The sequence below is a fragment of the Callithrix jacchus genome, chromosome X (assembly GCF_049354715.1).
Source record: "Callithrix jacchus isolate 240 chromosome X, calJac240_pri, whole genome shotgun sequence".
NCBI classification, from domain to species: Eukaryota; Metazoa; Chordata; class Mammalia; order Primates; family Cebidae; genus Callithrix; species Callithrix jacchus.
The window spans coordinates 5739037-6315752 of NC_133524.1; the positions used below are offsets into that span (position 1 = coordinate 5739037).

General features: G+C 38.6%; 1 protein-coding gene across 9 annotated transcripts; it reads right to left on the minus strand.

The window, feature by feature from the left end:
• Positions 1 to 111527: 111527 nt before the first annotated feature.
• Positions 111528 to 443173, minus strand: NLGN4X (neuroligin 4 X-linked). Of its 9 annotated transcripts, none has more exons than XM_035289169.3 (7): positions 442849 to 443173; positions 357548 to 358322; positions 243275 to 243334; positions 239819 to 239971; positions 127519 to 127704; positions 122511 to 123300; positions 111528 to 113055 (listed from the first exon to the last, which is right to left on the minus strand). In XM_035289169.3, the coding sequence occupies exons 2-7, from the start codon at positions 358017 to 358019 to the stop codon at positions 112206 to 112208; spliced, it is 2511 nt and encodes an 836-aa protein (XP_035145060.1). In that variant the 5' UTR covers positions 358020 to 358322; positions 442849 to 443173; the 3' UTR covers positions 111528 to 112205. The 9 variants fall into 9 exon arrangements, with proteins under 9 accessions (XP_035145060.1, XP_035145062.1, XP_035145063.1 ...); XM_035289171.3 differs by lacking the exon at positions 442849 to 443173 and adding an exon at positions 442267 to 442608; XM_035289172.3 differs by lacking the exon at positions 442849 to 443173 and adding an exon at positions 441099 to 441380.
• Between the last annotated feature and the right edge of the window lie 133543 nt (positions 443174 to 576716).

Genomic DNA, 576716 nt, shown 5'->3' on the forward strand with positions numbered 1-576716 from the left:
CATGTAAGTTAATACTTAATAAACTCCCCTTTATAAATATATATATTCTAGTAGTTCTACTCCTCTGGAGAACCCTAATACAATGGATTTGAAATATTCCTAACACAAAGAAATAATAAATGGTTGAGGTGAGGGATACCCCAATTACCCTAATTTGATCATCACACATTGTATGCTTGTGTCAAAAAACCCCATGTACACCATATATACATATATATGTCTATTATGTACCCATAATTAAAAATAGAAAATAAAAAAATAAAACTTTCCACCTGTGTTTTATACACATTAGTAAAAGAAAATGGCATCTTTCTAAACATACGAAGACATTTCTCTTCCTTTTTTATTTTTTAAAGTTTTTAAATTATACTTTAAGTTCTGGGATACATGTGCAGAATGTACAGGTTTGTTACATAGGTATACATGTACCATGGTGGTTTGCTGCACCCATCAACCCGTCATCTATGTTAGGTATTTCTCCTAATGCTATCACTCCCCTAGCCCCCAACCCCCCAAAGGGCCTGGTGTGTGATGTTCCGCTCCTTGTGTTCATGTGTTCTCATTGTTCGATTCCCACTTAAGAGTGAGAACATGGGGTGTTTGGTTTTCTGTTACTGTGTTAGTTTGCTGAGAATGATGGCTTCCAGCTTCATCCATGCCCCTGCAAAGGACATGAACTCATCCTTTTTTATGGCTGCATGATATTCCATGGTGTTTATGTGCCACATTTTCTTTATCCAGTCTAATATTGATGGGCTTTTGGGTTGATTTCAAGTCTTTGCAATTGTGAGTAGTGCTGCAATAAACACACGTGTGCATGTGTCTTTATAGTAGTATGATTTATAATCCTTCAGGTATATACCCAGTAATGGAATTGCTGGGTCAAATGGTATTTCTGGTTCTAGATCCTTGAGGAATAGCCACACTGTCTTCCATATGGTGGAACTAATTTATATACTCCAACCAACAGTGTGAAAGTATTCCTATTTCTCCACATCCTCTCCAGCATCTGTTTTTCCCTGACTTTTTAATGATTGCCACTCTAATTGGTATGTGATGGTATCTCATTGTGATTCTGATTTGCATTTCTCTGAACACCAGTGATGATGAGCTTTTTTTTAATATGTTTGTTGGCTGCATAAATGTCTTCTTTTGAGAAGTGTCTGCTCATGTTCTTTGCCCACTTTTTGATGGGGTTGTTTGTTTTAAAAGTGAACATTTCCCTTCTTTACGTCTTCTAAGAATCTTCCAGATTCTGATGCTACACATTGGGTCTCATTTTTGTCTTCAGTCCCCATTGTTGAGTTTGTTGTGAAAATGTACACTTGTTTGCCTGATATGGGTAGGCTTTGTGTCCCCATCCAAATTTCATCTTGAATCATAATCTTCATCATCCCCACGTGTTGAGGGAGATACCTGGTGCGAGGTGATTGGATCATGGAGGGCTATGGCCCATGCTGTTTTCATGATAATGAGTGAGTTCTCATGAGATCCCATGGTTTTATAAGAGTCTGACAGTTCCTCCCCGCACGCATGCTCTCTCTCGCCTGCCACCATGTAAGGTGTGCCTATTCCCCTTCTGCTACAGTTGTGAGTTTCCTGAGGCCTCCCCAACCATGCGGAACTGTGAGTTCATTTAATACTTCTTTTCTTTAGAAATTACCCAGTCTTGGTCATTGCAAAGAAATGAGCAAGAAACCATGGCAGGCATATGCCCAATGGTACAGGCAAGACCAATGTGGCAGGTGAAAAAGTAGAGATGTAGGAAAGAGAAAGTTACATAATGTACTCCAGTTATTCATGCTCTAATGGAAAGATGCATATGACTTAGCACCTCTGGGTGGAACAGAGGCTCCGGGTGCATTTTCTCCCCTATCATTCTGAACTCCATTGTCCTTGATGAATAATAACAGAAGACAGTCCAGTGACACAGCTGCTTTAAGGCTCAATCCACACAACACCATGAGTGAGGCCATGTATATAAGTGAATAAAATGAAAGTTGTATATGAAGCTTTATTTTTTGAGATGGTGTTTTCCTGTTGTTGCCCAGGCTGAAGTGCAATGGCACAATCTCAGCTCACCACAACCTCCACCTCCTGGGTTCATGTGATTTTTCTGCCTCAGCCTCCCGAGTAGCTGGACTTACAGGCATGCACCAACACGCCCGGCTAATTTTGTATTTTTAGTAGAGACTGGGTTTCTCCGTGTTGGTCAGGCTGGTCTCAAACTCCCAACCTCAGGTGATCAGCCAGCCTTGGCCTCCAAAAGTGCTGGGATTACAGGCTTGAGCCACCACTCCTGGCCTGAAGATTTTATTAATAAAGTTTCTGTAACTATACTATCACACTGGTATATCTAATATCCTATAGTTCTTAAATTAGATCCACACTTATTCCCCTGTAGAGCTGTTTATTATTCTGACAAAATTAATACAAACAAGTCCATTAAATCTATCATTCTGTTTAATTTCTTTATGCTTCCTGATGTGCTCTATATTTATGCATTTACCTTTCCACAAACTGAAATTATTTACAAGATTGAGAGCTTTGTGTGTGTTACCTGTATAATTGTGTGTATGTGTGTTCGTGTTATGTGAGACTGGATTTCCTGTATGTTCTCTACTTTGGTTTAGAAAATAAAATGAAACATATTTAGGGGAACCAAATGTTGTCAAATTGATCTTTGCCTAAGTTCCTAGCTTTAATTTAAAGCATATATAGTAGTGATAAAGAAAAGAATATACCAACTGTATATTAACACAGATTTCTTTGATCTTTAATTACTTAATTTGTATGTGTACATAATAGGTATATATACTGATGGGGTACATGTGAATTTTTGACACAGCCATACAATGTGTAATCAGACCAGGTTAATTGCAGTATCCCTCACCTCAAGTGTTTATAATTTCTTTCTGTTAGGAATATTCCAGTTTTACCTTTTTAGTTATTTTTAAATATATAATGAATGCGTGCAAAAATATAGTTAAAATAAATAAATAAGACCTAGTATTTGATAGCACAACAGGATGACTACAGTTAAAATAGCTTTTTCTATGATTGGGTGGATGAATAGCATATCATCTGTATTTATTTATAGTAGTATGTCTAAATATGTAATATATAAGATGATAGAATTCTAAAAAAACCGCACTATTTTCAATGTATGTCCTACATTTGGAAAATGCATCCCTATTGTCTCCAGTGCCTCTTGCTGCAGGACAATAAAGAGGTACTTTTTCTTTTCCCCATCTGGGGTTTATCCTAGAAGTCAAAGGAGTTCTTACTGTTAAATATCCTTAAAAAGTATCCAGGAAAAAGTGTATTATTGCACACCACAGGAAGCGCTATTTTCTGTTCTGCACAAAGGAAAAGATTCTGAAAACGTGCATCATACAGGCAAAAGAGTTTCCAGTTCAGCCGGAACTTCAGTGACCCAAAACAATGATGGAGAAACTAAAAAGCAAATTCAAGTTTTTCTTATGGAGCCCGTGGTGCTAATACCATTTACTCTGAGCCTGTATGAATTTACTGCCACTGGAGTGAAATTGCCAGAATTCAACTTGCAAGCGAACAAAAGAAAAGAAAAAAATGTAATTTACTTTATGTAGAAGCAAAATGATTGCATCATAAACAATGTTCAGAATTTGTCTTCAAAGAGATGGAAAAATAATCTTGTACTATATCTTCCCATATGGGTTGGGAAGATTCAAGTTAGCACCTAATAAAAGAGCATCTTACTAATGTTTACATTTGCAACGTGTCACTAGCTGTTTTAAAGACATATCCAGTATATTTTGTTCCCCAGAAATGGTTATGCATATTACATTCTTTTTTTAAATGGAACTTCTTTATTATCATACATAACCTTAATGCATCCTTTTTCACATGTAGAAGTACATGAATTATCTTTATCAATTGCTTGGTAAAGACTTAATGAAGGCTTGCTTTATCAATTGACTTAAAATAAAATGATTGTATAGTATGTATCAACTTAATGTCTAAATGTCATAAGAGGATACTATTTGAAATAAATTCATTTAATCAGATATATACATATATAGAGTGGGACTTTTAAATGTCAGCACAACAAAAATATGAATATAAACACTTATGAGCAAGTAATAGATACAATTCACTTCGTTCCTTATATATTTATTCTATAAAATATGATGTGTTCTCAGTTTGAAAATGGTAACTGCACATAAAACAATTTTGGAAACTAAATTTTGAAACTGGCTCAAATTGATTTAGGCTACTGTTACAGAATTCCATTAAAGAGAGATTAAGGGATTTTCCATGTAAAGTATAAAATGAGAAATGAAAGTCTGAACTATTTTAGGGAAAAAGAATTAAACCTTCATGCAAAGAAATGATTCTGAACAGAATATAAATGGAATGCAACAGTTTAGATCTTTTCCAATAGCATAAATATCTCAGGAAGGCCAGAAGAGCTCAGTCTTTTACTAAGAATTAATAAGAAAGTAGAAGGGAAAAAATTTCTGCCTGGTTTTCACAAACTTCATCTTTTCACTCACCTGCCATAGTTTCACTAAAATAATTAATAACAAAGCAGGAAGGAAGAGCTGGGGAAACTTATTTCTTTATGACTATGCATTTAAAGTGAAGATTTCCAATTTAAAGGTACAGACAGGCAAAGACTTGTCAGTTCAGATAATTGCTGATTTTTGCCCCAAGTTTTATGGAAAAAAAGGAACAGAAGCCATAGTTGTATTATTAATGGAATGTGTTTCTTTGAGTTTACATTTTTCTGATGAACAGAAGGCGTCTCCAGAGATCATTTCTAGAGGAATAAAACACAAAAATAAACTATGCTCTTTCTCCTTCACATTTCCCTTCTTGGTCTAACACTTATTTTGTCTTCACAGATATTGTATAATGGGATTTTTAAAAAGCAATAGATGCGGCTGCTGATGCTGAGATGGATTTTTTGTTCAAAAATAATTTATAAAACTTATGGTGAAAAATAGAACATGGTTCATTTTGAACCATTTTTCTTTCCCTAGATATCTTATTATTCAGTAGATGTGCCCATCCACCTCTTTTGAATATTTGGGAAATTTGAATATAGTTGTATTATTGAATTTATTTAACAAGCTTGTGGGGTTACAGAACCTTTTGAGTGTTATTTTCTGAGATCTATTGGACTTCTTTTCTGTAAAATTACATTTCTGAAATGATGGTGCTATAAAATTCTGATTTTGGGAAAGGGCAATGTGAGGTCAAGAAGGTATGAGATTAAAAGATTCTATATATTTAGTAAGAGAGATTCCTGGACCTAATCCTAATAAATTATTTTCAAATAAATATGGACAAAACCCACACCTGTGTAGCCTTACTGCACTGATAAACCTGCACAAAAAACATGGACCAATGGTTCCCTAAGCCCTCATGTTCCTCTGCAACATAGAATCTAGAAACAATTCTATGTTTAGCATAACAAATGCAACTGTGAGATCACGGGCTGTATTTTTAGGTAATATCCCTTACTCTCGGGCCACTTATCCTAATGAAGTATTTTAAGAAATGATTCAATGTTTTCTGGCATGTTCCACATATTGACAGCTTTCCTCCTAGAAAGATGCACTTTCCCCTCTCCTCACCAGCACATAAAAAGCTACAAAATAGAATATTCCAACTCAATTATGTTTGATTTCCAGACCATTGGGTTGTCTGCTTCTCAGATGGGGCCCTCACTAATCCTTTTTCCTCGATCAGGCTAGCTAAAGAGTGTTCACTCTTGGTTCTTTTTTTTGTTTGTTTGTTTTTCATCCAACCTTTATGTTTAATGTTTCTCTGTGTTGTTTTACAATTCTCTATTTTTCCTTTCTCCACTCTATTATTTAGAATTTCTTTCTGAAGAATATTTTTACTAGGCATATCATTATAGATAGACAAGCATTTTTTTTTTCATTTAGTGGTAACATTTTGTTTCTACAATAATAAGGATGAAATGGTCAAGATTTTATGTGACATATTGGAGAATGCCAAGTTCTGAGGAAACAACACTAATAAAGACACAGTACTTAAGAGGTGCAGAAAGGAAGAGTTTTCCAAAACTTAAGTGCCATTTCCATGAAAATGACATCCCAGAACATGTCACCATGAGACAGGGACAAGGAAGATTACCTAAAAGAAACTTAGCTGGTTTTAGACAATAGCAGAAGAAACTCATTATAGATAAGGCAAAACAACATCTTCTTTCTTGGCTTCAAATTAATTAGAAAAAGTAACCAATCCCTTAATCAGTTATAAGAAGGAAGGCATGTTTTAAATTAGAAGAATGCAATGTTTAATCTATCTCTTAGATTTCTTTGTGTGTGTAAAGCTGCACTTATATTGGTTGTATAATAATATGTGTTCTTTAAACGTCTTTAATAAGTTATAATTTGCAAACCTTATGATTCACCCATTTTAAGTATATATTTCTGGAAGTTTTAGGAAATTTACAGAACTATAAGTTTACTAGAGTACTACTCCTTTTTGTAGCCATGAAAAAGTACTTTAGAAAATATGTGTCTTCCAGGTTTTTCATCAGTAGATCTCTAGAGAGGGCAAACTTCCTGCAGTATTCTATGAATGATGTTGATATTCAACATGAACAAGCCAATTAACAAGCATCAGAATAATAATTCTGTGTGTGTGTGTGTGTGTGTGTGTGCGCGCGCGTGTGTGTGTGTCTCCAAGGAGCAGACAAAAACATAAAATGGATAAATTATAAAATAAAGGGTGACAGCAGACACTTGCTTTCACAGATTTTCCCTTGTGTAATACTCAAAGCCATCCCATGAGGTAGGAATTTTATCTCATCCTCTCTATGTTCCACTGGTAACAACTATGGAAAGTCAGCTTCTATGATTCCTAAGTTCATAAACAAAAGGTTTAATAAAATGAGTGCCTTACTAGTTCTAGTTTGTATAATTACATAAGTGTGTAGTGAGGCCAAAACAAACAAACAACAACAAAAAAAAACCTTTTCCCTAGTTATCTTTGCATCCAGTAACTATAAACCAGGGGCAATGTCAGAATGGATTTCACTTGAGACTGATGTTTCCCTTCTGTTTTCTCTAAACATATGAGTTCCAAACATTTTATCTTGTCTGAATCAGAGTTGCTGTGTGTTCATAAAAAACGCTAAATTTTTAATATTTTTAAGATCCACTGAAAGTAATGTGGGCATGAGTATTCATGATATTTCAGAATTTCATGATACTTTAAAATTCAGATGCTTTCTTAAAATTAATATTCAAAGAATGTATCATGGAAGAATTACAGAATGCAACAAATATCTATGAATTAAACAGCATTCTCCTGCTTGAAAGTTTTGCTTTCAATACGTGTCATGTGCAAGATTTGAAATTTTGAGAAACTATTGATATAAGGATGACTCTCTATTGAATTAAAACATGCTGTGCTATTGCACTCACACAGGATGCATGGAAAATATGTAAATGGAATGAATGAGGGAAAGGGAGAAAGCAATAATGAGACAATATTACTTTTCTCCTTTATTGAACCGAGAAAAACATTAATAACACATTGAGTATGGTATTTCCTGTATGCCAATAATGAATATTTGAAATGTCTTCCCTGGAACTACAGGAATCAGGGATATTGAAATTTATGAATTGATAAATTAAGATGCTAAACATGTTCACCTGTAAAACTGCATAAAAATATCCCTCTATTGTATGCATTTTATGCCATTGTTGGGAAAAGTCGCTGGGGACACAGGTGGGGAGAGGCATCACATGAGTTAGATAGTTTAGCCAAAGGATTTGGCCAAATTGTCTTAAGTTATTTTCTTAACTTCTTTACCGCAAGTTAAGCATTGATGGGCTCCTTTCAGACTGGGTTAGTCCTACTCTACTAAAGACAACTGTAATAACGGACCTGGTTGGTTTTCTTGGTGACAAAGAATTGTGCAAAAGTGGGTAGGGCTGAGAGATCATCATGAAATTTTTGTGAAACTAAGGTCCATACCTGCATGGATTTATGGAACCAGAAGATACCCATTTTAAGTGTAGCTCTGGTCAAAAAGAGAAATGCTACGGCCAGCCAGTGAGAGCCTTGGAAACTCAGAGTATCATTTACTAGAAAATTGTGAGCATCCGAAGAAACAACTCTTGCCCTGATATGCAATAGAGAAAAAATGAAGGACCATGTACAGGTACTTCTGTGATAGTTGAACTCCTAATTTTCAGTTCTTCCTTGCTCTGTGCAAGTAAAATATCATTCTTTATAAATGCAACTCTTGATACAATCCAGGGTTGGGTATCAGGTTGAAAAATGAAGTTGCAGAATTATTTAGCATTACTCAACCTCAAATTTGTTTAGATTAAACAAACTATGTCTAAACTGAATCTAATCTAAATCTGCTGAATCTAGAGGAATGGGTTAGTGGATTTCTGCTCAAAAATCACCTACAGTTTTGAATTTACCTAAAGGCATGAATATTCCTGCTTCCTCTAGTTCCAGGGAAGATATCCATTTGAAATATTTCAAATATTCATTATTGGTGCATGGTACTTAAAATGAATTCATTATCCACCCACAGTATCAGGACTAATTGTCATGGTTATCCTTAAGTCTTATTAACACATTATATAGATATACTAGAATTGAAAATTTAATTGTATTGTAAAACTCCATGACATGGTTTTAAAACATCTTTTTAAAACTACATTCTAAAGAAATCTCATTTTAATAAATACATGATTTAAAAAATCATATTTATATTCAGTATAAATATTGATATCAAAATTTCAAAGGTACTGAAATACATTTTGAGCAGCCAAAGGATCATCTGAACAAATTTTTTAAAGACTTTTTGTTCCACAAAGAGTTTAAAAGCACATAGTCCTAACTACAGTTCTACTTTTAACACATTCAAAAGTACATGGCAACCTTCAAAGAAGCTATTTGCGGTAGTATCAAAAGTGTGATATGGAGTACAAAATTAAAATGTGAGATGTGACAATATTGAGTAATTTATCTCCCATGGTCCATCACTTGGAGGCATTAGGCTTCTTAATCACAGTTTTAAATTAGTATCTTCATGTAAGCAAGTCTGCCCATGAGGAAGGGGAAAATTAGGAACCTATAAGAAATTCATTACCTCTCTCAGTTAGCTCAAAACCATTTATTAATTACCTTCCATTCAGTGCATTCATTAGCTTCATCGTAGAGTGGGAAAGTTAATGAAAGTAAAAATTGTGAAAAATTACTACCTGTGACCCTACACAGAGCGCCCACTCTATCCCAAATTTAGGTGTTTAGCAAAGAAGGCCAGAGCCAGGTTTATGTACAAAAGCCAAAGAAGACGAAAATGAACTTTGGCTTTAAACGTTTCATTCCCACGAGCTACTTCCACCGAGGACAAAAGACAAGTGAGATTCATTTTCCAACTCCCTAAATTTGGCACAGTAAACCTCAGCTGAGTTCAATAAGCCCTTACTGAGAATCTAATAGCTCCTAAGGCAGTATGTCTCAAACTGTAAGGTGTATATGGATCCCCTGAGTATCTTGATTCAAAACAGAGACTGCTTCAAAACATCTTCTACGATGGGGAATAACAGGGCAACAAATTCGTATCCAGTGCTACCCTCTACCTAGGACATAGATGATCTCAGATGTCTTCTGGGGAAGAAAAAAACCACACACACAAATCTTTGTACTGAGTCATCCTAGATGAGCTATTTCTAGTTCACAAACATCTCTGTTCTTTGAAACTTTGTTTAGGTTTTGTGTTTTATACTAGCATATCCACAGAGACATCCTAAGTCTTGGGTGTTTTTGGATTGATGGCCTTCAGGTTTAATATAAATCTGAGCAAATGATTTTCTATTCAAGTTATTCTATGCAATTACAGAGATTGAGTTTATTATGTACATGGCTAAATTTAACCACACTTCAAAATATGACATTTTGCAGTTTTGTGTGTCTCATTAAGATGGTTCTGCAAACCTGAACTGAATATTTATTGAAACAAACTATTTAACAAAAGACATTTTTTTAAAGAAAATCAGGGAAACATGGATGGAAGCAGTGTTAGATGTTACTAAGGAAATAATGTGAATTTTATTAGATGTTGTGTCAGTTTTTTAGGGAATATCATACAAATTCCCACCAAGTGGGGAGCTTAAAGCCACAGAAATTTATGCTGTCAAAGTTCTGGAGGCCAGAGTGTGAAATAAGGTGTGAGCAAGGTTGATTCCTCGCAAAGACACAGAGGAAAACTCGGTCTCCTGCCTCTCTGGGAGGTACTGGTGGCTGGGTGTTTCTTGTCTTGTGGCCACAGCACTCTAATATCTACCTTTGCCTCCATGTGGCCTTCTCCTCTGTGTCTGTGTCTCCTCCTCTGTGTCTTCTAAGGTCACCTGTCGTTAGATTTGACACTCTTCTAGACAATCCAGCACGATCTCATCTTCAGATCCTTAACTTCCATCTTTGAAGGTTCTTTTTCCAAATAAGGTCACAGTCGTAGATTGCAAGTGAACATATCTTTGGGGGACACTATCAAACTCACTACATGTGTGATACTAGCATCAAATTTATTTATAAAATTTATATAGGAGATAAGGGCTGAAAGGATTACAGATGAGAGGGTATAGTCTCTGGAACTGGCTGTAAAAGACACAAATAAAACAGAAACAGGGCCGGTCGTGGTGGCTCAAGCCTGTAATCCCAGCACTTTGGGAGGCCGAGGTTGGTGGATCATGAGGTCAAGAGATCGAGAGCATCTTGGTCAACATGGTGAAACCCTATCACGTGCCTGTAATCCCAGCTACTCAGGAGGCTGAGGCAGGAGAATAGCCTGAACCCAGGAGGCAGAGGTTGCGGTGAGCCAAGATCCCGCCATTGCACTCCAGCCTGGGTAACGAGCAAAACTCCGTCTCAAAAAAAAAAAAAACAGATACAGAGGTATGAAGGGGAAAAGGCTTGGGAAGTATTTATTATGAGACCTACGTGACAGGTCTGTGGAGCTCCCCTCCTTTTCTTTTTTCTTTGTGTGCTTGGACTATTTATAATGAAACCATTTATATACAAATATAACTGACGAATGCAGGTTGATTCCATATCTTTACCATTGTGAATATGCTATTATTCAGCCTTTGAGAAGGAATACTGTCATTGGCAACAACATGGATAAACTTGGAGGACATTTTCTTAAGGTGAGTTTGATCTTTTTGTCTTTTTTATTATATTTTAAGTTCGGGGGTACATGTGCAGAAAGTGCAGGTTTGTTAGATCTGTTTTATCAGTGACTAGGATTGCAACCCTTGCTTCTTTTTGCTTTCCATTTGCTTCGTAAATATTCTTCCATCCCTTTATTTTGAGCCTATGTGTTTCTTTGCACATTAGATGGAGCTCCTGAATACAGCACACCAATAGGTCTTGACACTTTATCCAATATGGCAGTCTGTGTCTTTTAATTGGGGCATTTCCCTGTTTACATTTAAGGTTAATATTGTTATGTGTGAATTTGATCCTGTCATTATGATGCTAGCTAGTTGTTTCGCCTGTTAGTTGATGCAGTTTCTTCATAGTGTCAATGGTCTTTACAATTTCGTATGTTTTTGCAGTAGCTGGTACTGGTTTTTCTTTCCATGTTTAGTGCTTCCTTCAGGAGCTCTTGTAAGGCAGGCTTGGTGGTGACAAAATCTCTCAGTATTTGCTTGTCTGTAAAGAATTTCATTTCTCTTTTGCTTATGAAGCTTAGTTTGGCCGGATATGAAATTCTAGGTTGAAAGTTCTTTTCTTTAAGAATGTTGAATATTGGTCCCCACTCTTTTCTGACTTGTAGGGTTTCTGCAGAGAGATCTGCTGTTAGTCTGATGGGCTTCCCTTTGTAGTAACCCAACCTTTCTCTCTGGCTGCCCTTAACGTTTTTTCTATCATTTCAACCTTGGTGAATCTGACAATTATATGTCTTGGGGTTGCTCTTCTTGAGGAATATCTTTGTGGTGTTCTCTGTATTTTCTTAATTTGAATGTCGGCCCATCTTGCTAGGTTGGGGAAGTTCTCCTGGATAATACCCTGAAGTGTGTTTCCAGGTTGGGTTCATTCTCCCCATTGCTTTCAGGTACACCAATCAAATGGAGGTTTGGTCTTTTCACATAGTCCCATATTTCTTGGAGGCTTTGTTTGTTTCTTTTCATTCTTTTTTCTCTAATCTTGTCCTCACACTTTATTTCATTAAGTTGATCTCCAATCACTGATATCTTTTCTTCCACTGATATCCAGTAGTTCAGCTACTGATACTTGTGTATGCTTCATGAAGTTCTCATGCTGTGTTTTTCAGCTCAATCAGGTCTTTTATGTTATTTTCTAAATTGATTATTCTGGTTGGCAATTCCAGTAACATTTTTTCAAGGCTCTTAGCTTCCTTGCATTGGATTAGAACATGCTCCTTTAGCTCAGAGGAATCACATCTTACATGGATGGCAGAAGGCAAAGTGAGAGCTTGTGTAGGAAAACTCCCATTTTTAAAGCCATCAGATATCATGAGACTTATTCACTATCATGAGAACAGCACAGAAAAGACCTGCCTCCATAATTTAAACATCTCCCACTGGGCCCCTCCCACAACACGTGGGAATTATAGGAGCTACAAGATGAGATTTGGGTGGGGACATGGAGCCAAACCATGTCACAAACTCAAACCAAGATGTATTTATTGCATCCTACTGTCTTTATCACTTACATATATTGTTCCAAACAAGCAGTATTTTCCACTGACTCTTAAAACTTATTCTGGGGTGGCTGGGCGCAGTGGCTCACACCTGTAATCCCAGCACTTTGGGAGGCCGAGGCTGGTGGATCACAAGGTCAAGAGATCGAGACCATCCTGGTCAACATGGTGAAACCCCGTCTCTACTAAAGATACAAAAAATTAGCTGGGCATGGTGGCACGTGCCTGTAATCCCAGCTATTCGGGAGGCTGAGGCAGGAGAATTGCCTGAACCCAGGAGGCGGAGGTTGCAGTGAGCCGAGATCACACCATTGCACTCCAGCCTGGGTAACAAGAGCAAAACTCCATCTCAAAAAAAAAAAAAACCTTATTCTAAGATTCTGACCTGGTCCTGCCTTTTTGTCTTCTCTTTCTAAATGCTCTTGTGAAATAATTGCTCTTTTCTATGATTCCAAATGAGCAGACTCAATAATGAGTCTCTAAACATATCTACTTTCCAAATTTCCAGATGCATATTCCATGCTTCTTCAAGTGACACAGGCACCCAGGAATGTAAATATTGGAAAACAGCATCTCCATGACCTCTGCCAAAGTTGCTCCTATTCTTGGATGTCCTTATTAGTGGGCTGGTGAGTCACTCACTGATATGATTTGGCTCTGTGTCCCCACCCAAATCTCACCTTGAATTGTAATAATCCCCACATGTCAAAGCCAGGGCCAGGTGGAGATAACTGAATTATGGGGGTGGTTCCCCAATACTGTTCTTGTGGTAGTAAATAAGTGTCATGCGATCTGATGGTTTTATAAAGGGAAGTTTCCCTGCACACGCTCTCCTGCCTGGTGCCGTGTTAGACATGACTTTGCATCTCCTTTGCCTTCTGCCATGATCGTGAAGCCTTTTCAGCCACATGGAACTGTGAGTCTGTTAACCCTCTTTGCTTTATACATTACCCAGTCTCAGGTATACTTTATCAGCAGCGTGACAACAGACTAATATACTCACCATGCATGCTTGCTCACTGCCACTACAGGTCATTGTTTGCTTTTCCTTCTAGGTTCTTATTGACATTTCCTCCTTGGTTCTCCAAATTCAGTTCCCCATCAAGAGTCATAGAGGCAGCCTTTCACCCCCAACACACACACACATACACACACACACACACACACATACACACACAACTATATTTTGAATCTCTTGGCTTCTGTCTCAATTGCCTCAAGGCAGCCCCTGTTACACTGCTCTGCAACTTTGAATAATCTTGCTGATGTTGATCGCCTTGTCCAGTTTCACCCCATTATATTTTTCCCATGGCAGCCACACAAACATTCTCAAAAGGCAACTGTGATCATTATATCCACGTGATTTAAAATCCTCCAGTGCCATTCTTCCTTCTGCCAAAAAACAACTTTCTCTACCCATGTGCTCTGTGACTCAGGTTTTATCCTCCTCTTGTCTCTTAATTTTACTATCTAACTAACATCCTCTCTTGAACCTCCACTGCCATGTCACTAGCACAAGTATATGAGCTGTTTTCATATCTCAAACCTGGTCCTGGCCAGGCACAATGGGTCATGTTTCTAATCCCAGTACTTTGGGAGGCCAAGGCTGGGGGTGGCTTGAACTTAGGTGTGCAAGACCAGCCTGGACAACATAATGAAACCTTGTCTCTACAAATAAAGAAATTAGCTGAGTGTGGTAGTACATGCCTGTGGTCTCAGCCACTCAGGAGGCTGGGGCAGGAGGATCACTTGGGCCCAGACAGTTGAGGCTGTGGTGATCTGAGATGGTGCCATTGCATTCTGCACTAGTCAACAGGGTAAAACCCTGTCTCAAACAAAACAAACAAAAAACAACTGGTATTATCTTTTGCCTTTAGAGAAGTGGTCCATAAACATTCCTAAGCCTAGGAATCTCCCAGGGAACTTGATAAAGCACATATTCTGACTCTGTCAGTCTGGGATGGAGTTGGAGCTTCTGCAATTCTAACAGTCTTGGAGGCAATGCTGATGCCACATGTCCTGGGTTAAATTGTGTTTAAATATTTTGAAAAATATGTTGAAGGGTCTTTGCAAATGTCATCAAGTAATGATGAGGTAATAATGGATTAGGATGAGCTCCACAGCCAACGACTATGGTCCTTTCAAAAAGGGGAGAGTTGGATACAGACACGCATAGAGTGAAGACCATTTAAAGATGGAGACAGAGATACAAGTGATGTGTCCACAAGCCCAGGGACGCCTGGAGCCACCAGGAGCTAGAAGAGGCAGGAAGGATCATTCCCTAGAGCCTCCTGGGGAAGTCTTTCAATTAGGAAGCTAGGATACCTTTCTTTGCTGAACCCTCTGCAGCTGTACCTTGGTTCTAACTCAACACAGGGGTGTTGGTTCCAAGAAACTAACAAACTCTAGGAAATGTCCCCCACAGAGCAGCTCATGTTTACTGCTTTCATGACACTGGGAATGCAGTGTAGCCATTGTCTGATTACTTCTGGGCATATCCTGTATGTGGTGAGCATCTTAAGGTGAGTGTTACAGCTTTTTCCATCTTTTGATACATTATACTTAACATAGATACTTGATAGCTATTAGGTTCCCACTAACTACTTATGAATACATAAATGTGTCCAGAAGTTCAATCATAAGCACATTTAATGTCTACAGCTATCTTAGATGTGATGTAACTTCTTTCTCATTTTACACTGGAACAGTTCAAAGCTCAGGAACAGATGTATTAATACACTTACAAAATTGTTGGAGGTCATGATGTTTTTAACCTTAGAATAATGGGCTATTAAATTTCATTCTAAACCTCTTCTTCATGCAATAATGTTAAAACAGTCCTTTCAACATGATAGATACTGTTTTGTTATTTTTTGAATCCATAAGGAAGTTAGGAAAATATTTATAAATATATTGCAACTTGGGACCCCTTATTACACACAATAAGTAGGCTGTCATCAATTTTCCATGGCTGGACAGATGAATGATCATTTGCAAAGGCAATCACCCTTGGAATATTGCTTCTAATAATACTGTCCATCATTCATGTAGTATTTTCTTAATTCATCCATACACCATTTTAAATGCAAATAATGATCACCTTCCCAGTATCCATAAAAATTAAATCCTAATCTGTATGAAAATTTACAACCCTAGCTTATATTAGTTCATAGAACTATAGGCCCCCGATAGTTCAATCTCCCTGACAAAGTTCAGTGAGAAGTCTAATTTGGTGTTTTAATTCAGCTTTGCAATATTTACCGCTCTTATTCACCATGCAACTGTTGGATTTTTGCTTCCACTTTGCTCTGCAGGCCTGGATGAAATTGAGAACCTCCAAGTACCCAGTGTAGCTGTTTACATGTTCTGGGATCAGAACTGTGACAGACAAATTAACAACCTTTCCCCACTCCCCACCAAGAGATGCTCAGGTCCCACTCCTCAGGACCTGTGAGTTAAGTTACATCTCATGGCCAAAAGGAGTTTGCAGGCGGGATGAAACTATGGATCCTGAAATGGGAAATTATCCTTCAATATCGAGGTGAGCTCCAAGTCATCACAAGTTTCCTTACAAGAGGGAAGCAGGAGGTCAGAATCAAAGATGGAGAATTGATGACAGAAGAAGAGGTAGGAGTGGTCTCACAGCAATCCAAGAATCCAGGTGACTTCTAGGATCTTGAAGAGACAAAAGGTTTTTATTTTGTTTTGTTTTACTAGAGCTTCTAAAGGGAGTGCAGTCCTACTGATACCTTGATTTCATCCAGGTGAGATCCTTATCAGATTTCTGACCTCCAGAACTGAAACATGATAAATTGATGTTGTTGGAAGCCACTGAGTTTGTGGCAGTTTTTACAGAAGCCCTAGCTGACTCATACAGAGTTAATTCTGGAATATCTTCATTGAGATCAGTTTAGTCTGTGGTGCATCCTTTAAGGATGACAAGAGATGATTTCTGCATGCCTTGGTACCTATGAGTGAAATAGGTACCAAAAAATAATACAAGTACGTATCTTGAAATAATACCAAAAAAAAGGACACACACACGAAAAATGTCACTATCTTTAAGCCACATAGTCATGGCTAGCCACATAGTCATGCCATGCGTCACTAGCCATATAGTTATGTCACTCCATTTGGCTGGGACAATGTAGAACTGAATTACTAGGCAAGGAAAAAATTAATAGTAAAGTATAAGAAAATGGAAGGGCTCTTGCAGGATTCACTGTGGGTTGGAAGCTTCATACAAGGAGATACTCTCTCTTCTGCACAGAATGAATGTCCAGGCATCTTCAAGAAGGGGAGATGGAGGCTGGTTCGTTCTGGCCTCTTCAGTCATGCATCTTCAGCAAGCAGCATGAAGGTGGGTTCTCCTGTATTTTAGCCCAAGCGGCATAATCATAGCTTGTGGAGCAGTCTCCCCACCTTATCCCCCACCTTAACACCTCTGTCCACCCCAAGGCAACACAGTCTTGGGCCACCTGCCTGGCTCTAATTACAACCTTGATGAAGATAAAGCATGTTTGTATCAGCGCTATTGGGCAAGTTATCATTATTCCATCACCAAGGTATCACTCTCCAGGGAACCAACATTCAGTCTAACTTATGAATGATGTATCTCTATCCCGTTTGCTGTGGGCGCTCCACAAATATTAAATATCTATGAACTTTCTCTGCTCTAACGTAAGGTTTCCAACTGCAGAGTGATTGAGTGTCTTTGAGATGTATGTGCAGAGTACAAAAAGTGCAGAGGCTGATTTTCTGTCTATGAAATAATTGAGGATGCTGGAGTATATCACTCAGAAATGACTTAGCTTCAAAACATAATTTGTCTCAAAAATCTACCAATAATGGCGTCTTACATTTATAATGTCATCTATAGCCTCCTTCCATACATGCCTGTTCTTTGAAGGAAAACACCACACTCAAGTTACATGGCTTAACAATGAACCGCGATCTTAAATTGTATGAAAAAATGTTCAGTAAGCAACGTTGTGTGATTGTTTCTCCCTAAAATGGTAATGCATACAAAAATGAGGCAGTTTTAAAAATACAAAGCATGAAAAATAAAGCTTATAAAATAAAGTAGCTTTCCTGGTTATGTTATTTGAAAGGACAGGATTGGAAGAAGAAAATCTGATTTTTATTACAGACTATCTGTGATTTCTAGTGTACTCTTTAAACAACAGTATTAAAATTAAAATTTAAAAGTGCTGTTTTTGCCAAATTCAACAGAACACTCACACTGTGCTCAGAAATATATAAAATATATGTCATATATGGTTATAAAAGTTTCATATTTAACCCATTTATTACATATTTGCAATATATGCTTACATTTTATATATAACATGAATACTAAGTTAATGTTAATTACACTCTATATACTATGAAGCTGATACAATTATATGTTGTATATAGATGGATATGTATGTATGTTTTCAAATTTCATATAATCTTGAAACCAACGAAAGGTGTTAGTATTAATATTTTTCTCATTTTACAGATGAAGAAACTGAAGCCCAGGTTTGACTAACTTTCCTAGGAGCTGTAAAAAGTGTCAGGATGGGGATATAAGCATTAAATGGCTCTAGAACCATATCCCATTGGACCGCCTGATTCGGGACAGCCCCAGTCCTCACATATAATGCAGGTGTTGGGGACTACCTCAGACCTACAGAATGAGAATCACCACGCAGGATCAGAATCTGCATTTTAAATGCATTGTACAAGTAATTCTTAAGCACCGAATTTGTTTATTATTATTATACTTTAAGTTCTGGAATACATGTGCAGAACCTACAGGTTAGTTACACAGGTATACACGTGCCATGGTGGTTTGCTGCATCCATCACCCCATCATCTACATTAGGTATTTCTCCCAATGTTATCCTGCCCTAGGTCCCCACCCCCTGCTATCCCTCCCCTATTCCCAATCCCCTGACAGGCCCTGTTGTGTGATGTTCCCCTCCCTGTGTTCATGTATGCTCATTGTTCAACATCCACTTATGAGTGAGAACATGTGGTGTTTGGTTTTCTGTTGTTGTGTCAGTTTGCTGAGAATGATGGTTTCCAGCTTCATGCATGTCCCTGCAAAGGATGTGAACTCATCCTTTTTTATAGCTGCATAGTATTCCATGGTGTATATGTGCCGTGCCACAATAAACATACTTGTGCATGTCTCTTTATAATAGAATAATTTATAATCCTTTGGGTATGTACCCAGTAATGGGATTGCTGGGTCAAATGGTATTTCTAGTTCTAGATCCTTGAGGAATCACTACACTGTCTTCCACAATGGTTGAGAATTGCTGCTTTCCCAATTAAATTGGTTTTAATGCCACTTTCAGTTTTACGTTCTGCGAGGGTAGAGATTCAGTGATGATTTTGTGATATTATTCCCAAGTCTCTTGGCTAATTGTCAGCTATGTTTTTCATAGAGGGACTTAAGAGACGTGAGTTTGAGTGTTCACAATACTTCCCCTCCCAGAAAAATCAGTTACTAGAAATGCGTCAATGATTTTTCTGAATATATTTCTAAAGGGAACACAAAGGCAGGAAAAGAAATTTGTACATGCTGAATAACTTATATTTCTTAATTAGACTCAAAATCACTCATTATTATATAAGTCCAGCATTCTATCAAAAACTGTCTTCACTTCCTAGGGCTGCAATAACAATGTACCACAAACTGAGTGGCATTAAAAATTGAAAGTAAAAATTAATAGTAATAAAGATGCTCAAAACATTGTGAAGACCAGAAGTCAGAAATCAAGGTGTCTCAGGGCTGCATTCACATCGGAGGCTCTCAGGGAGGCCCTTCCTGCCCCTCCCAGCTCCTGGGGGCTCCAGCTTCCCTGGGCTTGTGGGCACATCACTCCAGTCTCTGCCTCCATCTCCACATCGCCTTCTTCTCTGTGTCTGTGTCTCCTCTTCTGTCTCTTAGAAGCACCGTGGTAGTTGGATTGCATAATTTTAGACAAGTTTGAAAATAATGGATGAGTACTTATTTTACAGAGGTAAGAATTTTAGGAAAAACATTTTCTCATAGGCTGACAGTATAGCTTTATGACAAAATTAGTCAGGAGCTTGTGCCTATGTGCGCTTGTGAATGTGGTCTTTGCCTACTGGGTCCGCGTATTGGGGGATAGTTGGTTGGTTTCCTTTTGCAGAGAGAATACATTTCCCAGCACTCTACAAACCTCTGAGTGTACCATTGACCTTTCCATAAATCTGTTATTCTTCTCACATTCCTCCCCACAGACCTTTTTCCCCCCCAGTGGTATTCGTAGAAGGAAGACACAGAAATCTATTACATCTTCTTTACTCTAACCTTTTAGTGACATAATTTTTGTTCTCTCTGCAGTGTGACAGTGTTCCTTCTCTAAGTGCAGATCATGGAAGACCTTCATGGACAAATCATTTACTTGAATTTTGTTATTACAGAACTAGTTCTGTTGACCTATTGTAATTCTGCTAATCAACATAGATGCTTGAGGTGAGACTTAAGAATGCAGCGAAATCTTCCTGTTCATGGAATATTTTATTTGCATATTCTTGATCCCTCTTTCTAACTAAATAAATTCAGTTTCATTTGTTTTACCACAGTAACTACTTTTTTGTTCTTAAGCTAGATGCACCCTACCCTTGCATTCTACCTCACAAACTGACTTTCTTAGTCTGAAATTAGAATTTAATATACAGAGTAAATGTTAAACAATGGATTTCTGTACCTTCTTGAGGGATGCTATATTACCACCACCACTAAATCCTGCTTCTTCCATTATGTTAGGAATAAAATTATGAGAGCATAAATGGCTAAGTTCTAAATATGGCACATAACGCCAGTCTACATTTTCCAGGAGAAAATTCATTCTAAACACAGCAAAGTGAGTCTATCTGTCTTGTGTTAAAATGCTATTCAGTTTTTTGGCCAGTATTATGTTAGAAAATGTAATCCTTTCTCCCCCATGATGGGGAAAAGTGACCATTGTTAAGGCCATATGAAAGGCAGACAAGCCCATGAAAAGGTGAGAGGAAAAGAGAACTAAAACACCAGACATCCCACAACTCTACATAGTCCTATGTGCTCAGTCTTGAGCTCAGATCTGCAAGGTTGAGTAGCCTGAACTTGAGAAAATAGGGCCAAAGAGGACATTGTTTTCAGCTCTATGCACATTATTTTTGCTCCAGAAACGTAGCCCGATGAGCTGCCTTGTAAATGAATGTTCTTGCTCATAAAGGGAATTGTGCAAAAGCAAATGAGTGGCTTAATGCCTGAAAGCCCATTATCACCATTGTGAAATGTTTTGTGTCAACGTCTGCAGATACTTGGTAAGAACTCTCTGTGGCGTACACATCCATTTATATGGAGAAAATGTGGCATAAAGGAAAGACCATGGGCTTCCAAAAGCAATTACATTCAGGTGCAAGCATGGCTTCCTGGCTTGGAGACAAGCTATAGAGCGATTTTGACTTCCTGCAATTGCATCTTGCACAAGCCTATCTATATCAAAGGGTGTACATGCCTATCACAGGCACTATCATATATACAGCCATGAGCATTATGTTTGGGTCTAAATATAGGAATTTAAGAACAAAGAAATTGGAGTAGCATAAACAGAATTTATGTCTCTACTTAGCCGTTTACTACCCATGTGAACAGACACCCTACTTAATTTTGCTACTCCTCCGTTTCCTCACTTATAAAATAGGAAGAATAATGGATTTTTTTCTAATTGTGTGGCCAATAAATGATATAATAATACATGTTAAATGTTTACAATCATGCCTGGCACATTTTAAGTGCACATACATCTTACCATTTTTACAGAGGGATATACTGTACTTGTCAGTTTTATCAGGAACAAGGAAATGTTGGATCGAGAGCATATTTCTGCAGTATACTTTTGAGCCTTTTAAATGCAAAGAAGAGAAAGAATATCAGACATACCAAACAACACACCTTATCCATAGTTATAATAGGGACATACAACTTTCATTCCTGTTATCATCAAAAAAGTGAAACAAATTTTGTCATTATATTAATTTTTTAGGAGGATAGTTCTCTCAAAGGAAAAAAAATCATTAGACAAGAAAAGGTTACTTCATTACAAATATAAAAAATATAAAACATGATATGGCAATAGGCTTACAGGAAAAGTGAAATATTATTTAAAAAATCAGTCTCTAAATAATGATTATTTTCAAAATATATTTTCATATGCAATTGGCCTTTTCAGAGAATGATTAAATCAAATCATGTTCAATAACTTGTAAAGCAAATAGAATTTCCCTGAAGGGCACTTGTAGGACCAAATCTTTCATAATTTGCGTTCAAAACATGTTTGCAAACGAAAGATGAAGTCCTATTTAAATTCCTTTTCAAATTATTTTTGAATTTCCCATGCAAATCAGATTACACTGTTTTATTATACTGGCATTCAGATTTTCACACATACACACACGCACACACACTGGACATTAAGTTGATTTTTAAACCTTATTTGCCTTTAATTTTAAATATTTTTTTACTATTGGCTTTGAAGTTCCTTAAATGACCCCATTCCCTTTAGTCACTCAAATACACCACTTAAAATATTAAACATTTAACAAGAGGAAAAGGAACCGGGCATCACATTGTTAAATTGCATAATAATTAATATGAGTTACTTTTTTAGACTGTTAAGATAATGCTGATTTTTTCTTTGCACATTTTTATGAATTTTAAGTGTTCTATATTTAAATTACATCTATCATAAAATAAAAGATTCGTCCTTGCCCCCCACCATCATTTCTTTGCCTTTTTCTGGTAGATATATGATTTCTATCATTATTCGGGGCATTTGCAATTGACATACTTTTTCCATAGCTTCCCTACAGCTCTAACTTGAACTGTCACAAAACATCCAGAGCAAATTTTGAGTTAACTACAGGGTAGCTCTATTAATCAACACACCTTCATTTTATATATATCCTAACCATCTCTACACTTTTTTATATACACTCTTCCATGTTATTGTTGTGGGACTTTTCCTTAGTTCAGCTAAAGACAGGGTCCTTGTAACATGGCCATGGAAATTGAGGTTGGCAGATGATTTTCAGAGTGAGTAAAGCAGGGTTTTATTGGGTAAAAAGGGAAACAGGGACTCTCCACAAGGCCAGACATCCTCTATTGTGCTTTCTGGCTCATAGATTGAAGTCCAGGTACCACCCAGGAAGAGGAGGGGCCTAGCTCCTCCCCACTGCAAACCCTGCAAACTTCTGTAGCTTCACCCCACTGTGCATAGTTCCCAGTGCACAGGTTAGTCTGAGGCTCTGCCACGGAGCCCTTCCCACTTGGCTGTTTCATTATTAGCATCATTAAATTTGGCAAAATGCTTTTCCTGCTTTTTCTCGAATATGTCTGGGAATATGTGTGACAGAGAAGAAACCCTCTTACCCTGAAACTACAAGTTTTAATTCAGAAAGAAATGTTTCTAATACATATACCATACATTGAAGATGCAGGTCTCTGTATAAGCCTAACAAAGCCTTCATGGTTTCCAATTTTATAATGTGAAGGCAAGAGAGAGAAAGGTGTCAATAACATTTAAAAATATGATGGAGATGTTAATGCCAGCATCTGAGAAGAATCTGAAGAATGAAGCAAATTATTTTCCAGATCAAAAAAAAAACAAGAAAGAAAAACAGAAACATAAAAATCTACACAGGTTTTTGATCATAGCCAACCCCACCTTCATATGATGACATAAAACAAAGATGAACACCATTTACCATAAGGGACAGAGAGTCAATATTTTCAGCTTTGTGTACCAGGCAGTCCACTCTGACATTGGAAAGGAAAAGCATCCACAGACAACATGCAAATACATGTGCTTGACTGTGTGCTAATAAAACTTTATTTAAAAATATAGGCCGAGGGCCAGATAGCAGACTATAGTGTGTCAACACTCCACCTTAGAATTTCCCCTAAGAAGAGCAAACACACTCTTCTCACCATTTATGTAGCACCAATTCCTAAGTTAAACACAAAGCTCAATAAATAAACTTCAAAATAAATAAAATGTACAGAAATTCTCCAACTCTCCAGAGCATAACACTGGTCTGTTTTTAACCCAAAGCATCTCTCAGCTGTTTCTACATATCTGGTTCTGTTTTTCTATATCCAGGGAGAAGGTGCAGGTTCCAGGATCTGTTGCTAAGCTTCCAGCAGTGCTGTGCATCATGAGAGATAATTTGATAATTTGATCCTAAGTATAATGCTGTGTGTGGGGGCTGAGAAAATGAGCCCTGGTAGTCATGCATGCTCTGAATCTGTGAGTAACTTGTTTTTAAATTTATTGAAGATCTGCTCAGAAAAGTAGGGAAACAGACTGAGGGAGTAGGCGGAAGCTAACAGAGCTAAAAACTATGAGGCAACTGCTGCTTGGAAGAGAGGACCCAAAGCTGTCATGCGAGCTGCCCTGCAGCCCAGACTGGAGTGGCTGCCAAGCCGTGAGGCTTTGGGAACTTCCCTCCACCAGATTGGTGGCAAGCGTCACCTTGTTGAAGATGAGGAAGACAAACTTTTTTTTAAAAAATGCAGAACAAAAGAATGGAGATGTTATTGAGGATATGCAAACAGCTCTGAAATAGCCTACCATGTATGAAGAAAAAAACTGCATTAGAAACGGAATTTTATGCCTCTAAATTAAATCAGAAATGTGAAGAATAAAATAGGACATTTGTTACTTTATTAAATAGCTCCTTTGTAGTATATGTGGTGCTATTTTATAACAAGGCTCTTCATGAGTGACAGGGCAGGCATTATTACAAACAAGATGTCTGCCAGCAGTCAAGGAACTTACAGTCTAGTAGGGGAAGGAAACAGGTTAAGAATTGATGATTGGCCAGGTGCAGTGGCTCACCCCTGTAATCCCAGCACTTTGGGAGGCCAAGTCAGAAGAATTGTTTGAGACTAGGAGTTCAAGGCCAGCCTGGGCAACGTAGTGAGACCTCATGTCTTAAAAAAAGAAAAAAAAAAAAAAACCAGCCAGACATGGTGATGTGTGTGTGCCTGTAATCCCAGCTACTTGGGAGGCTAAGATGAGAGTATCCCTTGAGCACAGGAGGTTGAGGCTGCAATTGGCTATGATCACACCACTGCATTCCAATCTGAGCAACAAAGGGAGACACTGTCTCCAAAAAGAAAGAAAGAAGAAAGAAAAAGAAAAAGGAAAGAAAGAAAGAAGAAGAAGGAAGGAAGGAAGGAAGGAAAGAGAAAGAAAGAAAGAAAGAAAGAAAGAAAGAAAGAAAGAAAGAAAGAAAGAGAAAGAAAGAGAAAGAAGAAAAGAAAAGAAAAGAAAAGAAAAGAAAAGAAAAGAAAAGAAAAGAAAAGAAAAGAAAAGAAAAGAAAAGAAAAGAAAAGAAAACCAGGAGTGATGGCTCACCCCTGTAACCCTAGTGCTTTGGGAGGCTGAAGCAGGTGGTTAACTTGAGGTCAGGAGTTCCAGACCAGACTGGCCAACGTGGTGAAACCTGTCTCTACTAAAAATATGAAAAGATTAGCTGTAGTGGTTGGGGGGCTCCTGTAGTCCCAGCTACTTGGAGGTAAAGGCAGGAGAATCACTTGAACCCGGGAGGCGGAAGCTGCAGTGAGCCAAGATCGGGTCACTGACTGCACTTTAGCATGGGCGACAGAGCAAGACTCCATCTTAAAAAAAAAAAAAAGGAAAGTGATGATGATCTGGGTTTCTACGCCAGTATGGAGAGAGGCAGAAAGATTTTCTTTGCAGTGGAGAGGAAATGTCTATACAGAGGCCTAATGAATGACATCAGATAAAGATATTAATAGTAAAGAATGTAAATAAGATAGCTGATTCCAGGGTACCACTAGGCATAAGCGTACAGAAAGCTGCTTTATTTGAGGGCCAAAAGCTGTTCATAATATTTGGATCATCAGTTAAGTGGATGGAGCACACACAGAAAATAAATACACATGTTAAAAGAAAGTCAGGAAGCATCGTCAAAGGTTGTAGTAGATTCAATGGTGTTACCCAAAAGGTATGTCCCTATCATAATCTCAGGAGCCTGGGAATAGGAGCTCAATTGAGAAAAACGTCTTTGAAGATGCAATTATGCTGAGGATCTGAAAATGAGATTAACCTGGATTATCCAGGTGGGCCCTAAATCCAGTGACACGTGTCCTTATAAGAGACAAAAGAGGAGACAGAGACACAAATGAAAAGACTATGTGGAGAAGGAAACAGAAAAATGGGAAGTGTTGACCACAAACCAAGGAAAGCCTGAAGCCACCAGGACCTGGAAGAGGCAGGAAGGATCATCCCCTGGAGCCTTCAGAGGGGCACAGCCCTGCTCACACCTTGATTTTGGACATCTGGCCTCCAAAGCTATAAGATAATAAATTTCTGTTGTTATAAGCCACCAAATATGTGGCACTTTTAACATTTGTTCTTAGCACAGAGTTGAGAAATAGTTACTCTCTGCAAGCCTGTACTTCACTCATTACTACTGTTTCTGCCCCAGGTTAAAAATGCAACAGATGGCAAGGTGCAATGGCTCACACCTGTAATCCCAGCACTTTGGGAGGCTGAGGCAGGGGAATCTCTTGAAGTTAGGAGTTCAAGAGCAGCCTGGGCAACATAGTGAGAACCTCATTTCTTAAAAAGAAAAAAAAAAAAATAGCCAGGTTCTGTGGTGTGCACCTGCGGTCTTAGCCACTCAGGAGGCTAATGTGGGAGCATCACTTGAGCACAAGAGTTTGAGCCTGCGGTGCACTATGATTGTACACTCCAGCCTGGGTGACAGAATGAGACCCTGTCTCTAAAAATTTTTTTTAATAAAATAAATACATAAATAAAGTACAACAAATTTGGAGAGATTATAAGGTGGAGCCCTTTGTTTGGTAAGGAGAACTATGACTTTTCCTTCTGCACCAAAATGGGTACTTCCCAAGCCAAGTAAGAGACGCAGAAAATTAATCAGAGAATTTGGAGAACTCCACATCAAGGAAGGAGAATGGTATCTTGTTTCCTGTGAGGCACCTGCCTATGTATACATCAGCATATTTTATGCCTTTGCCTCGCAGGTCACTGTGATGGTAAATTTTATGTCAACTTGACTGGGCTACAGGGTGCCTGTGATTGTGGGTGTGTCTGTGAGAGTGCTTCTAGATGAGACTGGCGTTTGCACCTATGAAACTGATAATGTAGATGGCCTTCCCCAGTGTGGGTGGGCAATAGCCAATCTGTGGAGGGTCTCAATAAAACGAAAAGAGAAAGAAGGAGTTTTCTCTTTTTGATTCCCGACTGCCTGCCTGAGCTGGGACATGAGGATGCTGCTGTCCTCAGGCTAGGATTTTCACTTGGTTCTCCTGGCTTTTCCAGTCTTTTGTCTTGGATCAAATTATACCAGAGGCTTTTCTTGAGTTTCTAGCTTGCAGAAGGTAGATCATGGGACTTCTCAGCTTTGTGTGACCCAATTTATCATAACAAATCCATTAATATATAGATAGACAGATAGATAATTACATAAGTATATAGAGATATCATCTACTTGTATATCAAATACCGTTGGACCTTGGCTGGACAAGGTGGCTCATATCTGTAATCACAACACTTTGTGAAGCCGAAGTGGGAGGATCACTTGAGACCCTGAGTTTGAGACTAGCCTGGCCACCAAGGTTAAACCTCATCTCTACCAAAAATGAAAAAAAAATAGCTGGGTGTGCCGATGCTTGTCTGTAATCTCACCTACTAGGGAAGCTGAAGCACGAGAATCACATGAACCTAGGGGGTGGAGTTTGCAGTGAGCTGAGATCATGCCACTGCACTCCAGCCTGAGCCCGAGAGTGAGACTCTGTCTCAAAAAACAAAACAAACAAATACATTTGGACCTCTTTATCTGTGGGTTCCACATCCACGGGTTCAACCAATAATGTTTTAGAACTATTAAAAATAATACAATAGCAGTACAACAATTAAAACAATAATAAATTTTAAAAATGAAGTATAATGCTTGCTTGCATAGTATTCGCATTGTATTAGGTATTATAAGTAATATAGAGATGATTTAAAGTATGCTAGAGAACTTGTGTAGGTTATGTGAAAATACAACACCATTTTATAGAAAGGATTTGTGTAGTCATTGATTTTGATATCCTTGAAGGATCCTGAAACAATCCCCCACAGAAACCAAGATACAACTCTCTTTACATGATGTCTAAATCTGTATTATAGAACCAATAAGATATATAAAAGCATATATATGAAAAGATTTTTACATATGTGTACATGTGATACAGTTATCATATCCATCATCTATGTCTTTCTCTACATATATGATCCAGTGACTATTTACCAATAGGAATTCAGACATTTTATATACATATATATAAATATATATATATTCATGTACACACTCCCATACCCATATATGTATATGTATATATTCATGTATACACATTCCCATACCATATATGTATATATATAACTATATATATCTATGTATAATATATATACCATATATTATATATATACACACTCATATATGTACCCATATATGCATTCATATGTATACAAACTCATATATATGCTCATATATATAAACCCATATGTATTATATATAAACCCATATATACACATAAACCCATATATAGATTGATTGATATAGATAGATAGATGCCCATATATATAAACCTGTGTGTGTGTGTGTGTGTGTGTGTGTGTGTGTGTGTGTGTGTGTGTGTTTTGGGTCTATGTCTGTATTTCTCTGGAGTACTCCTACTAATACAAGGTGGGAGGTATGGAACTAGGGAGAGTTTCCAAGTAAAGAAAGGGTGAAACCAGGGAGCAATAGAGCAAGCTGCCCTCTGGTTATTTCAAGTGACGAGAAAGTCTGGGTATCCTATTTGTCCATGATCACTAGAGAGAGTGAGTGATCTTGGCCTTTCCCAAAACTCCTCAACATGTCCCATGCAAGAGCCACCATATTGAGTGCCTCAATAGCCTCTGTTAGCTAAGGGAAGATGACAGTGTTGTAGATTAGTGAGAGATTCCATGCATTTATCTTTTCTTTTTAATCTCCCCACCCCAACATAGCAAATGAGTTAGCTCAGAATTAGGAAGGGAAATGAAGGGATGTTAAATTGGATATGAGGCTGAACTTTTTAAACTACACAAATAGGACTGGACATTATTAATTGTGCATGAGTGTGATGAGAAAGCTGAGAACTCAGCCTCATGTGATTAGATCAGACAGTGAACTTCAAGAGAGCATAGTCCCCCATGTTCAGTCTTCACAACAAACAACTTTCCTGTATGACAACCTCCTGCTGCAAGTACCCACAGAGAAACATCAACACATTCAATTAACTTTATCTGTTTTTACATCTTTCTTCCCACTAGGTTGTCAGTTTTTCTCTCACTTATTTTTTCCCTTTTCTTTTTTTTAAGAATAAGAAATGCACATTTATCTTCTCTCTCAAAAGCATGTAGAAAGTAACAGAAAGAGGAGGTCTTTATAAACATTTGCTGAATTGAACTGAGATTCTATGAGACAGTCACATCGTCATGTTAACCCATGGATTTCATAATCTAGGCCTCCCGGTGATTTGAAGAATCTTCTTTGAATTTCATTTGTGTATGCCAGGACTAGTGTTTAAACTTGTTTTACTTTTCTGAGCATCCTCACCGTACTAAAACAACTTTTCTACTCAACTAATGAATGAACTGATCTCCAACACAAATACAAACATGGCAGCCAACAAGCATCATGGTTCTCTATGGCCTCTCCTACCTCTTTCCTTCAGCTCTCAGTTCTCTTCTCCAGCCAATAAACCTCAGAATGAAATTTGTCTCACCCTTGCTTCAATTGCTCAGAACGAGAAATATATCAATCATTGCCAGAAAAAGTACAGGTTACCCAATTAAGTTTGAATTTCAGATAAAGAACAAACATATTATTAGCATGAATAAGTCCCAAGTATTATCTAGAACATACTATACTACACAAAAACTATTCATTGTTTAGTGAAATTCAAATCTGAGTGTCCCATTTTTACATTTGCTAAAATCCCTATTCTATTTCTTGCCCATTGCGTTTTTTACAGTTTCCCTCTAATCAAAGCTTTGCCTTTGGTTTATCCTATCTCCCTCTCTGCACAGTTTTACACCTCCATGGTTCTGTTTTCTCTGCTGGTATACTGTTCCCTACTTGCTTCCAAAAACACATTTTTGCTTTCTGTTATTTGTTTTTATTTGTTAAGTAACCTAAACTCCTCCCAAATTCAAACCCAATTGCGGGGCTGCAAGAAGTCAGGAAATCTGATCATAATTTTTGGAAGGCATTAATTATTGATTTAATTTATCAAATAAGTGTAGCTATTAAGTGTGTATTCTTCCTTGTGTGAGTTTTGGTTGATAATGTCTTTTAAAGGAATTGATCCATTTCATGTAGATCAGCAGTCCCCAGCCTTTTTGGCACCGGGGACTGGTTTTGTAGAAGACAAGTTTCCCATGGGCCAGGGGAGGATTAGGGATGGTTTGGGGATAATTCAAGCACATTACATTTATTGTGCACTTTATTTCTATTATTACTACATTATAATATATAATGAAATAATTATACAACTCACCATAATGTAGAACCAGTGGGAGCACTGAGCTTGTTTTCCCGCAACTAGACTGTCTCATCTGCAGATGATGGGAGACAGTGACAGATCACCAGGCATTAGATTCTTAAAAGGAGCACACAACCTAGATTTCTCACATGCACAGTTTACAATAGGGTTTGCGCCTCTATCAGAATCTAATGTTGCTGCTAATCTGACAGGAGATGTAGCTCAGGCAGTAATGCCAGCAATGGAGAGTGGCTGTAAATACAGATGAAACTTTGATCACTTGCCTAGCACTCACCTCCTGCTATGCAGTGGGCCACAGACCTACACCAGTCCATGTCCCCAGGGTTGGAGACTCCTGATCTAAATCATGAAATGTGTGGACATAGAATTGTTCATAATACAATCTTTTCTTATTATCCTTCTAATGTCCATGAGATCAGTAGTGATGGCCCCTCTTTCCTTTCTTCCTCTTTCCTTCCTGTTAATGGTGCGTTTTCTCTATATTTTTCTTGGTTTGTCTCACTAGTGTTTTATCAATTTTATTGATCTTTTCAAATAAATCATTGATTATTGATTATGACATTTTGGAGGACATGAATCAGTTGTTTGTCTTCTGTCCTCATACTACTGCCCTTGCCAGGGCAGAGCTGGGTCTGCTTCCAGGTGTAGTTAGCCACAATCTTTGCTCAGAGACGCCCAGATGCTCTGAGGCCTTCAATCAAGCTGATTTTGGCCCTAATCCTGCCCTCAGAGACAGAGGCGGAATTAATCTAATTTTCAACAGTGAAATGATGAAGAAACTTATTTTGTCCTTTTCATGGAAATTACAGGTGAGTTGGAAAGGAAGACAATAAATAATTTATTTAAAGAACTATGAGCAATTTGCAGACAAAATATCAAAAGATCTAAATGATATAATAGCTGAACTAGTTTACATTCCCACTAGCAGCCACTATGGAAAGCAGTTTGGAGATTTCTCAAAGGACTTAAAATAGAACTATCATTGACCCAGCAATCCCATTACTTGGTATACATCCAAAGAAGTATAAATCATTCTACCAAAAAGACATATGCGTGAGCATGTTCATTGCAGCATGATTCACCATAGCAAGGACATGGAATCAACCTAGACGCCCATCAGTAGTAGACCAGATAAAGAAAATGAGGTATATATGCATTGTGGAATACTATGCAACCATAAAAAAAGAATGAAATCATGTTCTTTGTAGCAACATGAATGCAGCTGGAGGCCATTATCCTGAGCAAACTAACACAGAAACAGAAAACTAAATGCCATATTTTTCCTTGTAAGTGGGAGCTAAATACTGAGTACATATGGAAACAAAAAGGGGAACAATACGTTCTGGGGCTTTCTTGAGGGTGGGAGGTGGGAAGTGGGTGGAGGGAGAAAACTGAAAAACTACCCATTAAATACTGTTCTAATTACCTGCATAGTGAAATAATTTGTACACCAAATTCCCCTGACACTCAATTTGCCCATATAACAAATCTGCACATGTAACCCTGAACCTAAAATAAAAGTTGGAAGAAAATAAATAGATAAAAAGAAAAAAAAATCACTCCTCCCCCCAAAAAAGAACAAAATGAAAAGTGTACTGGAGATTGTGGAGTCAGTTAAGTTATTCTTGTGGGTATCAATCAAACATCACCATCTCTTTCCCTCAACATCATAAATTACTACAGTGCCTGGGGAATAAGAAAGTTTAGAGGTTCAGATGAAGGTGTGTGTGACACAGATCCAGTTTCCAGATTTGACTGACAAAACGAAAACCATAACTAAAAAAAATGAGGGGGAAGAGGGATAAAAACTACATATCGGGTCCAATGTACACTATTTAGGTGACAAGTGCACTAAAATCTCAGACTTCACCACAACACAATTCATCCATGTAACCAAAAACCATGTGTATCCCAAAGGCTGTTGAAATAAGTAAATAAATAATCATAAAATAAAGTAAATACAGCAACCACACCCTGACAAGAAAAAAAAATGGAGCAGAATTCATGTCGTCAGGGAACAAAGTTCTTGAAAGAGAGCATCGCCTGTTGCTGAAAACCAAGGTTAAGGCTGCAGCATCTTCAACAAGTAGTCCAGGTAAGATCTTTACCTTCCATATAAGTTAGTTCAATGTTCACCAGAACTGAGGCACATAATCATAAGAAAAGAAATGCAAGTGGAGTCCGGTGCCTAAACTCATTCATATGCATTGGGAAAATGTTCCTAGGGTATACATTAGACACAATTTCAAATGTTTTACTATGTCAAGTAATTGTGTAAGTTGCAATTCTTGTCTCATGTGAATCACTTCCTTTAAATTTTGGTTTTTGATAGAAAGGACTCTACTTCCTAATTATCCAGCCAGTTGCTCCTTTTTTGCAAAATCCAGCCCAAGGTGTGTTACTCTAAGATAGCATGCAACCAAGCAAGTGAGATAAAACAAATCGTAAAAACAGGTCAGGTTTTAAAAATGAAACTTTATTCTATGGTTTAAGGGAAGCTAAACCAGCAGAAAATGAAATCCTAGCAAATAAGTATCAGGAAATGAAGTTTTAGCCTCAGGGGAAATATCAGAAAATGACTAATATGTTAAAAAAAAAATGGAGCTCCGATTGAGAGTGTGAAAAGAAGAAAAGAAATATAAATCGCTAATCAAAAATGTATGACATTGTCCTGAATAATAAATGATGTGTAAACACTGAGCTAATGTGAGCTGTGTACATTGTGATTTTAAAAAAAATTAAAAAAGAATAAGCATGAAGGATAAGAGAAAATAACTGGTATTGAAGAGGTGAATAAATGCATTTGTGAAGCCACTGGATGATATTTTGACAACATAATTGGAACAAGAGAAGATTCCTTCTATGTTAATAGAAGGGACAAGTGGTCCGTCCCATAGAGGTTCTATGGCAAGGTTCCTGTTACTGTGTTTTAAGATGCCCTTTAACCCAAAGCTACTGGTCTCAACAACTTGTAACCATCTTGTTTTGCTGCCTTAGAACAGGGAGTCATTTTGGAGGCTGGGTATCTAGAAAAAGAGTTTGGCAAGATGAACATGACTTCAATCAAGTTATGCATAGCTTTGGTCAAAGACTACTAGAGTTCTTTACGTCTTGGTTATTTTCCTCTTGAGTTTGTAGGGTGTTTTGTATGCTTTGGAAAACCAACTGGAAAGCATTTCAGAAAACTCTCTCAGCAGCCAACAATAATCCCTTTACCATGATTTAGAAATCATGGGCAGGTCTGTGAGGATTAACCAAATGGATTTGGTAGCTTAAGTCACTATTAATGGCAATCAAGCATGACATATGTCTTCAAATCCTTATGGGGAGTGGCCAGAGCCTAGGTTGGACAGTTGTGGGTAAGTGGAATCTCACTGTCCATTTTGAAGTTTTCCATAACTATGGACAAAATAATACAGTGTGGGCTTTACGTGAATAAATATGGAGTGTTTTTGTTTCTCTTTGTTTCTTTCTCCTAAAATTAATATTTTTCACTATTTGTGGAATAATGGAAGCAAGACATATATATTTCACATCATTTCTCTTTTGGCTTAAACAATTTATGATAGAAATTGACACTAAAATACACAAATTTTGGCCACAAAATATATGTTCTTTATCAATGTGCTAGCAGGGAGTACAGGCATTTTGGAAAACATCATGGAGTTTTCTCAGAAAACTGAGAATAGAACTACCGTGTAATCCAGAAATTCCACTATAGAATATCCATTAAAAGAAAAAGAATTCAGCGTATCAAAGGGATACCTGCACTCACATGTTTATTGCAGCACTACTCACAATAAGAAAGATATGAAATCAACATAAAAGTCCATTAACAGATAAATGGATAAAGAAAATGTGGTATATATACTCCACAGAACACTACTCAGTTTTTAAAAAGAAAGAAATGTTATTTGAAGAAAGATGGGTGGAACTGGAGATCATTACGTTAAAGAAAATAGGCCAGGCACAGAAAGACACATATTGCATATTCTCATTCATATGTGGAAGCTGAAGAAAGTTGACTTCATGGAAGTAGAGAGGAGAATAATGGTTGCCAGAGGCTGGGAATGCTGACGGGATGAAGATAGGCTGGTTAATGGGCACAAACACAGTTAGATAGAAGGAATATGCACTAGTGCTCCATAGCACAGCAGGGTGACTAGAGTTAATAACAATTATATTCTATATTTTAGATAGCTAGAAGAGAAGATTCAAAATGTTCCCAACACAAAGAAGTAATAAACATTCAAGGTGATGGATACCTCAAATACCCTGACTTGATCATTACACATTCTACGCATATATCAAAATATCCCATGTGTCCCATAAATATGTAGAAATATTATATGCCAATAAGAAAACTAGCCAAGTGGGGGCACATATATTTAAAGCAGCATAGCAACATGTGAAACTATTAAAGTCAATCTTAGTTAGTCTATTATGTCCTTAATGAATTAGGAAATAAAAGGTACATTTTAAAAGTTATCTCCGCCCTCACAGGAATTGCTACTTTCTAGAGAAAAGTATGCTTTCTATGCTGTTTTCCCAAGAGAAAACAGGGAAAGGTGGATGAAAATATCAGGCAATTAGAGAAGTTCTCATGATATAGTAGGATAATAACTACCACAAGAGTAGAAAAAACAGTATGTCTTTTGTTCAGAGGAGAGAGAAAGCACTATTCCACTGCCTATAATGACTCAGTGGGGAACATGCTAGGTTGAGCATTGAAATAAATTTGGTATTTGCAGAATTCAGTAGAAGAACAGAGAAATGAGAAAAGGGAAAGTATCCCAGTTGAGAACATTGTTTCTCCTTTCTATAGTCCTCAAAAATGATCCTTAATCCATCAGTGCCTTTTATGCTTAGGTTTTCCTTGTTACAGGAGAAAACATTACTGTATTAGTCCATTCTCACACTGCTATAAGGACATGACTGATACTGGGTAATTTACAAAGAAAAAGAGGTTTAATGGACTCACAGTTCCACATGGCCTGGGAGGCCTCACAATCATGGCAGAAGGTGAAGGAGGAGCAAAGTCATGTGTTACATGGTCGCAGACAAGAGGGCATGTCCAGGGAAACTGACCCTTTAAAATCATCAGATCTTGTGGGATTTATTCACTATCATGAGAACAGAATGGGAAAAACCCACCCTTATGATTCAATTACCTTCCACTGGGTACCTCCTGGGTACACATGGCAATTACGGGAGATACAATTCAAGTTGAGATTTGGGTGGGGATAGAGCCAAACAGTATCAATTATCATTTTCTTTAAACATTGGTACACATATGACTTTTTGAGCTGCAAAATCCTTGGTTCTGGCAGAATCATGGACAGGAGTCTAATACGTAAAGAGACTTAAAAAAATGACTGAGTTGAGGGAAGGGTTAGGGATGCCAACGTTGTCTCCACATGAGTTAATTTTCTCAACATTTGCCACCTGAGAAACTTCTACATATTATCCAGAGCTTTGGGAAGCACCACTTGAAAACCACTGTGGCTGACTGCTCATTACAAATAGAGGGAAGAAAGGGATGAAGTAACAGCTCTGCAATTCATTCTTCCCCTTTTGGGGGAAGATAGAAGCCCCTGGTAAAGGATGAAGGAAGGCAAACTGGCCAAATCCCATTGAAAACGTGCTAGGGAGAAACCTCCTAAACACTTATTATTATTTGCCAGAGGGAAGGCCCTTATATGTGGAATCCTCTTGGTAGGATGTATGTAGCCTGGCTAGAATCACTTCCGGTAAGCAGACCTGGACTTTATGAAATTATAGGACATGTCCCCATGGAAAAGTTTATGTAGGCCTTGTAGTTAGATGAGTAGATGTTGGAGAAATTTGACAACCAAAATTGCTCCCTTCCATATTAATGATGTGACTTCATGCAACAAAGGTAGAAATCAAATATATCCAGCCAGATCATATGCTGATGTAAGAAGAAATTACTCTGGGACTAGTGATGGAAGTCCCATACCATCTCCAACTTTGGCTGTACTTCATAATTTTCTGTACACTTTAAACTACTTATAAAACTGGGTAAGTTCTACAATTCACGTTACTTTGATTTGATGATCTAGTTACTTCTATTATTCTTAGTAGTAACATCAATATTATAGTATACTTAAATTTACAAAAATGTTTTCATGAAATGTTTAATGTTATAAAAATGTTTGCATAAAACTAGCTTATCTGCATTCACACTGTACTTCTAAGATGAGCATGATTCCACTGTTGCGGCTGAGAAAAATTAGGTTTAGAGAGATTAAAGCCTTAATAAGCTCAAAATCTCCCTCCATGACACAATCTGACACCCCCACTTGCACACACAGGTAAAATTTACCTCAAAATGCAAGCTAATAAATTATTACTGGGAATCACATTCCGGGTAAATGAATGATAAAATACCAAACTGGTGACTGTTCAAACGATAAAAAATTGTTTGCCTGTTTAAACTGATTTGCAAAAAGAGGAGAGCCTCACACCCAAATTCAATGGAAATGGAAATTAAAAACAACTGAAGAATGACGAAATTTGCAACAGATGGAGAAAATCATCGTGGAAAATTGTCTTGTGCAAGTGATAAAGAATAGGCTGAATCCAAGAGTCTTTAATAGGAAATGCCATTTTCTTCCCACTAAAGATTAAAGATTTTTTTTTAATTGTTTTTCTGGGTATTTTCCTTTTAAAAGGTTATGAAGAAGGCAATGCTTATGTGGTGGGCACACCCTGACAGGACTCCAAAAGGATCACTTTATTTATTTATTTTGAGACAGAGTCTCGCTCTCTTGCCCAGGCTGGAGTACAGTGGCATGATCTCTGCTCACTGCAACCTCAGCTTCCCAGATTCAAGCATTTCTTCTGCCTCAGGCCCCTAAGTAACTGGGATTACAGGTGGGAGCCAGCACGCTCGGCTAAGTTTTGTATTTTTTAGTAGAGACGGGGTTTCACCATGTTGGTCAGGCTGCTCTCGAACTCCTGACCTCCTGATTCGCCCGCCTCGGCTTCCAAAGGTACTGAAATTACAGGCATGAGCCACCACACCCACAAAGGATCACTTTTTTTTATAATTCCCTCCACCTGAGTGCAGTCAGAACCTGTGACCAACTCCACACCAATAGAATATCTCAAAGGGTGGGAGCTAATCTGCTAATCAGTTGAGGTTTAATTCATCTAATGGCTGTTATTCTACTAATATCCATTTAGTAGATAAATGGAATGGGATTTAATCAGATAAAATCTCTTAAAGGAAGAATCCGCCCTGAGGAATGACTGTCAATTGCTGACTTTAAACAAGCAGGTCTCCATGAGTTCCATAGCTGCAAGGGATATAATACATTCTTTCAATAAATGAACTTGGAAGAGGACCCCCTAGCCTCAAGGAGACCATAGCCTTGGTCGACTTCTTGATTTCTACCTTGATTGACTCTGAGCAGAGGATAAAAGTGAGTGTGGTCAGATGACTGAGCCAAGGAAATTGTGAGATGATGAATGTGTGCTGTTGTAAGCTGTTAACTTTGTGATAAATCATTACACAGATGTAGAAAACTAATACAGGTTAAGTTTTTAGACAATGCATTAGCAATGGTAGAATTGGGGAAAACGATCTGTTGATGGCCCTGTTTGTGATATACAATCTCGGTTACTATTTATATGGTCCAGATAAACCACTTGTTACCCCCACAGTTAAAGCCAAACTTTAAATCTGTTTTTCATAAATGTTGAAAGACTTCAAGTAAAATGTGGCCAACTGAATTTTGTCTGAATTATTAACGGAACTGCTTTTACTTTGTGCTGTTTTTTAATATAAAAAATATTGTGAGATTTCTTATTTTCTGAATTTTGAGAATCTGACAAGCATAAACCTATGTAAATGATATATATTTTTCCCCCTGGAAAATCAAAGCAAATATAACACATTAAATGTACAGTTTACTTGAAATACACATCCTGAACCCCAAATAATTAACATGTGGAGAAAAAAATGAGCTTCTTAGAGTCACAAATATGTGGTGATTAAGAGGCATTCTCAAGTCAGACCACAACTTTAAATGTGAAGTTGTAAACAGAGGTCACATTACCATCTTGGAGATTCTAAGTTTTTAAGGGCTGGGAAAAAAAGTAAGAGATATGACCCAGAGTATGGATAAAATCATGCAAGATGCATTCTGCAAAAGGAGCATTAAGAAACAGCTTTCAGGTGGCCAGACATGGTGGCTCATGCCTGTGATCCAAACACTTTAGAAGGCCAAGGCGGGTGGGTGGCTTGAAGCCAGGAGTTCAATACCAGACTGGGCAACATGGCGAAACCCTATCTCTACTAAAAACACAAAAATTAGCTGGGTGTGGTGGCACGTGCCTGTAATTCCAACTACTCAGGAGGCTGAGGCAGGAGATTCACTTGAAACTGGGAGGCAGAGGATGCAGTGAGCTGAGATCATGCCACTGTTCTTTACCCTGGGCGACAGAGCCAGACTTTGTCTCAAACTAAAAAAAAAAGAAAAGAAAAGAAAAAAGAAACAACTTTCCTCCTACAGTATGCATTTCTCATGCCTTGACTATTTTAACAAATTCTTGATTTAAAAAAAATGCTCAGGGCACTTAAAAAATCTCTTTGATATATTCTATTCTCTTTCATCTTTTTCTCTTTATTTATTTATGCCAGAGTTAGCAGTGCTTTCTTTTTTTTTTTTTTTCATTTTTTTTTTAATTTTTGTACAGGGCCGGTATTTAGGACTAATAGGAACCTCTTCAAGCACTGCTGAGTAATTGTGTCATCTGTGATGGTTAATTTTGTATATTACCTTGATGGGTTCGTGGGATGGCCTGATATCTGATGAAACATGTCTGAGTATGCCTTGAAGGGAGTTTCAAGAAGAATTTCAAGCATTCAAGAAACGGTTTCAAGAAGAGCATTTGGATTCGGGTAAAGCAGATCACCCTACCCAAGGTAAGTGGGCATGATGCAATCTACTGGAGGCTTGAATAAAGCAAAACCACAGAGGGAGATTAGGTTTGCTCTCCTTCTTCCTGGGAGCTTGAGCCAGGACACATTTTCTTCTGGCTTTCAAGCTCCTGGTTCACAGATCATCAGACTCAGACTGGAATCTACACCATTGACTCTGACTCTGAGGCTTCAAACTATGCCTCTGGCATTCCTGAGTCTCCAGCTTGCATATAGCAGCAGCTCATGGGATTTCTAACTCTCCATAATTGCATGAGCCAATGCTTTATAATAACTCTTTTATTTATCCTATTGGTTCTGTTTCTCCAGAGAACTCTGATGCATATATTATTTTAGCAGGGTATGTCTTAGGTGGAAGACCTATGTCATCTCTTAGCTTCACGGAAAATGTATTTATGGCAAAAAGCATGGTGAGATGCAGTGGCTTAAAGACAAGTCAGACAACATCAACATCATATACTATTTGGTTACAGAAGGATGTGTGTTCTTATATAATGCTTAAATGTAAACTTAAAAAAAATAAAATCTACTGGGATGTAACCCTTTTACTGTCTTCTATGATTAAAATAGTCCATTTTCCACTGACACCACCTGCACTATCATGGCATGACCACACATACTTCTCTATAATGGCAGATATTGAATATTAAACAACTGATGAAGTCTCTATCAGCATATAACAAGCTGCTCCAGAACTGCATAGCACAGAACAGTAACCATTTTATTATGCTAACCATTGCGAGGCTTTTATGATTCATTCAAGGTATAGAAATAGTTTGTCTCTGTTCCATTGAGTCTGGATGCTTCTGCTGGGAAGTTTCAAAGAGCTTTGTGTAATTCAGATGACTGGGAGATAGAATCTCGAGGAGGCTTTTTTATTTACATGTCATGCGCCTGGACTGAATACATTGAACACTAGTCTCAAGTGACCTACCCGTTGGTAGTACCTACATGGAAGTACCTACATGTTGACAGCCTTTGCTTGTGGCTTGGGCTTCCTCACAAAATGGCAGTTTTAGAATCCCCCTAACACTATTGCTGCCAAAAATCTTTATGTGTGCTTTAAGTTACCTGAAAAACTTTGGTGAAGTTTTTGAGTGAAGTGTTTTGGTGGCTTGCATCTAAAAATATATTTTGACACACTTTGGGGGAATTGTTTCCCTATTACTGAGTTTTGCTGTTTTTATAAGGTATATATTTTAGTAGGCTTTATAAAATATTGAGTTTTTTGGCCAATGTTTCAATTATGTATGTCCCCAAATTAGTTATTTTACCATTATTGAAAGACAGTTTAAGTGAGCGTACACTTACATGTTGAAAGTTTCTTTTTAGAACACCTTACAGTATGAGTTCGTTTTAAATGGGATCTATTGTTGCTGATAAGAAACTGGCTGTCAGTCTTATTGACATTCTTTATGATTATTTTGTTCTCTACAGTAGCTGATTTTACTTTATTTTAGTTCTTTTTATTTATTCTGTAGACTTTTGAATCTTTGAGTCTGATTGGGGTACATTTTTGCACAGAAAATTCATATTTTTCTTTAATTCTTATTATGTCACTACTCTGTCTTTGCAAACTCACCCATAACATCTTCATTAATATGTCTCTAACCTTCCGCTTGAGAGTTTGCTTATGTTTCCTCTGCCCTTCATTTCTTTATGAATTCTTTTATAACACATATTTTCTTTTTTTAACCACCCATTACTATTTATTCATTCTTCCTTTGACTTTTCTAAACTATGTTTAATTCTGATTATCAAGATAAATAATTTTTAAAAATAAAATCTGTGGTTTTTCTTTATATGTAATTTATTTCTAGATTTATCATCTCTTATGTAACTTTATTTTCTCTTGATACATCTTTTCTCTTTTTTCCAAAACAATTTTAGTGATTAGTCATTGTAACTGTAGTGGCTATTACCATTGTCTATTACAAAATAAGCCTACTTTATTTCACCAATGAAGATATTTTAAGAGCTAGGCTCAATTTTATGGCCAGAGTTCTTCTTCTATTCTGTACCTCAAATGCTGGCAATTCTGCTTCTGCATCTTCTCAAATATAAAACATAATTGCATGTTGTGTATATGAGTTTTTAATTTTGGTGTTTGATGTGTTGCCTCACGCTATTGTTTAGATTAGAATCTCTTTCCCACATTTTGGGCCTATTAAAATCTTCAATAGCCTTTAACTTTGAAACAAAATGCCTCATCCCTAAAAATCTGTAACCACATCCCCTAAGGTCTAATGAATCACTACTTTTCCTTTACCATCTCTGGCATAGAAGGACTATTTTTGCAATGAATTTTAATTAATCACTTGTATATGCTGTCTTCACTATAAATAAACTCATGAAGGACGGAAACTACACAGGCTTCTTTTCCACATATCTCATAACACAGCACTTAGAACACAGTTACTCAAATATTAGCTGAACTGAGTTGTAAATGATACAGATTCTTTTTGAAAACGCTTCTGTTAAGTTTAATCATGAATGATTTCAACATTTTGGGCTGGATAAGGAAATAAAACAAAAAGAAGACTATTTGGAGGCAAATCTGAATATTTCCTTGCATGAATACATTATTAAAATATATTATTTAATTCTATATTTTGAAAAATTTAATTAAATATTTAAATGCCAGAGATGGAGCTAGACTTTCCTCAAACATTACACCCAAAAAATGTGGGGAAGAGACATTATGACTGAAATAATTACTTCATGAAACAGAATAAGTTTAAGAAACAAATTAACACAATTTATTGAGGTTTTTTTTTTTTTTTTTTGACACTTTACTCCCTTTTTGCATTATCTGTCCTGATGGCCAGCAATGTGGGTTTAAACAATGGCATTTTATTTAGAGATAAATATCCCATTGTGCCAGAAAAAAATTTGCTGATGAAAAGGGAAAAGGAGGAGGTTAAGTGGATATTATTCAAGTTCAACCAAAGACAGTTTCTAAAACCTAAAAATAGTGCCGTAAGGGACTAACAAAAGGGCAGACCCCATTCTAGATGCCATGCAAATATCCCACTTACTCTACACATCAAGAATGAGAGGGGGGACTCATTCCCCTCCACTTACTGATGCACAAATGGAGACAAAGGTGCCTGGAAATCACCCTGTCACACAGCTAGCCAAGGGAATACCTTGTGAGAAAATCCATATTTTCCCCATATACTGTATACCTTGAAGTCATTCAAAGTTACTATCCAATACTTGTACTTGCATTACTCAAGAATGATGATAGACAGGGTATATTAGTCCATTCTCATGCTGCTAATACAGACATACCTGAGCCTGGGTAATTTTTAAAGGAAAGGGGTTTAATTGACTCACAGCTCCCCATGGTTGGATAGGTCTCAGGAAACTTACAATCATGGCAGAAGTAGAAACAAACACATTCTTCTTCACATGGCAGCAGGAAGGAGAAATGCTGAGCAAAAGGGAAAAAGCCCCTTATAAACAGCCAAACCATATCACAGGGTATAACAAGATATGAAAGAAATTTGTTTCTGGACATCTATTGCTCATATTTTCTTTCTTCATCCTTCCCTCCCTCCCCTGCTCCTTCCTCCTTCCTTTTTCCTTTTTTCATCCTTTCCTCCCTTCCCTGCTTTCTCCCACACCTCTTCTTTTCTTCCTCTCTACCTCCCTCTCCCTCTCCCTGTTCCTCCTTCCCTCCCTTCCTTCTTTCTTTCCTTCCTTCCTTCTTTCCTTTCTTCCTCCCTCCTTCCATTCTTCCTTCTTTCTTCCTTTCGTCCATCCTCCTTTCTTTCCTTCCTTCCTCCCTTCCCTCCTCCCTTCTTTCTTCCCTTCCTTCCTTTTTTTGCTCCCAAATTACATAGTCATCTTTGATCCAGGGGGCCCAGTTACTGATTACTAAAATAAGAATAATCCTAATAGCACTGAATATACTGATCTAATGGGTCTATTATCACTACTAAAGATCTGAGAAATCACCAGGTGTCTAGTGATGGAGCATTTGTGGTTATTTTTATGATTATCATTTAAGTAATTATCTCTTCTCACCTATATTTTTATCTTACAGAGAGCTTGCTTTGTCAAGTACCTCTGTGACACTCCAATTTTTAAATTAGTAGAAAATGTTTCCTTTTGAAATAAACATTATTTAAAACATTTCTTAACAACATAACAATGTATTATTTCAAGGAAGAGGCAAAATGATACTTTTGATATGCAATTTTTCATATTGCTTAGTTTTTGTTGTTGTTGTTTTTCTTTTTGAGATAGAGTTTCCCTCTTGTTGCCCAGGCTGGAGTGCAGTGGTTTGATCTTGGTTCAATGCAACCTCTGCCTCCTGGGTTCAAGCAATCCTCTTGCCTTAGCCTCCTGAGTAGCTGTGTTTACAGGTGTGCACAACCATGCCTGGTTAATTTCTTGTATTTTTAAAAAAGACAGGGTTTCACTATGTTGGCCAGACTAGTCTCAAACTCCTGACCTCAGGTGATCCACCCACCCTGGCTTCCCAAAATGGTGGGATTGCAGACGTGAGCCCCTGCACCTGGCCCATATTGCTTAGTTTGATTGTAGCTTTACTCATGTGTATGTGTATTGACCAAATACAATTTCCCAACAGCACTATTATTAATATATAGCTTAATAATTCATTTATGTTTACTATTGTGTTTTAAATATAATTCATAGGATATTAATATACCTTATAGATTTTTAAAAGACAAAATCTTACCAGCGTATCTCTATAATTAGCAATATATTGGCTATGCCAAGATTGAATCAAAACTAACATCCCAGATTATGATTTACTGGGAAATAAGATGAAGCAATAAATAAGATTTCAAGTAGTAATTGAAGAAACATCTAGCACTGTTAGAGTATGAATAGAATCTCTATTTAAGTTGGTCTAGTGAATCATCAATATTTTGGACTAAATAAGATGCACTGATGTAGTTGGTTGTTTAGGTTTCCTCGAATAATGCAAGAAGCACATGTAGGACATCATCAATATTGCATTAAAAAACTGATGTGACGTGCTTTTAATTTTATATATTCTTTGTGTGTGTGTAGTTTTTTTCTCTCCATTTAATTTACAATGAACATGATCATTCTTTGGCCCAGAAAAGATTCTGATTTTAATAGTGATGTCTTTATTTATTTATTTGCTTATCCATTCCATAAATATTTGTTGCATAAACTGGTGTATTGTATGCATTTCATTGTGCTTTTGGTGTTGATGAATCACCAGTGACAAAACCATCCTGATCTCCTGGAACTTAACCACGTCACATGTATTTATATTTTCATATTTTTTGGCTGTTTACCTATGAACAGTCTAATTGTCACTAATTTATTTGCATACCTCAAGAAACAAAGGTCTCAGAACAATTACACAACACAAAGTAGACTGGAGACTTAGGATTATCCAGTTACCTTGATCAATTTCAATTCAGTTGGAAGAAAATTTGAACTAGTAATTCAAAATTTCAAGAATGCTATTTGGATCATAAGTTACTTTCTTTCTTTTTTTTTTTTTTTTTCTGAGACAGAGTCTCACTCTGAAGTATAGTGACATGATCACCGCTCACTGCAACCTCTGCTTCTTGTGTTCAAGTGATTCTCGTGCCTCACCCTCCTGAATAGTTGGGATTATAGATGAATATCATCACACCAGGCTAATTTGTTGTATTTTTAGTAGAGACGAGATTTCACCATGTTGGCCAAGCTGGTCTTTATCTCCTGACCTCAAATGGTCCGCCCTCGGTCTCCCAGTGTGCTGAGATTACAGGTCTGAGCCATTGCACCCAGCCTTAAATTACTTTCCACACCCATTTGTATTGCTGAACCATACAACTACTAAATGTTTTTTCTTTGTGCTTTTCATATATTACCTGCTATTCTTTTGTGAATATAATTTAGTCTCTGAAAGACAAAAAAAAAAAAACACGAGTTAAAAAATAATCAGAGTTAACTAGTATAAAAGGTTAAAGACAGAATTAGAAAATACCCAGGCAAGCAAAGAAGAAATAGTTTTTGAGACAATCTGGCTTTCTTAAGTCTTTAGACAACAATAACATTGATGACTTCTGAAAGAACCAAATACTCTACAATGCTTTGGAAGACAAAATAAAAGTAAATATCCATGACAAAATTTAAGTAGGGCCTCTCCTATACGTAAATATGCTTTAGCGTAAAGGTTTTTAAATTATATATATTTTTTTTCTTTGTGAGAAATCCATAAATTGCAAGAACTGCAAATTGCCTTTGAATACATCAGGCAGGAATAGCTGTGGCAAAGATGATTAGTTGTTTTTTGGTTTTTGTTCTTTAATCTATAATATTTTAGGGAAAAAAATTAAATTCATGGTTGGGGCTTTTAAGGTCTTCTTATGTTTAATGTACATAGTTGAGAGATAGTCAACAATTCCACTAAATACCCATCAGAAGGTTATTATCTACCTAATAAAAACCTTTATTGAGGATACTATTTCTAAAACAATCTAAGGCTGCACATGGTGGCTCATGCCTGTTATCCCAGCACTTTGGTAGAACAAGGTGGGCAGATCATGAGGTCAGGAGTTCAAGACCAGCCTGATCAACATGGTGAAGCCCCGTCTCTATGAAATATACAAAAAATTAGCCAGGCTTGGTGGCACACACCTATAATCCCAGCTACTTGGGAGGCTGAGGCAGGAGAATCACTTGAACCTAGGAGGCAGAGGTTGCAGTGAGCCGAGATCACTCACTGCACTCCAGCCTGGGAGATAGAGCAAGACTCTGTCTCAAAAAAAAAAAAAATAAAATAAAATAGAAATAAAAAACAACCTAAAACTGATAAATATACTGCAGTTAAGGGAGATTTATAATATTTCACAAACGTTATATTTAAGCCTCTATCTGACGGTACAGATAGAATCAGATACTTTTGCATTCTTTGAAGAATATAAATTGTTTTCATTGTTGACCATTCTCTGGGACTTTGTTAGTCTCTGTCCACAGATCTGAGATAAGGGCTGGGTTATGAAGCTGATATGAGAGGAATGTACGGGACTGATAAAAATCAAAGAGTGGCTTCCCGATACTAATGGCACTCTCAAACAGCTCACTGATACAAATAGCTTAGCAGCCTCTTGGGAATTAAACAACTTCACTTTCTTACAGGGAAGTAATTATCCTGTCTGACATTCCTGCTGAGATAGGGCCAGGCTTCCGGATATTATGCCCCTGGCTCTACTACGGCTGCTAGGCACTTCCCTTCAACACGTCCTCCAAAAACCTTACAGATTTTTAGGATTCTGTTTCAAAACTCTGAAATTATTTACTGCTCATATCAATAAAACGAAAATCTCCCATGCATTCTTCCAATTCTAGCATTTGCAGATAGACACAGGTTTGAGAAGAGAGTTGACAGATGTGGATTATTTCTAAATTGTTTGTGCTCACCTGTTACGTGTTCACACGTGGTTAAGAGTAAGATATTCTATCAAGAGAACATTTTTCCATGTGGCCCATTCTGACTTTGAGTGTCCTTGATTAATTAACTCAGAGTATTTTGGAAAATGTTGGCAAGACTTTCTTAAAGGATATTCAGCGAGTTTTCTTAGCATTTGCCCTAGTTTTCATAAATCCTACGGAAATATTTACTTTTGTTCTATATTTACTTTCTTGGCCCAGCCAATATTATCCTTCCTCTGCTTAAAATTGATGTGCTTCTCTCTCTGCAGAATTTTCCAGCAACTTGAGAATAGATATACATTCACATACAGTCAACTGTTCAAAAACACAGGTTTGAACTGCTCAGGTGCACGTCTGCATGGATTTTCTTCACCTCTGCCACCCCTGAGACAGAAAGACCAATCCCCTCCTCTCTCACCTCCTCCTCCTCAGCCTACTTAGCGTAGAGACGGCAGAGAGGAAGACCTTTATGATTATCTATTTTCAATTAAGAATAGTTAATAAATTTTATCTTCATTATGATTTTCTTAATATTTTCTTTTATCTAGCTTACTTTATTGTAATAATACAGTATATAATAGAACATACAAGATATGTGTTAATTAATTGTTTATGTTCTGGGTAAGCCTTCAAGTCAAACTGTAGGCTATTAGTAGTTAAGTTCTTGGCAAGTCAAAAGTTATACACAGATATTTGGCTGCGTGAAGGTTGATGCCCCTAATCTTTGCATTGTTCCAGGGTCAACTGTATACCTATAGACATATTAGACTACACATATACACACACAGAGTTCAAGATTAACCTCCCAATATAAACTTTACAACCATTGGTCTATGTCTCTCCATCAATAGTCTCAATCTTCTATTCTTCCATCAATTCCATCTTCATAAAGATGTGTACACATCACATACCAAGGATCCACCCATTATTTACTCAGCATCACTAAAGCAAAACTCCTTCCTTCTTAGGCTCTTTGACATCCATATGTCAACAAGGGGATGAGGAAGGAAGAGAAATGCAACTGGGATTTATGAGCTCCTGTAATTAATCCCATCTTGTACTTAATCCCATCAGTGTAGAGGAGAGAAAATTAGAATAAGGCAGGTTAAGCAATGTTTCCAAATTGTCAGAGTATGTCTTGCAAATAAATGGGTAGAAGTATTGAAGACTGTATTAGTCTGTTCTTAGGCTGCAAATAAAGACATTGCCATGTCTGGGTAACTTGTAAAGGATAGCGGTTTAATTGACTCAAAGTTCCACATGGCTGGGGAGTCCTCACAATCATGGCAGAAGGCAAATGAAGAGCAAAGTCATGTTTTACATGGTGGCAGGCAAGAGAGCTTGTGTAGTGGAACTCCTATTTATAAAACCATCAGATCTCATGAGACTTATTCACTACCATGAGAACAGTATTAAGAAAACTTCTCTCATGGTTCAATTATCTCCACCTGGCCCTGCCTTGACGTGTGAGGATTATTACAATTCAAGGTGAGATTTGGGTGGAGATGCAGCAAAACCATATCAAAGTCAAACTGACATGGCCTCCCATTTTTCTCACTCTATGTGTGTATGCAAGACATACCTAGTGTCTAATGTGTGCTAGGTTCTTACTGAGATCCAAGGATAAAGATATGATTATATTCAGAGAGAAAGAAAGCAAACATGAGAGTAAAAGGAGGCCTACGTTCTGTTACAGGGGAAACCCTGGCTTTGAAATCTGTTACCTACTCTTGTTCTGCCTTAGTGGATTGCAAGGAAAATGATAATATATGCCAGCCTTTGCCATCATATAGTGAGGCTAACATTGCATAATGTATGTCCTGCATGCCATTTGCTGTATAACTGTTTACTCATTAAATGTAATTTCTCTTCTTCACTTTTCTAGTCACTTAACTGAGTCAGTAAACCATTTAATTTAATCCAAGCTCAGTGCTCTGGTATGGCAGAAATATTACACTGGAGAGAAAACAGAATTTGTTCAAAAATGATATTAGCAGTGCCTTAAGGACAGTTGTTTTCATAAGTTGTTGTTTTGTTTTGTTTTTTCTTTTTTTTCACTGATGGAATTTTATATTATACTGGCAACATTTCTATTATAAAAGCTATACATTTCTGAAGAGAACATTCCAGAATGCCCATCATGTAGATGTTGGTTTGCTTCTAGGTGATCAATCATATCATACTGAGACCCAATTTCCATGCTTCCTTATGTAACCCATGGATGATCAGTTCATCCAGTATCTTAAAACAGACCAGGGATACCCTGGAAGGTTTCACTGCTGTGACACAATACAAAATAACATGCTAAAAAATAATTGAAGAAAGACTTCCAGTTTCATTGATGACACACCCCAAATTCAAAGATAAAAAAAATAAACAAAAACAGAATAACCAAAAAGTGTGGGATAATTAGGAAAATTGTTATTTATTTATAATTGAAATATCAGAAGGAGAAGAAAAAGAGAATGGAACAGAAAAAATATTTGAGGTAAGAATAGCTGAGAATTTTCTAGAATTAATGGCTGACATTGATCATAGTCTAGAAACCTCAGAGAACACCAAGCAAGATGAATACCAACAACTACACCTAAGCATTTTGCTTTCAAACTGCAGAAAACCAAAGACAAAGACAATATTGAAAAAAGCTGGGAAGGGGATTAAAGAACACCTTCCCTACAGATAAATAAGGACCATAATTAACAGTGGACTTCTCATCATTGTACAAAAGGATACCTGCACATGCAGGTTTATAGCAGCACAATTCACAATTGCAAAAATATAGAACTGGCCTAAATGATGCCCATTAATCAATTAGTGGATAAAGAAATTATTACACACACACACACACACACACACACACCATGGAATACTATTCATCCATAAAAAGGAATGAATTAATGGCATTTTCAGCAACCTGGATGGAATTGGAGACTATTATTCTAAGTGAAGTAAGACAGGAAGGGAAAACCAAACATCATATGTTCTCAGTCATAAGTGGGAGCTAAGCTGTGAGGATGCAGAGGTAAGAATGACACAATGGACTTTGGGGACCTGGGGGAAAGGGTGGGAGAGGGGTGAGGGATAAAAGACTACCCATTGGGTACAGTGTACACTGCTCGGGTAATGAGTGCACCAAAATCTCACAAATCACCACTAAAGAACTTATTTGTGTAACTAAACACCACCTGTTCCCAAAAACCTATGGAAATTAAAAAAAAATAAATTTTAAAAAGAATTGGCCAGGCATGGTGGCTCACTTCTGTAATCCCAGCATTTTGGGAGGCTGAGGCTGGCAGATAACTTTAGATAATAACTTTGAGACCAGAGTGGTCAACATTGTGAAACTCTATTTCTTTTTTTGTTTGTTTGTTTTTTTTGTTTTTTTTTTTGAGACGGAGTTTTGCTCTTGTTACCCAGGCTGGAGTGCAATGGAGCGATCCCGGCTCACTGCTACCTCCGCCTCCTGGGTTCAGGCAATTCTCCTGCCTCAGCCTCCCGAGTAGCTGGGATTACAGGCATGCGCCACTATGCCCAGCTAAATTTTTTGTATTTTTAGTAGAGACGGGGTTTCACCATGTTGACCAGGATGGTCTCGATCTCTTGACCTCGTGATTCACCTGCCTCGGCCTCCCAAAGTGCTGGGATTACAGGCGTGAGCCACCGCGCCCGGCCCGAAACTCTATTTCTATTAAAAATATTCAATTAGCTGGGAGAGGTGGCAGACCCCTGTAATCCCAGCTACTTGTGAGACTGAGGCAGGGGAATCATTTGAACCTGGAAGGCAGAGGTTGCAGTGAGCCAAGTATTAAAAAAACAAAACACAGCAGCGGACTTCTCATAAAAAACTAAGCAAGCAAGAAGAGCATGGACTAAAATACTGAAAGTGTTGAAAGAAAACAACCAAACATCTATCAACCTAGAATTCTGTATCTAATAACATTATCCTCCAAAAGTGAAGAAGAAATAGACTTTCGCATACAAGTAAAATCTCAAAGAATTTATCTTCACAGAGAGGCCCATCGGAAATGTTTGAGGAGGTTCTTCAGGTTGAAGAAAAATGCTGTAGGTCAAAAACTTGGATCTGGTAAGGAAAAAGGGAACTTCAGAAAAGGAATAAAAAATGTAGAATAAAATATTTTTACTTTCCTATACTTAATTGATATCATAGATAACGATTTCTTTATAGTAATTATCATAATATGTTGAATGATTGTAGCGCACAGATCAATGAAATAAATTAAGGAAATGTTATAGTGAATAAGACAGGGAAATTGGGAACACTTTATTGTAAATTACTCAAACTATACAGGAAGTGATATAACGATATTCATGGTGGGATATAAATTAATTTAAAAGGTATATTAAAAATCCTAGGTAAAAGAATACATTTGTTAAAAGAAGTAGAATTAATGTGTGAAGAATAAAGAGAAATGGGAGTCATACAAAATGCTTAATTAAAACCAAAGACTGAAAAAGAAGGGGAAAAGAAATAAAATAATTATACTCTACAACCAGTCGGCATTTATTTGTAGTATGCAAAATAGGTTCAACATTTTAAAATTAATTCATGCAATATACCATATCAGTGGTCGAAAGAAGGAAAAGTAAATCACCTGAACTTAAAATTAGATAAAGATGAAGCTTTTGAAAAACATTTAATATGCATTTATTGTAAAAATTCTTAGCAAATTAGAAGCAGGATGATTCCTTAACTTGATTTTAAAATATCTAAGAAAAACACAGCTATAACGTTACTCTTAACATCCAGCGAGAAGCTGGATTCTCTCCCTCTCATAATATTAGCAAAATCATGAGGATGACTTTTCTCAACAGTCCTGTATAACATAGTATTGGACGCCCAGTCCTAGCTAGCTAGAAAAAAAGTTAAAACGTATGCAGATTGGGAAGGGAAAAATCAAATAATTCTTATTTGCAGATGATTGTTTTTATCTTTTGCAGATAATCTCAAAGATGTAACAACAAAAATAACTCTGGGAATTAGTAAGTGTCTGTTCAAAGGCTTCAGGACACAAGGTTATTATAGAAAAATTTTTGACCACCTATAGACAGGCATGAGAAACTAGACATTAAAGAAAGAATTAAAGGGTTCTTTGAGAAATGGCTGATTTTAGGGTTGGGGCAGTAAACACACAAAATAAGCCCATATCCCATTAACAATACCTTCAAAAAACAAATTTGGAAATAAATATAATAATATCTATATGGGATCTGTATGTGGAAAAGTTAAAAACCTTGATGAAAATAATCAAAGAAGATCTGAGGAATTGAAGAGATATTTTATGTTCATGTTTTTGAAAACTCAATACAATTAAGATAGCAATTATTTCTAATGTTATGTATATGTTAAATGTACTCTCAATCATACTAGCAAGCTATTTTGTAGATGGGACAAAATCTTTATGATGTTTAAATGGAATGGCAAAAGACCCAGAATAGCCAACACAAAGCTGAAGAAGATGAACAAAGTTCGAGATGTCAAATGATCCAGTTTCAGGCAGTATAAGACTACAACCATTGAGAGACCATAGTATTATTAAAAGAATGCACACATATGCAATCAAACAGAACAGAGAGCCAATAATAGATTTACGTGAATATGGTCAACTAATTTTTGTCAAATATGCAAAGGCAGTCAGTGGAGGGATATGTGGCCGTTTCAACAAATGATGCTGAAAAAATTGAATGTACCTTTGCTGAAAACTGAAACTAGACAAAAACCTTACACCTTTTATGGAAATTAACACAATATGGATCAGGAACTTCAATGTAACATGAAAAGCTGTAAAACTTCTAGAAAAAAATAGGAAAAAAAATCTCCATGACTTTGGTTTGCTCATGAGGTACTTTTCTTTTGTTTAGTTGAGTCCCCCCATATTTATTGAGATATAATTTAATATCTCAATTAGATTGAATATAATATAATAGTTAGATATAATATTTAATATTATTTTATAATAAATAAAATTGTGTGCAATGTGATTCTTATAGAAGCATCACACTGCACACCTTAAACTTATACACACACACTTATATGTATTTTCTGCCCCCAGCCCTACATTCAGCCATTTCTCAAAGACCCCTTTAATTGTTTCTTTAAATGTCTATGTCTATAGGCAATCAGCTGAGTTTTGTGTGTTAACCTGTGTCCTGTCACCTTTGTATAGACACTTATTAATTCCCAGAGGTATTTTTGTTGTTATATCTTTGGAATTCTCTGCAGAAACAAAATCATCTCATTTGCCAATACACATCCATATAATACACACTCATACATGCACATGCATATGTGTGTATATATGCACACACATATGTATATACATACATATCTAAATGTAGTGTAAAATGGCTACCACAATCAAGTTAATTAACTCTAAAAGTACAATCTATGAAAGACAGAACACGTTGAAATTTATTCAAGTTAAAAACTTCTACAGGATGAAAGACACTGTTAAAAATGTAAAGGAAACTCGGATTGTAGTATAAAATATACCCAAAATATGTCTGATAAAAGATCTGTAGCCAGCATACACATAGAGCTCTTAAAACTCACAGCTCTTAAAATAAGAGAACAAACTATTTTAATTTAGAAAAGGAAAAATATTTAAACAGACAACAGCTAAGGTATACAGATGGCAACTGAGCATATGAAAAGATATTCAACAACAGTTTTCATTAGGGAATTGCAAATTAAATGAACAATGTGATACCACTACACACCTACTGGAATGACTAAAATCCCAAAATTCTGTAATACCAAATTCTGATGAGGATACAGAGGAAACACAAATTTTCACTCTTTACTGATAAGTAAAGTCATTTAGGAAAATAGTTTCGTTATTTATTACAAAAGTACTTGTAATCATACCATAAAATCCAACAGTCATGCTCGCTCCTGTTATTAACCCAACTAAATTGAAAACTTATGTTCACAAAAAAAACCTGCACACGAATGTTTATACTGCTTATGTCCTAACTTCCCTGTTACATTCATTTGACTTAGCATAAAATCCGATGGAGAAAAAATATTGTTGGTATATTCACATTTTCAATCCAGTGCAGTACGCAATATTGAAGGGGGAAATATCAGACATCTGTATTTACCCAGGGTTTCCTTATCTGTTTACAATCTTTCCATTGATGTTACCTCTGTAATATAGCATTATTGAACTCAAGTTGTGAGAGTATTTTTAATCTTCAGTTACCGCATTCAAATATTTATTATCTGTTAACCATGATATATTTATTTTACTTCATGAAGAAATTAAAGGTATTTATTTAACTAAATGACCCATGGAAAGATTTAACCAACAAGCAGAACTACCAGGAATGGGCCTAGGTATTACCTGCTGGGGGTGTGCTCTCAGTAATTCTCGGAGAGAGGCTTACCAATCTCCCCACAATGTGCTTCAGGATCATTCATAATTATTGGAGACAGGCTCGGAGAGACCTAGAACGTCTCCTGGGGGCAGAAAGCTGCTTTGTTTTATGTTCTGAAGTATAGATCCCTCCTAGAGAGCAGGACAGAAGACAGCTTAACTTTTCTTTCTTGGCTATATATTTATTCAGACTGACTCTAATAGCAATATTTTAAATGCACTTTTTAGAATTTTAAATACACACTAATATCATTTTGTCTTCAGAATCACACTTCTTTATTTCCTTTATCTAAGGGATGTGATGTTAGCACAAATACCAAATTCAGGGGAGTGATGGCATTGAGATGTGTTTTTTTCCTTGCTAGATAAAAATATACTGTCTCCTTGTTCATAGACTGTTAGATTCCTACTTCCCTCATCCTGCTTCTCTGCCTACCTCTGGAAATACAAAGGGCACACGATCCTCTTGGGACCCTGTATAAATGTGTATGCTGCTATTCACAATAGCAAAGACATGGAATAAATCTAGTTGTGTATCACCCGTGGATTGGATAAAGAAAATGTAGTACAGCTATGTCATGGAATACTATGCAGCCATAAAAAAGAACAAAATCAAATCCTCTGCAGCAACATGGATGCAACTGGAGGTCATTATCCTAAGTGAGGTAATGCAGAAACAGAAAATCAAATACCACATGCTCTCACAGATACGTTGGAGCTAAACATTGGAAATGCAGGGACGCAAAGATGACAACAATATAAACTGTGGTCTACTAGGAGTAGGGCAGGGACAAGGTTGGAAAACTACCTATTGGGTACTATGCTCAGTACCTGGGTGACAGATTCAATCATGCCGCAAACCTCAGCATCACACAATATGCCCAGGTAATGAACCCACACGTGCACCTCTGAATCCAAAGTAAAAATGGAAATTTAAAAAAATGTGTGTGCTGAGCATCCAAAAGGGTTTCAAAAATACACAAATTGCTAAATAGTGGCACTGGTCTGTGGACCTTAGTTCTTCTAGAGGCAAAAGTTCTGCACACATTGCTAAAGCTGCCAGTTGTCTCCCATGAGGCAGGGTTCAGATCCTACATTCAAGATTCCATAGCCCTTAGACATCCCTTTAGAAGAATTGTCTGCTTGAAATACAATCCATGAGCCACCATGGCTCCAGGCTGCAAAAACATGCAAGTGAACATGAACACTATTAAAGCAAAACAAAGAGAACATGGATATTTTCCTTACAAAGAAGTTACCATTTATTATCAATAATGCTCTCCTGTGAGCCGGCTCACATGAAAATGTGGATTTATCCCAGGATTCTCGAAAAGCATTTTGATATTCCTTTTCATTCTTTCTCTTACCGTCATCACAATCAAATAATTATCAGAGTCATAATTATTATGTTTCATTATGTTTTCATTATGAGCAAAACAAGGATTTTTGCTCAATCAGAATAATTCTGTACAGCAGCTAAAAATCGTACAAAACTATGCTGAGTGAGCAGAAGTCTTTTTTTCAATGACAGTGGGAGGAAGGAAAGAAAGAATGAAAAAAAAAGATGAGAGGGAAGGGAAGACGGGAAAGAAGAACCTCTGGAAATAGGATGAAAAACAACAAAACATAGAGACTTGCACTTTTCTTTGCATATATCGGTGATTTGTTTGCCTTTGGCTTTTAAGTGAGGTTTGAGGATGCATTGAACTGATGCCATGATATCTTCTGATCAGGCTGCCACGCCCTCTCTACATTCCTGATTCCATCTGCCCACTTAGTGCGAAGCCATTTCCTCAGTGTTTGTCCATCTGAAAAGCCACAAAAGATGATCTGGAAAAAGACTTCACATATTTTTGCTTAATGAAAGACAAGTTTTAAATGTACAACAGGTTATATAATTGTTGGAATATCTGTTCAATATATTACCTCTCTGATCTTTTATGCATATTCTAATAATTATAACATAAAATAATACATGTAATTATAAAATATTTAAGTATTTATATATTATGTAACAATAAATAATTATTCTACATTACTATACATAGAAGCTACATATATATTAGCTATGTATAATTACATACCTATTAACTGCATATATAATAGTTATATATAACTATATACATATTAACCATATATAATTACATATATATTAGCTGTATCTATTTTTATATATTAGCTACATAAAATTACATATATTTGGCTGCATACATATTAGCTATATATAATTACAAATATATTACTTATATATAATTACATATGTTAGCTACATATTAAATTACATGTATATTAGCTATATATTATAACATATACTATGTATAATGTATATATTAGCTATATGAGATTATTTATATATTAGCTACATATATTAATTATGTATAATAATTATGTATATTTTTTAAATGAATTAGCTATATAAAATTATATATACATAGCTACATATATGCTAGCTATACATGTATCAGCTATACCAGAAAATTTATTTTCAAAATAATTATTTCCTTAGCATGTGAGTGGTACAGAAAAATCTCTGCCACAGTTAGAGCGGACTTGAAAGAGTCTCACCTAACTATAGGGAACCAAAAGTCATCTGAGGGGGTTCTGAGGTCACCTGCAACTGACAGACAGTCAGTGGTCTTTGAAATTGAGGTGGACGTACAGAGAGTAAACCAGCTTCTGGATACCAAGAAGTGTGCTCCTCCTCATGCACTCTGGAAAGAGAAAACGAGCTGGGGACTCTGATAGGAGCCCCAAAATTGCAGAGACTCAGCAAGGAGTGAGCTCGGATTTTCAGCAGCTACTGCCAGAGTCCAGTCCTGTCACAGAGGCTGCCCTGGGGAAAGTGGCAGTCTGCACTTATTTATGAGGCAGTGCTAAATGATTCTCCCAGGCAAGGCTGGCAGAGGCCACCATTCAGTAAATAAAATGCAATCTTTTCAGGCTGCCGGTGTTGCCTGGCAGAACTAATACGTATCTCGAGGCTAATGAGGTTCTGTCCAATTTTGACCAAGAGAAATTATATTCTAGATTAGATGATTTGAACCTAGAATGCTCTATCCTTGAAATAAACCCAGGAGTTACAATGGGTTTATCTTATAACTCTATATCCCATTATAAAAAAATTATCTTTCTCAAAATAAAGATATAATAGTATCAGATCAAATGTGGCAGAAAACAGACACAAATATGTTGGCCCAGGAACAGTGACAAATGTGTATGAGAGGTTGTTTAGAATTTAGAAATATAAAAAGCTTGCTTCCCACAGAAATTTAGCGTGTCTGTTACTCTAGATGTTCATGGATCATAAAGTTGAAGATGACCCTGCAAATAAACAGCACAAGGGCAAGAAGGTGACTTCAGCCTTCATTGATTTTCTCATTTGAGCAAGACAACTTCTGCGTGGGTGAATTAAATGAGGTGGTTGGAAGCCCAAATGTAATGATATATTTTGTACCTCCAGACCTCCAGCAAATAATCAGGGCAAACCAAAAATTCGGCTCAGCCTACAAAACTAATTACTGGGTGCCTTCTCTGTAAAGAAACACACTGTGCTTTTTGAGTGTGGAAAAAATAGGCACCAAGTTGGACTTTAATTCTGTCAACAAACATATCCATTCAGGTGTGATCACTTACGCCTTGCTAGGTTTTCAATGTATATTGCAAGAGTCCAACTCGCAAATACACAGGTACACACCCACACAATAATGCATCTGAAATACAATACATGCTCCAGACATTTTTGCTTCTGTGCTGAAAACAGATGTTTGTCTTTAGAACTCATCTTTGCACAGCATTTCAGTGAAAACAGCGATGACGCTAAACATCATTGAATGCTTGTGGGAAATACCATGTGACATTCATTTTTAGCTAAATCTGTGCCCCCTTGTCAGAGGGCAAAATAAAGACTCATGGATAGAGCACTCTGGAGCTGGTAAAGCTCTTTTACAGTGTTTATGTCTAGAATTACTTTTTAAACATATGCTTAATGCACCCCCACTTGTCACTGATCAGCCATAACACAGCAGGCAAGTTTCTTTTTATGATTAGTATTTTACTTTAAGTTCTAGGGTACATGTTCACATCATGCGGGATTGTTACATAGGTATACACATGCATGGTGGTTTGCTGCCTCCATCCCCTGTCACCTGCATTAGGTCTTTCTCCTAACGCTCTCCCTTCCCAACCCCTCAACCCCCTGCTATCGCTCCCCTAGCCTCCCCACCCCAACAGGCCCCAGTGTGTGATGTTCCCCTCCCTGTGTCCATGTCTTCTCATTGTTCAACACCCACTTATGAGTGAGAACGTGCGGTGTTTGGTTTTCTTAATCCTTGTGAAGCCCCACATTCTTTTTTTTTTTTTTTTTTGATTTGTCGTCTCACTCTTGTTGCCCAGGCTGGGGTGCAATGGCGTGATCTCGGCTCACTGCAACCTCTGCCTCCCAGGTTCAAGCTATTCTCCTGCCTCATCCTTCGGAGTAACTGGAATTACTGGCACCCACCACCACGCCCAACTGATTTTTGTATTTTTGGTATTTTTGGTAGAGACAGGGTTTCATCATATTGGTCAGGCTGGTCTCAAACTTCTAACCTCAAGTGACCCACCCGCTTTGGCCTTCCAAAGTGCTGAGGTTACAGGTGTGAGCCATCACACCTGGCCAGCCCCATGTTCTAACGAGTAGGAATGGAAGTTGGTAAGAATGAAGATATGTGAAATATCTCATGCAATATCTTGTGCATAACATCTATTAAGATGAGAAGGAGGACAGAAGGAGAAAGAGGTGTAGAAGAAAGAAGAAGAGGAAGAGGAGAAGGATAAATATAAATACATTGAAATATTTTTCCATCTTGGGCTGATTTTTGGAGCAGCAGACCCAAGAGTAGGTTGTTCTTGTGCAGGCGACTTGTTGACAGTACTATGTGTTCAAAAGAAAAATTTATGAGCGTAAGCAAGAAAAGCAGAATCGGGCGGAAGAGAAATTAGCAAAGGTGTACCTTTAGCTGAAGTCTAGCTTCATGCTGATACTATAGGGAGGTTTTGAGTGGGAAGAGCACCACAGAATTCCCGTCTTTGAGGGACGGGAGGACGAGGGGGAGCAGGAGGAGGAGGAGCAGAAGGAGGAACAGAAGGAACATAAACACACTAAAATATTTTGCTCTGTTGGCTGAATTTCCTAAAGCTCATCCTGCCCTATCTGGTCTATCCTTACTCTAGAGTAAGGAAAGAGAAATAGGCCCGGGGAAGAAGTTTAGTTAACATGTAACTTCAGCTTGAGTCTAGCTTCTGCTGATCCTGCAGGGAGGTCTTGAATGAAAAAGCACCACAGAGCTACCCTCATTGAGGTAGAGGAGGAGGAGGAGAAGCAAGAGTAGGAGTGGGAAGAGGAGGAGGAGAAGAAGGCAGAGGAGGAGGAGGAGCAGGAAGAGAAAGAAGAGGACTTGGAATAGGATCACCCAGAAGAGGGCTGTGTAACCTCTTTGACATTCCCAGGCAATTTGGCTCTCATCAGCCTGGGGTGCTATTTCTAAACAAGGGGTGATTTTGCCCATCAGTGGACATGTGGCAATATCTGGCAATGGTTTTGCTTGTCCCAAGTGGGGATGCTGTTGTAACCACCCGATGGGTTCACATTGTGTGCTGCCTAGATTTATCAAGACAGGAGAATTGCAATAAAGAAATAGCAATTTACGCAGAGCCGGCTGTACCAGAGAAAAGTTTTATTATTACTTAAAGCAGTTTCCCCGATCATTTGGGGATGGAAGTTTGTAAGGATAATTTGGCAGGCGGGGCTTGGGAAGTGGGGAGTGCTGATTGGTCAGGTTGGAGGTGGAACTACAATGTGTTGAACTGAGATTTTCTTGCTGTTTTCTGTTCCTGCGTGGGCTGACAGAACTGGTTGAGCCAGATTACCAGTGTGGGTGATCCATCCAGTTTCAGGGTGTGCAAACTATCTTAAACACTGATCTTAGGTTTTACAATAGGGATGTTATCCTCAGGAGCAATTTGGGGAGGTTCAGACTCTTGTAGCTGATTTGTTAGTCCTGCAAAGGCAAAGTGGTCCCCCGACAAGAAGTGTTTTCTTTTTCATGAAAGGGCTATTATCAATTTTGTTTCAGAATCAAACCATGAACTGAGTTTCTTCACAAAGTTAGTTCGGCCTATGCCCAGCACAGAACAAAGACAGCTTAAATGTTAGAAGCAAGATGGAGCCGTTTAGGTCTGATTTCTTTCTCCGTTGTAATTTCCTCAATTATAATTTTGCAAAGGTGATTTCACTATTGTCTTTCAGTGGGTAGAGTCTAAGGAGGCTACACATTCCCTAATGCAGAGGAGAGCCTCCATCACAAGAAATTACCAACTTCAAATGTCAACAGTGTCAAGGCTGGAGAAACTTGAAGGATACACTTCTGGAAAAGAACGAAGCTGTATGTAATTAGCAGCCAATACTCACAGGTGCTACTGACTAGATGTGATATCCCCATGAAGGGACTGAATCTAAAACAGATGACAACAGTATCCACTAGAGTTGGTATACTTCAGACACCATGTGTTTACTTCGGGCAACTATTTCAGAAGAGGTACAATGTTTTACATCCGTGTATGGTTTTGAAAGATAGATGGGAGGTTGAGGTGCACCCAGCAAAGCAGGGACCTCCATTTTGCCAAGGATTTGGTACCAACTGCAAAATGAATGGAATTGCTCCTGGGAAGTTCTGATGGAGCTGCAGACTTTGAAGAAGTAGTGACAATTCACAACTGAGATGGGATTTTGTGTATGTGGAAAGTCTGGTTATTTGACCCCCTAGTGTTTTCATTAATGTAATTGAAGGGAGGATTCATTGTGCACTGGTTAACTGGCATTCAACAGACTAATCATTCACCGCCCTCCTTGGGATGTCAATTAAGTCTTGGAATTCATAAAGGCAGGGAGGGGTCACAGTTAAATATAATGTGTACTATACTTCTCAGGCTCTTTTGAGAAAGATGGTGGCCTCAGTCAATTTGAAATGCTAGTGGACCCATAGTATATTTCTGCACATTTAAGGAGTGGGGCCATCTCCTGATTTCCTTCGTGTTTGGTACATCAGAAATATGAACAGAAAGAATAGTACCCTTTGGGAAATGTATTGACAGCAATTTATCATAATGGAATATTTTATTGTTGTTTTTCAGGTGACATGGAATGTACACAATAGAATGTAGACTCATACCTTGTTGTTTTGTTAATAACTGGTCTTCAGGTCAGTTACCCCTGATCATTTCTGATTTCACTCATTTCTAAGCTAAGCCAAAATGTTACATCAATATAGAAATATATTTAATATATGTATACACATATATGTATATTTTTGCATCTATATATTATATATGTATTTTATATATACACATTTATTTATACATGTTTCATATGTTTCAGTTTTACACACACACACACACACACACACACATATTTTTAAATGTTTTATATATGCCCGTGCAAGGTGTCAGAGCCCCTGTATCAGAGTGGTTAGCTCACAGGTGGTAAAAAGAATTTACCGACAACAGTATAAGTTTGAAAAAGAAAGTTGTATTAGACAGAAAGAACACTGCAGCAGAGTGAAGGGGGGTGTGCTTTGGTGAGGGGGGGCCAAGTGCCCCGCAGTGGATTTTCTTTAGGGTTACTTACCGAACTTGAAGCCGGAGCTGAAGGGTATTTCGAGTCGTATTTGTATTTAGACATTTTGGTGCCTTGATGTCAGCCGAGGTTCCACAATGGGTTTTGACATGCATATATTCTGGAGATGTATAGAAATTCCAGTTACTGATAAGTTTCTTCTTGAATGCGTCAGATAAGGGGTTTTGCCTCCAGATGGTCTATTTGATGGTCAACAAGGGATCTTTACTCTCCTCAGTATATATATGCCAAATGATTTGTTTCTTGCTATTTAAAAGGGAACGTTATTACACTGATACATCTATGAAATAATCAAAATTGAAAAATTACTCGACTCTTGTACAAGGGTGAAGCATAAATAGGTCAACAATAGGTAGTATGTCTAAGAAGATAAATACTCTTATTATAAAAGTATCAATGCAAACTAAGAAAAAATGATTTAAATTTAACCATTTTTTTAAATATAAAAATCGGATGGTAGGGTCTGTCTCTGAATGACCTGGTCCTTCTCAGAAATCTACTGATAAAATGCTGAATTTGCCAACCGTAGGGAAATTTCAAAGCATCAGAGATGCACAAAAAGGGGTGTCATGGGGTTGCAAGATAAATAATAATTCAGAACTGAGATGAGAAGGATCAGACAGGCACTGGTTACAGTTGTAATTATGTAAAAGGACAGAGTCAAAGAAAAAGTTCAGGGAATTAATAGCTAAAGTATCAAAGAAGTTGTTTTCTGAGAATATTAACATTTCAATTTTAACAAGTAAATTTTAACTACTTAGTAGCAGGAAATAATCTGTCTTCTTGTCTCAAGTGGTGATATAATTGAGTTTCTAGAAGCATGTTGTAATTGAAGTGTTAGGCGGCATGGTTGGCATCCAAGGACGCACATAAAAGGCGATCTTATCTTAGTCAGTATTCCAGGGTCCTGGTTCTGACTCCCAGGTTGCAAGTCCAGAAAACCCACTTTGTTCATTCCCCTGCACTTCCTCAAATACCAAAGTGAATGGAAAGGAAAAGGGAACTCACACAGAAATTAAATATAGAAGAGATGTATGCACCCAGCAAAATGTCCTTCCATGAACTTTCCATGTCTTCAAAATAACTGGAGTGTTGATGCTGTGATCCCACGCATGTTTAAGGAGAATAAAATGGAAACAAAGGGAATCAGACAGTCTTGGTGCTATGGAGATTCTAATTCTGTATGCCCCAATCTGCAGTCATCTGTGCTTTGTTGGAGCAGGAGTATGCTGCATGAGACGTTAGCTTCATGTCTCAACTTGGCTTGGCCATAGTACTCAGGTCCTTAATCAAACACTAATATAGGTGCGGCTGTGAAGGTCTTTTGTGAACGTCATTAACAACCACAATTGGTTGACTTTAAGAGGATAATTGGAGTGAGCCTCATCCACTAATACTTGAAAGTCCTTAAGAGCAAAGACAGGTTTTGTGAATAATAAGAAATTCTGCCTCAAGACTGCGGCATCAATTCCTGCCTGAATCCTCAGCCAGCAGCCTTGGATGTGCCAGCCACGACAGTCACGCAAACCCATGTCTTCAAAGAAACTTCTTTGGTTCTCTTTCTCGGCAGATCCCAGTCTAATAGATTGGGTGTCTCACCATTGCAAAGTTCCTAAGCTTTGCTTATGCAGCACAAACATCCTCATAGATTTGAAGTAATTTTTTTTCATGGTGGACTTGATTAAGTACAATCTTTATTAAAGTTAACTTTCAATTTCACAAGTAATACATGGATCGATTCTATTTGTGAAAAGTCCAAAAATATAGATAATCCTAAGGCACACTGAATCATCATGTCCAACTATAATTTCCTCTCCAAAAGCAAACACCATTATTGATTTTATATGTCTCATGCTACAGCATCATTTATGTAGCTATGAACATCTACCTATCCATCTATCTAATGTAAATATCTATACATATCTTTTATCTAGCTGTCTGCATCTTTCCATCCTTCTATCTTTAACACCTATCTATACATCTATCTATTCCTTTACCCATCTGCTCTAATTCTATTATTTACATATCTATCTAATATTTATCTCTATACCTATTATTTATCTGTATATCTCTCCATCTGTCTTTAATATCTATCTATTCACATATCCATCTATTCATGCAACCATCCACTCTATCTGTGCATCCTATCATCTATCTTCTATCTACCTATCTAATCTATCATCTATCTATCTCTATCATCTATCTGCTTATCTAAAATATAGTCTATCTCCTATCAAAAATTCACGCCAAAGAAATACTGAAGCTTGTGAATCTATAAATAATGTTGAGAAAAAAAGAAATACTAAATTCCGTAATTACTGATTTTTTTTTGTATGTTTCATATGCAAAGTTGCATTTATCCTGCAACAGCTTATTTCCCAACATAACTCTTAAAATTCCTTCTGCACCACTGGGTTAAAGCATGTGTTGTCATATTCTATGTGTATAATGTTCCCGAGCCTGCTGCATTTTGCCTTTGACCTTCCTGTGGGTGTCCATGTCATTCCAAGCTATGCACTGTTAGAAGCAAAGCCATGAGGCACATCCTTGCACATGCTTCTTGGTGCATGCTTTTCGAAAATGGGCCATGAGAAATACAATTGCTGAATCAACAGCTTCTATCAAATTAACCTAAAAAATATCAGCAAATTTGCATTCACACTAAGCACTTAATTCCCTACTCCGGGCCTGATTTTATCATACTTTCGAAATGTTTCTTAATCTGATGAGAGAAAATTGTGCTTCCCTTATTAGTAATAAGGTTAAGTAGCATTTAGTATTTAATTTGTATTTTTGTAATCCTGTATAAATCGATGATATCTTTTGATAATTTTTTCATTAGTGGCTTCCTTTGTACTGTGAGGAGGTTTTTAAGCAGATTCTGGATATACAGTCATGCTCTGCATAACAGTATCTCAGTCATCGATGAGCTGCAATTCCACAGTGTTCCCATGAGCTTATAAAAACATATTTTCTGTGTTTAGATACACAAATATCTACCAATGTATTATGGTTGCCTGCAATATTCAGTGTAGTAACACATTGTGTAGATTTGTAGCTTAGGGGCAATAGGCGGTACCACGTAGGCTAGGCGTGTAGTAGGCTATACCACCTAAATTTGTGTAAGTACACTCTGTGATGTTTACACAAGATGATGAAATTGCCTAATGACACATTTCCCAGAACATATCCCTGTTGTTAAGCAACACATAACTGTAGTTTTCTGTGAGTTTTTAATGTTGTGTTAACCAAATGATTCAATATTTTTGTGAGTGGCTTTTGTTTATTGCAGCCTTTTTAAGGAGGAGTTTCTCTATCTCAAGATTATAACACATCATCTCTTCTTTCATTATTTTTATATAGTCAATGTTTTTCATATCGAGATCTTTAGTAGATCTAAAATAGTAAAGTGTGTGTGTGTGTGTGTGTGTGTGTGTGTGTGTGAGAGAGAGAGAGAGAGAGAGAGAGAAATCACTCTGATTTATTCAGTGGCAGGAAAGTAAAATGCTTTAAATTATCAACCTATTTAACTCTACAATAATTTGAAAACGTAAGGACTATCATTGCCACATATCATTTTCCCTTAATTGTTTAAAGCATATTTATTTAACCTAATGTCACAGAAAAAAAATCTAATGAGGATTTGATTCTGTAGTTTTATAGATAATTTTCCCATATGAGGACCTTTTGATTTTTTGTTGTTGTTATTCTACTATTTCTGAAATTCCACAATATGTGTGACTTACTTATTTACTGAGGTATTTATCACAGTGGGCACTAAGTCCATTCTTTATTTTATTTTTTTTACTTCTACAGAAGTGTATATTATTTGATTCTCTAATTATTAACTCCCACTGTATTTTCCAGTTTCTCCTTCTAAAACTATTAATGCAGATATTTTGCAAACTATGGATTCAATGTATGTCTTTCATTTCTACTTCTACTTTTCAAATTTATGCTTTCTGGGCTGAATTCAGAGAATGTTCTTCAGCAAAAACTTACACTCCATTTTACCCCTTCTTCAGCTGTATATTTTGTATTAGTTACCAACTTCCTAAGGTATTTTTTCGCTAAAGACAATTTTTTAAATATTTAGATGATATTTAAAAGTACTATTTAAGGACGGCAACATCATATCACACATTTGAGGATCATTCATATATTTCTAATAAACTTTTACCTTGCTCAATTAACTGCTTCCTAGGTTCAATGATTTGAGTTAGTTGAATTTGCTTCTCTCTTCTATCTATTCACTTTCCTTTTGCATGTGCTGATTTACCACTGTGCACTAAGTGTGAGAATTCCATTAGATCACCTCTGCTTTCTTTGTCTCTCCCCCTCCCCCTCCTCCTCTTCCTCCTCCTCCTCCTCCTTCTCCTCCTCCTCCTTCTTCTTTTCTCTCTCTCCCTCTTTTGTTCCTCTTTCCTCTCTCTGTCAGTCTCTCTTCCTTTTCTATTCATCCTGGATGGAGACACATTGTAGGTGGTGCTGCCTTTCTCTGTCCCTCTGTTTCTACCTTCTCTCTTTCCTCTTTGTTTTCTCCTCCTCTTGTCTCTGTCTTCCCTTCTCTCCTCTCTATTCCTCTCTGTCTTTTCTCCCTCCTTTCCTCTCTCTCTTCTGTTTCCCTGCCTCTCTCTCCTCTCTTTTCCATTTCTCTCTTCCTTCTCTTTCATCTCTCTCTCTTTCTCCTCCCTCTCTTCCCTTCTGCTGCTTCTCCTATTTGTCCCCCTTTTCCCTCTCATTTTCTCCCTTTCCTTCCCCCTCTCCCTTTCCATTTTCCTCTTCTATTCAGCATGCAAATCTACAGATTGGAGGTGTCAAGCCCAATGGGTTCATCTGAGCATGAACCCATTTATCTGAGCATGACAGCTAAACACCTCTTCTGTGCGCTGCCATCCAACTTGGTCTACTCCTAACTCTCTCCCTTCCAAGCTTCCACACCTATTTCTCCTACCTGGAAGCAAGTCCACCTGCTTCTCATTATTCTTTCCTTTCTATCTGCACCTTGACCTCCCTGCTATATTTTTATGGCTTACCTTCTGCTTTGGGTATAGACAGAATACCTGTATTACTGTGGCCTCTTTCCACAGTGTCTGTTCTTATAGAGCATGGTTCAAAAGAAAAGGCAACTGCTTTACATATGTCAGAGTCTTTTTTAATCCACCAAGGACTACTTTTATTATTTTCCAAAATGGTATTCGAAACATTTGATGTCCTGAAAACTGTCTGACATATATGAGGATTTGATGTGGGAGACGAAAAGAAAAATCTACAGTGTATGATTTTTTGCTCTTTGGAAGTAAAAGTTTAATACAGAAAGTTAGACAAATTATACATTTTGTGAGTGGAGTGACTTTGTCCTTCGAGAAATTGTTTCCTTTGATGAATAAATATTTGTTGTTCAAATGTATTTGTTACTTGCTCTATATAGAATAGTTTCATCTCTCCTAAAATATGTATACCCACATTTTAAGGGGAATGGGATACAAGTATTTGAGATCATCACCCTGATGGCAAAATACTGGGGAGAAAATCAGTCCCTGAATATCCAGTATGCTAGGCATGGGCTTTCTCAGAAATATCAATGCCCTGAGCAACAACAGCAATAAAGCATTTCAAGGATTGTGTCAATGTCTGCATTACTTAGTCTTCACAGTACAGCAATAAAATAGGTTCTAGCAATAAAATAATTTGCTCTACTTTATGCTTTTTAATAAAATTTGATTCTCCGGGCCATATTATGCTTATCAGAAAGTAGAAGCTATTCTTGGACTCTGCTCAGATGCTGCTACGGAGAGAGAGAGACAATGCAGATTACTGTGAATGGTCCAAACTCGATTCCTAATTGGATTTCACTCACCAGTGTATCACACAATTACATAAATAGGAAGCAGTGTAAGGCAAAATTAAAATGCTTTTCTACATTGCTGTTTGTAGTGTGCACCTACCTTCCCTCACTCATTTTCCCAATACTGCCATGGGTGATATATTTAATTATTCCCTTTTACAAATAAAAAACTGGAACCAGAGATTCATGACATGATATGACTTGCCAAAGTCCCACTACATAGTAAATCCATTGGTTTCAAGGAAGCGCGTAACTGGATGTAAAATAACTAGTGCCCAATTTAGTGATGGTGGAAAGTTTATCATTTCAGGTACTGCTATAGCTAATCAACCAAGCATAGACCTACGCTTTGGGTTTTTAAAGACCACCACATCTTGGAATGATGCTTAAGTATCCCCCAGGCAGGATGTAGCACTAAAAAGTAAAGGGAGCCTGTGAAGAGTGATTTGGTTGGCTGCAACAACATTTAAGGAAATATACGCTGATAAATTAGTCGTAAAAAAAGAATCTATCAAAACCAAACAATATTTTGTCATAAATTAAATTCCTGGATTTTTATAAAAGTCTAAAGAGTTATAACAAATTTAAGATCTGAACCCTAAACTATGCCACATATACTTGCAATGAAATATAACTCACACTATTTTCAAGTTAAACAGCTTTGAATCTCCAGCTCCCAAAGAAAAACAATACTAAAAGCTAGCAATGGGCATGACTTATTTTTTGTGTTTTTTTTAGTGGCTACTTAGATAGATCAGGAGTCTGACATTACGGAATTGGCCAATCCTGGAGTGACCACAGCCTTTGTGCAAAGTAACATTTTTTTGCACCCTAGTAAATGTGCCTGGATTTAGCGTCACCTAACTTAGGTTTTGAGATTATTTTTTAAATTAAATTCTTTAATTAACTTTGGAGATTATCACCCAGTAACAACATTATTGGCATCAAGTATGGCAATTGTCCACCATGGCTGCTTATAGCATCATTTGTTTGCTCTTGCTGTTTTCACGGAGGGTCTCACTCCCATCACACAGGCTGGAGTGCAGTGCCATGGTCACAGCTCACTGCAGCCTTGACCGCCTGAGCTCAGGTGATTTTCCCACCTCAGCCTTCCAAGTAACTGGGACTACAGACCTCTGTCACCACATCCTGATATTTTTATTTATTTATTTTATTATTTTAGTAGAGATGGGGTTTTACACTATGATGCCCAGGCTGGTCTTGAACTGCTGAGCTCAACTGATCCACCCGCCTCAACCTCCCAAAGTACTGGAATTACAGGCATCAGCCACCACATCCAGCCAGCATCACTAGTAAAGCTTTGAAAATACTGAGGCCAGGATTCTAATCCCTAGGACTCTGGCTTAACAGGTCCTGGGTGAGCTTAGACATGAGGCTCTGCAAAATCTTTCTAGGTGATTCAATGATGCAGCCAAAGTGGATAAAGAGAGGTGCTAATGTCCCCAGCCCACCTAGGAAGCAATGAGCATGACTCCTCTTCAGTCACTTTTAAGTTTATGGAAAAGACCCAACAACATAGTTGGAGCCTTTTAAATTCACTTCCCTCCTTCATTTTTGGTCTTCCTTGTGACAAAAAGTACAAAAAAGCAACACACTGTAAATTATTCATGCAATGTCTTCCCAGTACACCTGGATTGCTGTGCTGTCTTGCCATCATGAATCCAGGGGCTTAGGTGGGCAGGAGGTGCCACTGGTGAACAAATGCATTCTATGACTTAAGAGCCATGCTCTCCTTGACTGTGTAAGACCACACGATAATGTGCCATTGTAGACTTCTCTAACCCAGATAAATACTTATTTAAATCATGCATTGATTTTCTTAGCCATCTTTCACCCTGGTTTTTTAGTATCTTACGTGGATTGTCCACCTACATTAAGAAACATTAACAACTACAGTTGATGACATGCTTAGGTGGATTTTTTAAAAATTATAGATGTATATATACATATATATGTGCATATATATAAAACAAATACATAATATAATACATTTGATTATACATTAATATATAACATTCTATAAATATATAATATGGTAACTAATATAAAATAAATATATATATATATATATATATATATATATATATATATATATGTGGTTGAAATTGCTAATTGTATCTGTGATTAGAGTAATAATAATGACTCTCATTACTGGCCAACATCGCAAAATTATCATGTGACCCAAAAATAAAAATTCATGCCTTTGTGATGTTAATAACACTTCTAACCTAAAGGCATTTTGTCTTCTCCTGTGACCTCTTCCTAACTAGCAATGTGCTAATTACTCACAGTTAATATGCTGATGCTTCAGGGAATGGTTGGAAAGACACCCTACATGTTCCTACTTCTTAACTCCATCTCAATTTTTACATTGTTAATTTTTTGGGTAACCCACCCAACCCCCACACCCACACACTTTCCCACGCCTTGCATCTGCTCTGAATAAATTTTGTATTTAACAATTGTCTTAAAACTGGTTCCCTAGAAACAGACTCAGCGACAGAGGGTTGTGTTTAGAAAGCTTTCTGGAGAGTGTTTTTGGGAAATATATGTGCAACTAAAAAAGAAAGAAAAGTGAGATTAGACTGAAGGAGAAGCTGTCCTGCAATGTGGTTGCAACAGAGAGGTCAGCTGACCTGTGGGGGAGCTCTGGAGTTAGGATGGTGGATCAGAATTTTCTTAAATTGAAATTAAGTTACCAATGGCTTCAAAGCCCACACCAATCAATAACTGGCCAAGGTGCACCATGTGAGGGTTTTGTAAGCTTAGAGAAGGCTGCAGTTTAACGCATTTCCCAGGAAAGGAGAAATCTGGGAGCATTCCGTAGTAGAAAGTTCCAAAAGCTGGAGAATGAATGTGTCACTCTGAAGAGACAATCAGTTAGAATCTCCACAGCTCCCACCACAGCATCCATAAAACATAAATCCCAAGTCTTTGTGAATTTTTTGAAATAAACATCATGAGCCATCATTCACTGGCTACCATTCAATGCCAATTTAAAGGGTATTCTGGAGGCCACATAGATCCTGCATAAGATAGGAAGTCCAAAGGAACATTAGTAAAAGCAAGAACTAAAATGAACTAAGGGAGTTATTTTTCGTGTTAATAAACTTTGTCATCTAGACTAAGTTAATTGTTACCTCTTCTCCCTGATTTATCTAAATCTGATATAACCCTAGTTTTTCTTTCTTTAGCTCTCATCGGGAAGAATTTCAGCTGTGTACTGTTTCTTCCTCTCCATCACACTCCAGGCATTATTGACCTGGAAGGTAAAGGCAAAGTTGATTATGAAAATACTAAACTAAACTAAACTAAATAAAAAATAATGGATATTACCATGAGTATATATAAATTACAATATACCATCCTATATTTTCAGACTCATAATTCCACAGCTATCTTCTAGCAATAAGCTGTTTAAAATAGTGACAATGTACATTTGAAATGCCTGTTATTAATGTTATTTAATCTCATAAGCAAACATAAACATTGTCATAAAAATCTACAAAGCTAGCCTGGACAACATAGCAAGACACTGTATCTACAATAATAACAATGACACTCTATCTATAGTACCTATAGTACCAGCTACTGGGAGACTAAGGTGAGAGAATCACTTGAGCCCAAGAGGTTGAGGCTGCAGTGAACTGTGACTGCACCACTGCACTCCAGCCTGCAACATAGAGCAAGAGACCCTGTCTCTTAAGAAAAAAAAAATCTGCAAAGCACCAAAAATCCTAAAAAATAAAATTAACCTTTCTTTACTGCCTAGAGATAACTGCTCTTAACATTTTGTTTTACATACCACCAGTTTTTCTTTGTGGGTAGAAATACATATTATACTGATTTTAAAAAATATTTATATATTCCACACATGTTTTTAAATGTGTTCTTTCAATTGATGAATAATAGCAACAATCAATATTGTCACAGTAATAGATGAAATATATAGATATATTACAAATAATTCATCCAGTCTTCTATTGCTAGATATTTAGGAAGTTGAAGTATTCTTTTTAGAAACTATGTAGTAGTAAATGACCTTGTTGAAAACCTGAAACATCCCCATCATTTACTGAGGAAATTTCCTAGAATTGAATATATCATCTATTTTTTTAAAGATAAAATTTTGTTGATAGGTCTTCCAGAAAAGACAAATAAAATGAAAATGCAATGTAGCAAATCTCATCAAATCTGAATTGGGATAAATAGCTTTGGTTTCCAAGTCTCAGCAAAATAGATGTACAATCTTAAAGAATTTCAGCATATAAACAAATGCATCATTTTAATTTATTTAAATGATAGCAAATTTATTATTTCAACTTCTTTTATTATTTCATGGAAGTTTGGAGAAAATTAATATGTAAAAATGATTTTAAGACATTCACACTCTAATTTTCCAGTGAACATTTAAAAGGTTAAAGACCACTTACTATGTATGAGTTTGTGTGTAATAGGAAATCGACTACTCATGCAATTAAGTCCTCTGCTTCAAGTTCTGAGTCTGACTTTGAAGTGCTAATAAGACAAAATTACTGAAATCCAGGAAAGACATTAACAAATGCAAAATGTTAATTAAATTCAGAAACAGAGCTAATGGAAAACCAATGTGAAATGGAAATTAAACAAGAGGAATATGTACACACACACACACACACACACACACACACACAGAAAAAAGAATTCAGATGAAGTATAGAATTTTTTAAAAGTCTAAAATTGCTTCAAGTGATTTTGCCCACGTTTAGTGAATTCCGTGATGGTGTCTGAGAAAGTAAACAAGCATTCAATTACAATAATTCTGTGGATGCTTTCTTCACAAAACTAAAGTCCCATAAGCTCATCCAGTTAAACGGAACACCAACATATTTTGAGATGTCATTTGTTGAAGTGCGTTTTTTAGACAGAGCTCGATAGCTTGTATAATTGATCCTAAGCTTCCTTCCAAAAAAGGACTCATGACTGTAGTTAAACAAAAGCTACATGTATAGATGAAGTCTACTGTGATATCCTCTCAGGGAAATCTGACCCATGATAACAGTTCCATACATTTTCCTGGCAATTTGGATTTTGACAAAAATTCAGTGGACGATGAGTCCTTTAAAAAGGGTAGTTGAATCAGTGGTACCTCACAATACATTGATTTACCATTTCAAGTGGTTGTGATTATGGAACTTTCATTTTTTGAAGAAAGCAGCCGAGAATTTACTGTAATTGGATGTGGATTTACGTTCTCAGACACCATCATGAAATGTATTAGAAATGGGCAAAATCACTTAAGCGATTTTATAAAACTATTTTAAAATTTCTCCTTCTTTCAAATTAGCATTGTGCTTGCAATGAACTGGTACTTCCTCAGCATTCTCTACGTAATTGTGGGTTATCATGCTTTCCCCTTCTAAACCAAATCGTTATCTGATCTAAGGCTGTTATTTTGTTATTAGTACTTTTAGCACATGGTGAACAGGAAGAAACTGGACTTCAAGCCAATACAGTTTCATGCTAACTTAGATTAAAAGGTGTCATTAAAGATAATAGATTAATTTTCTAGTATTGAACTTTTAATAAGTTTACTAAGAGGAATCTCAGTTATTATCTGGCTATATCAGTATTCCTTGGTAAATACTGTGAATTTTAAATATATATATTTTAAAATATTTATTTTGACTTAATATGTATTGTTATCTATCAGTATTTAAGTTTTGATTATGTCAGAAAGGATTTTTTATTAGAAGTGTAATTTTTGTTATTTGTTCTTTTCTTCACAGACAGCAGTATTTGTGTGATGTAACTTACTTGTCTCCTCTCAAATATTTGGGTTCTCAGTTTTTTATGCCATTTTAAAAAATTTTTTCTCTCCTTTCTCTTTAGGACTCTAACTACATGTATATTAAACAATGTGTTATTTCTCAGCAGTTACCGGTATTGTAAAGGTACCTAGTACTAGGAATAGATTAATGAGATTGATGGATCTGGATCCCAGACAATAGTGAAGATAGAAGATGAGATTTGGAGACTAAATGCATAGAGACCAACTCCCTATTGATGTCAAACTGATGAGGTTAGTATCTGAACTCAAACCCTTTTCCCTTACTTGCTTAATACTACATAGATAGATAGATAATAGATGAATAGATAGATAATAGAATAATAGATTTATACACATGTATTATAGCACTGGGGTATCTATATATAGATATATATATACAGATCTCTATATACATGTATATAGAGATACATATAGATATATAAATATAACTATGAATATACATAGCAAAGAAATTTGTGTATATAAATCAATGAATATATATGCATGAGTGCACATTAATATATATGTATGTGTAATATATGTATATATGTGTGTGTGCAAATATATATGCACAGAGAGAGAGAGAGAAGCCGGGAAATATAGCCACCCACTACATCATGATGTATTTCCACAGTAATGTATAAATATATAATTCCTTTTCATTCTAAAGTTGTATATATTCCTCTTCCTATTAAATTTGCTCCATTTTATGTTAATTTTATAGAAACAGCAGGTTTTTTTTACAAATTAAGAGTTAAGCACAGCTGCAGAAATTATACTCTAGAATTAGTATATGACTTCCTAGTGAAATATCTGAAGTCCACACAATTAGTCCTGACATAGAGAAATATTGTAGATTGCAGGTATTTTTTGTCTATCCATAATGATGGACTCGTCTGGAGACACATCCTGAAGGGGCACAAATAATATCGGCTCACTGACAACTGTCTCTGTTCAGAGGGGACCGTGATAGAGTTAGGGGCATGTGGTACGTCAATGCTTTCTACATTGCATTGCCCAAAGCATGCATTTCAGGATCTGCTCTGAGGGAGAGAGGTAGAGGGAGGCATGGGGTCTCTTAAGATTTCTCGATTTACATTATACATGGGATTATTGAAATCCCTGAAATGTACTTCATGGAAGAATCCTGCTCTCCTTTGTTTTTCTCTATATTTACTAATTTATTAATTCAACGTGGAATTTCCCATGCACTATGAAGCATAGCCATATGTTTTTGAAAAATACAGTTAAGAAATTAAAAACGTAAGAACTGGAAGTAAAAATAAAGCACAATTCTTTTCCTCGGCTTTCTCATACATACATGAACTGGGTTGAATAAAATACTTTCTAAAATTCCTTTTATATTTGAAGATTTCTATCTTATGACAATTTCCGTCTTATCTGACTTGACTGTAATTATTTTTTTTATGCTACAACAAAGACTTTTCTCGCACTTATTTATTTTCCAAAGGGAAGACACACTTTTCATAACAGGACATATTATCTGAAAACATATGCATATTTTCTTTCTTCCACACAACCACCCTTTTCCCCAATTCAGTAAGACCACAATGAAATGTGATTTTTAGAAAATATTCAGTTTCATTTATAAATCTATTCATTAATGCTGATTTTATTAGCTGAAATTTATATACTATGAACATATGAAAATAGGGGTCTTGACATTAAAATTTTACATCCTTTTAGAATTTGCCAAGAGAGCACTGTCTATCATGTTCCATTTGCTTCTATCCTGGGGGAAAAAAAGTGTTGAGAAAATGAGACAATGTAAGAAGCTCTTGGGTGTGTAGGAGGCACGTGAAATTTTTTTTTAAATGCAAAAGGTGGCATTTTTCTGTCTTCATTTATAACACGTCTTGTCATCCTCATGCAAGATTAGTTACTTCTAAATATCTGACCTCAGAAATGTAAGTTGGCTGTCACAGCATTATGCAATGCTGCTCAATTTCAAAGTCACTTTTAAGTAGAAGAAATGGTTGAAGTTAGACAAGTTTCTTACAAAACTGCTTGAAACAGTTGGTTGTGCCAGGTTATTTATTCCACTGCATGCAACATTGATTTACATTGTTGACAACAATGATTGAATAATCTCCAACCAGACTCCAGAACATTATAACAAAAAAAGTTTCCAATGTTTCTGAACGGTTTGGGCAAAAGTTTAAGAAACTATGTTAGAGGCAGCTATCTGTTGGAGAATACTTTTATCCCCGGTCTGTAAGCAAGTACTGCATCGTCTAAGGTAGCAAGGTTGGTAACCAAATAACAAGCTGATATGGGATGGCTTGGACGAAATTATAGTAGGAGGGTATGTGTAGCATAGGTTTACAGCCCAATGTAGCAGAAGATGCATAATAAACCACTCATGTTCTGTCTTGAAGGTCATGTAAAGAAAATTTCCAACAGGCAGAGGAAATGGAATTTTCTAAAATTATTAAGAGTTCCTAATTTGATCCTTTACCGAGTTTAAAGGCATCAAGAGGCATCAGTTTCACATTTGAGATCTTCTGTTGACTCTAAGTAACTTTGACAAGTTCATTAAGCTGTAGGGCTCTCAGTATCATCACTATAATTTGCCAGTTCCTTCATCAAACTTAATCCTGCCTTCTGTCAAGGGAATTTTAAAGAGTCACATTACTCAGATTTTACTGTTTTCTGGGGCATTTGGGTGGACAACATTGAGTCTCAGAAGTGTTATTTGATGAAGGCAGACTTCATATGCCAAGGCTGGTCTTATGACTTGAGTTCTACACTCTTCCCAAATCTACTTCCAAGTTTCCATAGTTTTGTACAAATTGGTGCCCTTGTCTTACAGATAGCCACTTTCTAGTTGCTTTACATCATGATATCATGTTCCAATGCATGGAACTCTATTCCTTTAAGCCAGTGCCACTGTCTTGGACATTCCTGTCTCTAATATCTGACTCAGAACAGTTGACTCAATGGTGAAGCCCATGTGACTATGATCACTCTTTATCAGTCTCTCAGTACTTAAACGTAATGTCTTATCCTTGTCTAGCAGTGAACACTTTATTTTCACTGCTTGTGAAATAAGAAGATGCTTGTGGAAGACTCAATAATCTGTCCTAATTTTTCACTTTTCTGCAAATATTAATGTATTCACTCATAGCTAAGCATTTCTCTCCCCTCGTCTTTGACATAAGATTGTGTTTGGTCCGTAGAAGATAAGTCCATATGATGTGAGTGGAGGATTAACATGTGCCTGCGCTGGTAGCTTTACCTTCACCTCCAGTGACATGCTGTGGCCCCTGATGTCTGTGCTTCAGAAGAAATACAGATGAAACATGCTTGACAGAATCTGTAGCTTTGATCTCAACCACAGGCAGGAGTGCAGTGGCCCAGACTAACCCCCTTTAGACTATCCTGTTTAAAACTCAGAACTGAAGTCACATTGCAGGAAGGCTGCTAAGGTGGCCGAAAGAGTAGTCACTAATGATACACATTTTCAAGACATGAGTTTTTCTCTTCTGAGTACCTTCCAGAGAGAATATCAAACTTCTCTTTGCCCAAATAATTAGCCCCTTCAAAGCACGAAAACACACTGGCAGAACCAGAATTCATCGCTGTGTTTGCAAGGTATATTATGAGCTAAATTAATGTATGTGTAATCTATTTGACATCTCTTTAACTCTTAAACATGTGTTGATCACTTTAACTTTGGTTTTTATCAATATTAGGCATAACGAAGAAGAAAAGGCCTACACATTCATTCTAATGCTATTAAAGACATAAGGAGCTCACCTAAGTGGAATATTTTCATGATTTCATGACTGTTGTGGTCAGGTCAGCTATCATCGTACTGAAGTTACTTCTTCCTCTATTGTTTGGAAGCTGTTGTTATTAATGTTCTTAAAAAGGACAACATTTATGTAAGAGCTAGGCTGAAACATTATCTGAGAACACAAGTTCTAGATTCCACAGTCTCTTTCCTCATTTCCCTAGTTGAATCCAAGCAACTGTTGTTAAGAAAAATGCCACCTTCTTCCTGGACTCTCTATCCAAGTCTATTTTTAATTTTTCAGAAATTTCCAGTCAATGACCCAATTCTTTAACTTTACTTTGGAAGGCAAGATTTGTCAATATTAGATATCAAACCAAGATTACTTTAAATAATTAATAGGAGTCTCGAAATCACTGCACAGTTGAATCAACGAAACCATGCATTTTAGAATGGCATGAACTATTGTGATATTAAGAGAAAATGAGAAGGTACATTGGAAAACCTGCAACAGAATTATCTACCTAACTGCATTTTAAGGAAGTTTGCATAACTACATCACAACTTCAGTAACTATTTTCCTGAGATTGGAAGGTGTTTGTCCTGGGAAAAACAAGAGATCAACCGTGTATAATCTTACTTTGATGACCTGCATGGGTATATAAAGCTTCAACTAGTAGCTGATGCAAAAGACCAAAATTAGCACTCATATCTGGCAGGATTTTCCTTCTACCTGGGCACAGCCAGAGCTAATTGTAAATTGGTCTCCAATGTTTACCTAACACTTGGTAACAACTGGATAAATGATCAGGGAAGAAGGCAGGCCAGCCCATGTGTGAGAGGCAAGAGTTATTTTGAAGAATATCCCTCAGTCCCCAAACAGATTTAAACTAAGACATGCAGAACAGGCTAGTGAAGCTATAGAAGCTATACAGCTTTATATGGAGTGGCTTCAATGTGTGTGTGTGTGTGTGTGTGTGTGTGTGTGTGTGTGTGTGTGTGTGTTTTAGAGATAGGATCTGGCTCCGTTGCCTGGGCTGGAGTCCAGTGCTGCAATCATAGCTCACTGCAGCCTTGACTTTCTGGACTCAAACAATCCTCCTGCCTCAGCCTCCTGAGTAGCAAAGAAGACAGGCACATACCACCTCACCTGGCTAATTTTTAAAAATTTGTTTGCAGAGGTGGGGTCTTGCTGTGTTGCCCAGGCTAGTCTCAAACTCCTGGCTTCAAGGTTGCTAAGGGGATCCTCCTGCCTTAGCCTCCTAAAGGGCTGGGGTTACAGGCATGAACCTAGCCCAGCTTCAGTTGTTTATGCAACAATTCTTCCTTAGTAAATACTCTTTTATATGCATGATAAACAAGAAATTAAATATTTTTTCATAGCAGAACATAGAAAAATCCCATCACTCCATGGGCAGAATTAAAAATTGGGACTCATAGGTTTGAACTGTGAGTCATGAAATAATCAATAGTTTGGGTTGTCAGTTCTGTTTAAAGGCAGATAATGTCAGAACTGATTGGCAGAGCCTATTTTACCTACTGTCATTTTCCACTGACAAGGGCCAGTCCTATTGACTTTCACCCAAAGCATAGCACAGGCTGCACTCAATGTGATTTCTTCTTTGGAAATTATCTGCCATGGGAATATCCTTTTCTGTTACTATTTGCTTTTATAAAGTAAGTTCAACATAGGGCAGATTGATAAACATGGAGATATATTGGCCATTTAAATCCCCAAGAAGAGATATTATCCTCTAATGAATAATTAAAGTGTGTAAATTTAGTGGCTTCCAAAGAACAAGAGGAATTTTCTATAAAGAAAAAAATATTCTACCACTCTGCAGCCTGGTATGTGGGCATAAACCACATACACCCACTGTGCTACTTGAGTGTGAGCAGTATAAACGAATAAGCTGATTTTTAATTTGTATTTAATTTAAGTAGATTTTACTTTCAAATATATAGCTACCTATTGGAGACATTGCAATATGGTTTTATACATACACGTATGCATATACGTGTATGTATATACATACACATATATGTGTATGTATATATGTGTGTGTGTACAAACACTAAAAAGCACACACACACATATATCCACATACAACTTATGCACCTGATTTTTTAAGTAGAAATTTGACACTCATAGTGCTTCATGTTGTATTTCGAGGATTAGATATAATTCTATAAAAAGTTAAGAAATAATTGCCTGCATTACATCTCTCTCATTTTATCAGTGTCCTTTCCCCGAAAGTTCTTACTATTAAGCATATTTGTGTGTCCATCAAGCCAATATTATTCACCTGATGACCTTATTCTAAATCGTATTTTAACTACAAGTACATAATTACTGATTATAGGATTGCCCTTCAAATTCAGATTTGCAAAACATAAAGTCCTATTTGAGGGCTGATAGGAATTTATACTGGGGAGAGGTATGAATACACAGGTAAATCTGGGATGAGCTAGAACACAGAAGCTGGGTAGGGAGTAGCAAACTAGAAGGTTTGACTTAGTCAAGAGTATGAGCTGACCTTAAAGGGTATACAGATGTGGGAGGCTGATGACAGTAGAGGTCATGGTTTTTCATCTTTCTCTGTATCAATATAAATTCCTCCTATAGCTTTATGAAGAGTACTGCTCCATCCCTTCAATCTGCACCTGTCACCCAAGACAAGTCACATCTGGGTTCATTTTCGACCAACAAGCCCCCAGTCACCTGCCAGCTGCCTCCAAGAAGAGAGAAAGCCACTTGATTGTCTTGTCCTGGCTAAAGCCTTGGGGCGGCCTGACCACAACTAGCAGAACCAGACAGTGAATTCAATCTAAATTGATATCTCTGAAAAGGTCAAACATAATAATAATGGCTGCTTTTTAAAGTACAACAGGTGCAAGAGTTATAACACAAACTGAGGTGTGACTAGGCAACTTGGGTCAAACAAAAGAAATGACATTAGAGAATGTTTGTGCTATAACAGAAATGAAGGGCATTCGAAGGTCAGTTAGGAAAGTTAGAAAAGAGGCTATGGCATGGCAGAGACGTCAGTTTCAGCTCTGTTTCTGGGGAAAATGTCTTCTTGTCCTTTTCCAGTTCTGAGCCTGGGAGGTATGGTTTCTAACTGTTCCTAAAGACAGAGTGACTTAGGCACTATCATTCCCAAGAGATTCTTCTTCAGTAGGATATCCCTAATGCCTTTTATCTTAATTCTGCATGCACATTCTCTAATTTAGGGTGTGTAATGTACTATATGCCATCATTGTAAAAATATAATTATTTGAAATTTTAATGTTGGAGGTTACAAAAAACTGAGTATGTTTCTAAGATAGGATTGTTCAATAAAACCCATTCAAATAACTTTCTGGAGGCCTGAATATGCAGGGATTACAAAATGGGCTGTGAAATTAAAGTCTATTGTGGGAAACCTTAAGTAGCTATGGCCTTTTTCTTCTCTGTCACCAGGTCATATAATACTGACTACAAATACAAGGGTTCTCATTATTGACAATGGTTGGACCTTACTTAATGTCATTAATACAAAGGGCTTCAGAAGATTCATAGGTATAAAATTGTATGTGTATGTGCATGCATATGTATATATAATTACATAAGTATAGAATACACATGTAAATCTACATGTAAAACTAGATACTTATTGGCTTGTGTGTGTGTGTGTACATATATATACACACGCAAGCCAATAAATATCTAGTTTTACATATAGATTTACATGTGTATACTATATTTATATGTGTATTTTATATATATAGGATATATATCATACACACACATAGACACACACACACATTTGGCCCTCCATATCCAGGAATTAAACTAACCTAGGATCAAAACTATTTGGAAACAAAACATAAATAATTGCAACTGTACAGAACATGTACATACCTTTTGGTCATTACTCCCTAAACAATACAGTATAACACCTATTTACATAGCATCTACATTATATGAATAATATAAGTAATCTGGAGATTAAGGTATACAGGAGGATGTGCATAGGTTATATGAAAATACTATGCCTTTTTATTACAGTAACTTAAGCATCCTTGGATTTTTATATCTGCTGGGGTCTTGGAACTAGTATGCTGCAGAAACTGAGGGACAATTACACTTATATACATATGTATTATATATAGTATATATACATTATGCATATTTATATAGTATATACTATACACTATATACACAATATGTACTATATTTAGTGTATATATATATAAACTATGTATATATACTATAAATATATACATATATATAGTATGTATAAACTTACAATATATGTACTATATATAGCATATACTGTATGCACACTATATAGGTATACACTATGTATACTACATATAGTATATATAGTGAATATAAACATGTGTATAACATATACCATATATACTAGATTATATATGATATATATTCTATATAAATACTATATAGTATATACTACATAATATATACTATATAAATGCTATATAGTATACACTACATAATATATACTATATAAATGGTATATGTTTAGGTCAGGTGCAGTGGCTCACACCTTTAATCCCAGCACTTAAGGAGGCTGAGGCGGGTTGTTTACTTGAGGCTAGGAGTTTGAGACCAGCCTGGGCAACATAGTGAAACCCTGTCTCTACTAAATATATATATATATACATACAAAAATTAAGTCGGTGTGGTGGCACACACCTGTAATTCCAGCTACTTGGGAGACTGAGGCATGATAATCGCTTGAACGTGGGAGGTGGAGGTTGCAGTGAGCTGACATTGTGTGATTGTACTGCAGCCTGAGTGATGGGGTAAGACCCTGTCTCAATAAAAAAATACTACATATATACTACACTGTATTTACTACATAAATATATATGTGTATATAAGGATATAAAATATATATACTTATATTTATAAAATGTACTTATTTGAATTTGCATATACTTCTATATATATTTACATATTTATAAACATGCAAAATATATTTTCATATGTCAGGATTATTAGTTAAGTGAATAATTGCCTTCAGTTCTTTTTTAGTAGTCATTCAATTTAAATTTTATATTTTGGCTTCTTCTGCTTCCAGTTAGAACATAGAAAGTAATGAAAGAATATCATGCTCATCCTATCAACCCAAACATACTGGATATGCTACAAATTACATTTATTATAAACACAGGACGCAAAGAATTCTACCGCAATTAACAGGAAATTAATGATCTCCTTGTGAGGGAGACATGGGCCATGGCTTTTCCTCTCCCTGATGGATTAGAGCAAGAAGTACAAGAAGGAAAATGGGTGGCAGTTTATTTTAAAATCCAAAATTATGACAAAGTTTCCATAACCAAATGGGGTGAGAAGACAGATTAGAGTTCCAGCAGGGTCTGCATCAGGGGTACTGTGCATCCCCTACTTTTATGTCTTCCCATAATGTATGAGTAGTGCATGCATACCTTGGCGCAAGACACAGGAGTTGAGATACATCCCTACAAGATCCTCAGGCCCGCCCCTACTACTATGAAGCCACACTCTGAAGAGCAGAAAAATGTTGAGAAAAATGCTCCAAAGTATCTTTGACCTTCACAGATTGGAAGGCAGTTGCCCTCTAAAGTCTAGGGGAAGAGATCAGTGGGAAAAAGATCTCCCAAAAACAAAAATATAGAACCAGAACTGGAAAGCTGAGAGAACTCCTAAAAGATGAATGCTGGGTAGTAAACAAGGGAGGCTACCCAGTGAATGAAATCATACAAGTGCTTACGATTGCAAGGGATGCTGAAAAGAAAGCCCATAACATGTCTCTGAAGTCTAAAGTCACTAGAAAATTTCACTAAAACTGTAGAAAGCATAGAAGCAGCTCAACTAGAGGTCAAATTGGCACAAGCCCACACTTTAGGGGCTTGAAAGAAAAAAAAATGACAGGTTTTCTCATGGAGAAAAATATTACATATTTCACACTCTACTATGCTTGTATGCAAAACTCTGACAAACAAATCAAACATAATGAGACTTCCAAAGAATTATAAATGTGTAACCCATGAAAAAGAGAGGAAATAGTGAATAAAAGTAGATCTAGAAATATTAGGATTATCAGACAAGGTATTTATGTTATAGGAACTCATGTAGAAGAAGAAGGAAAGCAAGAGTGGATATTTTAGTAAAAAGATGAAAACTATAAAGTGGCACCAAAATTTTTATAATTATAAATTTATATATTATTTATAAAATATTTAATTATTTATTGTATACTTATTTTTACACCAGAAATAAAAAATGTTATTAAAAATGACATATTTATTAGAGTTACTCAACAGGAAAGTTGAAAAGCAAATTTGTGTGTGTGTGGGTGTGTTTGTGTGTGTGGGTGTGTGACCTTTGGCATAGGTCCATAAAAAATATCCAAACTGACACAAAATTGGTAAGCAAAAGAGTAGATAAACAAACAGAAAGGAGCAGATGTCAGCTGATAGATAACATCAAAACTTGTGTGTGTAATTAGAGTTTCAGAAACCTTCCTAAAACCGATAAAATATATTACCCAAATAATGTGAGATTCCCAAGTAGGATGTACACAAAGAAAGCTGCACCTGGACACTCCATAGTCAATCTGAAGAAAATTCAAATTATAAATAAACCTTCAAACAGTCTGAGGGAATAAAAAGACACATTACGGTGAGCAAAACGGTGAGATAAATGAAATCTGACAGTTTCCCTTAAACATGGCTGTGCAGAAAATAGGGGAATGAAAACTGTAAATTGCTGAAGGAATTTCTCTCCTGCAGGCTTGCACTGCAAGAAATGTTAAGAACAGAGCTTTAAAATGTAGAAAATAAAAATAGATGTAATGAGAGAAATAAGAAAAAATCCACTCACTCTCAGTAACAGAACCAATAGACAAAGATTCAGTAAAAATATGAGATTTCAATTACCATATCAGCCAAATTTACTTAATTGACATTTTAGGAACCGTATATCCAGCCACTTCACAAGGTACACTGATTTGCAAGTGCACATTCACTAACGTAGATTATGTGCTGTGCCTTAAAATAAGTCTCAAAACTTATCAAAGGACTGGAATCATACCAAATATATTCCCTAGCTAAAAGGATGTTAAATTATAAATCAATGACAATCAAATATGTAGAAAAACCAGAAGGCATAAAGTAAAGCAAGAGATTTGTGTGTGTGTGTGAGAGAGAGAGAGAAGGGGGATGGATTGGGAGAAAGACACAGACAAAGAGGAAGAGAAAGACAGACACAGAGAAAGAGAAAGCCCTATATATTTTTTAAAATTAAGATAATATTTTAAAATCCAGTAGTCATAGGAAAAAAATCACAAGAGGAATTACAGAAGATTTGACCCATCTGAAATATGTTCTACAAAGACAGATACACAAATGTTTATAGAACCTTTATTTGTTACAGTCAAAACATGGAAACAACCCAAATGCCCAACATTTGAAAAATAAGGAGAAACTATGATATTTTGTTCAAGGGAATACTGATCTGCAATAAAAATGAATAGGCTACTGACAAAAACAAAGTTATGATGAATCTCACAAGTGTTATATTGAGTTATAAACCTACAGAGAAATATGTAGTATTTTCTTATTATTAAGGAATGAGAGAACAAGAAAAACATTTTCAGGGCAACAGAAGTCAGGAAAAGGTCTCCTCTGTTGAGTTGATTGAGTTTTTTTAGTGGAGAATGGGTACATGGGGTGATTTTCTAAGGTAATGAAAAAGTTCTGTATCCTAAATTGATTCATTGTTGTATGGATGTATACAATAGATAAAAAGCAACAAAGCCAGTCCTTTAAATCTATGCATTTCCTGTGTGTAAGTTACATCTCGATAAAAATACATATTTTGATCCAATATTTCATGTCTTTTTATAAAACCCGGAAAAAATTTTCTTTCTCAAGCACAAAACAATGAAAGAAGAAAAAAGAGTAAAACAGGGAAGCAAATGGTTTAATATCTGGCACAAATTCTATTTAAAAAGCAAATGTAAACTATATTGCACTTGATATTTTCAGATGAGAGTTAACTTGCAAATAGGAAAAAAAAATCCATCTAAACTTTAGCATTATTTTGAGGAAAGTTTCCATTCTTCAGTGGGTAATATTTTTCTCCGAGTGTTTTATAAAATATTTCATTTTATCTATTGGCTTGCTCTGCTGTGAGTTTTAGTAGTGGGGAACAAAACCAGAAATAACAACTATGGTCTATGGTTTCAGCCCATAGTCAAAGGATAGAGCAAATTATTAGTGGCAATTCAGGGAAGCAAGTTTAATTGTGGATTCAAATTCCATTAAGTTATTCGCTGTTTTTATTCGTCATGTCAGTTTTCTATATTTTATTGTATTCTCATTTGATACTAAAACAAATCCCCAAATCTAAATTTATTTTTCAATTATAATGACAAATTTGATATCACTAGTCATTTCTGAGTTCACTGGGCGTTTGGACTCTAGGGAGAATAGACTCCTGCCTTCCTTCAACGAGTAGGCTGTAGATTATATATTATATATATATAAAATCTACTATATATAATATGTAATCTACAATATATAACATATAATCTATAATCTATCTACTATCTACAATATATAATTGACTATACATATATAGTATATAATATACTATATATTATATATGATCTGCTATATATAATATATAATCCACTATATATATGTATAAGAAAGCTATATACCAAGGGCAGATAAAATGGAGTGACAGCCCTAGTTCCAAATGAAAGAGAAAAATCTGTGGAGACAAGAGGCTTGCCACCACGCAAAAAAATCATGAAGTTAAAGGGGTCTGTCACAATCTTCATCACATATCCCTTTGCTTAGAATGCGTAGCAAAGCAGTTTGGTCTCATTTGGAAGCATGGAAAGTTGCAGAATTAGTATGTACCAAGAGTTTAAGGAGGAAAAATCCATTTCATAAATTTTCATGAAATGAGTATGCTTAAAAATGAACCACTACTGATTTAACCCATAATAGCACAGAATTCTCATTTTAAAAATACACTCAGGAAATCCTCAAGGTTATGTTGCTTATAATTAGTTGAAAGCTTTGCATTTTGTTCCCCTAAACAATTGACATTATTGAAGATGTGTACCAAATAGAAAAGTGATTTTTTTTCTTGGCCTATCATGATTTTGTAGGTGATATAATTAGATTAGCTTAGAAATATTCTTTTTTCTTTTTCCAGCAATTGCATCTTACATTTCTAAGTGTGAGCTTATGAGGGTTCATCTGAAACATTAGTAGGTTCCCGACTGTGCAGGAGTGTGTGATGACTTTAATAAATTTTAAGAGAGAAAAATAAATTTAAAAAAATGATTTTCTTAGCATCATTAAGAAAATAAGCAAAAATTATCGGTTCATTATGTATGCCTGTTAAGAAAATAAATGAAGAAAATAAACAAGTTTTATAATATCCTTTAATTAGTTCCATTCACTGATATTTACTTTTGAGAATCAGTTTTATGTTTCTCACAGTGAAATTCAAACTCTCCACTTCTTCAGCTTTCTGTAGTAATATGTCATTTATTTGGAATCACTTCTCAGTGAGCTATGCCACCCAAGGCAGTTTTTCAAAATCTAACTATTTTAAAGGGAAACATTCATTTTAACAAATGGGCTATCACTTGATGTGTTCTTTAAATATTGAATAGCATTTAAATAGGAGTTTCCCAAATTGTGTTATTAGCCACACTAATGCCATAGGATATTATCTGATACATAAAATGTATTGCATAAGCCCTATTAAAATCCTGTAAAATTGTTCCTTTTCAAGATACATTTTATCAGAGGCTAATGTAGTTTATTGTCTTTACAAATAGCATCTCACTAAGGTAAAGTGTATATAGAAATGAATATATACCCCATAAGTATGCAGCTTAATTCACTTTGGTAAAAAACTGATATATCCAAGTGAGCATCACTAAGAACAAGATGTAAAACATCTCTATCCTCCCAGGGAAGTTCTTCATCCCTATTCCCAACAAATTCCATTTGTCAAGCCAACCACTTCTCTTCACTGATTTTGCACTTCATATTATGACACCAGTCTTGACTGATCTTCAACTTTATATTAGAGAAGCACACAATCTGTATTCTTTTATATCTGGCTTCTTGCAGTGATTAAATTTTTTTTGAGGTTCATTCATACTGTTCTTGAATTAGTAACATTTTTTTTGTTTGCTTAATTCCTGAGAAGTGTTTCATTGCATGAATATGACACTGCTTCTACCATTTCTTTTTCTCTTTTTCTTTTCTTATATTGGTGGATATTTAGTTTTTCTTAATTTTAATTATTTTTGAAACTCAGGGTCAAAATCATGAACATCAACTATTGTTCAGTGTGGTATTCAACCTCAGATGACTTGGGAATGATCTTATTGTTATTATTTTATTTTATTTTATGTTTGAGACGGAGTCTCACTGTCTCCCAGGCAGCAGGGCAGTGGTGCAATCACGGCTCTGCAACCTTCGCCTCCTGGGTTCAAGTCATTCTCCTGCTTCTGCTTCCCGAGTAGCTGGAATTACAGGCACCCCCGCCACCCCACCCAGCTAATTTTTGTATTTTTTAGTAGAGACAGGTTTTCACTATGTTGGCCAGGCTGGCCTCGAATTCCTGACCTCAACTGATCTGCCCGCCTCAGCCTCCCAAAGTGCTGGCATTACTGCCATGAGCCACCATGCCCAGCTGAGCTTATTCTTTTGTAAGCATCCTGCTGATCTATCCAATTAAAACTGCATCATTTAGCTGTATATACTTTTATTATTTAAGAACTTGTTGTAAATAGTAACTCAAGGTACTGGAATTTCAAATTGCCAAAAGTAACATTGAATCCTCCTGATATTACTTAAAATATATATTTTACCCATAGGTTGAACCCTCTTAAACAGAACCTAGTGGAGAATCTAAAATCTAACAACAGCAACAGAAGACAAATTACCATTCTGTTATTCACAAGGGAAACTGATTGAACAATCCGTTTTTGTTGGCAGTTACCCATTTCTACCTAAGAACCTATCACCTTTAAAAAATTAGGTTCAAGAATTTGAAGATGCTTACCATTCTTATGACATCTGCATGAACACTGAGACCATGACAAATTCTTATTGTTGGAAATCATTTTTTTATGCACAGGAAGTTCGGGAAATACTGGCAACATCATTTTTGTTGTGAATATTTGCTAATAGTTATCTTTTTAAATTCCTGTTCCTTTCAAATTATAAAAGGCAGCTCGATTTTCCAGGGACAACTTACTTTCTGAAGGAGGCATTCTTAACCAGTGACCTATATATGCAGGAAAATCCCCTCAAATTCTGAAAAGATGCATGTATTCATTGTTCTGGTTGAGGCCAATAATTTTGATCAGTTACTCCAAGGTGTCTGTGACTCAAAGGATGTTAAAAAGTGCTACTTGAATGATGTTATTCTGCTTACTCTTGCTGATATTTTGAGAAATGTCAGAAAAAAAATCTTGTGATATAGGAAACCCATCTGTCAGCTCTTAAAATAAAGCCCAGTGATTTCTGTTTTCAGACAGCAGCAAACATTTCTGTAAAATCAAATTATCTTCTTTTGATAAATCCCATCAAATGTTCAGATTGCTCAAAAAGTAAGTGTAAATTTTAAATTAGACAAAAAATTTTGCCAAATTATACAATGTATACAATTGAACACTTACGGTTTTTATATATTTATTGAGATGGAGCCTCATTGTGTTGCGCAGGCTGATCTCCACTCGCTGCAACCTCCATCCCTGGTCCAAGTGATTCTCCTGCCTCGCGGACTCCCAAGTAGCTGAGATTACAGGCATGCACCAACATGCCCAGCTAATTTTTGTATTTTTAGTAGAGATGGGATTTCACCATTTTGGCCAGGCTGGTTTCTAGCTCCTGGCCTCAAGTGATCCACAGGCCTTGCCCTCCCAAAGATCGGGCATTACACGTGTGAGCCACCATGCCTGGCCTGAACAGTTAGGGATTTACATGGTCCAATCATGAAAAAGATATACACAACAGAATGGTTTCATACTCAACCATTTCTATATTGGAACAGAGAAAAAAGTTATGTTCAGAAACTAATTTCAAGAGAGCCTAGAATAGTTTTATCAATGTTATAATTTCATAATTAAAAGGTAGTATTAAAATAATTTCTGGTTACTTTTTTTAAAAGAGCAGGTTTTTTCTGTCAGTCCACAGATTTAGGAAGAAGATGGTTAAATTTCAATTTGGTCTTTGCAAAAATAACAAGCATGAACATTTGGGATTACAAGTCTTATTTAAAGAACTGCATCATTTGAAGCTGAAATTAAATATGTAAATGTTAATGATTTATTTTACACACATCAAACTAGCATAAATAATTTCATACTACCATATGTACAAGCTATTTGCTCTTGTTGACCCTGATGGATTTATCAACCCTTATAAATGTTGAGTCACTTAGAGGACACACATACACATACACATGCACACACATACACACATACATACATTTTTTATCATGGAAATATAGTAAGTCTTTAAATAAATTCAATCTTAGGTAAAAAAATGATTATAATTCTAATATTTAAATATTTTTATTTCTTGGGAAGAATAAAAAGCATCTGAGAACAGGTATAAGACCTGATTCCTCAGTCAATTAAACCCCAATCAGGAAAAAAAAGATTGAATTAACTAGAACAAATAGTAACCATTTAAATACTTCTAAAGCATCTCATATGCTTAAGAAACTGCTTGCATAATGTATCTGAAATTACAAACTATGTCTGATATAGCCACTCTGGTGCCTACAGCCTTTTCTCTGTCTCTTCCTGAACAAACTGTGTCCTCACCCAAATCTCCTGTCAAATTTTAATCCCCAGTGTTGGAGGAGGTGCCTGGTGGGAGGTGACTGAATTATTGGGGCAGAATTTCTCCTTGCTGTTCTCGTGATGTGAGTGAGTTCTCAAGAGATCTGGTTGTTTAAAAGTGTGTAGCACTTCCTCTTCTCTCTCTTCCTCCTGCTCCAGCCATGTAAGAAGCGCCTGTTTTCCCTTCACTTTACACCATGCTTGTAAGTTTCCTGAGGCCTCCCCAGCCATGTCTCTTGTATAGACTGTGGAATGATGAGCCAATTAAACCTCTTTTCTTTATAAATTACCCAGTCTCGGGTAGTTCTTCTTGGGCTTTTTAGCTTTTCTAGCCTCTACAATAGAGGCAGCTAAGAAAGAATAGGGATTCATCTGGTCAGCCTCAAAAGAATAATGCCAATTCAGCATCATCCTCTTTAACATCACAAGAATTAGCTGATTTTTAAAAATGCAGTTTGTTCTGTCAGATATTATAATTTTGCCTGATACAAAGTGACTCACTTTTAAGTATTACTACTACTGAGAATGAATTGAATCCATATGGACTTTTATAAAAACAACAACCTTATTAAGACAATCCACAAGAAATTAAAATTCACCCTTATAAAATGTACAATTTAGCATTTTAATATCTCATTTGCTGTGCAACCACCAACACCATTTAATCCCATAGTATTTTCATTACTCTGAAGGATACTCCATACCTAATAGGTCTCTACTTCTCGTTCCTCCCAGTCTCTGGAAATCAGTAATCTACTTTCTCCTCTAATAGGTCTGCAGAGTTTACACATTTTGAATTAATAGAATCATAGGATATGTGGCCTTTTGTGTCTGACTTTTCCACAGAACACAATGTTTTCAAAGTCCATCCATAGTTTAGCATGAATCAATATGTCATCCCTTTTTCTTACTGAATAATGCTTTATTATGCAGTGTGGAATAAGGATACATCATATTTTATTTATCCCTGTATCAGTTGGTTGACATATGCTTAGTTTTCTCATTTTAACTCTTATGAATACTGCTGCTTGAATATTTGCATACATGTTTTTATGTGGACATACATTTTCATTCTCTTGAGTCTATATCTAGTAGAGGAATGGATGGGTCATGGGTAACTCCATGTCTAACATTTGGAGGAAGGGACAAACTGCTTTTTAAAGCTGCTGCCCCATGTTACATTCTTCCCAGCAGTGTATCAGGATTTCAATTTCTGCATATCCTTGTCAACACTTGTTAAAGACCATCTATGTAATTTTAGCCATGCTGGGTGTAAAGTGTGACCGCCTTGTGGTTTTGATTAGCTTTTCTCTAATGACTAATGATGCTTTCATGTGTTTAGTGGCTATTTTTATATCATCTTTGGAGAAATGTCTATTTAAATACTTTGCTTATTTTTTTTAATAGAGCTATTTGTCTTTTCATTGCTGAGTGCATATCTTTTAAAGTTTCTTTGGAGGAAGTGCTTACTAGCTTGAGCGGATGGAGAAAACTAACTTGATGGGTATAAATTAAATATGAATATACCTGAAAGATGCTTGTAAACTACACCTGCATCTCCCTTCCCAGCCAGGACGAATCCTTTTGTAACATCAATTAACTTTTCCTTCTGCTTTATTATGTTTATATACTGCATTTCTAAATTGTGTGTTAGAAATATTAAACGTCACTCAAAAGTTATTTTAATTAACAAGAAATGGCAATAATATATCTTTTGTCTTTTCTTCATAGGAATGAGGAAATGGAGGAGTTCTCCTTGTTTCTGCCACATAAAAATTCCCAGAACTTTACACATGCCAAGCCTGTAAATGAAATCTAGCTTTATTCCTGTGTGCTGAAATTTAAGACCAACTTTGCTCATTCCACCTTCTGTGGTAAACTGAAAGAAACTGCCCTCTTTCACCTCATTAACATCTTATTTTTGTGCTAAACACTAGGGATGACATTTGTGATAGCTACAGAGAGAGCCCACTGAAATATAAATGAGAACAGTCTTTTTTGCTATTTGATCAGTAAGATGGAGCTTAGTGCACTCACCATAATTCAGTTCTATATTATTCTCATGTAGTTGGTTGCTTTGAGCTTATTATTGCAGTAATGAACAAGAGACGTAGAACATCAAAGTAAGAAAGGAGAGGACTTAATGTTTTATTTAGTGCTATCCCCAACCTGAGTAGGTTTTGATTAGAGAAGCAAAATTGTTATTTGCATAAGCTGGTTCCAGAATTTATTTATAACCCCATCAATAGATGACACCTCTTGTTGATTGAAAAGACCTAATTAATGGTAATTTTATCAGAGGAAGATTGTGAATTATTGATTTATATCTAGGGTAGCTTCTTCCTGACAATAATAGCAGCTATATCAACCGAGCCCCTTCTAATGCATTCCCATATGTGACTCAATCGCTCACCCACAAGATGCACATCCAGTGATAGGGACCCTATTATTTTTTTCCAGCATCAAACCTATTCTGACGCATCCCTCAATTTGTCAAGAGCAACAGAAACAGGCACCCCAGGAAAGTAGGGTAGACTTTCCTGTCTACCAGAATTCAACAAGGCTGCATTTGGAGACAAGAGGACCTTGAAGTTGGCGTTTGGCGTATGGAGGTGGTCTGCATAGGGAACCAAATAGGACAGAAATGAAAAAGGAAATGCAAGAGACTCAGATGTTGTGGCCAAATTATGAGACATGGTTTTGATCCTTGAAACCTATTCCCTAATTCTTATTTTTTTATTATTTATTATACTTTATGTGCAGGTTTGTTACATAGGTATACATGTGCCATGGTGGTTTGCTGCATCCATCACCCTGTCATCTACATTAGATATTTCTCCTGATGTTATCCCTCTCCTAGCTTTCCACCCCCCTGCTATGCCTCTGTTAGCCCCCCACCCCCTGACAGGCCCCAGTGTGTGATGTTCCCCTCCCTGTGTCCATGAGTTCTCATTATTAAGCAACCACTTATGAGTGAGAACATGTGGTGTTTGGTTTTCTGTTCTTGCGTCAGTTTGCTGAGAATGATGGTTTCCAGCTTCATCCATGTCCCTGCAAAGGGCATGAACTCATCCTTTTTTATGGCTGCATAGTATTCTGTGGTGTATATGTGCCACATTTTCTTTATCCAGTCTATCATTGATGGGCATTTGGGTTGGTTCCAAGTCTTTACTATTGTGAACAGTGCCACAATAAACATGCGTGTGCATGTGTCTTTAATTTTTATTTATTGTCTTTGATGATTAAGTGCTTGGCTTTATTTATCCAAACTTAATTTGGTAGCCACCCTCCCAGATGAAAGCTGAGATTCTACCTGTCCCCTGCACCACATGAGTTATGAGTTGTTCTTTAGGGCTGCATCAGGAATTGGTGACCTAAGGCTATACATGTATTATCTCATGGTTTCTGTGAGTTGGGAGTCTAGGCATGGTTTAGCTGGCTCATTTGCTTCAGGGTCTCTCAGAAGGCTGGCCTCAAGACGACATCTGCAGCTGAAGTCTCAGCTGAAGACAGGGAACAATCCCCTTGCAAACTCATTTGGGAGCTTCAGTTGACCTCCCTACGGACTGTCCTGCCCTGTCCCCTCACCTTCTCCGTCTGCATAGCTTTGAGGAGCTCTGTTGATATATGCCTCAGGTCACTATTCTGCTTAAAACAGTAGGTCCCCAGTGGACTTAAAATAATCCATCAACCTCTCTCCAGGATGATAAGATCATTGGCCTGGCTCAGCTTTGCAACTTCACCTTTTGAACTATCATTCCCTCCACATTCCAGTCCCTGGAGACATCCTTCGATTCCCATAAAGGTCCTGGCCAACTCAAACAGGTCCTCTGCTATCTAAACATTTCCTTCCCCACTGCAATGTGGGTTTCTTCTCAGCCTTTAGGATTCAGCTCCGATGTCACTTTTTCCCGAATAATCCCTTTCCAAGTCTCCACTCCCATGAGCCGGTTTTATTGCATTACCAAACCCTGTGCAATTAAAAATCCTTGCCAGTTTGAAGCTACCTCTTTATTTCCTTTTCTGATTCTTCACATATTTTTTTTTGAGACAGGGTCTCACTCTTTCACCCAGGCTGGAGTGCAGTGGCTCAGTCTCAGCTCACTGCAACCTCTACCTCCTGAGTTCAAGTGATCCTCCCACCTCACCCTCCCAAGTAGCTGAGACTACAGGCACCCACCACTATGCACATCTAATTTTTGTATTTTTAGTAGAGGTGAGGTTTTACCATGTTGGCCAGGTGGTCTCGATCTCCTGACCTCAGGCGACTTGCCTGCCTTGACCTCCCAAAGTGCTGGGATTACAGGTATGCGCCACCATGCCCAGCCTGTAAGCTCTTCTTCTATTTGACATTGTGTGGGTCCCAGAAACCTGGAAGGAACCAGGCATGTAAACATCACTAAATAAACATCTTTTGGTGAGACCAAGTTTAGGAAAACAGACATCTGAACAAATCATTTGATACTTTACAATGTCAGTGTCTCAGCTTTAAAATACATACCTCTTTAAAGAACTGCAAGTGTCAATATATTCCAACTTAGTACAAAATTTTTTACTGACATCAAACAATAAATTTCAAGGCAAAATAGAATTTCAAATGAAATTTCCAACGAAAAATGTAATAGAGACTACATAGGCATCAGAGCTTTTACTGAATGTGATTTTCTGTGTGACACAGACAGTCCCATCAAAATGTGGGCTAAGGACTTGAATAGACAATTCTCGAAAGAAAATATACAAATGGCCAACAAATATACGAAAACATGCTCAACATCACTATGATCAGGGAAATGCAAACCAAAACCGTAATGCAATATCACCTTAATTCTGCAAGAAAAGCAATAATAAAAAATAGTAGCAATAATAAATGTTGGCATGGATGTGACGAAAGGGAACAGTGTTACACTGCTGGTGGGAATATAAGCTAGTACAATCCTTATGTAAAACAATGTGGAGATTCCTTAAAGAACTAAAAGTAGATCTACCATTTGATGTGACAGTCCCACTCCTGGGTATCTACTCAGAGGAAAATAAGTGATTATGCGAAAAAGATACTTGGGCATGCAGGTTTACAGCAGTACAATTAGCAATTCCAAAAATATGGAACCAGCCCAAATGCCCATCAATCAATGAGTGGATAAAGTAAGTGTGCTATATATCCGCCATGGAATACTACTCAGCCATAAATAAAATAAAATAATGGCATTTCCAGCAACTTGGATAAAATTGGAGACCATTATTGTAAGTGAAGTAACTCAGGAATGGAAAACCAATCATCTTACATTCTCAGGCATAAGTGAGATCTCAGCTACGAGATGCAAAGGCATAGGAATTATACCATGGGTTGTGCTGTTGGTTCATGTCTGTAATTCTAGTACTTTTGGAGGCTAAGGTGGGGAGATCAGTTGAGGTCAGGAGTTCAAGAGCAGCCTGGTCAATATGGGGAAACCCCGACTGTCAGCTATGAGGATGCAAAGGAACAGGAATGATACAGTGGGCTGCGCTGTTGGTTCACCTCTGTAACTCCACTGCTTTCGGAGGCTAAGTTGAGCAGATCAGTTAAGGTCAGGAGTTCGAGAGCAGCCTGGCCAACATGGGGAAATCCCAAGGTGGGTGGTGAAGGATAAAAGACTACACACTGAGCAGAGTGTACACTGCTCGGGTGATGGGTGCACCAAAATCTCAGAAGTCACCACTGAAGAACGTAATTGTGCAACCAAACATCACCTGTTCCCCCAAAAACCTATTGAAATTTTAAAAATAAAATAAACTGCATTCTCTGTTAAAAAAAAAAAAAAAAAAAAAGAACAAGCAAAAACAGACAGGTTACAATTCAGGGTCTCCCGTGCTATAGAGTTGAAGTTGGGAGTAATGTATTTGTGTATGCCTCTTCCCATCATTTTGAAATGACTATATGTTTTCCTAGAACCGTGTGTACGAGCACTAAATGCAATCATTCTCCGATCAGTGCACAGCATAGTGGAAATCGCTCTAGTTTGAGACGCTGAAATCTTCCAATGAAATATTTTGGAACTTCTCTTCCCCCTTCCTGCCAGAAGACCTAGTATGAATCTAAGGATATTAACAAAGTATATATTCATATACCGAAGTCAAAAGTTCTATTTCCCTGCTGATTGACAGTAAAATCTGGGTTGGGTTGGAGCTTCTGTTTCCTCTGGGAAGTGGAATGGAAAGATACGTTCATGGAGCTGGAAGGAATTCTACAAAACCATAGACTCTTCCTCTTGAAAGTAAGGTCACCTGTCATGCAGCTCCACTCGCATGCGCATGATGGTGAGAAGTGCCTTTATTGGGCTTTCAGGAAGATAGATGGGAAGTCTTGCCACTTGGATCGTCAGTTTTTATTTCAACACCCTCCCTACTCACACCCTCCACTATCCATTCAGCCTTCCCCATTTCGACCTGAAATTCTTGCTGCCTCTCCTGACACAGTGGATACCGCCACCTACTGGGACACTCACGTTGCTTCATGGAACGTGGTAGCATTTGTTTTTTTTTTCTCTTATTTTATTTCTGTTATTTATTTATCTTTTGCAATACTTCTTTCCGATTAGAGTATGAATGGACATCGGTAGATAAATAAAGATACCTAATATTTATAGTATTTACACCATGTATATTATATTCTTTTTTAAGTTTTAATTTTAAGTTTTGGGGTACATATATTAATGACATGTCAATCCTAAAGCTATATGAGGGAAAAGAGGAAAAAAGTAGTCATTTTTTCATGGTTAAACAACTGATAAGGGTGGGAGCTTGGAATTCACATCAGGCTGGCTTCATATGTGAAGCTTTTTCACCTATTGCAAAATATTGTCTCCCGATGAGGGAATCATTGTGTACTTTGCTTACATTGACACACTTTTCAAAGGCTCCTCATAAACTTTATATAAAGCATCTTCAATGGCTTAGGAAACATACTCCATGTGTGAATAATACATTAGACTATAGTCAATATATCTTAAGGCTTCCTACTGATCAAGAAAATTGGGAAAAGAAATCCAGTAACTGTGTTCCATAAAACTCTTGGAAAACTATGCTCTATTGTCTATTGTATATACCTCAGGGACTACTCATTAATACACTGATTTTGGTTTATTTATGGCAGAAATATTTTCTATTATAGAGTCAGAATTTGGCACAATTAATCTTAGCAGTATATTCAGTTTGTGTTATTGGCAATATTATGATTACATATACATACACGCATGTGTGTGTTTCTGTGTGTGACCCACATACTATATATTTATATTATTTTTTTACACACACACATTCGTAGCCATACATAATATACTCCTATGAGTGTGCATGTGTGTATAAAATCTTAGGCGATAAAAATAATATCTAAGGTACAAAGTGGAACTTGTCCATTGGTTTTTCTTTCAAGAGCCAATATAGATGTAGTCTGACTGGATTGTGGCAAATTGACCATGAGACTATATACATATATATTGTATAGTATATTTAGACACTGTATATAAAGTATATATAGTAGGTTTAGATACTAAGTATAGTATATATGTTTATATAGGATATATATATTTATACATTATATATATTTGTATATATTATATATACTTTTACTATATATAGTATATATATTCTACATTTGCAAGTAATGGTTCTTATGAGGCTGGGAGAATAACATGAACATGAAGGGTTTGCTACTTGGGTGTCAACTAATGTCTTTGACAAGGAAGAATGCCATCATTCATGTCACTAGATAGATCAAAAAGACACTAATATTAAAAGACTCATCACACATCACAAATATCCTTGTTTTCCCCATTAATGTAGGTTTTAGTTACTTGGAAATGAACAATATCAACAGATGGATGGCTAAAGAAAATGTAGTGTATCTACACAATGGAATTCTATCCCAACTTTAGAAAGGAAATCCTGTCATTTGTGACAATATACATGAACATGCAGGGTGTTGTACTGAATGAAATAAGCCAGACACAGAAAAACAGACACTACATGATGTCACTCATATGTGGAGTCCATGAAAAAGCCCAACTCATAGAAACAGAGTAGAGTGGTGCTTACCAGGGACATGGTTAAGAGGAATGGAGTGGTATTAATCCAAGGATACAAAATCTCAGCTAGACAGGAGGGAAAAATAGTAAGTATTTGGGCAAGGGATGTGTTAATGAGTTTGGTTCAATGAGTCCACATGGAATGCATATATCACAGCATCATTTTGTATCCCATAAATAGATAGGAATATTATTTGTCAATATACAATTAAAAAATACGAGAGTCTGGGTGCATAGTAGAAGGGAACAATCTATACTACCTTGGCAACTTTTCTGTCAATCTGAAAATATTGTGAATAAGAAGTCTAATTTTTAAAAGTTAAAAAAGGAAAAAGATTGTGCTTTAATACCATGAATTTTTATTTATCAAAGATCATTCAAAAAATCTCAAGGAAAGGAAAGGTTCATCTTGAAATACTGTTTGTAGCATTTGCAAGAGTCAGTTAGAACAAATATGCAATTGTTGTGTTTCAAAAGAAAAGTTCGTATGCTCTAGAGAGCTTTATTAATAATTATTTTTAGTGTATGTGTGTCTATACATACACTGATATGTATGTATATTATATACAATATATGAGTTTTTATATGAGGTTTTTTACACACATGTGCAGACACACAAACCGACACACACACAATAGCCAGTACAAGACTAGAATACTACGTTATATGTCCTTGTATTTTACTTACTATTACACATGAATATATATAAGTCTCGTTAGTGATATAAACTTGAACAAATTCCAGTAACTTTGTGTTACATAAAACTCTTGGAAAATTGTCATAATGATTGATCTCTCAGTGTCATGTCTTCACCTTTGCAGGGAGGTTATTAGGATGTTTATTGGGAAGAGGAAGAAATAGTAGAGAAGTGCAGAAGTGAGAAGGAAACAAGAAAGAGGGAAGGATATCTTCCTGTACACACCAAGCGAGTAAAAAAGTATAATTCTCAACATGGATAGAAATATTTTTGTCTATTTACATCACGATGTAGCCTTGATGGTAACTTGGAAATGGACCACGAAAGTGGGTTTTGGTGATGAGTTACCTTGTCTCCAGGCAGAGCCTCCATTTCCTCATTAAAAAGAAAACACACAAAAGGAAATATCACAAAGTTTAGGGTCAGGCTGCCAAATGGAGCTGGGTTATGAACTTCTTGACTCAATGATTAGGAAAGAACAAAGTCAGTCTCTTCATCAGATACATCAGCATAATGTATGACTGGCTTTTTTAATTTAAATTTTCATTTTGGGGGAATAATTTGGGGATGAAACTTTAGTGGTTTTTCTTTCTTTCCCTCAAGACCATGCACATCATGTCTGAGATCCCCACCTACCCATTACCCTGACCTTACCCTTGTTTGATTTATCTCGTCCTCTAAAATTTAGTCCAGTATTATCTTCTAAGCTTCCTGTGTTCCCTGTTTCCTAACTGTGCATCCGCTCTCTCTCTCCCAGGAGGTTTCTCTCCTCCTACGGGACAGAAGCAAGGCATGCTCTTCTATTTCTGTTTTATTCTCACAGTCCCTAGCTGTGTGCTTGCTGTAAAGACGCCAAATGAACAAAGATAATTACCTTTAAAAAAATTCTTCCAATGTGTTAAGCAGAGTTCCTAGAAGTCAGCAGCATACAGTTATGCCACCTCCTTTCTTCAAATATTACTTAAAAAGAGACTTGAAAATGATTCAGATGACAGTGGGTCCTTTGAGATTTTTTTATGAGTTGATGACGAATTCTCAAATCTGCAATTTTGTTGTATGTTTAACTGGACCCCGTGGTGCAAGCTGGCCAAATGCTCTCTATGGTGAGCAGATTAACATATAGAGATTGGGGGTCTACTGTAGGGTAACCCGAGCTTCTGCTGCCAGGGGAGGAGAATAACCCAAGCCAGCTGATTCTGGTCCTTGGCAACCAGATGTTTTGCTATTATTTAGATTCAGGCTTTACAGGTGAATGTAACAAAGGCCTTTAGCACAGTGCCACAAGCCTGTCCCTTCCCAGGTTGAGCATGGATTTATTCCACTGCTGAGAAAGAAAGACTTTTATTTTACTTATTTGTTTTTTATTATCAATATATTATCAGATAGTAAAAAATATGACCTCAAATATGCTGTCTTTATTTACAATTCTTCCAGAAAACGCCTTATCACTTACTCCTCAGCAGACTCATCTTAGGAAACACCATCTGTTAATATCATCATCCATTCCACCAAGAAACGTTGCATTTATGCTTCATGTTTTAGGCCGGGAAGTAGTTTCCCCAGTTAGCTCCATCCTAAATAAAGGGTCACTGAGGAACTGCTGTGAGACACATTTTTCTCCGTTTCCCCGTTGGGCACAATACAGATCTCATGGTGTTTGTATTCTCTACAAAGTGGGGAGACGAGCAGCTGGTTTTAGATTTAGAGAATGCATAATACTAATAGGCATTCTGCATAAACATTTCCCATTTAGAAACTATAATTTCAACTGATCTTTTTGTATTGTCTTTGCAATGAGCTGGCAACAAATATGTACATTTTTCATTTGCACCTAAGAGATGTTTGTTCAGAACTGAAGCAGCATTAAGCTTTCTGTAGAGTGCTTATCTTTTCAGAGTGCTGCTGACATGTGTTCATTCCAATAAATTAACAGTGTGCTCCAATCCGAATCAGCAGGTTGAAAGAAGCTACCTTGTCGTTTTTAAACTGGACTTGCTATTAGAAGAAAACAGGTGGGAACTTCCTTGCCTTCATGTCATTTTGACTCTCCATTGGTCATAGGGAGCAATCACTAAAATCAATTGCAGAATTGGGTTAATAATGAGGTGTACCACATAACACCACCCCCATGCAACTAACTTCTCAGGTGATTTTGTGATTGCAACTTAGAAATAAACATAAGGATGCTTATCTGCTTATCCCAAATGGGATCTGTGGTAGAATGAAGAAAATGATCTGAAGCCCAGTAGAGAGAGATGTAGGGGTGAAGTTCATGGAATTAGAATATCCAGTGAGACGTGTTTAAAGGATATGTGTTTCATGGAAGATGTGCTACGTAGACAGACGAGATGGAATCCTCCTATTACCCACTTATTTCTAATCTCTTCTCTCACATGCCTTTCACCAGAGCTATGGTATTCTTGATAAAGTGCTTGAACACCTTGCAGCAACAGGGATAAAATCTAGGGGGGAAGGCAAGTTAGAAAATCTATGAACATCCAAACCAGCTCTTGAGTCATAAATAACTTTTGTGTCGATACTGATGGCTTATGCTGGATTTTTGATTGCAAGGAAAAGAGATTCATTAGACAGGGGTTACTATGCAGACAATGTGCTCCTGTAATGGGGAATTTTAGGACAACCAGGAATGCTCCCTTTCCAGAGAGAACGCTCTTTCTGCCTTTCCCTTCCTCTTCCTCCCTGGAGGGTACAGTTTCTTCCAGGTTGTGTTTTCTTGCTTTCAACTTGATCCTGCTTCTTCAGTCTGTCCCAATTTTACATTGTCAATGCCTCTGCCTTCATATAATTTAAAAATGCCCATTCTGATTTCCCTTTTTATTCTTATTGTGGGAAGCTGTCATTGATCTATAATTTTTTTTTTTTTTTTTTTTTGAGACGCAGTTTCGCTCTAGTTACCCAGGCTGGAGTGCAATGGCGCGATCTCGGCTCACCGCAACCTCCGCTTCCTGGGTTCAGGCAATTCTCCTGCCTCGGCCTCCTGAATAGCTGGGATTACAGGCACGTGCCACCATGCCCAGCTAATTTTTTGTATTTTTAGTAGAGACAGGGTTTCAACATGTTGACCAGGATGGTCTCGATCTCTGGACCTCGTGATCCACCCGCCTCAGCCTCCCAAAGTGCTGGGATTACACGCTTAAGCCACCGCGCCTGGCCCCAATATTATTATCATCATCATCACCATCATAACTTCTACTATTACTATTATTTTGTAAGGAAAACATTGAGATTTTCTTGCTGTATGGCCCACAGACTTTATCAATGTAGAAGAAAATGAGAAAAATACCAGTCACAGTGGTTCACGCCTGTAATCTGGGCACTATGTGAGGCCAAGGTGGGAAGATCACCAGAGGTTAGGAGTTCGAGACCAGCCTAGCCAACATGGTGAAAACCTGTCTCTACTAAAAAATGCACAATTTAGCTGGGCGTGGTGGCAGGTGGCTATAATCCCAGCTACTTGAGAGGCTGAGGCAGGAGAATCACTTGAACTTGGGAGACAGAGGTTGCAGTGAGCCCAGATTACATCACTGCACTCCAGCCTCGGCAACAGAGTAAGACCTTGTCTTAAAAAGAAAAGAAAAGTAAAGAAAAAGAACAAAGAAAATGAGGAAAGAAGTGTTTAATACTATACACAGCTACTAAATCTAAGAAAGGAAAAAAATTTTAATGCAAAAAATGCATGATCTGCCTCTCTATAAATATGGGAAATAAGATCAGTAACTTAAAAAGGATATGAAGTTAAGCTATTATCCTAAGTCCTATTAATTCAGGACAACTACTACAGGGTACAATTGTGTGAACATTGCCCATCTATGAAGAATAAAACTAGGATAGGCTCATATTGCACACTATCTATTTGTTAAAGCGATTATGGTGGTTTCTGCTCATAGTAATTACATGGTGGATTAATATAATAAAAGTCAAATTTATGCCACTATTTAATAGAAATATTGCATTATGTGGTGCTGGTATTTTTGTCAATTTAAATAGGCGATAAAACATGTCATGGTAAATGAGAACATTAAACAAACGGCTCTCTATGGCATCTCGGACTAGACCCCAAGACGATAATCCATAGGTTCTAGAAATTTGGCTGCAAGGTGAATGCTCGTTCTATTAAATTACTTTTCCTAGAAGTCCAAGGGGGTCAAAGCTCTGCAGAGGACAGAGGTAACTGTGAGATTTAATTCACATGGCTCAGAAGTGAATGCCATATTTCCTCTGAACTTTTTTTTTACAATAAACACCTACATCAATAGCATAATTTTGAAGTTGCAGCCCACTGCTTCAAAATGAGAGAAATCAAAACCAGACATTCCTCTTATTAGCTTAATATTGGAATAATATTTCCAGGGGCCATTTTAGACAATAACTGTCGGCTTACTCTCATTTTTTTAAAAAGGAAATGTTAGTATTTTTTCTCCAGCATACATGGATCATAAAAGACTCACATAATTGGCATGTTTTTGTGCAGACATGCTTGTACTTTCTTATTTTCCTTGGTTATCCAAATAATTGAAAATACAAAATGTTAGCCCTCCATGTTACAAACAATTTTATATATACCCTAAATTAAAACATTAGTTTGTACCTTGTTTCTGCTAGACCATAAGATACACTTAATTGAGTTTGAAAAATAAATCCCTGGGTTGGAAGAACAAAGTTAAAACTTGTTATATAATGGGTCGCACTTAGGTTTATAAGAAAAGTGTGGGTAAAGGGTGTAAACAGTGACTGCATATCCTGCTCAATTTCTTTCTTCTCTCAGGAGCAAGCCACCATATAGAAATTTGGATTTCAGAGGTGGGGAAGGACAGGATGGAAAAGACTGCGTATTTAAACGTAAATATATTAATATATTCATACTTAAATCTATGATAGATCTTTAAGGTGGAATCACTCTTCCTAAATGACAACATTAAACCAAAGCAGCTCTGTTTGGAGGTGGGGATCTGCCCTGGATCTGCTCTGAATGTTCTTCCAGTGGAATTTAAGGACAAAGGAAGGAGATTCTTAAGCAGTCAGATAGGGAGATAACAGTTTCTCCCACGGCCCAAGTCTGGAGAAAAGGGGTTCTGCCTGTGGTCTGATGGGGATGACACAATGCACTGGGGATAGTGGGGTGACTTTAATAGCAACACAGTACACAATGCGTGTGCACAAGTTGCACAGGTCGGGCAGTCCATGGACATCTTTGGCTAGGAGCAGGTATCCATGGTTTCACCTCATTCAAAGAGTGCTGCTTTGAAAAGCCCCTCCTAGTTAACGCATTTTGGTATACATTCTGTAGCAATCCATGCCTGCTTTCTCCTATGCTATGCATTATTCACGATGTTTCGGTGCGTACCTGTATCTCCTTTGTGCTCTCTAACCTTCATATTCCAAGTTCCATACTCTCTGTGTGCATTCAGGTCAGAGGCAGGCAAAACAAGGGTTTTAAGGTGCCATTTCAGCAAAAATGAGCACAAAAAACACATCACAAGTAAAGTAAAATCACAGGTAAAATTGAGAAAGTGGGTTTTAAACTGGCACTCTACAAAACCTATAAGCACTCTGAATGTCCTCTGTGTTTATGAGTGTGTATGTGTGTGTCTGTGTGTGTATATGATGAATTTAAAGATGTAAAGTTATAATTGTTCTCAAGACATGGAGACATTATGGTGATTTTTTTCTCCCCGAAAATGTCTACAGGGAGGCATATATTGCAGCAATAACCAGGTGTGTTAGAGAATAGTTAATAAGCATATGCTCTTCAAAGCTGCAACCTTGAGCAATTCATTTCATCTTCTGTACCCCAACTTACTCATCTGTAAAATGAGAGTCTACACCTTGGGACTGGTAAAGGGATTACACGACTTAATGCATATAACTTATGCAGAACAATACATTTTGATGATTATTTGAAAGTTTTAAAACAAGTCATTGCTCTGTAAATGGTTGACTCAATGCTTTTGGAAAATCTCTTAAGCATTTGTTTGAAAAATCTGTCTGTATGTAATGCATATCCTTATGAATTGTTGTGTTCTTTTCTATTATTGTAATTTTAAAACTGTAATTGCTAGTTAAATACTAGAAATAATGCCTGAAACCCAATAACACAGGCAGCCCAGGCATGTTAGTTGCTAAGCTGTGTTCATAATGTATATCCTTGTAGACAAAGATACTGCATACAAATGAAGCTAATACCTGAGCCCATAAAAAACTGATTTGAACAATTTACCAGTGAAGCATAATAATGATTCTAATATTCAAAATTAGGCACTGTCTGATTTCTCAGTTTTAATGGGAATTTTTAGGGTTATATTTTGGGGTGTCAGAAATGCATTTTCCCATTTTCTTTCTGCTGAATCCAAGGCCCTGTGTTTAGGGCCTGGGGCTGGGAAAGATTTTTCTTTTAGGATCCTCCCAGCTGTAGCTCTTGGCAATTTGTCTTACCCTCCAGAGCCTCCCTGGTCTAGCCCTTTTAGGAAAGAGTGACCTCAAGAACTAATCTAAACATTCCCCTTTAATAAATGTCACCTGTTAATTCCAGGAAGCGTTTTTTCCTGGCTCATTTTTCTTATTTTCCCTAATTCTCTTGCCTCTAGAGGAAACTGGATTATTTGTGAGTGTTCTGTGTTTACACTGATGGTCATTTTAAAGAAGGATAGAGTTATAGTGGATCTTTTCCTGTATCCCAATTTCTTGCAATATAATAATGAGAATTTGCAGAAAAAGCACCACTTTTACTTCCTTAGCATAACCTAGTTTTCTTTGAACCAGGTGGCCTAGGAGATGTGACATATGAGCACATATTCTGGAAGTTCTGAGAAAGAACAAAAAAGCAGCCCTCATATCTGGCTGCTGAACTAGCCTGCTAATTAGTGGCCAAGTCAAGGTGCATCCGGCTGCATAAAAAAATAATTGAAAGAACCTCAACATCAGAAGAAGGCAGTACACAGCCAGCATGGGATGAGACAGAACAAGAACAATCTGAAACCACCAAAAATGACCCTAAATCCCCTTCTCTTCCACTGCTCATTTTTACTGAAGACAATGCTAGTCATGCTCTGGTCCTCTCACTTTCTGACTAAAGATTATTAAAATCCCCATTAACCTGATAGCAAGCAATCCAGGAACAAGTTCTTGCTCCTCTCAGCACTTCCAAAACAACCCAGTCTAAGCCCAAACCCATGACCAGCCCGTCTGAACACTCCTCCAAGGTAGCTCATCGTTCTTCTATGACCTCCCTCTGTTTAAACAAGTTCTTAAATGCAAGATTAATGACAGATGTGGTTCCAGGTGGTATTTGATGACTGCGCTCAATCAGTCCTGCCTGGTACACACAGCTGTAAAACAATGCAGTGTTTTTATTGTATTATTTTGCTCTCTTACTTTGTGTCTCATCACTGTCTCCATCACCCTGGAAAAGAGAACAGTAATTAATTTCTGAAACAGATCGCTCTGCCTCCTTAATGCTTTCCTTGCATCCAGAGCCCTGTGACTCTAATACAAACCATCCTCATGGTTACGTCTGAAGTGGACAGTTCTCCATCCTTTGCAAGCTAAAAGAGTTGAGGTTAGTTAGAACCGGCAACATGTGCACCATTTTGAGAGGTGGTTGGAAATGCAGACACAGGTTCACCAAACCGCAATTGAATAAGGATCTGCACTTTAAGCAGACATCCTACGTGTTCCTAAGAATGTGAATGTTTTTGAGACTTACTGCTAAATGTCCCAACTACACTCACACACGACTTTGATGCAGTCATTTGTTTCTCCAGATTGACTTTGGGACAAAGCCCAAACTCCCTGCCCTGCAGTTGAAGGTTTTTTTATCAGCCAGTTTCTTTCTACCTCAAATTTCACACCTTTCTAAAAAATACCTTATATTTTTCACCCATGATGCAGGAGCCATGGTTCCCCAACTTCCTATGTCTTCTCACTTCAAAGGTGTGGAATTCTATCCTCCCCACAACACACCATCCCCTATCACTTTTTCTATGGAGTTGGAAAAACCTGGCTTAGGGGTTTCTTCAGACAGAATACGTTCCCCGTCTTCCCAGACTAGGTTAAGGGCAGTGTCCAGACATTTATTAGCAGGGTGCCATCTCCAGCACCTCCCGCCTCTCCTTGCTTCTCTGTTTCTTTGCCTTCCCCTTGAGTTTTATGGTGCAAGAACTTTTTTCTTCAGTTTTAGTACCAGTCCAGCACAGGACCCGGAACAGTGCAGATATTAAGTAAAGGTTTGCTGAATGAATGCATGCATATATTTTTAGCATTTCTTGAGTTATTCATAATGAACGCGAATGCATAAAATAGTCCAAACAAGTGATTCTCCCTCCAGCTGAAACTTGCTAAAAATTCGACTTTGAATGCCTGAAGATGACATTCAATTAAATATGTATAAGTATATATGTATGCATGTATATACATGTATGTTTATGTTTATGTATTTAATGCAAATACCATTCTTAGATATTTAAGTGCATGCATATCTATGAATATGTCTATGTAAGTTATGTATATATGCATGTATACTGTATATGTATATACAGTAATGCCCTTTTTCCAAGGGGGATGCATTCCAAACTCAGTGGATAACTGAAACCATAGATTGTACCCAAACCTTTATATGCTGTGCATTTTATAATATGTACACACTTATGATAAAGTTTAGTTTATAATTAGGGGCAATAAGAGATGAACAATAACTAATAAAACTTTTTTTTTAAGATGGAATCTCACTCTGCCACCAGGCTAAAGTGCAGTGGTGCGATCTCAGCTCACTGCAACCTCCGCCTCCCGGGTTCAAGCGATTCTCCTGCCTCAGCCTCCCAAGTAGCTGGGACTGTAGGTGCACACCATCATACCCAGTTAATTTTTGTATTTTTAGCGGACATGGGGTTTTACCACGTTGGCCAGGATGGTGTCGATCTCTTGACCTTGTGATCCGCCTGCCTTGGCCTCCCAAAGAGCTGGGATTACAGGCGTGAGCCACCACGTCCAGCCCAAAATACAATATTTATAACAATATACTGCCATCAAAGTTATGTGACTGTGGTCTCTTTCAAAATATCTTATTGAACTGTACTCACGTATTTTTAGACCACAGTTGTCCTCAGTACCTGAAACTGCAGAATGTGATTCCACAGATAAAGAGAACTAATGTATAACATATATGCACATATAGGAATGTATATATGAACACGTTATTACAGATGCGTGTGCATGAGTGTGTGTATATCTATGTTTAATGGAATTGGCCTCTTCAGGAATTTAAGTATATTTATGTGTATATGTACATGTGCAACAAACATGCATGTGTGCATATATGGTGTATATAATGTATACATATGCAATCATGCATCACTTAACAATAGGGATAAATTCTGAGAAACGTATCGTTGGGTGATTTCATCGTTGTGCAAACATCATGTAGTGTACTTACACAAACCCAGAGGTGCAGCCTACAGTACACCTAGGCTCTGTGGTACAGCCTAGTGCTTCCAGGCTACAAACCTACACAGCATGTGACTGGCAAGACCCTAGGTAATTGTAACACAATGGTAAGTATTTGTGTGTCTAAACATATCTAAACACAGAAAAGGTACGATAAAAATATGGTATTATCATCTCATGAGACTGTCATATATATGATCTGTATGTGTCCAAAATGGTATAATGTACATGATTCCATATATACATGCATATACAGGATATGTACATATAGACATATATGTGTATCTGTATTTCTCCTGTGTGCCTTCACAACATGATTGGGGCCAACATCTGAAGGATTTAGGAGTTCACATATGCCAGAGTGTCCCTGTCCTTGCTATCTTTATCTGTTACTCACCTAGGATTACCACAACATGCAGGGCCTTGACTTAGAAGTCCTTGCCATATAACTTCTTGGTGAAAAGATTGGATTATGAGGATATACTATACTGTTATCCATCAAGTTATCCTGCCTAATAGTGGCAAGTTTACTCTGAACATCTTCCATTATGAAACAGGAACAATGCAGCTGTGTGTCCCTTAGGGCTACTGTGAATGTCAAATAAGATCGTGATGGTCGGATGCACAGGAAGGAACTCACAAATGAGCTCCCATTGGTATGACAGTGATTTTTCTGCCTCTTGAGTTTCATTCAGTAGAATCTCTTGCTGTCACTTGAAGGTTTACTCACCTAAGGCTCTCTATTTGAAAGTGTAAGGGTATTAGTATGTTGAACACAACTCAAAACACAGTGAAGCAAGAATGAGCAGTGGTAGAAACAACTTTCAGACAGTGTCATCTCAGGAGCTTCACTAAACAGGGCTTAGTTTTCCAAAATCAGGCCAGCAGAGCCTCCTCAACTGTGCATCTGGCCAAAGCTAAAGAATCCAACACATTACCAACTGATTTATCCATTTGTAGATTATGTCAGACGCATCACTTAGCTTTTATAAAGAAAAAGGCATTCAAAGAACAAAAGCAAATAAAATACACCACCTACCAAGAAAGAATGAACACATAATTATTTGCACAAAGCATTAGAAAATACTGATATTTTATTATTAAAAATGCTGCTGAAAAGTTTATACATATGTGTCCGGCCATATATATCTTCTAATATTACTTAAGGCAAAATAAAAAACAAAATTCCAAAATAATAACCCAAGGAACCATTAAACCCTGCGTGCCTTTGAAGATCAAGAATAAAAGCCTAGGAAAGGATTTTTTTTACTTACTTTTTTTCGCATTTTTTTTCTTTTTTCTCTTTTTTATAGATAGCAAGTATATTTTTTTCTCATAGAACTCTATGAAGATTCTATAACTTCTTTCCATGTAGAAATAAGATATCATTTAAGATGTACTAAATCACTTTTGATCATAATCCCCTGTAAAAGCTAAAGTTATTCACTTAACAGGAACTCTTGTATTCCTTATTCAAATGTCACAAGCCTGACGCGTAACTGTACATATTGCTAGCAGGAGACAACTGGAAATACTAAACAAATACTGGAATTCACATTACAAACAGATGAAACCAACATGGATGCCACACATCACTTCCTTTGTAGTGTCACGGAGAGCCTATTTGTGGTTGCTTAGGTGGGGTCATACACTGCTTGCAGAAATGACCTGATCGTAGCTCTATGAAACAATGAATTGGGAATGAAATCTTACCACATCACCTCTCTGTAGGAAGGAAATGTTGCTTCATATGTGCTAAGCTGAGATCATAATATTTCACCTATTTATACACAGAGAATCACTCTCAAATTTAACCCAAGACAAGCAACAGGATTTGGGGGTGATTTTTATGCATTTCTAAAAAACGCTCTTCTTTTTTCTAGAGGTCACTCTCAAACAGTGATATATCCCTATAGTTCGAGTGTAGGGATTCAGTAATCAAAGGTTAGTTATTGCAAAAGAGCCAGGCAGCTGGGCGACTTTATGGGGGATGTCCACTTTGTTGTAGAGACATTTAAGACTGGATTTCTAGAATAACTCACAATGGAGCCCAGGGGCATGATCTTCAAATATTTTTGGCTACTCTTTCTTGGTAATGCAGTAATTTTTGAAAGACAAAATATAAAGTAGCCATTGCTACCATGTTTCCTTCTACCTTATAATACTCAAAACTTTTCTGAAAATGAGAAGTGAAATGAGAAAATGACAAGCTGTCGGAAAGACAAATCACTGATCTCCAGGTCACCAATTTAAAATGGGTGAAAAATTTCCATTCAATGTCTTGTCAGTGAAGTTATCCTAATTTCCCGGAAAACCCATGCAAAGCAGTTTTAATGTTCTATCCTTTTCCTCCCATTCTTCTATAATAGTCATTGTTTGGTGACCAGAATCACACATCCACAAAAAGTGATATTTTCAGACAAACATATGTTTTGTCCCATAAATTATATGAAAGATTTTTTAAAACTTGCTTACTGATAAATAAGGGACCAAGTGCTTAAACAAAAAGGAAAGACACATGTCTTCCTTCAATCTTATTAGTTAAGCTGAGCAGGTACTTCATCGGCCAAACCCTCCCGCAGCTGCTAGGGAACACAGAGCCGTATTTACTCCAAGGGGCATAGCCCCACCAAAGGCAAGCTTTCTTCTTTTTTTGGCAGGGCCCTGAAATGGGAAGCAACTCTTCCTAAACATATTCAAAGGGCCAGAGCTACAGAACGGGATTTGTATTTTTTTCCCCTACTCATTTCTTTGTGTGTGCATGTCTCTAATTCAAGAGGCTGTAAATACACTCCACTTCGGGGACCGATCTCTGTGTTGCAATTTCATGAAGGCTAACATATACAAATCAAAGTTTTTCAAAACAGTGGTCTCCTAAGGATGCTCTTGCATGCACCTGTGCAACCTGACGGGGGAAATAGGCCACACAGACCTCTGGGTCTTCTGTATGACATCACATCCTCCTACAAATGAAAATCTCATATAAGAAAATCCCATGTCTTTGTTTACCACAAGTAATTAAGAAGAAAAGCCTCTTTTGTTGGGGAGGAAACAGAGGTGATAGGACTAATGTGTATATATATATATATATATTTATATACATACAGAGCACAATGAAAAGCACAACCTTGCTAAAAGCTCTTTCAAACTGAAAACACCAATAAAAGCTTTTTGTCTTGTTTGTCTGCGTGTGTTTTTTGTTTAAACTCACAGCTATATACATTTTTATTTTTTACAAAGTTTCTTAAATATAGTTCAGGCTGGCAAAACACCTCTTTGCACAGAACCGTACAGATTTCGCTGCATAGTCAATTCTTTTATTTTGACAATAAATTTCTACGTTTCCTTCTCTCTGGATTACAGCTTCGCGTGCTGGGCAAAAACCCATAGACTCTTTCTTCCCTTAAGGAGAGCCATCCATTGTGTGGCCCAGAAAGAAATGTTTAAATTTCCATTGTAATTAAAAAATATTAAGTGTCCCTGGCTGAGTTCCGGAAGTGTAAGCTGCTTCCGTGAAGTTGGAAACACCCAGGTCCTTGAAATCGTGATGTCCTAGTCACACGAAACATCGAAACATCGGGTGGAGTGGCCAAGATCTTAAAGCAGTATTGTAACAGAAACGTACACTTTTCACATTTCATAGGGTCAGAAGTTGATCTCGTAATACTGGAAAACGCCAATGAGAAGGGTGCACCGGGACGACGGGATGACTACTTTTTTGCATTTTTGTCTTAAGTCAGCGGGAAAACAATATTCGTGATTTGGAGACTTTCTTTCTCTGTTTCTTTATCTGCTGTGTGTTGCTGGGCTGGAGGGGCAGAGGGAAAGGAGGGGAATGCCGCAAAGCTATACTCTAGTGGTGGAATGTCCGTGGGGTAAGTTGGTACTGTTCTGCCCTCCGCTGAAGGTGTTGAAGGTGTGCAAAGGCTGCATCCCGGTCAGTGTGTTTGGAATCATGGTGATGGTGTTTGGCGTCATCAGCGGGATGTCATCTGGCGACCGGCGCAGCGTGAGGGTGTAGTCTGGTGGGCAGGTGAGCCTCAGTGTGTCGTGCGCCTGCAGCGACTCACACTCGTGATCATGCTCCAGCTGCTTCATCTGCAGAGACATCATCTCTTCATTCTGGATGTGAGCGATATCATTTGTGGTGTTTCTCTGGGGACTGGGGCGCCTGTGAGTCTCATGGCGCCTCTTGTCCTTTTTGTAGTACAGCGCTGCGAAGGCCAAAATGTTGAGGAAGAGGAGCGACGCCCCGACGGCAATGGTGACGCTTAATTCGGTGGAATAATCCCGTTTGGTTTCAATGAGGACAGTTGTGTCCTCGGGCCCCGTTTTGTGAGGGTCCTTAGAGTGCTTGGGATTGTTGGCAGGAGTGATAGCTGGGCGTTTGGTGGTCGGCCATATCTTGGCGGGAGATCGCCGGGTACCATAGGGAAATGAGGTCATGTCTGGAGGAGGGACCTTTGTGGTTGTTGAAACATACTGGAATATCTCGTTCAAGTTGTGCAAATGAGGAACGAGTTCCAACCAGAAAGCCACTTTCGTTGCCCGGTAATGATCTCTCACTCTGGGTTTCAACCCAATATGCAGATAGAGCTGGTCTTTGGGATTATATTTGGACCAGGCCACTTCCTCAAAGCGGTTGGGTTTCGTGTGAATGAACTTGGTATCCTGTGGAACTGGTTGATTTGGATCACTGGGGATAGAGGGAAGAAAACAAGAAAGGTCATACTCTTCCATATTTGACATTAAATTATCTTAAACCAATAAATCTGGAAGGTACAATCTGCTCTTCACATATATTTATCAATGAGCACAAAACACACAAGCAGCAGCAAGTGCATTCTGCTTTCATCCGACACATGTCTACCATATTGTCTTTTCCTTTTAAAATTGCTCTTATTTTTCTTTTAAATATAAATCCTGAAAGCAGTATTATGGCACTTTTATAATAACATGTTTACTATTTTTCAAGGCAACAAATGATCTTCAAAAAAAAAAAGAGAAAAAGGAAAATGAAGTGTCTCTAGGAAAAATTTCAGTATTTCAAGTTTCACTCATTTTGAACTGTAAAACTCATCCAGAGTGATTTGCTCTAAAGGGGTATTTGGCAATGTCTGGAGACATTTTGGTTATCGTAGACAGACGAAAGTTCCTATGAAAGCTGGAGGTCAGGGATGCTCCTCAACACCCTCTGGTACACAGGAGAGATCCCCACAGCAAAGAAGTTATCTGGACCCAAATAACGGTATTGAGGTGGAGAAATTCTGATTAAGAAACTTTTGTTCGAGAAATGAGCATTCTCTTTCTTGCTCAAGAATTGCTGCCATGTGTTATCCTATGTAACAATCTTACATGTTCTTCACATGTACCCCAAAACCTAAAATGCAATAAAAAAATAAAAAAAGAAGAATTGCTTTTGAAGTAAATGAATAGATGTTGCAGTTTTAGGAATAAAAATTGATATTAACAGTCAAAACCAAAATAGGCTTTATAATTACAAAACGTTTGTAAATAGACATATGCACCATTTGTTAGCTATTTGAAAGTAAAATACATATGCATGTGGATACCTTTTGAAGACTGAGTCCAGAAAAGATGAAAGCACACTATGTTAGTGTAAGAAGTTTGGTAAAATGGTGCATATAGTTACGCTGAGGTTAACATGTTTAAGATAAATAACACACCCAGAAACAAGCTGAGGGCTTGTTTCAGATACTATTACAGATACTAACTTGTGCTTGGAAACTATGAGCCAAAGAATTAGCTTATTATTATTTGCACAAGTGGGTACAGGTAGGAGGAGAATCATAAACATTTGGAGACAATTCATAAAACATAAAGCATTTAGTAAACATCTTTGGAACCAACTCTTTCAAAATAACACAATGACAACAAATGACCAAATTCTCATTTCATCCTTTTTGTTTGTTTATTTGTTATAAAAAAGATTTGAGATTATGCATGGTAAACTGTTATCTAGTGGTTAGCACTGAGCATTCAGATGTGATGTACAGACTCAGGCAAGCAGGGAGTTGCAACACCCTGATCAATGGCTCCAGGTCTAAGCTAAGGTCTATCTTCCAGGTAACTCCTCCTTGGCGGGACTTTTGTGAAGCTGCCTCCAACCATTGCATATTGGCCTGCATGGCAGAAGGCTGCAGGAGCAAGGAAGAGCATGTATCTAGGCATTGCCAGACATTGTGTGGGATTCAAACAATATCCTTGACCCAGAGGTGTCACATGGGTTAAAGGAAGATTTTCTCCTCTCAGTTTGATTCTGCGGTGGTGGTAAAAGAAATCATTTCCCTGTATTCAACTTTCTGCAGCTGTGGATAGTTAACAGCTGTGAAATCTAGAGCAAGTTGTCCAGCCAGTATTGGCCTTAATTTACTCCTCTACATAGTGAATGAGAATATCAGGCTTGGAGGGAAGTAATGAAGGTTCAGAGAAAATGAAAAAATGTCTGGCATATGGTAAGAATTGAGAAAATATTATCCCCTTTCTTCCAATATAAAAATTAGAACACCTACAATATTGCAAGGAAGGGAGAACTAGGGAGTGATATACTGTATATCAGAGTATATACTGTAATTCTATATTACATACATAGTATATGAGTATATTGTGTATTACATAGTATATACACATATGCTACATATCACAGTTTACACTGTATACTAACTGTACACTATATGCAATATATGTGTATGTATATATCTATCTATAGATATAGCTATAAGATGTATAGTGTAATAGAGAAGAAAAAGAAAGTTGACCTCTACCTTTGAGTTGAATGTACACTAACTGCTGTGCTTTCACCTTACTAAGATGGTGAGAACAAATATATATACTCTGATAGGTTCTAATACCATGAGATTTCTTATTTACTCAAAAACAGTACATTTGAAAAGGCTTCTTTTTATCTATTGTGTATGTATTCTTATATGGTTTTGAAAAAATGTTGGATTCAATGTAGCATCTCATATTTCTGTTGGTTCTTTAAGCCTTCTGAAATAATTTTTAAATTTTCACTTATTTAATGTGTGTTGAAATAAAAATAAATGAATAAATATTTTAGGAAAAAATTTCCTATTTTTTATTGATTTCTAATATTCTAAAGAAATGAATGGAAGTGAAGATTCTTCCTTTTTTTCCCATGGATCCAATTTTACTGAATTGGTTCTATTAGATGTGTGGCAGCCTCATCTATTAGGCAGTGAGCATCTCGGAAAAGGAGTATTATGTTCACGTTGGCTACTAGGCTATTTTTCAAGGAATTCAGGGTATATTTGAGAGGTAAAGAAAACACATTTATTTTGTTCTCGAAGAGTAAAGCAGAGGATGTGGGAAATCCAGATAAGTGAGCTGCCACCTGACAACAATCTGTCTATTAAAGATCTGGGAGATGTACACCCAGAATTCTTAAACCCAGTTAAACTTGTGGAGATTATGACAGCCAAGTCATTCTCCCTTACCAAACCCTCAAGACAGTGAGATCTGGATGTGGGATATCAACGTTTTGTTTTTTAGACTTTATTCAGCATAAGAAGTGTTTAAACTCCTGAGTAAAATTAAAGATTGCAATAACTGAGGATAGAAGCACAAGTTGTTCTCTCTAGCAAAATACTCAATGCATGTCTTCCTCCTTATCTTCCAGCACTTAACACATCCATTTCCACCCATCCTATTTTATTTGAAATGTAATTTTGGCAGCGGAGACTCAAGTGCCTAAGGTCTTGTTCATTTCTTTAGCTAGAGATGGATACAGTACTATGATCTGTGTAAAAATATCTGTGAATCCTCTCCGCTGTTCCTATAAGTAGTACAGGTTTCCCTTATACCCAAAACATTGTTAGCGGTTAACGATCTGTTACTATTCTAGTTCATTATGCATTCAGTGATTCCTCTTAGGCACCAGGTTAGGATGTTCATTCATTCAGCTTAAAATCCTTTTTTGCTAATAAAGGTTGCCTTTACAGCCAGAATTATGCTGCAACTTTCTGTAACCCATCCCCACTAAATACCTCGTTGGGACTTCTTTTATTCCCAAAGATTTAACAATGGTTGAATATAAGTTAATTATAGGATACAGCACATTCAAAAGCAGTGATGGCATCTGATGCAAACAGGATAGAAATCAATCTGCTGTACAAACCCCAAACTTGATGGAACATAAAACAGTCAAGATATGTGTCGATTTGATTTGCCATTACAAAACTATCTTCTCATTTCTGACTACCAATACCACTTAAGGTCTTCTATTTTATATTATAATGCATTGTTTGGTTACTTCAAAGCACTGCCCTTTGTCATACCTTATAAAGAAACCAAGATTCCCCCACTCCTTTTTGTCCATCTCTTTCTAGACAGACCTCAAAATGAAAGAATCCTGGATCAATGAGCACTCGAATTTTATTGATCAGCTTGGACAAACCCCCTTTCTCCAATTCCCAAAATAATTTTAAAGGAAAAGGACTTTAATTCTCTAGAACCCTTTTCAAACCTTAGAGTTAGTGTAGTGTTCACTTTTCCTTGACGATGCTTCTCATTTCCAAAAACGGTCTCAATCTACCTTATTTCTCCAATGCCTCTCCATGTTTGGGCTTGCACGGTTCTCTTCCAGCATGATTTTAGTACCCTGACCTGGATTAATCATTGAAGCACCTCCTTGCTATGGAGGAGAATCCCTCTCAGTCACAGGCCTGGGCACCTAATTCCCTATTCAAAATAATAATACAAAAGAAATAGCAAGGATTACTCGAGGCCCTGGCATTCACTGATTTTAACATCCTGTCTTGATGGAGGTTTTCATGGTGTAGAGCCTCTGCAGGGACTTCTCCTCGTTTCTACTATGTGTACTCACTGACTCGGCCTTTCTAATATGGGAGAGCTCTCTCACCTAATGCTACCATGAAAACATACAGGTGACATGGTTTGTAAGTAAGCAACGATCCAATTGTCCGACCCTCCTTCCTTCTTTCTTTCCTCCTCTCCTCCCTTCCCCTGTTTCCCTTCTTTCCCTCTCTCCTTCCCTTCTTCCTCTCCTCCTCCATCCCATTTTCTTTTTCCTCCCTCTTTCTTCCTCTCTCCCTCCATTTCTTCTTCCTCTCCCTCCATTTTTTCCTTCCTTCCCTCACTACTCTTTCCTTTCTTCTGCTTCTTTCTCCCTCCTCCCTTCCTCTCTTTCCTCTTTTCTCTTTTTCTTTCCTTTCCTTTCTACCCTTCCTTCCTCCCTTCCTTCCTTCCCTCCCTCTCTGCTTCCTTCCTTTTCTTCCTTCCTCCCTTCCTTCCTTTCTTCCTTCCTTACCTCCCTCCCTCTCTTCCTTCCTTCCTTTTTTCCTTTCCTTATCCCTTCCTGATTTCTTTCCTTCCTTCCTCCTTTCTTCCATTCCTTTCTTGATTCCCTCCCTCCCTCCCGCTTCCCACCTTCCTTCCTTCCTTCTCTCCCTCCCTCCCTTTGTCACAATTCTCTTTCCTTCATTCCACCCTTCTCCCTTTCTTTCTTTTTTCCAACATGCACGTCCCAACATCATTTTTCTGTTCTCATCCCAAATCCAAAGGTTTATGTATACCAAGTATATGTGCCTTCAAACCTAGACTAAAGGTCAAAACCATCTGCTTTGAGATGTCTGTATAGAGGCATCCAGGCACCATCCACTTCATACTGACAAACATGTGTGCCATCAGGAGAGTGTGCTGTGTCTGCAGGTTTAGAACATTTGACACGACACTCACTGAGAGTGGTAAAGCACGTCCTGGCACAATGCGATCCTCTCTCCACAGCACTGTGTAGTGACAGACATGCTGGGAGCTATTCTTGTTTCCTCCTGTCACCTCCAGTGCTGGAAGGGAACAGTGACGGTACGCAGAAATAAGCCCTCCTGTTCTGTGAGTCACTGTCTGAGTGTGTGCTCTGCAGAACGGCATTAAACTTGGCAGCTCACACTGTGACAACAGATAAGGCACATTCCATGCTTTCTCCTTATGGGCAACAGGTTAGTTTGTTCTTTGCACCTGGTGACCAGGGAGTCCTCCGCTGCCCTGGACTGATCGGGCCACCACCCAATTTGCAATAAACAAATAACTAGCAACTGCAACCGAAGCCCTTTTCATCCACTGACAAACACCTAGCTCTCCAGACTGTGCCTGACAGTGAAATTCCCCACTTCCTTCTTTTATGGGGCTGCCACAGAGGTGTGATCACTTCAACTATTTGTATTTGAATCCACACCTTGCATTTCACATGGGATGTAAGTTCTGAGTAATTTCCTTGAAGAATCATTTGAGTCATTCTGATACCTTTCCAATGAATTAAAAGAACTCACTGCATTAATATACTCAGTGTTATTTTAGGGACATTTCCCATGGGTGGAAGAAACAAAAATAGAGGCTTCAGACGGACCAACGTTGGAGCTCTGGGTACCTCAATGAACTGTCTCTACCTGCAGTTTTAGATTTCAGTAGCATCAGAGCGTCTCTCCAAGTTCTAGTGGTTATTCCTTCCTCATCTGCTCCAGTGATGTCAGGGCCTTCATGAAAGCTAGAAGCACCCTCAACACAGACCATGAATGGCAACATGGATGTATTCCCTAAACCCAGCGTGTAAATAACAGGCTCTGAGCTAAGTGATTTTAAGAAACAGATTTATGGTGTTAGAAAGCACTCAATAACAGAGGGATCACTGTAGTGTTCTCACGGCTCTCTCAGACCTTCATGATGTCTTGGCAAAAGCATCCAGCTGCGGCCAGCCATGATAACCATCACCTCACGGAACTAATTAACTTCCGTTGTCTTTTTCTGTCTTTTTTCCTTTTTTTAATAATGAGAGAGCCAGCCTCAGTCTCATAGCCTTTGAGAGTCAGGAAGAAAGAGCTAATGAGAATTTAACAGCATTATTTCGATTTCACTATTGTTTTGATGGCTCTATAAAATATATGAGGAATGATTCTAGCTTTCCACTTAAGATAATCGTGTAGTTTATTTTCAAATTATGTAAGGAGAAAAAGAAAAAGCATATGGTTTTAACAAAAGTAAGTAAAGAGAGTGTTTACATACAAAGTCAGTAATACATTTGTATGCCAATGCAGTGAAGATTGAATGAGCATGGCCCTTTTGGAAAACTCTCATGGAGGTCTTTAGGCTTCAAGAGGATGAAATTCTCTGCAAGGGCAGACACCGCCTATCTTAGTGCTGCCACAAAAGAGGGCCTGGCCCTGCCTTCACGGGGTACTAGAGATTGAATACTGCCTCCGCGTAAATTAAGGTACGCTGAAGTCCTCATCCCAGCACCTCAGTATGTGAGCTTATTTGGAAATAGGATTATTACAGATATAATTATTTATGTTAAGGTGAGGTCATACTGGAGTAGAGTGAGCTCCTAACGCACCTTGGCAGACGCTCTTATGGAAGACGTCCATGTGGAGACAGAGACACAGGGAGGCCGCAAGACAAGAATGACAGAGTGGCGGGTGCACCTGCAAGCCAGGAATGCCAAAGACTGCACCCAACCCCAGCAGCTAAGAAGCAGCAAGGAAATGACCCCCTGCAGCTTTTGGAGGAAAATTGGCCCTGTGAACACCTTCATTTGCGACTTCTGGTCTTATGAACTGTGAAACGATACATTTCTGTTGTTATAAGACGCACAGATTTTTGTGCTTTTTTGTTTTTTTTTTTTTATAAAGACACAGATTTTGCTCTGTCAGCCAAGTTAGAGTGCAGTGGTGCAAACACGGCCCACAGCAGCGTCGACCTCTTGTGCTGAAATGATTCGCCTGCCTCAGCCTTCTGAGTAGCTGAGACTCTCAGAATATGCTACCATGCCCAGATAAATGTTTTTCTCATTGTTTTGTAGAGATAAGCTCTTACTGTGTTGCCCAGGCTGGTCTTAAACTCTTGGCCTCCTCAGTTGATCGTCCCACCTCAGTCTCCCAAAGTGCTGAACTTACAGGCATGAGCCACTGTGCCCAGCACAGACATACAGTTTTTGATACCATTGTGATAGTTCGTTCTTAACAGCAGCCCAAGCAAACTAATAAACAAGGTCTATTTAAAAAAAAAAGTATTAATTTGATTTCAATCATTTCTTCATAAAGGAAAAAAACCTTTGCGTAATAGACAAGCATCTCCACCAAATGGTCCCTTCTCCCTTCTCCTCCTGGTAGCCTTTCTCAGACCAAATCTACAAAGTCTGATTATTGAAAGTTGGTACCCAGATGATACATTTTCTACTCCAAAAACAGGCTGTACTTTTGCCAGGAGCCCAAAACATTCTTAAGCCACTCCCCACCCAAACCACTTTGGAATCCTTGTACAGTATGCCAGCTGCTGAACACCTAGGCCTTGAAACCACTGGTATCCCCAGATCTTCTCAGGATTACAGGGTCACTGCAGTCTCAGAGCCTCATTCCACATGGGGAGATTGACCCTCCCCGCGTGATATGCATACCTCACTCTCATTCTCTGTAAAGAGGTGCAGGGTGGATGATGGAGGCACACAAGGGCAGAACAGAATGATACCCCATCCATTTCCACAGTCTCAGACAAGACAAAATGAAAAGATGCCACAATGACTGGAGTTATTTAGGATGTTTTGGGTTCTTTTCTCCCATGGTTTGCAGAGAATCCTTTTAGCAGAATATTGGCAGACTCTGTTGTATGTGTGCCTTTTGTATATTTTATATTTTCTAGGATATTTAGGCCAATAAATGAGCTTTCCTGTGAGATACACATGTATGTTTGCCTGTGTGTTTATATATGCATTCCATATAGCAATATGATACAAATATATTTTCATTTGCTCTCTCTCTATATTTAGTTATTTATATAGCAGAGAAAATACATATATATATTTGTATTTGTATATTATATATATTTGTATTTGTATATATAATATATATATTGTATTTGTATATATAGTATATTTGTTTATATTTGTATATATAAAATATTTTTCTTATTTTATATATATACAAATACAAATATATATATAATACATATGAGAATATCTATATTTATATATATTAAATATATATGGGAATACATATTTATATTTCTCTATACATATATTTGTTTTCATTCTTATGTCCAGGCGATGAACACAGTTCCCCAGGTGGTACGTGTGCTGTGATATCCTTACAATTTAACAAAAGAGATGTGGTTGAAATTAGACTTAAAACTCTGGAATCATAGTTGGTGCGATGGCTCACACTTTTAGTCTCAGCACTTTGGGAGGCTGAGGTGGGAAGATTGCTTGAGCCCAAGAGATTGAGACCAGATCGGGTGACATAGAAAATCCTGTCTCTGACAAAGCGAAGTTTTCTGTGTATGGCGGTGTGCACCTGTAGTTCCTGCTATTCAGAAGGTTGAGGTGGGAGGATCCCTTGATCCCAGGAGTTTGAGAGCAGCCTGGGCAACACAGCAAACCCTGTCTCTACAAAAATTGATGTGAGGGCATTTTGGTGCATCCCTGTAGTCCCAGCTACTTGAGAGGCTGAGACCAGAGGATCACATGAACCCATGAGTTGGAGCCTTCAGTGAGCTATGATTGTGCCACTGCACTCTAGCCTAGGCAACAGAGTGAGAACCTGTTTCTACAAAAAATAAAAATTTTTAAAAAAAATAGCTAGGCATGGTGGCAGTCACCTGTAGTCCCAGCTCCTCAGGGGGCTGAGGCAGGAGGATGGCTTGAGCCTAGGAGCTCCAGGCTGCAGCGAGCTACTGTTGCATCACTGCACTCCAGTGTGGGCAACAGAGTGAGCCTGTGTCTCTAAAACAACAGCAAGCACCAAACCAAACCGTTTGATCAGCTATGATCAGAACCGTCATGTACGTGTGAGTCCTGCACTTTATAGGTAAAAACTCTGGAATTTCCCATGTGCCATCAGAACTCTAGTAAAAATCTGGTTTGACAGTAAAGTGTTTTGCTCCTAGAACACTTGAGGAGTAAAGAAAACAATGAGTTCCCACAGATGCTGGGGGAGGGGCTGCCTGTTATTGCTGTGTGTGTGTGTGTCTGTGTGTGTACATGTGTGCCTGCGAGTGTGTGTGTATGCGTGTGTGCTCCTGCACATGCCGGTAGAACCGACACCTGTACTGAGGACCCAAACGAGTGACGATGACAGCGCGACCCTGACCGAAAGAGGCACGTACCCAGTTTTGGCGAAGTTCGTCCAGTAGGTCATGACCACGGCGCTGAGCATGACGTCGTTCTTAGAGAAGTTACAACTGAAGAGCTCGGTTGGGCCGATCATGGGGACGCCGAAGACATAGGGGACCTCGTCGCCATGGGCCGAGTCTGCCCAGCTGGGCTTCATTTCGCTTTGGCAGTGATGATAGAAGGCATAGAAATAGGTCGGGGAGCCATACTGCGCGTGCAGGTCGGCGGTGGCCACAGCGGGGGCCACCCACTGGTGGTCAGTAAAGAGAGCCACCAGAGTCTTCCGCCGCGTCTCCGGGTTTTCCTTATCGGCCCAGTCTGTGTACATGAACTTGATAGTCTCCCGCAAAGTGTCTTTCCCTTCAGGGTAGCCGTAAAGGTTGTCCACGAAGTTGGACACGGAGAAGTCAAAGTCATTGGGCGTCACACCGTCCTCATTGTCCACGATGCCGTCCACGAACTTCAAGCCTTCTCCTTGGTTGACACCCAGCATGATGTCGTAGTTGAGGAACTCGCCTTGCTCCATCAGGATCTGGGGGTCGTCTGGGATCACGTCGCCGTCAATCACGGGCCCAAAGGCTATGTGGTAGGTGGCTGGGGTGATGGTCTGCTGGATGAGCTCCTTGTAGTTCTTGTTCCGAAGGCATTCTACCATGTCCGTGGTGTCCAGCATGTTGCAGCCGACCTTGTCTGCCAATATCCGAGTGTACTTGGCCGGCTGGTAGTTCACTGCCCAGCTGGACAGGGCAGTGCCACTCTGAATGATGGCCTTCTGGAAGAGACCTGCAGGTGCAAAATTGTGGACATGCAAATGAAAACCCGCAGGACAGAAACGCAGCTTTTACTCAGCAATGAAGGCTGTGATTGTCTCTCAGGCATGTGAATTTCTGGATGTAGTAGCATTCAGCTCTGTCAGGGGCCCTTTTACCCATTTTCGTTTCGATTCCCCCTTCCCTCCTCCCCTTGAACATTCATTTTACAGAAGGTTATTCTACACACACACATACACACACTCACACACGAGTTTAAGAAAATGAAACCACATTGTCACTTTTCCTGCACTGGTAAAATACATGTGACTTCATTTTCCATCCACAATTTAGTGTCGTTTTTGCTTCCTTGCCTCCAGATGCCATATATAAGAACTAAAACAGAAACTGCATTCCTCATTTCCAAGAAAAAAATGCTTTAAACTAGTAATTGGTCAAAGGCCCTCTTGTCTCACAAGCAAAACCAGGTATGTCTTCATTATGGGAAAATGATAAATCCACTTGAATCAACTTTGGAGTGCTAATTCAGGAGTCCATTTCTATTTCTACCTTAAGTCTTATGAATATAAGATTCGGCCATTGAAATAAATACATTGAGTTAGCTATACCTAAAGAAATCCTCAACTGGGTACCTAAGTAAGAAGTAATTTCTTTAAGTCACTTCCTCCAAAACTACATCCATTGGAAACTCGGAGATGTGTATATTTTATTTCACCACATATAAAAAATGCTCCACTTGGTGAGAAACTCAAAAAAGCATGGGCAATTTTAGGAGTAAAATTCTGTGTAGCTTAAAATTCTCCATCAGCTCAGTCTACTACACGAATATCCAGAAGTATAAAATCTGTATTTTTAACCATGACAGGACAAGAGATGGCGGGCTGTAAAAATCACAGCATTCTATTTACGATTGCTTCCTGCCGTTTCCGTGAATCCCTGCCTGAGACGGGTACTAAAGAATAAGGCATTCAGCTATGAGTCCAGAAGTTCATGCCCTGTCAATTTTTAAGGTCACAGAAGCAATCAAATATGAGGAAAACATGACTGTCATCAGGAAGATGTGATTTTAAAGATTGGAGGATTGCCCAAAGATGACACACAGGTCTGCCAGTTGAAAGCAATATGGCTTTGACCACTATGTCATCAAAGCCATCTTGGGAACGTTTGCCAAAAATGTGCAAGTATTTACTTGAGTGCTTGGCTCTGAAGATTATTTTAAAATGTCCAAAAAAATTCAAAGTCAATATGTAATCTATTGCATACTTTCATTATTTAAAACACTCAGAATTGGGAAAAAAATATTGTGAGAAGTTCCTTTCCCACCCTTCTCATCACTCCTGGGAATAATTTAGGTAGTAGTGTATATACAAGTAACATACATAAAACATTTATTTGTATGTTAGGGAAGTAATATAACTCCTGATAAGATTAAAATACTTGGATAATGAAAAAAAATCACCCGTAATTCATACTTTAAAGCACAACTCACCTTAGTGTAATGACTATGCTGGGAATTCACATAATTCTTAGCTGTTTCTCCCCCATTCAAAGATCTGTTTTGCATAGCCTGATATTTCTATAGCTGTCTACACTGCGTTTTTCCTGCTGTTCGTATATCTTAGGTAAATCCTTAAATTATTATTCTTTTGAGTAAATACATACAGTTCATTATAGCTTTCCTCTCCTTTTGATCTTGTAGCTTTTCATTTCATTCTTTGCTATGATAATAATATTGGGGTGAATATTTTCATAAAACTATCTCTTTCCACGTGTACTTTGTCTTCATTAGACTAGATAATCAGGCAAGAAATTTCTAAGGCAAAGTCTGGGTATTTTTATTTTTATTTCAGACAGGGTATCACTCTGCCACCCAAGCTGGAGTGCAGTGGCGCGATCTCGGCTTGCTGCAGCCTCTAGCTTCAAGGCTCAAACGGTCCTTCCACCTCAGCCTCCCAAGTAGCTGGGACTACAGGTGTGTCTCTCTTTTGCAGAGATGGGGTTTTGCCATATTGCCCAGGCTGGTCTTGAATTCCTGGACTCAAGCAATCCACCCACCTTGGCCTCCCAAATTGCTGGGATGATAGGTTGTTTAGAAGCACTGCCTTGCAGAAATGACCGATGCAAAGGTGTTGTTGCAGCTGATAATAATTTCCAACCTGTTGACTTAAATAATTAACACTTTCCTCTGATTAGTGTGGCTTAAATGTGTTTGATTACGCCTAAAGTTGGTTCTGCTTTCTAAATCTACGACTGTGACTATATCAACTGAGAAAAGTGAAAATCTAGGTATTTTCAAAAATGACTTAGAAATTTCTATACCAAATGGTTCATCAGCTTATTCACTTTTCCTGTTTTTAAAATAAAGTTAATACAAATATGAGCCTTTCCTCTTATCAGCACTAGTAAGAGGTCAAAGGCCATTTGGTCTCATGGGCAAAACATTATGAACTAAAAACTCAAAGAATTCAGAGTTTGGAGGATTTTAGGAAATCCTCATCCATCCTGTCTTGCTAATGAAGACAGTGAGCACCAAGGGACAGCAGGGAATCCCACTGAATGAGCCTCCAGGGAAAGCATCAGGCACTCTGGTGGGGCTCAGGGGCATGGCTGCCTATGCTGACCACTACTTAGGCAGCATAACCATCTACTGCTTAGATGCCCAAGCGCACATCTGGTTGGGTATGATTGCCTATGCTGACTACCATGTCCAAGTGCATGTCTGGTTGAGGTAACATGATAAACATGTGTTTTTGCGGTTTCCCCCTTCTCTGCTTGGCAGACAGAAGTTTTCTACAGGTTATTAGCAGGGCCCCAGGGAGAGTTTGGAGATTCCATGGGGAAAAGCAGAGGACCTCCGTGCTGACTAACCCAGCACGGAGGTCCTTCCTAAAAGTCATATTGCAGGAGAGAGAGAGAGAGAGAGAGAGACAGAGACAGAGACAGAGACAGAGACAGAGAGAGAGAGGAAAGCAAACTGTGGAAACTGCCAGGTGCCTCATGCTGACATGACCAGCTAGGAGGTCCTTTGCTGAAAGTCATATTTGCAGGAGAGGAAGAAAAGGAAGGAGGGAGGGAGGGAGAGAGAGAGAGAGAAAATAACAAAGAGAGACAGAGCGAGTAGGGGGGAAAGGGAGACAGGAAAGGAGATAGTGAGGATGAGAGTGGGGAGACAGAAGAAAAGACAGGAGAGAGAAAGAGAGAAGGGGAGAAAGGGAGAAAGAGGAGGGTGGACAGTGAGAGGGAGAGAGAGGGGGAGAGGGGAGAGACAGTGGCAGGAGTGGAGAGAGAGAGGGTGAGAGACAGAGGAAAAGAGATAGGGAGTGGGAGAGAGGGAGGAAGATATATGGAGACAGACACAAACAGGAAAAGAGAGGGAGAGAGAAGAGTGAGGGGAAGAGTGAGAGAGGGAGGGAGACAGTCAGGGAGAGAGACACTATTTCTCTGGGTAGAATCTATTGCTACCCACAATCTACTTCTACATGAATGTACCAGACATGCTTTAATATTTCCAGAAGACTTAAAGAATTAATAAGAATTAGAGAATGACTTCTAAAAAAACATGTCGCTAAAAGCCCTGATGATTACAAAATCTGTACATCTGCATCCCTCATGGACATACTGTCTCTCTTCCATATCACTCTTACTAAGTTGTAGCTAGAAGTTAATAAAATTTCAAATAGTCAAATACAGTCAGAATGGCAAAAGAAACAAGTGTCAGGATTTTCAAAGTACTTATTTTGTTCCAATCATTGTAACCAACACCTAACCATCACACATTTAAATTAGGAGAAAAATATTGTAGACCAAGCATGGTGGCTCACATCTATCATCCCAATACTTTGGGAGGCCAAGGCAGGAGGATCACTTGAGTCCAGGAGTTTAGACCAGGCCGGGAAAACAGGAAGGCCACTTCTCAATAAAATTTTTTTAAAATTAGCCAGTAGTCCTAGGTATTTGGGAGGCTGAGATGGGAGAAGCCTTAAGCCCAGGAGTTGGAAGCCACAACGAGCTATGATTGTGCCACTGCACTCTAGCCAGGGTGAGAGAGTAAATGGAAAAACAGCTGAGTTAAAAGACACGAAGACAGATTCATCTGATGTTTTGAGCATTTTCTGTTGCAATTTTCAGAGTGACTTTTTGCAACCTGGACATGCATCTCAGATATGAACTATGACCATTCATTTCTTGGTTCGAGGCACTTGCCTGCCCACCCTGGGGGCACCCATATTACCTTCTGAGTAGTGGGATAGGGTCAACAGGCTGACACAGGAGGCCCCAGCCCCCGAGCCAAAGATGGTCACGCGCTTGGGGTCCCCACCGAAGGCTCCCACATTCTCCTCAATCCAGCGCAGTGCTTGAATCTGATCCAGGAGCCCATAGTTGCCTTTTGCTGCTTGGTCACCGGTACTTAAAAACCCTACGAAAGAGCATAGGACATTTTTGGCGGTCATATATAAAAAATGCATACACATCTCTGCTATTTGAAAAGATACCTTGTAGCTTGCCTTCTTCATTCTCTCTTTCCTCAACCCTCACCCCCACAAATTAAAGGAAAAACTGAAGAAAAACTTTTGTGGCAAAAATAATTATATAAATAATAGTTACTGTCTAGGTTGACATTATGATACCATGTCATTTCAGGGTATATATGTGGCTAATATAGAAGGCAAAATGAATTGAAAATATTAATAACCTGAAGCAATCCCAGAAGATGTTGTAAATTTTATTAGATTCAAGGTATCATTACTATGCACATTTTCTTTCTTTTTTTTTTTTTTTTTTTGAAAAATGCAACATACTCCTACAAGAAATTTTTCAGGGAAGAAAGTGTGAGTCAGTGGGGGAGGGTGTTAGTGCACATGTGTGTAAATATGTGCATGTATACAAAAGCAATGTACATCAGTTTTTCTCACTGAATTAGTCATTAACATTTTAACTCCTTTTAATGCTTAAGAATCAAAGTAAGTTACAGATGTCACCAGATCTCACTCATAAACAGTATGCACCTCTATTTTCCTACACAGCAAAAATATTAGTTACATAGGAAAAACTGTAATTATTGAACCTCAGGCAAAAGCTAATGAATATTCACATCTCCCCAACTGTTCCCAAAATATCAGGAGCTGGCCCTGATTACCAGCCATTATTCTAGAGGTCACAAAATCTGCAACTTTCCCAATCACTAGAAGCTAAAATTTGCCTTTAAAACCTCTATTTTAGGTTCAGGGGGACACCTGTAGGTTTATTATGTAGGTAAATTGCATGTCATGGGGGCTTGATGTAGAGGTTATTTCATTACCCAGGTAATAAGCATTTTGCAGATTGGCCTTTTGAAATGTCTTTTCAGGGTTCTGCATTTCTGACAACTGATTGGTCCCACTGGAACCAGTGAATCCTCTGTGTCCCCATAAAGAGGCAGACTCAGTGCACTAGAACTGTTTTCCACACCCCTATCATTGCATCCCCAACCAATCAGCAGCACTCATTCCCTAGCCCCTGTCTGCCAAACTATTCTTGAAAAACCCAAGCCTCCAAATTTTGGGGAAGGCTGATTTGAGTAATAATATAACTCCAGTCTCCAATTTAGCCACATCTGCACGAATTAAATGCTTTATCTATTGCAATTCTTCTGTCTTGACTAATCAGCTCTATCTGTGTAGTGGTAAAGATGAATCTGTTGCACGGTTACAGTGTTCTGAGAGCCAAATTGTGTTTCCTATAAATCATACTTAAAAACCATGTGGGCTTACTGATGCAGAATTCTGAGTCCAGAAAGTTAGCATTTGAAGAAAAAAAAAAGAACTGTTTTCCCAAGGCACCTGATCTGTGACAATTATCTCACTATCAATCTGTCTTCTTCTTTATTCATCAGCACCTGGCCAGGTTTTCCTGTAAATAAGACTGGAGGAGAGAACAGACAGCACACTATAGCTATGTGATGTGATGTGATGGAGCATGGAGAGGGAGGGAAAAGTGGGAGGAAGGAAGGAAGGAAGGAAGGAAGGAAGGAAGGAAGGAAGGAAGGAAGGAAGGAAGGAAGGAAGGAGGGAGAAAATTTTCCTGGCAAAGCTATCTTCTTAAGGGAAAATAAAGAGTGATCTTAAAAAAATTCTAATGGTGTGATTTTTGGCAAGTTTTTTGACACCAGAAACCCTGGTATTTATTGTAACAAATAAAAAATTATATTTTTAGGAATCCTGCAGACCTAAACCACTGGGTTTTGCCTCCTAATTGTAGAAAGCAAAATCATGGTAGCTCATCAACTTGGAAAGAGCCCTACATGATACCAAAGATGAGTGATGGGTTTTTTCCATGCTGTTCTCATGATAATGAGTAAGTCTCATGAAATCTGATGGTTTTATAAAGGGCAGTTCCCCTGCACACATTCTTTTGCCTGCCACCATGTAAGATGTGACTTTGTTCCTCCTTTGTCTTCTGCCATGATTGTGAGGGCCTCCCCAGCCATGGGGAACTGTGAGTCTATTAAACCTCTTTTCTTTATAAATTACCCAGTCTGAGATATGTCTTTATGAGCAGCATGATAACAGAATAATGCATTCAGTTAGTGCAGTTATTTTAAAACAGGTTTCATGTAAAAGGGGCCTAAAAACAGTAATCACAGTTTTTCCTTCTGCATGTTGATGGAAGTGAATATCATATAAACATGAGTATTTCTATTCAGGCTTGATATTGTTGTTACAATAGAAAAGTTTCCAATTTTTATTATAGATAATAACATAGATGTTTCCTCTCCTTTTGAATTATATCATAGGGTTTAGGAAAATAACTGCAGGTCTTTTGTTTCTCCATGCACTGCATGGCAGTGGTAAGAAACCCAATGGGGTCAGATACTGTTTGTCTTTCAATTAACAAAAGACATTGTTACATGATGTTAAAGCCACAATTCACTTTCTTTTAAGAGGTCATTCCTTACATAAACACAGTAGGCATTTTTTAGAGACAAATAATAAATAATTAAGTGAATAGAGAACTGAAAAATCTTTTACCATTTCAGTGTGTGTCGTTCAACTGTAGCTGGTGCATACATATAATATGCATATATAACCATATATATGCATGTGTGTGTATGAATGTGTATGCACACAGACACACATGTGTGTACCTTTAAACTAAAGAAGTGATACCAAACAGAAAATGTTTAAGTAAATATTCTTCAGTGAGAACAAACATAATTTGTGTTAGCTCACACAAATGAGGTCAAAAAGAAAGCTGTTTGGTGAAAATTAAAGCAGAAGCATAAAAAACAAAAATCAGTCAAATAGAGGCAAAACTAATCTTAGATGGTTATAGGCAATCATTGATGAGTCAACTTATTACAAGGTGAAGCTTCAATTTTCTGATTGAAATCATGTAGGATTTAACACAGGAGCACACATTGCACAGGATGGGCTGGAAGGGAGAGAAGCTGACGTGCTGCATTTAAATACTGTAGCCTGATAGGCAGGACTGGTTGAAATTCAGTGCCTTTGATTTTTAGTTTTTACTTAAAAATGGAATGAGTACTAGCAGACAATTTTCCAACTGTATCATGTTATCACATCAGTATTGCACAGAACCAAAGTCTATTTCCAATGTCAGGAGAGAAAATCTAAGACAATTATAACAGACACATGATTTTTTACATCACAGGTTTCCAAACTCTGGTGCCCCTGAACTCCTATTGAGATTCCTTGCATCATTTTCATAAAGTAGATAGGATCCCCAGACATTGATCTAGAATGAAGCTGCATAGGTATTTTTTAAGTGCTTTAGTTTAAATTATATAAAATAGAACAACTGAAGTTGATCATATTTTAGGAACAAAATATAAAATAATATAGCTTGTTTATGAAACAATAAAACATCAAAATTTGAAGATAATTGATATATGAGTTTCATGGAAATGAAAATTTGGGAATGACCAGCCGGGAAACAAATCTCTTTGAGTCAACTTTGAGTCTTTTTTTGTTTTTGAGACAGACTCTTGCTCTGTCACCCAAGCTGGAGTATAGCAGTGTGATTTTGGCTCACTGCAACCTCCACTTCCTGGGTTCAAGCAATTCTCTTCCTCAGCCTCCAGAGTAGCTGGAATTATAGGCACACGCCACCATATCCAGCTAATTTTTGTATTTTTAGTAGAGACAGGGTTTCACCATGTTGGAGGCTGGTCTCAAACTCCTGAGCTCAAGTGATCTGCCTGCCTCAGTCTCCTAAAAGTGCTGGGAATACCGGCATGAACCACTGTGCCTGGTCAACTGGTCAACTTTGAGTCTCCTTGAACATTTCTCCCGATTTGCTGCTGACTCTCATTCAGTTGGTTGTCACATCCTTCTGGTTTTGTTTTTCAAAGAGCTTGTACATCTTGTCCTTCCCTGGGTCTGCATCCTAGTGCCTGAGATGAGAACTACAGATCCCCAGGACCTGCCCGCTTAGGTGCTAGGGCCTTTTAGCATCCTCTGAATTTCCACACCATCAACATAATCATGATGCTCTCCAATGTAAAAGGATGGGTAAAACCCAAGAAAATGAAAATTGGAAAATTCTGACACAGGAGTCCTAATTCTTTGAATGCTTCTATGAAAATCTTTATTCTGAAGCATAAAAATAGCCACCCAAGGTTCCACAATTCACATGGACTGTAATTTTAAAAACAAACAATAGCAGCAAGCTCAATTTTCACAAACCAGAGACTTGAATGTATTGTCTTGGCTATGAGATGCTGTTTGCTTGCAGAAAGTGCTAAGGGGTATTTACATGCACGGACACAGAAACACATCTAAGGTGTCTCAAGAAAAAATAGTGGGCTGCAGAGTACTGTGTATATTTTATTTTTTGAGATGGAATCTCACTCTGCTTCCCAGGCTGGAGTGCAGTGGTGCAATGTTGGCTCACTACAACTTCTGCCTCCCGGATTCAAGCGATTCGCCTGCCTCAGCCCACCAAGTAGCTGGGATTACAGGTGCGTGCCATCACTCGTGTCTAATTCTTGTATTTTTGTAGAGATGGGGTTTCACAATGTTGTCCAGGCTAGTCTCAAACTCCTGACTTCAAGTGATATGTCCACCTCTGCCTCCCAAAGTGCGTGGATTACAGGCATCAACCACTGTGCCCAACCCATTTATTTTGTTAAAAAATAAAATCTGGAAGGAAACCAAACAATGGAGGGTGATTATCTCAAAAGATGTGGTTATAAGGAATGTTCATGTTTTATCGCTAATATCTGCTTACATTTTGTTCACAAGTTAAATCTCCTTATTTAGCAATCACAATCATACACACAATATAGTAAGTATGTTGGACAAACAAATTCATTACTGGGAATCAAAGGATCATTACGTGTGGGCCCATGTGACCTTCTCAAGGTATGCCCTGCTTATGTTCTGCAGCCTGCAAATCCACCACAGTACTTGCTAGCTACTTCCAGAACATGTCTTGCATTTTGATATGCTTGCCTTTTTATATGAAGTCCCCAAGATCTAGAGTGCCCTCTGCAGGGCTGCCGGGAGACCATAAATTGCCTTGAACACCTGAGCACACTTTCCTGTGGCTTTGGCTGCACACAAAGCTGCACGGCTAGCTCATGGACACAGCACCACTTGAAAGGTCAGTCTGACCTGAAGGTCAGTCTCTGCATCTTCCGCAGCGACTTCCTGCATACTCAGGTAGGACCTGGCCATCTCTCTCTACCAATGTGGGCTCCTTTCCAAAAGTGTCCTGTGTGATTATCTTTATTCTGTTGGCATAGGAAATGGCTTTCAGTGGATTTCTGTTACAGAATGTATCACTTTACACAAAGGCCATCTGCTTGGTGATTGCTTTTGGAGTTATTGCTTGCAATGGATTCAGTCTGACATCCTTCTGATGGAATCTATTGTAAAGCCTCAAGCACATGACTTAAGATTGCAAAGCCTGACTTTCTTTATATGTGAAATGGGGAGGAGAACAGTAGCCCTCCCATAGCAAGTTGAGGGACTCAATTGAACAATGCACAAGAAATAGCATTGCGCCTGGTGTGGAATGTGTTCGAACATGGTTGTCTGTTAGCCTGCTGTTAGGAATATCAAAGGCCATGCTGGTTAGTGTTGCTTCACCTACACTTACTAGGAACAAAGAAATGTTCTTCAAATATACGAAAGGAGTCCAAAGGAAAAGAAACTGACTGCTGGTCAAATTAGACTTTGACTTTAAAATTATGTAGATGATAAAGGGAGATTGTGTGTTCTCCAATGGTATTTTAAAGAATGAATTAGATTCCATTTATTTCTTAATAATTTTGCATAAAGGGGGTATGTATGTATTTATTCCATCTGCTTACTAAGTGTTTATTCTGTGTTTAAAGTCAAAAGAGAAAGACAAGGCAAAAAAACACATCATAGCTTTTACTCACACTATGAAATGTATGGAAAATGCTCATTCAACAAACATGTATGACCGTCATGATGACCCCAAGCAATGTACTAAATCTGGGGGAAAATAATGCAATAGTTGAGTGCATTTCCATAGATATCTTGAAGAATTACAGAGAAGGTTTTTTTTCATTTACATGTGCTTCTAATGAGTGCATTGTAAAACTTATTTGAATGGAAACTAATATTTTTCACCATCAAAGTATGGAGATAAAACACATATTAAGATCCATCTTTTGTACTTCAATGTGATTGAGGGCACTGTAAAATGCATATAAGTAAAACGACAACTTATACAACACTACATGAGATGAATTAGAATTCATATTAGATGCATGAAATATTAGATAAAGTAATGCACACATATTAGATGAATTAGAACTTAGATGCAATCACATGCATAGTAGCAACGTAAATATGACAGCACATAAAATAGCTAAATCCCAGTGGAATGCTGCATTTCAGGAACAGAAAGGTTATTGAAGAAGACGACAATGTTTTCTATAATTGAGGAAAGGCAAATTATATGTGTATTGTACCTTAAGCTACACACTAAAATTGTTCTGCTGGCTTGCTGCTTTAACCACACGCTCTGCCTCTTTAAGTTCTTAATTATTTATACTATTGTTTAAATTATACTTTAAGTTCTGGGGTACATGTGCAGATCGTGCAGGATAGTTTTATATATTCTAACATTAAGGTTTTTGTAAAGTCTTCCCACTTTTCTTTTTGAAGACAGCTACTGCATAACTCTCATCTTCCTGCTGTCCTCAGCCACAATGCATACACCTGGGATGTCCTTTCTAAGCCTGAAGTCAGAAACTTTTCCTACAAGACCTGAAACGCTGGCTTGATTTTGAGACTGTATCTGAGAAATCAGTGCATTCTCTTTTCACTAAGTGCAATTCTGTTTTTACTAAGCAGGAGGGATGTTTGATTTGAGAGCAGTTATAGAGTTCCATTATATCTCTTATTATACTGAAGTTTATTGTTATAATTGTCATTTTTGATAACTCTGTCCCAGTCGTGCTTGGAAGTCTTTATTTATGGAGAGATTTAAATAGCTGGGGCTAAGATTTTTCTCTGAGAATTAATGTACACAAAAAAACCATTAAATGGATCACATACCAGAGCAGCTGGTCAAACTTACCTCTGTTCTAAAAACTAGGTTTTAAGCAACCATCACAGTAACAATTCTTCACTTAAGAACTTTTATCTCACAAACTTTTATAGGCTCCAACAGTGCAATTCTCCTGGGCAATACACACACACACACACACACACACAAACACACACACACATATAACACTCTTCCATGCACAGACAGCTCTGTGCACACACAGCACATGGTGGCTATGTTCGGTCCATTATATTTTGGTCATTACTCTTGTGTTTAACAAAATATAATTAACCTCATGATATCCCCTAAAGCAATAGAAGAACCAGAGTTGGGGTTAATTGTTGGGGGGGAAAGCACAGATTTTAATATAACAAAACGTAATTGAGATAAAATATTTAGCAGGCATTTGGGGTTAATCCATGGATTCATTCAACAGGTCTTCATGGATGCTTAAACTACACTAGGCATGCTTTGTCCCTAGTGTTGAAGGCAAAGAAATGAATAAGATAAACAGGATTTTGGATGTCAGGAAATTCGTATTCCAGCACGGGGAGACAGACTATGTGCAAGCAAAAGTTAAATAATGTACTGTATGAGTTTCCTCATTGTTGCCATAACACATGCCACAAACTTGGTGGCTTAACACACACTTAGTATCTGATACTTTTGGAAATCAGAGGTCTAGAATGCTTCTTCAGGGCTGGTATCTTATGGAGGGTAAATGGAGGACCTGATCCTTGTTTCTCCTATCTTTTAGAGGCTTCCAACTCATGGAATCCTCTTCCATGTTCACAGCCAGCAGCATAGTATCTTATTCTCTGTCTGACCTCTGTTTCACCTTCCGATCATCTACTGCTCCAAGCTTCAAGTTTCTGTCTTATAAGGATATTTTTATTACATTGAGCTCACCTAGATATGTGAAGATACTCTCCCCATCTCAAAATTTTTATCATATTAACCAAGTCAGTCTTACCACATAAGGTAGGATGTGAACATATGTAGAGGGCTGTTATTCTGTCCTCAACAGCAGGGGTCCTCAAGCCCCCAGGCCATGGACCCAGTTTTGGTTAAGGACTGGGCCAGCAGGAGGTGAGTGGTGGGCAGATTACCACCTGAGCTCTACCTCCTGTCAGTTCAGCAGTGGCGTTAGATTCTCAGAGGAGTGTGAACCCTATTGTGAACTGTGTTTGTGAGGGATCTAGGTTGCCTGCTCCTTATGAGAATCTAATGCCTAATGATCTGACGTGGAACAGTTGCATCCTGAAACCATTCCCCTACATGGAAAAAAAATTATCTCCTGTGACATCAGTCCCTGGTGCCAAAAAGGTTGAGCACTGCTGCTCTGCAGGTTGCCTGACGTATTATTGAGTGGGGAGATACTTTTATATATTCTAGATACAAGTGAATTCTCTGCTCTATTGGTTGAAAATGTTTTCTCTCAATCTGAAACTTGCTTTCTGAGTTCTTCATGGTGTCGTGAAGTCCCTGCCAATACATTCTTCTGTGGCTCTTACATTTTGTGTTCTACATTAGAAACTTCTGCATAACTCTAGCTGGCAAATATTTGCTCCTAACTTTTCTTCTAAACAAAGCATCTCTGAAGAGGTAGAAATGAAAGAAAATAATGACAAGGAAGCAGCTACAAGATGATGAAAGGGAAAGATTCCTAAAAAAAATTACAAGTTGCAAAGTTTCAAATGGGAGACAGGTTTAAAGGGTGAGGAAAACAGAAGGAGTCCCAGTGTAGCTGATTCATCATTAGCAAGGAAATGTGAAAGAATGGTATTCTAGTAGTAGGCAAAGTAAGTTTACACTTGGAAGAGAGAGTAAAACGTTGGAATTGATTATAAAGCAATGACAAGGCATAAGAGTTGAAACATGGCAGTGATGGGACAGGATTTACGGTTTTGTAAAGCTCATCAGAGCCACTGGTGGATGTGACTGAAGAAGGCTGCATTTGGAAGAAGTCCACGGCAGTCGTCCAGGTGAAAGTTGGTCTTGGCTTTAACCAGGTTAGTGGCAGTCAGGGTGGGAGACATTCAGTATCTTCTGGACATATGTTGTCAGGGTGCTTCAGGTTTTGGTGGTAATAGAAGATGTGAGTATGCGGTAGGAGTGGGGATTTGATGTTTGCTCTAGTTTGGGTTCATGTTAGATTTGGGTACGTGTTTGTGAAGAGTGCAGCATCATCCAAAGTGTGTCAGTTGTAACCAAGTTACTGAACTTGGGTAGTGCCCTTGGGATAGGGATGTATCTTCTGGGATTTCCACTCTGTCTGAGTTACACACACATTCAAGGGTCCTAGTACTGTGGCCAAATGACTGAATCAATCTCAGCTTCTCTTCTATCTGCATACTGGGCTTTACCTATTGTGTGACTCTCATAAATGGAAGCTCCTTCTCTCTATGACATTAAACAAAATGACAAATGTGAAAGACCTTCATGCATTATAAACCTCCATGGAAATGTAAGATTCTATTATTATCTTGTGCAGGAAGATAATTATTAATGGCTGGGTGGTAGTGATGATTAAGAAGAAACACTAATAGCATGTTGTGTTTACACTGACTTTAGTTCAGAACAAAGTATCTTCATTGTTGAAGAAGTGGTGATTCAAGAGCTTTTGTATACAAAAAAAGGCATGTCAAATATGATCACACGTTAAGTATTACACACACACACACAGACACACACACAGATAGATATACTTTAGACATGTATATGTCTAGAATGATTCCAAAGAACAGCATAGCCTTATTTCATTATCATTGCAACAGTCTCAAGGTTGCCAAACTTGACAGACAAGGTCAGAAAGTTAAAAATAGAGATTCAAATGAAAACATGTTCACTTTTTTCCCCTGATGCTTCAATCTCTTAATGACCCTAAGCTTCTTCTCACTGTATGACTCAGCGGCATTGAAAATGAACCAGAGAGAGAGAGGAGAGACAGAGACAGAGAGAGGGACAGAGACCAAGAGAGAGAAAGACGGCGGGGTGGGGGGGGGAGAGAGAGAGAGAGAGAGAGAGAGAGAGAGAGAGAGAGAGAGAGAGAGAGAGAGAGAGAAGTACCTCCAAGCACAGGGGCATTCCTTTATTTCAGGAACACATATTTATCAAGAGCTCTTCGGCAACCTGCAAGGTGTTTGCAGGGTAAGTGAGGGCAATGTCTCACAGCCCTATGGTACCGACAACCTGGGAGGGCTGATCTGTCTCAGGATATATCCACACAACCTTGAGTTGTCTGTAAAAACTCAAATTTTATAGGCTCCACTGCTGACTTCTAAATCAGAATCTCTGGTGGTACCATTCAACAGTAGGCATGAAAATGGAAAGTTATTTGAATGCATATTCACGATTTGGGTAGTACTGCTTTGGGCAGATGCATTGGGCAGCTGTAGCTACATGGTATTAGGCTTTTACAAATAAACTTAGCATGGCCCAGGTAGTATTTTCTAGATTCAAGGATGAAGGCTGCCACAACACATAATGGGAAGGGTCTGTCTTTAGTGAGGCAGTCTCGGGTTTTGCTGTCTTATTCTTAGTATCGTAGGTGAAGCGGACAGCCACTGTGGAAGGAAAGAGCAAGGAACCCATGGCCATCTCCTCCTTTTCTCTCCAACATCATAACTGCTCTTCACGAAGAATCAGAGGAAAAATGGAAAGGGTTTCTTTTGTCAAAAATAAAAATCCCAGAACCAAATGTTTTTTTTTCTCTCTCTCTCTCCTTTTGCTACATCTGTCAAAAACTGTGAAGTCAAATTTATGCTCAACTCCAGTACCAGAATCTCTTTGTTCCTTTTGCTTCATGTGTCAGATTTGGCCTCTTTTATTTTTTGGGGGGGAAAAAACTGGAGGAATAAGTTCTAATGTTCCATGGCACTGTAGGGTCACTATAGTTAAAAATAATACAATATGTAGTTTCAAATAGCTAGAAGGAGGAAACTGAATGTTCCCAACACAAAGAAAGGATAACTGCTTTAGACAATGGATATGCTAATTACTTGGATCTGATCACTGTACAGGTATTGGAACATCACTATGTACCCCAAAAATATGTACAATTAGTACTCGTCAATTAAAAATAAATAAATAAATAGAAACTTCAAAAAGCACCTAACATCTTTATGCAAAATGTCTTAAAATTTTTAAAGTTCTTTTAGCACATTACCTCATTTCCTTTGTGTTCCTGAATCTAAACAATTTTTCTAGTGTCCTGGCTTATGTTCATGAACAAACACACACATTATTTTAAAAGCATTGGGTCACAATGTGGAGCCAACCCAAATGCCCATCAATCAATAAGTGGATAAACAATCTGTGGTATATGTATACACAATGGAATACTACTCAGTCGTAAAAAGGAATGAATTAGTGGCATTCATAACTACCTGAATGGGATTGGAGACTATTACTCAAAGTGAAGTAATTCAGGAATGGAAAACCAAACATCTAATGTCCTCATTCATAAGTGGAAGCTGAGCTATGAGGATGCAAAGATGTAAGAATGACACAATGGAGTCTGGGGACTCAGGGTGAAAGGGGTGAGAAGGGGGTAAGAGATAAAAGACTACAATTTGGGTTCAGGGTATAGTGCTTGGGTAATGGGTGCAATAAAATCTCACAAATCAGCACTAAAGAACTTACTCATGTAAGTAAATACTACTTGTTCCCCCAAAACCTATGGAAATAAAAATATTTTTAAAAGTTCCAATTCATTAATAATAAGTTGTTTTGCAAGTAGACACCTGCTTATCACCCAAGTTCTTTTATTACCTTCTTCTCCTAGCCCTGAACTGCCCACCTCATAAACTTGGTGTAAATATATTATTTCTATCTTCATCATCTACACTAAACACTTACTGATGCCTATGTCCCAGTGTCAGAGATTCTTAATTAGCTGTTTTGGGGTTGAGGTATAGGCACATGTATTTCAAATACATATATATAGCTGAATACTTTTGATGAAAATTAATTTTGTGACCCACACATTTAAAGGGAAGGCAAATGAAAACAATGACACCCTCTTTTCCATAACAAAATTCTTCTTCTCGTTTTCTTACATTGTTAATTTCTTATGGAAATCAATGAACTGTCCCATCAAACTTTATCAAGCATAAACATCATTGGTGGGCTTAGGAAAGAAATAATAGTTTGCAACCCACATCCCAAATTTTAGATTCATGAAGCCTCCTCCCAGGTATAGGATCCCAAATTTTGAACTTCTAACAAGTTGCTGCTTTGTGAGCCACACTTTGGACATTATTCCTGAAGAACACTCCATGTTCTAGAATTAACAGAAAGTTTCCTAACCATGTCTTGTTTTCTTTCTCCTCCTGTAAACTAATATTTAGTTTATAGGTTTGATTAAGGTTATGGTGCCCTTTATATGAAATAAGGCACCTAGGAACTTCTCTGTACCTTATATTGAATTTACAAAGGACTTATATAATACCTGCTAGTGTTATTTTTAATCATTTTAAGAGTGGTTGATAATTGCATTGAGGTGGTAATGAATTCCACCATTTATATATGTATAAAAACCTACTAAGTTTTTCAAATCATTAGAGATAATTTCCAAGATCTCTTATTGATATGGTTTGGCTGTGTCCCCACCCAAATCCAATCTTGAATTGTAGTTCCATTGCCGCATGTTGTGGAAGGGACCAGGTGGAGATAATTGAACCATAGGGGCAGTTTCCCCCATCCTGTTCTTACGGTAGTGAGTTAGTTTTCACAAGATCTGATGGCTTTACAAGGGACTTCCCTCTTCACTGGGCACTCATTTCTCTCTTCTGCCACCACCATGTGAAGAAAGACATGTTTTCTTCCCTTTCTGCCATGACTGTAAGTTTCCTGAGGCCTCCTCAGCCATGCGGAACTGCCGAGTCAATCAAACCTCTTTTCTTTATAAATTACCTAGTGTCCAGCAGTTCTTTATAGCAATGTGACACAGATTAATATATTACTTAATTTGGGGTTTCACAAAATAATGATTTTCCCATAGCATTGCTCTTTCTGCATATATTATCTGGAGTTTTATTTGTAATCATCAATTTTGTAGTTACTCTGAAATTCAGTATATACATGAAAAGTGAGAAAGAAACATGATTTTTTATTGATCCAGATTCAGAAAAACGTGATCGTGGCCTGGTAATATAAGCAATGAATTTGATTCCGGGTGTCATGATGAATACATGCACTTTTACATATTATCTTTACAGATGTTCTACTTGTCCCACTGTAGCTGGGCAGAGTTTCTTCTGGTTGACATTTGGGCTTTGGTTTTTTTATTGTTTCTTTGTTTTATACATATACATACACAAACATATGTCTGTCTGTCTGTCTCTCCACCCCCCCCCCAGTCGAGAGATATATTCTGTCTCTAGAGAAAATATATATATATACCCACACACACGCAGACACACACATTTATGTTCTTAGATATAGACTGTTTCCTAATCATGTGTCTATCTATGTATTTCATGGTTTGCCCTCTACTGCTGGCCCCAAAGTGCCAGGAGGATATACATATGTATGTATGTAAACGAAATTATTGACAGTGGTTTTCTTTTGTTAAAAGATTTTTCTTCTGTATGCTCTTTGATATTGTAAATTTAGAGCAATGAAGATATATTGTTTTGGCAATCAGAAAATTAGAAAAATATAAAACACCGTATTTAAAGGAAAGAAGATATCATCTGAAATGGAATAGAGAAAGACAGTTCACACACAAAAAAGGTGTTTTATGGCCTTGGAATGGTTTCAGAAAGGAACAAAAATGCAGGACTGTTCTTGAATCCCTACAGCCAGCATTTGATCAATTGTACTTTCTGTAGCGTATCTGGGAAAAGTCTGGGAACAAATTGTATGTGGGGATGTAGAATGTGTCAACAAACTTGAAGATAAATCACTGCGTTTTATGTTTGGAGTTCAGCCCAAAGCAAATATTTCTGTATTATAGGTTCTTCTAACAGATGGATGGTATAAGTGGTTCAATACTTTTGTTGACTACGTCCTCATGAAAGCACCAGGGGGAACATGAATGCAGGTAGAAGAGAATTTACGTTAGTTCTTGCAGTGCTAAAACCAGTTCTTCAAAAAGACACTCCATCCACCATGCATCTGCACAGACATTAGAACTCACATCCCTGGTGTGAGTCCACCACCAGCTGGTAATGATCCTTGCCTGTAATCTGAAGGGTTTTACATGGGTTTCATTTCTACTTCTCCCATGCTTGACTAAGTCTTCCTCCATTCAGATGTCTTACTCCAGCCTGAAGCTCACTGTGTGCTATATCGAGCTAAACATCTTTTTTTCATTAAAACTGCTCTTTTTTCTTATTTCATGTGTTAATATCAAAAGGATGTATCCACCTACACAGGTTAAAACAGTTGAATTCGTATTTTTACCATGGCCTCTCTTTGTAGAATCCCAGTATTTGGTTAACATTTTGGGCACACTAATTTTTAATGTTTAAATCAGTTGTCACATCCATTACTTTCTTTTCATTCCCACACTCATCTGCAACTCCAGGCAAGAAATCTGTATCCACTTTTAATCGCTGCCTGCCAGTTTTTCCCTCCGAGTCTAAACTTTTCAGAATTCCCACACTTGGTGTTTTATCCTTATGCTAAGTCTCAATTAAAATGTATTTTGCTCAGGAAGGTTTAATAGCTGTGTTATGGCTGGGTGCGGTGGCTCACATCTGTAATCCCAGCACTTTGGGAGTCTACGGAGGGTGAATCATGAGGTCAGGAGTTCAAGACCAGCCTTGCCAATATGGTGAAACCTGTCTCTACTAAAAAATACAAAAATCAGCTGGGCGGGGTGGCACGTGCCTATAGTCCCAGCTACTCGAGAGGCTGAGGTGGAGAATTGCTGGAACTCGGGAGGCTAAGGCGGAGAGTTGCTGGAACCTGGGAGACGGAGGTTGCAGTGAGCTGAGATCATGCCACTGCACTCCAGCCTGGGTGACAGAGCAAAACTCTGTCTCTCCCCCACCAAAAACAAACAAACAAACAAACAAAAAAACACTTGTATTATATGAACAAGATCCTAGGCTTGTCTTTCAAAGCCATACACACAATCTTTGTTCATCTAATATTTGTTTAATATCTTCCTTCTGCTCAATCAGAATAGTCCTTTGAACTCTGTGTTCTTATATTCATAGTATGTCTGTCTTATGCTTTCATTACATAGATACTGAATCAATGAATAAAAGTCCTCTCAGGTTGACAGGTGGCCTCAGGGACAACTCTCTTCCAAGCAATCGTATGACGAGGAGGGGGATTATCTCAGCTTGAAGTTTTTTCCAGTAGAGGGGAAGGAGATTTGTAGTATGATAGAGTTGTTTAAATTTTTTAGCAGTGTACAAATATTTTAGACAGTTTACTTGCTGGATTCATTTATCTTTCAGTAGACAATAAATAGCAGAGCTTTTGAAATGTGATTCATTGATAGTGCAATCATATATTATTTACCAAGAACGTGCAGCATACTTCCTGCTGCAGCAACTTCCGTGTGAAAATGCTGTCACTGAGCTTCACGGAAGCCCCTTGGGCCCTTCCATCCATCAGCAAAGATATCATATGGATAGAGCTTGCTACACTGAAATTTAATTCCTCTTTCCTATCAGATTACCTTAGCCCTGTCATACAGTTAGAGAAAGACTTATTTTTTTAATTTTCAATTTTTTTTAAGAGATGGTGTCTTGCTATGCTGCCCAAGCTGATCTTGAATTCCTGGGCTCAATGATGCCCTTGCCTCAGCCTCCTGAATAGCTGGGACTACAAACGTGCACCACCGTGCCCAGAGAAAGATTCATTTTGGTTTTAGTTGATCTGCTGATTAATCTGTTGTTGGAAAATACAGTCAGTGATTATTATTTGTGAAGCTTTGTTGGAAAGACAGTAGCTTGTCCATTTTGAAAAAAAACTACATAAGATTTAATAAACTAGTAAATATTTTAAAATAGACTTTGCTACATATATTTTACAAGATGTATATGTGTAGTCAGGGCGTGGTGGCTCATGCCTGTAAGCCCAGCACTTTGGGAGGCCGAGGCGGGCAGATCATGAGGTCAAGAGATCGAGACCAGCCCGCCCAACATGGTGAAACCCCATCTCTACTAAAATACAAAAAACTTAGCTGGGCATGGTGGCGCGCACCTGTAGTCCCAGCTACTTGGGAGGCTGAGGCAGGAGAATTGCTTGAATTTGGGAGGCAGAGGTTGCAGTGAGCCGAGGTCGCACCACTGCACCAGCCTGGCGCCTGGTGAGGGAGTGAGACTCTGTCTCAAAAAAAAAAAAAAAAAAAAGAAAGAAACCTTGTCTCTACCAAAAAATTACAAAAATACCTGGGCATGGTGGTGTACACCTGTAATCCCAGCTATTCCAGAGGCTGAGACAGGAGAATCACTTGAACCCAGGAGGCAGAGGTTTCAGTGAACCCAGACTGTGCCACTGCAGTCCAACCTGGGTGACAGAGCAAGACTATGTCTCAAAAAAAAGATGTATATGTGTATATGCATCTTATAAAATATGTCTGTGTATATATACATACATATATACACACACCTACAATGTAGTGTGTATATATATATATATAAGTATATACATGCATACACGTGCACACACACATATTTTACACTTACTATTTTGATATTCTATAAGATTTTGCTTAAGCTAATATGTATAACTAGAATATTGTTGAATAATACAAGGGAAAAGAAATATCTTTCCTTCCTATCCTAGTTTCACGGATAAGGCCTCTATAACAAAAGACACATTAAGCAGAGGAAACAGTGCACTTCATTTAATAACAGTTTTTTAAATGACACAGGAGCCTTCAAAGGGCAATGAAGACCCAAAGAAACAGGGAACCCTGTGTATTTTTATGCATAGATGCTTAGGCTTGATAAAGAGTGGACAGTCCTGGGAAAGGATGATTGAAGGAAAAATGTATATGAACTAATGGGAATAAACTGGGGAGAATGTAGCAAGGTCTGTGTGTTCAGATTCTCCTCTGTGTCCTTTTGTCTTCAGAGATAAGAATGTTCTATTCCTCTTGGTACAGAGTCACCTCTCATAGGAGGGTATTATGACCTGGCTTTAGGGAAAAAGGATGGGGTGAAGGTCAGAGAGAACCTTCCTGTTTCTGCTGTTTTCTCAAAGACTAAGGTGCCATATCTTGGGGTGGCATGCCCTATGAAGAATGCTCATTACGTAGTTCTTGATAGGGCATACCATCCCAAAATATGGGGTGGCTTCTTTCTGTAGTTACAGGCTGTGATAAATTCATTAGTCCTATATAGGACAGATACATATTTTTTGAAAAAAGTAACTGGCAGTTGACCAACCATAAGAAATGTAGATAACAACACACTATTCTCATGGCATCTGATGCTTCTGTGCAGTAGCACTTATGGTGTGTCCATAAATCAGCAGGGACCCTTCTCTGTGGAGGCAGGTAGATGCACAAATCCTCATACTCTCCCCTGTAACTATAGAATACAAATTGTGGGGGATAGGCCCCAGAATGTGCCTCAAATATAATACATATATGCTAAAAATGTTAGGTCAAACTTTATAGAAAACAGAGAAAACCCCTTGTTTAAAGCACGTAAGAAAACCTGTAATAATCTCACCATGTTGTAGAACAGGAAGGAAGCTTCCATCAGACTCAAATGATCAATATGATAGGAATTCACCCTATGAATCTAATGTGGCAAAATCAGAAGGTAGTGCAAATAATTAGATTTTAAAAATCTGTATGTTATAACAGATTCATCCCTACAGCCTCCAGAAAGGAAAGCAACCCTGACAATCTCTTGATTTCAGCCATGGGAGACCCTAAGAACAGGACCAAGCTAGGCTCCACTGCAGCAAGATTTCTGACATACAGAACCCTGATGTAATAAATGGCTATTCTTTTATGCTGCTAAATTTCTCATAATTTGTTATGACAAATTTAACAAAATGTATACCGTAAACAGAGAAATGCAGAAAGGAGATATAATAGAGTCATAACAGACATGTGCAAACATACAAACATGTTTTTACTGATATATACAAAAAATCGGTACGTAATAAAGTTCACAAATCAAGAAGGAAATAAAGGATGGTTTTAAGTACATCAAAGAAATCATCTGTCCAAGGTGAACTGAACGGCAAGTCTACCACCTAAAATGAGTGAATACAAACTCTCCCAGAGAGCAGAAATAAGTGTTCTTTTACTCTTTCTACACAGCTACCATTTGTGGATGCTAAAACTAGAAAATCTCAACAAAGACAAATTACAGCCTATCAGATTTTGTACAGAGACAGATGCAAAAAAACATGATTAATACCTAACGGCAAATACAAAAACAGTATAAAGAATATATTGAATATCAAACTAAGCTTAACATTAGAAAGTTCAATTATTTAATTTACCGCATGAAAAACATTAAACACAAAACAGGGATAATCTTAAAAGACAAAGAAAAATGTCTTGAACCAATTTATGATTTTATGTTATCAAATTACAGAAAGAAAAACATTTCTTTATCTGAAAACGGTAGTTCATTTATATTTTACTCCAAACATTATACATAATGATAAAACATAAAAAGCCTTTTGTCTAAAGACAGAACAAATCAAAGACAGCCAACTTCATTTCTATTCAATTTTGGATTCAACTCTGAACGTAAGGAGGACAGGAAGCTCTGATATTGTTCTTGGGTGAATGAAACCGTCCAACCTCTTCAAGAGTTTTTAACCTGAGAGTGTATATCCAAATATGCAAATAAAATATAGTTCAGTAAATATATTCCTAGGTAGAAAAACTTTTGCATATTTTTTTCAAGAAGAGAAACGCACGGAATGCTAATAGTTAAACTGTTCACATAAGGTCAATTCAAATATCCAGCTCCTAAAAGACTTACATATCTTGTGTTATAACCATCGGATGGGGTTCCATGTATCAGTGAACATGAATAAACTACAGCTCCAAGTATCTTCATGGTTAAAATAAAAAACATACTCTTCAATGGAAAAGAAAATCCCAGGTCAAGAAGACCACAGGATGATCCCATTTATAAAAAATCAAACGCAGACCATGTAATATATTCTTTGGGTTATCCTGTAGTGACAATTTTGTAGAAATAAAATTTAATAAACGAAGGAAATAATGAATGAGATTCGCAAAAATAGTTACCCTTAGGACAGGTTCAAAGAAATACAATTTATAAAAGGAATTGAGAGGAATCCAAAAATTGTCATCATGTTCTAATTTTAATTCAGGTTGTGCACAGAAAGATGTTCATTTAATTATTCACATCCATATTATGAAACATTATCTAATAAGAAAAAACAAAAATAAAAGATTAAAATTGTCTATGGAAGTTGGAAGTAGAACTGCATAAAACAACTTGAGGTATAAAAAAATGATACATCCTTGCAGTAATTGTAGGTCAAATCCAGCAGTTTAACAATAAGAGTGATCACTAACCTTAAATTTTCTAATCCTATGAAAACCAGGAATTTAAATTTATGGTCAAGTACCAGATAGATATTAAAATAATTGTTTATCTGGAATCAAGAAAATTATACGTGTTCTAATTCTTCCCAGTCTTGTGCTAAGAGATCTTTCATTAACTGGAACAAATTAATCTAAATAATTAAGTCTCAATATTTATAAAGGCATTTTATTAAAATGGCTTTTAAAACTAATGTTCTACCATTTTCAGTTCCCCTATCTGGAGACTTTATTACTGATTATACATTTTACTGGTGGTTTTCAGAGAGGAATGAACACGTGGGCGTTGTTTTGCAAGAAAGTTCCCGGCTACCTCCCCTGAGAGTTCTGATGTATTGGCTATGTTACTGGAATTGGTACACAGTAATTATTCAAATTGCAAGCACAGCTAAGAGATGCAATAAGGCTTCTAAAGGAGTTCCCTCGTGTATGCAAAACTATTTTAACAGCAGCACACATTATTTTAACACAGAGAAGCAAAATTCATCTTCAAAAGAGAACTGCTTTTCAGAGAATTATTTGTTAAATCATAAGTGGCAGAGGGTGAAATCCACAAACAAGAAGAGACGGTGGATCTTTTCTAGCTGATCAGGGGAGCTGAAAGTTGAAGCATGCAGAAGAAAATTTCATGTTAGGATACACAAAAGGTAGTCAACAAAAGGGATAGATGCTTGATTTAAAAGGTTTATTTTTCCATCGTATCCAATATGATAAAATGCCCCCAGTTTCTCCTCAAATCTTCAGTTAAATCTAATAAACACCCCCCCACAACCCCCCTTCACACACACACACTCTTCTACACATAGTTGAATTATTATTTTTTGAAGCATGGTCTTACTGTGTTGCCGAGGCTGGAATGCAGTGGCATGATCATAGCTCACTGAAACCTCAAACTCCTGGGATCAGGGATCCTCTAGCCTCAGCCTGCTGAGTAGCTGGGACTATAAGCAGGTGGTACCATACCCAGCTAATTTTTTTGTATTTCTTGAAGAGACAACATTTAACCATGTTGGCTAGGCTGGTCTTGAACCGGCTCAAGCAATCCTCCCACTTTCATCTTCCAAAGTTCTGGGATTAGAGGTGTGACCCACTGTGTCTAACCTTGAGTGGATTTCTGAATTGACAAGTGGCTCAGTTTTTCATGTTGGTATGTGAGGTGGAAAACACATCATCCATAAAGGACAATAGGTAAAACTGGCACCAAATATAACCATATTAACCTGAGTCCTCATCCATCCTCTGCAAGTAATTGGCAGACATGTTTGGACAGGAGGCTGGAATTCCAGAGCGACTAAAGTTCAGATTTGAGTCCAGATTATTTCTTTATTTACTTTGCTTATGAGGATGCCAACTCCATAGGCAGTAATTCCAGCTGCAGGGATCTGGGTTACTTTTGCTTACAGCTGCCTCCAGGAGCCTAAAATGGTCCCTGGTGCACTGCTGGTACAGGTAACCATTGGTTGGATGAATGCATTTTCAGGGATAGAGAAACCCATATTATCTCAACATAATACAATGATGTGGCTGGAAATATCACAAGTCTAACCACATGTATTTCACCTTGAAGTCTGTACAAACAGAGATTATGAATGAAAGTTTCAACATCTTTTTCTCTGTTGCATCTTTTTTCCCCAAAATACATTGGAGAGTTTGTTCAAGTCTGTGGTATCCGTAGCGGCTGCAGGGCTGCAAACTCCACATCTACCCTACAGGACTGAGAAACTCAAATCCCGAAGATCAGAACAGGGACACGTTTTGTATTCAGATTTGTAACTGAGTAGGTTCAGGGTTTGAGTTCAAGTTCAGATTCATTTAACGATTCAGATCAAAAAAGATGTTGAATGTGTGTACGGATTTTAGCCCAGGCTGGGATCTCACAGTCAGGAGTCAAGGAGCAAAATAAAGATCAAAGGTCAAGGGTTAGGATAGGTTTCAGGTTCATATTAGGATTTCGGTTCAAGTTCAGGTTGGGGCATGGTTAGATCACTAAGAATGTCAGGGTAGGAGCAAAGTTCAGTGTTATGTTCAAGGGATTACATTCATTATTAGGGACGTTGATCAAAGGTCAGGATTAGGATCAAAGGCCATGAATTTGGTGGATGACTTCAGTGTTCGGATCAGGGGTCAAGAGTCAAGGGTTACTGGCAAAGTCAAGGGTAAGTTCAATGGTTTACATTAAAGTTAAATTACTTGTTGGGTTGGCCTTGCTTTTGAGTTCAGATTTGGATTCTTTTTCAAGGTTTGGTAGGATTAGGTCTCATATCAAGTCACTAGTTAGGGTTTGGATTCAAATTTGGATCCAAATTCTCATTTTCTGTTCAGGGTCATGGGTCAACTCAATGGTCAAAGGCCATGGGTTAATTTAAAGGGTTCAATTTCTGTTTAGGGTCAGTATTAGGTTTAGGGTTAGAACACTACATGGGGCTCTTATCACTTTCATCTTTATGATAGAAAATCATAATCAGAAAAACACATGGAGAAGGGAAAAGATAATCTATGCATATTTTTAGTAGACATAATTATTTGAAGATATCAGCAATTAATGATTATAATAAGCTTCAACGTGGTACAGGAATATTTTTAGCACAAAAGATATTAGCGAATGGATGCGTTATGATATAGTAATCTAGCCAGTGTACTCAAAGGAATTCCGATGCAAGACCTCTAAGAGTTCACATTAACATTAACCTTAGACAATACTACTGTGAGCTACAGAGATTGTGTGTGTGTGTGTGTGTGTGTGTGTGTGTGTGTGTGTGTGTGTGTCTGTGTACTTCACATCATTGATGTTGAAGCTTGGTTTTCCATTATCCAATCCACCCATGTAGAGACACTACTGGATGAGGATGGATGCATGTCACAGATTTAGCCACATTTATGAATGGGAAACATACAGATTGAAAATGGTTCCCAACAGACATTCCATCTGCATGGAGAAGGGAACAGAAAGGAGTATCTCAGCCACAGAGCTCTGGGAGTACAGGACTAGAATGGTGTGACAGGAAATTTATAAAACACTGCATGTGGAGGGAGGGAGAATGCAAAAATATTTAATATAATAAATATCTAAATACTTAAATTTGGGAGTACAAAAATAGAGAGATGGTGAAAAATCAGATCACTCAGATGGGGCAAACACACACACAGACGCAGATTTACACACAGATCTCTGTGGCTGCAAGTGGTCTGATTTGGGTTAGGACAATGTGCCCTCTTAGCTAAAAGAGGATGTGACATTTGAATTCCATCAAATAAATTGGCTGAATTACTATATTAAAAAGTGTCCATTCCCTGTTTCCTCTTCTGCTCGAAAAATGTTCTACTAGTCCTTCCCATTCTAAGCTAAATTATTTGATGGTTCAGAATTATTTCTGTGTCATAAAAATATGTGTAAGATATTAACCTTTCCCTTTTCCAAGCATCCTTCTAATTATGATTATCAGTTACAATACAGAAAAAAGATAAGAGTCCCATGTAGTGTTCTCAATTCCCAGTTCTCTTCCAGAATTAAAATAACACAAGAAGAAAGGAAAAGAAAAATGTCAGGAAGAAACACCTATAATAATGTGGTTTACTTAGCAACACTACTCTTTACGATATGGTGTATCTGCAAGCTGCCCTATTTTTAACTACCTGGAAGTTTTTTCTGCGTAGATGTTAATTTTTTAAACTCTTTCTGGACCTAAATGTCTTGCCAAGGTAAGATAGCATTTAAATAATGATGAGAGCTCATACTCACCTGAGAATGGGCAGGAATGTGTGGAAAAATACAAAATGTCATCTCATCACTTTTAGTGCCTCAGCTCAGCCACCTGCAAGGCTACTGAGATCTCACTGTTGCAATATTAAATATGCAGGGATACATTGTTTCTAATGCATTTTTTATCCAGTACTAGGAACTTCATTTCATTAAGAAAAAAAATTCATTTCTCATACTGGCTTATTGAAATAAAGCCATTATTTTCAAGGATCAAATCAGGGCCTATAACTTTATTTTAAATATATGCTATACCTTCAACCACTAGCAGATTTAAAAAGCACTTCATATCTTATAACTACATTTTTCTTAAAATTTGTGTTTTAGTCTATTAACTAAGCTGCAATTTAAGAGAGAATTTTGGAGAGCTAAATAGTCCAAGCTAACTGAGCTTTAGAGTGTGTCTTCAATACACTGTGTTACAAGAAGCTAGTTTTGTTGCCTTTAGTAAAATCACCTAATAGCTACTGTGCTGCTAATAAATGGGGGGAAATAGTATAATCATATCTTTACGAAGATTTGATGCTGCAGGAATATGTAACATAGTGAACACTGTTTGGTTCTATTCTCTAGGGGGGAAAAAAAAACAACTTTTTTTACCTAAGCAAAATGGGATCCACATTCATAAATTACTTTAAAATGCCTTTCTTTTATCACTCTATTATAATCTATCATGGTAGCAGAGAAGCTGTTAAAACATGAAGAGCTGGAATAATAAATCACCAAAACCAGGTTATGGCTTGAAAAGTCTTCTTGAGATAGCAAAAGTCAATGGAAATCTCACAGTGAGGAAAAGGATAAAATGTTAGGGCTGGGTGTGGTGTCTTATGCCTATAATTCCAGCACTTTGAGAGGCTGAGGCAGGAGAATCACTTGAGCGCAGGAATTCAAGACCAGCCAAAACAACATTGTGAGAACTCGTCTCCACAAAAAAAAGTTTTTTAAAAATTAGATTAGCTGGATATGATAGTGTGTGCCTCCAGTCCCAGCTACCGGGGAAGCTGAGGCTAGAGGATCACTTGAGTTCTGGAAGTCGAGGCTGCAGTGAGCTATGAGGGCACCACTGCACTCCAGCCTGAGACCCGCCCTATCCAAACAAACAAACAAACAAAAAGATAAAATGTTGTTCTGGATCTTTTGCTAGCTGTGTGTGTGTGTGTGTGTGTGTGTTGGTGTTGAAAGACAGACTGCTTCATGTTCTAAGGAATATTTCCTAAGAAATAGCAATTAAAATCTTAGAGTGGTCTAAGCAAGCATTGAAACCTGCAAATTAATTCAAGGAAAAAGAAACACCAGAAAACTTCCAGGGGTCAGATTGCTTTTGACAACTGCACTCTTCCTATGAGCTAACTCAGGTTGTAAAATCACTTTGAATAAAGTAAGTTAGGATACAAATAGGATAAAATGAGGTGCTGACTCTGAATTTCAGGAAGGAAGCATTGTAAATATTAACAGTTCAGACATCTGGGGCAAAGAACTAGAAAAATGTCATTGCAACTTTGTAGCTAAGAACCCAGTCTTCCAAAAAAGAGAATAATCTCCCAAGGTCTTCCCTTATTCTTTGATGTGATTGCAAAATGATTAAAAATTCAAATGTTGCCGAATGGCTGATTTATGAAAATGAATGCACCTTTGCCTGGCTGCTGAAAAGTGATGAAGGAATAAAGTTAACCTGTGATTACCCAAAGGAATCGAGAAAGCCAGACTGGAATTCAAGAGCACTTGCTCCCTGTCCCTATAAGGTAAAATGAAAACTGTATCTTAATCAGAAATATTAAAATAGCAACCACTATACAAGTACAGGGGGTTGATTTCAGGGAGCAGGATGTTAAGAAAAAGGAAACTCTTAATGCACAAGGTGAAGGGACAAAATGCTTTCTACAAATTGAAAAGGACAAATAGGCCAGGCAAGGTGGCTCACCCCTGTTCATGCCAGCACTTTGGGAGGCTGATGTGGGCGAACTGCTTGAGCCTAACAGTTTAAGACCAGCCTGGGCAACATAGCAACATCCTGTGTCAACAAAAAGTTTGAATATGACCCATGCAAGGTGGCACGCACCTTTACTCCCAGCCACTTGGGAGGCTGAGACAGGTGGATCACTTGAGCCTGGGAGGCCAAGGTTGCAGTGAGCTATGATTGCACCACTGCACTCGAGCCTGGGTGACAGAGTAAGACCCTGTTTCAAGAAAATAAATAAATAAAGATAAAAGTATAAATAGACAACTTATTTGCAGTGGGGACCAGCCACATCAGAGAGGAGTGGTTAACTAATTGTCCATAACTATGTGCACTACCATGTCAGGATTATTACTTGGTCTTGGAAAGGGTATGACAGGCTGGGCATGGTGTTTCGCATCTGTAATCCCAGCACTTTGGGAGGCTGAGGCGAGTGAATCACCTGAGGTTAGGAGACCAGCCTGGTCAACATTGCAAAACCTTGTCTCTATTAAAAACGGGAAAATTAGCCGGGTGTGGTGGCATGCTCCTGTAGTCCCAGCTACTCAGGAGGTTGAGGCGGAGGTTGCAGTGGGCTGAGATCGTGCCACTGCACTCCTGCTTGGGAGACAGAGCAAGACTGTGTCTCAAAATGAAAGAGAAGAAAAGGAAAGGAAAAGAGAGAGGGGGAGGGGAAAGGGAAGGCATGAGAATAATGGTGATATCTTCCTTGATTGGGCTTTTCCTGGAGGAGCCCACTGGGTGAGTAAAGATGGGAAGCCAGTGTTTTGGGCACTCAAAGCCAGCCGGAAGAGGTCTGTTTGCCAACCGTAAGATTAGTTTATAGACGGGAATGTGATAAGCAGAATTATAAAGGCATCCATCCAAGATTCTTATTCCCCTGGTTATTAAATCAAACGTGAATCTAGGTACTGTTGTGAATTGTCTTTGCAGATATAATTAAGGTTACTAGGCAGCTGATGTTAGGATAAGCTGATTATCCTAGAATATTCAATCGGGTCCAATGTAATTGCATGACACTGAAAAGCAACAAAATGGTGAAACAATCAGTCCCAATAAGCCATGCAACATGAGAAACGAGAGAAGAGGTAGAAAAGGAAGTCGAAGAAATTCAGAGCATTAGAAGCCACTGCTGGCTTTGAAGAGGGAGGAAGGAGGCCAGAAGTCAAGGATTGCTGCAGTTCTCAAGAAGCCAAAATTTACCCTCAGCCAACAGCCTGTGAGGAAACGGTAACCTCAGCCCCATGGAACTGGATGTAGTCAACAACCCAAATGTTCCTGGAAGTGGATGCATCACTGGAGTCTGGAGGAAGACCCAGCCCTGCTGACAACATACTGAATTCCGTTTTGGGAGGTGATGAAGAGAAACCATCCGAGCTACGTAGACGTCAGAGCCTCAGAATGGTGAGATAATAAATGTGTTTGCTTTAAGCCACTACAGGGGGGATAATGTGTTACAGGAATAATAAGAAATGCATACAAGGACATGCAGGCAGTGTGAATCCCCTGGATAAACTTGAGGTTCCAAAGGACGGGATTTGGAGAAATAAAGATTTGTAGAAAATGCTCAAAAATATGCTTACATGAAATCTGAGATGCTCAGTACCCACAGGGTGGTAAACTTGCCTTCCACATTAAAGAGATAACTTGACTACAGAGTGACCATTTCTTCCTATGTCACTGTGCCCTTCTAGTAAAATATCCACATTAACTGAGGATGGATAACAGGCATGCTGCAGCTTACCATAATCATTTAATGACAGAACTGCCTTGTTACTCTATGCCTAACTAGGAATCCCCAGACAACATCTTTAAGAACTGAAATAGGTCAGGGAGGTTTGGGAGGAAAACGTAACTGTGGGTGCTATCTTCAAGCACAAAGTGTATAAAGGCACAATTCTGTATCTTCTGTACATGATGGAAATAACCCAGAAGTTCAGTAAACAGACTCATCTGTTTTTAGGGCACCCTTTTGACTCAACAACCCTGGATCTGGAATGAACAAGGGTAGCTCAGATCACCTGGCATGGACATGAAATGTCTTTTGTGTTATAATGCAAAAAGATGCTGCCAGTCCAACCAGGAGTAGGAGGCTTCCCTAACTTCTCACAGAACTCACAGACAGCAGTATACTAAAACCCTCAAAACAGTGACACACCCTCTGCTGTTAGCAGTGAGCTGCTTTATACTCTTAAGAAACTTGCATATCTTCCTAGCCACTCCCAATGCTAAGCAGTGCCCTACCGCTGACATTCAGAATCAGTTCACTTCAAAACACAAACGAATAGGGCATAAAAGCCCACATCAACTAGAAGATGCCCAAATTAAGGCCAGGCTTGGTGGCTCATGCCTGTAATCTGAGCACTTTGGGAGGTCAAGGAGGGAGGATTGTTCAAGCCCTGTAGTTCGAGACCAGCATGGGAAATAGAGAAAGACTGTCTCTTAAAAAAAAATAAAAATAAAAAGTAGTCTGGCATGGTGGCACACACCTGTATTCCCAGCACTCTGCGAGGCCAAGACAGGAAGACTGCTTGAGCCTAGGAGACCAAGGCTACAGTTTGCTGTGATGGTGTCACTTCACTTCAGCCAGGGCAAAAGAACAAGAAGACTACGTCTCAAGAAAAAAAATGGAGAAGAAATTGAAATTAATGAACTATTCTAACCTTGGAAACATCTCTGATCTGAAAGAAGTAATCATCCAAAACAAAAATACTATATTTGAGCTCTAATTTGTCATTATTTTTGATAAGATAATAGCAAATAGGATGGAAAGAATAATCCATTTTGAGCTAGAGGACAGAATTTAGATCCCTAGTTTTATCAAATAATGGCTAAGAAATCCTAGCAAGTTATGAAACTATGTTTTGTCATATAAACTACGAGGTTAATAATGATACCTTCATCACAAAACTGTTGTGGAAGATAAAATGAGAAAAAAGTAGAACACATACCCAATGCTATAAAGCCTTTGAAAATAGCATCTACTGAAAAGAAATAATAAAAACACTAAAGAATTAAGAAAAGTATAAATGCATTTATCTTGTAGTGTAACCACTGGGGATCTCTTTTCACCATTCAATATGCAAGAGTCACAATGAGCAACGATAAATACCGGGAAGAGAGAAAAATGGGAGCTCATAAAAAGTGTGGAGGTTCTGCAGGAAGCCAAGTATAGCAGTAAAGGCTTTATAGGAAGAAAAGATGGATGGCACAGGTCAGTGAGTATCCATACGAGAAACCACACTCAGGAAGCATTGATAGTGAACTTACTGAAAACAACACTAAAACAGATGTATGGCGTGATTCAAACTCCTAGAACAAAATAAAATGGCATATGCTTCTGAAAAGAAAAGTGACATATGATTCATCCTGTGAAAGGTCCCGGCAGAAGAAAGTAGGCTGACTGAATGCCTTGTTGGTCAGCCTGGCAGGATCACATTTGTAAGCGAACTTGGCACAGTAAAAAGGTATTTCACATTAAAAATCCAACAGGATACACATAAATACATGATTTCACAGGCATGGCACTTGCCTGGAATCAGGAAACAAGGATTCCCAGAAAATTCAGGAGGCGCCCTGTTGTTTTTAACATAGAAGATTCTAAGGACAATGGCCTCCAGCTCAGAAAACCAAATACTGCATGTCCTCTTTTATAAATGGAAGCTAACTGTTGAAAACACATGGACACATAGAGGGGAACAACACACACTGGGGCCTACTTGAAGGTGAAGGGTTGGGGGAGGGAGAGGATCAAAAATAACTAATGAGTACTTGGCTCAATACCTGGGTGATGAAATAATCTGTACAAACCCCATGATTCTAGGAAGCCACTTGCACGATATTCACCTCTCTGCTCCAAGCTGAGGTTGCACAAGCACACGGGCAGAATATTCCTCACGACTTCCATAGAACCAAGGGCTTATTTCTTCCAATGATCATTTAAAAAAATCTATCACAGCCACATGGAAAAAGAGGCTTCAAGCTATACTTTGTGCTCATCAATATTACTCTAGACCTGGGTTGCTCAACTTCATCAATATTGACACATGTAGATGGAGGATTCTTTGTCATGGGAGGCCATCCTGTGCCTCTGGCCTCTAGATCCAAGTGGTATCCACCCCTATAATCTAGCTGTGGCAACCAAAAATTTTTCCAGACATTGACAAATGTCACCTGAAGTAAAAAGTATGGGTCTTTGCAAAAATGTCGATATTTGAGAATGGAAACAATTAGTCATCTATGTATCTATTATACTTCTTTTAACTGATTTTTCCAAAATTTACTTATCCTCTATTGTCCATGTTGCATAGTATCATTATACAACTCAAATATTTTATACAGTCTTTGCACAAATCCTAAAGGAAATATAAGAGAATATGGCACCACTGTATGTAGATAATCAAGTTAGTATGTAGAGCTCCTATAGTTTATTTAAAAATCAACTATAATACACAGGAAACGGGGAACTAAGACACACACACCTACACAGCTATCATTAAAGAAACAGTATAACTCATGAGGCTGAGGGAATTGTTTGAACCAGGGAGGTGGAGGTTGCAGTGAGCCAAGATGGCACCATTGCACTCCAGACTGGATGACAGGGGGAGACTCCATCTCAAAAAAAAAAGAAGTGAAAGTAGTCATAACCTGAATCTTAGGAGTGTCTCTGAGGCAAAACTCAGAAAGACCATCCATAAATGTAGTGGATACTGGCATTTTTAAAAACGTTTATTTTAGGTTATTTTAGGTGCAGGGGTATATGTGCAGGTTTGTTATACAGGTAAACTAGTGTTATGGAGGTTTGCTATACAGATAATTTCATGATCCAGGTACTAAACCTAGTACTCAATAGTTATTTTCCCTGATTATTACCCTCTCCCACCCTCCACCCTCCAGCAGGCCCTAGTGTCTGTGGTTCCCTATTATGTGTCCATGTGTTCTCATCTTCAGCTCCCACTTATAAGTGAGAACATGCAGTATTTGATTCTTTGTTCCTGAGTTGGTTGGGGAAGGATAATGGCCTCTAGCTCTATCCATGTTCCTGCAAAGGATGTGATCTTGTTCTTTTTTATGGCTGCATAGTATTCCACTGTATATATGTACCAAAATATCTTTATCCAGTCTACCATTGAGGGACATTTAAGTTGACTCTGTGTATTGCTATTGTGAATAGTGCTGCAAACAACATATGCATGCATATGTCTTTATGATAGAACAACTTATAATCCTTTGAGTATATACCCAGCAATGGGATTGCTAGGCCAAATGGTAATTCTGCTTCTGGCTTTCAAAGGAATGGCTAAACTGCTTTCCACAATGGCTGAATCAACAATTTACACTCCCGCCAACAATGTATCAGGGTTCCCTTGTTTCCGCTACTTTGCCAGCATTGATACAGGTATTTTGTTTACGATTAAAGATTCATAGGGATAAAGGGATTTTTGCAGAGTGTTTTCAAGTCTGCAGTTCAAAATGCATGCAAGGTCAGGAAATTTGGGGGGAAAGTGGACTCAGGTATTTTGCCTAGAATTAAAAATTTATAGGAATAAAGGAATTTGTCCAGAGTGTTCAAGGTCTGAGGTATAAAATACATGCAAGTTCATGAAATTTTCAGGAAAAAAATAAATTCTAAAATTCTTCAGAGAAACAAAAGTAGTTTCAAGTGAGTTAGACCCTGAGCATAAGTTGATATTGTTGACAGAGGATCTGTGCTTTATGCAAGGAAATAAGACATATTATGTGGATGTAAAGACATTTCTGACAGAGCTGTCATTTTCCTGACATGGATGGCATTTCTGTGAGATGTATGTTATGTACACATGTGTGTATGTGTATGTTTGTGGGTACAAAATTTCAAATATCCAACTAAAACATATTTAGAAAAAAATATTCTGAAAGAAGGCATAGATGCCCTTTTTAAATATATGTCTCATCCTTAGATGCAGGCATTTGCAGAATAGCATGAGTACAAAAATGGAAATATGTATATTTAAGTAGGAAATGATATAAATACATACAGAGCCTAAATATATGTTAGGCAGATAGAGACTGAAAAGAATTTAAAGGGTCGTTGCCAACTTTCCAAAAAATGTTCAAGAGTAGGTGGGAATGAATTGAACTAAAGAATAAAAAGACATATGCATAGTAACAGAAAAGAAGAAAAACTAGAAAACTTTTAAAGGAAAGATGTATGCAAACTGTGTGTTTTATAATTTGTTCTTTCCTGTGGAAATGTATGTTGCAAAGTTTATACTGAAAAATAGATTTAATATGACTCAAATAATAGAAAAGCATGGGGTATAATAGAAAATAAAAATGGTATTAACAATTTATATTTAAGTATAACCAAAAGAAATTTTAAAGGAATATATTATTGTAAATATCCTTGACCTTCTCCTATCTAATGGAAATTATACTATACTACTAAGATTATAAATAACATACACCAGTGAACTTTACGTTAAATATTATGCTTATTAGGAACTACTCATGACAAATATGTTCTTTGAGATTCCATCTTTCTATTATAAAGGACAAAATCCAGTTTGCATGCAGTTGCACAGTGCTAAAAGCTACTTCTTTTCCTGTAAGGCTGTGAGTCAGTCATTCAAAGAGTTTTCTTTATCCATTCTATTTCTCCAGCCTCCAACTTTCTTCCCTTGTTCTTGAAGGCCTTAGTCTTGCCCCATGGAGGGTCCAGCTTCCATATACCACTTGGCCCCAAAGCCAACAACATGTACTTTAGGTTTCTATTGAAACAGAACCTCACTTCTGGTTTAAATGCCTGCTCTAGTTAGCTAATGCTGTGTAACAAACATGCCCATAATCTGTGACTTTAAACAATCTTTTATGAGGATCTCTCATGATTCTGTGAGTTGACTGGGCTTAGCCGAGGAGTTCTCTTTTGAGATCTCATGAGTTAGCTAAGGGATAGGAAGGGATAGGAGTGCTCAGTCAGATGGGATGTCCACAATGGTTCGTGCACATGGTGGTACTGCTGGTTATCAACTGGGAGTGAAGCTAAAGCTACTGATTGGAGCACCATGCACAGCCTCTCCATGGGGCTTGAACACTTTGCAACATGAGATGCAGGTTCCAAGAGAGAATGTCCCAAGAGTCAGTACTCCAAGTGCCCTAAATGGAAGCTTAACAGCTTCTTATGATCCAGCCCTGGAAGTCCCAGTGCATTACTCCCAGAACATTTTATTCAAGAAGATGGTCACCACACTGCCATGTGTGTACCTATGCAACTGTCTTGCATGTTCTGCACATGTACCCCAAAACCTAAAATGCAATAAAAAATTAAAAAAAAAAAGAATATAGTCACTGAGGCCAGCACAAGATGCAAAGAGAGAGGGCTCAACTCAGTTTGCAAGAGTATCTGCATCCATTTCTATCACGCCTTTTACGTTAAACCTGACTGATCACGCATGATGATTCCAGTAGATATGGAAAAGCACAGTACACTAAATGTAGCATCCTACATTGAGGGGAAGTTGCCTCTTGACTCAGGAAAACAGACTGCTGTGATCAGTCAGTGATGCCTTCCAGGGACAAAGATGACTGTCCTATCCATTGAAGACTGATTTATTCCCAACTGTTTCCTTCACACACAGGGAACCTGAAAGGCTCAGTACAAAGAAATGTCTGGCCCTCAAACTGCCCTAAATTATACATCAGACCCGAGGTGGGCAGATCAGGAGATCAAGAGACCGAGACCATCTTGGCCAACACGGTGAAACCCCGTCTCTACTAAAAATATAAAAATTAGCTGGGCGTGGTGGCATGAGCCTGTGATCCCAGCTACTCGGGAGGCTGAGGCAGTAAGAATCACTTGAACCCAGGAGGTGGAGGTTGCAGTGAGCCGAGATTACGCCACTGCACTCCAGCCTGGCGACAGAGCAAGACTCCGTCTCAAAAAAAAAAAAAATCATACATCAGACATCAAATCACACATACAGTGTTGATTCAGAGTCAAGTTATCATGCGTGTTCCAACATTACATTAGGCCTCAGCATCAACCATGTTACTGTTGAAATATTATAGATTAATTTCTACAGAAAGAATAAGAATATAGATGGAAAATCGCATTATTTAAAAATTTTAAAAATGATAAATGACAATCACGTGAGCCCTCAGTTACACTTGCTGGTACAACTGTTCATACGTTAATTTAACTCAATTGATGGAGTGCTTTATGTGCTGTTTTACGTCCTTGATTAGGCTTGATGGACGGGTGCATGAGGAAAAAGGGAGACATAGTGCATGCTGTCATGAAACTTAGATCCAACAGCCTACGACAGATATACACCAACCAGTAAATGCTAAGTACAAGTACAGAGTGCCTGGAGTGACTGCATTAGACTAGAAAACCTAGACTATAGCGAATAAAGGGAAGACGTCGTGACAAGAGGGAAAACGGCTTAGCAAATCAGACTGTTTTGGGACTTGAAGGCCACATGTAGGAATGCCCTGTTATAACAGGGTGATCAGTTGGTCTCTCTGAAAGGCAATAATGAATGCCTGAAAATCAATTAGGACACAGTTACCCAGGAATAAGTGAGAGACGATGGTTGATAATGGCAGGAAGAATGCATTTTCTAGTACTATGTTTTCCAAAATGCTAGCCAATAACCACATGTGGCTATTGAGCACATAAAATGTGTCTTGTTCAAACCGAGATGTGCTGTAAGTGTTAAATGTACTCTGAATATCAAATATGTAGTAAAAAAACATACGCAAACTATATTTTATCTCTATTGTCTGCTGACTTAATACTTTATAAATATTGGGATATATTAAATGTATTTTTAAAATTAGTATCAATGGTTTCTTTGTGCACTCTTGAACACAGCTACTAGCAAACAAAATTACACATGTAGCTCACATTACCTGACTATGGGATGTGGCTGCTCTGGAGGAAGTTTGTGGTTCTTAGGTATTTGGATTTGTTATGGCTTTCTGTGCTTTCCTTACATGGATAACCAAATTCAACACGTTAATATGTATCATATCATAGTGGGTGGTTTCCAGAAACGTTCTGTTCAAGGAGATGAAAGAGTATAAACATAAGGACTCTAAATGTTACTCAGTGGGAACCCCAAGCCTTGATGGAGCAGTCACTGAAGACGTTCAACAGAGAACACAGGCAGAAGTTTTAGTGGTCAGTCGCTGTGACCTTGAAACTCCTTGTCGCAGCATAAACTATAAAAGTGGCTGGAATATATTCCCAGCTGCGTTCCTTCTGGCAAAACCCTCAGTCATTCTCAGGCGGTAGGACAGAGAAGAAACAACCCCACCGCAACATGATTATAAGAAGGCTCATGTTGGTTGTGGTTCCTGTATTGCTTTTCTCTTGGATTGCTGTGGCTACAAATCAGAATAAACTTGTTCTGAGAACAATAATCATCTTCAATAACTAGCATGGAAAACCATGTCTGTTTCTTTCTTGACAATGAAACTTACAGTAATTCCCATGGTTTTGAATGAATTTATTCTTTCACAGAAGACGTTCTCTTACTTCACAGGAGTACTGCCTGCCTCAAATTCTCAGGCACAGAAATGTCTTATTTACTTATGGCTCCTTAAAATTAGAGCTTTCTTCCAGTCCAGGAAAACCTCAAGACCTAGTCTTTTGCCTTTTCTTTTTCTACTGCAGAAATGCAAAGTGGCCCTTTGACCCATTTTTCTGACATTTGAGCAGTGTGACAATTAATCAGATGAACTAAAAAGAATAAAAATATAAGGCAGCCTGTCATAACTGTGGGCAGAAAATAGTCAACCGAAAGGAGTATGCCTTGTCTTCCCTGCTCTCTCTGCTGGGAGGATGGAGGCCTGGGGAGCAGTACATGATTCAGGGTACTTGTGGACATCTCCATTCCTTCCCAACATCCCCGGTCTTACCTGTTTTGGCTACTACAACAAAAGACTGTAGACTCAGTGGCTTGTAAAAAACAAAGATTGCTCACATTTCTGGAGACTGGAAGTCCAAGATCAAGGCCGGACAGATCCAGTGGCTGGTGAGGACCTACTTCCTGGTTCATAGACAGTGCCTTCCCTCTGTGGCCTCACATGGAAAAAGGGACGAGGGAGCTCTCTCTCTGGGGTCCCTTTTATAACGGTGGGAATTCCATTCATGAGGCTACACCCTCATGACCTCATTACCTTCCAAAGCCCCATTTCCAAATACCTACAGAGTTGAGGATCAGGTTTCAACATATGAATTCTGGGGAGACATATACATTCAGTCTATACACTGCTAGCAAATCATCAATCCTCCCAACTACGACAAATGCTCCAGGATAAGGACTCTGAAAATATTGCCAGAGCAGGTATGAAGCCTTGGAGATATCCTCTGCATTCAGCAGTATTTCATTTCCCTCCAGAGTGGGAAAAAAGTTGGTCTTAAATGCTTTTGCAAAGATGAAACTCTTTTCCAAAAATCGAGTCAGTGGGGATTCAAGGGAAAATGCAGAATGGTCATTTTTAAGAAACATTAGGAATAGCAACTCCACCTCTATTCATTGGAGTGAATTTAAGAAAGGAATGGTGGAGAGGAGTTGAGATGTGATCGGTGAGGACTCTTCGAAGACAAGGAGATGGTTGCTGGAGAAATAGACATGCAGCCACATCAGCAGAGAAAGTGAAGGTCAGACATGTATTTCCAAATGGAATGAACAAAAGAACGTGGCTGTGATGTTAGGTGTGCTCAGTGGATATAAACTGTAAAAGATGTAGACTTTGGGAACAACATTCTTGAGTGGGTGTGAGAAGGATGGGGTTTCTTAGGTAAGACCCTCTGTGTCTGCTTCTCTTTTCTATCTATTGCCTGTTTTTATATGGGGCTGTGAATAGGTCTCTGTGAGTGGGTGTGCATTTATAACATACATACCAGATGACAAATTAGACGTTAGTGTGTTATTCCAATTCAAATTTTTCTAAAAATAATAAATGGTACTAATATATATCAAAGTTCTCTGCTAAATTTGTTCACCAATATAGGTTAAATTATTAAATTGATCTATTTTAAGGAATTGGCTCATGTAATGTGGGAGCCGGCAAGTCTGGAATCTGTAAGACAGACTGGCTGGCTGGCAACTCGTGAGGGAGGAAAGGCAGACTAGAGGCCGAATGTCTTCTTCTGCTTTGGGGCCCTCAGTTTTTACATACCCCTAAAGTAAAACTGTATGTGTCCCACACCTTATATTGTAATTTACAATCCTCCAATATTAAACTGAAAATCTGAGCATCACTGTATCTTTCTCTGCTTATACGCAAAGAAACAGACAGCAACCTCAGTATATTCATATACGTAACACAAGGTCCCTGGTTAGGGTATTTAGAGCGATCTCTGCAGTATCTTGTTCACTATCCAATATCTTTGAGAGCCCAGTTATTGGGAAACTCCATCAAAAACTCCTATAAGCTGAGCACAGGTTCATACCTGTAATCCTAGCACTTTGGGAGGCCAAGGCAGAAGAATGATTTGAGCTCAGGAGTCTGAGACCAGCCTGAGCAACACAGTGAGACCTCATTTATAAAAAAGCAATAATAATAATAATTAGCCTGGCGTGGTAGCATGTTCTTGTGGCCTCAGTTATTTGGGAGGCTGAGGTGGAAGGGCTGCTTGAGCCCAAGAGATCAAGGCGGCCCTGAGCTATCATCACAAAACTCCACTCCAGCCTAGGCAACAAAGCGAGACCGTGTCTCAGAAGAAGAAAAAAATCTATTTGATAAGACAGCACAGTGACTACAGTCAAAAATCATTTGTTGTATATTTAAAAATAACTAAAGAATGGATTTAGAATGCTCTTAACAGAGACAAGGGATAAATACTAGAGGTGATGAATGCCCCAATTACCCTGACTTGATTATTACACATTGTATGCCTGTAGGAAACACTGCATGTGCCCCATACATATATAGGTCTATTATGTATCCATAATAATTAAAATTAAAGTCAAGTGAAAGACATCATTGTGTGTATTTGAAGAGGAACACTGAGAATTCAAAATTGAGAGCCTTCTCTTCTAATTTAAAGGTACCACATTCTTATGCATCCACGTTTGCCTGTAATATTGCTCTTCTTTCTTCCTGGTTTCAAACTGCAATATGCATCACGTACATACAAGGAACAAAAAGATGTTGGAATATTTGGCCTTGGTTTCACAGCAGCATTATAGGCAATGATGGGAGATGCCCCACAGAAGCGCTAGGCAGGCTGTAGCCTTGAAGGCCTCATTTCCTTTATGGGCTATGAATTTGAATGAAAGCGCAGAAGCTGCCTCTGCCAACAGACTAGCCCCGTGGAGGGTCTCCTGGGGCTAAAGGCCATATGTGCTCAACCTAATAAAGTTGTAATTTATGCCCGCACTGTGAAACCCAGAGAAGAGACAGCATAGGCATTCTGCCAGGGATTCCAGGCGATGTGGACAGCTGTTGTCAAATTCTAAGCTCTATTTTCCCCTCAATTATCTGAGAAATTTAGAAGAAAAACAATCAAGTTTCGGAAGGTTGCAAGACGTTTGGGGACTAGGAAAAGCTGGAGAGACAGCACATACAGAGTATTTGTTTATTTACTTAGAGACAGGGTCTCATTCTGTCACCCAGGCTGTAGTGCAGTGGTGCAATCATAGCTCACTGCAGCCTCCAACTCTGGGGCTCAATGATCCTCCAAACTCAGCTGCTCAAGCAATGGGGACTACAGGTAGGCGCCATCACACCTGGGCAATTTTTTATATATCTTCCTATTTTTTGAAGAGACAAAGTATCATAATGTTGCCCAGGCTGGTCTCAAACTCCTAGGCTCAAGTAATCCTCCTGCCTCGATCCCCCAAAGTGCTGGAATTATAGGCATGAGTTACCATGCCAGCCTCATACATTGACACTTTTTAGCTAAATGGTTCAATGGCATCATCCCTTGGGCCCTGGCAATCTCTCTCTCACTCTCTCTCTGTCAGTGTTTCTCAAATGGTCAATTGGGAATTAAACAAATTGCAAATATCTGGACCTTGCCCAGAATCTAGCATTTCCAGGGTCCTTGGGGGTAATTCATACTCTCCCACTCCCCATTCTTTTGAAATATTTGGCCTTTTAACTTTTAGTTTGACATTCACATATTACTATGACAGTAAGATTCCAGCATTAAAGGATGTTACCCTAACTAGCATCTCTGAATTTGTATCTGCAGTTGATCACTATAGTTATTAGATAGTCTCTGATTGGGGCTTTTAAAAAATTCTTATCATACTTTAAGTTCTGGGATACATGTGCAGAATGTGCTGGTTTGTTATTTACACACTTGCCATGGTAGTTTGCTGCACCCATCAACCCGTCACCTACATTAGCTATTTCTCCTAATGCTACCCCTCTCCTAGCCACTCACTCCCCGACAGGCCCCGGTGTGTGATGTTCTCCTACCTATGTCCATGTGTTCTCATTGTTCAACTCCCACTTATGAGTGAGAACATGCAGTGTTTGGTTTTCTGTTCCTGTGTTATCTTACTAAGGATGATGGTTTCCAGCTTCATCCACATCCCTGCAAAGGACATGAACTCATCCTTTTGTATGGCTGCATAGTATTCCATGGTGTATATGTGCCACATTTCCTTTATCCAGTCTATCATTGATGGGCATTTGGGTTGGTTCCAAGTCTCTGCTATTGTGAACAGTGCCACAATAAACATATGTATGCATGCGTCTTTATAATAAAATGATTGATACTCTTTTGGGTATATACCCAGTAATGGGATTGCTGGGTCAAATGGTATTTCTGGATCTAGATCCTTAAGGAATCACCACACTGTCTTCCACAATGGTTGAACTAATTTACACTCCCACCGACAGTGTAAAAGTGTTCCTATTTCTCCACATCCTCTCCAGCATCTGTTGTTTCCTGACTTTTTAGTGATTGCCATTCTAACTGACATGAGATGGTATATCACTGTGGCTCTGATTTGCATTTCTCTAATGACCAGTGATGATAAGCTATTGTTTTTTTAGCCATGAAAATTCAGGACCAGAATACAGCTTGTAGATGCTCTTGAAATTGATGAAAGTGTTTATTAAGGTAAATCAGATACTTAAAATACAAAATATTCTATTTTTTGACTTGCAATAGTGTATCTGACTTCACAACATCAAAAGTAGTTCCTACCGTTATGATTTTAGTGTTTCTAAAATCCTTATCATCTGGTAACACCTCAGGGTTTAAGCCAAAAATATCCAGACTGTGGAACAGCAGTCCGCTTAGCACCGTGAGAGAGCCCTTTGTTTCCTCATCAGCAAGTGGTACCGAAATAGTTCACTGGTTTTAGTTGTGGCAGTTGATGTGTCAGGTGAGAAAATAAATATATCCATGACCAATGGGAATTTCAAACCCCGCTCTTTTACAGATAGATATTGAAAGCTTTTGTTTTATCTAAAACATATCGAACCATAAAAAGGAATATATTCTTTAGAAAGTAAAGTTTCTTTTTTTTGCTGAACTAGTAGAAAAGAATGACAATTTTCACTCTCCCAGGGGAAAAAAAAATTCAGAGTCAGGTTTAATATCTCAAAAGAAACAAGGTCCTCAATGAGTCCATGGAAATGATAACAAATTCCCAATGCTGGAATCAAAGGAGGTTATTGAACAATAACGTAACGTAATACCAAGTAGCAAAATCACGACAGAAAAATAATCAGAACATTAACAAAATTTAAGAAGTTTTTTCTTTTTTTTCAGAAATGTACTCTATGGCATTATCCTGGGAAAATGATAGGAAAGTCTCATTCCCAATAAAACCAGTATTAGAAATTTTCAAGTACTTCAATATTTGTTAGATTAAAGGAAAAAGGGAGAAAAAACCACACTAAAAAAATAATAAATAAGACAAAATGCTGTATAAGTCCACACCAACACACCACATAGATCAAAGGGAGTCGAGAAATGCTGCTTGTGTTGTTTGTTTGGAAAGCAATGCAAGATATTCATAAATAGTCAATGCCATAAGAAGCTTTCAGAAGAAAGGCAAGTAACTAATTATAACCATGTGCCTTCTAAATATTCCACCTGAGTTGTACTGTCAATATGCACCTTTTCCTGACATCAGGAATATGAATAAAAAGTCCTGCAACACTGGAAATTGAATTGTAGAAAACAATATGACTAATGAAATTAAACATATATGACATAATGTACAAATACACATAATATATATTAATCTGTAATATATAATATGTCATATATATTAAATATAATTTTGACTCCCAGGAAAAAAATACATATATATTTAGATTCACATCTATATTTGCCTAGGAGTCAAAATTTTTAAGATCATAGGATTAAAGTTAAAGAGGCATAAGTTGGTTTCTATGCCACCAATTATATTCTAAGACATACACACATTGGTAATATCATAAAATAAGGAATAGTTTAGTTGTGAAGTTTGGGAAGAAAATTGATATAAATTATACACTGGGTAGAAACGAAAAGGTTGAGAAAAATTAGTATTGCTGGTTGAGACTGTGGCTGCCTAAGTTTGCAATCCAAGAACCACCCAAATAATCTTTCTCATTGTGTTTCCTTTGCCTGAAATGTGTAGAATTATGGGAACTGAGCAGACCACTTTGGGGACAATCATCTATGCCCCAGTTCAAAACCTCTTGTCAGGGCGTACAGCATCTCTGAGCACCAGCACATGCATCACCAACCGGAAGCCAAGGAGGCAGGAGGAGGGAAAACATTTGAAAAACTGACAGCTAAGAAACCCTCACTGAACATTTGTTTTAAGTTACTACATAAGGTAAACATGACAAAATGTATCCTGATCTGTTTTCCTCTTGTTTCTTGGGTATCTGAGAGACAACAGAATAGAAAGCCACACTGAAAGAAAAGAACTGCCAGTTTTATAATCTAATTATTGGCATTTCTTTTTTTGTTTGTTTGTTTTTGTTTTGAGATATATATATATATATATATATATATATATATATATATATATAATTGCACTTTAGGTTCTAGGGTACATGTGTAGATCATGCAGGATTGTTGCATAGGTACCTACACGGCAATATGGTTTGCTGCCTCCATCCCCCCGTCACCTATATCTGGCATTTCTCCCCACGTTATCCCTCCCCAACCTCCCTACCCGCTGCTGTCCCTCCCCTAGCCACCACCAATATTTCCCACTGTGTGATGCTCCCCTCCCTGTGTCCATGTGTTCTCATTGTTCAATACCCGCCTTTGAGTGAGAACATGCAGTTTTTGATTTTCTGCTCTTGTGTCAGTTTGCTGAGAATGAGGGTTTCCAGATTCATCCATGTCCTTACAAAGGACACAAACTCATCTTTTTTTATGGATTCATAGTATTGGCATTTCTTATTGGTGTTGTGTGTTAAGAGGTTGGAAATATTTTGTGGGGTGTGTGTGTGTGTATGTGTGTGTATATGTGTAAAGGGAAAGAGAAGCAAACTGAGAGAGAGACAGAGAGAGAGAAATAGTCAGAGACAGAGACAGAGACAAAGAACAAAAAAAATTCACAATTGTAGTGGACACCCCAAAATATATCTCCAGAAATTCTTTCTCACATATCCACTAACATCCTTGGGGATCCCTGGTTTTTAACAAATGATCGTTACTGATAGACATTTAATACCTTCCAGAATAACCTGTATTTTAATGTGCAAATAAATATACTATTCATATGTATCTTTTTTTCCCCTTTATTTGGAATGGATCCTCCTTTCCCCAACTGCTTTCTTTTTTTTTTTTTTTTTTTTTTGGAGACGGAGTTTCGCTCTTGTTACCCAGGCTGGAGTGCAATGGCGCAATCTCGGCTCACCGCAACCTCCGCCCCCTGGGTTCAGGCAATTCTCCTGCTTCAGCCTCCTGAGTAGCTGGGATTACAGGCACGCACCACCGTGCCCAGCTAATTTTTTGTAGTTTTTAGTAGAGACGGGGTTTCACCATGTTGACCAGGATGGTCTCGATCTGTTGACCTCGTGATCCACCCGCCTCGGCCTCCCAAAGTGCTGGGATTACAGGCTTGAGCCACCGCGCCCGGCCCCCAACTGCTTTCTTTGGGACAGTCCGCTTCTCCTGTATCAACTTCAGCATCTGAGTTCCAGAAACAATGGGGAGAGGAAGCCCCAGATTCCGTATTTAAGAGGTTTTCACATAAGCACGAATCAGTACCTCTCACAACAAACGCATATGACATAAAGATATGCCTTTGCATCACAGTGGGTATTTTTGCTTGCTAATAACAAAGACAGTTGTCATTATATGAAACATTTATTCAAATATTCTTAATTCCACACCCTTTGGTATTTCCATGTGTACATCAGAGCAGCCATTGCTTACTCTCTGCCTAATCTCCAGATACTGTTAGTTGGCCAGGGCAAGTTAATAGTGAAGTAAAATCGCAGCATTTCATACATTTATGAAGACAGCTGGTATATACCACCTGGAGAATCTGAGAAATCAACAGGTAAGAAACTCACCAATCACGAACCCCCTAAAAACTACACTGAGAGCAGCAACAATTACACAGCCCTGAATCGTTCTTTGTTGTCCACAAATTTTTATGTAGTTTCATGTAAAACATAACTTTTATCCAATATAAAATAAACTTAGTTCCATCATTAGAGTTTAATTTTTGCAAAAGCATTAATTTTTTCCCTATTGTGTAGGAAAGTGAAGCATTTCTACTTTATTTTATTTTTTTGAAAGGCTTCCTTTTAAATTGGCCTTTTCTTGGTCTTTATCACCCTGGGGTATTGAGAAAAATTTTTATGCATTTAATATAAAAGCAGTTGTTTTCTTCTCCCTCAAGAAAAAGCTTCTATTTACCCAATCTTGTGTAAGGCATCCAATGGAATGCGGATGCAGTTAAATAGCTGGTGAGAAATTCCCACATATTCAGGGTTTGTTGATGGGGGAAGGCAGGGAGCAGTGAGAACAAAAGTTGAACATTTCCATAAAAAAAGCACACATGAATTTGACAAAGGTAATAATTCTAAAACTCAAACAGATGTCTAAATAGAAAAAGAATATTTCATCAAATTTATCAGAAGAAGTTTAAATAGGTACTATCTGTCATGCATCTATACGTTAAAAAAAAAAAAACAAAAAACTGTCATTAAGTGGAGATTGAGGACGAAAATCCAGAATGTTTTTACCTATAAATTTAAGAATAGCAAGTCCATCTCCTTAATACCGTATACTCATCATTCCCTGCTTGACTGTCATTAATGGGTTTAGAAAGTGTTTCTGCCTGATATCTGAGGAGGTATGCTAAACCCAGACCACCCAAAATGCTTGACATATTCCTAAAATAACCTGAAAAATGGTTTTCCAAAGTAGTTAAGCCTCTGAAGTTGATAATGGAATATGAATACTTGTACCATGTTGGCTCCCATTCAAAATTGCTATCTTATCCCTAAACTATCTCTGCATGTCATTCTCTTCTTCTTGAGCTGGGTCACGGTTTATTTAAGATTTGCCTACAGCAAACACATGCAGCATTTTCCTATGTAGAAACTAGGTTGCAGATAGCACAGAGACATAGGTTACTGTAGTTTTAATATAAGCCGGTTGAGTTTCATTAGGTTCAGCCTGTGGGGCAGCCCTAGGTCAAACTATAAAGTCAATGTTGCAAGCTACCTGGGCTAAAATGTACAATGTTTAGGTTCATTTTGGTAGGTAATAGTAAAAATGAGGAGCTGAGAGATGGTTAGTAATTCCTCCCCTCATCTTATGTGTCTTGGACACAAATGTGTTACATATATAGTCAGTCGTTCATCAGACTTCCATAGCAGACACAAAACAGTTCATATATGTATTATTTCATAAACTTTTGAGAAGTACATCCTCTATCTTGTAGCTCCTCTGCCTCTCAAGTCTGTAAGGACAAAACAAGTGGTGTTCTTTTATATTTTGCAGTCAGCATCAGGTAATGAGAAATTCTCCTTAGTCAATGGCTGAGCATAGGACTAAAGAGACTTCTAGCCATGAGCGTTGGACCAGGTCAAAGGCATAGGCACTTCTGGATTTTATACATTGATCATGCCACTGTGAAGATTTTCTCTAAGCTATTTTAGCCAATTCATATGTTTTGAATACGTTAATGTTATGGGCCAGTGCGAGTTCATGCTAACATTCATCATGATGTAACTAGTAATTCATTTCACGAATACAATGCATTTCTGGCATGCTGATGACAAAAAGCTGTGTTGATTGAGATGTGAAGAGCTGAAGAACTAAGATGTGGATTTTCTGATGTAGAGGTAGGGAACTACTCCAGGAATGTGGACATGAGGTTAAAACAATTTTATCTGCTGGGCGTAGTGACTTACACTTGTAATCCCAGCACTTTGGGAGGCTGAGGCGGGTGGATCACGAAGTCAGGAGTTAAAGACCAGCCTGGCCAAGATGGGAAAACCCCACCTGTATGAAAAATACAAAAAAAGTAGCCAGGTGTGGTGGTGGGCACCTGTAACCCCAGATATTCGGGAGGCTGAGGCAGAGAATTGCTTGAACCCAGCAGGCAGAGGTTGTAGTGAGGCGAGATCACGCCACTGCACTCCAGCCTGGGCAACAGAGTGAAACTTTTTCTCAAAAAAAACAAAAAACCCAAACCAAAACAAAACAACTTTATTCTCCTTAAATTGAAGTGCAGATACATAATATCCTATTGTTTTCTCTTATTTTCCTACCTCAATTTCCCTGTCAGCCAGATACACACCCTGCATTTGACATCACAGGATGGATGGGATGGGCAAACCTGTCAGTTCCTGCTTTAAAACCTAATTATTAAAATATTATTCAAATACTCAAAACTCTCATGAAATGTTTTTTGTTGATTTCCTCATCGTGGTGTTGTTTGTTTTGGTTGATTTAGATTCCTACTCCTGGGCCCTGGCAACCCTGCATGAATAAGATGCATTTGTATTTTACCAATAACGAAAAGAGTTACTCTGGAAACCTGAGTTAATTGGCATTGTATGCCTAATTTATTTCACTGGCATTATAATGTGTCCTTGAACTTGTGATATGATTACATCACAATTAGCTTCTGATTATTTACAGAATTATCACAAAGTTGCAAAAGGACAGAAAGAGGGTTTTGTACTGCAATGTTGTCCACAAGTGTTCCCCAAACAGTGAGGTAGTTTAATCAATTATGGTATATCAATTAAGTTCAGTATTACACAATTGCTTGAAAATTTACTTGTCAACTTCCATATTAAAAACAGTAAACAAAGCAAGTTGCAGAGTAGTATAATTAATATGATCCCAATTTTGCCAAAAAACACTAAAAAGAAATATGTGCCAATGAATAAATGTGTGTGGGTGGGTGGTATAGTTGTAGAATAGCTGTCTGTAATTCAAGAAAAAGCTGGAGTAAATACACAGAAAGCACTGATGGGGAGATTTCTCTATATTACACATTTCCGTGTTTTTAAAACATGTTAAAGAGTAAATATATTTTAAAGCAATGAACTTACTTAAAAACTTTCACAAAAGAATCGAGATATAATGAGCTGCAGGAAAGCAAAAATAGGCCCTATTTTGACTGAAAATAAATAATTTATCTTTATTATGCTGCTGTCTCTTACACATTATAAGAAAATACATGAATTGTGTGCAACAAGCTTAATTTACTCTTTTCTATTTAGTACTTTAATGACTAGCCTTCTCACGACATTGTTCCTTAACTCCCCCAAAAATTCTAAGTAAAATAGCAGGACATGAGAGGAAGAAGTTTTAGGAGGGCAGGTGGATAGTCATATATTTTTTAATAATATAAAATAGTTTCTTATTCTTCTTAACCTATAATCCAATAATCAGTTCATTTTTAGGGCAAGGTTCTAGCAAGTTTGTGAATGTGTTGTATTCACTGTGGTATTTTCTATAACTTAATATCTTTTACAAAATTATTTTCCTCTAAAAATGCTTAAAATATTCATATTAATAACAAATTTCAGACCTTAGGAGGAAAATTTTTTATTGTTAAACAAAGGTACAATAATTCTATAGAATGTTCATTGTGAAAATAAGTTAAAATTGTGAATAATGCTTTTTGTAATGAGAGACTGGCTTTCAGAGTCTAACTGATATTTCAGTAGACTTGTAATAAAGCTCTCAAGAGAAATCTATTGTCACTCCATTAACAGTCTTTGACTCCTTATACTTATTATTAAAGTAAATTGCAATAATTCCTTCAAAATTTCGATTTTGTTTTCAACAGGTATTTGCCTTCATCGATAGGCTATGTTCTCGAATTTGAAATTCACATATATGTAGAAAACCTTGCACACGTTGGATGAGCATCAAGAGCTATATTTTAACACCACATCCCCTTAAGATCTAAAAATGAGAATGTTAACTTGTTTTATATTAGGTTCCATGACATTTTCTGGAATATTCAATTCCATAAAAGTCAGCACAGCCATTTACATAAGACACAGGAGCTTAAAAAGAAAAAGCTAATTTTGATTTACTAAAATGTCAATGTGAATTTGAAATCCTATTAAGGTTGGAAAAGCAGTTCTTTGCCATGGATACTAAAAAATATGAGTCATTTCAAACTTTAAACATATTTTTACATTTTTGTGAACCCCTGAGGTATCTTGAAGAGGTTTTATCACTTGAAACTCATACAACATTAAAGAATACATGATTTTGACCTGCTCAGAGTATTCCAGGATGTTCTTGTTTCTGCTGCGTGTAGGAACACATCTCACTACGATATGTGATAAGCCAAACAAAGAGAAACTTAACACATTCAGTCTAACTTCCCTTCATGGCATGTTATACCTGCTTCTTCCTATTTTGCATGAGGTGGTTCTGTCTCCGTGTTAGCATAAATGTGGATCATAAAGCTCATTTTGTGTTGAGTTCTGGGAGAAGGCAGTTATACACAGTAAAAGAGACAGTGCTTATCCATATTAGCTAACAAAAAGATCCACACTATTTGACATTAAGCATGCATGTATGTTTCCATAAAAAGAGATATGGAGTCAAATGGATTCTAATGACACCTAAACCTGCAGCCTCAAAACGTACTCTGTTCAAAGTACATGCATATTGCATGCATTACTGGACAGAGCATCCCATAAGGCAGGTAGAGCTCAGATCATTTTATTCACGTTAAGACTCAAGATAACATGTTCTGAGGTATTTGGCAGCTTTCCAAGGTCTTATTAAGTCAGAGAGGAGACTTACAGCCAATACATAGCAACACTTTTGCAAAAACATGGTAGAATTAACTATCACTATGTACATTTGCTTTCTAGATGAATAATAACAAAAATAATGTAAAAGATGTACAGCATAAATGCACTTGGCTGTATTTTAGTCAAAATAGTAGAAGAGTTTATTAATTTCAGTAGTTTTCCAGTACTATTGCTTCTTATAGGCTGAATGTTGGCATTCTTCCAAAATTCAACCTGCAATCCTAAACTCCCCTCCCCAGGAGATAGTATTAGAAGGCGGCATCTTTCACAGGTCATTAGATCCTGAGGATGAAGTCCTTGCAAATGAGATTTGTGTCCTTCAAGAAGAGATCTCAAAGAGCTCCCTCATCTTTTTTCCATGTGAGGACACAGGGAAAAGCTCTGTCTATGGATTAGGAAGTGGTCTGTCAACAGAGACTGAATCTTCTGCTGCCTTGATCTTGGGCTTCCACCCTCCAGAACTGTGAGAAATAAATGTGTGTTGTTTATAAACTCCTCACAATATGGTATTTTGTTATAGCAGCCTGAATGGACTAAGACTGAAATTGGTACTAAAAGTGTGGTGTTGAGATAACCAACACCTGAAAATGCAGAAGCAGTTCTGGAACTGGGTAATAGGTAGAAGCCATTACAGTTTTGAAGTGTATGCTAGACAGACCCTATGTTGCCATGAACAGACCTTTGAAGGTGATTCTAGTGAGGGCTCAGGAAAAAAGAGAAGAGCTGTACAGAAAGCCTCAATCATGTTAAGGAAAATCTATGCAATTTTGAACAGAATGACACTAGAAATATGGACAGGAAGCTCCCTTTTTATGAGCTGTCAGAGGCAAATGAGAAATATGCCATTGCACAATGAAAGAAAGGTGATCTTTGCTACAAAGTGGCAAAGAACTTGGCTGAAGTGCACTCATGTTTTAGTAATTTGTGGAAGGCAGATCCTGCGAGTAATAAAAGTGGATATTTAGCTGATGCTATTTCTAAGAAAAGTGTTGAAGGAATGGCTGGGTTCCTTCTGACTGCTTAAAGTAAAATTTGAGAAGAAAAAGATTTATTAGCAGGCTGAACAGACTAAAGCATCTCCTTCTCTCTAACTAACATCTTCAAAACAATGAAGTAGGAGAATTGCATCTCAAGGTTAACACAACCAACTGCTCTTAATATTCAAATCCTGGGGTTACTAAAAAGGTTCAAAGGAACAACCACACTAGTTCCCTAATGACTGGTCCTTGGAAAAGTTTAAAAGTCACCTGCTTGTCAATTCTCAATTCTGCTCACTAAACAAACAGAAAGGAGACCAGAAAACTCAACTTTGCAGAGATTTTTTTCTTCACTGTTTTTGAGTATTGAAGTCTCAGCCTAATTTGTAAAGTTCTGCTCAAATGCAGTTTCCATGAAACATTCTCAAATCAGTTTCTCTCCTTCTACAGAAAACCCAAGCATTCACTCTCTCCCGCTTCAGAATGTTTACATTTATTACTCTTAATACATCATTGTACATTCATTATAATATGTCTATATCTTGATGCCCCTGTATGGGAAAACAATGCAAGGTCTGTGAGAGTGCAGAGAAAGGATGGAAAACTCAAAGATGACGTCAGGCAGTTCAGTATATTTGAGTTAGGTCTTGAGAAAGGTGTAAAGAAAGACTGGAATCAGTCAGAGGTGGGATATGAATGTTCAGGGAAGACTGTCAACAGGATGAAACAGTGTACTCACTCCTGAATAACTTGCTGCGCATGCAAAAATAAATGAGAAGAATTCTCCTGGGATGAATTCTCCATTTAAAGGGCCAGTAGTACATTTGGCTGATCTAAGTGTCTGATAAAAAATATTTAAATCAATGCAAGGAAACAAAAATAATAGTAAATATACTATGTGCATACTGTGGTATTTTACTCTATTCATAAGTAGTTTTAAAAAGATTACAACTAAAATAAAAACTACCCACCATTGAAAGAATGACAGGAAAAAAAACAATTAAAGTTAACTTTGAAAATTTATGTCCCGAAAGAATAATGCCATCTTGTCATTGCTTTTTATTATATTTTACTCATTTGTTTTTTGAAACATGGTCTCACTCTGTTGCCCAGGCTGAAATGCAGTGGCATGATTATAGCTCAGTGTATCCTTGAACTCCTGGACTCAAGCAATCCTCCCAATTTAGCCTCCTGAGCAGCTGTGACTATAGACACATACCACAATGTGTCTGGCTAATTTTTTCACTTTTTGTAGAGACAGGGTGGGGAGGGAGGGCTCGCTATATCATCCAGGCTAGTCTTGAACTCCTGTCCTAAAATGAAAAGGCCTCCTGCCTTGGCCTCCAAAAGTACTGAGATTCTAGGCATAAGCCACCACTCCCGGCCCATGCTTTTTATTTTAGATGTGTATCTTTTCTACTGAGATACAAGAGATAACTCCTATAGCTTTACTAATGCTGTGCAACTTCAAAAAAAAAAGAGAACTTCTTCCAGATAAGGCTTTCCTCGTAACAGTGAGATTGTATAAAAATATGTGCAGTCCATCCTTATCTATATTAAATCATCTAATATATACAGAACACAGAACAGGCCTAAAGAAATGATACACAGCTGTCTTATGTGGATCATGGGGTAATGAATACAGATGCTAAGTTTAAAGAAAAGCTGGGAATTCAGAGAACAAACACCCTATTAAACTGAATAGCACATCAAAACCAGAAAGAGCAGCAAAATCTGTGGTACACACGCAATGAGCATCTAGAGTAGTTTGACACACCTGGTGATTAACAATCATCATCAGGCAAGAACATGCAAGCATAAAACATTTCATCTGCACATCCATCTGGTCTTATTTGGCGTTATTCTAAAGGCCACACGTGAGACAAGAAATTGGGTGCAGGTAAATGATTTGGAAGGTGGGATCCTCAATAAATGAGCCATGCACAAATGTATAACCAATGTGGCCAACTTGGGCTCCATTCTTCTCGAAAACCTTGGAGGCACTCTATTGAATGTGCACATCTGGTTGAACCACACCTTAATCCTGCAGGTGTTATTCCCGTTGCATGCTTGAGTTATGCCCGCACATGGTATGGTCCTCAGCAGCTTCAGAGAAAGCACTTCAAACTGTCAAGACACATTGATTCCAAGAGGAATGGGGATGGGATGATAGTGGAAAGCAGTGTTTAGAACTGCCCGTTGTGCAGGTTCTGAAAGAACCCAGGAGATCAGGGCAGGCCACCATTCTTACCAGCCACACGCCTTACAGGATAGGCATATTTTCATTGAGTAAGACATAAAATAGAAGCTGGAAATAGCTAAGTCACAGACACAAGGTGACACTTTTATTAAATGAGAAACGCTCATTTCAAAGTAAATGTTCTACAACTTCATATAACACTGACCTCACTGGGCAACATATATACAAGTGGTTGGATAGATTCAACTGGTATGAGAGGGAGGTTTCTGTATGTGTTGCCTAATCCCCATAAAAAATCCAAGAAGCAGATCTTGGTAACTGTATCACTAGACTGAAGCTTTTACATCATTTTCATTTAGTAGAAAGTGAATGCCTCATTGGCATTCCACTTTCAGGGAAACGTGTCACAGAATAAAGAGAAATAAGTCACACACCAGGGCCCGTGCAAATGGTACTGATCATTGATCAACTTCTCCATAGAAACGGATAAGATATGGCTTTGAAATTTTCTTTACACTGGTTAAAAACAATAGCACATGTTCATTGGAACTCCTGAAAAGGCAGAACATGACATATACTTTATTTATGCTTCAGTGCAGTGAGAACAATATTAAAGATAATATCCTGTCACAAGATAGTACAGTTTGGCAAAGTACAGAAAAGGGATTTGATTATAAATATGATGTCGAATCATGTATAAACAGCTGAAATATTAATAAACAGTAAATTAATCACTTTGACTTCTTACTCAAATGGCTTAACTTTGCAAGTTGTACTTTGCTGATTTTTTACAAAGCTCTTCTGTTCCTGTGTTTCACAGGACATGAAAATTCATAGACAGGGTGTGATTTGTATTACATAATGTATACATATTATGCTAAGCGCATGCGCAGAATAGCCAATGACTACTGTATACTAAACAATGAAAAGCGGTGTTTCATCTTGTACTATTTGGCCAGTTATTAATAAGTATGCTTAAACCAAATTAATACAGACAAATGTTACATGCTTAATGTCATATTTAAATATACTCCTTAAAGATGCTTTTCTCTGTGTAATCTTGAGAGAGATACAAGCATTGCAACTACACATAAACTATTTACTGTTGAGATGGCCCTTTTCAGGTAGTTTCATTGACATGAGGAGAAGACAGGTCATTCTGTAAAATGTCAAGGTTTCACTGCCTTTCCAGGATGCAAGCGGAAGTCATTTGGGATAATGGCTCTAACACAAACTGCATGTCAAGAAAGATTGTGAAACTTAATTACTTAAAACTTGGAAGGGAAAAGACAAGACAGCTTTGTAACCAAACCTACACCAGATAGTAGATGACAACTTTATAGGATCATTTCTATTTCTACTCTTTCCATAAAATACAGCATCTATGTACACTTTTCACCATTACCCTAAATACAGTAGGCGGGGTGGCAGCAAATGCAATAAAGATCTCTATCAGGCTCGGGATAAATTTGGTCTGTCGTCTGAGAAAAAGTCAGCAAAGCCTGCAGCTGACAGAATGATGCCATCTTATCATGGGGGAAAGAGATTAGATCCTACTGATGCAGGGTGCACTGGATGCAAGGTAGGTCTCACATTTACTACTTTCTTGTGCCTCTATCCATGACAAAATACGCACGTTCATAGCAAAATTACTAAGGACTTATTTTAAAATATTCCAAAAATGATGGTCAGTGCAACTCTCCTTAAATTTTTATTGCACAGTTTATTTTATTTTATTGGAATCGACCATCTAAGAATTAGAACATGCTTTGGCATAGAAGCCCTTCGTAGGGGCAACATAGGAGAAAGGTGCCTCTTCTCTCTCCATCTTGGGCCTTGTCTGATTTTTACTGCTGGTTCTGTAGCAGCACAGGAGGGAGACCTCTTATAAAATCCTGAGACCACACAACTAAGGAAGGTGGAAGGAATTTAGTAAGAAGCTGAGTCATTCCACTACCTTTCTGCTTCTGTGCATGAACCTTTGCTGTCACACTGTCTTGCTCTGGGGAGAAGGAGCCTGGTAGTTGGGAAAATGCTTCTAGTCAAAGGTTATTTTTTTTAATTTGCATCATCAGTGCCATGCCGGATGATGTGCATGAGAGAGAAGTACGGACACAGACTGCCTCCCTCTCCCTTAAGCCTCGAGAATATGCACAAAGAAAAGCACATAGAGGACACATAGGAAAGGTTACTTCCTGTAAGATTGACAATGCCGGTCCTGTGATACCAAGCCCCTGCATCCTTCCTGCTCATCCTGCAGATACTATGCAGGCCTTCCCCCATCATGCACCACAAATCTTCCTCTCTTTATCATTTGAGCTCCTAGGGGTCCTCAAATTTAAAGTCTTGAAATCTGATCTCTAACCTGGGTTGGATGTCAAGGAGCATTTCATCTCATGCTCACCTGCACATTGCAGAAACCCGTTTATGGATTTTCCTCCCCATCAGACTATGTGCTGACTACTTGAGAGCAGAAGCCACAAGCTAAGTGGCTGATCAATACTTTTATTTTTTTCAATGAAGGAGAAAATAATTCATACTGAAAGGAAACTGGAGAAATCCCTAATGCACTATTTTTATTACAACTCTCGGCTCCCTTTTCCATGGAACGTTAATGAGAATTGACACTCTTAATGGGTACTGGGGAAGAAAATGAGCAGAGTGGAAAATAGATCCTTCTCCCCACTTCCTCCATTACAGGGCATGCTGTGGATGTGGCTTTGTGTATTTTCAATATGGCTGCGTGTTCTGGTATTTTTCTCATTTTGTTACTACCAAATGGATCTAGTATGGCTGTCTTTGATTGTAAGTACCTCTCTCTTTCTCTATCTCTCTGTGTGTGTTTGCACACTTGTGTGTGTGCACGTGTGTGTGTGTGCATGTGTGTGTGTGTGTTGGGATGCTATCTACTAATAATATATCAACACATTTGAAAAGAAAATGAACTCTCATGAATGAATTAATGTGTGAGGAATCATGGTAGTCTCTAAAGAGTTTACATCATCTTAGTACCAATCATCCACGAATGGAAGAGAATCACAGACTTAATTCAATCCAACTTATCTTACAATATGGAAATCACTCTGCATGTCTTGACTACTCTCTGTACAGATACTGTTTAAACACTTTCAGTAACAGAATCCACTGTTCCTTGAGGAAGTTCATCCCATAGCCACAGGGCTCAATTATTAAGAATAATATGACTAGAAATAGTAAACAGATACAACTAATAATTATTGGAAATACATTTTCTATTTTTAGAAATAATTGTAAGAACTCTCGTAAATCAGGCAGCCTTAGCTTAGCTCTCCCAAGTAATGGGCAAGCCATCCACAATTTTGCCTCTCATCTGGTTCTAAGAAATCATGACTGCCTAGCTATTTTCAGTCTTTGCATCATTCGTCAGAGCAGAGTTTCTCAGAAAGGGAATGTCACCTGTGTTCAGATGAATAATAAGCATGTTGAACAATGAAATCTTCACCCTAAGTTACCCTCCCTTGGTGCAGCCCCAGAGAGTTCTCTCACTCAGGTCCCATCTGTGCCTAGCTCCCTGTTTTGCAGATGGGCTGCTAAATTTCAGGCCTATGTTTCTGGAGCCCAGGAAGATCATGATGAATTCTGTCCACTGAGCCTTAGTGAAAGCCACAGAGGTGCATTTGCAATACTTTTCACCTTTTTTTTTTCACACCAGCTCCAAGAAACCTTCAGTCATCAGTGTGAATCATCACCCCTTCTCTGACTTTGAAACAGCTCCTAATAGAAGGATCAAGTCACAACTGATCAGAAGGTAATTCACGGTAATTTTCACTTCAGAGAAATGCCTTCGAAAGGTAGATGCTAATTCAGTACTTCTGTCTTATCAGTAACAATTTTCTCATCAATACTTTCCTTTCTGCAAGGAGATGACACATTTCTTTAATCAATTTATTCTCTACTGCTCAAATCCTCATTTGGACATGCATTACACAATAAGACACATAATAGACTTGGGGGAAATGATATTAGACAAAACTGGGCTTTAAATGCAGCCTTCCTGTTAGGCAACCACAGTATGTTCTGTTCTGGATCAGAGGGACAACAATATTAAATGAGTCATAACATGTCTTCCTGAAAGCAGAGAGCATCCTAGTGCATAGAAAAAGTGAAGTATGATACTATTTCAAGACGGAAACTTTAAATTTTAAAAAATGATTTCCTCCAGACACGAGATTATCCTTAAAGATAGTGAATTGATTTATGCTGAGAGAGCAGCTTGGAGCATCTTTGAAGTAATGGTAATCTAGTGTACCGCATGTTCTCAATAAACAACATCTAATGAAAGGGGAAAGTGTTTAGTACGCAGAAATAATATCAAAGTCATATACATACACACACATGTGCACACACAGGCACAAATGCATACACATAGACACATATGTGTGCACATACGTATGCATGCATGTGTGTTGTGTGTGCATGTGTGGGTGTGTGTGCGTTCCCCTTCATCTCATCCTATTTACTTCATTCATCCCAAAGTTTTCAAGTTTAAGATATGCCAATGCAAACTACCAAACTATGAATAAATAATCTTCAATGTGTACCCCATTTATTATGCAGATTTAACTAAGAAAAACTATGCCTCAAAGTTCTGGCCACTGCTTGCCTTTCCAAAGTATCCCTGTTACTTTACATTGACTCATGGAAACTTGTATTTTGTGGCTAAGTTCTTATTGTTATCCTTTTTTCACTAAGAAACAATCAAAAACTAAATTGTCACTGAAAGTTCTAAAAATTGCTTACCAAATTCCTTACAAATACTCATTTAATAAACAAATGAAGGAAGCAAACTTGGCAAATGATTATAATTAATACAAAATGAAAAAGATTCATATGGAAGTTAGTCTACTACATCTACTGCATAGTCTATTAAAATGTGACTACAGGATTCTTGTCAATTACTATGTCTATGTAAGGCCAGGATTGGTGGTTTACAACTATAATCACAACACTTTGGGAAGACAAAGAGAGGAGGAATCTCTTGATCTCAGGAAGTCATGACCAGCCTGGCTGACATACCAAGATCTCATCTCTATGAAAATAATTAAAAAAAATAGCCAGGTGTGGAGGCATGTACCTGTAGTCCAAGCTACTCAGAAGGCTGAGGTGGGAGGATTGCTTGAGACCAGGAGGTTGAGACTGCAGTGATCTATGACTATGCCACTGCACTCCAGCCTGGATGACAGAGCAGTACTCTGACTTCAAAGAAAAGAAAGGCTACATATGGGTGAATAGCCAATATATTATATACAAATGGAAGAACATAAAATATAAAAATCCAGGAAACAAAGAACAAATGGATGACCTTTGAAACTATGTAAACCAGCAGAGCAAGTGCATGGGTTTCCTCTTAGGAACAGCAGAAGACAGCAGAGCCCAGAGTATGCGACTGATGATGTTCTTATGCAGCTGGCCTGCAACTCTCCAAAACAGCATGGGCAGGCAGGTGTCTGGACGTGTCCATCTCTTTCACCTGGTAGTGGGCAGATATGTGCAGAAGGGAAGAGTTTTGAAGAGAGTGGGATGGCTCATGAGCAGAACACACTGAATGATTTTGTGCAGAACTGCACTTCCCTGGATGGAGTTAGACTAAGACCAGGGAGATGTGCCGGAAGGAGAGTAGGATGTATGACAAGAGGTGTTACTGTCACCCCAGTGGCAACTGGCAGCCACTGCTAAGAGGAGTAAGAAGATCCCAGAACTAAAAACAAAAATGGAGTTATAGTCTGAGCTGTGTACATATGGCCTTTCATCTTGCTCAGGATACTAAATGTGTCTGAACCTCTGGTTCCTCATTTGTAAGGTTATAATATATCTCAAAAAGGTTGTACAGATTGCATAAAGCACTATTTGTTGAAAATCCTAAGGAAACTTTAAAACATAACTCCAATATGAGGCCTAATTGTTGTTTGCTTGTTTTGAGACAGGGTCTTGCTCGGTTGCCCAGGATGGAGTGCAGTGGCACAATCATGTCTCACTGCATCCTTGTAACCTCCCAGGCTCAGACAATCCTCCTGGCTCAGCTTTCCTAGTAACCAAGACCACAGGTGTTAGCCAGCAGACCAGCTAATTTTTTCAAAACCATTTGTAGAGACAGGGTCTCCCTATTTGCCCAGGCTGGTCTTGAACTCTTGGCCTCAAGTGATCCTCCCGCTAGGCCTCTCGGAGTGCTGGGATTACAGGCATGAGACATTGTGTCTGGCAGATCTAACTGCTTTTAAGAGTAAATGTTACAACCCAAGGTAACATAATTTTTACTTGGTTCTATGTCACATAGAAATTTATCAGAAAGCCAACTGTTACAACAACTAAGAGATCATTAATAAGTTTCACATATATAAAGTGTTGTTTATAAACCAACAAGAGAAAGTTAAATTGCATTATGCAAAATGAGCAAAGGATGTAATTAACAGGTAAAAAAAACCTAGGTGGATTTTAAACATATGAACAGCCTAGGTCATACAAAAGAAACAAACTAAAAATTACTATTGATGTATTAGATAGACCAGGGGTCAGCAAACCATGCTCCAGGAACCAAACCTAGCCAGGACTCTCCTTTTGTAAACACAGATTTATTGGAAGAGAACCATACAATTCGTGGGCAAATCATCTACTGCTGTTTTTATGCTACAAGGTTAGATTTGAGTAATCAGGACAGAAGTCACGTGGCTCACATTTACTATCTGGTCCTTTACAGGAGTTTTACAGACCAGAGACAAACAAAAATGACATGTTTTATAACACTTTCTGTTGTCAAGAATGTGGCCATGATGCATTTATAGGTTGTGGTTGGAAGTTAAATTGATAAGTCCTCTAAAACTCAGTAACATCTAGGTGTATTTAAAATAGATATGGATCCTACCCACACTCAAAGGTGTGTGAAGGATGTCTCACTGCACTAGGGTTTATGGTAGCAAGAATTTGTAAACAATCTACATGTCCAACCAAGGCAGTCCAATCAATGAACTATGGCAGGTCCATAGATGGGCTTGTGACAGAGGCTTCCTACAGAATGAGGTGGATGTTTATGTGTCAAAATAGGACAACCTCAAAGTTATGTTATTAAGTGGGAAAAGCAAGATGTAAAGAATGCTTGATTGCACTGGCATTTCCATGGCTGTTTAGTCACAAACATCTCTGGAAGGATTTTCAAGCCACAAGAAAGAAAGATGGTCACTGAAGCAACTGAATGAAGGGGTGGGGAATGGCATGGCCAAATGGTGTCCCTGTACTCTTTTTGATATACTGGATTTTTTAAACCGTATGCACAATTAACTTTTCAAAACAAACAATTAAAAATAAACTCTTGATGCATTGAAATGAAACATCATTTAGTACTGAATATATGCAGCACATTTGTAGATGTAAACTTGAGAAATAGCACACTGAAGAAAAACAAGATGGAGTTTAATCCACAGTCATGAAGTTAGAGAACTGAGGAAATGTTGCAGCTGGTGTGGCTCAAGGGAAGGGAAAAGGAGAAAATTATAAGTCATGAATTTAAATAGGAAATACAAACAGGAATGTTCCCTTTCCCAAAAGCACATTGACTGACATAATGAAAAACTTAATATTCTTCTGCAGGATAGAATGGATGAAGCGTTTAAGAGATTAAGCTGAGGGCATGCCAATTCAAATTTGCCAGACGAGAAAAGGGAGAAGGCATGAATGAGACCACAAAAGAATCAAAATCCCTTCAAATAAAACATGGACAGTAGTAGTCCTCCGTTATCCATGGGGGACATGTACCAAGACCCACAGTGGATACCTGAAACACAGATAGTACTGAACCCTATGTGTACTATACATTTTTTATACATATATGACTATGATAAAGCTTAATTTATCAATGATACCTTAGGAGGAGAGGAACAATAAAAGCTAGTAGGAGATTAACAATAATAGCTAATGATACAGTAGGAGAATTATAACAATATGCAGCATCACTACCCTTGCCCTTAGGGGCCACTGTTAGGTGAAATAAGGGTTACTTGAGCACAAACACTGCAGTACCATAACAGGTGATCTGGCACTGAGCAGACTACTAAGTGACTAAGGGTCAGGCAGTATCTATAGCATGGAGATGCTGGACAGAGGGAGGAGTCACCTCCTGGGCAGGACGGATTGGGAAGGAGCAGGGCTGCTGGAGATTTCATCATGCTACTCAGAACCAAGGTCAATGTAGAACTGATGCATTGTTTATTTCTGGAATTTTCTGCAGACCTTGGTTGACTGTAGATCACTGAAACTGCAGAAAGTATAACTGAAGACAAAAGAGTAGTACTAATGAATTGTCATCTTTTGTAGAATAAACATTATGCAATTGGTTAGGGAGTCATCATGTAGACCAATGTGGCCAATATAGTGAAACCCTGTCTCTACTAAAAACACAAATATTAGCCAGGCATGGTGGCACTTTGGGAGGCAGAGGCGGGTGGATCACTTGAGGTTAGGAGTTCAAAGGCAGGCTGGTCAACTTGGTGAAACCTTCTCTCTACTAAAAATGCAAAAAAAAAAAACCAGCCAGGCATAGCGGCGGGCACGTGTGATCCCAGCTACTCGGGAGGCTGAGGCAGGAGAATTGCTTGAACTGGGGAGGCAGCAGTTGCAGTGAGCTGAGATGATGCCACTGCACTCAGCCCAGGCAACAGAGCAAGATTCCATCTCAAAAATAAAATAAAATAAAATAAAATAAGAACTGTAAAATTACAGGTTGCCTCTAAAAGGTGGTTTATGCCTTATTGTTATTATACTATCCAATTTTTTAAATGCAGTTTAAAAAATAAGCAGTTTGTATTACTATATTAGAAATCTACAGATTTGTTTTGTACTTTTTATACTGTTGAATGCTTATAGTCAAAACTTTTACTAGGGTATTGAATAAATCTAGTCTTTTTAAAAAATCTAATCCTATTAGAAAACTTAAAAAATTAAATTAAAAATTAAAAAATAAATTTCTTGACAAAATACAGGTGATGGGGATGGAGGCAGCAAACCACATTGCCATTTATGTCCCTATGCAACAATCCTGCATGTTCTTTACATGTACCCAGAACCTAAAATGCAATAATCACTTGACTCCTGGGGTCAAGTGATAAAATATACATATATATATATATATTTTTTTTTCTTTAAAGTTGGTTATGTGTCAAGAAGAAAAAGCCTGATATTTTCTATTCCTTAACAGAGTCTTCAATTTAATTTTTTAAATATTAAGATGAGACTCCAAAGGAAGCAGGAGGGCTCTCCTACCTGAAGGCTCCCTCTCTCTTTTCTTCTCGAACCTTCCCCACCTTTTCCTTTTACTGCCAATTCACAAGGCAGATTCCAGTCTCTTTATTGGGCCTACAACAGAAGTGTTTCTTTTGGGAAAATCTCTTGGCAAAAGAAAGGACTGGCAGTTAAACTCCAGTCAACACAAAGCAGCATCTATTAATAACCATCTGATTTCAGACTACGAGCGTCTTCTGTTTTAGGTATCTTCTCTGACTTTAATAATCACAATGTTTTCAACAAACACACATTCTATTTTTTTGGATGTTCCTTGTTTAAATTGCAAATACATGCAACTACTCTTTGGCAAAGGGAAACGGGCTATGTTCTTCCTAGTGAACAAAGGCTACCAAATCAGACCAGAAGACTGAAACTTCCAGAAGGAAATCTGCCAGCAAAACGCATAAACAGAAGAAAATATAGAAAGGTATGGTTTTTGCTTGTAAAGACATGCTTCTCATTCTGTAAAAATGTATGTCAGAGAAAACTCATTCGGTGACTAATGAAACTTCTTGCTGCAAATATCCCTCTCTCCCGCTGTGAAATCACTTAACTCATTTTTCAAGTGGGAGTAATCTGCTCTGAAGACTCTTACCCTTTTGTTAATGTGTCTTTCTGTTCTCACATTGCTTTTAGAAATGAAAATAAATGCACCCCTTTTACAGCTAATAGACAGATTTTCTATCTCTCGAAAGTTGAACAGAGCACCTCCAATCTCAACACATTTTATTTTATTTTTGTCAAGATTTGGGCATTAGTATGTTTACACTACAGTTAAGCCTCTGTTGTCTGTTCAGAACGATGTTTTTAAAAATAGTAGAGTCTGTTCATGCCCCTTGACCTGCAGTTTACAGAGACAAGCCCTATGGCGGAATGTTCATAGTGTGCACTTCTCATAATGACAATCGAGAGATTATCAACTCGGTGCCACTTCTGAATTTTTCCTGCTTGCTAACGGTATTAACTAAATACAAAGGCAGTCAACAGCACTGCCTCATATCTTTCTCATAAGCATGAGGAATATTGGTAAAGGAATTTTAAAACAGATCTACCCTTTTTATCAATAACTGCTCTCACATACTGGAGCAATAAATTCATGTAACGAAGCTGAACTAAAGAGATATGAATTTAGAAGTTTGTTGTAACAGCTTGAAATCCTTGAAGGATAAAAACGTGGTCAGAGTAGGTGATTATCAGGTATCTCTTACGGAATACTTTTTTTTTTCAGTTCAAGAGCATTTAGCTTATTTATTTATTTTTATTTCTTAGAGACAAGGTCTTGCTCTGTCTCCTAGGCTGGAGTGCAGTGAAACCATCAATAGCTCACTGCAGCCTCAACTCCTGGGGTTGAGTGATCCTTTCGCCTCAGTCTCTTGAGTAGCTGGGACTATAGGCACGTACTACTGTGCCTAGCTAATTTTTTACCTTTTTTTTGAGTTGGGGTCTTGCTATGTTACCCAGGCTGGTCTCAAATTCCCATGCTCTTGGGATCCTCCTGTCTTGGCCTCCCCAAATGTTGCAGTTACAGTCATGAGCCACTGTGTCCGGCCACTTATTATTATTTTTTTATATGTAAGGATGATTTTTTAAATTTTATTTTGATTGGCAAGACTGTATATATTTCTATAATGGTATCTGCTGGATGTGAACCAGGAATGCTGTTCAATACCTTACAACGCACAGGACAACCTCGACAAAGCAGAGATTTACACAGCCCCAAATATCAGTAGTGCTGAGGCTAACAAACCTGACTATGGGTTAGGTAGATGTGGCTCAAAAACTGAAAGACAGCTGGTCTTTTCCTCACCGTATAGAATGATTTGCTTCAACCATTAACTTTTCCATGACATTCGACAGAAGGACTGTGTTGGACACAGGGAGGTCCTCCAGCAGATGGCTCAGCGTACCGTGCATATTGCTAGCATTGGTTTAAAGTCAGTCTTGTTCCCTGAGCAGGTGCTCCGAGAAAAAGCCCTCTCTTTGAAGATGCATCTCTAGGAAAATGGCTGGTGCATTGCTCTTGCAGGAAGTGCATTCTTTCAACATGTCTGTGGACGGGATTGGATAGGATGTATGCACAGCTCATAAATGAGTCTTTAATAACTACATGAATAATTGAAAAAGAATCATGTTCAGAGTCATAAGATGCAAGTTTAAAAATTCAATTTACTTGACACTTCATTGTTTCCCCAAGAATATTCTAGGTATTGGAAGTTTTATAATATAACTAAAGCTGCTTCCAACTGGATTTCAAAAGATAGGCTTTTCCATTCCTTTCGTTTTCTTTTCTTCTCTCTCTCTCTCTCTCTCTCTCTCTCTCTCTCTCTCTCTCTCTCTCCTTTGTTTTCAGACAGGATTTTGCTCTATTGGCCAGGCAATAGTAAACTATATGTGAGATATATATACACACACACTCACATGCACACACCAGAAAGTATTTTAAATATTTATTTTATTTAAATAGGCTTTCTTTACATTTTCATAGTTCAAATTCCATAATTTTCAGTAATAGTGATATTACTCAGTATATCATATATATGTATATGTAGAGTACTGTATGGTAAATATACTATATATTTTATATATATTATACAATATTATATATGTACTGTATATGCATATTGTTTATATAGTATATAATTGTACAGATATGTGTCTCTATATATATCTATGTCTCGCTAATATTATACATACTATATATAGTAAACTGCATCATATATATGTATGTGTGTATACATTTATACTGGTACAGTTCCTTCATCAGATATTTAATTTGCCTATCTTCCTTCCCAGTTTGTGAATTCTGTTTACATTCCCTTAGCAATGTCTTTCATGTAGCATAAGAATTTTTTTAAGTTTTGATGTAGTCCGGTGTATTAATTGGTTCCTTTAAAGATCAAGCTTCTTGTCTTAAATAAGAAATACTCGGCCGGGTGCGATGGCTCAAGCCTGTAATCCCAGCACTTTGGGAGGCCGAGGCGGGTGGATCACAAGGTCAACAGATCGAGACCATCCTGGTCAACATGGTGAAACCCCGTCTCTACTAAAAATACAAAAAATTATCTGGGCATGGTGGCGCGTGCCTGTAATCCCGGCTACTTGGGAGGCTGAGGCAGGAGAATTGCCCGAACCCAGGAGGTGGAGGTTGCAGTGAGCCGAGATTGCGCCATTGCACTCCAGCCTGGGTAACAAGAGTGAAACTCCATCTCAAAAAAAAAAAAAAAAAAAAAAAGAAATACTCGCCTAAATCTAAAGTCACAAAACTTTTCTTGCATTTTTTCTTCTGGAAGTTTTATAATTTTATGCTTTACATCTAGGCATATGATTCACTTTTGAGTTTTTTTCGTACATATTGCGAGTTACAGGTCAAAGCTTTTTGCTTACTTTTCTTTTCTTTTGTATATGGATATTCAATGTTTCCAACACCATTTCTTGAAAACAAAATTTTTCCTGCATAGAATTATATTTGAAAAATTGTCCATATATGTATGGTTCTAGGTGGAGTCTCTAGTCTATGATATTGATCAGTTTTTCTATGTTTATGTCAGTAACACCCTGTTTCAATTAGTATAGCTCTATACCAAGTCTTGAGGTAAGGTGGCAGGAATCCTCCAAGATGTTCTACTACCATGAAAGTGTTTTGGTTATTGTAGGTCCTTTGTATTTTCATTGAAATTTTAAATTTATCTTGTTAACTTATATATTTTCTAAAAGTCTACTGTTATTTCATTTGGGACTGCAAAGAATCTGCAGATTAATTTGTACAAAATAAATATCTTAACAATATTGTATCTTCTCACAAGGGTGTTGTGTTTGTAAACACATTCTGTTTCTCCATTTGCTTAAGTCTTTGTGGCCCTCAGTGACATAGTGCAGATTTCAGTGCACAGACTTTGTCAGATTTACTACTCTATAGTTGATATATTCATCGACCAAAGTACATTTTTGTGATGGATTGGACATAAATAAATAAAAATAACAAAAGACCTAATTATCTATGACGGATTATGGAAAAGTGTCATGCTTTAAGATTCTCCTGAGAAATCTGAACATTCTGAAAGTTTCCCATTTCTACAATATTAACATTCTGATTACATCTTAGTTTGCTCTTCTATTATTCAATGGAAATTTGATAAAGTTTAATTCCCACTTCACCGAGATAGTATACAGGATTTATGACTGTGTGCAAGAAATTGGTCTGTATCTTTCATGTCTATCAAATTCAAGTTAATTACTAGTAAAGCTTACTAATAATGAAAGTTTTTTTAAAGCAGACTTACATTAAGATCTACTCAACTAAATTTTGAAAATATTCAAAGCAGAGGTAAATATTTAAAATAATCAATATCAAAGCCTAATTTGCACTAATAAAAAACATACATTTTTGAGTACACCAAGAAATTTTAATTTTGAACATAAAATCTACCATTATTATTTCCTAGTGTATCTAGACTTTAAAGGTAAATTCACTGATATAGGACTGATTGATAGATAAATAATCACCAGGGTATTATTTACTGAATAATTATAGTATACAAAGAAGTTTGCTAGGCCAATTACATACATCATGTCTTAGTTCTTCCTCCCAGGAACTCTGCAAGATAGCTAGTGTTATTGCCATATTGTAGATTGATTGCAGACATACTCATCAACAGCTGGCACTAAATCCATCATCAGTCTTGAAGTTGATGACCGTACATAACCTCATGCATATATAAACAAGAGCATTTTCATGAAAAAAATTAAACACCTAAATTTAAAACAAAGCAATGGCTTTAGTAATTTGTGTTTTAAACACGTTTATTTCTAAAATGGCTTTTAAACATGCATTTTCAAAGATCAAACACTCTCAAAAACACCAAAATAGCCAAACATACATTTCCCAAGGAATGCTCAAATATTGATTGAAAAGTGTAAAGACACCTGTGATAAAAGTAGGAGGTACAAAAAGGAATGAAATACAAATAAAGTAGGGCAATTGTCAGAAAATCAAAATTAATATTGAAATAATAAAATAAGCAATCATATTTGAAAAAGATTCCTAAAAAACACAAAACAGGCCGGGCGCAGTGGCTCATGTCTGTAATCCCAGCACTTTGGGAGGTTGAGGTGGGCGGGTCACAATGTCAGGAGATCGAGACCATCCTGGCCAATATGGTGAAACCCTGTCTCTACTAAAATACACACAAAAAAAATTAGCCAGGCATGGTGGCATACGCCTGTAGTCCCAGATACTCAGGAGGCTGAGGCAGGGGAATTGTTTGAACCTGGGCGGCAGAGGATGCCATGAGCTGAGATTGTGCCACTGCACTACAGCATGGGTGACAGAGCAATACTCCATCTAAAACACACACACACAACATTGAAAGGTACTAACAGCAAGTAAGTTAGCTCATAAACATGGAGCTAAAATACACTAAGAATTTTAAGAGAAGTGGAAAATGTATTAATTAAAATTAGTGATTATATTAAGGATCCATGTTGTCATTTCTAGGGTTATTTACTAAAACCAATACAGTCTTTTAACATCTAGTGCAGTGGAGAAGTGGGAGTAAAGGGAATGAAATAATTTTATTTGTTTATTTATTTTCTGAGAAAAGATCTTGTTTTGTAGCCCAGGCTGCAATGCAGTGGTGTCATCATAGGTCACTGCACCCTCGAACTCATGGGCTCAAACTCTTCTGTCAGCTCAACCTCCGGAGCACCTATGACTACAGGCGCACACCACCATACCTGCCTAAGTTTTGTTTATGTCTTATAGAGATGAAGTCTTCCTATGTTGCTGAGGCTGCTCTTGAACTCCTGGAGGATTCTCAAGCGATCCTCCTGCCTTGGCTTCCCAAAGTGCTGGGATTAAAGGTGTGAGCCACCGTTCTGGCCTGGAATAATTTTTTAAAAAGCTATTCAAACAAGATATAGAAGTGAGATATTAATAGTACAATTTAGGACAGAGTATTTAAACACAAATATATAAAAATATAAATCAGTGGATCTGCAGCTGAAAATCAAAGATTACGAGACCCAAACAGATGCTACATAAAAAAGACTCCAAACCTTAGTCAACAGAAAGGCCTGAAGTAAACACATGAGAACTATACACAGTTGGATTACTAACAAAACATAGGTAATGTTAATGTCAAAGTAAAAAGACACTCAGGCATGAAGCACCGCAAAACTTACAGAGAATCACTTTATAAGAAGAACCTCAATTTGCCACAATGCTATAAAAATTCTAGACTGTGTCCACTAAAATTCGTAAGCACATAAAATGCATAAAACTAAACTTGAGGAAAATATAGGAAAAAATTTTAAACATCCATAAATATCATGGGAAAATTTAATAGACCGATTTTAGTCACTGAAAGGATATGAATACATAAACTACTACGTATAAAACTATATGGAGTATGTGAACAACATACTTTAACAGTATAGCACACTGCACCAACCACTGCAAATAAACACTTTTCTCGGCGGTGAAAGGGATGTTGGTAAGAAATAAAGTATAAAAATATAAATAACTGGAAAAAATACATCAATTTGGAAAGTAAATAATGGTCTGTGAAAAAATTCATGTGTGAGATAAAAATTAATAATAGAAATTACAAAATAGTTTATCTGAACAACAGCAAAAGTATCATTTACCAGATTTGTGGAATGTAACTAATTCAGTACCTGAGCAAATTTACAGGTATAGAATAACATATTTGAAAAGATATTTGAAAATTGATAAAATTAGAATTTCAAGAAGATAGTAAAATAACAGCGAGATTGATAAAGATAACAGCAGTGTTTAATGGAACAACAACATGAAATAGAATGAAGAGGAAAATCAAAACTTAGTTCATCAGGAAGTGTAAGCAAAGAGATAAACCCTGATGAGTTATATTGATTAAAACAATGGAAGACGCATGTATATTCTGGGGCTAAAAAAAGAAAAAAACCACTGCTTTGCAGATATAAGAAGATAAAAGAGATCATTATCTACTTCTCTGTTTTCATAAATTCAAAACTTTAAAAGAAATGGAAAGACTTCTTTAAAAAAGTATAGAACAAAAGTGACTCAAAAATAAACAGAAAATCTGAATAAACCCCCTATTTGCACTCTAGTCTGGGTGACAGAATGAGACCCTGAGAAAGGGAAGGGAAGGGAAGGCGAGGGAAGGGGAGGGGGAGGGAGAGGTGGGGGAGGGAATGAGGAGGGAGGGAGGGAAAGAATGAAAGAAAGAGAGAGAGTGAAAGAAAGAAAAGAAAAGAAAGAAAGAAAGAAAGAAAGAAAGAAAGAAAGAAAGAAAGAAAGAAAGAGAAAGGGAGGGAGGAAAGGAAGGGAGGGAGGGAGGGAAGAGAAAGAAAAAGAGGGAGGGAAGGAAGGAAGGAAGGAAGGAGGGAAGGAAGGAGGGAGGGAGGGAGGGAGGGAGGGAGGGAGGGAGGGAGGGAAGAAAGGAAGGAAGACATCAAATTAGCTGCCAAAATTCACACCGCAAAGAAAACTATGCACAGATGGTTGCATTTCTTAGTTCAGAAAGATACTAAGGAAAATATAGCCCCAATCTAAAACTCTTCAAGTGGATGTTAAAAAAAAAAAAAGATATATCCTTCCATTTTATTGTGTGATAGTGTAACTTCTGACCCATATCCAACAAGGAATAGGATTAAGAAAGTGGCCAAAAAGGTCACCCAGGGACTATTTTCAGCAATGTGAGAAAAGCATACAAATACATAATTATCAAATTAGGCTTACCCCTACACACAAAGTGGAATCAACATTAAAATATATGAAGAAATTTTACAGTATATTTTCATATATTTATATGTATAAAACAAAGGAAGTCAATACAATGACAATAAAGAGGAAAAAATCAACTCACTGCATTCTATGAAAAACGACAAAATACAACATCTATCCATTCACAGCTTTAAAAATATTTTAGCAAACAAAAAAATCAAAGGGAATTTTCCTAATCTGATAAAAATCCACAACTAAAAGCCAGTAGAATTGAAGACTTTATTTGAATGGGTTAGGGTGTTCTAAATCTTGTCTCGAAAGTCAAAAGTACGTAAAGAGATGCTCTAGTCTTTGTTCTATTTGGCACTGTACTTGAAGGCTTACAGAAAGAGCTGCTAAGGAGACAAAAATAAACGAATCTAAAAATTGAAAAGGAAGCAGCAAAATTGTTTTACTCACAGTTGATAGGAGTGTGCTTGCTCTAGGAACTCCCAAAGAATACAAGAGTTTAACAAGTCTCAAAATTAATGTTCCACAGTAAGTAATAGCATTTTCGATTTTAGCAGTAACATAAAATGAACATTTTAAGAAGACAAATATTACCAAAGCTTTAAAAACATAATTTCTTACAAATTAATTTTTTTAAATATGTAAAAGATCTCTATTCAGACCACTACAGAATATGACAAGGAAGAAAATCTACAATACATAAATGTGTATAAAGATGTACATTTCCATGAACATGTCTGTTCAATGTTGAAAGATGTCCAATCAGCCCAAACTAACCTAGAGATTAATTACATTCTTAATTAAAAATCAGATGCTTGTTTGTTTTCCAAGTTGGGGATTCTAAAATCTATACAAAAATCAACACACCAAAGTAACCAAGAGTCTCTTGCAAAAGAACAAAAAGAAGATTTATACTAGATATTGTGGATTATTATAAAATCATGATGATGAAAAATGTGTTTGGCACAGAGGTAGACAGAGAGACCACTTGAACTTTAATGATATGGGTTAAATTGTTTAAAATAAATGGTATTGTGATATTCTAAGGAAAAATAAACTAGACCTGTTACAGAATGCAAAAAATATATTCCCTGTGTATTTTAAATATGAAACATACAATATTAAGCTTTTTTGCAAATAACATAAAAGAAAATCCTCATGCCTCTTGGTAGGAAAAGATACCCTAAACAAAAATCCCAATCCACCAATCTGAAAGAAAATATTGTAAAGTCTGTAAACTAACATAAAGAACTTTTGCTTATTTAAAGAAATAATTAAAAACTTAGAAGGAAAGTCTCAGAAGATATTTGCAACACATACAGTGAGTGAAGCACTCTAATCAAAATAAAGCAATAAGAAGACACACAACTCAATAGAAAAATTGATCAAAAACAGATGCTTCACCAAGCAGAACACAGGAATAACCAATAGATATATGGAAATGTCTCAACCTCAGGGTAAACACAGTAAACACACAATGGGTTTCCACGTGTACACCCTAGATTGGAAAAAGAAAATAGGATTTTTATACTACCACATGTTGAAAATTGCACACTTCTGGTGAAAACAGGCATTTCTGTACTAGAAAACAGTTCATCATTATATAAACTATATAGTTGAGTATTTGAACAAGCAATTCTATAATGGCATATGTCTCAGAAAACCAATGCTTGTGAGAAAGGAGGGTACATGGAAAAGAACATTCATAAGATGAATTTATAATAACCTGAAACTGGAAATAATATCTACATCTATTAAAAATAAAATGGACATAGGGACTGTGTATGTTCAGACTTCAGAATGCTATACAACAATTAAAATGAGTGTAATAGATGTATACACAGCAGCACACATGAACATTCGAAAACAGAATTATGCATGAAAAGAACACATCAGAAATTAATATGAAGTTGCATTCATTTAGAGTCTCCAAACAAACAAAATTTAAGTGTGTGATTCAGGGATGCCTTTATCATTGGGGAAATATAAAGGGAGGCATGGAAATGAGTAGCATATGAGAATAGTGCTTATCACTGAGGAGGATGGATAAGGAGGTAGAACTGCTTTGAAGATGGTCACATTATTCTTCCTCACATGGGTGCTGGCTATAGCAACATTTGCCTTTGGCTTTCACATTGCATGGAGCATTGCTAATATAACAGAACACACAGAACTTTGATTTGTGTGTATTATACCTCAAATGGATTTGTTTTCATCAGTGTAAGTCTAAGTGCAGCATAAATGTTGACCAGTTAACCTCATGCATCTATTGTACTATTTCATATGGCCCCTTTATTTGTGGTTTCTGATGGTTCTCTTTATACTGTCCATCTTGAAAATACCATTAGAAACCATGGACACATCACCAGAAAGTGATTCATGCTAATGAGGAAAACATGCTGTGGAATTTCTGTTTTCCACTTCCTGTTAATTTAAAAGTATTGAGGCTAAGCACCATGCCTCACTCCTGTTCTCCCAGCACTCTGAGAGGCTGAGGTGGGAGGACTGCTTGGGCCAGGATTTCGAGACCCACCTGGGCAATATAGCAAGACTGTCTCAATGAAATTTAAAAAAAAATTAGCTTGGTATGGTGGTGCCCAGTTGTAGTTCCAGCTACCCGGGGTACTGAGACAGGAGGATTGCTTGAGCCTAGAGGTTGGAGGCTGCAGTGAGCCATGATCACAACACTGTGCTCCAGGCTGCATCAGAGTTATGTCTACTTTTTTAAAAAGGAAGGGTACTGAAAAAGCCTCATCCAACCTCCGAGCCCCTTCGGCAACTTCTCAATAGACACACCTCTGTCCAGTAGCAGCAGCTGATAAATAGTTTTGAATTCATTTATTTCCACATGTGAAACTCCAATATGAGCTGAGCCAGCAATCCATCCACCCCAGGCCCATCCTCAGGTCTATAGCATTGTCTGAGACTTAACACTACAGTTATTCTCTCTGATTGCACAACAGCATGTGCAATAATTCATTAGGACCCCCTAAGTGTTTACACCAATTGCTACTGTACTGTAGTTTACCTATTTATCTAGCCACATAAAATATTCAATTAGTTGTATGGAAACCACATTATAAAACCTTTAATTATTCAAAGAGATTTTTGGGGGGGCACGATCTAATTCAATAGAAACCAGATTACCTAGAATTTAACATTATTGGGGATGGCGAAACTGGCAAAAAATTACATGGGAGGTACATAAAAAAGTTAGAAAACACTCCGCTAAACAGACTTTTAAAGGTGACACTACACAATGAGCATTCTAAAAATACATAGAAGAGAACACATGGCTGCACAGGAAGAGATCCTTCACAGAAAGTCCATTTGGAAAGGCATATGCCTGGCATTTAGCTCAATGCAGTTTTTTTCTTTTCAATGTGCCTTACGGTTTAGTTGAGGCTGGGCTTGTTGGCTTACATTCATAATCCCAGCACTTTGGGAGGCCGAGGCGGGCAGATCACTTGAGGCCAAGAGTTCGAAACCAGCCTGGCCAACATGGTGAAATCCCATCCCTACTAAAAAAATACAAAAATTAGCCAGGGGTGGTGGCACATGCCTGTATTTCCAGCTACTCAGGAGGCTGAGGCAGGAGAATCGCTTGTTGGTTGCCTCAAAAAAAAAAAAAAAAAAAAGAGTTAGTTGAAACAAACTTACCTTTATTTATAGCTGCTCCTTGTTTTTGAATTAAAACTGTTTTATACAATGTGATCACCAATGTTACTGAACAGAACCCTGACTGGGTCCAAATATAAATGCCTCCTTAAAGATTAAGACTTGCCTCAGCAAGATATTAAAAATCAATTCCTATGGGCTCCGAAATGTTTTAAAGTGAGGAGAAATACAGAAGTTCCCAGCGGTCTTACCTTCCTGCAATTAGTGTCTTGCCTCTGAAGTGATGAATCTGAATATAACAAAGCTCATTTTGGGTATATGACTTCTTATATCCTTGCTAAATTATATCAGCCTAATTACGTAACAGTCAACACCCATATACCTTTATCATTTCACTAGTTTTACTTCTTAAAGTGAAGTTGCTCAGAACACTGCTAGGTTAATTTCTATTTTTGTATGTAAGAAGAGGCATTGCTAAAATTTTGCTATTACAATTTCCATCTTAATTTCCTAAAGTATATTGTTTGTGAAGTCCTTTAATATATGAGATACTGCTTTCAATAACACTTTTAAAAATTCCGTATTAGGTTACAACTTGTATGTTTTTCATATCTATTTAGTTTCTCCTCTCAAAGCTGGAGTAGTTCCTCCTTACCAGGGGCAATGGGGGATACTTTTCAAAGCCCCCAGAGGATGCTTCAAGCATAAACTTTATTGTAGGTACCAAATCCTATATATGTAGTGCCCTTCCTCTACCTCCATACCCATGATAAAGTTTATATTAGAAATTAGGCACAGTAAGAGGTTAACAACAATAACTAAAAACCAAATACAACAATTGTAACAATATATACTTGAACAAAATGGTACGTGAATGTAATGTCTCTCTCTCTCTCTCTCTCTCTCTCTCTCTCTCTCTCTCTCTCTCTCTCTCTCCCCTCAAAATATCATTGTACTGTACTAACCTAACCATGGGTAGTGAAAATCACAGATAATGGGAGTTGAGGGACTGCATATCTATCTTTCTCTCTCTCTCTCTCTGTCTCTCTCTCTGCTAGATCTAAATCCACCCAGACAACAAGCAGTGAAGACAAAACACCAGTAGGCAGTAAGAAGGCTTTAAGAATTTTCTGAATACTGAAAGCAATCGAAAAACATTATAACTGACATAATAATGTTAAAATGACCAAGAAAGAAAAAACATCAAGGCACTAGATACAGGAGCTCAAACCAGTCAGAAGGAAACAGAAGAATTACAAGAGTAAGTGAGAACAGAATCATGTGCTGCAGAAAAAGTACGAGCCTGCAGAGATTAGCAACCAAGTTAGCTGTACAGAGACACTTTGGGCGGGAGGCACCCATGGCTCTCTGACCTGCATATCACGAATGCTGGTTGTTTATACTAATAATGAAGTATGTATGAAGAAAGACAAGCAGAAGAATTATATATAACAACAATACGATAATACACAGCAGCAGAAATATTCATCTTTTCCTTTTTCATGCATTCACTATTTCACCCATGTATTCCTTTATTCCAACTAATTTTTTTGAGTCCCTACTATGTTCCAAATACTGTTTTACACAGTAGGGATAAAGACAGGCTACAAAGTGATCAAGTTGGATTAAACAGACTAAGGACAAATGCACAGTATGGGAAGGAGGAGAGGGTTGAGGGTCCCTCTAAAAAAAAGTGCTTGCTACTGGGTGCATGAGAAATAGGCACATCTCTAGCCAGGTAATGCAGCCACACAGGTACTCCACCTGTAAAGTGTGTCTAGGGCTAAATTTCAGCCTCCATTAGTTCCTTAGCCTCCAGCCTTGCACCATGCAAGCTGTACAATAATACCAGCACGTACATGTGTGCATGCACACTTTTATTAAGTTGAATTGTGAGAAATGCAACTTTATTTTGATTGCAGAATGGTTTGCCTATCACTGAAACAGCAAGTTGAAGATGCCTTGCAATAAGGACACATGTACAATAGGGCATTTCTGACATCAGAAGACATGGCCTAGCATTTGTGGGTGAAATATGTGGCCACCTGTGAGATTCAAATGTTTGAAGGTGGCCTTGAGATTCTAGGGTAGAAAAAGTAAGAAAAAAATGAACATGTTTATGTTTCTTTTCTTTTCTTTGCAAAGGAAAAATATCCAATGAGACATTGTTCTTCTTAGGAAATTGCTCCTCCCCCTTCCCCCCATAACATAATAGATACAAACATTGCAGAAACCTCCCTCTCTAAGCCCAGAGAAGTGAGAGGACAGTGGAGAATTTTCTCTCCACATCTAATTCGTCCTCATTTCTGAAAGGGGATGCTGACTTGCAACCCCATGGTGCCTGCAGGTGCAGCTGACAACGATGCTTGCAGTTTCCATGAGCCAGTGTGTTTTCTGCTGAGTGAGACGGAAATATGACAGGTGAGGGCCTGACATTCTCTTACCTAAAACATACACTAGAAAATAAGGCTCCTTTCCTGGCATGCAGTGTTCAGAGGAAGACATGAAGATTACATCCATCTGTGCTAATAACAGTACACAAGTGTGAATATGCCAACGTTTGATTTAAAACACCACATAGGCAGAGGAAGTCTATTGTGGGCTGATAATACCAATGAGTTATAATTGAAATCAGTGGCAAAGACAGGTATAATTTTATGTCCAATCTGAAGACAGACTTCTTCCTGTTTGTTTTATTTTACCTTCACTTTAATTTCCTTATAGTGTCACAATCTAATTCCATTTAATGATGGGGGCAAGGGGCAGGAAAAGAAAAATTTAATAAATTTCTACAACTAGTATTATATGACGACAGATGGGCTGCTTCCTGACAGAAGTTTTGCGTGTGAAGAATTCTATTTTAGGCCTTTTCCTGCCATGTCAGTTTCATGCTAAAAGTTTCAAAGCTAAAAACCAAGTCATATTGACAGAATAACACTTCTGAAGTGTTTACTCTTGGTAAGGTGCCCCCTCTTAACTCCATTTACATCTACAATTTTACTATCTTTAGAGCTGGACCTGAGGAGGAATAAAGAAAGAAACAAACAACAGGTTTAGACACAAAGAGAGTATATAACTTGTCTAGTATCACAGAGAGATCTAGACATGCCCAAAGTGGGACCTGTACAATGTCTTATTCCATTTGCATGGCTATAAAGGAATACTTGAAGCTGGGTAATTTATAAGGAAAACAGCGTCCAGGCATGGTGGCTTATATCTGCAATCCTAGCACTTTAGGAAGCTGAGGCAGGAGGACCACTTGAGGTCAGGACTTTGAGACCAGCCTGGGCAACTCAGCAAGACTCTGTTCCTACATTTTTTTTTTTAGTTAACTGGGTGTGGAGGCATGCACCTGTAGTCCTACTTGGAAGGTTGAGGTTGGAGGATGGCTTGAGCCTAGGAGTTTGAGGCTGCAGTGAGCTATGATTACACCACTGTTCTCCAGTCTAACAGAGCAAGACCTTGTCTCTAATTAGAAAAATAAAACTAAAAGAAAAGAGGTTTATTTGGCTAACGGTTCTTCAGTGTGTACAAGAAGCACAGCACCAGCATCTGCTTCCAGTGAGGCCACAGGGAGCTTCCACTCATGGTGGAAGAGGAAGAGGAGCTGCTGTGTGCACAGATCACATGGCGAGAGAGGAAGCAAGAGAGAGAGGAGGGGAAGGTGCCAGGCTCTTCTAACAACCAGATCTCCTGGGAAATATAGAGCAAGAACTCATGCTTCACCTGGAGGACTGCGCCAAGTCATTCATGAGGGATTTGGCCCATGATCCAAACGCTTCCCGTCAAGTCCCACCTCCAACACTGGGGATCAAATTTCAATGTAAGATTTGGAGAAGACAAATATCCAAACTATATCATACCTTGTGAGTATGGCTTCAAAGCCTCTGCTCTCTGCTTGTCTTCAAACCTGCTTCCAGACAGCATCTTAGTGGGTACCAATAAGTATCCCCATATTCTAAACCATTCTCAACGTTAATACTAGTGGCATTATGAAGGAGAGAATTCTTTGTTCTGGTGGGCTGTCCTCTGCATTGCAGTATGTTGGGCAGCAGCTTGGATTTATACCCACTGGATGCCAGAAGCATCACCAATCTCTAGCTGGAACAACCCAAAGTATCTCCAGGCATAGCCAAATGTCCCTTGGAGGGGAAAACTTAAACCCCATTGGGGGCTAATGGTTCAGGTAGAGGAAGCATTTTAAATATGAGTAAGAAAAAAGATTGATTTACAGCAGGGTTTATTCATGTTAGCACCGCTGACATTTCTAATCAGATCATTGTTAAGGATGAGTGTCCTGTGAATTGTAGGATGTTAAACAGCAACCCTGGTCTCCACTAACTAAATGCATTAACACCCTTCAAACCCACTGTGACAACCAGAAATGTCTCCTCACATTGCCAACCAGGGCACAACTGCCCATGACTGAGAGCCATGGTTCTACCTCAAGGAGTGTGTCTACCAATGTAAGACCTAGTAATAGACTGTGGGGCTGGCCCCACCATATTTGGCCCATAAGCCTTGTTCAAGTCTTATGGGTCACAGAAAAGACAGTGGTGAAGGTTGAAGATGATGAAGAGTCGGCCCTGTCAGCTAGGATGGTGATGGAGCCAAATAAAAAGAAGTGGTCCTTGGTCTTCTAGAAAGGAACTCTGCCCTGGTCTCACCTCTAGAGACCAGGTGAGGGTCACAGAATAGGTTCAGCTGAAGTGATAGAGGAAGGAAAGAGACTTGGCCCAAGTCAAATGAACTGCAGTGGGTGGAACTTGCTGCAGAAACCCTGGAAATCACAGAAGCCTCCAAAGTAAAGTTCAACTGTGTATAGCTGCTGCTCCCAGAAGATGATAGCATCAGACTTTAACTCCACCACCAGCCACGCAAGAAGTTGCCTTTTTCCTCTCATGGCCCCTCTCCTCTTAGTGAGGAAAGACATCAACTTCACACCCCATTTTTACTGAATGGTTGTCCTGTCTGTGGCTTTCCCAGGAAAGGAAAGTGAAAAAATTTTCTAATGGAGGAGAAATTGCAATAGACTGAACTGGATGGTTAAGGTCCTTGAGTTGCCAGAATTCCTATGCTTTATGCAGATTAGTCCCCGAAGGGTGAGGATAAAGAAGGCTACTGATTACATTGAGGTGTAAGAATGCATTTGCTGCCTATTTGTGCTATATTGAATCCACTATTCTGTACTTTACCAGAACCTCTTAGTGGGTAGACGGGAGTTAGGTAACTACCTAATGACACATTTTACACCAGCCACTTACTAAGAGTTGAGGGCTTGGATAAGACAACTTAGGAGGTCTCTTTTTATGTGATTTAACTTTCTTTTTAATATAATGGTCTAAAGGAATATGCATCCCTCAAACCAGGAGCAAAATGGTGAAGATTGTGGATATATTCTGTATTTGTCTTGAACAACTATGCTACCAACCTACCCACGAGAGCTAGTGGTGTGCAAACGATTTCATGTATCTTTTATTTCTTCTCTGAGATTCTCAGCAGAACCACAAGAAGCACAAAGATATCGCTTAGTAGGAAGAGCCTCTTACTTCCTGGTGAAGCCCTATAGAATGCAGTGACCCCCAAGGGATTGGCAGACAATTCTGATCCGTTTGCAGAGCTATGACTGTGACGCAAAAGTAGTTTGGCAGAGGGATATTGAATATGGCAGAGGGATATTGAATTCACTATTTTTGCAACCCTTGTGGGCTGAATATATTCATATAACTCATATACTTGACTACCTTAATCCTAGATAAGTGCTTGAAGGTGTATTTACTTTCACTAATAAGTAGTAAATCAATGTCAAAACATATATCTTCGTTGATGTTAGTCTTGCTCAATATTTTAGACGTTTAAAAATACGTTTGAGAATACCTTTGATAATATATTTTATTTTACTTTGGTTGCTACAATCTTTGTCACAGCTCCTCTAATGAATAAGTCAATAATTTTAATAATCCCTCTCAATGTAGCTATAGTTTTACAAGACTTTCTCTACCTCTCACTTGGTTAGCTGAAGCAAATGCTATTTAACAGAATGTAAATCCTATTTAACAGAAAGGAGCTCCCCATGAAGGTGTTGTCCTCTTCTTCCCTTGGGGAGTCTTATGCACAAAAGTGCCTCTGTATGCAGAAGGCACTTGGATACTATAAAAGGTTGTACCCCATGGGGAAGGCATAGGAACAGACAGACAGATGAATGGGGAAAAGCCAGGTTGATGGAAGATGTTGGTACCAAAACAGCTAGAACTTGATTTGGAGCATTTGGGTTATTTCCGACTTATTCCTCGCCTATACAGCAAAACCAATGCATTTTGTAAACAGGGCACTGAGTCCTGTTACGGATAGCTGGAGACATCTGACTGGAACAATGCAAGATGCTGAGCAACACCAAGACTTGACCAGATTTTGGGAACTAAGAGCACACTGGGCTTTACCTAATGGTTTGAATATAGGCTTAAGAAACAACTGGCACACGTACTGATGCCCAGGCACAAAGCACAAATACAAATTTCAGTAGCCATGCCAGACTTCTAAAGAGCCCTCGTCAATGAGGCTCTACTTCAAAGATGCCGTGTTTGAGGGGCCATCAAGGTGGTGATTCAATTATATAAGGGCAAGGGTCAGGCAGGGTTTAGAATGAAAAAAAAATAGCCTGCTCTTTCAATGAGCAAGAGACCCACAGAGTTCCCTGACATCTGGATCCAATGCCCATCTTCACTCCTTCTTTTCTGACACTTTGTATCCTAGCTCATCACTCAAGAGGAATTCAGTGAGCACTTACTGTGTACATATATGTATCCATAAGTGCCATTCATCAGACTGTGAATAAATATGAACCCTAGAGTGCTTTGTCTTACAATTAAACTTTTTAATAAGCCCAGAACACACATGTCTGTACAAGATGACACATGAATAGATACATAAAGTATCCTCAACCAAGTTGAAAATAGGGCATCAAACCCATCCAAAGATAGCTGGACAGTCACAGTCCCTGAAAGGATTCCCGGGAAAGTCAGATCTCGCTTAGTCATTCAAAGCAGCACCTCCCCTCATGAAAAGAAGAGATCACAATGCAATCAGTCAAGCTCATCTGGGGCCCAGAGCCTTTGCAGAATCTCACCCCACCAGTCTGTGGCTCAGGTGTGCCCATCTAGATAAGAGTCCCACTTCGATGTGTGCGATCACAACGTTCCGTTCCCCTCATCCTTGCCTTTGAGGCGTTTGTCTATGCTACTGAGTTGGATTTCAGTGATATTTTTCCCTGCCCTGGTCACCTAGGGACTGCAAGATAACAGAGGCACAGAGCCTCCACTTACACAGAAGAGAGCAGGCTATGGGATAATCAACAGCCAGCCCCTTGAAGCTCTGTCAGAGGTACTCAAGCAGTTTCTGAAGAATCTGATGCCGTGTAGGTCTGCCCACAGAAATAACAATCCTCACCCTTTTCACCTTTTTATTCTTTTTATTTTTGAGGCAGAGTCTCACTCTGTTGCCTAGGCTAGAGTGCAGTGGTGTGATCTCAGTTCACTGCAACCTTCGCCTCCTGGGTTAAAGCCTCAGCCTCCCAAGTAGATAGGATTACAGGCATGCGCCAGCACACCCAACTAATTTTTTGTATTTTTTTTTTTTTTTTTTTTTTTTGAGACGGAGTTTCGCTCTTGTTACCCAGGCTGGAGTGCGATGGCGCGATGTCAGCTCACCGCTACCTCCGCCTCCTGGGTTCAGGCAATTCTCCTGCCTCAGCCTCCTGAGTAGCTGGGATTACAGGCACACACCACCATGTCCTGCTACTTTTTGTATTTTTAGTAGAGATGGGTTTTCACCATGTTGACCAGGATGGTCTCGATCTCTTGACCTCGTGATCCACCTGCCTCGGCCTCCCAAAGTGCTGGGATTACAGGCGTGAGCCACCTCACCCAGCCAATTTTTTGTATTTTTAGTTGACATGGGGTTTCACCATGTTGGCCAGGCCATTCGATCTCCTTCCCACAAGTGATCTGCCTGCCTCAGCCTTCCAAAGTGCTGAAATTACAGGTGTGAGCCACTGCTCCCCGTCTATCCTCACTCTTTTTTAAAATATGAAACTGAAGTAGAAGTACGGAGAACGTGGCTCATTCTTGTGTAGATAATCAATAATGCTCTCCTAAATAAAAATCATTTTTACAACAAAAGCACGAAAGAAAAAACTGGATGATTTTGGATGATTAGCTAATGTGGTCAGAAGTCAGCAGTCCCACTTGCTGCTCCTATATACATCATGTGGAACTTAAAATTCCCCTACTTTTACTTTCTACTTTTCTGGGGGCGGGGTTGGCGAAGGTTAGATTAACAAATGCAGCCAGACTGTGACGATTATTCATATGTAATATAAATATGTGTATCTAATATAAACCGTTATATATATACATAAATTATATATAGATACACACAAATATAAGAAGAGTTAGTATTTTTTACGTTTTATACATATGTTTACAAACCCAGAAGAGTGATATATGTTATATATATTAATGCCTCATATATACTGATATTTTCCCATAATTCAAAGGGATTTTAATAAAGGTTTTTGAAGAATGACTTGCAAGACGTATAAGCAAAATAAAATTTTCAAAATATGCTCACAAATTTAACAAATAAAATAGGTAGTATATATATGATCTGTATTTTATAGTTTTAATATATTTTATATAGATCACAGATTTACATTCATAATACAATAATTTATAAAGTATACACATTTAATACATAAAATTGTGTGTGTGTGTGTGTGTGTGTGTGTGTGTGTATAAAATAGCCTTTCCGTGTGGCAGGGACTCTTACTAGCGCTGTATAGTAACTCTTTTGATCCTCTAAACACCATAAGACTCAATTATTTTAAAGATAAGAAAAATGAGGCCCAGAGATGTCAAGTCTAATAAACAACACACAGCTCACGAGGCTCTAATACAGCATTGGTTTTGCCATAGGTAGAGAAGCCTGAAAGAAAACACTGTGTGATATGCCAATGCGGTCAGTAGTTAGAACTCCCATTTGTTGCTCATATATAAGTCATGTGGATATTGAAATTCCGCTACTTCTAGTCTCTAGTTATGTATAAAGTGGAGAAGACACGCATCCACACTGCTTTAGTCTAACTTTGGTTAATACCACATCTTTCAACTCTTTGCATTTTTCTCTGATATTTCCAGAAATGCTCTCTCTTGTTTAGGAAACTCTCTCAATGTATGAAATGTAATTGGTCATCTTTTTATCATGTCCCCTATGGTTCCTTTAAGGAAACAATTTTATTCAGATACCTTTTTCAGCACCTAGCACCATGTGTATGAAACACTTGGCTGACACTATCACAAGATATAAAAATAATTTTGTATCATGTTAAGTTGTTGGTAGAATGTGCCAAAGAATCATTCCCAGAAGCTCTGATGACTCAGACATACAACCAAGGCATAGTAGATTATTTTTTCCAACAGCTAAAATGGCACAGCCCTGTGGCAGTTGCATTTTAAACACTAGGAGGATAAAAGAGGAAAAAAGATCATTCTCTTGGCCTACTTCCTTTGAAAATATGGCATTCTTTAGAAAAACCGAATACAATATATAAGAAGAGAAATTGATACGGGGTGCATGTTTTCAAAACTTTTGCCCAGAATAGGACTTCAGACATTTTATAGGGCATATCTGCAATGTGCAATTTAAATGATCAGTTTCATTTTAATAAAATGCAAATGCACGGATCGGTGTTAAGTAGATTCAACTGAACAATCTGCATAACTTGCCTACTCTGTGCTGTAGAAAGCACTGCATCTCTCTGCTTTGTGCTCATGCACTGTCATCTCTCTTGTTGTAGAGGAGGCTTCTGAACAGCCTTTTCCAGCAATGAGCCTGAAAGCAAACTAAAACCCAAATTGCCACCAAGATGACCTAAGCCTGAATACCCCCACTGATCTTTGGTGGTTAATCAGTCACAGTTGGTTCTGAAAGAAGAAAAGTATCTATTTTATTTTGTTACTGTTGCCCAGCAGCCTTAGTTGCAGCTTTAAATGCTGTAGGATTAATTTCGACCTAAATAAATCTAAGTATAAATTTCTGTATTTAGTAACCTAAAAAACTGTCAATTATCTTGTTTTCTAACCTGTTTCTTTCTCTTAGAATCTTTAAACATATTATGAACACCTCAGCCATACTGTCACTTTAAAAATAAGTATAATAACTTTGGCTTGCTCACAACCTTTTTAAAATAAGCAGCATGCAAGCATCAGAACCAAGGAAACATGGGATTAATTTGTTAGATAAATAAGGTTTATTCGTGTATGTTTCTAACTCTCAAAAACTAGAATCACTTACCTGTTAAATAGAACTAAGGTTGAATTCATGAAAATCACGCTTAATAATTATAAGTAAGTGATGAGATATCTTTTGTCAATATTTTTCTTTTGCATTTCTTCCAGTTCTTCAAACACCGAAAGAACAAATGCACATGAATTTATCCCTTGGTGTTGAAGGGCATGTCTTAGCTTTGCACGCTGCACTACTATTGCTGGCTAGCTCTTGGGGAATTTCAGACCCCACTCTTGAATGTGGCTTGCATGTTCAATTGCCATTGGAACAAAACAAGAAGTAGGAGCAATATTGGTCTACGGAGTTCAGCTGCCACAGAGAATGTCATTACTCTGCAAAAATTAACCCAAGTTCTTTGTTCTAGGAAGACATGGCTGCAATGATCAGACTCAGAGAACAAATTTATCAGGGTGGACTAATCTGAATCAGCCATACAGAATGTAACAACAAAACCGAGAGTCAAAGACCTTGGAATGGGTCATCCTTATCCAAACCAGGCTCATGGACGAAGGGGTCCTGGGCTATAAATGGAATCTTCCCATCCTTAAGATGCCTACATCCCTCCAATGGATTTGGCATTTGTGGACTGGCCACAGAGGATGCTTCCCGGTATGTGAGTTACACAGATCCTCTTTTTTTTCCAGCTTTCCTGAATTCTAAAGAATGTGATTAAAATTAACTCCCACTGGAGATTGTGTTGACCATAGGATATCTCTTTTCTGCAACAAATGAAATATTCATGTTTGCTTTCCTAAAGAAAAGCCTGGAGATTAATGGGCTAGACTCTCCCACACTGTCTTTGTTGAGATTCCAGTACTATCTCCAAATCTCTGTAGGATTTGAGGCATGTTACTCAGTTTATTTAATTCTAAATTACTCACAAAAGAGAAAAGCAGCCTCTGTTGGTCAGCAACTGACCTGGTAGTACACCTTAAGCCCTTGCAATGCTGGAAGTTGGCCTGTGCCTTGAAGCTAGGTTGTGCCATTGTCCTGTTGAACAACAACAACAAAAAAAACCACAGAAGAGCAACACCAGGCAAAACCACTAGGTGATCATGATAGAACAAGACAAAACGAAGATGACACCATAACCATGTCTGAATGCTCACACAAAAGAATGTGGTTAAAGGTGGTTATCCAAACACTCAAACATGATCAAGTGTCCACCTGTCCTGGCTATCATCAGTGGCCAGGACACTTGTTGGTTCTTTGCCAACCATTACTTTAATATATGCTTCATTTTTCATTTTTCCTCCTCTTACATAAGATTAAAATAACCAGTCACAGAATTGCCCATACTTCCTGATAGTAACAATTGCAAAGCCAAGCCTAGTTTATCAGAACCCTCTGTAAAATCATTTTACACAAGCCCCAATTCTCTTTCCTACCCTTGTACTGAGACATCCCCTATAGTACATAATACACATTCTTCCTTGCATAAACAGTCAACAGAGGTGAGAAGAAAACCTGGGGTCATGAGTTCAAGAACAGACTAGGCAACGTAATGAGACCACACCTGTAAAAAAAATTTAAAGATTAGCCGAGTGTGGTAGTGAGCAACTGAAGTCCTAGCTACTCAGGGGGCTGAGGTGGGAGGATCGCTTGAGCCTAGGAGTTGGAGGCTGCAATGAGCTATGATCACACCACTGCAGACCAGCATGGGCAACACAGTAAGACCCTGTCTCTAAAAAAAAATAATAAAAATATATAGAAATACATAAAAGAGTCAATAAACTCAAGTTCATTCAAGTAGAGGGGGGCTCTGGTGGTATTTGTTCAAAGAAAATCAAGATAATAGTAATGATCTTATAGGATTTTTGTAAGAGGAAGATGGGATAACAGATGCAATTTCTGAACAACATACTTGGTAGTTACAAAGTGAGTGACAAGCATGGTATTATCATTATCACATCAGTCTCTGGAAAAATGTATTAGCCAAAGTTAACATCCCCAAGTGAAACCAACAGTGCGCTAGGGTCAATGAAAATCTTGTCTAACTCTAGCATCAAAGGGTTTTCCTAGACCGTTGCAAACTCCCCAACTGTTATGCAACTTGCTGGGGCATCTCACTCAGTTCTTCAGACAATCAGGGTTTATCTCAAGTGTTGACATTTAATTGAATCAATTACCATGATTCAATTACCCCCCAAAGGGTCCTTCCCACAACATGTGGAGATGATGGGAACTACAAGATGAGACTGGGGGGTGGGGGGCACACAGTCAAATTATATCACTCTGTCTCTAGTCCCTCCCAAATCTCATGTCCTCACATTTCAAAACACAATCATGTCCTTCCAACAGTCTCCCAAAGTCTTAACTCATTCCAGCATTAACTCAAAAGTCCAAGTCCAAAGTCTCATCAGAGGCAAGGCAAGTCCCTTCTGCCTAAGAGCCTGTAAAATCAAAAACAAGTTAGTTACTTCCTAGATACAATGGGGGTGCAGGTATTAGGTAAAAATGTCTGTGCCAAATGTGAGAAATTAGCAAAAACGAAGGGGCTACAGTCCTCATGCAAGTTCGAAATCCTACAAGGCAGCCAAATCTTAAAGCTCTAAAATGATCTTCTTTGATTCTATGTCTCACATCTAAGGTAGGCTGATGCAAAAGGTGGGCTCCCATGGCCTTGGGCAGCTCTGCCCCCATGGCTTTGCTGGGTAAACCCCCCTTCCCTCAGATGCTTTCATGGGCTGGCATTGTTTGTGGCTTTTCCAGGCGCACAGTGTTGATGGATCTACCATTCTGGGGTCTGGAGAACAATGGCCCTCTTCTCACAACTCCAGTAGGCAGTGCCCCAGTGGAGATTCTGTGGGGAGGCTCAACCCCACATTTTCCTTCCACCAGATACCCTAAATCTTCAAAGCTCCACATATCTCTAGGGCAGGGGCAAAATGCCTCCAGTCTCTTTGGTAAAACACAGCAAGAGTCACCTTTATTCCAGTTCCCAACAAGTTAGTCATCTCCATCTGAGACCACCTCAGACAGGATTTCTTCATTGCCCATATCACTATAAGCATTTTGGTCAAAGCCATTCAACAAGTCTCTATGAAGTTCCAAACTTTCCCACATCTTCCTGTCTTCTGAGCCTTTCAAACTGTTCCAACTTCTGCCTGTTACCCAGTTCCAAAGTCACTTCCACATCTTTAGGTATCTTTACAGCAGCACCCCGCTCTCAGCACTAATTTACTGTATTAGTCCATTCTCACACTGCTAATAAAGACATACCTGAGACTGGGTAATTTATAAAGGAAAAAGGTTTGACTCAGTTCAACATGGCTTAGGAGTCCTCAGGAAATTTACAATTATGGCAGAAGGGGAAGCAAACATTTCTTTCTTCATATGGCAGTAGCAAGGAGAAATGCCAAACAAAAGGAGGAAAACCCCCTTACACAACCATCTGATCTCATGAGAACTCACTATCAGGAGAACAGCATGAGGGTAACCACCACGAGATTCAATTACCTCCCAGTGGCTTCCTCCCATGACACATGGGGATTATGAGAACTACAATTCAAGATGACATTTGGGTGGGGACACAGCATGACATCTACTAAAATGGTCAGGCATGTTTAGACAGTGACTATGTGAACTGTATAAACCAAGTCAAATGGAGTAAAAATAAAGAATGTCTGTGTTTAGTGTAGAATCAATAGAAATATGTAAGGTTCAGTCAACATGCTTACAAAGAAACAGCATAAGTTAAATTACTTCTTGTGATGGTTACAAAGAGACAGATTCTTTATAGAAAAATGCTGACTTGTAAGTCACTGTCATAGACAATTGTTGGAAGAATATTTTCACCTGCAGAATGAAGTGTGCTCAAGAAAGGTACACCTATTGGTTTTAGATCTGTGGGCTTTGAAATAAAACCATTTCACTTTTCAATTTTAAAGCAATCATGTTGTGGACCATTTCAGAAAAAGCTAGAAGAACCTGAGAGCCTGGGAGCTTATTCAGAGTCATGTTTAAAATATATATATATGGAAACCACTAAATGTACATTAACCATCAAACCCTGCCAGAGCTCTTTGGAAGGTAAATCAGCTACTGATAAAACTTTGTTGCAAACCAGAACTCTGTACAGAAATTAAGGAAAGATCCAAAATAGAATACACAGATTTTATTTTCTTATAGTAGAAACTTTTAAACATCGTTGTTGTTGTGTTTTATTCTCATTTGAAAATAAATGCAAACTTGACAACATAAGCACTCACCACTACGGGGTGTAGAATACATCTAATTGGTTACCAAAGAAACTTGAAAAGAACTAGTAGGATCTCTGTTTATTTCCCATGTTAGGGTGGAAGCTGCCTTAAAATCAGGAAACATGTGTAATGACTTTCCTGTTTACATCTGAGCTAGGAAGACATTCATTAAATGAATAAAAGGAGATTTAAAATAATTAAACATTTTTGAACTTCCACACAAGCATGCCTTTTACATACCTAAAATAAATACAAAACGGATAGGGACAGGAGGAAGGAAAATTCTGGGCAGAAGAGAGTTGGTTCCCGGTGAGGGCCCTACCCTTAAGCTGAAAAGCATGCAACCACAGCCCAAAGTAAGAACTTACATTCCTGTTTTCCCACTCAACTATTGCCTTTTCCAAAAACACCCATGGCCCACCCTGCCCCCCATCCTGTGCCCATAAAAACTCCAGGATTTGCTGGCAGAGGGAAGAAGGAGCTGGACATTAGAGACTATGGTTGGACATCAAAGAGAAGTGGCTTGACTTCAGAGGGACAGCTTAATGGCATAGCTTTGGAGAAGATTCTGGCTGGGGATGACTGGACTCCTGGGTAAGATTACCTTCTCGCTCCATCCCCTTTTCAATTTCCCTTCCTGCTGAGAGCTACTTTCACCAGCAATAAAATCCTCTGCATTTACCATCTTCTATTTGTTCCTGTGACCTCATTCCTTCTAGATGCCAGATAAGAAGTTGGGTGCCATGAGTGTGGATACAAAAGGCTATCACACAACCCTCCACTGAGCTGTTAACACTTACGCTGTACGCAGATGGCAAAGCAAAATGGGCGGTGTAACACTTTTTCTGGGGCTTCAGGGGTTGCAGGCTCCCACTACCAGATGTTGCCGTGGGGCTGGCACGGAGTTCATTCTTGCTGGTGCCCAAAATTCCTCACTTCGGCTCCTGTACCCGTTCACCTGTGTTTCTCCTCCCATGAGGGGTGGAGCAGTGTGTGAGTGTTCACCCCTGCTGGCCCCAAAGCAGCCGACTAGTTCCAGCACAAGTGCATTCCAGTTCCCACCGTGAAGGGGTTTGGGGAATACCCTGTTTCACTAAGAAACTTGTAAAGAACTAGTAGGGTCTCTGTTTCTTTCCCATATTGGGTTGGAGGCTCGCTAAAAACAAGAAACATGTGTAACAAGTTGTCTGTTTATATCTGAGCTCAAAAGACAATTATTAAGTGAAAGGAGACTTCAAATAATTAAATGTTTTTGTACTCCCACACAAACGTACTCTTGCATACCTAAAATAAATACAAAATCACATTTATTAATCATAACTTTTGTGTTTCCATGTGATCCCATGTTTTCTCATTTTACAACTACTTTTAAAATGTAAAAAACAACTTAAGGGAAAAATGAAAATAAAACTTGTCCTCACATACTAGATGTTCCTCAAATGGATACTATCTGTTTTGATGATAAAGTATCTTTACTCACAAGCAGCAATATGTTAAGCACATCATGTATTCACAGAAATAGTATAAGTTATAGAGAGGAACTGAAAACAAAATGTTTCATTTGACAGGAATGGTGAAGCAGGAAATGAGAAGAGTAGAAAATGAACAAAGGCATGCTTTTCTTTTTCTATCACTAAACATTAAATGATGCCAATTTGTTATTTTCTTATTGGAACTGCATGGGTGGGGTTTTAGAAATGGAAACTGCTGGGTCAAATAAGGTTCTTGGCTTATGTGCTCCTAACCCTGTTTCCACCACTCCCTGGGGCTTCAAGATCATTCACATGAAAGGCATGCTTTTGAATATTCAGCAATATTTTCTCCTACTGGTAATTTTCTCTGAAGATTGTAATGTTTCATGTTCCTGAGGACTGACAGAATGTTGCTCTTTAGGGATAAATGTAGCCCACTGCGAAGACGGTCAAGATGAAGGAAGATTCAATTAGATATTTCAGAATTTACATGAGATGTTATCCCATGTGTCTATCAATACTGAAATCCAGCAAGAAAACGACACTTGGTTAGATGGTTCTGGAACTGCACTAGCTTATTTATCTTGATACCACAAGATAACTGCTTTTTTTCAGTTATATGTTACCTTCAGATTATTTGTGAAAAATAGTAAGAAGAAAACTAATTAAAACAGAACAAACAACAAAAGTGAGACAAGGCAGTGAATGGGGATTCTGTCCCAATGCAGATACCAGGGTTTCTCTTACTGAGATGACGAACGGTTAATGGCTATGCTGCATGTGGAAGTAAAATGTATTTAAAAATGGACCAATAAATACATAGCTTGGGCCTTTAAGGTCATATCAACCAGTAGTTGAAACCACAAGGGATACGTGCTATGCCCCAGACAAGTGAGCCTTGACTGTCTGCATCAGAACCCTCAAAACACAGTCCTGGGTGGTCTTCATTACCTAGCTGTTGGAACTCAGAAACCCATCCTCCAAAATATGGCCCGTTGAAGTGCTCAGCTGAAGAAGCCTCAAACCTCTGTAACCCCCAAAGCACAAAAGGAAGTTGTTCTCTAAAGCTGTTTATCTGCCTAAAGACTGGACCCATCAAAGAATTAAAAAAAAAATGACCTCTGGTCCCTTCCCTGAGATTCAGAACTCATATCACAGGAAGAAAGACTGAGGTTTGTCAACACACCTGGACAGACTTTTGTCACAAACCACTGTCTGCTCTGCAAGACCAAAGGACTTCTTTCTAAGTCACTGTATGTTCTTTCTCCTAAAAATCATTTACTACCCCCCTAAATAACATCCTCAAGTCCTTACCTCTCTTTCCTCTAAGAAGTATAATATACAAGCATATCTACCCCATTAAGATATCGGGTAATCATTATCCTACTCCTTCCCACCAACCTATGCGCATTAAAGGAAATGTGAATGCCTTTTCTCCAATTAATCTCCCTTTTGTGAGTTGATTATTCAGTGAACCCTCAGAGGAGTAAAGGGAAGTTTCCACTGGTGCCTACACAGCCAAAGCTTTGACCAAATCTTGTAGGATCGATTTTTGCACAGTGCTCAAGCTGGAGCCAGGGACAAAGCACAGGTTCCATGAGTTAATAATGATAAGGAAATAACTTAAGTCTAAGGGATGGAAATAGGAAAAACTCTCACCTTAATCCAGTGCGTATTTTCCACAATGGGAAGGAAATAGTGAGGGCAGATATCTAATAGACGCATATGCAGCTGAAAATATAAAGTAATCTAAATACTAGATCCAAACACCAGATATCAATTTTACAGTAAAAATCATCTACTAATAGTCCCAAATATTATTATAAAGCAAGTAAATGTAGGTAATGGCATGTGGTGAGTAATTTGGGCAGATGTGAAGAATACATTTAAACTTAGAAAAACTAGACCAAAGTTAGACATCAAACACACTTATAATCCTAAAAAAATTTTGTCTTCCCAAATGGACTTTATTTCAAACTTGAGCCATTTTCCCCACCTCTCTCCAGCATGAAGTTTATCTGTGGCTTTGTAACTAGAAATTTTGTGGCATTAAAAGGATTACAAACTGCATCTTTCCCTTCTCTTTGTTAAAAGTATTCATTTAAATAATTATAATAAAAGATGAAAGTGAATGACATTTTGAAAAATGTCAAAAAGCAACGTGCATTGGCAAGGATTCTGAGAACAGGGTGCGGTTATACACTTGGCGAGAAGGTAAATTAATACAACCTCTATGGAAAATAGTATGGAGATTTCCCAAATAAGATAGAAATACCATTTGGCCCAGCAATCCCGCTAATGGGTTTCTGCTTAAAGGAAAGGAAATCATTCTATCAAAAAGACATCTGCACTCATGTTTATCACTACACTATTCACAATAGCAAAGTCATGAAATCAACTCGTGTCCATCAACAGATGACTGGATACATAATTGTTTACATATACCATGGTTTATATATCTGTGGAATACAACTCAGTAGTAGTCATAAAAAAAGAATGCAATTATGCCTTTTGCAGCAACATGAATGAAACTGGGTGGACGCCATTATCCTTAGTGAAATAATTCAGAAAGTCAAATACTGCATGTTTTCACTTACAAGTGGGAGGTAAACAACAGGTACGCATTAACACACAGAGTCGAATAATAGGCAATGAGACTACAAAATGTGAGGCGGTGGAAGGGGCATGAAGGATTAATTACTATCTACCTACGGGATACAGGTTACACTATTCAGGTGATGGATACAGTAAAAGCCCAGATATCACCATTATGAATATACCCATGTAAGAAAACTGAATTTCTAACACCCGTAAATTTATAAACACTTTTAAATGAAAAATAAAAGGCAAATGAAAGCATGTTTTCTTAAAACATGTTATTATTTTGTTTTTAAAATAATTTTATTTCTTAAAACACATATCTTGTTACTAAGTATATACATTTGCTAATAAAATACTGGATGCAAATACAAAATGCAGCTGTGAGCCCAGGGCCCTGCAAGGCATGCTTTCAACACTTAAGTTCTGACCATATGCCTAATGAAATGGATAGAAACTAGATACATATAAAATTTTCTCCTTTCCACACATTCACAGTTTCAAAGAAATTTCTTTAAGTCTTTCCCTGGTCAAAAGCATGGAAATGTAATTATCAACTAAAGTGTGCTCTGAGATCAAATGGAGACACTGGGGTTGTGAATAATCAAATTAAATCCTAAGATAAATGCATCTGAAAGTAATGGATGAGGAAGAAGAGACCCCTGGGGACCGTTTAGTTTAGTCTTACATGTCAGGCTGCTGTGGTGTACATTGGCATGTTTTGTTTGATTGTTGTTTAGTTTGTTTATATGCTCCTTTGACGACTTGGATAGAAACTAAGTTCCTTTTCTACACTTTTAAAAAGAGCATCCCAGTGAAGTATATGACAACTTCGGACTTTTATTTAAGATGAAATTCACATAACATAAAGTGAACCATTTTAAAGTGTCCTGTTCTGTTTGGTGGCATTTGCTACATTTTTGTGAATCTATCTCTAGAACTTTTTCATCTTCACAAACTGAAACTCTGTAACCATGAAACACTAATTCCCTATAGTCCTCTTCCAAGCACCAGCAACCACTAATCTACTTTCTGTCTCTATGAATTGAACCCAAATGTCTGTCAAATGAAAAACAGATAAATATAATAGATTGTGTTTATCATACCATGGAATAGTATCCAGCCATAACTCAACATGCAGTACTGATTGATACATGCTACAGTGTGAGTGAACCTTGTAAATCTTGTCAACATTTTATTAGGTGAAAGAAATGAGATAGAGAGTGTATGATTTTACTTATATAAAATATAAGATTATGTGAAGACATAGAAATGGGTTTTTAAAAGTTACTTTATTTTCTACCACCCAAAAATTACCATGTCCATTCCAGTATTGCAGGATATGAGATACACAACATGCTCTGACATGGCGATGAATACAAATAGTCAATTACATCACAGATACCATAATAATTTATTTTATTGTGATATAGGTAACATGAAATTTATCATTGTAACTATTTTTTGGTGTATAATTGAGTGGCCTTAAGAACAGCCACATTATTGTCCAACTGTCATCACCATCTATCTCCAGAACATTTTATACCTTTCCAAACTGAAACTCTATCCATTAGGAAATAATTTTCCATTCTCTCTGCCTCCCAGCCCCACACAACCATCGTTCAACTTTTTGTCTCTGTGAATTTGACAACCCTAGGTACTTCACATCTGTAAAATCATACAGCATGTGTCCTTTTGTGACTAGCATGTAATTTATTTCTCTTAGAATGATGTCCTCAAGGTTTATTTATGTTGTAGCATGTATCAGAATTTCCTCCCTTTTTAGGGTGGAATAATATTCCACTTCAGCAGTGTGTATGTGTGTGTGCATGTGTGCGTGTGTGTGTGTGTGTGTATACACACACATACATATATACCACTTTTTTATCCATTCATCCATCAAGACAGTTGGCTATTTCAAAAGTTCACCTTTTAGCTATTGTGAATAACATGGCTAAGAACTTGGGCATACAAATATCTCTTTGAATTCCTACTTTCAATTCTTTTGAGTATATACCCAGAGGTAGAATTGCTGGATCACATATGGTAGTTCCATGTTTACTTTTTTGAGGAACTGCCAAATAGTTTTCCACAATGACTTTACCATTTAACATTCCCACCAGCAATACGAAAGAGTTCCAGTTTCTCCACATCTTCATTGCAACTTATTTTATGTTTACTTTATTAATGGCCATCCTATTGGATGCGATTTCCATGATCTGACAACATGATTTCTTACGCATTACTGAGAATGCCAAGAGTTGAGACTTTCAATGTAGTAGCCCAGGTTCCCAAGGCTCAACAATGAATGAAACAACAATTCATGCCCTTGAAGAGCTGACATTCGGGTGGATGGATACCAACTGGAAGAAGAGCAACTGATTTGCAGTCTGATTGTGGCCAAGATGGAACTAATCATAGATTTGACAGGAAGTTGGATTCACTTTTGCCACTGTCAAGTTCTGTGACCCTGACCACAAGCCTTCAATTCTTCAATTCTTCATGGTTGTTCAGACCCATGGGAACACGTATGAAGACAAAATCACTTTCATAACACCGGGGGCCCCTATTTCAGCCAGATCAAAGAGAATCTACTCTCTGTTCACAGAATGGACACATCTAAATCTCTCTATCCTGCATTTTTCTTCTGTTTTGTCTCTTCCTACACTTTCTTTTTAGATTCTATGGAGATGTGAACTTGAGACTCAATTCCTAATGCATCCCATCACCAGTTATTTAAATGTGATGGAGAATTGCAAAGTGAAGCAAGTGGGATATATTTATAAACCTGAATAAGAGGTTGCATGTTCTGATTAAGACCAGTCAATTAGGGCTAATTTCTGGTAGGAGTACAGGTGAATATTATCTTGCCTATAACTTTCAGGTGAGTGCCTACAAAACTCGCATTTTTGTAGCAACCTTCAATACCATTGTGCTGACTGCTAAGATCAGGAAATATCCCTCTGCTGGCTAGTGTTGTTGTCAGAAATTCAAGTGAGGCTTCTTCATGCTTGTAGACACCTCCCTTTAGACCTCCTGGATCTCCTCTAGGAACCTGCAATATAAAATGGTAGCCCCAGCTCAATCAGCCTCCAGGACTCTAACAAAGTGCCTTCCATCTATTATAATTGATGAATGGGTCAGTAGGTTAGTGATCCTACTGCCTTATGCATTAACTATTTGAATTATACTTCTTGGACAATATAAATACCTCAAGGGTTTTTTCCCCCCCTCTGTTGTCCAGGGTGGAGTGCAGTGGTGCAATCTCAGGTCACTGCAACCTCCGCCTCCCAGACTCCAGTGATTCTTGGGTCTCAGCCTCCCAAGTAGCTGGGATTACATGTTTGTGACACCATGCCCAGGTAATTTTTGTATTCTTAGTAGAGACAAGGTTTTGCCATGTTGGCCAGGCTGGTCTCAAACTCGTGGCCTCAAGTGATTCACCTTCCATAGCCTCCCCACGTGCTGGGATAACAGGCGTGAGTCACCGTGCTCAGCCTCAAATATCTTTTTCTACATCGATTTAGGGATTACTGATTTTGAATCACAATAATCTCTATTTACCAAAGAACAAGAGGACGGTTTCAAATTTAAACTTCAAATGAATAAGCTCAGGATAAATTACAGGCAAGCACTATTAAGTTCCTATCATTGATACCTTCAAAAGTTAACATAAATGAAAATTCCACTGCAAATTAAACAAACAGTAAATGGGAATTGTTAATAATATCCTATTTGTACTCTTTCATCCATATCTTAAAGTGTCTAATAATCTATTAATCTATACTTGCACCAGAACTATTATTTCCCAGTATAAAGTATCTCAGAGTCAAGAGACTTTCTTAAATAAAATAATAAAAAAAGAAAGAAGTTTTTGGTAATATAAAAACTTGCTGTTAATCTTAACCACAAGATCCTTTATATTTAAACCAATAAGCTTGCCAACCTGTGGCAAATGAAAGCATTCATGTTAGCCAAAAGTAAAGCAAGTTTATTTCCATTCAAATGAATGAATCTCTACCAATACCCAACATCTAAAAGTCAGAAATATATATATATATATGAATATCTCAATTCAAGTGAATATACATGTAATCATATATATATATGCTTCTACAGTAGGAATTTCTGGCATGATCCTAGGAAAATTTTTTAAAGTCTAAAGAACTTCTCTATAATGTCCATTTTATTTTCACCAGCCAAACACTCTGCTGGAGATGCAATAAGATGATGTCATCTGAAAGAAAAATATCTCTCCCGCTGATCAGTGAATTAAGATCTTGTGGGGCTTAGGTATCATTTTTCTCCATGTAGAGACTGTAATTATGGCCTGAAGTTGGATCTCACCAGAATATAGTTCCATCAATCAGTAGGGATGAAGACAGCATCTGTGAATCAGCCACCATTAACACCACCTTCTCTAAAACACCTGACTTATTTGCACATTATGTAATCGTTACTCACCTGTCTTTAAAACAAGGAAAGGATGTTACATGATTTCTTCGTGGTACTGTGGGGTGAGGAAAAAGTAAAAATAAAAGGTAACACTATCTCACAAATCTTGGTTTCTGGCAAATCAGATATGTTCTAAAGGGAAGGCTATGGAACAGCTGAGTTTGAAAAAAAATAATGAGGCATTACAAGGCCATTCGTTTCATTAAAAGTCCATGAGTTGCTTTAAAACTTGAGATGTATTTAAGTAAGTCTCTTTTTTAAAACCTGCATTAATCTTTGATGTTAATTTTTAGGAACCTCCATTTTCAGATGGCACATGCCCAAATTGCAATTCCGAGGTAGAACATTAATGAGCATTTGTAATCCGATTTAATAATAGAGGGAAAAGATGGAAAGAATATAGCAAGGTAAAATGTTTTGCTTTATATTTATAGCCCTGTAATTTAAGAAGAATGTGTGAAATATAGCTCTGCATATTACTGGAGCAAAAGCACAAGTTTGTGGCCAACGGGGAAAAAAACACTTTTACTCCTTGTCAAATTGATGGAGAAGTTTTAAAGGCTCAGGAAATAAACTTTTAGATACCGCATGACTATATTACTTGAAAGCAAAGAGAATGAAGGAAAAAGATGAAGAATCCCAGACTGTCTCAGATGTCAGATCTTCTTGCCAGAGTGTGGCCTAGTAAGCAGAGAGCCAGGTGGCATCCTGAATACAGTGGCTGTGCACACATATGGAATGAAAACATCTGATGCACCTATATTCACACATACATATTCCAATAATGATGTGTGGGGTGTAGTGGGTTGAGCAATATCCTCCAAAAATACATGTCCACCTGGAAACTCAGAATGTGACCCTATTTGAAAATAGGGTCTTTACAGATACAATTAATTAAGGATCTGCAGTAATAATCCTAAATTTAGGGTAGGCCCTAAATCCAATGACTGGTGTCTTCATAAAGAAAGGAGACGAAACATACAATAGAGGGAAGATAGCCTCACGAAGACAGACAAACACCAGGGCCACCAGAGCTGAAAAGGCAAGAAAGGATCTTTTTCTGGAGCCACCCAGGGAAAGGCATCCCTGCCAACACATTGATTTTGGATATCTGGTCTCCCAAACAGTAAGAGAGTAAATTTCTCTTGGTTATAGCCATCATATTTGTGGTCATTTGTTACAGCCACTCTAGAAAACTAATACACGGAGATTACAGGGTCATTTAAAAATGTGCCAGCCAATTGCAAAATTTAGCAGAACTCTTAGAATACCATGGTTTATGGTCTTTTCATAATGAGTCATTTAAAATACCCATGGAAAGACCTAAAGAAAAAACAATTATACCATAGAGTGCTACGATCTTGCTTTTATAACTCTCACAATCTGTTAAAAATATAAAGATAGGTAGATTTTTTTAACTAGAGGTTTCATTTCAAAATCAAATGCAAGTCACAAATATAAAATATCTCGATTCAAGCTAACCTACATGTAATGAATTATGATACAGGTATACACGGACAGTTTGAGGAACATGGAATCTTCAGTGTTTGTGAAAAAGAAGCAGCTGCTGAATGTAAAGACTGGAAATAAACATGGTTTACATAAAATTGGGCATTCACTGATTTTGACAATCAGGAGTTCACTGAAACTGAAATTTTAAAAAAATGTTTGAGTAAACAGATTCACTCCTTTTTTAATTAGCTTGCATTTTGCAATTTGGAGTCAAAAACCCTGCAACGGCTAATCATCCAGAAAGTGCTTATTATCTGGCAGACACTAGGGAGAAAAAGGCAATATGAGCTATGACCACAGCCCTCAAGGACCTTAGAAACCAGTGTCAGGAGCGACACATATAATCCCAGCATTATGAAAGGCTAAGGTTGGTGGATCACTTGAGCCCAGGAGTTCATGACCAGCCTGGGCAACAAGGTGAAACCCCATCTCTAAACAAATATAAAAATTAGCTGGGTGTGGTGGTACATGTCTGTAGTTCCACCTTCTCAAGAGGCTGAGATGGGAGGATGCATTGAGCCCAAGAGGCTGAGACTTCAGCGAACTGTGATCATGTAACTGCATTCCAGCCTATCGGAGAGAGCGAAACCTCATCTCTAAAATAAAACAAAAATAAATCCATTTTAAAAAGTGAACTTCCTAATCCCTAGAATCAGTAAATATGATGTGGCAGTATGGTTTTCGTAGGTATCACTAAGTTAAGGATATTAAGATGAGAACTCATCCCAGTTCATCCAGATGAATCCAGGTAATCACAAAGTTGTTGCTGCTGTTGTTTTAAGAGGGAAGGTTAGAAACAGAGAATGAGATGTAAAATATACTGCCAGCCTTCAAAGGAAGAAAAAAACAAGGAAATGAATTCTCTCTTAGACTTTCCACCATAAATGCCAACACATTTTGGGACTTCTAACCCCCAGAACTGTGAGATAATAAATCTTCATTGCTTTTAATTCACTAGAGTAAACACTGGACTTATAACAAGTTGTGATAATTTGTTATAGCAGCAGTAGGAAAGAAACTAATACAGATACCAAGCAAGAATTGTTTTTCACGAAGGAGACAGTCATCAAGATCTCCAAATGGTTCTGGAAGATCGAAGTCCAAAACAGAAACTGATAAGTAGTTTCATGGAATAGAAGAGGCTAACTTCTGATCGAAACAGGTTCAGGAGAGAGAGAGAAGAAAAGCAGTGCACCCAGACAAGATGTTAAGTTTTTATTTTTTTGAGGGCATAGGGGGCATTACTTTTCCTACTACCATGTCAAGAATACTTCAACCTCCACATTGAGCCCTGAGAGTGCAGAGTGGAAGGCATTAATGGAACTGATGAGTAGTTTCATGGAGTACAAGAGGCTAACTTCTGATTGAAATGGGTTCAGGAGAAAAAGAAGAAAAACAGTGCACCCAAACAGGATGTTAACTTCTCTTTTTTTTCTTTCTTTCTTTCTTTTTTTTTTTTTTTTTTTTTGAGGGCATGGGGGGAATTAGTTTGCCTACGACAGTGTCAAGAATACACAACCATAGTGGGTATACTCTGTTTGTTGTTTCTTATCTTTCCAAACTCTAAATATTGGAGGGTTGAAGGCTTTGGATCTTACAACTTTTCTGCACAACCTCTCATCACCATAGAAATCTTATTCAGGTTCTCAGAATTTAGGTACAGAATGTCATGACATGCAGCTTGGTCCTCTCCCCTAAACTCCAAACTCACAACTTCCTGCCCACTCTATTTCTTCGTTTGATGATTAATATAGGATTCAAATTTAATATGCCCAATGTTGATCTCCTCATCCCCTAAACTTATTCTTCCTATGGTCTATTTCTTTCTCTTTTTCTTTGTTTTATTTTATTTTATTTTTTGAGATGGAGTTTCACACTTGTCACCCAGGCTGGACTGCAGTTGTGCAATCTTGGCTCACTGCAACCTCCGTCTCCCAAGCTCAAGTGATTCTCCAGCCTCTGCCTCCCAAGTAACTGGGATTACAGGTGCCCGCCACCATGCCCGGCTAATTTTTGTATCTTTAGTAGAGACAGGTTTTCGTCATGTTGGCCAGGCTTGTCTTGAACTCCTGACCTCAGGTGATCTGCCCACCTCAGCCTCCCAAAGTGCTGGGAATACAGGCGTGAGCCACTGCACCCAGTCATATGGCCTATTTCTTGTTCTCAAAGTATGCTTTCCTGCAGTCTTCTCACTCTCTGCCACCCTGTATCCAATCTATCAGCAAATCCTGTTGGATCTGCAAGACATCCAGAACAATTTTTCCTTTCCTTTTTTTCCTCTGCATTCTCACTGATAATGCCTTGATTTAAGCTAGTACTATTTCTTGGTTGGATTATTGCAACAACCTTCTAACCTGATACCCTTTTACATAAACAGAAGGACAGATTATGCCATTTCTGTAGGTGTTAAATATTCCAGCCATTTCTTTTCTCACAAGAACAAGACACAACTCCTTAAAAGGCATATAAAATGTGGCTCAGGCCAACATCTCTGAAATCAGGTGCTACTATCCCCTTCGCCACTACTTTCAAGCTGCAGTGATATTTTCAGGGATTGTGTGGCCACAGGGCCTTTGCACTGGATCTTTCCTTAGCCCAATATGCTGTTTCTCCAGATAACTGTATGGATAACACCCTCACATCAGTGCCGGTTTATATGTGAAACTTTCCATAACCATCCCAGTCAAAATTTCGGCACATAATTTCTAATTTAGCACCCTTCTCTGCTAAACACTTCTCCATAGCACTTGCGATAGATACCATATTGTACTGTGCATTTTGCGATACTCATCTGTTGTTTTTCCCCTACTAAAGAGAAATGCTGTAATGTTGGGGATTTTTTCTCTGTTTTGTTCACTACTCCATTCTCAATGGAAGTTGTTATACCATGTGTCAAACAGCAGGCTGTCAATATACGTTTCTTAAATGGAAGAACAATGAATTGATGAAAACCACTACTATGCTTTCCTTGGCAAAGCTAGCTTGTATATATAGAAGAAAATCTCAACTTCACTTAAACTAGAAACTCTCTCGTTCTCTGTCTCCCTCTTTCTCTTATTATTATTAGTATTATTTTATATCCAGGGCTCCTTATAAAACCTTGTAAGGAGTGGAAGGATGCCTTGTCCATTTTCTATTGACAGTTCTAAAGAGTTTTATGCCTCAGAGTCAATGAATAAATTTGTACTGCACTTTGGTCAATGATGCCTTCCCCCAATGGACTGATCAAGTCCTGCCTTACTCAGCATTTAGACTCCTGAGCCAGCAATGAAAGAATTAAATCTCCAGTCATGGTGAACTGATTGAAAGGAACCCTTCTTCACAGACACTTTGATGGCACTCTATCCTAGTACACTTTATATGTTCTGGCAGCCTTATATTGTGTCCAATGATGAGACAGCCCCAAGAGATGGGATAGCAGTGGACTGTCACGATAACCACAGGACTTGTGAGACTCAGTAAGTGAGCAAGCCTGCTTAAACACATATGAGTCAATATTCAGGGTCACTGGTAAATGAAGCTGAAGATTATGTTTTCATATATGTGAGTAATAAGAATGTGCCATCAAGAAAGTAAGGGTGAAGGACACAGAATGGGAGTGTTTGTGAATCCCACATGTGGTAACATGTATTCACAATATACTATTTTTTAAAAACCCTCATAAACCTTCATAATGAAAAGATAACCCAATTAAAATAGGCAAAGGATCTGAATAGATATTTTTCCAAAGGATTAATACACATGTCCAATAAGCTCATGAATAGGTGTTCGACATCATTAGCCGTCAGGAAAAATGCATCCTCATTCTCTGCCGTCTTGCATCCAACCTATCAGCAAATCCTGTTGCATCTGTAGAACACAAAGAACAACCTCTTTCCTTTTTTCTTTTCTTTGCATTCTCACTAGTATTGCCCTGGTTTAAACTGGTATAATTTCTTCAATAGATTACCTCTTGCCTACTTCTTGGAGATGTAGGAGAGAAGAGGTATGGGATTTCTTTTTGGAATGATGTAAATGTTCAAAAATTAGATGGTGGTGCTTGTGTCACAATATTGTGCATATACTAAAGGCCATTGAATTGCACAATTTAAATGTGTACACTGGATATAAGTTGTTTCAAATAAAGGAAACAGACAATGGAAAACAGAAGTTGGACATAAGCTTAATGGGTCACTTACATGGTAAGAATCACAAGAAGATTAAGAAACATGAAGATGTATCAAAAGCAATTAAAAGTATTAGAAGTGCCAGATAAAATGCTTATGACATATCAGTGGCCCTCAAGAGAATAGTTCAGATGAAATACAATTGAAAAGAAGGAAACTATTAGTTTCTTTAAAGATGGGAAATGTTAGGCCTATTTTAAACGAAGAGGAATGAAGAAAGATGAATGCTATTCCTAAGTACTATTGTAAGTTCATGCTTAGAAGGGAAAATTAAATAGCAGTGAAGGAAAAAGATATCGACAGGTTCAGCAATATATTGAAATGAGGCATTTTGGTGGGGTACCCTTCCTGTGTTCAAAAACACAGGATGAAATTATAATAATGTGTTTATTCTACTTACCTGTTTAAGTCTATAGCCAAATTATTATACAGATGGTCCCAGACTTACAATGGTTTTATAATTTTTGATCTTGAGATGATTCAAAAATGATATTCAGTTAGTAGAAATCATATTTTGAATTTTGATATATTTCCAAGCTAGCAATATGCAGCACCACAGTCTCTTTGGATGCCAGGCAGTGATCTGTAGATCCCAGTCAGCCACACAATCACAAGGGCAAACAACCGAGACTCTACAGTGGACATGAAACATTCAACACTTTATTTATAAAATAGGGTTTGTGTTTGATTATGTCGCCCAACTGTAGGCTAATGTAAGTGTTGTAAGTGTGTTCAAGATCAGCTAGGCTAAGCTATGATGTTTGGTAGGTTAGGTATATTGACACATTTTCAAGTAATGATATTTTAAATTTACAATGAGTTTATTGGGGTATAATCCCACTTTGAGTCAAGGAATATATTTTATATGTATACATAGATAAATATACATATACAGATCTGTATGTGTATCACAAGGGCAAACAATGGATACATATATATGTATACACATATGTATATATGTACACACATGTGTACACACATATGTATGTAAATGCACGTAGATATACACAAACCCATATATATTTATATATATGAGCATGTGGGCGTATATTATATAATTGGTATATATAATAGAATATATATATATGTTTACCAAGTATCTGAGAGCTACTGGGACATCTAAACAGATGCTGGAATATTTCAGTAAAGGAGCAGACACTACCTTGACTGTTACCAAATATTTCTTACACAGGAAATATTTTGTCATTCCAAAATGTTCTCCCAACACCAGTGCAAAGCTTAGTTTTCTTGTGTACAAATCGTAGTGTTTCTGTCATGCCTGCCTACACTGAAATGATGTTTTTCTGCTCTTCCTTTTAAAGTTGAAAGATGGGGTCTCCCTACATTGCCCAGGCTGCTCTTGAACGACTAAGCTGCAGGGATCCTCAGCCTCCCAAGCAGCTGGGACTACAGGCACACACCACTGCACCCAGTGCTAAAATGCTTGTCGTCACGTGTTTATCACACCTGCCTATTTGTGGTTTCTTTATAATGACGTGTTTATTTTACCCACCTGTTTATGACTATAGCCCTATAACTGGACACAGCCTTCTCTCTGTAACATCTGAGCCTGTAATAAATGCCATTATATTTAACACAGTGATAATCAGTGCATACAATCTCAAATAATTAACTGAATCAACAGAGGCTTTCTAGTGATTTATCTTCATAAAGGCCCTAGCTCTTTGAAGCAATGTTGCATTGAGCATTCTAAAATAATTCTGATTATTTACACTGAAAATTAAACACTTCATTCAAAACAAGCTATTATTATTATTTTTAGTCAAAGGATAAACTATTCTAAGAATATGGCTAGATGTACCAATCAATATGTTACAATTTTATTTGAATCATATATTTATATTGCTAAATGCAGGGTGTACCTGCCATAATTTGGTCCCTAGGAAATTTACTTTGCACCTGTATGTTTTATCCTCTAGGGTTCATTTCCATAAAGCTAATAACTTGTTAATGTTGGATTGGACAAAAATAAGACAATTCTACTAGAACACATCTGTCTTTGTATCACTGCTGCCATGCATGTACTATGTGCATATTCATGCTTCTTGTAAGAACTACCTGTGTTCTTACAGGCTTGTAGGCAAATGTCAGGGGGAAAAAAGCTGCAGGCCAGAATATGTACAGTAGTCTTAAATACTTTTTTAAAATGTATGCGTACATAGTAAGTGTATATATTTCTGGGATACATGAGATATTTTGGTACAGGCATGCAGTGTATATTAATCACATAGTCTTTACACATCCTGCTCAGATTACCTTTTAGAGATTTTTCCGTTATCATATGCAAAAGGACTAATTTCCTTGAATATATGCAGATACTGACAGAATTATCACCAGAACCCTAATTCCAATGTACTTGAATTTGGCTCTCAATTTCAATGCTTCTCCTTGGAACTTTCCATCATCCCTTGGGATACCCATCATACTCTTATTTTTATTTAGAGTACATGATGTGTGCTTTTGTCCCCAGGGAGACAGGGGGCACGTTAACCGCATCAACTAAAAATAATCAACCTTTCACATACTGAATGAGAAGCAAAATGAAGAAAACAGGCGGAAGGCAGAAAGGGATGGGGTCTTTTCGGATTAATAATATTAAGAGACTGCTTTGAATGCAAAACGTTCGAAGAGAGAACATTTTTAAGGCATATACTCTGTGGCTACTAACGCACGCTTAAACGATGTTCTACAATCAATTAACTGGGAATTATGTATTGATAGAATAGATTCTTCTGTGAGTTTTGTTTGAATATTTTGATTTCCAAATACGGTTATGGATGTAAAAATAAAATTCCGACTTCTTTAAAGAAATACTGAATCATTTATAAATAGATCAAGAAGAGCCTCCACACCATGAAAGATGCCGGAAGATCATTTTGTGTATTTGGGACTGGAAAGAAGTCTTTGAAGAGAGATCTGTACTCCCATGTTCTCTGCAACACTCATCACAACAGCTGGAATCAACCTGAATGTCCATCATTAGATGCATGAATAAAGAAAATGGGGTTTATACACACAAGGAAACATTATTTCACCTCAGAAAAAGAAAGAAATTCTGTCATTCAGGACTGCGCCTAGGATGAACCTAGAGGACATTATGTTAAGTGATATAAGTCAGGCACAGAAAGACAAATATCACATGATCTTACTTATATGTGGAATCTAAAAAAAGTCAAGCTTACAGAAGCGGAGAGTAGAATGTTCTCTTACGGACCTTGAAGCTGGAGGTGGAGAGGAAACTGGGGAGATGTTAGTCAAAGGTTACAAAGTTTCAGTTAATAGGAAAAAGTTCAAAAGATCTGTACAAATGGCAAACATAGCTGAATCACAAGGAATTGAATACTCAACATCTCTAAGAAAGTAGAGTGTTTGTACCACAACAAATAAACATTTGAAGTAATGCACTTGTGAATTAGCTCAATTTAGCCATTTCACAGTGGATACCTATTTCAAAACATCACTTTGTACATGATCAATCTATTCAATTTTCATTTGATGATTATATGGATGCATTAGGGAAAAAACACAAAACAAAGCCAATTATTTTCTACTTTGTCTCCACTCTTCCCTTGATTTTTTTTTATTCTTTTAATAAATTTGAGACAGGGTTTCACTCTGTTGCTGAGGCTGGAGTGCAGTGGTGCAATCACAGCACACTGCAGCCTCGAACTCCTGGGCTCAAACAGTCCTCCCACCTCATCCTTTTGAGTAGCTAGGACATCAGGCAAACATCACCACATCTGGCTCCCTCTTTCTTTTCTTTTCTTCTTTTCTTTCTTTCTTTCCTTCCTTCCTTCCCTCATTCTCTCAGTCTCTCTCTCTCTCTCTCTCTCTCTCTCTCTCTCTCTCTCTCTCTCTCTCTCTTTCTTCTTCTCCTTCTTCTTCTTCTTCTTCTTCTTCTTCTTCTTCTTCTTCTTCTTCTTCTTCTTCTTCTTTCTTTTTTTTTGGGAGACAGAGTCTCACTATTTGTTCAGGCTGGTCTTGAACTCCTGACCTTAAAGGATCCTCTCACCTTGGCCTCCCAAAGTGCTGGGATTACAGGTGAGAGCCACTGCAACCAGCCTTCTCCTGAATTTCTTTGCCCAATAAATACCCTTCAGTCTGATGTCTCACTTGTTGCATCAGCTGAGGACCAGGGAGCCTCTTTGCTCTGCTGTTCCCATCAACTATTATGTAAATGGAACCTTCCTGGTTAGAGAGTCCTAATCCCACTTCAGTCATTCCCATCTCTGCTCCATTTGCCTCTGACGTCCTAAGGACAAAGCACTCAACCTCAGTTTTCCCTGACCTTCTTCATATCCTGAATAAATACAATGCATGCAGTGGGCATGTTGAGCCACTAGGAGGCAGAAGAGGAAAATCCAAGCAAATGATCATTCTGAGAGCAAAAACGTGATCCTGGTTTTGTTTGCCCCTCAAAGATCTGTCCACACCTACCAATCTGCAGCCACAACAACCATGGAATTACAGGGTTTCCAAGTTTGTATTCAATATATTAAAACCTCATTATAAAGAAGATGATGATGAAAAACAAGACATTGTGTTGTTTGTGTGGGGTTTTTTTTACAAAGTTTCTTGGTTTTTCTTTATCTCATAATTTTTGGATTAGAGGTTGCCCCATCTTCTCCAATGTGTTCATTTCTATTACTGCGTTATCCACAGCAGGTACCCCTACCAACTCCCCAGGCTGGCTTTATGGATAACATCTGCCACTCACCCCACAAAGAAAGAGTCTTATGCTAAAGGCCCCCATTATTTCTTCCACCTTTTGCTACTTCCTGGGTTTCAGTGCTCACAGGTCATTCATCTTGTCTCAGGATTTCACTTTCTCACCCTTCTCCCATGCTTCTTTTATGTCTCTACTTTTGTTTATGTATTTCTCACTAAGTGCAATGCTTAACTTTCCTTTCTCCTCATTTAACTTTTTGCAGTGTTTTGGTTTAGTAATGCCTGGGTCCTCTTTTCAGACAGACAGAGGGAATTCTTCCAGTCAAAGTAGGCCATTTACAGAAATCGAATCAGTGGAAATCTGAGACATTTTGGTCAGAGGAAGAGAGGAGAGGGATTCTAATGAAACCAGGACACTGGCATCAAGGTGCGTTGATTCTCAAAAAAGGAAATTATGCTTTCTTTTTTTAACATATATGCTTATGAACTTTTAACTTGACACATAAGATGTGTTCCATTTAAGATAAAATCCTTCATAAAGCATTAGGAAAGAAATATTGTTGGAAAAAGAAATAAAATAGCAAATGTACCGAAAATAGAGCAACTCCTCTAACTTCCAAATGAGAGAAGACTGTACAGACCATTTATAAGAACAGCGTGACATTTTTCAGCAGATGTGCTTCAGGTAAATTATAGTGACCCACTGAATTTCCACTAATGTCAGATGCATGCCACATAAATGTACACTCATGGAAGTCAGACTTTAACTTTCGGAAATAATGTATTTGTCCTCTCTTCTAATGATTTCCAGGCTTCTTTGGTTGAGTGGAATATTACATAGCTCACACATCACAAAAGCATTGCAAGAATGCTTCAGAGCTCACCCCACCCTCCCTCAATTTCCCTACAAGGGAGACCAGAACAGGGAAGGTGGCCACATTATTAAGCTGAAAGCATGCATATAAGTTAAGTCACCCAAATTATTACTATAAATGCTGTTTCTGCTATGCACATTGGCTGCTTTTATATCAAACCATTTCTGTCTTGTATTCAGGTATGACTCCAAAGTGCCTAATAGGCGCTTATTCAATGAATGGCCTTAAAGAGAAAGACAACTTTAGAAGACCATGACCCAACCTACCCTAAGGTGAAAATTTTCAGGACAGCTATAACAGCTGAAAAATTAGCAGGTGTTCCTGATGGATATCAGGTAAGAAACGCACCAAAATGATCATGTGACTCAATTTATGCGCAAGAGACAGCAAGCAGGAAATGACATGGGAACTAGAAGTTGGACACCAAACTTGCTGATGAAACACTAGTTCTATGGCACCGAACAGCTTTGATGTGACAAATGCCATTGTTGTGGTTAATGCCACCATCACCATGAACCACAACAAACCAGTAATGATTGAATGGAAATGAAACGGTCTTTAAGGACCCACTTTGAGGAGCTTAAAAATGTGATGTAAGCATCTTATCACACTTACCAAGACCTTATATCTTGATCAGCAATAAGAACTTTCCTTGCATAGTAACAGAAGCTACATTTGATGCTAAAGTGATATTCAATTTCTTCACTCACTCCATGGTTTACTAATTCAGATACGACAGCTCTGTCTTTAGTTAGACATGGGTTTCGATGCCAGCTCTGACTGCTAAAAGGTGTGATGCCATGAGTAAATCCCATCACCTCCAAGTCTTCATCTACTCATAGGCAGGACACAAGGTTAACTCCTCCAAAGGACTTTACGAAGATTAAATGAAGTAATTTCTACAACCCTTTGCTGGCCACACTGAGGCACACAATGAGTTGATGTTACATAGCTGGGACTCTTTTGAAGCAACAATTAATTTCAGCATACACGAAATGTGAAATCATACAATGACCAAAATGGTGACAGTACCATGTGAGCTAAATGAAAACACGTATTTAAATGGAGGCACATGAAATCCACTGCAGGTGCAAAGACACGCACTTGGAGACAATTGGAAGGGGGAAGGTAAAAGCCAAATATAAATAAGTCCTAGGTACTTCCATCAAAAAGCCTGAGCAAGGTACAGTCTACATAGAAGGTCTTTGGATTAACATGAAAATAAAAAGCAGATTTGAGAGAACTCAAGTTATCCTAAAATAAGGGGCTAAAATGGAGAAAATACTATTGACTTAGTAATGGCCTTACAGGTATTCAGACTTATCAGATTATCCTCTGCAGTTTCTGTCTAGAGGTGATTGTTCTGAAAGTTTATTACCTGGATTAATGCCTAATCTTCTTGGGGGTAAATGATATGTATGGATGTTGTGAGGTGAATGGGTGATAGGGGATAGGTACTCAAGTTGGTATGAGACCAGGCAAATGCCGTGGCTTGTACAGCTCAGCAAGGATTTTGCTGGCTTCTGAGCAGACAGGAACACCATACACCCTGACAATGACTAATCTGAGAGGTACTGGTGAACTTTAGGCATTCCAAATTATTGAATATATATGTCAGAGACATTTGAATCAGAGCGACTCCATCTTGAATAAGGGCTGGGTAAAATGAGGCTGAGACCTTCTGGGCTGCATTCCCAGGAGGTTAGGTAGGCATTCTTAGTCACAGGATGAGATAGGAGGTCAGCACAAGATACAGGTCTCAAAGACTTTGCTGATAAAAGGATGTGGTAAAAAAGCCAGCCGAAACCCACTATAACCAAGGTGTCAACTAGAGAGACGTCTGGTCACCCTCACAGCTCATTATGCGGTAATTATAAGAGACACTCCCACCAGCACCATGACAGTTTACAAATGCCATGGCAATGTCATGAAGTTACCCTAAATGGTCTAAAAAGGGGAGGAACCCTCAGTTCCAGGAATTGGCACCCTTTTCTGGAAATCTCATTAATAACCAACCACTTGTTTAGCATATCATCAAAGAATAATCATAAAAATAGCTAACCAGCACCCCTCAGGGATGCTCTGTCTATGGAGCAGTCATTCTTTATTTCTTTACTTCCCTAATAAATTTACTTTCACTTTTCACCTCCAATTCTTTCTTGAATGAGAACCAAGAACCCTTTCTTAGGGTCTGGATTATGACCCCTTTCTGGTGACAAGGGTGTACAGCAGAATACATAGGAAATCTGTTTAGAGAAGTGTAGCTTCCTTAAAAACAACCTGAACACCAATTCCATCAGAAGATACTTCATGTAGATATAAATAATTACTTTATAGCTATGTACGTCTCAATTTGCCTGGGGCAATCCCAGTTTATAGCACATAAGCAACTTTCAAACATGTCCTGGATTGGATTATAAATTATATGGGCAACGGCTAGCAAGATTGTGTAGCACAGTTCTGATGATAATAAAAAAACCTTCATACTTTAAAAAGCAAACATGACCTTCTGATTTATTTAATGTCTAGAAGTGTCTTATAATGATTTTTTTTAATTAATGTGGTTCAGTCTGGCTGCCAATATTTGATAGATATTATCCATTACAGATTGGATCAGGTATAATTCTTACTGTGCATAGACAGTAGTATTAATATAATGTATAATGATATTAATAACATTAGAAATTGTAGCATGACTGGATATAATGGTTGCTGCTGAGAGCCTATGAGACTTCATCTACATGAGTCTATTAAACCTTTTTTAAAAGGTTATTTTTTGGCTGGGCATGGTGGCTCACACCTGTAATCCCAGCACTCTGGGAGGCCGAGGTGGGTGGATCACCTGAGGTCAGGAGTTCGAGACCAACCTGGCCAACATGGCGAAACCACGTCTCTACTAAAAATACAAAAATTAGCCAGGCGTGGTTGCGGGCACCTCTAATCCCAGCTACTGGGAGGCTGAGGCAGGAGAAACTATTGAATCCAGGAGGCAAATACTGCAGTGGGCCGAGATCATGCCACTGCACTCCAACCTGGGCAAGAAGAATGAGACTCCATCTCAAAAAAAAGGTTATTTTTTTATTGACAAGTAATTGTACAGATTATATGCTTATGAGGTAAAGTGTGGTATTTTGAACCATGGAATTTTTATATTGTACAACAACCTTGCAAGGAAGAGACCACTGCCTTCTACAACTAATGCTTGCTGACTTTCTCGTGATGGAGGGAGAGGAAACGTTAGATTCCGTCTGTATCAAGCTGCAATCTATGTCCTTTCCAATGCCAGATTCCACTTCCATCATTGGCATACTCCATCCTTTTAATCTTCTCTTTTGAGTAACAGAAAATAACATTTGTTACTCCATTTAAAAATAATAATCTATAATCTAAAACAATATTTTTCCATTTATAAGGTAGGAAGATAACATTTATGACTTTAATTGGAAGAAAAAGAACTCAAAGAATATTTCAACTTTTTGCTTAAAAATGTATCTATTCGTATGAAAAGCACTCACTGCAATGACCATTGCAGTGCCAGCTGTGTATTTGATTTGATTATCTTTTTAAATATCTGGATGCCAAAGGTTTAAAAACTTTTTTTCAAGACCAATAATGTAGTTTCCTGCAAGCAAAAGGTAAATGCCACCTAGCCAGTTTCAAGAGGACAGTAGTAAATGCAAGATCCATGATAAAGATCAACACAGTCACATTTTAAAGTCTCTGTCGTCCTGTATAATCGGCAAACTTGGCACATTTCATTCCATCAAATGAAAGGGGGTCTGTAGTGTGCTTGGCTGTTCCACAGTAGCTCACTGGAGGAATGTGAATAGACTGGCATAGAGATGCTAAATCGCTTCTTTTATTTCTTCCCCACCAATTTTACAGCTTTCTGTTACCTTACGACTTTTAAAAGCTCTCCATGTTAAAAAGTAGACTTACAACTTTTCAGTGAGCTTTTTTTTTGCTAAAATAAGTGTGTATAATTTCCAGGCTAATTTGCAAGATGTGCAATTGATTCGGGAAGGGACAAAACTGATAAGAAATCCTAGTATAGAGTTGCTTGATACAACTGACCTTTAGGAGGAAAAGGAGATCAATTTCTTTTGAAACTCAATCTTATCAGACACATCGATCCATCAAGCATGTAACAGAATATTTTGTGATTCCAGCAAAGCAAGAATTTGCTCGATGCCCACTGCTTCCTTCAGAAAAGGATGCCCAAGCTTTCTTCTGTGTGGCCGTGCTATGGGCAGGGCACACACTGCTCCCTTTGAAGAGGGCCTGTGCAGTGCCCTCACACGTTCTTTCCTCCTTCCACCTCTTTGTCAGAATGGACCTTTTGTAAAACATCAAGAAGCACAATTTCCTGTTTCCAACACTAGTAGCCAAAGCAACTATCCAGAGCCTCTGAAAAATATTCAGTGAAGCATGCAATCATCGCTATGCAAAAGTTTAGAGACATTATTCCACCAAGATGTGGCTCACAGAAAACTACAAAAAAATATATGAAATAAAGCCAGCAATACAACAAAGTTTTTGACACTAAAATGTTTTTTGGTGGTGTTTATTTTCTTTAATGCAAAAACCAACCTGGAATTTTGAGTTCTTTATCAATGTTTCAAAAGATACAACTTTACCAACACCTGTGAGTCACCTGAATTTCAAAGTAAGAAATGCGTTTCTCTTAGGGTTTCTTATACCACCTCTTAGAGTTTTTTACAGGTTAATCTTTTCACATAGGAATAAAAAGAAAAACCATTCAAAATGAAATAAGTCATCTGATTGAAAATAAAATATTTTCGGCCGGGCACAGTAGCTCATGCCTATAATGCCAGCACTTTGGGAGGCCGAGGCGGGCATATCACGAGCTCAAGAGATGGAGACCATGCTGCCCAACATGGTGAAACCCCATCTCTACTAAAAAAACAAAAATTAGCTGGGCGAGGTGGCGTGCAACTGTAGTCCCAGCTACTCAGGAGGCTGAGGCAGGAGAATTGCTTGAACTTGGGAGGCAGAGGTTGCAGTGAGCCATGATCAAACCACTGCACTCCAGCCTGGTGACAGAGCAAAACTCTGTCTCAAAATAAAAATAAAAAAGAAAAGAAAAGAAGAAAGAAAGAAGGAAGGAAGGAAGGAAGGAAGGAAGGAAGGAAAGAAAGAAAGAGAAAATTCTTGGTAATATGTACATATTTGAAGAAAACATTTTCAGCCATATTTTTTGGTTGACAGACGTCCTTTAGTCCATTTTATTTTGCTATTTATTTATCTATTTTTTTGAGACAAGTCTAGCTCAGTCACCCAGGCTAGAGTGTAGTGGTGGGATCCTGGCTTGTTGCAACCTCAGCCTCCGGGGTTCCAGAGATTCTCCTTCCTCAGCTTCCTGAGTAGGTGGGATTACAGGCACCTGCCACCATGCCCAGTTAATTTTTATATTTTTAGAAGAGAGAGAGTTTCACCACTTTGGCCAGGCTGTTTTTGAACTCCTGACCTCAAGTGATCTGCTTGCCTGGGCCGCCCAAAGTGCTGGGATTATAGGCAAAAGCCACCACGCCCAGCCTCCATTTTATTTGGTATTTTCTATTGTATCATAATCACACTGCAACCAATATACACATCTCTCTCATGGCTAGTTTGTTAAAATTTTTATTTTCTACACCACTTTAATGCATTTTTGCCTGAAAAACAAATGTTTTTACATAGGTCTAAGAATATTATTCACAAACTAGGCAACAGCGGGAAAGGCCATCTAAGAACATATTAAAATCTTACCCTGAAGAGGTATAATTTTCCAACCTATAATTAGAAGAAAATCAATGAAACATCTAAACAAAGAGGAACTAAACTTAAATTTCCACTTACATGCAAATGCAACGGAACCAAAACAACATATCTTCCAAAGGCTCAACATAATCAGTTAGAGAATTGGATAAAATCTTTTCCTCCACACAATATAGTGATTCATACAATTACACAACCAGAAAAGAAAGCTAAGATCTATGGCCATTCCCAACTATGATATCACCAAATATGTGTTCATTATACAGGTCTATGAAGAAAACACATATTCATTTAACTCCAATGAAGAAACGTGCTTTAAATAAAATCTCATTTCATCTTGATGATCTTAAAGTTTGCATTGGTTTGAGGAGGCATTCAGGTTCCATGAAATAAAATTATTTGATCTGAAACTGCAAGCTAAAACAATAATAATAAAACAATGAAATAGCCATGCTGCATGACGGCAGTAAAAGGAATAAACATATCTGATCACATAAACACCGGAAAGTGGAATTATCCAGGAATTGGAATAACAGGATTCAAATCCACGAGCCCCGTCAAAATAACAAGTGAACCTTTCAGGTTTCCTCCTGCTCAGTGATGTGCACGACGAAATCACTTACCTAGTATTCCCAGGCGGTAGTTAATGGTGATCACAATGACGTTCCCATAGCTTGCCAAAATGCTGCCGTCAATCATGTTGCCGGTGCCCTCCATGTAAGATCCCCCATGGATATAGACCATAACCGGCTTCTTACTGTTCTGATCATGAATATCTGGGAAAAAAGCCAAGTAAGAAAACACAATAAAGAATCACACTGACTCACCGATGCTAAATTAAGAATAAAGGAGATTCACTGATTTCCCTATTTTGACTTGAATCAAGCACATTTATTTTTATGGATGATATGACCCTTGATAAGAGTTTCTAAGGAAAGTGATCAATGCTGTTACACTGTCTATTTCTGGAAATGGTATTTTGAGAAGCATACAGACATTTGGCATACTCTGCTCATGTAAGCATCTATCTATATATATATCTAAAGCACTACAAAAACAGGTTTTAAGTAAAGTACGTATTTCCTAAATTTTGCTCAAACCCTAAAATGTGATTTAAATTGAAGAAGCACATGGGACCCTTGACAAAATAGATTTTGTTTTCTAATTAAGTGTTAAATCAACTTCAAAATTATAATTAATTTTAACATAGTTGCATCCTAATTCACAGGTGAGTGTACAGATTCATTTTCAATGTAACAATAAAAACATAAAAGTTGAACCGAAGCTATAAATTATCATTAAGGGGCGGATAATGACAAGATAACAAAATCAACAGTTAAAAATTATGAACAGAACAGAAACACGGGAAAAAGAGAAAAGATGTTGAAGCAAACGCCTTTGTTCCAGTGATCATAGTAACATCCTAACGTATTTAAGAGACAAAACAAAAGAGATGTAACAAAAAATGGCAAAAGAATCCAAATTATTTAAATGCTTTATATTTTCACAGGGTCTATAAACCCCCATTGTGACAGGCAACCAATGATTCCTCTCAGTAATTCAGTTTATTATTTAAATTAACAATAATGTAAAAACAATGATCTGTGATGATAGAAAGTTGGAGACCATCTGTAGAGCCTGCTTTCTGAAGTCATGATGAAATAATCTGTCTATAACATTAACCTGTCATTAGGACTGCATTTAATCTTTAGAGGACTGACTTCAACTATAAATATTTCTGGATACGGATAAGTCTGTGTGTGTGTGTGTGTGTGTGTGTATGTGTGTAGGTGTGTGTACACATAATTTAAATATCTCTGTTACTAAAAGAAAACCCAAGTATCTATGCATATTTATTTTCGCTTTTTTCCCCCCTCATAATTCATAGGGACACTTTTGAAATACCAGAAAGGTATTCTGAGGATATGAATTACCACCATTTGGACAGTGGCTACAATCTGAATGAATTACGATCACAATTTTACTGGGTGCGTATAGAAGACATGACATATCCATTGGTCACAGTAAAGCACACAAAAGAGTGTCAAGTTATCCAAGTATTTATTTGTAGATATTTAATCCACGGCAGAGAAGTGGCTTTTATTTTCCCATATAAAATTCAAATATAAAGTAAAAATCTTCTATTAATAATTTATTCATCATACACTACAGGAAATGTATTTTGCTCTATGAATAAGAAATTGCTTTTCTCATGATCCACTGCTTCTTTCTGGTTCCTAATTTGCTGTTTTTGGCCTCATTTATTTTACCATTACCAGCTGTTGGGTGGTAAATTGTGGAAAAATGAATAAGTAGAGATTTTGAAGGGCTGCTTTAAGGCGCTCCCTTGGAAAATCTATGAGATTCACATCTCTTACCTTTCATAAAAAATAGAACAAGATTCTCTTGAACTTGTGGAAGTAATAACCAGTTGTCATATTAATGCAAAGTAAAAAAATCATAACTTATCAATATTAAATAAAAATTAGATAGCATTTTAATGGTAATAAACATTCACTGGGAACATTGTGAAAACAGATCCTAATTATCAAAAGGAAATGCATTAAAAAGAGAAGGCCAAACAGGATACAAATTAGAGCAGTATAAGGTACGAGACAACAAAAGTTTATTTCATTTTTATGTATCTGCTCAATACCGATAAAATGTCAGGCATTTGGAAGCCCTTATCAAAGAAGGGGAAGGGGGTACCTGCGCAGGCACAGATTCTGATCTTCTGTGTCCATCAGAATTGGGATCTCTTGGAGAGCTGCTTAAGGTAATGACAGCCCTATGGGTTCAGTAAAAATCATAATAATAAAAATGTTAAGGGAAGACCAGGCATGGAAAGGGTGTCGGCAAGACTTCTTTTCTTGGACAACAGTTGATTTATGAAGATAAGCAAGGAGGGGAGCAACTACAAGGACTGGTCAAAAGACCCTTTCAGAGAAGTGGGTGGGGCTTGACCAGCAAGGATAATTCAGCACTCACTTTTGGGCTTTAAGTTGCCTTTCAGACAGACACCCAAATGTCCAGCCAGAGCCTTATTATATAGGAAAAACAAATGGAGTTCCATGTATTTTGTTACCAAGATGGGAAAACATGTGCTTTTAGCTAATCCTATAGAGTCTTACCAATGAAGAAGGGCTTGAGTACTTTTTTGTTGCTTCTCCTCTTTAAAAAAAAAAAATAATAATTTCTTCTACAGAAAGAGCAGAAAAGCAGTGTGTGAGTTGTCTACATGAGTGCCTCAGACCTACCATCTTTAAAAAAAATCCTTTCACTTCTGGTAGATAATGTATTGAGCAATTTGGTAACTTTAAGAAGAAACTTCCTAGCAGCAAAATATTTTAAGGAGAAAAATGTTTATGAAACAGCCGTGGTGTGAAAAGAAAGATGCACATGGCTAGCTTTTTGTTCTTTTTCAGTTCTGAGATACTCTTATCTTTTTTTTTCTTTAAATGCTGAAACAGGCAGTCCTGAAAGAGCAGGACTCGTTAACAACAGCATCTCGTTAAAACACGTTTTGATGTACTTCACTGTGAGCAGACTATTAGAAACCTATGTTGGAATCAATGTTTGTGAAGAAAAAAAAACTGATATTCCAGCCCCCCCAAAAAAAGATTCTTCTAAGGTGCTCCAGAGTTTTGCAATTTATAAAAATAACTAAGGAGACCAAAGCTCCAAAGTAGTATATTAACTTATAAAATAAAATTTGGAAGAGAGAAAAGAGACTATACATGCAAGTTTTAAATTTCCATTTTCTCTTCTTGTGACCAAGCCAAGGAAAAAAAAAAGAAAAGAAACAAAGATGAGCTTCTCTGTAAACAGAAGTTCATTGCTCTTTTCATGTCTAGAAACAACGTTTATACTTCTTATGGTGATTTGTCTACTGTACATGGTAACTGGGATTAAAAATGACAGTGGTTTCTATACAAGAAGAAAATATAATTAAAGCAGCACACCAAAGTGTACTAGTTTTAAATAAGGGGAGGAAAAACAGATTGAAATGAAAAAAAAAGGAGAGATAGATAGATATAAAATCATGCATCAGGGTTGAGCTTTGAAAAAACAAAAAATACCTTCATCTTCACCACGGTCATTACTGGTTATATCATCTGCGTTTTTCTTTGTGTTGGCTCCTGGGGTCATATTGAGAAAGAAAATAAAGGGAAAAAAGAGAATTCAAAAACAACAGGTTTGCAAAAAATTCAGAAAAGAGAGAGATGCTACTCAGTAAAAGAAAAAAAAGAATGTAACACAAAAAGTTGAAATCGGTTACATTTGGATTTCAAAAAAATGAGATAGGGAAATGCAAAATGCATATAAACATAAAGATGTCAAGAAGAACAAATTCAAAATGTTACTTGCAAAAATTATTACACATCCTGTGAATATGCAGTTGGGGGTTAAAATGATGCTACTGTAAAAAAAATGCTAACGTGAGTTGTTTTAAAAAAAGAGAAAATTAAATTATTAGAAAAGATATTTCCCACATCCTTTAAAGAAATGCATATAGCGTATTCAACGGTCCTCTGATTTTAACATGTTATACTTTAAATAAATTTTTGAAATGTTACTGATACATTATGGTTAGACATTTTCATAAGGCAAACAAAAACACACAGTAAACATGAAAGGCCTTTAATCAAAGTATCATAAAATTGACGTTAATTTCATGCATTAAAAAGTTAAAAACATGCAATCTCAAAAAGTCAGGAATGTCACTAATTTAAATCACTAAGATTTACGTCTACTCCATGTTCAGAGAACTGCTACCCATTATTCACTCTTGTTTTCTTCTATTAAAATCTACTACTTGAAATAAGTATTTAAGTCAGGACAAAACTTTATAGACTATTTAAAATAGTTATTAAATATCATTTGAAAGTTATTGGTACTTGAATTTGTTGAAGAAAATAAAAATCAAAGTCACCTACCTTGATCACCTCAATAAGATCTGCATAGAAATTTTAATATACCCAAAATGCAGGAAGAGGCCCTTAAGGATAGCAAAAACTAGCTTAGGCTCCTTGTGCACAGAGCACCGCTTTGTTTTTTATAGTTTCCAGATTTAAAAGGCGTAAACATTTAATTTTACTGGAATTAAGTAATTGGCTCCATTGCTTTCTTTTTACAGACAGATGAAGCCCCTATGTGCATATCTCACTATCAATAACTTGAACTGTGTCAATTAAAACAGTCTTTGTCTTCCTATAGGGTTCTAGGATAAGCGGATTAAAGGAGAGGGAAAATATTGTCATCTCCAACACTTGCAAATGAAAAACATTCTTCTGTTCTACATAACTCAGAAGAGGTTAAACATATTTCAAAACCAAGACTTGATATTGCTGTTTCCATACATGAAACAAAAGTTAAATAATGTTCATTTCATGGGGCTTAATACCCTTTAAAACCAGACCTGGGTAGGTGCGTGGGTGTGACAGCCTTGCTGATTCACTTTCTGTCTTTATAAGAATTGTTGTCTTTTCTAGACATTTCGTATAAATGAACTCATATAATATGTGGTCTTTTGTGTCTGTCTTATTTTACTTAGCACGTTTTCAGTGTCCATCCATATTGTGGCATGCATCAATACTTCATTCCTTTTTATGGCTAAATTATTTTCCATTGTATGGGTATAACACGTATTTTAAATCCATTTATTTGTTGAGTGACATCTATTTCTACTTATTGATTATTAATAAAGCTGCTATGAACATTTATTTGTGTACTGTTTTTTGCATGGATATGTTTTCAGCTCTATTGCATGGATACCTGAGGGTGAAACTGCTGTTTCATACGGTAAATTTATGTTTAATGATTTAAGAAACTAACAGACTATTTTCCAAATCAGCTGCAATACTTGGCATTCTCACCAACAGTAATGTAGAGTCTTTTCTTCTTTATTACCTAGCCAACACTTGCTAAATATCTTTGTTATAGCCATATTAATGGATGTGAAATGGTGTCTCATTGTGGTGTTTTTTTGTTTTGTTTTGTTTTGTTTTGAGACAGTCTTGCTCTGCTACCCGGGCTGGAGTGCAGTGGTATGATATCTTGGCTCACGACAACCTCCACCACCGAGGTTTAAACAATTCTCGTGCCTCAGCGTCTCAAGTAGCTGGGACTACAGGTGCATACAATTATTCCTAGCTAATTTTTGTATTTTAAGTAGACACGGGTCTTGCCCTGTTGGCCAGGTTGGTCTTGAACTCCTGGCCTCAAGCAATCCACTCACCTTGGCCTCCCAAAGTGCTGGGATTACAGGCACGAGCCACTGCACCTGGCCTCATTGTAGTTTTCATTTGCATTTAGCTAATGTCTAACAACTAATGACATTAAATAGCTTCTCATGTACACTCTCTTTGGAGAAATGTCTATTCATATATTTTTGCCTGTTAAAAAATAATTTCTTTGCTTCTTATTGAATAGTAAGTGGTTTGTTTGCATACTTTCCAGATGAAAGTCTTTTATCAGGAATATGGTTGGCGAATCTCCACTGCCGGTTTATGGCTTGTCTTTCAGTTTTCTCAACAAATGGCACTTTAAGTTCTCAATGGTGTCTTTTGAAGTGTAAAAGGTTTTAATTTTGATGAGTTTTAATTGATTAATTCTTTTCTTTCAAGGACTGTAATTTTGAGATCATACTTATGAAATCTTTCCCAATCCGTGGCCCTGCAGACCTTCTCCTGTGTTGTTGAAGTTTCCTAAATGTTTAAGAGTTTTTAATTCTTACATTTTCAGCTGTCATTCATTTTGAGTTAATTTGGGGGTATAATAAGAGGTAAGGGATGAAATGTATCTTTTTACATATGAATATCCAATTGTCTCAGCACCATTTATTGAAAAGACTATCCTTGCCTCCTTTAATTGTTTTGGCCCCATTGTTAAAAATCTATCGCCTAGAAAATGAAGGATTTATTTCTAAACTCTTTGTAACTGACCCGTGAACAACACAGGTCTGAACTGTGCAGATCCACTCATGTGGATTTTCTTCCACCTCTGCCATGCCTGAGACCAATCCCTCCTCTCCCTCCTCCTCCTCAGTCAATTCAACGTGAAGATGAGGATGAAGACCTTTAAAGAAGATCCACTTCATTTAATGAGTAGTAAATATATTTTCTCTTCCTTATGATTGTCTTAATGGTATTTTCTTTTCTCTAACTTAGTTTATTATGAGAATACAGTGTATTGCATATAACATACAAAAGACGTGATAATTAGCTGTTTATGTTATTGGTAAGGCTTTCAGTCAACAGTAGACTATTAGTTGTTAAGTACCGGGGGAGTAAAAAGTTTTAAGTAAATTTTCCACTGTGCAGGGGTTCTAACCCTTATGTTGTTCAAGGACCAACTGTAATTAATTATACTTCATTGTTCTAAATTTATACCCATGTGAGTTGCCTAATATCTTGATTACTATAGCTTTATAGTATCTTTTTAAAATAGGGATATGGAAGCCCTCCAACTTTCTTACCCTTTTCCAAGGTCTTTTTGATTGTTCTAGATCCTTTGCCCTTCCGTGCAAATTTCCAAATCAGCTTGTTAGATGCAACAAACTCCTGCTGCGATTTTGATACAAATTACTTGCCAAACCCCAATTTTAAGTTAATCTTACGTAGCAGAGCCTGACCCAGAAACATAATTAGATACTGCTTCCCTGTTCTACATATATTTAATTTTTAAATAAGCTGCTGCTCTATTTGTCGGTGTAAATATAACTAATTAAAGGCCTTTAAAACAAACCAAGCTCTCTTGAGTATCTAGTTTAGACACAACCATGGACTATGTAAATTCAGGTATTAGAAGATTCAGGAAAAATAATTTGGCTAGAGTTTATTCAAGAATAAACCCATCTTGTGACTGGCGCGCACACACACACATACACACACACATACACACACACACACACACACTCCCTAAAAAAAACCTAGGTAGGCTGTGAGTTTCCTTTCTCTTCTCTATTTCAAAATTCCAGAATAATATTCCTTTTCATACAACAATTAGCCTCTCTGTAAAACCTCTGTGCAGAACTGGTCTTAAATATTAAACAGAAGATTTAAACACTCCAAACAAAAGTACAGCCATTCTATTATTAAAATTTAAATATCATTTTATAAATAAAACACCTCAATGTCCCTAATCCTGAAGAATATTCCAGCCTTTTTTTAACCTGTTCTGATGTTCCCATTTAGTGCTTTATCTATGTTATTTTCAAAAGTCAGTCTGTTTAAAATAGCGGTGTATGTTATGAATGTAAGAGAAACGCTTTGTAAAGAATTTTGAAAATAATATGGGTGTGGTGGCTTATTCTAGTAATCCCAGCCCTTTGGGAGGTCAAGTTAGGCGGAGCTCAGGAGTTCCAGACCAGCCTGGGCAACATGGTGAAACCTAGTCTCTACAAAAATTACAAAAAATTAGCCAGACATGGTGATGCATGCCTGTAGTCCCAGTATCTGGGAGACTGAGGTGGAAGGATCACTTGAGCCTGGGAGACGGAGGTTGCAGTGAGCTGAGATCATGCCACTGCTTTCCAGCCTGGGTGACACAGCCAGACTGTCTCACAGAAGAAAAAACAAATTTGGAGGCTGGGAAAGGTGGCTCACGCCTGTAATCCCAGCAATTTGAGAGGCCAAGGAGGGTGGATCACCTGAGGTCAAAAGTTCGAGACCAGCTGACCAACATGGAGAAACCCCGTCTCTACTAAAAATATAAAATTAGCAGGGTATGGTGGCATATGCCTGTAATCCCAGTTATTGGGGAGGTTGAGGCAGGAGAATAGTTTGAACCCAGGAGGCAGAGGTTGCAGTGAGTTAAGATCTCGCCACTGCACTCCACCCTGGGCAACAAACGTGAAACTCTGTCTCAAAAAACAAAATTGGAAAATAAGGAATATTATAAAAGTGAAAATTAAAATCGAAGGAAAACCTCACAGTCATATATACTGCTGTTAATATTATAAGTCAGGAAAATAAATCTGTTTTTAATATATATTAATTATTGCCACTTACATATCTAAATCATCATAGAAAGTCAACAGATACAAATATGATCTTGTTATCTAAGCAAGTATATAAGAAAATAATAGAACCAAAAAGAACTTTCATCATTATTGTTCCTCAAGTGATATGATATTAAAATATATGGCCAGAAGCGGTGGCTCACGCCTGTCATCCCAGCACTTTGGGAGGCCGAGGTGGGTGGATGACTAGGTCAAGAGATGGAGACCATCCTGGCCAACACAGTGAAACCCTGTCTCTACTAAAAATACAAAAATTAGCTGAATGTGGTGACAGGTGCCTGTAGTCCCAGCTACTAGGGAGGCCCAGGGAGGAGAATCACTTGAACATAGGAGGCGGAGGTTGCAGTGAGCCAAGATTGCGCCACTGCACTCCAGCCTGGTGAAAGAGAGAGACTCCATCTAAAATAATAATAATAAAAACAACAAAAAACATGTATTAGTAGTTCACATTTTACTCTATATTCTTTTCTTTTAAGTGGGCAAGGTTAACTTTCAACTTAGTCTTGTTATCTTAAGCAGAGAAAGAACCCTTTTAAGCTAAGTACATTAGTTCCATACAGGGAAAGTTGCCTAGGGTGCGGGGGCTGGGGAATAAATGTTTTCTTGGCCATTATAGATAAGTATGTGACTGATTTTTTTGCCACTTGGCCACAGAGGAATACGGGCTTAATCTTCTAATCCAATGCAGAGAGGCAACTGGGGGAGAATTTGCAATATCCCCACCTCTCTGCATCAAGGAAGTGACTGGCATGTCCTCACAGACTGCCCATGATGCATGGGTTTATTCACTCATAAGCCCATTCCTTCTTCAAATATGTACTGACCCTTTTAACATGCAGTCCTGGCTAAGGGAGGTAATGCCACACAGTCCTGGCTAAAAGATATAATGACACACCCACACTGAAGAGGGAGGTGAACCTCAGAGACAGACATGACCACGGATCATTCAAACGGGGCAGGAAAATGCATGCATGAATTTAGGATCCTCTGCTATTCCTGGTAGGAGAGTCTTAAGACAGTGAAGTGGCTGGTGAGGAAGTGGTTTAGGGCTGCTAAATATGCACAGGAGATCTGCGGCCTGGAATACATTTATGAGAGCAAAGAAGACAGGCTGCTCTGAGCAGAAGCGTGGGTTGGAAGGGGAGGGCACAGAAGAGACAAGAGCAGCCCCAAAAGATGAGAAGAACAGGTACACAACCTGGACACCTCTTTCCTCCATGCACCTAAAGGACAGAGTCTAGCTAGGGAAAATACTCCATGCATACATTTGAAATATATTTGAATCTCCACTTGAATAATACTACCACAATGAATTTGAAAGATGGCTCTCAGATGATTTTCAGATTGGATCACTAACTGATGGGCTCCACCCAATGCATATGCACCTTCAAAAACTGGTTAGCGGCCAGGCGCGGTGGCTCACGCCTGTAATCCCAGCACTTTGGGAGGCCAAGGCGGGTGGATCACGAGGTCAAGAGATCAAGACTCATCCTGGTCAACGAGGTGAAACCCCGTCTCTACTAAAAATACAAAAATTAGCTGGGCATGGTAGCGTGTGCCTGTAATCCCAGCTACTCAGGAGGGTGAGGCAGGAGAATTGCTTGAACCCAGAAGGCGGAGGTTGCGGTGAGCCGAGATCGTGCCATTGCACTCCAGTCTGGGTAACAACAGCGAAACTCCGTCTCAAAAAAAAAAACTGGTTAGCAACAGGAAAGTTCAGTTTCTGCATTTGAAAGAACTGCCATAGCTGACCTATGGCTTTTTTCTTTTCCTGAAATCAGAACATCTGAACAGGACCAAACTTCACTCTTAATTGAATTATGTGTAATATCGGAGGCTTATTTTATGGAGCCTTCAGCAAAGGGGCTTCCCAGAAAACAGCATTTGCAAGGATATTTCCTGTATTATAAGCCCTGGCAGAGAATTAGACACATGAATTAGAGTCAAGGCAGAGAAGGTCAGTAACAACGTGTCATGCATATGGCAGGTTATCCTTTTGTGATGTAGGAAGAGGCTTCTGGTGACCAGGAAGGCTTAGAAAAGAGAACATCTGGAAGCTGAGTACCTGAAAATTAGTTTCTTTAAAATCATCAACAGAGGCATACTCTGAAAAATTTTGAAAAGACATCTGCCAGTTTGAAGACCCCTGCTCCAGGGCACATAACTACTAGATAGACAACTGTTGGATTACAGGGTGTAGTCAATTGACAGGCAAAAGGTCCCAGTTCTACAATCCTCCCTGTGAATTTACTATTCTTCATACTTAGAGATAGAGTCTGTATTTTTGCCCCTTGAATCTTAAGTGGCTTTGTGATTGTATTTTTTCAAAAGAGCTTTATACATACACACACACACACACACACACACACACACACACACACACACACAGTGCTGTTTCCAAGACTGGGACTCAAGTAGTCCATATATATTCTTACTCTCTTATCCCCTGTACATATTCTTACTCTCTTGTGAAAAATTCAGACTATCAGGTTGGAGAACAAGAGATCCCATAGAAAGGAACCCATTGGCCCCAACCTAGGCAAAATTCCCTCCAGCAAACCCCCAATTACCTGAGAGCACTCACCCCAAGTCAACAATTAATACACATGAATAAGCCCAACCAAGACCAAAATAAATTTCCAGCTAACAAGATGCATAGGTTCATAAGCAATAATAAGCACTTATTATATTAAGGCATTGAATATTAGAGTCCTTTGTTATGCAGCATTAGCTAACTGATACACAGGGTAATACTAATTTTGTCTTCAGTAGATCCTGCATATTTCTTTCCAAATACACTGTATTATGCTATACACCCACTAGCAGGTAAGAAAACTTCCTGGCTCTTACCCTCTTGCCAACACTTGATATTATCAGACAATATTTGCCACTTTAATGGATACAAAATATTAACAGTTTATATTTCAATTTGCATGCTTCTTAAAACTAGTACACATGTGCATTTCTATATTTGCAATATTGATCATTCTAAATTCCCTTCTCGAATAGCAAGCTAATTTTTGACTGGCTGAATATCTGTTATTGATTTGTAGGAAATATTCGTATTCATGGATGCTGGCCTCTTTTTGAGCATGTAAAAGCAAACATTTAACAGCATGTAGCAGTGCTGCATTTCATTTGTTTTTAGAGATTAACTCACACAGGCTGGAGTACAGTCACATGATTGTAGTGGGCTCCAGTAATCCTTCCACCTCAGCCTCCCAAGTAGCTGGGACTACAGGTGTGCACCACCACACTCAGTTAATTCTTTTCTGTTTCTTGTAGAGATAGGGTCTCACTATGTTGCCCAGGCTAGTCTTGAACTCTTGGCCTCAAGTAATTATCCCACCTCAGCGTCCCAAAGTGCTGTATTACGGGTGTGAGCCACTGTGCCCAGCTCCGAATCTGCAGTTTTCATAAATACCTTATAAGATGTGTAACTAATATCATTTTATAGCTGAGGAAAATTAGGTATACAGATATTAAGTAATTTGCCCAAGTTTACACAGTTGAGCATTGGAGATATCTAGTCTATTGTCTTAAACATTTTATTGATTTTTAATTATCTAAAGTAACTCTTTAAAATAAACATGAATTATAATTTATCAGTATTTTCCCTATCATTTCTGCTTTAAAAAAAGCATTTAATCCAGAAACATAAAGACATTTTATTTGGTTACATATTCTCCTAACAGTTTTAAGGTTTTATTTCACATCTGGGTCATAACTCACCTGGAATTTATTTATCTGGATGGTATAGCATAGAGATTATTTTAATTTTTTCCTTAGATAACAGTTCCATTTTCAGCTACATAGGTATTACAGCTCTTTACTTACATGCCAAGTTTTATTTCCGCTAGATTCTGTTTCTGTCTACCTTGTTCTGTTCTATTTTTCCATATCCCTAGCCTGTCTTAATTTATCAGGTAGGTAGGTAGGTAGATAGATAGACAGATAGACAGCCCAGATGTCCAACCAAGAATCATAACCTAAATAAAGGTTGTCTGAGCAGCTAAATAAAGCTAGTTTTAGATGCTTACCTTTGAGATGGTTTCTTATGTAGTAAAAGCTAACTGATACACCACCGTGAACACGGCTTAACTCATTGTATCATCAGGTTTCTTTTAGAACTTTGGAACTTTAGACTACCAAAATATTCAGCACATAAAATCTAAGTTACATGGTAAATATCTGTTGGATGAATCATGTATTTTTGGCTGCAAGCCCACCTCTATTATAAGAGTCATACCAGCTACAAAAAAACAGTAATAAAAAGGGCCGGGCGCGATGGCTCATGCCTATAATCCCAGCACTTTGGGAGGGCAAGGCAGGTGGATCACGAGGTCAAGAGATCGAGACCATACTGGTCAACATGGTGAAACCCCGTCTCTGCTAAAAATACAAAAATTAGCTGACCATGGTGGCACACGCCTGTAGTCCCAGCTACTCAGGAGGCTGAGGCAGGAGAATTGCTTGAACTGAGGAGGAAGAGGTCGCAGTGAGTGGAGATTGCGCCATTGCACTCCAGCCTGGGTAACAGGAGCAAAACTCCATCTCAAAAAAAAAAAAAAAAGAAAAAAAAACAATAATAAATACAACATTCTATGTAACATGCGTAACTAATTCTCCTCTCAAGTAGGGAAATGCAGTGTTACATCTTCTTATTTAATATTGAGAATAGATATTAAAATAATTCACGATGTGGCAGTAAAATGATTTTGGTTAGCATATGGTATACAATAATTCTGTTATTTGTCATTTCAAAAAACTTGATGAAATGCTTTTGTGATGACAGTAAAAGCAAGGTCTAATTCTAATTTTCTACTAGCTCAAAAATGCTTCATTGTAATAATGGAAATAGGATTTTCTGTATTTTTCTTGTTTTTCTCTTAGGAGCTTTGGAAGATAGACTGACAGAAAAAGATGAATAGTAATTTTCCTTTGTTGTTTTGCTGGATTTAGTAAGAATTGATTTCATACTTTTTCAGGTAGGAATCAAAATAAATCTAAAGATGTTATGGGTCTCTGACATTTTCCTATGCTTACTATTAGCATCCTAGAGCACTGCCAACTTTCCATAAGGATTTTTTGTTGCAAATTTTACTTTTGAAATGTTTCTGTTCTCAGGAATGAAATACAAATCCTATTATCTTTACATGAGCCTATTATATTTACATGAATATTTTTTTAAAGAATTTTCAGGTGATAGACGACATTACCTCAAGGAATCTATGAGCTTGAGATTAAAACACAGTGTGCTTAAAAATGGATTCTAAATATTGTATTTCACTAGGTATTTTTAAATGTATGCTTATTAAGAAAAGTAATGTTGAAAAGAAAACTGACTTCTATTTGCCCTAAGATGCCTGTTGAAATACTGTATTAAAAACCTAATATACCCATAGAATATATATATATATATATATATATATATATATAATACGTTATGTATACACACACATGCACACGTGTCTATACATATAACCCTTGTCTGGCGCAGTGGCTCATGCCTGTAATCCCAGCACTTTGGGAGGCCGGGGCAGGCAGATCATCTGAGGCCAGACAAGTCTGGCCAACATGGTGAAACCCCATTTTACTAAAAATACAAAAATTAGCCAGACATGGTGGCACATGCCTGTAACCACAGCTACTTGGGAGATTGAGGCACAAGAATCACTGGAATCTAGGAGGTGGAAACTGCAGTGAGCCAAGATCACCCCACTGCACTCCAGCCCGTATGACAGAGCGACATTTCATCTCAAAAAACAACAAAAAAATCAAACAAAAACCTAATAACCTCTAAACACACACACACACACACACACACACACACACACACACATATATACACCTGTTAGAAGTTATTAGGTTTTTAATGCAACATTTCAAGAGGTATCTTAGGGCAAATAAAATCAATTTTATTTTCCATGTGAATTTTCTTAATAAATATTCACAAAAAATATCTAACAGAACAAAACAACAAAACATGTGTGTGTATGTATACATACATGCATACATATATTTGCATGTATTTTCTATATCTGTAATACATACTTTCTTATATGTGTACACATATTATACACACATATATATATTTCTCCCTGCTATTGAGACTGCAAAAAAGTTTGTGTTCTGTTGCATCATGCTTTTGTCCGTAGTCAGGACACAGCTGCTGATTAGTAGGTCACAGGATTTCACAAATTTCTGTCACAGGATTTTTGGTGTGTGGCACAAGAATTCCGAAGGACAGGCACCTTTGGTGAATTCTCCTTTTGCTGTGTATGTAAGGAATAAACTGTCTAAATCTAAAAGCAGCTCAACTATTGTTCCTGGTCAGATCATACAGAGCTCGCCCTTAGCTTTTTTTGTGTGTGTGCCTGACATAGTAAATGGTTCTATCCATTCCATAAAAACAAAATTAGTCCAGATTTATACAAAATCATCCCATTCTTCAATTTTTGAGTATGTTGTAATAGAGATTTCAACTAAGGGTCCTAAAATATATTTTTGAAGAAGCATCAGGTCACTCAAGTCTTTGGAAGATAGAGTAATTCTTACTACCCATTAAGGCTTTTGCTACTCTTTTGAACTTAGCCAATTCACTGTAACGAAGAGGTTCTTTATTCTGTTCAGTTAAACAGTAGGCAGTTGGGCGCAGTGACTCATGTCTGTAATTCTAGCATTCTAGAAGGCCAAGGCAGGTTTGCTTGAACACCGGAGTTTGAGACCAGCCTAGGAACATGAGACCCTGATTTTATTAAAAAATAAAAATAAAAAATCAAACAGGTGTGTACCTGTAGTCCCAGCTACTCAGGAGGCTAAGGTGGAAGGACTGCTTGAGTCCAGGGAATCCAGGCTACAGTGAACTATAATTGTGTCACTGCACTCCAGTTTGGGTGAGTGAGACCTTGTCAACACAAGCATAACTTAAGCATATGACACTCATCTCCCTCTCTCAGTGTGACTGTGTTCACTCATTCTGTGTAGTGAGCCATATTATTGGTTTAAAACAGTTCCTGTCCTTTCCTGGAGAGGTATTATTCTTTCCCCACCTTCTCATATCATTCTACCTTAGTAATAAGCAAGTCCACCCATGACCGACATGAACTTCAGAAAAAAGAAATAAGCCTTTGTTGTTACAAACTGCTAAAATTGTGGAGGTTTTTGTTTTGCTTTGTTTTGTTTTGTTTGGAGGATTTTTAGGGTTACAGAACTATTCTGCATGATACTGTAATGGTGGATTTATGTCATTATATATTTGCCTGAACCCATAGAATGTTCAACACCATCAAGAGTGTACCCTCCTATAAACGATGGACTTTGGATGATGAGGATGTCAGTATAAGCTCATGGATGGTAACAAACACACCCCTCTGGTGGGGGATGTTGAAAATAGGGAAGACCTTGCATGTCCTAAAAAAGACACACACCATGGAAGAAAAGGGAACCACAGCCCTCTCTGGAACACTGTAAAGGAACACTTAGATAATAATTTGTGATTTTTCATGGAATAAAATAAGATGCAGTTTCCTTTCCTTATTACAGAAGCATAAGAAGAATAGTCTGAGATAAAAAGGATGAGGTGACAAAGTGTACTCTAAGAAAATATAAAGTATATTGAAAGAATTAAAAATCCATGTAACTCATAAGAAAAAAACACAGAAACAGAGATGTACTTTAGGTCTGAGAAAAGTGAAGCAACCAGTGACATACAAAAGACACTGCAAACAGTAATTACTTAAGGAGATACAACGTGAACACTGCACCTACTGAAAATCAATAGATGCAAATCTTGGTATTGAAGTAAAGATAATTTACAAGAGAATAACCATAATAAGGTTAAACTTTCAAGAGAAAAATACATATGATCAAGTTCTGGGCATTCACTCAGGTGTAAACACCTTCAGCATCCCCAAACAGAGAAAATCCTAACAGTTTTTCACCCAAAACACAATTCAAACGGCAAGAACACTACAATGTAAAATTCTGACTTGTGTGAGATGGTTTCTCAATGTAGTTACAAAGATACATGCACGTGTATGTTCACTGCAACACTATTCACGACAGCAAAGCCATAGAATCAACCCAAATGCCCATCAGTAATCGACTGGATGAAGAAAATGTGGTACATATACACCACGGAATACTATGCAGCCATAAAAAGGAAAAAGATCGTGTCCTTTGCAGTGACATGGATGGAGCTGGAAGCCATTATCCTCAGCAAACTAATGCAGGAACAGAAAACCAAACACCACATATTCTCACTTATAAGAGGAAGCTGAACAATTGGAACACATGGATATGGGGAGGGGAACAACACACACTGGGATCTGTCAGGGAGGGTGGGGGAGGGAGAGCATCAGCATAAATAGCTAATGGATACGGGGTTTAACGCCTAGATGATGAATTGATAGTGGCAGCAAACCATCATGGCACATGTTTACCTATGTAACAAACCTGCACATGTGCACATCCTGCACATTCCCAGAACTTAAAATAAAATTTAAAAAAGAATATGAATATGCCAAATGAACATTAGTTTGCCATATATATTTGTAAAATATTAAGAAATCGTGTACAAATGTTATGAGTTATATTTAGGAAAATTCAGGTGGTAACATGAGGACGTAAAGTGAAAGGTTGGCGGAATCTGCCACCCCAGAAATGCTAGGTTGGTGTATGGTTATTTAAGCTCCAGGCCCTTAAAAGAAAAGAAAGGAAAGGAAAAAAAAAAAAAAACAGCAGGTGTAAGAAAGCTGCTCTGATCCTGTTTTCCTTTCTGAAAGCAAGAGATGAAACTCCCATATGGACTGGGCCCTCCCTATACCAGAAGGAAAAGAACATTCCTGTCAGTGAGAAGGCGAGGCTGAGATCAAGAAAACTGTGTACTAAAAAACCATGTTAAAATAATCCACTTCTTTCTTTAATCTCCACATAGGTTAGCTACTTTTCCACCATTGCCTCTCTTTGCTCAACCTTCTCTAAAAGCATTGAGGTGATGCCACTTCTTTGAGTCTTCATTTTCATCTGAGGGTTTTCTCATATCACAGAAACCATAAATTACATGGGTTTGCCTGTTTTTCTTTTTTTTCTACTTTCTTTTTTTATTGCATTTTAGGTTTTGGGGCACATGTGCAGAACATGCAAGATAGTTGCATAGGTACACACGTGGCAGTGTGATTTGCTGTCTTCCTCCCCTTCACCCACATCTGGCATTTCTCCCCATGCTATCCCTCCCCAACTCCCCCCCCACTGTCCCTCCCCTATTCCCCCCAATAGACCCCAGTGTGTAGTGCTCCCCTCCCTGTGTCCATGTGTTCTCATTGTTCATCTCCTGCCTATGAGTGAGAATATGTGGTGTTTCATTTTCTGTTCTTGGGTCAGTTTGCTGAGAGTGATGTTCTACTGTCGTTCTGTCCTTTGTCCATGTAATTCTCATGACCATCCGAAAAAAAAGCCCTAAGAGGGTGAAGGCAAAATTGCGCCTTCTCTGCAAAAAGAAAAATATAACAGGGAGTTACAAAATACCTTAAAGAGCTACTCAACTGAAGAAAATAATGCCAAGTAAATTTTTTAAATCTTAAAAGTAGCTTTGGATAGAATTCAGGGTGTGTTATCATCATTGTGATTACTTTCAGTACTGTAATGAGTGATTGTGCTCTCCACGCCATTCACCATAGAAATTGTTGCCTTCCTCAGAGATTATCAGAAAATACTTATGTGCATGAATGCAATTGATACAATAGAATGAATCCTTTAAGCATCGTGTAAATCCTGATGTTGGAATCAGGATCCGTGGTTTGGGAAAAGTAGCAGAGAATCTCTCTCTCTCCCACTTCAAAGCCACAGTATACTTTTGGTAGGAAGGTAAGTTTCCTCCCACTGTAATATGATAGCACTGAAGATAGTGAATAAGAAGACCCAGTGTTTGCCCTCAATTAATGCAACCATTAATTCAATAATCACTAAACCACTAATTCCTACTGTGAAAATGTTATTAATCAGCATGTAGACATACACATGTGTGATTACAGATAGCTATAGAGAGATGGATTGATACATAGGGATTGAGAGGTCTTTCTATCTCTACTATCATTCTAACATCTATTTATCTATCTATCCATCTCTGTCCTCAACCTACCTACCTATCTATCTGTCTGCCTATTTACCTATCTACCAATCTGTCTATTCATCTCTATCTAAATATTTGGCTATGTATCTACTTATCTATCTACCTATCTATCCATCTCTAACATCTTCATATCTATCGTATATCTACCTAACTACCCATCTCTCTATATATATATCTATCATCTATCCATGCATTCATATCTATCCATGCATCTATCTGCCTTTCTATCATTTATCTATAGACCCGTCTCTACCTACATCTATCATCTCTATCTGTGTATCTATCATCTATCCACCTATTCATATCTATCGATTCATACATATATATCATCTATCTTTCTATTCATCTCCATCATCTATCTATTCACCTATGTCTGTCTATCTATCTACCTACCTACCTACCTATCTATTATCTACCTACCTACTACCTATCTATCTGTTTATCTATTTATCTCCTGGTGACCCAATCTTCTCTAATGATTAGTGAGGTATCTCCTGAATATTACTCCTAGCCCGAAATGATCTGAACTTCGAGCTAAGGAATCAGAAAGGGAGTTGTAAGGAAATATTCCAGAAAAGGTGAATGAGAGTCCACTGCAATATGATATCAGAGGATTGGGTGGTGTCAGGTCATGGACAAAGCTTGACAGGGTGTATTGAGTTGAATAATGTCCCAGAAATTCACATCCCCAAGAATTTCACAATGTGATCCTATCTGGAAAAACATAACATCCCACATCCTTATCTATGAGGATATGTTTCAGGGCCTGAAACTGCAGCTAGTATCAAATGCTGAAGATATTATGTTTTCTCTTATGTATTTATGCCTATGATAAAATTTAATTTATAAATTATGAACAGAAGAGATTAACTCTTAATCTCTCAAAAGTTAACTGACTAAGCCTAGAGATTAAGTGATCACAGAGAACTGAAACTCTGGAGAGAAAAACCATGGATAAAGAGGTACTATTGCAGAGTCTTTGCAGATATGATTGAGTCAGTTCCTTGGAGATAAAATCATCACAGATTTGCAGTGGTCCCTAGATCCGATGACTGGTGTCCTTCTAAGAAGATGAGAGCATGCAGAAACATATGCAGAGAAAAAGTCCTTGGAAAGATGAAGACAGACATTGAAGTGATGCTTCCAAGAAAAGCCAAAAATTATTGGTAGCCCCCAGAAAATAGGAGAGAGGCAGAGAACAGATTCTCCCTTAGAGGCTCTAGAAGAAAACAATCATGCCAATACCTTGATTTTGCTTTTCTGGCCTCCAGGACTGGGATACAATAAATTTCTGTCTATTGTAAACCACCCAGTTTACAACATTTACCATCCAGAAACCCTAGGAAGTTTATTCATTAGAGCATTTGTGACTTCGAGGGACCTAATAAGCCATGCCCTCCTGTAATCCCAGGAAGTTGAATTTGAGCTGGACCTATGAGGCTGATAGAAATCATCCCTTGAGTATGTTATATTACCTAGGAAATGGGATGGGATGCTATTGCCTTGATTAGGTTATGTTATCTAAGATTATTTTCTTAGCAGATTGAAAGTAAGAAATTCTCTTGTTGGACTTGAAGATGAATGCTGCCATATTGGGAGACAGTCCTTGAGATGGCTTCATGGCAAGAAGCTACTTGGGGGACCTCTAGGAGCTGACATCCGCCCCTGCTGACCTCCAGCAAGAAAGAGGGGACCTCGATCCTACAACAAAAATAAACGAGATTCTGCCAATACCTGAGTGAGCTTGGAAGAGGACCATGAGCTTCCCAAGAGTCATGCTGCCAAGCCAACACCTTGATTGCATCTCTGTGTGGCACTGAGCAGGAAACCCAGCTCAGACATGCCCAGATGCCTGACCCACAGAAATTGTGAGATAATAAATGTGTGTCATTTTAAGCCAATGACTTTGCAGTATTTCAATACGCGGCAATAGAAAACTAATACACACAGGCAGCCACTGCATTCTTCTTAGTCTAGTCTCTCTCTGACTGCACATCACCAGTTATGTAAGGAATCCGTTTAGCCAGCCCCACAAATTCCCTGAAATTTCAGGTAATGTGAATTCTGTTAGGGACCCAAGAAAGGCAGGACTTGACGGTGTGCCAGCCAGCACCGGCAAGCCATCTGGAGTCCAGCAGTCTGCAAGGGCATTTGGGCTGCCTGTCAGCTGTCCTGCGGTGTGGGGGTAGTACACAGAGAGCATCCCCGTCTGTTCAAAACACACCACATTGGCCACTTCCATCTCTACAGGCCAACCTGTGTATGTGTGCCTTTCACAATTGTTATTTTTGTTATATTTAGAATTGAAGCCCCTGTTGGGATTAAAGAACATTGTGTATTTCATGATATGGCAACTGCTTCTAAATGTATAACGCAGAACAGGCGCAGCAAATTATTTCTGCGCATATCCATAGATTTCATAGAAGCTTCTGACATCACAAATTATAACACTGTTCAGAAATAAAACCAGTACCTGGATTGGTTCTGAGGCTTCCCTGGTGTTTTGAAAACCTTTCTGTGGTGCGGAAAAAAAAAAAAAAAAAACCCTTTCCTTAGTTCTTTTAATTTGTCTACTTCCACTTTTAATTCACTTTCCTTTCTCTACATCACCTGCAAGTGCCTCCCAAAGCCTACTGAGGCACCACACTTGCTCAGATGGACACCTGCCATATTACATGTGAAATTAGAATGCCTGGAAAGCCCACGACTGAGGTTGATAAGAAAAAGAAATCCCCTCATGAGACTGAAGCTGCACTGTCTGCCAATTCTGACTTTGCCCTTTTGGTCTGTGTAAAGGGAAATCTGGACTAGGATGGGATGCTTCAGTAAAGATGGAATAATTATTTGCATCCTCAAATGGCATGTACACAGAGTAATAACCGGGAAGAGCAAGCATTTCCATTTACAGCATGAATTCAAAGGGAACACAAATCATTCATTTAGCAGCTTGTGAGCAGTTTTGGAAGACTGTTTTTCTCCACTTGTTGTTCATGCAGCAGACTGGAACTCCACGAGCGTGCTGGCTCAGGGCATCACAGAGCTGTGGCAAGCACCTCCAGCCACACACAAGTGGATGATGGCCAATGGGTTTCTAACCGTTCAGATGGTACACAATCATCACATAAATGAGGGGGAAGAGAGAGCTTCTGTATAGAAGGTCAAATCCCTGCATTTACGGGCATATGACTATGTATTTCCATCCAGAGAGATGGCAACCTTTCTGATTTACAGCATAAATCATTACTAGAAAGATCACTCAGAAAACACCACCCAATTTTCCAGCGGCATTTTATAAACATCATCCAAATTAACTCTGGCTCCTCCAAAAGGAATGTTGCGGTGCCTGGCACCATGCTTTACTGAGAAAGCTTTCAAAAATGTTGAGCTAACTAAGCCATTCAAGGCAGAAATAGCCTATTTCAGTTGGATGCTTTCATGGCTATTAAATAGCAACATCAGGAAATAATCATTGCGGTCACCATGCATCATCATGTATGTTACACATTTCACTTGAAATGCTGGTAGTTTCTTTCTTTTATCATTACTCTGCAACAGAGCCAGCTTTGTCATCAAATAGAGTTTGCAAAGACAGAAATGATCTACAATCATGAAAGCACAGCAGCCACTAAAAAATCAATAGCTCTAATGCACTGTTAGCGTGCGTTAAGAAGCAATGCCTATCTCCAAATGAAGAAATTACACCTGCCACTTAAACACACTTAGAGGGTGTTTAACATGTGCAACTTTTTTTAAAATTTTCATCCCCAAATTAGAAATTCACATATCTGCTGCAGGAATGACATTAGCTACTTCTTAAATTTCATCATCTTTACCTTGAGAACAAAAATGTGTGTTCTACCAACAATACTATCAGAATTCCTATTTGGGATGAAGATAATGAGAGAATTCTTTGAGGTTAGGAGTTCAAGACCACACTGGGCAGCATAGCAAGACCCTGTTTCTACAAAAATAAAAATAGAAAAATTAGCTAGGTGGTGTAGTTGTGCATGCCTGTCGTCCCAGCTGCTTGGGAAGCTGAGGTGGAAGGATCACTTGATCTCATGATTTCAAGGTTGCAGTGAGCCATTATCATACCACTCCAATCTGAGAGACAGAGCAAGACCTTGTCTCTAAAATATATATATACACAATAGCCAAAGAGGAATTAAATTTTTAATGTGGCTCTCTAGAGTAATTCCATGGAGATAAAACCCCTGGGCTTCTGTTCCTCTGCAGGCTACTGTATTTCCCCCAATGGTGCAACAGAACATTATTCTGTTTTCCAATTGCAAGGAACCATAGTTCAGGTTGTCACCTACTCAGCTATCTCAGGCAAACACATCCCCAAATGGTAGAAAGCTATGGCAGGCAGACAAAACCGTTCAATTTCCTGGCACATTAGGAGGCCTAGCTAGGAGGATCACTTGAGGCCAGGAGTTGATGACCAGACTGGGCTACATAACAATACTCCATCTCTACAAAAATAAAAATTAAAAAAATTAGCTGGCCATGGTGGCATCTGCAGTCCCATTTGCTAGGGAATCTGAGGCAGGAGGATCACTTGAGTCCAGGAGTTGCACCTGAGCAAAACAGCAAGACACTATGAACTACTAGAGGGTGTTGGTTGGGGAGGTTATAAAACTACCTATTAGATGTTATGGTCACTACCTAGGTGACAGGACCCTTCCTGCAAACTTCAGCATCAGGCAATATTTTCATTTCATAAGTCTGTACATGTATCAAATAAAAGTTTGAAATTTAAAAAATAACAAAATAGTAAATAACATTCTACAAATTATGCAAGAGGAGTGTCATAGGTCTTAACATATTAAATACAAAAAATAATTATCTGAAAAATGGATTATTCTGACATCAGTTAAATTATTCAAGTTGTAGAGAATTCGATAAATCATTAATTAAATTTTGTGGAATTACATGATGGTTGTATCTAAATAACTTTGAAACTGATGCTGCCAAAGCATTTGTTGAATACTTTAGTTTGGTGTCCACCACGATTTGATAGTCTAAGATACTGGCAATTTCTTACCCTTCATCTTGGTTTCCTGAATTTCATTTAAAAAAAGAAAAGGAAAAGAAAGATGTCAACACGGCTATATCATGCATTAATATACATGATTAGGCAAAAGAACTGCTTGAACGCAGGAGACAGAGCTTGTACCACTGAACTCCAGCCTGGGTAAAGTGAGATTCCACCTCAAAAAAAAAAAGATAAAACAAAGATCAACATCCTATAAGTGCCCTTTGATTTGGTTTTGCTTTGTTTGGGCTGAAGGAATAAGAGAGAGCCTTTCTATCAGCATTATCTAGAAACGTGTCAATTGGACAGCTAAATGAATTTGTGTAACATGCACTATTGCTTTGAAACCAAACAATTAGAAGGAGATGACAAGAGCCTGGCCAACACTGCATTAGTGCCTTTTAGCTGGACAGTGTGAGTTGACGGGTTGAATAAAACACAGCAAATTGGGACCAGTCCACTGCGAAGATGAATCCTAGTTATGAATCTAACATGTGTTGATTTGAATTCACAGTTTCAGAACATTTCGTAAGTCACCAGCAAAGAAGGAAGAAAAGTATCAGGTGGCAAAAATCAATAGAATGAGATGGACGGTCTCTGCATCCAAGCAAATGTCAGCAGGAACTGGATCAGCATACAGATCGACACATTCCTCAGCTCCTGGGAAGTGACTTCAGCAACGCTATGAACATTTTTAGTGATTCAGATGTAATGAAGTGAAGCAGCATAGGAAAACGAAAGGCAACAATTACACTTAGCATCTAAGAGCTATATTGCCAATGGTGCCAATTTGAAACCTCAAGGTGGCTTAAATGAATGTATCATATTGTCACAAGATCACATTTTGTGAACATCAAGCATTCCAAAAAGCAGTTTCATAATGTTGATTGAGTGATGTGCATTTGTAGTTGTTGATTTGTAAAGACTAAACAGCAGTGTTTGGTCAGCATTGAGAAAAGGGTTCATGTAGACCTCATGAGAAAAGGGATTCAGTGATTTGTCTAGAGGCAGCTTGTTTCTGCCATCTCAAGTGCAGAGACTGAAAAGTGCACAGGGGTCACAGAATCAGAAATAATTTTCAAGCACACCAAGGCAGTGATGACCAGACAGACAGCTGGATGAAAAATCGGGTAGAGATAAAAATTGGATAGAGATAAAAATTCAAGCCGTAAGAGGCTTGAATCATTTAGATTACTAAGAATTAGATAAATTAGATGAATTAGAAATTAGATGAGTAAAAATTGATGAATATCATATTAATTGTTCATCAAGTAGATTCAATTACAAAATGGCTTTCATATTGGAAGATCATTAAAATGCACATGTACATATGTAAGGGTCACAGGTTTTTTAATATGCTATGGTCATTTAGCTTGATAAATCTCCATTTAGGTTCAAAGTTCTCATGTTATTAAGATCGACTTAATATTTTCTGCCAGTTCATCACATGATGTAATCTAAGGGAAGATGATATAGAAATAGACTATAAAAAGAAGACTTTACTCCCAAATTAGTATAATAATGGAAGTCAACAACAGTGAACGTACAATCAGGTGAGCCCAAAGCAACTCACCCACACACTCACCATAAGATTTTTGTTTATACCTAAAAAAATTCTCAATGTGATAGGCCTGATCAACTCACCATCACAAGATAAGACTTCATACATGGGGTAATGAACATATCCAGTACTGAAATATTATAAATATATGTTACTGACACATTGTGATTTTTCAGAAGGGCAAATAATCTTAGAAATTTTTGGCAGAATTTCAGATATCTTAGTCATATGAAGAGGAAAAAAAGGCCTTTCAGTAAACTACTACTTTAAAATATGTGTATACATCCACGCACACACACACGTTCATACACACATACATATATACATAAACACATGTAATAATTGAGGAACTGGTAGCTTGGAAATACTATAAATTGCAGTTTTCACCTCTATGGCAAATTTTTATTAGTAACCATTTCCTGCGGACAAGTTTGATGTTGTTAATATGTTTAAGATACTAAGTTTGTGATTAAATAATGAACCTATTTTCCGAAATTTACTACAAATTGATCGTTTAAAAGTCTATGAGAATTATTATAAATTGGTCATTTAAAATTCTATGAAAATTATCTCATCAAAAAATAAAAGCAACAGAATATGGAACAAAATCTTTACTTTGTTTGAATCTTCTATTGAGATCCTTATTTGCATAGTTTGCAGACTTATAAAAACGGCACATTCATTCTTAGAAATTTTTATTTTAGCATATGATAAGAAAAGGAAACATTACGTCTTTTTAGGGAGAAGAGTTAACTTAACAATTTACAATGTTATTTTTAAAAATAAAGGATTGATGCTGGGTACATTACAGTTGGTAATTTGGTACACTACAGTTTTCCCTGTAATTAAAATTATTAAACATAATTTTAAACTGACAAGATAAAATATGATCATTGTACTTTTTTTCAGACATTTTGTCTATGTAAATGGCCTGAAGCTCTATGCAATTATATAACCTGTTTAAAAATAATAAAAATATTTAAGTGAGAATATACAACAGAACATGATTATGGATTTAATATGATGGATATGTTTACTTTCAGTAAAAGAATGAATCATTCATGATTTAGTAGAAATGTAATCTCAAAGTACCTCACCTTTGGTCTACTGAAAGATTAATCACAAAAATACTTTATAGTGAAGAAAACACAAGGAATTCATAGGAGGTGACTATTGATCAAAGTGAATTAGATTTTGGAATTAATTCAAAAATATGCATTTGGTATACTTACTGAACCCTAGCAGACTTAAGATATGAGCTGGAATGACTATTGAGTACTTTGGAAAATTTGAGAAAGACACTGAATGATTTGATTTTGTTTGCAGCTGTACTTCTTCTAGAGTAGAATGGAAATGCATGATCCAGGTGTGTATCCAGATATCTTACAGATCAGTCTCTACATTTATGGGGTAGAACAATTGCTCCTCTGTTAAGAGAAGCAAAGCTAAACAGCCGTTCCTGGGGAATACTATCCAACTCAACACTGATTAGAGAAGGTAACAGCACATGAGAAAACACACCACCCCTGACAGCATCAGCCCACGCCGATGATGTTTTCTTCCATTTTTCATTATTGTTCAAACCCATAATCAGCACTTTACAACATCTGTGTTGCCTTGTTCTCTAATTGTCTACCCCACACACGGTGGTAGTTAATTATACATTATCTTATCCTCTAATTGCTGTCTGCCTTGGGTTTCTCAGCAAGACTTTGGCTCCTCCTGAACTGCTTTGAAACCTGTGCCCCTGTGGTAGCGACTGCCTTACCTGCCTAGCGAAAAGTATTTCCAGCAAATACTTTCTGCTTGTTAATAATTAATCCATGTCACAATACCTAATGGGTTGTGAAGAGGGCATCTTCAGTTGAGACATCAAAACAAGATCTTGACCCCAAAATGAGGACAACTTATGCCAGCCACTTATTCACTGAGAAATAAATAAATTTCTCAGTTATTTTTGCTATTTCCTCTCTGAACACTGTATGATTTCACTATCATGTCTTGTTTACTTTTTCATCAAACTAAGTAATTTTTCAGCATGGCATGAAACCTGCTTTCTGAGCCAGGAAATTTCAACAAAAAATCTAATATTTTAAGAGTCACCTGCTTAATTAAATAGATGCCTTCATTTCACTACTCTTGGATAAAAATTAAATATGTAATAAATTTCTTCCATTTTTGTGGATTACATAGCTGTGATAGCAATTTTGCTACAGATAATACAAAACTCTTTCTTTACTTTTTTTCCTATTCACCTCTTCAATTTCACAAATTTATGGTTCACATTCTAAGGCAAACATACAAAATTGTACTAACACATATACAGAGAGTTATGTGGGAAAAAGACAACTGATTTGCTTTTTTTGAGGCCTGAGATCATAGACATACAAGCCCTCTGAATCTTGTACAAAGTGGCCAATGGTTTTATTTCATTCGTTTGTCATTTCCATGATGAGAATGGCGGTGCCGGATCTTTATTTCTTGGAGCTGCAGAGTCATATCAGATCCACGATCCTTTAGATACCCTCAATTCTAATCCAATCTTAATTCTTGATTATTCCTTGGCAAAATCCCAACACTGGTAAAATCCACCTTTCTAGCAAGCGCGCACCTGCCTCACCTTTGCCAGTCAGCACAGATGAAAGAAGATATTTAATCATGCTGATTTATCTCATGTTAAATTCATGAACACAAACCTCCAGTAGGTTCATGGAGATGCCTGGAGATCATACTAAATTTCTCTGACGAATTCCCTTAAAGGCTCTGCTAAATGGTACCTTCTTCTGCCTTTTCTAATCGCCAATCCTTCCTGCCCAATCTTCACTGTTAGCGTATGACCTGGCTTCTTACTACAGTGAAAAAATTCTAACTATCTGAAGAAAACATGCACAAACCACCACCAACCCATTTACCCATTTACCCATGTGATGTCTCATAGACATTCAAACCTTGATGATGGCTCGAGAATGTCTCTACCAGCCTATCCTCCAATGTCACCTGTGACAACCTCCACCTTTTCTAGTGTTTAAGCCAAAAACTCTCGACTTCTATCTCCCACACTCCATACATCCGTATCATAAGCAAATCTTATTTCAAATGTATAAAAGAACCCAACCTCTTCTCCTAACCTCCTGGTTGTAGGTTCTCATCTTGACTCTTGCATCAGCCTTCTAACTGATCTTCCACATTCCACCCTTGCCCCTACATGCAAGCCTCAGCTAAGCAAAGTGCTCCTTTAAAACATATCTTGACATATGACTTATCTGTTGAAATCCTTCCATTTGTTCTCCCTGGTTCTCAGAATTACAGAGTTCTCCATAGCATCACCCTACTCTGATACCTGCCATTCACAATCCTCTGGAAACGTGGATCTTACTGCTTGATATGGTTTGGCTGTGTCCCCACCCAAATCTCATCTTGAATTGCAGTTCCCATAACCATGAGAGGGACCTGATAGGAGGTAATTAAATCCTGTGCTGCTCTTGTGATAGCGAGTATCACAAGATCTGATGGTTTTATAAAGGGGAATTCCCCTGCACATGCTCTCTTTTGCCTGCTGCCATCCATGGAAGACATGACTTTGCTCCTTCTACCCTTCTACCATGATTGTGAGACTTCCCCAGCCATGTGGAACTGTGAGTCCACTAAACCTCTTTCCTTTATCAATTACCCAGTCTCAGGTATATCTTTATTGGCAGCATGAGAACAGACTAATATACTGCTCTGCCCTAAACAGAACAGGGACGTGCCTACCCCAGAGCCTTGGCCCTGGCTGTTTCCTCTGCCTGAAACATCCTTCTCATATATCATCATGAAGTCTTCCCTTAGCTCTTTCAATTCTCTACTGCCACATCCTCTTTTCATTGAGGTTGTCATTGACCACCCTACTTAAAATGCTACAACTTCCCAAGAAATTCTAATTCCACTTTTCCACTTCTAGTTTTCTTCATAGCACTCATCACCTTCTAAAATTACAAAACTTCGGCCATGTATGGTGGCTCATATCTGTGATCCTAGTACTTTGGGAGGCCAAGGAAGGAGGATTATGTGAACCTAGGAGTTCCAGACCAGCTTGGGCAATATAACAAGACCCAATCTCTACAAAATGAAAAAAATACAGAAAATAAAGAGCTGGGCATGGTGGCACCACCTGTAGTCCTAGGTACTTGGGAGGCTGAGGCGAGAGGATCACTTGAGCCCAGGAGTTGGCGAGTATGGTGAGCTATAATTGCACACAGCACTCAACCTGAGTGACAAAGCTAGACATTGTCTTTAAATAAAATTAAACCGAATTTATTTAACTCTTGTTTATTTTCCATCTACCTATAGAATATAAGTAGCACAAGGGAAGAAATTTTTATTTATTTTGTGCATGGATGCATCCCTGAATCTTAGAACAATACCTGGCATCTGGTAGGCACTCAAATAATAGCTGTAAGAATTAATAGCAAAAATCAAATACTACAAGATATCATACTGTGAATGTTTTGGAATTACACATAACTATGCTAATATATAAGCCATTACAATTGAATGCTTAAAAATCTTAGAAAATAAATGGTTTGAAAAGTCAAATTTTGGGGTGGGTTGAGAGATAATCACTTAAGGACAAATCAAGAAAATGCAGAGAAAGTGCTTCAAAAAATACAGAAGAACTAGGAAGTCCTTGTCCTTCCAAGGTTAGTGAAACCTAATTCACACAGTTTCTTCCAATCTTGTGGGTAGCTTTGTCTAGTTTTTCTGATTGAGCTCTTTGTTTTTGCCAGAGGTAAGCTGCTATGTCATTTCCTTTTACTTCCTCCCTATTTCTGCCCTATTTTTAGATACCATAATTGAATCAACATTCCTTGTGCACAGACATCTAACAATTTCATAAACTGCATGCATTCTCTGGTCTGCTAAAGTTGGTCCTTTAGTTTCTTTCCCTTCTACCCCATTCTGTGCCTATACACCCTAAGTCCACCTTCATAGAGGGTTAGAAGTCCCAGAGTCCTAAAAGGTTCTTGCAAAGTTGGGTGCAAGGCTACCAGGGTTTTCTCATTATCGACTCTACATGACAGCAAATCAACAATGAAGCCACAGAGCAGGAAAGGACATGTGGATGTGGACGGAGCCAATGCCTGCCTTTGTCTTTCACAGATGGACACATGCCTTTATCGCCTCAAAAACATGTCAACCTCTGCCAGTACTCACAGTTCCCAGAAAAGATTTCAGGATGTTTCCCCCTCCTCCCCCAGGCTGAGCGAATTTCCATTGCGAAAAACACATTTACAATCGTCTCACTTTAAAACCATGTAGAGAAGGGCAGGTGAGCTGAAGAGAGAAACTCTGATGGAGAGAAAGAATCTTTAGCTGAGGCATGTGTGCACATGCATTTGTGGGAACATCTATGGAAGCAGGGACAAGCATGTCATCAATAGCAGAAGATGAGACATATCCAGTGGGAACAGCCTGGGGAAAATGGGAAACAATCAGGAGATCAAGACGAAGTAAAAACTATTGAGACAAGTCACTACCATTCGACACAGCATTTTCATTACTGGATATCTATCCAAAGGAATGCAAATCATTCTACCAAACAGACACATGTACCTGCATGTTCAACGAAGCACTATTCACAATAGCAAAGACATGGAATCCACCTAGATGCCCATCAACAGTGGCCTGGATAAAGAAAATGTGGTATAATATACATCACGGAATACTACACAGCCATAAAAAGAACAAAATCATGTTCTTTGCAGCGACATCAGTGCAGCTGGAGGCCATTATCCTAACAGAACTAACACAGAAACAGAAAACCAAGTACTGCATGTTCTCATTTGCAAGTGGGATCTAAACAATGAGGACACATGGGCCCAAAGAGAGGAACAACAGACACCAGGGCCTGCTTCAAAGTGGAAGGTGTGAAAAGGTTGAGGGTCAAAAAACTATCTCTCAGGTACTATGCTCAATACCTGAGTGACAAAGTCATCTGTACACCAAACCCTAGCAACACCCAATTTACCCATGTAACAAACATGCACATGTACCCTCTGAACCTAAAAGATGAAAAAGAAAAGATATATATAAAATTCCCACGAATAAACAGAAAGAGAGTATTGGTTAAGTATTGGCTAAGTGTCACGTGTCACACTCTGGCCCTTGAAAAGAAAAGAAAAACAAAACAAAAGAAAGAAGTGTGGATAGGAAAAGATAAAGATGCAAAGATGTTAACATTGCTTCACATTTAAAACTTGTGTCCATGATAGAAATTTAGGAAATATAGCAAAGAGGAAGAGAAAGGAAAATATGGAACTGAACCGCATGACTGCCTTTGTCATAATTTACTCTCCAAACGTTTAGGGGAAGAAGGTGGAAAATTTTGAGGTTAAATACACAGCTAAAATTCCTCCTGGGCTATTAGTGTGATAGAAATGCAATGTCTACTGGCCTCTTTCAGGTGGAATTAAATATATAATCTCTGACCATTTTGTTTTGGGGGAACAAAAACAGAATCAGTACTTTCCAAATATCATCTCCCATCCAAAACACATAATAAGGATCAGGAAACATATACTCTATTATTTTGTACCTAAATTTTCCTTCTGCTACCTTGACATACTACATTATTTTAAGACTGTTTTTTAAAATAGTTAAATTGCATATTTCAATATATTAAATCAAAAGCCCAGAGAAAAACATGTCAAATATGTTTAACATTCAATTCAATTCAATCATATTTCATCTAGGGAATAAAGTGGATGTTTTAAGCATAGTTATAAGAATATTAAGATTGATAATTAATTAGTACTCATTTTTAAAAGGCATTATCTCCAACAGGTTTAATATTTTGTGTCCTGACACACTGTAAGAGGTATTGGTAAGTAGTTATGGTTTGACATGATGTTGCGTGGTGTAAAGGTTATCCCTTTACATGCAGGGTTGTTCTGTTCAGAGGGCAAAGCATTTCATATGTTTCCCTCTTCCTCGGTGCTGACAGCTTATGAATGTCCTCAGCTTTTATCCTATTAAGCGGTCAGTGTTTTATCAGTGCTTTCTCATTTGCAGTTCTCAATCTTCCATGTTAGAATGTTACCTCATCTGACCCTATGCTAGCCTATCGTCTAGCCATACACTTTAATTTCAGTCTACTTGTTATTGCCTCTGCTTTCTTCTTTGCATGCTCTCTTCTGGCTCCTGGATTTTCCTTTTCACCTGGCTCCACCATTTTAATGCTCCCTTCCACAGTTTCAATATTGATTAAGAAAATAAAAACACTAAATGTGCAAATGGGCTAGTCACAGTGGCTCACGCCTGTAATCCCAACACTCTGGGAGGCCAAGGCAGAAGGATTACTTGAGCCCAGGAGTCCCAAACCAGCCTGGGCAATAGAGTGAGATCCTGTCTCTACAAAAAAATGACAAATTTAGTTGGACATAGCAGCACATGTCTGCAGTCCCTGCTACTTGGGAGGCTGAGGTGGGAGGATTCCTTGAGCCCAGGAGTCCAAGGTTTCAGTGAACTAGGATTGCACCATTTCATGTGAACCTGGGCAACAGAGGGAGATACCATCCCCCAAAACATACATACATACATACCTACATACATACATAAACATATAAAAATATGCAAATGCATACAATTTTAAGTATAATCTCATATGGTAGGTAACTAACTAATGCCTATCATTGCCATTCCCAGTTTAAATACATAAACTGGTATGACTTCCTGGTGAATGATGCCTTCTTAAGTATTCACTGTTTGGAAGGGATCTTGTACTCCTTACATTCTTCAGAGATGCCCATTCTCCTTCCCACCTTCTTTTCTTCTAGTGGTTTTCCTCTTGCTTTCGTTTTTCTCCTTTCCTTTTCTTTCTCCAACCTTTCCTTTTCTCCACTACCATATTCATAGAATGCTGTAATCTGGCACTTTAATCCCAACAGATCACACACACACAGACACACACACACACACACACACACACACACACTTATAATAAAGCTTGTGTCTTCATGCATTCCTCCACTCTAATATCATAGTGGGGTTGAACTCATTGGAGTTTAATTCCATTGCAATGTTCTGTGTTCTGCACCTTTGCAATCCAGTAACATACCAGGTCACGGCATATTGCCAAGGAGAAGTCCAAGTTCCGGCTACCCTCTGCTCTCTCCTTTCCCATCAGCATTAGGTAGGACATCTGGGACCATTTATATTTCATATAATTATTTTTAACACTTACCCAAGTTTCTTATTGCCATTCTGCTTGCAAACACTTAAAACAGATGGATGTAAATGGCATGCCAGCTCTTGCTAGAATCACTCATGTTAAATAAACACTGCAATGACCTTCCTCAGTGGTTTTACTGGATTCTGTTCTTGCTCAAATGCTAAGGAGGAAAAGAAGCTGTCTTTCAACTCCATTTACTGGGACAAAAATGTAAAACAAAGAACTGTCCTTTTTCAAATCCCTAAATAATGGATGGCTCGTCCTCAAGGCATTATAGCATTCTGCCGTTTCTATAATCCACGTGTTGGGATCTGAGACCCTGACTCCTTTGTGTCTACCATATAGTTTTAGGTGAGCACATAAAATGCTATCTCTAATTAAATCTCACAATATTAGTGAGCCAGCATGGATTGTAAAGCCCAAACTGGGAACTTTAAAAAGAAAGAGAGTTGATTTTACCTGACAAGACCAGAGAAAATTGTTTACAGCTTAACAATTCAACAACGTCTACGGGGGCCCAAGTCTTCTCTCCTGTCAGAACACCACCATGATCAGCAGTTGGGTTTCCATAGTGTTTACCAGCTTCTGACCTGAGATACGCAGTGGCGTCCTGACAAAAGCACTTGTACCCACATGCAAGTACAAGCCAGGGAGGGACAGGGTGCAAGATGTGTTGGCCTCTTCTATAGAGAAAAGAAAAGCTTTCTCAGAAGTAGTCCCCGTGAGTGTCTGAGTGTCTCCTGGGCTCTGCTTATGCCTGACACTCCCTCCACTCCAGGAAGGTAAGGGAGGAAGACATAGGGAAAGGCTTTGGGGCTGGCATGAGAGTTTCTTTTAAATGTCAAATCTCAGCGATTAATGCAATAGAAAATAAATGAAAAATTAAACAATTAATCAACAATTTTAAAAATTTACCTGAAAATATAAAATGATCTAATAACTCATTCAGAAATGGAATCTATAAAGGATTTTGGGTCAGCAGATCTAGGTGTGCCCAGTCCTAGGGACTCATTTGCTCTGAATGGAAAATTCTGTTCTGTTGATTAAATTTCATTGAGCTAAGATCCATTCATTTTTCTAATTAACCACATCCCTCACCTAAAAGCAACAATATGTTTGAACACTCCATTGCAAAAGAACAAAATCAAATTACACATGTTTCTCTATCATCCAGTAATAAAGAATACCTTATGCGGCACTAAAAAAGACATTAAATAATTCAGCATGTAGTTCTGGTGCTAAGGATTGAAGTACCAAGGCATACAGAGTGAAAAATTGAATAAAAATGGGTCCGGGCGCAGTGACTCACGCCTGTAATCCAAGCACTTTGGGAGGACAAGGCGGGAGAATCATGAGGTCAGGAGTTGCAGACCAACCTGATCAACATGGTGAAACCCTGTACCTACTAAAAATACAAGAATCAGCCAGGTATGGTGGCACATGCCTGTAATTCCAGCCACTCAGGAGGCTGAGGCAGGAAAATCGCTTGAATCCGGGAGGAGCAGGTTGCAGTGAGCAGAGATCACGTCACTGCACTTCAGCCTGAACAACATAGTGAGACTCCATCTCAAAAAAAAAATTAAATAAAATTAAAGTGGACATCCATCCACACCAGAAACTAATTTTAGGAAAATACTAACAACAACCAAAAGTAAATACACAATCAATTGCTCTTACAAGGGAAGATATAAGACCATTAATGAGTATCCATATTTTTTCTCTTCTAGTTTTCAAATCTCAGAGATTAATGCAACAGAAAACAAAACTGAAAATCTAAACAATGAACAACAATTTCAAAAAATTACTTTAAAATATGTAATGATCTAATAGCTCACCCAGAAACATAAGGTATAAAGTGTCTGAATCATTTTAGAAAAGACTGCATCAGTCCCACTGGTGTTATTATAACAAGGCCTACTTTTTGGTAAGTCTAAATACTTTACTGTGGAAATTTCAAAAATCTATATTCGTGCTGAAATGCAAAATGGAGCAAAGATTTCTTGAGACCTGATGTAAGAAATGACTCACAGGTGTGCCTGTGTGAGATAATTGAGCAGAATTCTAGTTTCACTGTTCAAAACTGCAGCCCCCAACCCTAGTTCCACCCAAACCGTGCATCTTAATCTTAAGCTTCTCAAATAAATATTGAATATGATTAACCACTTCCATAGAATGTCGTAATCCTGACACTTTAATACCAACAGATCACACACACACACACACACACACACACACACACGCTTTTAATAAAGGTTTTGTCTTCATGTATTCCTTCAATTCAATATCATAGTTGGGTCAAGCTCATTGGAGTTTAATTCCTTTGCAATGTTTCATGTTCTGCTCCCTTGCTATCCAGTAACCAGCAACATACTAGTTACTGAATTTTCCACTGAAGGCAAATAATAATACACAATGCTTAAATCTACTACAACAAAAAGTCATAGCAATCCTCAATTCAAGCTATATTCTTTAAGGTTTTTTTTCCTATGTAGCTGACACTAAACTACATACTAAAGTAAGACATTTTATCACATCTTGAAATGTTTCCAGATTAGCAGGTGAGATCAATGGCAAAAACATCACCACTATCAACAAATAAAAATGTATATAAACTTTCAAAAAAAAGCATGTACAAATTTTAGAAGCATACAGTAGACATTAAAACTGCTAAAAAGCTAGAGAGCTTTTCAAATTCCACAATTTCCTGAACATTAGTAAAATAGCATTGGTCTTTCTATTCAATAGAAACATTTCAGCCAGGTGCAGTGGCTCATGCCTGTAATCCCAACACTTTGGGAGGTCAAGATAGAAAGACTGCTCAAGGCCAAAAGTTTGAGACCAGACTGGGCAACATAGTGAGACCCCCATCTCTACAAAAATTAAAAAATAAACATAAATTAGCTGGTCGTGATGGCATGTGCCTGTAGTCCTAGTGTCTTAGTTCGTTTTCACACTACTATAAATAAATATCCGAGACTGGGTACTTTATGAAGGAAAGAGGTTTAATTGACTCACAGTTCCGCATGGCTGGGGTGGGGTTGGGTATCAGGAAACTTGCAATCATGGCAGAAGGTGGGAGGGAAGCAAGGACCTTTTTGAGACGGTGGGAAGAGAGAGAAGAATGAGCAAAGAAGGAACCTGCCAGACACTTATACAACCATCAGATCTCATGAGAACTCACTCACTATCACTAGAAAAGCATAAGGGAAACCACCCCCATGATCCAATCACCTCTCATCTGGTTCTTCCTTCAACATCTGGGGATTACAACTCAAGATGAGATTCGAGTGGGGATAAAAAGCCACACCATAACACCTAGCTACCCAGGAAGCTGAGGTGGGAGGACTGCTTGAGCCCAGGAGGTTGAGGCTGCAGTGAGCTATGATTGTGCCACTGCACTGCAGCCTGGACAAGACAGTGACTCAAGAAAAAAAAAAAAGAACTTTTCATAAACTTGGGCAGAGAAGCTCTCTTTATCAGAACATATTGAGACTTATTCATATGAAACACTTTGTATCTCGAGTGATATGAAATCTTTGCATAAGACAATAATAAACCATCCAGAAATAAATTATGTTTTCACGACAATTAAGAAGGTAGTAACTGTAGCTGAAGACAGCACCCATGGTGTTGTGGATTTTTTCATGTGCTAAATCATTAGTGGTGGGCGCAGGGTGGGAAGTAATATGCCCATTTTAGGATAACTTTATTTTAAAATAAAGCCTCTGCAACAAAAAGAAAATACACATCTAAAATAATATCTAAATCTGTAAGATAAGATTGTCCAATATGAGAAGTGCTTTTATCATGAGAAAGGAATGAACTGAGAGTCAGCCAAGTTACATCTCTCTGTAGTTTCCTTCAGCTTCAGAAGCCCTAATCAGATCGATCCCATCACCGTTCTGGAGAAATCCAGCTGGCTCCACACCTTCTTATGTATCAAGGGCCCATCACTTAAATGCATTTTGTTTCTAACATGGCTGGAGAAACCTCCAAATGTCAATTGAAAACCTGCCCTCACTTTGTCATGAGCAAGAATTGAATTTTAGCAGGGTCACCAGGGCCTTGTGCCCAATAACATGAAATGAAGATGTTTGGAGAGTGCTTTGTGAACAACAGCCTGGCACATGGGAGCCTTTCCTGCAGTCCGAGGATTTGACTTGCCAATGTGATCCTTCCACTGTAAATTCAGTACCATGGAGAGCTGATGACTCCTCAAAATACTCCTTCGGAACCCTCCACAGCAAATTCAGGTTACTTTTTTTTCCCCCCATGAGCTAGGCTCTGGTCCAAGCAGGGCATATATTTTCTGTCATTTTCATGGACTGCAACAGAAAGCTATAGCAGATTTCTCTGGTGAGTGGGAGAGATCTTACTGTCTGATTATCTAGAGGCCAGGGATATGTATCTTCAGCTTGCCTTTTTTCTTTTGTTTACCTCTGTGAAAAAAACTAAACTTCTTTAGATTCCAGATCCTGGCCTTCTGCATACGAGCTTTGGAATTTTGACTAACAGCCCTGCACTAACCAATGCAGAGAATGCCTCTGCTTTCCCGACTGCTGTTGTTAGGTTTACATTTTACCTGGAATTTTCTGAAAATGCTACGACCCCCTCAAAGTGTATGTGATATAACAGCGGGCCAAAATACACAAGACTGAGATGCTTAGGAGAAAGTAATTAGATCATATACAAGATACTGCATTGTAAATGAGGAAACGAGTAGAATGAGGACAGAGGGGGAAAAGCATGTTTGCACAACAATATACATATTGTTCATATCCCTGAACTGTACATGCAAACATTATAAATCTTATGTATATTTTGCCATTATTTTAAATATATGTTGCTAGCACTTGCTCAGCAACTTTCATAACCCCTCATACTCCCTCGCCACTGTGCCATATGGAGTCCACCTCTGGGATGATACCTGTGTCTGTCTGCCTTCCCACTCACTGCTACCATAGCCCTTGTTAATGCTGCCTTGATGGACATTCATGCCTCATCCCTCTCTGAACATATGCCCAAAGCACCTAACTAGAATCTCCAATTCCTTCTCCTCCACCTTCATAAATGTTACTCAATATTAATAGACCCATCTCTCCAGACACAAGGGCAAACCAGACCAGCAGCCCACACTAAGTCCAAGCTCTTCACTCTCATATTCATTGTACACTGAATAACTCCCAAATCTAGTCCCAGGTTCACTTTCCACCCCATCATAAAACATAATTTTGCATTAGTGAACAAGGACTCCGTGTTCTTCTGAAATTGTGCCTCAATCCTGTTCTGACACCTTGCTTAAAATATTGCTTCAGCTGTAATGTCCAATGGCTCTGCTTCCAAAATTCCATTTGGAACTAGTTAAAGTGGCATGTCTTTCATGATCCCTTTTTTAATGCTGCAACCTACTTATTCTTCCTGGGAGTCCCTACAATACAAGCCTGAAATCAGCCACCCCCTGCCTTCTCCAGGAGTTAATGATATTCATATTTTATTTATCTTCCACTAGAAACTGACTTTTTACATTTTTCTCCAGCAGCACATATGGCCATACTTTGAACAAATTTGGAACTCAATAAATGTTTGTTGATGGGATGGATTAATGAATCCTATAGAAAGACAACCTAGCATTATATTAAAATATTTGAAATTAGAATTAAACTTAAGATTTATGCAAACTTTAGCACTGTTCTCAATGGTGAAGTTTTGCCTGGAGGGCCAGAGCCATCCTTGGCAAATAAGTGTCATGGTATTCATAAAAAATAACAGGGAGGGGAGTGAAGAAAATTTACTGTGCAAGGTGCGATATTTCATGTAATGAATGACGAAGATTAGTAGGACAGAATCTCTACCCTCAAGATGTACAGGACATAACAGAGAACTAAAATATACAAGACTGAGATGCTTAAGGGATATTTATTAGATCATATATAAGATACTGCATTGTCAACCAGGAAAGAGAAAAATGAGGACACAGAATTTAAAAAGCATGTTTGCACAACAATGTGAATGTACTTAATCCTCCTAAACTGCACATGTAAAAATGGTACATTTTATGTCAAGTTCATTTGGCCACAATTTAAAGAATACTTTTTTAATGTGAGGTGAGAAAAGTTAATGAAAGAAAAATGCAAAGCTGAAGATTATGCCAGATGCAAGAAGTGATCATGAAGGATGAAAGAAAAGGGCTTTCCAAGCAAGGAAGAGGCATCAGGGAGAAAACCAATTGTTGGGCCAGTATTCCGTCACAGGGACAGTTGTCTTTGCTCTTTAATGTCCAGTAAGGGTCTTCTCAGGTTCCACTAATCATGCAGAATCACGGGAAAAGTCACCATGGTACCAACCAACTCAAAACAATACAGACAAGAAGCTCAGCTCATGAGGAAGGCTGCAGCAGGCATCTGGGAACCATCTGTTCCACACAGGACAGCTGAGATGTAAAGATCCCTCTACAACGTCCATACCCATGTGAATTGGGCATTCTTTGGCATTGAAGTCTCAGCCTTCACAGGAGCCAATATTCCCTGTAAATACTCCATGAGCAGAGTTTCCATTGTCCTTAGAGTGAACATAGCAGCTGAAAAGTGACTCCAAAACTTGCCCTCTGGGAAGCCTGGTGGGATCGTATTTCCACCAGGTTCTTTCGGGTCTTTATGGTTTCTCCTGGTCCTGACGCTATTTACCAAATAGGGGATCATTTGTATTGTAAGAACGTTGTTGGCATGTTCTTCATCCAACTGCCAGGAAAACAGAGCTAGACGGTCAGGCAAAGGTCAGAGTATCATCCAACTGATTTAAAGTTTTGTTCACATTTAACCCACAGGTATTTTGTATATCTGAGTTTGTGTCATTGTCATAGCAATGACAGGCAGTAGGAAAACACAGATGAGGAAATTGAGAGTCATAGAGAGGAAGATAATGGCCTTTCAGTATATAGAAGAAAGCAATGAAATCATGAAACAAGAGTGAAGGTCTGCTATGCACAAAGCTTATACTATTTATATTGATTCATGAAAAGCCAAGGGCAAAGGTACAGAGGAAACGTATCTAGGAAAAAGAAGAATAAAGGATGGATGTGGTAACAACAAAGAGAGCTCTAGAAGTCATACAAGCATTTCTGGAGAGGTTGCTGCATGCCAGGCATTGTACTTGCCCACAGTAGCCCGTATTCATATAGGCAAGATGGTCACTGAAACGCTAATGAGAAGAGGGGAAGAGCCTTAGGAAGATCATGAGAAAGGTACACTGGAGTTAACACAGCTACATCGGACCAGGTGCAAAGAGCACTTTGCAGAAAAGGTTACATGCATCCTGAATCTTGAAGGAAAGGGTACAAGATACTTCAGGATGCTGATCTTATCCTCATTGACTGGTGAACCTGTCCATGAAGATGCAACATGATGCTATAAAGAACAGCTTGTCATGCCTTACTGGAATGGTCCAGTAAGGCATGACAAGCAAAAAAGAAACATGACTACATTTGTATTTTCCAAAGAGAGCTCTAGATTAGTCACTGAAGATGAAAGGTACACCTAAGAAGACAGAGTGCTGTAGTTTGGATGTTTGTCCTCTCCAAGAATCAGGCTGGCATTTGCTTCCCAACGTTGGAGGTGAGGCCTAGTGGAGCAGTTTGGGTCATGGAGGCGGTTCCTTCATGAGCAGTTTGTCGCCATCCTTGCAGTAATGACTGAATTCTTGCTCTGTTCATTCCTCCAAGAGCTGACTGGTAAAAAGAGCCTAGCACCTCCTTCCCCCGATTCTCTTGCTTCTTCTCTTGCCATTCTCTGCACACACCAGCTCCTCTTCACCTTCCACGATGAGTGGACACTTCCTGATACCCTCACCAGAAGCAGATCCAGATGCCATAATTCATGTACAGCCTGCAGAACCATAAGCCAAATAAGCCTCTTTTTTGTATACATCACCCAGTCTCAGAGATTCCTTAACTGCAAAACTAAATGAACTAAGACAAAGGGTGCTCATACAGAATGACGACGGTGTGAATTTGCACTGAGGCAGGGAAGAGGATATGGGGAGGAAAGATAAGAGCTGGTCACTCAAGCCAGAAACGCAAAATCATCCCACACTTGATTCGTCCTCTCCAAATCAACCCGCTTCCTGCATCATAAAAAAAAATTGGCCTCCAAGACTTGCCAGACCTATATGCTAAATCTCTATATAGCTCTAATTACAGTATGACATTTAGCATCTGCATTAGAGACTGAAACAAAGACTCCATCTTTGAATGTCTTTGGACAGGTGGGACAGGAACTAGTTACACTTTATTAAACACTCCAATAAGAATTAATGTATGCTATTAGAAAACACCCAAAATGTAAATACTGAGCAACAAAAACATCTTAATAAACAGCTCCATACACTGGTCCTATGTTAGTCCTATCAAAATCAGCCACAACTGCAACAACATCAAATCCATCTAGGGGTGCCCAGTAGATGACAAGAGCTTGAGGGGCGATCATTTAGAAATAGGGACAGCTTTTGTATGACTCTGGCAATGTTTCTGGTTGTCCTTGTTGTTTGTTTCAGAATTTCGTGAAAGAACATATTTTACATATTTTACATGCTGGAATGGTCCAATTAGCCTCACTCCTTAGCAGCTAAGTACGAGCAACAGCTTGGTTGATCAACAGTGGAATAAATGCTCTGATACCGGAATTGTGGACTTCCCTTCACTAACTTACAAATGAGTTTGGGGTGAACCATTATCACCTAATGCAGTCTACCATGTGACTGAAAGAATGTATCAGATGAAAGAATGTATCATGCTCAACTACACTAATTATTTCATCTCAAAAATGAAATATCGATCATTTAGACCAATTCCTTGGGTCTTTAATATTACGTAAACACAGGCAAATGATGAGATATGAAGTTCACTTGGATAATGCTCTTTACTTTTCATGCAGTTGCTTCTCATGGTGTTTTGTGTGTTCATTTCAAATGGATGCCAATTAAAGGTGAAGGACCATGTTTAGCGTCATCTGTGCTCAGATCATAAATGAACAAAATCCTCCATAATGTTTTCGTAGTTCCAATATGGTTCTTTCATTAGAATTCTAAATGCAACATATTTTTACCTTTTTCCTTTCACTCCCACATGGATTTTAAATGTAAAAAGTGATATACCACCTGCTATCCCTGACATTTGCACAAGTGTGTATTTGAAAATGTTTATGTTCAAATTTTGGTAACTAATGCACAGAGAGAAATTTATACCATGTGGTTAAAATATATTTTAATGGTATTTTTCCTCAATTCACTTTAGCATCTATATTATTACATTCCAAAATTTTATAGTTTGTGTATGTGTGACAGGGTCTCACTCTATCAGCCAGGACAGAGTGCACTAAGGCCTTGACCTCTTGGGTTTAAGCAATTCTCCTTGCCTCAGCGTCCCTAGTAGCTGTGACCACAGGTGCACACCATGATGTCTGGCTAATTCCTGTAATGTTTGTAGAGGTAGGTTTTGCTGTGTTATCCAGGCTGGTCTTGAACTCCTGGGGTCAAGCGATCCTCCTGCCTGGGCTCCCCAAAGTGCTATGACTACAGGTGTTAGGCACCATGCTCGGCCTAAAATTTTATAGTTTTATACACAAAAATTACCTCATTTCTCCTTAAAATTTTGTCTGATTAATCTCATTTATTCAAATCATTAAATAGGAGTTACTTTGTGTATTTTTAATCTGCCTTCCTCCTATTTCAGCAACATGTAGATAATCATCCAACTGTTCACCAACTCAACCAAAAAACAAAAACTAATATAGAAGTTTGGCTTATGACCAAAACCAGGATTCGGAGGAAGATAAGTCTCTTTTGCCAGATGCAGGAATTGTTCTTTGCCTACCAAATGACAAGAATTGTTCCTTCTATTTCATCCCCAGTCTTAGAACCTGCAAATGGGATTTCCAGCAACAAACCCCTTCTAACCTCACCATTCACAAAGAAATCTTGGTTTCTTGTAGTGTTACCCTGAACTCCTGCCACTAAGGTTATTAAATTCTGTGAGACTCTTTCACACGAAGAAAAGGTTGATGTTTGGGTCAGAACTTGTGTCTGGGATGCTTACATTCCTCACCCTCATAAAGACATTAATCCCCACGTATTGGGGGAGGGACCTCGTGGGAGGTGATTAGATCGTGGGGACCGTTCCTCCACTATGTTCTCATGATAGTGAGTGAGTTCTCACGAGACCTGTTGGTTTTATATGGGGTTCATCCTCCTTTGCTCAGCAATTCTCTCCTTCCTGCTGCCCTGTGAAGAAGGTGCCTCTCTTCCCTTCACCTTCTACCATGATTGTAAGTTTCCTGGGGCCTTCCCAGCTATGCAGAACTGTGAGTCAATTAAACCTCTTTCCTTTATAAATTACCCAGTCCCAGGTATTTATTTATAGTGTCAGAAAGAACTAATATAGCAGGGATGGCAAGCAAAGGGAATGGGGTTGGTTCTTCTCTTAAAACCATGGAAGGTGGCAAGATGTTAAGAGTATGTGCAGCGTACCCCATGAGACTTGCATTAAACACTATCAGCCCTATTCCTAATCTGGCTGTTAATCAATCATCCAAATCTGTCTCTACATCTCTGTAATGGAGTTAATAAACAGTAGTATAATCTCATGGCTCTACTGTGAAAATTAAAGATAAATCTTGCCTATGTTTCTTGCTCAAATGCCATCTTGCAGAAATGCATGTCCTAAACTTCTCATTTAATCTAGCTCTTCAATTACTATTGACCCAAATCTAGCTTGAGTTATCCTAAGACCACCTTCTGTGTTTTATATACTCGAGCCTGTCTTTACTTTTCCCCACATGGGGGCATGGGCACCATGATATTGGGAAGGTATTAGTGCTCATGACAGCTGCATATGTGTCCCAGTGTGGGGCAGAGAGTAGGCAGTAAATAAACACTTGTTTCATGTGTGAACAAATACCCCAAAGCACATAATTGTACCTGACACAGAGTAAGCACTCAATCAATGTGAACCGTTGTTTATGCGTTTATAATACCAAGGAGATAAGTGGGATCATCCTGTGGGTCAGCTCCATTACCCAAGAAAATATAGTATTTATATTTACTGAGGAGCTCCTAAATTCTAGGAATCCTTACTGGAATCCTGTGAGGTCTCAGTTCTAGATTTTCCAGAGAGCTGTATTAATTCACCCCAGGTCACATAGGTAAGATTTCATACAAGATCTCCTGACTCAAATAGACTCTGTGAAAATGCTTTCTGTTTCCTGCCTACTCAAAGTTGGTGAGGACACAAAGCAGCTATATCCCCTCTCTTTGGAGAGGTTACAACTTAGGAAGGAACATAACGTGAATGCATGAATGTTTATAGTCTAGAAACCAGAAAAGAAACCTGGAACAATAAGCCCAAGAGGAGAAAAATGCCAGGTGTTGAAGAGGAAAAAAAGAGTAGATGATCTTACTGTCTAAGTGAAAGCCATATGAAAATGACTATATTTGAAAGCTCTGGGTCTAAGGAAATGGCAACCCCATATGGTTCAATCTCATAGACATTAAGAAGAAATTCTCCTCAAGTTCCAAGTGAGCAGTCCTGACATTCCGAATCCAAAGCAAAGATTTTTCATCTTTTCTTCTAGGTCACAGATTTTTTGAAGAGAAACTCCTCTCCAACAAAAATCCATTCTCACCTACTCATAAAGGTGACATAGAGTGTGGGGGTTTCTTGGAACCCCTGGGAGTCCATGACTTTCAGTTGAATGACATCTGTGCCAAGGATGCAAAATCAGCCTCAGTTGAAGAATTCAAGTGGCAGCTCAAGAGAACTGGGTTTTAACTTTATCGTTACTCAGTAATGGCGCCCTGTCCCTTTCACACCATAATCGGTTTCTTCCTAAAATGGGCTGTGGGTTCTGCCGAAGGACACCCCATAAACTCTTTCCCCATAACCCACAAAATCTTCAAGGGGAAAGTGGAAACATAATCAATATGGTAGAGACTGAGAAACACTGTTGTCCAAGAGAAGGTATCACTTTATTAAGACCTAAATGTGGGCCGGGCGCGGTGGCTCACGCCTGTAATCCCAGCACTTTGGGAGGCCGAGGTGGGTGGATCACAAGGTGAAGAAATTGAGACCATCCTGGTTAACATGGTGAAACCCCGTCTCTACTAAAAATACAAAAAAAAAATTAGCTGGGCATGATGGCGCGTGCCTGTAATCCCAGCTACTCGGGAGGCTGAGGCAGGAGAATTGTCTGAACCCAGGAGGCGGAGGTAGTGGTGAGCCGAGATCACGCCATTGCATTCCAGCCTGGGTAACAAGAGCAAAACTCCGTCTCAAAAAAAAAAAAAGACCTAAATGTGAGAAATGAAGTATCCACATCTTCAGAAGTTTAAGAATGTGTGAAAATTAATAATTTTTGTTATAGAGACAGTGTCTCACTGTATCACCCACGGTGGGGTGCGATCATGGCTCACTGTATCCTCAAATTCCTGGGCTCAAGCAATCCCTCTGCCTGAGCCTCCTGAGTAGCTAAGACTACAAGCACACTAACTTAAAAAAAAAATAGTAGAGGCTGGGCACAGTGGCTCACACCTATAATTCCAGCACTTTGGAAGACCAAGGCAGGTAGATCACCTGAGGCCAGGAGTTCAAGACTAGTCTGGCCAACATGGCAAAACCCTGTCTCTGCCAAAAAATACAAAAATTATCCAGGCATGGTGGTGCATACCTGTGGTCCCAGCTACTTCAGAGGCTGAGATGGGAGGATTGCTTGAGCCTAGAAGGTTCAGGCTGCAGTGAGCTGTGATCATGCTACTGCAATCCAGCCTGGATAACAGACTGAGACCCTGTCTCAAAAAAAAAAATTGTAGAGACAGGGGTCTCATTATGTTGCCTGGGCTAGTCATGATCTCCTGGTCTCAAGCGATCCTCCTGCCCAAGCCTCCCAAAGTGCTGGGATTACAGGCATGAGCCACTATGCCCAGCAGAAATGTGGAACTTAAATGAAAATAGCACATCTCTCTTTTTTGATACAAATGCATGCTGAAGGTTGTGGCCTTACTCCTGATAAAGGCAAAGCATCAGGATGAGAAAGCATACCTGGGAAGGGCCTTTTTCCCGTAAGCTGGCCTGCTGGACTAAGGGGCCTCATCTATAAAACGGCAGGGTAGGTGGTGGGTGGGGTGGTGGAATATGAGGCTGGTGAATATTAGTTTGGAAAGGGCTGCAGGCAAGAAAAAGAACCGCCCATGTCAAGGGAGTTGCAATCAGATTCTAAAATGCCTGGCCTGCAGAGCATGACACCCTCTCACCACAGTAACTTCCTTCCATCTTGATTTCCACTTCTTACTCATGCTCTAGAAAGTAGAAACCAAACTCGTAACAGTAAGCCCAAGAGAAATGAAAATGCAAGGTTATAAAAGAAACACAAAGGAGAACAAGATCTTATTTTCCAGTCTGGGGTTTGTGCTGCCAATGTACAGTTGCAATCAATAACGTAATTTTATTATCAAAGCTTGAGAAGAAACACCTTGGGATTCCTGTATTTCTTCAACTTTACTAAGACGCACAAACACTTAGACCATTCATGTGTCATTCTCGGTTAAATTCTCAACACTTAACAAACCTGAAACAAACATTTTTAATAATACATTGAATAATCTTCTAATATAAAATAGTCACCTATTTTTTACCTAAATTCTCTCAAGGTGACCCTATGGTTCTAATATTCTGTATTTTGGCAAACTATCATTTCACTCATGCATTTACCAATCCAGAAATTATGTGCTGAGTATTATTTGAAAAAGACAAAGGAGGCAGGCATTAAAATAACAAAGATAATACCACACACAGTGGCACAGGCAAGGAATCCCAGCACTTTAGGAGGCTGGGGCAGCTGGATTGATTGAGCCCAGGAATTCAAAACCAGCCTGGGCAATATACTGGGACCCTGTCTCCACAAAAAATACAAAAATTAGCTGGGCATGGTGGTATGCACCTGTAGTCCCAGATACTTGGGAGGCAGAGGTGGAAGGACTGCTTGACCCCAAGAGGTCAAGGTTGCAGTGAGCTGTGATCATGCCACTGTAATCCAGCCTGGGTGACAGACTGAGTGAGACTCTGTCTCAAAAAAAAAAGCCAAAAATTATGTATCAAATAAATAGCATAAATATGTACATACATATGTATATATTAAAATATTATATGAAGGGGAACAAATAAAATCCTTTTCACTGGGCCTTAACAAATGAATGACTGGGATCTTCCCAGATGGAGAGTGGGTAAGAAGTCATCAAGATACAGCTTATCGGAAAGCAGCTCCCAGGCAGGTAGAAGGGCGGGTATGCTTGGGGAACTGTGAGCTGTTTGTTCTAAGCAGCAAGGGCAGGAAATGTAGAAGAGAAAGCAAAAGGCGCTAACATTGAAAAAAGGAGACATGGGCAGATTAAGGAGTCTTCTGTGCTTTCCCAAGGGTCTTAAGTTTTCCCAGGTGGTAAAAAGGGAGCTACTCAAGAGATTTTGCCATGATGTATTTTTAAAGGCTTGGAGGTGTGGATTTGCTCTCTTGAGCTTTTTGTCCCTGTGCCGTTTAATGATGTACAAAATGGTTTTGCCAGATACTGGTGCCTTGATCTTAGACTTCCCAGCCTCTAGGACTATAAGAAATACATTTCTGTATTTTATAACCCAGTTTCAGGTATTTTGTTGTAGCAGCACAAAACGAACTAAGAAAGATTACAAGGCATCTCAGCCACTGAAGTCATCGAATGTGAGAAACAGAAAGATGACTCCAGTAGTAGCTTGAAGGCAGGAGATAGAAGAGTAATGGATTGTATAATAATCTAAGCTGAGATAAGGAAGCTGGCACAGTGGGCCATAGGCAGAGAGCACATAGTTAGGAATGTTTTGCAGGGCAGAAATGATGGAAGTAGACATCCAGATACACAAGTGGTGAGAAAAGAGAAGTAAAATCTAACAGAGTTTATATCTTGGACACACAGGTATATGGGACACCTTTACCCAACAGGAGTGTGCAAAGAGAGAAATGGGTTTTAGAGGAAGAGCATATCTCAGTATTTGAATGTGTTGTGTTTGGATTGTCTATGTGACACTCAACTAGAGATTTCTAATAGGAGCTAAAATTGCAAACACTATAACTGAAGCTGGAAATAAAGACTCAAGAATCATCCACATAAAGGCAGATAACTGAAGATAAGAAGATGCAATCAATTACCCAGACATACAATATACAGAATGAAGTCAAGAAAAAACCCTGGTAAAAGTCAGCATTTAAGAATAATAAAAGAAGAAAATACAGAAGAACTTCTCGGAGCTGTAGAATAAAACCAGAACATCAGTGATACAATGAAAAGGAATAAGAATTGTACACATGATAAGGGCCCATCACATTGATATAGAATCATCACTAAAAAGATACCACTGGGTTTTGGCAATGTAGAAATGATTGGTCATACTTTAATGAGATCTGTCAGCATGAAATTGAAAGGGTGGAGAACTAGTTTTGGAGAACTGAAGGACAAAGAAAGAAGTATAAATTCCTATTTCAATAAAGGTCACTATTAATAGGGGGAGAAAAATATGTCATCATAATACAAGAGAAGACAAGGTTAAGGCTGACCAGCCGATGGACATAGGAAGAGTACTTGAGTTGATGGTGGGATTAACTCGTAGATCTCACTTCGGAGGTGAAAACTGGCCTAGATTGTGGAAGACGGGAGAGTTCTAGGAACAAATTAATCTGTGAGTATGAAAATGAGATATACACCAGGCGCGGTGGCTCAAGCCTGTAATCCCAGCACTTTGGGAGGCCGAGGTGGGTGGATCACAAGGTCAGGAAATCAAGACCATCCTGGTCAACAAGGTGAAACCCCATCTCTACTAAAAATACAAAAATTAGCTAGGCATGGTGGTGCATGCCTGTAGTCCCAGCTACTTGGGAAGCTGAGGCAGGAGAATTGCTTGAACCCAGGAGGCAGAGGTTGCGGTGAGATGAGATCGCGCCATTGCACTCCAGCCTGGGTAACAGAAGCGAAACTCTGTCTAAAAAAAAAAAAAAGAAAATGAGATCTAATTAAAAAAAGAGGAAAAGTCAAAAAAACTTAAATTGATGTCCTTTTGAAAATAAAGCCTCATAAAGAGAGAGTGTAAATGGCATGAATATTATTAATCCCTAATAAGGCAGTGTTGTAGGGGAAGGGGCAACAGCAGGTGTGTTGGTAACAAGGGCTCTGCCTTCACGAGTAGATGAATGTCATTAAAAAAAGGGCTTGCAGGAGTGGGTTCACTCTCTTGAGCTGTTTGCCCTTCTGCCATTTGATGATGTGCAAGAAGGTCTTGCCAGATGATGTCTTGATCTTGGACTTGTCAGTCTCTGGAACTATGAGAAATAAATGTCTATGTTTTACAACCCAGTTTTAGGTATTCTGTTATAGTAGCACAAAGTGGACTAAGACAAATTGCAAACCAAAACCAAGATCTCAAGTGCTTCTGGAAACCGCACACTAATAATGAGGCCAAACCATGCAGTAATTCACTTAATGCCAGCAGTGCTATGGGACACAAGAAATGGATATCTGGATGGACTCTTGGCTGAGAAATGGCAGGGTGAGCCCAGCACAAGCAGAGGAGGAAATTGAGGGTCTTAGTGAGAGGCTTAAAGCCAGAGCCAGCCACCTATGTCAGACATTTGGTGGGATACTCAGTACTAGGAGGTTTGCAAGGATTCATGGAAGAGTGATCAAAGTTGGAAGGAAGAAGTGGTAACTAGAAGAAGAGGAGGTTTAAGTTAGGGTCATCATTTCAGAGTTTTCCGTATTCAGAGCAGAATATGGACTTCAGTGATCATTTTCTCGGTGATAAATCGTAGCTCCATACCATTGCCCTTTAGTAAGTCAAGAACAGGCAAAAGGCAACCAAATGAGGACTGTGAGGTAGTTATGTAATGGAGCTGAAGTCTCAAATAAAGGAGGTCAAGAAACATATTCTTCAGTTTTTGTGAGTCCTTCCAGTCAATGCTGGCTTCATGGATATAACATTAATTCTTCAACATCCTCATTAAGAGATGGATCCACCCTAATAATTTAGTTACATACCAAAAATGCCTTTGCCTTGAGTACTCATGGTATAGTTAAGTTTTCTGGTATGTATTAGTATTGGGGATTATCTTAGCAAGAACTCCCACCGTATTCCATGTCTGGACAGAGCTTATGTTTGTACAGGCTTAAGTAATGCTTTACTATGTGTTTTCAATGCTGCTTCTGAGAATTCCCCTGGTATGGTGGACTCCATGCCCACATGGCACCTGGCATGGAGCACAGCCTGAATATGCCATTGTCGGTGACAGAAATCAAGTCAACGTCTTCAGAAAGCTATCTATACTGATTCTGGTGCCGGTTTCCCAGGGGATGACTGATTGCTAGCTCAGTGCCATTTTACTTCAAGGGGTTAACAGTAGAAAAAGTTCAGGGCTGGGGAGAAGCCCATGCATTTTATCTATTTAGTTGAGATGTCATGAAAATCAAGGGAGAAAATCCATGTGAACGCTAAAAAAACCTATTATTATTGCTGTTATGTGTTGCTATTACTTTTTGGATGTGGGTTATGATTGCGTGAATCCCAGATGGAATATTTTAAACTTACTGGATGCAACTGAAACATGCCAAGTGAGCAGATGAGTGTCAGCTGCATAGCTTTGGAAAATAAAAATTTATGTAAAAATTAAAGGTTGGTTTGGGTGAGGCTAGATAAAGAAGGCTTGAGGAAAAAAGAAAATGCTTTCGTGTGTCATGGCTACTTTTAAGTGTATGAAATTTAATTTTAAAAAGCCAAGAAGATGTGAATGATATAGGGTATTGCTTATTTCTCTGCAGGGCTTCTCTCAAAGAAGAATGAATAATAGGAAATGCAACAAAAAAGCAGAAAGATTGCAAGCCATATATCCCCTTGAGTAAATTTCCCTGTAACACTGAACCACAGCAGAGCTTTCTGGAACTTCTGAGATTCCCTGCCTATATCTTAAAATTGGCCTAAAGAGTATAATCCTTTCAACAATGCATTAATCTTTCTCCCCAGTATTAAAGGGTTGGTTATATTTGTTTAAACATATGACTTTCTTCCACACAACGACATGTTTTAAAAAAACTTTAAAGGATGGGGTCTTGTTCTGTCACTCAGACTGGAGTGCAGTGGTGTGATCATAGCTCACTGCAGCCTCAAACTCATGGGCTCAAGCAATCCTCCCACCTCAGCCTTCTGAGTAGCTGAGACTACAGGCCTGAGCCACCATAACTGGCTGATTTTTTTAAACTTTTTGTAGAGAAGGGCTCTCACTATGTTGCCCAGCCTGGTCTTGAACTCTTGGCCTCAATTGATCCCCACTGCTCTGTCTTCCAAAGCTCTGCAGTCACAAGTGTGACTCACCATACCCAGCTCATCCAACAAAGCTTTGATTAAATTGGTTTGGGCAGATACTGTCTCATCAGCTGAGCCCAAATTCTAACCTGTGCTAGTTTTCTTTTTCATATTAAACCATCTTTTTCTCATGGCTTCTTATATACACCTAGAAGATCTGCATAAATGTAATGTCAATTTACTTTTAAAAATTATTCGAACTCATTACAAAGAATTTTAAAAATTCTTAAGTATAGGAGCAGTTATGATTTTCATTTCCTCTGCCAATCAAACCTCTCTCTAAGGACACAGTACCACAGTCCCCTTCTAAGAGATAAACATTTTTAATAATTTGTTTATTTCTTGACGTTTTTCTATACAACAGCATACACATATTTATATACAAATCTACACACAAGCACCCACATGCACATGTATGTAACATGTGTATGCATACAATTGTGCATTTATATCTATGTATATATACAAGTACTTATACATGCATACATAGGTTTAAGGAGTCTATGAAAATATTGTTCTGTGTCCTCTGACTCTTCAATTTCAAGTGAAAGATAGTTTTAGTATTCTAAGTGCTTAAAATACTTCATTTACACATTTCCCTGATGAGAAAAATTTCAGTTGCAACGATTATCTATGTACGTACATATTTGTACACGTATCTGTAAGATAGATTCCTGAAAGCAAAAAAAGGCTTCCAGAGGACTAAAGTGAGTCTCTTTTTACATTTTACTGTATAACGCCCAATTTCCTCTAAACACTACCTCAAGTCTTCTGCCATCTAGCAAACTGTGAGGGGGCTCATTTTTCCATGCCCAAGGATAACTAAATTGAGATTTGCCATTCAGCTACGTAAAAGGATAATAAAATAGAACTGATTTCACTTTCTTTACATATGAATGTGACTGGACGTTGTTATTGATGAGTTCTAAGCCTTTCTTTCTTTTTGAGCTTCCTTAATAGTTTTGACAGACTCACTTACAAGTTTTTCCCTATTTTTTGATGCCATTTAATTTCTCACTTTTATTCTGAATGTGCTATTCTCATCTATACATGATTTGCTATCTAACATGTAGTATTTCCCAGCCTAGAGTGCGCTGTGGGGCAGGCATTTTGCACAAGCCAAATTTTTCAAATCCACAAAAGGGAAAAGGTGAAAAATGGTACCCTTTGGAAATTGGCCAAAAATGCCAACTAAAGCAGTTTCATTTTCTATGTGACATTTGTCATGCTCCACGCATGCAACATTTTAAATCGCATATCTGACCTTTTTAACAATAGCAGGAAATGCCAAGAGAAAATGCAAAGCTTATCGTTGTCTTTCTTAAGCCCCTGTAGAAGCCATTTTTCATGGTCTATGGCTAAAGCCTATGATGAGGTTGTCAATGTGCCTGAAACAAGCCATCAATATCTGAGCAGTTTTCTATCCTGGGCAACGTCAGACAGGCATGGCACCGCTCTGGAGAGCTTGTTCTTCTCAGCACTTAGTAACAGCACTTCGTAACACCACCTGAGTTGTTCCATGATATAAAGAGAATCAAGTCTGAATATGGCACTATGGTGGTATGTAGTAGAAATCAAGGAAATCCTTCTATCGCCATTTTAAGAACAGTATTATTTTCTACTATTAGGTTACGGGGGGGTTATGCAAGCCTTTTAAAATAAATATTTATTTTAAAAATTAAAAATACATTTTAAATAAAAAAAATTATTTTTAAAAACAAAAAATAATAAACTTCAGCTTTCTTCATTCAAGTACCATATCAACTAATGTCTATGTAGCTTTTTAAGCAAAGAAACAATAGATGTGTTGTTGACATTTGAACATTATTAATGATAACATAAAAAATATATAATGCCAAGTTCATATGAATAATTATTTTATATAAATTAATACAACTCATCACAAATTTAAGGGAGTAAAATTGACAGTATACAATGAAAAATGAATCCATATAGTCATTTAAATTGGGTTCACTTCATTACTAAAGAAAAAGAATTTCAATTTTGATATAGCTGACGCTAAAGAATTAATAAATTTGAAATAGATTTAATTACACATATCGGAAGTATCAAGATGTGCCCCTCAGTTATCTGAACTACATTTTTTAGAACAACAGATCCCTGGTTATACGTATTTTGTATTAAAATAATTTAGCTGTTTTTCAAAATCTTGAAAAATATAATAGCAAGGATATGAGATATCTAAATGTGGATTTTCCTATAATTAAGGAAAATATCTCTTAATTTTTTTTAAGTTTTATTGGAAAGTACCTTTTTTTTTTAAAGACAAGGTCTCACTCTGTTGCCTAGGCTGGGGTGCAGCAGCATTATCACAGCTCACTGCAACCTCTGTCACACGGGCTCAAGTGAGCCTCTTGCCTCAGCTTCCTGAGTAGCTGGAACTACAGGCACATTCCACCACATCTGGCTATTTCTTTTTAATTTTTACTAGCGACAAGGTCTTGCTACGTTGCCTATGGTGGCCTCCAACTTCTGAGCTCAAGTGATCCTCCCTCCTCAGCCTCCCAAAATGCTGATATTACAGGTGTGAGCCATCACGCCTGGCCAGAAAGCACATTTTAATAATGAATTTTTAAAAGCATATTTATCCAATATTTCTTTATTCTTTTATTATTTTAGACTTTCAGTTCATGACGCCATACCATCAATGCAGGCATCTAGATTCTGATTTGTGATAAACTGGCCATGAAATTCAACCATCTCGATCATTGCAACAATTATTCCAACAGTTAATGCCAGAGATGGAAACTCTCAAGGATAATAATTATTCAGAGTAAAGAAATAAGTTACTGTCTTGATAATTAACATAGTAGCACCCTAAGATCACTTTAGATGCTTCATAATAACAAAACAAGTTAAAGACTCAACTTATTTCTTCCATGAGAAATATGCTGAAGAGATATAATGATACAGAACTAAAGCCTGTTGCAACCTAATATCACAGCCCCTTGACATAAACGGGATCATTCCTTAGGGTACTATCTTATGATCATCTGTAAGTCCATGACATACTACCTTTAAAATGTTTCAACAGCTTAGATTTATCATTTCCCAGGGGAATATTCTCACTCTCGCGTTGCATTAAAGACCTTGCACTTTCTTGCTCAAATCTGGTTTCCCTGCTCAGTGGCCCACCCTTGAACATATCACTTCACACTACCGCTCTTTTGCTCATCTCTAGCTTGGTGACTGCTCCCTACCCCATTAATATTCTGGCTATTTTCCCCTTTCAACTCTATCTCTACGTGCCCATCAAAATATGATTCAGCTGTCAAATCTGGGAAGACATCTCACAGCCTCTCCTATCTGTCCCACAGATGTTATTACACAGGCCCATCATATAATTCATAATGCAATACTTAGATCAAATAACCTGCTCTCAGCTTCAGGATTGTCTTGATCTGTTTTACCACCAAACTACCTTCCCCACCTTCTAAATGTCTAGTCCAAGAAAGTATTGCACAATGTCCCTTATGTTGGCTTTGTTTCCTCAAAAAGATTAGACATGGGACTCAATGATAATAAAATTACTAAACCATCTTGTTGCTGAGATTAAAATGTCTTGCCTATGTAGGTAGAAAAGTAAACAGACTGTTTTCCCTCAAGGATAAAATGGAGGAAGTCATTCTTTTCTGAAATGGTCACTGTGTGACAATGCTTCCATCACAAGGCATTGGGGTCCACCACGGTAAGACAAGGACGTATCCTATGGCAATGCCATGCTCACATCACATGCATCACAAGATTCAGGAGTTCGGTTTTATCATCCTGCTGGTTCAGTTGACGACATCCACCTCCATGAAAATTGTGGTCTATTCCAATCCTCCTATTTCAAATTTTACAATTTCGAAGCTTGTCTTCGGTTATGTTAGTTGTGTCCTCAAAAACATAGTAGCACCCACATAAAATTTCAAGTACCAAAACCATGCAAGTTTTACTGCCATGTTTTATACCTACTACCTAAAGGTATTTGCCTGTTATATTTTAAGTTATTCTTTAAGTGAAATTATTACTGAATGTCATTAATATTATAGTGTATTAAAAAAATGCATACAGAGAGTGTTTAGTAGGCATGCATTAATTATTGTTGACATTATTTTCACACTTAAATTATTATTTGAGTGATATTTTGCACTGAGAAAATGTTTAACATGAAGGAAATAGCATTTAACACCTTATAATTATGAGAAGTTGTGATATGATTTGGCTCTGTGTCCCCACCCAAATATCATGTAGAATTGTAATTCCCTATGTTGCAGGAGGGACCTCCTGGGGCCAGATTTCCTCTTGGCTGTTCTGGTGATAGTGCATTCTTACAAGATCTGCTTGTTTAAAAGGGTGTAGCACTGCTGCCTTGGCTCTCTCTCCTGCTCTGCCATGGTAAGACATGCTTGCTTTGCCTTCACCTTCCAACATGATTGTAAGTTTCCTGAGGCATTCCAGCCATGCTTTCTGTACGGTCTGCAGAACTGTCAGTCAGCTAAACCTCTTTTCTTCATAAATTACCCAGTCTCAGGTAGTTCTTTACAACAGTGTGAGAACAGACTGATATTCATTGCTAGGGTCCCTAAGTCACTAACACCTTTCAAATTCTCCTCCCCAATATACTTCATTCATATTAGCATTTATTATATGATATTTATATATTATATATTTGTGTTACATCTATTGTACATACATTAACTGTCATCGACATCACCATATTTAAATCAATACTATTTGTGTACCATTTTGCACAAGCACTATTCTCAGAGCACACTTGTATAAGGTAATAGCACTCAAAATCAGACAGTAATGAGGTTACATGCAATGAAAGACAATAATCTCAATTCAGATGGAATTACTGCAGAGGGATAATGAAGAAAGAAGTAGGTAAAGTTAGTGTAGCCTTATTCCCTCACCCCAAAGGTGAGGGCAAATAAGGAGATAGGTTGAAAAGAAAGGTCATTCCATCATTCTCATAGGCAGAGGACTACAAAGGTGGTGATGTCATGTCAAAATAGCAAGTTCTAGAAATAGATCAGCACAGAAAAGTTGAAAATGCTTGCTGTGTACATGAAAGGAGTGAAAGCAAGGAGCAAGACAAATGTCTTAGATTTGGCCTGGGACAAGCTAAGCACCAACTTCCCTTAGCCACCAGCAACTATGTGAAATGAAGAACGTATGACCATCTAGTGCCTCAATTCTCTCCTCTGCAAAATGAGAAAAATTCATGAGATCGTGGTTATCAGTATTAGGAACCTTGTGCTCCCAAGTGTGTGGACCAAGGTCAGGAGAGCTCTGAGAACAATTCCTACAGGAGTTGATCATATAAACACATGTCCTATTCTCCACGCCCTGAGCTAAGGTCACCTCTCCTGCAGAGAGGAAGCTGGGAAGTATGCTACTAATGTCTTTTTAGTTTTTATTTTTGTTAGTACTTCATAGTAATCTCAGGGTCGAGCTAAATTTTGAGTGTTTAATCTTACTCTATTTTTCCAGTATTAATATATAAAAAATATTCTGCTATTAATATATTTAGATAAAAACTAAATTATTTTCATCTTAAGGATGTCAAGAAGCTACTAGAGACACAGTGTCAGTATTCTATACATGATACAGGCGAGCAGCAGATAATTAAAATGCTGTATCTTGACCCTCATATTCAGTTTTGCTCTCATTTTAATTTTCTTTGATCAGAATCTCATTTTGAGACACATAAAAGTAGATCATAGAGTTAGACCAAGATGCATACTCATTCTCATAAAATACCAAGCTTTATGCTGCGATATGAAGGAGTATAAAAATAACAACATTATGTCAATTTTTCATCAACAGTGAAAGTAAGATTTTAAGACTCAATCAAAGAACATCCCTAGAAATCTTGTAAAAACACTAGCATCTTATAATCTTATAATCCTGAACTGAGCTATATATATATATAAAGCAGGATTTTTATTGATATAAAGTGTATTTTTGAGCAGTGGCTCACAACCAGGGGTGTTTTTGCCTCAGAGGCAATATTTGACAATGTCTGGATAAAGCTTTGGCTTTCATAACAGTGGTGCCACTGTCATCTAGTGGGCAGAGCCCAGGCATGCTGCTAAACTAAACCTCCTACAATGCATAGGACAGCTCCCCAATAAAAACCGTGATCAGCTCCACATGTCAGGAGTGCCGAGGTGACAGATTCTGCTTTACAGCAAAAAGAGAGAGGAAGAAAAAGAAAAAGAAGCAAAGGAAGAGAAAGAGAGGGGAGGAAGGGAGGAAGGTTAGGAAGGGAGAGAGGAAGGGAGGGAGGGACAGAGGTAGAGAGGGAGGAATAGTTGGAGAGAAGATGGAGAAAATGAACAGAGGGAGAGAATAAGAGTGGAAGGAAAACAGGCTGGCATGACTATGTGCTATAACAAGTTATTTACTCCCAAGAATATCCTTTAAAACTAGCGATTTCATTCTCCATTTTACTGTGAGAGCATAAGTACCCTGAGAGGTCAATGTCTTGCCCCAGATTTCCTGGGTTCCAAGGTCCTGCTTCCCTAGAGGCATCTTATTTGAATAAGATCAAATATGAAAGCACAGTGACTAGATTCATCTACACTGCTACAAGATCCCTTCTTTTGACTCCTGTCTTACATCATGTGTTCCAGAAAATGGAATCCTCATGAAAGAAATGCAGTTTTCACACGTGGAGACAATGCCTACTTTCTAAAAGTGTCCTTTCCCTAGAGTATTAAAGGAGATTCTGCTTCAGACTGCTCCTAGAACTTAGATATCATTCAAAACCAACGCTGGATGAGTTTCATTCACATCAAAAAAAAAGGCACTACCATTCTGATGATACTTTTCTTCTCAGCCTACTATTCTAGATTAGTATTCATTATTACAACAGATAACTATATTCCTGCCAACTGTGTAATATTACAAATCTCTGTATAAAAGCTCTCTTCTCACAGACCTGTGTTATAGAGTAAGAGACAGCCAATTCTCTGAAGAATAGAAAAAAGAGAGAAAAAAATTAACTCGTAGGATAAGAACATGGAAGAACTAGGTCTCACCATTGAGAAGGATGTTTCTCAGTACTTCTTCCTCCCTCCTTCTTTACCTCCTTCCTCCTTTTCTTCTTTTTTAACTCCTTCTCTCTCTCCCTTCTTTCATTCCTTCCTTTCTTCTCTTTTTCACTCCTTCCTTCCCTCTCTTCCTTCCTTTCTTCCTTTCTTTCTTCCTCTCTTCCTCCTTCCCTCCCTCTCTCCCTCTCATGAAAACTTCTCAGAGGAAAAGATTCCACTCCCATCATCAGCAGGTAACACATCACTCTGAGAGAACCTCCCGGAACAGAACAATAACCTCCTGATAAGATGCACTTGCTAGTGAACTTCTGGGCACAAGGAAGTAAGAGAAATATCCAAAACTAAGCTTTCTCACATAAAGCTCCTCCAACTGTATAAGCAAGAGAATACCTGTATGTCCTAAGCAAAGGGTAAGCTGGACCTAAGGGAGTCACTCCTTAGGTAACACACCCATGGTAGCACTGACCTCAGACAATGGGAGCAGGTAGCTGGAAGAGCAGCCAGATATGTAAGACGGGGGCTGGGGCCAGAAACCCAACCTTAGGCCTCCAGTAAGTTGGAGAACTTGGACCCTTAAAAGGGCTCAAGTCTTACACTCTAGCTCCTATCGGAAGGGAAGTGAACCTACCTGCCTGGGGAAAGAATGTCAGCATAGAATAGAAAGTTCCCACAGATTCAGATCAAACAAACTTGAGTTCACAGTCAAAGATCACTAAGCCCATGAGCACTGAGGCATTACCGGTACTGTACACAGCATATAAAATAGCTGTTTAAAAAAATAAAGTAGGAAACAGGAAACAATAAACAAAAAGCAGGAAATTACTGGAAAGGACAAGGAAGATTTGAAAAATTACCACATAGAAATGAAATATATGAAAATTGTATTGATTGAAATAAACACAAAGTAATCGATTGCTAAAGGGATGAGACACAGAAGAAAAGACAATAAATAAAAGATATGTCTGGGGAAATCCTATAAAAAAACAGAGGACAGAAATTAATGATATAAAAGTCAGATTAGAAGACATGGGTGGAAAAATGAGAACCTCCTATCTAATCAAAATTTGAGAAAACAGGAAGCATGGAGAAGTGTCAGTATTTGAACAGATGATCCCAAGGATTTTCAAATACTGATTAAATATATGAATCCCAAGACACTGAAACCACAGGAAGAATGGATAAAGCAAAAAAAGAAAAAATCAATATTGACATGAAACTTATGAATGTCAAAAGTAAACAGGAGACAACAAATTTTAGCCCTTGTCAAAGAAAACCTGTGAATAAAGTTTAACTCAAAACCAACTGACATCCATAAAGCCAGAAGACAGTGAAATGTGAAATAATAGTCAATCCGGATTTGCATAATAAGCAAAATTTTCTATCAAGAATGAGCAGGAAACAAAAGTATTCAATAAAACAAAAAATGAAAGACTTTATAACAAATATTCATGATACATATTTTTAAAAACATACCTCAACCGGGGGGAAATGCAGATTGAATCAGGACTAACATACAAAAAGGAATAGCAAGCAAATCAAAGGCTGTTGTTTAAATATGACAACAACATCAATATTCTTGTTAGATAAAGCAAAAGGATAAAATGTAAACACTGAACAATAACAGCCGGTACCTAGGGAGACAAGTGATTGGTACTTTCTAGAATGAAGTCAGTCTTGCTAAATTTTAGACTTTAATGACTTAAATCTGAGTTTTACAATTGCAAGTTTTTCTTGAAAAGTAGAAATCAAATAAATGGCAAATTAAGAAGAAAATACAGAAAAAGAACAAACTCAATTATTAAAAGGAATGCATGAAAAAGGAAATCAGAAAGACTAAAATATGTCAAAGTATATCAAATATCCTCAAACTCATAAATAGCATAGGTAAAGCAGTTACTAGACTGAAACTGTCATATTGAAAAAAAGAAATTATAGGTATCTGTCATATGAAATGATACAACTATAGTATCTGAAAATATTAAAGGCGAAAATATAAAAAATCTATTTTCAGCAATAGTCAACCCAAAAGTAAAAAAGAAACAAGCATATTTCTATTAATATTGGATATCTACTGTAAAACAGAAAGCACTTTAAGAGATAGCAAGAATCATTAAATAATAAATATTTCATTCTTCAAGGAGTATGATAACTTATTATACATTATATGCACCGTATATTTTTTAAAAACCTCAAATCAGTAGTAATGTAAGGAGAATTCATAAACTCACTCATAAATAGAAGATGCAAAGAAACCTATTTTCAATTTTAATAGATTAAACAAAAAATAGGAAAAATAGATGCCATAAACTAAACAGTTAACCCATGGTTTGATAGACAATTACAGAACTTTGTCTCTCACCCATAGAAAATACACACAAAACACTTAAACATTAACTGTTTATTAAAATGTCACACGAATCTCACTTAACACTTAATAGACAAATATGGAAATACTGTGTTTTAGAATTTACAGGAGCCAGGAAAAGTAGTAGCAGAGAAATGTAAAGCCGTAAATACTAGCATCAGTGACAAAAACAACAGCAAAACGTAATGAGTGAATCATCTCACTTATAAAATTAGTGAAGAAAAACAGAAGAAACTTAAAAGACTGTAGAAGAAAGAAGCTATATAAAGGAAAGAAGAAAAGCTAAAGATGCAATGGCAAGATTTGGCAGGGTTAAAAAGCTGGTCCCAGCTGGGATGGTCCATGCTTCTCTAGCCATATGTACTTCTGGACTCTCTTTTCTGTTGTACTGTTAATGTTTTTCCCTGTGCCAGTGCTATAGGAACCCACTGATGCTACAAGAACACCTAGAATTAGAGTAACCAAAATCCCAGTTGGCCTGAGACTGAGGTATTCCCCAGGTGAGGAGATTCCAGTGCTAGATTTGGGAATGCCCTGCACATACTAGGATGACAGGTCACCCTACCTCATATTTTTGTCATGGGGTGGGATGACACTAGACAGGGAACGCATTACATCTCAAATATTTCTACAAATGGATGTAGTTAGTATCTTGGAAGAAATTTCTAAAGAAGATCTCAGAGGATCTGCTACAGGTTATCAGTTAGCATAAGTCATTTATCAGGTTAACTAGAGGACTTGAGCCACAGAAATACAGAAAAGTCATCGTTTGTGTGTTTCTGTATTGAAGCATGAAGGGAAATAGGGATGTGAAGTATGAAATTGCCAAGTCAGGGTAAGTACCTCTAGGGTGCAATTTGGGGTGGATCATGTGTAAATGTTTATGGTGTTAATGAAAAACGTTGCAGCGAATTGTTTTTAAAAAAAAGAAAGCAATTGCATCACATTTGTACATTGGAGATCATGCTATGAATAGAGTTCTACGTATACGAGCCTTAGTTGTTGAATTCTATTTTTAAATGGCCAAGGCTTTAAGAGTGGGAGGGCATATAATTATGGCAATGTGGCTAAGTGTGTAAGTATGTGCTCTGAATTCCGGCTTTGGGTAGACTCTACTCAGATTGTACACTATTTAATTAATTGGTTGACTCTGGAGCATATATGCAATTCTATACTACTGTTGATACATGTTTTTATGAGATAGCAGTGCTGCTAGAAACAATAGTTGCAAAACAGTAATGCCTCAAGCTGTGCATAAATCAGGGCTTGTAAAACTTATAAGCTGCCTTAACTCTTAAGCAACTGTTACCTTAAAGAAGACCTAGCCTTTCCACAATATCTATTGACGAATATTAAATACTAAAAGAGGTTTTGTTTCATAAACTGTTACTTCCTGGCTTCTGAAAAGATACAGTTTTACCTTTTGTGATTTTTTTACCTATTTGTAAAGAACAATTGTTGAAAGAAATTCTTGTCCATGTAATTCTAATTCTACCCAGTATAGTAAGGAGCAATAAGGTAACACAATAGATTAAGCTAGAATAAAAGTAGTGGTGCTCGGTGAAAACAATGCTGCCCCCTCAGGAGCCACTTGGAGTGCCTTCAGGTAGCTTTAGTTGTCAACAAAGGATGGGGTCGGGTGCTACCGACACGGAGTTGGTAGACGCCAGAAGTGCTGCTACACATCTTACTTACAACACGCAGGAAGTGCTCCAAAAGTTTTAATAGTGCTAATGTGGACAAACTCTGAGAAAGAAAAGTGAAACAATCAAAATGGTCCCTGGCCAGGATGCATGCATCACCTGTTTATGGCTGCTACATCTGAATATGGAGGCTACAATGGCCAATGGTTTAGGGCATCTGGAAATATTCTACAGCATGAAGCTGTTTGTTGTGCCAACAGAGAACATTCACCATAACACAAAGCTGACTGTAGGTGCAATAGCCAGAATCATGCTTCAACATCTGCCTTATGAAGAAGTTATGCTTCACAGTCAAATTTCACAGGACACGGAATCCTGAAAGTTCTTCCTAGAGGTGACTCGGAGAGCTAGGGAGATGCCTAACCACTCATCTGTCAAAAAACAGCTGTCATTCTTCCTCCCATTCTTTCTTGAGATTGCATGGTGTATTAACACTGGCTTTTCATGTTCTATTGAGCCTCGTTTCCTGTATTTAAGAACCAGCCTCCCCTACAGATTAGAGGTCAAGCTAGAGCTGAAAAATACAAAGAACAAGCTTGTTATTTGCAATCATAGCCACCAAAAATGCACTCTATAATGCCCCCTGATAAAATTTTAACCTTTAATGCAATAGCCTCAAGATTAACCTTTAGAATATGCACCTTTAAAAAAAAATAAGAATGCTACAGTATCTACCAGCACAATGATTGAATTTGCAATGCAGCTGAGTTGTGGAAATGAATTCACACGTGTTCCTAGACTCCTCAAAGGCCACTTGAAGAAGAGTGGACTGTTGCACGTCATTATGTGAGAAATTTAAGGCCAAAGAGGTTAACTTGCTGAGAGCCTCTGGCTGTTTGATGTTAAAACCTCGTTGTCAGAGACTCTCATCTGGAAGCCAATATTGAGGATGCTATAGAGGAAAAAGCACACACATACAGACATGAGTGTCTTCTTAGCATGAAAATCTAAAAGACAACATCATTTACATGGCTGTCCAGAGGCCTAGAGCCACAGGGAACCTAACCATGAAACGCAGAAAAATCGTGGATTGTTCGTTTCTGTATTAGATTGTGAAGGGAGGTTGGACTCAAAGTGTGAAGTTGCCAAGGGCATTGATAATGTTGTTGAAAATGTGTGTGTGTGTGTGTGTGTGTGTGTGTGTGTGTGTGTGTGTGTGTGTGTTTTCTATCTTCACCTTTCACCTATTTTGGTAACATCTTAACATCTCCAACTGTCATTATTGATGGGTCTTTGCATTTATTGCTAATTGTGTAATTTACAGCTCTCTTATTAGGTGTACACAAATTAAAATTATCAGTTCTCTTAGGTGGATTCTTCCTTGTATCATGAAATGTCTCTCTTTTATTTCATAAATAATGCTTATCTTGAAGGTATCTTTGCCTGGTATTAATGGAGCCATCTCAGCTTTCTTGGCTTTTGTTGTTACTGTTGTTTTGCTTATTTGTTTTCATGATACATACTGCGAAATATTCAAATAGTGTACATATTTTAAAGATATGAATCTAGCTACAGACTTACTAAAGACAGTTATTGACAACATTGTTTTCATTGGATAGTTTTTAAAAAATGTTTATGGTAGTGGCCAAAGATTGTAAGCAGAAGAACAAATACAACCTAATGAGAGAGACCTGGGGGTGTTGCTGCAGTTGCAAAAGGGCAGGATTCTGAATACCCACTTACCCTCAACTCCACCTATTAATCCCTCCATATGACTCCAGAGACAAATGTGCCAAACCCCAAATCTGAGACACCTGGTTTAATAAGATGCGAGTAGAGAAACGCTAAAATTGTAAGAAATAGATCGAATGAATTCATAACAATTGCCAAGAATATACACCATGACCCTTATGTATCCTAAAACAATGCCTTTATCACAAACAGACTCCCACCTATAAGAAAGAATTCAAGTCACTAATTAGTTCAGGGATGCACCCTCATTCAATGGCTTAGCAACTGCATTTAACTCAAACCAATCCAAACTCAGGCTTCAAAAAATAACACTCCCTCAAATCATGGCCCTTCTCAGCTACAACATTAAGAATTAACATCTAGCATTTCAAATTGGTAACGAAAGTGAGTTGTCTGCCATCTGCCTTTGGGAAGAAAAAAAAAGTAAAACCTCAATAGCGATAAATGAATAATGCTCACCCAAAATGTGAGAAGCAAATAACCCAATTAAATACTAGAAAGTAGAGTACAATAGCTCACATCTGGAATCCAAGCACTTTGATAGACCCAGGCCAGAGGACAACTTGGGCCCAGGTGTTTGAGATCAGCCTGGGCAACATAATTTGTAGAGACAGCCCCGTCTCTACAAAAAATAAAATAATAAACTGGGTGTGGTGATGGATATTTGTAGTCCCAGCTACTGGGGAGGCTGAGGCAAGAGGATTGCTTGAGTCCAGGAATCGGAAGCTGCAGTGAGCTATGATCACACCACTGTACTCCACTGTGGGTGGCAGAGCAAGACTACCTCAAATAAAATACCTACATACAAATTATAATACAAAAATAAAAACTAGAAAAGCACAAGGTCTTTGGAAGAAATTGACATGTATGTGAGAAGCACTTATCACACCCTGCAAATGTCTTCTGCGTGAGAATATGACCTCCCTAGTGCAGAAACCATTGTCTTATTTGTCTTCTTGTCCCCAAGATCAACCTTTGGGGTAGATGACAAAAGGTAACAAAGGGTGCTGATCCAATGCTTGAATGTTACTATAGAAAAGCATCAAGAATGAAAGAGGAAAGAAGTCTACAGAATTGTCTTTGTGCCACACAACATAAATGGTTGGGATACTTTACGGTCTACCAAGTCCTCAAAGGTCTGACCCTGCCTTAGTTTCTAGCTTCCCCTCCTGCCTAACTCCTCGTTGCCTCTGTTCTCAAGCCACACCTGTCACTTCAGATCCTGATTGAGCTGGGCTCCCTTGAGCCCCAGAGTCTTTACAGGAGAGTCCCTCTGTTCACCAAGACCTTCTTACCCTAATAACTTACTCCTGTCCCTTCAACCACTTGTTCTCAGTATCAATATGTATCCTCATGACTAGATGAGAAATCTTGGAAATAAGCTCTGCCAGCATCTAACACATATTTCAGTTTGTAATTATACTTGTGGGTGATCCATTGATTATTTTTCTTTGTCTGCTAGAAGAGTTTCTCAACCTTGACACTGCTGACACGTTTTGATCAGATAATTCTTTATTGCGAAGAGGGTCTGGCCTCTACCCACTAGACACCAGCAGCAAATTCCCAGTCATGACAACTTACACTGTCTTCAGAGACTGCCAGATATCCCCTGGGGCAAATTTATCCCTGGTGAAGAAACACTGCATCAGATTATAAGCCATATTAAATAAGAAACTATGTCTTTTTTGTTCCATATTCAATGGCTGAAGTCTAGTACCATGAAGAGCACATAGGAGATGCTCATAACATTTAGGTGGATAGATGTGTAAACCACAAGTAACTACAGGTTAATGTCAGGTCTGCTTGTAGCTCATAGAATAATCTGAGAAAGCCAATTCAGAAAAGCAAGTCCTGTTTACCAATTTCTATCAAACTTTGAGCAATTAAATGGCTCTGAAGCATACACAACAACAAAGAATGCTTATTTTCCTCTATAAGTTGTGTTGATCAAAATTAGTTTGTTCTTTCTTGGATTCTAGTTGGTGTCTGATGTCTCTTTGACAGCAGGAAACATATCCTTATTCACTCAAGTGTTTCCTACTATCTATGACTAAGCATCAGCCTTTCAAAGTTGAATGAATAAAAAGTATCTACTACCCATTCCTACATCATAAATAACTACTTATATGATAATGCCTGGTAAAGAGCAAGTGCTCATTAAATATTTGTGAAGCTGAACTGGACTGAACTGTATAAATCAGCATTAATTTATAATTTAACACAGAGGAGGCAAAGGATGCTGGAGAAGTTATCAGATGACAATGTGATGATGTTCATTTGAAGTCAACAGACTTCTCTTTGCTTGTTACAAATTAAATCCTCCATAATCAGTCTCCCTAAGCTTTGTCTTCCTTCTCTGTTAAGCCAATAGAAAATGTCTTTCCAGCCTAGTCATCAGTTGCTGTAGAAAATGTGAAAATGTCTGTGAATGGCTATGTGTGGAAAGTACTTACTTTGGTTTTTTGCAAAGCTAAGTCAGGGTTTTCACTCAATCAAGTCTTACGTGGTAGGGCTGAGTGTTAGAAAATACAAGATAATATATAGCTGTAGGTGAAGTCCAGTGGGAGCTCCATGGAGGGAAATTTATCTCTACCCAGGAGCAGTTGGCAAAGGAATCTTCTGCAATCTGTCTTAATGGGTGATAGTTAAACAAATGATAAAAAGTAGGGAGGACAATACAGGCAGAGAAACACAAGCCATACCAACAGTGATGATAACATTGTAATTCATTTATTCATTCATGCACTTCACAAATATGAAGCACTGAACAGTGCCTAGACTCTGCAAGGTAGTACTGAAAAAAACAAAGCCCCACAGTCTTGGAGTTTATATTCTGAAGAGGATAAGCAGACACGGTAAACACATATACCACGATTATAGATCTCTGATCAACTCCTTCCTCCTCATTCTTCTTAATGTCGTCATCATGAATATCATCTTTATACTTGAGGCAGATTAGAGATTGATTGCATTCAAGGAGGCAAGGGAATTGTGGCAGGCCCAGGAGGTAGGAAAATCATGTCTCCCAAAGGAAGCATTTGAAAGACATATAATTAAATTTTTAAAAATGAAGAAAAAAACTAAAACATTTAAACTATAAAGAGGATATACTTTTCAGGATGCCCCCACATGAGGCCTGTGAGAAATGTAATCTTATTTTAAAACTCAATAAGACATTGGAAATAATTAACAGAATATACCATGCAGTATTCAGGAACAGGATAGACAGATAAACAGATGAATGGATCAATAGATAGATAGTACAGTAAGCTACCGTCTATTTTGTCCTCTGAAAATTCAGATGTTTATATTCAAACTCCCAAAGAAAGGAAATCAGTATATCAAAGAGATATCTGCACCCCCATGTTTGTTGCAGCTCTGTTCATAAAAGCCAAGATTTGGAAGCAAACTGTCCATCAACAGATGAATGAATAAAAAATGTGGTACACATACACAATGGAGTACTACGATTCAGCCATAAAAAATGAGATCCTGTCATTTACAACAACATGGATAAAACTGGACATTGTGTTAAGTGAAATAAGCCAGGCACCAAAAGACTATTATCACATGTTCTCACTTATTTGTGGGGGCCAAAAATCAAAACAATTAAACTCATGCATAAAGAGAGTAAAAAAATGGTTATCAGACACTGGAAAGGGTAGCAAGTATGGAACAGGGGGAAGTGGGGATGGTTAATGGGTACAAAAATTATAGTCAGAAAGAATAAATAAGACCTAGTATTTGCTAGCACAACAGGGGGACTATAGTCAACAGTAATTCAATTGTACATTTCAAAATAACTAAAAGAATATACTTGGATTGTTCGTAACCTAAAAGATAAATGCTTGAGGAGACGGATACCCCATTTTCTATGATATATTTATTATGCATTGCATGTCATCACCAAAATATCTCATGTACTCCATTAATATATATACCTACTATGTGCCTACAAAAAAAAAAAAAAAGAAATCAAAAAGAAAAAATATGCAAATCTGAATCCCCAAGGGGACAGTATTAGGAGGTGAGCGCCTTTTGGAGATGATGAGGTCATGACAGTGGAGCCTCACGAATGGGTTGAGTGCCCTTTTTTATAAGTGGTTCCAGAGAACTCCCTTATCCCTTCCACTATGTGAGGACACAGAGAGAAGACGCTGTCTATGAGCCAGGAAGTGGGTCCCCACCAAACACTGAATCTGTGGGCACTTTAATCTTGAATTTCCAGCCTTCTTATATATGTGTGTAAATAGTCTTGCTCAGTTGCATAACAAAAACCTGTAAGTAATTTGCTGAACAAAGAGAGAGAGAGATGACAGATAGATACATACATACATACACAGACACATTATACAGAGTCACAGATACATAGAGATGATATAGATTAGACAGATAAGATAGAGCTACAGATTAGATAGACAGCTAGAGAGAGAGGTAGATAGAGAGATAGATTAACTAGATAGATACCTCACATGTAGAGACACTACTTATCAGGAAGGCATAGTAAGACATTTAGTCAATCGTCTGAGTAGGTGATCATCAGAAAATCACTCAATTAACAGGATTCAGGGTCCTGAGGAAGGTGTTTAGGGAAGCTGTGAACTCTCTGTTTTGGGAAATTATTAAAGTTTGATAACACAAGAGCACTCCTTGGAAGTATGCAGTGCTCACCCCGTGGGTGTGCGGGTGGTATCCTGGGGCTGCTTTCTACTGTTCATTTTCTGACATAAGCATATATTTGCAAAAGAGTAGATATTAATTGAGATGAGATTTAATATTTACTTACATTGGTGACACACATAAAGTGCTTATCAGTGCAAACAGAAGAGAACAAAATTAATTCACAAATCTCATGTGATCAATCTCCCAGCCTAGACAAACTCACTCATGTGCCTTTTGTCTTCTTCTTCCTGGAGTTCCTTTCCATTTCAATTGTTTCTCCCCTCCATTTTCTGGAAGGAAAGCTGGGATGGATTCCAACTTCTCTCGTCCCTTTTTAGAGGGTAAAAAATACAACTTTGGGTAACTAGTAGACATGACTAACACCTTCAGAGTAGGGTGAAAGGGATGAGATGGAAATCATGGTTGCATGTCTTTCTGCACTGTCTAGGAGTGCAGAATATGAATTAGCCAAATGTTACTACATAATAACATCTGCAAAATTTTACAGAACCCTCCTAAGTAAGTCAGTGAATCTCAAATTGTACTGTGCAAATGCGGATACCATCATTTGGATATTCTGCCATCATTACATAGACCTTTCCTACTGCACAGAGTTACAGCAGGACACCTGACAACTGTTTTCCTCGCTACAGTTCAACACCCATGAAACCTGATGTCAAAGCATTGATACTTAACACATCGGTATGTTTTTTCCGAATGTTATCACATTTTATATTAAAACATTAATAGTTACTAGTTCAATGTTGAAGGGAAATCCAAAATATCTCTAAAGTATATGTACCTTATGGTATTTTGAATTAGACCATAATTTTGTGGTACATGATGAGCATTCTACAATTCCATGCCTGAAATTGCTAAGAATAGTTAATAGAATATGCAGGTGCAATTGTATACACCTGAGTGTTGCACTTGTGTATGAGGCATGTGTGGTTTGTATAGCTGTGCATGCATTGTGGTGCATGTGTATTTGTGTGTGCACATGTAGGTACACATATAGTAATTTTTGAATCTAACAAATGTTTTCAAGTACTGCATAGATCTACATCTTACTTTTCAAAGTTGCTAATATTTATCCTAAATTTCACCTCCACTGCAAATTCTTCTATCAGCATTTATCTTCTACTTAGTAATAACCAGCTTAAAGCATTGTTGAAATTGCGTGTGACTAAAAATTTCTAGCAATACAGAGATAGAAACTTATGTTTGTCAAGAGAACAGAATCACATACTGCATAAGACTTGGCTTGCTTCATAATCTTCCCAAGTAAGGGCTTTAGACAATATTATTTATGATGAAATATGTGAACTCCATTCACAGATGGATAATATCTAAATGCACATGGGTTCATCTGGTAGAGTTATAGCTCAATGCATTTATCAGTTGTTCATTTAGATTCCTTTCTCCATCTTCTCTCTCTCAAACTTTTATCCTGAAGGTATTTTGCTCTCTCTCTCTCTCCGCTCAGACTGAAATAGAAACCAAGATGCGATGGAAACTTGGACCTTGGAATCTAAGAAATATTCTTACAGTACCTGCTCTTCCCTTCAGACAGTTTAGATGATCAGACTGGACTTACAAGAAGTGGATGAAAAAGGCAGAGTCAAAGAGATGGGAGAGAGTCCCTGAGATGGGAGAGAGGGAAACAGATGACCGACAGATCAAGAGACACCTGCAAACCTCCTGCATGGAAGGTCAGGAGCAGGGACAATGTATATGTGGTTAGAGGTAGGAAAAAAGAATCTCACACCCTAATCCAAGTTGAACCAAACAGATCTAGTGGCCTGAATTTAACAGGAGTAGAGATGGAACTGTTAGACAACCATGCTGCCTACACTGTTATCATCATTCAGATACTCGGACAGTAACTGGATTACTAAAATAAAATTACTTTAGACCATTTAACCAACATTATTTTACAAACATCTGAATGTGTATTATCTCCTTTTTATTTTTTTTGATGCAGTCTCGCTCTGTCTCCCAGGCTGGAATGAAGCAGCATGATTTCAACTCACTGCAAATTCTGCCTTCCATGTTCAGGCGATTCTGCTACCTCAGCCTCTTGAGTAGCTGGGATTACAGGCATGTACCACCACATGTGGCGAATTTATATATTTTTAGTAGAGTCAGGATTTCACCATGTTGACCAGGCTGGTCTCGAACTCCTGACTTCAAGTGATCCACCTGCCTCAGTCTCCCTATCTCCTCTTTAGATGAACTTGATTCATGACATTGTGTGTGATACATTTATGTAATATAGAATGTGCAATAAAATGTTTTATTTGACATAATTTAACAAAATTAATCCACAAGCAAAAAAGAAAAACCAGTATATTCGATTAGCATATTTTAAATATGCTAATAAATTTTATGTGGACAAATGTAGGTGGGTTCACTTACTTTTCAGTACTTAGAAACTATAGTCTAGCACGTTTTCTTAAGTAATTTATTTTATTTCTAATTAGTGTTTATGGGAAAATCATCACCTAACTCTGCTACTGAGTCTCAGAACCAGCCTTTGGAAACCCATCCCAATCATTAAACCAGGAGTTTGGCTGGCAAACTGCACACGTATCAAAACTTTTCTCCAAAGAGAAATGACATTATTTTGTTGGAAGCCACTTTTCTTGGTTTGCATAATCACCCATAAACACAATACAGATTTAAGTCTTTAAAGGTAAGGGAAGTGGTTAGATTGTCTGTTGTTCTTTGGAAATCATAAAATATGACTTATTTCTGCAGTCACTGGATGAGGTCCAAACTAACACATCTGTATCTCCACACAACTATTTTCCACCGTCCACCAACATTATCAATGAGACCTTTGATATCATGGATCCCCAGTGGGCATCTGAAACCATTGGGAATGGATACGCTTTTGCAGACAAGAAGAAGGGGACTCAGAATTTTTTAAGTTCTAACATATATTTTGTGCAGTACCCTCAGAGGAATACGGAACATCATTTCCAAATCAAACTAATTAATATTCCTGCAGGAAAATATCTAAATGTCAACCCTGAGGTAGAAAATAAACACCATAAATAGTCGTCTGTCACATTAGGTTTTGTCCCCAAATGAGTTTTGACATAACTGTAATGTTTTGAAATATTTTTGACTTTCAAATTGCAGATAAGGGACTCTGGATCTGCATGGCCTCTGATTTCTATTAACCAGTCCTAGAACAGTACATAAAACAAACACTAAAGAGCACCCCAATTACAGAGTGCTTTATGTTCATTGAAGTTGGTTATCACTTGGACCCTGGAAATCCATGCACACTGTATGGAATCAATTAAGATGAATGTGAGCAGTTAATTAGACAAAAAGAACCTTCTTCAAGTTTGTGTAAGTATACACAAAAGTGAGAAGCAGTAGTGGTACACTTTTTGCATCTGTGTCCCACAACAGAATATAGAACCAACTGAACCTGACTTCTTAGCACAGGATCCTAAACACAGTGGTTACTGTTAAATTGTCAAAATGAACCACACTAATGTCTCCGGGTTGTAACTGTACTGAACACAGTAAGCTGCTTTACTAATAGCATCATGATTAGCACTTCCTAAGTTTCAGCAGTCCCCAGAAAACTAGATTTGGATTCAGGAAACAATATTTGCTCCTGTCTCCAATCCTGTCACATTTCATTTCCAAGCTGTCTTTGGGGAAAGTGACCTCCTTAAGACTATTTTATCTTATGGCAATGTCAGTTAGCACCATGCAACTACCTATCCCATATGTCAAGCAATGCAGGAGCAATGCCTTGTAAACCAACAAATGCCATCTTGCAAACAGGAGTCTGTTCGCAGTAGACTCTCTAATCTAAATAAAGATGAGCTTCTCATACTTGGCCCCATCCAGACCAAGTGAAACCCCATCTCTGTGGGAGGCCAGGACATGATGAGGATTTTTTTCAAAGCTCCCCAGGTAACTCAAACTCACAGTAAAGTGTGAGAACACTGGTCTTGGCTCTGAAGAAACTTGTTCACAGGGTCAGAAGGACGCTCAGGATAGCATTGCTGCCAACGCATTCTAAACTGGAGGAAAATGCTTTCTGTTCAGAGGGAAGCTGTTATCTGAAGTTCCCACTGTGGCCTCTTTAAGGACAAGGCTGGTTCCTACTCACTCACCTTCCAGGTTCTTGAACAAATGCATTCATCATAAGAGGAAGTCTGTAAACCTCCAAATGTTTATCACAGCATCATTCTAGTAGCCGAAAAGTAGAAAGAAACAAGCTATCCATCAACAGGCGAATGGATAAACACAACGTGGTCTATCCATAGCATGGAAGATTTTTCACCCATAGAAAGTAATAATTACATGGCTAATAATAAATAAAGCTAAGCCTGAACATACGTTTTATGATGCCAAATCATGAATTTTTGCTGTTTCTTTCTTTTGACACTTCTCTAAACATAATTACAAACCAGTGAAATTCTTTCTCAACTCAGAATATTCAAGGATGCTATATCCCTAGAAGTAGATAAACACAAATATGAGGGATTTTTTCCCCTTGATCAAGAAGTACAAGCAGAGGCTAGACTAGAATTGGAAATAGAATATTTTACAGCTTTTAATGCAGCTTTGGGGATATAAGTTCAGGAGGCACTGACCCTACTTAGTGGTATATGGTGAGAAAGAATCATTGAAGAATCACTGATTCATCCTCAACTAGGATGAATACAAAGATTGTTAATGTGGTTGTTAATCGTTCTTGATGCTAAAAGGTAGACAGTTTGTCCCTAAGAACGGCATGCATTTTCACTATGTTATAAAATATATACGACTTTGGTATTATGCATATATTTATCATCAATTAGTAATGAATTATTGTTAATAGATTAGTTGGATTTTTACAATTCTGCCTCCCTGCAATAGCCTAGGTATTGTTCACACATTATCTAAAACATATTTGACTCTACAAGGTGGACAGATCTCAGGTTTCCAATTTTTTTAGATCTACCAAGGATTATGTAATAAGAATGATTTGGCCAAGGCCACAGAAATAGAAATTCTTGAGGTCTCAATTCAAACCTAATACATTTAGCATCAAAATGCCCCTTTCCTTCCTTTGCATCAGTTTGTCAACCTTAGTATTGTTAACATTTTAGATCAGCTAATTCCTTGTGTGGGAGCTGCTTGTGAACTGTAGGATGCTGAGCAGCATCCCAGGCCTCGACCCACTAGATGCAAGTAGCAACAGGACCACTGCTTATAATATGACAACCAAAAATGTGTTTAGATGTTGTCAAATGTCTCCCAGGGAGCTAACTCTCACTCCTACTGTTTCCATTTCTATCCCAGTGGTTTGATGGAGTTATGGTGTTATGTCAATCTGCCTGGATTTGTCCTTTTTTGGTTATCTGTCACTATGTACAGGCAATACACGTCAGGATTACTGCACTAGGACACCATTACTCAAGACACTGCCGCCTACCATGTACTTGGTACTCAAAACTCTTTCTATCTTGCCATGGAAGTAACTGCAAAGATTTTTCCAATAATCTAAAAAAAAAAAAAAAAAAAAACAACAACAAAAACAATGTTTACTGGCTCCAAAAGTCCTCAACTTCACCAGGCCTACCCCTTCTGGAAGTTATGTCAAGGAATCGGAGTAAAATATGCATTTTCCCTCTGCTACTCAGAAGCTGTCTGGCTTTTCAGAGGATATTCGAAACACTTGACCTTCAGGCAGAAATTTCACTTCTCTGTAGGGGAAGTCAGTAATCAGAACAATTTGAAAAGGAGGACTTTATCTAAGGCTTCGCTGGTCATTTTGGCTGTATTAAATCCTTCAAAGAAATTCTCTTTTTCTTTCAAGAGATCAGCTGAATTATCACAACCTGTTTTTTGGTAAGATTTTATTTTATTAGAGCAGTTTTGGTTCACAGCAAAACTGAAAAGAAGATGCAAAGATTTACCATAGAGTACCTCCCATACCCACACATACATAGATAGCCGCCCAATTATCCACATGCCCCATGATAACAGCACATTTATTACAACTGATGAACATACGAGGACACATGCTTATCACCTAAGTCCAGAGTCTCCATTAGGAGTCACTACTGGGGTTGATTATTCTATGGGTTTAGACAGATGTATAATACCATGCATCCACCATTATGGTATCACACAAAATATTTTCCCTGCCATAAAAATCCTCTATGATCCACCTATTTATCTTTTCTCTCCCCATCCCCAACCAAAACTCTAGCAATGATAGATTTTTTAATGTCCCCCTAGTTCTGCCTGTCCAAGAATGTACTATAGTTGGAATCATCCTGTATGTAGCCTTTTCTGATCAGCTTCTTTCACTTAGCAATATGCATTTAATTTTCCTCCATACCTTTTCGTGACTTAATAGCTCATTTCTTTATAGCATGAAATAATATTCCATTATCTGAATATACCATAGTTTATTTACCCATTCATCTATTGAAAGACATCTTGCTTACCCAGAAGGTCTCTTAATCTTGATACTTCACACAAAACAGAACTAGGAATCAGCAGTTATGTCAACTTTCCAGGGAATTCCTTCAAGTGGAAGACTAGAATGATAGGACAAAAAATTGTCTCTGCCTTTCCAGGCAAAACCCTGCAAACATCTAGGAAAAACCTTTAATACTCTTGAAATCCATTTATTCACATAACTTAAAAATTGAAATGTAAATTTATGCTTTATCCTTTTTTAACCAATATCGACATGGTCTCACTAATTTGAGGACAAGTAAATAATGAGCTTCAATTCAATGCAAAGAATCTTTGAACACTTTCATGTTTTTTGACCCAAGTTCTACCAAAATTGGAAGAGCTCTGCTTCACTTGATGGTTGCACTGAATGCCTCTTGGCCACAAGGCTCATTCCAGCCACTCTTGTGATCTGCTCTGCCCAGACTTCCACCAGCTTCATGCAGGTGCAGACTCACTTTATACCTGTGAACGTGCCTTTTTCTTGAATTCCTGAAGTCTCTCTGATGCCTCACAGGGGATGCACACTGAAACCTACTTAGCACTCCCCAAGCAGCCTGGAGAAGTTACCCACAGTAAACTAGCAAGAGGTGAAACATGCTGAGAATATGGGTCCTCCATTTCCACAGGGTAAAGGCGGTCTGGAGACACACATCATAAAGGTTTCCAGACAACCTCACTGGGTCAAGCAGCAGTTACTCCTCTGTGGCCAATAGAACTTTTTGTGTTTCCGTTTGTTTTTAAATTTTATTTTAGATATAGGAATCCATGTGCCAGTTTCTTACATGGGTATATTGCACACTGGTGACACACGGGCTTCTAGGGTACCAATCACACAAAGAGTAAACACTGTGCCCATAGGTATTTTTCATCTCTCATCCCCTCCCATTGTTTCCCCTCTTTGAGTCCTCAATATTTATTGTTTCCATCTTTACCTACATGTGTACCCACTGTTTAGCTCCCGGTTATAAGTGAGAACATACGGTATTTGACGATATGTTTCTGAGTTATTTCACCTACAATAATGGCCTCCAGCTGCATACATGTTGCTCCAAAGGACATCATTTCATTCTTTTTTATGGCTGTCTAGTATTCTGTTGTGTATATGTACATATTTTCTTTATGCAATGCACCACTGAGGGACATTTAGGTTGATTCCACATCTCAACTATTATAAATAATGATTATTTCTCATTCCTTCCCATGTCACAGTGCTGGTTCCTCATCCCTATTCTTGGCATGATATTTGCAATAAACAAAAGTTTTCTCTAAACCTCTGCTTCGAATGGAATCTGATCTAGGACAATATACCGTGGATCAAAGTGTTCAGCACTTATGCCACCAAAATAAAGATTCAAAATGAATTGGATTTTGAAGGTGACAAGTGTGTAGCCAAATGCCTAACACTAATGTTGATGTCAGATTCAAGTCAAACCAAAGCCTTCTCACAGAAATTCATTTTCCAATAGAACTTAAACTTACTTTATTTTGGAATTTGCAAGATATTGTGAATTATTATTAACTATTATTATTTGTAGAATAACTAGGAATGCACACATACAAAATAAAAATGGTGGCTCATTCCTGTAATCCCAGCACTTTAGGAGGCCAAGGCGGGCTGATCACTTGAGCCCAGTAGTTCAAGAGAAAGAGAGCCTGGCCAACATGGCAAAACCCTGCCTCTTCAAAAAAAGAAAAAAAAAAAACTGGGCGGGCATTGTGGTGTGCATATGTAATCCCAGCAATTCTACTAGTAAGAACTTGGTTTTTTTTAAAAAAAGGAAGAAAAGTAATGCCTACTTGTAGAATTTTCCATGCCATGCAAGGAACTGACTGCAGAATTTGGCGTGTAGGTCTGCTCATTAGTTGGTCAATCCCTGTTCATCTCTCAGGCTTTGGCCTAAATTGTGCTTTCCCTGAGAAGCCCTTCAGGCTGCCTTCAAGATTGGATCAGATGTTCCTGCAGCTGCTCCTAAGCATATCACTGTTTTAAGCAGCATGAGACTAATCTCATTTTAATCTCATCCTTATGAAATTCCCTCTAATCAAAAACTCTAGGTAATGGCCAAGCACAGTGGCTCACACCTGTAATCCCAGCCCTTTGGAAGGCCAATACAGGAAGACTGCGTAAGGCTAAGATTTTGAGACCAATCTGGGCAACATAGTGAGACCCTACCTCTACAAAACTCAAAATGAAAAATTAACTGGACATGGTAGCATGCACTTATAATACAAGCTACCCCAGAGGTTGAGGGTAGAGGGTCGTTTGAGCCCAGGAGTTCAAGGTTACAGTGAACAATGATTGCACCACTGCACTCCAGCCTGAGTGATAAAGCAAGACTCCGTCTCTAAAAAAATAAAATAAAACAAAACAAAATCTCTAATACCCTATGTACTGTATTTACAATTTTATAAACCTTCAGACACCAAGTAATAACTGGACATAAATCTGGTGCAAAACATTCAATCACATAAAATACAGGGTTATATTGGAATGAGGTCAATATTACGGTCAGACTGTATGGAGACTGGGGTTAACCATGCCATAACCCAACTTTTATTATTATAGACAATAGCAACAGGTTTTAATGTAGCAATATGTTAACTAATCCTAATGAACAAAAGAATTAATGATTCACTGATTTGTTCTTTTAAGAAAAATTTCCCAGCCGGGCACAGTGGTTCATGCCTATAATCCCAGCACTTTGGGAAGCTGAGACAGGTGGATCACAAGGTCAGGAGTTCAACACCAGCATGGCCAAGATGGTGAAACCACGCCTCTACTAAAACTACAAAAATTAGCTGGTTGTGGTGCCAGGCACCTGTAATCCCAGCTACTCGGGAGGCTTAGGCAGAAGAATTACTAAAACCTGGGAGGCAGAGGTTGCAGTGAGACAAGGTGGTGCCACTGGACTCCTGCCTGGGCAACAGAGTGAGACTCCGTCTCAAAAAAAAAAAAAAAAAAAAAAAGGAAAGAAAGAAAAATTTCCCAATCTCTCACTTTCTGATCCAGCAATCCAAAAAGGTCAAACAACAAAGGTCTATAGCAGTGATCTTACCAATCTAGACCTTGCATAGCTGCAAACATCAGACATGCATTAATCGCATGCATTTGGGTTTATTCTGTGAGCAGTGTGAGTGAAAAAATAACAAAAACAAACAAACATAAAAGCAGAATGCTCAAACCCTGTAGCTAAATCTACTGTACATTTCTCTTTCAAAATCACTGCTTTATTTTGAGACTGCAAACCTTTTTCCAAACCTTTTGGCACCCAGTTTCCTAATTATAGAGTTATGCCTCAAAGGGAGGATTTCAGAAATAAGACAGATTAGGGGGTGCACATTTTAGTATCACCTGACTAGTTAATGTGCCTAGCAGGTGGCTAGTCAAACAGCAGAAAAACCCTTTCCTGACACAGAAAAGGAAAATCACAGGTTTCACTCCCTCCAATGCAAGGCTACCATGTATAATCTTTTTCTCCTTTCTCTTCTGCCAAGCCACACAGAAGGACACAGCCCCAAGGAAGCGACTAAAAGCCTTTGCAGAATTATAGTATTATCTCTATTGGCAACCAAATGTGTTCTAGAGATGTACGGCACAGTCAGAAGCTTTGCTTACAGGTACAAAGCCAATCTAGGGGGTGCGGCAGGCTGCTGTCTAGATGCTCAAAGTCCAGTGGAAAGAACTTCCCAGGGCTCTGCCATTCCCTCTCTGCCCTCACTCCCAATCCACAAGAGGCTCCCACTCATAGACAGTAAGTATCCCCTGCAAGGAAGGAATTTGGCGACCCTCCCAATTGCAAGGGGGCTGGGCTATCAGAATCCTGGGTTTCTGTGCATCCCCTCGACTGGACTGAAGCCCTACAAGCAGATATGCAGCAGATTGTTTTTTCTAACATGCTTCTCCACTCCTAGGCATCCTTTATCCTGGAAATGTAGTTAATTACAAATTATTAAAGTAACAAAGGGGCTGTAGAGAGTTTCCTTTCTGAAGTTCTTGTTTTATGGAGGCAGAAAAAATCAAAAGTAACCTTCTTACTAGGAGGAGCATATCTGGACAATAAGCAAAATTCCTGGAAAGACAAAAATAAATGCAATTGCCCTTAGAGGCTCTTGTAATATGCACCCAAGAGAAACAGCTTTTACATACTTTGGTACCCTGGCTAACAAGATTTTGAGTGTCTCCTTTCAGTCATCATTTTCAAGGATTTTAGAGGAACTAGAAATTGAAATGAAAGGCAATAATAAAAAAATTCTTAGACCTAAAACTTAGTCACCTGTTCCGGAATCTGCACATAGAGGACTCAAGGTTGTGCATTAGAAGTGACAGGTGTGTTACGGAAAGCTGAAGGCCTCAGAAATAGTTCGAGGCAGAAATACTTACTCCATGCAGGGAAGCAAAGCAAGTAACTAGAACCACAAGTGAGCTACGGCCCTAAAAGGCAATGAGCTGTTACAAACCATTATCATTTTAAGATACAGGATAGCATTGGTTTCCTTATTTAGTTTTATTTCAGTGAAAGTAAATATGTGTGAAAGGGCTTACATAGATTCATTCAAGTCCAGAGCACCCCAAACCTAATGTATCTTGCTATAGTCTGAATGGTGGTGTCCTCCCAAAGTTCATATGTTGAAATCCAATATGCAATGTGGTAAGTCTACCCTCATGAATGGGATTAGTGGCCTTATATAAGAGATTGCAGACAGCTGCCTTGTCCTTTCCACCATGTGAGGATAAAGCAAGAGGATGCCATTTGGGGAAATGGGCCCTCACCAAACACTGAATCTGCTAGCACCACGATCTTGGACTTCCCAAGACCGTGAAGAATAAATGTTAGCTGGGTGAAGTGGCTTATGCCTTTAATCCCAACACTTTGGGAGGTTAAGGTGGGAGAACTGTTTAGGGTCAGGAGTTCAAAATCACCCTGGGAAACATAGTGAGACCTCATCTCTACTAAAAATTAAAAAAATAAAAACTGCCAGGCGTGGTGGCACACACATACAGTCCCAACTACTCGGGCGGCTGAGATGGGAGGATCAATTGACTCCAGGAAATCAAGGCTGCAGTGAGCCATGATCAAGCCACTGTACTCCAGCCTGGACACAGAGAGACCTTGTCTCAATGATAGCAACAATAAATGTCTATTGTTTATAAATTACCCAGTCTGAGGTATCTTGGTATAGCAGCCTACACAGACTAAAAAATATCCCTATATCTTACCTTGGGATATTAAAACATCTGTTTATAGCTTTTAAAGACAAAATATTATAAAAATTTCTTAAATATTCAGGGTAGCAAAAAAGCATTTCATTTGTAGGAGAATAATTTTAACCAAACAAGCTAGAGTCTTCAATAAATACATTCATAACCTGGCTTCTTTTACATCAAGGTCAACTAGAAAGCATTTATATTCTAAAATGCCAAATATAATTTGGTTTTGCTGCTCTACCTTCTAGATAAAATAAGTGCATGTTCAGTGCTTGAACATTTAAAATGATCAGTCTCAGATTATTTCCTAAAAGCTGTTGCAGGGGGGCAGGGCAAGGACTAAAAAACTTCTTGTGCTTGTTATCTGGGAACAGGATAACCTAGTGATGCGATCAACAGAAGCCCGAACTTCAGCATCTCACGATATACCCTGTAACACACCTGCACATGTAACCCTTGGATCTAACGTAAAAACGGGAATTTTAAAAATCTATCCTTCAGTCCCTGCTTTCTTTCTTTTTTTTTTTTAATTTATTTTTGTGGTGATTTTTTTTTTCTTTGAGACCTTGTATTCCTCTGTCACCCAGGTTGGAGTGCAGTAGCACGATCTCGGCTCACTGCAATATCCTCCTCCCAGGTTCAAGTGATTCTCTTGCCTCAGCCTCTCTAGTAGTTGGGATTACAGATGTGCACCACCATGCCCAGCTAATTTTTATATTTTTAGTAGAAACAGCATTTCACTAGGGTTTCGCCATGTTGGCCAGGCTGACCTCAAACTCCTGACCTCAGGTGATCCACCTGCCTCAGCCTCCCAAAGTGCTGGGATTACAGGTGTGAGCCACCGTGCCTGACCTTCTGCTTTCTTAAGTGTAGGCTGCACATCGTGACTCCTTTCCACAGAATACAGCATAGAAAGTGTGTGTGCAAGAGGAGGAACTTGATAGTGCAGATATCTAGCCAACATCACCTCATCCATAGGATCAAAGCTAGTATCAACTGCAATGTCATGAAGTTAGTAAGTGCCCTTGATACAACATAATGAAAGTGGCACTTCACCTCTGGTTTTCCTCTGCACAATCCATAGCCCCAGTATAACCAGGAGGAAAACATCAGACAAACCCAAACAAAGGGAGAGTCTACCAATCCCCTGATCAGTCCTCAAAGCTAGTAAGGTCATGAAAGACAAAAGAAGAAGGAAAAATTGTCAGTCAAGAGGAGCTCAAGGAGACATGACTGTTAAATGTAATGTGGGATCCTGGATGGGATTTGGGGAAAGAAAAAAGACAGAAGGAAAATACCAGGGAAATCTGAAGAACGAGTGTGCTTTAGTAAAAAAAAAAAAATGTGTGTATATATTTGCCTCAGCTTCCCAAATAGCTGGGACTACACACATGCACCACCACACCTGGCTAATTTTTTTATTTTTAGTAGAGATGGGGTTTCGCCATGTTGGCCAGGGTGGTATCGAACTCCTGACCTCAAGTGATCTGCCCCGCTCAGCCTCCCAATTTGCTGGGACTAGAGGCGTAAGCCACAGCAACTGGCCTACTTCTGTTAAACCAATGAGTCTTAAAGTTTTTCTATATTTGTATATTCTCTGGGTTTCTTCTACTCCATGACAGAATCATAGATTTAAATCCTCATAGACTTTAAATGGCTTAAGGCAAAAAAGCATGCATGAAGGAAAAGGCTTAGTAGGATATTAGTCACTTTACTTATTTAGTTTATTTTACACTTATGGAATTTATTGGGAAAAAGTCCAAGATTGGGCACAGTCTCTTTCCATCAAAGTGACAAACACACACCACACACAAACATGCACACTTACACCTGCTTGAAATAAGAAAGTTTAATTTTATATAAATTACGTACTTTTCTCCTTTATTATTTTAGCATGAAAGTGAGGTAAACTAAACACTACATAGGAGAATTTTTTTTCTTAATACATAGAATCATTAAAAAGAAAACACTGAGGCACAGCTATTGGTAGTGACTGATAGTGGAGTTGTGGAATTGGTGAATTATTCCATCCTTAGGTGAAGCGCAGTAAACAATCTTGCCTGCCTTCCACATTTCTGCCTTCTCACAAAGCGTCACCATCATCCTACAAACCATTGGTGTCCTGCAGATAAGCTGTCACACAACAGGTTCTGTCTTTTGTGAAATCTACAAAAAATATCCCTAACAGAAATAAACAGCAGTCACCGTATCTTCAATTGTTATAGTCTAAACTAAATGGGTTCATTTTCTAAAGTGGCTCTTTATCTCTACAAGATTTCTAGAAAGAAAAAATAATAATTTAGAAGCTATGCCTGTGTGTTGGAATAAGTGTGCTCTTTTTCTGAGCATATGACCAAGAGAACCATTTAATAATTCAGATGCAGGTAATTCCAAGACGTTGGATGAATGTCAGAGGAAATAGCGTTGTAGGTGGGCCAGTAGTAATTTATAAAAGTGCAGAGTGAATGACTACAATAATTTAAGAGGCACTTATTCTTAGGGACTAAGAACAAAGCAAATAAATTTTACAGGATCATGGTGGCACATATAAGAACAAAGTCATGTTGTGCCTTGGGAATATAGGATAACTCATGCATCCTTTTTATAAAGAACAGGATAGGAAATCCATGTTCAGTGGGCACATTTCTGTAATGAATATTACGGGACTCCTGTATCATCGCAGGTAATGGCTGAGGAAACATGTGCCCCTGTTCTCAGGGACTTCACATCTGCTTGAAGGACAGAGATCAATTGACCCAAGCCCTAGCATCCCACTGAGGGATGAGAAGGTGAAGTTGGCATGGTAGAACTGAGGAAGCCAGAATTAATTCTTGCTGAATCAACTCCAAAAGATTCCAAAATAGCATTCCAAATTCTTGGAAAAGTAGAGACTTGGAAGGAGCATTTCAGGAATAGGATCATGTGGAGGCAAAAACACAAAGATGGATGCTTTCCATAGTGGGAGAAATTTTTTTTTAGAACTGGGGAGATGAGGAGGTCAAGGCAGGAGCTTTCTGATTGTCTCCTCTGTCTCCATGCAACAATTAGAAGCATCATTTCAATGTTCACACCTGACTCTGTGACTCTCAAGATGCAACACGTATTTCAAATGCTCAGTGCCTTCCTGTAAGCTGTGAAGGCACAGAATAGGATTCTTAATAGGGCATCCCACTCAATTCTCCAGCTTTATCAGGCATGGCTTCTCTGCTCAAGGATTAAGAGGTGAGCGAGAAAGTGCTCTCACTGAGTTAGAGTTACCTTTACAAATGTAAAAAGAACTTAATGAACATTGTGAAAGAGAAAAAACTTTGAATTCATACATCCACTTTCATTCAACAAGTAGGTATTGAACTTTTTTTGTGTGTGACAGAGTCTCGTTCTGTCGCCCAGGCTGGAGCGCAATGGCATAATTTTGGCTCACTGCAGCCTCCGCCTCCCAGGTTTAAGTGATTCTCCTGTCTCAGCCTCCAGAGTAGCTAGGACTACAGGCATGCGCCACCACACTCAGCTAATTGTTGTATTTTTAGTAGAGACAGGGCTTCACCATGTTGGCCAGGCTGGTCTCAAACTTCTGACCTCAAGTGATCTGCCCCCGTCAGCCTCCCAAAGTGCTAGGATTACAGGCATGAGCCACCATGTATGACTTTTTCATGTGGTTTAGAGCTTTTTGCATGAACAATTCAGGATCACATACTGAAAACTTCAGTATTTACCAGTTTGCATCATTGAGCACTTCAGAAACTTATTTCTGTTGATGTTATCAACTGATAAAGTATCTGTTTATTTATCCAACTAAAAACTAGATAGGATAGTGATTCCCATCTTCTTATAAGCTTCTATCTGTGAGCCCCCTGATTGCTCAACATAGACATTCAATCATTCATACAACAAATATTCACTGAGGCACTATGATCTGGGCACTTTTCTAGATGCCGATAATTGTAGCGAAATAATAGAGCACAGTAGACAATGTTTCTTTATGTAATTTAAGTGAATAAAGGAGTGATTCTGGAGTATTTCAGATCGTGATTCTTGCTGTGAAGAAAAAATAATTCAGAATAAAGTAGATAAGGAATAACAGAAATGGGCCCACACAATTACTATTTTAATTGCAGTGGTCATTGAGGGCATATTGATATCTAAAGCAAGTAAGGGTTTCCTCTGAGGATGGAATAGCATGTGCAAAAACCCTGGAGTTGTAGAATCCTTGATGCATCCAAGGAATATGGAGAAAACCAGTTTGGCTAGAGTTGACAAAATGAGGGTGAAGTGGGGGAATGAGAGTAGAGAGGTGCTGGATATCAGGCCACTGAGAGGGCTTTAGCTTTTTCAGTGATGAATACTGGAACCCACAATATAATTTTGAACATAAAATGAGAGCCTTGATTTACATTTTTACCAGATCACCCTGAGTTCTGGTTGGAGAATGAGCTCTAGGGAGCTGTGGTTATAGTTAGGGAGACACTTAGGTTGCCTTTGCAGCTATTACGCTCAAATTGATTATTCCTGGAATACAGAATGAATGAGAAAGAGGCAACTTATGGCCAACCCCAATTTCTTTGGCCGCAGTAACCGGAAGGATGGCATTGCCACGTGCTGAAAACGGGGAGATTTTGAGAGGAGCAGGTTAGGGTGAGGGAATTAGAAGACTGCTTTTGTTTAGGTTAAGAACTACCAAGGACTGAGGCAGGAAAATTGCCTGAACCCAGGAGGCGGAGGTTGTGGTGAGCCGAGATTGCGCGATTGCACTCCAGCCTGGGTAACAAGAGCGAAACTCCATCTCAAAAAAAAAAAAGAACTACCAAGGAGAGATAGATGTCTTAGAGACAGCTGGGTACAGTAGTGTGGCTATGAGGAGAGAGGTCTACACTGGAGATACACGGTCAGGAGACATGAGCATGTAAATGATATTTACAGTTGTGAGACTGAATCACATTTCCAACACAGTGAACATAGATAGAGAGGAGAAACACATGTACTAGAAGAAAAAAATGATAAAGAGGAGGAGGAAGAGAAGACAATGCGGAAGAGGAAAGAGAAGCAGCATACAAGTGTGCACTTGCATGAGAAAGAAACAGAGAGAGACAGAGGAAGATAGAGAGACAGAGAGGAGGGGAGAGAGAGAGACTGGGGTAGAATTACGTCCACCCAAAACCCAAATTTTAATAACTTACAATATGAAAGCTTCATTTTTTTTCTCTTATGTTGCACCTCATTTATGGACTGTCATCAGCCCCACTTCTCTTCCAAGTCTTTATTCCAGAATCCAGGCTGGAGGCACTACCTGAGCTGAGGAAATGGTGTTCATGTGCAACAGTTCTTAAAGCTTCTGCTCGGATGTGGCTGTCCAAAGCATTTTTCTCTCCTCTGGGAGGTTCTTCAAGAAGCACGACAATGGCTGGGGATTGATTGGGGTATGAATAGACTTTCAGGAAAAAAAGGATCAACTGTGCTACATGCTGCAGATGAGTGCAGTAACACAAGGATGAGTAACTGACCTCCCAGCATGTCACTTGAAGGTCACAGTGACCTGGCGTGAGCTATTTCATTGGAGCTTGCTATAAATGGGACTTGAGAAGGAAGGCAGGAAGAGCTAAAAACAATTGGTTCAAGGAATTGTGTGTAAATGGGATCAGAGAGCTGGGGCAGTCCATAACAATCAGAAATGTGGGTTGGAGGGGAGATTTTTAAAGATACAAAGGTTACAGCAGGTTTTTCTAAAGCAGCAATGACCAAGTAGAGAATGAACAGAAAGAAGTAGGGCGAGAGGGGCTATTGCAAGGCATTGACATTAGGTGCACTTAATGGAATGGGAAACACTGCTCCTGTGGAGTGGGGAGCTTGTAGAGAAGTATAGGGCATTTATTTCATGCCCAGGAACAGAGGGAGGACTAGGAATCCTGGTTGAGACTGCAAGTTGGACTAGTTGGAGGTGGGAGGAATTTTTTCTCTTACTGCTGGGACTTTCTCAGGTTAAGAGATGCCAGGTTGTGGAGGAGCTGGAGAAGGAGGAGAAGGTGTCGAAGAGTTATCTAGGAGATGGATTGAGAGGGTATGATGTGAAAGGCAGTAGAGCATGCATTGAACCTAGGCTGTATGGTTGGAGGGTTTTTTCCAGCCCGTCCTGTCTGCTCAGATTCAGAGGAGGTAGGAGGTAGATTTAACCAACCACAGGTGAGGCCCCATGAGTAAGGAAGGGTTGAGAGCCAGGAATCGAGGAGAACAAGGCATTAACTGAAAAGATGGTTCACGGAATTTAAAAAAGATGAAGACAAACATGAGCAAGTCCCTGTCGCAACACATATATATACACACGACAGAGGCAAGAATCAAGGCCTATACTTAAGAGGGACATCTCTGAGTAGAATAAATAATGGCCCATCTAAAAATGATGAATACCCCCATACAAACACCGTTTTGATCATCATGATATACCCAGCACCTAGCCTGATGCCTGGCACTTACATAGAACTCAAAAAAAACTTTTTAAAATTGAATTAAAGAACTGTAGAACAGTACTGGGAGTGGCAGAGCTCCTTGGTAGCTCAGGCAGCTCATTATGACAAATGAAATTGGTAACTGCTACCATCATGAATGAAAGATCTCACAGGAGTCAGGCATTGTGCTAGGGATTTACATAAATTATCTCAATAATCCTCACAATAGCCCCGTTGAGGTAGACGTTACTCTTAGCCCCTGCCTGCCCATCATATAACTGCAGTTTTCAGAAAGTAAGGAACCTGCTGAATACCAATGCTTAAAGATCAAAAACCTGTATTCAAACTGGCTTTCTCACTGCCTTGTCCCTAGAGAGAAAACTATACTGGTTTCTTTTTTCTATGTCCAGTAGAACTCTGGCAAGCTTGTTAATCAGATTGTGTAACACAGATTACGTTATGAAGGGAAAACAGAGGTAGGCACTAACATGAAAGCAGAGCGCCCAGGGAGAAGAAAGGAAGGCTATAAAAAGCGTGAACAAGAATGAAAAATCCGCAGTTGATTTTCTTTAAAGCGCAAGAAACTTAGAGGCATCTTCTATGCTAATTAACATCTACCATGACAGCCCTTAGTCGATGAGTCAAGGTGGTGTATCCTTTGTTACCTGTCTGAAGAAGCATGGATGTGTTTTTAAATGATTCACAGAGAGCTTCGTCCAAAATCGTTAAATTAGGAGGGAATTCTGCTTAAGGGCTAAAGCCTCTAAAAAATACCTAATTTAAATTTAAAATACACACACACACACACACACACACACACATATTGCCTAAGGTAGGAGAAATCTTATAGTATAACAAAACCTAGGTTTGAAATTATAATATTCTAGAATATACAAAGTTATTTCTGTTTGGATTACCCTGTGACTAACATCCACTGTACTGTTGTGTCTCTGACAGAAAGAGCGTTTTAGGTTCAACTCAGGTCTTTGGAACTGTCATCATGTCATGGAAGGAAGGATCTGTTGAAACCAATAGGAAGCCAAAAATAAAAACACGCCTTATCATGCAACAGACATGTCAGGCTCTCATGCACTAAAAACTATTGGCAATTAAAAAAACCCACACTTTTGTGGGTCTGTTTGCCCACAAGTGAATAATAACATACGGAGATGCAGGAAGATGTTAAGAGAGAATATTCTTACAGCCAGAAGTAATTCCTTTTGTGTGTGTGTGTGTGTGTGTGTGTGTGTGTGTGTGTGTGTGTTTAGACATCTGGCAAATGCCACCTTTATTCTTACAGAAAGAGCGATGCTTCACAACTGCCCCAGTCATACAATTTTCCATGCCATATTCTGAATAAGCTACCTAAATTCCGTTTGCTGTTTCTGTAATCAAACTAGTTACCTATTTTGAAGTCGCCACAGAAAATGGGAAATTCCTGGAGAGACAGATAGCAGTAGAGTCATCTGAGACAGCTGCATTTCACAAGAGAGTCAGGGGAGATAGAGCTTTCCACCTAGGTATTCCTGTTCTCCCCTCACTGTCTGGGGAGATCAATGCTTTTCCCATCTTTGTTACTCCAAATGAAGAAGGTCACAGTGCAAAGCTAGGAAAGCCACATTCCAGGGATTTCTGTTAAAGCAGTGGAGGTCCGGTTCTCCATTAAATTTGAAATTTTATGGCAATGAACAGAATCAGGCTGGGACAATCTCTCAACACTCCTTCCCCTTCCCTAAGTGTTGAGTATTTATAACTGCACATGACAGTTTTCAGATAAGAGCCACCCAGTGGATGGAAGTGATAGGGAGGGAGGAAAGAATATAAAGCTTTTGGTTCTGAAACTAGAACTGGAGTTCCGAGGGCTCTTCACAGAGGGACCCCCTTTTCCCTCCAATTTACTCAGAGGCATTAAATCGAGAGGTGGGCTTCTATTTTTTGTTTTTTAGGGGTTTCTTTTTTGAGATGGAGTCTAGCTCTGTCACCCATGCTGGAGTGCAGTGGTGCAATCTCGGCTCACTACAACCTCTGCCTCCCAGGTTCAACTGATTCTCCTGCCTCAGCTTCCCAAGTAGCTGGGATTACAGGCACCACCAAGTCCAAGTAATTTTTGTATTTTTAATAGAGATGGGGTTTCACCATGTTGGCCAGGCTGGTCTTGAACTCCTGACCTCAGATGATCCACCTGCCTCAGCCTTCCAAAGTGCTGGAATTACAGGTGTGAGCCACCGCGCCTGGCCAAAAGGTGGGCTTTTGACTGGCCATTGGACACCCAGTACCTTCCAAGATCTCTACCAGCCTCAAGAAAATAAAAGAACTCCCAATAAATTTTTAAGAGCCAGTCAAAAAGCAAAGCACTTAAAACAAAAGGAACATCCTATAAAGAAATAAAATAATACAATAACTCAAGTAAACAAACTGGGATTCAAAATAAATACATCCCTCCAATGGACAGAGAGACAATGATAGTGATATGCAGTTGGAACAAAGGGTTTCAAAGGAAGTCACTGAGAAAATGGGAGGAGAAATGAAATTGCTGAACTGGAGAGCACAAAGAACAGACTGAAATGGAAGTCTACCCACAAACAATGCACATAGGGGCCAAAAGACAGAGAGACACATTCCCAAAATGGATATGGGATGAAAACATGGGGAAAAATGTCCTCCACATGCTAAAGTATGGAAGATAGAAATAGATGTGTTACCAGTGCTATAAGAAAAGACCTAGAAAAAGAACAAAGAGAAAAAGGCTAGGAAGAACTACATTAAAGAGAAAGGCTGAGAATTTCCCAGGATGAAAGAAAAAACAAAAGGCTTACAGTTGAAAGTACTCACAAAGTAAAGAATACATTGATTTACAAAAGAACAAAGCAAAACCAGATTCCGAGTTTTCAGTACCTCAAATAGAAACAAAATGTGTCTAATTCTTCCAATGAGAAAAACCAGGTGATGTGCAAAGGAATGAAAACCAGGCTAATTGCAAAGCAACGTAGGATACAAAATGCAGTGGCTTCTCACCCTCAGCAGGTGCAAGGGAAAGAAGATCAGCCTGGATTTCATGTCCAGTGAAACTATCATTTAAATGATAGCTTAAATCCAAATCCACTTAAATCACAGAAATCTTGACACAATGTATTTCCACAAGGAGAAAAATAAACCCAGAACACAGCAGTATAACACCGGTAATGACAAAACATTATTCCAAAGAAACAATGACCTAAAATCAAATTTTTAACATCATCTAGAGCCCAAATTCTCCTAGACTCTAACACAATGTGGGGTGATTGAGAATGGGAGATGTCAAAGAGCAGAGAAAACACTAAATCAAGATCTTGTTCTGAGGAAAATGATGGATACTGAAAAGTCTGATAGCTAATAAGAAGAACAGATACATCTTCATTAAAATATAAGTGCAGCGTAAAGTGGGAAAAAAGAGGGAAATCTGATGAATGCAAACTATAAGAAGAAAAAAAAACAGAAGAAAAAAGAGTATAATAATGAAGTCAGTAAAAGAAGCTTTAAAAATTATACAATGGAAGTCAGGAAAGCAAAAAAAACGTTAAAATTTAAAAAGCATGACTGATAAACATAAAATATAAAACCAAGTGTCAGAAATGGAATCTGTAACAATGATAACTGCAGAAATATAATTAGAATAAACAAATAAAACATGATTAAAATGCATTTAGTAACATTTGTTGAAAACATGCATTTAAAACAAATAGATACACAAACTTGAAAATGAAAAGACTAAAACTTTTGAATATAAGACAAAATATAAATGAAAAAGTATCACAGGAAGCAAATTTTAATATCAAACGAAAATCATAAATGTCAAAAAATGGATAATAAATACTAGAAAATGAATGAAAGATTAAAAAGATATAATTGACACTTTCATGTAGTATCCTAATAATAAAGCTTAAAAACATGTGAAGGATATATAAGTACATGTTTTATATATACATACTATATATATAACATGATATAGCCATATACATTAAAGATATAAGATAAATGAAAGATAAGAAAAGATGAAATGTTACAAGAGAATAAAACACAACATTCTTGGAGTGATAAACTTAGGAAACCAAATGTAATTGAAGATATAGGCCACTTGCGGTGGCTCATACCTGTAATCCCAGCACTTTGGGAGGCCAAGGCAGGCAGATCACTTGAGGTCAGGAGTTCAAGACCAGCCTGGCCAACATGGTGAAACCCCATCTCTACTAAAAATACAAAAGTTAGCTGGGCGTGGTGGTGTGTATCTGTAATCTCAGCTACTTGGAAGGCTGAGGCACAAGAATCACTTGAACCTGGGAAGTAGAGGTTGCAATGAGCCAAGATTACGCCACTGCACTCCAGCCTGGGCAATACAATTAGAATACAGTGCTGTATGCAACTGTTTCTTTAAAAAAAATAAGTAAGATATAGAAGATTGAAGTAACCCATACGTGTGATCTGGTGACTGCCTATCTATGGAAGCCTATGCTCCTCAAAACACATACTCTCTCACACACCCATATGTATTTGTAAATATGTCTATATATGTGTATATGTGTCCACAGCTTTCAAGCACACACAGAATGTTTACAAAAATCTGCCTTTCATAGAGTACTTTGAAGAAACAGCAGCATACAGAACTATATTCTATGACCATAATTCAACAGAATTAGAAATCAGTACTAAAAAGCATTCAGAATAATCATAGAACACTAAAACACATACGTGTGTGTGTGTGTGTGTACATGCCTTTATGATACAGTATAAACACAAAATAGTTGGAGTTCAGTGATAATTCAAATGCCACATGTAAAAATTTGTCAGATGGGACTGAAGAAGGGATAATTAAAACTTAAATACCTTTACAATACAACAAGAATTTGAAATAAAGAAGCCATGGAGGCAAGTCAAGAAGCAGAAAGAGAAAAGAGAATAAATCCAAATAAGTCTGAAAATAGGATATCATCAAGATAAGAGCAGAAATTAGTGAAATAAAGAAAAGCAGTTGAGCTAATGACCAAAATGAAAGCTAGTTTACTGAAAAGCTTAATAATATAAACAAACTTCTGGCCATGCTGACCACCTAAGAGTGAGAAATAATGAAAACAAATAGTCTTTAAAGAAAAAGAGGAAAATAATTTTTAAAATAACAAGTAAAACAAAGCCATAAAAATACAAAATAATATTTTAGCAGTATAAGCCCTGATACTAAAAAACAAAATTGAAATAGTTGAGGGAAAAAAAACCAAGGCAAATTTATGCAAAGAAATATATAAACTAAAATTATTAATAGTATTGAAAGAGTAACTAAAAATCTCCCACACGAAAACTCAACATCCAAGATAATTTTCACAAAATTTTCAGTAATCCTACTTATTGAAGTTTTCTCCAGAAAATATAAAATTAAAGAAAGCTACCCAAATCCTTTTGTATGGATAGTTTAACATTCATATCAAAAGTACAGAGTATATAACATCAGAAAATTATAAATCAAATTCACCTTTGAAGGTAGATGTAGACATCCTTATGAAATATTTACAAACCAAACTTAGTAGATATAGCTATTTTTAGAATATACAATATATTCCACTATAATAGAAGAGTGGCCATTTTTAAAATGCTGCTTTTATGATTAAAAATGTTATTTCCTAAATTAAGTAGATATTTAAAATATATGAATTATAAGAGCACATTAATTTTAAGAGAAGAATCATATAACCAGCTATAGAAATGCCAATTATTATTTGGCTATAATCAATATTTACTTATGAACAAAAGAAAACATTATTTAAAACTTAGAAAAAACTGGAAATTGCAAGTAATTCATATTATCTGATAATGACTGCATGCCAAAAAATCTCTCCTCAACATTGCATTTACAAAAAAACATTAGATCCATTTCCTGTAAAATCATGAATGAGAACAAAAGTTTGTAACAATAGTATTCATTCTCGCACTGGACATCAACGGATCATACAATGGTACAAGTTACAAAGGAAATGAAAATTACAAGTACTGAAAGAAAAGAGAGAAAATGGTCATTATTTGTAGATAATGTCACCATTTTTATGGAAACCATGTAATTTAACAGAAAAGCTACTAGAAATAACAGGGAATCCAAAAAGATGGCTTTTTGGATTGAACTTATAATCAATGTACAAAAAAATCGACATTCTTTTATACCAGGAGTAGAAAATGTAATTGAAGATATCATTTGCAAAATAATAATAATAATTAATTAACACATAATGCTCAAAGTCTTTAATATATGATTAGATCTCAACAAGTAATGAACTATGACAGTTCACAAATAAGATAACATGAGCTTGGAAGATGTTTATTTTTCCTCCAACCAACATTTAAATAAATACAATTCCCAGCAAAGACAGAAGAGTGTTGCAGATTTTGACACATTGATTCCATATTGTATATAAAATAATAAATTCTACAAAAAACAACGGGGAATGTTGAAGATGAAAAACGTATGGGTGTTTGTACTATCTGAGTCATACTTTATCGTGCAGAAACATATCAGGAAATGAACAGGACCAAATATAAAGTCCTTGGATTGGCTGATACATATATGATGAATTTTTAAAGCTTAAACTATTTTTAGGGGGCATCTGGCCCCTTCAAGATTTACTTTCCCTCATCTCCACTCCTCTCTGCTGTGGAAGGTAAATAAACAGGTTCACTCTTGCCTTCTGGCTGCCCCTGGGTTTCAGCCAAGGAGGACACTAGCAGGTAATCTGGAGAGCAGAAGGCAAGGAAGGGCTGTATATATGACATCTAGTTCCCTCCCTAGTAGATAGGTCCAGTTAAACATCAGTGAGTATCAGCAACTTCAAATAAGGGCTTTACTATCCTCTGTTGGTTCCCTATATCCTATCCCGATCTTCATTACACTTCCCAAGTTGCATATCATCTTTCCCTATCAGGGCCCTGGCTGATGCCACAAATCATTGGGAAGGAATACATTGTTTCCTTCACATGTCAAAAGCAATGTTTCCCTATTGGGGAAAAAAATAACATGAGATTCCTACCTCACTCCATATATAAAAATAAACTCTGCACGGATTTAAAAATGTCTGTATGAACAATGAAATTCTGATACTTATAGAAAAATATGCAGGAAAATGTTTTTATGATGTTGGGTAGAATAGCATTTCTTTATCAGGTACTACTTAGGAGAAGCTGGTAGAAAGAAAAATATGTTGATGGCATTTTGCTACATTAAAACTAATGGTTTTGTTTCAATGAAAACCAAGAATGAAGGATGGATGCCAGCAGGAGAAGATGTTTACAATATGTAAAACTCAAAATAGTTGAGTTTATTTTTATTTTTTAGAGATGGGGTTTTGCTATGTTGCCCAGGCTGGTCTTGAACTCCTGAGCTCAAGTGATACTCTGCCTCAGCATCTTGAGTAGCTGAGACCTCAGGGTGCACCACTGCTTCTGACTTATGGTTGACTGTTCAAACCAGGGCATTCTCTCCTGTGTGCCTGTGTGTCTTAGATGGGTTGTTAGAGTTGAAACATGGGAACCTATGAAGGCTGGGATAGACTGAGGCACAAATCCCAGCAACATCTTTTTGCACCACTGTAAATAGTCTCAGCAGAGAATGTGCCAACCTATCATTATCTTACATTTTGCATAATATGTAGTAAAACTGAGATGCAGTGGAGTGGATGATACAAGAGAGCCCACAAGAAAAGGACAGTCCAGGAAAAAATGCTATGATTAAAATGTTTGTATATAATACACTCTCAATATTCTTCCATGTCACTAAATATGCCGGTATTCAATGCTTGTATTATATCTCTAATTATGTAATGGATTCTACGTTGTTAAAAATTTTTGGTTACTTAATGCAGGAATAGAAAACAGAATATCACATTCTCACTTATAAGTGGGAGCTAAACACTGAGCACACATGGACATAAATATGGGAACACTCCACACTAAGGACTACTAGAAGGGGAGGAAGACGGGGGGCGTGGGTTGAAAAACTACCTGTTGGGTACTATGCTTGCTAGCTGGGTAACAGAATCTAAACCCCAAACCTCAGCATCACACAATATTCCCATGTAGCAAACCTGCACATGTATCCCCTGTGTCTAAAATAAAAGTTGAATTTTTGAAAATTTTTTTGCTATCATAAAACATGTGACAATGAACATCCATATATATGCATTCTTCTGCACTTTCTCAATTACATCCTATGGATAAAAATTCCTGGAATGTATTCCTGGCTCACATTTCAGGCATTTCCTTAATACTACCTACTGCTGTGCAGTCTCCCGAAAAGATGTGTGACAATCTGTGTATCCTCCAGCACTGCGTGAGTGGGCATTTCACCCCATCCTCAGCTAACAGGGTGGTAAATAACAGGGACTTTTAAGAGACAGAAAAGGAAATAATTTATAAAGCACCATGGCTGCAGAGAAAACTGAAGTCTTCCTTTCAAAGAGAAAAAATGAAACCACAGGTCTATCATCCACACTGTGATTCTCATAAATTTGACAGATAATTATCATCAGCTATACTTTGTGTGTTGCTGTCTTTAGCAGCCTGGAAGACCCAAGTGGAAGACACAACCCTTGCCAGTCAATAGAATACTACTACCCAGGCACAGAGAAAGTCAGCAAGTCACCCATGAAACAGAAAAGGCTGGAAATCAGTGTGTGGGACAGAGAGTCCACATTGCAGGCAGGAAGTACCCTTGAGGTCTGAGCTGGCAGAGAAACCATCCTAGAAGCAAGCTTAGTTGGTCCCTTCCATTGATGCTTGATTTTGCCTTGTATGTATTTCACTAGCTAAAAAGATTAATAGGTAGCCAACATAATAGCATTTGCTCCGAAACATTAAATTCACCAATGTATGATTGCTTTTCAATAAGGGCTTCATTTGTCTCACAACAGGGCAGGTGGGAATTGAAGAAATCAAAGCAAAATCATGTACCTATGTGCAAGTCAGACTCTTCTTTTTATAGTGAAATGTTTAAAAAAACTATTTTGGCTAAAATGCACAGTTTTCAATGTATATTCAAACTGTGGGGGAAAGAAAGATACCAAATCTTTTTTTTTTTTTTTAGACAAAGTCTTGCTCTGTTGCTCAGGCTGCTGGAGTGAGTGATGTTATTACAGATCACTGAAGCCTGGCCCTCCTGGGCTCAAGCGATCCTCCCACCCCAGCCTCCCTAGTAGCTGAGACTACAGGTACGTGCCATCACACTCGGCTAACTTTCTGACTTCTTTGTAGAGATGGGGGTCTCGCTATGTTGCCCAGGCTGGTCTCAAACTCCTGAGCTCTAGTGATTATCCTTCCTCAGCCTCTCAAAATACTGGGATTACAGGCATCAGCCACCAGGTTTGGGCCCAAATCTTTAAAGTATTCCCCATGCCCTTTTTCTTTTTAAAAAATGCCAATCTTGATTGGATTTTCCCTCACTCCTTCATATAACAACGTTATATATTTTACCATTTTGGCATGCCACATGAAACCCTCTGAAACACAGAAAAGCCCCCAATGTGAATGCAATTATTGTTGTTGTTGCTATAAATAAGCCATCCGTGGAGGTATAAAGCTTCCCTAAAGCAAACACAGTTTCGGCACCAACCTTTCCTTATATTGTTAAGACTGTGTGCTTTAACTTTTTCCTATTAAAACTCTGTTGCTAGTAGCATTAATTCTGTTTCATGCACTCACAATAAATCATTGCAGGCCCACTTTCCTGCCTCTGCTATAAAACTGGCAACAATGATGTTAATTGTGCATGAAAAATATATTAAAACTGTAAATCATCTCTATTTTTGAGCAGGATGCAAGAAACAAATGTAAAGTAACAAATCAACTGCTGTTTCTTTTGCCCATATTTGGCCAAAGGCCATTGTATTAAAAGCACAAAATTATAGCCCACTTTCATCAAGTAGTCGTTATTCTTTGGCTCTTGAATCTAATCAAGAACATGTAAAATGTATCCCCAATCCCATGGTAATGACCACTGATTAATTTTGTTAATAGTGGTAGAAGGCTCTTTTTATGAGGCATTCTTTATAGAATTCATATATGTGAACATTTTTGTGCCAATTGAATATAAAAGAGCAAAAACATTTATTTTTGATGCTTTCTTCTCACTATAATTATGCCATAGTGTTGGTCACTTCCTAATGGCTAAATTCTGCTTTCTTCTAAGACAGTAAAAATGAAGAGAGGGGCATTCATTGTGTCAAAAGCAGCAGTTGAGTTTTGAACATAGTAAATTTGAAATGTCTCTAAAATGGTTCTGTTTGTATGGAGTCTGGGGAGAAACAGAGATTGAGACATAGAAACAGACCATCACCACAATCATTATTATCATCACCATAAATTATCACTGTAGGATGTTTTTCTACAGAAGATGAAAAAATGATCTTTTATTTTTAAATATACCTACGGATACTCCTTTAGAGTCTTGTCATGCCAATCAATTTCAGAGAATACCACCCATAAATATTTTGCAGCCTAACCTAGAAAGCAGAAACAAACATAAACTATATCTACCAACAGACAAATCATGTATTTAAAAAGATTGAGACAAAGATCTCCTATCTCCCCTGTATATGTTACTCTCCCCTTCTTTAAGTGTCCCACGTCTTGATAAATTAGCATGGCATACTAATCATCTGATAAGCTAATCCGATGGTCAATATGTTCCATATCTAATCCATTCTCACTTATTTGATGGTTCTTGGAAGTGAGATGGCCACTGGCTAAATAAGTAAGTCTTTAGTGGTCAGAAATTCAGGCAGTGTGCCAAGATAATGTAGGGGCCAACCACTCCTCTGCAGAATAAATCAAATTACACCCTCTAGATGTCTGCTCAGGCCAAATCGAGAAAGTTAACAAATAACTGGCAGTCTTTGAGTCATTAATCTCAAAATGCAAATCGGAGCTTATCACTTTGCTGCTTAAAAATGTTCCTTCATAGGACTCCAGCTGTCGATATGGTAATTCCCAAACAGGATCAATGAGATAACACATGCACACCAACTTCCTCACTTTGGGGCACTTTGGGGATGGTCGAGAACTGTGCGTTGTAGGACTTGTCCCTTTTCACTGTCCCACTGGCGCTGCATTGCAATTTGGTACCAATCTGTCTGCACAGGCATCTGATCAATCATTCCACATTCTTCAGTGCTCCCCAAGCACAACAATTTTCTCAAATTCTCCTCTTCGATAGACTTCAATAGTCTACCTCATGTTTTCTCTACCTCAGTACTGTTCACATTAGGGGCCAGATCGTTCTATGGGGTCGAGGCCATCCTATGCATTGTAAGATGTCTAGTGGCATCCCTGTCCTCCACTCTTTAGTTCCCGGTAACACACTCCACACTCACAATGAACAAAAATGTCTTTCCACACCGCCAAATGTACCCTGGAAGCAAACTTGTCCCCTCCCCAAAGTTGACAACCACTGATATACACCAGGAATTAAAAATTGAGTAAGACAAAGCTTTGACTTAGAGCAGCGTTTTACAACATCAGCACTGTGGGCATTTGGGGGATGGATGATTATGTTTGTTTTGAGGGCTGTACTGCTCACTGTAGGATGTTTAGCAGCATCCTCTGCCTTCTAGATGCCAGGAGTACACACTGCCCAGATGAGATAACCCAAAATATCTCCAGACATTGCTGATACCCCTTGCCCAGTTGAATCTAGAATCACCAAGTAAAAAATGATTACACATGCACATGGAGCCAAGTTTCTGAATCTCAGAACTACTGATATTTTGGACTATATAATTCTTTGCTGTGACAGTCTTCTGCATTGTACAATGTTCAGCAGCAACTCTGGCCACCACCCACTCTATGTCAATAGCGCCTCCCCAGTTGTGACAACCAACAATATCTCTATACATTGTCAAATGTCCCTTACAGTGAGTTCAAAATTGCTCTTAGTTATGAACCTCTGCTCTGCCTGATAATGTTCTTCCAAGTCTTCAGAATGCCACTGGAAATATCCCCACCACCATTAAACTCATCTGAGAGCTCCAGATACAGTTGAGTTCCCTGTCTTCCCCCAACTTGGATTCATCCCTCCTTTATTCATCCTTGCCCCAGTCCAGCATTGTTGTTCACTGTAGGTGCCCAAGGTAATGTCAATTCCTCAAGTCAGCCATTCAGACATGTGGATCAGTAGCTAGCACACTTGGCTCACTGAGTGATGAGAGGATGGTGTAAGTTCTTCTAAGACGGTAAAAATGAAGAGAGAGGGGCATTCATTGTGTCAAAAGCAGCAGTTGAGTTTTGAACATGGTAAATTTGAAATATCTCTAAATTGGTTCTGTTTGTATGGAGTCTGGGGAGCAACAGAGATTGAGACATAGAAACAGACCATCACCACAATCATTATTATCATCACCACAAATTATCATCACAATAATTGTTATCTTTATTTCTATCATCATCATGACCACCACAATCATCATTACCGTCATCATCATCACCATCAACAAAATCACCATCACCTTCACGATCACCATCATCACCATCGTCACCATCACCAAAATCACCATCACCTTCACTATTGTCATCATCACTCACCATCATCTCCATCATCACCATCACCACCATCACCATCATCACCATCATCCCCAACACCTTCACCATCCTCATCACTACCATTACCATCACCAAAATCACCATCACCTTCACCATCATCATCATCACCATCACCATCCTCATCATCACCATCATCACCATCATCATCTAGTAGTAGTAGTGTATAATTGTGTATGTTTATTCATCTTTTGATTGGTTGCATTCTTTAGCCACTGAGCTGACAGTGTTTTGTTTAAATTGATTTGATTTTAAAGATATACAGCTAATAATTCCTTGTTGTACACCTCTTAATTTAATTAAACCCAGATACACTTTGCAATTATTTCATCTTGGAGCTCACTTCAAAAGTTATCTTGCATAAGCCATATGGGCCTTGGTTTTAAAAACAGGATTTTACCATTTTTTCTAATTGGTTTTTAAGGGCCAAAAGGAGTATCTGTTTATATTTGGTTTAAAAAATATTTCATGCCCAATTTTCTGTTTCATGGCTATATACACATATAAAATGCTTGCCATCAATATCCCCTCCAAGGCCACTAAAATGCAAATTGTTGGGACCTATCCCCAGATTTTATGAGTCACCAGAAGCCTAGATAGAGCCCAGGAATGTACATTTGGAAAAGGTTCATAATCAGTTTGAAAGCAATTGCTGTATGACATGGAACTTCTGTACTCTTCCATTAACGTCTATATGGTAACTGGAAGATCCTCTCGTGACTTCATGAAGCTATTCCTTTACATCAGGGGTCAGAAAACTTTTTAAAATAAAGGATAAGATAGTACATATTGTAGACTTTGCAGGCCATATGGTATCTTTCGCAACTACTCAACTTTGCCTTTGTAGTGTGAAAGCAGACAAAGACAATATGTAAATAAATGGGTATACTTGAGTTCCATTAAACCCTTTGGCAAAAACAGACAGCATGTGGTAGATTTGGTCTATGGGTTATTCTATCTACCCTTACTTTCCACCTCTAAAAGGAGGTCAAACCCCCTTTTAGCTAAATACTCGTCCTGGTTGAGCTTCTCAGCTTTCATAGGAGCACATCTGTCAATATTCTCCCTAGCTCGACTGATGACTGCACTGCAATTAACTGACCATCCAGTGACTACACTTCAGATGCTTGGCCGAGTACAAGACTTCAAATTCACTGTCATTTGGTTTCTTTAACAACACTTAGCTAAGAGAATCGATATTAATGTCAGACTCTAGACTTCAGCCTTCAACGTGCTCCTCTCTCTGTCTGAAATGACTCTCCTCCTAGCAATTTGATCAGTTACTGATTCTTCAAATTTCTCCTTAGTGCATTTTCACCCTCTCAGTCTGGGATACATGCTCCTCCCAGATGTTCTCATATCTTCGCAACTTGCTGCATCATTGCATTCATTACACTAAATGATGATTCCAGTTACTTGTGAATTTTTCCCCTGTATGGTCTGCAAAGAAAGTGATGGGACAACATTTAGCATAGTGGCCTTAGATCTAATTAGAATAGGTTCAGTAAGTATTCACTGAGTGAATAAATAAATGCATAAACTACACATTTGCTAATGCCTGGGGCCCATATGGAAGTAAACATTAACAAACAATTCAGTAGCACTTAACGTCATAAAGGTATTAGTGGTGCCTACTCGGACTTACAGAGCTGCACAAGACTTGAAGACCAGGTTTTCTCACCAGCCTGAGAACTCATTCACAGCAGTCTCACAAAGGAGTCCACTGAGCAGAAAGCGCAGGCTGACTGAGTAGGACCTCCTTTGCTTTTTGAAGAATTCCTTGAGAGAGAACTGGAAGCTCATTTGTCAGCCATTTGCCTAATGTTCTACAATGAAACTCTTCCCAAACTTTCACCTCGCTAAAGGCTTAGGCTGAAATTTGTCCAAATTCATTTTCGTGTTCACCAGATCAGCTCCCCAAACTGGCTTATCCTTCAGTAAACCTAACCTTTCAGTGAGAACTCTTAAAAGAGATGGCAGGCGCAGCATGTTACACCCAGTCCGAAACAGCCTAATTCATTTGCAGTCACGTTTCCCATCTGGCATTAAATCTCAGGCTATCTCTGATTTGCCACCAGCTGACAGCTTCCAGACCTGGGAATGTCTCAGGAGGGTGACTCCCAACATAGAACTGCCTGAATATTTCCTAACAGAAATATCCTCATCTGTTCCTGCCACTTTATCTCTACATGTCACTAAGAGCTACAGCTGCTTACAAACCAACAACAGCAGCAGCAACTAATACACAAGTTTTCTCATTTCTGAATGTCCAAGCTCCTCTTTTTAGCTGAAAAAATATCCTACTTAAGGTTTTGCCCCCAAGTTCATCTTTTCCATGAAGCAGCCATGCCATTCTTTCTTGTTTGGTACTATTTATAATATGAGCAATGACAATGGACATCAATGAGTTTTGCTTACCCAGCATTCAATTTTCCTCTGGGGAGCAATGTTACTTGTATCTACCCTAAGCCTACTGATCTTACCCAATCTCTTCCTGATTCTGGAGAACACACACAACCCAAGCAGGCCCTATCAATCCAAGTGTCTCTTTCCACGGGATATACACATTGGTTGGCATGCAACTAAAATTAGGTCAATAAGCGTAGTCGCCAGGCCACTGTGCTTCTCTGAGAAAAGGATGACATACTAGGAAATGCTACTGACTCACACCATCACACAAAGACAGGCTCTCTAAGAAAGCCAAAAGAAGAAGAAACTTGGCACCAAAGTGCCAGGTTACTAACGGCAATGATTAGACCTGAGGACACCATTTCCAAAACTAAATGCACTGCTAATAAATGGAGCCCCAAAATCTCTTATTTTCCCTTCAATGAATTTAACCTGAATTTCTTTCACTTTCCAACTAACTGTTCCTTAGTAATTAAGGATTGCAAAGTCTCCAAATATATATCCTCCCAGTGGAGACATGATATCTATGTAGAAGTTGGGTTACAATCTGGCCTGCTTTTGAAATCCATATCTTTTTTTCAGAGACAAGGTCTTGCTCTGTCTCCCAGGCTCGCAGCTGTCATGAGCTATGATTGCAGTGGTGCCATCATAGCTCACTGAAGCCTCAACCTCCTGGCCTCAAGCAATCCTCCCACCTCAGCCTCCCAAACAGGTGGGATTACAGGTGTGAGCTACTGTGCTCAGTTGAAATCCATGTTTTGCATATTATGCCACATTAGTTACTACTGACTGCTATGTAACAAATAACCACAAACTTAACAGCTTCAAGCAATGTATTTATTTTATGAGAGTTTTTGTGTATCAGGAATCCAGCCACAACCTTAGCTGGGTCCACTGCTTTGAAGTCTCTCAGTGACTAAAGTGTTGGCCTGAGCTGGGGTCTCATTTTAAAGCTGAATGACTGAGGAAGACTTGCTTCCAAACTTATGTGGTTGCTGGCAGGGTTCAGCTCCCTGTGGACTGCTGGACTGAATGCCTCTGTTCCTTGCTGGTTGTTGTTTCAGAGGCAGTTCTGAGCTTCGTGCCATGTGCACCTGTTCAACATGGTTGCTCTTTCACCAAAGCATAGAAACCAAGAATACAACAGAAAGGGTATACTAATAAGACACAATTGACATGCTTATGTAACATAATCATGGAATTGGTGTTCTGTTATCTCGACCATATTCCATGAGACAGAAGCAAATCCTATGTCCCGCCTTCACTCAAGGGGGGAGGAAGTTACACAAAGGCAGTGTCTTTTGCTTAGAAAACGTCAGCCTTGGGAGACTGGAATCCAAGGCCTACTTCTCTGGTGAGCAGGGGAGAAACGACATAGCCTAAAGGCTAAAAACATGTCAGGAGAGCTTCGCCACAGACTGTGCAGTGGGTACGGAAAGAGCATTTTAGGAACCAAAATGCAGACATCACCTCTCTGGCATTCTTAGACAGTGTATGTACACAGAATATACCTAATCCAGGCTGCATTCATTTCTGGGGCTTTGTAACTAATTACCACAAACTTGTTGACTCGAAACAACAAGAACTTATTGTCTCACTGTTCTGGGGCAAAGTTCAAAATTAAGATGATTCCTTCTAGAGGCTCTGAAGGAAAATCTATTTCATGCTTCTGTCTTGGATTGAGTTGTTCTGAGTTCCTGGTGGTTTCCAACAGCGCTCCCTGGCTTAGGGATAAATCACTTCAATCTTTGCTTCCATCCTCACATGGTGTTCTCCCTGTTTCTGTCTTTGTTGTTGTGTCTCTTCTTATAAGGACACCAATCACATTGGGTTTAGAATCTTCCCTAACACAATATGAACTCATCTAACCTGGATTACACTTGCAGAAACCTATTTCCAAATAAGGTGAAATTCCTAGGCACCAGGAGTTAAGGCATCAAAGTATATATATAAATATTTTTTTGAGAGACAAAATTCAACCATAACACAAGTCAACTCAAAATCCATATGCCAAGAGAAAACTTTACTACCTATGGCAGGGCCTGTCAAAGTTTTTAAAACACAGATTCTAACCCATGCTCTGCAGTCTTAAAATAACAATATCAAAGCTCAAAGAAATTGATTCCTCTCAAGCTGGGACCCTACAATACCTTCTCATAGCTACTCAAATTTAGAGAGTGATGATGGTGATGATTCTGATGATATTTTTGATGATGATGATGATGATGATAAGTAGCTACAAAATCCTAAGTTGAATAAAATGCAAGAGGAAGCTCATTTTATCCTAAGTCTTAGAATAAGCTTTCCCTAATGATGAGCTCAGTTATGTTCCAACCTATGAACTCTAATTAATTTCTTGGAAATTATTCCGTCTACATTCAAATAACAGCCCACTGCATTTAAAAATAGACAGCCAGCTGCTTTCTCAAAGCTATAAACCAATTAGTTTATTGGTTGTTCTGTCACACTTGTATGCTGCCTTCCCTCCATGTAACACCTAAGGGGCTTGGCATTTCAGGGAAACATGCAGTAAACAGGCTCTGGCTTGGCTGGTAATTGTTGTGCTTTCAGCATCCACTGGGAAAAACAGCTTCAGCAACAAATGGCTTTGCCTTGCTATATGCTGACAGTTTGTCATAGAAAGTGGAGGTATCCTACTACTTTCTTTTAATTTCTAAAGCATATTATAAAATATATTACTTTAATAGTATTATAAAAACATATGACTTCCGCTCAATATATATAAGACAAGAGTTTTCAAAAAAAAATTTCACATAAACTCTGGGTGTATTCATAACATATAATGTGATGCATGAGAATAAATGCTTGTTACTGAGAAGGATGCTTGCAAAAGACTACCTGGAAGGAATAGAATAACATGTTTTCTAAGGCTTCCAAAGCTATATATTAGGAGAGGAAGGAAACATTCAAAATTTCTTCAGCTCTGTTTGTAGGGAGTGCTCAGGTAAACATTACCAACCCTTTCTGATAATGAAGTGAAAAAGCTGCAAACGTCTCTATTGGTCAGGTACAAAAAAAAAAAAAAAAAGCTGGATGGCCAGGCAGGCACTACAGGTTCATTCATTTGTTCTATGCATTGAAGTATACAATTTATTCTTTTAGCCCAAAAATGTTCTGAGTCTTCAAAGGGTTTACCATCTACTGGGGAGGGTAGACTTGTAAAATTTCAAGTACTGAAAGGTGAATGAACAGGGACATACTGTATGGTGAAAGAGTTTGGTTAAATGACCCCAAAAGCTCCTTCTCCTTGGAAGATGTTATCATTCTGTGATTAAAGTCTAAGTTCATTCTATCATTTACGTCCAGGTAAATTTCCAGTATTATATTCAATACACCAAAATTCCCTCCTATAAAGCAAAAAAAAATTATTAAATGGAAAGATCCTTATAGAATGTGCAATAGTGAAATCTGTTATCATTATCTGATTTTAACTCAAAATGAAATAATTTGTTAACATTTTAATTTTATTGGGAAAGCTGCAGTTATTTCTCTAAGGGTTTCTTTTTTATTTTTAAATTTAAACATTTTAGAAACATGCAAAATAATATAACTTGATTTCATATTAGTTATCTGGATTATTACATTTTCAGTATAAAATTATGAAAGTACTTTACTAGATTAGAAATTTGGGGGAGACTGAAAGCTTTTGCATTAATGATTTAAACAGCAGGTGATAAAAAGTATATTTGAATTTGGTAAGACTGGGACCTCAAGTTCTTTGATTTAACCTTACTGTATACTCTGCTAAAAGAAAAAATATGTATTAGAATTGGTTTGGATGGAATTCTATTTACGAATCCTCAAATGTCACAACATAACAATGTAAAAAATACCCAAGTGAGTACTTTGCATGTTAAATTACAACATCATTGCACCCTCCCCTAGTTTTTCATAGTTTTATCTCTCCCTTCTCCCCAGTTTTGCATCTTTTATGTCTCTGTGCAGCTACAGAAGCAATAAACGAGAGCCTAAGTTTTAGGGACTGCAGACGGCATCTCCTCACTGCTCAACCAGTGTGTTTACACTCCGTGTACTCATCTCAAGACTGGATGAAAACCTTTCTACCAAGGGTCCTCCACAGGAAACATCGACTTTCACATTTACCTCCATTTTCTTTTCCCTGAAATCCTAAAGCAGTCACTGAAGACTTTGTGCTTTTTATGAAACGTTGGTTTAGCTGGGTCACATATCAATGGGGCTTTCCCACTCAGTTTCCCAGCAGTAGGGTTAGATCTCTCTGGATACCCACTTAGACTCACCTAAGGCCTTGTATATGCTAACTGTAAATAATGATTTCTTTATTAATAATTTTTAAATGAGTTACCTAAAATGTCTCTAAAGAAAATAAGGAATGGAAAAGAGAAGAAAATACCCAAAGAGTCTAGACTGGGATTAGGAGATCTGGAGTGTTATTGGCCTGACTAGAGGCTAAAGTCCATATGTGACAGTCAAATGGGATGTTAGCTGAATATTACATGTTCCTTCTTGAGTGAATGACTGCTTATGTCATAAAAGACAGAGAAGAGAATAGAATGTAGCTAAAGACATCCATTTTAAGGAAAAAGAAAAGGAATGCTCAAGAACCTACCATTTTTATACCTCGTTGAAAGCGTCCAGAAGAGCTCCTTGCCTGAGATAAATCAGTACCTGCTGTATTCTTTCTTTCTGATGGCAACAGGCACTTTCCCTGAGGCAAACTTGAGGATCATGCAGACAACATGCACAGCAGACCAAGAGATGTCTGGCTTGAAAGAGACTTCGGGATGTTTGGGGTTTCAGAGGGGAAGAGGATATAGTTCAGATATTTCATAACTTGGTATTTCCCAGAAAATTGTAACACATATTTGATCTTAACTAACTTGTGGATATTTCTCCTACAGGCTTTCCTTCAACACCATTTTCACTCACACACACACACACACACACACACACACCACAAACCAACGCCTACCTTCACCATCAAAAGCCATCATCAGATATGTAAACTCTAACAAGGAAATGTTGCTCTTTTATTTCTTTTTTAGATCCAGGGTCTCACTATGTCACCCAGGCTGGAGTGCTGTGATCTTGGCTCACCATAGCCTTGATCTCCCAGGCTCAAGTGATCTTCCTGCCTCAGCCCCTCAAGTGGCTGGGACTACAGGACAGTGCCACCATGCCCAGCTAACTTTTTTTTTTCTGGTAGGGACAGGGTTTTTTCATTGTTACCCAGGCTGGTCTAAACTCCTGGGCTCAAGCCATCCACCCACCTAGACCTCCCAAAGTGCTAGGATTACAGGAGCAAGCCACGACTTTCTAATTTGTGGAAACCTGGACATACTTCTCAGAACCTCAATAAAGAATATTCTATTGAAATAATAAGGTGGAGACTACACTGTCTCCTCTTTGTTTTATTTTATCAGTTGCTATTCCATGAATAGATCAGTCTTTTGGAGTCTTTCCCTCCGGAGCCTGCCTTTAAGCTGACTGTATGATTTAGGTAGGTCTTATTTATTTATTGAGAGTGGATGTTTTTGATCTCACAAACTCTTTGTGGCTCTCGAATCTGTACCTCACAAATTCTTGATTTCTGTTTGTTTTCACTGCAGTTTGACTATGATTGTACCATGGGAAGGGATGCTTAAACATAAAGACAGAATAATCACTAACTCATTATGAAAACAACCTGGCTTAGGAGAACCAACATACAGTCTAGGGAGATCGGACCTACTCTCAACAATGTCTTCCAGTACCCCATTCAGGCAAAGAATCTTCCAGTGAAAGATAAAGTCACGGGATTAGCGTTCAATTAACATGACATTAAAGTCCTAATACGCACTAATCTTTTCGATTTTATAATTATTTCTTATATAGTTGCTTGCTCCCAAATCATTATAATTCTAAAAAAAAATTCATAGGATCTATAATCACATGACTCTTATTTTTAATAGCTGAGGACACTAAATATTTAAAAGGTTAAATGACTTGGCTACGCTGGGCGCGGTGACTCACGCCTGTAATCCCAGCACTTTGGGTGGCTGAGGCAGGTGGATCATCTGAAGTCAGGAGTTTGAGACCAGCCTGGTCAACATCTCTACTAAAAAACACAAAAATTAGCCAAGTGTGGTAGTGGGCACCTATAGTCCCAGGTACTCGGGAGGCTGAGGCAGGAGAATCACTTGAACCTGGGAGGTGGAGGCTGTGGTGAGTGGAGACTGCAGCACTGCACTCCAGCCTGAGTGACAGAATGAGAATGTCTCAAACATAAAAAATAAAATCAAAAAATAAGCAAAGAATAAAAATAAAGAGCTTGGCTAAAATATTATGAAAAATAAATAGCAGTGTCCAAACTAGCAATATTAATTGACAACAAATAAGACTACAACATCTTACAAAGTAAGACACTACAAATCATGAGCTAATTGTTTTAAATGGTCAAATATTCCAGTGGACTAGGTGTACCTAAAGTTTCTATCTCTGACAACTTCTAGAAAAAATTCTTATAATATGCGCTATGTGAAAATTTGATTTTTAATATATTCTAGGTAATCTGTATTTGTTCAAATTATGACAAGAATCTAAATTGCAAATTGAATTGAATTAAAATTCATGTACTGGAAGATTATGTAATACGGGAAATGTTCTTTGTTAGGAAAAGCTATTTCTTAATTATTCAAATAGGCATAATTCATACTACCAAACAGTATTATTCCAAACGTGTAATTTCTAAACCCTCAATAAGATTATTACTCAGTATTCAAATTGCTGAAAGCTTTTTGAGCTGGTGGAGAGACACATGCTATCAGAAATCCACTCCAGTTTAACTCTGCTTACAAAAACTACTAAATACTTTTCAATTAATCTGTGTCAGGGAGGTCTTTATTTAATAATGTTTCATAATTATCTTTTCCTATAAGCTATATCTACACAATGTCAAACATCCAACTAACAGATGAAAACTGGAGTAATTTAATTATTTTCACCTAGTTGCCTGTTGATGTGGATTGGTTAAAACATCTGTCTCACTGTATTAACATAGTTTTCGTTTTTCACCTATATTTTGTGACTATATGCATACAGTTGGACTTTGTGTGTCTAGACAAGAGAAATAAAATTAATTTCTCTTTAATCTCACACACAAAATGTAGTGTTACTGCCTTTTGATGGTTTAAGGGACTTTTCCAAAAAGTTAATTCTAATCCTTTCCTGGTGATTAATTTCGCTAATTCACATACGCTCAAAAGCCATTTGACAACACAGGCTCAAAAGGACTAAGGTTAGGAATACAGCAGAATGACAATAGTTGGCTCTTTTTCAAATGCTGTTCCTTCCAAAATTCCCTTTTGTTAAAACCACACTAGAAACAGCCAGAAATGATGGGCTGTTAGTCTTACTTCTTAAGATTACCTCTCCACCACTACAATAAATAGTTGTGTCACAGATGACCAACATTTGTTATGCCCGGATTAATATACATAGCAGATCCACGATGCACGTGCAACTTTGCTGAAATTGTTGGGTTCTCTGTTCCGTTATTAATGACGTTGCACTAACATCAGATTATAGGGCGCTTGTATGTGCTGACTACTAAGCACTTTATATGGATTAAAACCTTAAACCTCTCAGCCACCTCTATTTTAGACACAAGGACACTGTGGCCCACGCAAGCTGAGTCACTTGCCCATAATGACTGATCTGCTAAGGGGATAAACTGGCATTCCAACTCCAGCAAACAAGTTTTGGGTGGAGGAGTAAACAAGTTATACCTTGAAAAGGTCAGAGAACCACTTTGCCCAGAAGAGACCACAGCTTAAGATATAGCCAAAAGGAGTGGGGAGCCCAGAGGATTTTGTCAGCAGTGTTTATAAGTAGAAAATAAGACATAGAAAGGTGCAGCCACCATCTTGAGTGAAACTCTATGAAGACAGATGAGGAAAGAACAATTTGGGGTTTTTGTTATATGTCATTCAAAGCCATCCACTCTGGAAATCTGTTAGAGCTGCCTGAAAAAATTTTGAATGACCCTTTAGTACCTTTCTGTGTCAAAACAAGTCTTATCTTTTGAATGTGCCATTTAGGACTATTTGCCATGAGGCAATATTAATATGATACAAAATGTCAAATTTGCAAAATGTCACTGGGCATGGTGCCTCACACCTGTAATCTCAGAACTCTGGAGTCTGAGATGGGAGGATCACTTGAGTCTAGCATTTCAGACCAGCCTGAGAAAAATAGGAAGACTCCAGCTCTTTGAAAAAAAATTAAAAATTAGCCAGTCATGGTGGCTGAAAATTGTAATGTATATCTAATAGAGGATTTTTTTCATTGTCTCTTTTTCTAAAAAATCTACCACCATTTTCTAATTTGCAGACACCTGGACATGCTTCTTCTCTGAACCTCAATATAGTAGTCTCAGCCTGAGTCCCAGACACTCAGGAAGCTGAGGCTGGAAGATCACTTATGCCCAGAAGTTTGGAGCTGCAGTGAGCTATAACTGTGCTACTGCACGACAGCCTGGGCCACAGTGCAAGACCCCACTCAGAGACAGGGTACCTATCTCTCAAATTTCTAAAAAAGAAATTTTTAAAAATCTGAAAAATATCTGCCCTAAAATAAGAATCAATGTGGTCTCCTTGACACGCTTGAGCGAGGTAGAAAGCTCTAAGTGCCCAAGAGTGTTTTCAACTAGCAATTCTAGGAAGTAGAATCCCAGAATGGAGAGGTCAGAAGGCTCGAAACAAACAACTTCAGCGACTCTGGTTTTTGTTTTCAAATTAATAATTCATTATGAATTTCAGATAATATTAAAGGGTGATAAAACTCTTTTTCAGTTTTCTACTACCACTGTGACAAATCTCCACACACTCAGTAAGCTTGAAACAGCACACATTTATTCTTTTCCAGTTCTAAGGTCAGAGTTTCTTCCATGGGGCTAGAATCAAGGTGTCAGCAGGGCTGTCAGTCTCCTTTCTGGAAGCTCTAAGGAAGAATCAATTTCCCTGTCTCTTCTGGCTTCTAGAGGCTGCCGCCTGTATTCCTTTCTCCTGGCTCTCTCATACTCAAAGCTAGCAATGTCCGGGTATCTCTTTCTCATGCTGCTTTACGCCAACTCTGATCTCCTCTTGAGACTTCTGCATCCACCTTGGAGGGTCTCTGTTAATATACTGTGCTCAACCAGATAATCCAGGATAGATTCTCCCTATTGGAAGGTCTGCTGACTAGCAAACATGATTCCATCTGCTACTTTAATTCCCCTTTGCCATTTGAAGTCATTACATAAGGCAGAGTATTGAAAAAGTCAGGTGCCATGCCTACCTAGTAACCTATTTCCAGGTTCCAGGAATGGTGTCAGGGTGGGGTGAACTTGCATGCCTCTCAGGGACCATGACTCTTCTGCCTACAAGTACCTATCTCTCAAAATTAGGAATGCTTGTATCTCTTGCAATCTCAGCCTCTAAGGCAAGCCTGGCATATAATCTATGCTCAAAAATATTTTGGACAGTAAAGTGAAGTAGTGCCTGCTCATTCCAGACATCCTCTGGTGAGAACTGTCCTTCACCCCCTGCCAACTGGTATACCCAAGAATAGCCCAGTTTTATCTGTTCTTACTCCTAAGTCAACTGAGCCAATCAAAACCCTGCCCTGGGCTTTTTAGTATGGAATTATGGAACTCTGTCCCTCACTGGTGGTACTGAGAAAAACAAAATGCAACTAACAAAAACTGCAGAGAACCCTCTTACTGCCATTTAAAGCAAGGCTGTTTCCAGAAAGAAGCAAAGAACCAGACATGAAGATTGGTAATGTCCTTGGATTAATTGCTCCCAGGTGCCTCTAAAGTCTAGCTGCATCCCTGCCAATCTCCCAATCTGATTTCTCAACTTTTGCAAAAAGTTTGGCTATCCCACAGCCCTTCTAATAAATTTCCATTTTTTTCTCAAAGCCAGATTGAGGCTAGGTTGCCTTCTGCCATTTGGAAACAAACCCTCTTGACTATTGCAGAATGCCAGAAAAGTTTGTAAGATTTTCAGAAAAGATGGGAGCTATTCAAGGATGAAAACCATGTTGTAAATTATATCTTGAATTAGATCCAGTGTTGTCTATAAGAGAAGTGAATGCATTTTTTTGTAAAATCACTAGCAAAGCCACCTAACTTTCCAGCTCCTTTCCCTGTGGTTCTCCTGCCACCCTTTCATCTTAGGTAGCTTGTCTACCCTAGAGAGTGTTACAGTCAGCAACTGTGGAGAACATAAAAATGTTTATGAGCCCAGTGCAATGGCTTATGATGGTAATCCGAGCATTTTGGGAGGCTAAGGTGGGAGAATCTCTTGAGCCCAAGACCAGCTGGAGCAACGTAGTGACACCCCATATCTACAAAAAATAAAAAGATTAGCCAGGTATGTTGGAGTGCACCTGTAGTCCCAGCTACTCAGGAAACTAAGATAGAAGAATCTCTTGAGCCCAGAAAGTAGAGGCTGCAGTGAGGTATGATTGCACCACTGCACTTCAGCCTGGGTGACAGAGCGAGACCGTCTCTAAAAAAAAAAAAACAACAACAACTTTTATGTAATGGCTCTGCAAGAAAGAGCCCATGCTAAAGCCGAGCTTCTGTTACCATTCCACACTTAACACCCAGGTAGTAACAAGAGCAACGATTGGCACCAAGCTGCTTAACAAACATGGATTTTTGTGTTCAAATGTTTCACTCATCAGATGCTTTATTACATGAATCCCTTACATAGCCCATATATTCTTCACAGCACAGCACAACCATTTACAACTTCCATCAAGTTTTCCTCAAAAAATGGCTTGTCCCTGAGCTGTCACAGAGCTGTTCCCTGACTAGGATGCTCTGGCTTATTATCTACCTCTAGGTTTACAAATTGTACAAATTCCTGCAGGTCACTGTCCATGCCGCATCTGTTTCTATTTCATCACAAAGCTCCAGACTTTCACAGAATAGGTCCTCAATCAATAATCATGGCAAGCTCACTTAAGTCATAGTATTCAAAGTGTTAGGGGAAAAGATGATAGGGACACCTTGCATTCAATCATCTGCGCTTTTCTAATATCTTCCTTTTTCAATTGTATTGCTAGCAAAGAATAATCCCAGAATTTCACTTTTCTAGAAATTATAATGGCATTTTCTGTTATGCTACAACAAAAACACAACGATGATGACTTCTTTTTCTTTTCATTTATTTATTTATTTTGAGAGAGAGTCTCACTTTGTCACCCAGGCTAGAGTACAGGGGCGTGATCTTGGCTCACTGCAACCTCCCACCACTGCTCGAATTCAAGTGATTCTCCTGCTCAGCCTACTGAGTAGCTGAGATTACAGGCGCATGCCACCATGCCCAGCTAATTTTTTGTATTTTTAGTAAATACGGGGTTTGACCATATTGGCTAGGCTGGTCAGGAATTCCTGACCTCAAGTGATCCACCTGGCATGACCTCCCAAAGTGCTGGGATTAGAGGCATGAGCCACCAAGCCTGGGCGATAATGACTTTCATTTGTATTTTTCTTTAATTCTCAGTGTTTTTAGTCCCATGACAAAGAATGGAAGGGCTTCTCACCCCAAAATCTTTCAAGAATAAGACCTTAAGATGTATGTCCAAGGATACAGAAAGAAAGCACAGGTGTATGTCACTCAAGAAGTGGTTCCTTAGCTCTGTCCATTCCCCAAGGCACCCTGGACTCGCTTGTGGCTCCTTCTCCTTCAAACTTTATTTTCAGACAAGATTGTCTGAGCAACTTCTTCAAAATGTGTCTTTTATTTTTCCCTTACTTTTTAACCCTACTTCTAAACAATACCAAGGGTTCTCACTAAAAACCTGAAGTGTTTCCATAGCTCATCTTTCTGTGTTCAGTCTCCTTAGTGGCCAAGAGAAATCACGAGTTGTAGTGCCATCCCCCATGTATGAACTGGTGTGGACTTAGTATAAGAGATTTGAACTACTCAGTTTGACTTTCATACTTTGTGTTCAACCAAACTACCAAGCCATATTCTTCATTGCTTCCTCGAAGTAGTCACTCAGTCACTCTCTCTCTGCTTTCTTTCTTTCTCTCGGACACACACACACACACACACCCATGCAGCTTCAGTCCCCAAATGTTCCTTGTCAACAATGGCCCACGTGTCCTACTACAGGCTTGACTGATTTTGACCTTATTTGAGCACCTATCAAAAGGTTAAATATGCAATTCAAGTTAACTAATTAGCCTGTCATCTAGACACCAAAGAGAAATTAATAACCTATGAAAATTTAAATAAAGAAATCTGTAAGGTGGGAAATAGTTATAAAGACCCAAGCCTAAGTTTAGTAGAGCTTGATGACAATTTAAAGGAAAAGATTCACCTTCAGCAAGACCTGATTTATTTTAAAGGGGATTATAAAAAGTATTGCTTTCTACAGTAAAAAAAAAAACATGTTTCTTAAAATACTGTACTACAAAGAAATTTCTAACACTTTTCCTCACACAAGTTATTCCTTAAATTTAAGGATACTTCTAAAATAAAGTCTATTTTGTATTTTTAATACACCTACACATTTTATGAAAGTAGAAACAGAAATTTGAGCCAATCTGATCAAGGCAGAAAGACAAAGCTAAACAAAAAAAGTGGATTTTTTTTTTGTTTACTTGTAACAAAGTACAAAAAAGTTTTTTTTAACAAAAAGATCTACTTTTTATTTAGCTTTCTCTTTCTGCCTTGATCAGATTGGTCAGAATAGAATTCTGAATTCCAAATAATAATATTGCTATCTATCCTGGTAAATAAAAGTAAAAGCATTGATATGAATTGAGATACTGCCTAATGGAAGGCCTTTGGAGAGAATCAGCATGACGCCAGCACTTCAATGGGGAGTTCACTCATTTAGTGAATAATCAGTAATTAAATACCTAAAGCTCTGCATTGGTTCTTAGGTTGATAGAGTTAAGAAAACAAGCAAGCAAACCAAAAAACTCCTAACCCAATAGCCCAAAAACCTGTGGTTTGTACAAACATGCAGGGCTGTAGCTTTGAACTCTCACCAGCAAAATTCTGAAGTTTATACATCCTGGGGAGACTGATTCTACCTTTTCAGTCACTATTAGATTTCTGATTCCCTTGTTAAGATCACATACACATATTGCTTCAAAAAGCCTAAAGAACTAAACAAGTAGAAATGGGTTTATCATAAAGTTTGGATTACTTTTCCACTGAATAGCCCCAAGTTACAATTCAGTACTGAATCACAATGAAATGGCCACACTGTTTGTGGTCTCCATCCACACAATTGTACATATAGCTCTACAGTCAGGGAGGCTATTGAGTTTTTTTCATGGGTGGTCTCATTCTGTCCAACATCCTATGTAAGAAGACATTCTATCTGAAGTGCATTCATTGTTGCCAAGGCTAGCTCTATAATACCACCAGCTCCTAGACTCTAGCACATCCAAAGTATCATGAAAGCAATTTTAATCCTTTGTCCTGTTTGGGGGCGGGTTTGCTCACCATTTTTGTCTTCCTTCCTTTTTAGTTTTTGTTTGAATAGTTCATTATGAGAAAGACCTCGACCCAGGTGGCTGCTCAAATGAGAACCCTAATTGCTTTTGAGAGCTCTTATTCATCTCACACACGTACAAAGCAGGACTGTTAGGCACAGAGACAGCTCAGAACACCCCTGAAAGTACAGTGTCCAAATGTCAGTTTAACTCCTTGAATCACATTCAGACCTGGACTTTATGAGATAATTGTGAGGTCTGTCACCATAACGACAAGGGCAATATGCCAGACATCACTAATCTAATGAAGCCCAGTCCTTTAATTTCTTTCTCTGGGCTGTTCTTTGTAATCTCAATGACACACAAACCTGGTCTGGTTTTTCATGACACTCTACTTAGACCACTTGGCATTTACATGGAGAAAAAGGAATCTGATAGATGCAACACAATTTTGGAGATCATTGAATTAATGTACTTGCTTATTTAACATTTTTAGCCAAATCTTACCGAAAAAATGTTTTCCAGGGATTGAAGTTTAAAAAAAAAGAAGAGAGGAAAGTTTATCCATAAAAGAAATTTATCGCACTTTCCACAAAGAACTTTATACAAAGGACACACTCTGGTTTTTACATTAGGTAAGTCTATCATTCCCACAAATTGCTTCCTTTCTTTCCACTTCTATTTTATGCTCTGTTGTTCTTTCTCCTCATCTAAAAATGGCATATGGGAATGCTAACTGGGAAACGTGACACCACTGTGGCATCACTTCAGTCTGGTTATTCTTCCTAGGAAGTCTGAATTTGAAATCTTTATGGACATAAAGCTATTCATGTTTCGCTAACACTAGGTTAATATATTAAATGTTATTGTGTCTACAGACTTTCATTGTTGTTTTATAGAAATAAAGGAAATTTAAAAAAATATAAATACATTCATCTCTAATGTAGCTAATGATCTGATTATATTTTGTCATTTGATTGCAGCGAATATTGGAAGAAAACAAGATCTAAATTTATGTGAAGAAAATGGATTCTAAACAATGAAATCCAACCATTGTATGAACTATCTCTTGCTTGTATATTTAAAAAATCAAGTTTTTCTTTAAAAACTCAAGACTGGGTGCAGTGGCTCATGCCTGTAATCTGAGCACTTTGGGAGGCCAAGATCACCTAAGGTCAGCAGGTCAAGACCAGCATGGCTAACATGGTGAAATCCCGTTTCTACTAAAAATACAAAAAATAGCCAGGCGTGGTGGCACGCGCCTATAATCCCAGCTACTGGGGAGGCTGAGACAGGAGAATCTCTTGAACCTGGGAGGCGGAGGTTTCAGTGAGCTGAGATCATGCCATTGCACTCCAACCTGGGCAACAAGAGCAAAATTTTATCTCAAAGAAAAGAAAAGAAAACTTTAAAAAGGTGCTAATATCTTAAGTAATTAAGGCAGAAAAAAACATTTTTGCTATCTTTCAGTTTGCGAACTGGAGCATAATAGTCTTAAAATTCTATTATTTTCTATAGACTTATTTGTTTACAGATCATTCAGGTATAACATGCAACATTATATGATCATATTTATTTTCATCTGCAAATAAGCATTATAAAACATTAAGAAGGCAAAATATGAAAATAATTACAGTCATTATTTACAGTTTTGTCTATCCAGTAGATGGCCCAATATATAAAAGTGGAACACGTGGTAAGTTGTTGCAAGAATTGCATTATGAATATGAAAAATAAATTAAAATAAAATAAACAGGTTATCGAAAGGATCATGCATGAGACATTATAAAACCTTACTGGTAAATCTCGTTATACACTGTACAAGAGGGTGTTGTTTTCTGTTTCAATGACGTACTCACCATCTTCTGTGGGCACATAGATGTTTAAGTAAAGGCAGTCTTCATTTTGATCTTGAACATAGGTCATCAGTGTATCCAAGTTGGCCGTAAACCAGATGGGCAGCATGTCATGCAGTAAAGATCTCTCATCCAGGTGCTGGGGGCACACAGCAGCAAATTGGGTTGCATTTCGGATGCCAGTCCAGGAGGATGGGGGCTCTGGGGGCTGAAACCTCCTCTCTCCAGTGGGGGGTGAGGCATAGGGGACCCCTAAGTACTGCTCCACTGGACCCAAGATCTCATTGGGTAACGGTGTTCTTAGGCCTCGTACTTTGCCATAGTTTGTGTTCACAACTGGATACTGTGCTTGGCTGTCGATGAGAGTGAACTTGATGGCAAGAGCAGTTATCCACAGGAGGACATTGGAGTTTAACACGACGCAGACCGGGGTGAATAACAAAGGAAGCCATAGCAGTCCCTGGGGCCGCGACATGGTTCAAATCCTCATCCACATCCGAAGGTGTCCCAGTGATGTGGCTCCAAAGAGACAAAGTCCAGAGGCGAGCCTGCAGAGAGAGAGGCCTTTCCAGGGAGCAGAAGACCTGGGAGAGAGTCTCAGATTGATCATAGACAGAGCCCGAGGTTAAGAACAAGCACAGCACTTTCCTGGCAGCCTGTCACCAGAGGCAGTCCTCCCTTAATCCTGAAACTGGATTCCAGCAGGTGCAATGCTCCAAGGAAGCTGTGACCATCCAGCACCTCCAGGGACAATTCTTTATGAAAACTCCAACGCAGCCTAAAGGAGGAAGAAAGCAGACAAGAAAAATGAAGCCACACGATTACCACATAAAACACTTGCTGGCTCTTCTATGCAATCCACAACATCTCTCTATGAAATTCCTATTCATTCGCATAGGAATGTGTATAGTGCCATCTTCACATAGTAGACGACAGCAAAAACATCACTTGTCTTTATTTTTTTTTTTTAGAGATGATGTCTTCCTATATTGCTCAAGCTGCAATGCAGTGTTACTATCATAGCTCACTGCAGCCTCCAACTCTTGGGCCCAACCCATCCTCCCACCTCAGTCTCCTGAGTAGCTGGGACTACAGGCATGCACCACTATATCCAGCTAATTCGTTGAATTTTTTGGAAACATCAGGTCTCTCTATGTTGTCCAGGCTAGCCTCAAGAGATCCTCCCCACAAACCTTTCAAAGTGCTGAAATTACAGGCTTGAGTCACCACGCCTAGTGGGCATCACTTGTCTTGTTTCTTGCTGTATATCCTAACACCATGAACAATGCCTGACATTTAGAAAACACTCAACAAGTCTGTGTTGAATGAACAAACAGTTGTTTAAGAGTTATACACGTTATGCAGATGATAGTAAAGACACCTCTCAGTTTTGGTATTGTTTACCAGACTGGTTATCAATATATGGGTACTCCCAAAACACTGTTTCTCAAATGTTTAAGGAAATTTTCACTTTTTCTTGAGGGGACATGCATGGAGCTCTAAGAGTTTTCCAGTGTGAGGAAAATAGAAGCATGTATTCAGGTCAGTCTGGCAGCATGATGTGGATATTTATCAGGTCACAAAGGGAATATCATCAAACGAAAAGAGTGTAGAGTTTGGACAGGAATTCTCTTTGGTCTAGTCAAGTGCATGTATATTTAGGCTATATACTTCACTGATCTGAATCTCAGTTTCCTTGTAAAAAACTATACAAGATGGTCCATTTCAAGTACATGCTGTAGTGCTAGTCTCTTGAAGACTTCATTCATAATTAAAAGTGTTGATGCAATTATCCTGACTTTCCAGTAAGCCACTGCATGCCTTAGAGGGTATCCTCTTCACTCTGCAGCCCATTTAAAAAGCTGAGACTACATTTGAGTTACTATCCCATTGAGCCTGGAGTCAACTTTTAAAGGGTTGCCATCTCAATTTGTCTTAACATGGATAATATAACTATCCCTACATAAATCGCTGCTCCTTTGACAATAAAAGAATGCTGCACAGCAATGGACAGTATGTTCAATGATCCTCTAGGGACGGAAAACATTTCACTAGGTGTTGCAAGGAGGGTGCCTTTAGAGTGTTCTTCAACTGAAAATACACAAATGTGTTTATAAGGGATACGGGGGTTATTCATAACATTTGCATCAGAAAATAATTATCCATTTCATTTGTCAGTTGAACAGAATACATCACAAGGCTTTTTTTTTTTTAATAAAACATACTGGAGCTGGATCTATCACAGAACAGTAATACCATCGGCAGAAATTCCATAGTACATAACATCTTGGGAAAAGTTCACCAGAGTTGGATGAAAAGGCACTGAAAATCTGGACTCTAATTTTGAAAGTGACAAATAGCATCTCACCAAATAGCTGATTTATGTGTTTGCTTCTATCTCTGAATTCTACTGTAGACAACATCTGGATGTCTGTCATACAGCAATCCCATTTCTGAATAATTAAGAGACAGACAAGAAAAACAAAGAGGTGATGTCGTGTTTGGATGTTTCGGTCTTCCTTGAAGCTTTTTAACTAGTGGTAGCTGTTACTTCCAGAGCCTTTCTCAAGGGAATTGATGAGACCAACAATGTTTTTTAACTTTTATTTTAGGTTCAGGGGTACATATGCAGGTTTATTTTAAAGGTAAACTTGTGTCACAGGGGTTACTTGTACTGATTATTTCATCACCCAGGCCTAGTACCCAATAGATATTTTTCGTAGTCCTCTCCCTCTTCCCACTCTCCACCCTCCAGTAGGCCCCAGTGTCTGTTGTTTCCTTCTTTGTATTCATGAGTTCTCATGTTTAGCTCCCACTTATAAGTGAGAACATGCAGTATTTGATTTTCTGTTTCTGAATTAGTTTGCTAAGGATAATGGTCTCCAGTTCTATCCATGTTCCTGCAAATGACATAATCTTGTTCTTTCTATCACTACATAGTATTCCATGGTGTATATGTGCCACATTTTCCTTAACCAGTCTAGCACTGATGGGCATAGATTGATTCCATGTCTTTGCTCTTGTGAACAGTGAGGCCATCAACTTATAATTCAGATGAACCTGAGTCCTGCGATGCTACCTCTGTGAGCTGAGGGAAGCAAGTCGACCTCTGCAGACTGCAAAAAGGTAAAACGGTGTGTCTCACCTGCTTCATGGAGCTGTGCAGAGCAGGAAGGGTGCCTAGATAGGCAAAGGCTGAAGAGCACAGAAGATGCCTAATCAATATATACAACGCGCTGCAATGCTCAACACAGACTTGCCCAAAAAATTCCTGGGTACAGAGACACCAGGTACTATCAGCTCACTGTTAGTGCTGAGCAGGCTGACAGCAGGTCATTCAAATTCTTTAGGCCTCACTTTACCAATCTACTATTTGGGATTTTACATGCTATCTCATTTAGTCGCATGTAGCTGTAAAGCATTTGGTATTACATACTATCTCATTTAATCCCAAGTATGTAAAGGCTACTTGGGACTAAATGAGATAGTATGTATCCTCAAGGTATTGTGCAGTCCCTGAAACACAGAGCTCAATAAATGTGGAATTTAGTGGGTGGATTTCTTCCAAGGTTTATAAAGTTAGTTCCATGAGGAATTCCAGCCCATGCCTTAAATTCTCAAACTCAATGTGAATGAGACTATGAGTCACATGTTGGTTATGACTGACCCAGCTGATGATCAAATCCCTACTCTAAGTTGACATCCCACAAGGTCCTGATGGGCAGTGAATGATTATGAAGGAGCAGCCACCTAAGAAGATGGGCCAAAGGGCACCTGTACACTTACTAAGTCTAGGCTGAGCATTCACAATACTCACAGGTTGACAGCTATCATTTTTACTCCCTTATTTTTTGAAATTTGGCTAATTTGCACAGAATTACTATAATTTAAAGCCCAACATTTCCCTATCGCAATACAAATGACATCATAAACCATATAATTCTTTGTCGTGGGGGCATCGTCTGTACAACGTACAGTATTTTGCAGCATCCCTGGTCTCTACTGTACTCACTAGATGATAGTGGCACCTCCTACCCAGTTTTAACTATGGAAAATGTCTCTAGATAGTACTGAATGACCCCCGGGGGCCAAAACCAACCCCAGGTAAGAATTACTGGTCTAAGCCATGAAGTATACAATTATAGTGGCTGTGTAAATGATTAAATATCTGTAGGTACATTAAGAGAATATGATTAGTGCTGTCGTGTGTGTGTGTGTATGTGTGTGTGTGAGAAAATATAGTCATATTCAAAAAATTGGCAACTTGTAAATTTTTAGCATTACAAGAAATGATGATATTGAAGATATCAATATTTCTTACTGATATCAATCAAATGTATATTATCATAATTAAATAATCACTATAAATTTAACCAGCTTCTATATCCTTGTGGGCATAAAAATAAAAGATCTCCCATATGAGTTTCAAAAACCAAAAAGGATTTCACAAAGGGTGAAATGTGGTTATTCAGAGTTATTAATAAATAGGTAGATAGATGTTTAATATTCCTAAAGAGGGTATACTACAAAATGAATTCTAAAAGTTTTAATAGATAAAAACTTTTAACAAAAAAGGTGAAAACTAACTTTAATGAATATATACTTACACTTTGGGAATGAAAAAGGGCTATATAGCATGCATTCTCTGCAAAGACTGCGTAAAAGAATAATATCTCAGAATGGCATTTTGACTAATTTATAACTTGATTGGGTATTTCAAATAATTCTCTGCAGGGCAGTCATTCTGACTCAGGTTGCAATTAAGGCAAGGCTCACACTATTCAGGCCTATCATAATTTAAAGTGTTCAGAATAAAAATTGTAATAAATTTCTCCCCAAAATCTGCATTCCTCAAATTGAGATTGGTTTAATTTTAAGATATATAAGGTGAGCCCTTATCACAAACATTTTGGTATGTGGACCTTATAATGAATAAAATCACATCTCCTGGGTGTTTACGGCCTTGTCTTTCAAAGGCCTTGGAATATAATAGAAAACAGAAAGCTTTGTAAATGCATTTTTTTAAAAATGGTTAACTAAGACAGAGTACCCTTTCCCTGTGTTTTACTTCTGGCCATGCTGAAGGTCTGGGCCCACTGAGATGTCTGCTGCCAAGAGGTTTATGAGGACAAGAGGCACTTGAGACATCCACTTCCATCTCATATTCATTCTGAAGCATCCAGGAAACAAAAGCAACAGAATCTGATCCTTGCCCAAATTACTGGGCTTGCACAACTATCGTTCCATACTGTTCACTAAGAAAGTCTAGACTAGCTATTCCCAAAACTCTGCACAAGGTACAGACATCTCTGGCTTCCCTTTTCTTTTGTGTCTAGTGGGGACAACATTTTAGGGTGCCTGAGTGGGATGTGGCTTATCTTTTGTTCGGAAGCACAAAGCTCTATGCTGTTACCGACACTAACAACCAGCCTCCGTGCATGGCCGTGCATGCATGCACATACACGTCCTCAACCCCTGCTCAACATCCATCCAACACCAGCAATCTGCCAGTTCGTCTATTTTTGTACATGTAGATATCTTATTATTCTGTTCTTTATTTCCCCTCCTACATAAAGGAGATTATAATCTAATTTGTATTCTGTCAAATCTTAAGAGTTCTTTGCACAGTCACCTATGCAGTTTCTATTAAATCTAAAATTCAAATCCCATTTAAAAATCCACCATTTTGCACCAGAGAAACGCAAATCAAAACCACAATGAGATACCATCTTATACTAGTCAGAATGGCCATTCATAAAACATCAAAAAACAACAGATGCTGTTGAGGCTGCAGAGAAAAAAGAAGGCTATATACACTGTTGGTGAGAACGTAAATTCGTTCAGCCATTGTGTAAAGCAGTATGGAGATTTTGCAAGGAACTTAAAAGAGGAACTACCATTCGACCTAGCAATCCTATTAGTGGGTATATATAAAAAGGAAAATAAATTGTTCTACCAAAAAGACACAAGCACATGTATGCTCATCATAGCAATATTCCCAATAGCAAAGACATGGAATCAATCTAAGAGCCCATCAACAGTGCACTGAATAAGGAAAATGTGATGCTTGTACACTATGGAATACTATGCAGCCATAAAAACAAACGAAATCATGTCCTTTGCAGCAAGAATGGATGCAGCTGGAAGCTATTATCCTACTTGAATTAATGCAGAAACAGATAATCAAATAGCACACGTACTCACTTATAAGTGTGAGCTAAACATTGAGTACTCATGGACATAAAGCAAGAACAGAAACTCAGGACTATTAGAGCAAGGAGAGGGAGGGGGAAAAGTAGAAAAACCACCTGTTGGGTGCTATGCTCCATACCTGTGTGACAGAATCTTCATATCTAAAGCTAGCACAAGAATTAGCAAATATTAAAAGCTCATTAATTCTTGATTTTCTGTGTCAAATTAGATGTTTTCCAAACACAATTTCTAAATCTAAATAAAATAATTTGCAGATCTCTCTGAGCTTTGTGCTCCTCTCTCTCACCAAACTGAAAGTCATATATCCTCAAGATGATGGATGCATACACCTGTACTGTCAGCTGACAACATGGTGTGTGCCACCATGCCTGTAGTGCCATGACTATCTTCTCTTCAAGAATATAGTCAGATAGCTATCTTATGGTGCTCCTAAATATCTCATTCTCCAATCCCCCAAACTGCTCCCATGCTTTTGTTTCATATTTGGATAACTAGAGATCATTACTTTTCTAGTAATTCAGTCTACATGCAAAGCCATCTTTAGCAGTTCCTCCACCATAAATCCACATACAGGAAGAAGTCCTCAAATCCACAGATAGCCTCAACATCGGACAAGAGGCTCAATGTCATTCATTTTTGGTAAAATGCAGATGAAATCAAAACAGGATAGAAATAAAAATACGAACAAACAATGATACCAAGTACTGAGCAACGATGTGGAGCAACTAGAACTCCCAGGCATCAGGTAACATGCATTGAAATGTTCATTGCAGCCCCATATGTTTCTCTTCAACTTTTATTTACAGTTCCAAGGTACATGTGCAAGATGTGCAGGTTTGTTACATAGATAAATATGTGCCATGGTTGTTTGCTGCTAGGTATTAAGCCCAGCATCCAATAACTATTCTTCCTGATGTTCTCTCCTCCGGCATCCACAGACAGGCCCCAATGTGTGTTGTTCCCCACCCCCATGTGTTCATGTATTCTCATTGTTCAGCTCGCACTTTTAAGTGAGAACATGCAGTGTTTGGTTCTCTGTCCCTACGTTAGCTTGCTGAGGATAATGCAGCCCCAATTATAATTGCAAAAAATATTGTCACAATCCAGATATCCATAAATAGGACAATGAATAAATAAATGTTGGCATATTAAAACAGAAGTCTTTACAAAACAGTCAAAAATGAATAAAATACAGACATATGGAGTAAAATGGAAAATCTCAAACATAAAAGGCAAGTCACAGAAGACTACAAATAGTGTGATTCTATTTACATAATAATAAAACTAACAATATATTGTTCAGAGCTATGTTTGTCCTGAAATACAAAATAGTAAGGTTATGAAAACCAAATCTTGGGGAAGTAAATTTCTCTGAGAGGTAGGAGACAGGGAAGCAACTCACACTGATGTATAAAAACAATGGGGATGTTCTCTTTCCTTGTCTGTCAGTGGGTACAATACTATGTATCTGATTAATTTTACTCTTTAAAATGAATATCCATGTATATGTTTTGATACACTTTTTATGACTATGATGATTTTACAATGATAATTTAATCAAAAGGTTCTCATCTGTATAAGTTTTACTCAATGACTTTATTTTCTCATGCACTATCAAAATATCTTGGATTTAAAAACTGAAGGGAAAATATAAACTGTTTTCTCCATGAGTATGCGACAAGCCCAAGGCAATAGACCATCCACCCACATACTTTGCAGAGAAGTCCCAGGATCCTGCCAGTCATGGCGAGCACAGTCAGGGCACCTGAACCTGCTATAGCGCTGGTCACTAATTAGCCAAGTGCTCTCTAGCCCATCACTTAGTGCCCTGGCCATCAATTCCCTCCCCTGCAAAATGAGGCCCTGTGCCAGTGACCTCTTAAATTGCTTTCACCGCCAAGACGATCTGACACCTGACTATTATCTCCAAAGCAGACTGTAGATGCAGTCTAGGAGCCCTGGGAACAGAAAGTCCTTCACTGAAGGAGCAAGACGTAACTGAAGCGAGACAATCCCTACTGCAGAAAATGGCAAGGTTTAGTGTGCCAGAAACAGTGAGAGTCAATGTAGTTTCCAGCCTATCCTTAATCTTCCAGGTGTAATCAGGGAGATAGACAGTAGAATGATGGTAACCAGGGGCTGAGAAGGATAACAGGAGGGAGAGAGAAGTGGGAATGGTTACTGGGTACAAAAATATAGTTAGACAGAATAGGATCTAGTATTTGATAGCACAATATGGTGACTGCAGTCAACATTAATTTACTGTGTATTTTTAAATAACTAAAAGTATAATTGGAAAGTCTGTAACACAAAGAAATGATAAATGTATACTCCATTTATTCTAATGTGATTATTACATTGTATGCCTGTATCAAAATACCTCATGTACCCCACAAATACACACACCTACTATGTACCTGTAAAAATAAAATGTTTTCCAACACCACATAACCTATATTAGCAAGCTATAAAAATGCCACCATAGATTTCTTTACTTGAATTGTATATAAGGATTTGAAATGAGTATCTACTTCTTCCCAGAATTCACTGTACTAATTGTACTGTATAAATAATCTTCCTTCTCCTCATATGTAAGTGGAGCTACTTCGTAAGAGTTTGTACTTGAACTTATTATATATGAAATTATATCTATAAAATTTTTTTTTGAGTGGGAGTCTCACTCTGTCGCCCAGGCTGGAATGTAGTGGTAAGATCCTGGCTCACTACAACCTCCAATCTCCCAGATCCAGGAGATTCTCCTGCCTCAGCCTACCGAGTAGCTGGGACTACAGGCATGCACCACCATGCCCACCCAATTTTTTGTATTTTTAGTACAGACAGGGTTTTACCATATTGGCCAGGCCGGTCTCGAACTCCTGACCTCATGATCTGCCTCCCTGACCTCCCAAAGTGCTGGGATTATAGGTGTGAGCCACTGTGCCTGGCCTAAAATAAATTTTAATATATTATATGTATATAAATCTTCAAACTAACCTGCAATATATATATAGAGAGAGAGAATATAAAACATATTTTTCATAATATTCTATATCTGTATATGTAGAGAGAAGGTCTCCAGAAAATTCTATACATATTCTATATGTATATAGAATAAATATATATAAATATAAAACATATTCATAGGAGCTTAATAGCTCAATGTTTTGCTTGGTTACTTGGAGAAATATTATATATATATAAAACAAAGGATCTTAATATTTCATTTGGTTAGTTTTGAGAAATATTTAGGAGCATCCAAATACATCTTTGGATACTTCCTTGTCCTCGAGCATCAGACTTCAAGTTCTTCCGCTTTGGGACTCGGACTGGCTTTCTTGCTTCTCAGTTTGCAGATGGCCTATTGTGGGACCTTGTGATCGTATGAGTTAATACTACTTAATAAACTCCCCTTTATAGCTCTATCCATCCTATTAGTTCTGTCCCTCTAGAGAACCCTAATAAAACCATCAATGCATTCATCTCTTACGTGTAAAATGGACAGAGCAGCAGATGTAACTCAAGGATGTTATTGCACATGCTATGGTATGTGTTTGAGAAAGTACAAGAGTATATAAACATACACACTTATATTCACACACCTTACATAAAAATACCTTACATAAAGCTATGCATGTATATGTGATGTGGTTTGGCCATGTCCCCACACAAATCTCATCTTGAATTGTAGCTCCTATAATTCCCATGTGTAGGGGGAGGGACCGGATAGGAGATAACTGAATCATGGAGGCAGTTTCCCCCATACTGTTCTCATGATAGTAAGTTACATGAGATGTGATGGTTATATAATGAGGAGTTTCCCTACACAAGCTCTCTTTTCGCCTGCTGCCATGTAAGATGTGACTTTGTTCTTACTTTGCCTTTCGCCATCAATGTGAAGCCTCCCCAACCACATGGAACTGTGAGTCCGTTAAATTTCTTTTTTTTTTAATAAATTACCCAGTCTCAGGTACTTCTTTATCAGCAGTGTGAAAAAAGACTAATACAATACATATATGTAAATACATAAAAGTTTAGAACAATAAGTATCCCCCAAAGAAATCCTGGCTAATTACAATTATGTACTGAGGTACCACTGAATGCTTCCACGGTGAAACCCATTCTGATAAAATGTAAAGATACACCAATCAAATTCCTATCGTCAAGTAATAAACACTCCAGCTGATGAGATGAAGCATGCCTTTCAATTACTACAATTAAGCCAGCCTGTACTCCATTGCTTTTCAATTGCTACCGTGAAGCCAGCCAGTGGTCCATTGCCTCCCACCTGCTCCTTCTGTGGGATGGTGGCCTTGTGCAGGATGGACTTTGGAATAAAGTGCCTAGAAGATGCTTCTACAATTTTAGACATGTAGAGAGAGCTAGGCCAGAGGACTTCTGTAAAGACAGCATAGAGGGGTTAAGCATTCACATTCAATAATTTGAATACAAGACCACCAAGGTTTACAAAGAGTGGAGAAGATGATACCAGAAGGAATATTTATATTACGTCACCAGTACTTCCTAAGTGTTTACATTCATTGCTCGACTATGATGAGTATCTAAGGGCAAAGCCCAGAGATGACTAATACTTGAACTTGGAAGAGAGAAGGTCTCCAGAAAATTCTATTAAATTAAAAGGAAGAAAAGAGACACAGAAGGAAATCAGAAGGAACCAGGACACAGAAGGCAGAAAACTGGCAAGCTTAGGTTTCAGGGCATTCTCCTTAGCTCATCTCCTGTGGGTACCACGCCCACAGGAGATGAGCTTCTTGCAACAGCTATTCCACTCATGTTTCCACCATAAAATTCTCATAGGCTTCATGATGTAGTCCCGATGGTTTGTGCCTGCAGAAATTTCATGGTGAAGAGAGAGAGACTTGTCACTCATTGACACAGCAGTAAAGTGTTCGAGTTTTACTTTCAGCCAATGTCAATTAAGCCTATTTCTAAAAAGGTATCGGAACTAGTTCTGGGAATATATTTGTCTGCAGTTTAGCAAACAAAATAAAGAATTCTAGATACCCAGTCACTTTTAACCCCATTTCCTGTATAAGGCTTTCTCACTGCTGTATCTGATGGACAGAGATAACCTTGATTATGTAAAGAAAATTTTTACCCCAGAGTGGAAGCTGAATGAGTTCTACAAAGGAAAACTGCCAGTTTGAGTATGAAAAAAACCACTCAATTTCTAAATAGCACAGTTTGACCTGAGTTACTACTTCTGACCTGGCACAACCCGCATCTGTCAGTAGGTCTGCAGATGGTTGATCATGCGGACAATTTGAAGGTTAATGTGGACAAGAACAAGTGTGTACTCCCAAGCGCAAGACAGGAACCAGAACCATCTTGAGTAATACTGATGGGTATGTCTCTATGTCTCTTTCGTAAGGAACTTCATAACCACTGTTCATAACTCTCCTAATGAACTGTGCAATATCCAAAAAGCAGAGTGTCTTCGGAACGTTTCCCAAGATACCACCTGTGACCCCAGGACCAGCTCCGTCTTTCTGTAGCATAGAATACATTGGCTAAGGTTACTTCATTTTAGGCAGACGGCTCTATCTAAGAAGTCCCTATTTCAGTGTGATGCTCGCTCTGACAGCCTACATTCTTCTTTCATGTGCTTCTGACAGTGCAGAATGACAAGGTGAGGGCCGTACAAGTTGTATGGCTCTAAGCTGCTAAACACCACTTTTCCCACAGTTTATTTCCTGACTATGACACTGCACAAGCTTCCAGGAAAAGCAAGCTTCATCCTCAGGCTTCAACCTCATCACCTCTACCCACTCTCCAAAATGTTTCCTCTGACTTCTCCAAACAGGAATATTAATTTGTGAAAACAGGCTCTACCCCAGTGAGTCAGTTACTCCAGAGAGGCTTTTTGTCCTGGGGTCAGAACTGAACTGAGATCAGACCTTCCATCTCTGGGAGAAAAACAAGGCTTCCAAGATCCAGCATACAGACAACAGGTTTTTCATTAAACCCTCTGTGTCTCACATTAGCATGGGAAGGAAGAACAGGATGGAAGAAGAGTCATGAAAGAAAGCCTCCTTTAAACAAGGTTCAGGAAGGAAAGAGGTGCAAAGTCAAGAGACAGAATCAGGGTAGACCCGAGAACATACCTCAGGGATCAAAGGCAGCTGTCTCCTAAAACTACCTCTGAAGTCTTACAAACGTTCAAATGGGACAAAGTTCATTAAAACGAAATGTGTTTTTTGCCAAAAATGTCAGTAAGCAGCAGTCGATAATAATTGACACTGAGACTTCCAAGATTTTTAAATGAAAATAACATGAAAATTCTAATATGCCAGATTCTTCGCTTTCTTTTTGACATAAAAAGAATTCTCTCCGGGTAGAATGCTGTATACTACAAACTAGTGACTCTCACATTGCCACCTCTGGCAAAAGTTTTACCCACACATGTAGGTTTTTTAAAGAAAACAGGAGTATAATAAATAAATCGAGATCTTTACTCCGCACAATTCTAAATGCAGACATTCTCCACTAGTCCAAAAACCCCAACCCCACCCAGGTGTCTATTGTTTTGTGAGTATGTGGCATGTATATATATTTATGAGGTACATGAGATGTTTTGGTACAGGCATGCAATGCGTAATAATCGTATCATGGAGAATGGGGTATCATACCCTCAAGCATTTATCCTTTGCCACCCAGGGGTCTTTAGATAGATTCTACGGGTTCTACAAATTGCAGTAGGCAAAAGGAATTACATCTTTAGTTTCACTGCCATGTAGTGAAATTTAGTATTTCTTTCCATTATTAATGTAGGTAGGACACTTAACACTGTTATCACAGATACCCCAAAATACTGTTTACACTCACTTGTACTTTGAAATTGTGACTATTATGAATCTCTTAAGTAGATCCAGCTACTTAATACACAATAAAGATGCACATGTATTACTATAGCCCAGTTTAAAGATATATTTTTATTTTTATTTTTTATTTTATTGTTTGTAGAAATAGAGTCTCACTTTGTTATCTAGGCTGGTCTTGAACTCCTGGCCTCAAGCCTCTCACCTCAGCCTCCCCAAATGCTGAGATTTACAGGCGTGAGCCACTGCACCAGCCTTATATATTAATATTAATATTAATATTAATATGCTTTGATAACTATTGCAATAAAATCAGTTTCCTTTTATGAGTATTTACTTCATTGTATGACTTAAACATATCATTTTTACAAAACATATCAATTTTCCACCAAACTGCCAGAGGGCTCTGTCACACACACTCATACATGCAGCATCCATGACTGAGAATCCTTGGCTAATTGCCAGTCTGTGGTCACCACCTGCCTGTCTACCTATCATGACCTAGGGGAGAGCAAAAGTTATAGGATAGCATTCTGCCTGTGGATAAGGAGCATGAGCATAGAATAATGAAATGCCACCTCCTCAGCTATCTCATTTGAGTCATATCTGGCTGTTCTTCTCTTCTCTTGGAAGACCTGCCTCTAGCATAAGTACTTAAGAATAAATGTGGGGGGAGCGGGGAGTCATCGTGGCTCATGCATGTCATCCCAGCACTTTTGGAGGCTGAGGTGGGACGATCACTTGAGCCCAGGAGTTCGAGACCAGTCTGAGCAACATGGCAAAGCCTTGTTTCGAAAAAGAATCTAAAAATTAGCTGGACATGGTGGTGCATGCCTATAGTCCTAGCTACTCAAGAGGCTGAGGTGGGAGGATGGCTTGAGACAAGCTCGAGCCAGGGAGGTTGGTGTGAGCCATGATCGTGCCACTGCACTTTAGCCAGGTGACAGAGTGAAACTCTGTCTCAAAAAAAAAAAGAAAGAAAGAAGAAATGGCACATATCTCCCCCAGGAGGTCTTGTCTGGCTCTTGCCATACCTCCCAGGTGAGACACCTCTTCCTGTCTTCCTGGCCTTCTCTCCCTGGTGACCTTTGGTGGAACCTGAGACCACCTCAGCTGAGCTTCCCTAGAGGCCACAGCTGTGCACACAAGTAATGATTTAAAAACTCCAGCACTTCTCTCATCTAGAAAATTAAACATCTATGCCACTTGCATAGGACGGGGGGATCTTTCCCAAGAACAGGGAACCTCCAACCTAGAGAGCAATCCCAGCAACTGCATCCATGGTCTTTCTCTGTCTAAACCAAAGCTACTTTGATATCAAACCTAGACTTGGAAATAATAGAAGGTCAAAGACAAATATGTCCTTCCATTCACAAACACATAGAAAACCACAGTTCAAGTAAGTGTTCATTTGGAATCCCACAAATTAATGGAGGAAGGGAACCTATCTGAGGAAATCAAGTTTAATTAATTGGCCACCATATGTCGCACACCGGGAAGGAGTCTCTACTCTTTAAGACCCATGGAGAAGAATTCCCGAAATCAACAGAATCAAAAGAGGCAATTTAAAACCCTGTTTCTTCTCTATCCACATCTTATCCACCCCAACATGCCAAGTCCAAGAAAAAATAGGATGAAAGGGTCACTGTTATAGAAGCTCCAAAATTATTTCACAAGTGGCAGAATCCTCCCCTTTTCTAAAACCCAGGAAGAGTAAGACTATCATTTGTCTCTCTTTTGAATTATAACCTGAACCATGGCCCTTTGAAATTTCAAACCTCTCCACTATTTTTCTTAAATACATCTGTGGGAAGATTTCCTTCTCCCTATCACTTCTTTCTATATAGATAGGGTTTTAAAAGGTGGATCTTTCTTTCACTACGGTAATCAGATGTCACAGATTTTCTGCAATTAATGCTTTACTTGGCTACTTCCAGACCTCCTATTAAGAGCTATTCTTTCACTCCAACCTATTCTTCCTAACCCAATTAAACCCTATTAAATCCTCTGCCATTATTGTTCTATTTCCCCCATGTTTAATTATCCCTTCACAAGCCTGTGTTCCTGCATGTTCTTTTCAATTGGCCCACCCCAGACTGCGTAACTTAGAGGATGTGACTGTACACATCTATAACATCTTCAGGCTCAATTATCATCTGGCAAAAATTCCTTCCATGGAATCTATCACCAAGGTGAGTGCTATTTTAACACTAAGTTGGTCTGCAATTTCAAATATTGAAGGATCATAGACTGATTCAGTCAAAAAGGTTTTTAAACAAAACCACAAAGGAATTTGCATCTATTATGTTTATACCCTTTGAATTAATTGGATCACTAGGAAATCATATGGAATTTGTGGCAGGACTCAAATTCCGTATGATTCTCAAAAAACTGGTTTTAATATGTATTAACACCTACATATTACTCACTGCAGCCTCGAACTCCTAGGCTCAAGCAATCCTCCTGCTGGTCTCAGCCCCACAAGAAGCTGGGACTACAGGCGTGTGCCATCATGTCCAGATATTTTTTTTTTTTAAGCAATGGGTCTCTGTATGTTGCAGGCTAGTCTAGAACTCTGGACTCAAGCAATCCTCCTGCCTCAGCCTCCCAAAGTGCTGGGATTATAGGCATGAGCCATTGCACCTGGCCTTTTTATTTTTTTGAGACAGGGTCTTGCTCTGTCACCCAGGCTAGAATACAGTGGCAGGATCACAGCTCACTTCAGTCTCCACCTTTTGGGCTCAAGCTACCTTCCTACCTCAGTCTTTCAAGTAGATGAAGTGCTTTTAGTAATACACTAAAGAACATTAAAAAATCATTAGCTTTAAGAGCAAAGTTATAAAGCCAAAACCCATAAAAGATAAAGGAAAATTGAAAGAGGCGGCAGGAAGACTGTCTTCTCTCAGAGAGTTCCTTCCTGTGGAAATAGGCTGGTATTCCAGGTCAGCGGGAGGGTCCCCCAAGGCAAGACAAATCAAAGGCATCCCCAAGACAGAAGGGAGCCAGTGAATAAGTTCTACTGAAATCAATTATTTGAGCAACAGACCCAAGGATAAGATCATGTCATCTCCCAGCTGTAAGCATCAGCACTGCATGGATCTGAGCTATCGTCTAGGATAAAAATGACTCCTCAAATACCAATGACTTCTCATTTAATAACACAAAGAACTATACCCTGAGAGAGGGTCAACAAATAATCTGATGTTTACTAGGGAGAAGATACATTGAAGAAATGTAGAACATAATAGCTACAAAAGATAAAGAAAGCATTCACTTCCTAGGTGTCAATTATCATTAGTAGAAACTCAATCCTCTTCACTTTTGAAGCCTGGGAAAGGCCAGATTATAATGAAAGAAAATTTGGCCTCCGCACAAGCATCCTTGACCATGGAACGAATTTCTAGAGCTGGTAATTATGTCCTTGGCCCTCGAGTTAAAGGGCATCACAGAATTAGACCAGTGGAATGCACAGAGCTCCTCCAAGAAGCCACTTAGGACGACTGCCTGGGAAATGCAAACTGAGAAAACTATATTTAATTCAACCTCATGTGCAGTCAGAGAAACAGGAGGAACTGGAACAATTAACCCAGAATTGCGCCATGGGCCATGCACAATTGGCTTCCTGTAGGATAGACAAAGCATTCCACACAGGAGAACATTCTGTGACTTCAGTTAAGAGAGGGGGAAAAATGGGAAACTTGGGAGAAGAATTACGTCATGTTCAAGCAATTAAAGCCTTTCTATAAAGAACACATCAGATAACAAAGAAGAAATGACCGAGTGATGAAGTTTGTGCAGTCTAAATCATCATACTATTAGTTTATTACTGAAAGCACTGTATCTTGGTGAAGAAAATGCTAGAGAGGATTTTTTTCATTTTTGAGGCAGGGTCTCACTCTGTTGCCCAGGCTTGAGTGCAGTCGTACAACCTCAGCTTACTGCAGCCTTGATCTCCTGGGTTCAAGCAATCCTCTCGCTTGTCTTCTGAATAACTGGGAACATAGGCATGCACCATCACACCTGGCTAATTTTTTTTTTTTTGTAGCTATAGGGTTTCACTATGTTGCCCAGACTGGTCTAGAACTCCTGGGCTTAAGCAATCCTCCCACCTCAGCCAAGCACAAACTGCTGGGATTGCAGGCATGAGCAACTGCGCTCACCTAGAGATTTTTAAATTAAAGTAAGAATCTGAGCTCCCTAGATCCATGCTTCCTAAATTCTGCTGTATCTTAGAATCCCTAAGGAGAACTGAAAAATCTCACTGCCCAGTCTGCATTGCAGACCAAGCGAGTCTGAGTATCTGGAGGACCACAGGACAGGCACTGATATCTATTACATTCTCCAGGTGACTCCAATGGGCATGTACATTTGAGGAATTATGCTTTTAACTGTCATATTCACATTCACATACCATTCAATCTTAGCCTTATCATTTCTCTTTTTAAAAGATTTTGTTTCAATAAAGAAAGGCATGCATAAAATTTTAAAAGTAAACTACCACAAGGCTTATTTGCACAGCACAACAACAAACAGCACCTTCTTGCCCAACATACAACATCCTATGACCATGACATTTCTAATAGTTTTTGCTATTTTTCCTTGATATGTTATTTTTAGCTATAACCTATAAATTATCAATGGGCAACCACCACTCTACCACTTTACTTGCCCCTTTTGTCTTTTTTTTTTCTTTTTTTGAGACAGGTCTTGTTCTGTTGCCCAGGCTGGAGTACAATGGTGCAATCACAATTCACTGCAGCCCAGACTCCCAAGCTCAAGCGATCTTCTCACCTCAGCCTCCGCAATAACTGGGACTACAGGCACATGCCACCATGCCTGGCTAATTTTTATATTTTTTGTAGAAGTGGGTTCTGCCACATTGCCCAGGCTGGTCTCGAACTCTCAGGCTCAAGAGATCTGCCTGTCTTGGCCTCCCCAAGTGCTGGGATTACAGCTGTTAGCCACTGCACCCAGCGTTCTCTCTCAGCTTTATTGTAACTGTGCAATTAATAATCACTCTTGAACCAAGCATTCACCCTAATAAAATCTCGTTCACTGAATCGCCTCCTGTTTTATCTGGAGACAATAACTGCTTCACATAGTCATTTCTTGCTTTTCTGTGTGTCTATTGTTCATTTTTTTCTGAATGTTCCAAGGGAACTAAACCCCATCTCAAGTGCTGTTTCTACATGGTCAAGTAGCTCATTTCCTTTTCTTCTATGTACTTTCTCCTTGAAGTCTCATTCTAGGATTCCGGCTGTCCCAGCCTGCTCTGGGCATTAAACTGAGACCTGCATTCTTTCAGCTCTCTTCTGTGAAGACCACGGTTTCTTGGATTCCCCATCTTTCTATTCACCGTTTATTTGGCTGCTTGAAGGAACACATAATCACACAGCTTTCCAAGAAAGGGTGCATGACAGGTAAATTTTCTGAAATGCTACACTCGTGTAAATGCCTTGACTCTGCCTGCGCATGGGGAGTTTGTTCCAAGATGGAGTTCTACGTAGTAAATTATTTTTACTTAGAATTATGAAAGTTTCTTCTAATGTTCAGTGAAAACATGAAGCATTCTATGACATTACAAATTCTTGATTCTTTGTAAGTTATTTTTTTCTTTGCCTCTGATATGGTTTGGATCTGTGTCCCTGCCCAAATCTTATATTGAATTGCAATCCCCAGTGTTGGAGATGGGGCCTGGTAGAAGGTAATGGCATCATGGTGGGGAGAGTTCTCTTGAATGGTACTATACATCTCCCTTGGTTCTGTATAGTAAGTGATCTGATGATTTAAAAGTGTGTAGCATGTCCTCTTTCTCTCTTCCTCATGCTCTAGTCATGTAAGATGTGCCTACCTCCCCTTCACCTTCTGCCCTGATTGGCATGTTCCTGAGGCCTCCCCAAAAGCCACCATGCTTCCTGTTACAGTCTGCAGAACCATGAGCCAATTAAACCTCTTTTCTTTATAAATTACCTAGTCTCGGGGATTTCTTTATATCAATGCAAGAACAGACTAATACAGCCTCCAAGCTCCTAGGATCTTCCCTCTATACTTGCTCTTCAGAAATCTCACAATGTGCTTTTGGAATTTCAATTCATTCACTGTGGTGAGCCCTGAGTTTTGTTTCTTAAGCCTGGAAGTGTAAGATCCCTCAACATTCAGATTATTTTTTAAATTATCCGTAAGTCACTTTTGCTTATTTGTATTCTGTCATCCTTCCTGAAAATACTCTTTGAATGTCAGATTTCTAGAGTCTCCATATTCATTCCTTTCCTTTTTGCTATCTCTCTCTCATTGAAGTTTTGTCCATTGGTGATATCCTCATATTCGTTCTCCAATATGATTCTGTAATTTGCCTATTACAATAGAATTCCCATATTTTTTATGAGTTACTAATTCATCATATCTCGTATAAGGAATTGTGTCTCTATTTTCTTGGTTGGTGTTGTGTGTGCTACCTCCAGATGATTCTTTTTTCAATTTTTAAAAAGAATGTCTTATTGAAAGCTTCTCAAGAATATCCAGGATGAAAGAATGTCTTTTCTCACTTAAGAATCAGGTTTGTGTGGATAACCAAGGGCCTTTCCTCAGAAGGTGAACATATTGTACAGTAAACAAGTAATAGACCAAAATGGCCTCCAAATGCAAGTTATGGAATACCTTTCTCTGCAAGTTCAGTTTACCAAGAAAGGGATCTTCCAGGATGGACTTGAAGGAGTCCAGTGACTTTCAACTTGGAAGGGAGGACAAGAAAGCTGATGGCCATGAGTATGCACAATGTATACAATTCCCTTACAGACACAGAGCCTGGGGCCTCACCCCCACTCCACACTCTGGGTCCTTCTGTTCTAGTTAACTTCCTCCAAGATAAATTTCATCTGCTCCCTGTGGAGAGGAAGGAAGGACCATACTTGGCCACACAGTGTAGAAATCTGTATTCTAGGCTCAACTGAGCTAAGAGTTTTGTACAAAATTGAAAAATAAATGTGTGTTGTTGGGATTCAGAGAATGATACCACAAAATGATGGCTTCAGCAGCCTCAGAATCAAAAATTTTCTCTGACCCTCCTCTGACCTGCTGTCTTCAATTCCACTCTCCCCGGAGGCTGGCCATAGGAACTGGAATCCCTCCTCCCTAAGGCAGGTCATGCAAACTAGACCCCTTCCCCCCAAAGCACCCATAAAGCCTTTAAAAAATGACCTTAAACTTCACCCTGCCTTTCTATAAACACTGGCCATAAAGAAGTCCTCTGACCTGCCTGTCTGACTGCAGGTCCTAAGACCCCCATTCCAGAAAGGGTCCTGCCCCACCAGAAGGAACACTACTCGGAGAGGCCAAGAAGAATCTAGGAAGATAGGCCTAGCTGGGTTCCCCACTCAGTTCATTACCTTTAGATCAGGCCATTTTTGTCCAATCCTATTTCTACTGGGCTGTCCATAGTTTGTTGAACCTTAGCATAAAAACTGAGTTTCCAAATAATCCCATTAAAAATTGTGCCAAGGGCCAGGCAGGGTGGCTCATGCCTGTAATCCTAGCATTCTGGGAGGGCCAAGGTGAGCAGATTACTTGAGGTCAGGAGTTTGAAACTACCCTGGCCAACATGGTGAAACCCTGTCTCTACTAAAAAAAAACACCAAAAATGAGCTGGGCATGGTGATGGGTGCCTGTAATCTCAGCTACTCAGGAGGCTGAGGCAGGAGAATTGCTTGAACCCAGGAGGTGGAGGTTATAGTGAGCCAAGCTTGTGCCACTGCACTCCAGCCTGTGTGACAGAGCAAGACTCTGTCTCAAAAAAAAACAAAAAACAAACAACAACAAAAATCTCTGCCAAGAACATGAATGCACACTTCTCAAAAGAAGGCATATAAGCAATCAGCCACTATGGAAAGTAATTTGGGGATTTCTCAAAGGACTTAAAACAAAACTACCATTTGACCCAGCAATCCCATTACTGAGTATAAACCCAAAGGAAAATAAATTGTTCTACAAAAAAGACACATGCATTTGTATGTTCACTGTGGTACTATTCACAATAGCAAAGACAGACATGGAATCAACCTAGATGCCCTCAGTGGTAGAATAGATAAAGAAAATGTGGTACACAGGGGACTCAATCCAAGATGGCCGAGTAGGAGCACCTCAGGATTGCAGCTCCCAGCGAAAGCCTGGAGGGTGAGTGGATGCCACATTTCCAGATGGATCTTTATTGCCCACAGAACACGAGATTCCCAGGTGGAGGAGCCCCATGGGTAGCCAGTGTGGCTGTTTTAGCCAGCACAGCTATTTCGGCTGGCACCACGGCACAATGGTTCTCCATAAAAAATACACGAGTCCTGGCACCATTTTAGCTGGCAATTGGAGCTTGGGGAAGACAGAGCGCCCATTCAACGGATAGAAAAGGGGACTGAAACAGGGAGCATGGCTGGGAGATTCCCAGGCAAAAAAGCACCACGAGTATCAGCACGCCTGTTTCAGCCAGCGCAGTGGGTCACTGCATGGGAAATCACACAGATCCTGCCGCCTTTTCAACAGGTGACTGGAACACCTGGGAGACAAAAAAAAAAGGCTCTGAGGCAGGGAGCCAGGTGATCAGGCTCAGCTGGTTCCACCCCCACAAAAAAAACAGCAATCTGAAACTTGAGAGTTTCACAGCAAGCACAGCTGAAACCCGGATGGTCCAGCTCTGTGGGGGAGGGGCGTCCACCATTACCGAGGCACTCCACCACTACGGAGGTAGTCCGCCATTGCTGAGGCAGCCCACCATTGCCGAGGCAGCCCGCCATTACTGAGGCAGCCGGCCAACAGAGAGAGTCTGCCACTACAGAGGTGGGCCACCATTGCCGAGGCAGTTCTAACTACACCTATATAAACAGGACTGCAGGGAAGTTCACATGGCAGCTGGGTGGAGCCCACAGCAGCTCAGGAAAGCCTCTGCAGGCAGACAGTGACTAGGCTGCCTCATCCATGGGCAGGGCAGCCCTGAAAAAAGCCAGCAGCACAACAGAAGCTCATAAATAAAGCCCTAAATCCCCAAGACAGAGCACCTGGGAAAAAAGGGGGGTTTTATGAGTTCAGCTGCAGCAGATTTAAACGTACTTGCCCAGCAACTCTGAATGAACAACAGAGCTCACAGCTCAGCACTTGAGCTCCTATAAAGGACAGACTGTTTCCTAAAGTAGCTTCCGAACCCCCATATATCCAAAGAGTCACCTCATGAAGGAAAGCTCAGACTGACATCAGGTAGGTATCCTTAAGGGACAAAGATAGCAGAAGAAACTGGCAGCAACCCTTACTGTCCTGCAGCTGCTGCAGATGATCCCCAGGCAAGCAGGGCCTGCAGTGGACCTCAGGAGTCCTACAGAAGAGGGGCATGACTGGTAGAAGGAAAATTAAGAAACAGAAAGAAATAACTTTATCATCAACAAACTGGATGTCCACTCAGAGACCCAATCTGAAAGTCAACAACTACAAAGATGGCAGGTGGATAAATACACAAAGATGGGAAGAAACCAGCACAAAAAGCATGAAAACACCCGAAAGCAGAACACCTCTACTCCTACAAGGGATCACAACTCCTCACCAGCAAGTGAACAAGGCTGGATGGAGAATGAGTGTGATGAAATGACAGAATCAGGCTTCAGAAGGTGAGTAATAAGAAACTTCTGTGAGCTAAAAGAACATGTTCTAACCAAATGCAAAGAAACTAAGAACCTTGAAAAAAGATTTGATGAAATGCTAACAAGAATAAACAACTTAAAAAGGAATATAAGTGAATTGATGGAGCTGAAAAACACAACACAAAAATTTGCAAAGCATGCACAAGTTTCAACAGCTGAATTGACCAAGCAGAAGAAAGAATATCAGAGGTAGAAGATCAACTCAATGAAATAAAAAAAGAAGGCAAGATCAGAGATAAAAGGGTCAAAAGGAATGAACAAAGTCTCCAAGAAATATGGGACTATGTGAAAAGACCTAATCTATGTTTGATAGGTGTACCTGAATGTGACGAAGAGAATGAATCCAAGCTGGAAAATACTCTTCAGGATATTATCCAGGAAAACTTCCCCAACCTAGCAAGGCAGGCCAATATTCAAGTCCAGGAAACACAGAGAACACCACAAAGATATTCCTCAAGAAGACCAACCCCAAGGCACATAATCGTCACATTCACCAGGGTTGAAATGAAGGATAAAATGCTAAGGACAGCCAGAGAGAAAGGTCAGGTTACCCACAAAGGGAAGCCCATCAGACTCACAGCAGATCTCCCAGCAGAAACCATAAAGCCAGAAGAGAGTGAGGGCCAATATTCAACATCCTCAAAGAAAAGAACTTCAACCCAGAATTTTATATCCAGCCAAACTAAGCTTCATATATGAAGGAAAAATAAAATCCTTCGTGAACAAGCAAGTGCTCAGAGATTTCATCACCACCAGAACTGCTTTACAAGAGTTCCTGAAAGAGGCACTAAACACAGAAAGGAACAACCAGTACCAGCCACTCCAAAAACATACCAAATGGTAAAGAGCATCAACACAATGAAGAAACCGCATTAACTAATGGGCAAAAAAGCCAGCTAGCATCAAAATGGCAGTATCAAATTCACACATAACAATATTAACCCTAAATATAAATGGGCTAAATACACAATCAAAAGACACAGACTGGAAAACTGGATAAAAAGCCAAAACCCATCGGGGTGCTGTATCCAGGAAACCCATCTCACATGCAAGGATACACAAAGGTTCAAAATAAAGGGATGGAAGAAGATTTACCAAGCAAATGGAGAGCAAAAAAAAGCAGGAGTTGCAATTCTCATCTCAGATAAAATAGACTTTAAACCAACAAAGATCAAAAGAGACAAAGAAGGACATTACATAATGATAAAAGGATCAATGCAATAAGAAGAGCTAACAATCCTAAATATATACGCCCCCAATACAGGAGCACCCATAAAGCAAGTTCTTAATGACTTACAAAGAGACTTAGACTCCCACACAATAATAGTGGGAGATTTTAACACTCCGTTGTCAATATTAGACAGATCAATGAGACAGAAAATTAACAAGGATTAACAAAGACTTGAACTCAGACCTGAAACAAGCAAACCTAATAGACATTTACAGAACTCTCCACCCCAAATCCACAGAATATACATTCTTCTCAGCACCACTACACACCTACTCTAAAATTGACCACATAATTGAAAGTAAATCACTCCTCAGCAAATGCAAAAGAATGGAAATCATAACAAACAGTCTCTCAGAACACAGTGCAATCAAGCTAGAACTCAGAATTGAGAAACTAACTCAGAACCGCACAGCCTCATGGAAACTGAACAACTGGCTCTTGAATGTTGACTGGATAAACAATGAAATGAAGGCAGAAATAAAGATGTTCTTCAAAACCAATGAGAATGAAGACACAACATACCAGAATCTCTGGGACACATTTAAAGCAGTCTCTAGAGTGCTTTAAATGCAACAGCACATCAAAAAGCTTATCTACCATGATCAAGCAGGCTTCATCCAAGGGATGCAAGGCTGGTTCAACATACACAAGTCTATAAACGTAATTCCCCACATAAACAGAACCAAAGACAAAAACCACATGATTATTTCAATTGATGCAGCGAAGGCCTTTGACAAAATTCGACAGCCCTTTATGCTAAAAACCCCCAATAAACTAGGTATTGATGGAACGTATCTCAAAATAATAAAAGCTATTTATGACAAACCAACGGCCAATATCATACTGAAGGGCAAAAACTGGAAGCATTCCCTTTGAAATCTGGCACTAGACAAGGATGACCTCTCACACCACTCCTATTCAATATAGTATTGGAAGTTCTAGCCAGAGCACTCAGGCAAGAAAAAGAAATAAAGAGTATTCAATTAGGAAAGGAGGAAGCCAAATTGTCTCCATTTGCAGACGACATGATTGTATATTTAGAAGACCCCATCACTTCAGCCCCAAATCTCCTGAAACTGATAAGCGACTTCAGCAAAGTCTCAGGATACAAAATCAATGTGCAGAAATCACAAGCATTCCTATGCACCAATAATAGACTTAAAGAGAGCCAAATCAAGAACGAACTGCCATTCACAAATGCTACAAAGAGAATAAAATACCTAGGAATACAACTTACAAGGAACGTAAGGGACCTCTTCAAGGAAAACTACAAACCACTGCTCAACGAAATCAGAGAGGACACAAACAGATGGAGAAACATTCCATGTTCATGGTTAGGAAGAATCAATATCGTGAAAATGGCTATACTGCCCAAAGTAATTTACAGAATCAACACTATCCCCAACAAGCTACCATTGACTTTCTTCACAGAACTGGAAAAACCACCTTGAACTTCATACGGAATCAAAAGAGAGCCCGCATAGCCAAGTCAATTCTAAGCAAAAAGAACACAGCAGGAGGCATCACACTACTGGACTTCAAACTATACTACAAGGCTACAGTAATCAAAACAGCATGGTACTGGTACCAAAACAGAGATATAGACCAATGGAACAGAACAGAGGCATCGGAGGCAACACAGCATATCTACAACCATACAATCTTTGATAAACCTGACAAAAACAAGCAATGGGGAAAGGACTCCCTGTTTAATAAATGGTGTGGGAAAACTGGCTAGCTATGTGCAGAAAGCAGAAACTGGACCCCTTCCTGACACCTTACACTAAAATTAACTCCAGATGGATTAAAGACTTAAACATAAGACCTGGCACCATAAAAACCCTAGAAGGAAATCTAGGCAAAACCATCCAGACATAGGAGTAGGCAAGGACTTCGTGACCAAAACACCAAAAGCATTGGCAACAAAAGCCAAAATAGACAAATGGGACCTAATGAAACTCCACAGCTTCTGCACAGCAAAAGAAACAGTCACTAGAGTGAATCGGCAACCAACAGAGTGGGAAAAAATGTTTGCAGTTTACCCATCTGACAGAGGGCTGATATCCAGAATTTACAAAGAACTCAAACAGATTTACAAGAAAAAAACAAACAAGCCCATCCAAAAATGAGCAAAGGATATGAACAGACACTTTACAAAAGAAGACATACATGAGGCCAACAAACATATGAAAAAATGCTCATCATCACTGGTCATTAGAGAGGTGCAAATCAAAACCACATTGAGATACCATCTCACGCCAGTTAGAATGGCGATCATTAAAAAATCTGGAGACAACAGATGCTGGAGAAGATGTGGAGAAACAGGAACACTTTTACACAGTTGGTGGGAGTGTAAATTAGTTCAACCATTGTGGAAGACAGTGTGATGATTCCTCAAGGACCTAGAAATAGAAATTCCATTTGACCCAGCAATCCCATTACTGGGTATATATCCAAAGGATTATAAATCGTTCTACTATAAGGACACATGCAAATGAATGTTCATTGCAGCACTGTTTACAATAGCAAAGACCTGGAATCAACCCAAATGCCCATCGATGATAGACTGGACAGGGAAAATGTGGCACATATACACCATGGAATACTGTGCAGCCATCAAAAACAATGAGTTCGTGTCCTTTGTAGGGACATGGATGAACCTGGAAAGCATCATTCTCAGCAAACTTACACAAGAACAGAAAATCAAACACTGCATGTTCTCACTCATAGGTGGGTGTTGAACAATGAGAACACATGGACACAGGGAGGGGATTATCACACACTGGGGTCTGTAGGTGAGAAATAGCGGAGGGACAGCAGGGGGTGGGGAGTTGGGGAGAGAGAGCATGGGGAGAAACACCAGATATAGGTGATGGGGAGGAAGACAGCTCATCACACTGCTATGTGTGTACCTATGCAACAATCTTGCATGTTCTTCACATGTACCCCAAAACCTAAAATGCAATAAAAAAAAGAAAGCAAAGGAATGAAGCATGGCTACTCCATAGGAGGAGCAGCCTGGATACCACAAAAAACAAAAAAGAAAATGTGGTACATATGCACTGTGGAATATTATGCAGTCATGAAAAAGAACAAAATCATGTCCTCTGCAGAAACACGGATACTGTTGAAGGCCATTATCCTAAGTGAATTAACATAGGAATCTCAAACTAAATACTGCATGTTCTCACTTATAAGTGGGAGCTTGAGTAAACATGGAAATAAAGATGGGAGCAATAGGCACTGGGGACTACTAGAATGGGGAGGGAGTTGGGTGAGGGCTGAAAACCTAGCTAGAAGTCACCATGCTCACCAGCAGTGATTGGGATCAACTGGACCCTATACCTCAGCATCAGGCATTATTCCCATGTAGCAAACCTGCACGTATACCCCTGAATCTAAAAGAAAAGTTGAAATTAAAAAGAAAAAATTGGATGGTCTCCCCTGTATCTTTGTGTCCTCTTTCTGAAGGCTCCTGTGTTACACAAATCTATGACTTAAAAAAATATGTATTGCTTTCTCCTATTAATATGCCTTTTGTGACATGATTTTCAGTGACCCTCCAGAAGGTAAAGAGGAAGGTTTCCCTTGTCTAATACAACATTCAACCCAACCTAGATATACAGAAACCTCATATTCTTCATCATATCCTTGAAATAATTTGCTATGATTTTTCCCGAGAGAAACAGCACAGCAGCAATACAATCACTCAAATTCTAACTTGAATTTTTAAAAATAATATGGTTAGGAGAATAGGCAAGTGTAGCATAAAATTATCTATATTTCTGCCTCAAATTAGAGACAATGCTCTCTATGACATATAATCATTTTATTAAACACTACCCAACACCATGTAGTATATAACCAGTTCCAATATTTCTCAATACTATTACACTTTCCTCTCGCATATCATCATAAGGCATTTGTTTTTCCTTTTTGTCTGGCAAAGATGCTACTAATACCAGTGATTAACACAATTTTTAAGTAAGAAATAGAACTAGAAGTGAAAACCTACATAGAAAAGTAAGATGGAACCAGAAGTGAGGGTGAGGATACAAGATACATTTGACAACCTGTAGTTCTAGACTTTCCTCAATTAGCTCTCTCAGTTTCTCTATCTTTGTCATCCAGTCATCTCAAGACCACAGGCAGTGACTCCTGTTCATCATTCTTCTAAATGGCTCAATGTGGCCTTTAGGACTCCTACTCTGGCCAAGAGTCTCTAATCTGAAAATGAAGCAAGAATCTCATTTATACCTTTAAAAAACAGAACTTCCAAGACAGGTGATTGTTATCGGGGCTTCCACTAAGCCCTAACTAAAATCAGTGAATATGCTAATATTCTACTAGATGTGATAACACAGAACTACACTATCCCCAAAATTCAAAGCAAGGCTGGGCGAGGTGGCTCACACCTGTAGTTCCAGCACTTCAGGAGGCTGAGGTGGGCAGATTGCTTGAGCCCAGGAGTTCCAGACCAGGCTGACCAACATGGTGAAACCCCATCCCCACAAAAATTAGCCAGACATGGTGGCACATGCCTGTATACCTGTAGTCTCAGCTACCCAGGCTGACGTGGGAAGATAGCTTGAGTCTAGGAGGTCAAGGCTGCATTGAGCTGAGATGGCACCACTGTACTCCAACCTAGGCAACAGAGTGAGACCCTGTCTCAATTTTTTTAAAAAACTGAAAGCAAACAGTGAATACAGTTACCATAACCATTAGCATGTTCCAACTCATAATCAGTTGTGAAATGGTAAAACTCAAATTAACCATGGGTGAAATAAAGAACAAATAACTAGATCTACTGCTTACTTTCCTTCATCTCCATAAGGCAGGAAATACAAAGCTGACTTTGAAACGCATCGAAGACAAACTACTATTAAATAGGGTTGCCTCTCAAAGTAGAACAACGCATTGCAGCTGTTTTGTGACAATACTAGACACTATATTCAAAATTACAAATGTTCTCATGCCCTTGTGTCTTTTATACAAATATATCAGCAGTATTCGACAACTTCCATATCCCCAAATTTGCAAACAGGAACTCAAAAGTTTATCTCCATAATGGTATAGGATTAACTTTCCAATTTTAGGATTAAATATACATAAAATCAAATCCCGTGTTTTCCCCAGAAGGAGAGGTTAGGCAGAGAAAGGTTGCAAAGATGTGGAAAACATTTACATCCAGAGAAAAGACAAGACATAACAGGATAGCAGATGTAATTTTCTTTAACACCAACTCTGTATTACATTTGTCTAAGCTTTCAAAGATGTTCTACACACATTACCTTATTTAAAGGTAGAGATCTGCTACTCAGGTATGCATGTTTCATGAATGTAGATACCAATAAGCCTGTGTTGCCCTATGAACCATCCTTACCCAAAGTACTGATGCCAGTGGGCTGATCTGCAGAGAAGTGGGCACTTCCAGGTGCCTCCTCTCAATTTCTTGTTTTCCATGCTAAAAACAGTATTATAAAAAATAGGTCAAATTAATCCCTTTGGCAAGCACATGGCCACTGTCTTGGAGAGATCATTTTGCTAAGTGCATTCTCATTCCCAATGCATGTATGTGTTTATTCAAGAAAAGTAAGTTCCTTCCTTTTATGAAATGTGATAAATAACAAAGGATTTATGCCCCCTAGAAATCCATATTATTTTCCAGGAAAGAATTACATGCTAGAAACGTTTCCAGTTGAACACATGGCTTTCTAAATTACTCCACAATATGACTACATGAGAAAAATACCACTGTTTCCATTTTACGAAGAAGAAAACAAAGCCTCTGAAAAGTTAAGGAGTTGATGCATATATATATACACACATATACACATCCATCCATCCATCCAACCATCCATCCATCCATACATACATACATACATACATACATACATACATACATACATATAGATGTTCCTGGAATTCCAATGGTGGTTATTTCTGAAAAACCCATGATATATTGAAAATATCATAAGACAAAAATGCATCGCATACACCTAATATACCAAGCAGCATAGCTAGCCTAGTCTACTCCAAATGTGCTCAGGACACTTACTTTAGTCTACAGTTGGGTAAAAGCATCTAACACAAAGCCTAATTCACAATAAAGTATTGAGTATTTCATGTAACTTATTGGATCCTGTACTGAAAGTGAAAACTAGAATGACTGTATAGGTAGTGGAAGTAGGGTTTCTAATGAATGCTGTAAACCGAAATTAAAATTCTAAGGCTCCAATTAACTGAATGGAATCCCTCTCTGCCAAGAGCATTCCAAAGTAAACCCGAAAAACCAGTTCAGGCCATGAGGGGATGTGGGGATTGGACATGCCTCATTATACCGTCCTCCCTTTGGAACTCAGGCACAGCTGACCAGCATTAATATTAAAACAGAGGTTGTAAGACCAACCAACCAGACTCTTGGTAGCAAAAAGACATCAAATTCCAACCTGACTCTAGTATAGCATCACATAGTGGGCCCCAAAAGAAACAGCAGGCTGTAAAAGAAATCAAAGCATTTTACCACATAATATACTTCTTTGATATATTTTGAAATGGTCCCACAAAGCTGTGTCTTACAAGGAAAATCTACATTCTGCAGAGAATCCCCTTCCCTTTACTCGCCTTTTGGTGATCTTGATGAGATTAGCTGAGCATCTAGCATCTTTCAAGGGTCTGAATGGGAAACTTCTGCCATCTATTGCTTCTAAGGATGGACAACTAAGAGACTCCATCTGCATAAGACTTTGGTCTCCACAACCCCCTTTCTTAACCCAGACACTCCTTTCTATTGATATCAGGTCTTTAGATAACTTAACTCTTTCAACCAATTGCCAATTAGAAAACGTCTGAATCTACCTATAAACTGGAAGTCCCTGCTTCAAGTTCTTCCACATTCCTGGACCAAGCCATTGTACATCTTGCATGTATTGATCAATGTCTGCCTATAACTCTGTCCCCTTCCAAATGTATAAAATCATGCTCAATTCCCTTGGGCACAGGTTCTCAGGACCTCCTGGGGCTGTGTCACAATACTTGGTCACTTGTATTTGGCACAGAATAAATCTCTTTAAATATTTTACAGAGTTTGACCTTTTTCATCTACAATGTGCATTGCCTTCATACCATCATAAAGTTGAAACATCATAATAAGTCACTGATCATCTGTGTCTGTGTGTGCGTGTGTGTATATATGTTTGTGTATAAATATGTAGACGTGTATGTGTATGTATTTTTTCCCTAAACTCTGTGCTCTTCATGAGCAGGATGTTAAGTCTCTTTCTAGTATTATCGTATTCTATGCAGTGGGGCTGAAATGACTAAACAATAAAACCTCTCAATGTTAATTGAGGTTTAAATTTTCTTGTGCCTCTTAGCACCCTTTTAAAAATATTTGGCAGCTTTAATTAAACAAAATGGTTGCTCACCTTAAATCTGTCCCTTCATAATTTAATTCAGTTTAGAAAATGCATCTGTGAAACAATATTTTAAATAAAAGTCACAGTCTTCAAGACAAAAACCATAACTGCGAGAGTTCCCATTGGCTCTGGACATATGATTTACAAGTTTATGGAATCAATAAACTAATTTGTGAAGACCTAATGAGATAAAGTGTTTGCCGCATGGCTGGAAGACTTCCTGATGAATCTTGAGCAAACAATGCCCTAAGTGTCTTGAGTTTGGATAATCATCCCAGGTCTCTTGCTTCTGACAACTTAGGTAAAAATGTCATTATCACCAAGGGTTAGGGTGGGGTGGGGGATGGGGAAGAGCATCCTACAAATCCAAATTTCAAGGAAATTGGAGTCTGCTCTTTCTAGAAAAAAATCCGACTCTAACTTCTTCAGACTAGTTTAATATTTTGGAGAAATGTTGTTTCATATCCATATTAGTTTCATTATTTTTACTCCCAGTTTCCTACTCATTGCTTTTTGTCAGTTCCTTCAGGCTGAAGGTCAACAGGCACCTAGTGATTATGGATGCACCTAATGATAAGGCATCCTAGCGATAAGGATCTAAGGGGGAAATCTGCCCCACCATGACCCAGCCCCAAATCCTGCAACACTGCATGACTTCTGCTAAGGCTCAGAAACCAATACCCCAAAATATGGCATTTTGACAGGCTGAACTGAAGAAATCCAAGGTCTCTCTGACCTCCCTCTCTCCCACTGTCTCTCCCAAAGAAGCTGGAGTTCCTTTATTTGCCTAAGACCCAGACCCTCACAAGAACAATTGTTTTTCAACCCCTTCCTGCTATATCATTATCTATTACAGAAAAAAAAACAAGAAGATATCACAAGTGAGCAGACACTTTTCCAAGGGTGTCTCCAAGATTCATTTAATTTTCAAAGAGAACTATTTACAATTTAATCTCTGTTCTAATAACCTCCTCAACATAATTCCTCATCTCCCCGTCCTATCACCTGTTTTACCAGGATCCAAGTCCCCACTCTTTCTGTAACCTCAGGATGGTGTATAAGCTTCTGGACCTCATTGGGAGGTTGGGTCTTCATTCCGAAATCTCCTGTGTATCTGCATTAAATACGTTTGTATGTCATTTCTTTCTAGTCGCTGATTTTTCAGTAAAACTTTAGTAGGTAAAGAGCCTTGGCCCCTACAGTTATGATACAGTGAGTGGGGTCACCAAAGCTGCTCTGTTCTTTTGGAAGCCACCATGGAGAAAACCCAGAAACCCACACTCTGGCAAAAGGGTAAGGATTTCTCACCAGCCAGCCAGGATTCAGGACTCTCTCTCCCTCTGTGTAATCCAGTTGAGTGGACAATAAAAATAGCTGTTTATCTCCATGATTTTTCACTGAATCTTTAGAGGGCCAAGGGCCTTGACCACAACACTGCCTACCTTCCCCGTGTAAGCTCCTAATTTTAACTGGCTCTCCCGCTTAGCAGCCCAACAACCCTGAGTAAATGATTTAACTCTCACTCTGTCTTTCTTGGCTGTAAAATGAAGATAACAGCTGTGTGGTCTGCAGAATAATGGTCCCCCCAAGATGCCCATGTGTTAATTAATACCAGAACTTGTGACTTTGTGTGACCTTACATAAAAAAGGGATTCGAATGAAGGAGGCAGGTAGAATTAAGGTTCCCAGTCAGCAGACCTTGAAATGGGGAGATGATTCCGGTTACTCAGTGGGCCCACAGAATCACAAGAATCCTTATAAGTGAAAAGAAAAAAAGAAGGGGGAGAACCAGAAAGATTACAGAACAAGAAGGACTCCATCTACTTGCATTGAAGGTACAGAAAGGAACTCATGAGCCAAGGGAAGTAGGAAGTCTCTAGAATCTGGAAAAGGCAGGGAAATGTGTCCTCTCCTAGAGCCTCCAAAAATAATGAAGTCCTGATGATACCTTGATTTTAGCCTCCTAAGGCTCATTCTGGACTTCTGAACTCTAAAACCACATGCAGCCACTAAGTCTGTGGTAACTTGTGACCACAGTACAGACAGGAAACTAATACTAATGGTAACTATGAGGTATAGTGGTTGAGACCAATGATTTAGTCTAAAAAGCACATGGAACAGGTACTAGCACAAAAGAAAAGCTACATAATTGTCAGCCTATGTTATAACTAGTAACCAAAGACCTACCTCTGGATTAGGGAAGCATATTAGCAGGTAGAGTGGCAAAGTCAAAGGGAAAATATTAGACTGTGCATAATGATATTTGAGAGCATACCACTCCCCTTACAGTTTTCATTTAAATAACATCCTATCCTATCCATCATTGCTTTTTGTTTGATTGTTTGTTTCATTTTTGAGACAGAGTATCATCTGTCACCCAGACTAGAGTACAGTAACACTGTACTTTTTGTTTGTTTCGTTTTTGAGTTTTTGAGACGGAGTATCATCTGTCACCCAGACTAGTGTACAGTAACACTGTACTTTTTGTTTGATTGTTTGTTTCGTTTTTGAGACGGAGTATCATCTGTCACCCAGACTAGACAGTAACACCATCTTGACTCACTACAACCTCTGCCTTCTGGGCTCAAGCGATTCTCCTGTCTCAGCCTCCTAAGTAGCTGGGATTACTGGTGTGCACCACCATGCCTGGCTAATTTTTATATTTTTAGTAGAGATGGGGTTGCACCATGTTGTCCAGGCTAGTCTCGAACTCCTGACCTCAAGTGATTGACTCATCTTGGCCTCCCAAATTGCTGGGATTACAAGCATGAGCCACCAGACCTGGCCCCATCATTGTTTCGATTACAAAAGCATTATAGTATATCTTGACAGGTGTATTTATTGCCCATATCAAGATGTTCAAGATTTATTTATAATTGTATTCATTTGTCAAATAGCAACACACTACTCACACAAAATAATCATGTCCTTTGAATGTGAAAGGTTTAATAATGATGATGAAAGCTCTAGAACATTTTGAAAAATACCAGAAGACATCAATAATGTCTCATTCATAACTCAACATTAAAAAATGGAAATAGGACTGGGACTGAAAAAATTCAGAGGGCTTCATGAAATTGGGCAAGTCACATCTCTCTCCCTGCTATGATCTGAATGTTTGTGTCCCTCCAAATTCCTATATTAAAATCACGACCCCAAGATGATGGTATCAGGAGGTGAGATCCTTGGGAAGTGATGAGGTCATGAGGTTGGAGTCTCATGAATGGGATTAGTGCCCTCATAAAAGGGAACTCAGCTCCCTCACCCCTTCCACCACGTGAGGATACAGGGAGAGGGCACCATCTACAAACCATGATGTGGTTCCTCACCAGACACTGAATCTACCACACCTTGACCTTGGACTCTCAGCCTCTAGAACTGAGCAATAAATATCTGTTGTTTATAAGCCACACAGTCTACGGTATTTCTTTATCATAGCCCAAATGGACTAAACATTCCTTATTTGCTCTCTAACACTACTATGGCTTCCAGACCACCTAATATAAAATGCAGATATCCATCTTATAGTTAGACAAGGTTAAAAGCTTGTGACTCCAAGAATTGTGGGTAGCATCATAACAAAGGCAGTTAGTACATATTGATTATATGAAGTAATTGAGGATAATTAAATGCCATCGTATTCATCCACTGAGCTCTGATACCTGACTCAACGTGTTTTGCTTTGAGTGGAAGTGGATACCCTATGTACATTAATACATTGACTTTCCACACTCTAAACTCCTTGTGGGAAGGTGCTACGTGTTACGATACTTTTGAAATCAGTGGAAAAGACAACCCCTGGACAGCAAACCACAGTGATTTTCCAACAACTACTTCACTTCCTCACACCTGTTTCTACCGCTGGAAAGTGAGACCAGACTAAACGCCTAACCTGCTAGCAGAATGAAATACAACCACGAATATATAAGAAGTTTACAAATTCAAAAGCGACAAATGCCTGTATGACTATTCTAGTGAACAATGAATATTTCATTTATTTTCAAAAAAAAGTACTGTAGTGCAGTGACAGCCACCAGTGTAACCATCATCCAAATCCTTTAACATCATGATGTGCACAGTTCAACAAGGCATGAAAAATATACTTCTTTCATGAACTTGTGCTAAAAGTAAAATATAGAAATACAAAGTGGCTGGGCATGGTGGCTCATGCCTGTAATCTGAGAAGCCCAGGCCAAAAGGATCATTTGCCCCCAGGAGTTCAAGACTAGCCTGAACATAGCAAGACCGTGTCCCTAGAGAAAACAAATTTAAAATCAGCTGGGTGTGGTGATGCATGCCTGTGGTCCCCTGGGTGTAAGGTGGGAAGATTACATGAGCCCAGGACCTCAAAGCTGCAGTGAGCTATGATTATACTACTACACTTCAACCTGAGAAACAAAGCAAGATCCTGTCGAAAGAAAGAAAGAAAGAAAGAAAGAAAGAAAGAAAGAAAGAAAGAAAGAAAGAAAGAGAAAGAAAAAGATTCTAATCATATTTTTTTTTTAGGTAGGAGAGTATATACATTGAGATGATTTACAAAACTCCATTAAACACAAGCTTCTCCATCGACTCACTTTGAAACACCATCATGAGGAAAATGAGGCATAGTTTGTTCACAAAAGTTAGAAAATATTCATAAAACCAAGAGGAAAGAACAAGGCTTTGAGTCATATTGTCTTGGCATCAAGATCACTCCAGTTGCACAGGGCTAGAGTTTTCTACCATATCAACCTGCTCCAATGAGTGTCAGGGTTTTGAGTAAGTCATTTTTTAAAATGCTAGTAGGTTAAAATTTAGAATAGTGCTACTCATGTAATTTTGATGGAATTCCTAAGAGGAGGAAGACCTAAATGTCAGAATTTTATGGTGTGCTTCTGGGGTGCCTTGGTCTGAGAATTGGGGGAGTGTGTGCTGACCATGATGCCCCAATTTGATCCATATGGGGTTCACACCATATTATATGGCTGCCATTGCTTTCATTTCTCTCAGTACTGACCATTTGCCACCTGCAACCCAATCTCTCAGGTCCAGCAGCTGGAGGGAGAGAGCGGTCTTCTCTCAAGTTCAGAAGGCAATTCCGAAGTCACAAGGACACCACCAAAGCTAGGGTGCGACCCGCTTGCAAAAAGAAGATAGAGAAGTAAGCGGTCTATTCATCACTAATATGGTTGTGATGTGGGATGCCATAGCTTCTATTCTTTCATAAGCATATTTCCTTACTCCTTCCTGTCTTCCAATGATGCTGAAGACAAAAACAGTAAGCAGTGGGTGTTCAAGTTAGCTTTTCAGAGCACCTGATAAACACTAATAAACTAATATCAAGGTACTAAGATCTCTTCTAGTTTTTAGTACATTTACCATGTCTTATCATAGAAAATTAAATATATGCCTTTAATAAATTGGTTCAGTTATAAAGGCTTTAAAGCAAGTAACAAGCAAGTAAAAGCTCTACATTAATTTCCACATAAGAGAACACCAACCTAAATCTTTCCTATGAAATTATACCAAAATACAAATTAAGATGAAAATGTGTCCCCATCCAAATCTCATGTCGAATCGTAATCCACAATGATGGAGGTGGACCCTGGTGGGAGGAGACTGGATGATGGGGGCTGAATTCTCATGAACGGTTTAGCATTAGCCCCCTTGGTACTGTATAGTGAGTGAATTCTCATGAGACCTTGTTGTTTAAAAGCGTGCAGCACCTTGCCCCTCTCTCTCTTTTCCTCCTGCTCTGGCCATATGAGACAGCTCACTGCCACCTAACCTTCCGCCAAGGCTGTAAGTTCCCTGAGGACTCCCCAGGAGCAAAAGCCACCACGCTTCCTGTACATCCTGCAGAACCATGAGCCAACGAAACCTCTTTTCTTTAGAAATTACCCAGCCTCAGCTATTTTCTTATAGCAATGCAGGAACAGACTAATACAACATTCAACATTCAAATGTAATGTTGCGTATGAGGGTTGATTCCAGGTTACTAGCACTGAATGCATCTGTTCGTTGTTTATAAACACAGAAAGTAGTGGAAGAACTGTACTAAGAAAAAAATGCCTTGGAGTTGCTATAAACTCCAGTTAAGCCACTCTCCATAGGGTTTTTGGAAGGCCTAAACTACTAACAGCTTTTTTTTTTAATGTTAACTTTCATTTCTTGATGTTATTTTCAAAGCATTACCCTTTAGTGTCTTCCCTGGAGCAGAGTTATATCCACAGACATAGGTTATCAGTTCATTTCCACCGCGCTGCCCTGCTTTTTTCTTCAAGTAAAGCGAAAGTAAAGCATTCTTCAGGGCAAACCAATATCACATTCAGAGGCACGAGTATTTTGCTTCTTTCCCTCTAAGTGATAGCAACTCTAAGTCTCTGTGCTTAAGATGGAACTTAATTTTCAGTTTCCCTGGTATATCAGCTGCTATCAGAAATATGAGAGTAGGCCTGTGGGAAATGAAGATAGTTCAAGGCATCTGAAACTCTCTACCTCTTTTGACAACCGTGTGTGCATGTAAATAAATTTTAGCAATGGGACAAAGAACCCTCAAGTGTTTACCGACTGCTTTAGTAATCTATTACACCATAATTATACCTATGCACACAGATGCTCATACCATGGAACTGACATGAATACATAGATTTAAAAGTGATAGACGACAAAGGAGTGAAACTATCTCCAAACATAGATTTAACTACTATGATTTTATGGTAATATTATTAACTTAATAAATAATTTTTGAATGTGACTTAATAGTCCTGTTACCTGTTGCTTATAAGAGAATATCTGAAACTGAGTAATTTATGAAGAAAAGGAATTTATTTCTTAAAGTTCTGGGGGCTGAGAAGTCCAAGTTCAAGGGGCTGCACTAGTGAGAAGATTCTTGCTAATAGGGACTCTCTGCTGATTCCTGAGGTGGCCCATGTTATCACATAGTCAGAGGACTCAGTGCTACCTCAGGTCTCTCTTCTTCTTCTTAACCAATTAATCCTTATGCATGTAAAGGGCTCACCTCTTAATAGTGCCACATTGGGAATTAAGTTTCAACATAAGTTTGGGAGGGGATATTAAACCATAGCAGTGTGGCACTGCATTAAGTGGAGTGGTGATTACAACAAAGTAAGGTATTTCCTGTATTCAGGGATTTTTTAGTCTGCTAAAGAAGTAAGACATTTAAATTAACAAGAGAAGAAAGAGGGTTATAACAGAAGTGCCCTTTTGGATACATTATAATAGAGGGGGAGTAGGTCATGGAAGGCTCCCTTGAGAAATTATTTTCAGGTGAATGTGGAATCATTAGGACCTCCACTGCAGAAAGAAAAGTCAGGCAAGGAAGGAAGGTAGCAATGACAGGGACACAGAGGTTTGTTGTTGAACATTGCTGCTACCAGAAGGTTATGTGTCCTTCAACTTGCCTGGGACACAGGGCATGTAGACAGATGTCATGAAATGGGATAAAAAAGGGAATTTAGGGCCGAATCACCTAAGACCATTTCACTGCCCATCAGTCTTCGGTCACACACGTTATAATATTCCAAACACATCTTCCATCAAGTATGCAACATAGAATGGGATTCCCAAGGGAGATGGAGCAAGGAGGAGGAAGAGACAAGGGAAGAAGGAAACTAAAGAGAAAAGCAGCCATCAGGGAGAAAAGGGGGAAACAAGAGTGTTGTCAAAATATTGAGGAGAGCATACCAGAAAATGTATCAAGAGGCAGAAAGATGTTGCAGAGGCCAGCTGAGATGACCCCTGAGGTGCATAAATCACACGATGATAGCATCCTGAGGCTGAATAATGCACTGTCCCCAAAGCTGTCCACATCTTAATCCCCAGAGTCTGTGAATATATGACCTTTCACGGCAAAGGGACTTTGCAGATGTGATTAAGTTAAGGATGTTGAGATGAAGAGATGATCCTGGATTAGCTGGGTGAGCCCAGTGGCATTACAAGGGCCCTTATAAGAGGGAGGCAGGAGGGTCAGAGTCAGAGAGGGAGATGTGACCTGCCGCAACAGCTAAGGAATGTGGGCAGCCTCTAAGAGGGAAAAAGACAAAGAGATAAATTCTCCCTTGGATGCTTCCGAAGAAAGGAGCCCTGCTGACACTTAGATTGTAGCTCCGCCAGGTTCATTTCAGAAAGCACCCTCCAGAAACATGTTTATTAATGGGTGTTCTTCAAAACACTAAGCTTGTGATTATGTATTACTGCTGAGAACATGAACATGCTGAGGAAGGAGTGGAAAGTAAGGAAAAACAAATGTGGCTGCCCCTTCTGGAAGGCTAGTTAAGAAATATACAGGAAGGGTGAAATAGGGTGCTAGAAAGTGTCCATTAGATGTGAACAACTGCACTTCCAAATATAGAGGCTATCAGAAAGAAATAAATCGAAAAGATTCTCATAAGCATCTAGTAGAAAACATTTGCAGAAAAAAGCATATAGTATTATAGCTGGAGTTTGCTTTCTAAGCCCTGAAAAGTCAAGTCATTTTGAAATTTCTTTCCAAAGCAGTCTAACCTTTTAAACACCAAAAACAAGAAGTACTTCAATTTCTTCCTGAGACATAAGATCAATGAACTGATCTTCAACTACACAAAAACAAGATGGTATCGCTGTTGAAAATGACATCAAAGGTCCACTCACTCTGAAGGATAATGAGATTAAATGTTTCCTAAAATCAGTAATTTTCTGGCTGGATATTCAAGGAATCCCAATTCATGCAGTACTATTTCACCCCTTTTAATTATTTACTTAAATGGTTGATGTCACATCATTTCAGAGAGTTGTTCTAAGACTTAACCATGGAAATGGTGATGATTTTGAAAACACTGAGTGTTAGCAAAATGTGCTCAGTATTCTACTTGCACTTTAAGTAAATTGCTTAAACCATAATCTAACATTTCAAATATAAAATAATAAGTGACAATTATTCACTCTCAGTTCATTAACTGCTTTCTAAGCAAGTATCTGGCTTAAACATTGGAAAGTGCAACCTATGACATCTTATCAAAAGAATTAAATTAGTTGAGATTTTTAACTAATTATTATAAAAAGCTAAATGGAAATACTAGCAATAAAAACAATCAAAACCACCTATTATGAACTTTAAAATAGGTAGCTGGCAAACTTTCCATTTTAAAATTTACCTTGATTATGAATCTTCAACTTCTGAAGACGGGAAATTAGTGAAGACACATATCCCTGGACATAGTGTGCTCCTCTATTCATTTACCTGATGCCATTTGGTTATTGCTTTGCCAGACTTTATTTGTTAACCTTCTTTCCAGAACAGCATAATTTGAACAATCCAATCAATTACCATTAAAAGGACAAGTGAAAGACTAAGCATTCCCCAAGGAAGGTTTAAATTTTCCAAGTAATTGCAAAGAAAATATAGCAGCTAAAACAGTAGTCCATTTAGAAGACTTAATTACAGGTAAGTCAATGCCAAATAATTTATATTCTTCTCTGCATATATATGAGATCAGAACAAATGCTGAGGGGAAAAATCTCTTAGATTCAACACTCAGTTGCTTCCAAGTTGTTATCTCCTATTAAAATAAATCCATAAGACATTGCACTGATTTTCTTCTACACCCAGGTTTGCAAAACTCAAGAAGGAAAATAATACCTTTTCATCCCCTGGTGAAAACAGAATGCTTGGTTTACCAAAACATGACTGACATAGAACAAAGACCAAAATAACTTAGTCTTCCCATCCAATGTTAAAGCACACAGAAGGTTTTCTGCAGAATGTAAAGGAACTCCACTCAGGAAGTTGGTCAGCTTTGCACTAATCCACAGGAGAGCATAGGCAAAGAATGGCACCTTCTGAGAGTTGGACAAAACCAGCATTGCCCAGGGGCACTGCCTGCCCTTCTCAGCCGAGGGGATGGGCAGGAGGTTAGGGAACCCATTTGTCCTGCTCAGCCAGGATTTAGACCTTATGGCTACTGGTTCCAGTGAGTGCTTGTTTCACTTCCTCTGAAACTGCTGAATTGAGAACACTGGCCTGCATCCAGCACACATAAAGCATCTTCTACACGGCCTGCACTGTGATACATACTTGGCAGCATGACATTTCCTTATTTATATTTTAAACCGCGTACAAAGAGGAACAGCACAAAGGTTCATGGATAGGAAAGAGGGACCGCTGCTCCAGGCCTGACAAGAATTCACATGGGTCATGTTACCTTCTGCCTCACTGAATTTCTAAATTGATCAAGACTTAGGAACACAATTGAAAGTCATGTTTTCAGCAGGCACTGTGGAAAGGGAAGTATAAAAGATACATTGAGAAGGTTTTTCAGCAAACGATCCTTAATAATCTGTGTCTAAAATATATTTAGTTAATATTTACTACAGTTCCACAGCATGCCAGGTGTGACGGAGAATAACATGCCAGAGAAAGACGAAACAATGCCATTCCCCAATGATATTAATTATCCACTTCAAGGAAGCGTACTGAGTCAAAATTACTGCTCTCTCAAAAATTCCCATGAAAAATGGAATCCAGGAACCCCTTGGTTTTAATTGTACAAAATGCACTCCATTAAAAAGTTTAGTGAAGCAGAACAAAAATCACAATAATTGTTTGCACTTAATTAAGTTTTCCCTTCTTCTAGATCATGAAACAAATGAATCAGAGTCTGAAAAAAACAGTCAAGATGTTTCTCCAAGATCGATCTGTGTAATAATGAACCTTAGCCTTAAGAGAGATCAACCAGCAAGTGAAATCCATCACTTGAGCAGCTAGAGGCCACCAATGAAAACCCACGTGAGCCAGCTGCAGCTTCTTGTGTTATTAAGGCCACTGAATCTTTCCCTGGTGCATATACATTTTACGTGTAAAATTCAAGGGTGTTCACAGGTCCCATTCATCCATCCACCCCAGATTCCAGGCTTTCAACCTGCTCTGTGTTTAAGAGTTGTAGGGCATACATTCATAGAATTCCTAATACAAAAGCATATGCTCTGTTGTTAATGCTAATTGCTAATGTATTACATATTCCTAATTTAAAATTTATGCATGGATACATTAACTCATAGACCCAAGACGATTACCCTGAATTGCCAAAGTATGGATTGCCAAACTTTTTTGGTAAAGGACTCGTAATAAATATTTTAGGTTTTGTAGGCCATGCAGTGTCTGGGGCAACCATTTCACTCTGGCACTGTAGTATAAAAGAACCATAGATGAAAATGTAAATTTAAGTGTGTGGTTGTGTTCTAATACATTTTATTTACAAAAATTGGCTGCTACCCACAGGCCATAGTTGACTCACCATAAGGTAGGGCATGTGTGCGGCACTATCATGTACTCAAACTTGAGCTTATTTTTATCCTCCAGAGATCAAACAACATTAGCTTATGTATAATAACATAAATACTGTAAAAAAATTCATTTAACTATATATACTTGCCCTTTTTCTTGTTCTGAAATAGAGCCTCTTGACAGAAAAGCAGCATAAACTAGGGGGGGAAACAGGCAATATAGTAGCTGTATAAAGGAAACCATGTGAGTTTGAGAACTAGATGAAAGGAAAAGGACAAAGGAGGCCTAAGAAGAAATATATATCTATATATATATATCAGAAACCATCACTGAAAACATTCCTTAAAAATCACATTAGAAGTCTTTGTTTTTCCCTTGACACTTAAGCACCGCAAAAATACAGATACAAGATATAAACCTTACTCAACAATCATATCCTTGTGGATTCAGAATTGATGGTTTTTAATAAAAGCAGCGAACATATTAATTGCTGTGATTTACTACCTAATTAAATCATAGAAAATCATAATTAAGCTAACTGTATGTCACCTTCATCGGTATTTTGCGTCTGTAAAAACATGAGTCTGTTTTCTATAGAAATCTAAAGGACATATCAGATCTAACTCCACCTTCTTTAGTCAGAGCCACTTAAAAATTTCCTTTCAGATTTTCCTTTCGAAGTTTTTGTTATAGAAAAATGAAGGTTTACTATTCAAAGCCGGTAACGAAAGAAATAACCACGGGGAAAGGAATGGCTTTCGTAACTATTTCAAAGGTGTGCTGCATTAAATATGTATTTGGTATTCAAACTAAAAGTAACATACCTTTCAGCCCTGAAAGACTTCAGCCAACCTGTGGCGCTTCATCGTGGAAAGGAAGAAAATATATTCACACATCAATGTACGCATGCACGGTAAATGCACGCACGCACACGCGGGGTGGGGGTCACGCACACGCGGGGGGGGCACGCACATGCGGGGGCGGGCACGCACTTATTTTCGCTCCTGATGTCCTAAGCATCACCTGGTATGAAGTCCCGCATGGAGCCCCACAGGCAGGAAGTGCCATTAGGAGCCTGTGGGGTGAGGGTCCCAAGAGAAGTCTCCACTGAAGGAGCTTCTGGGAAATGCTGAGATAACACAGTCCTCGCCAAGACTTTCTTTTCCTTCTTTCTTGTACTAAGCATTAGCCATCCTAACCCCAGAGGTCAATATGTCAGTGCCCACGCGAATCCTATTGCTCCATCCTGTCCCTCTTTTTCTCTAGCAGATGTCATAGACCCACCTTGTAGGATTTTGGAAGGGAATGGTCCCTGGTGAGAGAGAAATCAGGAAATTAGTTTTGCGGAATGGGGAACTGGGAAACTGTTGCCTCAGCATGAAAAGCTAATTAACAGAAAATCGTTTTTTTTTACTTGACACAAAATAAAGAAACACAGATGAGTTATAGTAACATTTCAAAAAAATTTTTGAATAAAAAACAAAATACATTTATTTTTATTTGATCAATAACCTACAACACCCTTCCCACTTCTTAATTTAGCAAATATTTATTAGTTTACTGCTATGGGACAGGCACTGGAGCTGACACAGAAAGAAAAGTTAACAAGAACCAGCACCCGTCCCCTGGTGTTTCCATGTATCTACCATAGGTTACATAAAAGAATTGGATATTGAAGTTTTGATAATTGTACACTTTTAAGGTGTCCATCAAGTACTAATTTTAAAAGCTAAATATTAAACTAAACTTTATTTTTCCCATGTCTGCACAACTCTGTTCATCTCTTTTCAGTTCCAAGAAGACAAAATACTGATTATCTCCTACATACTCCAAAGCTAGATAGAGGAGAAATCTTTTTTAGCAATTACTCTTCAATTGATGAGCTTTCATCCCACTTTCTAAGTGGAAGAAGCATATCATAGAGATTGAGTGTGTATGCATGTATTTCAGTCACAATTACCGCATTGTCTGCCTTTGAAATGTCCTTCAAGAACTGTTGGTGTCTTTGTAATAACATTCAAATACTGTCCTTTTTTTTTTTTTCAGTTTTTGATTCCCTAGCATCTGAAGGTTATATTCAAGTTGCTGCACCATGATTCGCATAACTACTCTATGTCCTTTGAAACCACAAAATGTTTAATAAAAGATTCATTTGGGTAATATGTGTTCAGAACTAAGTATAGTATCAACAACCTCAGTGTTCACACTTACAGGCCATTAGAATTACCGCGATCATCAGAATCTTCAACATACTCACAAATTCAGTTCCATATAATACTGACTTTCCAATTTCCTAGTTCACCCCTTCATGCCTTGACTTAAAAATAAAACTTATGGTTTCAGGAATGCCATGAAAGGATTTTTTTCTTGATCAGTAGTTTTGAATTGGACTAAGTCATCCTGGCAATAAAATAAATTGTAACATACAATAACTAAGACTATCCAGACTATCATGAAAATCCATTGCAAAGAATTTTCCTTAATAGGGGTTACAAAACCAGAAAGTGTTCAGTCAACTGTATATAGAAAAATTGAATGACCTGGCAAAATTGAAATTTTCAAGTATTAAATAAGCTTCAGGAATTATTTGTACTTCTGAGTTAGCTGTGGTTCTTAATTTACATTCACACATTCTTCATAGTGACAAGGAATGAATGCATGTCTCTGCAGTCTTTAACCATACCAAAAACCTAGTAACTGCAAACAACTAATTAGCAGCAGACCTGGATTACGGCATAGATGTTCTCATTATCAGGCCTATGTGTGTCTCCATGAAATATTGCACCCCTCCTCAAGGACAACTGATGTCACTGAAGAGTCATGGTGCTTTCAGTTCTTATTGAGAGTTTTGAGAATACTGGGAAAGGAAAAATCCTTTGTCACTTGTTTTTCATCCAGCCAACCGATCCTTAGTGTACAACAGGAAATTCAAACCTAGGATCACCATTCAGCAAAGGCCACTCCAAATTGTCAGGAAAACACACTCCAAAGCATTCCCCCTTAAGAAAAAAATGCAGCTACCAATTTAGCAAAACCAGTAACTGACTCTTGCAGAGACACACTGATAATGCCTAGTGATTTCAAGCTGATAATGCCCACTGGTTTCAAATGTAGACTGAACCTAAGTTCTTATGGTAAAACAATAAAAAAAGTCCTAGGTTCAGAAGTTCTCACTTCCTTCTCCTTATTGTGCACTTTATATAATGTTCCCTTTGGTTTTCATAAAGTGAGTCTATCATATTATAAGCTGTGACTCGTCTATAGCTCTGAGCCTGATGCCAGACCTGTTACTACTGCTTCTCCTTGGAACTAGGACAGCCTGATTATATTAAACTGAACGTTCTTGGCATTGCAGCTACTGAAATTATTACAACCAAACTGCATTGGGTTTCTGTTTCAAAGGCTGGAGGTATGAGAAAGAAGACAAACATTTCTCAGACTCCGGACCTTGATTATTTATTAAGACTCCTCCTGGTTGGAAAAAAAAGAAAATGGAAAAAGAAGAAAATTGAATAATTCAGGAGAAAAGGGATTTATATATATATCATTATTGATTAGTTAGCTGTATATGCTGATGAAAAATGATGTGTACCTTTATTCGTTTTACCTTTGATAAGACAAATAAATCTATACTAGATAAAAAGGGCAAACGGCTGATCAGTCATTTTCCCAAGTATAATTTTTTTCCAATTTGTATGTTAATGATCAAATGGCGGTGGGGGGGGACAGCATTAATCTTTCCTTATAAATTACAAATTATCTTTGGAAAACAAAAACATGGAATTTGTTTATAGCAGGAAACACAGAGAGATGTTTGAAAATCAACTTTTTTGGAAACAAGACTTCCATAAAAGACATGACCTTGACAATCTTCTAGAATCAAGGAAAAATACTGAAGTTTATTCTACAAAGCTAACTATCAATAGGAAAATTATCTGGCAATCTTTAAAGAGATACTCACAAGGCTCGTGTGGTCTAAATTTTGACAAAACTTTGGAAGCTATGACATTCAAACTGATAAGAAAATTTTTCAATAACCAGAATTTAAGCAATCAAATTATAAAGACTGCAGATTTGCAGCTGAACCATGAAAAGACAGAGCCATTTATTTGAAATGTATGAAAACATTAGATGAGCCTTTCTAAAATTTGAGTTTGTCGGGAAGGGTCCAGATTTCAAATGTGAAATATCTCCACTAACATGGGCTCACAGCTGTATATCATAAAAGTATTCCACCCATACCTTTTCCTTCGGCTCTGCTATATTTCCAGTGTCCAGACAGTGAGAAGGATCTCATAGTCTGAGTGTCCCCTCAGCCTGTACTAGTAGCACCTGTCTGACACTTTGAATTCCACTCTGCAGCAGCTACAAATAAAAAGGTAAAATGAGATGCTGGGACTTCTTGAGTCCTAGATCATTGCAAATATTTACTCTAGAAGAAAATGGACTTCTGGTGAGCAGTACAGCCAAGGGTGAATTTCTGAGAGGTTTACATAAAGTGAGTCAGAGAGCTGACCTTCATTTCCGTTTGTCTGCTTTATGAGAGGTACCCCAAAGTGTGGCCATGAGGTGGAATTATTTCGAAATCCTAAATTTCCAAGCATGTCATTTTGGACACTCCAAATGAGCTTGAAACCACTGCTTTCTACTTTTGTTTGTTTCAATTTTTTTTTTTAATGAAACAATTTTCGCCACCAAAGTAATCTGAAAGCAACTGCGAGACTTGATTTAACCAGGCTGATAAATGCATCAATGAAATAAGTCAGTAGAGGTTAATAATTACCAATAATTATTTTTTCAAAATTCTCCATCAACCCACATAACACAGGATGGGTGGAACTTCAGTAAGGAGGGAAAGGAAACATTGCACATAGGCAGATAGAATAGCATAAATCAAAGGCTGGAGGTAGGATGGCACCAGGCCTGGGATCGTCTGGGTGCAGCAAGGGGCTGGAAAAGAAGCTCAGACACTCTAAAGGGCTTGATACAAAGTGAAGTGCGTGCCAGGCACAGTGGCTCATGCCTGTAATCCCAGCACTTTGGGAGACCAAAGTGGGTAGATCACTTGAGGTTAGGAGTTCGAGACCAGCCTGACCAACATGGTGAAACCCTGCCTCTACTAAAAATACAAAAATTAGCCAGGCAGACAGGGCCTAGTAGCTCACACCTGTAATCCCAGCATTTTTGGAGGAAAAATTAAGTGGCCAGTCTGGCCAACATGGTCAAACCTCGTCCCTACTAAAAATACAAAAACTAGGGCCGGGAGCAGTGTGGCTCACACCTGTAATCCCAACACTTTGGGAGGCTGAGGAGGGTGGATCGTGAGGTCAAGAGGTAGAGACCATCCTGGCCAACCTAGTGAAACCCCATCTCTATTAAAACTACAAAAATTAGCTGGGCGTGGTGGTGTGTACCAGCCCCAGTTACTCAGGAGGCTGAAGCAGGATAATCACTTGAACCCAGGAGGCAGAGATTGTAGTAAGCCGAGATTGCACCACTGCACTCCAGCCTAGCGACCGATTGAGACTCTGTCTTAAAAAAAAAAAAAAAAATAGAAAAACTACCTGGGCATTCTGGCAAGTGCCTGTAATCCCAGCTACTTAGAAGGTTGAGGCAGGAGAATCGCTTGAAACGGGGAGGCGGAGGTTGCAGTGAGTTGAGATTGTGCCACTGTACTACATCCTAGATGAAAGAGTGAGACTTCATCTCAAAAAAAAAAAAAAAAAGAAGTGCGTATGTACTTCAGAAAAGCCAATTAACCAGTAAGGCTGACCGATATGGCATTTTTCAGTATTCTAAAGTTTCCTCTGAATTTTCTGTTGAAATATTTTAATTCTGGATCAGATATCAGATACTTTCAGGAATAGTGATGAGTTCCCATTCATGCTCATATGATGGCACTTTCACCCTATGCATCCCTACCCCTTACCTGGAAAGTTTGGTCATTCCTTAGACATCATCAGGCACTGAGCATTTCACAGACATTGTTTGCACTTAATTTTTTTTCCTTAAGACAGGGTCTTGCTTCGTTGGCCAGGCTGGAGTGCAGTGGTGCAATCACAGCTCACTACAGCCTCAAATTCCTGAGCTCTAGCAATCCTCCCACCTCAGCCTCCCAAGTAGCTAGGACTACAGGTGTGCATCGCCATGCTTGGCTAATTTTTAAATTTTTTGTAGAGATGAACTCTCACAGTGTTCCCCAGGCTGGTCTCAAACTCCTGAATCCAAGTGATTCTCCTTCCTCAGCCTCCCAAAGTGTTGGGATTACAGGCATGAGCCACTGCACCTGGCCTCACTTAATTCTTATAATGTGACAGGTTAAGTATTCTATTACCCGTGTTTGACAGCAAAGAAAGAGGAAGATATTAAAAGGTAATGAATAAACCAGCTACCTAAGGTCATGCTCTGGTGTGTGCTCCCATCCTGCTCCCTAAACGTCTCATCCAACAGAACCCCTGGCATCCTGATAGACTTAGGGGTTATAAGGAGAGCATGCAAATGCAATGAAGGGGCCTGCATATCAGGAGCACTGGTTTCCCGTAAGTGTGGCCAATGATGTGGGATTGCCCCTCCCCTGTGGAAGTGTTTCCCCTTAGAAAAATGAGGCATTGGGAATGGACCTACATCCCTCTCAGCTGTCCTCCAGGCAGACCCCACCCCCAACACCTTTCTTCCCAATCTTGTATCTAAGCTCTGATCATCACATGGGGACACTCGGGCTCGAGGAGGGATGAGGTTTTTAGGGTTACAATGACTGACAGTGAGCCTCCCAGGCAGCCCTCTGGCCTGAACTCCAGGTTCAGGGTTTTGAACAACTGCCTGAGCCCACAGCCTGGCCACACAATACAGTCAGTCCCACAGTACAGTCCAGAACACGGTCATTGATTGCCATGCTGGACTCGGCAATAACTATTTCTGATATTTACCATTGCCTTGGCCTTCTGAGATGGTGCCTTTAAAAATGCCTCCCTGGAAACCTACTTGATATTTTTTTCCAGTTCAGCACACTGGTCCCTATTTAAAAAAAAAAAAAAGGAACACATACGACTCTCCATCAATAAAAGAGAGGATGCTACTGCTTGAAAACCAACGTGACGTTGCTCACAGGCTTCCTTATAGGTAGCTATAAGAACTAGCTGGCCATGACATAAGCAATTCTTAACTTGTTCCCCAATAAGTCAAGGAATTAGTCAAGAGGGAGCGCCTACACACATGCATGGCTTCATGTGGAATCTGTGTGCAAGCATTTTAGCACACACATACAGTTTGAGAATACAAAATCAATGAAGACTCCTTGAGGCTTTCAATGGGCAGCTCATTATCTGGGTGGCATTAATCTGGGTGGCATTAAGGTTTTGTTGGAGATATAAATTCAGTGTAGTTCTCTGTTAGATCTAACTTGTTTAATTAAATATTTAGAAATCTGCAAAATGTGTGAAAAGAATGAATCAATAATTTAGAAATCACTTATTTGCAAGAGCTAATCCTCAACCTGCAGAAATGTTTTGCTATGGCAGAGGGTCAGTACAATACTGCTACTGACTCTACCGCAAGAAAACTTATCTCAAGATTAGCTGGGTGGGGCAGCATGTGTCTATGGTCCCAGCAGACTCAGGAGGCTGAGGTGGGAGGATCGCTTGAGCCTGGGAGGTCGGGGCTGCTGTGAGCTATGATTGTACCACTGCACTCCACCCTGGGCAACAGAGCAAAACCCTATCTCCAAAAGAGCTATATATACATATATATATTAAGCTGGTGCAAGCCTGATTGCAGCTTTTATCATCTCAGGACCATTTGGAGTTCTTCTTGTCATCTCACTCAGAATGCTCTCTTTATAGGATGAGTCTCATGCGACACATCTCCTTTTACTTTTAAGCAAGAACCATAGATAAGTAACACCTGCGAGATATGTACCAGAGTACCCAGTGGCCTTTCACACTCAGCATGTGCATCTGTGGGAAAGATGGTAAGGGAGGAAGAGGATACATCACTCAATACCCTTCTGGGCTTACATCAAAGCTTGAAAAAATATTAATACAAAGTATATAAGGCCTTGGGTTTCACAGCTAATGAGCCAGCACATTATTAAATTGTAGGAAGACAGGATCATATTTTAACTATGTTTTTGATTTGTCATAACACCTACCACATTTCGTTATTAATAGGCATTATCATAAATATTGTTGATGAAACTATAGTTGTGAAAAATGAATTTATATTTAACAACACTCCTAATAACATTCCTCTTCACTGACCCTTCTACAGCCAAGTGCAGTAGTTATGACGTTTTATTTTACATTGGGGAAAAAATTGATATCCAGGTGTTAAGTAACACAGCTCACTGAAGCAGGGCATAAGACCAATCTTGATTCCAAAGACCATTCATACTTTCAAGATATCAAGCTACCTCCCTATCCAAACAATTCTAATAATAATAATTTTTGTATTACTTTTATTTTACTTTAAGTTCCGTGACACATGTTCAGAATGTGCAGGTTTGTTCCATAGGTAAACGTGTGCCATGGTGGTTTGCTGCACCTGTCAACCCATCACCCAGGTTAAGCTCCACATGCATTAGTTATTTGTCCAAATAATAATGGTTATAATAGCTAGTATATACACAGTGGGTCAGCATCTATCTTGCTCAATTCTTTACATATACTAACTCTTAATTGTCTCAAAAAACATATCAGGTAGATGTAAGCTTTATCCCCATTAGTCGAGAACACTAATGCAGGGATATATTAGCTAACTTGCCCAACACCACAGAACTGTAAAAGCGGAGCCAGACTCAGTCTGGGTTGCTTGGCTTTCACCTGCCACAGGACACTGGCTCAGGTGGGGTTTGAGACCATCACTTCTCTCCCACATCCCTCAATCCCTGCACTGTGAGAATTTATGGCTGAAACAGTTTTCATCAGTGACAAAAATTACCAGTGGAAAAAAAAGTAAAGTTTTGTGATATCAACACCAAAGACAGTCCCATAATGCTCAATTAATATTGGTTCCTTAAATTGTATTATGAAGACTTTGAAATTGCCTGTGTCATTATTTTACCTGATCATACCTTTGTTCACATGCACCAATCAGTGTTAAATTCACAATTATCAAGTTAGCAATGAATGCATATTTCAGAAAATTTTACAATAGTCTGCACTGTGCGTGGCTGGCTACAATTTTCTTGTGATAGGTAAAATATTGTTATTTCATTTTACTTATTTACTTTGGGGCCACACCTCGCTCTTTCACCCAGGCTGGAATACAATGGCACTAGCATAGCGGCTGTAACCTCAAACTCCTCTGTTCAAGTGATCCTCCTGCCTCAGCCTTCCAAGTACCTGGGACTACAAGTGGATGCCTCTAAACCTGGTTAATTTTTTAAATCATTTTTATAGAAATAGGATCTCACTGTGTTGCCCAAGCTGGACTCGAACTCTGGGCTCAAGCAATTCTTCCGTGTTAGCCTACCACAGTGCTGAGATTAATAACATTCATGAGCCACCGCCCCCAGCCTATTATTTTTATGTTAGGTTTAAGGTTTTTTTTTTTTTGTTTCTCTGTTTGCTTGGTTTTCTTTACAGGTTTGTTTAGATATACAAGTAAGGCAGCAAAACTAATTGTATCTATATGTGCTTCCCCTATTTTCAAATGTGATATTGCTAAAATCTGATAACGCTCCCATCACAAGTGTTTCATGTGTAGTTGTGTAACTACTGAGTCTCCCTGAAAAGAACTGCTCATCCATGCTAGTTCCGCCTAGGAGGAGTGTGTTCAAAGTTGCCCTTGGTGTCAGGAATGTTTCCTGCATGTCTTGGTCACCACCTCTGCTCTCATGGGTCCCTGGTCACTATCCTCCATGCAGACTCAACTATCTTTCCTGCTGTCCACGTTTATGTATTTCCTATGTTTGCTTCTTCATAAACGAAAACCTTTCTTGGGGGTACTTACAACACAGCATTCTTCTTGGCTTCTCTTTTGTTGTTGGAAATCCCAAGCATTGAGAGGCAAAGAAAGGCAGGGGCTTTTTTATCACACCCACAGGTGATGCCACGTGGGTGCAAGGGAGAATGCATACCATCAACACTGTTCAAACAAGCACTTCTTTATGTTTCCTTGGTTCTCAGCAACATGATTCACTGTCACAAACATTCAATTATTTAGGGCTCAGTTATGAGGCATTCTCATGTAACTTATACAATGTTTCAAATGTTAAAGGATAAATTATCTAGATTAAAATTCTTCTGATTACTCCACAATTTGGACAAGATAAGCTACTACAGAAGGCCACAAGAGAGAACAACATCCTGTCTGAAAAAAATGCGATTTCATATTAATGAAGACGATCAGCCATTTGTACTCACGTTTACGTGTTGCTTCGACCAGAGTGCAATGGTGCAATCTCGGATCACTGCCGCCTCGGCTCAAGCAATCCTCCCACCTCAGCCTCCTGAGTAGCTGGGACTACAGGTGTGCAGCCCCATGCTCAGCTAATTTTATCTTTGTATTTTTATAGAGACAGGGTCTCACTATGTTGCCCAGGTTGCTCTTGAACTCCTGGATGCAAGTGATTGCTGCCCCCTGGGCCTGCCAAAGTGCTGGGATTACAGGCATGAGCCAATGTGCCTGACCAGAAATTGCGTTTTATTATCTAAGTTGGCATATAAAAACTACATCCTACCATATTATTATCATTTGTAGTAATATACATTCTATTTCATAAATAAGTTTTTGATCAATATCCAAATGTATCTTTTAAAAACACAAATTATATAGGATGATAAGATTTTCAACAGTCAACATGAACTAAAGCAGAAAGGTGCTAATTAAACTAACAGTTACGGGGCAGGGGGTGGTGGCTCATGCCTGTAATCCCAGCATTTTGGCAGGCCAAGGAGGGAGGTTTGCTTCAGCTGGGGAGTTTGAGACCAGCCTGAACAACATGGTGAAACTCTGTCTCTACAAAAAATACAAAAATTAGCCAGGTGTGGTGGTCCACGCCTGTAGTTCCAGCTACTCCGGAGGCTGAGGTGGGAGGACTGCTTGAGCCCAGGAGGCAGAGGCTGCAGTGAGCTATGGGTGCTTCACTGCACTTTACCCTGGGTGAAGAAGTGAAGCTATGCCTCAAAAAAAAAAAAAAAATCAACATTTATGGAGCACTCATGTCATTTTAAAGAAAGCTCAGCATAAAGAGAATGCATTAGTCAAAGCATACGCAACTTTGGAGGAATATCAGATGTGGAAGCTAAGAAGGCTATCATCCACACTATAATGATGTTTCAAATAAGCCCGCCCATGTAAGGTCATCATTACAACTAAAGATTTCGGGGTTCAGAGAGATGCACACAGTCATTCCAACTCGCCCTGAGTACTCAGTCAAGAAGACACCTAGGATATAAGATATAATGATACAAACATTTTCATCAAGATGACATTGATAGAACTCTGAGCTTTCGTATGATGCTAATGTTATCCCTTTGTATCAACAGGAGATATAATCCAGATTGCCGAGAAACCCTAAGTCATGTAATTACACAAGTGTTTGCTGAGCGTGGACCACAAATGTGGCATGAGGGCAGGGAAGGGATCCTAAAGATGAATGTGAGCTGATCCCTCTCCTCAGGCTCTTTCAGGGAGGGCATCATTAAAGCAAGTGCTCATACGCTGCATGAGCTCCTATACTGGTGATACAAGAATAGAGTGCTGTGCCCAGAACAGGCAGCATTTCAGAAAAAGCTTCAGAAGATGTCCTCAAAGAAGATCTTGAAAGAAGAGAGAGAGAAGGAGCATGTTTATCAGAGTGGGACCCATGAAAAGCAAGAGGTGGATACTGTAGCCAACCCCCTCAGTAACCTCAGGAGGTCTAGATGCTGATTCTAGTCAAGGTTTTGACAACACTGATGACTGATATGAACATGTAGGCCTACACAAACACACACACAAGCAGGAAAATACAAAGGCATTTCTAAAACCTGAGGATAGCTCAGAGAGATTTTTAAGCCAAAAAGAAGTATCCCTAGGATGGTCCATTATATATCGAATTTTCTTTTGAGTCCCAGTGGCCTCTTAAATTTCTAAACTAAAAAGTAGGAAGACAATTTAATTTTGGTAGATTTCTTGAGTAACCACAACGATATGGCATGCTCAGCTGAGAAAAGAATTTACCTGCAGCTTTTAGTGTGTTCATGCTGGATATTTCCAGACGTGAATATGAATCTTCAAATGAACATAAATGACCTTGATTTTACCCTAAATTGTCTCAACCAAATTTTATTGCTCTTCCTCAAAGACAGCAATCTTTCAAACTGTGTTTATTTTTTTCAAGTTGCAAATTTAACAAAAAAAAATTAACAAAAAATCATTTGATTTTTTGTCTTGGATTTGCTCCCATTTCTTAATACAACATTCATCTTATTTAATTTTTATCAATATGAAATCAGGAAAATATAAATCAGCAAAAAAATTTATATTTAGATTTTTAGAAGAACACGCTTAAAAATAGAGGACTGATTTTCCACAATTCTGCTCCTTCCAAATCATCCCACAATTCTGATAAACTCTCAGGAAATTAATGCATTGACCACACTGCTAGTTTTGACCCAAATCTTTATGAGAAATTTTAAAAGCAAAAGACTCATCCATCCAGTGAGCAGTAGAAGTATGCAACACTGCATCACTCTCAATTTTCCAGACACAAACCAGAATGAGAAATTTGACAAAAATTTTTCATGACATTATCTTTAATGAGATAGAGGCAAAAAATGAAAAAACTCTAGGGATATTAATAAAGATGAGGAAGCTTTTTTAAAGACAGACATTTAGACATACGTGTACTGAGTGATCCAAACATTTTTAGTAAATCACACTAAGTTAGAAATACCAAAGTGAACAATCAAGGAAGATCCATGTTCCCTTAGGTGAGAGAGGAACTTTCCCGTAAAGGCATTAATTACATGATGAAAGACGGCCTCCCCTCAGAGTCTCTCTGGCTTGGCTGCATGTCTCAGAAAACTGTGACAGCTGACGTAACACTTGTCCTTACCAGGGAACGCTGGATTTTATCATTCATTCGATGATTATCTACTCGTAAATGTCATTTCTTTAATAAATACCCAGTGAGTGCTGATCTATTCCAGATTCATGCAATACACATTGTTAGACAATGCAGAGAAAAATTCACTAACCCCCTCGATCTTCCACACATATCCATAAGTAGATAAAAAATAAAAAAGCCTTCAAGATCAGGTGAGCTCAGAGAAGAAATTATTTAATAATGGGCTAAATAAGAACACAACAGGGGGTGGAGCCCACTTTAAATGGGAACAGGACAGAGTATTCTGGGCAGAGGAAGTGGCACACAAAAATGTCCTATTATGGTGCCCACCCAGTCAGATCACAAAAACGAAACATGACTGGGACAGCAGTGCAGTGAGGAGAGGATGGCCTGGGATGGAGCTGGAGAAGTGAGCAAGACACTTGCTGAATAAAAGTGGAATAGGTCAGTCAAGGGAATTTGGGCTTCCTTCTCTGTGTCATGAGAAGCAGTCCTTTGTTAAACATTTTACACTATGAAGGAGAAACATAAGGACGGGTCAAAGATAAGTAATGTCAGGGCTGGCTTCAACACTTTCTATGTGCCTGTTTTAAAGTGCTTTACAGGCTTAATCTATTCCTTTTTTTTTGAGACAAGATCTTGCTCTGTCGCCCATGCTGGAGTGCAATGGTGCAATCCTAGCTCATTATAGCCTCGAATACCCAGGCTCAAGTGATTCTCTTGTCTCAGCTTCCCAAGTAGCTGGAATTACAGGCATGTGCTACCATGCCTGCCTAATTTTTTTATTTTTTGAGTTTTTTGTACAGACAGGGTCTTCCTATGTTGCCCAGGCTGGTCTCAAACTCATGGACTCGAGCAATCCTCCTGCCTCAGCCTCCCAAAGTGCTTGAATTACAGGCATGAGCCACAATCCCTGGTCTTATATACTTTGCAAATATCGCTAGAGGTAGGTACTTTTTTCACAGCCCTCAACAGCTGAGGAAACTGAGACACAAGACATCAACTGCCGAAATTCACATTTAAGAAAGTATCACGTCTCCTGCCATCTGTAATGGAAATCGATAACTACCACAGAGGAATCCAAACAATGCATGTTAGAAAGAGCAGTGAAAGAAATGGCATTTTAGACTTCAGTAATGAATAAGATGGGGAGATGTGAAAATAACAGTATTCCAGGTTGAAAGAGAGCCTGAGAAGAATGAGAAAAAGCAAGAAGCCAAGGGTGAAATGCAGTGATTCCCAGCTTTGCTCAGGTTAGATGGAGGATGAAGTATAATACCCAGAGGAGTAAAATAATGATTGCAGTTGTTAAAATGCAGATGGGGCAGGTGGTGGAGCACAGGTCGACGCTTGTTGATAAATTTTGAATGAGAAAGTAGTCTTACACAGTCAATTATCTGAGAAAATGAAGAAAGAATAGCTTTAAAAATAGATTAGTGAGTGTACAAGTCATAGATAGGATATGATTAAAATAGTAACACATAAAGTGAGAAGATGACCAAGGAAAGTAGAGATGTATCACAGAAGAAGAAATGACAGGACCTGTTCTTTCTGGAAGTGATTTACACTGGGGACAGAAAAGAGAGGGGATTTAAATTCAAGACGAGAGACTAAGGGGAGAAGATGCCATGAGCAGGGAGCAGGGTAAGCTTGGCAAGAAAGATGATGGGACAATTTTGGTCACACTGAAGTAAGTTTTGGGCAGAGCGTGTAGGCAATGTTGTTCAAAGGGGAGCTGTAAAGGCAGGAGGGAACTTGGAAGAGAAGTGAGAGCAGAAGGTCTAGACCCCTGGGGTCTCTCAAGTGGAAAAGATCATCAAATCGTGAGTAAATGCAAAGTGACACAGGACAGTATGGAAGGAAGAGAAGTGATTCAAGGACGGAATTTAGGAAGTGACAATAACTGCAAAAAGTCAGTTCAATTCACAGACACTGGAGGAAAACTAGGAGAACATATTTAAGGAAGGAGAACATTACTCAAAGCAGGAGCAATAAATAAGTCAGAGCCTATGGAGAAACTCCAAGCAGGATATGGGTTTGTTGAGGGGTCAGCCCTTCCAGTGGTCAGCTGGACAACTGAGGGGATACCTCCTGCTGTCAGAAAAAAAGGTATAATAGAAGTGGGAAAAATTAAAGATATGTTTCTCAATAAGAGTACCTGCTCTTAAAGTCAGGACACAGATAGGTCTTGGAATTATGATTAGAATGCTTTAAAGGGTTTTTGTTGTTTGTTTGTTTTGAGACAGGGTCTTGCTGTGTCACCCAAGGTGGACGCAGTAGGGTGATCTGGGCTCACTGCAGCCTCTGCCTCCCAAGGTCAAGCAATCTTCCAACCTCAGCCTCCCAAGTAGTTAGGACTACAGGCATATGCCACCATGCCTGGCTAATTTTTGTACTTTGTATAGAGACAGAGTTTCCTCATGTTGCCCATGCTGGTCCCCAATTCCTGCTCAAGCAATCCTCCTGCTTCAGCTTCCCAAAGTGCTGGGGTTACAGGTGTAAGCCACCATACCCCTCTGAAAATGTCTTCATAATGGATAATATTTGGCCAGTTTCAGGAAAAAAAATTCATCCAAGCAATAATATGGAGGACTAAAAAACAATAATCTCTCAATATCTATTGATTACCTTATAATTGCCAAAAAAATAAATAGTAAATAACATCTCTGTCAGTCTCATGTGTCTCCAAAGCATCTAATAATGTTGACCTTCACCTACCTCTGAACTCTCTCCCTGTTCTTAGCTGGACAACTCTACCCACAACTACAACATTGGATAGTAATTCATTATCTTGGCCTCTATCCAATAGTTTGCAAGGTTCTATCAGAATCATCCTTCCAATGCCTCTGCAGAGCCTCGTGCCTTCCCCATCTACTCAATCTCTACCACAGTTGAATCTATAACTAAATCTCAACTCGCACTACTAACCGTCTGTCATCTATCTCTACCTCTACTATCATGAAACTGACATTCCTTAAATAATTCTGTAAAAATCCTAATATGACTGCCCCATTGCCTACCTAATAACCTCTATGTGGCTTACCATCAAGTTGCACCACGGAAATGATCTGATTTTAATTTCATCACCCAAACTCAACATGCTCTTGAGATAACAACGCAACACACCCCATTCCTCAACACTTGCTGTACCTATGTATTTGTTCACACTTTCTCCTTTGTCCTTGTGACAAAATTCTATGCAGCTTATAGCCCCCTCCTTTGGAAGAGCTTCTGGTGAGTGTCTAGCTTCAAGATGGCCAACTGACACCTGCAATTAACACCTTCCTGCAATCCTCATCCACATGGTGCCAGTTTTGATTTGAACAACCAATAGCATGCAGCAAAACTGACAAGGTGTCACCTCCAAGATCAAGTTCTAAGAGTCTGTGGCTTTCATCTTAGACTCCCCGTCATCCTCCCTCTTTCTCTCACTTTCAGAAAAGCCACCTGTTAATGTCACCCATCTAGCCCTAGGGAGAAGGCCATGTGGCCAAGAACTGAAGCCTCTTGCCAAGCGACACATAAGTGAGATTCTCCAATACTGTCATAAAACTGCAAGCCCTGTCCACAACTTGACCGCAGCATCACAAGACCCCGAGCTAGAACTGGCCAGCTACACTGCTCCTGAATCCTTGATGTATAGAAATGTATGAGATGACAAATGTTTGCAGTTTTGACCTAAGGTTTAGATTAATTTTTTATGCAGCAATAGATAACTAATCCACTGTGCTAAATGACACAAATGGAAAACAAGATTCTGTGCTGCCAAGGTCTGTGTTTTTACCCACTTATGGAATGTGTGATGTGCATGTCTTGTAGTATAGGTATTTTCATTATCATTTTGTCTTCCTTACTGAGAGTCTGCACTCCCTGGGATCAGAGGTTGAATCTTACCTGTGTTTCTATCGCTGATGGTATCGGGCATGGTGACTTTCTCAAAGTAAGATGTCAGTACATAGTTATTGAATGTAGAAACAAAGAAGGGAGAAAAGATGTTAGATGCATGGTTTCTCAGTCTTTAAAGGAAGAATAGCTGCATGCAGCCTGGAATTACCAGACCTTTGTTTGAGAAGCAATGTACCTGTGGATCCCTGAAATGAGAAACAATCTGCTGCCTTCAAGTTGCTGTAGTGTTTTGAATTATGAGCTGAGCATTTGGAGGCCATAGGGAAATAAATAACGCCCAGCACATCAATGAGTTTTTATGGTGTTGTTATTAATCTTTAAGTCCCTCACAGTCCATAGCACATGGTAGATGCCCAATAAATATGCATTGGCTTGAACTGACCGGGAAACTGGAAACATAAAGATAACTTATAAATCAGTAGAGCACAACTGGATGACAAAAAGCAAATGATGAGACCCAGAGCTATGGATGCCAACCTCCAAATAGGAAGGAATAAAACAGAATGTTGAGCTCAAAACTTAAGCAGGTCATGTGTGCACATATAACCTAGAAGTAATTCTAAGAGGGCGATCCCCCAAAACCAGTAACAGCAACTTCAACTGGGAAATTACAGGTCCCATCTCAGATCTGCTGCCTCAGAATCTCCTGGGATGGGTCCCAGCAATTTGCCTTTAACAAGCCCCCAAGCAGACTCTAATGCTTATAAACATAAGAGAAACACTACACTAGACTATCTGCTTCAAAAGCAATGAAGACATTGAGTCTAGCACCTCCTTCCAGTAACAAGTACTGAAGACTACCATTTTGAGAAATTCAGCAATAAAATGGAGGGAACCCCAGAAGCCAGGGATTTGTGGATGCAGCAATCAGGCAAACCACGAAACTGTGAGCCAATCCTTACCATTGCAATGCCTCACTGAGGGTTTGCCGCGGGAGATCAAACTCTACCCCTTTTGTCTCTCAAAGATGGCACGCTGCAACATGATCATCCCCCAATGTGTTCATCTCTACCAGCATTTCTGTCATTAATTTCTACCTCCTCCCAACTTGCATCACTGGGAAGACCTCTCATGAACCCTGACAGTCTCCCCATTTCTAAGAATTATCATATTCTCCTAGCCCCATGCCCATTGGCTGTGTCACTCTGATTAGAGTCATGGTGTCAGACGCATTTATGCTATCGCTTGAGACATGCCTTTATCCTCCAGTAGGGCACACATTCCATGAGGGAGCTGGTGTCTTTTCCTCACTCACCGTCACAGGGCAGCCCAGTGCTTGCCAGACAACAGGCACTCAGTGATCAGTGTACTAAAGGCACAGCTAAGTTTCAAACAGTTCTGACTTTCACATCAAATGTGAAGTTAAAGAGGATCACATTAATCCAGTTTCTAAAGGTTAAGAAAGATCTTCTCAACTGGGCGTGGTGGCTCACGCCTGTAATCCCAGCACTTTAGGAGGCTGAGGTGGGTGGATCATGAGGTCAGGAGTTCAATACCAGCCTGACCAAGATGATGAAACACTAGATGGTCTCTACTAAAAATACAAAAAATTAGCTCTGCATGGTGGCATGCACCTATAATCCCAGCTACTCAGGAGGCTGAGGCAGAGAATTGCTTAAACCCAAGAGGCAGAGGTTACAGTGAGCCAAGATCGTGCCACAGCACTCCAGCCTGGGCGACAGAGTGAGACCCCATCTTAAGAAAGACCTCCTCCCAGATAAGAAAAGCAAAGGCATGTATAACAAAACTCTATGTCCATACAAGAGAGGATAAAGATGTAGTGTTTGACCATTTGCTTAATGGTTTACAATTCACAAGTCTGAAGTTGGAAATACACTGGAGAAACCAAATGTTGCAGTTCCTATTTTCTGAGAGCCAGACATAAAAGGAAGTGAAAGGCAAAAATTGAATACTATGAAATGTACTCCTCACCACCAACTTTAATTTCAGTGCAATTTCAATTGTCTACCATAAATGACACATTGTGCTTTTCGGATACTACCCGACTTCTGAAGATCTAGATGCCTTTCAGTGTATAAATACTTGTGGATGCATTTTAAATTACACTATTTCTACTAGCAAGCCCCCTCTAGCCGATTCATATCCAATACTTAACCAGGTCGCAATGAGTTTATTTAGAAAACACACAGAGCATCTCATATCCCTAATCATGGTTTAAAATGAGCAGTATTCGAGTCAAGAGTCTCAATTACAATATCACTGCTCTCAAATCACGTAGCTTAGAAAGGCCCTGGAGATCAGTCCAGCTCATTCATTTTACAGTCAAGTGAAGGGAAAGCCCACTGTTGATCTTCAGAGCCCTGCAATGAAATATGGTAGCCTCACTCCACAATGTGTTGATGCAGTGACATGGAGCAGCGGAGTCTCTAAAATCCTCCTGACAAAGTGAAAACAAAGAAAACAAGTTTGGCCAGGTGAGGATTCTGCCCTTCAAACCCAGCTCTGCCCCAAGCTAGCTGCATAATTTCGGGTCCATCCATTAGATACCACATGGGTGAAGAGTGACGTGTTCATTAATTTGATTGTGATCATCATTATGTAATGTATACGTACATCCAGTCATCTCATTGGACTCTTTCCATATATATAGTCTTCGTCAATTAAATATTTTTAAATGCGAAAAATGAATTCAAATAAAGAACTCTGTGTCTTGGTGTATGAGTTTCCTGAGTTGCTGTCAAAAAGAATCACAAACTTTATGTCTCAGGAAACAGGAATACACTGTGTCACAGTTGGAGTCTAGAAGTCCAAAATCATGGTGTTGGCCATGCTCCCTCTGAGGGCTCTTGGTGAGGATGCTTCCCTGTCTCTTCTAAATTCAGGGGATTGCCAGCAACCCTTGGCATTCCCTTTTTGGTAGCTGCATCATACCAACCTTTGCTTCCACATCAGATGGCCATCTTCACCCTGTGAGTGTCTGTGTCTTCACATGGTGGCTACAATACCAGTTACATGGAATGACAGCCATCTTAACCACCTCACTCTAATTACATCTGCAAAGACCTTATTTCAAAATAACATCATATTTTGAGGTGCTGGGGGTTAGAATTTCAATATATTTTTTGGGGGAACACAATTCAATCTGTAACACAGTTCAATCCATAACAGTAAACCAGATTTTATTTGTAAAATTAGAGGGTGCGAATCAAGATTATTTTAGTTTCAATCTAAAATAATTTTAGTCAATCAATCTTTACTAAAAGGTCAAGCCTGGAACAAAATAGAGCAAGAAAATTGTACTAGAATTGCCTCTCTCTCTCTCTCTCTCTCTCTCTCTCTCTCTTTCTCTCTCTCTCACAGACATACACATACATACACTCACACACACACACACACACATTTAAAATTGAGAATTGAGAAAATGCAACCATTGGATGGATGGATGGATGCGTTTACTGTGAAACAAGCATTTTATCAACATACAAAAATGACCTTGCCGTTTCTATACATTTACATCACGTTGATGAATGAGGCCAGAATACATGCTTTCTGCACAATTGACACTCAAAACTGCATCCACCAAACTGTATTTGGGAGCAATTTGCAGACATAAATCAAACACTGTGTGCAATAATGCATAATAAATTAACTTTTCCTTTTATCCTATAATTGGCTGGAGCCTAATTTATTGACCTATTTCCTTGTGGAGTAAAAATTTATTGTAAACCCATGCCATTACTTAGTTGGAATATTTTAACCATGGCATCAACATTTCAAAAATGTAACCAATTTTTTAAAAATGTACCCATGAAGTAAAACACTTACACTTATGAGTGGCTTAATGAAAATAATACATATTCTTTGTATCGAATATAAATATTAAATAAATATATATGGGAAAAGAACAGGATTCACTGCATTATACAATTTTATAGAATTAGAATCTTATTAATCAGTTGGTGTGTATTTCCAAGACTTTTAGAAATTTCATATGGAGTGGAAGATGGCACTTCAAATGAAATGAGGGTGATTGCTATTTTATTAATATTGGAATAAAAGTAACTGGCTATGCATATAACCTTTTATTATAAAAGGTATAAAAAATGCCCACTTATATCAAAATTAAAACGATAGTACATAATAATCTATTGTGAGGTCATTTAGGACGAATGTTATACTGCATTCTTTGGTGTTGGTGACATAAATTCTGAGTCTCTGAGGTTAATAATGCATCTTTTAAAAACATATTTTCAAAATAAATTCATCACATGTTCACTCACAGAATATTAAAACTTCTTATTTTGTTGGATAATCTAATTTTAATTAATCAATGTAACAGTTCAGAAAATATAACACCATTTTCAATGAGTCTTAAATTTGATTTTCTGTGCAGCACATTTCTAGTGTTCCCACTGATGTTAATAACTTCTAATAACTGACAGCTCTCATCAATTCGTTCCTATCTGTGGAACAGTAAATCTCATTCCTCACATCCAATGTTCAAATACTCTCTTCCCATCTACTGAGCTTTCATTTGGAACATGATTTTGCCCAATTTTAGATAAGCTAGCTGCATTTCGTTCTGCACTTTGTTCTATCAGATACTTATCAGGGATTTTCTTTTTCTTTATTTCCTGTCTTTGCTTTCTCATAAGCTCTCACTTACATAAATCAATGCCACCTCCTTTTGGATAAAGTGCGCTACATTGACTGTCCCCAAATGTCAACCCAATTCTCATTACAATTAATACAATTCATAAAGTCTATTCTGGTTATGAAAACATCTTCCAAAATAATGTGCTTATTATCTCTCATTGCACACTTTGCCCAGTTTATCTTGTCTAGTCATGCCCAGCATACATGTCAGGGCTACGAGAAACCCAAAGCCAGTGCAATTCCCTGTGTAAAACTTGGAATAAGTACACCTCATTTGATAACGGAGCTTTTTAACTGGGATTTATTTTACCCCCAAGGGAATAGCTGAAAAAGTCTGGAGGCATTCGTGGATGTCAACTCAAAAAATAACAGAGGTTGATGAGGATGCAGAGAAAAAAGAATCCTTATATAGTGTTGGTGGGAATGTAAAATAGTCTAAGTTCTTTGGAAAACAGTATGGAGAGTCCTCAAAGAACTAAAAGTAGAACTATACCATCTTATCTAGGAATCCCACTACCAGATATCTACCCAAATCAAAAGGATACCCGCACTCATATGTTTAACACAGCACTATTCACAATAGCAAAGATACAGAATCCAACTAGGCATCTATCGATGGATAAAGGAAAAAAGAAAATGTGGTATAAAATGAATGAAACTATGTCTTTTGCAGGAGCATGGATGGAAATGTAGGCCATTACCTTAAGTGAAACCACTCGGAAACAGAAAATCAAAAACCACATGTCCTCACTCATAAGTGGGAGCTAAATAATGTGTACACATGGACATAGAGAATGGAATAATACACAATGGAGAATCAAAAGGGTGAAGGCTGGGAGGATGATGAGGAATGAGAAATTACTTAATTGATACAATGTATGTTATTTGGGTGGTTGTTACACTAAAAACTCAAATTTCATCACTATGCAATATATCCATGTAACAAAATGGCACATGTATCCATGAAATTTATAATTTTTTTAAAAAACAGGGATAAGTGTACTACCGGCACCTAGAAACTCGAGTCCAGCAATACCATTCAGCATCATACAAGGCACAGGACAGCCACTACAGCAAAGAATTATCCAGCCTCAATGTCAAGAGCACCAAAGTTACTAAATCTTGTCTCGTGAGAGACATGCATCCTCGTAAAATATCTGAGTAAATCAAATTTTAAATTATACAGAATTTAATGGTTTGCAAAATTCTCTAGTGCGTCCTTGTGTAACAGATTCCAAAGATCTTCTACTAATAATAGTTCACCATCCCTGATACTTGTTTAGAAGTCTGGATTTGTATCATGCGTACACACACTCACAGATACACACACACACACACAACTCTTCTTAAAACGAGTTATACCTATACTAGCATAAGAATGATAGCCAACAATTTATAACTACATAGATTAGACCAGTTTGCTTATCTTTAGTCATTTTCTTGTTTTTTAGTGATAGGATCTCTCTGTCACCCAGGCTGGAGTGCAGTGGCACTATCAGAGCTCACTGCAGCCTCCAACTCCTGGGCTCAAGCTATCCTCCTGTCCCAGCCTCTCCAGTAGCTGGGATTACAGGAGTGAGCCACCACACTTGGCCAATTATTTTTTTTTTCTTTTTTTTGTACAAATGGGGTCTCACTATGTTGCCCAAGCTGGTCTTGAACTCCTGGACTCAAGCAATCCTCCCTCCTTGGCCCATTTAGTCTCTATCATTCAAAATATATACAAAATGAAGTTCGATAGAACTAATAATTTTAGTTAACTGTGGGTTGGCAAAGAGGAAAAAATTGCAGTTGATTCTTTGTGTGTATGTGCGTGCGCGCGTGTGTGTGTGAGTGTTTGTGCAATGGTACAACAAAACCTACCTTCCGACACCCCTTTATCTTTGCTTCTCACCAGATTACTAGATAACATGAGGCTGAGGTGGGAAGATTGCTTGAGCCCAGAAGTTCAAGGCTGCAGCGAGCTATGATTGCATCACTGCACTCCAGCATGGGCAACAGAGCAAGACCCTGTCTTCAAAATAAAACCTTGTTAAAAATAGATAAAAATGAGATATAGTGAATCCAAAGAGCTGTCACACAGCTGGCCAAATGTAACCAGCAACATTCCTTCTGGGTAGAACACTATCAAGTCACACAGCATTTGCTCCTAAGGAGTTAGTAATCTAAGACCGTGCATTATGAAAAATACTCACATTCCTTCTAAAATAATTTGACAACCACACTTTCTGATTCTAAAACCTACTTTCATGTACAGTAAAAAGGGGAGTGTTTTTCAATAAGAATGTGCATTTAAAAACAGGGAAGCTATATCAATTGAAAGAAATGTAAAAGACAAATCAACCTATTGCAGTGCTAGACCTTGCGTCAGTTAGCAAACCATAAGAAGATCATTGTGACATTTACTGCTTCATAGTGGACGATATAGAGGAATTATTGTTGGTAATTGTGGGCATGGAAAAAGATTCTGCAGCCGTGTAAAATAAAATGCTTCCTATATTTTAGAGCAATGTACAGACATAACTTTAAATGAATTGCATCACGCCATAATAAGAATGAAAAGATGAATGAGCTTAAATACTAAAAATTAGGTTATGCATTCATAATTCCTGAATTCAACTGATGGGCACGTGAAATTCATTATTCCATTTTCTTTTGCTTTTCTTGGCATACACCAGAAATTTTCTATAGTAAAATATTTCATAAGATTTCAAGTGAATACAAATATTTACAGAAAGGATACGAGGGAAAAAGGGGTACAGACCAATGCAGAATGCTTTTTGAAGCATACAAAAGAAAATAAGTAATGCCCCTATTATGAGGAATGCAAAATTTACAAGGAAGAATTTGAAAATAGGTTAGAGGAAGGAGGAGTGTGGAGGAAAAAACAAGGAAAAGACCTTAGAGGAGCAAAAACATTAAAATAACCTAAAGTAAAAATATATATAAGGAACTGGGTATGTTAAAGTATAGTCTTTTGAGAAAATTAATCATGAAAAATAATGTTTATGAAGATTTTTAATACTCCTAAAATGGCTTATGCTATAATTTTGTATGAAATGTAAAGTTCAAAATGGTATAGAGATATCATAGATCTAGATATAGAAATATAATATGAATATCAGTAAAGATATGTGTACAGATACAAGAATAGATATGCTTAAGATACAGATAAGAAAAGGTACAATATGATATACATACAGTTATTGATATGCTATAGCTATAGCCCCTAATATTGGTACAGATACCATACAAAGATGTAATATACATGCAAATATATATGTATATACATACATATGATACGAATGCAGATAAACACGTGGAAGTAGCTAGAGAACTATCATCTGGGTTTAAAACATGCAGAAAATCCCTGGAACAAATTATACAAGTTATTTCCTGTTAACTACTATCCTGTGGAATGCTGATCCAGTCTTACATTTTTTTTTTCAAAATTTCTGTATTTCTTTCCTATACTACTCCTCATTCCATCACCATAAGAAAAAACCATCCTGCCTCTAAAAGGCTCCTTCAGGCTGGGCATGGTGGCTCATGCCTGTAATCTCAGCACTTCGGAAGGCTGAGGCAGGTGGATCACCTGAGGTCAGGAGTTAGAGACCAGCCTGGCTAACATGGTGAAATCCCATCTCTATTAAAAATACAAAAATAAGCCAGGTGTGGTGATGGGTGCCTGTAATCTCAGCTACTCAGGAGGCTGAAGCAGGAGAATCGCTTGAACCCAGGAGGTGGAGTTTGCAGCAAGCTAAGATCGTGCTACTGCACTCCAGCCTGGGCGACAGAGCTAGACTCCACCAAAAAAAAAAAACTTCTTGAAATGGCTACAATTTGCTTATATTCCTTTTGCAGAGAATGGATCCAGTTACATGAATTTAAAAAAAGAGTGCTTCTTAAGCAATGCTTAATAAGCACCTGTATGCATATTAAAATTTTTTGTTAAAACACATCATAACATGAAGCGGATGATATCACCTTTTGAAATATTGATGGTGGTGAAAAGACACACACAGCCGCCATTCGGACATAGACTGCAACCTCTATCCTGATCAGTGGGGTCCCCTGGAAGTCTTCTGGTTAGCAACATATTCCTTCAACTTTATTCCTCTTTATCACAAAACACTAGGATGAGTGGTGGGAAGGAATGACCTCTGCCCCGCTCTTAAGCTGTGGTATGAGTGTCTGTGCTTACTGCAATGAAGCATGTTCAAGAAAACTGTAATATTTGCCTGTCCACTGAGGTTTCCTGATGGAAGAAGGTGGTTTTGCAAGCTGAGCATCCATGAACCAGCAGGGTTGACATTTTCTCTGAGAATTATTTACCATTGAGTTCTCTAATTTACTTGCTATTCAAGTGAATAGACTTTTTTGGTGTCTACATGATGGCCACAAAGAATATAAAGTGAAATAAGTCACAGTAATACAGTATTGAATTGAGGCCCAAAGCATATCCAAAATATCCATGTGCCCGTACTGATATAAATGATTGATTAAACGAATAAAATGGAGAGATCCATCTTTCTTAGAGAAGAATTCCAAATAATTTATCAATATTCCACCATCCGGGAAGTCGAGTTTAATTCTGCCTCTTCTTCCGCCCCCACCCAACTTTAGGGACTTGTGTCCAAAAACCAGACTTGGAGGGGAGGAGAGTACACTTTACAGCAGAGAAAACTGACAAACTCTCTGTGAGGTGATCAAGGCCAATATCAATGGTAAAAGTCTTGTGGACAGTAGTCACCCTTGCTAGGGTGAGATGAAGGAAACCTTCATCTCTGTGGATTTCCTCCCCCAAACACATACCCCTGTCTAAAACATCAGACAGACCCCAGTTGGTGGACATTCTCTGTAATATTAATACCTCAAAATTATTAAGGTTGTGAAAAACAAGGAAAGACTGAGAAACTGTCACAGACTAGCAGAGGCTAAGAAAATAAGGCAAATCCATGCAGTGTGGTATTTCGGATGGTACCTCAGAACAGAAAAAAGACATTAGGTGAACACCAGCGAAATCCAAATAAAGTGTGATGTCGGTTCCTTAATGGTAACAGACAGTCACGTAAGATGCTATATGGATGTGTAGTTAAACAGGAACTCTCTGTACTGTCTTTGCATCTTTTCTGCAAACCTGAAACTATTCTAAAAATTTTTAAAGGTTATTTTAAAAAATGGAAACAGTAGTGCACAAATGTCCTTTAAAAAGATTAAAACAAATTTGTATTTTGTGAAAGTAGTCAGTGAGTAAGAATCAAAGAATCAGAATTATCATCTCAGTGGAACAATTCTGCTGGCTTCCAGCCCTAAAACTTTCCACCAAATGGAATAATCAGCACCCTGTTTTCATCCTGCAGAATCAACGCCTCAGTGTACAAAAGCAACAGCAACCAAGTTAAAGGTTGGAAATGTTTCTCCTCCACATAATAAATGGAGCATTCGAAGCGCACTTATGTTAAAGCATTGTGGAAAAAAATAATGAACATCAGAGACACAGACAATTTAATTCACTGCAGCATTCTCAAGTTCTTAGACGGGAGTTATAAAGAGCAAAAGACACCACTGACAAGGTCGACGGGAGTTATAAAGAGCAAAAGACACCACTGACAAGGTCGTCAAGCTGTTTGACAAACAATGATTAATTCTCAGGTAAACAGCAAGCATCTCAATAAAAGCTGCAACCTGAAAATACTCCAGGTTTCACAGCCCTGCACTGCAAAAAACAATTACCCCAAAATACGAAGGCCAGGAGTGGGCTTTTGTCGTTGATGCCCGAGACATCGGGTTCTGCTCTTAACACATAAGCAAGTCCTTATTCTGACCTTTGTTTGCCCTTGAACCAGCCCTCTAAAACCGACTAATCATCACAAAATACAGATTCCACCAAGCCATCTCCCTCTTGGAGAGTTGACAGGTGATAGATATGTGAACCCTTCAATTGACAGGACACTCCAAGACCAACTCCTGCAAATCCAGCTTCCTATTTTGCCTTCTGCCTCTCTATGAAGCTGAAGATTTCAACGCACAGGCTCACCCGCAAAATAGGGTCCTCCAGCCTTTTGGCCTCTAGGCCCTTTTGTTTGACTATTAATCCAATGAAGGTTAGATGTTTCTTTTCTCTTGATTGTATCTCCTAGGACTGACATAGATAAAGAGAGAAGTAGAATTCACCAGTTTTTGCAGAAAGATAGAGCCAAGTGCAGTGGCTCACGCCTGTAATCCTAGTATTTCGGGAGGTCAATCAGGATTCCTTGAGCCCAGGAGTTTGAGACCAGCCTGTGCAACAGTGAGACTCCGCCTCTTAAAAAGAAAAAAAACATATGTAGAAAGTTCCCATCACAGATAAAGCCCTGTAAGGAAAGGAAGGAATCATCCCTGAAAAAGATCTGAGACACAGCAAGGTGCATGAAACAAATGCAATTAATTAGCCCTTCAAAAAATGTAAAAATGCTGGGTTCTGACTTACAAACAAAAACGGGGAATGGGAGCGGGATACAAACAGCTAAGATGTATTATTCATCTTAACTCATAAAACAAACTGAGTTGCCACCAACGAGTGCAGCTTTTAATGGGGGACACTTCTTTTTCTGCTTTCTCTCCTAGTCCCTTTCATAGAAGTGATTTATCTGCTTAACTCTCTGCTGCATAATAAAGAAAAGTCTGTTTTGAAAATGAAATAATACACTTTTGCTTTATTTCACCCATTTGAAGTTTCTTCTAATTTTGTAAGCTTGTCATGAATTGGCATAAGCAGATATGTTAAAAATTGTGGGTATTTCATCTTCATTTCAGGGACAGTGTTTAAATGTATGGGGATAAATCACTGAAACTCTCTGTGACTCAATTTCCTTGTGTACATGAGGAAATACAAATGATTGCTCAAGTAGATTCAAGTCCTAACAATCCATGATTGTGTTTTCTAATTTCATAATGAATATCCTAACAAACGATACTTTAAATTCAGTTCAGGCAATTTAAGAGCCACTGAAGCACATTTTTACCTTTCCAAACTGAAAGTGGATAAGAAGGTAACAACAGCACTCTCCCTGGAACCATCCTGTCCTGTCTACTCCCAGTGAAGTGAAATAGCTGAAGGATGTGGAGAGCAGATACTTGACCACTTTTTTTTTTCAGAAGAGTCTTGCTTTGTCACCCAGGCTGGAGTGCAGTGGTGTGATCTCTGCTCACTACAACCTCCACCTCCTGGGTTCAAGCCATTCTCCTGCCTCAGCCTCCCCAGTAGTTGGGACTACAGGCACACACCACCACGCCTGGCTAATTTTTGTATTTTTAGTAGAGATGGGATTTCACTATTTGAACTCCGGACCTCAAGTGATCCGCCCACCTCGGCTTCCCAAAGTGCTGCGGTTATAGGCATGAGCCATCACACCCAGACAGTTTTCTTAATTTGAAGAGAGGATTTTTTTTCCTGTTGAATAGGTAGTGGAAGGATGTCAGACGAGAGGTGGGATGGGGAGAGAAAGGAAGGAGGAAAGAGAAGCAGCTCCCTTCCATTCTGAACTGCTGTGGCAAAAATCCTGGGACTAGTAAGACCAACAGGATGCAGCTGGCTTCACTGAACAGAACTTGCCATGAGCATCTTTAGGAACACACACAGCCAGATAAATTCCCTTCCGGGAGAGGCCACCACTGACCACTGCATGGAAGAGACAGCTGTTTCTTCACTAGCCAATCAGGTATCCTCGCCCAAGTGTGACCAAGTGCCTCTGAGGCTCAGCCCCTCACTCCGGAATGCCCTCAGGCACCTGAGGATGCTCCAGATCTGGGGACTGTACCACCTGTGGTTTCTCCACACTAACGAGTATTTTTGTGGAGTCAGGGGTGAGGGAGTATGGTTTACTTTTAAAGATAGTTTTGCAAACTCCATCTCTGTTTAGTTTTTGTTTGTTTGTTTTTGTATAAGCTATATATAAAGTCAACAGAGAAAAGGTAAATGCATACCCTGGAATGATTCAGCAACAGAATGACACCAGTCAAATTCTGTCCACATCAATGATGCGTTTGAATTTTTTTTTAAGAGACAGGGTGTCACTCTGTTGCCCAGGCTGGAATGCAGTAGTCAGGTCACAGCTCACTGCAGCCTCAAACTACTGATAAACTCCTCAAGTGATCCTTACACCTCAACCTCCTGAGTAACAGGGACTACAGACACTCACCACCACACTAGGCTTATTTTTAATTTTTTTTCTATGGATGGGGTTTCCCAGACTGGTCTCAAAGCTTTTGGGCTCAAGTAATCCTCCTGCCTATACCTCCCAAAATGCTGGAATTACAGGCATGAACCACTGCACCCAGCCACATTTGAACTTTTTCCAATACTGCCACGGCATTACAGGTAGAATAATTATTATTTGAAAAACCTTCAGGAAGATGCATTCCCCAATAACAAGTGGGCCATGTATGCATATGTAATTGGCTGTGTGATTTACATATGCGGATATATACATAAATTTACATATGTATATGTAATATTAAGATACATGTTGGTCTCGAAGGAAACAATTTTTTATTAATTGGGATCTAACTAGATTAAATGGCCAAATATAATTGATTGTGAAATAACTAGACATAACAATTGGTGTAATTTTAAGTTAATTTTAATTAATTATATCATATTCTGGTTATTCATTTAAGGGAGGCTTATCAATTGAGACATCAAATGAATCCTAGAAGGTTATTTTACTGGTGAAATTGTCATGGCAGACCCAATCATAGTAAATAACCACGGTCACACCAATTTTATCTGAAGTCATGTGTGAGTTATTATTCCGTCCTCATAATATGGTACTGTTTGATCTCTACTAGGAACCTAGATTGTTGGGAGATTTTTTTCTGAGGTAGTACTTTTCCCATATCGATGCCCTCACTAGGGTGGGTTGGTTGGTCTTATGCTGCAACAAATTCAGATTTCCCCCACTTTTTTTGTTTGTTTGTTTGTTTTTGAGACGGAGTTTCACTCTTGTCACCCAGGCTGGAGTGCAATGGCGCGATCTCGGCTCACCGCAACCTCCACCTCCTGGGTTCAGGCAATTCTCCTGCCTCAGCCTCCTGAGTAGCTGGGATTATAGGCACGCGCCACCGTGCCCAGCTAATTTTTTGTATCTTTAGTAGAGACAGGGTTTCACCATTTCGACCAGGATGGTCTCGATCTCTTGACCTCATGATCCACCCGCCTCGGCCTCCCAAAGTGCTGGGATTACAGGCTTGAGCCACCGCGCCCGGCCAATTTCCCCCACTTTCTACCACTATCACTCCTAAGTCTGCTTTATACTTTCAGTCTTTGAACAGGTAACTTATTTAACTTCCACGTAACAGTTACACTTTCTCCCTGGTATTTAATTCCATGCGACGTGTTACCCTTTCTCTCTGGGTCATCCTTACTGTTGTAGACAGCATGAAGGGCCTTGTCTTGTCCTTCCTACATTCCGTATTACATTTTAGCCGTAACCAGAACCCTCTGTGGTAATAGGCAACTAGAAACCCAAATGTAAGGGTTTTGACGCGGTTTATTTATATTGTTTTTTGTTGCTGTTATTTTTGAAATGTCTTGTCTACTTCTCATTGGTTGTGATACACTAAGTCTATCCGTTCCACATAATTCTCTGTAATGGGATCTAAACTACTCCTTTCTTCCCACAGCATACACTTGGCATGTGGGTAAATTTGCAATACAGACATGCATGTTAAGGCTTCTTCAGCCAACAGAGCAAGCCGCTACCTCAAGGCTAGGGCAAATATACCCTCCAAAGCAATACCTAAGACAGGCAGCCTTCTCCCCTCCCCCAAAAATCATATTAACTCCATGATGTTTATCAAATATTTTCACCTTTGCTCATCAGCTATAGTAGCCTGCCTGTCGAAGAAGTTAAACTCGAACTACATAATCACCCTCTGAGAATTCGAACATGAACCTAACTGCTAGCATTTCGGCTATGTAGTGCTGATGATTTTGCCTTTAACTATTTAAGAAAGGTTTATGAAGACTGAATCAAGCTGTTATTTTCCTTAACTTTTGACATAGGACATGAGAGAATAAACACACGCAAATGCGCGCGTGAGCACGCGCACACACACACACACACACACACCCCTACCTCTGAAGAAAAATTCTGATAAAACGTATTTGTTCTTAGACATAAGACCCGAGGTGCAAAATAACACTACCCTATGGTTAATACAGGGAAGACAAGCAATTTCATCTTTTTTATACCCCACTTATTGGTACTCAACGAGTTTTGAATAAATTAGTTAAATTAAAAAAAACCCAGTAAGTTCATTTCTCTTGGTAATTTAAACACTTTCAAGTAATTTCATAGCCTGTTAGTACTTCTTACAGCTCTGTGTTAACAGAAGTATTCTCAACACTGTTATGTGGTTAATTTGGTTAAAACCAATCACAAAGAACCTGAAGTTATCTGTCACATCTGGTGAATCCATTAGTACAGGAAACTTTAAGGCCATAATGTGTCCATTTTCAGAGAATAGCTCAACAGAGGCAAATGATATATGAGGTTTTCCAAAAATATTGGACCAGGGAGTCTCTTCAAGAAAGAATCCCTGATTTGGGAGTTTTTTTTGAGATGGAGTTTCGCTCTTGTTACCCAGGCTGGAGTGCAATGGCTCGACCTCAGCTCACCGCAACCTCCGCCTCCTGGTTTCAGGCAATTCTCCTGCCTCAGCCTTCTGAGTAGCTGGGATTGCAGGCACACGCCACCGTGCCCAGCTAATTTTTTTTTTTTTTTTTTGCATTTTTAGTAGAGACGGGGTTTCACCATGTTGACCAGGATGGTCTCGATCTCTTGACCTCATGATCCACCCGCCTCGGCCTCTCAAAGTGCTGGGATTACAGGCTTGAGCCACCGCGCCCGGCCGTTCTTACACTTTTTAAAGAATTGTCATAAAATATTTTCCTCTGAGACAATGCAATCTATGCCCTATCTTTAAGTAATCCTACCTCATCAGTGTGAGTGATGCTGCCTACTTTTAAGGTTCTTTTATGATTCTGAAAGACTTTAAATTTTTGAAAAATAAATTATATGAGGGGTGGTAGTGTTTGAAGCAATTATCTATAACGTTACCAGATATTTCAGACTAAAATATTTTAGAATCCAAGGTATTGTTCGTACCTTAAGAATGCTGAAATATCTGACTGTTGCTTATTGATTTTAGAATATAGGAAATAGCCATTAATTAATGAGGCTATTTCCACCACCACACGTTAAAAAAAAAAAAAAAAGCTCACAGGTACCTGAATGTTTTTGTTGACTCAAAGTAATTTGCTTTATGTATGCATTTATGCATAGAATTTACTAAAATGAAAATCAAGGTTTTATAACTATAGGGTTTGACAAAGTTTTAAAATATAACCAGTTCTATAAATATGGCATGTGGGAAATTCTATTATATTGTCTTGAACACGCTTCTTTGTCATCCCAGGAGTCTTTCTGTTCACTACTCTCTCCTATTTCATCTGCTCTTCTAGAGAATTATCTTCATTTTCCCTTTAATACTTTAAGTATCCCTGAGACCTTATCACTTATCCAAATAGAATAAAGGAATGAGGAAAGAAGGAAGGAAGGGAAGAAGAAAGGAAGAAAGGAAGGAACGAGGGATACAGGAAGGAAGGTAGGAATGGAGGAAGAAAAGGAGGTAGGGAGGGAGGAAACTAAAGAAAGAAGAGAAAAGGAAAGAAGGAAGGAAGAAAGAAGGGAAGAAAGGAAGAAGGGAGGATGGAGGAAGGAAGGTAGGAAGGGAAGAAGAAGGGAGGGAGGGAGGGAGGGAGGGAGAGAAGAAAAGACAGAAAGAAGAGAAAAGGAAAGAAGGAAGGGGAGGGAGGGAGGGAAAGAAGGATGGTAGATGGAAGGAAAGGAGAAAAAGAGGGAGGGAGGGAGGGAAAGAAGAAAGGAAGGAAAGATAGAAGAGAAAAAAGGAAAGAGAGAGAGAAGGAAGAAGAAAAGAAGGAAGGATAAAGAAGAGGAAAAGAAGGAAGGAAGGAGGGAAGAAAGGAAAGAAGAAAGGAAAGGAAGAGGGAAGGAAGTGGTAGTTTCTGTTCACCATTAACTAACTATAGCTCCTGTAAACCAGCCTGGAAGTTCATTCAGTCATATAACAGTTTCTTTTGGAAAATACATGTCAAACTATATATATTGTTTTCATATATATATATTAATTTTGCATATACTTCTCATACAAAAGAGCAAGAATATATATACATATGCTTACTCATTTATTATAGATTTATATGGATTTTATTGTTATATATATTTATATATATAGTAAATATTATATAATGAATTAATTTAAATAAGTTGTATTAAATATATGATAAAGTATAAGTATATAAAGCAAATTTGTGTTACATATTTATATGACATAGATGCTACACATTAATATATAACTTATATGTATATAATACATTACATGTTTAATGTAATGTATTAGATAACTTACATCATAGATAACTTTATAAATTTCTTTTCTATTTCAAAAGTTTGCAATGACTTTTGAAATACATCTAGTTTAAGTTATAAAGGCTTTCATTAGTAATATAAATCACACATAAATACAATTCTATAAATGTATATAAATACAACTCTCTAGAAATATATATTAAACAGCTATTGTAGATGGTGATTTTATTCAAGTATATAAGTTGTATACAAATACCATTGTATAAATGTACATAAATGCAATTGTATATAATTACATATTATATGTAGAAATTAAAATGAATAATGTATGATCTGTATATGTTTATATGCACCCTATTTTATTATATACATACATCATATGTATATAATATACATATAATATACATATATATATATATACGATGAAGGCTCTGTAGATATAATTTGCAAATAAAACTATTTTCTGCATCTTATTTATACTGGTGGCTGAAGCTGACCTAGCCCATTTCTTTCTGCACATTTGTATACTGATGTTTCAAAAACGTTGTTTGTTTCCAGTCTCATCATGTGTAAGCGGATTTCTAAAGAACCTATGCAAAGTGGTGAGTGAACAACCTAAGTGAGAAACCCTATAGCATTCACTCACCTCTGCTCTTGATATCACCTGGGATTGTCAATGCTTTTCAGTAGGTGCAGTGTGAATGGGTAGTGCACTCTAAATTTGAATTCAAGGAAGTCTGCAGAAAGAGGGACCCAAGAACATAAAGAGACAATAGTGAGGTTCTCAGCTTTTGTAACTTCAAACTTCTTCATATTTATTGAAAGGGAATGCAGGGTTTCTGAAGCTGGGCTGATATAATCAATGCTCTCCCGACCTTGCCACAAGGCTTCAGTGGGAACGGTCTCTCAGCAAAGCCTTTGGGCACTGACTGAAACAAAGCTGAGAATCTCCTACAAAGCCAGATAAAAGGGTTATGAGTTTAGCCTTGGTAAAGGGTGCCCAGTTTGGCCTTTGTAAAAGTTGCCAATTTCTCCATATTAGTGTACAACATCGCACAATACTGATGGACAAGAGAGGGTAGCATTGTGACACACGTATAGATAGTTTCACTATATACATAGGTGATAACACCTTTTTTTGGAATTAGCACTCAAATTAGAAATAAAAAGCTTCCAGGAGACCTAGAGAAAATGGACATCTGTCCTTTAAACACATACTTTCTACTTACTTAGGACTCATTGTAATGAATGTTTTCATTCCTAAATGAGGAGTACGTCCAGGCTCATCATAGATAACTTTATAAATTTATTTTCTTTTGAGACGGAGTCTCACTCTGTCACCCAAGATGGAGTGCAATGGTGCGATCTTGGCTCGCTGCAACCTCCCCCTCCTGGTTCAGGCAATCTCTTACCTCAGCCTACTGAGTAGCTGGAATTACAGGCCCACACCACCATGCCCAGCTAATTTTTGTATTTTTGGTAGAGACAAGGTTTCACCATGTTGGCCAGGCTGGTCTTGAACTCCTGACCTCAGGTGATCAGACCACCTCGGCCTCACAAAGTGCTGGGATTACAAGCGTGAGCCACAATGCCAGGCCAACTTTACAACTTTAACTGTAAATGTTTTATTTTTATTTTTTTTTATGTTTTATTTATTTATTTAGAGATAAGGTCTTGCTCTGTCTCCCAGGCTGGAGTACAGTGGTGTAATCATAGCTCACTGCAGCCCTAAACTCCTGAGCTCAAGTGGTCCTCCCACCCTAGCTGGAATCGCAGGTACTTGCCATCATGCCCAGGTAATTTATTTTTAATTTTTGTTTCTTTGTGGAGTTGGGGTCTCACCCACCTGGCCCAGGCCAGCTGTCATGATTTGTTTAATATAACATACAAACATGATTTGTTTAATATAAACATAGGTTTGGTGAATGATGTGGATAAGAAAAGGAAAATAACTAATGGAAATCACATTTTTTTCTTATATTTCATATATATATATTTGCTTTTATCAAATGTGTTGCAATGTCTGAGAAAAATATTTTATGCAAGGGCTAGTCCTAGTTAATATGTCGGCATATGTGCAAGTGTGTGTATACACCTGCTCATACACACTGCCATTCTTACCATGTAGATTCAGGGCATGAGGGCATATTGTGTCACTTAGGAAAACAGTTTACAATGACATATTTTGTTTGTGAAAACATGTATTTATTTGGCCGGGTGTGCTGGCTCATACTTGGAATCCCAGCACTTTGGGAGGCTGAGGCGGGCTAATTACCTGAGGTCAGGAGTTCAAGACCAGCCTGGCCAACATGATGAAAACCCGTCTCTATGAAACGTACAAGAATTAGTCAGGCGTGATGGCGCATGTCTGTGATCCCAGGTACTCAGGAGGCTGAAGTAGGAGAATCACTGGATCCCAGGAGGTGGAAGCTGCAGTGAGCCGAGAGCATGCCACTGCACTCCAGCCTGAACAACACAGCAAGACTCTATGTTAAGAAAAAAAAAAAAAGAAAGAAAGAAAGAAAAAGAAAACACGCATTTATTTTTCTAAGTTTTCCCACTTAACCCATTCACAGAGTTATACTCACAGTAAGTAGTGAGGATTGGAACACAAGTTAAAGGCACTTAGTTGTAATGAGCTTTCCTCTACCTGCATCCCCCGTGCTTCTGAGACCACAGTTCCACGATGAGCAGCTCTGACAGACCATCGAATCATAAGGCGTGCCTCACCGAGCTCTTTGACTACTGCCCATCCCATACTTCAGAGCCAAGTGTTGGTGGTGTTGAAATACTAAACAGGGAAAATGGCACCACATGCACCACAGCCATCATCACAGAACAAAGGAGGTCTTTTCCACATTTTGCAAAAACAAATGTTATCAGTGCCAATAACACTTGCTACTAACCTCAGTCCTTTTATTTAATGGTTCCAAAAACTTACCATGTAATGCAACTTTTAACAAACCAAGTTCCTTTTCAACTTACATGACAGGCTAAGTTTCACACATGAAAAAGGTGCCCTTAGCAAAATATGTGTCCTCTCTCCCCAACCAAAGCATACAAACAACCAAACAAAAACAAAACCAGAAAATGAGCCTGGATGAAGGGTTGACGTGGGACCCGAGTGAGGTGCCCACAGATGTTAATAAAATCACATTATCTTGGTGATGACTTTGAGATCCAAGTTTTCATCATCCAATCAGGTACTGGCCTCTTAAAACCAAAATGATCACCGATATTAACAGGTGGAACTAAGAAAGTCCCATTGTAAACCAAAAATAGCACTCTGTTACTTTGATAAACCATGATTTCTTTATATCATATACATTTTAAATAAAACAACCCAAACAAAATTCTGCGCCATTCATCCACATTTCCAGCGAGCAGTGAAAGCCTAGATCATTTCATTAGCACTATACCGAAATTAACATTTCTCTCTTTGAAATGTATTCCTCAACTAATGAGACCCTAAATGTTCATTGTACTTCATGCTTATTTATTTTTCACTTAATGTTATCACCTGAAGAGAGAAAGTCTTTTCATCTATACATTTATTCAAAGCCTAGAAATGGCATAATGACAAACTGCTAGGAGATCGCACCTTCGTTTTTTCCTGTCCATGTGTGCTACTCTGCCCCAAGAAAAATGAGCAAGCATTTTCTACACTGCCATTCACTTAACAAAGAACAGTAAAGCCTTTCAAAATCCAAATGTAGGTTGTTTAGAGAAAAATGACAAAACTGGAAAATATTCCTTGAGTGAATGGTAGTAGAAGGCACAGCAGATGACCTCATTGCCTCAACAGCCGGGGCTTCAACTTTGATTCTCACTTTCTCTAATTGACTGGGCAAAAGCTGTACCTTTGATTTAAAGCCGGTAGCTTAGGAGCTTAAAAAATCAGTGGTGGCTCTACAGAAGGCACAGTCTGTCTGAATATCCATTCACTTAATTTAGTAGGAGATGAAGTCTCTCCTCTGAAAAAATACAGTACTCATACAAAAACACACACAAAAAGAGCAACAGATTTAAACTAAACTGAGCATATTTTTCCAATTTGGTAATAGAATACATATTGCTAGAATTCGGAAAGCAGTACAGAAAGAATGCATTCTGCTTTACAAACTAAAATTGTGGCTCCTAACACGACATTCACATCCTGAGACCAACTCTCACCATATTTGGAATTTAAGTATATTTTAACAAGATAAGCCTATCTTTAGAAGGAGGATATTAAAGGACTTAAAATATTTTATATTGCGACTTTATTTGAATGTAATGCATTCGCTCAACAAGTTGCATTATTGACGATATTCAACAGTATTACCTATGAAAGGTTTGAAGTGTGGCGTATCAATTAAAACAAAAGAATGTTAAACGGAGGTCATTCCCTCATGCACTTGAATGTTTACTTCTGTGAGAACCTTTTGATTGTGGTCTAGAAATGAAAGCATAGTATTCCAAAGGGCTTTTAAAGAGACCCCTGCACTTCTGAAAGCAAGTCTCCAGTGCAGGGTCAGTCAACACTTTCATCTTTGTGGAGAGACTATAAGCTTTCCACAAATTACTACACACAAAAAAATGAAATAGCCAAGTTCACAAATCTTAAAAAATCTATATATTTACTATTAGTCTACATTCCAGGCCAAAAACTATGAACTTTCAAATTCCTTCAAGTCTGCCTATCAATTTTATAGCATTAAGATAACTTTATGATCTACCTTATGTAGCCACCAGGCCCTATCCAGTATCTGTTATGTTCTTGGGTAAAAATCAGCTAGGTTACTGCTTCTAAAGCCAAATGTGTGTTCGGCATTAGTTTGTCTAAAGGAAACACAAAGAAAAGCAACAATTCTTCCACCAGAGAAGAAAACATCAGAGCACCTTTAAAACTGCATCCAAGCACAGGCACTATTATGAAAATGCAATTATCATTCTGGTTTCAAAAAAAAAAAAATCAAGCCTCCCATTTTAATCCACTGATTTAAAACTGATAAAGTAATTTTCCACTTGCTACAACTGGTCCTGATTACGTTCTTACATGTCAAAGAAGATACTCTTTAAAATGGCCATATATACATACATACACACACACACACCCGTAGCAATGTAGAATGCGTGTGTATGTCTGTGTACACACATACATATTTCTACATTTCACTGAATACTGAATTTCTAATCTGAGAAAATACATGCTTGCAAAGGTCTCCATGAAATTCCTATATACTTAATTTATAATACACAAAATTCCATATTTTTTTCTGGAAATATAAGGATTAATGCAACCATGTGCCATTAGCCATCCCTCCCCACCTTAACATTCTGCTCATTTCCACAGGAAAATCTATGCTGAGGATTTAATGGATTACTGCTAACATCTTCCCCACAGCCAACTAAAGGTATAAAATAATTCTCCACTACCCAAATCTGCCTCCAGAAAACTGCAGATTTCTTTATGATCTGATTTCTCCGCGCTCTGCCGTCCTCTAGGAAATGGCTCAGTGCCTCCATTCAAACCATGCGGGTCTCTTGCAGTTTCTGCCGCTTTGTTCTCATCAAAGTCAGGTGTTTGCACCCTGGCCATTTAATTTCTAGCTGGAGAAGGAAGCTACCCCGATTTCTTAAGCATGCACTTCTGTGTTGCCCGCAGAACGCCCACACAAGCTGGCAATTCTGCTTCGTCAGGATAACGAGGTCTCCCTAAACTTTTTCTTTTCCTTTTTCCTTTTTTTTTTTCTTTTTCTGCTTTTGCCTTCCTCCCATCACAGGAAGGGCTGATTCTGAGAAGGGAGCTCACGCACACCACCCCCTTTTAATAAAATATAATGCAACGAGCTCCGATGTAAACTCTACGGGCAACGGATGACTTCAAAAAGCGTAAGAGCACCAAAAACAAACAAACAAAAAACCCACTGCCCCCCCTCCCCTCCCCAAAATGACCATATAGAAATAAAATAAATTAAAATAAAAAATCAAAAGAAGAAGCCATACTACCACCTTGTGGATTCAGCTCGCAAGAACATCACCTGCTTAGTTCCAAACCCCCACCCAACCCCCAACCCAAATTTCTTAAGTTGGGTCCAAATGACAGATCGGGATCCTCTGTCTTCGCTTCCCGCAGACTCGCCCAAGCCCTGGGCTGAATTCGTGACGCGCGCGCCCAGCGCCAGCGCGAACTGCAAGCCCGGGCGCACCGCGGGGGCCAAAACGCCGCCGCCACCTCCTAGGACCCCTCCGTGCTGCCTTCTGCACCCCTCCCCCGCCATCCCCGAGATAGCAGCAGCACATACATAAAAAGAGGCTCACACCTGCGGTAGGTTCAGAGGAAGCAGCCAGAGAGAAAGAAACCCGCAGTCAAAAAAAAAAAAAAAAAAAAAAAAAGCATGCTGGAGAAAGGGAGGGGTATGATGCGGAGGACGTCCTCCGAGTGCCCCTCGCCCTCCAAGCGGGACATCTGTTCCCAGGGTGGTCTGGGCCAGGCCTCGGGGGCACAAGGGTTGGCCTGACCACCCCACCCCCCGCTCCCGCCCCCGCCGCTCCAGGAAGAAAGGGCGCTGTGTCTGGAGAGCAAGCGCCGGAATGCTGCTCCCGGGCCCAGGGTTGCACGGGGCACTGGGCCGGATACCGGGGGCGCAATGCTCGGGGCGCGGCCCAGGAGACCCCCGCCGAGGAACCCCAGCCTACCGGTTCTTGGAGGGGCGAAACAGCCAGGTCAGGTTGGGGGGTAGGAGGAGGAAGGCGTCCGAGAGACCGACTGAAGGATGAGTGTCCCCGGGGGAAGCGACCGGCCTCTTGGAAAACCAGAGGCGGAGAGAGCCGCCGCGGAGTGGAGGGCGCGGGCCGGGACCTGGGCCTTTCCTCCCACAGCAAGCCCCCCACCCACGCATCATCTGCAGCCGAGCGGCACCTACCTCCCTCTCCCCACCCCATCCCCGCCCGCGCTTCAGCAGGGCAGGCCACGCGGGTGCCAGCCCCGGCTGGGGGAGCCCCAGACGCGGCCTTGAGGAGGGGGCGGGTCTGAAGTTCACTCTCTCCCAGCGCGGTCTCGCAGCCCCTCGCCCATCCGCCACTGTCTCCCCCGCCTCCGGCGGCGCGCTTGGCGGGTCTTCTCCATCAGTTCTGTCCACTGGAGTGGGAAGGGGCCGAGCGGAGCCGCGCGGGAATTGGGAGGCGGGGAGGCGGAGAAAGAGACTGGATGAAATCGGCCCGGGACAGCAGAGAGCCTTGGGATTGGGATGGGATGTGATGGTGGGGGGAGTAGAGGATGGCGGTTGCGTTTTCCAGGGCTGTGGGGGTGGTACGCGTATTGGAATCAACTCCTCAACCTTCTCCCCCATCCCCCGCTCGGAGACTGGCTGACCGTAAGCCCCGCAGGCTTAACACTCCCCCCTACACCCTCGCTCCAAGAAGGGGTGTTGTCGGTGGGCACCGACTGGGGCTCCGGATCCCCCGAGACCCAGACAAGGGCTCCGGGCTCCTGTCCTCGCAGCTTCCAACTTTTCCGCTCCTCCGGAAAAGCGGGCACTTTAGAGCTGGTGCCGAGGGCGGCAGCTGCAAGCCCCCCCGCAACCCACTCAAAGGTCCAGACTACACTCAAAGGCTCCCGAAGAAGCAAAACCACCGGCTCTACCCCCACTTCTACGGCCTGCCTCACCCCTCCCAACCCCCTCGCAACCCACACACACGGTAAAGGGGTGCATATAGCCCGCTCCCCGGTTTGCAGAAGCAGCGCGGAGCTATCGTCATTTCGTCTTCACGCGGAGTCTCCAGCGCGCCTGGATCGTACCCCAGCCAAGCCAAGCCAGGTCTAATCAATCACGTACCTTATTTCGTGCATCACCCAAACCATCATCTTATCCGAGGCCAGGAGATGGAGGAAAAAAACTCGTTTAATGCAACCCCAACCAAGCTTGTTTTCCCTTTTTCTCTCTGGTTAACCTCACTCCCCAAACCCCCAAAAAAGGACCCCAGGCAGTGGTGGCTGACAATTTTCTTAAAGAAGAAGGGGATGGTTGGGGGGGGGAGAGAAAAAGAAAAGAAAAGCCTCCCATGCCTCACAGTTTGCAGAAGTCCTCCTACCTGCCTCCACCATCTCCAGCCCTGGCCGCTTCTCTCCTTCTCTCCCAGTACTGCAGATGTAGATATAGATATAGATATAGATGATATAGATATAGATATAGATATAGATTTTTTTTCCTCCTCTCCCCGCCACAGCCTTCTGTTTATTTGTATGGAAGGCAGCGCTACTTTGTAAACACATCACACACGGCCCCAGAGCCGTTCAAATAGCTGATTGCAGCAAAACGCTTCCAAACAACAGTGGTCCGGATTTTTCTTTTTAAGTGAAAATAAACCAAATGTTTCTGTGGAGAGGTTGCATGTCAAAGCCGTACATGAACGTCCACACTCCCACCCACACCTAAGAAACGGAGCGAGACAGATGGGAGAAAGTCTTGTCCAAATTTTCCAAAAATAATGATAATCATCATAAAAGCAAAAAAAAAAAAAACATAAATAAAGATCAGATGAAGTGAAGCTCAAATATCCGCAGTGATCCTTTCCATCCTTTTGCTGGAGAGCCACTGCAAGTTAAAATGTTTATACGGCTTTTTAAAATAAGGAGAATAATATCCCAGAGACTCGTCTTAAAACTGCACCTACCTTAGCTGTGGAAGAGCTGCATCTGCCTTTAAGAGTTCTTTTTACACATCAGATTTTTCTAGGGAACACGAAACGAGGTATGATTCAGGAGGATGTATTGAAAGCCCAGGCGCCTTTCCCTTCTGGAACCCCCAACAAGATTCGCTCATCCAGAGGAATGCAAGAGCCACCAACACCGCCGAGTTTGGAGGAAATTCGTTGTTTCTGCCGTCAATAGTCTGTGACCAGGCAGAACAAGCATTACAATTGAAGCAGGAAGGGCTGAGCTAGTGGCTGAATAAGAGCTCTGTGCTAAGAGACAGAGACGGGAGAGAGAAGGTTCTGCAAGAAAAAGAGAGATTGAGGAGAGAGGTCCTGCTGTCTCCAGGGCTCTCCCTCTGCCATTGGACCAAACTGAATGAAATTTACAAAGCTAGCAGCCAATAGATCGCCAGAGTCGGCTCCGTCACTACAGAAACCACATCCACAGCTACAACCTCATGCAAAGAACAGCTAATCCGAGTGCAAATCAGCTGTAACGGAGAGATTCCGGGTACCCGGGAGATAGAGCAGGTGGGCATGGCACACGGTGTCACCGCACCAGAAGCACACAGCAAACCTTTTTCCTCTTTGCTTTTATAGGACTCTCTAGGTACCCTCCACACCAAACACACTGCAGTATATGCAAACATCTTTCACTGTTTAAGGTCACGATCTCCAGCAGTCCCTAGGTCTAAGTTATTGGGATTCATATGGGAAGCAATGATATAAAAAATTTTTTAAAAACAGCAAAAATTGGAATGCAGTTCTGTAAAGCACAGGACCTCTTTTATGCCCAGGGTATGGTTGAGAGGAGATGGATGAAAGTTTTTTGCTTACTTCTATTCTTATACTTTCATGATTTTGATAAAATATTGGAGTTGTGCCAAGGATGAGGCATTTGTTTTTAAACACTCCACTTTATTTCCAGGAGGTTATCTTTCCCACGAAGTTTCAAGTTGTGGGGTTGTTGGGGGGGGGGGCAATGGGTATGATCCATGTGTTTAAAGTTGAGTTTGAGAACGTTGGATTTAAATTGGCAATCATATGATCAGAGGACATCACAGAGTGTTGTGACAATGAACATGGATTCTAAAATGAGATGCTTGGGTTCAAGTTGCATGTGACCTTAGGTGTGTATTTTAATGGTTTGCCTCAATTTCTGCATCCGTAAAATGGAACAGATAATCGCCCTGTAATATTGTTGTAATGATTAGCTGATTTAACGTATGGGGCCCGGTAGTCTTCACAACAATATTACATGGTGATTACTTTTATTCTTCTGCCTGACCAGAAAAGTTGGCTTTTCTTAAAATTATTTCATGGCCCATTAATTCATTTATGGAAGGAAAAAGATAGTGTCCCCAACTAGGGCATCCTCCTAATTGCTTCTGCTTTAGGCAGTACACCTAAGCATGAAGCCTGCCATGTTGATGTGAAGGGTACTTAGGCAGCATGATCAATAATAATAATAGGGAAGGTGATGGACACCAATTCAGGGACCTGGTTTCGTGTTAAGACTCTATTCTCACAAACTTTGCCTTGTTATAAAGTCAGTTATGTTCTGTGAATCTGTTGAACTGAAATTAAAATTACCTTTCCTGTGGGTTTCTTGTGGGGACTAAATGAAATAATATGTATGAAAGAAAGCACCCTTAACCAACAAGATGGGTACATAAATATATACTTATCTATTCATAGATATCTATACCCAATAATAGAAAAAACATATATCCCTCCATACATATGTGTGTTCCTATTATTGGATAGATATTTAGAAATACACATGTACTTTTTTCCTTTATTGTATGTATATCGAATATCCATTAATATAATATCATTAATAAGTATACCTTATTCCCCAAATCAGTGATACACATGTATATAGACATATAGATACAGATATATGGACATATATATAGATATCTATATCCTAAACTAAAGCAGAATCTCAACTTGAACACTGTAATTTATAGTAACCCAGAAACTCATGGGCTTTGTCAAGAATGTATTAATTCATTGACTTATTCATAAATTCAGGTTTTGGTTTTTTTTTTTTTAGTACTGGTGCAGTACTAAGTGCTGCCATACATCTGTGAGTGAGAATCATCCATTTATTTTTGAGAAAGTATACAGTCTAGTGGACAAAATAGCCAAAAGCATAAGAAAAAATATTACAAGGTCTGCAAAATGAATATGTATGAATTTCTAGGGACCCATGGAGGTGAAAATGATTAAGGAAGGGTTTACAAAGGAAGAACGTTCTGTGTAGGGAAGGAATGGTACATAGATACTGATTGGGTGAAGAAGTTAAGAAAGAAGCCATGGATTAAAATATCGCAGCAATACTGTATGTGTGGAGCTCTAGAAATAGAGAAGGTTTGTCATGGCAGGACACTGACTTTGAAAAGAAGGTGGTGAGGAAAGGATGAGAGACCTAATTGTGAAGAGTTTTGAATGCCATACTAGAAAGGTGGAATTTACCCAGTAGGCAGTGGGAAGACCAGTAATATATTTTCTGCAGGGACGGGGGAAGAAATAATCAGATTTATACTTTAGGACAATCACTGTGATGGCAACATGGAGAACAAGTTGAAGAGGGCCAATGTGGAAAACCAAGAAAATATTTGTAAGATTGGTGCAAGAATGGATGCAACAAATAAAGTCCTGAATGAGAGACCCAGAGAGAGAAAGAGAAAAGGAGGAAGAGAAGGGATGGAAAAGTAAGGAAAGGGAAGAGAAGTTGGTGTGGGGCGACATCACTTCTAAATACTTTAAGTCAGCACGATAAAGTGAGATTGGGAGGGAGAGTTTGGGCCGAATCTGCAGGCTTGGCTTGGTTTGCGGGTGGGTTGGTTGGGTAGCAGATCTCTTCCCTGAGACATGTGACCTGGAATAGAGCAGGCAAGCACATTTTCACTTCTATCTGAATGACCCCATTGAGACTTGTTAAAAATAATTTTTTTTTGTTTTAAATAAAAATTATTTTTTAAAAGGCCAGGAGCAGTGGCTCATACCTGGAATCCACACATTTTGGGAGTCTGAGGCAGGAGAAACACTTGAGCTCAGGAGTTCAATATCAGCCTCGGCAACATAGTGAGATCCTGTTTCTAGGAACAAAATAAAAACTGGCTGAGAGTGCTGGTGCACGCTTGTAGTACCAGCTACTCAGGAGGCTGAAGGGTTTGGGTCACTTGAGCCAGAGAGGTGGAGGCTGCAGTGAACCATGATCATGCCACTGTACTCCAGCCTGGGTTGCAGAATAAGACCCTCCATCAAAAAAAGAAAATGTCAGAAAGCATCTTAGACAGATGGAATCATGACTGTAAGAAAAAGTGAATATAAGATGTTATGAAATTATAATTTTCCCCATCCAAAATCCCTCACAGGAGATGAGGATAGGACCCAAAACACCAGTTCTTAACAATTGGGCCACCAGGTTGCAATAAAGACAGAGGAGCTACAGAGGTTTAGATCCAGGATTCCTGGAAGAGATAAGGGTACCACTCTTCATGCTTTCATTTTAAATCTAATTGTGGAGTATGGTGAAATGTGGGAACTGGAGGGAGTCATAAAATGAAATAAAACAATAGAGTTCTGAGAAGGATATATAAGCTGGGTTTGGTACAAAGAACTAGACGGAACATGAGAAATAGTCTATACCACACTACTTGTTCTCTCTGATTTTCCATCTCAGTGTCTCCATCAACCACATTCGGGTGTTATGTTCATACTCCTGTGAGATCGATCCATAGAACCCTAAACGCAACGCTGGTGAAGCCAGATACACTATAGGGCACTACTGATTCAAACTGACTCTCCTAATACAATGGTCAAAGTGAAACAGAAATATTTTCAGTACGATGATAATTGTTCGTGCAATAGTAATATATACTGTTATTAATTACTAATCATTATTAGAGAGATAAATATGTATAGTATAGAAGGTGCTTAAAGTCTTATAAGAGGATAAATGAAGCTCTTTAATTATTAAAATGCAACTCAATGTGTGATATATGCTATCTCAGAAACATGCAGAAGACATAACAGGCTTCCTATTGGGATGATGAGAAAATGGTTCACAGATGAGCAAGGTTTTCCTGGGGAATTGGAGAACAGGGGTGGGAAATTATTCCAAGTGAATAATATCTGGAGAAAAGAAAGAGATATGGAGTGAGCAAAGGCTTTGGAAGTTCAAGGTGCACAAGGATGACCCAGAAAGATGGTTACAAAATCCATGCCTCTAGAGCTAAACACCAGGATTCAAACTTAGCAGGTCTTGAGTGAGTTCTGGGAACCTGCATTTTGGGGGCCATTCTGCTACATGAGTTTTTTTTTTTTTAGATAATCCTCAAATTAAACCCTGAAAACAGTAGTGGTGGTGAGCTGATGGTAGGCTCTTATGATTCATAAAGGAGAATAAGAAGAAATAGGTCAGCCTGGACTACAGAGGATGATGAATCCTCTGTAGGCTGGAATCCTCATCAGTGTTAGTGGGGGATGGTATCAGAGACTAACTTTCAAAGAGTTTACTCTGAGGGGATTTAAGCGCTGAGACATTCTAGAACAAAAGAGGATAGTGAGACTGCTGCATTCATAAGTTAGAGCAGTAGTAGTGACAATACACAGTCATAGTGAAAACACACAGTAGTAGTGGATTTGTTTCACTATGGCGGCATTTGTATTTTGCAGTTTGTGGAACCAGCAACAGTTCTCACATTCATGCTTCTGCATAGTTGCAAAAGTTGAATAAAAATGGGATGGAGCAAAAATTAGAAAAGACTAGAGATCGCCTTGATGCAGTGAGATGGTAAGGCCGAGATGAGTGAGAGCACACTCAGCCAAAGTCACTTGTATGGAAAGAAAAATGAGATGATGGTGGATCATAGAAATACAAGTGACCTACAGACCTGAGACATTTGGGACAGGAGATTTGACCTGAATAGGGGTCATAAGATAGGATCTGTGGATCTCAGCACAAATCCTATGGATACAATACTTAACATTTTGGTGTAAAATGTAGAAAGTGTTCGCTTAAAATAAAAGACAAATCTTTGGAGAAAGCGACACTGGGTAGAGTCTTGATAGCAACCTAAAATAAGGTCATTCTCCCATCTGCAGAAGATCTCTGGCAAGAGAAAGTGTGGTATGGAATTCAAGGAAGGACTTTAACCTCCAAAAGGAGTAGGAAGGAGTCAATGGTGTCAAGGTCCAAAGAGATTTTAGGAGTGAAGGACGATGGGAGAGCGCCATTGCATTTTGGAGTCAGTAGATTATTGACAGCCTTCAGCTGAATGTGTTAGTTAGATTCATGTCTGGGGATCCGATGAGGAAGTCGAAATCATAATTACAGTCTTACAGTGAAAGGAAAAAAAAACGATAGGGTAAATTCAGAAATAGTAGGGTTGTGGTGGGTCATGTTTAAGTGGTTTGCTGATTGTTGTTTTTATTCATTTCTTCACTAAGCATGAATGTGAGAACTGTTGCTTGCTCCGCAAACTGCAAAATACAAAAGATGGATAAATAAGACAGTCTTTGCCCTCGCATAGCTAATTCTTTACCCAATGCCCCTTCTGATCTGAACTATTGTCCCATTTTATTTTTATTTATCTGTTAGTTTATTTATGGTGTTTCTTACTTTCATTTGCTATCGTAGAAGCAGTTTTAGGGAAAAAAATCTCTGCACCATGTAGATGATAAATGCCTTAGGTGGTCACCATTATGTGAGGCCAGTTCAGAGTATGAGGCTTAACAAATTTGAGAAATGATAGGATAAAAAGTAGCACTTATATAATACCTGTTTTGATACCTGTATCTATCTATCTACACACATGCATAGACATAGATATATAAATAAATATAGCTATCGATATCTATGTAGATATATATGTAAACTAGAAAATATCTAAAAATATCTATATATATAAATCATAAACTAGAGTAAACAACATATTCAGTTTTTTTAGAAAACATTTAAGAAGTGTTATTCTCAAACAGGATTTAAAGTCTAGATTAAAATATAGATTAAATAAGAGCAATATACTGCAGACTTTAAAAATATTTGCACCCTTAAGGTTTAGCAAATTTCATTCTGTCTTATTTTACACTCCAAAGTTGCTAAATAAATCTTTTCTTTCAATGATAGTGATTAAACTCCAGACCAGTTGAAGCTGAATTATCATAAATTTAAAATTAATGCCAATCACTTAAATAACATTTTCTTGAAATAGTTGAATGTATGTACCTTTTCTTACATGTAAATATAATTACAGAAATCCAGATGGAAAATATAAAGACAAGGTCTTGTTTATTCCCATTGGTTTTGTAGGGAAAGTGTTTTATAAGATTAATACAGCTTGAAGGAAATACTTTAAATTGATGTTTTCCAATAAGAAGGTCGTACAAGCCCTTAATTCAATTTTTGCATCTGATGAATGGGAATAAAGATATCTTTGTAGGCAAGAGTCTGTTTCTGGTTTCTTGAAGCCTTTGTCCTTCTGACTTCTGTTATTTCAAACCCATAACACACCATTAATTATGTAACACGCATCCACAGTAGAGTTATGCTCTCTGCTTTCTATTTGATTATTTTAAATTCTGTCCCCAGTTATTATTTCATCACTGGGCATGATTAGCCTAAATGACTTTTAAATGGCCCTGATTTTTAAAAAGGATTCAGGCTCCAAAATTTCACTACATTCATTGACGGTGAGAAATCCATTAACTATTGCTTTTGTAAGAAAACCAAGAATATTGAATCCCAAATAAGAGGCCCAAAATAGAGTTCATTTTTAAATGACATTCTGCAGTGACTGTACCAATGCTCTTGCCTAAAACTTTTCATGAAACTCTTTTACAATGTCTATGTCCCTTTGATGAATGACAACATGCACTACATTTTAAAAGCATGGAAATATACATATATCTTTCTCTAAGTTAATTTGGACCTTGGAATTATTGATATACATATATATAAAGAGAGAGCTTTAGAAATAGGTATATAGGTAGATTGATATAGATTCATACATCTATCTATATATAGATGTTTACAGAGATTGCTATAGAGATTGCTATGTCTATTTCTTTTTTTCTTTTGTTTTTTTAGAAAGAAAGAAAAAAAGGAGTGAAGGAGAGGAAGAAATAGGAAGAAAAAGAGGGAGAGAAAACGGGAATGTAACTTTATTCTAAAAATAGGTATTAATAATGGTCGATCCATATTTTGTATATTTAAGGTGGAGAATGTATATTTTGTGTATTTAAAATGGAGAGCTCTATAAATATTTATTGAGTTTACTTGTTCCGGATCTGAATTCAAGTCCTGGATATCCTTATTAATTTTCTATCTGGTTGAGTCTAAATCTCTTTACGAGTCTTATGTATCTGGGTGTTAGGATGGTTAGCTCTTATTGTTGCATTGATCCTTTTACCACTATATCTTTGTTGCTTTGAAATCTATTTTATCAGATGCGAGAATTGCAACTCCTGCTTTTATTTATTTATTTATTTTTGCTCTCCATTTGGTTGCTAAATCTTTCTCCATCCCTTTGTTTTAAGTCTCTGTGTATCTTTGGATGTGAAATGGGTCTGGATGTAGCATATCATTAGGTTTTGGCTGTATCTTTTGATTGGGAGATTTAGTCGACTTAAATTTAGGATTACTGCCATTTGATGTTAACTGGCTGTTTTATCCATTCGTTGATGTAAATTCTTCTTTATTTTTGGTATATTTTCAGAAAGGCTAATACTGGTTGTTTCTTTCTATGTGCAATGCTTCTTTCAGAAGCTCTTGTAAAGCAGGCCTGGTGGTAATAAAATCTCTGAGTACTTGCTTGTTCATAAAAGATTTTATTTTTCCTTCAATTGTGAAGCTTAATTTGGCAGGATATGAAATTCTGGGCTGAAAGTTCTGTTCTTTAAGGATGTTAAATATTGGCCCCCACTCTCTTCTGGCTTTAGGGTTTCCACTGAGAGATCTGCTGTAAGTCTAATAGGCTTCCCTTTGTGGGTAACCTGACCTTTCTCTCTGGCTGACCTTAGTATTTTCTCCTTCATTTCAACCCTGGTGAATCTAAAGATTATGTGCCTTGGGGTTGCTCTTCTTGAGGAATATCTTTGTGGTGTTCTCTGTATTACCTGGGGTTGAATATTGTGCTGCTTTGCTAGATTGGGAAAGTTTTCCTGAATAATATCCTGAAGAGTATTTTCCAGCTTGGATTCATTCTCTTCGTCGTATTCAGGTACACCTATCAAACGTAAATTTGGTCTTTTCACATAGTCCCACATTTCTTGGAGAACTTGCTCATTCCTTTTTATACTTTTTTCTCTATTCTTGTCTTCTCGTTTTATTTCATTAAGTAGGTCTTCGACCTCTCATATCTTTTCTTCTGCTTGATCAATTCGGCTATTCAAACTTGTGCATATTTCGCTAAGTTTTTGTGTTGTGTTTTTCAACTTCGTTAGTTCATTTATATTCCTCTCTATATTGTCTATTCTTGTTAGCATTTCGTCAAACCTTTTTTCAAAGTTCTTAGTTTCTTTACATTGGGTTAGAACAAGTTCTCTTAACTCCCAGAAGTTTCTTATCATCCACCTTCTGAAGCCTACTTCTGATAATGGCACACAGTCCTTTTCCATCAGGGCTTGTTCCGTTGCTGATGAGGAACTATAATCCCCTGTAGAGGGAGAGGGGTTCTGATTTTGAGCATTCTCAGCCTTTTTAGTCTGGTTTCTTCCCTTTATTATAAATTTATCCATCTGTCGTCTTTACAATTACCGCCTTTCTAGTTGCATTTCTGAGTGGATGCCCAGTTTATTGATTCCTAGTGCTGAAATCCGAGCAACCCACTGCGCTGGCCAAAACAGCAGCGATAAGACTGATGGTGCTCTTCTGCCCGGGAATCTCCTCCCGTTTACTATGCATGAAGAGCTGCCGCGCCAAAGCGCCAGCAAAACCGCTGCGCCGGCCACAAGAGTCGCGCTGGCGACCTGTGGGGCCCCTCCACTGGGAGTCTTCTGGTCCGTGAGTGACGAAAATTCATCTGAAAGTGTGGCGTCCTCTCATTCTCTGCGCTTTCACTGGGAGCTACAATCCCGAACTGTTAGCAATCAGCCATCTTGGATCTGCTATGTCTATTTCAATGTATATCTGCATCTCTGTCTCTATAGATATCTGTATCTTCTATAGATATCTATAGAGATATGGATCTCTCTCTATATACGTATAGTTATCTCTACATATTGATATGCAGAGTTTTATCTATATCTATTTTTATATCTATATGATACAGAGGGATTTATATTCCCAAGATGGTTGATTTGTGCCTGATAGTGTCTGCTCTGTGTGTGCACAGGACCCTCTTCCTGCTTTCTTTCTTTGTACTTTAAAAAGAGACATTTAACATGGGGAGAAGACACAGTAAGAGCATCAGTGTGTTTTATTTACTAAAGCTCAAGCAAACAGCCTTCTCTCTTGTTAATGACATCGGTCAGTGTCAGACATAAGCGTATAGGCATATAGACCACCTCTGGTGAATGCAGTATGGTTTATAATTTTAGTTGAAATAAAATGAGATTGACAAAAAATTCCTAGAATAATGGCCCTCTTTTATCCTTTCAAACTCAAGATCTGTATTGGAATCTTTTAAAAACACTCATTTTGGATTTTTTTCAGGTATTATTCATTGAGAAGAGAGGGAACATACTGCAAACACTATTTTGCATGTGACAAGTACACACGTGTGTATGCATAATGTGGAAACAGGGCAGATGGAACACATGTATAAATACCAATGGGATTGTTTTGAGAGGGGATCAATTTGTTATAAAGCACTGGTGTATTAGGAGCCTGGTAATATTTTTCTGGAATAGTAGCGACTAAAATTATCTAAAGAGCACTTGGAGCCATGTAACATCTTGTTCTTTTCCTACAAATATACAGAAAGATCTAGAGTTTTGATACTTTGCTAAACAAGTTATAGTCCTGGGTCTAATATCATGGATGTTATTAATACCAGGAAGCATGTTAAAAATGCATAACTTTGAGCCCCAACCCCAAATCAACTGTATCAAATCTGCCTTTAACACATTCTCTGGTGATTTGCACCAAACACCGAAGTTGGAGAAGCTCTTGCCTGGAAGACAGCTTTGTACAGCCTCTTAGGTATCAGGTCATCCAGTGCAGAGTTAAAGTAGGATCCACCCAAAGGAATTTTCATCTTCTGGCCACATTGCTTGGTCCAAGGTTAGCATCTTAGCTGAGCTGGGATATGGTCCCTGGAAATCTGGCTCACAACTATGACACTGCAGTTTATAGGCACAGCCACACACACAGCAAACAGTGGCTCTATAGGAGTGGATGGGCAACAGGTAAATTTACGGGCATTCTTGGTCATGTTTTCCACCTTGTCCAGTGGAAAATGGAGAAAGCTAATATACAACGTAGAAAGTAGATATGAGGACAGAAGTGTAATGAATGACAAAGAGAAGGGTAGCACATCCTTCAAGATCTCCATCATATTCTTTTGCTGTTGTTATTTTTCTTTTAGAGACAGAATCTTGCTCTGTTGCCCAGGCTGGAGTGCAGTGGCATTATCATAGCTCACTACAACCTCGAATTCCTGGGCTCAAGAGATCCTGCAGCTTCAGCCTCCTCAGTAGCTGGGACTACAGGTGTTTGCCACCACACCCAGCTAATTTTTGTAATTTTTATCAAGTTGGTACAAAAGTAATTTCGGTTTTTGCAATTACTTTTAATGGCAAATACTGCAATTACTTTTAATGGCAAAAACCACAATTACTTTTGCACCAATCTAGTATGAAGACAGGATCTCATTAGATTGCCCAGGGGGGTCCCAAACTCCTGACCTCACAGGATCCTGTTTCTCAGTCTCCCAAAGTGCTGAAATGATAGGCATGCACTACAACACCCAGCCCCGTCACAGTCTTACCTCTGAGTTTCCTAGACCTGCAATAACACATTACCTTAAACTGGGCAGCTTAAACCAACGACATTTACTATCCCCTAGTTCTAGAAACCAAAAGTCTGAAATCAAGGTGTCTGCCTGGCCATTCTCCCTCCAGAGGCTCTAGGGGAGAATTCTTCCTTTCTGTCCCAGGTCCTGGTGGCTCCAGGCGTCCCTGGGCTTGTGGCCACATCCTGCGTCTTCAACTCCACGTGGACTTCTCCTCTGTATGTGTCTTCATGTGTCTTTTTCTGTCTCTCGTAAGGATGCTCTCATTAGATTTAGGACCAACCTTAATCTGGTATGATCTCATCTTCATCCTTAATTACATCTGCAAAGCCCCTGTTTCCAAATAAGGTCACATTTCCAGGTTCTGGGTAGACATGAATTTTTAGTGGACAGTATTTTGCTACACTGCCCTTGGAACCTGTGAAACATCCTGTATCCTTGAACAAATTTCCTTTTCTGTTTTCTTTTGATTAAGCTTATTTAAGTGGGTTTATGTTACTTGCACGGGAAGTGCCCTAATTAATATGAAAGGTGTTAATGGATTTTTTAAAATGCATCTTCCAGAAGATGAGCAGTATTAAGACAAGGGCTTTGTCATGGGAAACTTAAGCAAGGAAGCTGTCTGGGAGAAGCGGAGTGGTCAGCTTATAACCACACAAGCAGACAGTTTATAACCACACGAGTATCTAAGTGGTATATAGACCAAACATTAGTACAGACATCTGAGCCTAGGGTTGCCAGATTTAACAGCTAAAACTACAGGGCTCACAATAACAAAAACATTAGTAAGAGTATATTTTATGCAATATTTGAGATACAATTATGCCACAGTTTTTTCTTTGTTTACCTGATATTCAGACGTAACTGGGGGCTGGACTCAGTGGCTCATATCTGTAATTGCAGCACTTTGGGAGGCCAAGGCAGTTGGATCACTTGAGGTCAGGGTTCGAGGCCAGCCAGGCCAACATGGTAAAACCCCTTCTCTACTAGAAAAACAAAAATTAGCTGGGCATTGTGATGCATACCCGTAGTCACAGCTACTCCGGAGGCTGATGCTGGAGGATCACTTGAACCGTGGAGATGGAAGTCCCAGTGAGCTGAAATTGCGCCACTGCACTCCATCCTGGGTAAATTGAGCATCCTGTATTTTTATCTGGTAAACCCATTTATGCCACATACCCCAGAATATTTCATGCCTACTCTGCTTCTAGTTGACTATATCAGTAGCTGGTTTTCAGTACAACCCTTCTCTTCCCTACACCTACCCTAACTCCATACCTCCATCTTCAAGTTCAAAATTGAGCCAATAAATCTGTGGTTACCTACAATTATCGACTCACTGACTGCAGGAAAAAAGTAAAATTTTACAAAATATCCCTGGCTGAGGTCAATGATGTCCTGCTTCCAGATGTATTTAATCTCGCTGCGGACTTTCCATTCTTTGTTAATGAGACAGTATTTCTACATGTCCAATAAGCCACTCTCTTAGTCCATTTGAGCTCCTATTACAGATTGCCTTAGGCTGAGTAATTTATAAGCCATGGCAATTTATTGAAGCCTAGAAGTCCAAGTTCAAGATGCCAGCAAATTGAGCATATGGGGAGGGTTTCCCCCTTCAAAGTTGACGGGATCCTCTTTTGTGAGGGCACTGATCCCATTCATAAGGGACCTTATCACCTACTAAAGGATCTACCTCTTAATCTTACCATATGGAAAATACAACATACAAATTTGGGGGGCAGGAGCATTCTGAGCACAGCAGTCATACACAGCTTCTTGGATAACTGTAACTTTCCCCAAGGAAGCTTGCTTTTCTCACCTTCCCCACTGCCATGCCTTTTCGTGCTTTGAGATGCCTTGTTCTTGGACTGATTCTAGTGACTTGCTGAAAATTAACTTCAAATTTCTCAGCTCATGCCTAGGTTCAGCCACACTTTTCGTAATCCCCTGGCACCAGTTTGCTCTCATTGCCATGAAAACAAATTACAATGTCCACTCATCACTCTCTCTGTTGCTTGCACTTGCTGGGCCTTAGTGAAACTCCATAAATATATGTTGGCAGAACAGTGCTGGAACTTTATCCTTAATCGGACTAATTACAGTGAATTTTTAGAATAATCAATATGATGCCAAGCAGCCTACTTCAACCAGATCTAGTTCATTTTGTTGAAAAAAAAAAACAGAATCGTTTGCTTTAATTTGGGAGAGATCTAGTACCTATAAAATCAGTGTATTAGTCTGTTCTCATGCTGCTAATACAGACATACCCAAAACTGGGTAAATTTATAAAGGAAAGAGTTTTAATGGACTCACAGTTCGACCAGGCTGGGGAAGCCTCACAATCATGGTGAAAGACAAAGGAAGAACAAAGGGACTTTTTACATGGCAGCGGGCAAGAAAGCTTGTACAGGGGAACTCCGCTTTATAAAACCATCAGATCTCATGAGACTTATTCACTATCACAAGAACAGCATGGGAAAGACTGGCCATGATTTAATTACCTCCCACCGGGTCCCTCCCATGACATGTAGGAATTATGTGAGCTACAATTCAAGATGAAATTTGGGTGGAGACACAGCCAAACCATATCAATCAGTTAATCTAACACCCTGTCATAGATTATAAAAGACTGGTTAATAGGTGATTAAAATTTAGCTATTGGTTGGTGCTTGCTAATAATATTATAGGAAGAAAACCTACATGAAATACACAAAACCACAGAGTCATGCTATTATTATTCTATATTTTTCCTGCCAATTGATGATAATGGAATGATAATGATAATTTAAAATGATTGGGGCCAGGTGTGGTGGCTCATACCTGTAATTCTAGCCTATATTATGTATTTATGTATATTTATCTACGCTTTGCTAGATTAGCTTGGCTTTAACCAATTCAATACTTCAATGTTTAAGGGATGTCACCTCTGTGGTTAGTGTATAAAGATTGTGACTTTCATCTTGCCTGCCAGCCTTCTGCCTTGCTGATTGATGATTGAAGAAAACACCTATTTTTTTTATTATGATAACTGTGAAATGTCTTTTGTTCATTTTAATATTTTTGTCATCAAAAGGATCAACATAGAATGGATATGGCATTAAAAGAGAATATCAAATATTGCATGGGATGGCTAAGGCTTGTCCCACACAGGCTGGGATGCCCCTGTGATAATAATAGGTGCTGATAAACTTCCATGTTAATAAAGTCCACTTATCAAGAGACTAATGGTGGGCTTTGGCCCACAGTCAATGAGTAAATAAAGCCCTCACTTCAGCAGTCTGTGAAAAGCCAAATTTTATGAGTGATATGAGCTTCAACATGACTTCTTCCCCACTGGAGTCTTCAGATGAGTCCTCAGCCCTGGCTGGCACCTTGATGGCAACTTATAAGTAAACTTGATGCAGATGATTCAGCTATTTTCCAAATCCTGATCCACAGAAGGTAAGACATATGAAACATGTGTTTTTTGAAGCCACTATGTTGTAATAGGCTACTCTTATTCACATATGCATGTAAATATGTATGTAGGGATAGATATGGATATAGATGACAATACACAACTTTAGCAAATAGGAAGAGTAAAAAAATTGACCAAGTTGAACAAATATGTTAGATATTTTACAATTTGCAGGATTGCTACTACAACTCTTTCAGACACTGCATAGATGAATGAACCAGAGTAAAACGTCCATCATCTGCTCATAAAGCCTGCCAAATGTATTAAATTAAGGAAGAGGAGGAATTTGACAACCAAATCTGTAGTTTCTGCATCAAGCAAAATAGATTTTCTTCACTTTGTCTGAGAATTGCTTTGCTTTCATCAACAATCTTGATCTTTCTACAGTTCATCACATCAATACATAATTAGCAAATCCTCCTACTATCTGGGAGGCCCTGTACTATGCAGGATGTGAGAGTCTTAGAAATATTACACCATTCCAGGGACTTCTAATTTTCTGAGCTACATACATATGGCAAGGTCTGTAGCAAGGTTTCTCAAGCTCAGCACGATTGATACTTGTGGCTGCAAAATTCTTTGTTGCAGAGGGATATCCTGTTTATTTCAGGGTCTTGGACAGCATCCCTGGCCTCCATCCACTAGATTCTAGTATCATTCCTCCACCCACCCAGTTGTGACAATCAAAAATGTCTCCTGACATTGCTCAGTGTCTCTTGGGGAACAAAATCACCATCATCGAGAATCATTGCTCTAAAACAACAAACAAACCATTAAAAAAAAAAAAAAAAAGAAAGACAAAGAATCCCTTCTTCAATTTGCACAACCTTGAAAGCCACCCTAGGCAATTCTTCTCACCATGTTCCCAGTGGCATTTTGAATCTCTGCCATATGTCCGACTCCAGTACCTTTCAGAATGCTTACCCGTTCTGGCACCTGTCATAATTGCTGTAGTCCCTCAGTCATTTTGACAAGCAAACACTCACTGTGTATTTGCAAATACTCCTGGTGGAGGAGAGAAGGGAATGTTCAGTTTCTTGGCCAAGAATGACTGTGAAACTAGTAGGTGTTGGCTGATCACATGCTGCTAGTTGCTGACGATAGTGTTTCATGTTCCTTGCACAAGTGATGACTTCTTCTTCATGGGCTGATGCACAGTCCCTCAAATCTTCTTCAACACGGCATCAGTACAATCTCCTTTGACCCACTCATTTCCCCCAAAATCCCTTCCTCAGAAAAATTCATCATTCCACCTTTGTACTCCAAAAGCAACTCAACCTTCTAACAGCTCCTAATTGACCTACTTGCAATGGCACACACAGTACGTATGTGTGTGTGGGTTGGTGGGGGTTGCTGTCCATCACACTGTGGGTTCCATTTCCATATCTGTTCCTAATGCCTTGCTTTAAAACTATTTATTTTTATTTTTATTTTATTTTATTTTTTTGAAACAGGGCCTCACCCTTTTGACCAGGCTGGGGTGCAATGGCACGTTGCTCACTGCAATCTCTGCCTCCCATGCTCAAGCAATTCTCCTGCTTCAGCCTTCTGAGTAGCTGGGATTACAGGTGCCTGCCACCACACCCGGCTAATTTTTGTACTTTTAGTAGTGACAGTGTTTCACCACGTTGGCCAGGCTGGTCTCGAACTCCTGACCTCAAGTGATCCACCTGCCTTGGCCTCCCAAAATGCTACGATTACACACGTAAGCCACTGCACCTGGCTAATTTATTTTTTAAATGGAGATAAAATATACTTCTATGATTTACCATCTTTGCCATTTTTGAGTTTACAGTTTAGTGGCAATCAATATATTTATAATCTTTTTCCCCTTCACATATTTAGCATAATATAACATTGAATTTGCCTTCCTTTTCTTCAGTTCACTTTCATTTTGTACACTGATCTGATTATTCAAAAAAATCAATGGAAAGTTATAGGGAGCAATGGATGTTACCATATATTTCCATTTATATTGTCTCTTTCTTGAGTGTTGAGATTGTCTTATGTAGACCACAGTGAAGTCATTTGCACATGAGATCTAATAAAAATCTTAATGTCACTGGCCTTATGTATTAAATGAAATAACGTGCTTTTTAATAACAACAGGAAAGGCTGGAAGTCCAAGATAAACACAGTTTCCATACACATCATTATAATTCTTAAGTTACCAGCACCAACAACTAGCAAGATTAAGCCATTCTGTTCTTAGAACCCCGGTGGTAAAGTGCCCTTTGATAGTGAACAGAGATAAATATCTATAATAGGAGCCCCTAGCACACAGGAATCTTTGTTTCAAGTTGGCCAATTTAAAGAAAATAAAAATTATTTATACATTATAGTTTTATTCAAATTCGAAATGTGTTTCCTAACACTAAGAAAAGGTGATTTGTCTCCCTTCCTCCCTCTTTCTCTTCCTCTCTCTCACAAACACATACACACACAAGCACGCACAACTCCCCTCCCCACCGCCATTCCTTTTTTCCCCCTTAGACAGAACTGGGCAGTGACAGGCAAGGATTGTGAGATGTAGCAAATTTTCTGCTTCCCAACAGGGACCTGTAGGCTGCCCTTGATAAATTTCAGGCTATCTCACACTTTTCCTTTGAGAAGCCCTTGGTGGGCCTAAGACCTCAGCCTATTGGGACCCATCCTTGTATCCAGAGTTAAACAAGTGTCTGCCTCTCCCAGAACAGCACCCTCCTGACTGGCTTCCAGGTGTCAGCCTGTGGCCACCTTTCAGCCTGAAAAAGAGGAGGCCAGATGAGGAAGGAGATCCAGGGGTAGGAAATTCATGCATTAAGGGCTTCATCATCTATAACAGCAGGGCACCAACCTGAGACCCTTTAGGAAATACACAGTCATTGTATTTTCTTTTATGTGCTGAAAATATAAACTATTTCAATGTGTATACTTAAAAGATTTGTGTAACCCTTTTTTAATGTATCTTAATATTAATTTTTGTTTTTTTGATTTTTAAGGCAGAGTTTCTTTTGCCCAGGCTAGAGTGCAGTGGGCGATCTCAGCTCACTGCAACCTCTGCCTCTGGATTCAAGTGATTTTCCTTCCTCAGCCTTCCAAGTAGCTGAGATAGCAAGCGTGCCTCACCACCACGCCCAGCAAATTTTGTATATTTAGTAGAGACAGGGTTTCACTGTGTTGGTCAGGCTGGTCTCGAACTCCTGGCCTCAAGTGATCCACCCACCTTGGCCTCCCAAAGTGCTGGGATTACAGGCGTGAGCCACCATGTTCGGCACATTCGTTTTTATATATAGCTGAAACATTGAAAAACTAAAAACAAAACCGCATATCCTGGGTTTGAATTCCCCCTGGCCATCCCCAACTGGCTAGTTCCCCAGAGCTTGGGGAGAGTGATTCTGACACTTTAAAGAGTTTGCTCCTAGAGGAATTTTCCCCTTTAATTCGTCTGTTCTGTATGAAAAGAAAACCTTCACAAAACTAGGCAGCGGCTGGCAACTCACAAGACTTTTGCTCTTCCCTGTGCGGGCACTTTAAATCACAGAATTAGACCGGCAAGTACTTCACTGCAATGTTCCCTGGGCTGCAGACACTGGGTCTTCCTGGGGGTCCATCAGTTTGCACCACACCTGCCTTGTCAGAGAAGCAAAGCTATCTTCCCTCCAATGGCTCATTCCTCTACCATCTGGCTTCCTTCAAGCCACCTTTTTCTTAATTAAAAACATGCACTTTTCATTTATTGTGGAGGTCAAACACCCTGCATTGGTTAGAAACTAAATTACCCTGGTAGAGGACTCCTAAAGAAGCAAACTTTTTCCTCTGCACTTCTTAAAGTGGCCGGCCATCCGCAGGGTTTTTCTTTTACTCCATTTCCAATTTCAGGCTTTTTTTTTCAGTACTCTAGGTATTTTTGCTGTTGTTGTTGTTGTTGTTTGTTTTGTCTTTTGTTTTTAAGATGGAGTTTCCCTCTCTTACCCAGGCTGTAGTGCAGTGGCTTGATCTCGGTTCATTGCAACCTCCACCGCCCAGGCTCAAGCGATTCTCCTGCCTCAGCCTCCCCAATAGCTGGGTAGCTGGGATTACAGGTGCCCACCACCATGCCTGGCAAATTATTTTGGTATTTTTAGTAGAGACAGAGTTTCACCATGTTGGCCAGGCTGGTCTCAAACTGCAGGGCTCAAGTGATCTATCTACCCGCCTTGGCCTCCTAATGTGTTGAGATTGCAGGCTTGAGCCACCATGCTCGACCAGTAGCTTAGGTATTTCAAGCCCACTTACTACTTTGCTAAAATGAACAAAAGTTAGGAGAGAAAGAAAGCAGAAGAAAGCAGGAGGAAAAAGCGAAAGAGAAACACACACACACACACACACACACACACACACACGGAGCAGACTACTGATTCAAAGATAAATATTTTCATCTGGTCTATATAAGATTGAATCTATAAATAGAATTTAAGATGTTTCATCTACGAAAATGAAACTGACCAAACGTGAATGTGGAAAAATATTTAAGGGGAAGAGCGATTCACTTACAATCAGAGAGTGGGGTTGAATTGTCTACATGCAGCCTCTTCCTGAATATTTTCAACAAGTGAGAGAGGATGGTCTTTGATCTCTCCATAACATAGATGAGAAAAGTGAGGCTTAGAGAGTCTGTTAAGCATGTCTTGACTTATGTAGATAATAATTCTATCAGTAGGACTTTAAAGAATTTTTTTTTCTATCCTGAATTAGAAACAGCAAAAGACATGAGCAAAATACTGAAGAAGGGTTTCACGGAATATGGCTTAGCTAACAAGGAATGAGAAATGACAACAGCAAATGGTGTTAAACTATTAGACTTTCCTTCTTGACAGGGTGATGTCACCCTCTAGAGAGCAGAAAATGGTCCTTGAGGAGCAAAGAAAACTACTCTTTTTATGTATAAAGATATACATAGAGTATGCAAGCAAATGCAGGATATGTGTGTAGTGTGAAAATCACACCACAGTTGGGACAAATTTTTAAAATATGTCTAAATTGTCTCCTTCAGGGTGGTGGTGGGGATGATGAACAATAGGCTGATAAATATTTCTATAAGGCACTGAATCTGCGACTTAAGGGTCAAATTATAAAATGTCACCATTTCTTCAAAGAGCAGCAATAGCCACTCACCAAAAGTAAGTAAATAAGAATTTACTGAGGTGGATATACTCAGTATGGTGCTTTGCATGTTAATTTGTACAAAAAAGGCATGAGGCCAGGCATGGTGGCTCACACCTCTAATCCCAGCAATTTAGGAGACCAAAGCGGGAGTATTGCTTGAGTGCAGGAGTTTGAGACCAGCCTGGGCAACATAGTAAGACTTCATATCTACCAAAGATACAAAAAATAATCTGGGTGTAGTGGCACACACCTGTAGTCCCAGCTACTGAGGAAGCTGATGCAGGAGGATCATGGGAGCTCAGGAGTTCAAGACTCCAGTGAGCCGTGATGGCATCACTGCACTGCAGCCTGGGCATTGGAATGAGACCCTGTCTCAACATAGCAAAACAAAAGGCATAAGGCATGGTCCTCAGAAAATGTTTATATTATGGGGAAAATATTCTACATAAAACATGGTGGTAAATATTAACAAGCTGGTATTTGGCAGAAGCAGAAGCTTTGATTGGTAGCATTTACTGATTTCCAAAGTGTATGTACTTGGATTCTGTCCAATTTCATGTACCAAAGTGAAATCCCAGAGCATTAGTATAGAGATGTGCATTAGTATAGGATTTTATAGGATTTCCACCTTAAATAACCTCAAGAGTACAGATAACAGTAAAATGAAGTACAATAATTAGTCAGTGATGAGTTTTGAGCATTTATTACCATTTAAAATGATGTATCTAATTTTAAGATTGTATAATTTAATTTTTAATAAAGACTGTGTTTAACACTGGCATTTTTTAAAATTCTGAAATACGAGAGATTAACTCTCATGAACCAGTGAAAAACGGGTCTAGGAGACCACTGCGGCTATTAGGAAAACTGGAAGATGTCTTGGGTTATATAGGATGCCTTCCAAGAATTAAAAAATTGGTTAATTGATGTCCAATTAATAAAACACTGAAACATAGTGTATAGTCATAGTCTATATCGATATATCTACCTGTTAGTTGACTTTAGTTTAGCTTTCCCATTTCTGAATTTGTTGAATTTTAATGGCTTTTCACACACTCAGCTTGTCCCAATTGGCTTTATTGTAACTTTATGTAAAATAACTAAATGATTGTGACAAACCTAGTGAAAACCCTTGTAACCTGATCACTTTATGCTTTGAGCATAGAGCCAGACCTTTCTAAAGGTTGTTATGGACCAATCTCGAGTTCTAGTATTTGTAAGCTTAATAACTACCCGGAAAGAAAACCTACCCCCGTGATACCTACCATGTGAAAACACAAATTTAGACTAAAACCTTGCAAGCAATCACAACAAAGACAAAAACTGAGAAATGACACTTAATTTAACTAAAGAGTTTCTGCACAGCAAAGAAAACTATTAACAGAGTAAATAGACAACCTACAGAATGAGAGAAAATATTTGTAAACTATGCACCCAGCCAAGGTCTGATATCCGGAATCTATAAGGAACATAAGCAATTGAACAAGAAAAAAATGAACAACGCATTAAAAAGCGGACCAAGGACATGAACAGCCACTTCTCAAAAGAAGCCATACATGCAGCCAAGAAACACGAAAAAATACTCCACATCGTGAGTCATCAGAGAAGGTGCAAATTAAAACCACGATGAGCGAATATCTCACCTAAGTCAGAATGACCATTTATTTAAAATTTAGTTTATATTATTTTAATGCAGATTTGGTTATAATGCTGTTGAAGATTGGTTCCTGTCCTCGGCTGAGGTCCCTTTTCTCCAAAGGAGGTGGGGGGTGGGGTCAAGTTCTTTTGAGCTGCCGGTGGGCGTGAGGAGGACATGGTCCCAAAAGAAACTGAGTTGTCAGGTGTGGGGCTTTACTAATATGTTTAGGAGACAGGTATTAAAGTTAGTTTCAAAGGATTAGGTAATATCTTCTCATAATTTATAGATTTTACTTATTTGTTTTACCAATAATATTTAAATATTTTACAAGAACATGATTAAGGAATTTTATATTTCAACAAAATGCACAATAAGCAAAATGCACACAGTAATTGTGACAGCTTCCTTGTTATTAAAGATGACAGCAACGGCCCTTTCCCTTAGTCCTCCAATGGAAGATTTAGAGAGAATTGATCTTACTATACTGTTGGGAATGAATCAGGCACAATTACAGTAGATATTCTCACTCAACCTGAGTCATCAAGGCAATATTGTGTATCTGTCAATCTAAATCAAGGATTGGCAAAGTTAGTTTTCTATCACAAGTCAATGTCCTATTAAACTATAATTAAAGAATATAATTAAAAGCACTTTTTTTGTGAACATGTCGGAAGTTTGTTTTCTCGAGACAGGAATATAAACATGTACCTCACACTTTAAAGTGATTAATAATGGTGACACAACATTTCAGTTGTTTCTAGTGAAACCTTTTATAAGATTTAGTTCTTATAATATCTTCTGCTTTCTCTTATTGAAGTAGACATTTCAGTAAAAGTAATATAGTGACTGAATTTGAACATTTGCAATGGATGAATATTTTATTTTATAAGAAAAAAGACAGGCAGGAAAGACAGGCATGAAGTAAACTGTAGGAATGTGCGAAATTTGATTTCTTGCATTCAGTTGTCTCGGGAGGTTAAAACGCAAGCAGCTTTCCCCAGGAATACTAAGGCTCTTAGGCAGATTGAAAAGCTCTATTCCTACGAGGTCATTCATATTTACTTTCACGGAGTGGCAGTTGGAATATTCTGTTGGTCAAGTTTGATGTTTAAAAACATTTATGAAAATTATGTTACATTTTTAAAAGGCTGTACAAAGCTTTTGGTATTTCAGCTGGGGATATTTCTAGAAAGGGAAATAACTGATATGAAAGACCTTTCTGCTGGTTCTTACAGCAAGCTTATTATTTCTTTAAATGTGTTCTCATTTAACTGTGATTCACAGGGCCTAACTAACAATTTTTACTGGGGTTGAAAATCAGAGAACTACAGTGAAGAGACTATGAGGAAGAAAAAATGTGGTGGAGAATACTTTCGCTAGGTTTCCACAACACCGTAGATTCACATCAATTTATTTAGCTTGTAATAAGGTCGATAAACTTTTGGTGGCAAATTGCTTGCATTAAGAATGGCCAGGCATGGTGACTAACATCTCTAATCCCAGCACTTTGGGAGGCCAAGGCAGGAGGATTGCTTCAGGCCAAGAGTTTGACACCAGCTTAGGCAACAGAGTGAGATTTCATCTCTGCAAAATAAAGAAAACAAATTATCAGGGCATGGTGCTGTGTGCCTGTACTCTCGGCTATTTTCAAGGCTGAGGCAGAAAGATCACAAGAGCCCAAGAGTTTGAGGCTGCAGTGAGCCATGATCTTGCCGTGGTACTCCAACCTCTGCAACACAGAGAGAGACTGTCTCAGGAAAAAAAAAAAAAAAAAAAAAAAAAGTGGCTAATATGCAGCATCTGTGTTTTCTCAGGGTGTGAACAATCATTATTTAATTGCACTTCATGAGAAGAACTACATTTCCCCTACTTCCAAAACATTTGGGCCCAGCACCAAGTTGAAATACTGATCTCTATGGATGTCATAAGATTGGCTGCTTCTTTGCAGGTTACATTTGTCATTGACCTTGAGATTGAGAAATGCCCTCACATGTATGTGGGGAAGCTGTAGTTGCCAACTAGATTTTCCCATTCTGCTTCAGTTGCTACTGCTTGAGTGAAATTGGTTGTATCTGCCCTGAATCTGTCTGAGTCTTACCTGTTTTAAGGGAGTGTCAATCAAGGCCCCAGAGAGTATCCAACCATAAAAAATGGCGTAGAGAAACCCAAATAGCCACAGTGAATCCACTTCACTCTAACCCTTGGAAAACTGATGAGTGTTTGCCATGTTGCCCTTTTAATTTCCACAGGAGCTTCTTCCAAGATAAGCAAATATATATCAATATTCTCACTTGGAAGAGTGTCTTCCCTTGGGATTTAAATTTGAAAAATGAGATAAAAGGACAAATTACCTCTTATATTCTCATGTCACACACAGAATATTTTCTTACTAAACCATGTGTTGAAATACTCAACAGCAATGTTCCAAACAAATCCATAAATAGACAAAAGAAACATAGACATGAAAGATACTGCAGATTTATCCAATGTAATCTAAAACCAAGACAGGAGATTGGTTGCTTCTGTTTCTGGGTATGTCAGACAAAACACAATGTCAAAGTTGCGGGGGGAGGTTGGGGTTGTTTTTGCCGTTTTTTACAAGCGGATTGGCTCTCTTAATAGGTCTGCAGTCATCTGAACGGAAAGTACACTCAATTTGTTCTGGTAGACCTTGAAATTGAACAACCAATTTGGTCTAGCCATTAAGTCAGCCTCAATTTGGGCTGGGCATTAACACAAGCTTTGAATGATTTTGTTTGTTTTTTGTTTTTTAAGCTTTCCAACTCCTTGTTTGGCATTATTTAGAAAAAGTTTGAAGTTGTGACTATTGAGAGAAGAAAGAAAGAACACCACGGCTTTTTCTAGGAAACTGAAACATGAAAAATTCCACGAAGAATTCAATTTAAAAATTCTGATATCCACTTGGACCTAATGGAATCTTCCAACCTAGGAAAACATTCCATCTTCCTATTTTATTCTTAAATAAATCTCAAGTTGAGCGTATATGGAACTTTTTTATAGGTTTTCTGGGCCTTAAACAATGAAGTCATTTATTTAAACTCTAATTATTTTTGTTAAGCATGGTAGGAGTACTGTGTGCGTAGTTGCCTGCGTTTATTATTTATTAAGCACTGAGACTGTAATTATACCCCGTACTGAACACAAAGAAATGCATTGTCTGTCTCAGTTTCATTCTGCAGACAAAACAGACAACATGAGAAATTGAACACCCTGAAAATTCTTCATTCTCCCCAAAGCATTGCATTTAACACAATTAACATACCTGTTACTTATAGGTGGGTTTGCTTAGTGCGATTAATTCCAAGTAAAGGTTCTATGTCACCATAGTTGTTCAAGGTAGTAGAGTTAGAGATTGCATGTCAAAAATTTTTTTAAAGTTCACTGGGGAGTTGGGTGATTTTTTTTTCCCACCAAAATATAAAAGTTAAGTGACAAATAAATAAGTCAAAATGAATATAAAAGTATTTAAAAATTTTAAATCACTAAAAGAAAAGCAACGTAGAGAGATTTGGAATCATAAAATTTTTTTTGAGCACGGCCTCACTCTGTCACCCAGACTGGAGTGCATGGCATGGTCTCAACACCCTGCAACCTCCATCCCCTAGGCTCAAGCCATCCTTCCACCTCAGCCTCCCAAGTAGCTGGGACCATAGGCACGTGCCACCATGCCCAGTTACTTTTTTGTGTTTTGGGTAGAGATGAAGTCTCACTGTGTTGCCCAGCCTTGACTTGAATTCCTAGCCTCAAGTGATCTGCCCTCCTCGGCCTCCCAAAGTGCTGGGATTACAGGCGTGAGCTACCATGCTTGGCCTGGAATTATAAAATTTTAAAGTGAGCAGTTGCCTTGGAATATTACCTAAACTCTCTGCCTGTTGAAGAGATTTGGAGACATAAAACATTTAAGTCAACAGTTGCACTGCAATCTTATCTAAACTCTCTGCCTGCTATCTGTAGCAGGAGGCTGCAGACAAATTGTTTCAGAGGCTAACGATGGAGAGCGCAGGAGAACTTTGTAAAGCAAACCTGGTTCATTCAAATAAACAGCTCTTCATTGATCACAATCAACCTTTGAAGTGAAGAGTTAGTGCTGACCACAGCACTACAGCATGATTTTCACCTTGGGGAGAATCCCATGATCATGACTAAGCTGTGGCCAGAGAGTCATTTCGTACCATAACTGCTGATTATTCATACCAAGGCAGAATAAGACAGAACACGTCTAGTCAATATTCATTGCTTTTTCTGGAGCTGTTTGTTGCAAGGCATGCAGGTAATAGGTTTCCTCCTTCGAGGTCCAAAGAAACAAATCCTAGCCACATAAACTCTCTTTGCTATGATCCTTACTGGGAGGAAACAATATGGAGTGCAGTCTCTCTCTACATTCTTTCGTATCACCTGCTCAGAAATCCACAGGATTGCAGAGGACAGGAATTATTGTTATTACTACATTAGGAATTTAGTAGTCAGGCATTGTTTTGAGAAGCTCCACAACAGGTGTACCTGAGTTAGGCCCGAAATCAAGGTTTTCTGATTCTAAGCCTAATTTCTTTTTCTTTTGTCCTTTGAGGTATTCATTCTTTCTCTATTTCTCTTTCTTCCGTTCCTTTTTCTTTCCACCTTTTCTGTCATTTTCTTCCTTCCTTCCTTCCTTCCTTCCTTCCTTCCTTCCTTCCTTCCTTCCTTCCTTCCTTCCTCCCTCTCTCTCTCTCTTCCTTTTTCTTTCTTTCTTTCTTTCTCTTTCTTTCTTTCTTCTTTCTTTCTTTCTTTCTTTCTTTCTTTCTTTTTTTCTTTCTTTCCTCTCTTTCTCTTTCATTCTTTCTGACAGGGTCTTGCTCCATCACTCAGGCTGGAGTGCAGTGGTGCAATCATAGCTGACTACAGCTTTGACTTCCTGGCTCAAACCATCCTCCCACCTCAGCCTGCCTAGTAGCTGGGACTACAGGCACTCACCACCACACCCAGCTAATTTTCTTTCTTTCTTTCTTTCTTTCTTTCTTTCTTTCTTTCTTTCTTTCTTTCTTTCTTTCTTTCTTTCTTTCTTTCTTTCTTCTTTCTCTCTTTCTTTCTTTTTTTTGAGACGGAGTTTCACTCCTGTTGCCCAGGCTGGAGTGCAATGGTGCAATCTCGGCTGACTGAAACCTCCACCTCCTGGGTTCAAGAGATTCTCCTGCCTTAGCCTCCCAAGTAGCTGGGACTACCGGCGCCCGCCACCACACCCAGCTAATTTTTGTATTTTTAGTAGAGACAGGTTTCACCATGTTGGTCAGGCTGGTCTCGAACTCCTGAGCTCAGGTGATCCACCAGCCTTGGCCTCCCAAAGAGCTGGGATTACAGGTGCGAGCCACTGTGCCCGACCCACACCCAGCTAATTTTCTTTTAAAATTCATTTTTTGTGGAGCCAGAGCCTCTCTATGTTTCCCAGGCTGGTCCCAAACTCCTGAGCTCAAGTGATCCTCCCACTTCAGCCTTTCAAAGTGCTGGGATTATAAGCATGAGCCCTGCATCCTACTAAGCTCAATTTCTGTTCAACATATGTCTCTTTGGGTGTAGTAAAACTCTTTAAATATGTTACTTAAGGAAATCTGTCTGCTGCAGTTTTTGTCTAGTGGGTTGGTGTTTAAGAATCATAGCGAAAAAGATTCTTATCCTTAATGGTAGGAATTGGAAAACTATGGGCCAAATCCAACCCAAACCCTGGGCCAAATCCACCCCAAACCTGTATTTGTATGGACTTCAAGCTATGAATGGAGTTTACATTTTACATGTTGAAAGCAAATAAGGTAATCTTTCTTGGCATATAAATATTATATACAATTTACATTCCAGTGTCCATCCATTAAAACACAATCACGTCCAGTCCTTAACATAATGTCTGTGACTGTTTTCATGCTAGAGTGGCAGAATCGAGTAGTTGCAACAGAGATGGTTATCTGTCCTGCAGTCTTAATTATTCTCTATCCAGCCCTTATGGGAAATGTTTGCAAACTCCTGGTTGAGAGAAATGCCTTGAATTTCCCCCTTGAGTGTGAAGAGTGAAATCTTTGGGTCTGGGTCTGAGCTGCAAAGAGAAAGCTCAGAGAAAGCCTATGTTCTCAGAAGAAAATCAAAGATTCTAAAGACTGGAACTTCTGATATTTCATGTTTCCATCACCCCTCTTCCATAGCCCACACCTTTCATGGTTTTGTCAGAGTGCCCTGTAGGAGGTCTGAAGTCATTGGGGTAGGGTTTGCGAATGGAAATCTGACAGGTGTTTGCCATTTGTAGTAGGATGGAGCCATGGGGCAGGTTCATCCCTATCCCCAAATGAGGACTGAACACAGGGTGGATGTCCCCTGGAGTCCCCAGGGATAGTGATGAGAAACCAAAGCAGGATATGAGGAGGGCCCTTCATCCTTCAATATGTGCCTGTTAAAAGGAGACTGCAAACTACAGGGGAATTTAGGAACACATTGTGGCTGACACCTGGGCTACTTTCTGTAGTTAAAAGAGACAGAGTGCTTTAGGTACACGAATGGCATGATTCCATTTATCACCCAGCAACCTTTCCGTTATTAACATTAATTTGACCCATTATCTTTCCTGCTAAAGGTTCAGAACATCTTTGTGTAAATCAGTCTGAAGCTATGTTAGGAGGAAGAGAGGAAAATAAAAATGTTGATGAAAAGTGCCAAATGGATGGCGAAGATAATCTTCTTTCACATAAAATAATTAAATGAATATTGTTTTCTTTTTAATTGCTCCACACTTAAAGCCAAACATGCGGAGGTTAGTACTTCACTACATTTAATTGAATTTTCCTAGTTCCTTTTAGTATGAGACTAGGTTATATGTAAAGCTGTTGACTTCAATGCAATTATTACATTGCTAGACAAAATTATTCTACAAGGATAAGGCTCAGTCTAGCACCGTGTTTATTTAGGCTTCCCCCTTATTGTTGAATTCCACCAGGTGCAGCAATACCCTCAGGTGTCAACTGCTGTACTCACACTGGTCAGTGGTCAATTCGTCTTTTCATATTGTAAACAACTATTTGAAAGCTATATTGTAGCTATAATTAAGAAAATAAAGTCCAAAATTAACTCTATTTTACATAATCATCAATTAAATCACTTGAGAAGTATATTTAAAAGAACGTTAACGACAGATCTATGCATAAGTCACATCTTTATATTGACTTTATCTACCATAGTTCTGCTAAAGCAAAGAAAAGCACTTTTTCTTTTACAGAGATTTAATTAGATCTGTTGTTCTAGCAAAGGCATTCTAAAATCTATTTTCAACCTAGAATGGTTTTTAAAATCTTGTGCCTAAAATTTCAATGTCCACATGAAAAAATAATAATTAGTGATCACACTATTTTTACCTTGTTCTGTGACATTCTTTCCATCCTTCATTTCCTGCCTGTGTGCTTTAGGAAACTCATAAATCAATGTATTTTCAGGTACCAGATGGTTGCTATATACTATCAGGCAATGCTTGAATAGCACCCAAGATATTTCTAAAACCAATGTTTCCCTTGCAAATGGAAGGTTCTAAATGTAAACATGTTAGTAACACAGCCATGAATCCAAGTGCTTCCAACACAGAAGAAAATGAACACATATTGCTAATAATAGCAAATATGCATTTCTATGTCCATGCATGATTTCAATGGTCAGGCCCTGGGGAAACAGAATCGAGTCTAACCACATGGAATGTAGTCACATTTCAAAAACCACGATCCGATCCTTAGAAAATCAGAATGCGTGAAATCAGTTGAACAGCTATAGAGTCTGCATGAACAGTAGTCTTTGGTAGTAGCCAACATTAGGCTCAGATCAGTGGATTTAACATTTTTCAGAAGGCTTGTTCTTAAATCAAGGATGTAAAGTCATTCACTTGTTTTCAAATAATAGTTTTAAAGCATTTTTATTGTTGTTTGTTTTTTTTTTATTGTTGTGTTTCCAATTTCCTCTTCTAGCCAATGCATTCTGCATGTTTTAATTTTTATTTATGTATTTATTTATATTTGTAAATCTTAGATGTGGAGGTACATGTGCAGGTTTATTGCATGAATATATTGCATGATGCTGGGATTTGGGCTTCAGTTGAACCGGTTACCCAAATAATGAACACAGTACCCAGTAGGTAGCTTTTCTACCCTTACCCACTGACCCCTTTTGGACTCCTCAGTGTCTATAGTTCTCATCTTTATGCCCATATGTACCCAATGTTTAGGTCCCACTAATAAGTAAGAACATGTGGTCTTTCCTTTTCTGTTTATCCACGAATTCACTTAGGATAATGGGCTCTAACTGTATTTTGTTGCTGCAAAGGACATCATCGCATTGTTTTTTATGGCTGTGTAGTATATATGCACCACATTTTATTTTTTTAGTCTACTGTTAATGGGCACCTACATTGATTTCATGTCTTTGCTACTGTGAATAATGCTCATTCTGCATGTTTTTATATGTGGCTAGGCATTGTTAGATATTTAAATTCCATATTTTTTATATTCCTCTATTGCTGGTGTATAATTGCACAATAGAGAATATTGTCTCTGTGAATTTGACTACAGAATTTTTGAGATTTTGTTTGTAGCACAAGTTAATCTTTTTTTTTTTTGAGATGGAGTTTCACTGTTGTTACCCAGACTGGAGTGCAATGGCGTGATCTCGGCTCACCGCAACCTCTGCCTCCTGGGTTCAAGCAATTCTCCTGCCTCAGCCTCCCGAGTAACTGGGACTACAGGTGCGCACCACCATGCCCAGCTAATTTTTGTATTTTTAGTAGAGACGGGGTTTCACCTTGTTGACCAGGATGGTCTTGATCTCTTGACCTCGTGATCCACCTGCCTCGGCCTCCCAAAGTGCTGGGATTATAGGTGTGAGCCACCGTGCCTGGCCAAGAGAATTACTTTTTTTTTTTTTTTTTTTTTTCAGAGATGGGGTTTCACCCTTTTGGCCAGGCTGGTCTTGAACTCCTGACCTTGTGATCCACCTACCTCAGCTTCCCAAAGTGCTGGGATTACAGGTGTGAGCCACCGTGCCTGGCCCTGTTAATCTTTCAAAATAATTTAGATGCCTGAAAAATAACTGCATAATGTCTTTTTTGGTGATACCTATTGATACACCAATCAGATGAAGTTTGTTAGTTACTAGATTATAGGTTTTAGGTTTTATTCTTTTCTCTCTCTCTCTCTCTCTTTTTGGTGGGGGAGTGTTCTGCTTTCTTTATCAACTCTTGACAAAGGTTCATTCAATTTTTCCACTACAGATGTGTTTTTTAAAATATCTTTTAGTAAATCTGTCATTTTTTGTGTATATATATTCACATACACAGACACACACACACATATATGTATATATATATTTGCAGCTGGATTATTATTTTATTTAGTTTTAATTCAACATGAGTGTCTGTGCCTTTTTAATAAGGAAGTTTAGCCTTTCATATCTAGTGTCATAATAGATAAGTGGGCATATTTCTACTATCTCAACTTGTATTTTCCATTTTTCACCCCCTCACTCTTAGCTTTTTTTCTTCCCCTCTCTTTTTCTGACCTCTAGGAATTTTATTAATTTTTGGCTCTGTTTCCTTACTTTTTCACTTGCTCTTTTAAATACTCAGATTTTCTAACTTTTAGTAAACTTCATAGCTCTTATCATCTTTCTGCACAAGACAATGGTGTTAATGTACCAAACCTGCCTGGTCAAGGCCCTTCCCTACAACTCATCCCTTATTGATTTTAGCATTTCAATTCCAGCTTACTTTTTGGTATAACATTTTAATATTATGTTAAAATTATCATTACAATTAACGTTAATTTATAGATTTAACAACATGGCTCATAGTGGCCTTTAGTTATCTTGCACTCTGAAGCCTAGAACTTCCTATTTATTTCATTATATTTACATTTATATTTATGGTAAAGTGTTTCCTTTCATATTATCTGTATAAAGATCTGGATAAAATGTTTTTGGAGTCATTTATGCCTGAAAAATATCTTTTTTTAATGAACAGTTGCACAACGGTTAGTTTTGTTTGGAATTCTTTATTCTCAGATCTTGTGCATCAGCATTTCAAATATATTGTGATAACCAATATAATTCCAAGGTGATGCCAGTGGTCCCCATAGAGGTGTACAGACCTGTGTGCCATTCCCTCCCATAGAGTGTGGTAGGAACTGTGCCTTGCTTCTAGTTACACAGAATATAGAGAAGGTGAAAAAAGTGTGATGTAATTAATGACCTCAAACTAGTTTATTTTAAGTAAATCCAGTGGGTGATTATCTTGGGCAGGTCTAACTTCATCAGATGGAAAAGTTCTCATTGTGGGCTCAATGATATATGCAGCCATACTGGAAAAGCCCACATGTCTTCTTGCCTATAGTGGGTAGACTTTAAGGTGACCCTCAATGCCTCTCATCTTCTGGTATTCACATCCTTGTATATGATGATACAGTCCTCGGGTGTGTCCAGGATCATGGGATGTGACTTTTGTGTTTCGTTTATGTTATGCTACATAAAATTCAATCTTGCTAGTAGACTCTTGCTAGAGACTTCTCTTGCTGACAGTCAGTCATCACTGTGAGAGGTCCAACTGTCAAGCTCCTACAGATGACCTAGGATGAGGGACTGGTCCTCATGTGGCAGCAAGAAATGGCCAGCACTCTCAGTCCTACAGCCCCAGAATTAAGTAACTTAATTCTGCCAACAGCCTGGCTAAGCTTAGAACTAGATTCTTCCTTTTTTGAATTTCCAGATAAAAACACAACCAGCCAACATCTTTGCTGCATGCCTGTGAGACCCTGAGCTCCACACCCACATAAGCCATGTCCAGGTCTTTGATCTCCAGAAACTGTGAGTTAATCAGTGTTGGTTGTGATAAGGTACTATGTTTGGGGGTAATTTGTTACACAGCAATAGATAACTAACACACATCTAATTCCATTATAATGTCAGTGAGGTGTAGAGTTAAAGGCCCTGGTTCTGAATTCAAACTTTATCTCTGACTCAATTTGCTCATTTATTAATTAAAGCAATTAACAGCCTCTCTATCTTAAGGGATAAGAGCTTTAGTAAATTAACATTTTATCCATATGATGACTATTATCAGAGTGAGTGACTTGGAGTAAATATGTAAGAAATACTTAAAATTATTGCTGTTGTTCTTTTTCTTCGTCAAGGAACTGATCATGCTGAGAGATTAATGTTGCTTAGTTACTATTTTTTCTACTCCTGAGCCCAAATGTGGAGCACAACTTAGGAAGGATTTGCCTTAAGAACACATGCTTTCAGAATATCTGACCTTGTGTTGATTGTGCCACAGGTTTAAATATTAGATTCTTCTTCTACCAAGATCTTTCTAATTATGTGCCTTTTATCCCCAAACCTCAGCAATCTATTGATTTTTGAAGTTACACATGGATTTTTTTTCTCTCTGTCTTGTATATGACAATGCCAAAAAGCTTTTCATAAATGGGTCGTGGCCTTTATATGAACTAACAGAAGGCCCCCTGCTGGAATAGCTATTAAGATATCATCTAGACATAGAAGCAGGATCATTTATAAGACCTTGGCATTGGAACTGCAGGTCATGAGATGCTCATGCATGCTCTTGCTGCAGCTCCTGACCAAAGTGTGGAATAGATTGTTCTCCTTCACTTATGTAACTTGCAACATCACAATTTTTATAAATATTCCAAAATGCATCAGTGTTCTAATAAACATCAGTATTTTGTTGTTCATTGACATTTTTATTGGTGCTCATGTTAGTTAATTTTTTAAAAGGGAATCTCAATTTTCCTTACAGCTGTTCAAACTAAATAGATCAAACAAGAATAGTAATACATACAACCAAAAGTTAATGACTAATGCATAACAGCACTATTTAAAGTTTCACTCAATCATGCTTGATTTATTAATTCTCCCAAACCACTTTACTTGACTGAGAGTCTTTAAAAAATTAATAAATAATCCCACTGTTAAAAATGATCAATTATCAATGGCTACATTTTCTGAAAATTTGGGAACAGATATTGAAAATTTACTATCATCTTGTAATAAATTACACTTCAAACATAGAGTCTTAAAATGACATATGTTTATTATCTCATAGTTTTTTTTAAGTCAGTAGTCTGGGTATAGCTTAGCTGGGTCCTCCCCTCATGTTCTCAAAAGGCTTCAATCAAGTGAGTAGCTAAGCTGTGTTCTCATCTGGAGTCTCAAATGTGGAGGGACCAATTTTCAAATTCATTCATTCAGATTGTTAGCATAATTTGTTTCCTTGCAACAATGTAGTTAAGGGACTCCCATTTTGCTACCTCTTGACAAGAGGCCAAGAGTCCTTTGGGTCATAGAAGCTACTCTCCCTAGAGGCCACCCACTCTTTCTTGCTATCTGGGATTCTCCAACATGGCCTTATTTCATCAGGCCTTCACCTCAGTCTTTTTCAGGCCTTTTCCTGATTAAACTAGGTGCACCCATGATAATCTCCAAGGCAGACAACTCAAAATCAACTGATTCAGGATTTAAATTACATCTAAAACACTCCCTTCAACTTTGCCATGATTTGGCTAGAAGAAAGTTGCTATCCCTGCCTATATTCAAAGGGAAGGACTTGTATAATAAACCACGGAACCATGGGACTCCTCCAGCATGTGTCCACTACAGACCCTGTGAATAATAAACGAGAAAAATCTATAATAGTAGGACTTTAGTAGTAAGGACAAAATAGCTGGTAATTAAATTTACATACAAACAAACCCATACACACAGAAAAGTCATCAACCTGGTGCTGGGATCTGAGTCTTAGTCCAAGTTTTCCTGTTAATTTTGTGACCTTACACAAGCCAGTTGACCCCTCTGAGCCTTAGTATTATTTCTAAGGTGAGTCCTTAGACAAGAAAAAGATGTGTATTCCCATTTGTCTCTAACCTACTATGATTCTTTAAAATCCACGATGTATTCATGGGTTATTGATTGGAGAAAAAAATTTTGACTAAGACATTGGCTGCGCAATACAGAAGACATATGTGACTATGAGCACTTTTAATGCAGTGAGTCCAAATTGAGATGTACTCTAAGTGTAAAATACACATCAGATTTCTAAGATTTACCACCACAACAAAAAAAAGAACACAGGATATCTTATAAATATTTTTATGCTGATCATGTGTTGGAAGAACTATATTTTGTCTATATTTGGTTGCATTAAATATAACTAAAACTGATTTCTTCTGTTTCTGGTTGAATATTTTAAAGTGATTCCTGGGTAATTGCAAGTTACATAGTGGGCTACCCTTGTGATTCATTGTACAACACAAAGAACCAGCAGGTCTTTCCTACCTATTTACATTCACTCGAGGGATTTCTTTTTTCGGGACCAGGGAGAAGGAATGCAATGGAATGAAACTAAAATTATATCTGTATTAGTCAAAAATTTCTAAATATGCTATTTTTGTATTTCAACTGCTTTTTAAAAATATATTAAAACTTCTAAATACATCAGTGAGAGCAGCTAATCAGTTTAATGTACTAAATTATGTACAAACACTCCAAATTTCATTCACATACTAAACTATACTTAATCTTGAGGTCAGATACAAGGAAATACTACTTGACCATATCAATCCAAAATGTTTGCTATGAAGATTTGGTGGAATAATAGATATTCCACTTAGCCCCTCTTACATATGAAGCTCTGCATATTGGATTTTTAAAAAATTATTATGTAGGTTTTTTAAAGCAGTGATAATATTCAGAAATATTTTCTGTAACATATCCACATTTTTCTGGACAATTTTACGTGGGAGATTGGATCGTTTCTATTGCTAAAATTACTGAGTCAGTCAAACATGTGTCAAAATCACCAATTTTGCAAAATTATCCACCCACCCCTGGCTCTTGGCTTAGTCCTATCATCCTTTCAGGGGCCGAGACAAACCAATCAGTCTATTTCTCCGAATGGATCAGTGATTTGACTCAGAGTTCAATGCTGCAGCCCAGACCAACTGCAGCTGTGCATTGTAATCAGTGGGAAAGGGGGGGTTAAGACCTCTCATGCCCAGCAAGGATTGCACCTGCTACCAATTGAATCAGGACTTCCATGATTTGGACCTGGTATTGGCATTTTAAAAAATATGCTATCTGGGTCAACCTAATGTCAATCCAGCATTGATATTACTGAGTAACAGACTCTAGCTTTTGACCTAAATATATGTATGTGGGACGGCTTAGGAGTGAACTAAAAAAAAAAGAAAGGAAAGAAAAGGGAAAAATTTAAACCATGCTGTGTTTTGTCCTGAGCTCTGACTTTCTCTTCAGCTCTTACTATCATTTATTCTACACTTCCGACTATTTTTTCAAAAATATTCACATTCAGCCATTCTGACATATCTATGTTTCTTTTGTCCTGAAAAATATCCAAAAAGAGTCACACACACCCATTAGACACAGACAGGCTTTCCTTGCAGATAGAAAGATATACCAACCAGTTCCTTGGGGAGCTTGTACTCTCACCAAAACTGAAACCTCAATTTTTTTTTTTTGAAGATTCATGGCTAGAAATGACAAAAAGAGACATTCGAATGCTGCAAACATTTTTTAAAATGCTCTTTTTGAACTGGTGGAGTTTCAACTTCTCATTTGAAAGGAAACAGCTCCTCCTTGGGAAAAACAAAGACATGCCTTTTTGGACGGAAAAGGCTGAACCAAAGGATGCTTGTATTGATCTTGGTTCCCTAGTAAGAAGACCCCATGACAGATCGTTGGAGAAGCAATATCCACATGTGATGAGATGGGCAAGGATTGCTTTGAGAGAACTACCTGTGGGAGGGAAAATGTTTAGCTCCTACAAGACACATGCATGTGTATATTCATGGCAGAGCTATTCACAATAGCAAAGACATGGAGTCAACCTAGGTGCCCATCCACAGTGGCCTGTATAAAGAAAATGTGTTACATCTACATCATGGAATACTACACAAACATAAAAAAGAACGAAATCATGTCCTGAATGAGATTTCCTGTCACCCCAAAGAGGCTGGGAGACCCACCAGAGAAAGCTCAATGTTAGTCTGACTTCCCATAAAGGAAAGATGGTGGGAGCAGGAAGATTGGGCATGGTGGTCTGGTAGCCCTCCAGCCAATGCTGGCTATCATCAGTCCTATGTCTCTAATGAAGGGCTTACCCTGGTATCCCTGCCATTCTCAGTCACTAGGGAGATTAAGTCTCTGGGAAGAACGAGCATGTTGCAAATGAGGTGATGGATTTCAGAGCACAGCAGCTTGGGCTCTAGGTAAATATCCCCTGTGGTCAAGGAAATGAGAAGCACATTTTTCATGGCCACACAAGGGCCAATTTGTCCCAGAGGGGAATTTCTCCAGGAACCAGAGCATGGGAGTGCAGGGCATGCATTCCTAGAAACCTGTTTAAAGTCATTCATTTTGCATGCTGTCACTCTCAACTGCTTACAGTTACGTTGCATAGGGTCCTAGATTAGAATGTGCTGTGGCGGGGTAAAGGAAGGGTTAGCACAACAACAGCCCAATGGATGCCTGGCCTGAGAGGGCAGCCTAAGATTCCAGAGTAAGAGCTCATGGTTGACCATTTGATGACACACGGCATAGGAATGGGGACCTTTATGCGTGAGTCCTCCTGATTATATCTTGTTTTATACCCTACTTTTCCCCAAGGAGAGAAATTAGCATACCCCATTTACAAACGTTGCCTTATTCACATTCTAAAATTGTGTCTATGAGAAGTTATAAAATCCCACTGAGAACAGGCAGTATTTGGTCTATTCCTTTGTTAATTTCCTTAGGATACTGGCCTCTAGCTGCATCCAGGTTGTGTAAAACAAAATTTCATCCTTTTGTATGGCTGTATATTATTCCATGGCATAGATATACTACATTTTCTTTATGCAGGCCATTGTGGATGGGCACCTAGGTTGACTCCATTTCTTTGCTATTGTAAATAGCTCTGCCATGAACGTATGCATGCATGTGTCTTTTAGAAGCTAAGCACTGAGCACTTATGGACATAAAGGTGGGAACAATAGGCACTGAGGACTACTAGAGGGAGGAAGGATGAAGGAGGGCAAGGCCTGAAAAACTAACTGTTGGGTACTACGCTCCACACCTGAGTGGCGAGATCATTCCTACCCTAAACCTCAGCATCACACAATATACCCAGGAAACAACCTTGCATATATAACACCTGAATCCAAAATAAAAGTTGAAATTTTTTTTTACAAAAGAAAATTACAAAAAAGAGAGAAATGATCAAGAAGAAAATATTCAAACAAATGATACATTGAGTTTACCCAAAAGAAATCCCACTGATAAGCCGGGCACGGTGGCTCACGCCTATAATCCCAGCACTTTGGGAGGCTGAGGCGGGTGGATTATGAGGTCAAGAGATCGAGACCATCCTGGTCAACAAGGTGAAACCCCGTCTCTACTAAAAATACAAAAATTAGCTGGGCATGGTGGTGCGCGCCCGTAGTCCCAGTTACTCGGGAGGCTGAGGCAGGAGAATTGCTTGAACCCAGGAGGCGGAGGTTGCAGTGAGCCGAGATCATGCCATTGCACTCCAGTCTGGGTAACAAGAGCGAAACTCCGTCTCAAAAAAAAAAAGAAAAAAGAAATCCCACTGAGAGGGCATATTTCAATTCTGATTGGGGGGCATAATTTTCTTTTGGAGATTGTTATGGTAATTTCCCAACTTCAGAGGGCTTAGCCATAGGCTAGTTTTAAACCTCAGATTTCACTTTCAAGTTTATATTTTGATCAAATCTAATTCCTTGAAGTAGGGTTAGCATATCTTTCTTGAAATCTCTTGTCAACCTTTCTGCAGTTCAGATGTTCTGTCCATGACTGGTCAAACTCATGTTTTCTTCCTCACTGTTGTCCATAAAAAAATTAGTACAAGTTCTGAAGTTAGATAGAAGCTTTGTCTGAAATTTATTGTCTTAGCTTTCTTGAGGGTAGAAGTTTGAACTCCAGGTACAGGTTGCACTGGTGCCTGTCAATGAGGAGGCATCTGTTTCAGCTCTCTCTTTTAACTGCTGGTGTCTTCCTGCCAATCTGTGGCATTCTTTGACTTGTAGAAACACTATCTGTGCCTCAATATGTGGCTTTATCTTCATGTGGCATTCTCCCTACTGGTATGCCTCTGTCCACATTTGTCCTTTCTGTGAAGACGCCCGTCATATGGGATTAGGGCTCACTCTAATGACCGCATCTCAACCTAACTAAATAAATCTGCAATGATCCTATTTCCAAATAAAGTCACATTCTGAGAAGCTAGGAAGTAGTAGGTCTTCAACATATGAAATTTATGTGGACATAATTTCACCCACAACCCTAGTTCATTGAAGAACAGGAACTAGAGTCCACAGCTCTAAGTTTAGTGCCTTTTGGGCTGGGCTACTAGGGATATTCAAAAAATGGCAAAAGAGTGACTCAATCCCACTATAAAAGCTGTCTCAGTATTTGAACGAAGCATTCTGCTTCCGCATTGTCAAGCTGTCAGACGACCTGCGTTCTGCGGAAGAAACTGCAGCTAATTTGGTAACTATAGATTACTTGAAGTCTATCTGACCCAAGAGGCTTTGCTGAACTCCAAAGGTAATGAGTTCAAATCCAAATCTCATGATTACAAGAACGCCATCTATTAATCATAGCAATATCCACTTAGGCAATTACTCACTTTTTAGCACAGAACAATTAAATAAATGTCAGGTACTGCCTTTTTCTGTGAGCTCTTCAGATGCGTTCTTAACAATTACAGCCTGTCTGCTTGGAGGCAGCAGCGCACATTGTTAGCACTTGGAGAATACTTTCAGTGCGTCATCCTCTTTTAGAGATTTTTTAAAACCTGGATAGAAAACTGTGAATCTAAGATCACAGGTTTTTCTTCTTTGTAGTTATTGAATACACATTTTATGGTCCATAGTTTTATTACTATAAATAATTCCTTCTATATTTGTAAACACACAACACAGATGTAAGATGTGATGTTCCCAGTAATTAAGTCAACTTTTATATAATCTCCCCAATGACTGAGGATGCTAGGGATACCACAGTCAGTCCTTTATTGGAGACACAGGACTCGTAATAGCCTTTTTTCCGGAAAGTAACTCATTATGAATCTTTACCTTACAATGAGTTGCATGTGAAGGAGCACTTAACTATAAAGCACTTCAGTGGAGTCCGCGTGGATGAGCAAAGCAAGTCCACTTGAAGAACTCAGGATTTTACAAGCTACTTCTGTATTGTGTCAACATGTTTATTTTACAAGAATAAGGCTCAATCTAGCACTGTGTTTATAGAAATGAGGCAATTCACAAATATTTAATCAATGATTTTAACCAAAAGTCAGAGCACATATGGAGAAAACATTGCAAGTGTATGAAAAGATGTACAACCAAGAGTCAATTGTTCTTGAGGAACAGTTTCTGAGCCACTGTTTTCTAAGACTGATGCTGTTACAGCTTTCTCCAGTAACCTTCCAGAAACAGTCTCATTCACACATGCATTCACCCACACACTGACCTTCCCCTCACACACAAGCATGCACGCACTTGCCTATGCATGCACAATCTTTCATGACAGTCTACTATTCCATGTCTGAATTACTGTTATGTAGCTACTTCTATTGATACTCGTTTTGGTTTTCTTTTTTCTAGTTTTTATGATATTTCAAACCAATTGTACAGTGCAAACACCCTTCAGCATAAATCTTTCTGTGATGTGGGGGTGAATCTCTCAGGATGTATTCCTCGAAGTGGAAGTATGTGCTGGGTCAGAGGCCATGTGCATCTTAAGTATGGGTCTATTTTCCCAAATTTCCCTCCCGACAGGCTGCCTAATTCCCAGTCACTATTTAAAGTGCTTTCTATGCCTTATCCATCTTTTAGATTGCTACCAATTGGAGGTTAAAAACATGAACTCCCACTATTGTTTTGATCTGCATCTTGGTACTTACAGGGAAAAAGAAGAATTTTTACTTATTTAAATTTATGTATTTGTCTGTTGCCCTCAAACTCCCTGTTCAGTCTTTGTTCTTTTGTGGTAAATATTCTGGATATATTTTAAGTTTGCCAGCCCACATTCTGTTGCATTTTGTGCATGTTTTTTCTGTTGTATTAGTTTCCTAGAGCTGCCATAAGAAAGTACATAGACTGGACAGCCTAAAAACAGAATCAGTTTTCTCACTGTCGTGGAGGGTAGCAGTCCTACCTCAAGGTATGGGAAGAGCAGGTTCCTCCTGGGCCTCTCTCCTTGGCTTGTAAATGGGACCTTCTCCCTGAATCCTCACATGGTCATCCCTCTGTGTGTGTCTGTGTCCTAATGTTTTCTTCTCACAGGGACACCAGTCTTGTTGGATTGGGGCCCACCCTAATGACTTGATTTTACCTTAATTACCTCTTTAAAGACATTAGTCAGTTCTCCATATCTGTTGATTCTGCATCTATGGATTTAACCAACTGCTATTTGAAAATATTAAGGATAAAATTGGATGGTTGTGCCTGTACTGAACACATACATCACAGACACACTTTTTTTTCTTGTTATTCTCAAACAATAGAGGGAAACAGCTATTTATATAGAATTCACAGTGTGTTAAATATTGTAGGTAATCCAGGAATGATTTAAAGCAGCGATCCCCACCTTTTTGGCACCAGGGATAGGTTTTGTGGAAGACATTTTTTGCACTGACATGGGGTGGGGGGATAGGGGGATGGTTTTGAGATGACTGAAGTGCATTATGTTTATTGCTGCATTCTCATAAGGAGCACGCAACCTATACCCACACATTTGCAGTTCACAGTTGGGTGCATGCTCTTTTGAGAATCTAATGCCACAGTTGATCTGACAGGAGGTGTAGCTCAGGCATAACACTCACTGGGCTGCTGCTCACCTCCTGCTGTGTGGCTCAGTTCCTAACAGGCCACAGAACTGATACCAGTCCATGGTCTGGGGATAGGGGACCCCTGATTTAAAGTATGCAGGAGGATGTCCATAGGTTAAATGCAAGTACTACACCATTTAACATAATGGATTTGTGCATTCATAGCTTTTGGTATCCAAGCGGGGGTCTGGAACCCATCATGGGTCACCATGGGTCAACTGCATCTCTAAATACACCCACATCCTACAATACTGAGGGCTGGTTTTCAATATATGAATTTGGGAGTGCACAACTCAGCCTATATTGTGTTAACTTGGCTAAGCTCTCATGTCCAGCAGTTTAATCAAATACTAGCTGTCACTGTGAGGTGTTTTGTGGAGTGATCAACATCCAAGAAGAGTACACTTTAAGTGAAGGACGTGATCCTTGATTATGAGATGGGCCTTTCCCAATCAGTTGAAAGACCTTAAAACCAAAATTGAGGTTTTTCTGGAGGAAAATAAATTCTGTCTCCTGACTACAACACCAGTACCTACCTGAGTTTCCAGGCCACCAGACTGCTGTCATACGGATATTGAACATGCCAGCCCCTATAATTGAATGAGCTGATTCCTTGAAATAAACATATCTTCATATATTATATGTAAAACGATTATTGATAAACATGTAAATATATACCATATAACACATATACATATATGAAGATACATTTATAGATTATAATCTATATGTTATATATAATATACCACATATGATAATATGTATACCAAAGTAATATATGATATATATTATTATAATATATAGTAATAAAATATGTACCATATATTAGCATAATTATATACACTGTAATAATATGTATACTGTATATGTTATATGTGGTATATACACAGGTAATATATGTATCATAAAGAGTGAGCTCTGGTGTTGTCAATCACAAACAAGTCTTCATGAGCCACCAAAGTGGATGAATTTTGACATTGAACCCTGCTGACTCTTATATATACCATATATACAGTATATACCATATATGTTATAATATGTAGTATATACCATATAACATAGATTATATATCTTTATGCATCTGTATATGGTACATAATATATTTACATATATAATATTTATATAAATTTACAATTATAACCTGTAAATATATAAGCAATATAAATTCGTTTTTTTTTTTTTAAGAGACAGGGTCTTGCTCTATTGCCCAGGCTGGAGTGCAGTGGTGCAATCACGGATCACTGCAGCCTTGACCTCCTGGTCTCAAGCAATCCTCCTGCCTCAGCCTGCCAAGTAGCTGGCACCTCAGGTATATGTCACCATGCCCAATTAAACATAAATATTGATACAGATATCCGTCCTGCCTATTCGTTCTGATCGTTTGGAGAATCATGACTGGTAGAGATTTATTGCATGTATTTTCCCTAGCTGTGCCTTGTCTTTTTATGCTGTTGAGGACATTGTAGTTATTTGGAGTTTTATACAGCCTATTTTGTCTATTGTTTTTATTGCTGGCTTGTAGGATTTGTCCTGGAAGCCATAGTTAGCTATGAGCACACGAAAGCTTTTTGTGACAGTTTCATGGTTTATCAAACAATATCTCCTTATTTATCAAATTTCATCTTGTCACTACATTTGATAATTTGCAAAACTTCAGAAAATGGTAGCCCAGGTTTAAAGCACCCGCCTTCTGGTGACCTGTGGCTAGGGATACATGGGGGCCTCCATGTGCAAGCCCGGACCTGGAAAGTCTTAAGTCCTGCCTGCCTCGGCTCATTACTCCCGACACCCCAGCCTGCATTTGCCATTATCCCTGATCACCCAGCGGAGCTTTCCCATAGCCACACATAAGCTTCCCCTCACCCCACCCTACCTTCTTAACTGTTATTGTGATAATGCAAATACTCCTCACCCCACCCTGCCATCTTAACTGTTATTATAATAATGTAAATATTTGTTACTCCACCCTGCCATCTTAACCTTTATTATGATCATGTGAATATTCCTCACCCCACCCTGCCATCTTAACTACTCTTTTTTTTTTTAATTATTTTTTTATTGCATTTTAGGTTTTGGGGTACATGTGAGGAACATGCAAGATAGTTGCATAGGTACACACGTGGCAGTGTGATTTGCTGCCTTCCTCCCCTTCACCTATACCTGGCATTTCTCCCCATGCTATCTCTCCCCAACTCCGCACCCCCTCTGTCCCTCCCCTATTCCCCAAAACAGACCCCAGTGTGTAGTGCTCCCCTCCCTGTGTCCATGTGTTCTCATTGTTCAACACCCGCCTAGGAGTGAGAACATGTGGTATTTCATTTTCTGTTCTTGTGTCAGTTTGCTGAGAATGGTGTTCTCCAGGTTCATCCATGTCCCTACAAAGGACGCCCTTACCCAACCCACCATTGTAACTGAACTTATGGTAATGCATACTCCCTGCCCCTACCCCCATCACTGTAACGGATCTTACTCTGTAACTCCCCTGACCCCTCCCCAAAAGATTTGCCCCAACTTATAAAACCAACTCCTATCCCACCACCCTTCGCTAACGCCCTTTTCGGCCTTAGCCCACCTGCACCCAGGTGAATAAACAGCCATGTTGCTCACACAAAGCCTGTTGGGGGATCCCTTCATTCAAAGCATGCATTTTTTTTTTTTTTTTTAGACAGAGTTTTGCTCTTGTTCCCGAGGCTGGAGTGCAATGGCAGGATCTCGGCTCACCGCAAACTCCGCCTCCTGGGTTCGGTCAATTCTCCTGCCTCAGCCTCCTGAGTAGCTAAGATTACAGGCACGCGCCACCGTGCCCCCCTAATTTTTTGTATTTTTAGTAGAGATGGGGTTTCACCATCTTGACCAGGATGGTCTCGATCTCTTGACCTCGTGATCCACCCGCCTCGGCCTCCCAAAGTGCTGGGATTACAGGCGTGAGCCACCGCGCCCGGCCTCAAAGCATGCATTTTTAACAATCTTAGTCTTCCCAGGTTGCTGAAACAAAATACCACAACCTAGGTAGTTAATATAACAGACATTCATTCTCTCACTGTCCTAGAGGTGGAAGACCAAGGTGTCAACAGGGCTGGCTTCTCCTGACTCCTCTCTCCTTGGCTTTCAGATGCCATTTTTTCACTGTGTTTGTGTCTCTGTGTCCAAGCTTCCCCTTTTTATAAGGACACTGGTCATACTGGCTTAGAAACCACCTAATGGCCTTATTTATCTTAAGTTGGTTACAACATCTTTAAAGAGGATCTCCAAATTAAGTCACATTTGAAGATTCTTAGAACATCAAGGTGTCAATCTGACAGTGGGGGGCAGCTCAGCTCCTCACATGGTGGGTAACGTTCAGGCTATATTTTCTGTCCTCGGTGAAAAAACTAAGACAGAGGCTGCAAGCTCCTTCACACAGAGTGAGCTCTCGTCCTGCCAAACACAAGCAGCTCTTCATGAGCCACCAAACTGGATGAATTTTGACATTAAACCCTGCTGGTTCTTGTTGAGAGGAAGTTCAGTTGCAGCGAAATGCTGGTTTCTAGAATTTACGACTTACAGTCACAGCCCGTAGGAGGAAGGCCTTCCAAAGTAAAGATGGCCTTAAGTGATGTGGCCTGAGTGTCTAAACACTAAAAAATGTAGCCATGGCTCAGAGAGACATTGTTATATGGTTCCTAACTGTTCCTGATGCTTGAAAATGATAACACCATTTAAATAACCTGCAAGGAGATGAAAAATTCCAAAGGCAGCCCCTGAAAACTGCAAATAATGATGTGAAGAAACGGGAGAAGAATGATGAGTGGGCCCTGAGTTGGGAGGTATTTCCACCCAAGACTCAGAGAGTTTAGGAAGGAAGGGATAGTTTTGGAGGAGGAACCTCCACCCAGAACCCAGTAATCCATGCCTGACTTAGCAAAGGGAAAAATAGACCAGCACACAGGGCAGAGGACTGGGTTTGAAACACCGAATCTTCCTCATTTTGGTCACTGCAGGGAGTTTTTCTGGCACACCCTGGACCTTTTGACACAATTTGGGGTGCCTGCACGGGAGACATGGTTTATTAATTTGCTCCTCAAAATTTTGTTCCTGCAAAAGTTCTCTGACTTGCAGCCGTGGTGAATGTATGCAAATTTCTTTTGTGGAATTGCATCAGGGCAGGTTTAAAACCACTCAGCATTAATTGGGCTCCTCTGCAAATACTATTGGCTTCTTCAGAGACCTGAAAGCCTGCATGAAAGCCAGAGAAATAGATAAATAAAGGTTTGGCTAGCCTCCGCAGCTCCCAAACCTACTGAGCTCCTTTGCTTCTGTGCCCTGAATCAGAGAAGGGCAATACTCACCAGGAAAAAAATACTTTTAGGAGTCTCACTGTGCCCTTTTCAATTGTAATGAGGTGCCTCTCGCTGTTTCTGTTTAGTATCCTTACTGAAATCCCCACTTTTTTTTTATAATATGCACATTTTTCTTTCCAGCTGTGAAGTTAATGTTCCAGAATTGTTATGAAACATGGAGAACGGTGTCTTTTTCCGGGATATCCCAAAAGAAAAAGTGGCTATGGAATAGCTATCCTCATTAGTGCATGCCTCCAGGCTTGGAATGAAATCAGGCTGGATTCAACAGAAAGCAGGTTTTGAAGGAAAAGCAACAATAATAACAGCAAAACTTGAGGACAGAGAGAAATGTGTAGCTATACTGATATTTGCAGGTTTTACATAATCTTGAGAAGCATGAGTAAAAGACAGGTAGAGAGACTGTTGAAAACAAAACAATATTTGCTCGGCATGTATGCAAGAAAATTGAGGACTCCTGAGCAATGGAGGGAAAGCCCTCTCACAAATTATTGAGAGAGTGAATCAGTTCCCCCTCCTGATGCACTTCCTACGCTTGAAAGTAAAGGGGGGAAAACAACATGACATTTGCCGTGCATTGTTAAAGCAAGGCTAATGTTCTGGAAGGCTTTTTCTTATAGATGCAGAGACGGCACACCCCACTGATCTGAAAGCTCACTGTGTTACTAAGAAGCTATATGCACCGTATTAATTTAATTCTTACATCCGTTATTTTTCACACCCTGGAAAGGATTCTAAAAATAACCCAGAGAATTATATAACTCCCATTGCTGTGGTGCTGTTTCTTGCTTTCTTTAACTTCTTTGCTTTTTAAACGAACTTCCAGACGGATTCACCATGAGCAGCTCTGGCTGGAAGCAATATAAAAGATATATATCTCAGTAGACCCTTCTTCATTAAGTTCTAGAGTGTCCATGTTTCTGGGAGTTATAATTTAATCTCTGCAATGTTGGCAGTGCAATTTAAGCAGTGGGTTAAGTTGTAAAATAAGTGTTTTACCATCCAGTGCTCTAACAGTTTGATTCCAATGTTTTTGCGGCATTTATACAACCCAGATTCTCCAAGAAAGTGAAAGGCAGTGAGAGAGAGAGAGAGAGAGAGAGAGAGAAAGGTCATATTTCTGAGGATGTTATAGACCAAGCTAGCGTCAAAGAATAAAAGAAAAAAGAGCTGCATAAAAGTCCTGGAGGTAACAGATTTGGACAATTTTGGATGAACAGACATCCTTTAATGCTAGTCTCTGATTCCAGTTGCTACAAAATCCAGCAGGTACATTGGGGCACAGTGCAGCTTGGAAGTCAGAATTTCACATCCGCCTCCTCTCATCATTGTTAAATTATTTTGTTTCAAAAAGGTTTTCTTTCTTTTTATGTTAATAAAACAAAAGTCTTTAAAGGCATTTTGTTACAATGAAATCTCAATTTGTGATTCTAATATATTCAAAAGTACATTGAATTGTGGACTTAAGTCATCAGTAGAACCAAAATGTGCTGGAAAAACAACAACTAGACATCTCCAGGAATGCCTTGAAATTGCCAAACAAGATAATTTACCTTTTCTACTTTTTTTCAGTGCCAGAGACTGTGAGTACATTTTGAATTTCTCTTAAACCCTACATAATATGCTCTAGTGAACATGGGATTCCAGTTACTGGCTGATTTACGATGGCAGTATTTGTTCATATTCACTTATCATTGAAGTTAAATAACCGAATGATATCTATTTAGTTAATGGAAATCAAGAATAGAAGAAATAAGTGACCCACAATCTTTGAAGAAGCAGCAGCTCATACGTGTTCAATGCTGGAAACCTGTCTTTCTAATGGCTTAGAGTTACAGAGTCCCTACATATATTCTATCAAATTTTTAAAAATTACCATCTGTACTTAGTATGTTTGTTTTTAATGTAAATTCAAGGATTGCAAGACAGTGCTCCCTTTCATCCATAAAATATGAATTGCTTTCATTTTCCTTCTTAAGCAAACCATGACATCAATAAAATTAATTGATCCATTTTCACAACATTCATCAAAAGTTCAGTTTAAGGGGTTAGATGAAAGCAGCCATGTACTAATCATGAAAACACACAATCTCTTAGAAGTATCATCTTTAAGAGCACATATTCCAAAGTGATATTAATATGAAAAGTCATTGAATATCAATAAAAAACTTGGCCACAGTGATTCAGAGCAAAATCTGGGAGAATATACAAAATATGATTGTGTGATTCTTCCTACAAGTATAGAAAGATGAAGTTTTGTCTACGGAAGTATTATTTATTATATAAATGGGAACAGTGCTTGGCTTAAGATAGCACCCTGGCCAGCCCTGGTCTCACCTTCTTCAGTTATGCTGTAGAATTTTGTTACTGATACAACTAAAAGATCTCAAAGCCTAATTTTGGGTTTCAGAAGAATGGAAAGCACTCTGGAGTTACAGTCACTTCATCTATTTTTAAAAATCACAGCCTATCACCATGTTTGGCACAACAGATGTCCTCAGTGTATATTTAATGGATGATTGAATGAATGAGTCTAACCTATGGGCAAAACACTTTACCTAGCAATTTGAAGAACTACTAGCCACAGAAATAGAGAAACAGAGAGATCTCACCATTTATCAAAACACCTGGGATATCAAGCAGTTTAATATTTGTTTCCTTTCTCCATAAGAGTAACAAAAATGATAATCAGGGAAACAATAGGATATATGTAATAGAATACACCAGATTAATTTTGTATTAAGGAGAGTCATAATTGAGAGTTTGCTGCAACTGATTAATAATGTTCCTTAATATTTCTGGAAAGAAACAGAAGAAGTCAAATCACATTGATCATGGGCTTTGGATATGGACAACCTTCTTAAATACTTTCAAAACTGTGTTTCCATTGCATACGTTGGTTAATTTATTTTCTGTGAGGCTTTATTATCTGCCCCGTTCAAATTAAAAAGAATAAAGTAGAAGGAGTTTTAATGTTTTGGTAGTATCAGTAGTTGGTAAACAGCAGAACTAGGGTTCCAGCCTTTCCCTTCCAAATCCAGATCTGAAGCTCTTACTCACTTAGTGATGTCTGTTGACTGAATGTGAATGAGTTTGTGCTACAATTGTCTTAGGTGCAGAGATTCTACCGGCATCAGAAAGGCTCAGCAACGAGACTGAACAGATCCTTGCAAGAATTCAATGCAATTCATTTCCAATTCACTACTTTCTCCCTTCTTTCTTCATTAAGGTCATTTATCCAGTCACCCATCCTACAAGATATCCTTATTAAGATCTCTATTGTTTAGTGGCCTACACTGAACTGAACATACAGTGCCATAGATGAGTGCTCTTTTTGCCCGTATAGAAACTGTGACTTACCCCAAACTTAAAACAGTATGCATTTACAATCTCACAGTTTCTGTGGGTCATGAATTCAGGGAGAGCCTAGCTCAGTCCTCTTCTAGGAGTCTATGAGAGCTCACATTAAAGTGTTGGGCTGAGTTCTCATCTGGAGGTTGAACTTGGGAAGAAGTCACTCCCACACTCAGGCATGCTGTTGTCAGATTCTGTTTCCTTGTGGCTGCAGAACTGAGAGCCCAGATTCTTGCTGGTTATGGGATAGGGAACACCCTCCACTCTTAAGGGTAGTCCTCAGCTCACATGAATACTGGCTCCTTCAATGTCTGCAGGAGAGAAAGTCTCTAGAGAGAATGGACTAGCAAGATGGAGTTTTATGTAGCATGAAGTAAGCATAGAGTTTATATCCCATAGTCCTGGGTACATTCAGTGGAAGAGGACTGTACAAGAAACTGCAAACTAGAAAGTGCAGGTTGTTGGGGGTCATTTTAAAGCCCGTCTAGCCCTGGAGGTAGCCAGAAATTTATCAGACAATAGGAAATTACAAACCATGATCAATATTGCCATGAACAGAGAAGAAAATTAACAACAATAGAAAATATTGGAGGAATAGAAATTTTGCATAGGAAGGAACACTTAATATCATACCTGAAAAATGAGGAGGTGGTTAAATGTTACATAGGTTCATGATGAAGGTACAGAATTGTTTACAGCCAGAACAGATGGCCAGGTCCTTCTTCTATATTAAGGATTGTGTTAGTCCATTTTCATGCTGCTGATAAAGACATGAAAGTGGGTAATTTATAAAGAAAAAGAACTTTTTTTTTTTTTTTGAGACGGAGTTTCACTCTTGTTACCCAGGCTGGAGTGCAATGGCGTGATCTCGGCTCACCGCAACCTCCACCTCCTGGGTTCAGGCAATTCTCATGCCTCAGCCTCCTGAGTAGCTGGGATTACAGGCACGCGCCACCATGCCCAGCTAATTTTTTGTATCTTTAGTAGAGATTGGGTTTCACCATGTTGACCTGGATGGTCTCTATCTCTTGACCTCGTGATCCACCTGCCTCGGCCTCCCAAAGTGCTGGGATTACAGGCTTGAGCCACCGCGCCTGGCAAGAAAAAGAACTTAAATGGACTCATAGCTCCACATGGCTGGGGAGGCCTCACAATCATGGTGGAGGGCAAAAGGCATGTCTTAAATTGCAGCAGGCAACAGAGAATGAGAACCAAGTTAAAAGAGAAACCCCTTATAAAACCATCAGATTTGATGAAACGAATTTAATACCATGAGAACAGTATGGGGGAAACCACCCCCACGATTTATTTATCTACCAGCGGTCCCTCCCACAACACGTGGGAATTATGGGAGCTACAATTCAAGATGAGATTAGGTAGGAACACAGCCAAAGCATCAAGGATGTTAATTATTATCCCCCAAATTAATAGATAATCATTCCTATGCTTTCCATAATGATAGATACAACCTACCTCATGTGATGATGACGATGGTGATGATGATGATGTGATGAGAAAGTTACTCTATACAAAGGACTAAAATTTCTATAACCCTTCAAACTTTATTTCAATGCCTTTGATTAAGCCATTACTATATCCAGTGGTTCTCCTAAAATAGAAACAATTTGTTTATAAAATATAGATATTAAGTCATTGGGATTTTATCAAAAATTATTTGTCAGATATGTTTTGGCTCTTTTCTCTTTTCCTTGCACTTTTGTTACAAAATCTGAAATCCTGGTTAATTTCAAGACCTCTTTGCACTCTTAACTGCTACATACCCTCACCACCACCGTTCTCCACAAGTCTACCTGATTCATTGTTCCACCCGTCTCCCAATGAGGGATGTTCCCAAGGAATGTGTCTCAGCAATATCATAATAAGCCTACATTAATGGATGCCTACCATGTAAAAGATATCTTACACAGAACTCACATTTAATTTTTACAACAGTCCCATCACCTTTACTTTACAGATTATAAGACGGCGGGCCAGTGAAGATACAAAGTTTCCCAGACCACCCAAGGGAAAGCTGGCCAAGCCGTAGTCTGCAGCATTTCAGGATATCTTCATGACTTTGACTCACTTTCTTCCAGAATTTCAGGCTATGCTCAAGACAATGCTCTCAAAGACAATTTCTCAAGCTTGTGTTTAAATTTGTTCACCATCTGGCCTTCAACTGCATTTCCAAGCTCTCAGTATGGTTCAAACACGTCTTCTTTGCTACACGTCTCTTATGTTTCTTGCTGTTGTCCCTTTGTTCATGGGGCTCTTTAACCTTTCATACCATGAACCTTCTTTCAATCAATTGCTGCAGATTGCATTCACAAGACATTTCTATTTCTCTTAAATCAGTCCTTCTTATCTCCTTCAGAATCTTTTGTGGGTCACACTGGAGGTCAAAGGACCCTCTCATTCAGTTAAAGGAAGCAAAGACTGATGTAGCAAAGTCATCCCCTAAGCCATCCACAGGGATTGTTGGAATTATTTCTCTTGACCATAGCAGGGCAAAGCATTTGTGGAAGAGATGAATGCTTCCTCGTTTTCCTTACTTTCAGCTCATCGTTTCCGGTAGACTACAGTCCAACTCAGATTTTATAGTGGAACTCAAAACCTAGAACTTAGTCAACTGTGAGATCACACTCCCTGGCCATAAAGCTCCCCCGCCAAACCAGAAAGACTCAATGGACATTTTGTTGATATGACATGTAGACCCTCATCCAAGTATGAAAAGATATAGTCCTTGACACTGCTAGTAACTGGGATATTAACATTTTTCTGTTTAATTTGAAAAGCATTTAAAAATGTATGCATATTGCATATATAAGTGTTTACATATCCACACATGTATGTATCGTTGTGTTTATACGTACTTACTTACATCTATACCTTTGTGTGAATATGCAAAACTGTGCTTTCCTGTATCATCTGATCATGGAGAACCACAGGATTCTCTTGAATAGTATTCCTGCCAGTCAATGGTAACTTTTTCATAGACTCTTCACCTTTGTACAGTGATGCTAAGGAGGTTCTTTGAATATCTTACTGTTTTGTCTCTAAAATTGTATTACTTAAAGGGTAAGGAATAGAAAAACTAGCATGCTACTGTTATATACGAAATATCTCTCAAAAAGTCAAAGAGATTGAAACAAATGTAAAAATCCTTCAGTGAGATGAAAAATTGAGAATCTCTACCTTATTGGGCTTAAGCCCACCACTGCTGTTCTAAAGAAAAAGAACCAAACTGACCGGGTGCAGTGGCTCACACCTATAATCCCAGCACTTTGGGAGGCCGAGGCGGGTGGATCACGAGGTCAAGAGATCGAGACCATCCTGGTCAACATGGTGAAACCCCATCTCTACTAAAAATAAAAAAATTAGCTGGGCATGGTGGTGTGTGCCTGTAATTCCAGCTACGCAGGAGGCTGAGGCAGGAGAATTGCCTGAACCCAGGAGGTGGAGGTTGCGGTGAGCCGAGATCGCACCATTGCACTCCAGCCTGGGTAACAAGAGCGAAACTCCATCTCAAAAAGAAAAAGAAAAAGAACAAAACTAAACAGCAAGTATGATATGATGAAACAGTGTCATCAAGGTTTTCTTTTCCATGAAAAGGATATTTTAACATGCAATTTTGTTTTATGGACCTAAAACTCTCTTTTTAGTGGGTAAGTTATTGTTTGATTTTCTCGTATCCAACTTTAGTGTTGATTTTCAGGAATGTATTGTGTAAGACAGAAATGACTGCCCATCTTAGTTACAACACACTCATATTATGTATACTATGCTCATCTATTGGTAAATTCCTAGGGCTTAAAGAGAGTAAAATTTACTGTGTCCATTTATAAAAAGATAAAATGAAACAAATTCAAGTAAAGAATGGAACTTAAATGATTTTCTATGATGGGACACTGTAGTAGTCAATTTGTATACTGTTATGAAGAAATACCAGAGGCTGGGTAATTTATAAAGAAAAGGAGGTTTAATGGACTCACAGTTCTGCCTTGCTGGAGAGTTCTCACAATCGTGGTGGAAGGTGAAGGAGGAATGAACACAGGTCTTACGTGGCAGCAGGCAAGAGAGCATGTGCAGGAGAAGTCCCCTTTATAAAACCATCAGCTCTTCTGAGGCTTTTTCACCATCATGAGAACCGCACAGGTAAAACTCGCCCCATGATTCAGTTACCTCCCACTGGCTTCCTCCCATGACAGGTAGGGATTATGGAAGCTACAATTCAAGATGAGATTTCGATGGGGACACAGACAAGCCATATCAGACACTTTTGTGTTGTTTAAAAAACAGCAGCATTTTTCTCTCCTTTTTACCCTTGTTCCTATTTATTTTCTTCATGGGAGATTGAATGATCCAAGCTATGTTTAATTCTTTGTAACAACAACATTTGCTTCCTTTTCGCTTTGTCAGTATGAAATATTACCAAGAAATAAAAAAGCTCCTCTTTGAGGTATGTATAGTAGCAGGGGAATAGGTTTTTTTTTTTTTTTTTTTCTTTATCATGCTTGCCACATTTTCAAACTCAATTTTGTTTGGATACATTTCATTCCTGAATTGTCAAAGACTCTCACTTCAAGTAAGTTTGATGTGCCCTCTCTCTCCGTAAATTTATTCTTCTTTTTAAGAGACATGGTCTTGCTCTGTTGCCCAGGCTGGAGTGCAGGGCTGTGATCATAGCTCACCGCAGCCTCAACGCCCTGGGCTGAAGTGATTCTCTCATCTCTGCCTCTACAGTAGCAGGCACCACAGGTGTGTACCACCCTGCCTGCCTAATTAAAAAAAAAAATTTTGGGAGAGAAGGGGTTTTGTATGTTGCCCAGGCTGATCTCAAACTCCTGGGCTCAAGCAATCCATCTCCCTTAGCCTCCCAAAGTGCTGGGATTATAGGTGTGAGCCACTGCGTGTGGTTTTTAAGATTATTCTTGTTAAATGATTTTGACATTTGCCTTTCTATAAAAGTTCCCTAAAACACCCTCCCCCTCCAGCATTGCCATCCTTAAATTTCTTAGGTAAAGATAACACTTCTACTAGAAAAGAAAATGGGTCTGCTGTAGTTCTACAGATGTTTAAATAATATTTCTGGATATATTTATCTATATGTCTCAGAATGTAAGTGGTATATTTTGCCTTTTCAAAGCCAAGGCACTTTCTCCCACAAGGCTGAGTTTCTATACACATGCAGCCTTTGCTCAAGAAACAGTGTCTTGATGGAATATGGAGATTGATGCCAGGGTCAGTGACTATTGAAGGGTCCCATGCAGCGTGACTTATCTTCCCATTTGATTTAGACCACATTCCATAATAACCTCATGTAGATGCAGATATAGTATATTCTGGTCAGCCATTGAGGGCCATGTGGTTTCTGTATTATAACAAATGTATCAAAGTAGTATAGGAATTTGTGATGGGGTCAACAATTCAGCAACCATCTATTTACCAAAAGAATGTGTTTTCCTATATATCCTCCCAAGTAGTAATCAGAGATAACCAGCACTGAGTGTTAAATTTAGCATTTTTTTCTTAAAACTAACCTTGATTTTCTGACTCAAAATTTTGTCAAAGTGCAAGCATTGTAAAACTGAGAAAACTGCCTGGTTATAAAATCCTTCAGGTCTATCTGTGTATTATCTTAGCAGTTTTCCTTTAAGGAATAATAAAAAGAGAGGAACTATCCAAGGGGATAGTAATCGCATAAAACGGCAGATAGCAAAGTAGATAAAATTTTAATCAAATCTTTTAGTGTCTTGATAGCAAAATACAATGTAAATCACTTAAAAGTTTATTTAAACAAATTTTGACACTGTCCATGTTTGATTTTTACATTTTATAAAATATAGCCATGTTTTAAGCAGTCATATAAAAATGGATTAAGACACTTTTTTCGTGTAGTCATTCAAATTCAAATTGTTTCTTTTGCATCCTAGGCACCTAAACACCTAGCTCTTGGCACTGAGATGAAACATGGACTTTTTAGAGAAAATTTTCTGAAAAAATGCAATTTTCCGAAAAAAATAATTTAAAAAGAAAAAGAGCTGGGTGCGGTGGCTCACACCTATAATCCCAGCACTTTGGGAGGCTGAGGTGGGTGGATCACGAGGTCAAGAGATCGAGACTATCCTGGTCAACATGGTGAAACCCCGTCTTTACTAAAAACACAAAAAAAATTAGCTGGGCATGGTGGCACGTGCCTGTAATCCCAGCTACTCAGGAGGCTGAGGCAGGAGAATTGCCTGAACCCAGGAGGTGGAGGTTGCGGTGAGCCGAGATCGCACCATTGTACTCCAGCTTGGGTAACAAGAGCGAAACTCTGTCTCAAAAAAAAAAAAAAAGAAAGAAAAAAAAAAGAAAAGAAAAAGAAAAACAACAGATGTCAGTGAGGATTCGGAGAAAATGAATTCTTATTGACTATGGGTAGGAATTTAAACTAGAATAGCCATTATAGAAACAGTACAAAGAAAACATTACAGAAAACAGTATGGAGGCTTACAAAAAAAATATCTAAAAATACAATTACCATTAATCCCACAATCCCACAACTAGGTATCTACCTGCCCCTGAAAAAAAGAAATCAACATGTCAAAGAAATACCTGCACTTGCATATTGATAACAGCGCTATTCATAATGGCAAACATACGGAATCAACCTTAATTTCCACCAACGGATGAATGGATACAGAAAATAGACACAATGGAATACTATTGAGCCATAAAAAAGAATGAAATTGTGTCTCTCGGCAGCAACATGGCTGGGACTGAGGGTTATTATTTTCAATGAAATAAGCCAGGTGCAAAAAGCCAAATACTGCTTTCACTTATATGTGGGAGCTAAAAAATTTGAACCCATGATAGAAGAGAGTGGAAAAGCAGATACAGAGACTGGGAAGCACGACTGGGTGGAGACGGGATGAAGAGACGTGGATTAAGGACAAATATACAGTAAGATAGAAATAATACATTTGAAGCTTGATAGCAGAGTAGGGTAACTAAATATCCAATGTGATCCCCATGAGTTATATCCATGTAACAAAAGTTCTCAGGTACTCCATTAATATGCACAAATAAAAATATAAAACATTAAAATGCATGGTCTCAACTTCATCCTGGAGCTGCTGAATCAGAATCAATCAGAATCTGCATTGAGACAAGACCGTCTGATGAATCGTGTACACATTAAAATACCTGCTGTAGAGAAAGGCCACCCAGGACCAGTAGACCAGGGACATCTCTGTATTTGGGCGAAGGAAATGTTTGTTGCACTGAGATGCGGAGTTCTTTGATACAATAACTAGTATGAATCCTACTAACTAAAACTCAGTGAAAATAGAATTTTCTTATGGCTTACCAATTCCACACCTGTAATTATCTTACTAGAGCTGAAAACATGTACATTTATGCACATATAAAATCGTGTTTCCTTTCTTGGTATATATTCATTTCCTTTCAGTTATACTTTCTCTTATATTATTGTCCTCTTCACTCACCTCCTCTTAATTCATTATTGTAATCTTCAGTCACCGCAAAAGAGAAGCAGTTAAATGTTTTGAAATCTGTATAACATGTCAGTTGGGTCCTTACAATTTAGAAATGATGGAGTATCTTTCAGCAAAGAAGCGCAAAGGTCTTCCTCGAGGTGAAGTCAAGGTTCATGCATAGATTCTCAAGTCAACACAAATCAGCTCGGGAAAAGAGTGTTTTAACCATTTTCAAATTTTTGTTATAGGGAGCAAGTTAGAAGCATATCTGCTTTAATTAAGCACTCTTCAAAATGTTTGGTTTTAAGGACATCTTACTCTCTTAAAAATGACTGAGGACCTCACATAACATATAGTGTAGGTTATATTTATCAAAGTAGAAATAAAAACCTAAAAACATGTGAAGTGTTTATTATTTTATTAAATTTATATATAATAAACCCTTTGCATATTAATATAGAAACATTTTTACTAAAAATAACAATTTTTAAAAACCAGCAAGACCACATTGTTTTGTAGTTGCACTAATCTTTTTAGTGGGCTTGATCAAAGACAGCTGGATTTTCTTATCTGCTTCTGCATTCAATCTGCTGTAATATCACATGTCATGTGGCCTCTGGAAAACTTTATTGTTAACTCAGGAGGCAATGAGTGAGGCGGGGCAGAAAAGGCAACACTGTCTGGGGCTGCTAAGAAACAGATTTGGACCCTCAGGACTCCTTGAAAGGGTCTTGCGGATAGGCAGGTTTTCCCAAACCACAGTTTAGGAATTTCTGTTCAAATGGGTTGAATGTTGGCATTTGCATGCAGAATAGCAGAAAATCACTATCAGGTCTGTCTTGTTCAGGGCTCAGTACATAATGAGAATGCTGGGCCTCTTGTTCAAAAATAGTATTAGCCTGGTCAACATAGCAAGACCCCATCTCTACGAAAGTAAAAATAAAAAATCAGTCGGGTGTGGTGGCTTGGGATTGTAGTCTTAGCTACTCAGGAGGCTGAGGCCAGAGGATCCCTGGGGCCCAGGAGTTTGAGGCTGCAGTGAGCTATGATCCCACCCACTGCATTCCAGCTTGGGCAACAGAACGAGACACTGTATCATATACATATATATATCATTTTAAACTGGCAGCAGGAAAGCATTAAAAACTAAGTGTCGGGACGGGGGGATCCTTCTAAGTGTGGATTGAATGTCAATGAATCTAGCAAAACTGGAAATATAATTGCATTTTTCCCTATAATGAGGGACAGTGAACCCAGCTGGGCTTGGTTATTGGTATGATAAACTCCATTGCATCCCAGGCTTCACATTTGTCCAGGGGTAAGTGGCTGTTATCATGGGCTTAGGGTGAACTCTAAGAGGCAGGATGATTTCCTCATTGTTTCTGTTCTTCCCTCAGCTTTTGGCTTCTCCTGCCCCCTGAATCCTAGAGAAACATCCCTTTGTGCTCCCCCACCTTCCCTAGCAGCTCATTGCTGTTGCTTTATGGTTTGTGCTCTGCTGGTGATGGGGATGGAGTGAAAGAGTAGGTTCTGTTTTCCTAATCCAGCCTCTGATTGAGGCTGGTCCTTTGTTCTCAGGGATGGAACATGAGTTTTTCTCCCTTCCACAGCTGCCAAAGTAAGGGAGGAATCTGTGGTTGGCCATGGTGGGAGGAAATTCATGCTCTTTTCCCCAGAGGTAGCAGAGCACTGCTTGATATTAGGATAAGATATTGGGGCCAGATGAGATCTCTGTTCCTTTTCTAAAATGAGAGGACTTGTCTTCTATCCTTGCCTCGGCTATGAAGGAAGGGTCTTACCTGGGCTATAAGGGTTGATATTGTTTGCCGCATCTCTTTTCAGTCAATTAAGTCTTTGCTTGCAATGAGTGAAGGAGTCAGGGAAGTTTGTGTGTATATTAGTCAGGGGTCTCTAGAGGGACAGAGCTAATAAGATAGATGAATATATGAAGTGGCATTTATTAGGAGAACTGACTCACAGGATCACAAGGTGAAGTCCCGCAATAGACTGTCTGCAAGCTGAGGAACCGTAAGCCAGTCTGAGTCCCAACATCTCTGAAGGAGGGAAGCCGACAGTGCAACCTTTAGTATGTGGCTGAAGGCCCGAGAGCCCCTGACATACCACTGCTGTAAGTCCAAGAGTCCAAAAGCTGCAGAACTTGGAGTCTGGTGCTCAAGAGCAGGAAGCTTCCAGCATGGGAGAAAGATGAAGGCTGGAAGACTCAGAGAGTCTAGGCTTTCCCATTCTTCCTCCTGGTTTTTGTTCTGGCTGTGCTGGCAGCTGATGAGATGGTACCCATCCAGATTGAGGGGTGGGGGTCTGCCTCTCCCAGTCCACTGACTCAAATGTGAATTTTCTTTCACAAAACCCTCACAGACACACCCAGGAGCAATACTTTGCATCCTTGATCCAATCAAGTTGAAACTCAATATTAATCATCACAGTGGGACTTTGTGGTTTTTTTTAGATGTTTTCTCAGAAATCAGTAAGAAAAATGACTGCATTGTTTATTGACAGTGAAACTGCTGGTCATTTTCAGGCCTGCATCTTTTTTTTTTTTTTTTTGAGACGGCGTTTTTCTCTTGTTACTCAGGCTGGAGTGCAATGGTGCGATCTCGGCTCACCGCAACCTCCGCCTCCTGGGTTCAGCCAATTCTCCTGCCTCAGCCTCCTGAGTAGCTGGGATTACAAGCACACGCCACCGTGCCCAGTTAAATTTTTTTTATTTTTAGTAGAGACGGGGTTTCACCATGTTGACCAGGATGGTTTCGATTTCTTGACCTCGTGATCCACCCGCCTCGGCCTCCCAAAGTGCTGGGATTACAGGCGTGAGCCACCGCGCCTAGCCCTTTTCTTTTTTTTTTTTTTTTTTTTTTTTTAAGAAAGAGAGTTTCACTCTGTCACCCAGGCTGAAGTGCAGTAGGCAGTGGCATAATCCAAGCTCACAGTAGCCTCAAACTCATGGGTTCAAGCAATTTTCCCACTTCAGCCTCTCAAGTAGCTGGGGCTACAGGGTCTCACTGTGTTGCTCTGGCTGGTTATGAACTCCTGGCTGAAGCAATTCTCCCACTTCGGCCTCCCAAGTGCCTCGGATTCCAGCTGTGAGCCACTGTGCACCGCATGCCTACATCATTGAGGTGGGCTGTCTCCTATCTCCTACCTCCAAGCTTTCTCATGAGAACATAATGAGCCCTGTTGAGAGATGGGCAGTAGATGGAAACCTTTCCTTTGTGTCTGGGATCCTAGGGATATCAAAATTTTAAAAAAGGTAAATTCCAGACTGTCATGAAAATATAAAGTAAGCATATGCTAAATATTTTGTTTTACTTATTAGTTGATGAGGAATTGGTAAAACAGACAATCAGTTTGCATATTTTTGGCCCAATAAAGAACACTAAAAAGGAATCTACAAATGGTTGTGTAAATGACCAGCTGGCAGTGTTTGTCTCCTGTTGCATGGTGTAGCCAAGTTGACGCATCCAGAAAACATCACACTGGCAAAATTCACGTGGTGAAAATCAATGACATCCCACCGGACATGATTTGCATTGCTTTGGACAGCAATTACTTGCTTTGCTATTGGGGTTCTATAACTTAGACAGTCATAAAATAGCCTGGTCAAGGCCAATGGAGGTAGAAATAACCCAGATGGGTGAGGTGGTTAAGACATCCATTTCATTCCAAAGCCTTTCAAAGCTTTTCCTTAGAGGGATTTGCAGCTATTTCAGATCGACATGGTTGTGCTCAGTGGACTTATAAAAATTGTTTAACGTTTTAGCTGATATTGTTGTATTTGCTATTGTAAAGGCTGGCCTTTCCTCCCTAATTGCATATCTCATTTCTCCTTAGAAGGCCTTATCCTCCTCAAAGGGCTTAAGGCAAGTTACAAGTGTGTAGGCTCTCCATCTCTCTCTCTTTGTAAAGTTGGGAGCGACATTCTCTGCACCTTTCCACAACTCAAGGAGATGTGGGAAGAAAGAGGTTGTTTTCTATTTTGATGTTCAGACTGGTTCCACACGGCAGCTTTGTTGTGCAGGTGCTTTGAAGAATAAAGGAGAGTAAGCTGTGATCATATAAGGACTGAGGTAGTGCAGAGAGAAGGGAGTAGTGTGAAAAATCCCTCAGGGACACACGTGCAGGCAGTGGACCAGGTAGTAAGCAGGTACTGGAGGAACACCCTGCAACCCCTCTGCCTTAATCAGAACTTTCTAATTACGTGCCTCTTCCTTTCTTTGATAGAACATAGTATTATTATTAACCTCTTGAGACAGAACTTTTTTTTTAGTAATTGCCAATGGTTTGGGGCAGACATTAATTGCACTGTAATATTCTCACCAACACTTTCAGGAATAAAAATAATAAAAGTAGGAATACAAAAACAAACAGAAATAATCTAAGTGAAGTGGAACGGTAATAATGCCTACACTTGCATGATGCTTGACAGTTTTCCAGGGACTTGTAACGACAAGAATGTCTACGTTGGGGGAGAAAACACAACAACATTAGTAAAGGTCCAGTGTGCAGCACAGCCTGTCTTCTTCTACTGTGAAATAGCTGTGCTTTGATTTATTGCACTTCTTATTAAAGAACACATTTTAACAATGAATCTAGGCCACTTGTAGAAATAAATTGACACTTGCATATAGTTGTGTTTCTTGTCTAATTCAACATAAAGCATGCCACTGTCAAAAAGTGAAGTTGCTATTTCTGGCAGAAACTTTTGTATTTTTTTTTAAGTTATTTGGATAATTGTCTTCAATTATTTACTCAGCAGTTTATGTGCACACAGGGCATAATCTCAAATTCCTAGTCTTGCCTCTTAAACTTGGGAAACTCAATTGCATTCAGCATAGCTTATTCCCACCTATATGTGCTCATCAAGTTGTTCATGAATATTGTCTTCAATGAATGAAGCTGAAGTACTTGTTTTTCAAGTGATTGTGGCTTCCAGTTATGTCTTGGTTTGGTTTCATCATTGGCGTGATCAGGCATGTGTAGATATGTAGGGTGTTCAGAAGAGTGAAGATGAAATGATGGAAAGCCAGAGACATCTACTTATCCTACAAACTCCACTTTTATTAGCACAAAGGTGCGCAAAGACATGGAGAGGAGAGTCGCTACCAATGTAGATGCAGGTGGCCAACTACCACTCATCCCATACTTGTAACTCATGATAAGGCTCTATCGTCTCTTCATCTCTGTGCTAGGTTCAAATTATTCATTTTTTCCCTCTGGGAAAGGCATTAGTAAATTCATTTTTTGTTATCAGAAGTGCCCAGAAAATTCAAAAATGTCTAATTCATGTGTATCTCTCACATCGATATATATGTGTTCTGTGTCACGATGCATTCTTTATTATTATTTTTTTAGAGACAGGGTCTTATCCTGTCCCCAGGTTGAAGTGCAGTGCTGTGATCATAGCTCACTGCAGCCTCTAGCTCCTGGGCTCAATTGATCCTCCCACCTCAGCCTCTAGAGTAACTAAGACTACAGACAGGTGCCTGCCACCATGCCTGACAAATTTTTTATTTTTATAGAGATTGTGGGTCTCACTATATTTCTCAAGCTGTTCTCCAAGTCTCAGCCTCATGTGATTCTCCTACATTGGCCTTCCAAAGCTCTGGGATTACCGGGGAGAGACAGTGTTCCAGTCCCACATGACCTTCCAAAGGGTAGGTCAGGCTTTGGAAGCCACTGAGCGTGAGTTCCAGCCATGACACAGCCACTTGTAAGCCACACGACCCTGGTAATTCATGTCACTTTTCTGAGCTCGGTTTCCTTTATATATAACACAGTAATAGTAATACTAGCCTCATAAGGTTGTTCCTATAACTAAACGGGTGTCAGGCATGTAGTACATTACTCGATCAAGAGTATCATTATAAATGTTTTCAGCAATTCGTGTATCTAATGAACATAGGTTTTTTTAAAGCCATCCAGTGATTTCAAGGGAAAACAAGGAGGAATAAGAAAATTAGATATGATTAGAGGCGAGGATTTGTTTTCATCCTCCACAGCTCAGTGTCTTAAACGGTGACACCATGATTCATGTTGAGTAACGCAATTAGCTAAAGGTCTGTTATTAGGACAGCCAATGGTTTTCTGTATTGATTTTCAATCATGAGGAGGATTGCCATGCCCTACCCCCTGCCCTGGCTAACCCCCTGTTGAAGGATCTACTACAAACACTTCTTGTTTTCATCCCCCGAGTGCTGTGGATAGGACCGAGGGGGAGGGAAATATGACCTAAGAGGAAGAACAAGGCCAGACACATCAGAAGAGATGCAGTCTGGTATGAAGAGATGACACAGACTAGGGGTAGGCTCCTTCTAGAAATACCAACTAGAAAACACACTGGGAAAGTAAGTTGTTAAAGAGTGAGAACTGAGTTCACCCAAATGCAGAGACAGAACTAGGAAGGAAAAACAGAAACTGTAGAGGTCATATGATACAACGCTCTAGGAAGCCCAAGCTTAAGAGGTAGCAGCAGAAGCTATAAGGTAGAGAGAAAAAGAAGAGATGTGGGGGAAATAAAAGAGCTGTGAAGCCACACAGAAAGGATCGGACACAAGTAGAGGCTAGAAAGCAGAGAAGCAAAGGGAAGGATCAGCACCTATGGGGTTGTGATCGTATCCAGGTTTCTTGCTAGCTCATGAACTTCTTGAAAATACACGCTTTTATTTTTAAGATGATTTGCATAATTATCTGTTAATATTTTAAAGATGATTTGCATAAATATCTGTTGCATAAATTTATTGACTAACAAAACATTAATACATTCAATAATAAAGTTTTGGTTTTCCATATGCAATTAATGCAGGCTAGCTATGAAAAACTTTACATTTTTTTTTGAGGCAGGGTCTGGCTCTGTTGCCCGGGCTGGAGTACAGTGGCTCAGTCTTGGTTTGCTGCAACCTCTGCCTCATGGGCTCAATTGATCTTCCCACGTCAGCCTCCCAAGTAGCTGGGACTATAGGTGCACACCACCACGCCTGGCTAATTTTTCTTTCTTTCTTTTCTTTTTTTTTTTTTTGCAGAGACGAATCTCACTTTGTTATCCTGGTTGGTCTCAAACTCCTGAGCTCAAGACTTCTTCCCACCTCTGCCTTCCAGAGTGCTGTCATTACAGGGGTGAGCCACCATGCCTGGCCAAAAGTTGACATTTCACATATTGAAGAGGGAAAAAAAAGAGCATCATAGTAAGTTTTCCCAAAGACAGTTACTATTAACATATGGCTATATTTCACCCCATTTTCTTTTTTAGGTATATTTCATGCATTGCTATCATATTCATATTTGTATAAAGTTGTATTTTACTGGTTAATATGTAATATGGTATACTGCATTTCCTAAATTTCTACATGCTTTTCACAATATTTATTCTTGATATGTATAATGATCCATTCAGGTTGATGTAATGTGACATATTCAAACATGTACACAGAGTAGGTATTTAAATTATTGACACTTTCCCACTATTATTGATTTGTTTTACTTTTAGAGATGAAGTGAACTATGCCTACGAATGGCATCCCACAGTCGTTTTCCTTAACAGCTCCGCATAATATTTAAATCACCTTATGACATTTTTTTCGTGGAAAAACCCCTGAGGACAAGCTATTTTTTTCTTCCATTTTTTAGGTCAGTTATATTTCCTGGTTGAATGCATGTGTATGAATCTTTCCTTTTCTATGAAATTCTTGGCAAGCACTCTTAGTCACCAAACTCAATTATTTTCTCAGCTTAGGAAAGTTTTTCTTGCAATGTTCTCAATATTTACTCCCTGCCTTCATTGGTCTTCATTTCCTTAGTCCCCAGCCACTCTTTGTAGCTTACAGTGATGTTCTGCAGGGTGCTGTAGCCTCAATAAATCTAATACATTCTTTTATCATTAAAAAAAACTCCATCCATTTTCTTCACCTTGGTATCTACCATCTCCAATCATCTTTCATATTGCTGTGTTGATCTCTCTAGGTTTTACTCTTCCCTTATGAAGATTTCAAAGCAGATCTTTCTTTCTTGTGATAACATTTCTGAAATCCAAAAGCTTTCTGAACTTGAGCTTGTTATTTACTCACCTCAGCCCATTCCTTCCTTGCCTATTTTTTTTCCACAGAAGACATCGAATTCTATGTTTAATAACACAGAGTAGTCCTTTTCAAATGGCTTCTCTTTGTGCCACACAAATGAACTCATGAAGAATGCTTCCCTGTGTGTCTGTAGGAATTGCAACCCTTGTCGAATGTTTTGGATTTGTCTAAATCATTGTTATTCTCCCACCCCAATGCACTCGTTCTACTACTTACAGCTTATAGATTCGCCTCTTGTGGCTCTTTGCCTCTGACTCTACTTTTTAGCAGTGATGAACCACTTGCAGTCTCAAAGCACACTAGGATCCTTTCTTCCTCAGGATGTGGCATGGGATATGAACTTCCTGGGTCATGCTTCCCTCTCCCTGCATCCCCCATGTGCATCCTCATCTATTCCTTTTCAATGTATACGTCATCTCTCAGAAGACCATCCCTATTGTTCTAAGGGATGTTCCCAGACCAGCATGTGACACGTTCCTCTAAGTATTTGTGAGTACTCTTTATATAACGTAATTCCCCAGTCTATTTTAAGCTACTTAAAGGTAGAAAAAACACGTCTTGTTCACTAGCCTGCTTTCCATGCCCAGAACATTATCTCAGTGCATTTTAAACAATAATGATTCAACATATCTCTTGCATCCATTAATTATTGAATAACAGCCTCTTTGAGTGAGGTAAGATGTAGAATGAGGTAAGATCTGTAAAAGCTTGATGTTTGCAAAAAATGTACAAAGTTACAGCCTAGTCAGTGGAAGGTTTTGTTTCAAATTCCAATTCATATTATGAAATTATGTTATGCCACTTCTAGAATAGTTTTGAAACAAATCAACAGTTCTAAACCAAGTTTTAGCATGCCAGAGAAAGAGGCACGACTACTTTCCGAGCCATTGAAGTGTATCAGAAGTTTTTCATGTGTGGTCTATTGCAATTCTCACAACTACTTTGTAAACTGGATATGAGTAGACCCATGTTGAAAATAAGGAAACAGAACAGAGAAGTCACCCAGCTCCTGGGGAGTTGTACTTGAAATCTAGTTTCTTTGAGTCGGCTCATAATGTGTTTACTAAGTTTGGAAACTCACTTTCCCCTCCATAGAGAGATGGAGCTGTCCTCTTTTGAGGACCTATAAAAACCTCCCTTGATTTTGAGAACTGGGCTTCTTTCTCTTCATCCTCCAAGCTCTATGTCCCTCCGAATTGCTACTGGTCTGAGGGCTTATACCCAATTTTGACAACACAGCATGCAAATGGAAGGCAAGGCTCATGCAAGGTAGACAAAATTCCCCTCTCTCTTCCTTCCTTTACCTCAGAGGATAATATTCCTTCCAACAGCTTGCCATTCTGCATGTAATGCTGCCCATGTGGCTTCCAGTAACAGCACCACCTTTGAGAACTATGCTGTGCAAAGTGAGACATATTCTAGTATTCTACTTTGCCATGAAACTTTCAGCTAAATTCCCATGGAGTAGATGACTAACTTTCCAGTACATGACTATTATGCCACAAACAACTAGAACAGTAACCCTTAACACCCCACCATGGTCAATTAGAGGGAAGACAAAACTGCCGACAGCCGTGGAGGTGAATCTCAGGATTCTCAATGGCTCTTGGTAGAAATGCTGTCCATGTGATATCGGCTTAGGCTTGATCTCTGTGGTCTCTGTCTTTCTCTCCTGTTTTTCATCTGACTTAGCTGAGGCTGATAGAACAGAATACTGGATGGCTTAAACAACACAAATTCCTTTCTCACACTGCTTGGAGGCTGGGAAGTCCAAGGTCAAGGAATCAGCAAATCCACTGTCTGGTGAAGGCTCTCTTCCTAGCCTGCAGACAGCTAGCTGTCTTCTTGCTGTATCCTCGCTTGCTTGACAGAGATTCATCATCTCTCTTTTGTTTCTGCTTATAAGGCCGCTGATCCCATGATGAGAGCTCTACACTCATGACTGACTTACCTCCCAAAGGCTCCATCTCCAAGTACCATTGCAGTGGGAATTAAGGCTTCACCATATAAATTTGGGGTGACGGGCAGAAACACAGACTTTCAGTTCATGACTTCATCTTTCTTCATTTCAACCTACCTTTTGATCAGGTCTTCTTGTAACCACCCAGTGAGTTTACCTTGCTCACCACCTAGACAGGGTCAATTTATCAAGACAGGGGAATTGCAATAGAGAAAGAGTAATTCACGCAGAGCCAGCTGTGTGGTATATTGGAGTTTTTATTATTACTCAAATCAGTCTCCCTGAGCATTCGGGGAGCACAGTTTTTAAGGACAACTTGGTGGATGGGGGGAAGCCTGTGAGCCAGGAGGGCTGATTGGTCAGGAAGAAAATCATAGGGAGTTGAAGCTGCCTTCTTGTGCTGAGTCAGTTCTTACGTAGGGGGACACTAGATCAGATAACCCAGTTTGTCTGGGTGGTGCAAGCTGATCCAGCAAGTGCAGGATCTGCAAAATATCTCAAGCACTGAACTTAGGAGCAGTTAGGGAGGGTCAGAATCTTGTAGCCTCCAGCTACATGACTTCTAAACAATAATTTCTAATCCTGTGGCTAATGTTAGTCCTACAAAGGCAGTCTAGTCCCCAGACAAGAAGGAGATCTGTTATTGTCTTTGTTTCAAACTATAAAGTATAAACTCAATTTCTCCCAGTTAGTTCAGCCAGCACCCAGGAATGAACAAGGACGGCATGGAGGTTAGAAGCAAGATGGAGTCAATTAAGTTAGATCTCTTTCACTGTCTCAGTCAAAATTTTTTGCAAAGATGGTTTCACTCTTATATCTTAAGCTGTGTTGACTCACTGACTGGCAATGTCTGTTATCTCAGAATCTCAAATTTACTTTAAAAAGCACTGAAAATTTCACTACTCTAAGTCTTTTCTGATCTCTAGAAAGATCTACAGATAAAATTGACTGGCTACATATGATCCCTTTATTGTGTGGAAAAGGAAACATTTATTGAGAGATACCAAAGGACCTATGTAAAACAAAGAAAGCTGGAGCACAATGCCCATTAATCTTTTCATCTTGTAGAGTACAGCTCCAAGCATGTTTTAGAGATCCAGTAAATATAATTACTGTTATGATTTACATTCTTTTTATTTGGTATGTTTACATATTTGACACGGTCTAGATGATGTTGGTTTCAAGGAAACATTCATTGGAAACTGTGTTGGCAAGGAAATGGACAAGGTCATTGGAGTTATCTTTCTTATCACTCAAATCTGTGTTGTTGTTTTTTCCAATAAAAGAGTGGATGTGAGCTACCAGCATTGTGACTTATGCTGGGAATCTATGCTTCTGATATTGCTATTTTTAGTGAGTGCTTGGGTGTATTCAAAATGAATTTGTTTGTATATTTTTAAAATTTTATTTTATATTATTTTAAGTTCTTGGATACATGTGCAGAATGTGCAGCTTTGTTACACAGGTAAATATATGTCATGGTGGTTTACTGCACCTATCATCCCATCACCTAGGTATGTAGCCCCGCAAGCATAAGCTCTTTATCCCGATGCTCTTCCTCCCCAGGGCCTACCGACAGGCCCCAGTGTGTATTGTTCCCCTCCTTGTGTCTATGTTTTCTCATTGTTCAGCTCCCACTTATAAGTGAGAATATGTGGTGTTTGGTTTTCTGTTCCTGTGTTAGTTTGCTGAGGATAATGGCTTTTAGCTTCATCCATGTCCCTGCAAAGGACATAATCTCATTCCTTTTTATGGCTGCATAGCATTCCATAGTGTATATGTATCACTCATTTTTACATTTATCCAACTAGCACTTATTTGACATTTCTGGCCAATGAAGTTTGAGCAAAGAAATGCTTATTCTGCATTCCTTTCTTTAATTCAACCATAAACAAGTGAAATATTGAAACTTGTCGCTGGGGGTAAAAAACACTTCTGTCTTCAATCATTGTCTTAGTTTGCTTTGTGGTGCTGTAGCAGTATACCACAGATGAGGTAACTTATCCAAGAATAGAGATTTCTTTCTTATGGTCCTGAAGGCTGGGAAGTCAAAGATTGAGAGACACACATCTATTGAGGACCTTCATGCTGCATCATCTTGTGGTGGAAGGCAAGATTGCCAGAGAGCAAGAGATGGAAATCCTGGCCCCAAGCCCTTCTATAAACAGCAATGATTAATTCATGAAGTTGGAAGTCTCAGGACCCCCAGGCATGGCTCCCTAAGCCCCACTTCTTAACACTATTGCATTGGAGAATAGGTTTGCAATACATCGACTTTGGGGAACACAGGATGGGATTGAGAAAGACAAGTATCAACACTGGGAAAGTGAAAGAGCCCCATTGATCCAGAGAAAGAGGTCAGAGTCAATGTGACGATGGTGACCACACAGGAAGACTGCATGGTTTGAGGTGTTGAAGTTTAAATTAGGGGAACAGGGCCAGGAACAGTGGCTCACACCTGTAATTCAAGCACTTTCAGAGGCTGAGGTGGAAGGATCACTTGAGGCAGGAGTTCGAGACCAACCTGACCAACATGGCAAAACCTCGTCTCTACTGAAAATACAAAAAACTTAGCCAGGCATTGTGGTGCATGCCTGTAGTCCCAGCTACTTGGAGGGCTGAGGCATGATAGTTTTTTGAATGCAGGAGGCAGAGGTTTCAGTGACCCGAGATTATGCCACTGCACTCCAGCCTGGGTAACAAAACAAGCCTCTGTCTCAAAAATAAAGACTAAACAAATAAATAAATAAATAAGGAGAGTTGGCATCTGTCTTAGGGGAAAGACATGATAGCTGCTATGGAGAACTGCATACATACAGAGGGGAAGGACAAATAAAAATAAGCACAAATATTGGAAACAGTGGGAGCCAATTTCCATCAGATAAGGAAATAACAATTAAGGATGGAGAAAGCTAGAATGAACACATTATGGTATAGATATAGAATTGGAGGTGTCAGAATCAAGTAATGGGCTTTAAGATAGTCTTTTTGAGACATAAAGAGAATGAAAATAGGTGCTTGTTGCTGGGGCTCAGAAACCAATACCCCCAAAATGGTATTTGACATGCTGAGCTAAAGAAGCCTCGAGGTCTCTCTGATGACCTCCTTTGCCAACCTTCTATCCCAAAGAAGTTGAAGTTCCCTTATCTGCCTAAGATTCAGGACCCCAAAGGAAAACAATTGTTTTTTCTTCCACCCCTTATTATCTCATTATCTATTGCAGAAAAGACCAAGATGTAACCCCACACTTTAGCAGACCTTTGCAGCACTATAATGAGTGTCTTCCAGGATCATTACATTCCAAAGAGAACTCTTTACAAGTTAATCTCTGTTCCCCTCCTGTCATTCTCCTTGGAAATTATTTGTTGCCACTCAATAGAATTCTTCTTCTCTCTCTCCCACCACCTGTTTTAACAAGATCCATGTCTTAATCCTTTCTGTAACCTCAGGGTGGCATAAGCTTCTGGACCTGATTGGGAAGTTGAGTCTTCACTCTGAGGTCTCCCATATATACACATTAAGTAAATTTGTATTCCTTTCTCCTCTTAATCAATCTGCCTCATGTCACTGATTTTTCAGCAAACATTTGGGTAGCCAATAGCCATGGCCCCCATTGTGTATATGTGTACATATTCTAGTTCTGTTCACTAAGAGGCTCTGGTATGAGCACACTCCAATGTTAATGAGCACATTGAGGATCCAGATTTTGGCTTCCACACATCATTATTCATTTGCAGATTCCAGGGCTTCTTGGAAAAATGGCAGAATCCAGGGCTGAGTCAGAAGCAGTGTAAGATGCTAATCAGGAATATAACATATCAGAGAATATTCAAAGAGTCATGAGATTATGGCAAAAGACACAGAAGCCAATTTTGAGAAGCTACCACTGAGCAATTTGGGGGCAGTTTGAGTATTAAAAACCACTACTGGTACTAATGGCTTATAAGTTATTGAATGAAATAAGAAACAACAAATTCATATTGATATGGATAAAATGAATAGAAAATTTGATGAGGAAGTGGGTATTTTCACAGTTTGAAAGAACTGTCCAGTGGATACTGTTATGGTTAATATTGAGTGTCAACTTGCTTGGATTGAAGGATGAAAAGTATTGTTCCTGGGGGTGTCTGTGGAGGGTGTTGCCAAAGGAGGTTAACATTTGAGGCAGTGGACTGGGAAAGGCAGACCCACCATTAATTGGCGTGGGCACCATCTAATCAGCTGCCAGCATGGCTAGAATGCAAGCAGACAGAAAAGTGTGAAAAAGAGAGACTGGCCTAGCCTCGCAGCCAACATATTCCTCCCATGCTGGATGCTTCCTGCCCTCTAACATCAGACTCCAAGTTCATCAGCTTTGGGACTCAGACTGGCTCTGTTTGCTCCACAGCCTGCAGACTTCCTATTGTGGGATTGATACAGTTTGTTTGGGTCCAAACCCAAATCTCAACTTGAATTGTATCTTCCAGAATTCCCACGTGCTGTGGGAGGGATCCAGGGGGAGGGAATTGAATCATGGCATCCAGTCTTTCTTGTGCTGTTCTCATGATACTGAAAGTCTCATGAGATCTGATGGGTTTATCAGGGGTTTCCACTTTTGCTTCTTCCTCATTTTTTCTTACTTCCATCATGAAAGAAGTGCCTTTTACCTTCTGCCATGATTCTAAGGCCTCCCAAGCCATGTGGAACTGTAAGTCCAATTAAACCTCTTTTCTTCCCAGTCTTGAGTATGCCTTTCTCAGCAGTGTGAAAACAGACTAATACAGGGACCTTGTGATTGTGTGAGTTAATACTTAATAAACTTTATGTTTTATTTGATATAAAATATACATTATACATATATATTATATATATGTATATTCCATCAATTGTGTCCCTCTAGAAAACCCTCACTGATACAAATGTGGAAGGACTAGACTGGCTTAGTCTTCAGGCCTACATCTTTCTTCTGTGATGGATACTTCCCGACCTTGAACATCAGACTCTAAGTTCTTCAGCTCTGGGACTTAAAGCTTCAACCACAGACTGTAGGCTGCTCGGTCAGCTTCCCTACTTTTGAGGTTTTCACACTCAGATGGGCTTCCTTGCTCCTCAGCCTGCGGACAGCCTATTGTGGGACTTCACCGGGTGTTATGTGAGTCAATACTCATGAATAAACTCCCCTTTATATAAACATCTATCCTATTAGTTATGTCCCTGTGGAGACCCCCTGACTAAGGGCAAATGTGTAATTTTGCTTTGCACCACCTCCGCTGAGTAATCAAGGTGAGCATCATTGATGCGCACTTTTGTTCTGGGGTCAGGAAATATCACCATGAAGGCCATCTAGGTGCTGGGTGAACCTAGGAAATACTGTCCTACCACTGTTCACCAGCTGCAGGTGGAGTTCCCTGAGCAACAGTCAGGGACATGAAAAGCTTGAGTTTGCTCATCTCACACTGGTGGTCCTCTTGTAAGATCCTCGAAGAGCAGTTCAGGGTCAAAATTCTTTCTTGGACAGAACCACCAGTCTCCATTCTTTCATTTATTTTTTTCTTTTTTGACAGAGGAGAAAAGACTTTATTTATTTATTTTTAATTGCTTTTTAGGTTTTGGGGTACATGTGAAGAACATGCAAGACAGTTGCATAGGTACACACGTGGCAGTGTGATTTGCTGCCTTCCTCCCCTTCACCTATATCTGGCATTTCTCCTCATGCTATCTCTCCCCAACTCCCCACCCCCACCGTCCCTCCCCTATTTCCCCCCAACAGACCCCAGTGTGTAGTGCTCCCCTCCCTGTGTCCATGTGTTCTCATTGTTCAACACCCGCCTATGAGTGAGAACATGCAGTGTTTGATTTTCCGTTCTTGTGTCGGTTTGCTGAGAATGGTGTTCTCCAGGTTCATCCATGTCCCTACAAAGGACACGAACTCATCATTTTTGGTGGCTGCATATGTGCCACATTTTCCCAGTCCAGTCTATCATCGATGGGCATTTGAGTTGGTTCCAGGTCTTTGCTATTGTAAACTGTGCTGCAATGAACATTCGTGTGCATGTGTCCTTATAGCAGAATGATTTATAATCCTTTGGATATATATCCAGTAATGGGATTGCTGGGTCAAATGAAATTTCTATTTCTAGGTCCTTGAGGAATCATCACACTGTCTTCCACAATGGTTGAACTAATTTACACTCCCACCAACAGTGTAAAAGTGTTCCTATTTCACCACATCCTCTCCAGCAACTGTTGTCCCCAGATTTTTTAATGATCGCCATTCTAACTGGCGTGAGATGGTATCTCGATGTAGTTTTGATTTGCATCTCTCTGATGACCAGTGATGATGAGCATTTTTTCGTATGTTTGTTGGCCTCAGGTATGTCTTCTTTTGTAAAGTGTCTGTTCATATCCTTTGCCCGTTTTTGAATGGGCTTGTTTGTTTTTTTCTTGTAAATCTGTTTGAGTTCTTTGTAAATTCTGGATATCAGCCCTTTGTCAGGTGGGTAAACTGCAAAAATTTTTTCCTGTTCTGTTGGTTGCCAATTCACTCTAATGAGTGTTTCTTTTGCTGTGCAGAAGCTGGAGTGCAATGGATCAATCTCAACTCACTGCAATCTCTGCCTCCTGTGTCCATGCGATTCTCCGCTTCAGTCTCCAGAGTAGCTGAAATTATAGGTGCACACCACCACACCTGGCTGATTTTTTTTTTTTAATTTTTAGTAGCGACAGGGTTTCACCATGTTGGCCAGGCTGGTCTTGAACTCCTGGCCTTAGGTGATCCGCCCACCTCGGTCTTCCAAAGTGCTGGGATTTGAGCCATTGGACCTGGGACCCTAGAGACTTTAAGAGACCACATCTTCTTTAATTGCTTTCATGAGAACCCAGAACATTAATGGCTAGTATTATTTTAGAATTGCTATCCAATGCAATACACAAGAGAAAGAAATGATATATATTGTGCTAATTATAAAGAAGGAAGTAGAGTTATTATATTGGGGGAAGGGACCATTTTGTAACTGAAACTTAAGAGAATCAAGCAGGAAGTAAGAATGGAGAGTTAGTCAGTAAAGTAACATAGTTGGTTAAGAAATTAATGCACGTGTATGTTCACTATATTCCCCACACTGAGGTAATAATCTGTTAGGAAACTGACAGGAAAACAACTCATTTGCGTTACCAAATAAGCAAAATACAAATAAAATACTTCAAAACTAACTTAACATGTCATGTACAATATAAATCCAGAGAAAATGTTGAAACATTACTGGCATACATTAAGTAAGAATTAAGTTAGTGGGAAAGCATATTATTTTTTCTTGGCAAGGAAGACTCTGTGTTGTAAAGATGTCCATCTCCCTAAATTAATTTGTAAATTGAAGACAGTATCAATGTAAATGCCAACAGAATTTCTTTGAGTACTAGAAAAGCTGATTTTAGAAGAAATGGTGGGGGCCGGGCACAGTGGCTCAAGCCTGTAATCACAGCACTTTGGGAGCCCGAGGCAGGTGGATCACGAGGTCAAGAGATCGAGACCATCCTGGTCAACTTGGTGAAACCCCGTCTCTACTAAAAATGCAAAAAATTAGCTGGGCACGGTGGCGCGTGCCTGTAATCCCAGCTACTCAGGAGGCTGAGGCAGGAGAATTGCCTGAACCCAGGAGGCGGAGGTTGCGGTGAGCCAAGATCGTGCCATTGCATTCCAACCTGGGTAACAAGAGCGAAACTCCGTCTCAAAAAAAAAAAAAAAGAAATGGTGGTGGACAACCCATCTAGATATCCAGATGTGGGGAAAATGCATGCATGCACACATATATATGGATTATACATGTATGTATTCATGCATACATGTATCTGTAACCAAATTTGATACTATATGTAGCAACTATGTACATATTTATACACACTCAATATATTAAATTCAACTATATAAGTATGCATATAGATGTAGCTATCTACTTATCTACCAACGGTTTATTTTGTTTCTTATGTACAATTAAATTTAATTGTAGAAATTCTAAAAGGGAGCAGAGTTTATTTTACAAACATAGTGTTGAAGTGGAGATAACTTTCAAAGCAAGACAGAAACCTTGTGCACCACAAAGATGGATTAATTTGGGCGCAGATACGTTTACAATTTCTATATTCAAAAATACAGTGTAAATGGAATTAAAAGACAAAATTTTAAAACCCTCGTATCTGCTGGACTAGGTCATACTGAATTTGAGGATAGTTATGCTTCTTTTTATTTACACAGTTGCTTAGTAGCAACAGAGTTTCTAGTTCTCATCCGCTATGTTCTAGGCAATTACTCTAGAAATGTCAAGAGGCTTTCACACCACAGCAACTCCATCTTGAGAGAGGCTAGGAAAAATGAGGAAATTAGGATGCAAAATGAAAACTGTATTTAAATACATGATTATGGGCTTTTGGTACTAACTCATGTTCATTTATTTTTGTCATCAGGTGCTTAACTAGGGTGAGTTAATTGATGTATAGACATGAGTTGAAAGCTTTTCTAAATACATATTTTAGGCAAAGCTATGTCAGTCTCAAGGATGTGATTCTATCTTGTCAAAAGTATATGCAATCTCTAACATTCCATAATTCAATTAATTTCAGAATATTTAAAGAGCTATTCATAATTTCTAGATTGGTGAAAATTTAGCATATTGTCTTGTGCATTGCGTTTTAAGATATCTGCACCGTATTAAAGAATTCTGAAACAAAAAAAATCCAAGAGAGTCTTTCCTGTGTAAAAATGAGATTTCATGAGTTGCCAGGGCCTACAAATTAAAAATGGTCTAGTCAATGGGAAAGGGGTTAAAAAACAAGTTGCTATCTATTCCTGTTTAGGGACTTTTTTTTCTTCTCCTTCTTTTTTTTTTTCTGCAACCTGGTCTTGCTCTGCAGGAATGTAGTCAGGGCTCACCACAGCCTTCACCTCCAGGCTCCAGCGATCCTTCTGCCTCAGCCTGTAGCTAGAACAGACGTGCAGACCACACCCGGCTAAGTGAGTTTCCTGTCTTGGTCTCACAGAATTCTGAAATTACAGGTGTAAGCCACTGCGCCCAGCTGGAATTTTTCAAAGGTCTAGAACACGGGTCGGGCACGGTGGCTCACGCTTGTAATCCCAGCACTTTGGGAGGCCAAGGCAGGTGGATCACGAGGTCAGGAGATCGAGACCATCCCGGCAAACACGGTGAAACCCCTGTCTCTTAAAAAAAAAGTCTAGGAGACATTTGTGACTACAATGCATGTATCAAGAACACAATGGCACAGGTTTGCTTTACAGGAAGACAGGTCATGCTCTGCAAGCCTGCCGACAATCCTGTAAGTATGATTTGCAGCAAGCCCCCAAACACATTTGCCCATGTGTCTCCTGTGATAACAATGCAAGGGCTTCCAGCTACTCTTCCATGCACACAGGGCGAATTCTTCTTTCATGCACAATCGAAATAACTGGGGAATTTAGGCAGCATGTAGGGAGCCTGGAGTACAATTTTAAGAAGCACCCGTGCCAGCTAATGAGCTGATGGTTTCTACTGAATTCGTAGGCGCATTGTACACTCTAAACATTTGTTATGACATATTTTCTTATCTCCCATTGCAAATCCTTCTTACTTCCAACAAGTACTGATATCCTTCCTTCCTTCCTTTCTTCCTTCCTTTCATTCCTTCTTTCTTTCCTTTCTCTCTTTCTCCCTTTTCATTCTCTTCTTTCCTCTTTCTTTTCTTTTTTTTTTTTTTTTTTGAAACAGAGTCTCACTCTGCCACTCAGTCTGGAGTGCAGTGGCACAATCTCGGATCACCACAGCCTCGACTTCCCAGACTCAGGTGATCCTCCCACTTCAGCCTCCTGAGTAACTGGCACTACAGGCACGTACCACCAAGCCCTGCTCAGTTTTTGTGTTTTTTGTAGAGATGGAGTTTCACTGTATTGCTCAAGCTGGTCTGAAATGCCTGGCCTTAGATAATTCTCCCATCTCAGATTACAGGTGTGAGACACTGCACCCTGCCCCAAGGAATGATTCTCTTTTGAACATATCAGAATACATGATGAGTGATCCCAGAATTTCCCTCCGGCTCTCTGGCCTGCAGGTTGCGCTGGTCAAGAAAAATAGTGAAGTTGGCAAATTTTTTCATTCTTTGCTCTTTTTACCTAAGTCACACACTGGGGTGAGATTAGGGAAAGTTTACGGTTTACAAGGTGTATCAGTCATGTTAATAAGGATTAACTAGAAAAACAGAATATATATATATACACATACATTCACAGAGTGAGAGAGATTGATTTAAGGAATTGCCTCATGTGATTATGGGGACTAGCAATTTGGAAATCTGTAGGGTCGGATAACAGACTAGAGTTTCAGGTAAGTGTTGATACTGCAGTCTCGAGTCTGAATGTTTGAAATGTAGGCAGGACTTGTATGTTGCAGGCTGGAGGCAGAAGTCCTTCTTCTTGGGGAATCCTTAGATTTTGCTTTTAAAGCCTTCAATGATTGCATGAAGTCTTGTGTTACAGAATGAGAGTGCGTGCCCCCTACAAAATTCATATGTTGAAATCTTAATTCCCCAGGTGATGATGTTAGGAAGTGGGGCCTTTGAAGGTGATGGGGTGATGAGGGTAGAGCCCACACGAATGGCATGAATGCCTTTATGAAGGAGACCGCAGAAAGCTCCCTCACCCCTTCCACCATGGGTGGACACAGCAAGAAGGTGCCATCCATGAACCAAGAAGAGAGCCTTCACCAGACACCAAATCTGACATGCCTTAATCTTGGACTCTGGTACTCTAGAACTATGAGAAACAAATGTCTTTTGTGTAAACCTCCTAGTCTGTGTTTTTGTAACAGCAGTTCAAATGGACTAAGATACACATACAACACATCACAGAGGGCATTCTGTTCTTTTCAAAGCACATTAATTGTAAATGTTAGTCATACTTACAAAATACCTTCACAGCATCATTGCAACAGGTGTTTGACAAAACAGGAGGGCACTGTAACCCTCGGCAAGTTGATGCATAAGATGAAGCAGCCAAGACAAGAAAGCAAAATCCGAACTGCATCAAGAAGCTGGAACAAGAACAGGGTAAGTAGCAGAGGGTGGATAAGGACACAGGAGATGAAGGGAATAGCACCTGCAAATGCTGGGAAGAACAAAAGGTCATGAAGCACTCCTTCAAGAGGCCACTGCCTTCTGCAAGGATTGGCTCTCGTAGTATTGATAGAGAAGCTATGAAAGAAAGGTACCTGAGAGCTGCGAGGCAGAGAGTGAACTTAGGGACTGGACTATATCAGTAGCCCTATTGGCCTCTGTGTTATGGTCCTATTAAAAGTGAAAATGTGTTTCCACGCCATTGGAAAGCATTAAATATTGGTGGCATCTGAGGGAAGTAAATAACACCTCATGGTTTCTGGTGGGAGATAAATTACTATATGTTTCTGGAAAAAAATACAGCAACATACAGGAAAGGCTTTAAACATGTAAGTACCCTTTGTTTTTTAATTTCAATTTTTATTTCAGATTCTGGGTGTACATGCCCAGGTTTGTTACCTGGGTACATTGTGTGACACTGGGGTTTGTGGCTCAGATAATCCTATCACCCAAGTAGTGAGCACAGTACCCATTAGTTACTTTCTAAACCTCGCCATCCTCTCTTCTTCCCCATTCTACAAGTTTTGTTTCCCATAAACAGCTGTCTGTAGTAAGTTCTCTCCATTCCTGTTCCCCCTTTGATCTCCAACACCAACTAGCAGTTGTAGGAATAGGGTGGGAGACACTTCTTGTATCATAATTATAATTTTGTATAACATATCACAGATCAGGTGAGCTGGCATCTGTCCTTCCTTAACTTTCCTCTGGGCTGGGGATGAGCCAAGGCTTGAATGCATCTCTGACCTCCCAAATGGTACAAGTTCCACCCCACGATGATGTCACAGTGCTGTGGTTATGCATATCTGTGATATCAGGGGTGTTTAGGAGATGAACTGTGTGTTAGTCTGTTCTCACACTGCTAATAAAGACATAGTCAAGACCGGGTAATTTATAAAGGAAAGAAGTTTAATTGACTCATGGTTCCAAATGGCTGGGAGGCCTCACAATCATGACAGAAGAGCAAGGGATGTCTTACATGGTGGCAGGCAAGAAGAGAGAATGAGAAACCAAGGGGTTTCCCTTTACAAAGTCATGGGATCTCCTGAGACTTATCCGCTACCACAGAACAGTATGGGGGAAACTGCCCCTATGAGTCAGTTATCTCCCACTGAGTCCCTCCTAAAACACATGGGAATTATGGGAGCTATAATTCAAGACGAGACTTAGGTGGGGACACAGCCAAATCATATCAAACTGTGGCGCTTGAAATTATGAAAGTGGACCCCCTGACGCATCTCGAATTTTGGCTATGAACATTTTCACAGTTGCTGAAGCACATGGCTGAAATGCTTTCCCGAAGGGTTGTGCCAATTTCTATTCCAATCAGCATTAGAGGTAAGAGGATTTTTTCTTAAATTGCATTTAGAAACAGATAGGAGAGGTAGAAGTTTGAGGAAAGGGCAAATAGCTGTCAAGTAATGGAAAGAATATTGGAGTATGTTTCAGGTGAATGGGCTTTAGTTCTTGGGCTCTCTGCTCCATGATAGTATCTTCATTTATGCCAGTGACTGTGAGGTTCTGTGTTTTCTTTTTACAAAATGGAACCTGGACCTGCTGCCTTCAAAGTTGCCTCTGATTCTGAAATTTTATGGCTACGATTCTATTACGAAATTCACAATGATGCTGGAGTTGGTTCTGCTGTGACCAAAGGGGGAGTTAAATCATCGTAAACCCCAAAGGATGCATAATGGCATTATCATAGCATTTGAATTGTGTAGTTATTATTTGTGGCATAAGGGTATGTTTTTGGGAGAGATGACTGGATCAGAAAATGTGAAACGTGTTGGGTTTCGTTTGGTAGTCCTGACTGATTTATTCATTCAGTAAAAATGGCTTGGGCCTCCTGTCTGTGTTTGGAGTCAATATTACGTTGAAGGAACAGAAAAGAGAAGAGAAAAGAAGGAGAAAGGAAGGGGAAGGAGAGGAGAAGAGAATGAAGCATTGTGTGCAAATAGGGGTAGGAGGCTGCGAGCCAAGGAATGAGTATAGCCTTTAGAAATTGGAACAGACCAAAGAATAAATTCTCCCCTAGAGCTTCCAAAAGGAAAGATATCCCACCATCACCTTGATTTTAAACCAGCGATACCCATGTCAGAATTTTGACCTCAAGACTGTAGGATAATAAATTTGTGTTGTTTTAAGCTGGCAAACGCATGGTGCTTTTCTACAGAAGCAGTAAAAAAGCAGTAGAGTTTAGTTCTCTGAGGAATGGTTTATGCCCCCTTATGCGAAAACTCCCATTTCTGTAAAGGAACAAAACTCTAGAAATCAGTCTTGATGAGGACTGGCCATTTCTACTTACCCAGATGAATGGATTCGTGCAGGCCCTGGCCAAGACAGGTCACCAGGGCAATTTCCTGGCTCCACGCCCTGTTCAGAATTCCTTGGAGTCAGCAGGTACAAGATTTTACTGTCCTTGTTGGTACTTTGTGTTGCTTCAGATTTCTTAATTAAAGACGAGATATTTTAATACAAAAATGGTATGTTAAAGTGACATTGATTAGCCTTAATATGTAATCAAATCTGGAGCATATTTTTTTCTTAAATGGTTAAAAATTCTGTTAAAATGTTCCTAGATGTTCTTTTATCCATAGGCTCAGCTACAAATTTATGCATTTCTAAAGCAAAGGACGGTTTCTCTTTAGGCTGAATTAATTTCTTTTCTCCTAGAGTGCACATACACATGTATTGGTAATTTGCATTGTACAAGAGCATGCATTGAGAACGTCTAAATGGTAATTAATTTTTGTATAATAAAAAGAAAGAAAAAATAAGACTGTGAATAACCAACTGGACACAATAATAGGAAACAGTAGTTGCTAAGCTGTAGTCCCCAGACCAGAAAGATGATGATCTGGGAATTTGTTAAAAAGGCACATTTTTAGCTGAGGCAGGAGGGTTGCTGGAGGCCAGGAGTTTGACACCAGCCTGGGCAACATTTGGTGACTGCATCTCTACAAAAATTTTTAAAAGTTAGCTGAGCATGGTGGTGAAACCTGTAGTCCCAGCTACATGAGAGGCCTAAGCTGGAGGATCTCCTGAGCTCAGAACCTGGAGGCTGGAATGAGCTATGATTGTACCACTGCACTTTAGCCTGGGCGACAGAGTGAGACCCTGTCTCTAAATAATAAAATAAAGGCATGTTTTCAGATCTCTGCCCAGATTTCCAGAGAGAAGCTGTATAATTCAGAGGTAGAATTATTCTTGGCTACAAGTCAGAACAATGTGATTGCTTCGAAGATGAGGTCAAACACTGCATCCACGTGAGGACGGAGATCTAAGAGCTTTTAAGGTTTCCACCTCCAAAATTCCTGTTGTACTAGAGTTCTCCTTTTTATTTGGCATTTAAGAATAAAAAATTATGTGTGTGTGTGTGTGTGCCTGTGTGTGGATTACATACATGTATATATTTTATACACACACACACATGTATATCTTGCTACTGGAAGTGTAATTATTGAAAGAGAACTTGTAGAAAATGCCAAATTTCAGGATGCAAACTGGACCTATTAGGGAATCTGCATTTGAACAAGTTTCCCAGGTGACTCATATGCCCATTGAAAATTGAGAAACATAGCCTGTAATCCTAACACTTTGGGAGACCGAAGTGGGCAGATCGCCTGTGGTCAGGAGTTTGAAACCAACCTGGCCAAACCCCATCTCTACCAAAAGTACAAAAATTAGCCGGACATAGTGGTGTGTACCTGTAGTCCCAGGTTTTCGGGAGGCTAAGGCAGGATAATTGCTTGAACGTGAGAGGTGGAGGTTGCAGTGAGCCGGAATCGGGCCACAGTACTCCAGCCTCGGTGACAGAGTGAAACTCCATCTCAAAAGAAAAAAGAAAAGCAAGCAACAATGCTTTAAAAGACTCTATTCCTTAAAATGTTGAAGCTACTTCCGCACCATAAGATATGTGTCTTCTTATCTATTTATATTTTACTTTGAAGAACTGCAAAAGGAGGAAAATCTTTAAAGATGGTCATTATCACTACCTAATTTCTTGGCACATAAAAAATAAATAATTCACTACTGCAGTAGTTCACTATATGTTTATTTTTAAAGCAGTAGGGAGAAAGCCCCATTTTCCCCTGTTTTATATCAAAAAATATGATACAGAATGAAAACAATACTCATTTTTTGGACATTTGAAAACATTGTCTTGATGTTAATTATTAAATTAAAGGCTCCCAGCTGGTAGTTTCGCTGGAGATCATTTTTCTTTTTTCCAAATTGTTGAAGAATAAACCTACCTGGGTGGATACGTTGATTTGATACCTGGGGTTAGCAAAGGTTCAAGTCCCATCACAATGACAAGAGAGTATTTATTCTCCTGTTGGTGGCATTATACCCATTTATACATTTACTATGCTCCCCAGATTTTTCTTCTTCCTGCAAATCAATCAGAGCAATGTCATAGAAGCAGAATTCCTAGATAACATATATGCGTGTATGTGTATATGTATATATGTGTGTGTGTATATATATATGTATAATATATTTGTTAGAGGCATTTGACTTTAACAACTTGAGGAACTGTTTGAGCTGCCTCCATAGGCCTGTTGTCTTTGCAAATTTAATGCTGGAGCCAAATGCCTGTAGGGCAGGCAGGCAGGAAGGGAAGATGCCGGTAAAGTGTAAGAGATGGGGAGCAGTCCAGAGCCCACAAGTGGGACTTGGAGCTGTGCAAAGATGGTGCTGCTATAGTCTCAATATTTCCCTTTCCTCAAAATTTACATATTAAAATCCTTATCCCCAAGGTGATGGTATTAGAAGGTGGGGCATTTGCCAAGTGATAAGGTCATGCAGGTGGAGCCTCATCAATGGGATAAACATCCTTGTAAAAGAGACCCAAGAGAGCTCCCTTGCTCCTTTGATCATGTATGGACACAACAAGAAGAAGCCATCTATGACCAGGAAGTGGGTACTCAGCAGACACAGAATCTATCAGTGCTTTGATCCTCAACACCCAGCCTTCAGACATGTGAGAATGAAGTTTCTGTTGTTTCCAAGCCCCAATTCCGTGGTATTTTATTATAACATCCCAGATGGACTAAGACAAATGGACAAAAGCATATGTCTTATTGTTGCCTCTGACCTTGGTAATGAGGAACTGCAGGACTGCAGAATCCAGAACCCTACCTCAGAGCTAAACACACACACCTGGGAGGATCCACGAACAAGTGGGGCAGTTTCAGACCTGGCTGCTGCTTTATGCTAACAAGGTGACTTAGCAGATCTGTGACTAGGTGTCTGACCTGCAAAATGGCTGTTACTTTCTTTCCACATTGCTAATCCTCCAAGAATCTCCCTTGGGGAGATTCATGCAGAAAAGGGAAATATGTAAGAAAGAGACTTTTTAGAAATGTAATTCAGCAAAGCCAAATTAGCACATCACAAAGCAACTGTAGTCTATCCACTTCTCCCTGACTTCTCTGAGTTCATATAGCATTTAATGACCTGTATCGCACCATTTCATGTGGCTGAATTGAAATTTAATCAAACCCAAATTTTCTTGCTCTGAGTCAAGTGACCTTTCAGAATCGAAACAATATAAAAATGCCAAAATAAATGTCCTATGATTGATAGAACTATGTTTTCCCAACTCATGTGTTCGGCTCTGATCCTTGAAGACAGCTCACTAAAACTCGTATCTCCTTTAAATCCGTAAGCTAGCTACATGTAAATGATTTTAGGTTATAACTTTTGGATTGAAATTATAGAATGGCATAAATGGCAATATGAACATTTATATGCAAAAGGGTTCAAGGCAGAAAGTGATTGTGTAATCAGAATCCTACTCCTAGTTCTTCATTTCGTCCATTTGAAAAATCTGGCCTCTTTGTCCTACTCTCCAGGGAAATACTTGATATACATCCAATTTCAAAGAGGGGGTGTTAAGAACTGCCTTCCCCTAAATTCACTAGATGTATTCATTTCTGGACACTGACCTTATTCCTCTATCAGACTCTTTAACATTTTCCCTTTAAGTACATGTTTGTCTTTTTCCTCTGAAAAGAACAATAAAAGATCTTTTCTTTTGTTAGTAAGTAGCTGGAGGGCGGATAATTACTCTGTAAGTATTTAGTAGCAAGTATCATTAGAATTCTGAATTAAAAATAAGATTAATGATTTAATTTCAATCTTGTCAGGATGACCCATTTAAAAAATACTGATGTGATATAATGCTATAAAAGATTTAAGCATAATTTATTGATAAAACCATTACAACTGGAATGAGGGAGCTATTTGTCTACATAATGGTTCCTGAAATCACAGATAGTACTTTCCCATTATTCCACTGCAACATTTATAATTCCTTTTTAGATTTACCATTTTTTTAAACAACCACATATGGTACTTATTATATGCCAGGAAATGTTCCAAGGGTCTTCCAAATGCTAACTCATTTAGTCCTCACAATGACTTAACAAGGCAGTACTATCATCATCCCTACATTATGCGTAAGGAAATGGCAGCATTGGCCTGGAGCGATGGCTCACGTCTGTAATCCCCACCCTTTGGGATGCCAAGGCAGGCAGTCACTAGGTCAAGCGATCGAGACCATCATGGCCAACATGGTGAAACTCCATCTCTACTAAAAATACGAAAATTAGCTGGGCGTGGTGGTGTGCTACTGCAGTCCCAGCTACTCAGGAGGCTGAGTCAGGAGAATCGCTTGAACCGGGGAGGCAGGGGTTACAGTGAGCCGAGATCAGGCCACTGCACTCCATCCAGTCTGGTGATAGAGTGAGACTCCATCTTAAAAAAGAAAAGAAAAGATAAGTTAAAAAAAAATGGCAGCACAACAAATATTGTTTAGCTGTCCAATTAAACACTGTAGGTGAGTTTTGGAACCATGCTACAAACCAGAGTGTGGCTGCCTAACCATGGCTCTGTGTTGTTTCTGCGTTATAGATAAACTAATGAGGACTTGGGCTGCTGGCAGCAGTTAATGCCCCTTTGCATTTGAGAAAATAGCTGGGTGGCAAGATCATTGGTGTAAAAAAATCTCAAATATATAAAACTCATATTTCTCATAATCAAATCAAACATTGCAGAAATTTTCTCTTCATTGGGATTTATATATAAATTTAGATGCAGAAAGTTAATGTAGAAGTTGTGCTTTTGGCTAAGAGTAGATAAACAGGTAATTACTTTCCCAATCGGAAAGAAACAAAGACAATACATGAAACAATGGTTTTTAAGACACTGGGTATCAATCAGTAGATAAGTGATTCCGGAAAGAGAGCTAATAAATGAGGTATGTACTTTGATTACACAGCTTCTGCACTGAGAGAGATTCCAGGCAATGGTATGAGAAGGGGAACTCATGCAGAGCCCAGTGGACTGTCTGATTTGAAGTGATGTACCTAAGAGTTTAGAGGGAACAAGGCAGCTAGAATTTGAAGGACAGAGTTTACAGGAGATAAGAGAAATGTACAGGGAATTGCCCCTTCAAAAAAAAAAAAGGCCTGCAGAGTGTCCCCATTGACTATTTAACCAATTGCTGATGCAGTATGCATATGAGAAAATTACCCAAGGATGGAGATACAAACACCCAAAAGAATTAGCACACTACTTGCTCAAGGTTCACAGAGGGCTGTAAATGATGTCTGTTTTCACCAGCCAGAAGGAAAAAAAATCCCCTAAATACATGAGACTTTGCATAAACTTTTGAGGTTGGTTTTGCTTTAGTAAGGATGACTCCAACTTGGCTTCTCTGATGTTGACCAACTAATTTCTCATCTTACAGGTGATCAAGTCAAGGCACAGGTAGTTGATAGTTATTAGAATATTCAGGACAAGAAGCCAATAGCTTAACTCCAATCCAAGTTTTCTACATGACAGCCTAGAAGATACACTCAATGGGTTTATTAGAGTATGGGGAATGGTGCAGGGTATGATGCAGGCAAAAATAAAAAGCTAAATTGCCTAAAATTAGACTTATACCGTAGAATACTTTGAGTTGATCCATTTTCGAATTTGATGACCTATGATATTTATGATCTAATATATTGAACAAGTTAAATAAAAAATTCTAACTATATTTTAGCAGAAAATATATATCAATCAAAATATATTATCTTTTCTGTTTTTACTAATACATCGTATCATCTAAATGATTTTCTGATTCTCTAAAAACATAAATTTAAGGTTAACTTGTGTCTGTAAACATATTTTTCCTTAATAGACTCCCTGTCAATAATCTATTTTAAAATGATGAATCTTGATAATATACTTAAACTCTTTTTTTTTCCTTTTTTGAGACAGATAATCTGTTTTAAAATGATGAATCTTGATAATATCCTTGGTAATATCTTGTTAATATATTTAAAGTCTTTTTTTTCTTTTTTGAGACAGAGTCTTGCTTTGTCAACCAGGCTGAAGTGCAGTAGCAGGATCTCAGCTAGCTGAAAGCTCCACCTCCCAGGTTCAAGCAATTCTCATGCCTCAGCCACCTGAGTAGCTGGGACTACAGGCACGTGCCACCGCGCCCTCCTAATTTAGAGACGGGTTCACCACGTTGGCCAGGCTGGTCTTGAACTCCTGACCTCAAGTGATTCTCCCGCCTCAGCCTCGTAAAGTGCTGGTATTAAAGGCATAAGCCATTGCACATGGCCTTGAACTCATTTTTTAAAAATTAAGCTATATTTATGTAGTAAAGATATGTTATGACAATCCTATATGCACTCATAATTAACAATTTTCATCCATTTATAATATTTTTGTAATAAAATTTAATTTTAATTATGCTTTGTAATAAAAAATTGGGAAGATATGGCAAAGTATACATTGTAACTTTTTTAGCGTCTGATTGTTTAAAACCCTAAATATTTGCCTTTTCCTTATAAATGTTGCTAAATAAAAAAATGAGAGTTGTGATTAGTGAAGGTTTTACCATACTAACACATTTCTAACCATCGTCAACAGAAAATGTATTGGAAAGCTTTTTATGTTGCATTGATAGGAACAATTAAAAATAAGAATTAAAATACTTTCATTACAAGGAAATTTAAAAAATGATTTACTAACAGTTTGTTACCAATTATACCCATGATAATAAACTCATAGGTGCTTTTAAGAATATATTTTATAGGAAGAAACATACTTCAGATAGCTCTTACTCATTTAAAACTTCTTGTGAACTCTCTACACTGGACATGGGGGCTACTTAGAGACAGAATATTTGATTAAAGATGTGCTTTTTTAATGACAGTTTGGCTCAGGTTATTACTTGAAACAATACATATAAATTGGCAACAGGGACTTATGTGAGATAGCCAGTCCCTCCTCCTGAGATTAATTGGGCATTAAATTGCCTTTACCTGAGAGCGAAATATATTATCAGCAAGCCAAAGAATTCTCTATCAGGTTTTCATTTGTTTATAAAAACAATAATAAAGCATTTCACTCTAATACTCATTATGCTCAATTACAAAGGAGATAATTTAACAACCCACGTCATCAGTAATGAAAAATGCACAAGGTAGCTTTGTGCATTTTCACAATGCAAATATTGAGCTTGTTGGCCTGTGTATTTCCACCAGTGTACAAAAGTTATACTCAAGAGAATATCAGTGGTTTGGAGACTGCTTGGATTAGCTGAAATCTCCAAAAGACAAAGGAATACCCGCAAGTCAACTGCAGTATTGGCCCTAAATTTTTCCACTATTTCTGATTCTTTTTACCAAAAAAGCAATCTTTTATAATGAAAATTCATATTTAGAGGAGCCTCCCCTCTAAAAATATTATTTTCATTTGCATTCCTTTCACTGCGAGGAAAGTTCAACATCATTTCATATCCTTAAGGTCATTTGTTTTTTCTAATTTGATTTTTTTTAACTTTTATTTTATGTGCAGGGGTACAAGTGCAGATTTATTGTATGGGTAAACTTGTGTCATGAGGGTTTGTTGTACAGATTATTTCATCAGCCAGGTATTAAGCCTAGTACCCATTAGCTATTTTTCCTGATCCTCTCCCTCCTCCCACCCTCTACCTACTGAAAGGCCCGAGTGTGTGTTGTTTCCCTCTAAGTGTCCATGTGTTCTCTTCATTCAGCTCCCACTTATAAGTAAGAACATGCAGTATTTGGTTTTCTATTCCTGTGTTAGCTTGTTAAAAGATCTTTTTGTTAGTTATTTATTTGTGCTTTTTGCCTGTTCTTAAAAACATCTGTCTCTTTGCTCCTTTTTTTTTTAATTGCATTTTAGGTTTTGGGGTATATGTGCAGAACATGTAAGACAGTTGCATAGGTACACACATGGCAGTGTGTTTTGCTTACTTTCTCCCCTTCACCCACATTTGGCATTTCTCCCCAGGCTGTCCCTCCCCACCTCCCCCTCCCACTGGCCCTCCCCTTTTCCCCCCAATAGACCCCAGTGTTTAGTACTCCCCTCCCTGTGTCCATGTATTCACATTTTTCATCACCCGCCTATGAGTGAGAATATGCGGTGTTTCATTTTCTGTTCTTGTGTCAGTTTGATGAGAATGACGTTCTCCAGATTCATCCATGTCCCTACAAACGACACAAACTCATCATTTCTGATTGCTGCATAATATTCCATGGTGTATATGTGCCACATTTTCCACATTTTCTCAATCCAGTCTATCATCATTGGGCATTTGGGTTGATTCCACGTCTTTGCTATTGTAAACAGTGCTGCAATGAACATTCGTGTGCATGTGTCCGTATAGTAGAACGATTTATAGTCCTTTGGATACATACCCAGTTGGGATTGCTGGGTCAAATGGAATTTCTATTTCTAAGGCCTTGAGGAATCGCCACACTGTCTTCCACAATGGTTGAACTAATTTACACTCCCACCAACAGTGTAAAAGTGTTCCTTTTTCTCCACATCCTCTCCAGCATCTGTTGTCTCCAGATTTTTTAATGATCGCCATTCTAACTGGTCCTTTTTTTATATAAGTTTCTATATATCGAGAATATTAGCCACTTCTCTGGTATAAATCCTGCAAATATTTTCCCATTATTTGTCACTGGCTTTTTACTTAACTTATGGCATTTTATGCAATGCAGAGTTTTTAAACATATGCTCAAATTTATCAGTCTTCTTTTATTGATATAGGTTCTGTGTCATCAAAAGCTATTTCCCTACATCTAAGTCATAGAAAAAAAATTCAGCTTTCCTACTAGTTCCTTTGCAGTTCATTTTTTTTTTAAGAAAAAAAAAACTTAGATATATGTTCCATTGGGAATTCTTTATTGAGTATGGTGTGACAGGTGAATCTAAATTTACCTTTTCTTAAATGGCCGCACACGTTTGTCATAATACCATTTTTTAAAAGTCCACTATTGCCCAAATGATATGAAGTCTAACGTCATCATATACTACATTTCTTTATATCCTTGGCTCTTTCTTTACTTTTTATTCTATTCCATGACTTTATTTATTCTTATGCCAGTTTGATAGTCTGTTTTTTTGTTTTTGTTTTTGTTTTTTTAAAAAAGTCTACCTCTGTCGCCCAGGCTGGAGTGCAGCGGAGTGCAGTGGGGAGATCTGGGCTCACTGCAACCTCCACCTCCTGGGTTCAAGCAATTCTCCTGCCTCAGCCTTGTGAGTAGCTTGCACCATAAGGCCCTGCTAATTTTTGTATTTTTAGTAGAGACAGGGTTTCACTATGTTGCCCAGGCTGGTCTCAAACTCCTGACCTCAAGTAATCCACCAGCCTCATCCTCCCAAAGTGCTGGGATTATAGGCATGAGCCACCATGCCAGCCGACAGTCTTCTGGATAGTGAATTTGTTGCATATTTTAATATCCAGTGTGATGAGGCTGCCCTTATGAGTCTTCTTCTTGTTAACCATCCTCATGTAATAAAATATGACGTAGTTAGTCAGTGATGAAACACTACCCAGACACTCAGCAACTTCAAAGCTTGGTAGACCTGGAGGTATGTGGTGGTTTGGAGTGTCAGTGGGCAACTCCAAGCCACCAGGCCTTTCTAAATGTGGAATGGGATGAGGGAGAGAGTGGGAGAGAGAGCAAGAGAGAAAGAGAATGAGAGACAGAGAGAGAGAGAAAGGAGACAATTACTCCTGTGGAAAAGTTATATAATTGCCAATCAAATATCACCCAAAGTCCATGTGGAGACACACAGTAAATGAAATGTTTTAAGTGTCTCATTTTTCAAACTCTCTCTTGTGAAATGTTACTTTGGAAATACCTAGCATTTCTTTTTATGACTTCTGCAGCTGTGATATTCCTTCTGCAATAAGTATTCAAGGAAGACGCAAGATTGCCTGTTGCCTACAGTTTTCCTTTGTAGGGAAAACTGTGGGAGAGATTTTTAGTCTTACATAATTTAGATTTCCTTTTCAAATGCTTTGTGTTTGGAGAAGCCATCATTCAAAAAATAGACATACAAAGGTCAACCATTGAAGCTGTGAGCACCTGAAATTCTGGCCACAAGCAGGTGCTTCCCTGCTGGTAGATGTTGTTCTCAAGAAACTGGGGAACCGGGACTCGACAGTGTTATTTACCAGAGATTGTTGTAGGTCAGCGACCACATTTGGACTCGGTAGAAATACTGTTGTCTCATTGTTGCAGAATATGAGGACAAAATGGAGAGTTTTGCTTTTTTTTTTTCTGCTTGGAGTGAGAATTTCTATCAGCTAGAATAGCATGAATTGCATTCCCTGTTTCCTTTTTACAGTAGCTTTGTTTGCAATTGCTTTAATTTTATTGTTTAAACACTCAATAAATAGTGTGGATCTCCAGTGCTTGGGGCTTTCACATCCTCCTACTTGCGTCTGCCCCTGGGAGCCCACCTTTATGCACTCTTACTCTTGTTTCTTAATATCTTTGCCCGCGCCAACCCTCATTACTTTCTAGCTTGTGCCTGGGCTAGTCTCCAACATAGGCATTTTTTGTTGATTTGTTTTGTTTTTTGTTTTTTGAGACAAAATCTTGCTCTGTTACCCAGGCTGTAGTGCAGTGATGTGATATTGGCTCACCACAACCTTTGCTTCCTAGGCTCAAGCGATTCTCCTGCCTCAGCCACCCAAGTAGCTTGCACTACAGGTGCAGGACACCATGCCCAGCTAATTTTTGTATTTTTAGTAGATATGGGGTTTTACCATATTGGCCAGGCTGGTCTCAAACTCCTGGCTTCAAGTGATTTGCCCACGTCGGCCTCCCAAAGTGCTGAGATTATAGGCGTGAGCCACCATGCCTGGCATCCACCATGCCTGGGCATTCTATAAGAAAATCAATAATCCTTAAATATATGCACATTCATAATAAATATCATATTCAGAAGAGCCTTTCTTGGTTATCTTGACAAATAACAGGTAGTACTTAATATTCAAGAAAAAAAGAGAAGTGTCTGTTAATAGATCTCTTTTGTAATTTTATGTAGAACTCATCAGCTACAAAACACATTTGAATGGACAAACCCCTAACCAATCTCCTAGATGCAATTTTGTGTGAGAATTCCTGCTTTGTAGAAGATAGTCAAATTCACAGTTGTGTACCCATGGATGTATCAGCAGTCAGCTTCCTCAAAAAAGTACACAGGGTTTTTAGGGAAATAAATATGACAGATGCAGACTGTGGAGGAATCCACCAACATTTACTTATAGCTGCAACTACCCTTGTTTTGCAAGAGGTAGTTTCTATAAAAGATCCTTGTAACTTTTCGGTGTTTTTAGAAATTATTCCTTCCTGAGATATCTCTCCCGGAGAGGCTGGAGAATTTATTCTTCCATACCAACCTCCTTCAAGTGCATCTACCTCACCATAATGATCCCTATATGGCACATCAAATATTTTCCTAGTTTAAGAAAACTAAAGTTTATTATATTTAAGGTCATTTTATACTTCGCAAGGCTCCTTGAATTAATTGGCTATGCTCAGCTATGATACAGAACCATAGTTGTTAGGTTTTTTTGGGGGGGGAAGGAGAGGTATCAATAAATATTATTGGGAAAAAATTGAATTGCCATGTGAATAGATGATTTGAAATAATATCAAGCCTACTGTTCAAAAGATAGGGAAGAAGCTGTTTTTTCACCAAATAGTAATATTTCCCAGGAAGCCAGCACAGAAAGGTAAACCAGATTATTTAATTCAGTGATTCTCTTTGTTCAGAGAGAAAGAGTGGAATCACAAGAACTACCTTGTAGACGAAACTGATGCCATGAGGGTGAGAGGGTGTTACCAGTAAATAAGGAGTCCTTCTATTCAATTTTTAATTGAAAAATTAAATTAAAAAATATTTTAAAATTATATTAGAAGTTATATTAAAATTATATTAAAAATGTTTAAATACTAAATTGAAAAATATTATATATATTATATGTATTTGTGGTATACAATGTAATGTTTTGATGTATGTGTACATTGCAAAGCAGTGCAGTGAAAATAACATACCAACGAACTCACCTACTTATTATTTATTTAGTGGGCTGATAAAAGAAAAACTTCAGCCGAATTACATTTAAAGAAGTTTAATTGGCCGGGTGCGGTGGCTCAAGCCTGTAATCCTAGCACTTTGGGAGGCCGAGGCGGGTGGATCACGAGGTCAAGAGATCGAGACCATCCTGGTCAACATGGTGAAACCCCGTCTCTACTAAAAATACAAAAAATTAGCTGGGCATGGTGGCGCGTGCCTGTAATCCCAGCTGCTCGGGAGGCTGAGGTAGGAGAATTACCTAAACCCAGGAGGCGGAGGTTGCAGTGAGCCGAGGCTGGGCCATTGCACTCCAGCCTGGGTAACAAGAGCAAAAAAAACTCCGTCTCAAAAATAAATAAATAATAAAAATAAAAAAAGAAGTTTAATTCAGCAATTAACAATTCACACATTGGGCAGCCCCCAGAATCACGGCAGATTCAGAGAGACTCCAGGGGTGACTCATGGTCAGAATAAGTTCATAGAGAAAAAGGTAAAGTGATATACAGGTAAAGTGACATACAGGAATCGGACGTGAGGTACAGAAACAGTGACATTGGTGACAGCTTTGCCTGATTTGAATGCAGTTCGAACATTCAGCAGTCTGAGTGGTTGAAGTATGGCCGCTAGGATTTGCCAACACGCAACTATTGTTATAGGTTCATACTATTAAGTTAGTTTTTCAATTTTGTCTTAATATTAAGCTAGGTTACAGTTCATCCACAAGGACTCAAATATAGAAGTACAGAGTTCTTCTCAGGCCATATTTAGTTTGCTTTAACAGGGTGAACACTTAAACGTTTACTCTCCTAGCAGTTTTCAAGCATACATTATTATTAACTATGCATTTCTTGAATTTATTGCTTCCGTCTAACTGCAATTTTGTATTATTTGACCAACATCCCCTAAGTGCCTGATCTCACTTATGCAGAATCTAAAAAAACTCTTAGAAGCAGAGAGTGGAATGATGCTCCTTCTGTATTTGCTTCTATTATTTCCTATAGCACAAACGGTATTCTGGTTTTCAAGATGAACCAGTTCTTTTCCCATACCTACATCCTTCTCCCCTTCTTTGTTGTTTCTTTCCCTACTTTCCCACCTCTTACCAAAGCCCTCTCCATCTCCTGCCCTGGTCAATGTCATCTTTTTGTTGAAATTTTCTTAACCTGCTCTAAGAATGGCTAGAGGCATCCTCCTTTTTGTCCACATACTCTGTCCTTGTTCTGTGAATGGTGTTCACGGCATTTCATTTCATGCTATTCTTAAATCGGTATCATTCTGGGCTGAGGGCTCCTTGACAACAGAGATTCGACATTGTTTATCTTTGTAGCAATATGGCCGCCGGAGAGCACGGGTCAATCCATTTTTTCGGTATAGGCAGATAGTAAACATTTTTGGCTTTGTAGACCATTAGGTTTCTGTTACAACTACTCAGCTGTGCTGTTGTCACAAGCCCAGCCAGGGTCAATATGTAAACGAATGGGTTTACAATAGCTGTCTTTACAAACACACGTGGAGGGCTGGATTTAGTTTCCTGACCTGATTTCATAGAACCCAGTAGGATCTAATAAATGGTCATGAGAGGAATGAATGAAAAATGCTCATATTCTTCAAAAGTTAAAGCATTCAACAACTTTTAATAAAGTTTAAAAAACTAAATAGAAATTAAGCACTAAACATACATAATATATATATGTGCATTTAGGACAACAGCTTCTCTAGGCAGAGGAATGCAGGGAGATGGAATAGAGGAACCAAATGGCAAAAATCAGTTATTTTTAAAATTATATTTTTGTGCAGGTACCTATTATATTATTATAAACACAGTAAAAAATAGGTCATACATGGACTAATTATGAGAGGATTATGGGTCGAGAATAATGGTTAATATATTTTTTAGGTCAAAGCCATAAAAGAAATCCTTATACTTATCCCCATCTTTACATATTCTCAACCCTCCCATTGATCAAGATTTTTCAAATGACAATATTACTTTGATATCTTCAACAAATTCTTTCAATGTCTCAGGTGGTAATTGTTGAGACCAGAGTTTTAAGCAGATTCAAAATGCTTTAGGTGTTCTTTTGCCGTGATTATGCTCCTCATGGATGATTAGAATTTAATTAGAATTGCATCCTGCTGTGACTCTCAGAGCACTGGCTTCAGAAGTGGGCAGGCAGGAGCTCTACGAGGAAGCTGGGCTTGGAAGCCCAGTGTAGCCTAGTGGGTAAGCCTATAGCCTTCAAAGCCAATCTCCTTGGCTTCAGATCTCCACTCTGTCTCTTACTCCCTGTCTTAATGCCAGCAACCACTGCTATTCTTCTTCTGTAAGATGGGGACAATTGTAGCATATACTTCATAGGGGTATGGTGAACATGAAATTTGCTAGTAGAGGAGATATTGCCAGAAAAGAGCTGACACATAGTGGCTGCTGATGAAATGTTGTCTCTTGTTAGTACGATTATCAAACAATTTTTGTTCCTCTTCTCATTTAATAAGAATTCTGGAAAGAGGCATGAGTCTACCTTTTGCCTAGGCATTCAGAAATATGAGGGTCACATTTGGTGCCACTCTCTTTGGTCTCTCTCTGTGATGGCCACAACATGACAGCTATAACTGCAGCGATATCGTCTCCATTCCACACTGGGAGAAGGAAAAGAGCATACAAGGGATAAGCCAGACGAGCTTATATCATAGCAAGGCACAAGTGTCTGAGTCAAGGCAATGATTTCCATTTAAAGACCATTGGGTAGATCCATGTGACACAGAACATCACCCAGCTTTATGGCAGGATGCACCACGAAGTCCTATTCTAGATGGTTATATGTAACTCAGAACAAAGCAAGAGGACTACTCAGCCTGAAGAAAAACGCAATGAGCACTGGGCAAGCAACTTGCAAAGTGTCAAAAACTACTCCTTCCTAACCATGCTCTCTCTGTTCTGTCCAGCCTAGCACCTAGGTAAAGCAGAAGAAAAATCGAGCTTTGTTTTTTTGTCAACAGTGAAAAGTGTACCTTCTACAGCAAGCAACAGGTGGTGCTCTTCTGCAGCAGCTGTTAACACTGTAAGCACTTTGCTGTTGTAATTTTAGCATTCGTGTGTGGTGGTCAACTTGTTCTGGATCTGAACTTTCTTGACACTGCAATTATATTCTGGGCCTCCTTTTGTAGTTTCCCTTGAGGGCTTGTTAAATAATCTGGACATATTATTTGAAAATGATTGAGTAACAGATCTCCCTGATCCTTAGACTTGTGATTTTTCATACAAAATTTCATTTTTGAAAACACCTGTTCTGCCTGAGTAATTTTTTTAGTGAAGAATCTCAAGAAATGCAATATATATATCTCAAGTGGGCACATCCAAAATTCCACCTTCAATACCTATGAGGTACTCCTCAAAGATAGTTTGACTCATGGCCACCCCTAAAATATTAGCCTCAATTAATACTTTCATCTTGATCAGAATTATATCTTGAATATTACATCTCTACTAAAAATCAGGAATGAATCATTTAATCTGCATCTTTTAAAAATCAGCTTACACGCAACTTACTTTTGAACTTTAAAATTTTACTTAATGTTAAAATTAGTAAGCTGTTCAACTAGTTCAAATCTCAAAATAATATAAACATTTTGTGTTGTGACTTTCATACTAATATTTCATCAGTTGTTTTCAGGTAATCATATATTAGATAATTAAATTTGTGTATATTCTTCTGGTGTTTCCTTATTGCAAATATGAAAGTGAATATATAATTCTATTTAACCAACTTTCCAACACAGAGTCAGCATTCTATATGGATTTTTTGTACCATTTTTCACCTAATGTATCATAGAAAATCTTTATATATTTAGAAGAATTCTATTTGATAGCTTGAAAACTATTTTACTATTCAAGTTATATTTTGCTAAAGATCATCTACCCTGCTCTCCAATTTCTCTGGTATTCTCTCTCTCTCAGAAATTTACTTTGCTCTTCTCTTACCTCAAATAGGTGCTATTACTTTAAAAAAAAAAAAACAAAACTGGGTATACATTGCCTCTCATTACCTTCAGCATGTTTTCTTAGAGATAAACCTTCAAAATCTATCTAATCACTGAGACGTCAATCTTTAACATCACCTAATAGTAGTTTCAGATCCAAAGTATGTCAAAAAACAAAAACAATATGATTTTAAACCTCCTTGCATATTGAAGAATTTGATAAACCAAAATTTATGTCTGTAGCCTTCAAGATCTGAAATCAACCACCTTCGGAATGTGCAAGTGGTTTTGCGCGTATTTTTCCTTTTGAATGACTTGGGAAGGTGGATTTTCTTCTACAGATTCACCATAGAATTGGAAGAGGCAAAGTTTATTAGTGAGCTGTAGGGTAGGTATTGATTGTTCTGGAAAGTTAAAGGGAGCTGGAATTCATGACTGACATTTATAAAATCATGGCATATGGAAACACTGATATATTTTTATTTATCTAATTTCAGAATACCACAACCAAGTCACATTCCTGGAAGTCAGAAGTGATAGCCATTCTTTACACAGCATATAGGAAGGATGTCAACCTCATTTCTGGAAAGGGCTATAATAGATGGAGAGTGTAAGTAGGTATAAAAGTATTTCAATATATTTAGATCATGAGTCTACAAAGAAAGTAGAAAAAAATAGGCATGACTGATTTACATTTCTACCTTTGGACATGACATTGTGTTGGGCATTTGACTGATCTAAGAAAGAGTCTTTATGCAGAGATCAAACAGGGAGCACCACATGGCCTGTGTAGTTGGTCTAACCTGTTACTGCCGAGGCTAGATTCTTACCTGAGGTGCAGATCTGTGAGGTCCTGGAGGTCCTGTGCAGACCCTGTGAGGTCCTGGAGGTCCTGTGCAGACCCTGTGAGGTCCTGGAGGTTCTGTGCAGACCCTGTGAGGTCCTGGAGGTTCCTCTGTCTCAATCACTGAACTGGGATCCTCAGCTTTGCCCAATGTCTTACAGTAACTTGAAATCGAGCTCATCACAGGATGTAATCAAGCTTGTGCCTCCGAGAAAGAATGGCTGAACCAAGGTCAGGGGGTGATGAATGCAATGTGGTTGGAGAAGAAAATGTTCAGCTACCCTAGTCATGGATTCATCCCCAAGAGGAATAGTTTTGGAGGATAAGATGATGAAAGGTGATGTAAATAATTTATTGGGGATGAGATGATAAAAATCAATGTAAATGGTTTATTGAAATAAGGTAATAGAAGAAGTTGATAGAAATAGTTTACTGGGGACAGTATGATGAAGGTTAGTATAAATATTTACTGGATATAGGATGAAGGAGTTGGTGTAAACATTTTACTGTGGATCAGATGAAAATGTTGATATAGTTTATTGGGGGATAGGGTGATGGATATGGTGTAAATACTTATTGTGAACAGTGAATGAAGTTGGTGTAAATATTTTATAAGAGATAGGATGACGGATATTGATATGGTTTATTGGGAATAGGATGATGGAAATGGTGTAAATATTTCTTGAGATAGGCTGATAGAAGTTTATGTGAATAGTTTATTGGGGGGTCAGATGTCAGAAGTTGATGTAGTATATTAAGCGTAAGATGATGAAAGCTGATGTGAATAGTTTATTGGAAGTAACATGATGGAAGTTGACCTCAACTCTAATTGAATTGTGTATTAACCTTCGTGATCTCATCTCAGAAGTCATGTTCCTCTGGAACCATGACCACGTTAAATGGGCATGAATGTTCCATGTGTCCTGGCTTCTGTCCCAGATAAATATTACCTTTAATGTTTACCTTTTATCTGATCCATGGAAAGGGACATTTTTGTGCATATTTTCTGGTAGTCCGTTTAGTTGCGTTACTACGAATTTAACATGCTGGGCTGTTTATTGTCATTAAAAGGAATGATGCACATGATGTTGCAAGCCTTACATTCACATGTGTCTCCGAAACCAGAGGGCTGTGAGTCAAGAGGCGTTTAACGATAAATGGGTTGATGTTAGAAATGCAGCTTTCACTGATGTGAGAGACGATAAGAACGTATGTTGATATGCCAACAATCAGCTGATTTAAAGACTCACAGACTATTGGCATTCTCACAAGTCTTGTAGTCAAGAAATCTACTTCATTTTGATTAAGCCTGGGACTTCCAAATTTATTAGACTCCAAGTTTTTGTTTGTTTCCATGAATATTGTTGGAAAACCTGTCTGAACAACCCATATAGATTTGTACATATTCTGATTTTTATTGGGTTGTTAACACATGAGGTCCTAGTTATATGAGCAACAAAAATTATTTTTAAAAAGTACTCAGAAAAAGTATAAATTCTAGATTTTTGTGCATGAAGTGAGTTGGCATTCAGAAACCTTTTCTAGATTTAAGTCAACTTTATTTTTTCTAACAATTGAAATAGAATCTGCTTTAGGAATCTTTTCAGTTGACTTTAATAAATACTATGTCAAGGTATTTAGGGATCAAAATTTTAGAATATTTTTGAATGTATTTTGGGAATGAAAGAAAAAGCAAAAACAACCTACCTCTTTAAAGGTTTAGGCTAAGAGTAAGTTTATGGCAAAATAGGAGTTCTTGATCTTTTATTTTAACCAGAAGAAATTCTTGGGTTTCTTGTGGACAAGTTCTTTTGAGTTCAGCCCTGTCAGTGCTCATGAAAGGGTAAGACAACCCACACTGTCAAAGAAGTGGCTATCTTATGGAGAAGTTGGGGACAGCAGGGTGTAGCAAGTAATAAGAAAAATAAGATACGCACAGGAATAATTGTAAAAATAGCTCTTATACAAACATGACCTTGGATGTGCCCAATATAAATGCAGCTGCTATACCTCTATTAGTGTCTTCCTACTCCCAAAGAAGTTATGGGAATTACATTAAGTTTAAAAGAAGAAAAACTTTGAAAGTTGATTGACATTCTTTTAATCCAGGACCTGCCATTTTTGTTAAATTCTTACTAAGTCCCAGAGGATTGTTTTAGGAAACAAAATACTGCACCAACCTCTCTGATTCATACTCCTCCATTACTTTTCCTCACTTCATGAAGTGGACTCATGGATTCCTGTGTGATATGAATTGTCTTTTAGGGGAGGAGCACTGGATTACAGATGAAACGATGTGGATTACGGTGCCTGGATTGGCATTCACTCAGTCAGACATCTTAACCTGTCTGGACCTCAATAACAGCATCAGTAAAGAACGAAAGCTGTAATTACCCATGGTCATTTTTCATCATATGAAACATCAAAATGCAATAAATTACGTGAAAATATTGATATGATGATGTCATGCATACATGTCATTGTAAATTAAATACCCTTTCTATTTATCGTATCTGCCTTCATCAACCACTTGAAACTGGTAATTCATCAAAATTGATTTCCTTTGCCATTTGTCCACAGGCTTTGGTTGGAAATACCTGTCCTTAGATACCTTTTGGAGGCACAGGTAGCGTAGCAGCTTCCTGTGAAAGGTAAATTAACGTGCATTCAGGTTGAGAATTCAGTCTGCCTCTATGATAGTTCATTTTTGCTTTTATTTGATTTTTAAAATTAAGATACATTCAACAATTACCAGATACTTAGGGTGAGACTATATATTCCCAGAGCCTCATAACTTTTGGTTGCTATTGACTGATTGCTAATGCAACTGGTAGGCATGACAACAGGGAAAATTACCTTAAATAGGAATTTTGCTGAAGTCACGTCTTTTTAATGGCCTTTTTGTTGTTGTTGTTAAACCTGCAGTCTTTCTTTATTGGATAATTTTTGTCCATGCTGTTGATTTCATAAATATCCTACTATTCGGCAAAATGTTAAAAGAAAGAATCAATATTTTATATTGATTTAGTGGAACGTAGGGAAAACATAAATATTTGGTAAAAGTAGAAACTGAGAAAATCCGGAGTTGATTTCTTAATAAATGAAATGAGTTTTGTACCTAGAACTTGCTGTGTTCCAATGGCAATGGGAATTCCAAGGGGAATGCTGACTTCCCAATTGGAAGACAGTATTGAAGACATGTGAACTCCCTAAGTGATACTTTCGAATGAGCACTGTTAGGTTTTTCTGGAGTTCTAATGGTTCAATTTAAGGTGATGACACCCACTTTTCTTTTTAATGACATACATTCTCTCTTCCTGATATCATCAGTGATTCATCCCCCTTTTTGATCTTTCACTTTCTTCCTTTGTACAACAATCTTATGTTTTGTTTTGTTTTTAAAGTTCACCGGGGAACATTTCTGCTCCCTGGTGTGTATTTGCCATATATGAGCTAGGATTGTGTTTCAGTATTTCCTGGTGAGTTTAATTTTTATCGTGATGTTCTAATGTGCTACCTCTTTACTAAAGATTTTTACCTTGAGATCTTATAATATTAATACAGGTAGAATAAGAGGGCTTTGGCTACTGTTTTCCTGGTATGTCTTTTTCTCTCCTGTTACTTTCGAAATTTTGTGTGCCCTGAATGTTTTAGGGATGGCCTTTTTCAGCTAGTCATAACGAGATGTTTTAAAATGAAATGTCAAGTTGTCTCTTTAACGGTTGAATTGACCCTATTTACACTTACTCTATTTTGGTTTAATTTCTCCCATACTTTTTTATCTTTCCTGTATTATCTGTGTTTTTTTCCCTTATATTCTAGATTTATTTTTGTTGTCAAAGAATTTTGCTCTATGTAATTTCATCTGCCTCTCTCTTGTTTTGAAAGATTACACTCTATTACTATCCTATTATCGGTTACCCTTAAAATTTTGAATACTTAGAGAGTTTAAATGCAATCTATATTTCTACCAATGAAATATCACAAGAAATTGAGAATAACTAAATTCTAAACACCTCCTTTGCATCTTCTAAGTTCTTCCTTCCCCTTCTTTCCTATACCGTTTGGTTACTCCCCAAATTAGACATTCTTATTTTTGCTTAATATATTTAGTATTTGTGTAAACTTAATGGGATTTACCAATTTCCTCACTCGCTAATCTCACTATTGAGTTGTTTTCCTGTTTCCAAGGTAAATGCTTTTCTTTGTGTACAATTGTGTTGTCTTGCATGTTTTTTTCGACAACTAGGTGTACTATTTTTGCCATAGGTAAAGGTACTCTAGGTTGATGGTAATTTCCTCACGGGGTTTTGAAGACACTTTATTCACTGTTTCCTGGCTTCCCATCATTGCTGTTGAGAAGCCTCCATCAGCCTAATGGCTGATTTTTGAAAGTAATGGCTCCTTTGCCACCCCTGGCTGTTTTGAACATCGTCTCTGTGACTTCCATTATTCGCCAGCTCCCTACAGTCCAGGTAAGTGTAAATTTCTTCTTAATGTATGTAGTTTGTGAATTACTGAGCTTGCTGAATCTGAAGAGTCACAGCTTTCATAAATATGAGCTCCTTCCAGCTATACTTTCTGCTTCCATCTTGCTTTTCTAGTTTTTAGGATTTGGATCTGATGTATGTCAGACACATTATTACTATTTTTGTTTGTTTGCTTGTTTGTTTTGAGGTGGAGTTTTGCTTTCTCACCAGGTTGGAGTATAGTGGTTTCATCTTGGCTCACCAATCGCTGAGATCACAGGTACGTGCCATGATGCCTAGCTAATTTTTTTTTTTTTTTTTTTTTTTGCGACAGGACCTTACCATGTTGGTCAGGCTGGTCTTGAACTCCTGTGTTCAAGCAATCTGCCCTCCCCAGCCTCCCAAAGTGCTAGGATTTCAGGCATGAGCCACCATACACGGCCTAGAACTCATGTTTTTGTTCTCACCCTTATGTTCCATTATTTGTCTCTTTGTCCTTCATTTGTGTACGATATTTAAGATATAATTTCTAATATACTAATAATTTTCTTCAGCTCCATCTAATCTTCTCTTTATCTGCACTGTTTTCATTTTAATGCATAGTCTGAAATGCTCTATTTGTTGTGTCTTTTGTTTGTTTTTGCCAAATCTACTTGTCCTTTTTTTTTTACCTTGATGCCCTCTTCATACAGTCTGTTTCCTGCTTTGTTTCTGTAAACAGCCTAAATGCATTTGAGTTACATCCAAAAGTCAGCATGCTTGAGGTGTTACATTCTATGTTTGAGCATATAAAAGTCTGAATTCCTTGAAGATCTTACGTGCTGTTTGCTTCTACAGTTAACTCTTGTTCTTGGTGGCTTGTCGCCTTGTGTGGTTTTTAATTTGTGTTTGTATGTTTGTTAACTGGTGCGTGTGTAAGAATCCTCTACCCTTTGTTCTTGGGGAGGAATCGCCTTCACAGTTCTAGGCATCCTGTGTGTTGCCAACACAGCGCCATTGGAGGTCCAGTTATTGTCTTGGATCTTCTTAAATTGTGCAGCTAAGGTAAGGTCTAACCCCCAAACATTTGCAAGGACAATTCTGAATCTACAGGTTCAGTAGAGGAGACATTTTTTCAACCTAGATTTTAGGTCTAAAGGATATGTTTTTATTTTTTCTTCTATTAGCAGGCTAATACAAATAGAAAAAAATATATATATTTTTCTATTTGTATTAGCAGGCGGATATCTTTTCTAGTCCAACAGCAGACTGGCAGAATACTCTTTTGAGTTTGTGGCTGCAGGCAAGGCTTTCAATTTCAACCCCATCCTCAGTACAAGATCAGTTTCTTATTTATTCTTTATACTGATAATGACTAAGCCCTTCAGAGAAGTTTCTAGTCTTCTGAGCGCACAGGTTTCCTGACTTACTGTGTCTCTATCCCCTAGCAATTAATGACTTCTGCTTTCCTAGAATTAACTGTCTTTTAAAGAACATTCCACTTTTTCTAGAACTTCCATGGCTTCTTTAGTGAGAATGTCATTTGGGCATAACTAGTCTGCAATATTGGTGGAAGCACAAATTGTGCAGGTCTTCCTTTCCATTCATTCCACCTTTACTTCTCTCACTCACCTTCTGCAATAAATGAGGTCAGTAGCTCCTCAATGAACCAAATTGAATGGACACTCTCTTATTTCTCTCTACTGGCAATTTCTTCTATGAGTTTAATCTTATTGATATGCTTTAAGTGTATCCCAATTCTCTGCTCCAAACTCTACTCTACTCTTCCATTGTTCAACTATAAACATAAATTTCTTCTGGATTTTTTGATCTCTTATAATTTTCACTTCTCTGCTTAGACAAAGGAGTGTTGACTCCCCACTTTGTACAAACTCAACTTTTTGTCAGCCTGTTTTAAGCAAGGTCTCTAAAAATATTTTTAGAGGCTCATTTAATCACCTTCTTCTGTAGAATGACTTTTCTTCTTCCTTATTTTGAGGTAAATCCTAATCATTCTGCAAATCTCACCTCGTTTATGAAGATTTTACTAAACAATTTGGCTCCATCCCGCAGAAAACTGTGAAGCATTTATTGTAATTGCTTGGAAGTAGCAGGTAAATACATTCAGACTTTTATTGCCAGTTGTTTTATGGACATTCACTTTGTCTTCTCAATTACTTTTAATTGTAACAAAGATTTTAAAAAAATAATCCATTAATCCCAAAGTGCCTAGCATAATGTTCGTTCTCCTTAATAAAATAGCTGTACAAGACATGCTTTTAGAATGGTCTATTGCAAGTAAAGGTAAACTAATGTTCCTTTAGTTTTTTTCTTAGAACAAAGAACATAGCATCATTCCTTTAATTAATCAGGATATTGCCTGCTAGGATTGGGAACCATTGAGTTCACACTAGATCTATCGTTTACCATGCAGCATGAGGTGAGGGAGAACATTCTCTGTGTCCCCAGTTCTCTCTGTACTTTCTCTAAGACAATGAGCTTGTTCAACAGATGCACCATGTCTCATTTCTCTCAGTTTCCCTGGTACTTAGCATGATCTGTGGTTTTAGTCAGAACCTGATAAATATTCATCAAGCATATGTCTGGATCTTTGCTTCTGGGACTCCTGAGATACAATCAGAACACATCCTCACGTTGCCTCTTACTGTTCCTGGAAAAGCCCTCCATGAGGGGAATCTCACTCTTTCCACTGGCTTTGGTCACACAAACCACCATTCAGTTATACGAGATGTACAGTTACAGACAAAAAATGTTGTTAAAGAGAAAAACATCATATTTCAGTTTATATTTTTCAAGACAAGGTCTCCCTCTGTCACCCAGGCTGGAGTGCAGTGGCCTGGTCATAGCTTGTTGCAACCTTGACTTCCTGGGCTCAAGCAATTCTCCTGCCTTAGCCTCCTGAATACCTGGGAATACAGGTGCACACCACGACATAATTTCTATTTTTTTTTTAAATTTTATTTTCAGAGATAGGGTCTTGCTTTGTCACCCAGGCTGGAGCTGGGACTTTAAGTGTACCACCATGCCCAGCTAATTTTTGTGGGTTTTTTTTGTAGAAGTGAGGTCTTTCTATGTTTCTCAGTCTGGGGGCTCAAGCAATTCTCCCTGACACAGCCCCCCAAAGCAATGGGATTACAGGTGGGAATCACTGCACCCATCCAAAAAAAATCATCTTGATTTAAATTTACAACTTAAATTGTTGTAAGGGAGGCCGAGATGGGAGGATTGCTTGAGCCCAAGAGTTGGAGACCGGCCTGGAAAACATAGCAAAAATCCATATCTAAAGAAAATAAAAATAAAAAATTTAGCCAGGCGTGGTGGCACGTGCCTGTAGTTCCAGCTACTAAGGAGGCTATTGACGTGGGAGGATCGCTTGAGCCCAAGAAGTTGAGCTGTGATCATGCCACTGCACTCCAGCCTGAGTAACAGAGTGAGACTATATCTCAGAAACCACCACCACAACAAAAAAACCCCAAAACAACAGCAATAAAACACCAAATAAATGTACAACTTCTGTTTTTCTCCAGGTGCAGCTTGATGAAGACCGGTCAGTTAAAGCATATGGGAAGGGGGTGATGTCTCTTGTCTTATCTCTCCTTTTTCCCTACTTAGTGGCTGTTTTTTATTTTCCAGGGTCTACAGGGAGGGAAGAGAGGTAACAGCCCCAGTAGGTTCTTTGCAGGTATCAAGACACTCATTGATGACATTCTCTTTCCTTGCTTTCTGGAATTAGCTGATGGTCAAGACTGAAAAGTTCTTTTTTGGACCCATTTGTGGACTCTTTACTATCTTGTATCTCTCATGGCCAAAGGCAGTGTTTGCTGCTCTTCAGGACGGCAACTGTAAAACCTCTTCTGCTTCTATTCCTGGAGGGTGAACAGAAAGGGGAGGCTGCTTTTGCAGGCTGTGCAGGTGGGAACTAATCGCTGTAAGATGATCTCGAGCCAACACCTATGCGTGGGTTTCACCCTAGTTTTCTTATGACAATCCATATGCCATCGCCCTGACTATAGGAGGAAGTGAATTTTCAGACACAGGCCTGTGCTCTGCACCACAAGGCAGTTTCATATTCTCAGGTGAGTGTCAGCTATTCCCAAGTTCAGGGGATGCACATCAAGTTTGAGAAAAAAATGCTGCAGAGAAGGTTCAAAGGAAGGCGTGTTGGGGACACAATGTTAGGAACGGGGAAATGTCATATACTTGTTATAGTACATATGATAACATATAAAACACATATTTGAATGAAAAACAGAATTTCAGAAGAGAATAGAAACACAATAGAGTCCACAAAGGTCATAAAAATGGGCTCTGTGTTTGACCTTCCATAAGAAAAATAAAGTCCATTGATTCATTAGGAGAAACAGAGATTGTTCTAAAACACAAGGCTGGATTTTTCTGATGGGTTTTAATATAGTGATGCTAAGACATGGAGTAGTGAACATTTGCCATCATATCCTTACAGCCTATGAAAGGGCAGGCTTCAGGGACATGCGTGTGCTGTACCCTACAACGTGTGCTGATGATCTGTTAGGCTAGTGTGAAAATAACTGTGCTTTTGCCATTGGTTTTAATTTTTATTTTAGTATCCATGTTAAATTTGACTGTCATGTGGTGCTGGCAAAATCAAACAAATAAACAAATAGAACTCATGATCTAAATACACAAAGTACATGATTTCCTGATATTTTAGAAATCTAGAAGGTAAGTAAACTACTTTTCCTTCAATTGCTCTTCATTAAGATCATTCTTCTGACTGGGCTTCATGAGAACTTAGGTAGGATGTAGTGTGCATTTGTTTTTTCTGATGAGCAATTATAGCTGGCTCATTGCTGATATTGACAGAAAGTGAATCTATGCACCTTAAGAATCTCAAAACAGAGAATATTATGCACAAGTTATGAAATGTAAAGGACATTTATTTGAGAAATGAAAGAAGGAGCAATAGGCATTTCTCAAAGAATAAGAAAAAAACACAAAAGACATGTAAATTATCTTCAGAAAGTGACTTTCCTGAAGATATGTAAATATCTTGAAGATATATGTGTCTGTGTGTATAAATATAGATGGATAGCTACATATATAGCAAGATTCCTGGGTTTTACTTCCTGAAACACAGCCAAGAAAATAATGCATGATTTGTCTTTTATTACGAGAAGTTATAAAGTCCATGCCATTTCTCAGAACTCTTTGGTCTCATGGTTGCCAATCTTATTTTACCAGCAGAAATCAAACATCTTATTTGCTTTTCAGCAAGACAGCCTCAGCAAAACCAAAATGCTAAAATGTCATCATTTGGGTGGAGGTCAATTGCATTGGAGTCCCTAGGAGAACACAGAGGGGAAAAAAGATAGATCATAAACACAGATGTCGATAGGTGTTGTAATCACACAGGGATGTGAGACAGGCACACACAGTAAACAAAGACTTCATGAGCAACCTCATGAGGGAGATGGGCATGGCCTGTTTGCAGTGAGACTCCATAGATTTGCTTTTGTTTGAGAAAACATGTTATTCACTGTTGGAGGCAAAAGACTTCTCTGTAAATGGTTGTCCATTCCATTAACACTCAGTAAATGTGGAGGAGGTGGACTCTATGTACCAAGTGGAACAAGGGAAAAAGGTTAAAATTATCTAAAATTACACACAAAATTAGGACTTATTTTCTAGGTTGAAGAAGCATTTCAATGATGTCAAAAACAGGACACATTTAAGGGAATAGGAGTAAAACCTGCCTAGCTTTTAAAGGTAGATCTTAACATCATGTCTCTCACTTAAAGACAATTATTCTTAAACCTCTCAACCTGGACTACTCCTAGAGCAGTTCTTCTAAACTTTCAGAGACTTAAATCTCCTACTTATATAACAAATATTTAAAATATGCCGCTTGTTCTCACACATGTGAATTAATAATAATGATGAGGATAATGACAGCTAATTTCATACTTTACACACATGATAAATAATGGTTCTCAAAAGCTCTATGTAGTTTTCTAACTGCAGTTCAAAGAAGATATAAATGGAAAGTAATGTGCAATAATATAATTTATGTATTTTCATTGCATGACACAAGCAAGTGCTCCAATATTTATACGTGCACATCAAATCAGCTGTTTGTGATAGTTGCAAATGCCCTTGACACACGTTAGGAGTATGGGGTGAGGATGGTGAATTCCTTGTGCCAGGGACTCAAATACCATAAGCAGTGTTGGAATTTTTCTGAAGTTATTAACGACTCTTGGTAAGTTACCAAATAAATAAACTATCATTTTCCCTTTAATTACTTGGCAGCTGTTTCCTGGAAAGTTCAATGCTTATTAAAAATGTGCAAAAAAATTGCTTGGGTTTAGATATAAAATGGAGTTAGGTTCTAGATTTATATTCAGGTAATCATTGAGAGCTTTTATATATACATAAATACCTAGCAGGATATTTCAAAATTGTATGGGAAATGACACAATTTTTCTTTTGTTGTTTTGTTTCATGTTATGTACATTACTAAACTTTTTCTCATTCCTGGTATTTGTCCACCAAATGTCAGTAGTGACAATAAGTTAGTATAGTAATAATACACACACAAATAACTCACAAAATTCCACAATGACCTCCAAGATGAGATAGAACCACCATTGAATAATTACTGCTTTGGGAGATCTCTGGACAGACTTCAGGATGTCCTTGAACTCTGAAATTTGATAGAGAGTGTTTATAGAGAGCTGCATTTTTCCAGGGAGGCTGTCCATATCACTCAGAAAATTAACAAATGGTGGCAAATTCTCAAGTTCTTAAATTCTCATGGGTACTCACGCCTGTTATCCCAACACTTCGGGATCCTAAGGCAGGCGGATCACTAGAGGTCATGTGTTCGGGATCAGCCTGGCCAACATGGCAAAACCCTGTCTCTATGGAAAAAAAAATTAGCCAAGCATGGTGGCACACACCTGTAATCCCAGCTACTCAGGAGGCTGAGGCACAAGAGTCTCTTGAACCCAGGAGGCAGAGGTTGCAGTGAGCTGAGACGTACCACTGCACTCCAGCCTGGATAACAGAACTAGATTCTGAAAACAAACAAACAAACAAAAAACCCGCCTCAAATGATGATTATCCTTCTGTCTGACAAAGGTTAGGAACCATGGATTTCAAGAATTCCACTGACATTCTAGATTTCCTCCAATCCTTTTATTTCATTTGGTAACCACACTTCTTGGTTTGCATGGAAAATGTTTGTTGCAAGTTCAAGATGTGCATGTTTTGCTGATTGTTTCAGTAACCTCTTCAGTTTAGCATTGGTTATGGATTACTTTTATTTAACAATGTCACTATTCACAGTTGCACTTTAAAAAGCCAGGAGTGGTGGGGTAGAGCTCTACAGTGAAGTTGCAGAGTCTGCTTGCATGATATTGTCTAGTAGTATGGGCAATGCAGACATGGTGTTCTGAGTCCTCACTTCAACACCTGCTTACCTCTGAAATACTAACAGCACAACCTCTTGTCCTAAACTTTTCCTGGTGCAAAGTGATTAACACTGCTATTCAAAGACAGTGTGCTGGGTGCTCACTGATACAGCAAATTGTGCTGGGAAAGAAACCCTAGGTACTGCTTACTTCTGACAGTTGACAATGATGTTCAGTAGTACCGGCCATCTGGTATACCAGTCAGTTGACACATGACTGTTACCATTGCCCAAGAAATGTATATAAAGTTGTCACATTAAGGTTCTGCATGGCAGTAGGGCATTATCGGTTATGTGTACAGAAAATATATGGTGAAAAACAAAGGGCAAGTTAATGCACATAAATAGCTATCTGAATGCTCTTACTGTAGTAGCTTTGTAGCCCATGTTACTATTTCCCTTTCATTTAGATAAAATGACAATTAGAAATTAATTTCCCTTTTTTATTATTTTTTTGCAGTGGAATCTTGCTTAGTCTCACAGGCTGGAGTGCATCATATCCAGCTAATTTTTGTATTTTTTTTGATACAGAGTTTTGCTCTTGTTACCCAGGCTGGAGTGTAATGGCGCAATCTCGGCTCACCGCAACCTCCGCCTCCTGGGTTCAGGCAATTCTCCTGCCTCGGCCTCCTGAGTAGCTGGGATTACAGGCACGCGCCACCATGCCCAGCTTATTTTTTGTATTTTTAGTAGAGACGGGGTTTCACCATCTTGACCTCGTGATCCACCCTCCTCGGCCTCCCAAAGTGCTGGGATTACAGGCCTGAGCCACGGCGCCTGGCCCCTAATTTTTGTATTTTTAGTAGAGAGGGGTTTCACCATGTTGGCCAGGTTGGTCTCAAACTCCTGATCTCAAGTGATCTGCCTGGCTCAGCCTCCCAAAGTGCTGGGATTACAGGCATGAGCCAGCAAGGCTGGCCTAATTTCCCTCCTTTTCCATTCGAAAGCTTCTTGTTCATATGTGGAAAATGAAGTGATGGCTGTTAGCATGTTGGCTCTGTTAGCAAAAGAGCTTCACCTTCACAAGCACATGAATGGCATCACTTTTCTCTCCGTAACATCAGAGGACCGAAATAGAATATCAATGAAGCTAATTCTAATAATGGTGCAGTTTTTAAAAGCGAGTTCGTGGAATAAAAGGAGAGCTTTGCCAGTTTTTTTTATTATTATACTGGCAGCTCTATGCTTGCTGTGAATGCTGGTCTAATGTGGAAGATGGAATTATTTGCTTTGCTGTCTTATAAAACACACACCTTGGTAAAAGTACTTAGCAAAGTAAGAAAACAATGAGTCAATTATGTACTTGGGAGTAGTTGTGGTTCATAAATCATTTATAATTGCAACAAGATAAACTGCACTATCAGAACATATCAAAATTGAAGCTGTAATTAGTCACAATTGTAAATGTTTATAGGAGGCTAAAGTAGCAATTTTCAAAATGTGGTTTTCAGACCCTTGGAGTCCCTAGGATCCTATGAGGGAGTTCAAAACCAGGAAGTCAAAACAATTTTCATAATATAATTATGTCATGTGCCTCTTCCTGAATGCTGACATATGCACTTCAAAGGCAAAACAATGGCGAGTAAAGTGACCGGTGCCTTAAAACAAATCAAAACAGTGACACCAAAAGGTACAGTGGCCGTCCTGTTTTGTTTAGCACCATGCAGTCTCAGAAACAAAGAAGAGAAAGGGCAGTTTCACTTAAGAGTGACTTGGAGGAGACAATAAAATTGTATACCACTCTTCTACATATGTCTTGTTAATGTATACAGTGAAATGGGAACTGCTCATGCAGCACTTCTGCTGCATGCTGAGCAGTGTGATGGTTGTTTTTGGAAAAAGCAAGTGTGATATTTCTTCAACAGCATGCTGAAGTGGCTGCTGTTTTCATGGAAGAACAAAAGCCTTTGAAGGAATGTCTGATGGACTCACCATGGTAATTGAGAATTGAATACAGTGAGCCCTTCTCTTCAAGGAAAAAGCAGATTTTTGGAAAACTTTCATCGACTACTGAGAAATCCCTGTAGTGAAATATTTTTAAATTCAATTGCTGATGTCATTAACGAATGCGACTTTTGGGCTCTGTATAGTGAAATATGTCCACATATTGAAAATCTGCAGAATTCAATCAACTGATGTTTTCCAAATGCATGGTGCTAAAAAATTTGAGTAAAAACAAAACAAAATAAAACATTGTGAGTGTGACACAGAGTAATACATTTTCCTTAAGAACATACAAAAAGTTCATGGCTGTGATTTTAGATTACACATTGCACACAAACTTTGAGAAACGACCACATTATCTTAAAAGGTTGTTGAAACAGTCCTCTTTTGAACAGAAAGGAATGAACCTTGCTTGTAGTCAGGGTTCTCTCTAATCAGGCACCTGTGGGCTCTTTCTCACTGCCTTCATTACAGGAAAACTCAAGGGCTGGTGCAAAAGGAATCAAAGATGAAAACGGGAAAAGAATGAAAGTAAAAGGAAAGAATTGGGGCTTTTGCACCCTCTCTGGATGGCACAGCTCCTCTTTCCTGAAACTTAAGCCACAGCAAGTGCTTCTGCTAACCCCTCTACCTGTGTCAACAGGCTCAGTTCCTGGTTTGTTGGTGCACTGCATTCAGGATGAGGTTCCCCATATTTGTCCCTTCTCACACTGCTATAAAGAAATACCTGAAACTCGGTATTTATAAAGAAAAGATGGTCCAGGCGCTGTGGCTCATGCCTATAATCCCAGCACTTTGGGAGGCCGAGGCGGGTGGATCACGAGGTCAGGAGATCGAGACCATCCTGGTTAACATGGTGAAACCCCGTCTCTACTAAAAATACAAAAAATAAGCTGGGCATGGTGGTGCGTGCCTGTAATCCCAGCTGCTCAGGAAGCTGAGGCAGGAGAATTGCCTGAACCCAGGAGGCGGAGGTTGCGGTGAGCCAATATCGCGCCATTGCACTCCAGCCTGGGTAACAAGAGCGAAACTCCATCTCAAGAAAAGAAAAGATGTTTAATTGGCTCATGGTTCTCTGCAGGCTGTACAGGAAGCATGGGAGCATCTGTTTCTTGGGAGGCCTCAGAGAGCTTTTACTCATAGCAGAAGGCAAAGTAGAAGTAGGTGTCTTAAATGGCAGAAGCAGGACCAAGCTAGGTGAGGAGGTTTTGCATACTGCTAAGCAACCAGATTTCATGAAAACTCAGTTACGGCCAGGAGAATGGCACAGAAGGGATGATGCTAAACCATTCATGAGAAACCGCCCCCATGAAATCCAATCACCTTCCACTGGGCCCCACCTCCAACACTGGGGATTACAATTCGACATGAGATTTCATGGGGACATAGAGCCAAACCATATCAGACCCCAAAGGAGAAACAATAACCAGCTCATCACTGGCTTGGTGGGACTTGGAACTCTGGTTATCTACAATCTGTTTACTCTGTCACAGCAACTGTGGCCTTAAGTAAGTACAATTACAGTTAGCGCAATAAGCCATTACCTAATCTGATTTTAACCCATTACAATTTCTGAATGGGATGTATTTAGTTTTTGTTGCTTTTGTTGTTTTTTAATTAATAGGTTTTCTACATTTGTTTATTTATTTATTTCAAGGTGGAGTCTCCTCTGTCACCTAGGATGGAGTGCACTGGCCTGAACTTGGCTCACTACAGCCTCTGCCTCTTGGATTCAAGTGGTACTCCTACTTCAGCCTCTTGAGTAGCTGAGACTACAGGTGTACCCCACCACGCCTGTCTAATTTTTCTGTTTTTAGTAGAGATGGGGTTTCACCATGTTGGTCAGGCTGGTCTCAAACTCCTGACCTCAAGTGATCCACCCGCCTCTGCCTCCCAAAGTGCTGGGGTTACAAGTGTGAGCCACCACACCCGCCAACAGGCTTTATTTTTTATAGTCATTTTAGTTTCACTGCAAAGTTAAGTGGGGCATCTTCTCACTTCCCCACATATGAATCGCTTCCCCTACAGTCAATGCCATGTAACAGATGGCACATTACAATTAATCAACCTACATTGACACATCACTACCATCCAAAGTTCAGAGTTTACATTAGGATTCACATTAGTTTGCATTAGAGTTCATTAGGGTTGTACATCCTGTCGGTTTTGACAAATGTGTGATGACATGGATCCACCATTATAGTCTCATGCATTTTCACTGCCCTAAAAATCCTCTGTGTTCTGCCTATTCTTCCCTCTGTCTCTCAAACCCCTGTCAATCACTGATCTGTTTACTGTCCCCGTAGTTCTGCCTTTTCCAGAGTGTCCTACAGTTAGACTCTCAGTCTGTAGCCTTTCCATAGTGTCTTGCTTCACTTAGTAATATTCAAGTTTCCTCCACGTCTCTACTGGTTTGATAGCTCATTTCTTTCCAAGTAGAAATTATCTTCCATTGTCTGCATGTAACACAGTTACTTCTCTGCTCACTTACCGAAGGGCATCTTGCTTGTTTCCAAGATTTGGCAATTATGTATAAAGCTGCTATAAACATTTAGGTACAGTTTTTGTTTTTAATTCATGTTGGTAAATACCTAGGAGCACAATTCCTAGATATTATCATAAGACTATGTTTGGTTTTATAAGAAATTTCAAAATTGTCTTCCAAAATGGCTGTATTGTTTTGTATTCCCACCAGCAATGAATGATAGTTCTTGTTGCTTCGTGTCCTCACCAGGATTTGGTTTGATCAGTGTTTTAAATTTGGGCCATTCCCATAAGTAGGTAGTAGCCATTTTGTTTTTGGAGTCCTCAAATAGCTGCCCCATGCATCCTGTCCTGATTTTATAGCTTCATTCAGTGGGTGGATCAGAAGAAAAATGTACATACCCCATCTGTGAGCTGAATTGTTTTCTTGAATGATTTATATATTGAATTCCTAACTCCTAGGACTTTAGAATGTGATTGTGTTTGGCAATAGGGTTTTTAAGTAGATGATTAAGGTAAAACAACGTCACTAGAGTGGGCCCGAATCCAACAGGACTGGTGCCTTTATAAGAAGAGGAGATGAGGACCCAGGCCCACAAAGAGGAAGGACCCTGTGAAGACACAGGGAGAAGGTGGCTTCTACAAGCCAAGAAGGGAGGCCTCAAGAGGAGCCAGCCCTGCTCACACATTGATCTCAGAACTCCAGCCTCCAGGACTGTGGGAGAATAAATTGATGTTGTTAAACCTGCCCAGTCTCTGTGATATTTTGTTACAGCACCTCAAGCCAACAAATACAACATTTTGTCACAAAACAGAAAGCAGGAAGTATTTTTTAAAGTGGTGTGTGTGTGTGTGTGTGTGTGTGTGTGTAAATACTTTTTAATAGAACTAATTTATAGCTCCACCAATTTATTAACATCTATTTTCAGTATTTGTTTTTAAAAATTATAACTTTAGAAAGTTATAAATTTGTTTCTGTGACCCTATTTCTCCCGAGTCCTGCTTGAACGACTACATTGTGTAGCATCCTTATCCAACATCCCTCACGCTTTGTCATTCCCAACTCCCAATTTTCTTGTCCTTGTTTCTTCTTTTTAAATGACTAGTTTGTTATCTATTGGGAACCTTTTCTTTGACAATTCTCTTGCACGGGGCTTTTCCATATTGGTATTAATCATTGATCAAAATTATATAAAATGTTACTTTAACATTCAATAATATTAACAAAGTGTTTAATTCATCCTTGAAAATGAAGTCAATATTTCATTTTTTAAAATGATTGTAAAGAGCCATTAAACCAGTCCCACCACTGTAAGTCAAATGTGAGAGAGTCTGAGCTTAACTATTAGTTTGTGTCTTCTGGAGTAAATAAGACCTGGCCAGCATTCTCTGGTAATTGGCAATTTACATAATGCCGAAAGAAAAGTGGCATTAAAACTTGTAAAAGTGATTTGTGTCAATTGGGGGGTTGTTTAAACATTGTGCCCTCCCATGATTATCGAGGAAGGTATAAACAAATGGAATTTCAGTTTTAACCTTTTGTATAATTCTTTGTGCATACACAGACTTTGAAGATAGAAATCAAAGTGGCTATAGAGAATATTTGCCTCATGCAACTGACATTCACATCCATGCTAATGCATGTTGGGATGGATGTCGGAGGGCTGGATGCTAAAACCTGAAGAAAAGAGACCACCGACAGGCTATCTCACTGATATTGGGTAACACATTGACTGTCCGAGGCTTGGTTTCATCAATTTTTTAAAATTATATGCAACCTACTTCCTACCATCAACATAAAATAAAGAAGCATGCATAAAGTGCTAAGTCAATTATCAAACGTCATACAATTATAAAGTATGACTTATTATCATATAATTATTATTAAATGATGCCTTTTTGAGAATGGAATCTGAGTTCGTTTAAGTTCTGCCTTAACCTTTAATTATGGGATTCAATATTATTATTGTACATTTTCATTCATTATCATGATGATAGTATTAGTTATCCTTTGTAACTGTTAATATGCAGGCAAGCTTCCAAACTTCTCCAAATGCATGCATTTAGGATAACCATAAATTGACAGCTATTTACTGCAATAATGAGTTCTAATTATTAATATGAAATGGATTAAAAGACATGAAGTATTTACCCAGCGATTGACCAGATTAGCTTAAAAGAAGGACTTAGTGGATACTTATTCTCATGCTTTATTGCAAGGACACATAAATCTGTGTTTTCTGAAGTTTAAACTATATATTTTGCACTTGATTTATAAAACCTGCTAATAAATCCAACTCAACTTCTCATTGAGAAATCATTATTCTAAGCATCAGCTCTTGTTAAGCATGAGGATTTATAAGCAAGGAAAACACATGTGCAAAACCTACCACAGATTTGGAAATCATACCAATAAATCTTGGGGAAAAACAGCCACCATTTTATTTACAAACCCTTGCCTAACACTTGGGATACAAGTGAAAGATTTAGCAACTATGACCTTAAGTTAAGTACAATTATAATTAGCACAATAAGCCATTACCTAATCTGATTTTAACACATTAAAATTTCTGAGTGGGATGTATTAGGCATCACAGCATAAAGAGGGATATTATTGTAAAGAGATGATTCTACTTGCAGGAGTTAGTAGGCGTGGAGATGCTGTTTTTGTGCCCCGAGAATATTCTTTAAAGGGCCAATGCACATTCGCTGTTGGAAGTAGGGACTAACAGTTCCCAGCTGCTCTGCTCTGGAGAATGACCCTTGGTTGACAGTGAGTTGCTTCTCCTAGAAATTTGTCTCTTATCTTCCTACTCAAGCATTCCAAAGCCAAAGACCCCCTGACATGGGAGCAGCTGGTGTTTTCATCAGTGAATCACTTGCACCCATATTCTTGTGTCAAGGTTTACTTCTAAGAAACCCAACCCAAGGGTTTCACTGTCTCTAACAATGCTTCACACACACATTACCATTCAGATTCATTTGCATTACGAACTCCACATTCAGATAAGCAAGACCTCACTTCAAGTTGCACCTAAATTTTTTTATATATATTGAATCTCCTTAGATAAACTAAGGTCTGAACACTTTGAAAACAGCTTCTCATTTTTCCATATTGTTTTTGCTCATACAAAAATCAGAGGTGGCTTATTATGTGCAATAATTATCTTAAAAAGTATATTGATATTTTGTTGGGTTTGAATAACCTGAAGCAGAAAGCCTTGGTAATTTGAGCTCTATGTATCAGAGCTGCATTTCAAGCTAGGCAAGAGGTCTCCACTAAAGATGAGCGTGCAATGAGATTCTGTCTTTCTGACTCCTGAAACCCCTGTTCCTCATCACAAGCTAGAGTCATCATTAAGAAATGCATTAAGAGCACAGGATGTTCTGAAATGAGCACACAGTACTTTGGGAGTGAGGAAAACCTTTTCCATTACTTGTGGATGATGATGAATGTGGCCGTAGATGATGATGGTAATGATAGGGCTTAAAATATTCAATACATAAAGAACATTCCACACAGGAGCTACTTAAATGGAGCCAGGGCTATTAGTGCCTCTCTTTGGTGATTAACTTAGATGCTTTCAAAAGTTTGCCTTTGCAACTGTTATCGCCAGCAAGAGAAACTACAGAGGATCCTTCATCTCCCTCTTATGGCTTGGAAGTGAAAATGCAACTCTCATATGGAAGAGATTTGGTTCAATACATAGAATGGTGAAGATGAACGTTGAATTTCTATATTGATGATTAGCCTTGGGTGCAGAATACTAAATTCAGTAGGAGGGATTTCTGTGAGTATTTCTATGGACATTCGTATCCTCTTGAGGTGCTGCCTTGCAGTTGGGAAAAACTAAAACATGGCAACTTCCAATAGCGCCCAGTGGGTTGAAAGAGGGAGCTACAGACCAGCAGCCTGCATTCACGTCACCCCTGCACTTCTTGCTGGCTGGGGGAAGCCATGTAACTTGCCTCTTTGTGCAACAGTTCTTTGTGCAAAATTGTTAAAGTGATAGCTGCTACCTCATGATTGTTGTGAAGATTTAATGGTGAAGTTAACACATACAGTATCTTCACAAAGCTGCCTGACATGAATTCTAAGTAATTATGTATATGTATGTATGTGTGTCACATTTATAATCTCCCTATCTGATCTATTATTATATATCTATCTCATGTTATTATGTATCTATCTATTCCATCCATATCTATCTATATCTATGATCTATTCCGTGTATTCTTATCTACCATCTATTCTATCCACATCTATCTATCTCTACCTAATCTGTCTATCATCTGTCTATCTATCTATCTGTCTATCTCTGAGAGAGAGCTATACACATATGTAGGTATATGCATATATATCTGTGCATACATATGGGGGGTGTGCATGTATATATATACTTATGGGTATGTGGATGTTTTGTGTGTATATACACACACACATGCACACATACATATGTGGCATTTAGTTAAATACGTTGACAATAAAAATTTGTACTTTCTTTTCAAGAAATAATGACTAATAACCGGAAAAGAGCCCATGCAACTTTGTCTTCTCTGTTGATCTTTCATTCTCTTCTCACATTCATTACCCTAAGCATCAACTTTTAACTACATTATACTGTACAAATTATTAGAGATGTTAATCATCCCACCTCTCAAGATTACCTTACTCAGAGGAAATAATGGCAAGTCCAGACTACAATGCTAGTTCATGGCAAAGGAGAGGAACTTAGGAACACTAGAGACTATGCACACAGATAAAGTTGTGTTACATTCAGAAAAAATGAGTACTTAGACTATTACAACTGATGCTAGAAATTTTAAACACAAGCTAATTGCCGTGACTGAATCTCATTTTCTAGGTGTGTGAGCATATTTGTTTTCACACATGCCCAAGATTCCTGGGGGTCTTATTTCTAAAAAATAATAAAAAGAAATTTATAAGTTATTGTTTCAAATAGGACAACCTCTACTATTTGTTATTTTTGTGTATTTGCTGTTATGAAAACATATCACATTTAAAAAAAAGTAAAATGAATGAAAGGAAAATAAATCAACTGTGAATTGGATATTTCTTGCTATTATTGAAACTTAGGAGGAACCACTTCACACTAGGAAAATTATGTCTGTAATTGTCCTCATGTTCCAGAAACATTTTTTGAGGAAGACAAAGTCAGGATTTGGATGTTGCAACTGAGACAAGTTGTTGGGGCTTTGCGGGGTGTGAGGAGATGGAGGAAGGAGTGATGCTATTCATAGCATTATCATATTTCCCTCATGTCTTCTGTATGTTGGCTGTCAGAACATAATGACACACTAGAGAAATATTTTCAAATCCCTATGTACATGTTCTGAATTTTATTTTTCATCCCTTCCTTCCCAATGGACTCCAGTTAATTTGGTTCTATCATTGTTCTGGGTTGCCTTATTGCAGTGCATATGCGTGTATCTATGTTTGCAAATGGATATAGATAGATTATGGATAAACAGATAGATGATAGATAAACACATGGGCAGAGATAGATGAACAGATAGGTAGGTGATAGACCATAGAATAGATGATAGATTAGATAGATGGTAGATAGATCAATAAATGATAGATAAATGATAGATGTTTCATGGTGTTCCAAAGTGGTTCCATCAACTGACACTCTCTCCAAAAGAGCAAGGGATGCCTTTTGACTTCATGTCTTCCTCAGGGCTTGAGACTGTCAGACTTTACTTTTTGTCTATCTTAGTGGAGTCTCATTGTTGTTTTAATAATTTCCCTGACCAGGAAAATTTTCACATGTAATTGGTCATTCAGGTTTTTTTCTTCACGTAAATGCTCTTCTTTTCCTTCAATATGTTCTACAGAGAATTTTTTTCCCCATCTATTTATTGATTTGTTGAAGAGTGTGTGTGTGTGTGTGTGTTTATTCATAAATAGAACTATACATAATAGCTATATCTCTACATATTTCCATACATACATATATATTGATATATATATATATATTTTTTTTTGAGATGGATTTTTGGTCTTGTTGCCCAAGCTGGAGTGCAATGCAAGATCTCAGCTCACTGCAACCTCTGCCTCCCAAGTTCGAGTGATTTTCCTGCCTCAGCCTCCCAAGTAGCTGGGATTACAGGCATGCGCCACCACTCCTAGCTAATTTTGTATTTTCAGTAGAGACAGGGTTTCTCCATGTTGGTTAGCTTGGTCTCAAACTCCCAACCTCAGATGATCTGCCAGCCTTGGCCTCCTAAAGTGCTGGGATTACAGGCATGAGCCACCGTGTCTGGCCATATTTGCATTGTAATATTCTTGATATTAATTATAATCCCTTTGAATAAAATATGTTCCAAATAGTCTTCACACATTCTTAGTTTTTCTCCTTGTTGAGGGTATCCTTAATTTTCAGACATGTTGATCATTTGTATATTCTAATTAATTGATGTTTTGAAAGAATTTGTTCTTCTTGTGTCTTATATACCAAATCCATTCTATCTCAGGAAAATTAATATTTCTACCTATGATTGCTTCCAAATCCTTCAAGCTTTGCTTTTCACATTTAGGCCTTTAATCTCTCTAGATTTTAATTTATTTAATTTTTGGTAGGGTGTGAGATAGGGATCTATCTTTTTACAGGTTATGGAAAACCACTTCACAAGCACTTTTACTTATTAGTTTATCCTTTTTCCAATAATTTGTAACAACACTGCTGTAAATATGCTTCCATAAATACATAGGAAAAAAATTCCAGGCTCTCTATGCAGTTTCATTCTTCTATTTTTTTCAACAATTATTCCACAATTATGCCCTTACTTTCTGGAGCTTTATAATAAATATTGACAAGTCCTCTGCATTATTCTTTTTTTGTTCTTCTTTCAAAATTAAGTTAATCTCGATAATTAATTAAATAATTGTGGGAGATGGATCCAAGATGGCCCATTAGGAGCAGGTCAGGATTGCAGCTTACAGCAAAAGCATGGAGGGTGAGTGGACACCGCATTTCCAGACGGATTTTTATTGCCCACAGACCAGAAGATTCCCAGGTGGAGGAGTCCCATGGGTCACCAGCACAGCTGTTTTGGCTGGCATGGCTGTTCTCCATACAAAATACATGGGTCCGGGCACCATTTTAGCTGGTGATTGGAGCTCCTGGAAGACAGAGTCACCCATTCAACTGATAAAAAAGGGGACTGAAAGAGGGAGCCAGACCAGGAGATTCCCAGCCAAAAAAGTGCCACAAATCTCAGTGCAGCTGTTTCAGCTGGTGCAGTGGGTCGCAGCATGGAAAATCACACAGATCCTGGCACCTTTCCAACAGGCGACTGGAAGCCCTGGGAAGCAGAGTCGACCGTTCAACTAAAAAAAAGAAAAAAAAAAATAGGGGCTCTGAGGCAGGGAGCCAGGTGATCAGGCTCGGCTGGTCCCAGCCCCAAAAGAACAGCAATCGGAAACACTCTGGATTGAGAGTTTCACAGCAAGCACAGCTGAACCTGGGATAGTCCAGCTCTGTGGGGGAGGGGCGTCTGCCATTACTGAGGCAGTCTGCCACTACGGAGGTAGTTTGCCATTGCTGAGGCAGCCTGCCATTGCCGAGGCAGCCAGCCATTACAGAGAGAGTCCGCCATTATAGAGGTAAGCTGCCATTGCCGAGGCAGTACTAACTATACCTGTATAAACAGAACTGCAGGGAAGTTCACATGGCAGCTGGGCAGAGCCCACAGCAGCTCAGCAAAGCCTCTGCAGGCAGACAGTGACCAGGCTGCCTCCTTGCTGGGCAGGGCAGCCTTGAAAAAAGGCAGCAGCACAACCAAAACTCATAAATAAAGCCATAACTCCCCGGGACAGAGCACCTGGGGGATAAAAAAAGGAGGTTTATGAGTTCAGCTGCAGCAGACTTAAACGTACCTGCCCAGCAGTTCTGAATGAATAACAGAGCTCAAAGCTCAGCACTTGAGCTCCTATAAAGGACAGACTGTCTCCTCAAGCAGCTCTATGTCCAAAGAGTCACCTAATAAAGGAGAGCTCAGGCTGACATCTGGCAGGTATCCTTAAGGGACAAAGAGAGCAGAAGAAACTGGCAGCAACCCTTACTGTCCTGCAGCTGCTGCAGATGATCCCCAGGCAAGCAGGGCCTGGAGTGGACCTCAGGAGTCCTACAGCAGAGGGGCATGACTGGTAGAAGGAAAATTAAGAAGCAGAAAGAAATAACTTCATCATCAACAACCTGGACATCCACTCAGAGACCCAATCTGAAAGTCAACAACTACAAAGATGACAGGTAGATAAATGCACAAAGATGGGAACAAACCAGCACAAAAAGGATGAAAACAGCCAAAACCAGAATGCCTCTCCTCCTACAAGGGATCAAAACTCCTCACCAGCAAGAGATCACAACTCTTCACCAGCAAGGGAACAGGGCTGGATGGAGAATGAGTGTGATGAATTGACAGAATCAGGCTTCAGAAGGTGGGTAATGAGAAACTTCTGTGAGCTAAAAGAACATGTTCTAACCCAATGCAAAGAAACTAAGAACCTTGAAAAAAGATTTGATGAAATGCTAATGAGAATAAACAACTTAGAGAGGAATGTAACTGAATTGATGGAGCTGAAAAGGCCAACACGAGAACTTTGCAAAGCATGCACAAGTTTCAACAGCCGAATTGACAAAGCAGAAGAAAGGACATCAGAGGTCAAAGATCAACTCAATGAAATAAAATGAGAAGGCAAGATCAGAGATAAGAGGGTAAAAAGGAATGAACAAAGTCTCCAAGAAATGAGGGAGTATGTGGAAAGACCTAATCTATGTTTGATAGGTGTACCTGAATGTGACGGAGAGAATGAATTCAAACTGGAAAATACTCCTCAGGATATTATCCAGGAAAACTTCCCTAACCTAGAAGGCAGGCCAATATTCAAGTCCAGGAAATACAGAGAACACCACAAAGATATTCCTCAAGAAGAGCAACCCCAAGGCATATAATCATCACATTCACCAGGGTTGAAATGAAGGAGAAAATGCTAAGGGCAGCCAGAGAGAAATGTCAGGTTACCCACAAAGGGAAACCAATCAGACTCACAGCAGATCTCTCAGCAGAAACCCTAAAGCCAGAAGAGAGTGGGGGCCAATATTCAACATCCTTAAAGAAAAGAACTTTCAACCCAGAATTTCATATCTAGCCAAACTAAGCTTCATAACTGAAGGAAAATAAAATCCTTTATGAACAAGCAGGTACTCAGACATTTTATCACCACCAGGCCTGCTTTACAAGAGCTCCTGAAGGAGGCACTACACATAGAAAGGAACAACGAGTACCAGCCACTCCGAAAACATACCAAATGTTAAAGAGCATCAACACAATGAAGAAACTGCATCAACTAATGGCAAAAACAGCCAGCTAGCATCAAAATGGCAGGATCAAATTCACACATAACAATATTAACCCTAAATGTAAATGGGCTAAATGCACCAATCATAAGACACAGACTGGCAAATTGGATAAAAAGCCAAAACCCATTGGTGTGCTGTATCCAGGAAACCCATCTCACATTAGGACAGGAGAAAGTCAAATTGTCTCTGTTTGCAGATGATATGATTGTATATTTCATCTCAGCACAATATCTCCTGAAACTGATAAGCAACTTCAGCAAAGTCTCACAATACAAAATCAATGTGCAAAAATCACAAGCATTCCTATACACCAATAACAGACTTAAAGAAAGCCAAATCAAGAACGAACTGCCATTCACAATTGCTACAAAGAGAATAAAATACCTAGGAATACAACTAACAAGGAACGTAAAGGACCTCTTCAAGGAGAACTACAAACCACTGCTCAACGAAATAAGAGAGGACACAAACAGATAGAGAAACATTCCATGCTCATGGTTAGCAAGAATCAGTACAGTGAAAATGGCCATAGCGCCCAAAGTAATTTACAGATTCAAAATGATCCCCATCAAGCTACCAACAACCATCTTCACAGGACTGGAAAAAAACACCTTTAACTTCATATGAAACCAAAAGAGAGCCCACATAGCCAAGTCAATTCTAAGCAAAAAGAACAAAGCAGGAGGCATCACACTACCTGACTTCAAACTATACTACAAGGCTACAGTAATCAAAACCACATGGTACTGGTACCAAAACAGAGATATAGAGCAATGGAATAGAACAGAGGCTTCAGAGGCAACACAACACATCTACAACCATCCAATCTTTGACAAACCTGACAAAAATAAGCAATGGGGAAAGGATTCCCTGTTTAATAAATGGTGTTGGGAAAACCGGCTAGCTATGTGCAGAAAGCAGAAACTGGACCCCTTCCTGACACCTTACACTAAAATTAACTCCAGATGGATTAAAGACTTAAACATAAGACCTAACACCATGAAAACCCTAGAAGAAAATCTAGGCAAAACCATTCAGGACATAGGAGTAGGCAAGGGCTTCATGACCAAAACACCAAAAGCATTGGCAACAAAAGCCAAAATAGACAAATGGGACCTAACCAAACTCCACAGCTTCTTCACGGTGAAAGAAACAGTCATTAGAGTAAATTGGTAATCAACAAAATGGGAAAAAATGTTTGCAGTTTACCCATCTGACAAAGGGCTGATATCCAGAATCTACAAAAAACTAAAACAGATTTACAAGAAAAAAACAAACAGCCTCATTCAAAAGTGGGCAAAGGATATGAACAGACACTTTACAAAAGAAGACATACATGAGACCAACAAACATATGAAAAAATGCTCATCATCACTGGTCATTAGAGAAATGCAAATCAAAACTACATCGAGATACCATCTCACGCCAGTTAGAATGGTGATCATTAAAAATCAGGAGACAACAGATGCTGGAGAGGATGTGGAGAAATGGGAACAATTTTACACTGTTGGTGGGAGTGTAAATTAGTTCAACCATTGTGGAAGACAGTGTGGCAATTACTCAAGGACCTAGAAATAGAAATTTCATTTGACCCTGCAATCCCATTACTGGATATATATATCCAAAGGACTATAAGTCACTCTACTATAAGGACACATGCACACGAATGTTCATTGCAGCGTTGTTTATAATAGCAGAGACCTGGAACCAACCCAAATGCCCATCGATGATAGACTGGACAGGGAAAATGTGGCACATATACACCATGACATATTATGCAGCCATCAAAAACGTTGAGTTCATGTCCTTTGTAGGGACATGGATGAACCTGGAAACCATCATTCTCAGCAAACTGACACAAGAACAGAAAGTCAAACCCCACATGTTCTCACTCGTAGGTGGGTGTTGAATAATGAGAACACATGGACACAGGGAGGGGAGCATCACACACTGGGGTCTGTCAGGGGGAAATAGGGGAGGGACAGTGGGGGTGGGGAGTTGGGGAGAGATAGCATGGGGAGAAATGCCAGATACAGGTGATGGGGAGGAAGGCAGCAAATCACACTGCCATGTGTGCACCTATGCAACAATCTTGCATGTTCTTCATATGTGCCCCAAATCCTACAACGCAAAAAAAAAAAAAATTAATTGTGAAGAAAAGTAACTTTGTTAACTTAATAAAATAAAGTTGATTTTATTAAGTATGGAATTTTAATAGTACTTTTCTCTGGGCACTACAAACAAACCTCTACTTGTTGGCTTCTGTCATTCCTACTATGAACCATATTGCTCCTATAATTACTATTCTGTTGTATATCATATTTCATTTATTCTGGTTCCTTTTCTGAGTTTTCACTTGTCTATTCTTTAATTTCAGTTTGATATGCCAGGGTGTGGACTTGTCTTCATTTCTCCTGCTTGGGATTCATTTTATTTTGTGACTCTGTGTGTTCCTGTTTCATATGGTTCTGGAATATTCCCATGATTATCTTTTGGAATATTGTTTGTTCCTTATTCTCAGCATGCTGTTATTCTGCAACATCTTTTAGTCATTGTATCCTCAGTCTCTTTCATGTACCCTCCTCTCTCAAACTGACTTTGATACAATCAATCTGTCGATATTTATGGGCTGCATTCTAAGTAATTTTTTCACATCTCTCTGCCCATTTACTTTTTTTCTCAGTTCAGTCATATGTAATCTGATCTTTAATTTATGCATTGAGGTTTATGTTGCAGGACTTGCTTTTTACTTCTACAAGTTCTTGTTTTTATTTCAAATCTATCTGTCCTTTACTTATAGTATCTTCCTCTTATTTCTGGTCCTTCTTCAATTCTAAATGCTTTTTGTAATCCAAGTCTGATTATATATTATGTTGTTGTGATTATATTGCTATTTGTGCCTTTTGATTGTCATGAGCATTGGGTTGGGACTTCACTTGTATTGTGATTATTGATTGTGAACTCATCTTCAGGAGGGTTTTGTTGGTGGGAATTGTGTTGTGCCTTTTGACCTTCATTTTGTCCTTCATGAGCATTGGGTTGCAACTTCACGTATATTGTTATTTTTGATTGTGAACTCATCTTCAAGAGGGTTTTATCAGCGGGAATTGTGTGCATCTTTTGATGAGGGTCTCCTTTGTGAAAACCTTTTAAATGTGTTTCTGTCATGAGCTGTACTGTTGACACACCCCCAGGATCAGTTCATTTTTTACTTGCATCTTGTGGCTTCAGGGAGTATAGTGATCATATAAACTACAAATCTGGATTCTTGCAATAAAAATTAACTGTCATAAATGTACAATAAGGCCATTTTTATAGATCAAGGAAAACAAATAAGCTTTATTTTTTACTCTCCTATACTGGCAGAAGATTATCTTTACTTTGAAAGGTCTCAATCTTAGGTAATGTCTCAGTTCCAGCTCTATCAATCCCTGGAGTTTACTAAAACCAGGACAAACCTCCCAGGGTGCCCATAAAATTATGCACTTATATTCATTTTGTTTTGTATTTTTAATTTTTGGGGTATGCTGAGTATTTCCCTTTTTGAGGGGGAGAATTCCATTTTGCATTTAAAAGATAACTGTTGCACCTTACATAGCACTTCTAGTTGTTTTGTAGCAGGAGGATTTTCAGGTTATCAAGTTCTTCTCATCAATAGAAGATGAAGTTGTAGAGTTAGGTTTTCAAACATAAATGTAACCCTGTCACATCCTGATAACACTCTCCCACAGTTTCCATTTTTCACTTGAAATACAATTCCAATCTCTCTCTCTGACCTCACATTCTTTCATTCTTCCTCTCATCCACTTTATTCCTCTCTTTCATCAGTCATTTAAATTCTTGATATCTGATTGCAATGCTTTCCACCAGTAGTGTGTGTGAGGGGTGTGGATATGAGAGCTCATTCATTTAGTGTCAGTTCAAATGCTACTTTCTCAGTGAGGCTTTCTTTTGTCATTTTCCAAGACACAACCCAGTCCATTCTCTGCTTTAATTTTTTCACAGGACTTTCTACCACCTTCCGGTATATTTATGTTTGTTTGCTTGTTATCTGTCTTTTGTCCCTGAGATGTAAGGCTCAGGAAACAAAAGTTTGTGCTTATTGTATTGATAACTGTATCATCTTGACTAAAAGAATGTCTTACCCATATAGGTTCTTAATAACATGTAGGGATTTTCAATTCAGGTATTTTAATTTCAAATATTCAGTTTCTTTATGACCCAACTAGTTCCCTACATTTCAACTGTATGGTTTTGCAGAAAGAATTTAAAATCTATTAATGAGCCACGTGTAGTGGGTCACACCTGTAATCTGGCACCTTGGGAGGCTGAGGCAGGCAGATCCCTTGAGGTCAGGAGTTTGAGACCAGCCTAGTGCTACAACATGGCAAAACCCCATCTCTACTAAAAATACAAAAAATTAGCTGTGTGTGGTGGTATGTGTCTGTAATCTCAGCTACTCAGAAGGCTGAGGCAGGAGAATTGCTTGAACCCAGGAGGTGGAGGTTGCGGTGAGCCAAGATCATGCCACTCTACTCTAGTCTGGGCAACATAGCAAAAGTCCCTCTCAAAAAAATTATTAATGGTTTTCTTGCAAGAAAATACATATATCTGTTTCGGTATATGTCTGTGTATATTTACACATATATGTTTCTGTATAAGTATATAAGTATATATTTATACATATGCTCCTGTATATGTGTGTATATATTTACACATATGTTTCTGTATATGTATGTATATATTTACACATATATGTTTTTGGTATATGTACGTATATATTTACACATATGTTTCTGCATATGTATGTATATATTTACACATATGTTTCTCTATATGTAGATATTTATACATATGCTTCTGTATATGCATGTATATATTTACACATGTTTCTGCATACAGGTGCATATATTTACACATATTTTGTATATGTATGTATATGCTTACAAATGTTTCTACATCTATATATATTTACACATATGTGTTTCTGCATATGTGTGTACATATTTACAGATATATGTTTTTGTTTATCTGTATATTTACACATATCTTTCTGCATGTGGATACATATTATTTTAGCATATTCACATCTCTCATGTTATAATATTCACTAATACTATACTATTGTCATTCTTTTTTAAAAAAACATATTTATACCTACCTCTAAATATGAATATTTAAAAACATATATTTCTGTAATGAGATCCCTTACTCAAAATGGTTTTCTAGTTTCACCATATTCCTTTATCTCTATTCAGACTTTCTTTGTTTTGTTTTTCTCATGACCCAGGCTGGAGTGCAGAGTATAATCACAGCTCACCACAGACTCAAACTCCTGGGCTTATGCTTCAGCCTACTGAATAGCTAGGACTTGAGGTACATGCTACCACCAAACTAATTTTTTTAAGTTATTTTTTCTAGAGATGGGGTCTCAGTCTTGCCGTGTTGCCCAGACTGGCCTTGAACTCCTGGCTTCAAGTGATCCTCATTCCTTGGCCTCCCAAAGTACTGGGATTACAGACATAAGCCACTTCCTTGGCCAGATGTTTTGTTTGTTTGCACAGAGTAAGTACTTTTGTGCATATTAGTCTCAGTAAGGAATGTAAACCTTCTGAGATGCTGCATATATTTTAAAAAATTTCTTTCTTTCTCTGTCTCATTTTTCCTTCCAGTAAAATAGGTACTGCATACAGGATGCTTGGATCACAGCTGTTTTCCAGTAATAGTGTGTAATATTAACTGTTTTCTAGATTCCTATATGGTGATGAGTATGTTTGATTCACGACTAATTTTCTTTTTATTACAGGTAATCCTTCATGTGTGGAGGCTTACAAGGTTTTCTCTGTGCTTTTGTGATTAATCAATTTAATAAGAATTGTCTTTTTTTTTCTATTCTTGCCTCCTACCTCCTGAGATAATTTTTCCATTTGTCATTCCAAAGTATCAGTGTAGTTTATTAGCAGTGACTCATCACATTTTAACTTGCCTTATTTATTAATTTTTAAATTTTACCAAAATCATGCTTAAATTCAGAAAGTCTCTTTTAAAAACATCCTCATTTTATCTCCTTGGTGGTCACAAGATCTTTCGTCTATATTCTCTCTGTCACTCTGACTGTATCCTCCTCATTAGATGCTGATAGTGTCTCGTTCTCATTTTTAAATGAGATACTAAGTTTTTATAAATCAATTGATTTTTTTCTGCTGCACCAAGTGAAGCAGGTTGCCAAAGGAGGCTCTCATTCCTTTCTCTCTCTCTCTCTCTCTCTCTTTGAAACAGGGTCTCACTCTGTCACTCAGGCTGGAGTGCGGTGGTACAATCACAACTTGCTGAAGCCTCAAACCCCTGGGCTCAAAGGATCCTCCCACCTCAGCCTCCTGAGTAGCTGGAACTATAGGCACACACCACCATGCCCAGCTAATTTTTTGTTTATTTTCTGCTGTAGAGATGTGGTCTCAGCATGTTGCCCAGCCTGATCTCAAACCAGTGGGCTCAAGTGATCCACCCACGTCAGCCTCCCAAAGTGCTGGAATTTCAAGCAAGAGCCACTGTGCCCAGCCAGCTCTCATTCTGGTGGGCAATAAAAGATGGAGCAGTTTAATAGGCCAGTAGGTAACAACCTGCTCGAGTGAAGTCCACCCTTCCCTAAGAAGTAAACGAAGGCTTCTGTTTTCAAACTTCTATAGGGATCAGCAGGGGATAATGGTCATCCTCTTGCAGGCATTAGGCACACAAGTTTCTGCCTGGGGAACAGTTGTGACAACACATTCCACAGAGCCCACTCCAGGCAGCTGGGTGAAAACCTCCACGAGGCAATGCACTAAAGAGGTCTACCAGTATGGGCCACTAGGGACTGATATGAAAGCCCTCTCCTAGGTGTTGCCCACAGAACTCTCCCATAGGTTCAGTCTAGAACCCCAGATGCCCTAATCCTTCCTTTTGTATCTCCAGTGAGGTGTCTGAATACCAAAGGTACCAAGGACATAACTTGTTATCCCTATCATCTTCCAAAATGTGTTTTCTATTTCGCAACCAATGACCAGCAGATTTTTCTCCAGCTTGCTTTTCTATTACCAGGTCATTGAACTATGCATCCAAGCTGGATGGTATCTTAGAGCTGACCTAGCCCAGAGATTTTAAAACTCTGTTCTGAGTGCCACTTGGCCTAGGGATGAAGCGTGGAGATTGTTAATGATAGAGATTAAGACTATGAATGATAGAAATACTTTCTGATTGTTTTATGGATTGTTCTTGAATTCATTTCTCAGAATCTTATGGATTTCTGTTGTTTTTACTTAAAAAAAATTGCAGTTTCAGCTTCAATTTTATCTGAAGACTTACTATCCATGCAACTTGCTTATTTCACATTATGTAGAAAAGCCACATGTCTCACCCGAGGTTACTGAATTGGTGAGGAGACACTAACTAGAATCCAGCTGTTGCTGTTTGCTGCACACCTATCCCCCTTACACTTGTGTGCAGGATTACACTGCTGTATGAAGGTAAGACAAACATACTCTTCCTGCAGGTAAATAACTTTAGGATGAATCTTTAGTGAATGTTCTTCTCATAATCCAAATGTGACACTCATTGTTTCTCTTTAATATAAATAATTAGATAAGAAGCCTTGAAGTAAGAAAAGGTAAAAACACATGGAAAAAATACATATTCTTTAATGATTTTTTTTAGTTGTTTCATGTCTTAAAGTGTGCCTAACAAAGCCTTTTCTACCAAATAAGGATAAAACCAGGATGACAATTTAAGAAGGTAACCAATATTAAAAGCATTTACATCATTGTTCTGGATTTAGCACATTAGACTGTTATTGGAAACAACTGCCCCATAACTACCAAAATCACCATTATACTGTTGCACAGACATTTTAGCCTATGTTTCCAAAGTGCTTTTAAATCATTTTTATTAGTTATTACCCTGTGCTCTAGTTTTTAATTTGCAGACATTGTGTCTCAGTGCCATGTTCCTAATTAAATCCCCAGACTAAACTGTGAAAACTGCCCCCATATTTTTACACGATGTGGACTCCCTTTGAAGAGGGAATACATGAATTTTAATTATGCTTTTCATCTTTACCCAACGGAACCAATCACTGGATTTCAGAAAAATATATTCCACTGAAGCTTGTCTAAAATGTTCCTACATTGGGGTTACTGTATTCTACAATTCTATGCCTTGTGAAACAAGCTTTTTAAAAAAACAAATTGCCTTTATTAACCTTGAGAACACGATGCTAAGTGAAATAAACTTATCACAAGAGAAGAAATACTGTGTGATCCCATTCATCGGAGGCTCCTAGAGTCATCAGATTTGTGGAATGCAATTCATTCAGAAAATAGAATGGTGTTTCTCGAGGGTTGGGGCAGGGAGAATGGGGAGTTGTTGTTTAACAGGTACAGAGTCCCTGTTTTGCAAGATGAAAAGAATTCTGCAAGATCATGTTCTTTGCAGTGATAGGGATGGAGCTGGAGGCTATTATCCTAAGCAAACTAATGCAAAAACAGAAAACTAAGTACCATATGTTTGCACCTATCAGTGGGAGCTAAACAATGAGGACACATGAACACATAGAGGGGAACACCACATACTGGAACCTTCCTGAGGGTAGGAAGTAAGAGGAGGGAAAGGATCAGGAAAAATCACCTAGCTGGTGATATGCTTATTACCTAGCAGACAAAACAATCTGTATGCCACACCCCATGACCCCCATTTTACCTATTGTATTCATCCATTTTCACAGTGCTATAAAGAATACTCCGACTGGGTAATTTATAAAGGAAAGAGATTTAATTGACTCACAGTTCTTCATGAGTGGGGAGGACCAATCATGATGGAAGGTGAAGGGGAAGCAAGCACCTTCTTTACAAGGTGGCAGGAAGTAGAGGGGGAGCAGGGAAAACTGTCACTTATAAACTATCAGATCTCATGAGCACTTCCTCACTATCACCAGAACAGCATGGGAGAAACCGCCCCCATGATCCAACTATCTCCGACCAGGTCTCTTCCTGGACACCTGGGGATTACAATTGGAGATGAGATTACACAGAGTCAAACTATGTCACCTAAATAACAGACCAACACATGTATGCCTGAACCTAAAATAAAAGTTAAAAAAAAGAGAGTTCTGGCAATTTGCTTATACAACAATGTGAGTGCTGTTAATTACTACTGAACGGAACACTTAAAGATGGTTCAAATGGTACATTTGAGGCTGTGCCTATTTTACCGTAATTTAAAAACTTTGAAAACTTCCTTTAAACGAATAAATGTATCTTCACTGTACAAAAATAACGTGGGGAAGCGAAAGAGAATGTGTTATTACCTGGAGTACTGATTTCCAGGGGTTTAAGGGGCTGCATGTTTGAATGGGGCCCAACAAAAAACATGACTGTTGCCAAGGCAAATTCCATGGAATAGTTGTCACGGTAGTATTCAAGCAGCCACACACTGGGTCATATGAATCTAGTAGTTTCTGAGCTAAATTCTTTTGTTCCCCCCCTTTGAGATAGGATCTCACTCTGTCACTCTGCCACTACACTCCCAGGCTGGAGTGTAGTGGCATGATCATGGCTCACTGTGGCCTCAACCTCATGGGCTCAATTGATCCTCCTGCCTCAGCCTCCTGAATAGCAGGAACTACAGGTGCATGCCACCGTGCCAAGCTAATTTTTACATTTTTTCTAGAGATGTGGTTTTACCATATTGCCCAGACAGGTCTGGAACTCCTGGACTCAAGCAATCCTTTCAAAGTGCTGGGATTACAGGTGTGAGCCACCACATTCTGTGGCAGTTACATTCTTAAAACAAGGATTGGGAAAGAGAAAATCATTGAAGGGTTTCTCTCTGGCCGAAATCTTAGAACTCTTCCTATTTGATTTCTTCCAGTTCAGTTTCAAACTCTTGTGTGTGGAGTGAAGGGAGAAAGAGAGGTTAATAACCACAGGATGATCCTTCACCAGTGAGGCCATGAGGGACTGGGCTTCCTGACCTGAGGGTCAGACTTGCTCCACTTCATTGCGAAGAAACTAGTCATGCATCTTCTGCCATAGTGTTTAATGATTTATCATCATCTTCTGGTGCTTTGTCGAGATGACAGCAGGCATTATGTCATTTATTTTTCTCTATGGAATCCACATGAAGTTGAGTGGAGGGAGCACTCTGCAACCTACCTAAACAACCTATGTCCAACCTACTGCATTGGATGACATCTATTGCTTCAGACACAAGAATTACTTTTGCAAGATGAATTTGAGCTTGCTTGTATTTGAGCTTGCGAACAATAGAGAAGTGTCTATGATGGAAATTGCAGTTGTGCAGGAAGAGCAACATGCGACCGAGTCTGGGATCATAAGAGCAAATAGGTAAAAGTCCACAGTCCCCACTGGAAACCTGGCTGCACATCTTTTATCCTCTAAAATCCTTCTGAGGATTAAGTGGTATTATGCACTGCCTATTGTTTTTCTCTAAATCCTGTCTTGTTGAGGGCAATGTCAATAAAACAACATGCTGACCCGCTGCGCCATCCTTCATTGCCAGCTGATTGCACAAGTATTTTATGAACATCTCAGACAAAAGATCGTTCTATCCCCATGGAATTAAATCAAATTAGTCCCCTCCTTAAAACTCCCAATGGAGATAGCACTTACAACGATGGTTGAAATGAAGGAACTCACCTAAATCAAACAAGGTAATGCATGTGAAATGATTCTATAAGCTTCAACAGGTAAATTTCAGTTCTTGGGATTATTTTTAATAATATTATTGCTACTAAAATCACTACTCATAAGACAACATACATCATTCTTGATACTTTCAGAAAGAGGTCAGTAAACTATGACCCATAGGCTAAATCTGACCAGCTGCCATGTTTGCATGTTTGGTACAGTTTTTTAATGACTGGTGTGTTAAGAATGGTTCATGTATTCATTGCGGCACTATTCACAATGGCAATGACATGGAATCAGCCTAAATGCCCATCAATGACAGACTGTGTGAAGAAAATGTGGTACGTATACACCATAAAATAGTATACAGCCATAAAAAAGAATGAGATCATGTTTTTTTTTGCAGGGACATGGATGGAGCTGGAGGCTATTGTCCTTAGCAAATTAAAGCAAGAACAGAAAAACAAATACCTCATGTTCTCTCTTATAAGTGGAAGCTAAATGATGAGAACACATGGACACACAGAGGAGAACAACACATATTGGAGCCTGTCAGAAGGTGAAGGGTGGGAGGAGGGAGAGGATCTGGAAAAATAACTAATAGGAATAGCTGGGTGATAAAATAATCTGCACAGTAAACCCCCATGACACACATTTATCCATGTAACAAACTTACACATATACTCCTGAATTTAAAAGTAAAAAAAAAATTAATTGGTTGTA

Excerpts from the sequence above, each read along its gene's own strand:
- NLGN4X (XM_035289169.3), bottom strand. The coding sequence starts at position 358,019 with ATGTCGCGGCCCCAGGGACTGCTATGGCTTCCTTTGTTATTCACCCCG. Across the intron at positions 243,335-357,547 it reads CTATGTGCCCACAGAAGATG|GAGCCAACACAAAGAAAAAC; the intron begins GTGAGTACGTCA and ends ATATGACCCCAG. Across the intron at positions 113,056-122,510 it reads ACGAACTTCGCCAAAACTGG|TGATCCAAATCAACCAGTTC; the intron begins GTACGTGCCTCT and ends CTCTATCCCCAG.